The sequence below is a fragment of the Pinus tabuliformis genome, chromosome 2_1 (genome assembly GCF_031772625.1).
Source record: "Pinus tabuliformis cultivar Carrire ecotype Pingquan chromosome 2_1, CPIR1, whole genome shotgun sequence".
Taxonomy (NCBI): Eukaryota; Viridiplantae; Streptophyta; class Pinopsida; order Pinales; family Pinaceae; genus Pinus; species Pinus tabuliformis.
In genome coordinates this window covers 185,139,114-185,715,829 of record NC_142299.1, presented here as the reverse complement: position 1 = coordinate 185,715,829, position 576,716 = coordinate 185,139,114, and the positions used below count along the sequence as shown (strand labels likewise).

The window sequence follows — 576,716 nt, the reverse complement described above, 5'->3', positions numbered from 1 at the left end:
GAACTGAAGATCAACTGAAGAGAGAGAGGACACAAGGCAGCTACACATCAGTTGCAAGCTGACTCATCCTTTCTCAATTCATCTATATATTGAGCTCTCTCCTATGAGCTCAGGAGGCTGGAATTTTGTGCAAAGTAATGATATGCTGTTGGTTTCACTATAGAGCTATTGGGTGATTGCTTGAAGGAGGTGAAGAGGAGAAATTCTTTCTGCTGGGAGGTGTTGTTGGATTGGAGCCTTCAATGGTTGTAACACTCTTAGAACTTTACTTCTTCTATTAATAAAAGCTATTGAGGTTCTTCTATATGCACTTGTTTCAATGTTATGTTGTGATGATTGTATATTTGATTTATGCTAATCCTTGAATCAGTTATGATTGCATGCTTCTTGTAGTTTCCTTCTTGGTTATTTTGCAGGATCTCATTGTAGCTGGGCCAGCAAAAGAGCAAGGAGCTGGGAGCAAGCAAGCAAAGAGAAGAGTTTGGATTCGACATTAAGCGCAAGGCAACGGTTAGTGCATTTCTTCATTCTCTCTTGCTTTCGTAAAGAAGTAACCCTTAAGTAGTTTTCTTTATAGTTGTTGTTGAGGTACTATCACCCTTAGAGTGGGATAGGGTCATCCGAATCGGATACTTTTCCCTACAACAAACTGGCGACTCCACTGGGGATCGTATCTGTTTGATTGTTTGTAGTATTTTGCTATTCATTTCCTGAACAAAAGAGTACCAAATCGAAAAGCTTTTGACTATATCAAAAGCGAAGTAGAGGGCAGCTACTCTAGCTCATCTCTGAGCAAGTTCACGATTTGAAGAGCTGATCTACAAAGATCCTTGTAAGCTCTTAGTGATAGCTTTTCACCTTCCTAATCATCCCTTTGAGTGTGCTTGACTGATTGTTTCTGATTTGAGCAAAAACTGTGAATTTTTGAGAAAATTGTGACCCGGAAACTGTGAAAACGAAACTCTCGTTTTCCAAAGCAGGTAGTACACAGGCTACCTGCTTTGCAACGCAGGTCCCGAAGGGGCTACCTGCGCTGAAAGCCAGATTGGCTGTGCAGCACCTGCGTTGGCCCAATTTTGCCTTGTGCAGTTGGGGTTTCCTCCCTTTTTCCTGTCTGTTTTCACTATAGTTTTTGCAGCCAGTTACCAGTCTTACACCTATTCTGAAACCAACCTTACTTGCCATCATTCCGCCTCTGTTATATATCGAAATTGTACTTGTTCTTTTGTATTTCTTACGTCATTTACAATTTCCCATAACGAAAGTGAACTAGTCTTGCTTTTGGCCTCTTAGATCTGAACCTGTGTTAGGCATTTTGCTGGTCTAAAGAGTTAGCTTGTTTTCTGTCCATAGCTGATTAGTCTTTTCACTTTTGTCATTATGGTTTGATTTCATGTATTTCCAGTGATTAAACAAGTGAATCTTAAGGTGTCTTTTGATTTTGGACTAGCTTGTTTACTTTTGCTTTAAATCGAAATCAAAGTTATATAGCAACTTTCTTTTTGTAATACATCAACATTAAGAAAGGGAAAAGAAAATACATGCATTGTGCATTTTGCATTTGACTGCTTGCATGAAGATTTAGGAAATTTTGCATTAGTGTGTGCTCTATGATCTGTGAGAAAAGATTTGCCTTTCTTCTCCCTCAGTAGTTAAGATTTTCAAAGTTGAAAGATTGAAAAGTTTGCTTCTCATCTTAGACTGCATTCAGGAATTTGTTACATACATCTCGTGGTGATCCTTAAAGGCAAACTGCTAAGCAAGATCAACATTAAAATAAATTCAATTTACATAACAACGCTTTGTAACATAACACAAACACATAGAGGTCTAGGTAGAGACGTGTTCCGGCGTCGTTAAACTTAGTGACTGTCGATCTCTACGAAGGTGGGTGATTCCTCCTGAGAGTCGGTGGCACTAATACGGACTTGTGCTCCCATGTACCGTCGCGTATATATTGGGAGACCCCTATAGGAACAAAGCCTTTATCCATAGGAAGCCGTGTCGGCCGCCCTACTGATCGCAATGCAGTGAACACAGCATTCACGAAGATTGACCACACGTACCGTAAAACGTATTCCGTGGTTTTGCGAAAATTTTGGCACACCCTCTGCCTAGAACTCCAGAGCAGTTTCTTTTGGCCTTTTTCAAACTCTATAACTGAAAAAGTCTAACCGAGCATTTGTCACTTCGGGCTCGTTAATACATCGAAGGAGACTAGAGTCATCTTTAGCTTTTTCTCGACTCTTAAAACATGAAAAAGCAAAGTTGTGTCTAAAGCGTCGTTAATAAAATTTATTTTAATCGGAACATAATCACCTGTTATTCCCACGCTGATCTTTCAGTTGAAAAGTATGGAGCCCACCAACCAAGGAAGTCACCTTGGTGGAAGTCCCAATCCCTTCTCCTCTTGGGGAGATGTTGGTGCGCCTCATATGGCCACATTGTCACTTCCAGGATTGACAATTGGCCTACATGTATGGCTCTTTTCAACTAATGTAGTTCAAATTGCCACTAATCCTGAGCAGTCGAATCAACAGTCAGACCAGTCTAGAGCTACCCACCAGCCTTCCACTTCTTACAATTCTGCCTCTGATCCTTCATCTTCGCAAGGTAGAGCCGGCAAAAGTCAGCCTCCCAAAGAGAAGAAGGAAAAGAAGAAGAAAGAAAAGAAGCAGAAGGGGCCTATGGCGAAGGCGACTGGGGGCAAGCAAAAGACATCTGACAAAAATCCACACACTGCACCGACCGGGCCTAAATCGCCATGTGTCATTTGCAAAGGGACCCATTTCCATCGTGATTGTCCTTGTATTCCCCGGATACTAAGGGACTGGTCCCCCAGGTTGCACAATCCGGTAGCATCAACCTCTGGTAGTCATGTTGATTGCAGTCCATCATCTAGCGAGAGTGAAGGACGAAAAGGGAGACCAAGATCACCCTCTATGTTGTGTGAAGGCGATCACGCCATTCACCGATGTCCATTCTTAGATGAGGCGAAGAGAGTTTTGGAAGATCGTCCGGTATCACCGTTACGACTTCCTCCTGGATACCAAAAACTCGTGCCTAATCCCTCAGTAGTTGAAAATCCAGCTAACCCGCTCAAGTGGTTAGCTGAAGTGCCCGTCATTGAGAATGAACCAACTGAATCCAGACCAGACGAAAGTCTAAAGGTTGAAACGACAGTTGACTCGGTTCTTCCTTCAGAGGTTTCATCCTCAAATGACTCTGTCATTGAAGATCCATCTTCAAATGACACCCTCACTGAAGAGGATAAGGATGACACCGTCCATATTCTTTTCATCAACACAGACTCTGACGAGCATCAGGGCAATGCGCCCATTCCTTTATCGCAGGAAGGAACATCGTCAGGGTCGTATCCGGCCGTGTATTCGGTCCCACCGCCAAGCAACCTAGTTGTATCCTTTGACTGGAATCAACTAGGCAGACCCCGGTTACCAGCCAGTATCCCATTCAAAATCATTGTCCAGATCTATAGAATGGTAATGGCTGGAACTATCATTGATGAAGGGGCATCTGTGAGTATCCTTTCCTCTATTGCTTGGAAAGCACTGGGTTGCCCGGCGCTTTTACCTGAGATGAGAAATCTATCAAGTTTTGATAAAGGAACCAGTCGCCCGTTAGGGATTCTCCCCAATGTTCCAGTTACATTGAAAGGGAAGACAGTTCATATGAACATGATGGTCGTCCAAGGACCCTTGGTTTATAACTTACTCCTTGGACGAGACTATATATATTGCATGGAGGCAATAGTGTCCTCACTCTTTAGAGTTATGTGTTTTCCGCACGAAGGAAGAATGGTCAAGCTCGTAGACCAACTTTCATTTCTAGGATCACGCATCGCAAATAGTCAAATACCATCCCTTAACGGTTTATTCACTCAAGGAATGCCTCCACCCCCGGTTCTCCTTCCCGATGAATGCGAGTGATTCGGAAGAAAGAACTGGGACCCAGGGGGCATGCACCCTGGCCTGCCTTGGGCAGAGGAAACCTTGGGTATAAAGTTGATTTCCGCAGAAGAATATGACTAGTCCGTACCCCGTCCGAAGGAAGGAAGAGAGGGTTGTTCTAGAATATTATTCTTTTGTCAAAGTTATGTGAGCGGAAGGATCGCTCCCTTTGTCTAAAAAAGTAGGCTCTCCTAAGGAGGAGATCCATTTGTGGCGGCAAGTAGCCACCATCTTTGAATGTCAAGCCTCACCCATTAAAACATATGTTTTGAAGGATAAGTAGGGGCAGTCTCCAAAGAAAGAGATGAAATTGCTGCAACAAGTAGTCACCATCCTTAGCAACCTAATGATAGACATCGCCGAGAAAAAGAGTTTAGTTTGCGGCAGCAAATAAAACCATTTTTCGGATAATAAGAAAGAGGCAGCGCCTCGAAATTATACTTTATACCTGGGGGCATGCGAACCTTTTGGAGTGCAAGCACGGGACGACTATTTATTTTTTAAATTTTTAGGTCCTCCCTTTAAACCTGTAGGTCTAACCCGTTAAACTCGTAGGATTAGCCGTTTCCAGCTTGCACAAAGAAAGGATGTGGGGCAAAAGTTAAAACTTGCCAAATTGGAGTAGCTAATGAGGTATAGCTCCTTAAATAAGAATACCTCATCTGAGGCGTTCCTTGTATTATGACTGGTATAATCGAGCAGTTTTAGCAATGTTCATGCTCGTTAAAAAATAAACGCGAGATCCGAGCAGTTTTAGTGCATAGTTCATGCTCGTTAAAAAATAAACATAAGTTGTGAGCAATCTTCCCCTAGAGTTCAAGCTCACCCAGAAAAAATGAACCGGTAAATAACCTTGGTAAATGTAACCTTTGACTGCCATATTAAAAGCCCTTGGTCGTGTTTATATGCCATCACCTCCATCCGTTCATTTGGCCAATCGTTCATCTCCATATGATTGTTTACCTTCTTTTGAGGAACAACTGCGAAGAGTGATTTCACTAAGCCATCCTTGTGACACTGCCGTGATTGGAATATTCCAACCTGTACCTGGAATCTGCTGCTACCCTGTTCATCACTCGTTCCTCAAAAGACGAGTCTTCTTTGAGCTCTTTTCACTGACTCGTAAAATATGAAAAGTTTGCCGAGTTTTGGCCTTCCAGCTCGTTAAAGCAACCGGAAAGCTATCCCTCTTCTAGATTTTAATCTTTTTGGACCTGAGGGATTATTGCACAAAAAGACCGAGCGCTTGTTTGTTCGGCTCGTTAAAAGTACCGAAAACTCATCCCTTCTGTATTGTTTTATACTTTTTCAGACTTAAGGGATTAGATGACGAAAAAGGAATTCTGGAGTTGACTTTATGTACCTTTTCAGACTCTCTAAAAATGAAAAGGACCGAGTTATCCTTGTCGTTAGACTCGTTAAATTTATTAAATAGCGACAAACTTGTCTTTAGACGAGAACGAGTTTCCCTATCGCTAGGCTCGTTAAAACATAGCGATGGGCTTGCCCGAAGGGCAGGTTATAGAACAAGCATATGTTATCCTCCTCAAGCTTGACAAAAATAAAGAGGTACTGGTCAGCAATGACTGGGGAAAAATTGGGAGAACCTCACAGCTTTAATGGTAGCAAGTCACTCTTGAACATGACACTTTGTCCTCCGTATCACATCGGGTTGGGTTGTTTCATTCACCGGTCTCATCACCATGGTCCTCGCCACACCATCCACAGTTGGGGTAATGCTACCGATCCATCACATCAGTGTCGTTATATGTTCAAGAGATGTTGTTCTGCAAAGAGTCAACCATGTCCCATCCACTGCCATACATTGTCTTTCATCCATTTCATGACCGCCACCCTTAATCATACATCACAGTTTGTTTTCACCTCATCACTATCACTAGCTCCGTTCCGTGTCACTGATGTGGGATTCATTAAGGCCCTCCTTTGATGGATCGCTCCTTGTCGACATCAGCTCATTATCCAAGGAGTTGATCTAGGAACAACCCCTTCAGTACTTTGAAGCTTGCATGCCTCAATGGCAAGTTTCTCACTTCCGGCGACAGGTATACATCAATGACCTTCGACCAGAAGATTTTGCATGGTGGTCGACGCCAAGTCCTTTATTCCCACCATGTGACTTGTACTGCTGTACCTTGAGGGTCATCATCCTTATCGGTGATTCCTCTCGCGCTTGTTAACGGTTTACATCATTGACCGGTAATCAAGCGATGTCTTTCCATGTTCGACTTCAAGAAATTCTCACATGGATCGACTTGTACATCGAGTGAAGATCGGAAGAGATTGAAGACCCCGGATCTAGTTTCATCCATCCGGACTGCGATATATATTCAGGATATAAAGACATTTGATATGTACATCATTACAGCAGATGATTATCCTTCTCAAAGGATGATAATTTCAGCAGAGAATTATCAGTCTATCATCAGACGATCGTCTGTTCTATGTACCAAAATGAATTTATAAAGCTGAGCATGGGAATGCCCGCCTCAGCCAGACCATGAAAAAGTATGAAAAATAATGTATGGTATTGTATCTTATTACAGGACACTTCTCAGCAGATTGAATGAACTTCGGATCCTCCTAATAAAGCATTTCACCCGATAAACGACCTCACACTTTAGGGGGCATCTGTTATAGACAATTTTGTGCCTTGCATGAATTGTCAATAATCCAAGGGATCCAAAGTCCCTAAACATGATGTTCCTACCCCTAGAGGAACAAGGTCAGCAAGCCAACAACTCTCAAATCAGTTCTCCACCTGAAAACACTCAAAAACAAGCAATCCTGAAATCAAAGCAGGTGCTCCACTAGGTTTCTGCGCTGAAACTCAGCTGCTCCATGGTGTACCTGCGTTGCAAAGCAAGTGGAACAAAGGCCACCTGCGCTGAGCGAGATGGGACAAGTGGCACAATGAGTCATTGCTCTGGAATCTTCCAAAAATGACACTTGGATCAGGGATTTCGCCTTGTGATGAGTCAGAGGCTCTGTTTCTCCAAGTGGAAGCAAGGTTCTCCAAGTGGACTCAAGAACTGAAGATCAACTGAAGAGAGAGAGGACACAAGGCAGCTACACATCAGTTGCAAGCTGACTCATCCTTTCTCAATTCATCTATATATTGAGCTCTCTCCTATGAGCTCAGGAGGCTGGAATTTTGTGCAAAGTAATGATATGCTGTTGGTTTCACTATAGAGCTATTGGGTGATTGCTTGAAGGAGGTGAAGAGGAGAAATTCTTTCTGCTGGGAGGTGTTGTTGGATTGGAGCCTTCAATGGTTGTAACACTCTTAGAACTTTACTTCTTCTATTAATAAAAGCTATTGAGGTTCTTCTATATGCACTTGTTTCAATGTTATGTTGTGATGATTGTATATTTGATTTATGCTAATCCTTGAATCAGTTATGATTGCATGCTTCTTGTAGTTTCCTTCTTGGTTATTTTGCAGGATCTCATTGTAGCTGGGCCAGCAAAAGAGCAAGGAGCTGGGAGCAAGCAAGCAAAGAGAAGAGTTTGGATTCGACATTAAGCGCAAGGCAACGGTTAGTGCATTTCTTCATTCTCTCTTGCTTTCGTAAAGAAGTAAACCTTAAGTAGTTTTCTTTACAGTTGTTGCTGAGGTACTATCACCCTTAGAGTGGGATAGGGTCATCCGAATCGGATACTTTTCCCTACAACACTCACCACCATTATCACTCTGTAGAGCTTTAACCTTCTTGTCCAAATCTTTCTCCACCAATGCTTTAAACTCACAAAATTTTGTGAATGTTTGATCCTTTTTCTGCATGAAAAATATCCAAGATTTACGAGAATAGTCATCAACAAATATAACATAATACCTGTGTTTGGCCGTGGATGCTATCGATAATGGTCCACACACATCTGAATGGACTCGCTCTAGAATAGCCTATGCTCGACTGTCTCTGTCATGAAAGGAAGACTTGGTGTATTTTCCCAAAGCACACCCCTTGCATGTATCAACTTGCTCAAGCATACCTTTGGGAAGACTGATAGAGATCTACTACAATATCTTCAAATCCCCATGATGCAAGTGGCCCAATTTCATGTGCCACAACTCACCAACGTCTCGGCTCTACACCCTTTCTTCTTTTGTGCTCAAGGTATCACACTCCTCTACCTCCAACTTATAGAGATTCTTTACCCGAATCCTTACCTTCTTTACTTGACTCGTGGCTATGTGTCAAAGGAACGCCTTTCCTTTCGAGAAGATTACACCATAGCCTTTATCCTTAAGCATGACAAAAAATACCAAGTTCTTCTTTAGCCTGGGCACATACATAACATTCTTCAAGGCGAGTGGAGCCCCATACTCCCTCTCAAAAGTAATCGTGCCCAATCTAGTAACATTATACTTCATGTTGTCACCCATCTCGATATGCATATAGAGATCTTTCTCCTCCAGGTCACTGAATAACTCTTTGCCATCAGTCATTGTTGGCTTATTGGGGCCTGACCCACTCTATATTAAATTACAATATTTGAGGGTGGACAACCCTTTGACTTGACTTATTACAATTCACGCTCTGCGCACTACACGGAGCCTTTACAATACCATTACCCAAAATTGTGGGCTTTAAGCCCAAAAACCATTACGCGAGGGATCCGCTGCCCAACAGGCCCCCAACACAATCATCGTGACTCGTCCCGATTCACTCGGCTAGTGCGGTGATCTTCGCGCGGAGTTCATCTAGCAATCTTTGCGCTTCGCTTACATCCGCAGCACATTCTTCCACTGTCTGTTGTACTCGTTGTGCATGTATCTCCGATGTTTCATTATCAGGTGAAATTCCTCGCCTGAGTGCATATACACCCTGCATCTGTGCCAGCTTTCCCCTCAATCGTGGCGGTGACCGTGAACGCTTCCTCGAGCCAAGACTGGATGGGTGCTTTAAGCCCTACTTCTTTCTGGCATGCAGCGTCCACCTGTTTTTTTAGAGCTTGGGCCTCCCTCATCTTGGCCAATTGCTGGGTAAGGGCAACCATCTACATGGTCCCTCAAACATTGTCATAGGCCTGCTGCAATTCCCGCGCTTGTGTCTCTAACTGCTATAGCATTGGGTCCTCCTGTAGTGAAGTGAGCGTGAAGAGGGATTGGTCCAACAATCCCGTGCAATCTTGTACAACGTGCTCTATCTCTTTCAACCCCGATTGAATGGCACGGTGGCGCTACTCTCTAACTTTTGGGGGTGTAGAGGACTATGCCTTTAGTCACAGTTTTGCGATCTGCAGGTTCAGCTCCAACTGAACCTTCGCGGCCTCCTCTTGGGTCCTGCGGACTCCAGCTACCAGTTGATGAATCTTTTCCACGGTGGGGAGTAACATTGGCACGACCAATTCCCTTATTTGGAAACTAACCAGGGATTAGAATAAACAATGGAGGAGGCCTATGGCAGCATTCCAGAGTTACGCGGAGCCTTTACAATACCATTCCCCAAAATTGTGGGCTTTAAGCCCCAAAACTGTCACGCAGGGGATCCGCTGCTCAACAGTCATGTGGAATGAAGCTCCACTATCTAAGTACCATACACTTCCCATCATTGATGACACCATGCATGCAATGAGGGAAAATTCCAATTCGAATTGAGAGGCCAAAGCCTCACTTGTCGCTCCTCCTGAGGACTTCTTCTTGGACTTCTTGAGTGGACAATTTGTAGCAAAATGGCCCAACTCATGACAATGAAAGCACTTAAATTTCGTCATGTCTTTCTTCTTACCTCCATGATAAGAATCTGATTTGGAATGGGAAGCTTTCGCTTCCCCTTCTTCACCTTAATCACTAAGGAACAATTCTCTTCAGCATCAGTCTTTGATGAAGAGCCATCCCTAGTGTTCCTCCTGACCATAATCGTTCCCAATCAGGCAGCTTCTTCCGACCATTGACAGAGTCCTGATAACCATGCCAACTCTTTGGGAGTCCTAGAAGAGCAAGACTCACCATATCATCTTCGCCAATCGTGATTCCAACACTTCCAAGTTCATCATGACACTGAGTGAACTTGGTCAAGTATTTTGGAATCGTCTTGCCTTTCTCCATTTTGAATTTTTAAAGTTTGTCCTTCAGTGCCAATTTCCTTTGGTCATGGTTGTTTTGATACAAGTCCGTCAATGTTTTCCACATAGCATACAGAGTTTCCTTGCCATGGAGACTTGAGACAATGTGGTCTCGAACTCCCTCAAGGATTATCCGCCTCGCGTTTGCCACACACTTCTTCCATTTAACCAAATTATGTGCATCCGATGTTGTTGGCTTAAGAATTTCTTAATCAACGAATTCCTCCAAACCATTCTCTCGCACAACCTCCATTCTATCCCTCCAGGCTATAAAATTTGAGTTTCCTTCCAAGGCATACTCGAGCTGCAAACTGTAGAATGCCATATGTCGATCCTGAAGTATGTATTGCAAATTCGAATTTCACTTGTAACCCAAAACTCAAAACTTCGAAATACCCTCTAGCATATTGTTCTCAGCTCTGATACCATGTAGAAAATCTTGTAGATTCACAAGCTCATGCAATTTACTAAAGCAGAGGACAAGAACCTACTTCTACTTCCAATCAACGGAAGCCAATAGATCGATGAAAACAATCAGAAGAAGAAGAAGAAGAAGATAAATCAATGGCACATAACACAAGATGTATCTGGGGAAAGCCACTACTCAAAACCCCGCTATATGTATTGCATCTATCAGAAATACGAGTGAAGATACAAAGCTTCTTCTCACAAGAACAATTCCGCACAAGTATGCTGAACTCTCTCAGCTCACAAGCTAGCTCTTGGCCAACACTTAGCCAATTCTGCAGATCTCCAAGCCCCTAATCTCTTGCTTAATTCCTAGGATGAATAGCCCATATTTAAAGGTAATTCATGCTTCCAAAACCACGCAATCCAAACATAGGTCCTTCTTTGATTGCATGCATGCTATTTACAACTCAGTAAATCATACAACTAATAGTACATTATCCATGCACTCTAGTCTCAACTGAGTCTTTCTCATAATCGACATGCATGAGTTTCCGATGAGGGAATCTTTAGTTAACTAGAGTGACACTTGTGGATGCACTACTGCACCAACTAACTATTAACTCTCTATTAGTTTCACAAACAATTTAGAACTAATGTAACTGAACATAACTCAGTAAATTGAGTTATCTAATTACCAACTCAATTTAAACTCATACAGGATCCCTAAAACTCACGAAGAACATATACATGACTTCAGAAAGACTTCCGACTTGAGATTTCTAAGCTAATTAAGTTAATTAAACTTAATTAACTATTTACAAGTTGCTATGAGAATATAATTCGATTTTAATTCTGAGTTTAATTCAAGGACAAATTAAACTAGAATTTCTTGTTGTCATTTCTCAACATGTGTTCTCTTATTAAATAAATAATGAATATTCTTAAGAAACCTAGTTGTTCACCAACCCCTCATCCTTCTCCATCAACTTGAAGACAACCCGATAAACAAATTACAAAAATTGACACCCTAAAAGTGATATATTTGTGTGTATTTTCATCTATATGAATAATATATAAAGTATATACCGTTGCAATGATGGTTATGCATTAATAAACTATGCAAATTTTAACCATTCAAATAAGTTTACCTTCACAACTCACAATGACTTGGTTAAAAAACCATCGCCCTAAACCATCAGGTGTCAACTAAGTGATATAGGGACATCTTAGCCGATGTTCAAGTCATGTCTAAACTTGATAAGTGTGGCTTGTAGGTGGATGCATCTATCTTAATGGTTAGAGTAGTCATTTGTTAGACTTAACCTTAATTCACTCCTACCAGACCTTTGAACGGTTTATTGATTTCACTTGTTAAAAATAAGTTTCCTTTCATTTTAAAAGTAGTTGATAAATTTTAGCTTAATCACACATTTAGAAAAATCCTTCAAGTAAATACTTTCAACATGTAAAAAACTACTTGTATTTAGTGAAGCTTCAACAATTTCCATGAGATAACATCAACCAAACTTTACTATTTTATAAACTCTCAATAATAATAATAATAATAATAATATACTTTAAAAAGATAAAAATATGACAAAACTTATGGATAATATTTATTGATTAACCTTCTTCCTCATGGAAGAAGCAAATTCCTAACTTTGTCTCTTAAAATGCATTTACCTCTAGCATTGAATCTTACAATGAAAAACATGTTTCCAACATTGTACCAAACATTTAAAATCATCACGCTTGAAGCTAATATGCCTCCTCTAGATTTCAAATTTAAGATAAGGAAAAGTCCAAAAATAATCTACATATTATTACGAAATAAATATAAGTCATAGAAATATTAAATCCTAACATTCAACATGAAAATTTCCATAATACTTATATATAAATTTCCATTATATATATATATATATATATATAAATAATTAATTGGGTTAATTTATATATATATAATTATATATTTTTTTATATATTTTTATAAATACATAAAATTTAAATTTATTAGATTTTTCCTATAAATTTTGTGTATAAAAATTTGCAAAATCATATAAAAATGTACATTTTTATCTTCGCAAAAATAAATGATCGGTAAGAATGCTCACATTTATTTTCATCCCAAAAAGATGTCCAAATATGATGGACAAGTGGTAGGTAGAGGAGCACATCTTTGACTTCAGTCTCCACCACAAATATAAATATTTATTTAAGAAAAAGTAAATAGCTAAAAGTAAAGATATATTAACTATCATTTAAACATAATTGATTTCTTAACTATATAATTGTATTAACTTTAAATTGAGTAGTTATAAAAAATAAAATACTATAAGGAATAGGAATTAACATTAATGGGAATAAAAATAAGTAAAGTTGGGTGGTTGATGGTTGAGTTTGAAAAATTTTCTCAACAAGCAATTTGCAATTTTCTGTTTAGAATCTATGTAAATAAGTAAAGTTGGGTGGTTGATGGTTGAGTTTGAAAAATTTTCTTAACAAGCAATTTGCAATTTTCTGTTTAGAATCTATGTAAATAAGTAAAGTTGGGTGGTTGATTGTTGAGTTTGAAAAATTTTCTCAACAAGCAATTTGCAATTTTCTGTTTAGAATCTATTAGATTTTGAGTACTATTTATATAAGTATAACTTGTAATTTGGTTATGGATAATTAACAAAAATTGATTTTTGAGTAATTTGTCCATTTTTCCTGTTGGTATCAATGCCTATATAATCTTGACTCCCTCAAGGGAAAGCCCAGGAAGATATTTTGAGATTTTGTTTTATGTACGTAGATTAAGGGTAGGACAAGTATTATCGTGTGTGAGATTTGGGCGTTCCGTGTTTGTCAAACAAGGTCGGCCACCTGGTTAAGGGTAAGCCAGATATTATTGTGTGTGAAATTTGGGTGTTCCGCGTTTGTCAAACCAGCTCAGTTGCCTGGTGAATGCATATACATAGAAAGCAAAAGCGATCACTGTTACTGGCCACAAATTGGGGCGTCCTCGCTCTGCTTAGTGCCTATGAGGTCGCAACCAAGAAAGTTGTACAACGTATACCCGATAACCTCTCTTCGGTAAACGCCTGCAATGAGTGGTGTTTTTTTTGGCCATGAATGTCACTAGTAGCGATAAACGCCTGTTGCCGGCAATTGCGTGCGTCTTGACATTAACAACAACACAATCTCCGGCAATTGCAACTTGGTAAATTCGGTAAACGCCTGCACTGAGTGGTGTTTTTTTTGGCCATGAATGTCACTAGTAGCGATAAACGCCTGTTGCCAAATCCTGTGACGCCTCGTCCCATAACAGAAGAGGAATTATAATTTCTAGTGTGGGATCATGTAACTCTTTGCACACAAATTACACATGAATGCGAGGGCATCGAAACTTGGAACCGTAAACACTTCTACTTTACTCTGCTGGAACTCAACGTGTCATTTTGGAAAAGTAGGAATTCGTGGATATCCATCATGTTTGTATTTGTATTTCAAGGCATTGCAGAGAGTGAAACCAGTTATAACATCGTGCCCCGGAGATAAATCTCGTTGTATCTCGATTCAATGGAGCGATCAATGCGTGCGTCTTGACATTAACAACTACACAATCTCCGGCAATTGCAACAATTTTTCCACCTGCTTCCACCGCACTGATAACCTTATCAGTTTCTCCTCTTTTTTTGACATCGTTGTTATAATAACTGTGAATCTGCTTTCAACAACCCATGTGGATGACTGGATCGCTCAACTGGTTAAGAGAACGACGAGTGGGCCTGGAACATTGTTGGCGATGTTTATAGTGGTCAGGTCTCTTTCAGCAATGGGTTGGCATGTTTGGTCCTCCGTGCATTATGTTTCTTGATTCTATCATTGCATGAATTTTTTTTTTGAGTGAGATTGGGTTTTCATTCCAAACAAAATTATGTTTGTCCATTTAAAGTGTAAAACTAATTAATGAACAGTGACACATAATTAAATTAGTGGTTCTCTTCGTTTTTTTCGGTGTCGAGAATGTATAACTAAGTTAATTGTGTGAATCTTTTATAAACTGATAGATCTTGCTGTGATAGATCTTGCTGTGCTGCAGGTTTCAAGAGCATCAATTACAGGTTATGTTATGAGATCTTTATATGTAGAAAGGTCAATTGCATAATTGACTGATAAATATGCTTAGTAATCAGACAACTCATCTATACAACAATCAAACGTGTAGTTCTCTACATTTTGATAGAAGGGAGTTTATCCATAGGGTGGTCCAGTATAGAGGTTTTTTCAGAGGATCAAGAAGTGTCAATTATACAAAGTTCATCAAAGATGGTTAAAGGTGATTATGTCTTAAATGAGTTGAATGGGAAGCTCGAAGATTGTGGTGGTGAAAATAGGGAGACTTCAAAGTGGGGATAAGTGGAGAGGAAGACCAAGGAGACTTCAAAGTGGGGATAAGTGGCCAGGAAGACCAGTGAGACAGAGGTGACTTGTGAAGTGTAATTTTTTGTAATGAGGTAAATGTAAGATTAAGGGGGACTTGGAAATAATGCTTACATTAGTAAATAGGTTTAAAGATTGAGTTGTTGGTTGTTGAGTTTTGTTGAGAGATTTTCTTAACAAACAACTCTTTTTTAAGAATGTGTTGGATCTCATGAACACTATTTATATCGCTTGTAATTTGGTTTTGGGGTGAATAACATGAATTTTTTTTGTCTGCTCCTCCATTTTTCTTGTAAGAATTATCCTTTCTTGATATCCTTTATATCAAAGGATATGATATAAAAGATATTACGTGATATAATATATTACGGTATGAAACAATAAATTTAATATAGTTATAAGTGTTACATAATAGTTTGTCTTTGGTGCTTAGTAAAAAATTATGGGAAGCACCAAAAAAACATTACAGTATATGTTCAAATTAGTAAAGCAAATTCTACTAGTATGTTTGTAAAATACACACAAATACTAATGACATGATTTCAGATTATAATGCTACAAATTTATTTTGTTTTGGTATGTTTATATATATATATAAGAAATCAAATTCACAAAAATCTTTGTTGATATGTTTATATAGAAAATAATGTTTGATATTTTAATATAATTTTTTAATTATTAAAATGTTATTTTATAAAATGTATAGTATAATTTTTTAATATTAAAATACATTTTTTATATAATAAAATAATTTAAAATAGTAAAAATATAATATTTTATTTATTTTATTTTAAATATTTTATTAAGAAACCTATCTTTTATCTACTCAATCAAGAAAAGTTTTGGAAATCCCAAAGCAAGAAAGAGGAAAAATTGATAATGATGATGATGATAGTGGTTAACGTGACCAAATTAAAAAATAAAAAGAAATTCAGTCCTTTTGAATGATCTATTTAATTACTCCTCTTGATTAATCATCCCAATTTGATAGAATAATATTAGAAAAAAAAGAATAAAATGAGAAGTCTGAATAGAAGATATTTGATACTCAAATTTATTTAGTTGTCCCATATAATTATACGAGATAGTACAAGGAAATCCAACTCACTACTTTGTTGTCTGTTATTAATGTTGAATGCACCATATATATATATCTATAAATGCATTATGTTAATATATATGTTATTTCTTCTTTACAAAATATAAATACATGGGATATTCTCTTTACAGAATATATACACGGGATTTTGCACTAAAGTTTACAGAAATTCGATCTCAAACCTACGACCATACGAAACTCTGTAGACAGTACGAATCGTTTTGGTGGTATGGTGTACAAGTACTTTGTATTTAGAGCATCCATACTTTCACATATCTGAATACATGCAAGGATAGCTTACTTTGAAAATCTCATCCTATGTACAAGTGTGGTAAAATTATGTTAATGACGACATGACATTTATATCTCAAGAACTTGGACCATTGTTATTTTTTTTCCTGGGAAGGATAGATTTAATCTATAGTAAGATCCGTTCAAATTGCACTAGTTTGTTAACACTGGGATTTTATGTTTTTTGGTTTATTTTTTCTCAGGCATGTATAAAAGAGAGTTGTTTTGTGATTTCAATAAATTTATGTAGGATTTTAAAGAAATTAGATTAGAAAAATTTACTAGAAAAGCTTCCAAAAAATCTCAGTAAAGACAACTTGCTATAAAAATACTATTGTGCTAATTGCAGACGAGGACAAGGAACACAAAATCTCAAACATATCAAAAACACCTAAAAACTAAAAAAAATGTATTATCTAACAATAAAATTCATGATTGCTAAATAAGAAGCAAAACCTTTGCACCATATATTTTTTATTTTTTTTAGGAAAGTAATACTAATTCGAGTTGTCTTTAGTGAAACTTTTTGGAAGCCTTTCTGGTGGGTTTTTCCAATCTATTTTCTCTAAAATCTGGCAAGAATTTATTGAAATCACAAGCTTGATGGGTAACCCTTGCACAATCGAAGTGCCCTAGGGGTTTTTCATGGTGGTGAACCCATATATACATGTTGTAGCGGTTGCAACACCCTCCACAATTTTGGCTTGCATCCAATTTCGGAGCCTTCTTTGATGTTTGCATACGGTCTGGTTCAACCCATGAGCTCGTGTCGAGTCTTTGCACCCTCCTTGCTCGACTTTTCACCGTACATCTCTTAGCATGTTGGTCACAATGTCATGCTTGCAGTCATGTTCTAGCTATGTTCATAGTCCATCTTCGTGTGTACAAGTTGTATTCGCTATGTAAGCATCTATCACACTCGCACACGAAGTTGTATGCAATGTCGCACAAGTGTCGTCGCAGTCGTTCAACGATCTATCTCAAGTGTCGCACTTGTCGCTCGCACCCGTTGGTCAATCACACTGAGCATATGTTGTCTTGTTGGTTCAAGGTGTCTTGTCGTCGAGTCATGTTGAGTGTGTGTTCACAAGGTCATGCATGCACAAGTTCACTCTCTCACACACTTAGTCATTTTGTAGAAACTTTGTCGACTGAACCACCCTCCAACAGCCGGACCTCCATTGAGCTGCACTGCACAGTCTCCGCCTTCAGTGATCAAGTACTGTTGTCTAGAATTGTGCAGAGCTTGAGGCTGCCTCCCAGGCAGTCTGCATTGCGCAATCATGGAATCAACTCAAATGATTGTCACCCAGAACAGTGCAAAAGTTGCCTAAGAATCCATTTCAATCTCCGCTGCCCACAACTAGATCCATCAAGCTTCCCACTGTTCAACTAGAGAGTTTGACCAGGCAGTGACCCTAGGATTCTCTCCTCTAAAAAATTGTGCAGAAGTTGTCGGCATGCCTGCCTCCGCTGACTGAAGAAATTGTGCAAACATGAAGGACAGGCACCTGGTGCCTGTCATTGCACTGTCCCCAAAATTTACGCAGTTCTGTTAGCCAGTCCCCCTATCAGCCGACCTGTTGCTCCTCTTGAAACTACATAGTTTTCTTGGACTGTCCTCCAGCTTCTTGGCACCCCGCTCAGCCCAAAAACTGCGCAGACATGTCTTATAGGCCAGTGCCCAGTTGTACGCAGTTTTGGTCAGCAAGCTCCCGCAGCCTGCTACCAGCCTCCCTGGAGAATCTGCGCAGTTTTCACTGCTAATTTTCTCCCTGTTACCTGCACTGCCTCCCTGGAAAATTTGCGCAGTTCTGCCCTCCAGCCGAGCTAGACCCCACAGATGGTCACTGTTGTTTTGGACTGCTCATCTCAGCCTCCCAATGACCTTTGTGCAATTTTCCTTGATAGTGCCTCAGAGCCCGCATCCCGACCTGAAATGTGCTCTACGTAGTTTCAGAGCCTTGTCCTCTCTCCCGGTCACCTTCACTCGAAAACAAAATGTGATGCATCATGGTAGACTAGGAGCTTTCCGGATTTGATGTCGTCTCATCATGAGTGATTGTAGATACAGTTACATGGATGAGACATGGCGTGACGATGAACTAGATGAACAAGGAGCGCATGCTAGGAGACTTGCTCACAAATGGATGAACACATGAAGCATGCCAAGTACCAGCGAAGGGGATACATGCACGTGCAACACTAAGCAAACACCAACACCATCAAAGACTCCGCACACCTTGGCATGCAGAGGTGAAGCTATGATACACCAAGAGCACACTCATCACTCAGCAACACTGCAACTTGACATGGACACCACCATCATCATGAACATACCAACATTATCGTGTCGAGCCATGTAATGAGTCATATTGGCCACATCACTATTGTGGGCCATATTGTTGTAATCAATGTAATGTAACGTGGAAGTCCAAGAGACCCACATGTAAAGTTGAAGAGTCATGTAAGTAAAATAGTCATGAGGGAAGTCGAATAGTCACAAGGGTCAGTTTCACCCTTGGCTATATATACCCCTTATTTGTACATGCAAAGGACTTTTCATCTTGGCTCCTCCCACATAGCCTTGAGAGTCTGTAGTCTTTTCTTTGAGGAGTGAGAAGTGGCTCCAACACCCCACTATCGGGGTTAGTGATATATGGTGTATCGACGTGTCTTGGAACTTTCACTTAATTCAGAAGCCTGATAACAGGCCAACACATTTTCACACATGTATTGTATTCGTTTGTAAGACTGTTATTTGAACGCTTGTAATGCATGTTGCACTAACCTGTATTAAGATAGTTGAACTATTTCGATTGTTTTAGTACATATCCTATTGGAAATGTGTTGTAGCAATGGTTAACACTGTATCGCCTGACAGAATCATTCTCGTAAACTTGTTATAATGACCGTCACATTCGTGTGGACTATTCCACTGGGTGTTGTACGTGCTATCTGTTCACTGTGTGTTTGTAACTACCACATCTGAGTGGATTACTCTGTCGGAATTTGCGCATGTCCTGCTGTGTTGTGTGTCTCTAAAAGAGTTGGGATTATTCCCTTTCTACTTGAGACTCACTCTCACCCTTTCTCTCTGCAGTGAAAGAAAATTGACACAAGCAACACTAAGCACTCACCAGGCACGTGAACCTCATCGTTAGAAGACAAAGCAAACCACTCTCATGTGCTGACAAGCAAGAGCTAAGGCAAATCTTTAAGATAATGGCAACTGGGCCATCATACTGGATGGGACTCCTACACGAAATGGTGTGAGGTCTAGTTGGGACTTCATACTGGGGAGATCCCCTGAATGTTGGTGGGTCCAGCACCGTCAACATTTCTGGCTAGAAGGAGGGCCGCCAGTTGTTTATGGTTGAATGTCCTCTCACCCCCACTCATCAATCATCTAGTCAAGGCAGTAACTCGCACTCCCTCTCACCTACACGCAACTCTGAAATTGGTTACTCCTCACCTCCTAGACGTGAACATGAAATTTCATATCAACACCTCCGCTTTGTCTATCCCATCACCCATCAGTTTGCAAAAGCAGTCAGACTGATCCCAGGAATACAAGATCTTCCATACACATCAAGGACGACAAAGATCACTCCCATAGGAGTTGTTGTATCATTGGTGGAAGTGTTAGGATATTCCGACACATAGGATATAGTTAAGTTCAACTTGGTCTAGTATAGAGTTAGGTTAGAGTTAGGTAAAGTGTGTTTCTTTACCGTTGTACATTTTGTAACTTACAATCCGACGGTCACGATATGTAGTGATCCGACGGTTCACTCTCACCTCGGTATTACCGACACTTGATCCGTGGCTTGACACCCGATTGGTCCATGAGTTCTATTTAAAGCGCATGGAGGGTCATTGTTCGGGTAATCCGTGCATGAGAGAAGCTTATGTAAATTTTCATTCTTTGATTAATAAATTGTCTGTACCCACGTTGGGACAGGCCGTGGACTGTTTCCCTCCTTGCACTCTGAGGGTTTTAACCACGTCAAAAATACTGGTGTATTGATTTGAGATCTGGTTGTGAGCGGTGTCCTTTTGGTATTCTTCTGTGGAACTTACCCTGTAAATTCCTACATGGTATCAGAGCTATTTGAGGGCCGCGTCCGTTGGTGATCCAAATCTGAAGCCGGTAGAACTGCATGCGGCTGTCGTTTCCTAGATCTGCTGTTTCTGATTGCTTTCGGGCCGAGAGGACTGCTCTGTTGCATTCAGAGCATCTGTTTCAGTGAGGAACCCCTTTCGTTTCACGCGAAAAGGTTTCCGGTAGCCCTAGCTGCGTCATTTTTCAGATCGGGAGGTATACAGTGTTTTTTTTGCAGTTTACTGTCATTTTCTCTCTGCTTATTTCGGTTTCGGTTTATTTAGCCTTTTTTTTCCCGGATCTATACCTTTCATTTCTGCGTATGCTCTTTGCCCTGCGACTCTGTGCGATCTGGGCAAATCAGAAACAGAAAGAAAGGATTTTTCTCATGCGTATGCTCTTTTCCCTGCACCTTAGTGTGATCTCGGAAAATCAGAAACATTGAGGAAAATATTTAGTTTTTCGGCTAAAAGCTAACTTTGAGATTTTTTTTAAAATTTCTAGTTTTTTGGCTAAAGCTAACTTCGAGCCGTAAGGTTCGTTTTTCTTTGGATATTCGTGTTGGGTTTTGTGTTTTGTGTTTTGTAGGGGAAAAGAGTCTTCCCAAGGCAAGCACGCAAATCGAGGCCCCCCCCCCCCCCTCTCTCTCTCTCTCTCTCTCTCTCTCTCTCTCTCTCTCTCTCTCAAATCTTTTGTATAGATCAATTGGTTCAAAGACCTTTTAAGAGAGTAGAGGTCTTGGGTTCAAGTCTCCATTTTGTGGGGGCGGATTTTTTCATTCCCGCACATTCGCGCACTTTGCCGGCAACGTCAACAATTTTTTTTTCAAAAAGCCATAACTTCTTCATCCGGAAGCCTTTTTCAGAGCCGTTTTTTTTAAAACCGCCTATTTTTTCGAGATCTATCCATTGGACCACTCACTTTCAGCATCTTCAGCTTCAGTTGTTTTTCAAAAATGGAAAGTCCATGCCAAGTCATTCTTGACAGCACTAACTACTTCCAATGGGTAGCCTACATGGGAGATTTACTTAGAAGTAAAGGTCTCTTCAGAATAGCCACAGACCAAGAGAAGAAACCCAAAGATGAAGACAAGGCCGAAAAATGGGAAAATCGACAAGATCAAGCACGTGGCTTGATAGGAATGTCTGTTTCTCCTGATCTTAGATTCCACATTGCAGAAATTGAAACTCCTCATGAAGCATTAGAAAAACTTGCTAAAGTTTTTGGGATTAAAAATGAAATTAGATCCCATCAACTTGAAAATGAGCTGCTTACTTTGGATCCTAATAATTTTTCTTGCATTGAAGATTTCTTGTCAAAATTCAAGAACCTTAGATATCTCTTGGAAGGTGTTAAAGTTAAGAAAGATGATGGTAACCTTATTTATTCCATCCTCACTAAGTTAGGGCCAGCCTACTCTGTATTTGTTTCCACTTTCCATTCTACCAGGGAAGCTTTCATTTGTCAAGGCAAAGACTACAAGCCCCCTTCCTTTGACTCCTTTTGTGATTCCTTAATAAGAGAACAAGAAAAACTCTTACACCTTGGTCTTCTTAATCTTGGAAACTCTTCCACAAAAGCGTTAGCCGCCCAGCAGTATCCAAATTCAAAGAATCCTAAGAAGTCTTATCCTCAAAGGAATGGTCCTAAACCAACTCAGCCTCAAGATGAAAGATCATTTCAGCAATATGATAAGCCCAATAAAAACAAATGGAAGAAGACTGAAAGACATTGTAACTTTTGTAATCGAGATGGCCACTTAGAATCTAAATGCTTTAAGAAGATGGAAGCCTTGGAAGCCGCAATGAAGAAACATAACATCCATCTGGAGCCTACTTCAACTTCAACTTCCGGAACGGCATTTTCTGCATGTCATCGTCAATCATCTCAGTCTAGTTATGCATTAAATGTATCTTCTTCTTCTTCTCATTCTCATGAGTGGCTCATTGATTCTGGAGCCTCTTGTCACATGGCCAAAAACCAAGCCATGTTTTCTTCTTTAAATGATTGTAACACCAAAAATATATATGTTGGTGATGATAGATCTCTTAATGTTGTAGGGACTGGAACTGTTCATCTAGACAATGGTCAGTTCAATGATGTATTATGTGTTCCAAACTTATCCTGCAACCTTCTATCTGTCTATCAGATAACTCATTCAGGTGAAGGTAAAATCGTTGAATTTTCACCTCATGATGTTGTAATCAAGGATCTAAAAGATCCTAAACAGATTCTAGCTACTGGTCTTGCTGATGATTCCAAAAGGTTGTATAAGTTTCACAACTTTGGGTCATCCCATCTTCCCTCAGTATTTGTTGCTCATAATGATGAAGTGAGCAAACTTTGGCATGAGCGGTATGGTCACTTAAACTATCGCTCCCTTCAGCATCTCTGTAAAGAAAACATGGTGACAGGTCTTCCTATGGTATCTTGCAAAGATGGTGTTTGTTCCGGATGTGTACTCGGAAAACATCATCGGGACAGTTTTGACAAACGTGCCTCTTGGCACGCCTCAGCCCCTTTACAGCTTGTGCACAGTGATTTATGTGGTCCTCTTCCTGTTGCTTCATTCTCTGGCTGCAAGTACTTCTTAACTTTCATTGATGATTTCTCTAGACGCACTTGGGTATACTTCTTAAAACTCAAGAGCGAAGTATTTACCACCTTTTTGGCCTTCAAAGCATTCGTTGAAAAACAATCTGGACATCAAATTCTTAAGCTAAGAACTGATAATGGTGGAGAATATGTTAAAAATGCATTCATCACCTTTTGCACCGAAAATGGCATTCAAATGCAACATACTGTTCCATACACTCCACAACAAAATGGTGTAGCTGAAAGGAAAAATCGCACTTTAAAGGAAATGGCTAATTGTATGCTGCAATCTAAAGGACTCAGTCTTAGTTTTTGGGCCGAAGCAATTAATTGTGCAAATTATATAATCAATCGCACTCCTACTAAGGTTCTAGAGAATATCACTCCAGAAGAAGCTTGGAGTTCCATTAAACCAGATGTAAGTCACTTTCGTGTGTTTGGAAGTGAAGCATGGGCCCATATTCCAGATGAAAAGCATAAAGCCTTAGAACCTAAGAGTGAGAAATGTACTTTTGTTGGATATTCTGAAGATGTAAAAGGCTATAGACTTATTCCATTTAAGTCCAAAAATGTTATCATTAGAAGAGATGTAAAATTTGATGAAAATAAATCGGCCTGCGAGCCTAGTCCGGCGGATGTGCCACCTCTTCCCATCTCTTCTATCTTTGAGAACATTTCTTCTTCTGATGATGAAAGCGAGGATGATAATCCTTCCCCACCTTCTCAGGATCCTCAACTTCCAAGATGGGTCCGTGCTACTCGGGATGCAGCAGGTGATCTTGCCGGTGATCCTACAGATCAGCGACGTACACGTTCTCAGTTTGAAAGAGCCTCTTCTTTACTGGCTCAAGCTCCAGTGAATCATGATCCTGACACTTTTGCAGAAGCTTCAGGCCATCCACATTGGGAAACAGCTATGAATGAAGAATATCATTCATTGATGACAAATGATACATGGGATCTTGTTCCTCTACCAAAGGGACGCAAACTTGTTAGATGCAAATGGGTTTACAGAACCAAGTATGGACCAGATGGGAAAGTTAACAAACATAAAGCTCGTCTAGTTGCTAAGGGCTTTTCACAGGTTGAAGGCATTGACTACACTGAAACCTTCTCTCCAGTTGCCAAAATGAACTCTATCCGCCTTGTTCTTTCCCTTGCTGCCTCTTTAAAATGGGAAGTACATCAAATGGATGTTAAATCTGCCTTCTTGCATGGGGACTTGCAGGAAGAAATCTATATGGAACAACCCATTGGCTTCATACAAACAGACTCCAGCCTCGTTTGTCGCCTTAAGAAATCCCTTTATGGCCTCAAGCAAGCTCCTCGAGCTTGGTATGCCAAAATGGATAGCTTTCTTTTAGAATCTGGCTTTTCTAGGTGTCATTCTGACAATACTGTCTACACCAAGAAAGTGGGCAACTCTCTCATCATCCTTGTTCTTTATGTTGATGATCTTATTCTTACTGGTAGTGATCCCAACCTTATAAACCATGTGAAGTCCAGCCTTAAAAAGAAATTTGAAATGACAGACTTAGGACACTTACACTATTTTCTCGGTCTTCAAGTCTTGCAATCCCAAGAGGGTATTTTCCTTTCCCAGTCCAAGTATGCTTGTGATATTCTTCGTCATTTTCACATGGAAGACTGTAAGCCAGCCCCTTCTCCCTTTCAGTCTGGAGTCAAACTTTCAGTCTCTTGTACTTCTCCTGAAGTTGATGCTACCTTATACCGTCAACTTGTCGGAAAACTCTTGTATTTAACCCATACTCGTCCTGATCTTTCCTTTGCTGTTGGCCTTGTTGCTCGTTTTATGCAAAACCCCCGTGAAAGTCATTGGAAAGCAGCTAAAAGAATACTTCGTTATGTTCGAGGTACAATACAGTTTGGGATTCATTACAGTGCCAAAGCAGCTCCTCTGTTAGTTGGTTTCACTGATTCTGATTGGGCTGGTGACCTTGATGATCGGAAGTCTACTGCCGGTTATGTCTTCACTCTTGGTTCAGGACCTATTACATGGGCTTGTAAGAAACAGGCTGCCATTTCTCTTTCGTCAGCAGAAGCAGAGTATCGTGGTGCCGTGGAAGCTAGTAAGGAAGCCTTGTGGCTTCGTCAGATCCTATCAGAGTTTGGCTTTGAGCAGCAGCATCCAACCACACTTTGGTGTGATAATCAAAGTGCCATTCAGCTATGCAAAGATCCAGTCCAGCATCAGCGCAGCAAACACATTGAACTACACATGCACTTCATCAGAAAGCTCATTCTTGACCATGTTCTTGAAGTGCAATATTGTCCAACGGATGATCAGGTTGCAGACATCTTCACAAAGGCTCTCACAGAGGCGAAGTTCACTAAACTTCGATATATGCTTGGAGTTCAGGAAGTTGTCACTAAGGGGGGATAGGCTCTAGTGCCTCCTTCCTTCTCCTATTGTGTCATATTTGTAAATCCTTCAATCCTATCCCAAGTTGTTCTTAAGGGGGGATGTTAGGATATTCCGACACATAGGATATAGTTAAGTTCAACTTGGTCTAGTATAGAGTTAGGTTAGAGTTAGGTAAAGTGTGTTTCTTTACCGTTGTACATTTTGTAACTTACAATCCGACGGTCACGATATGTAGTGATCCGACGGTTCACTCTCACCTCGGTATTACCGACACTTGATCCGTGGCTTGACACCCGATTGGTCCATGAGTTCTATTTAAAGCGCATGGAGGGTCATTGTTCGGGTAATCCGTGCATGAGAGAAGCTTATGTAAATTTTCATTCTTTGATTAATAAATTGTCTGTACCCACGTTGGGACAGGCCGTGGACTGTTTCCCTCCTTGCACTCTGAGGGTTTTAACCACGTCAAAAATACTGGTGTATTGATTTGAGATCTGGTTGTGAGCGGTGTCCTTTTGGTATTCTTCTGTGGAACTTACCCTGTAAATTCCTACAAAGAATTTCTGGCCACACTCGAAGGTCCGGTAGAAGCTGTTGAGAATAGAGAGGAACCTCCATTTTTCCAATAGGGAGAACAGGACACCCTCATGATCTTGGGCTCAGAATCTAGTATAGGAGGCGGAGGGGAAGGTAGCGAAGGAGGTGGAGGTGGAGACGAACCAACAGACTTAGAGCCGGAACCATCAGATTCTGGAGAAGGAGAGGAGGACGAAGAAGAAGAATACATAGATGACCAAAACTTAGAATGGATGACTCAAGGACCATTGGCTCTCCTTGGTGTTTTGCACAAGATGCCAAAACGTTCAGAGAGGATGTTGACAAAGTATGACCCTGACAAAGCAGTAAAGGTTGAAGACCACTTGGACAACTTCTACCTACAACTGCAGACACTTGAGGTATGGTACGATGACGTTGCATGCATATTGTTTCTGTGTACCTTGGATGGCCAAGAAGCGGTATGGTATCACAACCTTCCTGTTAACTCCATCCAGAACTGGGGTATGTTCAAAGGAATGTTTTTGGAAAAATTTACTCATGACAAGACCCCTACCATGCTGTTCAAAGAGTTGGGCTGTTTGAAGATGGAGTCGAAAGAGAAAGTAAAATATTTTAATCAAAGGTTTTTGCGCATATTGAATAAGTTTGTAGCGGACACAAAACTTCATGTCTCCATCACTGTTGACTATTATACATCTGCACTGCCAACCAGTATTGCACAGTTTGTTAAGCGAGTTGTTAAACCAATGTTACTAGAGAACTATGAAGAGGCGATTGTTGTGGAAAAAGACCTATGCGCGATTGGAGTCATCAAGGATGATGAACCAGCAAACGCCTCCAAAGATGCGAGTAGGAAGCCCTAGGCTGCGACAAGCAAGGGTAAAGACAAGGAAGCAAGTGACATTGCAACCCTTACTCGTCTTGTCAAGAACTTGACAACAGAGATGTCAGAGCTAAAGAAAAAAACTATTAAGATATCTGCTAGTAGCCGCCCTCCCAAACAACATAAGGGAAGCATGTAATCAGGCAGCAACTGCTTCCCAGCTAAAACTGTGTAGAGCTCCAGCTCAATGTTCCACGCGAACATGTTCATGAACTCCAAGTTTTTCTCATTCCATGTAGATTGCCACCCGGAAGGGACTTGTCTGGAACGGAAAAGAGTTGCGGACTCGATGTGTGTCAATATGAAAAACACGGTAAACAGTGCACAATGTTGACCGGAAGATGAATATGATGAGGAAGATACTGCATCTGATGAGGCACCAAGCACTAGCAGGTGATCAACATGTATCAATGCTCGCAAGCAACACAGAAAATGAACACCGAGGAGCAGCCCCCAAAGAAAAGTGGTCGATACAATATTAGAAGTCAAGGGCTCCCCCTATTACTGAAGAAGCGTGAGAAAAGTTGAAACTATTGATGAGGAAGTTTGATCCACCATCCATCACAAAGCAGAAACCTCAAATCAATTCCAGAAAGACAACTACCGACAAGAGACCTCCATTTGCAGTAAACTTCATAAGACTCCACCGGACAGTACAAACATGAGTCTAACCCCAGACATCTCTGTGATTTTACATGCTCTGGACTACAATATTGTGGAACATATGAAGAAAACTCATTCAAACATCTCTTTGTTCGAGTTAGCTAAGATCTAGGGTCAGCGGGATATTCTGTTGCGTGCATTGGGGAAAACATCCACAGACAACAAAACCTCTACTAGTAAGGGAGCAAGCACATCTCCCAATTCACTCACAACTATGCTCAACACACTTCGGATAGAAGAAGCAAACTCTGTTTTCCCTCCATCCTTGCTTTCATTTGAAATTTTTAACTGCAATGTTCACAACTATTTGGTTGATTCTGGCGCATCATCCAACATCATGCCACTCTCCATTGCCAAGAAGATCAATGCGCAATGGATTAAGACATCTACACAGGTCATCCAACTAGATCGAATGTGCGTACCAACCATTGGTGAAATTCGAGATGTGATCATCTGATTATCTCACGACGACCGAGCTCACTAGTGCATCAACATTTTCATTGTGGACATATCGAAAGTGTATGGTTTACTTCTTAGAAGAGACTGGTCCAGCAAGTTGAAGGGTACTTTGCTACACACTAGTCACACTTGTGACTTCCGTACCAGGGAAAAATCAATCAGATCCAGGTGTTATCTGAGAGATACATGAAACACAATTTCACTCCCATTAATGGTGAGAACGAACCGTTGGATTTCACAGAACTCATGTTCGACAACTACCTCTTGGAAACCAAGTTGGGGAGTTATCTCCCACAGCCAACTCCAACCCCACCAGACACACAGTTGGGTCTCCTTCCTTGCCCAACTTATGGAAATGGAACTTCTACAATACATTGTAACACTAGTAGTAGTAGCGGTAGCAGTAGCACTAGCCCGCCAGACAGTGCATGTGCAGACAAGTTGTGGACCATGTATTTTGACAAATCAAAGACACAGGATGGCTATGGAGTCGGGGTTGTCTTGATAGACCCGAAGCATAGGAAACATTTGATCTCAAGCCGCTTGGAGTTTGAGTGCATGAACAACACTTCTGAATATGAAGCACTCGTATTTGGCTTGTACAAAGCCATTAGCCTCAATGTTGTTGTGCTCAAAGTGGTAGGTGATTCAGAAATCATGGTACGACACGTACATAGCACCATACAATGTTTTTCACCTCATCTTGAAATTTATTAGCAAGAGGTATGACGATTAATATATAAATTCCAAGCTTTTAATATCATTTTTGTGCCAAGAATGCGTAATGCAGCTTCCAATGCCATAGGAAACACAACTATTAGGATGTCACTGCTTAGGGATAAGTTTCTTGTTGAAATTTTGTACAAGCCTTTTATTCCTGATAACATAACTAATCTATGAGTTTTATATGATGATCAACATGTTCTACACTTCATGGCTAACGTGTTGAAAATAACAACAAGAAATGTTAAAAATAGAATCCAGAAATTCCAATTTAATTTTTCCTTGAATTAAATTGTGAATCAAATTGTAATTCTTTTCTCATAGCAACTTGTAAATAGTTAATTAAGTTTAACTAACTTAATTTACTTAGGAATTTCAAGTTGGAAGTCTTTCTGAAGTCATGTATATGTTGTTCCTATATTATAGGGGTCTAGGATGAGTTAAGTATGAGTGGTAATTAGTTAACTCAGTTTATTGAGTTAAGTCCAGTTAAATTAGTTCCAAACTGTTTGAGGAACTAATAGTGAGTTAACAGTCAGTTGATGCATTAGTGCACTCAACTAGTGCTACTCCAGTTAACTGAATATTCCCTCATCATAAACTCATGCATGTCGATTATGAGAAAGACCCAGTTGAGACTAGAGTGCAAGGACAATGTACTATTTGTTTTAGATTTTTCTGAGTTGCACTGATAGTGCATGCATTCAGGAACTGAGGAATTTCCCTTTAAATACAGGCTAATTCTCTCAGGAATTGTGCAAAGAATTAGAAGCTTGATGGCTTGGAAATTTGGCTAAGTATTGGCCAAAGGAAGTCATCAAGTGGAGGATAGGAAATACTTGTGCAGGTTAAGCTCAAGGTTGAGCAGAGAATATTGTATTGATCTGAATTCTTTGACCAAGGGTGCATTGGAATAAAGACTTGGAGAGCTTGTGAAGAGGCTAAGATTTGGCCTTGATCTTTCTTATGAGTTGGAGATTGAATTTGCTAAGTGATAGGATTGTTTTCGAGAGAACAAGCATTGTAATTTCATCTTGATTTTCTGGATTAATATAATAGCGGGGTTTTGAGCTGTGGCTTTCCCCAAATATTTATTGTGTTATGTGCCCTTGATGTTCTTCCTCTTTTCGATTATTGTTTTCTAGATATTTATGGGCTTCCATTGTAAAGAGTAGAAGTAGATTATTGTCTCTTGTTTTAGTAGATTACATGAGCTTGTGAATGTACAGGATAATTCTACATGGTATTAGAGCTAGATTGTTTTTTTGGACCGCGAGTTTGCATAGAAAATATAAAAAAAATTGTGCAAAATTTTCAAAAAAAAATAGCATATTTGGATTCTTTGCGAAAAATACCCAAATTCAAAAAAAATCGGCCGAATTAGAGTTCGGATGAGGGAGATATCGCTGATTTAAAATCATCTCTTTTTCTAGAAAATTTGGTGACGGCGGGATAGAGGAAGATATGGTGAGCCTTGCTCTTGTTGGACTCCCAAAGAGTTGGCATAGTTATCAGCATTATGTCAATGGTTGGGAGAAGCTGCCAGATTGGGAATGATTGTGGTCGGATTTGATGCAGGAGGAGATCAGGAGGAACACCAGAGATGGGACCTCTTCCAAGGAAGTGGAAGACGATTTTGCCTTAGCGAGTAAGGAGAAGAAGACCAAGGGAAAGATGTCCCAAGGCGAGGAGGGTAGGAAGAATATGGACTTGACGAAAGTCAAGTGTTTTCACTGTCACGAGCATGGGCACTATGCCAAGAATTGGCCATAGAAGAAAGCAAGCAAGAAGGAGTCGACAATAGTGGCAACAGGTGAGGCTCTAGCTTCACAATTTGAATTGATTTCACTCTCATCGCATGCATGGCTGACACTGCCATGGGAGGCATGTGGTATCTTGATAGCGGTGCCTCATTCCATATGATGTGGAATAAAGATCTCTGTAGCAATTTTTAGGAGAAATACCTCAAGCAGAGCATAGAGTTTGGAGATTACAAGAGGTATAGAGCTATCAAGATCAATACGATTACCTTTTAGAGGGAATTTGGCTCCCATCTCAGGATCACAGATGTGATGTATGTTCCAGGAATAAATAAGAATCTTATTTCAGTCATAGTATTGGAAGACTGTGGCTATGATGTGGTTTTAGTAAGGGAATGGTTTTCCTTAGACACATCACCACAGGACAGGTGAAACAGATCGGTGCACAAGTCAAGAACTCGTATGCTCTTGAGGTTCAAGATGCATGCAAATCCTTGAGGAGCAAGGCAAAGGTTAGAGACTTGGTGGTTGAGAGGGAGAGTAAATTACCTCTCAACATGCTACCCCATAAGAAGCCTCTGAAGCAACTTCAGGAAGTTGTGGAGCAACCACAAGTAGAGAAGCTGAGAGGAGACTGAGTGGAGAGATCCACTCAAGCAGAGAAGAAGTAGTCTCGGACAATTGTGGAGCAACCACAATTGGATAAGCCAAGAGGAGACCGAGTGGAGGCATCCAGTCATGCAGAGACCTCCAGTAGGGGGAAATTTCGAGCCAAGTGGGCAGAGGGATCACATGCAATCATACCTCCAAGTGTGAGGTGAGGTGATTTGAAATAATAGTCCCAAGAAGGCTGAAAGCGGGCATGGTCTATTGAGTGGTTTTATAACATGGATCGTACCTTGCTACGGGAGCCCAAAGTACATAAGAGCATGAGGAATCAGTGGGATTGATGCAGTCAGAGATCAAAGTGACAAATGCTAGAGCAGTCAGATACTGAAGAGCATACAGAGGGTTGTCAACAAGTATAGAAAGATAGAGTCAACAGAAGCACAAAGTTTTTAGTCAACAGAGGCAATAATAGTCAAAGACTTTGATGACAGAGGCATCATTTTGATTTAGGTTGGGTGATTTTTGTTTCTGGAGTTGCTGGAGCTACTCGAGAGAAGTGTTGCATGCAGAACATTCCAAAGGTTCAAGATCGGGATCAAGTTGAATTCCTTTCTTGTTGAGAGGGAGTGTTGAAAATAGCAACAAGAAATGTTAAAAGTAGAATCCATAAATTCCAATTTAATTTGTCCCTGAATTAAATTCTAATTATTTTCTCATAGTAACTTATAAATAGTTAATTAAGTTTAATTAACTTAATTAACTTAGGAATTTCGAGTTGGAAGTCTTTTTGAAGTCATTATATGTTGTCCCTATATTATAGGGGTCAGGATGAGTTAAGTATGAGTAGTAATTAGTTAACTCAGTTTATTGAATTAAGTCCAGTTAAATTAGTTCCAAACTGTTTGAGGAACTAATAATGAGTTAACAGTTAGTTGATGCATTAGTGCACTCAACTAATGCTACTCCAGTTAACTGAATATTCCCTCATCATAAAATCATGCATGTTGATTATGAGAAAGACCCAGTTGAGACTAGAGTGCAGGGAAAATGTACTGTTTGTTTTATATTTTTCTGAGTTGCACTGATAGTGCATGCATTCAGGAACTAAGGAATTTCCCTTTAAATACGAGCTAATTCTCTCAGGAATTGTGGAAAGATTTAGAAGCTTGATGGCTTGAAAATATGGCTAGGTATTGGCTAAATGAAGTCATCAAGCAGAGGATAGGAAATACTTGTGCAGGTTAAGCTCAAGGTTGAGCATAGCATATTGTATTGATATGAATTCTTTGAGCAATGGTGCATTGTAATAGAGACTTGGAGAGCTTGTGAAGAGGCTAAGCTTTGGCCTTGAGATTTCTTATGAGTTGAGATTGAATTTGTTGAGTGCTAGGATTGTTGTAGAGAGAACAAGCATTGTAATTGTATCTTGATTTTCCGGATTAATACAAATCATATAGTGGGGTTTTGAGCTGTGGCTTTCCCTGGATGTTTATTATGTTATGTGCCCTTGATTATTGTTTGCTCGATCTTTATGGGATTCCGTTGTAAAGAGTAGAAGTAAATTCTTGCCTCTTGTTTTAGTAGATTACATAAGCTTATGAATCTACATGATAATTCTACACAATGCTGATGTCGTCAAGGACACAAAAATTGACGAAGATGAGCATGAGTAATGTCTGCAAGTTGTAGCTGATGAAAAAAAAGGAAACCTCATCCCCAAGGGTGTGGTATCTATCAATAAGATTTATGCCTTGCAAAACCACTTCCAAGGGTCAAGAAACAACAAAACCCACAGTTCCACCATGATGTATGAACAAATCAGCCTAGGAACAAACCACAATCCGAAGTTTGTGAGTCTCAGTACATATTGCACACTGCAGGATTGACAAGCTTTTGTCCGCTTGTTCAAATAGTATCAAGATGTGTTCGCGTGGACATATGATGATTTGAAAATACAACACACAAATAATCCAACACGTGATTCCAATCAAAGAAGGGGTCAAGCCATTACAGTAGAAACTGAGGAAAGTACATCCATCTCTTGAACCCCTTATACAAAAAGAACTAACTAAGTTGTTGGATAATTAGATCACTTACAGAGTTCGTCATTTTAAATGGATTTCTAATTTAAGTCCTGTAATAATAAATTAGGGGAGATCCGCTTATGAATTAATTTCCGTAACTTGAACCTCGCCCCGGACAAAACAACTACTCCATGCCGTCAATGGAACCTATGTTACACACAATATCTGGAGTAGGAATGTTATCTTTTCTCAATGGTATTTCGGGGAACATCTAGGTTCCGATAGTGGAACCTAATAGTTTGACACTATTTCAAGAGAAGCTTGGCCCACACATGTACCATCTGTAATCACTTGATGGGAGGATTGACAACCTTCTTATCAACGAACAAGATATCAAACACTACTTTTAGTAAGCTGGGGCCGCGCCCTGTGCCATGTACATAGTCTGTTTACTACTTATCTTTTCACTTATCTTTACTATTTTTCTTCTGTTTTTTGTTTTTGTTTTCTTAGTATCATGATATTTTTTCTTTGTCAATAAGTGTTGCCCTCTATTGAGTTCTGGCTTTTGAATGAGTATGTGGCTGAGATCCAAAGAGTCTTGTGGCACTACAACACTTGGCTAGTCTTGCATTCGTCTTCTCTGTGCTTGGTTATAACCTTCGACTGATGAAGTCTTGACAGAAAATATGAGCCGTCTGCAAGGGAAGCTTGGGTCCAACCATGAACCTGTGTCCACACTGGGAAACCCCATGCCTATACTCAACCTTCTTCTCTATGTGTTCAAGCTCATCCAACTAGTAGAAACGAAGAAGGGGAAAATCTAAACGAGAAAACCTATATCAGAGGTCTTACATGCTTCTCTAAAGGAACAACCTCTTATGCTCTCAATAAGTTGGGATCCCTCTTCCGCCCCAAAAAATAAATAAGTGCCTATGCACAGTCCTCTTTTAACAATACAAAGGCGAAAGAAGAGAACGGCTTCATGCTTAGATAGGTGAAGCATGCAACTCCACTGGGGTACTGACCAGGCTCGCTGGCAGTGGAGCAATGCATGTGTTCCTACTTGACTCCATCTGGGTACTGTCTAGGTCTGCTAGCAGCGGAGCAACATGAGAGATGAAAACTTATAATTTGAATATTTTTAACTCGCGAGCCAAACTACCCTTCCTGATTTTGAAACACTGTGATCAAGATGAAAATTGTTGTTGTGTTTGACTGAGTTGGAAAAAGGTGAACCATGTCTATCCATGGGGTAGGTGGGGAAGCTGAAGTAACCCGCACAATGATTCAAGACTCCCTGATAGACCAAGGCCCTCTGTTGCCAATGGACCAAAATAGAGAAGTTGGTATTCAACTAGTGTGTCGCCAAGTGTTGTAGCGACTGCAACACCCTCCAAAATTTTGGCTTGCATCCAATTTCAGAGCCTTCCTTGATGTATACAAACACTCGGGCTCATCCCATGAGCTCATGTTGAGTCTTTACACCCTCCTCGCTTGACCGTTCACCATACATCTTTTAGCATGTTGGTCACAATGTCATGCTTGCAATAATGTTCTAGCTATGTTCACGGTTTGTCTTCGAGTGTACAAGTTGTATTCGCTATGTAAGTATTTGTTGCACTCACACAAAAAGTTGTATGCAATGTCACGCAAGTTTCGTCGCATTCATTCAACGATCTATCTCAAGTGTCGCACTTGTCGCTCACAACTGTTGGTTAGTCACACTAAGCATATGTTGTCTTGTTGGTTCGAGGTGTCTTGTCATCGAATCGTGTTGATTGTGTGTTTGCAAGGTCATGCATGCACAAGTTCACTCACTCACACACTTAGTCATTTTTCTGAAACTCTATCAACCGGACCATCCTCCAACAACTGAACCTCTGCAGAGCTGCATTGCGCAGTCTCAACCCTCAATGATTAAGTATTGTTGTCTAGAATTGCGTAGAGCTTGAGGCTACCTCGCAGGCAGTCTGCATTGCACAATCTTGGAATCAACCCGATTGAATGTCACCCAAAACAGTGAAAAAGTTGCCCAAGAAGCCATCTCAATCTGCGCTGCTCGCAAGAAAATCTATCAAAATTCTTGCTGGTGAACTGAAGATTTTGACTAGGAAGTGACCCCGAGCTTCACTCCTCCAAGAAATTGCGCAAAATTTGTCAGCATTCCCACCTCCGCTAACTGAAGAAATTGTGAAGACATGAAGGATAGGCACCTGGTGCTTGTCACTGCACTGTACCCAAAATTTACGCAGTTCTGTCAACGAGTCCCACTGTCAACTGACCCGCTGCTCCTCTTGAAAACTGCACAGTTTTCTTGGATTGTCCTCCAGCTACTTAACACCTCGCTCAGCCTAGACACTGCGCCTACATGTCCTGTAGGCCAGCCTCCCAGTTCTGCATAGTTTTGGCTAGCAAGCTCCCGCAGCCCACTGCCAGCCTCCCCAGAGAATCTGCGCATTTTTCACTGCCAGTGTCCTCCTTGCTACTTGCACTACCTCACTGTAAAATTTGCGCAATTCTTCCCTCTAGTTGAGCCAGATCCCGCATATGGTCACTGTTGTTCCAGAATGCTCATCTCATCCGCCTAGTGTTTTCTACACAATTTTCCTTGATAGTGCCTTGTAGCCTGCATCCCAACATGAAATGTGCTTTGCGTAGTTTCAGAGCCTTGTCCTCTCTCCTCATCACCTACACTTGAAAATGAAATATGATGCATAATGGTAGACTAGGAGATTTCTAGATTTGATGTTGTCTCATCATGAGTGATTGTAGATACATGTACATGGATGAGACATGGCGCAATGACGAACGGGATGAACAAGGAGTGCATGCTAAGAGACTTGTTCGCGAACGAATGAACACATGAAGCATGCCAAGTACTAGCAAAGGGGATACATGCACGTGCAACACCAAGCGAACACCAAGACCATCGAAGACTTCACACACCTTGCCATACGGAGGTGAAACTATGATACACCAAGAGTACATTCATCACTTAGCAACACTGCAGATCGACATGGACACCACCATCAGCATGAACATACCAGCACTGTCATGTCGAGTCATGTCATGAGTCATCTCGACCACATCACTACTATGGGCCATACTGTTGTAATCAATGTAATGTAATGTGGAAGTCCAAGAGACCCACATGTAAAGTTGAAGAGTCATGTATGTCAAACAATCATGAGGAAGTTGAACAGTCAGAAGGGTCAGTGTCACCCTTGGTTATATATACCCCTCATTTGTACATGCAAAGGACTTTTCACCTTGGCTCCTCCCACATAGCCTGGGGAGTCTGTAGTCTTTTCTTTGAGGATCGAGCAGTGGTTCCAACACCCCTCTATAGGTGTTAGTGATGTATGGTGTACCGATGTGTCTTGGAACTTTTGCTTAATTCAGAAGCCTGATAACAGGCCAACACATTTTCACATATGTATTGTATTTTTTTGTAAGACTATTATTTGGACGCTTGTAATGCATATTGCTTTAACTTGTATTAAGACAATTGAACCATTTTAGTTGTTTTAGTACATATACTATTGGAAATGTGTTGTATCAGTTGTTAACGTTGTCTCACCCGTGTGGACTATTCCGCTAGACACTCGACAAAATCATTCTCGTAAAATTGTTATAACGACCATCGCACTTGTGTGGAATATTCTGCTTGGTGTTGTATATGCTATCTGTTCACTATGTGTTTGTGACCTCTGTATCTGAGTGGACTACTCAGTCAAAAGCTATGCATGTCCTGCTGTGTGTGTGTCTTTAACAGAGTTGGGACTATTCCCTTTCGACTTGAGACTCACTTTCATCCTCTCCCTTTGCAGTGAAAGAACCTTGACACAAGCGATAATAAGCACTCACCAGGAACGTGAACCTTGTTGTTCGAAGAGAAAGTAAACCACTCTCATGTGCTGACAAGCAAGAGCTAAGGCAATTCTTTAAGGTAATGGTAACTGAGCCATCATACTAGATGGACTCCTACACCAAACAATGTGAGGTCTAGTTGGGACTTCATACTGGGAAGATCCCTCTGAATGTTGGTGGGTCAAGCATCGTCAACAATACAGTAAAAAAACCAGTTTAAATAACACAAATCAAGATTTCACCTCAAATTTTCCCACCACCACCAGAAAGTCCAAAAAGTCACACTAAAGACAACTCCATAATAATTTCTATTGTTTATTGGGAAAGAAATGAGATTAAGATTATTTAGTTGCGTTATTTTATTTTTATATTTAAAAGGTTGTAAAATAAATATATTTTTAATTATCATAGTTTTAATAAGGTAAAAGTTATTAAAAGTTTAGAAAAGTTAATAATATAATAGAAGTTTAAAAAATTATAACGGATGAATTATAAAAACAAAAAGTCAATAATATAATAAAAGTTTTAGAATAGAGTGATGAAAAACATGTTCACTCTTATCTTTATATAATAGGGATATAATAAAAGTTTTGAAACTAAGATTTATTGTGGTTGTACACTTGATAATTCAAGAAAAAGTGTTTTTTTATCTTCAATCCCTTTCATGTCAAAGAGAGATTTTTTTTTTAGACTCACAAGGTTTTAGGAATTGTCCAACCCCTTATTTCACTATGGAGCTTCTAATAGTTTATGCCTATTATAACAATTTTATTTATTTATTTTTAAGTTAATTAAAAATATTGGTTTTTATTAAAGCTAATTAAAATATAGAGATATTTTTGATATTTTTAAATTAGAGTTCATCACCTCCTTCTACTATTTTAATTTTCTTTATGCTCTAACTATTTATCACACCATAATTTCTCTTTAAATTTAGAGGAAATAACTTTTGAATATTATCATTATTTGTGAAGTGACTTCTTGCTTAGTATCTCATTGAATTAGCCTAGAGTTAACATCTTTATGCCAACTCCACATGAGTCACATGTGGTTTTTACAAGATTTTGAAATAACCTTAGGAAGTCTCTTGTCTTCCAAATTGTTTATCTAATTCTTGTACATTGATTACCCAATCATAACCATGCTCTCAATTGGATAAAGACTCACTTCTATGATGAGGATTAGATGGGGTGTATTTCCTTTAATTTTAATATAACAAGTTATAAAAGCACTTTTGGATTTGCTCTATATTTCTCCATGGTGTTATGCTACTACCCCAAGCTTAGCAACCATATAAGATAATGTGAGTGGAAAGGGTCTCCAAAAGGAGCTTCTTATTATTCAAAAGTATAAGGAATATTGATTTACCATTATTTTCAAGTCCATAATGAACTTTCCACCCTCCATTTATCCTTTTATCAATTCTATAGTTCCAATTAAACTTGTGATGAATATTAATTCCTAAATATTAATATGAAGTCAATTTTTCCAAGTTGTCATTGTCATTTGATTATCATAAATTTTGTTTTGTCACATTTACTAAAGGAAAAATCCTCGATAATCTTTAGTTTTTAGTTGAGATCATAGAGACTCCTTAAGATAATAATTTTATCAACATAAAGAAAATGATAATTGTTATGCCAATTAAGTGCATATTGACACATCTAGGTTTTTCCAAACAATCCTTTGACTTGATGATTCATATATTAAAAATTGCAAAATACATGGGACAACCTTGATTAACTCCTATATTACAATTAATTTCTTTAAATTAGTTCTCAACATTATTAAGCTTAGACAATATTTTTTTTATTATAGTCTCTTGATTTGAAAAATAAATTCTAAATCATTTAATCTACTTTCAAATATTTATTTTAAAATCAACTAAATAACAATGAAAATATTTACAATTAATAACTTTTAAAATCATTTTGATTTTTAATATTTTTCTTTATTCATTATTATTTACTTATTTTTAGTTAATTTTGAAATTATCCTTTTCCATTCTTTAAAAACCTTTGTTGGTGTACATGCACCTAGTTTGCCTTAATTAACTTCAGTTAAACTCTAGTTCTTGCATGTGATATGCACTTAGTTGGCATTAGTTAAATCTAGTGCTTACATGTAGTGTGCACTTGGCTTTAGTGATCCGGATTTAAACAAGGACGCAACAAATTACATATATAACCATAAATACAAAGGTGCAGTAGAAATAACACTTCATTTCATTAATATCAAATACTGAAATATGCTTACAAACAGAATGGAAATAAGACTAGCTCAGGCGATGGTAGCTTATCTCTGAGAAGAGATGTGGCGGCTACATGCCTCTGAACTACGTTACAATGAGGCTCAAGGGAATTTTTATTATTGAAAAATAAGAGAAAACCATAAACAACGAAAACCCTATCCCGAGGAGATGTAACACCAAGAGTTTATGGGCCCCGTTGGGGTTAGTTGGACAACCAACTTTCCAGGGTTGCGACTTGGTCATATTATCTCCATTTGACGCACATGATACCCCATTGGAAAGACTTCTCTGAGGACTACGATAGAAAATACAATATTAGACAAAAACTTGCTAGTATCACTTTGCCAAAAAAACGTGGTTTAGGGCCTCAAAACAACTCCATAAGTTTAGGACCCGAAAAAATGCTAAAAATAGTAAACTGTGCTACAATTAAGGAAACTGAAAAACTGAAAGAAACAATGGTGGGGGTCCAAGTGGAATTGGCGGGTGATGAAGGAAGTTGCTGGAAGTTGCATCCTGAGCTGAGACCTAAGAGGAATGACAGAAAGGGGAAATAGAAGGTCGTCGCCACTGTGCAGCAAAGCCAAGATTCTGAGCCAGAGGAAGATGGGAAAGTCATAGCTACGGGATTTGCACGAGGTAGGCCCATTGACTTGGGGTCTGACTCCGGTGACGAGACGAAGTTCGCAGCCTTTGGGATCGCGACAGCAGGACCCATCGATTTGGGGTCTGATTCTGGCCATGAATCAAGAATTTCAACCAATATAACAAAAAGGACACTTCCCTCAGCAGAACTTGAAGAGATCAACCACCGCCTTCAAGCAGAGAATGCCGAGCTAAGGAGGCTTCTACAGGAGACAGGGGATGAAAACCAAAGATTACTATGCCAGTTGCAGGCCATGGAGCGAAGCTATCGCGAGGTAAAAAGCGATTCTCCAATTTCATATGAATTTCATGATGATGAGTTTGCTGCTTTTGAAAAACATACTACAGGGATTGGATCCAAGCTAATGAAGAAAATGGGATATCAAGGAAAGGGCCTCAACACCCAAGGCCAAGGCATCATAAACCCCATCAAAGTCAAGGAGTTGCCACGTTATGCAGGACTCGGATACATCCGAAAGGAGATGGGGAAAAACTCTGATATGGCCAGTAACCAGCCAATGACAGATGATGAAATTCCTTCCTCGCAATCCAGTGATAGTGAAGGCTCCATGAACACCAAGGGGAAGCGCCCCAAGATAGCCCCGAAGGTTTGGAGGAGAAAGAATCGTTGTAGTCATTGTAACAAAGAGGGACACCAGCAAACCACATGTCTGATGCTTCATGCTTTGGAACCATCGCTAGAAAAGCCGAAAGATGAATATGTGCAACCGATACAACCACCCCGTCCACGATTGAGCTGGTTTTTTTAAGGGTAATAACTTGTTCTGGCCACCATTGTAAATCATTTGTTGCATTTTAGTGTAAAATTGATGAGATGTTTCCATCACTTGATCAGCAACAATGATGTATGGTCATGTTTGAGTTGTATTTTGAGTTGCATGTTAAACTATGAAAGTGATGTTTGGCCTTATGAATGTAAATCATGGGTTGCAGTGATGATGTGTTTTCCATCACTTGTTGGAGCAACCATGATAAGTCGGCCTTGTTGTCATAGCTGGGGTATTGAGTCCATCTTATTGTAAATTTGACCACCGAGTGTGATAAACTCGTGGCAAGTATGGGACATTTTGGGTCATTAGTTTGGTCATGTTATTTGAAAAAACAATGTACTACAGGTTGCAGAGGTAGCAGGTGTCGGTTCGTCGCTTAAGGCTCCGAAGGACAAAGGTGAAGGAGATAGAAGCGAGACCTTTTCAGGGCACTTGTGATGCAGACAGGGTATAGAAGAAGTTGCAGAGTATCTTTCATGCTTTTGGAGGACCAAAAGCTCCTCAGTGGGGAGGATTGATCCAGGAGGATCTCGAGACACCAAGGGGATGGATAAAGGCTCGAAATTCAAAATGGCAGAAAGGAGAAGTTGATGGCATCAGTTGAGAGGGCTCGTCTTCTTGATCGCGATGGTGCGAACGGTTTGTCAATCCGAGCTCATATGCAAAAGATAGAGCTCTTCAAAGTTTGGTATGACAGGGGAAAAATGGGGCCCACAGTGCGCCACATGACATCCCAGTGAGCACATGGAACCCACATGGTAGCCCGTCATTAGCCTCCCAAACCTGCACAAGAAAACATTTTGGTTATAATTGAAAAATCAAATCAAAAAGAAAAATAACCAAAATCTAAAAAACAATATATAAAGATCAAAACCATATCATAATATGGTAAAAGTCATAACCATATACTATACATATTAAACCACCATATCAAAAAGGGTTATAACATGAACCATAATATAACCAACGTATAAAGTGGCAACCCATATATTCACATAATATATTATATGGTTGTTATAACGTATGAAACCAAACCATATGATAAGACCAATACATAAACGGTTAATCCAACGAAGGTTCAAGTCAAACGGTATATGGTTATGCAACAAAGGTTCCAAGCTGACAATGTAACCATGCCAACCCATGTATGGCACATAAACCAAACAAAGCCCAACGCAGATTATGGTTGAACCAACGTATCATGGTAAACAGGATATGGTAAGATACGCATGGCTTGGGGGCAGCCACGTGGTGGTCCCGCCGCCCCACATAAAGCTTCAACGTACAGCCTAAGTTTAAAAAAGGATGCCATAGGTTGGGGTGGGTAAGTGCGCTCCGATGGAGTATGAGCCCACTCCCCAATCAAAGACAAACAAATATATATTTTATATACTATGGCATACAGTTTATTAAAATTGGTAAATGGTTATGTAAAAATGGGTTTTGATAAATATAACCCATAACCATATTATGGTTAAGTCCACCCAGAATTATTTCAACTCATTTTTTTACCATTTGCAAGAGAGAGATCAACGGGCACGGATTTTGAGACCAGGTGGCGGAACCCTGAGCAACAGAGAAACACTGGTGGAACCTTTGCTTGAACAGCGCTTTTCGCAGGAAGGTGATTTTGGCCTAGACTCAGAATTGGGCAAGTTTTATATGGATTTTGCACCTCTCGGCGACAAGAATCCATTGGTGGTGTCAGTTTTTGAAACATAGCTCTCCAATTTTCGGGCACTTTTCAGCATGGAGGTATAATGCTCCATTTTGTAAATTGATGAATGTAACTTCTTTTGATGCCATTTTTAATGAATGAAGACCTCCCCATTGATCGAGCAGGGCCTGGAGACGTAGTCCAGGAGGGAAGAAATCCGTTATCAAGTTCTTGTATTCTTGTTTTCTCATGCTCTCCTTCTTCTTTCTCTCACATGTGCACATTTAAAGTTTCTCTTTGGTTAAGCTACAAACCGTATATGTGATTCTTTTAATGCATCTATAAACAAAAGATAACCTGGATCAGCGGGTGGCCACCAATATCCACCTGGATCATTCCTCCCCCCTTAGGAAGAAATGGTCCCCATTGCATTGAGTTCCTCCATGAGATGAGGAAACTTCTGCTGAACTTGGTCCCTGGTGAGCAGTTCTGCAATCTCTGATGTGTCCAGTAATGGTGGGAAGCATGGTCAAGGGCGGTCCATACTGAACACTCAGTGCAAGCCAAGGAATGGGGGAATGTTGTGCTCTAAAGCATTGTTTCCCACAACCTTGGTAATGGTGTAAGGACCATATCTGAGTGTTTTGAGCTTCCGATGGGTTCTTGTACGGTGTTCTTTATGCAAATGCAACCAAAATTTTTCGCCCACTTGAAACTCGTGTGACACCTGATGTTGATCATGTCGTTGCCTGTACTTGGCATTTTCCAGAATGGAGCAGAAATATATCTGCTCGATGGGTAAAGGTGCTCCGGGAGTCAGATCGAAAGAATGCTTGACTTGACAGTGTAACGATACCCATTTTAGTGAGGAGACGATGTCCTTGTATCCTTTCATGATCGTATCTGCCTACTTCTGCTGTGTGGAGGAACCCTTCCTGGGGGCCATGGATGTGGCTATGATCTTCCCCTTACTTTGAGAGCAAACCAGAAAGAAAATAAATTTCCTAGTATGGGAGACGATCTTACTGCCTTTCTTAGCAGAGATCAAAGAAGTGGCGGTAGGTGGGGCTACCTCCAGTATCCTATATAATGTATTACACAAAGAAATAAAAACTACGTGAGGCCTTGACTCATACAAAACATGTCGCTTCCACTAGTATGGTTGGCCTAATAATACATCACAAACATCAAGAGGTGCAACATCAAACAATACCTCATTTGTGAAGGGCTTGATGCCGTAGGGTAGGTGAAACTGCTAGCGGACTCAGAGATCTCATCCTTGGTGAAGCCACCTGATGTTGTACAATTGCGGGTGTGGTATGGTCGGTAGTCCTAGCTACTTCACGACCTCTATTGAAATGAGGTTCTTTTGGCTCCCACTATCAACAATGAATTGCAACGATAAACCCTTCACCCACATCTGTGAGTGGAAAAGACGCTCCCCCTCCTCTGGATCTTCGGGCTCATTCTTCTGGATCTTGGCGGTGGCAACAGTGGCGCTGGGCTCTGCGTCAATGATCTACTTCCCTTTTTCATTCCTCTTGTTGGGTTCTAACTCAAGGTTGGAACATGCATTTGATTCTGAAGCCTTCAACTCGGCCACCAATGACTGCTTGGTCCGACACTCACTTGTGTTGTGAGTGGGGCTCTTATGGAACTCACACCACTTTCCTATGTCCTTCTTTGACTTTGTGGTGTTATTCTTTTCTTGCGGCTTCGACGGGTTTTCTTGGGTCACCCCGTCTTGGCTTTGTCCTTGGTTTTGCAGTTTGGGGAAGCCTTTCCCTTGCTTTAGATTCACAGATCCAAAGTCTCGCCTCTTCTGTTTAAACTTCTACTTGATATTTACAATGTATCGGTACGCCATGCCGAGCGAGGAGATGTCCAAGAACTCCATCTGGTCGTGGATGTACCTGTGTATGCAACCGCGATATTTGAGTACCAAATGTCGCTAAGAATCCTTGATACCCAACTTTGTGCAAAGGGTATGAAGAATATTGGTAAACTCTGGCATGTCTTGGTCCCTTCCCTGCCACAACGTGGTGCACTTTATGTATTTATCCTCATAGCTTCTGACAGGGTAGTACTGCTCCTTGATGGCATCCCGGAATGAATTCCAAGCGGGTGTGGCTGAAAATAGTGAGGCCATACTTTCATCCTTCTGCTCACAGTAGGTTTCTCACCAGTCCTTGACGTGGATGGCGGCTTTGAGAAGAGAGAAAGTAATATTTTCTCGGCTGGAAAAAGTATGAATATAAAAATACCCTTCTAGCAGATTTAACCATTTATCTACAACATTTGCATCTATCCGACCCTTGAATATGGGGATTTCAAAGTTAACTTGTACCTTAAAGGGTGTGGCATTTCCAGAGTAGCTACTGGTAGTATATGCGTCGCCCCTAGGTAGCTGCTGAAGGATCTAGGCAAAGTTGTCCATCATCGTGTTCCTTTGTCGCTTGAGGGCTTCTTTGAGAAAGATTTTGATAGGATCTCTTGCCCTCTCATCTTTCTTTTCATTTACCATGGGAGGCTGTTGGTATTTGTGAGGCTGGTCTTGCAAAGGTTCGACCAGTTCAAGCCCTAACTCCTTATATCCTGACCTCGTTGGGGACATGCAAAGAAAAACAAAGAAAGAGCAGACTGCTTTGATACCACTGATCCAGATTTAAACAGGGACACAAAAAATTATAGATATAACCATAAATACAAATATGCAGTAGAAATGACACTTCATTTCATTAATATCAAACACTGAAATATGCTTACAAAAAGAATGGAAATAAGACTAGCCCGAGCAATGGTAACTTATCTCTGAGAAGAGATGTGGTGGTTACACGCTTCTGAACTACGTTACATTGACACTCAAGGGCCTTTTTATTATTGAACAATAAGAGCAAACCCTAAATAACCAAAACCCTAGCCCGAGGAGATGTAATACCAAGAATTTATGGGCTCCGTTGGGGTTAGTTGGACAACCAACTTCCCGGGGTCGCGACTTGGTCATATCATCTCCGTTTGACATGCATAATACCTTGTTGGAAATATTTCTCTGAGGACTACAACAAAAAAAAGAATTTAGATAGAAAATCACTGGTATCATTTTGCCAAAAAAATTTCGTTTAGGGCCTCAAAATGGATTCGAAAGTTTAGGACCCGAAAAAATGGTAAAAATAGTAAACTATGCTACAATTAAGGAAACCGAAAAACTGAAAGAAACAATGGTGGGAGTCCAAGTGGAATTGGCGGGTGGACACCAATATCCACCTGGATCATTTAGTTAGCTAACTCTATTACTTGAGGTGGTGTATGTACACATTAGCATAACATAAAGCACACTTAGCTTTAGTTAGCTTTAATTAGCCTTAGTTATTTCATGTACAACTAAGCTTAACGTAGTTTCTTTATGGATTGGTTCGCAAATTAATATTGAGTAGTCGAATTCATTCTCTGTTCAAATTTTATTTTTTAATTATTGCAAGATTGTGCCATTATTCTTTAGCTAGATCCATATCTGTTCTCTAATAATTTTACATGGTATCAGAGCTACAAGGATCTAGAGAAGGTGCATGAACTGTCTTTTGATGTTTTGAAGATCAAAGAATTGGAAATTGTTGAGAGATTTGATTTGCGGATCAGAATATTAGAGAATCACTCCAACAACTTCAAGGTGAAACAATGGAGTTCCCATCTTTAGCTATTCTCACTCCGTATAACTAATTCCAATGGAAGTGAGAGAATTTGCTTCGCCTCAGAGGCAAAGGCTTGTATCAAATAGTTATGGATACAAAAGTTGAACCAAATTCCGCCATTGAAAAATCCAAATACTTCAACAGGATGGACAAGGCTTTTGGTCTTCTATTGTTGTCCATATCTCTAGCATTGTGTTTCCATGTGGACACATGCAACACTCTGAATGAGGTCTGGACAACCTTGGAGAATTTATTTGGAAAACAGGATGAGATGCGGGCTTATATTCTAAAAAATGAGCTAAATTCCTTAGATCTAAATAGCTTTGAGAACATTCAAGATTTCTTTATGAAATTCAAATCATTGCTTCTTCAATTATAGGATTGTGGGATTGATAAATCCAAACAGGAAGGTCAATTGATCCTTTCTATTTTGTCTAAATTAGGTCTTGAATATGCTTTTTTTGTTTCTACATTTCATACAATTAGACTTGCAACTAGAGATAAATGGAAAATGCCCAAACTTGATGCATTTATTGAGTCTCTCATTCATGAGCAGGATAATCTCATCAATATGGGTTCATTAAAGTATTAAAATGCACATGCACTTGTCATGCATGAAAAAGGAAAGTCCAACTTGAAACCAAATCAATAATCTAAAGGCAAAGGAAAGGCAAGAGATCTAGATCCAAGAAAGGGAGGAAATCCAAAACCTCTAGATGACTCTTCCAACTCCAAGGGTAAGAAGGGAAATAAAGGAAACTCCAAGTGTCCTTATTGTAACAGAGGCTATCATCCTGAATCCTCTTGCATGTAGAAGACTATTGATATGATGGCAAAGAATCTTATAATATTGGTCATCACATTCCAGAAAGTGCCAAGAAGAAGACAAAGGAAAAACCATCATAAACAAGGGGTAATGGTCATGCTTTAATTTCCCATCATTCTACATCACAAGAATGGATCATTTATTCAAGAACTTCGTATCATATGGGTTCTTCAAAGGAATTTTGTTCTTCTTTACATACATACTCGGGACCTCCTATTCTCCTTGGGGGAAGTTCTGCAGTTGAAGCAACTGGACAAGGAAGAGTGCAATTTGAAGATGGAAGTTTTGAAAATGTATTACATATTTTGAGGCTTTATGTGAATCTTCTTCCAGTGTATCAGATGACACACACTAGCACTGGAAGGAAAGTGGAATTTACCCCAGATTCTGTGAGATTTTATGATATGCAAGCCAACTTGAAGATTGCATCTGGTAAGGTAAATGATCAATCTTGTATGTATACATTTTTTGATTTTTTTTCTCAATCAAATTCTATTTTGCTACTTATGCATGCAAATGAAGAAAGTAGGATTTGGCATGAGAGATTTGGACACTTGAATTTCATATATATGCAACAACTTAGCAAGCAAGGGATGGTTAAAGGATTTTCGGCCATTGAATTTTCAAATGGTGTTTGTAATGGATGTGCTCTTGGAAATCATCCACAAGACAAGTTCGAGAAGGGGCATGCATGGAGAGCCTCTTCACCTTTGGAGCTTGTACATAGTGATCTCATGGGTCCATTTCCAATAACCTCAATGAGAAAATCAAGATATGTGTTGTCACTTATAGATGATTACATGAGATTCACTTGGGTTTATTTCCTAAAACTCAAGTTTGAATTTTTTCAACATCTAAAGATTTTCAAAGCACATGTGGAAAATCAGTGTGGAAAATGCATCAAGATCCTCTGCATAGATAATAGGAAGGAATATGCAAACAAATATATCCAAAATCTTTGTAATGAAGCGGGCATATAGTCACAACATACAATTCCTTACACTCCACAACAAAACATGGTGGCTAAAAGGAAGAATGAATATTTGAAAGAGATGGCCAATTGCATATTGCATGCAAGATCTCTTCCATCAAAATTGTGGGTTAAAGCTATCAATTGTGCCTCATACATCCATAATAGATCTCCTCATAAATCTGTTATTGGAAAAAAACCTTTTGAGGCTTGGATTGGCATGCAACTTGGAGTCAGTCATTTCGCATTTTCAGATCTTGAGCATGGGCCCGCATTCCTACAAAGAAGAGAAAGGCTTTGGAGCCTCATAGCAAGGAATGCATGTTTGTTGGATATTTTGATGAAGTCAAAGGGTACAAATTGCTTGATATCAACACTGAAGAGCTCTTTATCGAAAGGAGTGTAAAGTTTGAAGAAGATGCTTTGCATGCACCACCAGATGAACCTATTACAAAGTTGCCCTCAACACTAATTGATGAGTATGCAGATGATACTTTAGATCAAAATTTTGATCTATATGAGTCTTTTCCCGTGACACATATTGGACCACTAGTTGTTAAACATTGAGATAATACTTCCTCATGTAGTTCATAAGATTCTCGACCACCTTCAGCACAAAAATGGCGCAACATGAGTGATCTCTTAGATGATCCTGCCACTATACCTCAGTTTGAGGAAGCTCCATAAACACTTTTAGCTATGGATCCATGCATGCCCATGCACGCTTATATGATGCATGCATATGATCCACATAATTATGTAGAAGAAGTTGGGAATCCTAAATGGGAAGCAACTATGGATGAGGAATACAACTCTCTCATTGAGAACCAAACTTGAGACCTAGTTCCACTACCTTCCAATCATAAAATTGCTAGGTGCAAGTGGGTTTACCGGACCATGAAAGCAGCATATGGCCAAGTTAGTCGATATAAAGCATGGTTGGTGGAAAAAGGTTTTCAATAGGTACATGGTGTTGACTATGATGAGACTTTTTCTCTAGTGGAAAAAATGGATTCCATTCAGCTAGCTCTCTCCATTGCAACAACAAGAGGATGGGAGGTGCATCATATGGATGTGAAGAATGCCTTTCTTCATGGTGATCTCGAGGAGGAAATCTACATGGAGTAGCCACAAGGATACATGCAAAATTCATTTCTGGTATGAAAACTAAAGAAGTCTCTCTATGGCCTCAAGCAGGCACCTAGAGCATGGTATGAAAAGATGGATTCCTATTTATTATCCCAAAATTTTGTACGTTGCAAATATGATTCCATTGTTTATTTGTTGAAGAAAATTGACTCGTTAATCATAGTAATCTATGTAGATGATCTTTTATAACAGGTAGTTGAGCTTCTTCCATTGATGAGATTAAAACTACATTGCATAAGTGGTTTTCTATGATAAATATGAGCTTGCTAAATTTTTTCCTTCAGAGTTAATCAGAATAATTCAGGATTATCATTTCTCAGCCAATGTATACTAGAGATATTTTGGCACGATTTCATATGAGTGATTGCAAGCCAACAACCACACCTTTCTTATTAGGGATACAACTTGAGAATGGCAAAGACACACCATTGGTTGATTGCACACCATACCGTCAGATTATGGAGAGTCTTTTTTATCTCACTCACTTCCGTCTTGATATTTCATATGCTATACGCGTAGTTTCCAGATACATGCAAGAGCCACATGAGTTACGCTGGAAAGCTGCAAAGCACCTCCTTCGATATGTCCAGGGGATAATCACCTATGGGATTCATTATGAAACAAATTTTTCTTTGGATCTCATTTGGTTCACAGATTCAAATTGGGTTAGCTACAACCTTGATCGCAAGTCCACCTTCAGTTATGTACTTAGCCTGGGATCCGACCCAATTTGTTAGTCAGGCAAGAAGCATGCTACCATTCCACTATCATTAGTAGAGGCTGAGTATAGAGGAGAAACCAATGCCACTATTTAGATCATTTGGCTACAATATTTCCTTTATGAGCTTGGTATTAGTGTCCATCGTCTGATTGTCATATGGTGTGATAATCAAGGTACACTAAAGTTTTGCAGAGATCTAGTGCAACGACAATGGACCAAACATATCGAGATCAACATGCACTTCATTAGAGAATTGATTCATGATGGGATCATCGATCTGCAGTACTATCCTAGTAATTATGAGCAGACCATCGACATCTTCACCAAGATATTGACTGAGCAAAAGTTTCAATTTCAACAAGATCATCTCAGGGTGAAGGACAAAACTTCCCAACAATTGTCTTTTCTCTACTTTTTGCATTATATTTTGGTGGCTTTTTCTTCCCACTAGGTTTTCCCTCTTTCCTCCTTTCATGCATTATACATGGGTACCTAAAATGGCCTTGTTACCAAGGCTTGTTCATTTTGCATCACACTCACCTAAGTTATGCTTAAGGGGGGGGTGTTGGTGTACGTGCACCTAGTTTGTCTTAATTAGCTTCAGTTAAATTCTAGTTCTTGCACATGATGCACACTTAGTTAACTTTAGTTGAATCTAGTGCTTACATGTGGTGTGCACTTGGCTTTCGTTCGTTAACTCTAGTGCTTGCATGTGGTGCATGTGCACATTAACATAATATAAAGAACACTTAGCTTTAGTTAGCCTTAGTTATTTCATGTACAACTGAGCTTAAGTTAGTTGCTTTATGTATTGATTCTCAAATCAATATTGAGTAATCAAATTCATTCTCTGTACAAATTTTATTTTTCAATTCTTGCAAGTTTGTGTCATTATTCTTCAACTAGATCCGTATATGTGCTCTAATAATTTTCAACCTTCGACATCCTTTTTGAAATACTTACATAAATTTTACATCGACATAATTCTTTTGAGCATAAACTTGTGACATGCCAACACCCTTATACCTAATATTATACACTCCTACCCTAGTCACATAGGTGAACATATTACACAGATATATAAAGCTAAATAAAATGTGTTGAATTTAATTTACTAATTCGGTAAGTTCTTCAAATAATTAAAATCCTTGTCTCAATTAAGGGTAGCTTCTGATCAAGATGTTTGGAATATTTCGGTTATCTCTTCCTTATGGAAGGTACGGATTATAAATAATGAATGATTAATTATTATTTAGAGTTTGATTAGTGTCTTTAATTAAAAAAAACTATTTAAATGATGATCATAAATTAGGGAAGAATAAAATAAAATATTTACTACATATTATTTTATATATAAATATTTAATTTCTCCTTTTAATTATTATCTTATATCTAATGTTCCTATACTAATCCGTGCATTTTTTTGGGTTAAGAAAAACAAATTTGAAACCTAGGTTATATTTTGAGAAAAATTAGTACATATTTTAATGAAAGTCGTGCTAGGATAAATTTTTAGACATACATAGTCTTGCTCAAGATTGGACAATAAAACCTATGGGGACCAACTTCCCCACTTAATCATGAGACCACATCTTTGAAACTTGCCCTTTTCTTTTCTATAGAGAAATTGAAAAAAAAATAGACTATTTATGTATCAAACACAAGAATTCTAAAAAACAAAACAAAACAAAACAAAACACTAATCATATAATATTTATTTATGATAATAAATTAATACTAATAATAAATAATAAAGTTGAGATTTCATAGTAATATATTTTTCTCTTCATAATTAATAATTTTCTCATAATAAAAAGTAATATATATATATATATATATATATATATATATATATATATATAATTTAAATAATTTATAATAACAATTTCTTATAAATAAATTTATTAATAAAATAAAATGATTGATAATAATAATTTATGATAATTTATAGGAGTAATAACAATACTAATAATAAATCATAAGTATTATAACTGTTATAAATTATTATTATTTAAAGTTATTTATAAATAATAAATATTAATAATAATTAATAAATATTAGGTTATGTTTTTTTCCACTGGAAAAATCAGTAATTTTCATTAAGATTAGAAAATTACATATAGTAGATGCCGTTGGCATTGCTGTGATGTTCATAGTAACAAAACTTGTCCTGCTAATCAGGAGCTAATAATCAATCAACTAGACAATCTAGACTTTCCTACCCTTCTTTTTTTCCACTTTCCGCCAACCTTCATTGTTAGGCGGAGCTGTTACAATAATCATTTGTGTTTCATTTGTGGCAGCCATGATATCCTTTTCAGAATCTGTGCTTGTTGGCGAGTATGCTCGTTTGCTGCCTCCAATTTCCTGCCTGGTGTTCTCATATTGCTGCTGTGGGCTACCTGCATTTGTGTCTATTGCTCCTTCGATCAGATATTCATTGCTCTGTAGGTGGTGTGGATAGCTTGCTTTGCTGATTTCTGTGTTTATCTTTCCGTCTTCATCTTCTTGTATATTGCTGTTGGTTCCCTCATTCCTTTCCTCTTCTTTATCCTCTTCTGCATCCTCTGTCCATGTGACTGAAAATTGCCATCCTTTCGGTTTTGTTGGTTGTCTCCTTTTCCTATCTTTTTTGTTTTGTGGGCAAGTACTCTGTAGATGACCTGTTTGTCGACATATGCGGCAGCGAAAGGCGGTGTTTTCATAATCCAGTGGTTGTGCCCATTGTTTTCCATTGTGTATTAGAATAATGTGCTCTGGTAGGCCTTGACTGAGGTCTACCTCCACACATATCCTGGAAAATGTGTAGATATCCTTAGATAGGCGCTCATGATCTACTTTTAAAAAAGATCCCAGGGTATTGCCTATTCCTTCCAGTACTTTGTAGTGCCAAAAGTGTATAGGAAGATTAAACAATTTTACCCAAACTGGCATTTTGGTGACCACCATGCTGTTTGGATCGAAATCCGGGAACCAAGATTTCACGAAAAGGCCAGCATTACCCCAAAACCATGGCCCTTCGTTCAAAGCATAATCTTTGTCCTTTATGGTGTCAAATTTGACAATAAAGAATCCTTTTGAACAGAGATGGATATCACAGTTTTCTGTCCATATGGAGTAGATCCATTGACGAAGGGCTTCCGGTTTGGGCCAAAATCCATTGAACCTGCATATCACTGCTTTAGTTAAATAATCAGTTTGTATTTCATTTACCTCTGGTGTGGAGATTATTAATGCAGGTTTCTGTGTTGTCTGCTCAACAATGTATGCCCCTGGTGCTGTAGCTTGCTGTTCTGGTTTCTTTTGTGGTTCCATCTTCCCTTTGACTGCATCTTTGAAGGAAACAGGTCCTTTTGAACTTGAGCTGGGGCAGCCTCCACGCAATCTTGAGCTGAGACAGATTGTAGAGTCTTTTGCTATACCGTAATCCATTAGCTTAGACCCCTCCTGAATTACCTTCCCTGCGTAGAGGAGGAGTTGTTTGCATGGTGGGATTCCCGTCTTTTCATGTATCCTCTGTTTGAGGATTTCTGTTGCCTCCCATATCCCTATTTCGATGCATATTGTGTGCCCTCCCATAGATCTAATAAAGAGAGAGCTTTTTTTGCCGTTAATCTTCTTTTCCGGTGGGTGTGTTTCCAGATCTGATCTGCATGGGGATAGATCTACTCTACAGAGGTCTAGATCTGGAAGTTTATGTCCCGATCTGAGCCCGAGTACTGTGGCTCGCAGGGGATCCAGAGCCAAGGTCTCGTCCCATGCTTGATCTGCAATCAGATTGATTGAGGGCTGCCAGAATGTGTCAGATTGGGCTCGCTGCTTTCCGAGAGGAGGTATAGGAACAGTCTGCCAGATCGTTTTCCCAAGGACGCAGGAACTGTTTCCTATCCCGGGCATAACCCTCTCTGGAGAATACGCAACTATCCGAAGCTGATTGGGATCCGACTGTATTGATTCAAAAAGCCAAGAGCGGTGGGAAGTGGTAACCAGATCCGTCCTGCATGAAGCATTTTGAGCCGAGAAGGGAAGGAATAATTCCATTCGTTGTTTGTTTTGTTCCGAATCTTGAGCCTGCTTTCCGATAGTGGATCCGGTCCAAAACCAATAGTAGAGGATATATGCTGCTAATCCGTCTGCCAGGCTCCCATCCGCTTCTACGCAGTGTAGATCTGTGAGTTTAGCGGCAGCGTAAACCAGATCTGAAGCCCTGATCTCTCGAAAAGACGTCATCACCATCGCCTCCATTCTATACTGGTTCGGATCTGTCTGATTTGATGTATGCAGCCACGCGCAGTGATAAATGGCACCCAGATCCATCTTGAATGAAACATCCTGAGCCGAAAAGGGAAAGATAAACCCTAGTTTTTGTTTGCCCTGTTCCGAATCTTAGAGCGGCTTTCGGGTGTAGTTCTGGGCCAAATCCAAAGGGAGAGATCTTGCCCAGCGACTGCGTCTGCCAGGCATCCCTCCGTTTCTACGCAGTGCCGATCAGTTTGGGCAGCGGCGGCATCCAGACTTTCTGAAACCCTGATCTGCAGATACGCCATCGCTTTCCCGTTCAGAGCCTCGTGTCCCCCCCAATCTTAGGTTATGTTATAATAAATATTAATATTATTATAATAGAGATCAATTTCTATTTAATTTGAGTATTAATGAGATAATTTATTAATATTTATTAATTTAAACAAAGCAGTGGACTTTCTTTTTTCTTTTTTCTTTTAATCAAAACAACTTACCTCATAATTATTTATATCTTGTAATTGAGCTCTTCTTCTATCAACATTCAATAAGAGTCCTGATGATGGATCCCTGTTGGGGTTTGAAACGTTGACAACAAAATGGTTTTTACTATGGGTTCTCCGGTCACAAAGTTAGAAAATGTATTTTTGTTTGTATATGAGATTGTGATTTTAATTAAAATGTATTTTTGATTGTATATTAAAATGTTTTTTATTGTATATATAAATTTAACATCTTACAAAAAAATAGTTAAACACAAATAAAATCTCTACCAAATTTTAGAAAAATCTAACTCCAAAATATTTGGAAAAAAACCAAAAAACATATATCATATAGACGACTGATGGTATGGAGGCTTGGAATCAAGAAACAAAATAAGGTGTCCATCTAACTTACCTGCGATAATTGAACACCACAAGGTGGCAGTATAGCTAATCGGGATGATCTTGGAGGAGGGTGTCATTGTTTTTAGTGGAAATGAGAGACAGAGAAATATAAGTGGGGATATTTAATTTATAAGCAAGTTGTTTTTGGTAGGACTTTTTGGAAACTCTTCCGGTTTAATTTCTCTAAAATTTAATAGAAATTCATTGAAATCATAAGTTTGATAAATAACCTTTACATAATAGAAATGCCTTAATCTTTTTTAAAATGTTGAATCTATATTTATAATAAAAAACTAATTTAAATAACACAAATTAAAATTTCACCACAAATATTTTTATTTAAAAACAAAAAAAAACAATTCTATTTATAAACTTCAATGCTGATGCCTTCCCTACCCACTCCCAGCATTGAATGATCACTCCATGCATTGAATGATCAATGTATCATGGCAATTTCCGTTGAATCTCTCATCGCAATAAATAGGTGGAAGTTCTCGATTTCGGCAAGAGTTTAGAGTTTGAAAACTCAGCCATGGAAGAATTTTTTAAGCGTCTAGGCCATTGTTTTTTAAGGTATTCATTCATTTTAAAATAATACATGGAAACCAATTAGAACTCTGGCCGATCATTGAAAAGTTCAACACGTTTCTCTTCATGGAGGAAGGTAGGACTTAAAAAAAATATTCTTACGAAACCATTAAAAAATTAAAATACTTTGTCTTACCTTTTTATCACAACCTCCATTTTCTCAAATTACTTTAAAACTAAACTCTCACCGATCAATAAAAAAAAATTCTAACACTCTCTCTCTGTAGGATGCGGGTAAAAAAAATAAAAAAAATCCTACAAAACATTTAAACTATTAAAATAATGTGTCTTTTTTCTTTTTGACTTTTTGGATCACACCCTATTTTTTTCTCAAATCACACTAAAATTATTTCAGAATTTCGTTGTTCTTTACCACGTAGTTATGTGTCACTATTCCCTAGAAGCTCATTTACTCTCCCTTTCTTAAAGGATATGAATTGTAGTAGGGAAGATTGGGTGCGCGCCTCGGCAAAGAAGGATTCAGAAGACACAAAGAGAGTAAAAGCTTCATGCTAGAGGATGGCACCCTAGGACGAGTCTAGAATACACAAAGAGAGTAAAAGCTTCATGCTAGAGGATGACACAAAGGAAAATTGTAGATGGCGTTTCTAGGCGTGTTACGAAGAAGCGAACTTGGTTTACGATTAAGGTAATTTTATAGGAGTTGTTTAGGGAGGTGGAAATTGTTCTGATGGTTAAAAGTGGTCGGAATTTAGGCAAATTGTTTTCAAAAATCTTGTAGAGGCAGTGTTTGAATCGTGTTTTTATGATAGAAATAGATTCAACACCATCAAAAACATCTAGAGCACCTAAAATTATGAATTTAGACAATTTTTACTTAGATTTACAAAAATCCCTGCCAATCTTTTTCAAAATATAACCAAAATGTTCATAATTTTCAAGGCAAAAAAACATAATTGTTAGACTACAACTAACTCTATATCCATCTCTATGTTAATTTCCCAATTGGTTTCAAATTCGAAAGATGGTAAGCTCTCACGTGAATGGGCGAGGTTGGAGGAGGACACACACATTTTTTAAAGTCATTATTGGAGGGTCCGACCCTGCACCTCCGGAGTCCGGAATCTTGGTCATTAGCTTTAGGAGAAGCGAGTGTATGGGAGTTTTCTCATTTAATTTTTAGTAAAATATTTAGAAAGAGCTAAGAGGTGGTGGTGGAAAGTGCTATTAGCAGAAATGTTTTTTGGGCAACCAAGCCACATTTTTCGTTTAAGGGTCCTAAGCTTGAGTGTATCTTAGGGTGGCTGCCAAAGTCTAAACTGTCAACATAGAGACGTGTTGCTGACCCCTGAGCTTAAGTCGATTGTAGATTCCTCGAATATTCGGGAATCTGACCAACATGGGCACGGTCAAAAAATTGACCACGCCCATGTTAGTCCATTCCTGAATATTCGGGGAATTTGCAATCGACTTAAAGATGCCCGTCGCTGACAGACTAGCGGTGAGAAAGAATTTACTAGGGGGAAGGACGAAAATTGTCATGTTTTTCTGGTTCTTTTGTCTGGTGCGAAGCAGAACAATTGTGATAGAGATAGTTGCGAAGTCCACAACTTGGATCTTGGTGGTGGGAAGTTGAAAGGGGGTGGTTCGCCATAACCTCCTTGATTTTGGTTCTAGGAACGGAGTATTGTGACTTGGTGAGTTCAAATTGTGTGTTAGGAACAAGAGGATGACAATATCCAGACATTTTTCCTAACCTCAAAACCATGCAGCGATAGAGGGGCCGCCCAAGGAGGGGAGTGGGACCTCGAGGCGGGGAGCGGGACATGGAGAACAAAATCATCTTGGAGAAGCAGTTAAGCAACAATGCATGCTATGTCACGGAAGAGTGAATTTCCTCCACGGGAAGCCTAGATTCATTAAGTGATAATGATAGTAGAAGTTGGATTGAGATCGTCACGATGACAGGAACACGATAATATAATTTATGAACCATATCCAACAAAACCAATGGCAAAAGTTGGATCAAATAGACTCCCTTTGATGTGGACAAAAGTGCATTCAGGAGCTACTGGATCATATTGAAGGGAGAGTAGATCACATGGAGCTTCATGTGCATGAGGCCTTCCATCGGCAATATGAAAATGGCCAAGCAGACCAGGTTCTAGGAAACAATGTGGGTTAATAATGGGACTCAGTTGTATTTAGATTCTGGGTATTTTTTGAGCAAGTTAGACAATCAAGATACATAATAATTTTTTTTTGTTTTTTTATGGAATTTGTTTTGTCTCTACCATTGACCAACAAATCCAGTAAAAATAAAGTTAATAACATATTTATGAAAAATGTCTTTAACAATATAACATTTTCAAAATTAATAAATATTTTCAATTATTAAAAAAAAATTATATATATAAACTTTCATCCATAGTTTACACTTCATTTATCTCGCAATATCAACATCAAAGAAAATAATGTGATTGACTCACCATATTTGAAACAAATTAATGGGTCCTTTTAATACAAACTACTCTACTCTACTCTACTTTAGTTATGTTAGATGATCCAAAAATAAATTATTATCATAAGTTATAAAGTTGGAATAAAATAATTATTAATTTAAGATATTAAATTAATAATTATTATTCTAGAATGTTTAATTATTTAATGGAGACATTTAGAATTAGTATATTGTTGTAACAAGATATGACTCTCCAAATGTGTCGCATCTTAGGCTCTATTTTAGGAGATTTGTTAGCTAGTTGGTTTGAATAGCATTTATTGTAAATGGACACTTGTTATTTAATAAGTGATCCATAATGAGAGGTAGTTAGGACATTGAGCTTATAAATAGCTCATTGCAAGAGTGTTTGGTTATTCGGGTGTAAACTCTTGCAAAATCAAATATGTAATTGTTTTTTTTTTTTTTTTTAATAAAATTACGTGTCTGAGGACACTTATGCCATTATTGTGGTAAAATCAAATATGTAATTGTATTTTTTTTTTATAATAAAATTATGTGTCTGATGACACTTCTGCTATTATTGTGGTATCAGAGCTCCAGTAATGCTATAGTTGATGTGAAGAGGAGATTCCAGCTCTACAAGTTTTTGGAAAACTCCATTGAATTGATCAGTGGATGATTGGTATGAATTTGTCTAGTTTTATGTTCAAAAAAAGAAATTTTATTATTTTAGTGATTTTAATTTTAATTTTAATTTTTAATTTTTTAATTTTTAATTTTTTTTTTTAAATCTGAAAATCAATTGTAAGAATTACTGCTGCCATCGTGTATTGTCAAATTGAATGCCTGACCCATTATTGGGAAAGATTTTGGAGAACAACAAGACACTTGCAGAGTCTAGAGTTCCTGTCGGTGAGCTTCCTGGCGGGGCTGAACATTCTTCTTCATAGCTCCGCTTGACAAAAGGGGGAAAATGATCGGTTTTTGAAGGGTATGATCATTTTCTTCGACTGATCGTCCGCTCGTGTGATAGCCATAGCGGGTTTCCATGCCGCTGCTTTTGAAGAAGTCGCGCGTTTTTCCACTTCTAACAAAGAGGTCGCAGATCCGCTAAAGCTTCTTGAGAGTCACTGTGAATTATTTCATTCTTTTTTGGGGCCGAGTTCTGGAGGTCTACGCCCATTTGGACTGTTTCTTCTCATTCAGTGTGGGAATACGAGGGAATATGAGTATCAACTGAGAGCGTAGGATTCGTTCACATGTGAGAGTGTAGATTTTCCCTAACCTTTACTCAATCATTGGCGGAAATAGACGTTGCACTTGCTGAGCGTGGAGAGCTTCAAGACTGTGTTTTGTTTGCTTAATGTGGATCTGCGTTGGAAAATTATACGAACTTGATGGAAGGTGGCCTTCTCCTACATGCCATGGTTGTTATGATTGCAAAGAGTGATACCCTTGCGAATTTTGATGCCGTGCATTTAATAGATTGATCGAACCGTATAGAGGTTCTAGATAATTGATATAGCCAGAGAACGTTCTGATTAAGCTCTCCAACCTCCTTAGTTTCACGAAAATTGGCTCCGTAGATACCTGCGAAGTGACTCCTCCGTTACCTCGGGCAAAATGAAAATCAGAAATTTATATAATCTGGTTTGTGTTCTTTTAAATTGGATTTCATATGGTTTTAATTGATTTCTTTCTGCATGCTTACGTGGTTGCTTTGCGCATTGGGTCTGCTGCCAAGTCACTTTGTACTCTGCTCCTCTTGAGGTTGAATCGATATCTACAACTGCTGCACCGTTGTTTGGAATAGGATTACATGAACTGCAATTTAAGTTGAATATAGAGGATTGTCTGTCCAATTAGGTATCTGCGTGATTTTTTGCAGTTTTTTTTTCGAGCAAGATGCCAGTGTGAGCCAGCCTGCTAGCAAGAAGCCTGCCAGCAAGAAGCCAACAGAAGCCAACCTAAGCCAGCAAGAAGCTAGCCTGAGCTAGCTAGCAGCCAGCGTGGAGGACAGCCTGAAACAAAAAAATTTAGCCTCTTAAGGAGTTTTTTTATTTGAAAGTTTAAAGCTAAATTGAATCCTAAAGAAGTGAAGAAATAAGAAATATTTTTTAAATTTGTAATGTTAATGGACTGATAAGGATTTTCCGTTGTTTGTAATTTTGTAAATTTTGTGCAGAAATAAGGAATATTGTATTTTGGAGAGATCTGGTGTTTTTTAATTTTGGAATTTATTGTTTGTGGAGTAATAAGGTGATTTGTAAATCTTTGGAGTAATACGGGGCTTTCAATTGTAATTTTTGAAGGGATAAGTGTAACTAAAAGTAATTTTACTTTGAGAGGGGTAACTTTTTTTTTACCAAGTTTTGCAAGAGCATCGTTGTAAAAGTCAAATTTTGAAAGTTACCTTGTAATTTTGGAGAAATTGACTAGAGCCAAGTGCAAAGCTCAATCATTTTTCTCCCGCTTGAACGACTATACGAGGGTCAAGGCCAAGCCTCGATAGATCGTGTTTTTGCGTGGTGTGTTGCATGTTGTGTTGCCCATCTTGACATTTTTTGTTCTGATTCTTAGTGTGAAGTTTAAACACTACAATGTCCAAGTTGATTAGTTTGTTCTCTGATTCCGACAAACTTGAAGGCACAAAATCTTATAAAACATGGCATTGTCTCATCGAAAGCACTCTCATTTACAATGAATTATGGCAGGGTATATGTGATGGAGATATTAAGCCAAATAAACCCACAGATGCAGCTGCACTAGCAAAATGGGAAGTTAAGAATGCCAAAGCCTTAGCTCTTATTAAATCTTCTGTCAATGATGAAATGTATGTCCATATAGAAAATGCCACAGATGCATGGTCTGCTTTGAAAACTTTTAAAGACCTCTTTGATACTCAGCCTGAATCAAAGAAAGTTTATCTATAATTAAAATTGTTACAACAAAATTGACTGAAGGAGGTGAGGTACTTGAATATATCTCAAGACTTAAGAATATTAGGCAGGAAATCATTAATGTTGGTTTTCTAGCAATAGATGATAGTTTTATGGTAACAATTGTAATTGCAGGACTTCCTTCTTCCTACACGCATTTTTTGTAGACTCTACAATTAACTGGGAAATTAGAGAAACTAAAGTTTGATGAGCTCTGTGAAATGTTGACCCAACATGATAAAACCTTTGGGAAGAAGAATAAAGTTGGTGAAGATGTTTTTTTCACAGAGGCCAGCACTAGTAAATCATTAGCAGACAGTTCAAAAGGCAGAGGCAGAGGGAATCAGAATTAAGCAACACATAATGTACAAAGTTGAGGTCGAAGTCAAAGCAGAGCAAACAACTTTAATAGAGGCAACCGTTCAGGAAGGAGTAATTTTCAAGGTAGAGGAAACAACCAAGGAAGAGGCAATTTTCAAGGACAAGGAAATAATAATCAAGGTAGAGGACAATCTCAACATAGAAGTTAACGCAAAGGCAGAGGAAAATCTTCAGGAAGAGGAAGAGACTTAAAGTCAAATTGTGTGTCGAAGATGTAACAAATTTGGACATTATGTTGAAGATTGTCGAACATCTCTTAATAAAATTCCCATGTTTAAGTAGCACTCAGCGCAATTTGCAAATGATCAAGATGATGATAACTCAGAATATGTTTTTACTTCCTCGCCAACATCACAATTTTCTTATCATCTTAGAAGTGATTATGAAGATGCGTGGATCTTGGATTCAGGGGCAACTCAGCACATGACTTGTCGACGTGATTTTTTTGGAATTTTCAAGATTGCCAACTTAATTCCATTTTTCTTGCTGATGATACAAAACATACTCCTTATGGAAAAGGAGCAGTTAAAGTTTTTCTCCCTGGCATTGGAGAAAAAATGATTTCCAATGTATGGTATGTACCAAATTTTAAGAAAAATTTGCTCTCTTTAGTCACGATTCGACAAGCAGGACATCAGGTGATTATGGAAGATGGTTTAGTCAAGATTAATTCAGTCAAACAGAGCTTGAAAACTGTCATGACAGGTTATGAAGATGGAAAACTGTTACGAATGAAAGGGACAATTATTCCAAGGCATTCTGATTTTGCAGGGGTAGTGACTACAGGTATTTCACCTGTAAGACTATGGCATGTAAGATATGGACATTTAAATTTTGAGAGTCTTTCTCAATTGCAGAAACAAGGAATGGTTAAAGGACTTCCCACTTTCAAAAGGGAAAATGCAAAATGTGAAGCTTGCATTTATGGCAAACAAAGTCGAGAAAGTTTTCCAACAAGTTCATGGCGTGCAAACAGGCAGCTACAACTAGTGCACAACGATGTTTGTGGACCACTACAAACTTCATTTGGTGGTTGCAAATATTTCCTACTATTCATTGATGATTTCAGTAGAATGAATTGGGTTTACTTCTCGAAGAACAAGTCAGAAGCATTTGGGAAGTTTAAAATTTTTCGCCAACTTGTTGAAAATGAAGTCAAAGAAAAGATAGGTACTCTCGAGACGGATAATGGGAGAGAATTCACTTCAAATGAATTCAAAACTTATTGCAGTGAAAATGGCATAAGATGACATCTTATTAATGTTTACACTCCACAGCAAAATGGAGTAGTCAAAAGAATGAATCACACCTTGTTAGGAATGGTGAGATCCATGTTAACTTTCAAGAGGTTAAGTCCAACATATTGGGTAGAAGCAATACATACAACTGTCTACTTAAGAAATAGATCTCCAACTACTTTTTTAGATGGAATCACACCTTATGAAGCTTGGTTTGGTTTCAAACCTCGAGTTAAACATCTTAGAGTTTTTGGATCAATATGTTATGCCTTAGTTCCGAAATAAAAACGAACTAAGCTTGACTCAAGAAGTTTAAAATACACAATGATTGGCTATTCTGATGAGAAGAAAGGGTACCATCTTTTGACCAATGGAAAATTTATTGTGAGCAGGGATGTCATCTTTGATGAAACAGAAAGTAAGAGTGCTGAAGAAATCGAAAGTATTCTTCAAAAGTTAGAAACTAATGGCAGTAAAAGAAAAGGAAAAATGCAAAGTCAACCAACTTCACCAAATTGGTGTGAACTTGGTTTTCCTTCCTCTGAAAATGAGTCATCTAGTCCATCTACTTCAACAACATCATTTGGGTCTTCTAGCAGTTCATCCGCATCTCCAAGTAGTAGCAGTTATTTTGACAAATATTCTCCAGACCCTTCACCTGAACAACGAACATCAGTTTATATTAATACTCTTTACAATGATGGAGACTTTTCAGAATAGCAAACAAGTGAGAACCAACTACTGAAATGGGTAGTTCAACTTTTGAAAGATGTAAAGCCTGATGAGCAGAATAAAACAGGGACCAGAAGGTCACAAAGAAGTGAAGGCAATTTTGCCTTTATAGCAAATGATTTTACTGAACCTTCCACATACAAAGAAGCAGTAAAACATAAAGAATGGCAACAAGCTATGGTTGAAGAATATCAAGCAGTAATTGATAACAACACTTGGAAACTTGTTGGTTGTCCATCAAATGTTAAACCCATAGGATGCAAATGGGTTTACAGAATTAAGTAAAATCAAAAGGTAGAACTTGAAAAGTATAAAGCACGACTTGTTGTAAAAGGTTTTGCACAGCAGGAAGGCATTGATTATGAGGAAACTTTTTCTCTTGTAGCTAAATGGAACACCATCCAATTACCACTTGCATTGGCCGCTCAAAAAGGATGGAAAGTTCATCAAATGGATGTGAAAAGTACTTTTCTCAATGGGGATTTACAGGAAGAAGTGTATATGACTCAACCACCAGGTTTTGAGTTTGAAGGTCAAGAACATAAAGTCTGCAAATTGATTAAGGCTATATGGATTAAAACAAGCTCCTCGAGCTTGGTATGCAAATATGGATGAATACCTTAAGAAAGTTGGGTTTCAACGAAGTGAATCTAATGATACTTTGTATGTGCGACAACAGGGAAAACATCTGGTAATTCTTGTTATGTATGTAGATGATTTGATCATTACTGGCAACCATGATGATCATATTGCACAGGTGAAAAAGGAGTTACATGCAGGTTTTAAGATGACAGATTTGGGATTACTTCACTACTATCTTGGAGTTGAAGTCTTCCAACGTCCACATCATATTTTCATTTCTCAGCTTAAGTATGCAGCAGAGGTTCTTCAACGATTTGGCATGCAGGATTTCAAGCCCGTTCTCACCCCCATGGAGCAAAATTTGAAACTTTCAAAATTTGAAGGGGGGGAAAAGGTGGACAATACTACTTATAAACAGTTGATTGGCATCTTGATTTATTTGACAAACACTCGCCTTGATCTATCTTATGCAGTCAATATTCTTTCACGTTTTATGTAGGAACCGTGAGACAGCCACTGAAACGCAGCCAAAAGAGTTCTTCGATATATCCAAGGAACAAAATATTTTGGTCTTCTTTACACAAAGACTAAAAACTTTTTACTTGGTGGATATTCTGATGCCGACTTTGCTGGAAGTATTGATGATCGAGCATCAACATCAGGTTATTTAATGAACATGGGGTCAACAACAACATCTTGGAGTTGTAAGAAACAAGCTACAGTGGCCACTTCTTCAGCAGAAGCAGAGTACATTTTAGCATGGGAAGCAACATGTGAAATTGTTTGGTTCCGCAGAGTTTTGTAGGACTTGGGCACTTCTCAAGCAAAAGCTACATCATTATTCATTGACAGCCAGTCAGCCATCAAACTTGCCAAGAACCCAGTTTTTCATTCAAAGACAAAGCATGTGGACACCAAGTATCATCATATCAGATCTCTCATTACCAAAGATGTCCTCAAGCTAGTTTATTGTCCTTCCTAAGATCAGATCTCTGCCATTTTCACGAAACCACTTGGCAGAATAAAATTTACTAAGTGCAGGGATGAACTTGGTATCTGTTGTAATGTATCTTTGGATCATAGGGGGGAATGTTAGATGATCCAAAAGTAAATTATTATCATAGGTTATAAAGTTGGAATAAAATAATTATTAATTTAAGATATTAAATTAATAATTATTATTCTAGAATGTTTAATTATTTAATGGAAACATTTAGAATTAGTATATTGTTGTAACAAGATATGACTCTCCAAATGTGTCGTATCTTAGGCTCTATTTTAGAAGATTAGTTGGCTAGTTGGTTTGAATAGTATTTATTGTAAATGGACACTTGTTATTTAATAAGTGATCCATAATTAGAGGTAGTTAGGACATTGAGCTTATAAATAGCTCATTGCAAGAGTGTTTGGTTGTTTGGGTGTAAACTCTTGCAAAATCAAATATGTAATTGTTTTTTTCTGATTAATAAAATTACGTGTCTGAGGACACTTTTGCCATTAAGTTAGTGGTTTCATCTTTATGAAACATAGTATTTTTTTGATGTATGAAACATGGTGTTGTCACTCTTGAATTCTTCATTTTTAAGGTAATTGTAATGTCCTTTGTAATAAAAAATTTCTTATAAGTTTTTTGTAAATAATATTACTCAAATTACAATTAAATAATGATTTAAGGGTTATTAAGTATTTGTTCATATGAATTAGGTAGGTTTATTTTTAATTTTATATTTATTAAATAAATATTTAAAAGATCAAGTTTTTTAAGGTGTAATATTTTTTAAAGTGTAAAATTTGAAGAAATATTTGAATCTTTTAAATATTTAGTAGATCTAAAATTAAAATAAACTTACCTAATTTATATAAACAAATAGTTAATAATCCTTGAATAATTATTTGGTTGTAGTTTAAGTAATATGATTTACAAAATAGTTATAAAAAATGTTGAATTACAAAAGACATTAAAATTATATATATATATATGTATATGTATATGCATATGCATATGCATATGTATATGTATAAATTTCATGGGGAAATAATTACACACCTATTTCATTTTGAACAAAACACTAATAAAAAAAATATTTTAATTATAAGAAAATTTTATTTTTCAATAGTTTTATATAATATATACATAGCCGGCATTAAAATATATTAATTAATATAGATATTTGATTAATTACATGTCTTCTCACAGTCAAAAGTGAAATTATATCTAAATGTCTCCTTCATTTTGAGTTGTAATATCAATAATTAATAATACTTGTAATAAAATTAATTAATTAAATATATTTCTCATCAATCTGGAAGGCCCTCATACATTCCCTTCCCCTCATCCGAGATAACCTAGTATGGAGAATAAATGATGGTACGCTGGGCAGGATTGGCCTGGATCCGTGGATTAATAGTGGGGGCAGACACATCCTCAACCGCGACCTCATTACACACCTTCATAATCGAGACATTTGGAATTTTTCCCATATCGCCGATCAACTGCGCACAGACATATTCTCCCAAGCTTGGAAATCGGCACAGTAACTCGATCTCCCCCCGCAGTGGCATCAGGAATGGAGTGATTATATTCTTGCATTAACCGAATCCCATATCTGCATCAAACAAGGACCTGACGAACTTATTTGGTGTAAGGCAGATCATGGTATATACGCACCTAAGTTTGGATACAGAGCACTCATCACTCACAGAATACCTGATCCAATGCCATCGTGGTGGCATGTCATTTGGAAGCTAAATGCCCCACCTCGCTCCAGATTATTTTTCTGGTGTGCCCTCAAAGGCATCGTCCCCACGGGCGAACAACTTACTCGCAGATCCATCTATGGTCCTTCCTGGTGTACATTCTGCAAGGCGGCATCTGAGACCTCGGATCACATTTTCCTCCATTGTCCGGCTGTACACACTCTATGGAACAACATCTGCACTCAACTGGGCATAGCGGGGAACTGGAATGGGGATGATCTCACGGGTGCATGGACTGCCTGGACCCACAGCCACCCGGGCTCCAAACTCCTAAACCTTCCCCTCGTGGCAACCTGGTTCACTTGGCTAGCGCGGAATCGAGTCATATTCGAGGATCAGGCTGTAATTTGGCCCCGGACTGAAGCTACCATCATCGCCGCGTACCAAGAATTACCTGACCCTCCCCCCACTCGAACCAGGACGATACAGGCACAGCCCACTATTGATAAATCGACTCCGTGGGCTTTTTTCGATGGGGCAGCAAATCAAACGGGTTGTGGAGGTAAATTTGTACTGCATATAAATGAACACCACAGATACCTTGTAAAAATGGGTTTCGGCAGAGGATCTAATAATTATGCTGAGCTCTCTGCCATTCGAAATCTATTGCATTTCGCATTAACACATCAATATACAAATATTAACATATTTGGGGACTCAACGATGGTTGTTAACTGGATTAATAATGCCTCTATATGTCATACACACACTCTCAGCAATATATTATATGATGCTCTCACACTCAAAGCAGCATTTAATCATTTCTCTTGTTTACACATTTACAGAGAACATAACAGCGAGGCTGACAAATTATCCAAAGAGGCCTCGATACTACCCAGAGGCGAATGGCTAATTGTGGAGCAGCAAGGGACTGAAGAACACAGGTTTTATCATAGGCCATACATAGACCAGAGAGAACAGCGGGACAACAGTCCCGATAGACGACAGTAATGAAGTATTTTTTGTCATGATGGAAAACTGTACATAACTATGGTTATTATTTTGTATGCAAATGGATCCTATGCGATCTCGAACAGGCTAAAACAGCCAGACACATATATGTATCTATCTCTTTTTTGTAATATGCTCTGATACAGCACCCTGCGAGGTGGATTTTGTATGAACATCACAGCAATGCCAATGGCATCTACTATATGTAATTTTCTAAACTTAATGAAAATTACTGATTTTTCCAGTGGAAAAAAATTTAATTAAATATATTTATTTTTGGTATTATTTTTTTAGTTGATATTTAATTCTATCTTGAGTTGGAAGAAATTACACATCTTCCTCATATTGAGCTATAGAATTTGCCTTGATGCAATAAAAATCGAAAAAAATAAAAATGCTTACATGTTGAGAGATTTGCTCCATCTCTAGTTTAATAGAATATATATATATATATATATATATATATATATATGACATTGAATGGTGAGCAAAGAACATGGTGATGAGAAGTTGTTGAAAATGCATACAAACAAAGTCAAGAAGACTTGCAGAATGAAGAAGAGACCATGAAGAATTGGGAAATCTAAGTGTACATAAATAATGGCATGGTCGTGATGTGCATGTTGACATGGTAGAGTGAGGGTGATGTGGTGAAGTGATGGTTATGTGGTAGTCGAAAGTTGGCAAAGTGAGTGTTAGGGTCTTTCATAAGGAATTGTATTGACTTAATATGATTAGAATATGGGAGTGGGTTAGAGGTAGGAGTACTCTATACCCCTACCTAATGCCTTTTTTATTGTGTAGTAGGTGGGGGTTAGAACAAATGATCTAATCACCCAATAGTCATCCATATCTCCCTTTGCATCCCATCTAGATTCCATTAACCCAAATCACCAACAAACATCATCATTTATACCCACTATTTCTAATAGAATTACAAAAGCAGAAGAAATATGATAAAATTTACAAACATCCAACCACCATCCTGATACTACAATTGAATGGCCTCCAATCATACTATCTCCAATTAATGAATACAACAAAAAAAGGTATCCTTTCTATAGATTTCCTCATACTTTTATCGAGCATAGTTGCAATTCTCAATCAACTAAGAATGAATGCAATTTAAATGTAGGAATACACACTCCACATTATACTCTACCATGACAATAGATTAGACAAGCACCTAAGGTTTCGCTGCAACCCACACAATCCTATGTTGTGCCAATATAGTTAGGAAACAACCTTTTTGGCTACTCCCTTCATGAAACAATATATTTTTGGCATAATGATAAAAATGAGCTAATAGACACATTGTCACAATTCCACGAAATCGATTTGTTCTCACCTTTCGTTGTGTTGATCCAAAGGAATAAACCCTTGATGATTTGTCCTAATGTTCTTAAGATTGGAGTTGTGTTTGTATATGAAAATAAGAAAATTCTATGAGTTCAAGGCTATATAATAATTTAATAATACTAAAAGTTTACATTTTCACTTCCAATTTCTCATCATTCAAATATCTAATTTTTTAAAATATTTATTTGAAATTTCACCTAAAGGCATAGGTCCCAATTATTAAATGTCACCCAACAACAACAATATTAATATTTCATTTTCATTCAAATTGTAACATATCACATTTGTCTTCATTTATGCTCTACTTCCATATGTTATCCACTTACAATATTTCCTTTGCAACATCTAGTGCAATTGATAGTGTATACATAATTGACATTGAACTAATACAACTTGAGTGGGATTAGTGGTTAGGAGCATGCGTTTCCTCCTACGAGGGCATAGGTTCAAAACTAGAGGGGGTAGAGTATGTATGCCTAAGGGTACTCAATAGAAAATCCCTTGTCCCAGAAACAAGGGGGTCTCACACACCAATTTGGTGTTTGGGTTGGTCATGACCTTAAAATTGGATAATAATAATAATAATGTAAAATATATATGAAGTTTGTATTAGAATATATTAGTTAACATAGACATTTAATGGATTACATGTCTTCTGACAATCAAAAGTGAAATTCTCTCTCTCTCTCTCTCTCTCTCTATATATATATATATATATACTCTCTCTCTCTCTCTCTCTCTATATATATATATATATATATATATATATATATATATATATATATATATATATATATATATATATATATATATATATAGACACACACACACACAATTTTAATTACATTATTTATTATGGAATGATGATATTAAATTATGTTAATATTTCTTTTATGGTTGAGAGAGAATTATAATAATTATTATTTTCTCAAGCACTGAGCTTGACCCTAAGGGTGTTCAATAACAAAGGTGCTTTAACAATAGAGGCTTGATCAATTGAACTAACTATGGGGGATTTTGAAATATTATATTTGTTATTGATATGTTATTTTAAATAGTACATGTCAACTCTATGTTAAGCACACAAATAATTACACATCTCCTTCATTCTAAGTTGTAATATCAATAATTAATAATACTTTTAATTTAAATTATATATATATATATATATATATATATATATATGAATTCTTTGTTACCTTTCCCACCTGCTTCACCATATGACTACTTACCTTTGGAGTGAATGTCCCAAACAACCATCCAGCATTTATCGGCGTCCCTTAGAGCTCTTGGATTTACTGCCTTCCAGACAACAAAGTTCACATACCTGCCATTAACATAAAAGGCGTAGCCATATTGAATTCTTTTGAGGCCTCATTCTATTTATATCCTCTTTAATAGAATCATATAAGGCTATAGCAGAATGGGCTATAGTTAGAGACAGAAGATGAGGGAGTAGAAGCTAAGACAAAAAAAGTGTAAACCAAATAGAATTCTTTGTAAAAGTACCAGCTAGAAACAACGCACAAGCTAGAAGAAAGGTAGTGCTTTGTGGGGCTCGTGCATCAGGCCGGTACCCAAGGATAGGAAGTGTCCCAAGAATCCAATCAAGCTCGATCTATTGTAAAGAAAGAGAATCCCTTCCATGTTGTCCCCTTCATTTTGGGAGTTGAGAATATATATATATATATTTGTTTTTTTTTTTCTTTTATTATTTACCTTGTCCGGAACTAAACCCCAGATAAACCAACTACTCTACTCCTCATGGGTAGAAAAGTATTTATATTATTACATTATTCGCTATTTGATTCTACTTATAAATAAAAAAACAAATTAATGTAGGGATCTTATGGGTGGCATATGGTATTTACATAATTATTAATTTGTTTAATGCAAATCATAGAAACTTATTCATGTTCTTACTTAATTCCATAATTATAAAGAAAATCAAAACCCTTTGAGTGTACATGTCAATCAAGAAAAGGTTAAAAGAAATTAATGTTAGGTCATCACATAATTTTTAATTTATCTAGTTTATCTCATGTTTGATAGGAAAACCAAATTATTTGAGTGCATATGTCAATTAGAAAAAAGTTAAAATAAATGAATATGAGGGGAATATGGTAATCACATTATTCTTAATTTGTAGCACGCTTTTTTATTAGAGTTATGATTACACTGCGAGGGGGAATAATTTTAATGGCTAATTTAACTGATTTAAACAATTGATGATCATTGAAAGCATAACAGTGCATCAATAAATAAAATCATCACGTCAACACATGAGAACATCAGATATACATTGAAACCCTTGTTGGAGAAAACCAAAAATATTTTATCTTCTCTAATATTTAGTTATATCAATTTGTAGACACCAACCCCCAAAGATATGCAAGCACCAATTTGTTGTACGCTTCAACTTCATTAAGGCGCCAACTTCTAGAAATCTGCAAGTATCAACTTGTTGTAGGCTCTAACCTATAAAATATACAAGAACCAACTTGTTGTAGGCTCCAACCTATGAAATATGCAAGCACCAACTTGCCGTGGGTTCCAACCTAATTGAGGCACCAACCTATGAAATATGATAGCACCAACTTGTTGTATGATCGAACCTAATTGAGGAACCAACCTCTGAAATATGTAGTCTCCAATCTTATTGAGAAACCCACATTTGATAGAGCCACCCACCTTCTTCACAAACACATAGTGGACCACTTTTCATAATCTTTCAAACTAAATCCACAAGCTCAAAACACATAATCAATGCAATTTCAACCAATTAATTTCATGTATCAAGACTAAACATGTTCATATGACCCATAACATTTTGAAAAAAATAAAATAAATACACTTTTTTTCCCTCAAAAACTTTTCTTCATGACTTTTCGTGTCCCCCTTTTAGCTTACAAAACAATTCTTCCATTTTACCCCTTTTCAAAAATCAAATTGGACCTCAAAATGAATGACAAAATATTATAGAAAGTAACAATTCAATAGAATGAACCTTTCCAATTTACAGTCTACAAAATGGAGTTTTTCTGGTGTGCGTTTGAAAAAATGCACCTTAGCAGTCCGAAAAAAGGGTTAACATAATACACTTCCAAGAAAGAAAAAAATTGGCGAGGCCAACAAGATTCAAACCAATGACCACCTGCGACGCAATTAGTCTTCGTACCAATTATCATGCTGGGATCCTTGTTTATATTGTTCACAAAAATTGTTTTATAGTGAATCAAATCATGCAACTAAAACCAAGTGCCAAAGCCAAGGCTCAACCTCACAACAAAGTGCCACATAACATAAATTGGAAACCATGTCACCAATAGGCCAAGAATCAACCTGGCAACAAAGTGCCAAACAATATATCTTAGATGGTAACCATGCAATCGATAAGCCAAGAATACATAGTGTTAACATGTTGTGCCTCAGATGGTAACCATTCCACCAATAAATCAAGACTTGACCTCATGTCCTCCTGTTGCCCAGAATCACAATGCCTCACTCTAACCACGAATCCACACCTTTATTTGTTTCATATCATAGCATAAATCATATGTCAATTCCATCATATCGTATTCACATATATACATGTGTAACTGTTAGTTGAGTCTAATATACAAACTCACATATGACCAATTTTTGTGCTTAGGTCATGGCAAGCATATCCCCTTGGGCTCACCCTTTTTCCTCCATATGAGTGTGCTATGTGACCTAGTCCCTAGGGGTCCATGGTCAATCATGTTATGATGTCAACATGACATCATCATGCCACATGGCACTCTCTGAGTGGTACCATGTGTCACTCAAATTTGGCCCAATCTGCCATCCAAAATTGTTGATTGGACATGCCATGTAGCACCCTGTCATGCTACCATGTCATCAACTGTAATGCTACATCACTAAAACTATACTTCTATGTCATCCTCCACGTCATCTCATGTTGCCACATGTTAACCTACCATTGGATGAGTTGGATACATCATCCATGTCACATGTGTCATCCTACTAACATGTCAATCTGTCATTGGTCCACATGACAAGTTAACATACCACTAAAGTGTCCACATTGTCCACTAGGCAACGTTGTGTCATGTTTTCATTAGTGTAGAGGTTCCATGTGGTGTAGGTCTGATGCCATTGTGGGGGGGGGGGGGACCTCCATTAACTATGACATAAGTTTGTGCTCCATCCACCATGTATCAACCACATATCATCCATAACCACCAGATTTTCTTGAAGTAACGTCATGGTTAATGTTGTTAAATAATGCCCATGTTCACATTCCATTAGCCACCAATTGCGCATGAGTGCATAAATATTCCCTGAAGAAGCATAGAATACAACAAATTTTGTGTTTTGATCCTTTTTAACAATGTCACTTTAAAGCTGGCTTATCTTCTCATTCCGGAGGAGTTTTACCAAGTATAGTATACCACTGGAAATCTCTCAAAGACGAATATCCAACCAAACCATCTATATACTCATTTGATCGTCATAACTTCAACAAAATACTCAATAATATTCATGCCATGATGTCTTCTTAGCATCACTAATGTGTCAATCAAATGCTTAGTGATATTCCAAGGCATTGTACCTTCTTTGACATTAATGACATGACAATGTTTGTCATAAATGAAAACCATATGCCCAATGATCTCCTTCCTTTTGCATCCAAGGCATCAAAACTCATTTGATATCAATGAAATGACAGTGGTTGTCATCAATGACAAGACTAATGTGTCAATCAAATGCTCAGTGATATTCCAAGGCATCGTACCTTCTTTGACATTAATGACATGACATTTTTTGTCATCAATGAAAACCATATGCCCAATAATCTCCTTCCTTTAGCATCCAAGACATCAAAACTCGTTTGAAATCAATGAAATGGCAGTGGTTGTCATCAATGACAACATCATGTCCAACAATCTCTCCCTTTTTCATTGATGAAAACACCACTAGACGTTGATGGTCATTGATGGCAATGGATTAAACTCCCTCTGTCAAGATGATATTCCATAGTGCACTTTATTTCGTTATTTAATGTCTACTTTCTCTCCCCCTTTGAAATCAATAACGAAGGGTCTCACTAAAAATGGTTGCTTATTTAGAGACCGCTTAATTCTGAGCCAATGCTATAAAACTATTCTTGTATACCTATGGACCTTCTCCCACTATTAATGAGATCTCCCCCTATGGATAAACTCTCATCTTGTAAATGTCTATTATCGTGTTGTAGTCATATTCCCCGTGGCTTGGAAGTCATCCCTATATTTTACATTTGAGACAACCTACACAAAACTTTATCAAATACAAGTGTCTCAATATCGAAGATGAATCAAATTTTAAAAATAAAATTTTCAATCTTGATTTATAGAATAAACATTCAAGTAGACACTCCCCCAACATAAAAACATTAAAACAATTCCATTCACACCAAAAACAAAACTATCAAGACTATCTTAATTTTTTATTACCCAAATCTTTCAACTTTCCTACCTAAAAGGAACGTTTACAAAAATCTTTGCCAACAACTTGCAGTTGTTGAGCGACTGCGTCGATATTCCATGGTAGATTACATCGATCCCAAAACTTGCAGAAACTTTCAGTACATCTGGGCTTTGTTGGAAAATCCTTTATTTTCCTTTCTTCTTTTTCTTCAGTGAGGTTACCACAAACTCTGCAGGTTGCAGATTGTCTCCGACCATACCGTTGTTCACTCCTATTTTATCAACGTCTGCAAGATGAATTAAATTATAGTTAGTTTTTTTTTTTTTTTTTGTTTTTTTTAAGCTTTGAATAAAAATGGGGTTATCTAATTATTATTTGTTTTGGAGTTTTACATATACTTTGAGGAAATAATTTCTATTAAATTGTGATTTTATTTAAAATATGTTTTCGATGCATATATGTGTTCAACAAAACACTTGAATTATGAAGAATTCCCGACTCAAACTTTTGATTGGAGTAAATCTCTACCAAGTTTTGGAAAATCTAAGTAAAAAATAAGTCAAAAAAATCCAAAAACATAAGATAGACCCGGGATTGTATGAAGTCTTGGAATCAAGAAAAAAATTAAAGTTCATCTAAATTACCTGCAAGATGGCAGTGCAACCAATCGGGATGGTCTTCGAGGAGGGTGCCATTTTTTTCACTGGAAATGATAAACAAGAGAAATACATGTGAGGAAGTTAAATTTATAAGCAACTGATATTGATCCCCTTACCTATCATACCGTTAGGCTCTCAAAGCACTAAGCACTGAATGATCACTCCATGCATTGAATGATTGATAGCTCATGACAATTTCCGTTGAATCTCTTATAAATTTCAATGCAATCAATATGTAAAAGTTCTCGATTTCAACAAGATTTTAGAGTTTGAAAACTATGCCATGGAAGAATTTTTTAAGCGTCTAGGCTATTGTTTTTAATGGTGTTGATTCATATTAAAATAATACGTGGAAAAAATCTTGCCAATCGTTTAAAAATTCAACACTTTTGTCTTTATGGAGGAGGGTAGGAGTTACAAAAAATTTCCTACCAAACATTTAAAAAATTAAAATACTTTGTTTTACCTTTCTATCACAACCTCTTTTTTCTCAAATTACTTTAAAATTAAACTCTCACCAACCATAAAAAAAAAGGTTCTAACACTTCCTCTTTGTGTGGGGAGCGGGGCAAAAAAAATAGTCTTACCAAACATTTAAAATATTAAATCAGGTTGTCTTTACTTTTTAATCAGATCCTCTTTTTTCTCAAAATACTTTCACCTTATTTCCCCTTTTTGACTTTTTATTTTTATTTTTATCACACCCTTTTTTCTCAAATTACACTAAAAGTATTTCTGAATTTTGTTGTTCTTTACCATGTAGTTAAGGTGAAGGTCATTGTTCCCTAGAAGAGTATTTACTCTCTCCTCATGCTTAAAGGATATTAATTGTAGTAAGGAAGATTGGGTGCGTGCCTCAGCGAAGAAGGATCCAAAAGATGCAAAGAGAATAAAAGCTTCAAACTTGAGGATGACAGAGAGGAGGAGTATGAACAATGTAAACTTTGAAACGGGAACTATAAACTCAAAACGGGAACTCTGGCTAAAAAATTCCAAAAAAACATCAAAAACAGTGCTAAAAACGAAAAATGTGTATACTGGAACGGTCGTTTTTTTTAGGGATAATTTTGAACATGTTTTAAAAATGGCAGTCAAAACAAAATTTTCGTGCAAAATATAGCTTGAAAACGAAAAAGTGATTATACTGGAACGATGATTTTTTTTTAGGGTCAATCTTCAAAATTTAAAAAAAATGCTAGTAAAATGATCTAACAACATAAAAGTGTCTCATAACTTCTCATTTAACACCATATGGAAATCAAAAATTTTATTTCAAGAGACGATGCTTACATCAATTAGATAAACTGTCTTAAACAATTATTCAAAATCACTCATATTTTCTTGCATGCCATCAGAATTCACATCTTTAGATGAGTCACTGGATGCTGATGAAGATGTTCCATATTCTTCTCTTTCATCAACTAGTGCCCCATCTGAGTCCACATGCATGCCCAACATTTCAGGTTTCAAAATTCTTCTAGATCTACGACTGGTTTCAGTGGACTCCCATCTCAATACTGTTCCTTCTGGTAACAACCTTTTCAGAATCTCTATCGTCTTGAAGCGAAGAGTTCCCCTCTTTGTTAAATTGAAGTCATAAACAAGTATTTCAACATCCTCCAATTTCAATATGTCTGTGCAGCGATGATTTATATTCGTACCCTTTATTTTTCTCTTTCTGCCATTTTTTTTTGTCAACTACCATCTTTGGCTTATACACACCATTGAATGGGTGTGTATTTGTGGCATATCAATGTACTTCAACACTTGTAACATCCTCATTTTCTGTAAAGACCTTTATAACTTTAGCAACCCAAAATGGATAGCCATTGAGATCTCCATCTGCTAGCATTGTGATCATGCAACCCTCCTTAATATCCTATACTGAACCCCTGTAAAGGTCTTCCATGGCTTCACATTGTGCACAAGATCTTCTGGAACCAATATACATCTCTCTTTCCTCTGCTTGTGAAGAATTAATGATACCTTGAGATTGTTGATGTTCAACAATGTTTATTTCCTCATGTGCATTCGACACATTTTGTGGCCAAATAAATGGATTTTTCAAAGGTATATCTTCATTTGTTCTTGTTGAAATGATATCACTTTGATTATTGAAAAATGACTCCCACCAAACTGAATCAGCAATGTCAAAGTACTCATATGTATATCTAATACATTTTTTTATTTCTTCTAGGCAATCAGAATAATTTATATCTCTGTTTTGTTTGCGTGCATTATGAACTTCACCAACTGATTGTAATAACAATATTTTCGATGCAAATATTGGATGATCTGGAATGAACTTCAAAATTGCAAACCTGATAACGGTGCCCATTCTGTAGTAGTTGAATACTTCTTGCCCCATATTAGTGTTTTCCATCAATTTTTTTGATACGAAATTGATGTTGGAAGCTAATGTCATTAAGTTGTTCAATGCATTTCCCCTCGCCATATGATCCCATAATAAACCTTCACATGTCAACAGTTTCTTCCAACACATCAAAAGTAGGCTCTGGCATGTATGATTTCTTAATACATTCAATTAATGATGGCAAGCTCCCAGCTTCCTTCCTCTTCAATGTGACTGAAAAATGACTGAACATCTGATCAATATGGTCATGAGTGTGCCCAAAAAGAAGGAAACCAACCTTTACCTTCTGAAAAATTATCAATTCAATAATCATGTTTAAATATCCAAAAACAACCTAATTTTTGTTTTCACGGCAAGTGTTGTCCAATTGTAGATACAAAACTTTAGAAAGATAACCAGACCAATGAGAAAGCACATCATGAATTATGGTTATGGTCAGATTTGCATCATTATGAATATTTGGAGCTGTGAAGTACACCTTTGGCAACATTTTCCCATTGAAGACCATACAACCAACCAAGTGATACTGAATAAAATTTTCCTCCTGTAAATTTTTGGGTGTGCGAACAAAATGTGGTAAAAATGTTTTCTTCTGGTCCATACCATCAATTATCAAACCCAAATATTTATTCGGATTATCATAACACTTCTTTCGATGCTTGTACAACTTTTTCCGTTCATTTGTTTATTGTTCGCGATGCTCCTGAAGTTCTTTGACAATTGAATCTACACAACATAAAAGAACGCCATTAAGAGATACGTTTTCATACTTGATGAATATACAATCTTAAAAGTTAAAGCTATGAATGCCTGCCTCTTTCTGACCCTTCACATTTGTCCCTTTTTGATTTAAGAGAAGCACATGTACTGCAAATCCCCATCCTTGTCTTCTTTGGAATACGGACATTGTTGAATTCTTTCTTCCATATCTTCACAAAATATGGATATGTAATAAACCAACCATGTCCCTCAGCACCTTCTGCATATTCTTTGTATAAGTTGTAGATTTCGCATCTCGAAAAATTATCTGGAATATGTATTGTCTCTCTATTTGGCATACACTATCCATGCTTTGAAAAGAAATCTTTCATCCATGACATTGCAATGTTTGATAATGGACCAAACTGTCTTTTATGATGTATTTCAGAATAAAATGTGGGATCCTTTTCCAAATTTTCTTGAATTCTCGAGAGAGGAAAATTCCCAATCGAATGAAACATTTTGAAAGCTTTTCTACAGATAAATAAAGTCTTAATATGATAATCATAACCTGATAATGTAGATTGCATGCACCCAACTGAATATGAATTTTGCATGCTTTTATTCATTGACAAATATCTCTTCCTGCTCTCAAATGCAAATTTGAAATCCATATGTTTCAAGCAATCTTTTTGGCAACGTTCACTTGAAATGAGTGCGCTGATAGAACTTCTTCTCGTCAGATATTCTGCTCTACCCCTTGTATAGCTAGAACATCTTGCATTGATACGAAAAGGTCTGGTCCTACTCCTCAATACAATATCTCTTGACAACATCTCCATCATTAGATCATCATTTGTATAAGGATTTTTATCATTATTAAGAGGAATGTTATCCACACTATGATCAACTGTGCTTTTCAAATACTGACCTGGAGGATATTCGTCATCTTCCCTTTCTTCAGTGCTACTGTCATAGTCCATAGAATTCAGACTCAATGGAAATTTTGACTCGATGTTTATTGGATATTCTTCCTCATGTGCATTTTCAGTGCTGCTCTCACGGTCCATAGAATTAGGACTAAGTGTATCATTTTGTCCTTCATCATTGCTACCTTTATACTCATTAGAATTAGGACTAAGTGCATCATCATGTCCTTCATCACTGCCGCTCTCATAGTCCTTAGAATTGGGAGTAAGAGGACATTGTGACACTCCATTCTTTTGAAATTCATCATCACGCTCTTCATCACTGTTGCTCTCATAGTTCTTAGAATTAGGACTAAGTGGACACCGTGACACTCCATTATTTTGAATTTCATCATCCCGCTCTTCGTCAAAGCTGCTTTCATAGTCCTTAGAATTAAGACTAACTGGACACCATGGCATTCCATACTTTTGAAATTCATCATCCTTCTCTTCATCAAACCTACTCTCATAGTCCTTAGAATTAGGACTAACTGGACACCGTGACACTCCATACTTTTGAAATTCATCATCATGCACATCATCCCTGCTTCTCTCATAGTCCTTAGAATTAGGACTTAGTGGAAACTTTGACACTCCATTCTTTTCAAATTCGTTATCACGCTCTTAATCACTGCTAATCTCATAGTCCTTAGAATTAGGACTGAGTGGACAGCGTGACACTCCATTCTTTTGAACTTCACCATCTTGCTCTTCATCACTGCTGCTTTCATAGTCCATTGAATCAGGACTAAGTGGACACCGTGAGACTCCATTCTTTTGAAATTTGTCATCAAGCTCATCATCACTACTGCTTTCATAGTCCTTCGAATTCGGACTAAGTGGAATCTGTGACTCTTTATTTATTTGAAATTCTCCATCCCCTCTTTCATCTGTGCTGCTCTCATAGTCCTTAGGATCAGTACTAAGTGGAAGAATTGACTTTCTATTCATAGTGGAAGAATTCCCACTATATTCATCCATATGAATAGAGTTGTTACGCGATGAAGATGTTGATGCTGTATAAATCGAAACTTCACTATCAGGACAGTCCATCCCTTTCAAATAGAAGATGTTGAATGATACAAATGGAGAGTCTCCTAAAGATATTATATAGCTTAGAGAATGAAATTTTCCCTCCAAAAAAATTTCGCGAAAATATTTTCCTCCTAAAAGTTTGTGAGATATATTTCACTTCATTATTTTATTATGCAATTTAATGAAAAATGTAAACTTAATTTTTTTTATGAAATCATTAAAGTTAAAATTGTAAACTACAACTTCTACCTAAATTATTTTAATAGTCAAAGTATATAATTTTTACTAAACAATTGAATGTTTTTTAAAATTTTTATAATACATTTAGAAACAAGGTAATCCCACATTCACCCCGCTATAAAACAATTCCAAACTATTCGCTTTATCATATTTTCATTCATCGCCATAAAAAAATTAACATGTTAAAATTTATTAAAACTAATTAATCCCGCATTCACCGTACGATAAAACATCTTCGTAGTTTCACCTATATATTCCATTATCACTATTACTCAAGTTACATCAAGGTTTGCTGAGGTTCATCAAAAGACTTGGAGCGAATTTGTGGAGCAGCTACATTGGGATCAACAACATATTCAACGAAGAATTTCCGCAATTGAAAGGTCAGTTAAATTTTTTTCCTTGAAATTTCTCATATTAAATTAGTTTAACGAAGTAGATTTTTTTTCTAAACTTAAAATTTTTTGTCAACCAAATTAAGAAATATTTCCGTCATGAGCATGGTGGGCCGAGGGCAACCCCATCCTGCAATCGACTGGCCACTAGATTTTTTTTTTATAAACTTAAAATTTTTGTCAACCAAATTAACAAATATTTTCGACGTGAACATGGTGGGCCCAAGGCAACCCCATCCTGCAATCGGCCGGCCATCCACTCCCTCTGCACACCCTTCCGGGCCCCTCCCCAAACTTAGCAACCCCTTCCCCCTCACCCCTGAACCCCCTTTTCGCTCGACCTCCCTACCCCACATGACACCCCTACCCCGCCCCCTACCTCACTCCCCTGGAGCCACCCACTTGCCCCCCTACCCTACTCCCCTTCCCTTCCCCCTCACCTCACCCCTCATTTCTCCCCACATCCTACCCCCCACAAGCCCCCTTAGCCCCCCACCACAACCCCCAATTCCCCCTCATACCCTTAACCCTACCCCCTACCCCCCAAACGCTCCCCTTAACCCCCCATACACCCCCCTTAACACTACCCCCTACCCCCCATACGCCCCCCATAAACCCCCCAACTCCCCATACCCGCCCCCTACCCCCCATACGCCCCCCCATACGGGCCCCCCCCCCCCCATACGGCCCCCAACCCCCACCCCCCATACTCGCCCCCCCCCCCCCCCCACCATACGCCCACCCCCCAACCCCCATACGACCCCCTCCCCCCATACCTGCCCCCCCACCCCATACCCTCCCCCCACCCCCCACCCGCGCCCCCCCCATAGCCGCCCCCTGCCCACCCCCGCCCATACTCGCCCCCCGCCCACGCCCATACCCACCCCCCGCCCACCCGCGCCCATATCCGCCCCACACCCCCGCCCATACCCGCCACACAGCCACCCCCCCCCCCACCATACTCGCCCCCACCCCCCCATATGCCCACCCCCTACCCATACCCGCCCCCACCCATCCCCATCGCCCCGCCCCGGCCCCGTCCCATCCCGGCCGCCCCACCCCGCCCCTCGCCCTGTCCCGTCCCATCCCCATCGCCCCGCCCCACCCCCCGCCTGGCCCCGTCCCATCCCCATCGCCCATAACCCCGCCCCCGCTCGGCCCCGCCCCACCCATCCCCGCCGCTCGTAACCCCGCCCCCAGCCCGACCCCTTCCCATCCCCACCCCGCCCCTCCCCCTCGCCCTCTGCCTATGCCTCCGCCTCTGCCTCCCGGCCTCCTCCCGCTCGAATGGCCACCCGGGTGCCCCTGCGGGCCGCCGGGGTGGCACGGGGTGGGGCGTTGCGGCTCGCCCCGCACCACCCGGGCGGCCCGGCGGCCTGCCCGGGGTGGCCGTTCGATTCCGGGAATCGGACAGCCACCCCGGGTGGGTCGGCGGGGTGGCGCGGGGCTGTTGCTCGCCTCGCGCCACCCCGACGGCTCGCTTGGGGTGGCCGCAATCGGACGGCCACCCCGGGCGGGGAGGAGGTCGGGAGGCGGAGGAGGGAGGGTGAGGGGGAGGGGGAAGGGTGGAGCGGGGATGGGAGGGGGCCGGGTGGGGGGCGGGGATGGGTGGGGCGGGGTTATGGGCGGCAGGGATGGGTGGGGCGGGGCCGGGCGGTGGGGATGGGTGGGGGTGGGGCGGGCGGGGGTGGGTATGGGTGGGGGTTGGGCAGGGGTGAAGGGGGGGCGACGCGTATGGGGGGTGGGTATGGGGGTGGGCCGTATGGGAGGTGGGGGGGTGGGGGGGGATGGGAATGGGGGGGGGGGGTGTATGGGGGGTGGGAATGGGTGGGAGGGCGGGTATGGGGGGTGGGCGGTGGGGGGGGGTATGGGGGGTTGGGGGGGAGGTAAGGGGGGTAGGGGGTAGGGTTAAGGGTATGAGGGGGAGTTGGGGGTTGTGGTGGGGGGGTACGGGGGGCGTGTGGGGGGTAGGAGGTGGGGCGAAACGAGGGGTGAGGTGAGGGGGAAGGGGAGGGGAGAGGTGAGGTGAGGGGGAGGGATGAGGGGTTAGAAGGAGCTAGAGTGGGGGGAACGAGGGGTGAGGGGGATGAGGGGGAGGGTGCGCGACCCGAGTAGAAGGGTGAGGTGAGGGGGAGGGATGATGGGTAGAAGGAGGTAGAGTGGGGGGGGAACGAGGGGTGAGGGGGTAGTGCTAGGAGAGGGGGGAGAAGGGGAGTGAGGGGAGAGATGAAAGGTGAGGCGGGGGTGTGTAGGTAGAGTGAAGTGAGGTGGGGGTGAGAGGGGCAGGGGGGAACTAGCGGTGAGAGGGAAGGTTGGGAAGGAGGAGGTGGTGAGGGGTGAGGGGGGTCTGGGTAGAGTGAGGGGGAACAAGGGGTAGGGGTGGTCGCAGGTAGTGGGTGGGAGGCGGCGGCTAAGGTGAGAGGAAGGGTGGATGAGGGGTGAGTCCAGGGGGAGTGAGGTAGGGGGGTGAGGTAGCGGAGGGGGGTTTAAGGGGTAGAGGGAAGGAGGGGTAAAGGTGGGCTGGGGTAGCGGTTCGATTGTGGGGAGGGGTGGTTTAGTTGGGGGCGAGGCGGGTAGGCGGAATAGGTGGAAGGTGGGTAAGGGTGGGCTAGGCTAGCAGACGTTGGGGGGAAGGGGGTAGGCTGTTGGGGGTTGGGGAGAGTGGAAAGGGGGTGAAGTGGCATTAGGGTTGTGGGCCGGTAGTGGGGCTAGGGGGTGGAGGGGGGCGTGGAGGGGAAGTGGTTGGGGGGTGGGGTGGCATGGAGTGGGGGTAGGGGGGAGGTGTGAAAGGGGGGTAAGGGTGCGGTTGGATGGCCGTCCAATTGCGGGGTGGGGTGGCGTGGGTCGGTTGAGGGGGAAGAGGGGTAGGGGGCGTGCGGGGTAAGTGGTGGGGAAATCGCCCGCCACTCCGTGGATGGACAGGGTGGTGTCAGTGGGCTTCTGCCATTTCTTAATGTTAATATTTTTTTAATTTCAATTATCTGATTATACAAATTAAAAATTTAGGATATATTTTCGTTGTGGATTTAAGTTAATATGTTTTCGTTGTTTACTAATTTGTGTTTCTATTTTTCAGGAAAATGGCATCAAAGAAGGTTTCTGTGAATATTTCTGGACCAAAGACACTTAAAGGTGCAGCTTCAAAAAACATTGGTGAATGAACTCCATGAGCTCATGGCTAAAAATCTTTCAAGTGCCTCAAATGATAAGAAGATGATTTCAGACTAGAAGAATTCAAAAGAGGTGAAATTCCCATCAAGAATATGGTATGTGAAAGAAAAAGAAAGTCAAAGTGTGAACATATAGCTATATATTGATATACCGAATGAAAATGGAATTTTTGAGCTGATGGGAAGAGTCATAGATATGTGTTCGGTACCAGACACTGAAGTTGTTTACATACTTACAAAAGCTCCCAAGTCATATGAAAGGATTAAATATCAATTAACATATTCATTGTATGACACGAGAGAGGTATCTACAAAGTTGTGTAAACAAATCGTAAATGAGATGAAACAAAACATCGTAAGTATTGTCATTTATATTTGTATTTTGTTTTCTTGAAAGTGTCTCGCTATATTTTTTTAATTTTGTTTTTATTGACATATGATATTTTATTTGGCAGAATTTTGTTGAAAGTTGTTCAATTAGGTTGGGAGGCATTCATTTCATAGAGCCTGATATCATGAAATTTGTCAGCAGTTTTTACTCAATGTTAGAAGAAGATATGGAAAATAGGAAAAATGTAGTAATTGATGATGCTACAAAACTACATCCAAAGGATCAGAAAAAAGGCCTCTAGTGGAGAAATCTAGCAAGGGTAAACAAGTTACTTTTGATGACAATGAAGTTGAAATTGACAGTGAAGCATATGTTGCTGTTACTGAAGATGACATTGGAACTGATAAGAGCCGTAAAAGACCAAAAGTAACAACGCCAAAAAATAAATCTGTTGAGAATGTTATGACGAAGAAAAGTAAAGTTGAAGATTTTGAAGTAGTCATTACCAGCAGTCAAGAACCTAGTGAAACTTCAAAAGAAAGTAGAGAAATCATTACACCAGGAGCTGATTTAGAGGATGGCATTATCAAAACAAAACAAAATGCCATTTGACAGAATTTGACAAAGAAAAACTTAATTGATGGTGGTCGTACATTTCAGCTTAATGTCAGACAAACCTATAAGGAAAGTGAAGGACAATGTCAATATCAAGTCAGAAAGCCACACCATCTGCATGTTCACAACTTGAAGACATTGATGAGGTATAATCCATATGCTCATGTGGTTAATTATGTGCTTCTTGTTGATCCAGTTCAAGTTCCCAACAAAGAAGCATTTGATAAGTCAAAATGTTTTGAATACAATTATTATGTGCTTGGGGGGAACCATTCTGTAGAAGCTCAAAGACAATTGATGGAGGAATATCCCAATAACCCACGTTTTGAAACAATGAAATGTATCATTTATGTTGGTTTATCAGATATAGAAGCAAATTTAGTGGCATGGGATCATAATTCAGATAATGAATATAGAATGTCTATGAATTTCATCCAAAGGGTTAGATTTATTCATAGTGAATTTCAAGAAAAATGTGGTGGGGATAGGATAAATGTTACTGCAGATTTCCGAAGGGAATGTTGTATGGAAATAGGCTATCAAATTGAAGAGAAACCCAATTCAAAAGGTGGAAAACGCAACCTTCCTAGTGATATATTCAGAGGTGTTGATAACATTTTCCAATTGGCATTTAGAACTGGAGATGTTTGGAACTTGATTGATGAGATTTTTAGCATGTGGGAAAACATTGTCATTAAAAGCTAGAAGGTTAAAAAGTCTAAGCCATTGATATGTGGCGGCAGTAAATTAGGTCTTGACTTGAAGCAACTTCCAGAAGATATGACTATCACACCTTGGAGAGCAATGCAAGGAGTGAAAGATGAAAAAATTGTCAAAACAATATTATCTTGTGTGAAGTCAGGGGAATTATCATTGGAGGAAATGTCCGAGGAATTTCAAAAGTAAGTTTGTTGAATTATTTTTATTTATTTCTAGATTATAATTTTCTTTTAAATAAAACATGTTGTTCTTGGTAGTATTTGTTATACATATCATTATATTGACTTTTTGTTACTTTATCTATGTAGTCACAAAGTTTACATGAAAATTCAAGAACAAATGGTTAGATTGTTGAATGAAGATAGTTGGGATGATGTTGTACGCAACTATCCAGATTCGAGTTCTACATCAACATTAAAAGTTTTTTTTATCTTGCATTTAAAAAGGTATCTTGATTTACACATTCGTTTTTATTCACCTGTGTATTATTTTTAATTTATAACTTACACATATATTTGTTTATTTTATAAAAGATGAAGAAGGATGATAATGGAGCGCCAACTAGCTTTAGAACCTTTATTGAAAAAATAAAGACCGAAAGACTAAGGAAGCAACGTGTTAAGAATGTTGAACTTGATCCAACTCTTACTCATTTCATTTGGAATGGGCTAGACACTGTTCAATATCAAGTAATACAAGGCGACTGTGAAGACATTGCTAAACTCATACCTAAAAGGGAGTATGCCTTAGTTATTGCAGATATTCCCCATGGTTTCAATGTTCCAAATATTGACTATGATAGTGACTCTTATACTTATCAAGCTTTTAGTAAACTGGTTGCGGGATTTGTAGAAGTCACGTCATCACCATTATGGAGATTTGTGACATTTTATTCAGACACACAATTGGCAATGATATTGTCAAGCTTCAAAGGGAAAGCAAATTCAAGGATGCAACTTACATGGTAAGACGTTCAAAATTTATATGTGATTAATGTTGAAAAATTCATTTATGTACAAGTTGATTGAACTTTTACTATTTCATGTTACAGGCAAAAGTCAAATCTTCTTAACTGTGATGATCCAATATTTATAAATGATTGTGAGTTCATTCATATTGATAGTTGGGCAAAAGATGATAGCTGTATGTCTATGATTTTTAATTGGGTGGAGGAAAGAGTCATAGCCAAATACTGAGTTATGATGCTGTTGTGAGAAAACTAACATATGAAGACAAAGAAGAAAAATGAGAGATAGTTAACATTTATAAAAAACCACAATTATTGATTAACTATCTTATAGACATATGTTCAAATGAAGGAGATTGGGTTCTGGATTTATTTTCTGGCTCAGGTAAGTTTTATTATATAGAATTGAATTTCAATATGTTATTTTTTTAATTAATATGTCATTGTACTAATTTACTTCATTATTTCTTTTGTGCTTGCTAATTAGGTAAAACACTAGCATGCTGCCTTCAAGAAGGAAGAAATTACATTGCGATTAAAAAATATCCATTACAATGCAATTTCATTTAGCAAAGAATTAATGCTCTTCAATTTCTTCCAGATGCAATACAAGAAATTGGGTTGAAGAAAGGGGACTTTAGTGAATCACGTGTCGCAAAAAAGGCAAAGGAACCTCAACCACCATTACATGGGATGTTTGGAAAGACATACATTGGGAGATTGGCAGACATGAAAGATCCATTAGAAGACGAAAATGAGCAAAAGGAAGCAGAAAATATTGAGGAAGAAAACAATGATGAAACTCTAGAGGACGAAGAGTTTGGATTACATGACATTGTTGATTAAATTTAAGTTATGCTTGGAAATCAAGCTCATTTTTGTAACTATTAAGTAGTCATACTTGCAATGTTTTGACTTTGACATTTTATGAGAAGAATATACACTCAATTGAGGTTGTTATGCGTTGAATATTTGCAATATGTGATTTTCGCATTAATTTTTAAGTTAACCATTATTTTTTGAAAAAAAAAATGATTGTTATTATTTTTTTGATATGAAATTCATAAAAAAACTATTATTTAACTATTTTTAGTTAAAATTTTCGTATAAAAATTATGATTTTCACATGTCAATTGTAGCAAAAAATTATCAAAACGTGTAGTTTTTTAATTATATTTATGTTAAAAATGGCTATTTTTATGTCAATTGTTAGAAAATATTGTTTTTTAGAAACAATTATTTCTTGTGGATTGAAAAATTAATTAACAATGTATAAATATGTAGAATATTGAAAATTCAAAATATCAACCTTCTTTTTTAAATATGCGAAACAATAAAAACCTCACTACAAAAAAATAAAATTAAAATAAAAACAAGAAAATATGAAGAAAAAGATCAATTCAAGAAATATTAAGTTTACAAAATAATTATTTACATTTCATACATTAGAAAATAAAAAAAGTTAAAAAAAAAACCTTTTAAAAAAAGAGTCTGGTGCAGAATTACCACGTTTTTAAATTAGCATAAAAAACACTACCATCATAAAATGCAATGTACATAAAAAAATTTATAGTGCCAAAAACTAAGCTTTAAAAAACACATGTGTGTTCTACATAACCCCTTTTCGAAATCGAGTCACTTTTTTGCTATCTCTACAAAACGGGTAACAGTATGGGTTCCCGTTTCAAAGTTTACATTGTTTATGGATGAAGTTTATGGGCGTGTTATGAAGAAGTGACCTTTGTTTATGACTAAGGTAACTCTGTATCCCTTTCTGTGTTCATTTTCCAACCAATTTAATAACTCGAAAGCAAGTAAGCTCTGATGTGAATGGGCGGCGTTGGAGGAGGACACCCACGTTCTTGAGGGTCAGTGTTGGAGGGTATGAGTTCCTGCACCTCTAGAATCCTAGTCATTAGCTTTAGGAGAAGCGATTGTATGGGGGTTTTCTAATTTTAGTTTCAGTAAAGTATTTAGAAAGAGTTCAGAGGCGATGGTGGAATGTGTTATTAGTAGTAATTCTTTTTGGGCAACCAAGCCATAATCTTCATTTGAGGATGCTAAGCTCGAGTATATCTTATGGTGTCTGGCAGAGTCTAAACGGTCAACACAGAGAGGTGTTGATAGTCGACTAGCGCTAAGAAATAAGTTTCCAGGGGGAAGAGAGAAAAAGTCTCGTGTTTTTCTGGTTCTTTTGTTTAGTGAAAAGTGGAAGAATTGTGGCAGAGATGGTTGCGAAGTGTTTAATTGTAGAAAGAAAATGATTCATTTGACTTGTGACTTAGTAAAATGGAGAAATTCAAATTTCCACACCAGCAAGATGATTTGTGTTGTAGTTAGTAGGAGTGACATGGCCAAGCCACTTAGTTAAGTAAGTTAATTCAAGTTTGTGGGCAAGACATAGAGTTTTGGATGAGTTGATTGCTAAGATCTAGCAATCTAGTGGATTCATAGTTAGTGAAATTCAATTATATTAGCTCTAGTCATGAATAAAGTTAGTAGGAGTTCAGTTGAGTAGTTGTAACTGTTGTTAACTCACTGATCTCATAGTTAACTAGTCAATTTACTAAAAATAACCTTAGTCATGCATGCAATTCAAATTGCCTAGTTGAGTGGAGGAAAAATGCATCAATGTAATCATTATTATATACTATTGAGTGTACAAAGTTTGCATGTAGCAGGTGAACTAATTTCCTTGGGAATTGTGCAAGGAAATAAGAGCCTCCTATTCTTTAGGAGCACAGAATGTGAAAGAAAATAGGAGGAAGTTGTAGGCCTATTTTGGCTAAGTGTTGGTGAGAGCAGAGTCAGAGTAGGAGATCAATATTGCAGTGCAGATTGAGCTTCAAGGATTGAAGAAATCATTGTAATAAATCCATATTATCATCTGATATAATACAAACAGAGGATGGGTTTTTCCTAGTTGTTCCCAAGTAAAAACTGTGTTCATTGTAATTTAATGCTTACATGTGTTTCTATTGTATGTTTTCCCTTCCGCAGATTGAGTAGAAGAAATTTTGTCTATTGTTCTCAGTATGATTTCATTAGCAACTTTTAATTTTGAGTTATTTCTACATGGTATCAAAGCCATTGAAAATTACATAGAAACCAAGTTCCTGATCTTCTCTAAAAAAATCAAATAACATATTTGTGGCACAAGAATTTCCTTCAGTGCGGAACAATCTCTTTCTATGGATTGAGGCTTGAGTATGCATTGGAAGGAACTTTGAATTTCATAGCTTGGAATGATAGGATGGAAGTTGTGCTAGATGAAAATGGAGTATTAGAGTACACACAAATTGCTATTCCAAAAACAACAACATCAGATGCACAACAACTGGCTTAGTGGAAGAAATATACAACAAAATCCAGGAGGATTATCCTGGTGTTGACGATGTTGGACCCACCAACATGTCAAGGGATATCCCCAGTAAGAAGTCCAAACTAGACCTCAAACGTTTTGGTGTAGGAGTCCTAGCAGTGGGTCATACGATATCGCCTTGACCGCGGTTACGTGCAGAGGCAAGTAAGATGTACCTGTTGGTAGCAAGGGTGTGACATGCGCAACAAGCCAAGGTAGGTGCATGAAAGGTTCTAACACAAGGACAATGAGGTGAGTGCACCCTTGGAAACTTGTGGAAGCACGTGGCTTGGAAGGGAACACACGAGCGAAGATGCATCAACAACTGGAAAGCAAGTAAGTTAACAATCCAAAGTGATGGTTAAACCAACAACACATCTCAGTAAGATTCATACATACTTATACAGAAAGAGTCCATACATGCATGTGTAAGAAAACATATACATATATCATTAGAGTAACCAAGATAGCTGAAATACAATAACAACATACGCATGAAATGTGTTGGCACTGTTATATGAATAAGTGAGAGTTCCAATAATATAGTACAACCATGACCAACCACTAGTCTCGGTAGCGGAACGTTACAACCACTGTTGCCTTCTCCTCCAAAGAGATGTACTAGCTTTGCACTGTGGAGAAACCAAGGCTCATTACAATGCTCTCCAAGCTTTCTTTAAGATACTTCTATTGGAAGCTTGGTTGACTAAAAGGCTCTACAATGAGTTATGAGGTACTATATATAGAAAAGGGTGTGGTGGCCCTTTACATTCCCCTTTGTGATTGTTCACCTACCCTCATGACTCTTCAACTACTTTATGACTGTTACATTCAATTATTGACACTTGAACATCCACTTCACAAGATGTTACATCCAATCTGTACTTGTACCCATGTGAGAAAAAATAGCTTGAGCAAGCCGTGCAAAACATAACTAACACTCAGAAAATTGTGGTAAGACCAACTCTTTGACATCCTTGCGATGATCGATGGTGGTGAATTGATGCCAAGCTTGGCCATCCGTGATGGTGTCCGTACCCTCAATGGTGACATCCTACTGCAAGCGAACTCTTTCCTCCATTGCATCTGGGTACACTAATATGGCTCCTCTATCCAACTCGTCTAATAACACGTGCATCATTATCTTGAGTGTAGTTGGACCAACAATATACTGATGCATAGTGTCTGTATTGATATCCAAGTGTGTGCTGGTGACCATGTGCATCAACTTGTCGAAATACATGTTCAGCTCCAGTCGGACTTGCTCCTTGTCTTCACTTTAGTGAGTGTGCCAAATGGGTGGCATTGCATGTGTGTGCATAATGACATCCATGCTCCTTAATATCATTGCATGCGATCGACAACACTTCTCACCCTGTCTATTCCATGCCAACTGCTAGATGGGTCCATAACCTGTATGGGCGTAGTTTCATCAGTTTGTGCATGTTGCGCCTCACGTTGTGCCTGTTCCTGCTGCAACTCCTTTTGTTGTCTGTGCAACTCCTGTTCTTCCTTGAGTTGCTGTTTCAACACCTATAACTCTTTCTTTGTTTCTCTCTTTGGCTTTGCGTGATCCTCTTGTCACGTCGTCAGCTCATAGCCTCAATCTCCAAAGTTGCTCTCATCATAAGTGGATTTTCTTGAACTTGCTACTTTGTTTTGCCTCTACGCTGTCAACAACCTTCCTCTTTCATTTGTCACATGCAGGTGTGATCCATTATGCTGCTGTTGATGGTGCTACTTGTTGTGACACCGCTTCCATTTCATCTTGATATCCTTGTCCATGAACAACTTGATGTATTCATAGCTAGGCAAGTTCATATACACTTGATCGATTTCATCCCTAGTTGTGCTCTTAACGATGTCTTCAACTCTTCTTTCTTGGAAGCCATTGTAATTGTGCTGATGAGAGGAAGACGAACACTTGTGACACCTGGAGACATAGCAACAATCATGACAAGCAATATGTCCGTCAAAAACCAAAACAAACTGGAGGACTGACATGCAACATACCTGTGTGACTATCTGTGAAGATTACGCAATCTTCACTGGGAGGCTGGGAGACTGACTACCAAAACTATGCAAGGCACAGTTTGGGCTATCAGGAGGTTGAATGACTGCTGGAACTACGAGATACATCATCCAGCCTAGCCTATTGAGTACTGAAGCTGCGTAATGCGTAGTTTTAGTCAGCAGTGACATGCAAACTAGCAAATTGCATTGCGCAGTTTCTGGGGCCAACGAGGCACTACCTCATAGAATTGCACAATGTAAGCCTGAAGGTCAGTGCGAGGATAGACTTGCAAAATTTCTGGAGGGAAGGTAGAGCCTTCACTTCTAGAAATGCGCAATGCTAGCTGGGCAAGGCAAGGTTTGGGCTAAGGCAACCCAGACCCGCCGACGGGCGACTGAAAACATGAGAAGTCTGAATGCATGGTGATACTGAGTGTAAACAAGAGTGAATGATCATGCATGCAAACAGCAAGTGCAGGATTCAGAAAATGGGAAAACATGCATGTGTGTGAAACAGGTCGCCGCAACGACGAACGTTGGTGCAAAAACAATGTCATGCATGCAACAACAGTGAGATGCGAATGGAAACTGAAACGATGCTCCTTCAAGCTAACATACATTAAAACGACAAAAATTGCTCATTAAAATTGAGCAGACAACACTCACACAAAGTGAAACACAAAGAGTAATAGAAATGCAGCGCAAGACATGAAAAGTAGACATACCGTGAAACATCTAAGCTAAAAGTGCCGAAGACTCCTCGATGCAACATGGGATGCCAGAGCTGCAAGGTCGATGTGAGGAATGAGATTTGTAGTGTCTAGTTCATGAATTTTGATAAGATTGAGGTTATCATGTGCATGCCACAAATCTAGGAAAAAGTGACACTTGGCGAGAGGTTTTTGAAATGAGCTTTTCTTGTAACCCCCATCTGCTAAAATAAATCCCTAGATCTAGGAATGCATTTTGCATGCTGCCTTTTGCTATTTTGGGAAGAGAAGCCCATGCATGCAAATAAATTTTTCTTGGTCCCGAAGGCAACCTGTCAACCTGAAGGTACATGCAATAACCTACTTGATTAAGAGAGGGATTTGTGCAATTTATGAGAGAAACTGGGTTGGCTGTCCCATAGGGATTACGCAATTTTTGGGAGGAGCAGGTGACTGCTGCCCAAAATTGCGCAATTTCTGGGTTGAGCTATAGTGCTGGGCTAGATTGCTTAATTTTTCCAAGGAAGACTGTCTCACTGTATTATGCAATTTGTGAGCCTAGCAGGTTGGCCAACAGATTTGCACAATTTATGCAGGGAAGGTTGGTCCCCCTCGAGAATTGTGCAATTTTTTGAGGGAGCTTCTCAGCCAGTAACTAGCCCAAGTCTAGAATGGCAGCCTATGAGGGGAGAGAAGAAAACTAACCTGCACAGGCTGCTAAAAAACCACTGAAGCCTATGTACTTGACAATGCAAGACATACTGCTAAGTATGGTTGGTAGGGAGGTTCCAAAACAAAGATAAGGAAAAATTTTGGAGGGTGGTTGTAGCCGCTACAACACTTGGCAACACAACGACAGAATTCCAACTCTCTGAATGAACCTTGTTCGTTAAAAGCAAGTCTAACACCTCCGGAAGTATTGTTCAATTCTTTGTTCGTCTTGGTTTCCACAGTTGCTCGATTGTAAGATGTAGCATCTGTCAATCTCTTGGTTAGTTGACATACATTCCAAGCCAAGCCAACATAGTTTTTTTGATTAGGGAGGAGGGGTATATTGGTTCACAAGCCATATGGTCGTTAGAGTTTTAGTTTCTCCTCTGGTGTTGCTCCGCTGCCAGTAGGCTTGGACAGTACCCTGACGGAGTCACACAGGAACATAAGAATTGTTGTGTAGCCAGTGATCCTGGTCAGTACCCCAACGAAGCTACTTGCATCACCTCTTTGTGTAGGAAGCCTTTCTCTTCTTTCACATTATTCATTTTCATTTTTTCAAAATTTTCCACATTTTCCTTTTCATAACTGTGCATAACACTCATTCATTTTAGAGGCGGAAGAGGGATCCCGACTTATTGAGAGCAGACAAGGTTGTTCCTTCAGAGAAGTAGTTTATATATACCTCTGACGTGCTTGTTAAGTTTTTCCCCCTCACCTTACTCTACTTGACTGAGCTAATAAGGATTAACCCAAAAACAATTGACTAGAGTAGGTGACACTAGTTAGCATGCAAGCGTTGTGTTTTCACCAAGGTTCACTTCGAACAATACATATTTTCCATCAACGTATCATGGACTGACAATAACAAGTTCTTCATAAAGAGGCATGATGACAGATAACCAAGTATTGATAACTACACAAGTCCTCTTGTACCTTACCCAGCTTGTTTCAAGAGTTGCACACAGTTTCATGCAAAACTAACCTGCGAATGTAAACAGGCAACAAACAACAAGACAAAGAAAAATCAGAAGTAAGTGCGTAAGAAAACAAGTAGGAAAACAAACAAACACGCAAAGTAATAAGTAAGCATGCATGCAAGAAAACAAACCAACAACAAACACTACTCCTACTCTTAAGCTAACAGTGCATGGGTCTTCTCACATGAAGTGATACTTCCAATGCAACCACCGGTGCATTCGTCGACCCATGTTGGTGAAGGTATGGTTCGTGAATAGCACAACAATGCGAACCAACAAACATGAAAGATGTAACAATGAAGAGAAACACACTCCGAGCTTAAGTGTGTCCACAGAAAAGAAGTAGGTGAAAGCACATGACATGCACTCTGTGGACTTGCCATGGTACCGTGCTACAGTGTGTGCAGATGTTAAGTGTATGCATTCTCTTAACTGTGACATGCAAGAAAACGTGAGAAAGTTAGACCGCTTACGTTGTGCAAGTGTGCTTGCTATGTAAGATTCCTCCAATGGATGAGCGAAGGGATCGTGTAGTTTGAGTGGAGGAAGCGAAATCTATGTGTGAGATTGATCTTCAATGCATATAGATGAGTGATGAGGAGCCTTGGGTGTTTAAAAAATTTCCTGATCAGAAGTGAAACCAACCTAAGGAGAGCGAGGGCTTGACATAACCATCAGCTCGTGCTGAAGTTACTTGATAGTTTGTGATGTTTCGACTTCTTTGATATATAGATCATCACAGACTAGTGCCTTAGACAAATTATCAACGATTGAATCAACATCGTGATTGGATGAAGAAATAGAGAGATCATGACAACCAAGATTAGAAAATTTAGGATGTTTGTGGACATCCTCATGATTTGATGAATCACACAGAGGGGTAGATGAGAAACAAGAATGTTAAACCTCTGCGTTTCCAGAAAAAGTAGATGAAGAATCAAGTGGATGTTAATGAATGATTTTTCCTCTCTATTGTCGAATGATGGACTAACATCCAGTGTGTTCCGCGAATGATCAACAACGGGTGCATCTGTAGACGGAGATATACATGCGAAATCATGGATGGAAGAATCACCAAAGATGTCAGGAGAAAATGGAGGAGGCTCGGAGAGAAGGGAGTCATCCTTTGCTGAGGATTGATGCTCAAGCTCTGAGTCATACTCCTCATGAATGATAGCGTAGGTTGGTTGTACAACACCAACTCCGTCAATAGCTTGATCCTAGTTCACAACAAGTGTAGAGTCCGGAATGGAAGAACACAAGATAGTGTCATCCAGAGGATCATCAGAATACGAAGACAGAGGTTGAGGTACAAAATAAATGTGATAACCCATGGGATTCGCAACCAATTCTGCACAGGAATGGAGTGAAGTGACGTTGGGAGGATGTGATGGTTCAACGGATGTGTGTGCTTGTTCTCCCACATCACTCTGTAGTGGTGGAGCTATTTGATGAGGTGGAGATGGACAATAACTTATGATAGTAACCGTGTCTGTTTGTGATTATGCAACTCCACCACTGAAGTATGCTGAGCGGGGTTTGAGCTTGAACTTATTCATGGGATTGACAGATTTTATAAGGAAATATTCAAATCTATACATGAGATACTGAAATTTTATCTGAATTTTCAGAGCTTCAAACATGAATAGATGGAAGCGCTCCAAAAACTCCATAGGTGATTCATGCGGGGCCTTCCATTGTTTTAACACTCTTTTATTAAGTAGTTCAGGATCAAAATGGTGGAAAAAAATTTTGATTAGATCGTTGAACTGCTTGAATGAGTGTACGGAGTTATGAGGTAGTGTGCCACACCATTGCAAACAGTGGTTGCGAAGTGTGTGTGTGAGCAGCGAACAAACCTCTATTTCATTAAAATCTTTCATGCCCTGCATGAGCACATGGAAGTCATCTAAGTGCTCATGCCAGGCCACTTTGCCTTCACCATCATACGTGATTTGTGACAAGTGATCCCAAAACTCCCTCTCGATGTGAAAGATATGTCCGTTGGATAGACATTTCAGAGGGCGAACTATAACAAACTCCATGATAGATGTGAGAAGACTCAAAACAGATGATGAGGATTCAACTTGTCATCTAGCCCTCCTTCTAGCACCAGAAATGTTGACAGTGCTGGACCCACCAACATGTCAGGGGATCTCCCCAGTAAGATGTCCCAACTAGACCTTAGATCGTTTGGTGTTGGAGTCCCAACTGTGGGTCATATGGTATCTCCTTGACTGCGATTGCACATAGATGCAAGTAAGATGTCCCTGTTGTTAGCAAGGGTGTGACATGCGCAGCAAGCCAAGGAAGGTGCATGAATGGTTCTAACACATAGAAAGTGAGGTGAGTGTGCCCCTTGGAAACCTGTGGAAGCATGCGGCTTGGAAGGGAACACATAAGCAAAGATGCATCACAGACTGCAAAGCAAGTAAGCTAACAATCCAAAGTGATGGTTAAACCAACAACATATCTCAGTAGGATTCATACATACTTATACAGAAAGAGTCCATACATGCATGCATAAGCAAATAAATACATATATCATTAGATTAACCAAGATAGCTTAAATACAATAACAGTGTATGCATGAAACATGTTGGCTCTATTATATTAAGAAGTGAAAGTTCTAAGAATACAGTACAACCATGACCAACCACTAGTCCTGGTAGTGGGATGTTACAGTCACTACTGTCTGCTCCTCCAAAAAGATGTACTAGCTTTGCACTGTGGAGAAGCCAAGGCTTGTTACAATACTCTCCAAGATTTCTCTAAAATACTCCTATCGGAAGCTTGACTGACCAAAAGCCTCTACAATGAGTTATGAGGTACTATATATAGCAAAGGGTGGGGTGACCCTTGACATTCCCCTTTGTCATTGTTCACCTACCCTCATGACTCTTCAACTACTCTATGACTGTTACATTCAATTATCGACACTTGGAATTCCAATTTACAAGACGTTACATCAAATTTGCACATGTACCCATGTGAGACAAAATGGCTTGAGCAAGCCATGCAAAACATCACTAACACTCGGACAGTTGTGGTAAAACCAACTCTTCAACATCCTTGCGATGATCGACAACGACGAACTGATGCCATGCTTGGTCATCCGTGATGGTGTCCGTGCGCTCAATTGTGACATCCTGCTGAAAGAAAACTCTTGCCTCCATTGCATCTGGGTACAATGATATGGCTCCTCTATCTGACTCGTCTGATAAAAAGCACATCATCATCTCAAGTGCAACTGGACCAACAACATACTGATGCATAGTGTCTGTGTTAATCTCCAAGTGTGTGCTGGTGACCATACACATAAACTTATTGAAATACATGTTCAGCTCCAGTCGAACTTGCTCCTTGTCTTCACCTCGGTGAGTGTGCCAAATGGGTGTGATTGCATGCATGCACACAATGAAATCCATGATCCTAAGTAGCCTTGCATGTGATCGACAACACTGCTCACCTTGTTTGCTCCATGCCAGCTGCTGTATGGGTCCATAACTTGCATGGACATAGTTTCATCAGTCTGTGCATGTTGCGCCTCCTGCTGTGTCTGTTCTCGCTGCAACTCCTTTTGTCGTCTATGCAACTCCTCTTCTTCCTTGAGTTGTTGCTTCAACACCTATAAATCCTTGTTTGTTTCTCTATTTTCCTTCACATGATCCTCTTGTCACGCTGTCACCTCATAACCTTAGTCTCCAAAGCTTCTCTCATCACAAGTGGATCTGCTTGAGTTTGCTACTTTGTTCCGCCTCTATGATGTCAACAACCTTCCTCTTGCATTTGTCGCATGCATGTGTGCTACCTTCTGCTACTGCTAATGGTTCTTCTTGCTATGACGCTACTTCCATTTCATTTTGATATCCTTGTCCATGACAACTTGATGTCTCCATAGATAGGCAAGTTCATAGACACTTGGAGTACATCCCCAATTATGCTCTGAACGATGTCTTTGACTTTGCTCTCCTAGAATCCATTGTACTTGTGCTGCTGAGAGGCAGATGAAGATCTATGATACCTGGAGACATAGCAACACTCATGACAAGCAATATGTTAGTAAAAAACCAAAACAAACTGGAGGACCGACATGCAACAGACCTGTGTGACTGTCCGTGATGATTGCACAATTTTCACGGGGAGGCTAGTAGAATGACTGCCAAAATTGTGCAAGGCATAGTTTGGGCTGTTGGGAGGCTGACTAATTGCTGGAACTGCCCGATGCACAGTCTAGCATAGCTTGCTGAGGACTGAAACTGCACAATGCACAATTTTAGTCAGTAGTGACATGCAAACCAAAAAGCTGCATTGTGCAATTTCTGGGGCTAGCAAGGCACTGCCTCCAAGAATTGTACAATGCAAGCTTGGAGGTTAGTGCTAGGCTAGACTTGCGCAATTTCTGTAGGGAAGGTAGAGCCTTCACTTCCAAAAATGTGTAATGCTAGTCAGGCAAGGAAAGGTCTGGGCTAAGGCAGCCTGGACCCGCCGATGGGCAAGTAAAAACACTTGAAGTCTAAATGCATGATGATACTGAGTGTAAACATGAGTGAATGATCATGCATGCAAACAACAAGTGTTGGATTCATAAAATGGGAAAACATGCATGTGTGTGAAACGAGTCACCGCAACGGCAACCGTTGGTGCAAAAACAATGTCATGCATGCGACAATAGTGAGATGCGAACGGAAACTGAAATGGTGATCCTACAAGCTAACATAGATTAAAACGACAAGAAGTGCTCATTGAAATTGAGCAGACAACACTCACACAAAGAGAAACACAAAAAGTGACAGAAATGCAACGCAAGACATGAAAAGCAGAATTACCCTGAAACAACTAAGTTGAAAGTGTCGAAGACTCCTCGATGCAATGTGGCATGTTAGAGATGCAAGGTCGATGTGAGGAATGAGCTCTGCAACGTTTGATTCATGAGTTTTGATAAGATCGAGGTTGTGACGCACATGCCACAAATCTAGGAAAAAGCGATACTTGGCGAGGGGTTTCTAAAATGAGCTTTGCATGTAACCTCCAGCTGCTAAAAATAGGTCCCTAGATCTAGGGATGCCTTTTGCATGTTGATTTTTGCTATTTTGGAAAGAGAAGCCCATGCATGCAAATAAGTTTTTCTCAGTCCCAGAGGGAACCGGTCAACCTCAAGGTACATGAAACATCCTGCTTAACTGAGAGAGGGATTTGCGCAATTTTTGAGAGGAACTGGGCTGTTTGTCCGAGAGGGATTGCAAAATTTTTGGGAGGAGTAGGTGACTTATGCCTAGAATTTCATGATTTCTAGGCTAAGCTGAAATACTGGGCAAGATTGCACAATTTTCCCAAGGAAGATTGTCTGACTGTATTGCGCAATTTATGAGCCCAGTAGGTTGGCCAGCAGATTTGCACAATTTCTGCAGGGAAGGCCAGTTGCCCTCTAGAATTGCTCAATTTTCTAAGGGAGCTGCTTAGCCAGCAACTAGCCCAAGTCCAGAATGGCAGCCTGTGAGGGGAGAGAAGCAAAGTAACCTGCACAGGGTATTGAAAAACCAAGGAAGCCTATGTACTTGATAATGCAAGACATTTTGATAAGGATGGTTGGCAAGGAGGCTCCAAAACAAAGATGAGGAAAATATTTGGAAGGTGGTTGTAACTGCTACAACACCTGGAGGGAGTCAAAGATCATGTGATTTCAAGTTTTCATGGAAATAAGACTGCTTATGAAATGTGGAAAATCATCACAGAGGTATTTAAAATACACAGTGATGCTAGGAAATTGGCATTGAAAGATAAGCTCAGTAACATTCAAATGCAGAAAAATGAAACCATTGTTAAGTACCTATCTAGATTCACTCAGGTCATTGATCAACTTGGAGGAGTAGGAGAGAATATGCCACCATATGATCTGTGAGATTAACACTCCTTTGTATTCCGAAGTATTTGCACAACTAAGAGGATTGAGTTAATGGTAGAGACAAGAAAAAATATTGGGAGAGACTTTGGTTTGACTTGGTGCACGAGGAGATTAGAAGAAACACTCGAGATAGTGTCTCATCTAGAGCCGGTGAGGAAGACAACTATGCTCTAGTTGGAAAAGGAAATAATTCCAAAGGAAAGAAGGCCAAAGCAAGGTAGAATATCACCAGAACCATTGCAAGAATAAATACCTCAGTAGAATTAAATGCTTTGACTACCATGAGTATGGAAACTATGCAACCAAATGTCCACACAAGAAATCCAATAAGGTGTCTGTAGTCGGAGCAGGAGGAGATGCCATCACATCAAAATTCAAGTCAGATTTCACACTCATTGCTTGCATGGCAAGCACAGTAAGAGGGAGTGAGTGGTACCCAGACTCTGGTGCTTCACTTCATATGGCATGAAATAATGAGTTCTTCAACAACTTAGAGGAGAAGGACCTTGTTGACGCTACGATCAACAACCTCCAATTTTTTCCCTACATGTGAAGTTTGGAGCCTACTGAGGATCTAATGATCTATTCAATTCATGATAAATGAATGTTATGCTAAGTATTTAAGCCTTCTTCTTGGTTTTTGATTGTCGAAGTCACTTGCATATACATACTCAGTCCATAACAAATTCATATCGCATTCTTTTATGCGAGCTTGAACACTCATAGTATAATCCATAAATATAGTTCCTATTCAATATTCAAATGATTTCAACAATCAATGCACACTTTCAATTGGTAGTCTCTCAATTTTGGTTGTGACTATACTTCTATTTCAGTGAGTTTTTAATTATCGCTTTTGCATACCTTCACTTTCGAAAGTGTCGTTTTCATGTTTATGGTTGTCACTTTTGCTTGCCTTCACTTTAATAAGTTTCATTTTCATGTTATCTACACTCTGGCATGTGACACTTTTAATTGCCTTGGAATTTTGTAAGTGTTGTTTTCACTTTACTCTTACCATTACAAATGTCATCTTTTGGCATGGGAAGCGTTGCATATCACATAAGCATAATTATGGTTCATTTCAAGGGGTAACTTTGGTGCCAATAAGTTGTATTTATCTTATAGACATGTATCACACTCATTCCCAAACTTTCATGCACCATCGCACAAGTGTTGTCATTGTCATCGCAAAGTGCATCTTAAGTTTCACACTTGGAAGAAGGTGTTGTATTGCCGTCACATTGAGGGGATCATTTTGTTTGTGTTTTCTGAGTGATCAATGTTGTGTCATCAATTTTTATGAGTGTGTGATCATGCTCAAGTTTTATCCTTTCTTACCTTGACCTCTCTGATCCCACACTTAGTCAATTTTTTTCCTGAGCAACAATCCTTCACTCAGCCCTCTGGAACTATGCATTGTGTAGTCTCAACCCTCAAGCTTATCCCTTGCCTCTTGGAACCGTGCAATGCATAGTTCATGCCTTCCAAAAATTCACACTATGCAGTCTAAGTTCTCAACCCCTAGTCCCTTGAGATCCAGAACCATGCATTTCAGCCTCCTAGTCACCTCCTTCTACGCATTACACAATCTCAAGCCTCAAGCCTATAGCCTAACTACTTGAACTGCAAAATTACGCAATCCACTAGCCTCTCTCTCTCTCTCCATGAATGTGCAATGGGAAACCTCAAGCAGAAAGCCTCAAGCCTCAAGTCTACCTCATTAAGCTCCTCAATTGCACAGTCACTCTACACTGGATTTCCTAAAATGCATAGTATATAGTATCAAACCCCAATCCTTTCTCTTGGCATCTTGATTTGTGAAAGTGCACAATCCCTAATCCATTATCTTAGTCCAGTACTCAGTTCCAACTCAGTTAGTGAGTTACTGAAGCATGTTAGACAAGGATTTTTCAGACTGATGTCGTCTTGTCATGAGTGGATTTTAGTTGCAAGTATTATGTCTTGCCATGACAAGATGATGATGAAGGAGAAGAAGAAGAAGACACCTATGCAGTGACAAACACAATTTGATCATTGAAGAGAAGATTAAGATACACCAGCTTTTGAGAGAAGATCAAAGATTAGGATTGCATGAATACTCCATTTCAATCAACCCCTTGGAGGTTGAATATGTTAGAAAAGTATATATTACAGAGAAATGGTACACATAAAATATTGCGGAAACAAAAAACACAGAAAACACATAAAACAAGAGAGACATAGATATATGTGGTTTGCCCAATTTGGGTTACTTCCAACGAGAAACAACCAGTCCTTCCTTTTATATTATCCAACAAAATTAATAGGTACAACCTACAACAGATCCGATGTAATTTCCTCTTCACTCTCACACAATCTCCTCTCTCTTTCTCACTCAGAATACACACACCTATACAACCACAATACAATTCCCTCATATAAATCAAGGGGTTTCCTTCTGGGGAAAACAAGCATAAATTAAACATAACTTCTACCATCAGATCATCCACCTAATGATTGACCCAAATTGATTATGAAATTGCAATATTTTACAAGGCTGAAACAAAGACCTATGAATTAAGAAGGTAAATAGGCTCCACACCCAACAAAATATAAAGCACAAGAAATATCCATCATGAAGATGCAAATAAAGTAGCAAAAGGAGTAGCTTGGCAATGACACATCATCTTGAAGTTCCATGTCATCATTTTCAAGAGTCATATCAAGAGTCACATGTGGCATAACGTATTTCCACGTCATTCGTGGAATGTAATTATGTAATTATCCAGAATTATAAAATGTAAATATGTGGAGAACCAAGGGTCCCACATGGAATATGAAGGGTCACTATTGAGTTCTAAACATGGAAAATTTTAGGGGCTAATGTTCGCCCAGTGGGCTAATTTTCCATGATTTTTCCACAAAAAAGATTCGCCAATTTCCAATTTTATAAAAGACGATTCGCCCAAATTTTAGAATATAAAATTATTTTACTTTAAAAATCGCCAACATTGTATAGAGGCTATATATAAAATCATTATAAATTTGAATAATTTTACAAATATATCAATAAACGTTTTATAGTTTGCATATTAGGGATTAGTGAGATTCGCCAATGTTTTTAAACTTCAAGAAATTTTTCCATCCTTAAAATTTTCCTTGGTTCTAAAGTCATATAGAAGCTCAAAGGTCATGCAGAGATTCATAAATTCATTGTAGAAGCTCAAAAGTCATGAGGGAGTTTAAGAGTCACATGGGGGGTGAAGAGCCACCCAATTTGTTATAAATACACTTTCATAACTCAAGCAAAATGACTTAGGGAACATTTACTTTCACATTGGCTTCTTTGGCATAGGCATAGGAGAGAAGATATTTCTTTGGAGAAGAAAGTGGTGACTTAATGTTCCACTATTATGGTTAGTGTGGTAGTGTGGTACTTGTATATCTTGGTATTTCCACTTAATATATGAAGCTTGATGAGCCAACAAATTTTCATGCATGTATTGTGAATATTGTAGGATTATTATTTAGATGTTTGTGATACATGTTTCATTCATATGTTCTAAGGAAATTGAACTATTTTGGTGGCTTTGGTACTTATGTTGTTGAAGATGTTTTGTATTTGGTTTTATGATCGTGGTTTGCTTGTGAACTACTTTCCATACTAACTTGTGATCCTCTTATGTTCTTGTGTCTCTCTCTTAGTATGGTACTATTACTTTTCTTCTATAGGATCACTCTCTTTCTCCTTGCCATGAATGTAACTTGTATACATGGAACTTGTATGCCTGACAATGTCAACTTACTTGATTTTTTCAAAGAATATTTGTAGAACCTCTTATGTTAATAATGGCAGCCAAAGAAAATTCCGAAGGATAATGGACCGCAACAATATTTCCATTTGGGGCTCCTACTCCATACAATGTGAGGTTTAATTGGGACTTAACATTGGGGATACCCCTTTGGTTGACAAATTTCCAGTATCATCAATAGTTGGTGCTAGAAGGAGGGCCATGTGACAACCTATGCATATTGAGTCTATTTTAAATTTTATATTAAATTGTTCATTTCCAAATACTAATCCCATAATATTTTTCTAACCTATCCCCTTGTAAATTTTCCATATATGTACAACAGTTTCATGATTTCTCTCAATTCGTGTTTGATGGTGAGGGTGGTACATTCATAGCCTAACATATATCTGATTTTCTTGATTTTTTCAAATATGATGAAATCGATGACGAAGATGTTGTTTGTATATTATTCACCCTCACTCTTGAAAGTTGGGTTAAGAAGTGGTCTCCAACTTTACCATTTGTTTCCATTCATTTATTTGATCAATTTTTCAAGGGGCTTCATCAGGCCTTTGACAAGTGCGATTATCAAGATGTATGTAATAGGATCGATCTACTTAGAATGAAATCTAGAGAATCTGTTGTTGATTTTCTTAATAATTTTTTTCACCTTTGCTATGAATTTCGTGAGGGAGTGATTGATTCAGATTTTATCAGTGAAAAGTTTCAGAGCTTCATTATTCTCACCTTGAAATATTTCTAATCTAAATCCCCAGATGATGTTTCTCTTCCAACTTATGCTAATCATGAGACACCCCAAATTTGTGAGGAGGAACCTACTAGTTCATTTGTTCCTTGTCATCCTTCTTTTATAGTACCAATTTGGGTGCCTCCTAGTGATGATGTTAAAGTTAGGAATTCTGAAATAGAATTGTTGATCCATCCATTAAACCTCCACCCAATTCCCTTGATTCATATCATATTGAGGAGAATTTGGAATGATTTAGCAATTACACAGAGTCTGAAGTAAAAGTTGATCCATTACTTTTTAAAGATTTAATTAATGTACATAATCCTAACCTTGAAGATGATCCAATTGAACACAAAATTTCCTTAAGGGATACTTTTCAACCTGTACCATATATATCTCATAATTCCTTGTTTCACAATACACTTGATCAATCTACTTCAATTTTTAATGATGTTCAACCTATTATTTCAAGCAACAATCAAGAAAAAGGTAGTTTCATTTCACAATCAGAGAAAAGTGTTGAATATATGATTCATATTTCTTCCCTCTGTCAAGATGACAATATCACATTCTTAGCTAATCACGCATCTCCTAATATTGATAACATGTGAAATGATCTCAAATCTTTCATACAAGTTGAGAAATTGTACTGCCATCACCATGACACATGTTTCCATTAACGCATATGGTGATGGATATCTAAGTACGTTAGATGATATCTTTCCTTATTTTGAAGGCTTAGATTTTTGAGTTATCGATTTGGAACATGTTTCTCATAGCTTGAAATCTTCATTTATGCGATGGGAGCCTCTTTCAATTCAGAATGATTATGGATTTTTCTTGATCCATGCATCTTCAGATGACAAACCCGAAAGGGTAAGTTTTTAGGTTGTTGACTATTTGACATACCCTATTGAAGAAAAGAAAGGTCAATGTAAATGTTGCACTAGTATGCATGTCTTCAATCCATATGATGATGAAGATAATATCATGGAGAATAACATGCATGTTGATCTATTTCTCTTACAAGCTCAATTTTACTTTACAACTAGTGTTTCTCCTCCTCAGATTTTTCATGTTTCCTCACTTGTAGAACACTACTCATTGTACCCAGATATGTGCGATAAGTTTGTTACAACAACAAATTTTTATCCTGCTGGTCATGGTCGCAATCAGGTACAAGATGGAGGATGAAAATATTGAATCTATTATTCATGATATATTTAATTGTAAATATTTAATAAGTCATGAGGAAGATGTTACAATTCTAAATGATCAAGGGAGTTTCCTGATTGATGCATCTCAATTTTCCATCCATCAAGAATATGATATGTATAATTTTGAGTCCGATCAAACCAATGGAATTAACATGATTTTCATTGATATATTTGATGATAGTGGTGCATATCTATGTGTTGATTTGTCTAAGCCACCCAAATTTGATGATCCACCATTAGAAAGTTTAGAGATCTGTCAGGAAGTCGAGGAACTTCAACCCTTGCTGATGATTATGTCAGGTTCTCACAATCTTGTTGTAATCTTTGAACTAAGTCGGATCCAAATTTTCACACATAAATCATTCCCCAACAGTTTTCCACTAGTTATGGGTTCATTCTTAAATAACTTTCATTATTTTCAAGTTAATCTTCATGATTTTCACGATAGCATTTCTAATTAGATGAAATATGCTTGTTTAGTTAATCCTTCTTCATCATGTGAGTCCCCTGAATCACACTCAAGGTTGGAGAACACATATTTCATAGATCCCCATAGTTTTAAAGTCTGTCATCTTGATTATCAAGACAAGGGTCATTCTTCGATGGAAGATTTCTCCCCTTCAAAGGCTTCTCAGATTGGTCACCTTCTTATCAATTTTGTGCATGTCATGAATCTAATCATATTCTTCACACAATATCTCTTTTGAGTGATGGTAAATGTTTGAGTAATTCGGGGAATCAAGACCCATGTGTCGTTATGAATACCTGGTTTCAGTTAACCCTTGCTTCCAATCTTTCACCAACCTGGTATCCTAATTGGTTTCCTGAATTTGCGATGTCAATGATTATTTTAAATGCCTTAAGTTTTCATATTATTGACACAGTGTATAATCATATACAAATGGAACCAATGGAGAATCAAGGATCTTACAATCACTAATTTGATCATGGTGCTGGTTCTAACAACCATCTCTCAGTCAATCACTGCCCTATTAAAATATCTGATGATAATTGTCTTACATTGTTTGATTTTGTTGAACCTGTGATCTTTGTGGTTCATCATTTCACTGTTTAAATGCTTGTTGGATAGTTGAGACACTTCAACATGAATTGCGGTTATGTGAGGTTCTCACCATCTTCACAAAGTTTCTGGACGAGATGAGATTGAATTCCCCTCAGAATATTCTCTTTGCTATTCGAATGCATTAATTGAAAATTCATTTTCACATGGGAATCGAGGTTTTCAAATTGAATGTTATGAATATCAAGATCCAATCACTGAATGTTTGGAGAAATATTACATTGCAAGCTTCGTTGCCAAATAATAAGTTTTGATCTTTTCTGATGGTTGAAAAAACTGAAAACATGAATGAATGTACTTCTGTGAGCAACCTTAAAGGTTTGTATGATCGCCATTTCAAGATAAAAGGTACAACTCAAAACTAGTTAAAGCTAGTAATTATGGTACATGTTTCTATTGATAAGCAAGACCTTCAATTCATTATGCAAGTTTTTCAAGTTGTAATATTTTCTTGTGCACAACGCTTTATTGCTTTTAATTGTGTATATCTTTGTGATTACAAATCAAGAGTAGTTATGTTGGCTACATTGGACATTATACTTAACCCTCAAATTCTAGTTGGTGAGGATAGGAGTAGGTTTTGTTTTACTTACACACTCATCCGTGCATTTTCGCTCTTATATTGTCATTTTCATGTGTTTGTTTCTTTTGCTTGCATTCCATGCTTATTTTTAGTTAAGTTTTACTTCCACCTTAATTTTGATTTTTCTTTTGCTTATGTCTTGTATTTCTTTTGACTCTACAAGAAAATGCTCTCGATCGGCTCAAAAGACAATGTGGCAAAACTTCAAAAGGGAAATTTTGATGATGAAAAATGCTTGGATTATATATCATCCTATTCTCTATTTTGGGTTTACATATCTTTAAAGTCAATGATTTTTGAATGGAAAATATGATCCATTCAAGTTAAAAGCCTTTGGTCAAACCATAAATACTGTATATATTCTAGGATATTCATTCCTTGACTTGATTTTGTAATTAAATGGTGTTCTTCTTGATGATTCAATTGAGTAGAAGAAGGGAAGGGGAAAATGAATAGTGAGCAAACCAATATCATAGGTATATATAACCTTATCTGAAGGAACAACCTCTTTTTCTCTCAATAAGTTGGGATTCCTCTTCCACCCTAGTGAAATAAATAAGCGTCGAAGCACAATTCTATAAATAAATAAATAAGAGGGTGAAATAAGAGAAATGATTCTTGTGTAGAGAGGTGAAGCAAGTGACTTCATCAAGGTACAATTTAGGTTTTCTGATAGTGAAGCAATGTTTGTGTTCTTGTAGTGACTACGCCAGGGTGTAGTGACTCTGCTAGGGTATTTTCTAGGTCTGTTAGTAGCGGAGCAACACCAAAGATGAAAACTAAGACTTATTATCATAAAATCGCAATTTATATTACCTTTCTCCTTAACTGAATCAATTGCGATTTGGTAAGCTTTATGAATTTGTGTAGCAGAGAAAAGGAATATAGGAGACTATATCCATAACCATTCCGATGGGGACGCCAAGTTAATCCATGTGACGAATAAATACTTCCTAATAGAAAGAGGCCTTGTACTTTAGTGTGTCACCAAGTGTTGATGCTGCGATAAACACCCTCCAAAATTTTTCCTAGATTTGAATTTTGGAGCCTACTGAGGATCTAATGATCTATTAGCTTCATGATAAATGAATGTTATGCTAAGGGTTTAAGTCTTCTTCTCAGTTTTTGATAGTCAAAGCATACACATGTTTAGTCCTTAACAAGTTCATGAGCGCATACTTTTACGCAAGCTTGAAAAATCATAGCACAGTCCATCATGAAAATACCTGTGCAATTTTCAAACTATGTAAACAATTAGTTCACACTTTCAATTGGTAGTCTCTCACTTTTGGTTGCGATTGTACTTCTATTTTAGTGAGTTTTTCCAACTGTCTCTTCCACACACCTTCACTTTTACAAGTGTTGATTTCATGTTTACGACTTTCGATTTTGCTTTCCTTTAATTTAATAAGTGTTATTTTCATGTTATCTACGCTCTGACATGTGTCACTTTCAATGTCATTCACATTTTCCAAGTGTTTTTTTAACTTTTCTCTTACCGTCACAAATGTCATCTTTTGGAATGGGAAGTGTTGCATATCGCATAAGCATAGGCTCATTTCAAGGGGTAACTTTGGTTCTAGTGAATCCTATTTATCATATAGACATGTATTACACTCATTCCCAAAGTTTCATGCACTGTTGCACAAGTGTCATCATTGTTGTCGCAAAGTGTATCTTAAGTGTCGCACTTGGAGGAAGTTGTTGTATCTATCACATTGAGGGGATCATGTTGTTTATGTGTTCTGAGTGATCAATGTTGTGTCATCGATTGTTTTGAGAGTGTGATCATGTTCAAGTTTTATCCTTTCTAACACTAACCTCACTGATTCCACACTTAGTCAAATTATGAAAATCTCTTTCCCAAGCAACACTCCTTCACTCAACCCTTTGGAACTGGTCATTGCATAGTATAAAACCTCAAGTTTAGCCCTTTCCTCTTAGAAATGCACAATTCACAATTCCTACCTTCCAGGACTATGCATTGCACAATCTCAGTGCTCAACCATGGCCCCTTGAGCTCCAGAACTATGTATTTCAACCTCCTAGTGAGCTCCTGCACATTGTGTAGTGTCAAGCGTCAAGCCTCCAACCTGACTCCTTGAACTGTGAAATTGAACAATTCATTGGCCTCTCCCTGTATTGAGCTAGGCATTGGGAAACCTCAAGTCTCAGGCCTCAGGTCCACCTCCTTAAGCCCCTCAATTGTGCTGTGACTCTTCCTTGACCTTCATCAAAATGCATAATGCATAGTATCAAGCCTTATTCCTTTCTCTTGGCCTCTTGTGCTATGAAATCCTTGATCCATTCTCTCAGTCCAACACCCATTTCCAACTTAGTCAGTGAGTTCTAGAAGCATGTTAGACTAGGATTTTTCAAACTGATGTCGTCTTGTCATGAGTGGATTTTAGTTGCAGGTATTATATCTTGTCATGAACGGATGATGATGAAGGAGAAGAAGAAGGATACCATTATAGAAGACACCTATGCAATGATAAATACAAGTTGATCATTGAAGAGAAGACGAAGAGACAATAGCTTCTGACAGAAGATCAAAGATCAGGATCGCATCAAGACTCCATTTCAATTAGCCCTTGGAGTATGAATACAAATCACATGCAAGATCCAGCAAGAAGATGAAAATAAAGCAACAAAAGGAGCATCTTGGCAATGCCACATCATCATGAATTTCCATGTAATAATTTTCAAGAGTTATCTCACGAGTCATCTCAAGAGTCACATGTATCATAGTGTCTTGACACATCATTTGTGGAATGTAATTATGTAATTCTCCAAAATGAGAAAATATAAATATGTGGAGAACCAAGGGTCCCACATTGAATATTAAGAGTCACTATGAGTTATAAGGTAATATAGAATCTAAAAGGTCATGTAAGAATTCAAAAAGTCATTGTAGAAGCTCAAGATTCATGAGGGAGGCCAAGAGTCACATGGGGGTTGAAGAGTCATCCATCTTGTTATAAATACACCCTCATAACTCAATCAAAAGGACTTAGGGGAATTGTACTTTCACCTTGGCTTCTCTAGCATTGGCATAGGAGAGAATCTTTCTTTGGAAAAGAAAGTGGTGATTTAATGTTCCACTATTGGGGCTAGTGTGAAAGTGGTGTACTTGTATATCTTGGCACTGTTAGCTCTGCTACATTTTGTGACATTTGATGGATCAAAAACAGGTGTGGCAGTGCTGGTTATGCTTACAAGGGACCAACATTTGTCGGTCTTCTCCTACTCCTCCATTCTCCTTCTATTTTCTTAAACCCCCGCCATCTCTATTTTCTTCCAAAGCCCTGCATAAACCCATTTTCTTTAGCTCCCGAGTGCCAAGTTTATACTGCCATGTAGCCATGATCCCGTAACCGAGCGCTTTCGCAGGCTCTTTTTCACGTCACATCCCACTAAAACACGTGCTTTAAACCCACACCGTCCGATCTATTCCGCCGCGATCGGACGGCGTTCGCAACTCCCGATCCCGTAAGCTGCACACGTAATAATCCGCGGGGAAAGCGGTTTGCCATCGGTCCCATTGGCCATGCGTCAACCGATGAATGGGATCACGTGAGTCTGTACGAATACTTCCCACCTCCAAAAGGCGGTGCGGGGAATACCATTTACCGCTATCCCACCCGTCCCCTCCAATTAAATCCTACGCAGCTTCCGCCCCCGATCATCATTGGATCAGGCCATATGAGATCCAACGACCCTCGTCTATCCCGATCTCATGTCTCCTGATAGCCACTACAAATCAATTTCTTCCATTCATCTGCTTCATCCAACGGCCTGTGATCGTCTTCCGCCTCACCTTCCTGATAGCCCCTGTCGCGCTGTCTCCGCCGTTGATCTGTGTAATCTGACGGTCCACATTGTTCCTCTGTTCACTCTGTCCACCCGCCATGAAGTCCACACTCTTTTGACTGTTTTGTGCTCTCGGAGGACAACGACGACCAACTTCCAGTACCGAGCAGTTACTCCTCAACGAATGCATTTAACAGGAAGGATGGCCGAGAAGAAAAAGGACAGCTTCAGGCAGATTTCAACATTTACCAGTTATGGAACTTCTTCCATATGGCACCCTGCCTGCTCGAGAAGGACAACAGAGTATCTAAAAAGGCCAATTTTGTTCATTAAAGCACACAGTTTGCAGCAGAGACCCATATTAGATAGTTAATGTGGTTGGTGGTCCATTATGACCCCTCCTCGTATAGGATAGTAGAACATTTTTGTAAACAAACTCTATATATACCCAAACCAAAGAAGTAATGAGGGTTGATGGTTGTAGTTCTGATGTAAGGTTCAACTTCTGGAGACTGTAACTACTGTGATACCTGCAGCGTCTGGTCTTCATTTTCAGCTAATACAAGCTTCTTTTGTTGTTAATTGCTCACTTTCCATTTCTACTATGTTCTAGGCTGTGCCTGTTATGCATTTTTCATGTGATCTTGATGTTTAGCATTAGAGGGGCTGTCATCCCACCTCTGTGTTAGAATCCAGTTTGTATCATTGAATGTGCTATGTAGGTTTCTGTTTACTTAGTGCCAGAGAGCCGTCATCCTGTCTGTGCATTAGGAAATAGATTTGCAGACCTCTTTACTGGTTGCAGCCGGCCATCACATGGTCTTGTGCATCTGCTGGTGTGGTCAGTATTCTCCATGTTCACTTAATCCTCAAACTGTGAGTAATTGGTGGTCTAAAGCCTTGTAGTCTGGGGGTGTTCACCCATGTCTGGGGTTAAGCATAGTAGAAGTGGTTATCTGGCTTGAATATGCATTATTACTTCCATTCGTCCATTTCCAACTTTTGTTGAGTTTGTAATGTTCCCGAGCATCTCTGAGATACAACCTAGGAGAGTTTCTTGGGGTGATAATAGGCACTTCAACTTAACATATGAAGCTCGATGAGCCTACACATTTTCATGCATGTATCATAAATATCGTAGGACTCTTGTTTAGATGTTTCGTTCATATGTACTAAGGAAATTGAACTATTTTGGTGGCTTTGGTAATTATCTTGTTGAAGGTTTGTTGTATTTGGTTTTATGATCATGGTTGGCTTGTGAACTACTTTGTAGACTAACTTGTGATCCTTTTATGATCTTTTGTGTATCTTTTAGGATGGTACTATTAATTTTCTTCTAGAGGCTCACTATCTTTCTCCTTGTCATGAAAGTAACTTGTATACATCACAATTGTATGCCTCACAGTGTCAACTTACTTGCTTGTTTCAAAGAATGTTTGTATATCCTCTTATGTTAATAATGGTAGCCAAGGAAAATCCCTACGGATAATGGAAACCAACCATATTTACGATTGGGGTTCCTACTCCGAACAACGTGAGGTCTAATTGGGACTTCACGCCGGGGATACCCCTTTTTTTGACGGATTTACAACATCGTCAATAATTGAAACTAGAAGGAGGACCAGATGATGAGGAATACCTGTTGAGTCTATTTTAAATATGATCTTAAATGGATCATTCCCAAATCATAATCCTGGAATTTTTTTCTATAATATACCCATGTTAAAAGTTCATGTAATAAATTTAATAAAGGAAAAATAAGACTAAGGTCATGGGACACGTATTCTAAGCGGAACGTTGGACAAAACATCCTAGTGGGTGTTCATTTTGGTTTATTATGGCTAAGAAATCGGTAAATTCATTGGAAAAGGATTTGAAAAGGAAAAGAGACATTAATTGTTATTTTATTTATGAAAATAAAGGAAATTAGGAGAAAGCAAAGATGAAAGGTCACTTGTTTTCATTAGTGGAAAATTGAAGGAAAATAGAGGAAATTGAAGAAAATAGAGGCGTCATTAATAAAAAAGCTTCTGAGGATCAATTCACAACCTTTTGTCAGTTCAGTTTTGGAGCTCTCTCTATTCTCTCACACATAGAGAATTCTTGGAGCACTCTTTCTTTTAGGAAATAAAGCAAAGGAAGGTAAAGGAAGGACAAGGGAAGCAAAGGAAAAGTAAGGAAATGTTGTTTTCAAGAAGCTTCAATAGGAATACTTGCAGGTAATAGGTTGCATGTGTGATTTCCTAAATGATTTATGAATGTATGGTACATGTATGTATGTATTTGGTTCTTTTGTTGTCATTGGCATGGGTTTTTCCAGGTGTGACAGTGGTCTCAACATTCCCTTGCCATTTTCAGATAACCATGGTGTGACGGGGTTTGTCATTCAGTTGAATTTTAAATTTATGGATGGTTTTGGAACCAGATGAGGTGGTCCCAAGAAAAATTCCCAAGGCCCTAGGAATCCCTTTACCGGTTTTGGCGAGATTGTGGTAAAGCCTGAGGGTGGAGATGGGAAAATTCCTCAAGGTATTGGCAAAACAATTTGGAGTGATGCAAGCTTGTTTTGGGCCTAGGAATCCCTTGAATGATTTTGGCGCGATTGCGGTAAATCCTGGTTGTTTATGTATTGTTTGGGCCTAGTGATCCCTTGACCATTTTTTGCTGGGTTACGATAAATCGTGGTTGTTTATGTTCTCGTTTAGGCCTAGGAATCCCTTGATTGGTTTTGGTGGGATTGTGGTAAGTCTGACATTCATGCTTGGAATATGGCACAGAGTGATTAGATAAAAAAAATATTTGGTTTAGCCCAATCTATGGTTGGGTTGTATGTGGAAGTCCCTGACTTGGTTGGCTTTTGCATATGTTAATAATCTCTCTTAAACTTGTATTTAATGAGTATTGTTGGGAACGGGATCCCCCAAGGACAGTTTTGGGGCTAAAAGCCCATGTTTTGGGTCAAATTTTGTAATAAAGTTGTAAAGTCTCTGCATTTTGTGGCCACAGAGTGCGAAGGTGGCATGAGTCAGAAAGGGTTGTCCACCCTTATTTTGTAAAGCATAAATTTGGTTTTAAAGATCTACCCATGGTCCGCAGACCATGGGATTGCATAAAATGAGCTAAGTAAGTAAGCTCTAAGTAGTCATAAGTTTTTGGTAGTAGAAGACAAGACTTGGAGTCTTGGTAGAGAAGTCTAAGTTTTAGGTCTTAGCGTAGGTAGAGGCTTTGCATCTGAGTGCGCAGATGCATACGGTGGAAGTCCACAGCTAAGTGTGTGGGACCCTGCAACTGTGTGCATAGGGCTGATAGAGTCTATAATAGTCTGAAGATATCAATAAAGAGAAGTATTCTACAAATTCTATGTATCTATTTCTTGTTAATACATATGGTTTATTGCGTTTGGGGTTTAATATATAATGTTCATGTGATGCACGAATGTAAGTGACTGTATTAGTTAATCAAACGCAAGCAAGAATAGTTGTTTACATGGCGCTAATTGTGATCGTTTAATAAGATAAGTAATACGCTTAAGATGATTAGGGAATCTGTACAACACGTTGTCCTAGTAGTGCGAAAGTACCTGAATTGCAGGTTAGTGCTGTGCGAAAGTCAATCGTACCCCTTCACGGAGGTACTGAAGGGCGGAATAAAGGGCTAGACTGACAGAGCCCTAGAACTTGGTGACCTTCATGAAAGCAAGAACTAAAGGTATAACTCGAGATCACGATGATATCAGGGTGCGGAAACTTGGTTCCAGTACCCCCCCATACTGCTTCGGGTGAGACTTCAATCCGCGTTCCACGGGATGATGCCAAAAGGGCCAGTAGTGTAGGGATTTGTTCGGCTAACTAATGCTGAACCTGGGTCAGGCCCCATGCCACCAACAAATGATTCTGTTACCAGCACCAGAATCTTCATAAGAGATGTGTGATGTCGTATCACTGGAATCCAACTAAGAAAGAGATCAAAGACTAGTTGGATAGGAAGATCCACGTATTCGCGGTGCAGGAGAACATAAATCCATGACTAACAAAGGAACAGTGGTTAGAAAGGTACTTATATACAAAAATTCACGAGATCTTTTTTTGTTCCTTTCCGGTTGAGTTATACAAGTGGATCGTGAAGCTAGCGGACAACCGAGGAAGTTGGATACTTGATGTTCCTATTATCTGGACTCTGAAGCTGGTACAAAGAATGGAAGCCTCTGAGGATAAGATCACTCGTGCTGTCGATCATTGGCTCAATTGCATCATAGGAGGATTTGTGACTAAATTCACGGTCGATACCTTAGTTAGATACAATGAGGTGGAGCGACGCGTTTTCAAAGGTCCGCGAGGTAAGTACTTGAAGTCTTTGAATACCTGGATTAAGATGTTATTGTGCGAAAAACGGGTTATCCATCTACCTTGATGTTCAGAGCTATGGAAAGTGGAAAGACTTACAAGAACAAAGGGAGAAAGGGTCTTGAATATAGTCCATTGATTTCTCCTCCACTAGGTGACGAAGAGGGAGTAGCTATAAAAACCTTGGTGAAAATTCCATGTAAAAATATATAAATACCATGGATGATGGGATGCGTATTCCAAGTTGAATGGTGGGCAAGGCATCTTAGTGGGTGTTCATTTGGTTGTTTATGGATAAGTAAATTGGCAAAGGCAATGGCTAAGGCACTATTAAAGAGGCAAAAAGGCATTTTTGGCACATTTATTTATGAAAATAATGGAAATTAGGAGAAAAGGAAGGTGAAAGGTCATAGGTTTCATGTGAGGAGGAAATTGAAGGAAAATAATGGAAAATGAAGAAAATAGAGGCCTCATTAATAAAAAGGCTTATGAGGATCAGCGGGAAGGACTTGGTCAGTTTAGCTTTGGAGCTCTCTCATTATTCTCTCTCTCTCTCCCAGACTCTTGGAGATTTAGAGTTTTCTTGGAACATTCTTGGAGGGTGTCGCATACTTGGATTCTTGGAGAAAGAAGACAAAGGAAGAAGGGAAAGAGCAAGAAGGCATTGACATCAACAACTACATCAGATTTACTTGTAGAGTGGTACCAGAGCATGGTTCAAACACTTGGACTGGATGGGATCTATCATAGGTAAAATTAAGAATAAAGGTTAATTTTTAGACCTTTCTGTCATATCTGTTATAACTTTTCTTTTGTGGAATATTAGAAGTCGAAAATTTGTCCATACTGAAGGTAAATCCTACTGATAATGTGGTAAGATATATTGGTTCACAATACTTTAGGAATTATGATCTAAGGAAGATGACCTTTCTGAAAGCCCCTTTAAACAAGTCATGTTGACATTTCTGCAATAACTTTTCTTCTGTAGGCTTTCAGAAGTTGAAAGATCGTTCACATTGAGGGGAGATAGCAATTATTATGTGGTATAAATTTTAGATATTGGGTCACAATATTTTAATAGATATGAGCCTTCTGAATGCTCCTAAAATCAAGTCTCAAACAGGTCACGCTGACATTTTTGTTATAACTTTTCTTTTGGGCACTCTCAGGAGCTGAAATTTTTCCACAATGAGAGGAAATCCCATGGATATTGTGATAAAAATTTCAGACATTTTTTTCGCTATATTTGAGGATATATGACCAGTGGAATTCGAGCTTTTTGGATACTCCTCTAATTGTGCACCAAATAGGATTGTGTTGGTATTTTTGTTATAACTTTTCATCTATGAAAGATTAGAAGCTGAAACTTGAACCATACTGAGGGAAAATACCATTGATCATATGGTTAAGTTTCCATAACTTGTACTACTACAATTTAGGATATATGAATTGAATAATTAACTATATTAGTTTGCATGCAAAGTGTTTGATGAAATGCTTAAATGGTTCAATGATTAATTGCATACAAACTGTTTGATAAAATGCCCTAATGAGTATGTTGTATGTGGTTGGGGATACTATTGATGTGTAATAGTATTTCTGTAGTTGATATATTCTTACTTGTATGCAAATATTTTTCTATATTAGTTTTCATGTAAAGTGTTTGAATAAATGCTTACATGCAAATGTAATAATATAGTAGTTGTTTGTGGAAAATGTAAAAGTATGGTAATTGTTTGAAGAAAATGTTATTTTTTCTTAGATAGGATAATATTGTAGTATGATAATATGGATGTAGTTGATCTATGCCTATTTGCATGCAAATAATTTGAAGAGTTGCATGTAGGGAATTTGAAAGGTTGCATGCAAGGAATTTTAAAAGTTGCATGTAAGGAAACGGAAAAGTGGCATGTTTTTAGTTATGATGTTACAAGTGGAATAAGTGCAATATTTTTGACTTAGTGCGAAATAAAAATAAATTTCTTTTCAAGTATGGTTAAATTTAATAGAGATTTGTAGGTCCCATTTCCATAATTGGACATTGGAGATCAGACCATTATAGTAGCTTCCTTCTTCTACCTTAGTGTGGACCATGGATAGTAAGGGGGTATGCTTATAGGTTGTTAGTATTGGTGAATGCTGATTTCAAATTAATAGACACGGTGTATTGATTTTTGGAACATGTGACTGACTGTGTATGGATTATATGTTGCTTACATGTTGATTTCATGATACCTACTTACATCCTTGTATGTTAGGTTACATTTTTGAATATTTTGATTACATGCATCAGTCTTGTAGGTTGATTACAAGAATTGATCGATTATGTTCGACTACATGTGGTTATGCATATTGGTAGTTGGTTTAGAATTGCTTATGCATACTGTTGGTTTCATGTGGCAATGTGTACAATGGAGTAATGGTTGTTGTCATGCATGAGGTCATGGTTTGTGTAGTTGATATGGTCATGCATTGATGACTGGACTCTAGCTGGAATGATGTGTATATGGTTTGGTACTCATTTTTTGTGTGTGTATATGCAATTGTTATGCATGTATGGTCTTGTTTATGATTATGTGTGTATAGTAGGTAAAGCATGCCTTGTGAAGTCATTGTATGCAATTTAGGTCATTATGATGCTATTGGTTGTTATGATTCTAATGTGTTGGCTGAGATAGAGCAGGAGATGCAGATCATTATAATGAGGCTGCAACATTGGACTCTAGGGTAAGAGACGATCGTCATACAGGTATTGTATGTTCGACATGTAGGTATGTAAGTTAAGGGTTTTGTATGCGTTAGGTTTATATACATTAGGTTTATGTACATGTATTTTGATGTTATGGTTACATTCATGATAGATGTTGGTTGATTAGTGTAGTTATATGCACATGTGTCAGATAGTCAAGAATGATAGTAACTTGTAGTTGTATGCATTGCTATTGTTGTTTTATATTAGATAACATGATGATTATGCTATATGTTGCTGATGAGTATGTTATAGGTTAACTTGTTGATTGTTATATGACAATTAGCTTGATGATTCGGTTTTATGTTGTTGATGAGTATGATATATAGCTTATTGTTTTTATATGATATTAACTTGATGATTAGGGTCATTTCATTGAGATATTGATGTTATAATTTGGATTGTTCATATGCGTGATGGTTATGTTCATTGCCTTGAATATCTTGATGTTATATGTATTGTGTTAACCTAGTTTGACCTATGCAGATGGTTATGGTTGCGATATTTAGGTATGAACCGACATATTTTTCAGATGGTGTCATACTAATCTAGATTGAATTTGCATATGTGTATGAGTTTACGATATGAACATGTTAGTTAGATATTGTTATGGATATCATGATCTTATGAGTACTTGAGCTGATGTGTTGTAAAGTTATATCTTGCTAATTAGATTGATTGTACATACAATATCACCTCCCCTGAGATACATTAAGGTCTTAGTTGCTTATGTCATATATTTGGTGCTTGACTGTTGATTTTGTCATCTAGTTGATTTATTTAACTTGGTATGAATGTTTGATGAATTTCATAATATGAGTATGTGTTCAAATGATCTTGTTTTAAGATGATTGTACTAAAATATATGTGTTGAGATAGTTGATATGTACTTGAGTATAGTAGGTGATAGTTGTAGTATTATGACTGATGACTATGAGTTGAATATGGATTATGACATGATTATTAGTCTTGGTAACAGTGGATTTCAAATTGGTAAATATGATTGTCTTGATATTTGGAACATGTGTTTGACTTGTGTGAGCAAGATGTAGGGAGTTGCATGGCAAGAGAGGTTGCCTGAAATCTTGAAGATGGCTCAGGTTGAGCTTTTCTTGGGAACCATGGGGATTGAGTCATGGTGTTAGTCTTGTGATTTTGGTCTTTTGAGCTTGATTTGCGGTTTTTTTATGTCTCGTGCAAGGCCTTGCCACTTTGCTGTAGTGTCATATCATTATGGGATTTTGTGGTCTTCTTCTTGGTTTTTTTCTTGTCTCCTCTTTTATTATTTTGAGTCTTGGGAATTGGTTGGGAAAGATGAAAGTTGATGGAGCTCGGGGAGAGTTGTGTGGTACCCGAAAGGTAATGTAAGGTTTAGATTAAGCTCAGTGCATGAGCATCGGAAGGTAAGGCTATGACAGTCGGTTGGACTGGCTGTGTCCATTGTGGTAAATGGATGGTAGCAATATAGTCATGAGATAGGTAACATGAAAAGGTAAATTAAATGGTTTTGAGGCATTACATGCCTTGGTTATGTTGGGAAATATTGTTCTTAATGTTGCGCATGTGTTGCATGAATAAAGGAATTTCTCTTAACCTAGACCTTATGTTATCTGGTAATTATGTTATGATCATGATTATGCTGATGTTTATATATATATATACATGAATGTATGTATGTCGTTGTCTGAAAAGGTGATGATTGTTATATATGTATGTATGTATGTATCCATGTATATATGTTACTGTTTGACAGGGTTGTCAGGGACCATTCTTGTGAAGGAATAATTGCTTACGTAACTAAATGGCATGAAGAGGTTCCTATTTCATGAGGAATCAAGTGGGAAGAGTAGTCGTGACAAATATACAAGGTCAGTATTATGTGGTTATGAGTTGATATTATGTGATTATATGATGTCTATGTTATGGACATGTTATACCAAGGGATACATCAGCGAAGTGAAAGCAGTGTGGTCTGCAACATGTTAGGATGAGCATGGATAAGATGCTAGAAGCAAGGCTTCTTGGTAAGAACAATGTGGTTTTGGATGTCTGGTACTATGGTTGTACATATGTTGTATATGTTGTACATGTTGCATCTATGACGTGTGCGTTTTTGGTGTTGTATATACATAGCATGTGTAAATGTTATTTATGCATTGTTATGTATAGGATGGTACAAATAGGGTTGTGAAAATATTGCATATGGGGTGTTGTATACATATTTTACTATCTTCATGATGTATATGCGGCGTGTGTGCATATGGTGCTCTGTTAATGTTGGATATGCAGTGATGTGTATGGATGATGATATGTACATGTTAGATATGTAGTGCTATGTACAAGTGGTGTTGCGTGCATGTGGTACATTGGTACTATGTACATATGGTGTGGTGTGCATGATTTTCCAAGTGGTGTCGTGTGCGTGTGGTACTGTGTACACATTGTACAAGTGGCACTATGTGCATGTGGTGATATGTACATGTCGTGCATATGGCGTTGTGTACATGTGGTGTCACGTACATTTCGTATGTGTGGTACTATGTACATGTGGTACTATGTAAATGTGGTATTGTGTACGCATTATATAGTGGTGTAGTGTACATGTGGCGTTGTGTAGGTGGTGCCATGTACATGTGATGTTGTGCACACATTGTGTAGGTGGTGCGATGTATCGATGGTACTGTGTACATGTTGTACATATGGTACTGGTGCACGTGTGGTATTGTGTGCATGTCATACATGCTATGTTGAGGGCATGTGATTATGTATGCGCATCATGTAGTCGTGGTATTGCGACATGTGTACTCGCTGTGTTGTACACTGGCTGTAGGTGTATTATTTGTACATCAGGTGTAGGTGCATGTATCGCATGGTGTTGTGTGGCAGGTGTGGCTTATGTGTGTAATGCACACTATGTGTCTATTCACATGGTTGAGGAGAAGGCACTGGGTGTTTGTCGGGTGTAGAAACCAAGCTGGAATGCATATGGAATAAAGATGAAGGCAAAAGTAAGGATCGATGAAGGATAAGTATCAATATATTATTTCAGTTTTACTATGCATGTGATTTATGATTCTGATATATGATGACCATATGTGATTTGTTATTTTGGTCTATGATGGTTACATGTGATTTTCATCTATGATATTTGTGTTTGAGCTAACCTAATGTGATATCTTTATACATGTTGATTTGGTCAAATATGCTAGTTTGACTTGTTGTGATAGGAAGTGAACATGATTGCAAATGTACCTTATTGACAAGATACCCATGAGGTATGATGTGAATTTATTTCAATTTATTTTAAATCTAATGGAATTTATGTGCTTGGTACAAGAATGCATGAACATGCCTAGTTGAGAGGCCGAAATAGACTGCAAGAATTAGTAGTAGCAACAAAGGAATTGAAATAGACAGCAATATGTTGGTAAAGCACTTTAGGAGCAGAGCCATTGTGGGACACTCATACCCAATAGTGTCCATTGATTGCCATGAGCAAGCTATGACTGGTATGATGTGTTGAGGCAGGTATATGCCTTAGTTTTTGTATCTTCTGATGTGAGGAAGCCTTGCCAAGGGATGGATTGCCCGGGATGGGGGTGCCAGCAGAACTTGGAAGGTGAGTGACTGCACGGAAGGAGTGATCGGATTCTCGAGGGACTATGTAGAAGAGAAGGGAAGGTCATCGATGGATTTGTTTTGGTCATTAGCATTTCTAGATGGAATCAGATGCACATTGGGAGTGCACCTTGGAACAATGAGCTAGTAACTATTCGTTGAGAGGACAAGTGGCGTAGGATTATAGTGCTGGACATTGGATGCAGCTTTGACTTTGCAGTGGATTCTGGACTTCCTAGGAAGGAGGTGAACCCTGGTATTACTTTGCAGGTGGAGGTGTGAGCCTCTAAATTCCCTTGTTGTGGATTCATATTATTTTATTTGCTGGTTGAGAAAATATACATATGTGTATATGTATATGTGGTTATTGTAAATACCATAATGAGCTATGTTATAAAGCTTCAATATGCGGTATGGTTTTTATTTGGTCATGTTGTCATGATATTTTGCTTTTGAGTGGGTCATTCATTGTAAATACTGCAACGAGCTGTGTTATAAAGCTCCATGGGCAATATGTTTTTTTTTTCCAGCAGTCATGTTGGTTATAGGTGTCATTGGACATCGAGGACAATGTTCTCCCAAGGGGGACAGTTCTGTAACAGCCCTAGTGAAAATTCCATGTAAAAATATATAAATACCACAGATGATGGGACACATATTCCAAGCTAAATGGTGGGCAAGAAATCCTAGTGGGTGTTCATTTGGTTGTTTATGGCTAAGGAAATTGGCAAAGGCAATGGCTAAGGCACTATTAAAGAGGCAAAAAGGCATTTTTGGCAAATTTATTTATGAAAATAATGGAAATTAGGAAATTAGGAAAAAAGGAAGTTGAAAGGTCATAGGTTGCATGTGAGGAGGAAATTGAAGGAAAATAATGGAAAATGAAGAAAATAGAGCCCTCATTAATAAAAAGGCTTATGAGGATCAGTGGGAAAGACTTGGTCAGTTTAGCTTTGGAGCTCTCTCATTATTCTCTCTCTCTCTCTCTCTCTCTCTCTCTCTCTCATACTCTTGGTTACTTAGAGTTTTCTTGGAGTACTCTTGGAGGGTGTGGCATACTTGGATTCTTGGAGCAAGAAGGCAAAAGAAGAGCAGGAAAGTGCAAGAAGGCATCAACATCAGTTGCTACATCAGATTTTCTTGCAAGTACTGAGTTGCATGTATGATTTCTTCACTAGTTTTGGCATGCATGGCACATGCATGTGGTTTCTTGGTTATGATCTATCATTGGCATGGAGGATGGCCAGGATTGACAGTGGATTGCCTAGCCTTGCCATTTCCTAGATAGCCATGGTGATTGTGGGTTTACTTTCATTGATTTGTTTTGGTTGGTTCTCATTTTTCCATAGCTTGGGTTGAGTTACTAGTCCTAGAAGCCCTGGTTAAACAAACACTCTGGAAGCCCTGAAACAGCTTGGGTTGAGTTACTAGTCCTGGAAGTCCTGTATAAGTTGTGGGTTGAGTTACTAGTTTTGGAATCCTTGGTTGGAAAAATGCTCTGGAAGCCCTGGAAGGCTTGGATGGAGACCAATATGATGATGGTTTTTGGTGATGTCCGACCGTGAGGTGGAATCACTATTTTATGGGTTGAGGTGGGTGGCCTTTGGAAGCCCTGGATGAGTTTTGATTGATGTCTTCTATGAGATCCCACATTCATGCTTGGAATATGGCATGGGGGTGATTGGCTGAAGAGAGACTTGGCTCAGCCAATCTATGGTCGGGTGGAATGTGGTAGTCCCATCTTTGGTTGGTTCATTGCATTTATTAATGAAAAAAAATTCATTCCCTTGATTTTCATGTGCAAATGTACTAATGTATATATGGATTTTGATGGCTGATATGTTTATTGTATTTCTGTTCCTATTATGTTTTTTTTTCATATGCACATTTACCCTAGAGGTTGTTACAGTAGTGTAGGATTCTTTTCAAAGTGAAATTCAGTTAATAAGACAAGGATTCCCGTGATTGCCATCTCCACCCACACCACCTCCAACGTCACCACCATCACCTACAACTTCACCCATACCACCACCACCTCCACTGCAGTTCAGCATCGCAAATTTAGTGGAGCTGTCTTTGTTTAAAGGTGTGGGAAATGAGGACCCAGACTAGTTTTGGTTCATTGTGAAAGCTGTGTGGGAAGCGCAGGGCATTACAGATGATAACGTGAAGAAGGAAACATTGGTTAGTGCTTTGTAGGATTGCACGCTAACCTAGTACATTAAGTACTCTAATGATAACCCAAACGCTGGAGTGGCAGACATCCAGACCGTGTTGAATAAAGAATTCAATATGCCTAAGTCCGAGGCACAATCGATTGTGGGGTTCAAGGAAATCACGATGAAACCAGGCGAGACACCTTGGGAATTGGATTAGAGGTTGAAATGTAAAATGCGCGAAGCTGATATGAACTTAACAGATGGACAACACCGCAAGTTGTTCGTGGCTTCGCTCCTGCCACACCTACGGGTCGTGCTATCACAATAGAAGATTATGACTCAGGCAGAGGCCTTAGAGATTGCAATGAGACTGCATGAAACACTGATGCAAGATTTGAATCTGGGGGTTCAGCAGATCCATGCATAGTTGCAAAATATTTTCCTTGAAATGCAAAGTTTGAAGTAGGATAGAACAGTTCGACCGGAGGTGCGCGAAGAGGTATGGTGCCTAAAATGTAAAGGTCAGGGGCATGACAAAGACCATTTCCCAGTCTTTGCGAACTATATTGTAGGAGGAGGACTGATGCCTTTGAGGTCAGAAGCCCAAGCAAGACCAAGCATAGGGCCTGTGTTGTGGTGTGCTATATGTCAGGTAGCAGGAAAACACACGATGGATAATTGTCATTTGCTACAAAAGTTTGTATAAACACTGCAACAACTGTTTTGCAAATTCCGTAGGTTGGTAGGGCATGATGAGAAAAACTGCAAAAGTTATGAATTGATGATGGACAGAACACCCGCCTATAGGGTTTAGGCAGAAACGTGGCTCCCTGACCAGAGCACATGGATGGCTTGAACAGGGTTTCAGGGGTGTGGATGAGGACCTAACAGGGTTGGGGACAACTAATTTGCTACAATTGCAGACGACTAGGACACTATGCCCATGAATGCACTAACCCTACGTGACCGTCATGCAAAAATTGCACTCAGTTTGATCATGAGATAAAATATTGTCCTACGCTAATATCGAGGATACGCGACAAAGGAGCACTACCACCTCATCCGACACAGAACCTGCAGATGATGAGGTATAAGCCTCACGAAGAGGATCCAAATGTGAATATAGTGATCCAAAGTGGAATTGCAATAGGGGATGATAAGGGGAAATAACTCGAAGACAACGCACGGGTTCACAAAGCTCTGATTAAGAAGGCTAAGTTTGATTTGGAGTGCGCACAAGAAACATTCATGGAAGCAAAGAAGAGCTTCGATGAGGCCTCTACCTTAGGGAGAAAGGATAAGCCTGATCAGGAAATGGACCCTTCTATGCTTACGACCTTTCTAGAAACCTGCATGAAGTTGATGCGCGATAGCAAGGCTGTGAAGGGATTACACCAGCTTATAAATAAATGCACTAGAAACACTCCAGGTGAACCACGCATTGTACGAAATATTGGTAAGCATAAACCAAGGACAGGCTGAGAAATGAGACTGACCACGTAGATAGGAGAATATGAAATGGATCAAGTTATTTTGGATCTAGGGTCAGATGTGAACATCGTACCAGGTAGACTTGGGAGCAGATGGGAAGACCGACGCTGCAGTGGTCTCTGATTCAGTTAAGGATGGAAAATCAGTAGAAGATCATCCCCATGGGGCGGCTACAAGGGGTGACTATAGATATTGAAGGCGTGAGCATGTTGGTTGACTTTGAAGTAATAGAAATTGTGGATGACAACCACCCCTACCCTGCAATCCTTGGCATTGATTGGGCTACTGATATGAACAGGTTAATCAACCTAAAGAAGTGAAAAATGATTTTTGAGAAGAAATCGCTTCGCATAATAGTAACTCTAGATCCTATTGAAGGATCACGCTATACTGAACCAGTCCGCGATTATGAGAGGGATGATGATTTGGAATGTATATATAAGATAACAACGCGAGACCAAGATTGGGTGAATCCGGCAGTGGATGGATGAATTACATGGGATTGCGAGAGTTCATGCACCTTGGACTCCCATGAAGAATTAGAGCACTGGCAGAATCGACTACATGAAGTAACCACACTAAGTTTTAACATGATGGCCTGGTCACTACACTATGTGTTATTAGAGGTAAGGAATCTGCCCACTTATGATGGCCTGAATGATGTAGATGTATTTTTGGATGCATTTGAGAGGGAGGTACCAGAGAAGCAGTGCTTCCAGGCTTTGGACTAGGCATTGCATGCTACGCCTGCAGGGTGGTGGGGTATGCACAAGGGTAGCTTTGATGAATGGCGCGAATGTAGGAGGATGATGAGAACACGCTTTGGGAAACCGAAGGTATGAATGATAGACAAATATGATGGGAAGGATGATCCGCGTGCACACTTGGCTAGATGGGCTCAGGCTTATGGAGTGAAGCCCCAACCAGAATGGGTGCACTTGTTCTGCCACACCTTGGATGTCATCCCGATGAACTGGTACTTAGAAATAGAGCTCTACCATGGTACAAGTGAATGGAATATTCTGCACGAAGGATTCATAATGACATTTAGCTTTGAAAATGGGTTTGACTGCATCGACGAAGCGCTACAAGAAGTGAAAGCAACAATGTTCAGGATATCACAAGATCCACTGGATCTGATTCAAACCAATTGGACTACTCAGTTGAGTCACACACTGGAATGTTATAACGTGACCATGGAGATGAAGATGAGGATTTGCACAAGATTAACATCCTTGAAATAGAGGGTCACCACGAGGTTGACGGACAATAGATTAAGAATCCTGATATAACTGCGCCACTGAAAACAAAACAGGTAAATATTGGTACAGAGGCAGAACCCAAATTCGCGAAGATTGGAGATTACTGGGATGATGTGACAGTGGATAAGGTCGTTGAATTGCTCCACGAATACTAGGATTTGTTCCCTACCAAGTTTACGGATCTAAAAGGGATAATAGGAGACCTGGGCATTATGAAGATCACGTTGAAACCCGACGCAAAGCCGGTTAAGCAAAGACCTTACTGTCTCAATCCGAAGTATAAGGAGAAGGTCTGCTTAGAGCTAGAGAAGATGCTCATGGAAATAATCATTGAGCCCGTAGAAGAATCTGATTGGGTAATCCCAATGGTGGTACAAGAAAAGAAGCAAAAAGATGAAATAAGGATATGCGTGGATCTCAGGAAGTTTAGTGATGCTTGTGTACATGATCCTTTCCTGACTCCATTCACTGATGAAGTGTTGGACAATGTAGGTGGTCAGGGAGCATATTCCTTCATTGATGGGTTCTCTGGGTACCATCAGATCAAAATCATGCCAGAGGATAGGAGCAAGACAACCTTCGCAACTGAGTGGGGATGTTTTCAGTACACTGTAAGGCCTTTTGGATTGAAGAATGCGGTTTCAATTTTTTTGCACGTAGTCATTGTTGCGTTCAAGGAATTTATTCATAAGTTTATGGAAGTGTACTTCGATGACTAGACTGTGATTGGGCTGGTGAAACGCCATGTGGCAAGTTTGTGCCTGATGCTAGATACCCGTCAAAAGCACCAGATCGCGCTCAATCTGAAGAAGTGCCTGTTTTTTGTTCCTTTTGGGACTCTGTTGGGTCATGTCATTTGTAGATGGGGACTAATGGTAGATCCCGTGAAGATCGCGGTGATACTTAACTTGGAAGCGCCGAGGAGTGTGAAACAACTGCATGCAACCTTAGGAAATACTGGGTATTACAGGAAGTTTATCAAGGGATATGGCCAGATCACCGCGCCTATGGAGAAGTTGTTGAAAAAGGATGTCACGTTTTGTTGGAACGAGGACTGTAAGAAAATCTTGGGTGTATTAAAAGAAAGATGGTCACCTCGCCGATTTTAGTCTTCCTGGATTGGAAGAAGGAGTTTCATGTACATGTTGACGCATCATGTATAACGCTGGGAGAAGTGATGACATAGGCTGGAGGAGGAGAATTGGACCATCCTATAATGTTCGCAAGCAGAAGGTTATCCAAGGCGGAGAAGAACTATTCCAGCACCGAGCGCGGTGGTTAGCCATGGTATACGCACTCCAAAAGTTTAGACACTATTTTCTGGGTGGACATTTTAATACGTATACAGATCATTCCGTGTTGAAATACCTTGTCAATAAGCTTGATTTGGGGGGAGAATCTATAGATGGTTGCTATTGTTCCAGGAATATGATTTCGAAGTTATTGTGAAGCCTGGACGACTGAATGCGGGACCAGACCATCTGTCGCACATTGAAACAGGGGAAGAGCCCACTAATTTGGAAGAGGGATTATCTAATGTGAAGCTATTTGCAGTGTGTGTCGCGGATGATAATTTTGAAGATATAATACACTTCCTAATGACAGGAACTGCCTTGGAAGGTTACACCGTCCAGCAGAAGAAGGTGTTAGTGGTGTGCGCGACAGACTTTTCTGTCATTGCTCGACATATGTAAAAAATGGGGTCTGATGAAATATTGTGATGATATGTACTAGAGTTTGAAAGGAGTAGTATCCTTGTAGATGCTCATGGGGGCATTGCGGGAGGTCATTATGCAGGAAGAGCGACCGCGTAGAGGATTCTATGTGCAGGGTTGTGGTGGCCAACCCACCATCAGGATTCAAAAGCTTACTGCAAGGCGTGTGATGTATGTCAAAAGACGGGTAGGCCATCTTGGAGGGATGAGCTGCCTCTGAATCCACAGATGACATTACAACCCTTTGAGAAATGGGCGATAGACTTTTTGGAACCCATTCAGCCCCAAGGGAAGAATACGGGAGCATGGTACATGATCACCGCGATGGAGTATTTGACTCAATGGGCGAAGGCACAACCTGTGAAGGATTGCACAGGTGTGACTATTGCGAAGTTTCTCTTTGAGTATTTATTGATGCGATTTGGGAATCCAAATATTTTGATGAGTGATTGCAGTACGCACTTTCTGAATGAGACGATCAACGCACTGATAGAGGAATTTTAGGTATATCACCAGAAGAGCATGCCTTATCATCCATAGGCTAACGGGATGGTGGAAGCATTCAATAAAGTGTTGGAGAATGCATTGACCAAGGTTTGTAAAGCTTAGCGAAGTGATTGGGACCTTTGCATACTCGCAGTACTATGGGCCTATCAGATGACATGCAAGAAGTTGACTAGACAGACACCCTTTAGGCTTGTATATGGTGTTGAAGTAGTGATGCCCATGGAATACATTGTGCTTAGTCTGTGCATAGAGGCACTCACGGGTATGAAGGATCATGAAACCTTGGAAGAGAGCCTCACACAGCTGCCTGAGATTGAGGAAGAGAGATTTGTAGTTGGATTTCACGAACAGGTCCAAAAGTAGCGCGAAAAAGCATGGCATGATTCGCACATTAAGCTGCGCACCTTTAAGGTAAATGATATGGTTTTTAATATGACAGTAAGTTTGATAAATTTCCAGGGTAGTTTAGAATGCACTAGTTAGGGCCCTATGTCAGTAAGGAAATTACCAGCTGGAGCGGTTCAGTTGGTTAAATTAAATGGAGATCCCTTCCTAATAAAGGTGAATGATAGCAGATTGAAGCCATACATCGGTGGTCTGGCCATGTGACTATATGAGGGTAGCACAGTCTTAGCACTTTTGGCAGCTAAAAGGAGGCACGAGACTATAATCTACACTGGCCGGGTTGGGGAGCTGTGCAATTGGAGGATTGTGCGAATCAAGGAAGTGTCATAGGGTTCGCAACAACGTTAAGGGAGTTGCGCTACCCAAGGGGAACTCACGCAGGACGGTTGGAAAGTGACTGTTAGAGTCATTGTTCATGATTTGACGATACAAATGTGGCTAAATGGAGTGGGCGGCTGACATTTAAGATGGAATTTATGGGTCAAATGCTTGAAAATTTGCTACCAATCTGGCATTAATGAAGTGAATGTAGGGGAATGGTTGAATTTGAATTCAAAATGCCCTATAAATTACAGGTGGCCACCCAGCGAAACACACTTGGCATTTTGAGAATTGAGTTGTTGAGCTCTCAGGTGCACGTGAACCGAGAATTATTTGAGGCTTTGATGGTGAGTTCGGTGTTTAAGCAACTATCAGAGATGACACGAGACCTGTTGAATAGCGTTATGTCGACACCTACAACAGCTATGGACATCGAAGCAATGAAGGCCGAGGAGGCTGTGCTGAAAATAGTTGGGGAGGCAAAAGAAGGTGCTCCAGAGGTTGCCAAAGTATTAGTGGAAGTCCCAAAATCACCACGGACGTCGAGACCAAAGCCGACCCTAACCAAGGAGAGCGCGAAGGATAAAAAGGGAAAGCAACCTGTAATACCAGTGCACATGACACCGAGAAGAAAACCACCAAAGGACAAGCCCACCACATAGGAGAAGGGCAAAGCCATCAATCTGGAGCCGGAGTAGGGCAAAGCCATCAATCTGGAGCCGGAGTAGGAGGAAATAGAAGACATCCCGATGGATGAAGAGGACTTGGGGATAGATATGGAGGAAGTTGAAGCCCAGGGTGCTGACCCTATCACTCGGTTGCCTGATTACATCCCTCTGTGTAAGGGAAAGACTAAGGTGCCATAAGATATCGATGAGAGGAAGGTCCCCTTGCAGACCCCTTTGCTATCAGATGAAATTATCTTCTAAGGACCACGCTTGGGGTGGGTTCCTCTGTTAAAGCTCGAAGACTGGGACTTAGCTGACCATGAGAAGTTCCTGCACTTAGAAACTGAGAAGCTAATGTGTCACATTATTGACACAACCATGGGATGACTGCATTGGAGCCACGGAAGTGGCTCAGAGGAGTAGACAAGGCAGGTTTTCTCAACTTGCTATGGGTGTCGCACTACAACTGTACCCCAATTACAATCTTGGTCATCAAGCAGCTATTATGCTTGGTGCATGATGGGTTTATGTGGCTAGAGGAGCCAATACCCATCACTGACAGCTTGATCCATAGGATCATGCGTTTGCCCCACATAGGAGAAAATCCAGCCATGATGTTAGGCAAAAAAGGTGGCGAGCAAGCCCTCGTAGAGGCCATGAAGGAGAAATTTAAGCTTGTGAAGAAGTCGCACAGATATGCTATATCAAGTATCAATGATCTTGCAGTCAAGGTGGCCATGCAGATTTTGGCTAGGAAGGTGATGAGGAAGTGTCATATCGATGACGTGTTGGCACCTGTTGTCATGCTAGTATCTCAGTGTGCTGAAGGAGTCCAGTTCAATTGGGTGCACTATATTTGTGGTTAGATTCTTGCGAACTACCGCGAGGCACCGGAGCTAAGAAAGACGTTCCACTACGCGTGGCTCTTGTTGGCTATTGTGCTGGTAGCATGGGAGATGCTAGAGGACAACCAATTCCCCTCAGTGGTGCCGGACCTACCAGAAGCAGCGAAGTATGCTTCGCTTTGGGTGACCAAGGATGCGCAGCACATTAAGGACAACAATATCTTATGGATCTTAATGGAGATGAACATCCGCATGGCCATCAATCACAAACTACTGTTGTCGCCGAATGTGTTTGCCAACCTTCAGGGATATGCAGAGTTTAAGGCTAATTTTCACCATGTGTCCATCAAGGCGTGGAAGGACCCTGTGCAGAAATGGTATGACTTGCCTTACCTGGAAACAAATGATGCCATTGATGCAGTACTTGATCACTGGTCAACAGAGTGGCGCACTACAACAGACTTGGCTGTGGGAGGGAGCAAGTACGCCGCGCAACGCAAGAAGGAGGAGGCCAAGCTCAAGATGATGTAGTTGGCCAAAAATAGAAAGAAGGAGGCCACTGACACGGCCCAGGCAGAGCGCGATGCTGCTCTGCAGATAGAGAAACAAATAGGTGGATCAGAGCGGGGCTCTGGTAAAGGTGCGAGGTTGCCTTCGTTAGAGAGAGAGGAAGATACAAATGAGCAGACAAACCAGCACAACGTGGACCCGTAGGCGACGTCTACTCACATCAAGTGTCCAAGGGAGCAAGAGAAAGGAGGATCGAGGAAGAAATCCAAGGCCACTAAGACGTTGTTGGACCCAATCACCCTCACAGAGGGAAATTTGCACGACATCGAAGACACGGTGTGGGATGTCACTGTAGAGGCCCTACAACAGTTTGAGAAGCAACAAAAATCAATATTGGGGGCTATCTAGATAGGTCTGCAGGAGCTGCAGACCCACGTGTCACAGGCTGGCACGGTGTCCACTAGCCTTGCTATCGGCACTTCATAAGTTGCCGAGATGCTGCGCATGAAGTTCTCTAGTGCAATAGTGTTGCCCGATGGAGCACTGACCATGGAGAATGAAGCTGACAGGCCCACTATCAATGCCATTAAGGGAGTAGGGTTGAATCTGGTAGTGCTCCCTCGTGAGGTGCTCCACCTATTGCAAGATGGAGTAATCGTGGAGCTGATGGCCTGTGAACACCGCACTCTACAGGTGATCAACGAGTAGCGGATTAATAATAAACAGATGGCATTACAGAGAGACTCTGCCATCGCTATCATGAATGAAGTGACCATGCAAAACAAGTGAATAATTCAGGTCATAGAAGAGGCATGCCAAATGGTCCTAGAGTTGGCCATTCCTAAGGAAGAACCGGTCGAGGTGCGCGTCCCCAAGCTAGCTACAAGGGTGTGTGACGCTCGCACAGAGATGGCGAGGGTTCAGATGGAGTTGAACCTACAGATCACTGAATTACAGTTGAAGGTCCAGCCTTCAACTCCACAAGAAGTAAAGGAGCAGTTTGCAACCGCTGTCACAGAGGCAATAGTGGCGATTGACAGTGTGGTAGCAGACTGCACACAACTTTTTGAACAGTCGTTCGAGGTCTTGAAAAGCCTACAAGAGGACCCTAATGTACAACGACTGGAGACAGAAGCATGAGAACTGCAACAACACTATGATGAGGTAAAAGACACAATGCAAACTGTCGCACTCACACAGAGACTAGCAAAGCTATAGGAGGCCAAGCAGTTGAAAGAGCAGGTAGATGCAGCGCAGCACAAGGAGGCAGTAATGAAGGCGCGACTGAAGCCTTGGCTGGATGAGGCTTACACAATCACATCCTCTATTGAAGGAAAGACTATGACTCTGCAAGAAACTCAGCAGAAGATTTAGGCCAATAGTTCAGGAGTAGTGACTGATCAGATGGTTGAAGAAGCAAAGCAGGTGGCCGCACAATGCACTGCTGAGGTTGTGGTCATACAGGTTGAGCTGGGAGGTCTTCGCGCTAAGATCTCTGTGTCTGCAGAGGGACTCGAGGGCGAGTCACGATGTTTGTGTTGGGGGCCTGTTGAGAATGGGATCCCCAAAGGATATTTTTGGGGCTAAAAGCCCATGTTTTGGGTCAAATTTTGTAATAAAGTTGTAAAGTATCTGCATTTTGTGGTCGCGGAGCGTGAAGGTGTCATGAGTCAGAAAGGGTTGTCTACCCTTATTTTGTAAAGTGTAAAGTCAGCTGTAAAGATCTACCCATGGTCTGTGGACCATGGGATTGTATAAAAAGAGCTAAGTAAGTAAGATCTAAGTAGTCATAAGTTTTTGGTAGTAGAAGAAAGAATTGGAGTCTTGGTAGAGAATTATAAGTTTCAGGTCTTAGCATAGGTAAAGGCTCTGCAGCTGAGTGTGTAGAGGCCCAAGGTAGAAGTCCGCAGCTGAGTGCGTGGACCCCTAAAGCTATGTGTGCATGGTGGATAAAGTCTGTAATATTTTGAAGATATCAATAGAGAAGTATTTTACAAATTCTGTGTATCTATTTCTTGTTATTACATCTGGTTTATTGTGTTTTGGGTTTAATATATAATGTTCATGTGATGCGCGAATGTATGTGAATGTATTAGTTAATCAAATGCAAGCAAGAATATCTATTTATGCGGCGCTAACTGCGATGATTTAATAAGATAGGTAAGACAATTAAGATAACTAGGGAATCTGTACAACATGTTGTCCTAGCAGCACGAAAGTACCTAAACCGTAGGTTAGGGCTGTGCGAAGGTCAATCGTACCCCTTCACAGAGGTACTGAAGGGTGGAATAAAGGGCTATACTGATAGAGCCCTAGAACTTGGTGACCTACGTGAAAGCAGGAACATAAGGTATAACCCGACATCACAACCATCTCATGGTGCGAAAACTTGGTCCCAGCATCCCCCCATACTACTTCGGGTGAGACTTTGATCTGCACTCCGCGGGTAGATGCCAAAAGGGCCAGTAGTGTAGGGATTTGTTTGGCTAACTAACACTGAACCTGGGTCAGGCCCCACGTAGCCAACAAGTATTTGTACTTGTTATTGTGGATTTGATGGCTATAATATCATGGTTTTTATTTTGGTTATAAGGATGGTTTCATAATACGTTCTAGCTATGGCTCATTTCATGTTTTGATTGGTTGATGAATGGTTATTGAATGCATGCACTAATAAGTGTTATTGTAGCTAATATGAGAGGGCATTGGAACTTCTTGATGATTATAAGTATCTTACCCCTATGTTCAGATATGAATTCATGACCTGTAGATTACATGTTCTCAATATTCTTGATGAAATGATTGTCATGGTTAGGCCTGGTTAGGTCAAGTTTGTAGTTAAAATTTGTATATTTATCCTTGTCATTAAGTTATTTATCATTCTAGATAGTCTCACTGAGTTCTGGGAAATAGTCTGGATGATGACTTGGAATGTAGGCTTAGAATCGAGGACCCCATCCTTTGAACTGAACATTTTGGATCATTACCGTTACTTGATAGGTGTATGCATGCGGTTGGAGGCCCTAAACCACATGTAGGCCTTGTCATGCATGTAGTTTGGAGCCCAATTCAACGAAATGGAATTCCAGCTCAGGATTTGGGCACTAGGAGTGGTTGTTTGGCTCTGAGGTATCCTGTAGCTGTTGAGAAAGGTTAATATGGTTTCGGTTTTTCAATTCCACTTCCTTAACTACATTTAGGAGGTTGAGTCATGTCGAATAGTTAAAAATAACACGAAGAAAAATCCTAATTTAATTTGTTCCTTGAATTAAATTGGGAATAAAATTGTAACTCCACATCTCATGACAACTTGTAATAGTTAACTAAGTAAATTTAACTTAGTTAGCTCAGTTAATTCAAGTTGAGGGTCTAACTAAAATCATGTATAGTGTCTCCTCCAATTAGGAGCACTAGTTGAGTTTATTTTGAGTTGTAATTATTTAATTTAGTCTAACTGAGTTAAATTCAGTTAAACTAGTTCCAACTGGTGGAGGATATAGTGGGGTGCAACCTCCAGTAATGGGGTACAACCTTCCATAGTGATGTCCAACCTACAGTAGTGGGGTGCATTCTGTAGTAGTGGGGTGATGCTTGTAGTAGTGGGGTGCAACTTGTAGTAGTGGGGTGTTTCTTGCAGTAGTGGGGTGCAACCTACAATAATGAGGTGTTGCTTGTAGTAGTGGGGTGCAACCTACAATAATGAGGTGTTTCCTACAGTAGTGGGGTGTAGCCTATGGTAGTGGGGTGTTTTAGGTCGAATAGTGGGGTGCTTCCTAAAGTGTAATGTGGTGTTGCCTACAGTGATCAACCAGTAAACTAAAGATTCACTCATAATTAACTCATGCATGTCAGATCAGAGAAATACCCAGTTGAGATTGGAGTTTAGGAATAATGTACTATCAGTTGTAAAATAACCTAAATTAAACCTATGGTGCATGAAATCAGAGGGAGGCCTATGAGAATTGTGCAGTTCATAATTGAGGAATTTCCACATTAAATAGGGGCTAATTCCCAAGGGAATAGTGCAAGGAAGTAGGAGCTTAGAAGGCTAGGAATTTAGCTAAGTTGTGGCCAAAGGAAATTAGTCAGGCAGAGGATAGAAAATACTTGTGCAGGTTGAGCTTGAGGTTGAAAAGAGCATATTGAATTCATCCATATTCTTTGACTAATGAAATACACATATAATAGGGGTTTTTAGCTATGGATTTCCCTAGAAAATCATTGTGTTATGTGCGATTGAATTCTTTCTCTTATATGCTTCATGATTTCATCGATCCTTTATTATTTCCGCTGATGACTAGACTAGATTCAACTCAATTATTTTAGCATATTATAATTTGCATTTTGAATCTACAAAGAATTTCTACATGGGATTAGAGCTAGATTTTGTAGAAATTTCTACATGTTATCAGAGCTAGTGTAGAAATTTCTACATGGTATTGGAGCTAAAATCACAATAGAAGAGAAGAATTCAAATCTGTCCTTGCAGGTGAATAGAATTTGAAGAATCATTCTTTAGAGCTACCACGATGTCATTCTATAGATTGAGACTCGAATATTCCCTTGAGGATAGTTTGAATTATATTTCTCGGAAGGATAGGATGAAGTATTGGAAGATAATAAGCTGAATGAATTCATACATCATGATATCCCAAAGCCTCCAACATCTGATGCTAAAGATCTAATAGAGTTGAATAAGAGTGTAGAAAGATCCAGGAGGATTATCCTAAGGGCATGAGAGACCACATAGTCTTGAAAATACATGGAAAATAGACTCCTTTTTCTATGTGGAGGACCCTCAATAAGCTATTTGGAAATAGTAGTGAATCCAAGAAACTTGAACTGATTAGGAAATTGAGGATTGAAGCCAATGGGTATGAGGTAGTATTTGGAGATGGGAAGGCCTATTGTTGGGCACTGGAGAAGGTATGTTATTTTCATTTACTTTGTTATCTTTTCTTCAAAACTCACAAACTTTTCACGTCATGAGCTAGGCATATGACACAAGAATATGATAGAATCTAGAATATTTATGTGTAATATGAAATAGCTAATAATTACCCTTTTCTATGCAGAAAAAGGAGAAAACAGAAGACCGTCATCCCAAAAGGAAGAAGGAGACCAAGTTAACTACTGTCCCTTCGGCAGGGAACCGTGTTCAAACAAGGCGATCCAAATTGCAGCGTAACAGCCAAAAAAAGGAAAAGGAAATCTCTAATTGACACAAAAGAACAGAAGGATAATTGCAAATTAACAACTTGGAGAATCCCTCAGGATCATTCGATCCCGAGGGATTGCTATCTTAACAATTCTTTGTATTGTTGGTATCGTCGCTCAGCTGTTATAAGAAGGGGCAACACTACTAGCCCGAGGAGGACTGGTTGTTATCTTTTATGTAATTCTCCTTTGTATTTGAAACTTTGATCATCGATTCTCGTTGAAGATCGATCCACTGTAACTCTGTTTTGATGTTTTAATATAAATCTGGTTGCCGTTCCATCTTTGATTTTGGAGTAATTTCAAGCGGTGTGTCCCTGGAGGCTAAGGGCCTGACCTTGGTGGATCACTCGCTCCTGTATCATATTTCTGATTCATGTGTGGTTTGATTTCTTTCATTTACTCTGTTCAGTAATCTGATGTGCTTTACTGTTTTACATATCAACTCTGTTATATATACTTGGTTAAATACTATTGTTATCTGCAACAAGAATGCTATGTTATCATTTTAACGTTGTATCACATTGCTGTTCCTTTTGAAAATTGATATAACATTGTTATTCCTTACAGATTGCCATTCGATTACAGTTCAAATACGCTGTATGTTCCTAATTCGGTACTACGGTATGACTTATTCTTAAATCGTGACTGCTATTCATTCAGAATTGCTGTTTCGTTAAAGCTGTCGTTCCATTATAATTGTTGTTACTTTATAGATGTGATTCATGCGTATTGTATCGGAGCTCAGATTACTATCCCTTTTGATATTAAGTGTGTCGCGTGTTTAAATTGGGTTGCTGTACATTCAGATCTGAGTTGCTGTTCTATAATTTATTTATAATAGTCTGCTGTTCCATTTCTATTTGCTGTTCAATTCGAAAGCTGTTACTTAATTCTTGTAGATTATAATTATTGTTGCATTCATTTTCGTAGATTAAGGGTTTTCTGTTCAATCCTATTAAATAGAGATAGTTTCTGTTATATTTCTTGTCAATTAAATATTATCATTACTTTGGTATGCAGAACGTCTGAGACTGTAGTGAACATCGACATACGCTGTCTAGTTCCCAGTTTAATGATCCTTCTGTTAGGTAAACTTGACTCGGGATAGAGTCAAAGGAGGTTAAACAGTGATGGTTTTGGGGCACATAGTATTGTGCACCCATGGTATTCTACTCGTGGTATTATATGTAATGGAGCCTATAAAAGGCTAGAACGACTTCATTGTAATGCAAGGGCCTGGAGGTGAGCGGTGAAGGCTCACTTGGCCGGATTGGCCAGGGATAATGAAATTTCATTATGATCGGGTTTTTCCCCAGATTTGGGGTTTTCCCAGAGAAACATGTGTGTTTATGTGTTTATGGTTGCTGCTGGTTATTTTTATATTTATTCCTCTCCGTAACTATTTATGTTATGCAGTAAATTTCTTAACACCTTCCTTTGAGTGCCTTTTCGATTACATCAGTTTACAAAGGGAAGAGTTACTGTTACTATACCCTTGACTGATAAATTGTTTGAGCTTTCTGAATGCATGATTTGAGTCCTAGGTTTCTTTTTGAAATATATTTCATTCCAAGCATCCGTTTACTCTTGTATTGATAGCACTATACTACTAGCATTGCTCTGACAAATGACCGCCTCAAACTGAGTACACTCTTTGAAATAACAAGTCATTCTTGGATTGACAATTAATGTAGGGTAAATAGAGGTAATAAAGACCCTTTTTACTGCTCGACATTTTGGCGCCATTTCCGGGGAAGAGTTTAGCCATTTGTTTCTTTTCCAGAGTGATGTAAGAACCTACTAGGAGAGAATTGGATTTTAAAAACAGAAGGTAAGAACATGCGTACAGAGTATGTAATAGCCCTGCTCCCCTGCCCGCTTTCCTGTAGATTTGTTGCTGTTTTTTTTGGGGTAGAAATTAACAGTTGATTTGTGTGCATGACTAAGTAGAAAAAGCCCGAAAAAAATCCTAAACCTCTACCTAAGCCTGATAAAGCTAAGGGGCCGGTGACTCTTGGTTGATCGACCTTTATAGAAGAAATCCTTAAGAAAGCAGAATCTCAGCCTTCAGTAGGACCTAGAAAAGTTGCTTCTAGACAACCTAGTAGTTCCCTTTAGGCCACAAGATCACCATCTACAGCCTTTGCTGAGGTGCATAGTCACACTGAAGAGCAAGATTTTCAAGAAATTGAAAATTCTAGCCCAAAATCATTACAAGAAGGGAATCTTAGCAACCTCTGTGAAGGTAGAGGAGAAACAAGGGAAACTGAAGTACCAAGATCTCCTCTTGGGATAATTCAACCATTAAGTAGCCCAGATAAGGGAAGTGCCGCAAAAGTCGTTTATAATGAAGTTAAAGTATCTCAAGAACCAGAATCCCCCCAGACATTAGGCACTCTCATCATCCCAGATAAAGGAAGCGCTGTTAAGGCCATTCTCCCTCTACAATCTAGGAATACCCTCCTAGATATCCCAAAAGGTTATTGGCATATATTTGACCAAATGGCCCAGAACCAGCCAAACACCCAAACTTCTACACTGCAATACCCCATTGTGGATACTGCAGCTAATGCACCTATGAAAGCAATCCCTCTGCAGCATATCCCTACATTCCATGGCCTTACATCAGAAGATCCAGATGCATTCCTATTTGAATTTGATGTGCTGTGTAGAGGATATGACTATACCACCAATCCCTAGAAACTGAAAACTTTCCCCTCTACATTAAAAGGGGCTGCTTTAAGATGGTTTATGGGATTGGGTGTTGGTTTTATAAATAACTGGGATCAAATGAAAGAGTCTTTTCTAAAAAATATCAGGATTATTGCAGGTCTATAGAATTAAAAGATGAAATATTTCAGATGGTAGCTAGACCGAATGAAACATTAGAAGAATATGTTGAATGTTTTAAGTATAATCTTCAAAGATCTCCTTATGCATCATTACCCTTACTTGATAATGTATTAAAAACAACATTAATTAGGGGAATGAAAGAACAATGGATTGAAACACGAAATATTATGGGAAAAGGAGATATTTATCAGGAAAATTTTGCTGACATTATTAATTTCTGTATCAAGAGCTTGAGAGGCAGCACAAGACTAAAACCAGCGGAACATGACAGGTTTACAAGAGATAACAAGATCTCTGCAGAGGGAGTAACTCACGCAGAAATTGGAAATTTATTAGAAAATTTTAAAAATGACATATTGGGGACACTGACGACACAACTTGATATTAAGCAGGCCAAACAAAAGCAAGCAGAGGCAGAACAAAATTTGGCAATCTTCTGTCCCAGATGCAGAAAGAAACACAGCAACAAGGAGTGTCCATTAGATGCAATCCAATTTTGTGCCATTTGTACAAAAGACCATTCTACAGAGCGATGTCCCTCACTTCCTGGATTGAAAGCAGTATACAGGGAAGCAGAAGAAGAGCCAGAACTAGTGTACCTACTCAATAAGCGCCGTCAATGGCAGCTGTGACAATCAGGTATGTTCCCAGACCCAGCTTCTTCTTTTCAGCCTCCACAATATCATGCTCAACAATATAATACAATGTGGAAAAATCAACCTCCATTCTCAAATTGGTCACAACAACCATTTCCTTCATCATCGCCATGGCTGAATCAAGCAAGCCAACCCAATTGGCCAAATTTTCCCTATACCCCACCATATTGGCAAAACAATGTATGTCCAGCACAATGGTCCCCTCCTACTTCACAGAGTCAAGCCTGGCAGAAAAACTGGCAAAGACCGATGAATCAGCCAGTAGGAACCATTCCGCTCCCTCAACCTACGCTGCCAGCATTACAACAAAACCCCCAGTCTAATTTAAGACCACAACTTCCAGCCCAACCCAACCCTAATCCAAATAACAGACCGGTCCAATCTATTCAAATAATTGAAACACCAAAGATATCAACTGATCTAAGGGAGTGTAATGATATTCAATTAAGATCTAGGCGCATCATTGAAATAGAGGGAGATAAAACCGTTCAAGTTGAAAATCAGTTACCTATAGAACAACCACTACAAGAAGAGGATGTGATCAGACAACAAACTCATAATCAAGTAATCACATCTTCCCCTCCATTCCCAGAGCGATTAACTATACCTCGACCTCTACAACATCCTGATTTCGACATTCTGGGAGAACTTAAAAATATGTACATAAAAATTCCACTCCTCCAAGCCATCCAAGACATCCCAATATATGCAAAGACCATTAAAGAGCTATGTATAAAAAAGCCAAGGAGGAGAATAGAAAATAACCCAACAGTCCAAGTAGTTGGTACCTTATTTGATCTATTATCAGGAAAAGAAACACCCGTTAAATATGAAGACCCAGGAAATCCAATAGTAATAGTACAAATCAATGGACAAACCTTTTCAAATGACTTAGTTGATCTAGGGGCTACAATTAATATCCTAACAATCACCACTTGTCAAAAACTGGGCATCACATCGGTAGAACCAACCTCCACTTTATTAGAACTAGCTGACCGATCTGTGGTTAGGCCAGAGGGCACACTACATGATGTCATGGTATCTATTGATTCCTGGGTGTATCCTGCCAAATTTCTGATAATAAACCCCAAAAACCGACTTGATGGACATCCATTGATTTTAGGCAGACGTTGGCTTGAAACCGCTAATGCTTATATTAGTTGCCGATAAGGCAGTATGACCATAACTAGAGGAGCTAATATCAAGAATCTAGCTTTATATCCTCCAGCCCAACCAAGTGTTACAATAATAAAAACTAACAAACATCCTGCATCACACCTCACCAAAAATATTAGATCCCCATTAACCATAGAAGATGCCCTTGATTTCAAAGACCAAACAGAGGATGATGTCATTAACAACTTTCTTAGCCAGACTAAATCCAGATCCCACATACAATGTCACATGATAGAAGCAGCATTTGATAATGAATTAGAAGAGGACCCCCTTAAAGATACTCACGACCAAACAATACCTACTACCTCTATCTCAAATAGCAAAATTGTAGAAATTGAGCCAGGAAATACTTTAAACATCAATGCCAACTTGAATTTTGAACAAGAATACAAGCTAATCCAGCTACTAAGGAAATACAAAGAAGCATTTGCATGGGACTACACTGACATGAAAGGAATTGATCCCCACTTATGTACACACCACATTTACATTGAGAATGATGCAAGACCCGTTTTCCAACCACAAAGGAGGCTTAACCCTCATCTAAAAGAAATTGTAAAATCTGAACTTCAAAAACTTATAGATGTAAACTTCATCTACCCTATTGTTGAGGGCCCCGAAATCAGGTCAACAACAAGTGGGATACCCACCCGGTCCGGAACCTGGTTGGCGGCTCCTTGCCCGTTTGGAGTAGCGGGTCCGACTGGGGGTAATGGGACCAGTTTCCCAATGTGAGGGGTGTGTGTGTGTGTAGAGTTTGATGGTATTGATCTAGGGGTATTTTAAGCTAATTTAATTCTAACTTCTAAACTAACTCTATGCTATTGTAATCTAATGAAAAACAATACATCTAATCTACGCTAACCCGGGGTATTTTTCTTCTATTATACGATCTAAAAAGATTTCGAACAATAGCTGGTAATAAAGATCATTCAGCTATCATAAGAATAGAAATCCATTAAGATAAACCATTATGCATAAAAAGTTAGGCAAAACAGTTGTGAACAGCATATCGCATAATTAGTTATTCATATGTCAAGCACAAATAAATGACTCCACCGTACAGAAGTGCCAAATGGTAATACACACATTCATACATTAAAATATAAAGAACTCAGCTGCATATCACTTTAGGAATATAAGTAGAAATTAGTCAAGAGATAAAAGTACCATTTATGACTGATTTCACTAATAAACTTCAAGCAATAACGATTTATTTCTACTTGTTCTAATATCTGCTAAGAGTACAGAAGTGCAACATCAGTAACAGACATTAAAATGCAAACATAAATAAATCTCGATCCATCCATTCATCAAAAACCCCCTCCGAGGGTGCAAAAGTGCATGTTCTGAGGACAAGTTTTTTGACAGATTTCCAGACCCTTCTCCAAATGCCATGAGAAGGGTTAAATACTACTAACTAATTAATCTTAATTACACAAATTTAGGGAACGGCTTCAAATGACCGCCCTTTTACTAAAAGAAAATTTATTTCTAAAAATCAAATCTAATTTCTAACCGTTTTTGTATCTGCTCCTTAGTGTTGTAAGCAATGCAACGTTTGCCTGGGAAGAGTCGGCTGGCTGTCTTCTTCTTTCGTTTGAGTGATAAAATTGGAAACAACAAGAGCTGGCACCTCTTCCTGACAGACTAGAAGATATTTTTGAAAACCTTTCTCTAGCTGGGTGTATTCGCTGTGCGTATACTTAGTACAACCCAGGTTCCTTTCGAACTGATTTTGCTGTTGCTATTTTGGTTTCCGGTCATGTGAATGACTCAATGAGTTAGGAGTCGCGTTGTCTGGACAATCCCCTGTATCGAGAATTGCTTCCGTTCTTTGTTCCAGGCTTTTCTGGAGCGTCCTCCTTCTTTTGCGTTTCTCTTTTTGCTTTACCCAGTCTGAGCTTCAAGATCTTTTGCAAACACGCTGCTTTTGTGCGCCTTTGACTCTGAGTCTTAGATAGTCTATTTTCATCAGCGCCTGTTGGGTGATATTCTGGAATCCGCGGTCCTGCTGCATACGGCATCCATTTGCGGAGGCATCTTCTCTCTGTTACCCCATTGGTGCTTTCCTCTTTTCCTTAGATGTTTTCTGCATATAGGTTTATATCAGTTACATGTCTTGCAGTTTACGCAAAGAATAAGAGAAATGACGAAAAGATTGACATGAAAGCATTAAGTTCTAATGAATGCGTAATTCTGACACTCATCATGATTTGACTCTTCAAAAAACGCGATACAATCATTCTTGGATACTCAAGCATGCGATCATTAATTTCCCTTAAGGTGCGCGCTCAATCTTGGGTTTACCGTTTATGTCGGAGAATTCTTGCGATGAGTCCTTTCTGCGATTGGAATCGCAGTATCGAGGACTGCGACGTCATTAAGTGTTATCGCAAATTTCCAATATCGCAGATCACAGATCGTTGATATCGCAGATCGCAGATTTTCATTCAGTTACTTATGCTGTTTCAAGCGACGTTGCGATATGTGATGTCGCATATCGGCGATTCCTTAAGATTTTCTTTTTTAAGAGCACTTTGAATGTATGCGACGTGATGAGCTTTGCGTCGCTTCTTCGTAGCTTGTATTTTTTTGCGCTTGGGAAACGCTTCACTTTCTCTTTGCGATGCGATCAAGCCTTAGGGAGTCTAAAACACAAAAAACTTTAACAAAAATATTTTTTGGATTTTTTATTTAGGGTCCCCCCTTTTCTTGGTGTTATTGCTAATATCAAACAAAAAAGGGGGGGGTTGTTGGTGACCACAACAATGACGATTCACTGTGAAGAACCAGTTATCTCTGCTTTTCTATTGCATTTTCACTTCCAAAACAAAAAAATTTCCGTATGTCTAAATTTTGTTATGGACAGATAGAGTATATTACCCCTTATCCTGTCAATGATATTTCGTCACAACCTTTTTATTCCGATTGTCTGCTTCCTCTAGGTTAGTTCTTGCATTCATACCAGACATTACTCGGTCCTTTTTAAAGATAAAATAAGGTCTTCTCTGCGTACTAGCTTTCTAAAATATGCTCATTTGTCGTAGGTAGAGCCTCTGCTGCCCGCAAGCGTCCATAGCCTCGACAGGGTTACCATGTTATCCAGCAATGATCCGTTTTCTTGCTTGAGGTTATTTACAACATTTCAGAGAAAAATCCTTTTGACACTTTTTTTTTTTTTTTATTCTCTAAAGAACAATGTCTTGGTTTGGTGGCCAAATTATGACACAGTCATTCACTTGATTTACACTTCTGCTGAACAAGTTGGCTCGTGATGAGACCCCTTGTCTTTTGATTGCAACAATCTTGAGTCGTTGCCCTGTTTTGATAGACAGTATTGGCAAAGTCAGCAAGTTATAATATCTGTGATCATGATAAGCCGGCTCATGATGAGACCTCTTATTCTTTGAGATATAGTGTTTTCTCGGATTGTTTCTCTGGATGCTGCGATTTCCCTCAGCAGGGAGGAAGTCATTGTTTTTCCTTAAGAAAGCTCTGGACGACAATAATAGAGTTTGAAAACAACAGTTTTACAAAGAATGTTTATTTTATTATTGATGATACCTTTCATTGTGTTGGCATAAAACAATATTTTACCAAAAGTTGCTTTCATCCAAGATTTTCGAAGTTGAAACTAACATCATATTCAGGTCAAAGTTAACTCTATTTGTCAATAATAAAAGTCAGATTTTTCGAAAAGTTTTGCTATTTATACAAGTGAAAATAAAATCTGATAGAGAAATGGTGTGCTGTTTCATGAATACTATTTATGATCATTCACAACCAGTCTTATTTATAAGAAAAGAAAAACAAAAATAAAACTAAAACTATCCTACAAAAATAGAAGAATGATCTTCTATGGAAAATACATTTTGAGAATTTGTCCATTCACAAGCAGAGAATCTCTCCTGCCTGTCAAATCCTGCAACACAAAAGTCGATGGGCCTATGACCTCTACAATCTGAAAAGGACCAAGCCACAGCTTCTGGAATTTCGTATGTTTTCCCTTTTCTTCATGAGCCTTATCCCATTTTAAAACTAAATCTCCCATCTGAAAATTTTTTCTGGTCATTATGTTTGAGTCAAAAGAGGATTTTATTAGCGCTTGGTGGTGAGCATGGGTTTTCTTAGCTTGTTCTCGTCGTTCTTCTAGTTTGGTTATTTCCATTTGTCTTAATTGTAAGGAGGAAGTAGGTACTTCATCAATGTATTGAACTAAGGACAAAGAGGGGATGACTAAGTGAGTAGGAAGAACCGCTTCTCTCCCATAAACTAAATTAAAGGGAGAAGTGCCGATAGAAGCTTTCTTTGTAATTCTGTCTGCCCATAAGGCATTTACCAGTGCTTTGTGCCAATTCTTTTGGTTTTGGTTGACTGTCTTTTTAATAATCCTGATCAGGTTCTTGTTTGTTGATTCGGCCAACCCATTACCTTGCGGATAGTAGTTGGCAGAATATTTCAGTTTTAACCCTCTTTTGAGTGCAAACTCAGTCATTGCATTTCCAGAAAAATATGATGCATTATCAAACATTAAGGCTGTTGGCAATCCAAACCTAGTGATGATAAACTGATCTATGAATTCAATAATGTTTTCAGAATTAGCTGTCTTGAGAGGAACTGCTTCTACCCATTTGGTAAAATAGTCAGTTGCCATGAGGATATACCTATGTTGTTTAGAAGAGTGAGGAACGATCTCACCTATTATGTCTAGGCCCCATTGACTGAACGGTTGCTTAATGTTAACCGGCTGCAGTGGCATGGATGACTTCTTTTGTTTCCCTGCAGCAGTCTGGCAGACTTGGCATTTCCTTACGTAATTGTATGAGTCTTTGAACAGCGTGGGCCAGTAATATCCTGCACGCAAGATTTTATGTGCGGTGGCTTCTCCAGCATAGTGTCCACCTGCTGGTCCATCGTGAAGTTCCTGCAAAACCTTTTCAGCTTCAGTTTTCTCAAGACATCTAAGAAGCACAGAATCGTAATTTCTTTTAAACAGAACATCATTTATGAGCTGATATTGTTTAGCTTTCAATCTCAGGGCTCTCTTCTTGGTGTGATCCAGGTGAAATGAAGCATACCCATTCTTAAGAAAATAAATGGTGTCAGCAAATAATGATTCTGCGTCATTTAGGCTTACCTCATACGTGTGTACCTCTTCAGACGAGTTCTCAGGAATTTGAGATGCTCCAGCCAACATCTTGCAGAAGCCTTGACCTCTCACGATGTGTGCTGGCTTGATCTCAAGATCGTATTCTTGTAAGGCGGTGATCCAATTCGCTCTCTTTTCGCCCACATCCTTCTGTATCAGGAGGTTTCTTACCGCTGGGAACGGTACTATGACTTTGGTATGGGCTTTTAGCAAGAAAGGTCTGAAATATTTGATTGCTTTGAAAACAGCATATGCCTGTTTCTCCACGTCTGAATAATTGAGTTCAGCACCTTGTAAGTTCAAACTAAAAAAATGCGATTGGAGCTTCTGCCTTTTCTTGATTCGCTTGAGTTAAAATCGCAGCATAAGATTTCTCTGAGGCAAACGTGTATAAGATAAAAGGTTATGAAAAATTTGGGGTTGCTAAAGATGGAGCGTTGATGATGGCTTGTTTGATCAAGTTGAATGCTTCATGCTCGTCTAGACCCCATTTAAAGTTTGAATTCTTTTTTATCATTTTTTGTAAAGGAGAAATAATACGTGAAAAATCCGGGACAAACCTTTTTACAAAATTGATCTGTCCCAGGAAAGATTGCATGGTCTTTTTGTTATGGGGCATGGATATCTCAGAAATTTCTTTGATTCTGTCAGGTTCAATGTGAATACCAGATTTTGACACTATGAATCCTAGCAATTTCCCTTCACTTAATTCGAAAAAAGATTTCTTTGGTTTAAGTGAGATCCCATACCTTAAACATCTTCAAAATATTTGTTTCAAATCTTTGAGGTGGTCGCTTCGGTTCTTGGAGTACACTGTTATATCATCCAGGTAAATCACTACCGATTTATTGACTAAACCTTTAAATGCAATGTCCATGGCTCTTTGAAAGGTGGCGCCGGCATTGATCAGACCAAATGGCATCTTTCGATATGCGTAGGTACCCCATTTGGTTCGGAAGGTGGTTTTTAACTGATCATCGGGATGTACCAGCACTTGATTGTATCCTGAAAATCCATCCAGAAAAGACATTAACTCTGAGCCTGCTACTGCCTGTAATATTTGCTCCATAGGTGGGAGGGGAAAATTGTCTTTCTGGCAGGCTTTGTTGAGATTCCGGAAGTCGATACAGATCCTAATATCTCTGTTTTTCTTTCTAACGGGTACCATATTGGATACCCATTTGGAATGTCTAACCGGGAAAATTATTCTGGCTCTCAACAACTTGTTCAACTCAGTCTTTATCTGATTTTCCAAGTTGGGGTGGATTTTCCTGAGCTTCTGTTGGACAGGTTTTCATTGTCAATCATAGGGATAGTGTGTTGAATGATAGAAGTGTTGTAAGTCTTCAGCTCATCGTAATTCCAGGCAAAAACGTTTTTGTACTGTCTCAGAAGACGGATATATGCTGATTTTTCTTCAGGGGCTAGGCCCTGGCCTAGATTAACGTTTTGTGGCTTCTCATCGGTTCCTAGGTTCACCGATTCATAGTTCAGAGTTGAACTGTAGAGTTTGGCATTAGCTGACCTTTTGAACCGACTTTTCAAATCATATAGGTCTTCTAACTTGACCACCGATTTGGGTATAGCATTATCAGTGCTACTTTGTTGTACTTGGTGATCATGACAGTCTTCGTCGATTATCTGGTTTGAGTAGGATCCTTCAGAGGTGAGGAAACTTACGATGTCTGGATCGTCGTTGAATAATCTCCAGTTGGTGATGTTGTCAGGGATGGACGGTCTAAAGATGAATTCTATTGAGAATCTATCTGGACTAAAATCTTCGGAGGGAATAAGTCTAGAGGCTACGTTAGCTAACAGGTCTACGCTTGCATTTTGGAGTCTCGGGATTGATGAAATATTGAATGCTATGAAATGTGCAGGCAGATCTTGTACTAAAGATTGATAGTGCTTCAAATGACTTGACAGGCAGTGTATGGTGTTACGTACCTGTTTGACGACAATCTTAGAATCTCCAAAGACTTGAAGATACTTAACGTTCAATCTGATTGCTTTGTATAGGCCTTGCACCAAGGCCTCGTATTCCGCTGTATTGTTTGTACAATCGAACTCAAGTCTGCATGTAAGCATGGTCTTATTTCCGTCTGGGCTAATCAGAACGCATCCTGCTCCTGCTCCCTCGTTGGACTTGGAGCCATCAAAATATAATTTCCAAAATAAAGATGTATTTACAGAGTTATCTAAAAAACTAACACATTTTGAATCATCAGTTTGGGAAAAGTTTTCTACTTGGGACAAAACTGAATTTTCCAAATAATGTGATATATGAGCATTGAAATTTCCGAGGAAAGAATCTACCGAGTAGTTTCCTATGATGCTTCTGTTGTATGCTATTGCTTCATTCTCTCCTTCCAATTCCGTCACTATGTATTTTTGGTGCAACTCTCGTTCAACCTTTATTTGATTTGGTTTACCATTGTAGGGTAACTGCATGTGCGACCAGTCGGTTGAAAAGTATCCGTGGAGTTTTTCGGACCAGTCCCTGCTAAGAATCAAACCATAGAATTCAGGGATATCAGCTACTAGAATGTCGATAACCTGGCATACCTTGGGGTTAGACGACAGTCTTATGGTCACTTGATTAAGTTCACCTATCACTTCGACTTGTGATCGATAAAGTTGAACTATGCGCACTGCGGATTTTTTCGGTTGAACATTCAATTTGGCACATATTGACCTGGGTAAAATATTGGTTGAAGCACCAGAATCAACCAAGCAATTGTGCACGTTTTTATTGAAAATTTCATAAGTGAGGAGAAAAGGAGGAGTATGAGATCCAGATCTTCCTCCAATTAAGGCGATGTCATTTGGATCAATCTTATTGATCGTGTTGATTGGAGGTCTTCCCACATTGTGGGAAGCTACAGCCGTAGGTAAAGGTGTAGTAGGCACGACATGTAATTCTTTCATCATTATTTTCTGTTGATGTTTCAATTTGCTCAACTCGTAAAGGGTGATATTAGCCCTAGTCTTTTTCATGTCATCGATGATGTTATACTCCATTTCATCCGACACTATCAGTGTTCTTGATGGAGGCGATTGGTCTGATTGGATTGGGCTAAATTGGGTCGCTCTGGCGATTGTTTTCTTTGTTGCGACCTTAGCTTTTGCTGCAGGGCTTGCGCCCTTCTGTTTAGGGGTAGTTTGGGGAGGATCAAGTTGATTTTTGCTTCGTGTGCTAACCGAAAATGCTTCTTGATCCTCTTCTTGTGGGAGGATGAAATCCCACATTCCTTGTAGTTCCACCACTTCTTCATCGTCGGTCTGTGCTTCGATGGTATTCTCTTCTTCTTCTTCTTCAGATTCAACGTTTGAGACAGCGTTGGGTGGCTTCGTCTCCATGGGAGGGTTTCTTTTAAAAGTCCTGAAAGGCTTTCTTGAAGACGTTTCTGCTACTTGTTTTCTTATATCAATCATCTCATTGGACATGGCCTTTAATACTTTTTGTAATCCTTCCATATCGAAAGGATATTTCGTTTGTTTCTTCTTGGTGTCTTCTTTGAAAGAGATTTTCTTAGATTTACGTTCTTCAATTGCAGATCTCTTTTCAAGGGCTACTACGCGTTTTTCAACTGCTAACGCCTCTGTTAAGTTTTCAACTAAGGTTGTCTTGCTTGCCCTATCTACAAAGATGGCCAAGTTTGATGGTAAGGCCGTAATATACCATTCACATCTTACTTCCTCGCTAGGTTGAGAAGCAGCGGGGATTTTGTTGAGGATCTTATTGAACCGTAAATTGAAATCTTTAATGGGTTCTCTAGCCTCAACTTTAAGATTGGATAAGTCATTGATCAATGTCGCTGTTGATCTATCATCACCGAACTTGGTTAGAAATTGACTTTGAAAAATTTCCCAGCTCGTGATAGATCCGGAAGGTAACTAAAAGAACCATGACTTGGCTGTTCCTTGCATTGTATAGGGAAAAAGCTGGACAACAGCATCTTCGTTGGTAACCCCGTTGAGATTAACAGACAGCATGAAATTATTGATATGTTCTTCAGCTAGCATGCCTGTTTCTGGATTGAATTTAGGTAGCCATTTCTCAGGATGGGCCGGTATTGGACTCAGGGGTGGAGGCATTAAAACCCCAGGGTTGTTCCATGGAGACTGGGCCATCGTTGAGCTGCTAGTTAATAGAAGTGCAGAAGATGATCTATGATGCTGAGAAGATGGAGATATTATGATCTTCGATGATCGCGGAGGAAGGGTCGCGGAAGATGGATGAGTGATCTGGGGTGAAGATGTGGGTGGCTGACTTCGCGGTGAGGGAGTTGAAATGAACGAGGTAGATGAAAGAGTCTCTCTGTCAGACTTTGGAAGTGCTTTCCTTGCTCTTTTCCTAGTGGGGAGAGGGATTTCAGTTGGCTGGATGCCAAACTTTTCACTCTTCAATCTGGTAAGGGGATGAGCAGGATTGTACTGCGAAGTCACGCTGCCTTTAGATTTATCAGACCTCTGAGTAAAAATAGAGAATCCCTGGAGTTTACGAATCAAAGTTTGAAGTTCAGGGGGATCAATGCTAAGTTGGTCTGATATATTAGGGTGTGTAGCAGCGGTGGACGCCCGAGCGACTTCTAGCTCCGAGTTTAATCGTACCGGAGAAGTCGGGGGAGTTGGTGAGGGTGATTTTCTCTCAGAATGGTATTTAGATTTTGATTTATGCGCCATTCATAGCTCGAGCCCTCCTCGAGCCCTCCTTCTAGTGCCAAATATGTTGAGGGCCCCGAAATCGGGTCAACAACAAGGGGGATACCCACCCGGTCCGGAACCTGGTTGGCGGCTCCTTGCCTGTTTGGAGTAGCGGGTCTGACTGGGGGTAATGGGACCAGTTTCCCAATGTGAGTGGTGTGTGTGTGTGTAGAGTTTGATGGTATTGATCTAGGGGTATTTTAAGCTAATTTAATTCTAACTTCTAAACTAACTCTATGCTATTGTAATCTAATGAAAAACAATACATCTAATCTACACTAACCCAGGGTATTTTTCTTCTATTATGCGATCTAAAAAGATTTCGAACAATAGCTAGTAATAAAGATCATTCAGCTATCATAAGAATAGAAATCCATTAAGATAAACCATTCTACATAAAAAGTTAGGCAAAATAGTTGTGAACAGCATATCGCATAATTAGTTATTCATATGTCAAGCACAAATAAATGACTCCACCATACAGAAATGCCAAATGGTAATACACACATTCATACATTAACATATAAAGAACTCAGCTGCATATCACTTTAGGAATATAAGCTGAAATTAGTCAAGAGATAAAAGTACCATTTATGACTGATTTCACTAATAAACTTCAAGCAATGACGATTTATTTCTACTTGTTCTAATATCTGCTAAGAGTACAAAAGTGCAACATCAGTAACAGACATTAAAATTCAAACATAAATAAATCTCGATCCATCCATTCATCAAAAACCCCCTCCGAGGGTGCAAAAGTGCATGCCATGAGGACAAGTTTTTTGACAGATTTCCGGACCCTTCTCCAAATGCCATGAGAAGGGTTAAATACTACTAACTAATTAATCTTAATTACACAAATTTAGGGAATGGCTTCAAGTGACCGCCCTTTTACTAAAAGCAAATTTATTTCTAAAAATCAAATCTAATTTCTAACCGTTTCTGTATCTACTCCTTAGTGCTGTAAGAAATGCAACGTTTGCCTGGGAAGAGTCGGTTGGCTGTCTTCTTCTTTCGTTTGAGTGATAAAAGTGGAAACAACAAGAGCTGGCACCTCTTCCTGACAGACTAGAAGATATTTTTGAAAACCTTTCTCTAGCTGGGTGTATTCGCTGTGCGTATACTTAGTACAACCCAGGTTCCTTTCGAACTGATTTTGCTGTTGCTATTTTGGTTTCCGGTCATGGGAATGACTCAATGAGTTAGGAGTCGCGTTGTTTGGACAATCCCCTGTATCGAGAATTGCTTCCGTTCTTTGTTCCAGGCTTTTCTGGAGCGTCCTCCTTCTTTTGCGTTTCTCTTTTTGCTTTACCCAGTCTGAGCTTCAAGATCTTTTGCAAACACGCTGCTTTTGTGTGCCTTTGACTCTGAGTCTTAGATAGTCTATTTTCATCAGGGCCTGTTGGGTGATATTCTGGAATCCGCGGTCCTGCTGCATGCGGCATCCATTTGCGGAGGCATCTTCTCTCTGTTACCCCATTGGCGCTTTCCTCTTTTCCTTAGATGTTTCATGCATATAGGTTTATATCAGTTACATGTCTTGCAGTTTACGCAAAGAAGAAGAGAAATGACGAAAAGATTGACATGAAAGCATTAAGTTCTAATGAATGTGTAATTCTAACACTCATCATGATTTGACTCTTCGCAAAACGTGATACAATCATTCTTGGATACTCAAGCATGCGATCATTAATTTCCCTTAAGGTGCGCGCTCAATCTTGGGTTTACCGTTTATGTCGGAGAATTCTTGCGATGAGTCCTTTCTGCGATTGGAATCGCAGTATCGAGGACTGCGACGTCATTAAGTGTTATCGCAAATTGCCAATATCGCAGATCGCAGATCGCAGATTTTCATTCAGTTACTTATGCTGTTTCAAGCAACGTTGCGATATGCGACGTCGCATATCGGCGATCGGCGATTCCTTAAGATTTTCTTTTTTAAGAGCACTTTGAATGTATGCGACGCGATGAACTTCGCGTCGCTCCTTCGTAGCTTTTTTTTTTTGCGCTTAGGAAACGCTTCACTTTCTCTTTGCGATGCGATCAAGCCTTAGGGAGTCTAAAACACAAAAAATTTTAACAAAAATATTTTTTGGATTTTTTATTCAGGGTCCCCCCTTTGCTTGGTGTTATTGCTAATATCAAACAAAAAAGGGGGGGGGGGGGGGTTGTTGGTGACCACAACACCTATCTCTGATAGTAAATGGGTCTCTCCACTTGTTGTGGTGCCAAAGAAGAATGGAAAGTGGAGAATTTGTGTGGATTATAGAGAGCTAAATAAAGCAATACAAAATGACTACTTTCCCCTTCCATTCATTGACCAAGTATTAGCAGGAAAGATATTCTTTTCTTTCTTAGACGGCTTCAATGGATACAATCAGATTCAGATTACCCCTAAAGACCAGGACAAAACCACTTTTACTTGTCCTTGGGGAACATTTACCTACAGAGTTTTACCTTTTGGCCTATGCAATGCCCCTGTCACATTTCAAAGGGCTATCCTCAACATCTTTTCAGATTTAATAAATGAAGGGCTTGAAGTATACATGGATGATTTTACACCATACGGGGATGATTTCGACCCAGCATTGGACACACTAGAAAAAGTGCTGTAGCGATGCATTGCCACTAGGTTCTGTCTGAGCCATGAAAAATGATATATGATGATGACTAAAGGACTTATTGTAGGCCATTATATTCCAGCAGCTAGAATACATGTAGATCCGGCCAAAATTCAAATAATTTTGTTAATACCCGCTCCTACCACTCAGACAGAGGTACGCAGTTTTCTTGGGTTCTCTGGTTATTATAGAAGATTTATAGAACATTTTTCTCATATTGCTGCACCTTTATATGCACTGACAGGGAATGTTGACTTTGTTTGGACAAAAAAATGCGACCGTGCTTTCGAGAATCTAAAAAAATTGGTGTCAATAGCCCTAGTACTCCGAGGACCAAATTGGGACCTGCCATTTCAAATTTCATCAGATGCTTCAGACACAACTATTGGAGCAGTCCTTGGGCAGGAAGAAGATAAAAAACCATATGCAATTTATTATATTAGCAAAAATTTGATGCCTACTGAATTGAACTATACTGTTACTGAAAATGAATTTTTAGCTGTAATACATCCTGTCAATAAATTCAGGCATTACATTACTGGATATCATGTTATCTTGTATACAGATTACTCTGCCATAAAATATTTAGCAAATAAACCAATCACAAACGGTAGAGTAACAAGATGGCTGATTTTATTGCAGGAATTCGATATCACAATAAAGGACCGACCGAGAAAAGAAAATCCTGTAGCTGATTTTCTCTTGCGAATGCCAAAACCAGTGGATGCAACAGTGGTCGAAGATCAATTCCCAGATGAACATTTGTTCGCTGTTACTATTAAAACACCTTGGTATGCTGATGTTGCAAATTATTTAGCAGTAGGTAAATTACCAAAACATCTGACCCCCAATGAACGAAAGCAGATTGTCCAGCGTAGTACTCGATTTTCTTGGATTGGGGGCTACCTATTTCATATAGGGGTGGATATGCACATAAGGAGATGCGTCTGCGAAGATGAAATTTTTGACATTTTGAAAGCTTGTCACGATGGACCGTGTGGCGGACATTTCGTTGATCGAAGAACTGGACACAAGGTCCTGCAAACAGGGTATTATTGGCCTACAATCTTCAAAGATGCAAAGAAGTTCGTTCAAGCTTGTGACAGCGGCCAAAGAGCAAGACACCGTGGACAGGCTGATGAAATGCCCCTGAACCCACAACTAGTTATTGAACCATTTGAATGATGGGTGCTTGATTTTGTTGGTCCAATCAACCCATCGTCAAATCAGAAAACATACATTCTGGTAGCAACAGAATATGTCACCAAATGGGTTGAAGCAGAGGCATTGCCGAGAGCTATAGAGGATTCTGTCATTCAGTTCCTGTTCCACATATTTGTGCGATATGGCCTCCCAAGAGATATAATTACAGATGGTGGACCATAGTTTGCTGGTAACAAGATTGCTGCAACACTAAAAAACTATCATATCCAACATAAAATTACTACTCCATACCACCCACAGGCAAATGGTCAAGTAGAAAGCATGAACAAAATAATAGAAGCAATACTGACAAAAACCATTGCGTCACACAGACGCGATTGGGCTACAAGACTGCCAGAAGCATTGTGGGCATACAGAACAACATGGAGAAGTACTACCAGTTATTCACCATACCAGCTAGTATTTGGAAAGGAACCCATCTTTCCGATAGAATTTGAAATACAGACATTATGAACAGCATAAGAGGTCGGTCTAGATTTAGACGAGGCTCAGACTAATAGATTACAACAGATAAATGAGCTAGATGAAATCAGGCTCTCTGCCCTTCAACATATTGCGTTAATACAACAACAACGAGCCAAATGGAATGATGCCCTAATTAAAAAGAAAGTCTTCTACGAGGGAGATTGGGCGCTCCTATATGACTCTAGGTTCCAAAATTTTCCCAGGAAACTTTAGACTCACCGGCTGGGACCATACGAAATCCAGAAGGTACATGATAATGGCACCATTACTCTAACCACCATTGATGGATCCAGATATACCTTTAAGGCAAACGGTCATCGAGTTCGACTATACCGCAAACCACTTACTCGGGAATCCTTCTACCAGCAACTCCGCGAAGACTTCGACAAGCAGATTCTGGTTGAGGAAGAGAAATCTTCCTCACCTTTAGTTAAGTAATTCAACTACTCTTACAAATTGTACATAATTCTTTTGTTTTGTATATATATATTTTTTCTTTTCTTTTCTTGCAGATGTATAACATTAGCACTTTGTTGTTCCTTTCGAAAGGAACAACATTTTCACCATTTTTCTATTCCTTTTTCAAGGAACGACACTTCTACACCTTGCATTTTCACCATTCTGCTGTTCCTTTTTTAAGGAACAACACTTTTGCACTACTGCTGTTCCTTTCAAAAGGAACGACATTTCCACCATTTTGTTGTTCCTCTTTGGAAGGAACAACACTTGCATTTTTTTTGCTGTTCCTTTTCCCGAAGGAACAACATTTTAGTTTCTGCTGTTCCTTTTTCAGAAGGAACGACACATTCTTGTTTCTGCTGTTCCTTTTTCCGAAGGAACAAAATTTTCATTTATACTGTTCCTTTTTCCAAAGGAACGACACATTTTTGTCACTGCTATTCCTTTTTTCGGAAGGAACAACATTCTCGTTTTCTGCTGTTCCTTTTTTCCGAAGGAACAACATTCTCATTTTCTGTTGTTCCTTTTCCCGAAAGAACAACATTTTTGTTCTGGAAGACACATTTTTGTTTCTGCTATTCCTTTTTCCCGAAGGGACAACATTCTCATTTTCTACTGTTCCTTTTTCCGAAGGAACAACATTCTCGTTTTCTGCTATTCCTTTTTCCTGAAGGAACAACATTTTTTTTCTGAACGATGCGTTTTGTTTTCTTCTGTTCCTTTTTGCAGAGGAACAACACTTGCGATTTCCGCTGTTCCTTTTTCGAAAAACACAACATTTTTGCATTATTTCGCTTGCGCTTGTTTTCCTTGTTGATATTCTTCTTAGTGCACAACAGTTAAGAGTTTTTCTTCCTTTTTTCTTGCAATTTTGTACATAGCACTTGTTTTATCTTTTTTCTTTTTGTGTGTGTGTTCTATCATTTGGATCACTTCTGAAACACGGCTATACACTTATGCAATGAATATGAGAACTAGAAGATGCTGAAATCACCAAATTACATAAAAAGTCACTATCTTTACAAGAATTTTCTTTGAATTGATAAGAGAAAAGAGGAAAGGACACAACTATTGATTATCTTGCTGTCACTATTCTACTAATACCGATATGGTTGGTTATCTTTATCATGATGGTTCCTTCTAAAATCTCATAATCCTCTTTGATCACCATTAAGAATAAGAATGAAGGGCATATTTTTCTATTGAGATGTTAAGACTTCTTCCACCATCCCTACTCTTAAGGAGTGCTGAACCACCCTTTGTGTATAAATAGGGAAAGTACTCTATAAAAAGAAAAAGTAATAAAAAGAAAAATGTTTATATAATTTGCTAACATGGTTTGTCAATGAAGGATAGGGGGTCTCATTGGGAGCCAGCCTACCATGATCATAAGGAAGAAAGTGAAGTGGCATTCCCACTATGGCCACCACACCAGGGATATGATCTAAGAGGCACATTAGGAAAATAAAAAAGTCCTTGGAACAGGAGGTCTCATCACGAGCCGACCTACCCACCTTTCACTCCTTCCTAGTGAATGACATTATGATTTATCTAGTTACCAAGCCAGCATAGTGGCCTCCATTATGACATTCCACAACACTTTCCTATGCATACACAAAGGATCATGGTTCCATGGGTGAAATAAACAACTTTGTCAAAGTTATGGACACCTGTGGGCAGCAGAGCTCTGTTGATGGTATTGAGGTCACATTCTTTATACACCAATAACACTTATGAATCCCTTCTTCTACCTTTGTAATGGGTCAAATAATATTATGAACATAATTCTTTCGAACCCCTAATACATGAAATCTAATATAATCAATCATGACGGAAAAAGTTGATCATGACTGCACTGAACTTTTTGTGCACGTCAGCTGTCATATCCTCCAAATCTCACATCATATCACTGTATTCTCTTATTTATTAAGCGATTTTATGATATACCTTGATTTTGGTAATCCACTTGTTCTTGTAAACATGGAATCTCGGTAAATGTTGTTCCTTTCTGACCCTGTATCATTTCAGTCCAGCACGCCCCTCCCTCATTTGACGGTTGAGGACGGCCTATCACATTGCAGGGGGGAGCAGGTGACCTCATAATTCACTGGCATATGTGTCAGTTTTTCATTTGGAGAACTTTTACTTGGGAATAACAAGGCTTAAAGGTATATCGTTTTCCTATTTGCATGGCTTGCTGTTTCAAAATTATTTCCGTGTTATGCTCTGCAACAATTAGCAATAATTTGAACTCTAAACAAGTTTGATGTTTCATAATTTTCTCTATGGTTGCTAACAGCTTGAATAGCTCGCTGTTCCATTGCCGTCTCTATGTTTTTACAATTTTCTAAGCATGGGAGGAAGATCAATTCATAGAGAACCACAAGTGTTGACAGTCTCTGATGTCACATGGGGAATTCTAACAAGGGCAGGATGGATAGTTTATCTCGATTGTCTGCAACAATCCAACGAGACCATGGCAATTGAATTTTTGTAGAACCTATAAGAATATCACTCCATGGTAAGGGGGAGACAGATAGAAGTCACCGACAACATAATTGCAGAAGTTTCGGGACTTCCAACTGCTGGATCTGTGTGGACTCTGAAGAAAGTAAAGCTGCGAGACGCCATCAAAATCTTCCAAGATGAAGGTTAGAACCTGACTCGAAGTGGAAAGGGAGTTCTACCAGCAGCCTTGGGAGAACCGTGGGCAGAATTGGCAAGAGTCATCCAGAGCTACATCACCTGTGAAGGCAATAAAGATTTGGTAAGACCACGACACCTTAAACTTTTAGCCGTATTAAAACATAAATGCTCTATGAATTTGCCTACATTTTTAAATTCTTTACTACATGATGTTGCCCGAAGCATGAAAAAATCATGACACGTAGAATTGGTAGTAAGTCACCATGGGCTGATACGACTGATAGTTAGCTACAGTCTTGCTCAGCAACAGAGCAACTGGGAAGAACTAATTTTTACAATAGATGGGGGACTGGCTTTACTAGCCCCCAAATGAAAGCATACTACAAGCACATCAAATAGACCATTGAAATGAAGGAAATCCATCAGATTGGCATGGATCATAGGGAGGCTAGAAAATTCCCAAGGGAACACCAGTCAACCGGTGGAAATAGTTGATTTAGGGGATGAGCAACCCCCACAATTGGAAGGAGAAGAGAATGAAAGAGAATTGAACGATGAGGGAGAAACAGAGGAAGAGACTGAACAATTTGGTCAGGTTGAAGAAGAAACAGAGCAATGCGAGGAAAGCTTGTTGCAAAATCCGCTGTGAGAGGATGAATTGCCCAAATTTTGGCCAAGATGGGAGAATATACTCAACCTCTCAGCCCACTAAACCTCCACACTAAGGAAGAGCCACAAGAGCACTCTGTTCATGATAAGAGTGCATCTGAAGAGTTATGAGATGAGAAAGAAGAAGAAGAAGAAGAAAATCACTCCAGCCGCGATGAAAGTGCATTTGGAGAGAAAAATGATGAAGATGAAGAAGAGGAACAATTTGTTCCAAGTCAGAATACACCGGAAGAAGTCTATGAAGAAGAGAGGGGGGAAGAAGAGGTTACTCAGGAAATTTCAGAGCAAGATAGGGTTTCTACCCATGAACAACCCAATCAGCAAAATAATGATGAAGTACCTCAAGAGAAAAATCAAGAAATTGGTCAAGAAGAAAGTCCAGGTCTGAGTGTGCGAACCGCTGTTCCTTCGAATAAAACAGAAGAAATCAAAAAATTACGGAAGGAACAACAAATACTGCTTAATGTAATTGCATGACTTCGACAACAAATCAGGATTCTGAAGATGGGGAAGAGAGTGAAAAGGACTTTGGTGGTAAGGCATGCAACCACTCCAGTGAAACCCCTCAAGAAAAAGATTAGGAGGACTCAAGTCCAGCCTACTGTTCAAAACCAAAAGGAACAACATTCAACTGTTGCCCATGTTGAAGTACAAACAGATGACATAACGGCCTGTGACAAAGAAATTCAGATAGAGGCATAATCCTCTAAGGAAATTCAGACCATAATTACGGAACAACGCACTAAGAAGATTCAAGTGAACCTCCTGCTTACGACTACTATGTGGGACAGTGATCCGAGGACAGTAACCCTACGAGAGGGTTTGATGCAAGCCTAGCAAGTAGTAGAAAAACTTACGAAACGAATTGTCTCTTGAGAAAAGTATGAAGAATTACAACAACAGCTGAGGAATGTCAATTTATCTGAAAGTCAGCCTTTTTAAGGATGGCGAAAGGAAGATGAAACAGTCACAAAGGTAACTCATAGGTTAGATGTAGTTATCAAGCAAATGGATACCTTATGCTCTTTGTACACTGACGTCCTAGCATGTAGAGTGCCTGCTAAGAATTATGCCTTGTTTTTAATGGAATGATATTTGCAATTGAAAATTAAAGCTGTTAAAGCAGGAGCCCCAATAGAAAAAAATATTGTTGATGATTTCATAAATTGTTGTAAACACTATGGGGCAAAGGTTCAGTGATTATTATGCGATTTCTATTTGCACAACCTTGTGTTAGATCAAGAAAAAGAGTAGAACCTCGGCCCTTTCGTAGGGGACATCCAACTGCACACATTCATCTCGTTTGGAGTTAATCAAATAAAATGGCTTAAAACCTATAATGCCTTCCAAAGACAAGAAAACAAATTGGAATTATGGGTAAGAGCCGAGCCTAGAGATCTATTGCAGTTATGGAATAACCATAGAACCCTCATGAGGACTCCGGGCGTTATTGAAGCATTAGGACCCATTCATACAATAATCAATCGGCAAGGGATAGAATACCTTTTTACCATCAAAGACCTTGCCATTGCAGCTGCTAACTTTCGATATTAGACCTCTAATCCGAACATCCAACTCAGGGAACCGTTTAATTATGAGAAATTTAAGTTTGCTGCTGATCGCTTGAGCCTCTATGGCAATCTTATTTTGAGGGAAGGGCCATCTTGGTTAGGCTATAGGTTTTGCAGTCCAGTTATCTGGCACCCTGCACCTGGATACCAAGCCTTGTATGAAATTCCTAAGGGTCAGACAAGACATCTTTTTGAGCACCTAGCTAGGCATCATGGCTGTAGACCTCCTCATGAGATCTCGTCTCCAGCCTACTCTCTCACCGCCTTGCATGTCAACTACAATGTTTTCATGAGGGCATGAAAAAGGGTAAGTAGGGGGGTGTGTTGGGCACTGGAGAAGGTATGTTATTTTAATTTACTTTGTTATATTTTCTTCAAAACTCACAACCTTTTTACATCATGAGCTAGGAATATGACACAGGAATATGATAGAATCTAGAAGATTTATGTGTAATATGAAATAGCTAATAATTACCCTTTTCTATGCAGAAAAAGGAGAAAACGGAAGACCGTCATCCCAAAAGAAAGAACGAGACCAATTTAACTATTGTCCCTTCGGTAGGGAACCACGTTCAAACAAGGCGATCCAAATTGGAGCGTAACAACCATAAAAAGGAAAAGGAAATCTCTAATCGGTGCAAAAGAACAGAAGGATAATTGCAAATTAACAGCTTGGCGAATCCCTCAGGATCCTTCAATCCTGAGGGATTGCTATCTTAACAATTCTCTGTATTGTTGGTATCGTCGCTCAACTGTTATAAGAAGGGGCAACACTGCTAGCTCGAGGACGACTGGTTGTTATATTTTATGTAATTCTCCTTTGTATTTGAAACTTTGATCATCGATTCTCGTTGAAGATCGATCCATTGTAACTCTGTTTTAATGTTTTAATATAAATCTGGCTGCCGTTCCATCTTTGATTCTGGAGTAATTTCAAGCGGTGTGTCCCTGGAGGCTAAGGGCCCAGCCCTGGTGGATCACTCGCTCCTGTATCATATTTCTGATTCATGTGTGGTTTGATTTCTTTCATTTACCCTGTTCAGTAATCTGATGCACTTTACTGTTTTACATATCAGCTCTGTTATATATACTTGGTTAAATACTATTATTATCTGCAACAAGAATGCTATGTTATCATTCTAACATTGTATCACATTGTTTTTCCTTTTGACAATTGATATAACATTGCTGTTCCTTACAGATTGCCATTCGATTACAGTTCAACTACGCTGTATGTTCCTAAATCGGTACTACTGTATGATTTATTCTTAAATCATGACTGCTATTCATTTGGAATTGCTGTTTCGTTAAAGCTGTCATTCCATTATAATTGCTGTTACTTTATAGTTGTGATTCATGCGTATTGTATCGAAGCTCAGATTACTGTTCCTTTTGATATTAAGTGTGTCGCGTGTTTAACTTGGGTTGTTGTACATTCAGATTTGAGTTGTTGTTCTATACTTTATTTCTAATAGTCTACTGTTCCATTTCTGTTTTCTGTTCAATTCAAAAGTTGTTACTTAATTCCTGTAGATTATAATTATTGTTGCATTAATTTCTATAGATTAAGGGTTCACTGTTCAATCCTGTTAAATAGAGATAGCTTCTGTTCTATTTCCTGTCAATTAAAGATTATCATTGCTTTGGTGTGCAGAAGGTTTGAGACTGTAGTGAACATCGACATACGATGTTTAGTTCCCAGTTTGATGATCCTTCCTTTGAGTGCTTTTTCAATTAAATCAGTTTACAGAGGGAAGAGTTACTGTTACTGTACCCTTGATTGATAAATTGTTTGAGCTTTCTGAATGCATGATTTGAGTCCTAGGTTTCTTTTTGCAAATAGATTTCATTCCAAGCATCTGTTTACTCTTGTATTGAGAACACTATACTACTAGCATTACTCTGAAAAATGACCGCCTCAAATTGAGTACACTCTTTGAAATAACACATCGTTCCTGGATTGACAATTGATGTAGGGTAAATAGAGGTAAAAAAGACCCTTTTTATTGCTCGACACCTATCTCAAGCATATTGCTTCATGTCAACTCAAGAAATTTTGTGTCAAGTTTGAAAGCCTCTACAAATTATAGGAATATGCATGCACAACCTTGAGGAGCAAGGCATAGACTAGAGACTTGGGGGTTGAGAGTGAGCATGAATTATCTCTCAACATGCAGCCTCCGAAGCAACCTTAGCAAGTTGTGGGGAAACCACAATTGGAGAAGCAGAGAGGAGACTAAGTGGAGACATCCACTTAAGCGGAGACCTCCAATAGGGGAAATTTTTAGCCAAGTGGGAAGAGGGAGAACATGCAACCATACCTCCAGGTGTGAGATGGGGTGATGTGAAGCAATAGTCCCAAGAGTGTAGAAATTTGGGCAGGATCCATTTAGGTGTTCTTTGTCTCATGGATCATTACCTTGCTACGAGGGTCCATAGTATTCAGTAGGAGGATGATAAATTTTAGTAAGATACTGACAAGTGTAGAGTAGAGTTGATAGCAGAGTAGGATGCTCAGTAGCAAAGTCTGCAACAACACAATTTTCCTAGTAGACAGTTGCAGACACAATTGATTCAATTTATTTAGTTTGGATGCTTTTTAGTTGCAAATGTTGCAGTAGAAACACCAACAACGACAAGATTTGCATTCAAAACATTCCAAAGGTACCAAATTAGGATAGAGTTGAATTCCTTTATTGTTGAGAGGGAGTGTTGAAAATAGAAACAAGAAATGTTAAAAATAACATCAAGAAAATTCCTAATTTTATTTGTCCTTGAATTAAATTGGGAATAAAATTATAACTCCACATCTCATGAAAAATTGTAATAGTTAACTAAGTTAATTTGACTTAGTTAGCTCAGTTAATTCGAGTTGATACAGTCATGTAGAGTGTCTCCTACAATTAGGGGCACTAGTTGAGTTTATTTTGAGTTGTAATTATTTAATTCAATATAACTGAGTTAAAGTCAGTTAAAATAGTTCAAACTAATGGAGGAATTAGTGGGGCACAACCTATAGTAGTGGGGTGCAGCTTGCAGTGGTGGGGTGTTGCCTACAGTAGTGGGGTGTTTCCTGTAGTAATGAGGTGCTACCTGCAGTAGTGGGGTGCTGCCTGCAGTAGTGGGGTGCTTCTTGTCAAATAGTGGGGTGCTCCCTGAAGTGCAGTGTGGTGCTTCCTGTAGTGATCAACCAGTAAACTGAAGATTCACTCATAATTAACTCATGCATGTTAGATCAGAGAAAGGCCCAGTTGATATTGGAGTTTAGGGACAATGTAATATTAGTTGTAAAATCATCTGAATTGAACTGATGGTGGAGGTAATAAGAGGAAGGCCTATGAGGATTGCACAATTCATAATTGAGGAATCTCCACATTAAATAGGGGCTAATTCCTAAGGGAATAGCGCAAGGAAGTAAGAGCTTGCAAGGCTAGGAATTTGGCTAAGTATTGGGCAAAGGTAGTTAGTTGGGCAGAGGATAGAATATACTTATGCAGGTTGAGATCAAGGTTGAGTAGAGCATATTGTATTCATCCAGATTCTTTGACTAATGCCATATATGGATAGAAGGGGTTTTTAGTTGCAGCTTTCGCTAGAAAATCATTGTGTTATGTGTGATTGAATTCTTTATCTTATATGCTTCATGATTTCATTGATCATTTATTGTTTCTACCGATGAGTAGAGTATATTCAAGTCAATTGTTTTAGCATATTACAATTTTCAGTTTGAATCTACAAGGAATTTCTATATTGTATTAGAGCTAGATTTGTAGAAATTTATACAAGTGATGTCATAGTAGCCCTCAGCTCATGTTTATCCCAAAAAACCGACAAAAGTGGGTAAATGTAGGAGGGGTCGGTTACGAGTTGGTATAGATAGGAATAATGTGTTTGTCCTGCATGCATGTTAGTGTCTATGTGGTTTTTATGCATGCATTTTCATGATTATGGTTGTCGTGCATGAGGTCATTATGTGTAGTTGGTGTTATCATGAATGATGTTGATATATTGATATGAATATGTATATACATGTATCATGCTAATCTGGTTGATTTTGTAGATGAGATAGCCTCCCCTAAACTTCAGTAAGGCATGCTAGTTATGTTTGTATTTGGTTTATTTGACATATTATGTTTACAGTAAGAATCGGATCAAAGATGAATAGAAAAATGGTGGATTGCAATTCATGAGACTATCCTTACAAATCAGGTGAGTAGCCATGATAGGGGTACTCTGCTAACATAGAAGAAACTTTGAGATGTTTTAAGCCAGAGATCAGAATTTTCAATGTAGATAATGACATAATGATTCAGTCGCAAGAAATAATTGTCAAGGCATAGGAAAAACAAACAGATGTCAATGTAGTCATCCTTTAGAGTTTCTCAGACTTACAGAGACATGCACAACCACAGATAAATTATGAACAAGAAGACAAGACTAATGGGGCATATGGTAGCAGGTCTCATGGTGGGCACATGTCGAAAATGGATGAAACTGTCAAAGATGGTAGGTTCTTGTATACACCAGATAGGAGAGGTGATGGATATTGGTTCTACTCTAGTTCTAGTTTAGACAGGCATCATGGTCACCATCGATATCATCCTTATAGGAGGATTGATAGGGGATACTTTCCAAATGATTTCACAAAAGCTAATCCACCTACATTCGATGGAGAGTTGAAGAATCAAAAATATGCATAGGCATAGTTACTTGGAATGAAGAAATTATTTGAGATGCATGAATATACAGAGAACATGAAGGCCAAGATATCTATTTTTCAGTCTCAAAGGGAAAGAAACAATTTGGTGGGAATATGTGAAATGTGTCAGAGACATCAGGGCAAAGGAGTTGAATTGGCATGAATTCAAGAGACTCTTCAGGAAGAAGTATTTTTTAGAAAGATACTATGATGGAAAAGTTAAGGAGTTCTATGATATGAAGATGGGATCAACGATAGATGAGGAGTACACAATTAAGTTCCTGGAGTTTTTGAGGTATGTGTTGTATCTTAAGGATGAGAATACAAAAGTTTAGAGATTTATCAGTGGATTTCCATTAGAATTTAAGGATCAGATTGTGTATGATGAGCCTCGGTCACTGGAGCAAGTCATTAGGAAATTGAAGCATTGTTATGAGAAATCAAATCATAAGCCCAAATCCAAGCAAGGTGGGAAAGGGAATGATAAGACTAAAGGTAAATGATCATCGAAGTGAACAAGACCTCAGGATGTAGGTGAGGAAGAGAATGTTGCTCCTTACAAGAAGTTTAATGCAGTTGAGAAGGGATATGGGTCACAACTTAGAGATAAAAAAAAATATAGGTGATGGTAGGAAACAATTGTAGTGTTGGATATGTGGCAAGGAGAATCTCAAGAAGGACTGTATGTCATATCAGGGTGGTAGGCCCTAGATCTACATTGCTCAGGAGGCATAGAAATTTGGAGATGTTGGGAAGAGAATTCCTTAGATCTATGCAACATTTTATAATAGGCAGGCATATCACTAGGCATTTATCATTGAGATGGAAGGTAAGCTCTATGATCGAGTTGTTTTTATTTTGATTTACCCTAGATCTAATTATAGTTATGTTAACCCTGACCTGGTGGATAAGTGTGGTTTGAGGAAAGAAGTGCATGCACAGTCTTGATTGGAGTAGTTGGCTGCAGGTACTAAGAAAATAGTTCATCATTGGGTAATATCTTATGCATTTGAGTAGAATTGTATGCCTACATAATTGCATTTGAATGTGATTCTATTGGGTTCATAGAATATACTTTTGGGTATGGATTGGTTGTATATTCATAGGAATATAGTGGATTGATATGACAAGGCTATTGAGTGCTTGGATGACAATGAGGAAGGTAGAATACTACAAAGAAAGAAGAAGCATATATCAGTTAGAATGGTCACAACTATGCAGGCTAAGCGTAGTTGCAAGAAAAGGTGTGTGTTGTTTGCAGTGCATGTTTCCAGTGATAAAGGTAAGGATTTTGAGGATGCATAAGTATTGAAGAGGTATCCATTTTTACAATTGATCCAGATTTAAGCAGGAACGCAACAAATTACAGAGATAACCATATACACAAAGATGCAGCGGAAATAATACTTCATTTCATTAATGGAAAATACTGACATATGCTTACAAACAGAAATGGAAATAAACTAGCTAGGGCGATGGTAGCTTATCTTTGAGAAGAGATGTGATGGCTACATGCCTCTGAACTGTATTACAATGAGGCTCGAAGGCCTATTTATTGTTGAGAAACAATGGAAAACCCTTCACATACCGAAACCTAACCCTAGAAGATGAAACGCCAAATTGTGGGCCCCGTTTGGGTAAATTGGTACATCAATTTCCCGGGGTCGTAACTTTGGCATACGATCTCCGTTTGACGCGTACGATAGCTCGTTAGAAAGATCTATCCAAGTACTACCACTTTGGGAGGCAACATAGGGCTCGGTCACCCCAGAATTCCAAAAAAACGTCGTTTAGGGCCTCAAAATGGCTCCGGAAGTTCAGGACCCGAAAAACTGCTAAAAATAGTACACTGTGCTACAATTAAGGAAACTGAAAATGCTGAGAAAGACAATGGTGGGGGTCCAGGTGGACCTGGCAGGTGGCCACCAATATCCACCTGGATCATTCCTCCCCCCTTAGGAAGCAATGGTCCCCATTGCGTTGAGCTCCTCCATGAGATGAGGAAACCTCTGCTGAACTTGTTCCCTGGTGAGCCACTTGCCCTGCTGAAGGAGTTGGCTTGCTTTGACAACTCGATACAGTTGGATATGCTATTGGTGAGTGTTATTGATCTGTGTGTCCATGATCCGATCATTTGCAGCTTGTTCCATGCAATCTGGATTTAATTCTGTGGGTTTGAGCTGTTCTGCAATGTCGGATGTGTCTAGCAATGGTGGAAAGTATGGCCGAAGGCGGTCCACATTGAACACTGGGTGCAGGCCAAGGAATGGGGGAATGCTGAGCTCAAATGCATTGTCTCCCATAGCCTTAGTAATGGTGTAAGGACCATATCGAAGTGGTCTCAATTTCCGATAGGCTCCAGTAAGGCGTTCCTTTTGCAAATGCAACCAGACTTTGTCGCCCACCTGAAACTTGTGTGGCACCCGGTGTTGATCATGTCGCTGCTTGTACTTGGCATTTGATTTCTCAAGAATGTCATGGACCTGCTGGCGAATATGTTGGATGCGCTCAATGAAGCTGGTGGCCTTATCTGTTTCGGACTGGACATGAGCTGAATTCATGTGAGTAGCTGCAAGTGGCATGGCCACATCAATGGGGCATAGTGGCTGGAATCCTAAACCCACCTGAAAAGGGCTATGGCCAGTGGAGCTGTGAAGAGCTCGGTTGTAGCTGTGCTGAACATAGGGGAGGCTCTCGTCCCATGTGCGTGGATGCTTTGAGTTATACATGCGCAGAATGTGCACAATCATCCTGTTGACAACCTCTGTCTGGCCATCAGTTTGAGGATGGAAGGCTGTGGACTTCGTGAGTTTGGTGTCCAGCATTGACCAGAGACTGGACCAAAATGTGCTGAGAAACCGACTGTCCCGATCTGAGATGATAGACTGTGGGATCCCAAAGTGCACCCACACTCGTTCAAAGAAGAGTTTAGCAGTGGCTTCTGCTGTGATATTCTTCTTGCAGGCCATCATAATGGCCATCTTTGAGAACCTGTCGACGACCACAAAAACACAGTCATTTCCATGCTTAGTGGAAGGAAGGCCTGACATGTAATCCATGGAGATGGATTCCCAAGGTCGACTAGGGGTAGGCAACGGGGTATAGAGGCCTTGCTTCTTAATGGTCGGTTTGGCAATGGCACAGGCAGTACATGATCGGATGTACTTCCCAACATCCTGTCGAAGATTCGGCCAATAGAAATAGTTTTGCAGTACTGCCACTGTTTTCTCGACCCCGAAATGCCCAGCAGCCCGACTGTAGTGTGCTTCCCAAATCATCTTGGCACGCTCGCTTGAAGGAACACAAAGGTGACCGAGGTGGCATAATAGGGCATCCTGGAGGTGAAAATCTGCAACCTGCCGACCCTCCAAGAGTGTCTGGTATGTGTGGCCGAATTCTGGGTCGCTTTTGTAGAGAAGTGGCCAATCAGAAGTCTCGTGCCCGCAAGAGTTGAGCACGGTGGTTAGCGCCATGATCGGTGGTCGACTGAGGCAATCTGCAACATTATTGGTGCTGCCCTTTTTATACTTGATATTCAAGTGAAACTGTTGCAGGTATGTAGACCACTTCTGATGGCGATCATTCTGCAATTTCCCTTGGGTCTGTATGAATTGCAGAGGTCGGTGGTCTGTGTGGATGACCGTTTCCTTCCCCAAAATGTAATGCTTCCATTGTCGGCAGGCCTGTACAATGGAATACATCTCTTTATCATAAGTGGGGTACTTCCGGACTGTGTCTGAAAGTGTTTCACTGTGATATGCCACTGGATGTCCATGTTGAGTAAGGACTGCCCCAATAGCATAGTCAGAGGCATCTGTCTCGACCTCAAATGGTTGTTGTAAATCTGGTAACGCGAGCACTGGTGCCGTGCAGAGGCGATCCTTCAACTCCCTGAATGCCTTCTGTTGAGATTCAGACCAAAAGAATTTTGCTTTCGCCCCGCCCTTGGTGACTTGACTCAAGGGCCAAGAAATATGAGAAAATCCCAACACAAACCTGCGGTAGAAGTTGGCAAGACCTAGAAAGCTGCGGAGCTCTGTTAGAGTGGTTGGAGAGGGCCAATCCCGAATGACTTGGACCTTGGCTGGATCGACATGCACCCCTTGTTCATCAATGATGTATCCCAGATACTGGACCTCGGTCATGCCAAAAGTGCATTTCTCCAAATTGGCACATAGCTTGTGTTGCCGCAGTGTTTGGAGAACCTGTCGGATGTGGTGGAGGTGCTCTTCCCAACTCTGGCTGAAGATCAGAATGTCATCCAAGTATACTACTACAAAGGAGTTGGTGAATGGCCGCAAGATGTCATCCATTAGCCTCATAAAGGTTGCAGGAGCATTCGTCAATCCGAAAGGCATGACCAACCATTCGAAGAGGCCCTCCTTGGATTTGAAGGCAGTCTTCCACACATCTGAGGGTTCAATTGGTACCTGGTGATATCCTGACTTCAGATCGATCTTGCTGAAATATTTCGCCCCCTTTAGTTGGTCTAGGAGGTCATCAATCCGCGGGATCGGGTACCTATTACGGACAGTGATCTTGTTCAGCGCCCGATAGTCAATACAGAGTCTCCACGTCCCATCCTTCTTCTGTACCAACACTATCGGGCTCCCACAGGGCGAAGAACTCGGACGGATGTGACCTTTCTGTAGGAGCTCCTGAATCTGCCTCTTGATTTCATTGTTCTCCAGAACGGAGCGCCGATAAATTGGTCCATTGGGTAGCGGCGCACCTGGGGTCAGATCAATGGAGTGCTTGACTTGACAGTGCAGAGGAACCCCTGCCGGGGAGGTGAAGATGTCTTTGTACTCCTCCACAATCTTGTCCATTTGTAGCTGCCGTGCAGAGGGACCTCGTTTGGAGGCCGCGGCCACTGTCTTCTTCTTCCCTTGAGGGCGTATCATCAGGAAAACAAATTTCCTGGTTTTGGAAATGATCTTACTGCATTGTTTTGCAGTAATCAAAGAGATGGCGGCAGGTGGTGGTACCTCTGGTATCCTGAACAACTTATTTCCCAATGTAATAATAACAGCACGGGGCCTTGATTCATACACAGCATGTCGCTTCCACAAGTATGGTTGTCCTAGTAATACATCACAAACTTCAAGGGGAGCAATGTCACACAATACCTCATCCGTGAAGGGCTTGATGTTGTATGGAAGGCGACACTGCTGGCTCACGCGAAGATCTCGCCCTTGGTAAAGCCACCCAATGGTGTATGGTTGTGGATGTGCTGTGGTCGGTAAGCCCAACCGCTTCACGACCTCTGCCGAAATGAGGTTCTTTTGACTCCCGCTATCAACAATGAACTGTATCGGGGAGCCCTTGACCCACATCTGGGAGTGGAAGAGACGCTCCTCCTCCTCTGGATTTTCGGGTTCATTTTTCTGGATCTTTGCGGTAGCAACAGTGGCGCTGGGATCCGCATCAATGATCTGCTTCCCTTTTTCATACCCCTTATCGGGTTCTGACTCAGAGTCGGAACATGCATCTGATTCTGAAACCTTTAGCTCAGCCACCAGTGACTGTTTGGCCCGACACTCACTTGTGTTGTGAGTGGAGCTCTTATGGAACTCGCACCATTTTCCAGTGTCCTTTCTCGGCTTCGCGGCGTTGCTCTTTGCTTGCAGCTTCAGCTGGTTGTCTTGGGCTGTCCTGCCTTGGCTTTGTCCTTTGTTCTGTGGTTTAGGGGCACCTTTCCCCTGCTTTGGATTCGCAGATCCAAAGTCTCGCTTCTTTTGTTTAAACTTCTGCTCGACTTTGACGGCATACCGGTATGCTGCGCCGAGCGAGGGGATGTTTAGGAACTGTATTTCTTCCTGGATGTACTTGTGCAGGCAGCCACGGTATTTGAGTATCAAATGTTGCTCCGAATCCTTGATACCCAACTTTGTGCGAAGGGTATGGAAAAGATTGGTGAACTCCGGCACATCTTGGTCCCTTCCCTGCCGCAGCATGGTCCACTTTATGTATTCATCCTCATAGTTTCCGACAGGGTAGTACTGCTCCTTGATGGCATCCCGGAACGAATCGCAGGTGGCTGCGGCTGAAAATAGTGAGCCAGTACTTTCATCCTTCTGCTCGCAGTAGGTTTCCCACCAGTCCTTGACGTGGGGGGCTGCTTTGAGAAGAGCAAAAACAATCTTTTCCCGACTCGAAAATTCATGAACAGAAAAATAACCCTCTAGCAGATTTAACCATTTATCTACGGCATCGACGTCTATCTGACCCTCGAATATGTGGATTTCAAAATTAACTTGTACCTTAAAGGGTGTGGCATTTCCAGAGGAGCTGCTGGAAGTCGATGCGCCGCTTCTGGGTAGCTGCTGAAGGATCTGCGCAAAGCTGTCCATCATCGCGTTCCGTTGTCGCTCGACCGCTTCTTCGAGCAAGATTTTGATGGGATCTCCTGCCCCCTCGTCTTTCTTCTCGTCCGCCATGGGAGGCCGTCGGGATTTGCGAGGCTGGTCTTGCAAAGGTTCAACCAGTTCAAGCCCTAACTCCTTATATCCCGACCTTGTTGGGGACATGCAAAGAAAAACAGAGAAAAAGCAGACCGCTCTGATACCACTGATCCAGATTTAAGCAGGAACGCAACAAATTACAGAGATAACCATATACACAAAGATGCAGCGGAAATAATACTTCATTTCATTAATGGAAAATACTGACATATGCTTACAAACAGAAATGGCAATAAACTAGCTAGGGCGATGGTAGCTTATCTCTGAGAAGAGATGTGATGGCTACATGCCTCTGAACTGTATTACAATGAGGCTCGAAGGCCTATTTATTGTTGAGAAACAATGGAAAACCCTTCACATACCGAAACCTAACCCTAGAAGATGAAACGCCAAATTGTGGGCCTCGTTTGGGTAAATTGGTACATCAATTTCCCGGGGTCGTAACTTTGGCATACGATCTCTGTTTGACGCGTACGATAGCTCGTTAGAAAGATCTATCCGAGTACTACCACTTTGGGAGGCGACATAAGGCTCGGTTGCCCCAGAATTCCAAAAAAACGTCGTTTAGGGCCTCAAAATGGCTCCGGAAGTTCAGGACCCGAAAAAATGCTAAAAATAGTAAACTGTGCTACAATTAAGGAAACTGAAAATGCTGAGAAAGACAATGGTGGGGGTCCAGGTGGACCTGGCAGGTGGCCACCAATATCCACCTGGATCAACAATAGTTACAGGATGTATTCCCAAAACATATTTCAGATTTATCTCCTCATAGGGAAGTAGATTTTTCTATTGTGTTGGTACCAGGGGAAACACTAGCATCGAAGACACCTTACAGGATGAGCACTCTAGAATTAGTTTAATTGAAGTTACAGTTGAAGGAAATGCTTGACAAGGGATACATTAGGCCAAGTGTGTCACCTTGGGGTGCACCAATGTTTGTTTTAAAGAAGAAGGATGGAAATCTCATGTTATGCATTGATTATAGGCAATTGAATAAGGTGATGATCAAGAATAGGTACCCTTTGCCGAAGATCAATGGCTTGTTTGATCAATTGAAGGGAGCAGTAGTGTTCTCGAAGATTGATTTGAGATCATGATATCATTAGGTACACATCTATGAAGAGGACATATATAAGATTTCTTTCCAGAGCAGGTATGGGCATTATGAGTTTGTTGTAGTTCCTTTTGGTTTGACTAATGCTCCAACTACTTTCATGTGTTTGATGAATAGTGTGTTGTGTCCTTATTTGGACAACTTTGTGTTGTATTCATTGATGATATATTGATATATTTTAAGAATAAGGAAGAGCATGCTAGACACTTAAAATTAGTACTGAGATTGCTAAGAGAGCATTAGTTGTATGCCAAACTTAGTAAAATCCATTTCTTTCAGACAGAGGTACGTTACTTGGGACATGTTGTTTCCAAGGCTGGCATAACAGTGGATTTGGAAAAGATCAAACCTATGATGGAATTGGCAGCTCCTAGGAATGTGGATGAGGTCAAATAATTCACGGGGTTAGCAAGTTACTATAGCAAGTTCGTCAAGAACTTCTCATAGATTTCCTATCCTATTACATTATTGCAGAGGAGAGGAAAGAAATTTGAATGGACACGGGGAATGAACAACTATTTTTGAGAAGTTGAAGTAGTTTCTTACAAATTATCCATTTCTAAAGATTGAAAATTCATATAAAGAGTTTGTTGTGTGTATAAATTCATGAAACCGAGGACTTAGTCGAGTCCGAATGCAAGAGGGACAAGTGGTATGTTATGAGTCAAGGAAACTGAATGAGCATGAGTAGAACTATGTGACACATGATCTTGAGTTGGCAATGATCATCCATGCATTAAAGATGTGGAGACATTATCTTCTTTGCAAGAATTTTTTATTAATGAATGATCATAGTGGGTTGAGATACTTGTTTGACCAACCTAATATGAATGGCTAGAAAACTATATGGTTTTCCATGCTTAGTGAGTTTGACTTTGAGATCAGGTACATCAAGGGTAAGGACAATAGGGTTGTAGATGCTCTTAGTAGAAGAGTATAGGTAAATCATATAACAACTATGATTTCATATGGGACAGATTTACAAGATCAGAGGTTACACGTAGGACAATAGGATTACAGGTACAAAGAGCTTAAACACAAGTTACAAAAGTAGGGTATAGGTGAACAGGATGTGGACTATCATCTCACAGCAAATGGTTTGGTGAAATTTAGAGACAATATGTATGTGCCAGACAACATCAAGCTCAAGAAGCTTATCTTGAGGGAATTTCATGTTAATCCATATTCATGTCATCTGGGATATCATAAGACTCTAACAACTGTGAATAAATTCTATTATTGGCCTAATTTGAATAAAGAGGTAGTTGAGTTCATCGCAAGGTGTTTGGATTTTCAATAGGTAAAAGTAGAGTGTAAGCATCTAGGTGGTATACTACAGTCGATTCCAATTCTAGAGTGGAAAAGGGAGGGAAATTTTATGTATTTCATTATAGGATTTTCGAGGACATCTAGACAACATGATTCCATCATGGTTGTGGTTGAAAAGTTGTGTAAGGTAGCTCACTTCTTTCCAGTAAAGTCTACTAATTCAACTAGTAAGGTAGCTCAGGTCTTCATCAGAGAGATAGTGATGTTACATGGTATTCCTAGGAATATTGTATTAGAAAGATATTCTAAGGTCACATCTATGTTTTGGAAGAGTTATTTGTAGGTTTGGATACAGATTTGGCCTTTAGTACAACTTATCATCCAAATATAGATGGAAAAAAAAAGAGGGTCAACATGATTTTGGAGGACATGTTGAGGATGTATGTTATGCACCAACAGAGGAAGTGGTAGAAGTATCTTCCACTGGTTGATTTTTCTTACAACAATGGGTATTAGGAGTCATTGAGGATGAGTCCATTTGAGGCACTTTATGGGAAGAGTTGCAATACTCCCATAAGTTGGAGTGATCCAGTGAACAAGGAACTGATAGGAACATACATGTTGGTAGAAATGGAACAAGAAATGTAGATAATCAAGAAGAATTTAAAGGAAACACAAGATAGGCATAAGCGTTATCCATATCAACAGTGGGAATTTAAGGAGTTTTAGGTTGGTGAGCATGTGTACTTATGCATCAATCCCAAGAGGAACTCCTTGAGGATTAGATCATGTGCCAAGTTGGCACCTCAGTATTGTGGGCCTTTTGAGATCCTTGAGAGGATTGGACTACTGGTCTACATACTTGCACTATCTCCGAAATTGAAAGACTATGATGTTTTCCATGTGTCGTTGCTTAAGAATTATGTGAAATATTATTATCATGTGATTGAATGGTCTTTATTGCAGGTGGAATTAGAAGGAGAATCCTCGTTGAACCTCAGTGCATTTTCAGTGAAAATGACTCATGCTTTGGAACTGAGAAATTGAGCAAGTTATAGTGCAATGGAAGCAATTTGGGCCTGATGAAGCTACATGGGTGATGGATGATTAGATCCAGGCCATGTATCCTTCATTTTTTTTCAATTGAGGTGAGGCTTTTTACTATATGACATATTATATGTATCGTCGTTATTGTAAATACCACCATGAGCTGTGTTATAAAGCTCCAATCAGTTGTATGGTTTTCGTGTTGTCATGTTTTTCATGTTGGTTTTTCTTTTCAGCAAGTTTCTCACTGTAAATACTACATAGAGCTAAGATATAAAGCTACATGGGCAATATATTTTGATTTTCGACAGTTTTGCTGGTTGTAGATGTCATAAAACATCGAGGATGGTGTTCCCCTGGGGGGGAGTTTGGAACAACCTCGTGTTAAAAGTTCATGCAATAAAGTTAATAAAGGAAAAATAAGACCAAGGCAATGAGACACATATTCCAAGAGGAATGTTGGGAAAAAAATACTAGTGGGTGTTCATTTCGGTTTATTATGGATAAGGAAATTGGAAAAGGCTTTGAAAAGGAAAAGAGGCATTAATTGGTATTTTGTTTATGAAAGTAAAGGAAATTAGGATAAAAGGAAGATGAAAGGTCATAGGTTTGCATGACAGGAAAATTGAAGGAAAATAGAGGAAATTGAAGAAAATAGAGGCCTTATTAATAAAAAGGCTTCTAAGGATTAGTTCACAACCTTTTGTTAATTCAGTTTTGGATCTCTCTCTATTCTCTCACACTTAGATCCTTCTTGGAGCACTCTAGCATTTGGGAAAGGAAGAAAAGGTAGGCAAAGGAAAGACAAGGGAACCAAAGTAAAAACAAGGAAAAGTTGGGATCAAACAACTATAGTAGGAAGACTTTCAGGTAATAGGTTGCATGTGTAATTTCCTAGCTATTTTATGAATTCATGGTACATGCATGTATGTATTTGGTTCTGTTGTTATCATTGGCATGGGCTTTTCCAGGTGTGATAGTTGTTTCAACCTTTCCTTGCCATTTTCTGATAGCAATGGTGTGATGGGGTTTGTCATTTGATTGAGATTTAGATCACCTGATGATTTTAGAACTGGGCGAGGTAAAATTCCCAATGGCCTAGGAATCCCTTGACCAATTTTGGTGGGATTGCGGTAAAGCTTGAGGGTGGAGACAGGAAAATTCCTCAAGGTATTGGTGAAGAAATCTGGAGGCATCCAAGGTTGATTGGGCCTAGGAATCCCTTAATATATTTTGGCGGGATTGCAGTAAATCCTAGTGGTTTATGTCTTGTTTGGGCCTAGTGATCCGTTGACCAGTTTTGGTAGGATTGTGGTAAAGCCTAGCTATTTATGTTCTTGTTTGGGCCTAGGAATCCCTTAACTAGTTTTGGTGGGACTATGGCAAACCCTGAGGGTGAAGGTGGTTTAATCTCTGTGAAGCCTTGGTATTTTTGGTCTTAAGTACCACATTCATGCTTGGAATATGGAATGAAGGTGATTAGCTGAAAGAAATATTTGGTTCAGCCCAATCTATGGTTGGGTGGTACATAGAAGTCCCTGACTTGGTTTGCTTTTGCATATGTTAATAATATATCTCTTTCTCTTGTATTTCATGAGTATTTGTGCTTTTTATTATGTGGCTTTGATGGATATTTTATCATGGTTATTATTCTAGTTATATGTTGGTTATAAGGTTGGTTTCATAATAGTTTCTAGCTATGGATCCTTTCATGTTTTGATTGTGTTGATGGTGCTATAACCACTAACATTCAAGGGGTCTCCCTGATATGTGGTCCCAATTATACCTCACACCATTTGAGATAGGATCCCCATCCAGAATGTGGCCCCGGTTTCGGTTTCTTAAATATTTTCCTTGTCTCTAACTATCAGCAGGAGAGAGGGATGCACATGTACTTTTCAAAACCAAGTGAGTGTGCCTGGTGAGTGTTCAATTGTAGATGTGTCAAGGTTCTTCTATTGCAGAGGGGAAGAAAGGCAAGCCTCTATGATAGAGGTAATAGTACCACTCTAGCATAGACACAAATGCAAAGGAAGGATTTGTTTAACATCAAGTGGAATAGTCCACAAAGACATGATGGTCATTACAACCAACACAAAGGAGAAAGATTTGTCTAACATCCAACGAAATAGTCCATGAGTATGCGACAAGAATAACAACCATTACAACGCATTATCAATATGATATGCACTAAAATAACTGAAATAGTTCAACTACTTTAGCACAGGTGAAAACAAACATGAATTACAAACATTTATAGAACAATGTTACAAATATTCATAATCCATGCATGAAGAACGTGTTGGCCATTAGGCTTCATACATTAAGTAAAATTTCCGAGACATATGTATACAATGAACACCACTAGCTCCAATAGTGGAGCTTTGGAGCCACTCCTTGCTCCCCACAAAGACTAGTCTGTCTCTATAATACCTTGCAGGAGGAGCCAAGGTGAAAAGTTTTTTGCTCATACAGTGAGGGTGTATATCTATAAAGGGGTGATGCTTCACCTTCCGTGTGAATATTTAACTACCCTCATGAATTTTTAACTTCTTATGACTTTTCAAATTTACATGATTCTTCATATTTTAATTTTGTCCTTTGGACTTCCACTTTAGAATACATACATGATCTGCAATAATGATGTGGCATATGAAAACTCATGACATGACATTGTTGACATGGACTACTCGATGACATGGCAATGTCCAAACACTTTTTCTACTATTTTCTATATGTCTTCGTGAGGATGCTCTTTTGTTCACCTTCACATGGCTTAGAGGTAAGGAGTATTTAATGATATCAAGTCTTGAGTTGTGATCACAAACTAGTGTCCTTTTGCTTTTGCTTGATTGATCAACTTGCATAATTGGCTACAAATATGTCTTTCAACATGTTTCCCTTCTCCATCTCCTTCTTCATCATCATGTCATGGTATGATAGTGTACCCACATCTGCAATTTACTCATGACGAGATGACATAAGTCTAATAAACCCCTAGTCTAAGATGGTGCATGTTGATCCACTGAATGAGCCAGAATTAGGTTGTGGGTTGAGGGAGAGGCTCAATGACTGCACAGTTGCTTAGCTCAGGCAATGAGGGTGAAGCTTAAGCCCTAAGTTTGTGTAATGTGCAGTTCAAGCTAGACTGGGAAGGCTGACTGTGCAATTTTGAGACTCAGTTAGCTGAGCTGAGGGGTTTTGCACTGCTTGGGCCAATTGCACTATTATGGGAGGAAAATCAGGCCTAAGAACTACACAGCTAAAGAGCTCAAGGGCTGAGAATGAGTTGAGAGACTACACAATGCACAATTAGGGCTAGGTTGGAGTGTTGGATTGCACAATTCTAGGTGCCAAGGTCTAGACTTGAGCATTAGAACTATGGAGTGCATAGTCCTAGGAGGAAACAATTATGCATTGCATAGTTTAAAGGAATAGGGTTTCAGCATGAGGGTTGGAACTGCACAATGCACAATTCAAGAAGGCCAGATGAGGCTAGGTTGCTGGGAAATTTCTGGAAAATGGCTAAGTGTGGGATCAATGAGATTGATGTGAACAATGATATGACTTGACTGTGATCACACACTTAGAACACTTGACTAAATAACAAAATAGATCATCGATAGTTCTTAACCTCTTTGTGATAATATGGCCTAAGATATTTCCCTCAGACACTGTGAAAATGATCTTTTTGTGATTAAGGGATATCCTGTATTTGCGAGATCAGCGGAAAATTTTCTTCAGATGACGTAGGTGGTCATATCTCTTCTTAGAAAAAATCGTGATATTGTCCAGATATACTACTATTCTATTCCCGGTGATTCCACAAAATGAAATGTGCATGGTGCGTTGAAATGTCACATAGACATTGACCATCCGAAATGGCATTCTTTTGAATGCGAACATGCGCCACTTCATGTAGCAATTTGTTTTGAGTTTGTTAAGGTTTGAGACCATATCCTGGTTGTAATATGAATATTCATCTAACAAAAACAATATTTCTAACCCTGATATTGTTTTCAATATCTGCTCCATAGACGACATAGGAGAATTATCCTTGTCTGAGTCATAATTCAACTTGCGGAAATCTACACATAAGCGGATTTCCCCAAACTTCTTTCTTGCTGGGACCATATTGGATACCTAGGTATAATGTCACACTTTAAATATGACCCGAGCATCCAATAACTTCCTTAATGCCTTTTGAATCAAAGGCTCAAGCGTCTGATGTACCTTTCACAATTTCTGTTGGAAAGGCTTGGCCCCTTCTTTGATCAGAATAACATGATGAATTATTCACTAGTAATAAGTTTTGAGCTTGTCATATGTCCACATGAAAACATCTCGATATTGCTTGAATAAGTGGATGAAATCTTGCCACTCCTGTGGCATGCAACAAGTACTGAGATTGAAAAATTTCCAATCTTTTTCTGTTCCAAGATTTATTTGCTCATGTGAAAATGTTGAGCTATGGGTTTTTGCATTAACTGGCCCTTGAAATTTATTCTATAGGTCATACAACTTCTCAAGTGATACCACGCCTTTCAACAAGGGATTTTCCTTGCTTGTGAAAGCTACATCCTACAATGCTTTCTCGTGCTCGTTTTCATCAAAATTTGCATCCTTGAACACATCAACGTCTTCCATGAAGGACAATATATATTGGTAATAATTAAAAATGCGTAAATTAGTGATATTTTTAGAGATGGATGGTTTATTAATAATATCTATAGAAAAAGTGTCCTTAAGCAACAATAACCTAGTGACAACATTTACTAATGCATCTGAAGTTGTATTACACATCCTAGGAACAAAAATAATATTAAAATCTTGGAAATGAGAAATCAAATGCCATACCTCTTATTGATAACCTTTTAGATGAGGTGACACACAATGTATAGTATCACATACTTGTCGTATGACAATTTCTGAGTCACCTACTGCTTTGAGGACTGCAACATTGAGGTCAATGGCTCTTTGCAAACCCAAGATGAGTGCTTCATATTCTGTGGTGTTATTCGTGCACTCAAAATCCAAGTGGATGGAGATTAGACGTTTCCTCTGTCGCAGGTCTATTAAAACACAACTAGTTCCAGATCCCTCCTGCATCTTTGAACCATCAAAATATAATGTCCAAACATTGTATGTACAAGGAATATGTACTTCACTAGTACTACTATTACTAATAATACTAATTGTACAAATGTCATTTTAACCAGTTGGACTAGGAAGGAGATCCAACTGTGTGTTAGGTGGAACTAGGGATGGCTGAGCAAGATATTAACCTATATCAGTTTCAAGAAAGCAATTTCCAAAGATAAGATCTGCGAAAGCAACTAACTTATTTTTACCTTCGAAGGGAGTAATCGTGTGTTTCATGTACGACTTTGAGTTCACCCAGATGTAATTGTTCTTGCCTTTGTATGGAAGCCACAAATGTGACAAGTCCGTAGAAAAATACCCTTGTAACTTGTTGGACGAGTCTCTGCTGAACAATAAACTGTATGCTTTCGGAATGTCCACAATCACTATATTTATTCATTAGTGAACTTTTTCATCAGATGATAAGCATATTAACACATTTATGAATTCACCTATAGCATGTACATGATTCTGAGCTAGATGAATGATCTATGCATCTATTTTACCCCATTTTGCATTGATTTTATTTCCCACATATAAAGGCATTACATTTACTACATCAGAATCGACTAAGAAATTATGTATATTGTAATTGAAAATTTCAAATGTTAACAAAAATGGATGGAAAAGTGGGTTTGCATCTAATGTTAAGGAATTAAGTACAAATTTGAGGGAACTAGAGGACTTGCTAGATCCCTTCTATAAATATGCATCGTTACATGAGGCGAATTGCTCGAGTTTGTAGACAAGCAATTCCTGTTAGCTCACAATATTTTTCAGTTCAAAGAGAGAAATTTTTATGAGAGATATCTTCATATCTTCAACTATGTTATAATCCAATGCGGGAGACATTGCCAAAGTGTCTAGAGGAGTAACTCGGTATGCTACTTCTGGGATGGTGGACTTAATTTTTCTATTTGCGGTAACGTTTTTCATAGTAGCTGTATTTCCAGACTTATTCTGAGTGTTCTGAGCTAAGTTAATGAGTGATGTAAGACTTCTCAACAAGTTCTCTTTCAACTTCTGCCTCATCAACTCTAGTTCAGATACTGGCCCTTGGCTTCTTAACTTGTATTGAATTTTTTGTTGTTGGTTCGGGGCCTCAATCAATGGCTGTTCTTCAACACTCTTCTTCTTAGTTTTGAAAACACAACTAAGTGTATTTACCGTGTGTATGGCGTTCACAGTTTCTTCAGCTGCAATGTTATCTTCCTTCTCTTCCATTGGCTCAACCTTCTCATCACAAGTCTTGTATCAATAAAATGTGCAACAAAAACATGCATGATGTGGTTCCATTATGGGCATGTTTTTTCCAAATGATATTCTTGATGAAATGAATAGTACTGATCCATGCCCATACTCTCAACATTTAGAACAATGCTCGAGCTTTGTGTAGAATTTTCCAGCTAGTTACTGCTACTGTTGGAGTTATCAACCCTTCTCAGAAATTTTAACTTAGGAGGCTTACTGCTCACGGTGTTCTCACTTGACCTTTGTTTCAATTTTTCCAACTCATTTGACAAAAACGTGATGGTGCAGGTCAAGCTCTTAAGATTTGTTTCTTCCTTCTCCTTGGCCTTGCTTACGAAGGCCTAAGACCTTTATCCCATGTCTATGGAGTATTTTAATGGTTCATGATCTACGATGAATCTAATCTCATGCAAGTCCTTTTCAACTGTGATTTCCTCTTCGTAGTTTTTAGCAAGTGTCTCTTTCGTAGTTCTTTTCACGAACTATGCAATTTTGGTTGGTAAGGAAGATGTGTAATAGTCAATCGTGATGGAGTCATGAGGTTTTGCATTTTTCATAAATTTGCTCAAAATGTGATTAAACCTTTGATTGAAATCCTTCACTTTCTCTCTCTGCTCCATTGTAAGACTACCCATCTCTCTCAACAACATGGCAGGGGTTTCATCATCAACGATTTTTTCAAGAAATAGTTTTTTAAATGCCGCCAATTTTGGATTAAGTTCAGAAGGAAGTTGTGGTACCATATAGTTAATCTACCATCTAAGATACAAGGAAAAGGTTTACATGCAACATCATTGTAACATACGTCTAGCATTTGCAGATGTAGGTTAAAGTTGTCCAAATGGTCCTCTGCTTTCACTACTTTGTCAGGGTCATACTTTGTTAGCAGTTTCTCTAAGTTTTTGGGCATCTTGTGTAACATAGCTAGCAATGCAAGTGGACCTGGATACATCCAATCCAATTATTGGTCTACCATGTCTTTTTCTAATTCTTCTCTCTCTTCGTCAGAATCTGATGGATCTTCTTCTTCACCGCCTAACACATATAAAGTATCATTTGAGTGTACAATGTTGTATTTGTCACCACCTTTAAAATGTGGAGGTTGTTATAACTTTCTTGCATTCTCTACAAAATTTTCCAACTCTTCAAGGGTGGCGAGGACCAAATCTTCAACTATTCAAACCACTATCCTAGTAGGAGTGGTTGGGTTCTTCTTTGGAAAAAACAGAAGATTGTGTACTCCTAGAATCAATTTGATAGCTCTTTTAAAATTGTGAGTTATATGGTGGATGGCTCGGATATGGTCATCAGAGATTTCACAAGTTTGTACAATATTGGGTTAAGAAGGATACCAAATATAGGAATATGTGCAGGGGAGGTCATAGGAATATTATTTCCTTGACCAGAGGTTGTAGGATTTAGGTGGGTGAGGTTATCAGCCATAAACATCTGGCTGGCCTCCTTCTAGTGCCAGAAATGTTGATGGTGTTGGACCCACCAACATTCAAGGGGTCTCCCTGATATGTTGTCCCAATTATACCTCACATATTTGGGATATTACCCCCATCCGGAATATGGCCTAGTTGTTAGTTTTGTAAATATTTTCTTTGGCTTTATCTATTAGCAAGAGAGAGGGATGCACATGTACTTTCAAAAAGCAAGTGAGCATGCCTGGTGAGTTTTCAATTGTAGTTGTGTCAAGGTTCTTCTACTGTGGAGGGGAAGAAAAGTGAGCCTCTAGGAGAGAGGTAATAGTACCACTCTAGCAGAGACACACATGCATAAAAAGGATTCGCCTAACATCCAACAGAATAGTCCACAAAGACGCGACGATCATTACAACCAACACAAAGGAGAAATATTTGGCTAACATATAGAAAAATAGTCCACAAGGATGCGACATGCATAACAACCATTACAACACATTCTCAATATGATAAACACTAAAATAACCAAAATAGTTCAACTACCACAAGAAAAAAGGTCATTGGTGAGCGTCATGCTTATGATTGACCTTTAAGGTCCATCACCAATGTCGCATATGGTGACAGTACTTAAAAAAACGTTGTTGTAAGTGTATATAGTGATGGTCCTTTAATGTTTGTCACTAAAGCCATTTTCAATGACACTTTTGGTGAGGGTCATTAAAGGCCCGCCACTAATTCTCTCTTTGGTGACACTTTTGGTGAGGGTCGTTAAAGGCCCATCACTATTTCTCTCTTTGGTGACACTTCTAGTGACAATATTTTATTGGCCCTCACCAATTCTCTTTTTGGTTACTTTTGGTGATAGTAAAAAAATGTTTGTCATTATTGATCATTCCAATGCGTTTTTGATGACGCTCTGTACCTGTTACTATATTTTTTGTCAAAATATAGCGATTTAAGACCATTGTTGTGGAGTCCTTTTCATTATGTGTCCAAGGCCATAGTGGTTAGAATCAACCAATTTTTTAAGAATTAATTAGTGTGTATCATTTCCCTCAAGTAATAAGAATATAGTTTTCCTATGAGTCAACACATGATTCATCTCTATTAGGTTTATTATCTAGAAAATTCCCTTTAGATAAAGTTCCACTAATGTGTGTAGGAACTATAATATTTAATACATAATCAAGATCTGTCAATTCTATTAATGAGAGAGACCTAGCACTCCTCAACACTCATGGCACACCTTAACATGCTTTGGCACACACTAACATTCCTTGGCACCTTGCATGTCTTGGAACATCTTTGTACCTAGAACACCTTGCCATGAGTAGGATGCCCAAGCACATGTTGGCATTCCCTAACATATCATAACACTCCCCTAGCATGTGTTGGAATTCCCTGTAGTCCCTAGAATGGCCTGGAATACCTTGGAATAATATTGCATTGACATACATTAACACTTGACACACATTGGCACTTGGCACATTGGCACTTTTGCGACTTGGGAACCCAACCAATTCATTAGAAAAACAATATTGTGCCCAACCCAAAGTCTCCCTTTCTCTAAAATTGATTTGTCCCTGCCTTATCACAACCATAGGCTTGCCTCCTACAAGTCCTATTGTTAACTTCTCCGGAAACACTTCCTCCTTGGGACACTTGGAATTCACTAACACTCCTTGGCACACACGCTTATTCGTTCATTTCCAAGAATTTTGACCTAGTTCTCCCTTGTGTTCCCATGACACTCCCTAAAACTCCTCATCATCCATTAACACTGTATGCCATGTGTTAGCATGCCTTTTCATTACTTGGCATGCGCTGACAATCCTTGCTATCTTGCCCTCACAACTGCCTTTACTTTTTTTGAGACTTGGGAACCCAACTAAGTCTTGCCTCGACTACAACAACTTAACCAAGTTATAGTTACTACAACTAGACTATGCCTTGTGATGAGCCTCATCATTGGGTAATTATATGGTCCTTAATTCACCTCCTAGCTTAGTCAAACCAACTTTTCTCATAACTTATTACAGGTTTTTGATTATATTTTGTTTATGAGGTGAGTTAGAGTTGGATATTATGCTTATTGGAATAATACACATTGAATGCAGGATTAAAGGAGAGAATCAAGTAAATTTGGCAAAGACTAAGGTAAAAAATCGAATGGGACAAGGGAGAGGGATTGTAGGAGGTAAATCCTCCTCATTTACTACTCCTCCATTCATCACATCATCTCGGAGTGCAAACAACCAAATCACGAGGATTAAAGGGCATTTGAGCAAGTGAAAGACAAAGCACCAATTTATCTCGAGTTTGGGAGCTGAGCCTCCCTAATTTTAAGGAAGACTTTGGGGACTTCAGTTGTATAAGTAGAGAGGCCTAGGACTTTAGTAGGATTTAGATTTTTATTGTAAAACTCTAAGCCATTTTCAAGCTCCAAACTTGTGAAAGTTATATTGGTGTAATTTGTTGTTTTCGTAATAAGAATGAGTTTTGTTTTGAGCTAGCACTAGTTAAATCAGAGGGCTAAAGCTCTTGGGTTAGGGCCCAACCCTAGCACCCAAGGCTCCTCTTTCTTGTATATGTATGTTTAGTGTAGTTTCATAGCTTCATTGTTAATTTTCTTTTTGGATGCCTTTCCATTGCAAGTAGTGTAGATTAGATTGGTTGTTTATTAGCTTGCTTCCATTTGTGCCTGACTTCAGTAGCAGGTTAGCAGGGATAAAATAATCACCATAAGGTTGTCATCAGATGTCTCGGCCTCACTCCTCCCTCTGGGATCATGACTTCTAGTTTTTTCATGAGCTTTGGAGTTTGATGTCTTTAAATTAGTATTTGGTTAGTTTTGCAAGGTATATTTCCATTTTCATATTTTTCATCTTCATTTCTGTAATAGATCTCATCCATGGTTTCATTCCTTTCAGCAACTTTCCTCATGCATAGTGTAGGTAGTTAATTCATTAATTCTGCTTTTCTAGTTTATGAAAATGTTTCTTGTTTGCATAGATTTTTGGAAGATATACATGTTTTATGCAGAGCAGGTGCTTCAGGAGGAGACTAAGACTTCATATCCAACAACCACCTTCCACTCCATCCACCTTAGCCATCCCTTGTTTTCACCATCACCTTCACTAGTTTTTCATCATTTTTCATAGAAATTCTTCCAAGCACATTGAGCGAATCCAGCCATCTACTATCTTGGATGTTGACTTATGAGTGATCCTAGACCTTCTCCCACTCCATTCCACCCATCACACACCTTTCCTAGGCCTTCCATCACCTCCAACACCTCACATTTTTCTCTCGGCTGTATCCTGTAGGTTTCTAGTACACCCTGTAGGTTTTCTTGAAATGGCCTGTTTTGAGGTCGAATTGATGGAAAACCTCAAGGAAGTCACTAAAATCCTCCCATGGGTCTCCCCCACCATCCAACCATCTCATAACCCTTCCAGCCATCCTCAAACATCCTTAATTCACTTGCCACATCAACTGAGGCAATTAGTTTGCATACTTGATTTTGCACAAAAAAGACAAAAATGCAAAAACAGATTTAGTACAGTCTCTTTACTTGCACATTAGTGATGTTTGATGCTTCTTACTTCCATAACTTAGATAGTAGCATTTGGTTCATGTTGATTTAGCATTTTTGCCAAGAATAGGTTCTTAGCGATTAGTTAGGAAATGGTGTGATTTAGCATTACATGTCGACCTTCTCCATTATTGTAGTAGAGTATCTCTCCTTAGAATAGATCCACCTTTCTTCCATCAAAAAATCAAGCTTCTTCTGAATCCATAGAATTCTGGCTTGAAACCCTAGTGGTCTCTCGCCAATTGAATAGTGACAACAGGCAGAACCATCACTTTTACTTGTGTATACAACACTGTCACCTCCAAGTTTGTACGAACCCTGGGTTGATAAAGTAAAGCTGGTAGCCCAGGAGTTGCAGCATCCTTGCTGCAATATTGATGCTCATCACTTTTTGGCACCATTGCCGGGGAGGTGTCTGAGTAAAATGTGATTACTGCTTTCTTTTCTTCTATTTCTTGTCTTCAATATTCTGCCATTAGTTTATTTCTGCAAAAGTAATCTAGTTGTTTCCTTTCTTCCATTTTGCATTTTCTTCTTTCCTTTCCATTTTGCAAGCAAGATTTCAATTCAGCAAGTAGCTTTTTCATTTTGTTAGTAATCTTCATTCAATCAACAATTTCAAATCTCCAAATTACTTTCCAAGTTTGAAAAAATACAAAACCAAGCCAAAAATATTTCCTTCCATGCCTCGTAGGACTAAGGACAACTTAGGGAAATTTTTTCCAAATATCCCCACTACATCAAACAACCAACCTTCCCTCTTCTTTGGTGGCTGTGAATTGGAGGAACCCTTAGGTGAAAAACTTGACATATTTGAAGAACCAACAGGGGAAGAAGAGGAAGAAGAACCGATTCCTACTGAACCAATGGCTGAACATAGAAATGACAGAGGCAATAGAAAGAGAGTTGAGGGTGCCTTCCCCATCAGGGAAACCAATGGGGACACCAAGATGAAAAATATAAGCCCCTCTGCCCTCTCTCATTTCCATGGCCTGACCATAGCGGACCCTGACACTTTCCTATTTGAGTTTGTTGTTATATGCCAAAGCTATGGCTATACAGATGATGAGAAAAAGTTAAATATATTTACATCAACCCTCAAGGATACAACATTGTGCTGGTTCATGGGTTTACCTGGAGATAGCATCACAACTTGGGCTCAGATGCAGCAGGCCTTTAACAACAAATATCGGGACTACTGTCGGTCAAAGGATACTAAAGAAGAAATTTTCAGGATGACCATAGGCAATGATGAATCCCTAGAGGATTACGAAGAAAGATTCCAGCTTAGTTACAAAAGGGCTAGGTGCACACTTGACCCTGAGTCACTAAAGCTGGTCCTGCTTAGGGGAGTAAGGGAAGATCTTTTGGATACCCTACATTTGTTAACAAGAGGAGATATCTACCAATTACCCTATGAGGATATCAAGACTGTCTTTAGAAACCATTCTAGGATAGCTAGGAAAAATGGTAGGGGTAGTTAACCTATGGCTAGTACATCGTCTTCCAACTCATCCATCAAGGGTGAAATTGGAAACATGTTGGAAGATTTCAAAAGTGAGATGCTGCAAACCCTTGCCTTGCAAATGGACACCATGCACATTAAGAGGAAGCAGGAGGAAGTAGAGAGAGCCTTGGCCATTTTTTGTCCTAGATGCACCAGGAGGCATCCTAGGAATGAATGTCCAATGAATTCTATTGAAATTTGCTCAGTCTATGAAGAAAACCACTCCACAGACAAGTTCTCTTCTTTTTCTGGACTCAAAGATGTATATCAAGGAGCTAAAGAGGTCACTGAGCAGCTCTGCTACATAAACCAAAGGAGACCTCAGGGGCCTAGACCATACCAACAGGGCATGCAAGGGTCGTCCCATGAATATTACAACCCCAACCAAACCACAGCCATGCCTTCTTGGGGACCCCCTTCTCATCCTTCTTGGTCTACACCCCTCCTTGGTCATTTGCATCTCAGTATCAATCCCAGCCAGCCAACCAGTCATTTCAACCTTATGCTCCGCCACAACCTTAGTGGAATGCACCGCCCCATGGGTGGAGGCCCCAATATAACAATGCTCTAGCTCTATTGTATCCACCACCTCCCCAACCACAACTCCTACACTCTGCTCCACCCAAGCAACCCCAAATGCCTGCCTAGCCAAATCCGAACCCGAACAATAGGCAGGATCAATAAGTATACAGTGGAGAGACATCATATCTAGCTTATGTTGTGGAAATCTAGGAGATTAACCTACGATCTGGGAGAGTTCTCTCAGATAACCAACCTCCACCTCCACCTATGTAGGTTGAGGAGGAAAGAGAGGAAATCAATCTTGAAGAGAATCCACCATTTCCTAAGAGATTAGCCCAACCACTCCAGCCTACCCTAGACGAGATTGAACTTTTGGGAGAATTGAAAAATCTATGTGTAAAGAAAGTAATAAAAGATGTTCCTATTTACAATAAGTTGATTAAGGAGAAGTTCTTCAAGCATCCACGGAGGCGAAGAAAGGATGCCCCTACCATTAATTTCATTGGACAACTATCCAACTTAATGTTGGGATAGGTAATCTATCCAAAATATTTGGAACCTGGAAGCCCTGTAGTAGATGTGCACATCAATGGCACCATTGTCCCACACACTCTAATCGATATTAGGGCTGCCATTAATGTGATGACCAAGGACACCATGCTCAAGCTCATTCTCCAAGGTTCATTGAGGAAGACTACAATAGTTCTACAACTTGCAGGCCGCTCCATAGTAACCCCTCAGGGGATTGTGGAGGATGTGATGGTATCCATTGAATCTTGGGAGTACCTTGAATATTTCCTAGTTCTCTAGCCTAAGGCTAAGCAAAATAGTTACCCTATCATCCTTGGGAGACCATGGTTGGAAATTGTCAATGCTTACATTAGTTGCAAAGCTGGGAATATGACCATCAAGAATGGGCATATGTCCAAGAAATTAGTCCTATACCCTCCTTCTCAACCTTCTCTAGAGCGTGATTTACCTTTATGGTTGGAAGAGGAGGAAGAAGATGAAATTTATTCTGCCCAACTTTATACTTTAGAAGAAACCATGGGAGGAGGAAAACAAGATGAGGATGATTTTATTGAACAACTAATCCAAAGTCCAACTCCCAGTTCATCGCCCTTAGAAGATGCAGTAAAGTAAACTTAGAACAATCATCCAATTTGTTATACTCCTATACCAATAGGTGTCATATTTCATGATTGACTTGTTGAGCTCTGTAATATGTTCATCCCTTTCCTTGTTGCAAAGGTTTCCATATTATCAAAAAATAAAAAAAAATGTAAAAAATGTAAAGAGGGTATTCCCTAAAAGAAAAATCAAAGGGTAAAAATAATAAAATGGTCAAAGAAAAAAAGTGAAAGAAATGAACCCCAAACAAAAATAGACTAGGAAAGTGTGCAAGTCCAAAATGACCAAACAGCTTAATCTTGGCTAGTTCATGTTTGAATTTCCTGTTTTAGAGATATGAATAAAAATATGATCAAACTGTTTAATCTTGGCAGATAAGTAGATAGGTAGAGAAGCAAAGGAGCTCAACAGTTTAATCTGAGCCATTGGAAGTAATAAGTGCAGACTTGGATAGGCTTACCATGAGAAGACAAGGAAAGTTTAAAAGGGTTTGCTAGTCCAAGTGCACCCAAAGAAAGAAGGAAAAAATGCTAGGCCAACTAGGCAGGGTAGGTAGATTGGTGTTGCAGAATGACACTTGTGACAGATTTGGTCTCAAATTGTGTTAATCTTTATCTCTGTCTCAAGTGCAAGGCAGACATTTGACTTGGAGCAGCTCAAGCTAGGCATGGTTACATAACTAACTCCCCTTCATACTTTTCTCTAAAGATTTCACTAATTTCCCCAAAATATTGAGAATCTGTTCTTAATATCACTCATCAAACCACTCGTTCCATTTCATAACGTTTGCCTAAGTAAAAACCCTATTTCACTAAGGAAAGTGGCAAATACATCATATTAATCCCTCTTCCCCTTTAGCCTAAGTTTTTTAACCCTATAACTTAGCGCTTTCCACTTCAAGATTCATATTAACTCTAACATATATTATTTAATTCCTGCTTTATTTCCCGATCCCGTATTGTATAAATATATTGAAAACCCCACATATTAATACTCCTACCTTGGTCGAAATACGACCATATCACTGTTTAAATAGGAGTTAATAAGTTTATTTGGAACTTATTAAGAACCCTCCCCGCACGCGCAAAGGGATTAATCAACCTCCGGTTGATTAATAACCCAACTCCCCTGACCAATGAAAATAGCCCCGATACATTAAAACATTATTTTATTATGGTCGGGCGCACAAATTAACCTCCCGCCGTCTCCAACACGCATCTGCCGTTCGATCCTCGTTCGCTCATCCAATGGTCGACGATCATTTCGCGACCCCCCTTACCACCGAACGTTAAGTCGCGGGGCACCGGTGGTTTTGGCACCCGTACTTTGCCATGCGTCGCCCATCCGGGGTGCTCGCTCTCCTCCCGCCCGAAACCGCCCAGCCCCAAAAGCGGTGTGGGCAAAACCGCTTACCACCCCCCGCTGACATCACCGCCACGTCATCTGTCCCGTACCCCTGCTTACGTCATCCATCCAATCAAATAAAAAATTCCCGCCAAGACTTCATTTTGTGAAGTGAAAGGGTAAAAATATCATTTTTGCTGTATTTTCTGCATACATCGCTCTAGGCATTAAAATTGACCGAGTTCACTTTTTTCGACTGCCTCCTGACCAAAAAAGCTACAACGCAAGCTCCGCAGCCTGCCATTCAACCTGCATAGTGCAGTCTCCCTCTTTAATACCGTTTGAACCAACACCGAGGGACTTCCAAGCTCGTAGAAGAAAAAACTAAAGGGATATACAGGGATATTTTTCTACCCTAACCAGTGGACCTTCAGAGACATGATTTACGAGAGAAAAGTGGTGAGAGGACACATTAGCAGTTTTGTTTTACCAGAACACGATGGATAGATATGAACAAGGTTCAAAACACCGTCAAAGAGTATCATATCAGCATTAAAGTGTATCAGAACAGACATGAGTAGGGGAAAACAAGTCAAAGAGTATCAGATTCAACATTAAAGGTGTTAGAGCAGAATTAAAGAAAGCAGATCAGAATTAAAGAGCACAGTTAAGTCAGGCAGCTGGCGCAGAGTTACTACAGAAGACAGCTGCCAGCAGAATTAAAGAGCCTACCTCTAGCACAACACCAGTTTACCCTTTTCCTATCATAGAGACTAGCTGTTTCTATTTTTTTGTAAACTCTTATCAGTTAAATCTAGATATTATCTCACAGTTGTTATGAGATATTTGTTGTACATATTTTGTTGTATAAATACCCCCTCCATGAGAATTTTTAGGGTGGTGTGTGGATTTTCTTAGACTCTGTTGTAATACTGAAATTTTGGAATAAAAAAGCTGTTGGAAATCAAATTGTTGCATGGCCTCCTGGATGAAGAATTGAAGCAGAGGACTTGTCATAGATTTCTTGAATCAACCACTGGATCAATAAGTCCTCTATATCTTGTGTTTTACAGTTTTCTGAGTTTTTATATCATCTGTGTTTCATAATCTGAATGATAAAGAAAAGGATTAATTTCAGAATATGCTTGGTTGCACTCTGTTTTCAGTCTTTATTGTTCTCTGTGTTTTCTTCAGAATTAGAATAAGCAGTGAAATCTTAATTGCTCCTGTTTCCTGATTCTTTCATGTTGATTATTTGTTAAAGAATTCTTAACTGATCCTTATCAGTAATCATCCATTTTCCCTCTTTCAATAGGTTGAAGGATTCTTAACTGCCCTTCACCCCATTTGAGCCCATTCCATCTGTTTCAAGCCTTGATTTGTTCCATATTTGACTACCTTGCACTGTGAAGCCATCCTCTATTAAGAAACCAAATCTAGAAAGCCATGTTCTTTGACTCCATTAGCCCAATGGACTGAATTACTATGTTTTACCTCTCCTTTCTATTGAATCTCACCACCCAAAACTAAAACTAAAACCCTTGAACTTCATCACTAGCCTAATACCCTCCAAAAAAAAGATAAATTATAAAGAGAGAGCCCTCTCTGGATACAGATTGGCTAGATTCTGTATCTAAAAGATTGGTCTGTGGTTACCTCGGCATCCTTCCCTTTCTTACAACTTTGGGGAAAACCTGAGTGATAACATCATTGGCAACTCCAATGGGGATCTGAATAAATTCTTTGTTACTATTTTTTATTTCATAAGCTACAGATGGAGCCTGAAGTTAGCCAGGTAGCCTTTGAAACTGCTTTTGTTTTACAATGGCAAAAGTAAATGAATGCTACTTCAGTCTATCTCCAGTCTAGCTTTTAGATTGGATAGTTGGTTTCAGATACTTGATCAGTTCCTCTTTTCAAATAAGTCTTTAGGAAAGTTCAAAATTCCCACATCTAAAACCTCCTAGAAGAGATTGTTAAAGTTGTATTATCAAAGCTATTTCAAGAAAAAACCAAAAACATTCCTAGAAACTGGCTTCAGAAAGGATTCATTACACTAGATCAAATCCTGACCCTAATCCCCCACCTGTGTTTGAGAATCCTAATCTGATTCTTAGGATTCTTAGAACACAAGAGAGCTAAGAAAATTTTGTTATTTCTCAGTCTCTATATAGATCAAAATCCTGTCCTGTGAGATGGATCTACCCTCAGGACGAACCTGATGGTAAGTACTTTGAAAACTCTTTAATTAAGACCTTTTTAGAATCTGGGTTAACCCACACAGTTCAAAACCCAATATTCATTGAAAATTTGTAGATTGGAGTTGTTACTTCACACCTTGACAGACATTTGCAGAACTCTATTCAATCTGAGCTTACCTCTGAAAGAACACCAAACCTTGCTGTGATTACTACAGCTTCTCCGAGTTCACCATCAGCACCTCAAACTACCCTTTCCACTCCTCCATCCACAACACACATTCCCATTGTTATCCCTACTCCTCCAGTTGTCACATCTATTTCTGCAACCATGGCAAACCAATATACTCCCCTAAACTTACCTGCAAATACAGGGGCTCTGCCCCAAGACTATCAAGGTAAAATCACTTATTTTGAAGGTACTGGCACTTACACAGCTCAACAACATACCAAGAAAATGACCGACTATTTTGAAAGTTATGAGATTGATGCTGATGATGTTAGAATGGGAGTATTTGTTCAAATTTTAACTGCAGATGTTAGAACCTGGTTTAGAGCCCTCCCTGCAAATAGTATCAATGACCCACAAGCTCTTTATCAAACCTTCTTGAACAGATGGGAAAAGAAGAAAGATCCTCTCCACATTTTTTCAGAATATGAAAACCTAAGAAGAGGCACACAAGGAATTGTCCAAGATTATTGTACCAGATTCAATAATGTCTACAATGCTATTCCTCAAAATCTCAGACCTCCTCCAGATTTGGCCTTGATCAAATTCCCTGATGCATTTGATTCCGATATGGCATACCAACTTAGGGAAAGAGCTCCTTGAAACTTAGAAGAGATGCAAAGTATAGCTGTCAATGTTGAGGCCAACCTGATATCTAAACAATCTAGAGCCAGAGCTGAAAGAAGGACACCTTTCAAAGAAGAACCTTCTACCTTTGAACAGAAATTAGATGCCATTATTAAAGGAGTGGATAGACTTGGAGATAGAGTAGAAATGTTGGGTCCCTATAATACTAGTGATTACCCCATTACTATTGTAGTTATACCCCTTATTTATATTGTTGTGCCCCTATTACCCCCATTTTGTTATTTCTGTGCCCCATAGAATCCCTCTATTGTTATTTTTGTGGCTTTATATTATTATTGTTAGGTCGGCTGGATTATATTGTGACTCCTTAGACTCCTATATATAGAAAGGAGGTTTTGTCATTTGTATCATTAAAGAATTGTTCATTTATGTAATGTAAAGGAGGTTGTACCCTCGAAGAGGCTGAATTCTAAGGCGTTGATCTATCTTTTCTATCTTTCCTTGAGCTAGTTTCATAACATTTGGTATCAGAGCTTTGGATTCTAGGGTTTCGCTGCTCCAAACAGGTCATCGTGGAATTTTCACTATAACTTTTTCTGTGACGTTTCAGAAGTCATTAAAAAAACCCATTTGAGAAGAAATGACACTGAACCTTGGGTCCGAATTTCAGATCTTTTCGCGCTATATTTGCGGAGATATGATCTGAGGAAGTTGGTCTTTTTGCAGACTCCTGAATTACATTCAAAACAGGTGACCTGGGGAAAATCGTCATAACGTTCTCTCTGGGGATTGGATTTAAATTTCATAAGAAGGTACAGAAAGAGGATGGACTTTAGTTTCTTGTATGTGTGTTTCAGATTCGAAGGTTGAAACAGTGACTCGTGGCACGTCGTACAAGTTCACTCTACTGAACTAGTCTAAAAGCAAGTCACTGTGGGAGATTTCACATAACTCTTCCTTAGAGAATCCAATTTGGGTCAGACTTGTGGCATTGGAAAGAGGACACAGAATGCTACTATAGGTCGTAATTTCAGAACTGGATGATATGAAATTACAGAGATACATCAGATTCAATATCAGGCTTCTATAAAGTGAAAAAAGGTGTGTAGTTTTTTTTTTTAATTTTTGTGTAAGCTTGGTTTAACAGAATTCAAAGGGCATAGTAAAGCATTATTATCGGTAACTGATTCCCCGAGGAAAGAAAATGCAAACACCTAGTAAGGAACCTGAAAGCTCTAGCATGACTCATGAAGAAGAGGAAGAAATGCTACATGATATATCAAAATTACAAGAACAAGTGCAACAAATGTCACGCTCACAAAAGCTAACAGAAGCTAAGATAAGTGGCGTGGAATCTAAGATAAATGGCGTGGAATCTAAGATAAAGGGCATGGGAGCTAATATGGATGATTCGAAGATAGATTTGAAGACAGATTTGAAGACAGACATGGCAGATTTGAAGACAAATTTGACAAATTTTCTACAAGAAATACTTACTAATGGTGAAAAGGTTGTAAAGGAAACTCATGATGTGAACAAAAGTAATGTTAATCATGATTCCATAGATGCTAATGTTGGATTGAAGACCCAACATATTCCAAAAATCGATATGAGAAAGTTTGATGGCAAGGATCCCGCCACATGGATATTACAGATGGAGCAGTTCTTCGATCTCAATAATGTGCAAAACACACAAAAGGTACGTATGGCAACTGTATATTTGGAACCAAATCAGTTTTTATGGTATCAATGGCTTTAATCTCATAAAAAATTTATCACTTGGGCAATTTTTATGGAAGAATTGATAGCACATTATGAAGATACAAAAAGCAACACTTTTTTTAGCCAATTGATAAGTCTCAAACAAAAGGGTTCAGTAATGGAGCACATTGAGGAGTTCCAAAAATTGAACATAAGGGTAAAAGATATTCCAGAGGAGCATAGGATTGATGTGTTCATAGGATCTTTAAAGGATAATATCCAACATGATGTTCGCCTTTGGGAACCTGATTCATTAGAGAAGGCATTCAGGTTAGCAAGAAAAATGGAAAGCAAAATTATGGCAACTAGGAAGCATACCACTCACAACTATAAAGACAGAAGTGTTGTTGCCCCTAGTCTTCCACAACCTATAAGGTTGACACCACAACAATTGGAAGAAAAAAGAGCAAAAGGGCTTTGTTACAGTTGTGATAGCAAATACACTAAAGGTCATAAATGTGCTGAGAAGAAATTATTCTACATAGATTGTGAAGAGGAAGAAGAAAAGGAGCAAGAAAGGTCAAAAGAAGAAGATATACTCCAGGAACAAAGCCTAGATGAAGAACAAAAAAATCTGACCATATCTTGTAATGCATTGGCGGGAATTACCACTCCTCAAACCATCAAGATAGAAGGACAAATCAAGAAGAAAAAGGTAATAGTGTTGATTGATTCAGGAAGCACCCACAATTTTATTCATTGTAGGGTAGCAAAAGAATTGAATTGCTTCCTATATCCAGCACCAGAGTGTCAAGTGATGATTGCAAATGGAGGAACAATAAATTGCTCTAGAAGGTGCCATAATATCAAGCTATCCATGGGAGAATATGTATTGACTAGCCCAATGCTTTCCATTCCAATGGGAGGTGCTGATGTTGTACTAGGAGTCCAATGGCTACAATCCTTGGGTACAATAGCTTTTCAAGAAATTTTCATCAAATTTTCTACGGAAGGAAAGGAAGTTGAATTAAGGGGTATTGTAGGGAAACCAGGAAAGATAATCAGCTCTAATGGTATGACAAAGCTTCTAAAAAAGGAGCAAAGAGGTGTAATTGCACAATTATGTTCGCTAGATGTTTCCACATCGGAATCATCTATTTCTCCAGATCTCCAAAAAGTCCTGGACAATCATTCCAAGGTATTTGAGACTCCCAAAGGTCTCCCACCTATGCGTGATCATGATCATGCTATTCATCTGATTCCAGGAAGTGTTCTTCCAAACATCAGGCCGTACAGATATCCCTATGTCCAAAAAAGTGAAATTGAACGTATGGTTGCAGAAATGCTAGAGGCTGGTATAATTCAACCAAGTCAAAGTTCTTTCTCTGCTCCAGTAGTATTGGTGCACAAGAAGGATGGATCATGGCGCATGTGTCCGGATTATAGGGAGCTCAACAAGCTCACTATTAAAGATAAGTTCCCCATTCCTGTCATTGATGAATTACTAGATGAATTGCATGGATCAATTTACTTCACCAAGTTGGATCTTCGTTCGGGATATCATCAAATCAAAATGAAGATTGAAGACATTCCAAAAACATAATTTAGAACTCATGAGGGTCATTATGAATTTTTGGTCATGCCTTTTGGCCTTACTAATGCACCTTCAACATTTCAAGGTTTGATGAATTCAATTTTCAAACCATTCCTTAGAAAATTTGTGTTAGTATTTTTTGATGATATACTAATCTACAGCAAGTCTTGGAAGGATCATGTTGAACATGTTGACAGGGTGCTACAACTATTGGAGGAGAAAAAATTATATGCAAAAAGATCCAAATGTTTCTTTGGAGTCCAGGAGGTGGAATATTTGGGTCATATTGTATCTCATGAAGGAGTTAAGGTAGACCCTAGAAAAATTAAAGCCATTAAGGAATGGAAAATCCCCACATCCATAAAGCATCTGCGAGGATTTCTTGGGTTGACAGGGTATTATCGCAAGTTTGTTAAGAATTATGGGAGAATAGCAGCACCTCTAACAACATTATTGAAGAAAGATGCATTTTCATGGACTCCGGAAGCAACAAAGGCCTTTGAACATCTTAAAGAGGCAATGTGCCAAGCACCGGTCTTAGCTACACTAGACTTCACAAAAACCTTTATTGTGGAATGTGATGCTTCAGGAAATGGAATTGGTGCTGTTCTAATGCAAGATGAAAGACCCATTGCTTTTGAAAGTCGTCCAATCAAGGGAAATCTTTTACACAAAGCTATTTATGAGAAGGAAATGTTGGCAATACTACATGCACTTAAGAAATGGCGACCCTACCTAATGGGAAGACACTTCAAGGTAAAAATAGATCATGATAGCCTTAAATACTTTTTAGAACAAAGATTATCCTCTGAAGAGAAACAAAAGTGGGTCACAAAGATGTTGGGTTATGACTTTGAAATCATCTACAAAAAAGGGAAGCAAAATGTGGTGGCAGATGCACTCTCAAGAAAGGATGAGGATGTGGAAGCATTGTTGTGCGCCATTTCTATTATCCAACCAGATTGGATAAATGAAGCAAGGGAGGAATGGAAGAATGATGAAGAAGTGTGGGCACTTATTCGAAAGCTACAACAAGATTCCAGTACGTCTGATACATTTAGCTGGCAAAATGATTCATTATGGTACAAAGATTGCTTATACCTCTGTAAGAATTCCCAGCTAAAACAAAAGATTCTTATGGAATTGCACACTTCTCCCTTAGGAGGGCACTCGGGATTTTTAAAAACTTACCACAGGGTTAAGAAGGAATTTTTTTGGGATGGCCTTAAATCAGATATTCAAAAGTTTGTGGCGGAATGTTTGGTTTGCCAACAAAATAAAGTTGAAACAATTAAGACACCGGGTCTATTACAACCTTTATCCATTCCAAGCCAACGTTGGGAGGAGGTTTCAATGGATTTTATCACAGGTTTTCCCAAGTCTGAGGGAAAGAGTGTCATCATGGTGGTAGTTGATAGACTTACCAAGTATGCACATTTTTGTGCATTATCACATCCATTTAAAGCCAGTACAGTTTCTACTGCATTTATGGAAACAATTCAAAAGCTACATGGAAACCCAAAGATTATTGTAAGTGACAGAGATCCCATTTTCACTGGAAATTTTTGGACAGAATTATTTTCCTGTCTTGGTACTCAGTTAGCTCATAGCTCATCTTATCATCCTCAATCTGATGGGAAAAATGAGATAGTAAAAAAATGTTTGGAAGGATATCTTTGTTGCTTTGTATCTGATAAACAGACACAATGGGTCAAATGGTTGCCTCTGGCTGAATGGTGGTATAACACTTCCTTCCATACAGCAACAAAAATGACCCCATTTATGGCACTTTATGGGTATCAACCGCCATCCATCACATCATATTTAAGAGAAAATTATAAGGTTCAGGCAGTGGAACATCACATTGAACATCAACAACAAGTCCTCCAACTCTTAAAGGATAACCTCGTGTTGGCACAAAATAGAATGAAACAACACGCAGATCAACATCGCAGTGAAATAAGTTTTGATGTAGGTGATTGGGTATTCCTATGGCTACAACCATATAAGCCAATGTCCCTAAAGCAAGCTAAGAAGGATAATAAATTATCACCAAAGTATTATGGTCCGTACAAGGTGTTGCAAAAGATTCGTACTATGGCATACAAATTGGAGCTTCCTGCTGCTTCTCGCTTGCACCCAGTTTTCCATGTTTCATGTTTAAAGAAGGTTATAGGTGACAAGCTCCCAGTGCAAACAATATTTCCAGAACTTGATGAGGAAGAAAAATTATATTGGAACCGGAAGCAGTCACAGAAACAAGAACTCGACAGCTACGAAATCGATCAATTTCAAAGTATCTTATCAAGTGGAAGAACTTATCCGCTGAAGATTCCACATGGGAGGATGATAATTTTATGCAGAAGTATCCAGAACTACTCAAGCGTTGAGGACAACACTTTTTTGAAGGAGAGGGGCATGTTGGGTCCCTATAATACTAGTGATTACCCCATTACTATTGTAGTTATACCCCTTATTTATATTGTTGTGCCCCTATTACCTCCATGTTGTTATTTCTGTGCCCCATAGAATCCCTCTATTGTTATTTTTGTGGCTTTATATTATTATTATTAGGTCGGCTGGATTATATTGTGACTTCTTAGACTCCTATATATAGAAAGGAGGTTTTGTCATTTGTATCATCAAAGAATTGTTCATTTATGTAATGTAAAGGAGGTTGCCCCCTTGAAGAGGCTGAATTCTAAGGCGTTGATCTATCTTTTCTATCTATTCTTGAGATGGCTTCATAACAAGAAATGATTGAGAGAAAATCCCCTTGGGATGGTCAACCAAGCAATACTGGGAGAAATTCAAATTTCAGGAAGAACCAAAATCCTAACACTGGAAAGACAGGGCCTGACCAAAATATTAGGCCCCCATTTCAAGAAAATTATGCTGAAGCCTCAACTTCTGATGAACCAACAGAAGACATTCAAATTAATTTGATGGGACTCAACAATAAACAAGAAATTTTCTTGACCCAAGAGGATCAAGAAGCTCACATTCTTAAACAATTCCAAACCCAGTCAGGTGAATAATTTGACTTTAGGGAGGGATATGATACAACCATTTATGAAGTCCACAAACAATTTGAGGAGTAGAAGAATAGATGTCCCTAAAACCAGCAAATAAAAAGATGCCAAGAAGTCTAACAAAGGTAAGATCAATAACCCCCCTGTACATATTCTTTTTAAAACAGTCCCTAACCCAAATAATCCAATTTTTGAAGATGTATCAGATAATCAACCACCTAACAGACAACCTTCCACTTCTATTCTTTTCAAAGGAAACGTAGAAGAGCCTCTAGAACTTGGTTTGGAAACAACTTCAGCCCATAATCCCACTCTTGAAGAGGACAGAAACACATAAAATCCAGCTATCCGAAACACAAGAACTTAGACCGAAAAACCTTTCAATCTTAAGACAGAAGTAGGAAAACTAAAGATAGTTGTTCCATTATCAGAATTAGCTAAACATAATGTCTACGAAAGTCAAATGAGTAGATCACTCAAAATTTCTATGAACAAAGATTGAGTAAATGTTTTTGATGACCAGCCTGAGTTGATATTTGGCCCCAGAGTAAATGGAAAAACAGTAGAGGGAGAAGTTCCTCCTTTCTATATAGGTTTAAACATACATGATAAAATGCTTCATAATGCCATGTTTGATTCTGGTGCTTCCCATAACTTAATGCTTAAATATGTAATGGAGAGGTTAGACCTTGACATCACCAAGCCATATAAAGACCTTTTCTCTTTTGATTCAAGTCAGGTCAAATGTTTGGGTTTAATCAAAGACTTATGTGTGTCACTAGTCCAATATCTTGCCAAAACCATCTTAATGGACATAGTAGTAGTTGATATTCCCCCAAAGTATGACATGTTATTGTCTAAATCTTGGGGTGCAAAGCTTCAAGGATCTCTACAGTTAGACATGTCCTACTGTACTATTTCAGTGTTTGGTCAACCCAAGAGACTATACAAAGAAACCTTAATGAAGTATGTAGTAAGTAGTCAAGAGAAACCTCAAAATTTCCCTATCTACTCAGTACATTCAGATATGGCTTCTTTTATCCTTTACAATGATGAAATTGATCCCCCACATGAAATAAAAGTTTTAACAGATGAAACAGAAAAAATTGCAAATGAAAGGTCTAGTGGCCGAATCCAAGAAATTTCTGAAAATCATGAAAAATCAAATAAACCAGAAGAAACTGAAAAACCAGATTTCCCTATTGAGCAGATCCCTGAAACTCCAGATACTAAATATGAACATAAAATACTTTGGTACTTAGAATTTCATGGTTTTGTGAACAAATTAGGAGCAGGAGCAGGAGTCTGGGTGCACAATCTTGAAAACAATCATGTTGAAGGTCGTGCCTATAGATTAAACTTTAGGTGCACTAACAATATGGCTGAATATGAAGCTCTATTGCTAGGTCTTAAACTGGTCAAGAAATTGGGAGCAACTAGAGTATCAGTCCTAGGAGATTCTGACTTAATCATTCAATAGATAAAAGGGAAGTTCTTGAAAAATGATCCCAGATTAAGAGAGTACAGAGGGACAACTATAGAGATCCTCAATACATTTCTAGAAACTCAGCTTGCCAAAATCCCGAGAAAACATAACTTGCAAGCTCATAGCCTAGCAATGTTTACCAACACTTGTAAATTTTTTTTTTTTTAACCAAATCGGGTACTTTTGTATTATAAAAAGACAGCAATACAGAGTTTCAATACATCCGGAGAGTTTATATGAAGGGTGAGGATCAAAAGTGGGTACGCAGACCCGGATTCCTCCCTACTTCTTTGATTTAAGCAAAAACTAAAACAGCTACGACTATACTGTCTAACAAAAGAGCCTCCTATCCAGCAGTATTTGCAGTGCATTCCTTAAGGGAAGTGTTGGGTGGCTGAGTCCTCCGGGTTCCGAGCACTTGCTTTGGTTGATGTTTCCGCTTGGTAGCTTTGAGTGAGAGAGCGTATGTGTTCCATAGCTGCCTCCAGATGACTGCAACGGTCCTGCAATGCTTCGATCTCGTTCTTTCTCTTGTCCAGTTTCTTCCTCTTAGAATTTCTATCAGAGTGATAGTCATCCTGAAGCTCTTTCAGCTGTCTGGTCAGACTGTTGATCATTATAGTGTGAGCTTTGCACATTGTGCATTCTTTGTTGAAGAGGTTGTCCAAGAGTTTGCTGGGTTGGCCCGTCTCAGCGGGGTGTTGTTGCTCTGCCATTTCGCAATACAGAGGGGCGGGACAGTGAAGATTTGTGAACGGGGGTGGAGGGGAGAGGTTGCTGTAGAGAGATGCGCCGGAATTGGATGAGTTGAGGAAGAGGGCGATGGACCGCTGAGAGAGATTGGAGGGGAACGAAGGTCTTGGAGGGCCACGGGAGTTCTTAAGAGATTCCACAGAGTCCCTACAGCACTGAAAAAACAGAGAGATTAACGAGAGAAAGCCAGAAGAGCGAACGACAGAGTTTACCACAGACTTGGGGGTCGCTTCCTCCTGGAGAGGGCTGAGAATTCCCCCGATGCGCCTTCTTAAGCTGAGATCAAACTGCGGACAAGTGAACTGGTTTGCGAAAATGCTCGTGGCTCTACTGTCATATATAGAGAACTGGAGGGGCCTTGTGTGTTTGAAGCCGCGCCAATGGGCTCTGTTGATGGGAGGGGGGCAGTCAGGCGATTTGATGTGGCTGCAGGCCTGTCTTGTGAGAAGAGGTGAGTCACGCTTCCCGTCCCTGAGAATGGCTGCGCAAATCAGAAGGGAAATCCCGAGGGGGTAAGGGACAGAGATGGAGTTCAGATTGTGAGGACATCTTGAATTACGAGAGCTGCTAATGGTACTAGAGGGGATGATGGGCCTGGGTCGGGTGGGAGTGTGCCTGATGTGGCTTTGATTGATGGATGGGGGGGCAGGGGAGTCCTGCTCAGGGAATATCCTTTTTGTATATTCTATCATTCTCCTTAACTTCACAAAATTGCCTGTTTGAGGCCTTATTTGCATGGCTGTCTGCTTCCTGATTGTTGGTTCTGAGTACGTGCTTGAATGTGACATTGCCCAGGGACCTGGTATTTCCCATGATCCTTGCTTTGATGTTGTTTAACGCTGTTTGCTTGAAGTCCTTCCCTGTGGCCATGGCTGCAATGAGAATTGCCGAATCTCCTAGAATTAGAAGATTTCTCAGACCATAGCTCTTGGCTATGGAGGTCCCAAGAAGAAGGCCATAAGCTTCCGCCCTGTTATTTGTCATATTGCCCAACCCCCATTCGAAGGTGACTAAGGTCCTCCCTTGACAGTCTTTGAGGACTCCCCCAGCTCCCGCTAGTCCAGGATTGTTTTTAGAGGCCCCATCAAAATATAGAGTGGGGCGGTTTTGACAGTGTATCCATCTGCTGACTTCTTCCTTGGTTCCCCTAAGTTTCCAAACCTCGATTTCCCTCACTGTGTTTCTCCTCTTCTGGTGTCCTTCCCTCAGATTGAACTTGCTGATCCATTCTTTGGCGTTTACATCCAATTGATTTCCTTCATCCCTGTTGTAGCCATTTGCCTCGATGGTCTCGGTGATTAGAGCTATTGTTTTGGCAAGGACATTGGGAATGCTTGGTTGTTTGCCCTTGAAGATATATTTGTTTCTAGCCAGCCAGATTTGCCAGCAGAGGTTGGCTGGAATGCTTCTCCAAATCCTTTTGATTGGACCTTTGTAGTTGCCAGGGCCCGGGAGGTTGTTTCCCCATTGCTTCTGAAGAGTTGTGATATGATTGGGAAGAGCAATGGTGCTCAAGGGTTCTGTGCAAGCTTTCCAGCAAGCCTTAGCAAAGGGACACTCAATGAAGAGGTGATTTATGCTCTCTTCTGCGTTCTTACACATGTAGCACATTGACGGGCCTTGAATGCCTTTCTTCCTAAGGTTTTCAGCTGTGAGAATTTTATAGTGAAGAAGGGTCCAATTGAAATACCTGACCTTTGGAATACACTCAATTTTCCAGACTGCCCTATGAAGGGGCCAGTCATTGATATTTGAAGCTTTATGCAGAGCTTTATATCCCTCTCTGACTGTATATTTGCTGCCACTAGGGTTCCAAACAAGGTTGTCCTCGTTCATCCTGTTAGTAGGGGCTGAGCCCGCCAAGGACCTCTTGAGTTCATCCCAGAGGGGCTTCAGGATCTCCGGGAGGGGGAGAGGTCTCCAACCAGACCAAAGATCTTGATCCCAGAGGGAAATATCATACAGCGATTTGATTTTTGCCTCTATCATCCATCTCTGAAGAGGTTTGAAGCTTGATTGAGCTGCCCTTGGTTCCGAGCCCATAATCTTATCCTCCCATATGTTGGTATCCTTACCATTTCCTGGGGCTTTTGAGATGTTTGGAGTGAAGAAGGGGAGTGTCTTTTTGATCAGCTTCCAGACAGGAGTGCCTTGTCTTTCTGTGATATTTCCGGTCAGGATATTGTTATTGCTTCCACTGACATATTTTTTTCTTATTACCTCTGTCCACCAAGTTCCTTTCTCGTTGAGGATTCTCCAAACGAGCTTGCCCCCCAGAGCCATATTTGCAATTCTTGGAAGTTTGATTCCAAGCCCTCCTTTTTCCAAAGGGAGGGTGACCTTGTCCCAGCTCACCAGACTGAACTTTTTTGTTTCCTGCTTGCCACCTTGCCATAGGAAATTTCTAATGATCTGCTCCATATGATTGTGGGTGCTTGCTGGGGCGAGGGTGGAGGCAAATTGATAGATTGGGAGGGCTGAAAGGATGGCTTTGACTAGGATGGTTCTGCCAGCCAAATTTAGCCAGTGCATTCCCCAATTCTGGAGTTTTCCTCTCATCTTCTCAATAATTTTTGCCCAAATCTCAGCTTTTACTGATTCTTTGGCTAAGGGGAGTCCTAAGTATGTGAAGTGGGACCAATTTCCCTGAGCAGGGATGTCCATTATAGTGGATATTCTTTGGATTATGATTCTTGGCACATTCCAGGTGTATATCATACACTTTCTGTTGTTTAACTTTCCTCCTGAAGCTTGAAGGAAGAGGTCCAGGATTCTTTTGAATCTTCGAGCCATAAGGCTAGAGGCTCCCCCTATTAGAAGAGTGTCATCAGCAAAGAGGGAGTGGTTTATTCCTTTGGTCCCTCTGGTAATTTCCACCCCTATAATTTCTTTTAATTTGCGCTTGTTCTCAAGATGCAAGCTGAGGGTTTCAGCCACTATGATGTAAAGGAAGGGCGAAAGGGGGCAGCCCTGCCTCAGTCCTCTTGAGCTCTTGAAGGCTGCACAAGGTCTGCCATTGATGAGAGGAGCTGTCCAGTTTTGAGAAATGCATTCCATCACCCTACTTGTGAAGGAGTCTGAGATGCCAAATTTGATGAGGACTGCCCTGATAAAGGAGTGATTTACCCTGTCAAAGGCATTCGCCATGTCCAACTTGATGATCATACCCCTCTCCTGCCTAGTGATACTGCTGTGAATTGCTTCTTGAATGAGGATAACATTGTCCGTTATGTGTCGGTTGGGGACAAAACCTCCTTGATTTTCTGATATGAGAGAGGGAAGAACCTTTTTTAGCCTCTCCGCCAGGATTTTTGTGATTATTTTGTATGATACATTACATAAGGAGATTGGGCGGAATCGATCAAAGGATTGGGGATTCGGTTCCTTGGGGATGAGTGCTAGGTGTGAGGCCTTAACACTGCTGCCCATCTTGCATTTTTTGAAGAAGTTTTTGACCATTCTTATGTAGTCCTTCCTTATAGTTTCCCAATGTGCTTTGTAGAAGGCCACAGTGAGCCCATCCGGCCCAGGCGCCTTATCCAAGGGCATACTTAGGATTGTGCTTTCTATTTCTTCCTGCGTGACCTCCTTGTCAAGTTCTCCATTCTGTTCATCTGTGATTTTACTCTCTATTATATTTAGGAAGTCCGGATTTTCTGTGTACTGGGGGTCTGTGGAAAGGAGACTTTGAAAATGGCTGGTGGCTGCGTTTTTAATTTCCCATTGTTCTGTTAAGACTCTGCCTTCCTTAGTGATCTTACCAATGTTGTTTCCTGCTCTCCGAAGCTTGATGCTGTTGTGGAAGAATGAAGTATTCTTGTCTCCAGAGTTGATCCACAGGCAGCGCGATTTTTGTCTCAGCTCTTCCTCCTCTGCGCGGTTCTGCTTATACATCTCTATGTACAATTTGGTTTCCTCCTTTAAGTCTTCAGCTGTATCTTGACTCTTCTCTTTTTCTTTGTTCCAATCTGTCAGCTTCTCTTGAAGCTCTATTTTCCTTTTCTCCCTTTCTGTTGCATAGTTCCTTACCCATTGTTTAATAGCTGCCCGAAGAACTTTGATTTTCGTTTCCCAAATGTAGTGCGGGGAACCGATAATTTCTGTTGCCCAATTCTCTTTGACCAGTTTCATGAAATCTTCATTTTTTTCCCATTCTCTGTTGTATTTGAAAGGTAAAGGTCCCATGGTTTCTCCTTTAACTAGGTGCAAGGCAACAGGTTTGTGATCTGAGAAGTAACCCTGAATTATCGTGCTCTGGATCCTTGAGAAGTTGGCAGCGATGCTCTCTTGAACCAGAATGCGGTCCAACCTTTCTTTAATGTTGTTTCTGCCTGCTCTTTTGTTCGACCATGTAAATCGCCCATTCTGTGGAGGAACATCAACCATGCTGTATGTTTGGATAATATTCTCCAAAGCTTCCCTAGAGGGGTCTGCGTAAAAATTTCCCCCCAGCTTCTCATCTATGTTTCTTATTAAATTCAAGTCTCCACCCAGGAAGATATTTCGATCTTGTGCACTCATTAGATCCATGGTGATTGAGTCCCAGCAAGAGGCTTTGTCTCTGTAATGAGGAGGAGCATAGATATTGTAAATTGTGAGTTCTTCTTTATTGAGAGTGTGTTGCATGTCTGTCCTTATCCACCAATTATTTTGCTTAGTGTCCTTAAGCTTCCATTGGTTTTTGTCCCATATGGTTCCTAGGCCCCCTGAGGCACCTACCGCACTCATGCCTTTGCCATCTAAGTTTCTGTTTCTCTTTACAATGTATTGGAAGTCCTGTTCACTAATTTTGGTCTCCTGAAGAAGTAGGAAGTCTGGGTGTTCCGATTTGATTAGATCTCGGACTGCGTTGACTTTTAGGGAGGAGCCCATCCCCCTACAATTCCAAGAGACCAGCTTCATCATTTGCAGTGTTTGCTGTGTGGTCCACTTTTCTCCTTCATCTTCTCCCCGCTTCCTTTGGTCTTATCTAGAAAGGTATCCATTGGCTGTTGGGTCCCTGTAGCCATTTCTTTTGCTGCGTTCTCATCTCTTATTTCTTTGTTTGATTTTCTCCCTACTTTCCTGGGTGGATCTGTGGTCGGGATAGTTTCCTTTGTCTTGTTTCTGGTTAGAATTCTTTCAACCGTTGGGGGGGGGGAGGATGGGGGAGGGGAGGGAGGGGGGATTGAAGGACCAATTGGCGGGGAGGGGGGGGAAGGGGGGTCCTCGGCTGAGAGGGATTCGAAAGGGTTAGAAGAGGTGGGAATGGATGGACCCGGATGGAGGGGGGGAGAGGGGGGGAGGGGGGGATTGGAGGGATTTCCCGGGGTTGGGGTTGACTTCTTTCTCTTAACTTGTTCCCATGGTTCTTCTTTCTCTTAACTTGTTCCCATGGTTCTTCCGTTGTTTCAGCATTTTCAGATTCTATAGGTTTATTTTTACTGCATCTATTAGCGAAATGGCCGTATTCATGACATACCTTACATTTAAACGGCAGCTGTTCATAGTCCACCTGCTGGATGTGCGTCCACTGGTCCACTCTGAGCTTGATTGCTTCCGGTAGTCCTTTCCCTAGATCCACTTCTACGCATATCCGAGCGCATGCATGCATGTTCTCCTTTGGCTCTGATCTATCAATATATTTCCCCACAGCATTTCCAATAGCTCTGACCGATTCATCTCCCCAACAATGAAGGGGCAGGTGGGGGAGACGGACCCAGACTGGGACAGCGCTTGGAACATCCAGTTCCGGATCGAAGTCAGGGGTCCACCTGTTCAGATATAGTCCTCTTGTGTCCATGAAATATGGGCCATTTCTGAATATGAGGTTACGATCTTCCACAGTTTCGAAGAGGAAGGTGAAGAAGCCCCTTCCGCAAAACCGTATTGCTATCTTCCCTTGGACCATTGAGTTCCAGTTTCTTTCCACCCAGCGTTGGACGGTGCGAGGTGACGGCCATAACCCAGTGAACTGACCCACCAAGCCTCGATCTGCTAAGGCTACAGCAGCTCTCCTCGGAAGGCCGGGAGGGAGCGGAACTTCAGGTATTTCTGCAAGCTTCTTGATGAACTTTGAAGCTGAAGGGCGGATCTTTTCTGAAGAAGACTCTTTGGTTAAAGATGCAAACAAAGATTCCATATTTCCCGACTCATTGAGAGGCGGATCCATCGCGAAGGAGAACTGCTGGAGCGCAGTTCTCGAGCTGGGGAAGAGGGTGAGGCCGCAGGCCCCTGGTGCGGGCTGGAGACCCCAGGGTGGCAGGGGGAGCGAGCAGAGAAGGAGGCGGCCCAGCAGCCGGGCTGCCAGGCGCAGGCGCGCAGGGGGAGGCAGGCCGGCAAGCTAGGTCAGGGGAGCGGGCGCAGGCTCACGCGAACTTTTTTCCGAGCAACCCAAATATCCTCAGATCTCCGCAAAATATTATGACCCTTAATATTATCTCTTACTATTAAATTACATTAATATAATATAATAAACCACAATAGTAATATATATAATATGCTAAATACTTTAATATTATTGGCATAAAAAATAATTATTTTAATGAAACTTCAAATCTATTAGCTCTTATCTAATGTAGGTTCAAATATTAAGCTACTCTTGAAATGATATTATAATATTTGAAGTATAATATTTTCATCAAAACCACAAACATAGAAGATATTGAAACTTTATATTGCACTCTTATTTTGAAAATTTATATTGCATTCTTATATTTTTACCTCTATTTGAACAACAATTTCATTGTGATTAGATATCCATGCCTTGAAAACCACTCCAACCATCTATTAGATCTAAGTAGAAATTATAATAATGAACATACTAACTAGTCTTGGCATTTGTCCTAATCCTAGGCCAAACACTAAAATTCCTAAAAATTCCTGATGATTAGAAGGAAATTAAAATTATTGAAGTTATATATTAGATAGTGGAGGAAGTATTAGTATTGAGGTTTGGAGCATTATTTAGAAATGAAAATATCATAATTCATGAAGATTATCGTGCATTGAAGCATTAAACCACGGGAAATTGTATAGTTAACTATGAAAAAGACTTAGTTTATGGGAATTTCAACAATTATTTATGAATGGAATTATTCATTAAATTCTCCATATCCTAAGGCTTCATCCTGGAAAACCTAGAATCAACCTTTCCTTAAGATTAATTAAATTCATTATCTACCAAATGTTACCATTACTTTCATTTAGGAAAAAAACCATTCCTTACATTTTTGTTGACTTCCCCTCCACTCACACCATCTGCAATTCTTGTTGCCATTGTCAACGTTGTAGGAGAGAGTGGAGCTCCCTCCTATAGAAAATTTATTGTAGGGGACCATTGCCTCATTCAATAAACTACTGCTCACTTGATGAGGTTTCAAAAAATCCAAGTTTACATCTGCAACAAGGATCATCAAGGTAAGCTTCAACTACCTGAAGACCTCCAAGAAGTTTCCTTCCAAAAGAAGACACAAATCAAAATTTTGAGGTGCATTCAAATCAAATTAAGGAGTACATTCAACACATTAGAAATAACTTTTTAACAAACAAATTCTTGGGCATGTGGCCCTCAAAAAAAGATCTCACCTACTAGATTCATCACAAGAGGAATCCAAAAGGACAGATCAAATTGGAGTTTAGGGAAAAAGGATTTTACACCAATATCTTTGCCAATGTGGATGATTCCATGAGGATTTTAAAAAATTACCCATACTTATTCAACTTTGGAATATTATATCTTAGGGTTTGGATGGAGAGATTTGTTCTTGAAAAAGAGTTTTTTATGGTAGCCCTAATTTGGATCAGCATGTACTCCTTGCCTTGAGAATTTTGGGACGAAGAAATATTAGCAAGCATCATAAATTATTTGGGCCATTTTTTCAAAGTCTCAAAAGCCTATAAACAAGAAATATACATGTCTTACGCTTTCATATGCATATCTATGACTATCCTAGAGTCGTTTCTTAAGTCGATTAATTTCTACCATCAAGACAAAATCTAGAAGCAAACCTTGGACTATGAACACATTTTGTTCCACTAATGTAGATGTCAAAATATAGGCATATCTATAGAAATTGATGCATGCTAGTTCCCGAGACCATTCCATTAAGGCCAATCTGTAGTTTAGGATGGCTTCTCTAGACTGACTAATTGTTGTTGTTGACCCAAGCCTCCATTCCCATAAACAAAATCTGGGAAACACCCTATTACTAAAAACAACTTTGAACCACTTGAAAATATTGAATCCCCATCCCCTCCTCCAAACCCCGCCCCCCTACAGATAGACATGCATGATACTAGTAACCCCAAAGAATCCTCTAAGGTTCCCCTAGTTACCTCCTCGAAACCCTTGAATCTGGATCATTAAGAAACCTCATGGAAAGATTCTAAGTAACCACACAATAATGAGGGAATAAAAGAAATGGATTTGGACACTCTCGACCTCCCAAGAATTACTAAGGGATGAAAAGATAAAGACTCAAACTCGCTTAAAGAGCATTAAGCCAAAATACGAGGCATAGTCATTACCAAATCAAGGATTTAAGCCCAAAAAGTTTCAATAGGAAAAATCGGTGCCAGTCCTTTAGGGTTTCATGTCTGACCTATGAAAAAGACTACAAAGCAACACAAGGATGAAAAGAAAAAATATTATAAGAGAAATCAACAAAATTTGGAAGAACTAGGTAGCATTCTTGTCAACTCAAGTAGAATAAATTTGATCTCGAAAGTTTATCCCTCAACTCACCTCCCCCATGAAGATAATATCAAAGAATATTGGAGGCATCAAATGCAAGGGAAATCGAATGGTTCTCAAAGAAAAGTGGCTCATGGAACATCCAACCTTCTTGATGTTTCAGGAAATTATAACTTCCTGTGAAGTTGTATGCAAGTTGATAGAAAAATGGGGTTGAGGATGTCAATTGATAGCTCTTGATGCCTAAGGTTATATGTTAGGTCTTGTTATCATCTGGAACTCTCAAGAGGTATCCATAATTCACATCTTTTATTTTTTTTGGAATTCTCGTTATACAATTTCATTTCATGGGATTTGTGAGAAACTTATTTTCTTCCAAAAATATACAACCCTTCATTGCCCAAAGATAAGATGCATTTTCTTAACTCCATCAAGAATCTTAGTCTTCTCATCTCCCCAACATCTTGTATCCTAGAGAGGTATTTCAATTTGAAAAAATATTTAGAAAAGAGAGTTGTGTTAGAAAGCTAGAAGCAGGATCTGACCTCTTCCAAGATGTCTTGGCTTCTTCTTGTTTGATCAAACTCAAAACCATCAATGACACTTATACATGGAACAACCGTAGAGGTAGCTACCACAACATATATTCAAATTTTGATAGGTATATGTTACACATTATTTTGTTGCATTCATAGAAATTAATGTTATACCCCTATCCTTGGTCATCTAAAACATAATTTCCATTAATCCCTGAAGAAGATAGAAGAGAAAACTTACTCACGAAGATAATAATATTGTGAAAATTCTTTTAAAACCCCTAATTTTAAAAGATGTTCCAGGTTGGACCGTTATTAATTGTGACACTGCTAGGTTGGTTCGTTGTAAACACCTGATGTATTGTGACATTGTTGCACCTTTTCCAGTTCATGGGGTGCAGTATTGTTTTAACAAAGGTAAAACTAAAAAGAATATGAGAAGCATCTATTCTAGAAGTCTCGTGGGTGCCTTGTGGATGGAATCTCCTTTAGGTTGTTTAGATATAACTTTCCTCCCTAACTTGTTGGATCTTAACTTCCATCCCTTAACCTCCTCCTTGTAGACAAAACTCATAGATTCATAAGCTCATGCAATGTACTAAAGAACAAGACAAGAATCTACTTCTACTTTCAACCAGCAAAAGGCAATAGATCTATTAAAACAATATGAACAAGAAGAAGATAAATCAATGGCACATAACACAAGACATATGTGGGGAAAGCCACTACTTAAAACCCCACTATCTATATTTCATATATCATAAATATGAGTGAAGATACAAAGCTTGTTATTACTAGAACAATTCCTCACAAGTATGCTCAACTCTCTCAGGTCACAAGCTAACTCTTGGCCAACACTTAGCCAATTTTGTTTGACAGTGATAATCAGATCAACAACTTTTTGACCCTAGAAGAAGAATTTTCTAGCACTAACGTAGATGGAGATACAGTTAGTGAGTTTGATCCAACAAATCAGATAGAAACAGACATTTCAGTAGAAAATGCAACTCAAATGCTTTATCCAACGAAATTTACCAAAGAGGAAATACAAGATCTTAAAGAAATAGATGTTGATGAGATTATTGAAGGAGAATCTGAAAGTATCAATTTGAAAGACAATCATTTGCCCAAAGGATTAACTCCCTTGGAAGATCTCTTTGATTGAAACGATATTCCAAAGAAACCCTAGATGGAACCTCTAAAAGCAGACATTGAAGACTACAACATAGGAACTGAAGAGAATCCAAAAATCGTAAAATTATCCAAATCTTTGCCCCCTGATCAAAAACTTAAGTACATCGAACTGATCAAAGAATTCCAGGATGTTTTTGCCTGGAGCTATGAATACCTGAAATCTTATGACACCTCTGTAATTCAACATACAATACCCCTCCAGGAAAAGAAAAAACCATTCAAACAAAAGCTCAGAAGAATTAACTTGGTACTGCTTCCTTTAATCGAAAAAGAAATCAAACGAATGCATGATGCAGGGATAATTGCTCCAATCAGATTTTCAGAGTGGGTGTCTAATTTAGTGCCTACTAGGAAGAAAACAGGAGAGATCAGATTATGTGTTGACTTAAGAAATGTAAACAAGGTTTCTTTGAAAGACAATTACCCTTTACCTAAGATGGATCATATTTTACAAAGAGTAGTAGGTGCTTCTAGGATTTCACTTTTGGATGGGTTTCAGGTTTTAATCAAATTCTGGTTCATCCTGATGACCAAGAAAAGACTGAATTTACAATACCATGGGGTACATTCAAATATGTTAAAATGCAATTCAGACTTAAGAATGCGGGGGCAACCTTTCAACGAACAATGGACATAAATTTTGCAAAAGAGATTCACGATTTTCTGGTTGTATATCTAGATGACCTCACTGTGTTTTCTAGATCAGATCAACAACATTTAGATCATTTAGACAAGTGTTCTTAAAATGCAGAAAGTATGGCATTTCATTAAATCCTAAAAAGTCTTTGTTTGGTCTAGAAGAAGGCAAACTTTTAGGCCATATCATCTCCAAAGATGGCATCAGAATTGATCCTGCTAGAATAGAAGCTATTCTACAAATACTCCACCCCAGAAATGTCAAAGAAATTCACGCTTTCCTAGGAAAGATTAACTTTTTGAGAAGATTCATATATAATTTAGCTGAATTGATTAGACTGCTGAACAATATGTTAAAAAAGGATTCAAAGGTTAAATGGACAGTAGAAGCCAAACAAGAATTTGAAGAGATTAAAATGGCTTTGACCAGAACACCAGTCCTTACAAGTCCAAAGTTCGATGGAGACTTCATCATTTTTTCATTTGCATTAGAAGACATTATAGCAGCTGTTTTACTGCAAAACGATGATCAAGGATGTGAAAAACCCATAGCCTTTTTTAGTAAAGCACTTAGAGATGCACCTCTGAACTACAAAATCATCAAAAAACAGGCTTTTGCACTTGTGAAAGCTATTAAAGACTTCAGAGTCTACATATTGTACTCCCATGAGGTAGCTTATGTGCCAAATGCTGTTATCAAAGACATCCTCACTAAGGATGGAATTGAAGGCAAATGAGGTAAATGGATAACTAATATATTGGAGTATGATATTGAAATAAAACCTACAAAGCTTAGAAAAGGACAGGGATTGGCTAAACTCATGACTGAAACAAACTTTCAGGCCCTGGATATTAATGAATTGGATAATAAACAGGAGATGGCGACTCCACAAATCAGCCAGGCCTTCTTAGAATCACCTTGGTATGCTGATATAATTCATGTATTATTAAACCTGCAGGCTCCTCCAGGGTTATCCAGAACAAAGAAAAGGTTTTTAAAGATGAAAGCTTCAAAATTCCATATTTTATATAATGCTCTTTTTTGGAAAAATCATGAAGGTATTCTATTGAATTGTTTAATAAAAGAAGAAGCTGACAAAGTTCTCAAAGAATTTCATGCAGGGGATTGCGGTGGACACCTTTACTGGAAATCAACTGCAGACAAAATCCTAAGGGTTGGATTTTACTGGCCAACCTTGTTCGCTGATGTAAAGAAGTTTGTCACTGCTTGCCACAAATGCCAAATTTTTGAAGGCAAAAGGAAACTGTTACCCCTACCCTTGAGACCTATTTCTGCTGAAAAGCCATTTCAGCAATGGGGTTTGGACTTCATTGGAGAAATACACCCTCCCTCTTCTGGCCAACATAAATGGATTCTTACTGCCACAAACTATTTCACCAAATGGATAGAAGCCATTCCTTCTAGACAAGCCAATGATACAGTGATTATAGGATTCTTAGAAACCAACATATTGTCTAGATTTGGCTGTCCTGAAAAGATCATAACCGACAATGTTGCTACCTTCAAGTCCAAGAAAATGATAAATTTCTGTAACAAATACCATATCACTTTAGGCCATTCCACAACCTATTACCCTCAAGGTAATGGTCTAGCTGAATCTTCCAATGAAAGCCTGATTAATATTATTAAGAAATTGTTGAAAGAGAACAAGAAAAACTCGCACAAGAAACTTACAAATGCACTATGGGAAGACAGACTTACTACAAAGAGATCCATTGGAACTGGCCCTTATGAGCTAGTTTATGGCACGGAGGCTGTATTTCCTTCATCTTTAGGAGTTCCTGTAATGAAATTACTGCAAGAAGCTCAGGTGGAACCCAATGAAATTCAAAGAAGAATATATCAAACCATCCCTTTGCAGCAGACCAAAGAAGAAGTGCACCAAAGATCCCAAGTGTTACAATAAAAACTCAAGAAAATATTTGATAAAAGGACCAAAACAGAAGACTTCTACCTTGGAGAAAATGTTCTAAGGTGGGATTCCAGGAGAGAACACAAAGGAAAACATGGGAAGTTTTACTTCCTATGAAAAGGGCCATTTATCATCCAGGCATTGCAGGGGAACAATACTTACTTTCTAAAGAGCCTGGATGGTACAGAAACAGAAGAAGGACAAGTGAATGGTCAAATGCTTAAACATTACTTTGATCTAGTTTTTTGATGTATTCTGACTCTTACATGTACATACTATATCCTTGATAATGTCACAGTTTGGATTGGATAGTAACGTGCTGCAGTTGAAGCTCGAAGAGAAGGCCATAAGCTTCACAAGTGTGCTGTCATATATAAAATAAAGCAACCAACAAAAGGAAATTTCAGAGCAAAGTCTAAGTTATTCAGAAAGCCATCTGACCTGCTGTTCTTGACTTTCCACCAGGGAAAGCCATCCCCAAGTGGAACCACTGTTATACTCCTATACCAATAGGTGTCATATTTCATGATTGACTTGCTGAGCTCTGTAATATGTTCATCCCTTTCCTTGTTGCAAAGGTTTCCATATTATCAAAAACTCAAAAAATGTAAAAAGTGTAAAGAGGGTATGCCCTAAAAGAAAAATCAAAGGGTAAAAAGAATAAAATGGTCAAAGAAAAAAAGTGAAAGAAATGAACCCCAAACAAAAATAAACCAGGAAAGTGTGCAAGTCCAAAATGCCACTACTTTTTCATTTTTATGCAAATAAAGCATTGTGTGCAACTTTTTAATTCACGCCACAATTGATGAATGACCAAACAGCTTAATCTTGGCTAGTTCATGTATGAATTTCTTGTTTTAGATATAGAGAATAAAAATATGACCAAACTATTTAATCTTCGTAGATAAGTAGATAGGTAGAGAAGCAAAAGTGCTCAACAGTCTAATACGAGCCCTTGGAAGTAATAAATGCAGACTTGGATAGGTTTACCATGAGAAGAAAATGAAAGTTTAAAAGGGTTTGCTAGTCCAAGTGCACCCAAAGAAAGAAGGAAAAAATGCTAGGCCAACTAGGCAGGGTAGGTAGATTGGTGTTGCAGGATGACACTTGTGACAGATTTGGTCTCAAATTTTGTTAATCTTTATCTCTGTCTCAAGTGCAAGGAAGACATTTGACTTGGAGTAGCTCAAGCTAGGCATGGTTACATAAATAAATCCCCTTCATACTTTTCCCTAAATATTTCACTAATTTCCCCAAAATATTGAGAATCTGTTCTTAATATCACTCATCAAACCACTCGTTCCATTTCATAACTTTTGCCTAAGTAAAAACCCTATTTTACTAAGGAAAGTGGCAAATACATCATACTAATCCTTCTTCCCCTTTAGCCGAAGTTTTTTAACCCTATAAATTAGCGCTTTCCACTTCAGGATTCATATTAACTCTAACTTATATTATTTAATTCCCGCTTTATTGCCCGATCCTGTATTGTATAAATATATTAAAAACCCCACATATTAATACTCCTGCCCTGGTCGAAATACGACCATATCACTGTTTAAATAGGGGCTAATAAGTTTATTTGGAACTTATTAAGAACCCTCCCCGCGCACACAAAGGGATTAATTAACCTTCGGTTGATTAATAACCAAACTCCCCCCGACTAATGAAAACAACCCCGATACATTAAAACATTATTTTATTATGGTCGGGCCCACAAATTAACCTCCCGCTGTCTCCAACGTTCATCCACTGTCTGATCCCCGTTCGCTCATCCAACGGTCGATGATAATTTCACGGCCCTAGTTACCGCCGAAAGTTAAGTCGTGGGGCACCAGCGGTTTTGGCGCCCGTACTTTGCCATGTGTCGCCCATCCTGGGTGCTCGCTCTCCTTCGGCCCGAAACCACCTAGCTCCAAAAGCGGTGCAGGCTAAACCGCTTACCAACCCCCCACTGACGTCACTACCACGTCATCTGTCCCGTACCCCTGCTTACGTCATCCATCCAATAAAATAAAAAATTGCCGCCAAAACTTCATTTTGTCAAGTAAAAGGGCAAAAATATCATTTTTGCTGTATTGTTTTGCATACAACGCTCCAGGCATTATAATTGACCGAGTTCATAGTTTTCGACCACCTCCTGACCAGAAAAGCTACAACGCGAGATTTGCAGCCTACCATTTAACCTGCATAGTGCAGTCTCCCTCTTTAATACAGTTTGAACAAGCACCGAGGGACTTCCAAGCTTGTAGAAGAAAAAACTAAAGGGACATACAGGGATATTTTGCTACCCTAACCAGTGGACCTTCAGAGACATGATTTACCAGAGAAAAGTGGTGAGAGGACACATTAGCAGTTTTGTTTTACCAGAACACGATGGACAGAGATGAACAGGGTTCAAAACACCATCAAAGAGTATTAGATCAGCATTAAAGTGTATCAGAACACAGATGAGCAGGGGAAAACAAGTCAAAGAGTATCAGATCAACATTAAAGGTGTTAGAGTAGAATTAAAGAAAGCATATCAGAATTAAAGAGCATAGTTAAGTCAGGCAGCCGACGTAGAGTTACTACAGAAGATAGTTGCCAGCAGAATTAAAGAGCCTGCCTCCAGCACAACACCAGTTTACCCTTTTCCTATCATAGAGACTAGTTGTTCCTATTTTTTGTAAACTCTTATCAGTTAAATCTAGATATTATCTCACAGTTGTTATGAGATATTTGTTGTACATATTTTGTTGTATAAACACCCCCTCCATGAGAGTTTTGAGGGTGGTGTGTGGATTTTCTTAGACTCTATTGTAATACTGAAATTTTGGAATAAAAAGCTGTTGGATGGCCTTCTGGATGAAGAATTGAAGCAGAGGACTTGCCATAGATTTCTTGAATCAACCACTGGATCAATAAGTCCTCTATATCTTGTGTTTTACAGTTTTCTGAGTTTTTATATCATCTGTGTTTCATAATCTGAATGATAAAGAAAAGGATTAATTTCAGAATATGCTTGGTTGCACTCTGTTTTCAGTCTTTATTGTTCTCTTTGTTTTTTTCAGAATTAGAATAAGAAGTGAAATCTTAATTGCTCCTGTTTCCTGATTCTTTCATGTTGATTATTTGTTAAAGAATTCTTAACTGCTCCTTATCAGTAATCATCCATTTTCCCTCTTTCAATAGGTTGAAGGATTCTTAACTGCCCTTCACCCCATTTGAGCCCATTCCATCTATTTCAAGCCTTGATTTGTTCCCTGTTTGACTACCTTGCACTGTGAAGCCATCCTTTGTTAAGAAACCAAATCCAGAAAGCCATCTTCTTTGACTCCATTAGCCCAATGAACTGAATTACTCTGTTTTATCTCTCTGTTCTATTTAATCTCACCACCCGAAACTCAAACAAAAACCCTTGAACTTCATAACTAGCCTAATACCCTCCAAAACAAAGATAAATCATAAAGAGAGAGCCCTCTCTGGATACATATTAGCTAGATTATGTATATAAAAGATTAGTCTGTGGTTACGTCTACATCCTTCCCTTTCTTACCACTTTGGGAAAAACCTGAGTGATAACATCATTGGCAACTCCACTAGGGATCTGAATAAATTATTTGTTACTATTGTTTATTTCGTAAGCTACAGATGGAGCTGAAGTTAGCCAGGTAGCCTTTGAAACTGCTTTTTCTTTGCAATGGCAGAAGTAAATGAATGGTACTTCAGTCTATCTCCAGTCTAGCTTTTATATTGGACAGTTGGTTTCAGATACTTGATCAGTTCCTCTTTTCAAATAAGTCTTTAGGAAAGTTAAAAATTCCCACATCTAAAACCTCCTAGAAGAGACTGTTAAAGTTGTATTATCAAAGCTATTTCAAGAAAAAAACAAAAGCATACCTAGAAATTGGCTTCAGAAAGGATTCATTACACCAGATCAAATCCTGACCCTAATCCCCCACCTGTGTTTGAGAATCCTAATCTGATTCCTAGGATTCTTAGAACGCAAGAGAGCCAAGAAAATTTTGTTAGTTCTCGGTCTCTATACAGATCAAAATCCTGTCCTGTGAGATAGATCTATCCTCAGGACGAACCTAATGATAAGTACTTTGAAAACTCTTTATTTAAGACCTTTTCAGAATTTGGGTTAACCCACACAGTTCAAAACCCAATATTCATTGAAGATTTGCATATTGAAGTTGTTACTTCACACCTTGACAGACATTTGCAGAACTCTATTCAATCTGAGCTTACCTCTGAAAGAACACCAAACCTTCCTGTGATTACTACAACTTCTCCAAGTTCACCATCAGCACCTCAAACTACCCTTTCCACTCCTCCATCCACAACACACATTCCCATTGTTATCCCTACTCCTCCAGTTGTCACATCTATTTCTGAAACCATGGTAAACCGATATACTCCCTTAAACTTACTTGCCAATCTAGGGGCTCTGCCCCAAGACTATCAAAGTAAAATCACTTATTTTGAAGGTGCTAGCACTTACACAGCTCAACAACATACCAAGAAAATGACCGACTATTTTGAAAGTTATGAGATTGATGCTGATGATGTTAGAATGAGAGTATTTGTTAAAAGTTTAACTGCAGATGTTAGAACCTGGTTTAGAGCCCTCCTTGCAAATAGTATCAATGACCCATAAGATCTTTATCAGACCTTCTTGAACAGATGGGAAAAGAAGAAATATCCTCTCCACATTTTGTCAGAATATGAAAACCTAAGAAGAGGCACACAAGAAACTGTCCAAAATTACTGTACCAGATTCAATAATGTCTACAATGCTATTCCTCAAAATCTCAGGCCTCCTCCAGATTTGGCCTTGATCAAATTCCCTGATGCATTTGATTCTGATATGGAATACCAACTTAGGGAAAGAGCTCCTCGAAACATAGAAGAGATGCAGAGTATAGCTGTCAGTGTTGAGGCCAACCTGATATCTAAACGATCTAGAGCCAGAGCTGAAAGAAGGACACCTTTCAAAGAAGAACCTTCTGCCTTTGAATAAAAATTAGATGCCATTATTAAAGGAATGGATAGACTTGGAGATAGAGTAGAAACGATTGAGATAAAATCCCCTTGGGATGGTCAACCAAGCAATACTGGGAGAAATCCAAATTTCAGGAAGAACCAAAATCCTAACACTGGAAAGACAGGGTCTGACCAAAATATTAGGCCCCCATTTCAAGAAAATTATGCTGAAGCCTCAACTTCTGATGAACCAATAGAAGACACTCAAATTAATTTGATGGGACTCAATAATGAACAACAGGTTTTCTTGACCCAAGAGGATCAGGAGGCTCACATTCTTAAACAATTCCAAACCTATTCAAGTGAATCATTTGACTTTAGGGAGGGATATGATACAACCATTTATGAAGTCCAAAAACAATACAATCTGAGGAGCAGAAGAATAGATGTCCCTAAAACCAACAAATAGAAAGATGCCAAGTAGTCTAACAAAGGTAAGATCAATAACCCCCCTGTACATATTCTTTCTAAAACAGGCCCTAACCCAAATAATCCAATTGTTGAAGATGTATAAGATAATCAACCACCTAACAGAAAACCTTCCACTTCTATTCCTTTCAAAGGAAACGTAGAAGAGCCTCTAGAACTTGGTTTGGAAACAAATTCAGCCCATAATCCCACTTTTGAAGAGGACAGAAACGCAGAAAATCCAGCTGTCCGAAACAAAAGAACTCAGACCGAAAAACCTTTCAATCTTAAGACGGAAGTAGGTAAACTAAAGATAGTTGTTCCATTATCAAAATTAGCTAAACATAATGTCTACAAAAGTCAAATGAGCAGATCACTCAAAATTTATATGAACGAAGATTCAGTAAATGTTTTTGATGACCAGCCTGAATTGATATTTGGCCCTGGAGTAAATGGAAAAACAGTAGAGGGAGAAGTTCCTCCTTTCTATATAGGTTTAAACATGCATGATAAAATACTTCATAATGCCATGTTTTATTCTGGTACTTCCCATAACTTAATGCCTAAATCTGTAATGGAGAGGTTAGACCTTGACATCACCAACCCATATAAAGACCTTTTCTCTTTTGATTCAAGTTAGGTCAAATGTTTGGGTTTAATCAAAGACTTATGTGTGTCACTAGTCCAATATCCTGCCAAAACCATCTTAATGGACATAGTAGTAGCTGATATTCCACCAAAGTATGGCATGTTATTGTCTAGATCTTGGGGTGCAAAGCTTCAAGGATCTCTACAGTTAGACATGTCCTACGCTACTATTTCAGTGTTTGATCAACCCAAGAGACTATATAGAGAAACCTTAATGAAGTATGTAGTAAGTAGTCAAGAGAAACCTCAAAATTTCCCTATCTACTCAGTACATTTAGATATGGATTCTTTTATCCTTTACAATGCTGAAATTGATCCCCCACATGAAATAAAAGTTTTAGCAAATGAAACAGAAAAAATTGCAAATTAAAGGTCAAGTGTCCGAATCCAAGAAATTTTTGAAAATCATGAAACATCAGATAAACCATAAGAAACTGAAAAACCAGATCTCCCTATTAAACAGATCCCTGAAACTCCAGATACTAAATATGAACATAAAATCCTTTGGTATTTAGAATTTGATGGTTCTGTGAAAAAATTAGGAGCAGGAGCAAGAGTCTGGGTGCACAATCTTGAAAACAATCATGCTGAAGGCCGTGCCTACAGATTAAACTTTAGGTGCACTAATAATATGGTTGAATATGGAGCTCTATTGCTAGGTCTTAAACTGGTCAAGTAATTGGGAGCAACTAGAGTATCAGTCCTAGGAGATTCTGACTTAATCATTCAACAGATATAAGGGAATTTCTTGACAAATGATCCCAGATTAAGAGAGTACATAGGGACAACTATAGAGATCCTCGATACATTTCTAGAAACTCAGCTTGCCAAAATCTCGAGAAAACATAACTTGCAAGCTCATAGCCTAGCAATGTTTGCCAACACCTGTAAATTGCCATTTGAGCCAAATCATCAATTCACAACAAAAATTAGACACAGCCATACCATACTTGATAATGTAAAGAACTGGCAAGTGTTTGACAGTGATAATCAGATCAACAACTTTTTGACCCTAGAAGAAGAATTTTCTAGCACTAATGTAGATGGAGATACAGTTAGTGAGTTTGATCCAACAAATCAGATAGAAACAGACATTTCAGCAAAAAATGAAACTCAAATGATTCATCCAACAAAATTTACCAAAGAGGAAATACAAGATCTTAAAGAAACAGATGTTGATGAGATTATTGAAGGAGAATCTAAAATTATCAATTTGAAATATAATCATTTTCCCAAAGGATTAACTCCTTTGGAAGATCTCTTTGATTTCAATGATATTCCAAAGAAACCCCAAATGGAACCTCTAAAAGAAAACATTGAAGACTAAAACATAGGAACTGTAGAGAATCCAAAAATGGTAAAATTATCCAAATCTTTCTCCCCTGATAAAAAACTTAAGTATGTCGAACTGATCAAAGAATTCCAGGATGTTTATTCCTGGAGTTATGAAGACCTGAAATCTTATGACACCTCTGTAATTCAATATACAATACCCCTCAAGGAAAAGAAAAAACCATTCAAACAAAAGCTCAGAAGAATTAACCTGGTACTGCTTCCTTTAATCGAAAAAGAAATCAAATGAATGCATGATGCAGGGATAATTGCTCCAATCAGATTTTCAGAGTGGGTGTTTAATTTAGTGCCTACTAGGAAGAAAACAGGATAGATCAGATTATGTGTTGACTTAAGAAATGTAAACAAGGTTTCTTTGAAAGGCAATTACCCTTTACCTAAGATGGATCATATTTTACAAAGAGTAGTAGGTGCTTCTAGGATTTCACTTTTGGATGGGTTTTCAGGTTTTAATCAGATTCTGGTTCATCCTGATGACCAAGAAAAGACTACATTTACAATACCATGGGGTACATTCAAATATGTTAAAATGCCATTCGGACTTAAGAATTCAGGGGCAACCTTTCAACAAACAATGGACATAGCTTTTGCAAAAGAGATTCACTTTTATGGTTGTATATCTAGATGACCTCAATGTGTTTTCTAGATCAGATCAACAACATTTAGATCATTTGAGACAAGTGTTCTTAAAATGCAGAAAGTATGGCATTTCATTAAATCCTAAAAAGTCTTTGTTTGGTCTAGAAGAAGGCAAACTGTTAGGCCATATCATCTCCAAAGATGGCATCATAATTGATCCTGCTAGAATAGAAACTATTCTACAAATGCTCCACCCCAGAAATGTCAAATAACTTCAAGCTTTCCTAGGAAAGATTAATTTTTTGAGAAGATTCATATCTAATTTAGCTGAATTGATTAGACTGCTGAACAATATGTTAAAAAAGGATTCAAAGGCTAAATGGACAGTAGAATCCAAACAAGCATTTAAAGTAATTAAAATGGCTTTGACCAGAACACCAGTCCTTACAAGTCCAAAGTTCGATAGAGACTTCATCATTTTTCATTTGTATCAGAACACACTATAGAAGCTGTTTTACTGCAAAAAGATGATCAAGGATATGAAAAACCCATAGCCTTTTTTAGTAAAGCACTTAGAGATGCACCTTTGAACTACAAAATCATGGAAAAACAGGCTTTTGCGCTTGTGAAAGCTATTAAAGACTTCAGAGTCTACATATTGTACTCCCACGTGGTAGCTTATGTGCCAAATGATCTTGTCAAAGACATCCTCACTCAGGATGGAATTGAAGGCAAATGAGGTAAATGGATAGCTAATATATTGGAGTATGATATTGAAATAAAACCTATAAAGCTTAGAAAAGGACAGGGATTGGCTAAACTCATGACTGAAATAAACTTTCAAGCCGTGGATATTAATGAACTGGATAATGAACAGGAGATGGCGACTCCACAAATCAGCCAGGCCTTCTTAGAATCACCTTGGTATGCTGATATAATTCATGTATTATTAAACCTGCAGGCTCCTTCAGGGTTATCCAGAACAAAGAAAAGGTTTTTAAAGATGAAAGCTTCAAAATTATATATTTTAGATAATGCTCTTTTTTGGAAAAATCATGAAGGTATTCTATTGAATTGTTTAATAAAAGAAGAAACTGACAAAGTTCTCAAAGAATTTCATGCAGGGGATTGCGGTGGACACCTTTACTGGAAATCAATTGCAGACAAAATCCTAAGGGTTGGATTTTACTGGGCAACCTTGTTTGCTGATGTAAAGAAGTTTGTCACTGCTTGCCACAAATGCCAAATTTTTGAAGGCAAAAGGAAACTGTTACCCCTACCATTGAGACCAATTTCCATTGAAAAGCCCTTTCAACAATGGGGTTTGGACTTCATTGGAGAAATACACCCTCCCTCTTCTGGCCAACATAAATGGATTCTTACTGCCACAAACTATTTCACCAAATGGATAGAAGCCATTCCTTCTAGACAAGCCAATGATACAGTGATTATAGGATTCTTAGAAACCAACATATTGTCTAGATTTGGCTGTCCTGAAAAGATCATAACTGATAATGCTACTGCCTTCAAGTCCAAGAAAATGATAAATTTCTGTAACAAATACCATATCACTTTAGGCCATTCCACAGCCTATTACCCTCAAGGTAATGGTCTATCTGAATATTCCAATAAAAGCCTGATTAATATTATTAATAAATTGTTGGAAGAGAACAAGAAAAACTGGCACAAGAAACTTACAAATGCACTATGGGCAGACAGACTTACTACAAAGAGATACATTGGAACTAGCCCTTATGAGCTAGTTTATGGCATGGAGGCTGTATCTCCTTCATCTTTAGGAGTTGCTGTAATTAAATTACTGCAAGAAGCTCAGGTGGAACCCAATGACATTCAAAGAAGAATATATCAGACCATCCATTTGCAAAAGACCAGAGAAGAAGTGCACCAAAGATCCCAAGTGTTATAAGAAAAGCTCAAGAAAATATTTGATAAAAGGACAAAAACAAAAGACTTCTACCTTGGAGACAAAGTTCTAAGGTGGGATTCCAGGAGAGAAGACAAAGGAAAACATGGGAAGTTTGACTTCCTATGGAAAGGGCCATTTATCATCCAGGCATTGCAAGGGAACAATACTTACTTTCTGAAGAGCCTGGATGGTACAGAAACAGAAGGACCAGTGAATGGTCAAATGCTGAAACATTACTTTGATCCAGTTTTTTGATGTATTCTGACTCTTACATGTACATACTATATCCTTGATAATGTCACATTCTGGATTGGATAGTAACTTGCTGCAGTTGAAGCTCGAAGAGAAGGCCCTAAGCTTCACAAGTGTGTTGTCATATATACAATAAAGCAACCGACAAAAGGAAATTTCAGAGCAAAGTCTAAGTTATTCAGAAGGCCATCTGACATGTTGTTCTTGACTTTCCACCAGGGAAAGCCATCCCCAAGTGGAGCCACTATTATACTCCTATACCAATAGGTGTCATATTTCATGATTGACTTGCTGAGCTCTGTAATATGTTCATCCATTTCCTTGTTGCAAAGGTTTCCATATTATCAAAAAATAAAAAAATGTAAAAAGTGTAAAGAGGGTATGCCCTAAAAGAAAAATCAAAGGGTAAAAAGAATACAATGCTCAAAGAAAAAAAGTGAAAGAAATGAACCCCAAACAAAAATAGACCAAGAAAGTGTGCAAGTCCAAAATGCCACTACTTTTTCATTTTTCTGCAAATAAAGCATTGTGTGCAACTTGTTAATTCATGCCACAATTGATGAATGGCCAAACAACTTAATCTTGGCTAGTTCATGTTTGAATTTCCAGTTTTAGAGATAGAGAATAAAAATCTGACCAAACTGTTTAATCTTAGCAGATAAGTAGATAGGTATAGAAGCAAAGGAGCTCAACAGTTTAATCTGAGCCCTTGGAAGTAATAAGTGTAGACTTAGGTTTTTCATGAGAAGGAAAGGAAAGTTTAAAAGGGTTTGCTAGTCCAAGTACACCCAAAGAAAGAAGGAAAAAATGCTAGGCCAACTAGGCAGGGTGGGTAGATTGGTGTTGCAGAATGACACTTGTGACAGATTTGGTCTCAAATTGTGTTAATCTTTATCTATGTCTCAAGTGCAAGGCAGAAATTTGACTTGGAGCAGCTCAAGCTAGGCATGTTTACATAACTAACTCCCCTTCATAATTTTCCCTAAAGATTTCAATAATTTCCCCAAAATATTGAGAATCTATTTTTAATATCACTCATCAAACCACTCGTTCCATTTCATAACGTTTGCCTAAGTAAAACCCCTATTTTACTAAGGAAATTGGCAAATACATCATATTAATCCCTCTTCCCCTTTAGCCTAAGTTTTTTAACCCTATAACTTAGTGCTTTCCACTTCAAGATTCAGATTAACTCTAACTTATATTATTTAATTCCCGCTTTATTGCCCGATCCCGTATTGTATAAATATATTAAAAACTTCACATATTAATACTCTCGCCCCGGTCGAAATACAACCATATCACTGTTTAAATAGGGGTTAATAAGTTTATTTGGAACTTATTAAGAACCCTCCCCCCGCACGCAAAGGGATTAATTAGCTTTTGGTTGATTAATAACCGAACTCTGTAACAGTAAAAAAATAAATTAACTTCTTAATAGAAAAATATGCTGACAAATAATTTTATATCTATGTTACCTGTGATCAAGGTTTTCCAGATGAAAACAAGGTTGTGGGGACGACTCTCCACCCAATCGTAGGCTCGATTGTGCAAGGATTCTGCTACAACTGGCCACCCCCGAGCCTCAATCAACGTACTACTGCCAGTGCTCCTAAGTCTTAGTATACCATTCTCCCAAGAGAATGAAAGATAGAATCTCGAAATGATAGAATACCTCCCATCCTCCTCACCATCTATTAAATAGAACGAAACATTGGAAGGGGAACCACATGCACACACTCCATGTGTCTGCATGCAACTTTTTTTCTTGTTTTATTTCTTTACTTTTCTTTTGATTTTTAGCTTTCTTGTTTTATTTCCTTCTTTTTGATAGTTTTCTTGTTTTATTTCTATTTATTCTTATTTAGAGCTTTAATATGGTTATTACTATTTTTATTTTTATTATTTATTTATTTTTATATAATTTTTAATATCATTTATTATTTAACAGTTATAATTTATTATTTTTATGATTTATTATTTTTATTATTGATTACTATTCATTATTTTTGTTATTAATTATTACTTTTGTATTATTTATTATTTATTATTTATTTATTATTAATACTCTCCCACTTTGAGGAACTTCGTCCCGAAGTTAAGTTTTTATTATTTATTATTTATTATTTTATTTGCTTCATGTTGCCAACACCCTCTACTGAACTAGTATAACCAGCAGGCATCGAAAGTCCCCAACACCCTGGGAAATCTAAAGGAATCTCTATCCTTTTCCCCACTTTCGGCACCAGGCATAAGCCTGACCCAGTTTGTATCCTACTCCAAGGCTGGCCCCAAGGCTCGCGCCTGACTCAGACCTCATCTGCCCCAAGGTAGGCATCCGGTCCGGTACTCAATGACCCCGGGCATCTCGCAAGGCTGGCCCACTCCCTCCACAACTACTAAGGCACACAGCCCCAGGGATCGAAGTCCTTTACATCCCTTCGAGGCTTCGACATCCCAATCCAATACTAGGCACCTAGCCTAGAACATCAGGAACGTGGCCTCCTCAAGATGGTCTCATAGCTCTTCTAGAGCTATCCATCAAGAGCTATACACAAGACAAAGGAACCACTGGCATATGTAGTGTTGATTAAGTTTGTCCCCAACCCATATGATGTTACTTATTCTCCCTCATGCGTATGGGCTCACACGAGATCATCAAATAAACCGGCCCTCTCGGCCCATTATGGAGTTCTGTCAATCATCATACCTCAACATGCAACCAGTGCATTAGCTATACCATCATAGTATCATAGAAATTGCATTCATCATAGTTAATCGCAAATACATGCTTCATCTCATGAAATACTATCATAAGTTATAACATCAACATCAAATACCTATCATCATGTAGTAAATGAATATGTTAATATACCTCAACATAACATCATAATCATAAGGATACATCATCGCTATAAGAACCACATGTGCATCATTATTCCTTTACCATTATACTCAACATCTTAACAGTTAATTAAACTAAACGGAAATCATAGTGTATGTATCATAAAGTTTAAACAATAAAACATGATTTAGATTCTCCATAAAAGTATCTGTCTTAGCTAAGGAGCACTATTCACCACACATTTTAATCAAGTAAATAAGGAAAGTCTTGAAAAATAACAGCTGCATCTTCCCAGGTAGCTGACCCTGGGCTATATTGGTCCCATTGGACCTTGACTTGCTCAAACTCACGGTTCCTGAGTCGACGAACCCGGCGGTCCAATATACAGAATGGTTCGACTTGAAGGGCTCCTTCCTCGGAAAGCTGCAATTTTTCAAATTTCAAAACATGGGACGGGTCGGGTACATATTTTCTAAGCATAGAAACATGAAACACATTATGCATCCTTCTTAGATGGAAAGGCAGCTCGAGCTTGTAAGCAACTGGTCCAATCCTCTCTAGGATCATGAATGGCCCAACAAATCTATGCGATAGCTTTGTTCCCTTACCCATCCTAAAGGGACTTTTAAAGGGTTTGATTCTAATGAAAACTTGGCTTCCTTCCTCAAAGTTTCTATCAATTCTCTTTGCATCAACATAACTTTTTTGGTAATCCCTGGCTTCTTTTAGTCTCTGCTTAATTGTGGCCATTTGTTCTTCCATTTCTTGGAGCATTTCAGGTCCCAACATGACTCGGTCCTCTAATCAATCCCAACTTAATGGAGTACGACATGGTCTTCCATACAAGATTTCGAAGGGAGCTGCCTGTATTGAACTGTGGTAACTATTGTTGTAGGCAAACTCTACTAAGGGAAGGTATTTCTCCCATTGGTTTTGTTGATCCATGACATACATTCTTAGCATGTCCTCCAACACTTGGTTTACTCTTTCTGTTTGACCATCTGTCTCTCAGTGATATGTTGTACTAAAATTCAGTTGTGTTCCCATAGATTGTAATAGACTTTTCCAAAATCTGGAAGTAAAACGTGCGTCTCTATTAGATATTATCTTTCGTGGTACTCCATGAAGGCGAATTATTTCTTTCAGGAACATTTGAGTGATAGTTGATGCTTCAAAGGTGGTATTGACTGGAATGAAGTGAGCACTCTTAGTTAATTTATCAACCACAACCATAATACAGTCATGTCTCTGGGACGTCATAGGTAAGCCTCCAACGAAATCCATCGAAACAACTTCCCACTTAGTTTCTGGTATATCATGGGGTTGTAAAAGCCCTACCGGGTGACGATGTTAAGCTTTAACCTGTTGACATTCTAAACATCGAGCCACAAACATTGTTATATCATTTTTCATTCTTGTCCAGAAAAATGGTTGTTTTAAGTCTGCATGCATTTTCTGGACTCTTGGATGTGTAGCGTATGGAGCTTGACGGGCTTCCTTGATTATTAAATTTTGAAGATCATCATCTTCTAGGACATAAATCCTACCCTTATATCGTAGCAATCCATCATTTTCTAAGGTGTATTCCTCCCACTTGGTTGCCACAAGTACCTCTTCTTGTAAGGAAAATTTTATTTGTTGGTAATGTGGGTCTCCTACTAGATGATTTAGAATCCGGCTCCTCAAGTCTATCTTTAATGCCGACATTGAATGAAGTCTAGGTCTCCTGCTTAAAGCATTTGCCACTTTGTTCTCTTTTTCCTTAATATAGGATATCTTGAAATTATAATCACTAAATAGCTCACTCCAGCGTCGTTGTCGAGCATTAAGATCCTTTTGTGTGAAGATATACTCAAGACTTTTATGATCTGTTCTTAACTCAAATTGACGCCCCATTAGATAATGTCTCCACAATTTCAAGGCCATTACAACCACTGCTAATTCCAGATCATGAGTTGCATAATTGATTTCATGTTTCTTAAGTTTTCGAGAAGCATAAGCGATAACCCCTTCATCTTGCATCAAGACTGCACCTAATCCTTCTTCTGATGCATCCGTGCATACAAGAAAGTCCTTGTCCATGTCAGGTACTTTTAATATTGGGGCCGTTGTTAGTCGATGCTTTAGCTCATTAAATGCTTTCTCACACTCACTTGTCCATTCAAACTTAACCCCTTTCCTTTGGAGGCGGGTGATGGGATTAGATATCTGCGAGAACCTTTCTACAAACCTTCTATAGTAGCCTGCCAATCCCATAAAGCTACGTACTTCCTTGACATTCCGGGGAGAGGGCCAAGTCATTATAGTTTCTATCTTACTGTAATCAACTGCAATGCCTTTGCCACTAATGGTATGGCCTAGATATTGAATTTCTTTCTCAAAGAAGGAACATTTAGAAAGTTTTCCATATAGCTTATGTTCCCTAAGGCATTGTAGTACCAACCTCAAGTGTTCTAGATGCTCTTTCTCATTACGAGAGTAAATGAGGATGTCATCCAAGAAAACTTGGACAAAGCGGTCCAGATATTTTCGGAAGACACTATTCATCAAGTTCATGAAGGTTGTTGGGGCATTAGTCAAACCAAATGGCATAACAATAAACTCATAGTGTCCATAGCGCGTTCTGAATGCCGTTTTAGGTATGTCTTCCTCCTTTATTCTTAGCTGATGATAACCTGACTGTAAGTCTATCTTGGAGAATATTGAAGCTCCTTTTAGTTGGTCAAATAGGTCATCGATTCGAGGCATGGGGTACCTATTTTGAATGGTGGCCTTGTTTAGATCTTGGTAATCAATACATAACCTAAGAGTTCCATCCTTCTTCTTTACAAAAATTACTAGTGCACCCCAAGGTGACACACTGGGTCTTATAAAACCTTGATCAAGAAGTTCTTTGAGCTGTATAATCAATTCATTAAGCTCTGGAATAGTCATTCGATAAGGTGCTTTGGATATGGGTTCCACTTCTGGTTTCAAGGTTATGGAGAAATCAATTTCTCGAACTGGAGGCAAACCTGGTAACTCTGGAGGAAATACATCTGCAAATTTAGAAAGTAGTGGGTGCAATTTATCCGAGGACTTCTCATTGGTAGGAACCATTTCTACCGCATAAATCTTGCACCCTTTCCTCATACACTTATTAACTTTCTTGGCTGATATGAGGCGTAATGTAACACCACGTCTAATCCCTTTTATTACCTTGGTTTCTCCTTGGTCATTTTTTATGAGGACTGTCTTATTATAACAATACAGTATAGCTTGATGGGATTCAAGCCAATCCATTCCCACGATTAAGTCATACGTTCCAAGAGTTGTACTATATAGATTCATCTTGGTATCACACCCCCCAATGTTAACACTACAATCTCTTACCATTGACCCTACTGATTGCTGAGAGCCTGACGCCATTTCAACCATTCTAAAGTTACTTTGCTCATGAGTTGTCAATCCACATCTAAGTATTGTTGAAGGTGAAATAAAACTATCAGTAGCACCTGGATCAATTAACACAGATAGAGGAATGTTATTGATCATACCTGCAGATTATACTACAGTAGCTTGGTGCTCAGCCTGGCGATGGTTTGTAGCTACATGAATTCGATGTGGGTTTTGTGGTCTTTCTCCTTTTGCTTTGTATTCCTCTTGTTTAATCCCTGTTTGATAGCTTGGACAATCTTTTCTATAATGTGGACCTTTACAATGCCAACATTCTACTTGTGCCTGCTTCTCACGTTGTACTTGTCCTTGGTCACCAAATCTTCTACTCCTCCCATTAATCAAGTAGGGTTGACCCTTACGTCCTCTTGGAGGCGGTCGAGAAGTTGCGCTAGCGATCCGAGAAATAGTGTTTTGTCTTCCCTGGAATCTATATGGCTGCCCCCCTGGTTTATTCAGCCTCATTGTGGAATGCTCCTTTCCTGAACTTTCATCAACTACCATTTGTTTCTTCATATTGATTTTCCTCAAGACTTGTTTGGCTAAACTAGTGGTTGTTGCCATAGTGGTGGGTTTCCACATGGCGACTTCTGCTCGGACTAAGGGGTCGAGTCCATGTAAGAATCTTTCAGCTTGACGTCTATCATCAGCCATATAGTCCACGTGATGGACCAACGAATAAAATTCAGCTTCATAGTCCTCGATAGATCTACCATTCTGTCGTACTTCATGGAAAGCTCCTACTTGTTGGTGTTTGTACTCCTCTGATAGGTACCTAGTTCGGAAGGCTTCCTCAAACATTTCCCATGTAACTTGTACTGGGGTGACTTGCATCTTCATTTCTTCATTTACCCACCATAATAAGGCATCTCCTTTTAGTAGACTCATTGATATCTGGGCTTTTTCCGTAGAAGTGTATGCCTTAAAACTAAGTGCTCTTTTGACCGCCATTACCCATGCTTCCGCTTTTGAACCCCCTTCTAGACCCATAAATTATGCTAATTTGGATTTTTGGACTTCTTTCATAATATCAAGTGTTGCTTGTCCATATTTGACATTGAGTTGAGAATTTAGGTCTTGTCTCTGTTTTTGTTCCAATTCCTTTTGCACATTTCCTTGATCTCGTCCTTGGCTTGAGACCCAGTCCTTAAAGATATTGGTCATTTCTCCAAGGGAATGTAATATAGCTTGCTCAGCTGGGGTTCCTGTAGAGCATTGGGAAGGTATGTTTTAATAAATGATTTAGTGATGTTTTAAGCAATAGTTGTAATCTTTTCTTTATTATAAAGTAGGGGAAATGCAAAGACAACGAGTCTAAAATGATCCAATCACTAACAATTGTCTTCTCTACGCAGGAAAAGGTAAAAGCAGGAAGGCGCAATGCGAAACGAGGATTTGACGAGAAGATAACGGCTGTCCCTCCAATTCTAAATAAGGTTCAGACCAGGTCGAGTAAATCAAGGGAGATCAGTCCGAAACGAGATGAAGGACTGCCAGTTCGGAATTACAGGCCGAGTAAAGGGAAGCGTTAACAGTTTAGCGGATCCTGAGGGATCGCTACGATCAATCGTTTTGTCGACCAATGAACTCCGCTGTTAATTGTATAAAAGGAGGGTAGCATTGAAACTAGGGGATGACTTTTGTATCTTTACTTTCTGTTCATGAATTTTATTATCAGTTGAACTCAGACTATTGAGTCTCGCTGAGACTTAGTTTTGTACTCTCATTGATGCGTTAATATAATATCTCGGTGTTAATTTCTCCGTGCGTCTGAAGTAGTTTACGGCAGTGCGCCATTGGAAGCTTTGGGCCCGGCTCCAACGGACACTGGCTGATTGTACCATTACAATTCTGCTTTGTGTGGTTTGTTTCTCATAATCTGTTATGGTTACATGTTGTTTCATATTTACTCATCTGTAGCTCACCTGTTATAAATCTCTGTAACAAGTTCCTATTCTTCGCATACTGTTGATCTGAGTTGTTTGCACTAATTACAGAACTCATAAATAGAATATTTCAGCTACAGGTGACTGGGGTTAATGGATTGTTGGTGACTATTACAGATCGTGTACATATGAATGACGTTTCCTGTCTTTAATGATTTGCTGTTCCATTTGATATACATATGATTGACGTTTCCTGTCTTTAATAATTTACTGTTCCATTTAATCAAGCTGCAAACCTGTATAAATGATTGCTTTCCTTTTTGTATGCAAGTGTGTGCCAAGGATTGGAAGTGTAGACCTCGCGAGACTTAGTTTCTTTACTGCCGTTCCATTTACTGCTGTTCCATTTACTGCCGTTCCTTTTATTGCTGTTCCATTTCTGAAGATTGCTGTTTCATTCTGTTTTCTTGCTTGCGTTTATTGAAGTGGCATGAGAGGAGGTTCAAGACTGTTGTGAGATACAGCAGACGCTATAATGCTCCCAGATCATGATCCATACTCCTTCATCAGTTTCTAGGGGGATAGGTTATTAATTCCATACCCTCGACCGACGAAGTTGCTGCGTGTGTGATTTCTTTTATGCAAAAGTAATTTAGCATTAGCATTCGTTTACTCTTGTATTCTTTAGATCTATACTACGAAGCATTATCCTGACAAATAGCCTCAAATTAAGATGTCCCTTACAATAACAAAACGCTCCCGGATTGACTTGTAATGTGAAATAACTAGAGGTGAAAAAGACCCTTGTTACAGCTCCACATTTTGGCGCCGTTGCCGGGGAAGGGGCATAGCCATTTGTTTTTTTAACAGGGTAGTGTGTGAATCTGTTAGGGGAGAACTGGATTTTAAAAACGGAAGGTAAGAACCTGCGTGCGGAGCATGTAAAAGCCCTGCTCCACCGTCCGCTTTCCTAGCAGAATTGATTTAGTAATTTAATTGGAGTGCATGACTAAGCAGAAAAAGCCAGAAAAGAATCAAAAGCCTCCATCCAAAATCGAAAAAGCCAAGGGGTCGGCGACCCTTGGACGAAAGACCTTTATAGACGAAATTTACAAGAAAGCCGGATCTCCGCCATCAGTAGGTTATAAGAAAGTAAACTCTAAACAACCTGCTAGTTCCCTTCAGGCCTCAGAATTACCATCTGAAGCCTTTGCGGAGGTGCACAGTCAGACAGAGGAGCAGGACTTTCAAGAATTTGACAATTCGACTCCTGGACCAGTGCACGAAGGAAATTTTAGTAACCTTTGCGAAGGGGAAGGAGAAATAGGGGAAATCGAGGAACCTAGATCTCCTATTGAACTAAACCAGCCTTTAAATAGTCCGGATAAAGGAAGCGCTGCAAAAATCCTTATTGAGGGAATTCATTCACCTCAGACCGTAGGGGCCATCATTATCCCTGATAAAGGGAGTGCTGTAAAAACAGTTCCTGCTAAGATTACCCCTCCTCAACCAAGGAATACTCTATTGGAAATTCCTGAAGATTACTGGCATATATTTGATTCCATGGCGCAGAATCAGCCAAATACCCAAACCTCTACTTTGCAATATCCCATAGTAGATTCTGCTACGAATGCACCAATGAAGGCAATTCCGCTTCAGCATATTCTGACGTTCCATGGACTCACATCAGAAGACCCTGATGCGTTTCTATTTGAATTTGATGTGTTATGCAGGGGGTACGATTACACCACTGATCCCCAGAAGCTAAAACTGTTTCCCTCTACCTTGAAGGGAGCAGCTCTGAGATGGTTCATGGGTCTAGGTGGTGGAGTCATAAACAATTGGGATGAAATGAAAGCGGCCTTCTTAAAAAAATATCAGGATTATTGTAGATCAAGAGAACTAAAGGATGAAATCTTTCAAATGTCTGCCAGACCAAATGAAACTTTAGAAGAATATGTAGAACGTTTCCAATATAACTTGCAGAGATCTCCATATGCATCGTTACCTCTGCCCGATAACGTGTTGAAAACTGCATTGATTAGAGGTATGAAGGAGCAATGGATTGAAACGTTGAATATTATGGGAAAAGGAGACATTTATCAGGAAAATTTTGCTGACATTATTGATCTGTGTATCAGGAGCTCAAGAGGCAGCACACGGATAAAACCAGCAGAATATGATCGCTTCACTAGAGACAATCGAATATCAACAGAAGGAGTATCACGAGTGGAACTTGGAAATCTGTTAGAGAATTTTAAAACTGATATCATGGGGACATTAACAACACAGCTTGATATTGTGCAGGCTAAACAGAAGCAAGCAGAAGCGGAACAGAATCTGGCAATTTTCTGCCCACGGTGCAGGAAGAAACATAGCCAGAAAGAATGCCCGCTTGATACAGTTCAAATATGTGCTATTTGTACCAAGGACCATCCGACTGAAAGCTGTCCCTCGCTCCCTGGTTTAAAGGCGGTGTACAAAGAAGCAGAAGAGGAACCAGAATCAGCATATTTTATCAACCAGCGTCGTCAATGGCAACCTAGGCAACCTGGTATGTTTCAAGATCCCTCCTCTTCTTTTCAATCTCCGCAATTTAATGCTCAGCAACAGAATATGTGGCAAAATCAGTCTCAGCACCCGTTTTCAAATTGGCCGCCTCAAATGTTTCCTACTCCGAACCCTTGGATGAACCAAGCTGGTTGGCCAAACTTTCCTTATCCTCCGTCATATTGGCCAAATAATTCATATCCTCCGCAGTGGACCCCTTCCACTTCGCAAAGTTCACCCTGGCAGAGCAACTGGCCAAGATCGACATATCAAACGCCAGGATCAATCCCGCTCCCTCAACCAACTCTGCCAGCCTTGCAACAAAATCCCCAGCCCAACCTAAGACCGCAGCTCCCAGCCCAACCCAACCCGAACCCAAACAATCGGCCAGTTCAATCTCTTCAAATTATAGAATCTTCCGAGATTGAATCTGATCTACAAGAGTGCAATGATCTTCAGTTGAGATCTGGGCGAATAATAGAAACTGAGGGACATAGAACCGCTCATATTGAAAACCAGTTACCGATAGAACAACCGTTACAACAAGAAGAAGTAAGTAAAGACCAAGTTCATCAGCAAGTACTTACATCTTCTCCACCTTTCCCAGAACGACTGGCCATTCCAAGACAAATGCAATATCCGGATTTTGATATTCTGGGAGAACTCCAAAACTTGTATATAAGAATTCCATTCCTTCAGGCTATACAGGACATCCCCATATATGCAAAAACCATAAAAGACCTGTGTAGCAGAAAAACAAAAAGAAATATAACCCCTAACCCTAGAGTCCAGGTAGTCGGCACCTTATCCGACCTCTTATCAGGGAAAGAAACACCAATTAAATATGAGGATCCTGGAAACCCAATTGTCACTGTTCAAGTCTGTGGGCAGACCCTGACCAACGTTTTAGTAGATCTAGGGGCTGCGATTAACATCCTGACAACATCAACCTGCCAGAAGCTTGGAATCACATCGGTAGAGCCTACTTCCACTTTACTAGAACTAGCTGACCGATCAGTAATAAGACCAGAAGGCACCTTGTATGACGTCATGGTTTCAGTGGACTCTTGGGAATACCCGACCGATTTTCTGGTGATTAATCCCAAAACCCGACTAGATGGACATCCGCTAATTCTAGGTAGACCATGGCTCGCTACTGCTGACACCTACATTGGATGCCGGCAGGGAAACATGACCATAACCAGAGGACCGGATATCAAAAATTTAATCTTGTACCCGCCAGCCCAGCCAAGCATCACACCTCATATATCGATGACCAATCTGCGCCCTGCCTCATATATTATTGATAATATTAGACCACCATTAACAGTTCAGGAAGCGCTGGATTTTAAAGATCAAACGGAAGACGATGCCATTAATAAATTCATTAATCAAACAGAGTCCACATCGTATACACAATGCTTTATGATAAAAGCGGCATTTGATAACGAATTAGAGGAAGATCCTCTAAAAGATGACAATGACCCAAATATACCTGTAACCTCTGTTGCTAACAGCAAAGTAATACAAATTGAACCGGGCAAAACTTTAAACATTAACGCTAATCTGACACTTGAACAAGAGACCAAACTCATCCAGCTCCTACGAAAGTATCAGGAGGCATTTGCTTGGGACTATCCCGATATGAAGGGGATTGATCCCCAGCTATGTACACATCGTATCTATATCGAGAAAGATGCAAGACCAGTTCGCCAACCACAGAGAAGACTCAATCCCCATTTAAAAGATGTTGTAAAAGATGAGCTGCAGAAATTATTAGACGTTAATTTTATTTATCCTATTTCTGACAGCAAATGGGCCTCCCCACTTGTGGTAGTACCTAAAAAGAATGGGAAATGGAGGATATGTGTTGATTACAGAGAATTAAACAAAGCTACACAAAAAGATCACTTCCCGCTCCCTTTCATAGACCAGGTATTGGACACCTTAGCAGGCAAGAAATTTTTTTCTTTCTTGGATGGCTTCAGCGGATATAACCAGATTCAGATCGCCCCTGAAGACCAGGACAAGACTACCTTTACTTGTCCCTGGGGAACGTTCGCCTACCGAGTCTTACCCTTTGGATTATGTAATGCTCCGGCTACATTCCAACGGGCTGTTCTTAGCATCTTCGCAGATTTAATTAATGATGGATTGGAAGTCTATATGGATGATTTTACACCATATGGAGATGACTTTGATCCAGCCCTGGACACTCTCGAAAAAGTTCTAGAGCGTTGCATTGCTACCAGGCTTTGCTTGAGTCACGAAAAATGTTACATGATGATGACAGAAGGACTCATTCTGGGACATCACATCTTAGCAGCAGGAATTCAGGTAGACCCGGCTAAAATTCAAATACTCATGCTTATTCCAACCCCCACTAATCAAACAGAGGTACGCAGTTTTCTTGGTTTTTCTGGGTATTATAGACGATTTATACAACATTACTCACGTATTGCTGCACCTCTACATGCATTAACTGGAAATGTTGATTTTTTGTGGACAGAAAAATGTGATCGAGCCTTCACAGAATTAAAGAAGTTGCTATCTACAGCTCCAGTTCTCAGAGGACCTAATTGGAACTTACCATTCCAAATTTCAACCGACGCCTCAGACACAGCAATCGGTGCAGTGTTGGGCCAAGAAGAAGAGAAAAGACCATACGCTATCTATTACATCAGCAAAAATTTGGCTCCGGCTGAATTAAATTACACTGTCACCGAAAAAGAATTTTTAGCTGTGATACATGCTATTAATAAATTTAGACACTATATTACAGGCTATCCCGTTATTTTGTTTACAGACCATTCTGCTATTAGGTATTTAGCAAATAAGCCTGTTACAAATGGAAGAATAACCAGGTGGTTGATCTTGTTGCAGGAATTTGACATTACAATCAGAGACCGACCAGGGAAGGAGAACCCTGTAGCTGACTTTCTTTCACGAATACCAAAAGCAGTTGAAACAGCAGCAGTTGAGGACCAATTCCCTGATGAACACTTGTTTGCAGTTGCTGTTCAGACTCCCTGGTACGCTGATGTGGCTAATTATCTTGCAGTAGGTAAGCTTCCAAAACATTTAACTCCCAATGAACGAAAACAGATCGTTGCGAAAAGCAATCGATTTTCGTGGGTTGGAGGCTATCTGTTTCACACAGGCGCAGATATGGAAATCAGAAGATGTATTCGAGAAGACGAAATCTTTGATATCTTGAAAGCCTGCCATGACGGGCCATGTGGAGGACATTTCGCTGAACGAAGGACAGCACACAAAGTATTACAAACGGGATATTACTGGCCTACAATCTTCAAAGATGCCAAAAAATTTGTCCAGGCCTGTGATAGTTGTCAGCGTGTAGGACGACCTGGCCCAGCAGACGAAATGCCTTTGCGGCCTCAATTGGTGATCGAACCTTTCGAACGTTGGGCTCTGGACTTTGTCGGACCCATCAACCCCCCATCAAACCAAAAAACTTACATTTTGGTGGCAACTGAATATGTTACCAAATGGGTTGAGGCGGAGGCATTACCCAGAGCTACAGAGGAGTCGGTAATTCAGTTCTTGTTCCATTTGTTTGTACGTTATGGTCTCCCAAGGGAAGTGGTTACAGATGGAGGACCACAATTTGTGGGACATAAATTAGCGGCAACACTCAATAACCATCACATACATCACAAAATTACTACCCCATACCATCTGCAGGCAAATGGGCAAGTCGAGAACAGTAATAAGATAATAGAGTCCATCTTGACAAAAACTGTTGCCTCACACCGCCGCGATTGGGCCGCTCGACTACCGGAGGCACTGTGGGCTTATCGAACCACATGGAGAAGTACCACTGGCTATTCACCATATCACTTAGTGTTTGGAAAGCAACCCATTTTTCCTATAGAATTTGAGATCCAAACCCTGCGAACTGCCCAAGAAGTCGGATTAGATTTAAGTGAAGCACAGAAAAATCGATTACAGCAAATTAATGAGTTGGACGAAACAAGGCTCGCTGCATTATAGAATACAACACTCATCCAGCAGCAGCGAGCCAAATGGCATGATGCGCTCATCAAAAACAAGATATTTCACGAAGGAGACTGGGCTCTGTTATATGATTCTAGATTTCAGGATTTCCCGGGGAAGCTTCAGACTCGATGGTTGGGACCATACGAGATTCAAAAAGTCCATGACAATGGGACCCTTACTTTGATTACAATCGATGGATCTGGATATACATTTAAGGTAAACGGCCACCGAGTTCGTCTGTATCGCAAACCGCTCACTCGGGAATCATTTTGCCAGCAGTTACGCCAAGATACTAACATCAAGATTATGGGAGAGGAAGAAAAAACTTCCTCCCCTACAGATTCGTAAGAATTTCATTCTTTATTACCACATTTTGTATATAAGATTGTAAATTTTGTATATATGTTTCAACTGTGTGTTTTGCTGTTCCTTTTCAAAAGGAACAGCACTGGTGTGTTTTGCTGTTCCTTTTTAAAAGGAACAACACTGGTGTGTTTTGCTGTTCCTTTTCAAAAGGAACAACACTGGTGTGTTTTGCTGTTCCTTTTCAAAAGGAACAGCACTGGAGTGTTTTGCTGTTCCTTTTCAAAAGGAACAGCACTTGCGTGTTTTTGCTGTTCCTTTTCAAAAGGAACAGCACTTGCGTGTTTTTGCTGTTCCTTTTCAAAAGGAACAACACTTGTGTGTTTTTGTTGTTCCTTTTCAAAAGGAACAGCACTTGCGTGTTTTGCTGTTCCTTTTCAAAAGGAACAGCACTTGCGTGTTTTTGCTGTTCCTTTTCAAAAGGAACAGCACTTGTGTGTTTTTGCTGTTCCTTTTCAAAAGGAACAACACTTGCGTGTTTTGCTGTTCCTTTTCAAAAGGAACAGCACTTGTGTGTTTTGCTGTTCCTTTTCAAAAGGAACGGCACCCTTGAGTTTTGCTGTTCCTTTCCAAAAGGAACAACACTTTTTGAATTTTTGCTGTTCCTTTTCAAAAGGAACAACACGTTTGAATTTTTGCTGTTCCTTTTCAAAAGGAACAACACTTTTGAATTTTCTTATTTCGTTTAAGGAGCAACATTTGTGTGTTTTTTTTTCAATTTCTTTTAAAGCAAGCAGCATTCGAGTGCTTTTGTTATCTTAGGACATTGCATCAAAAAGAACCCTCCCACCCTCCCTTGTAAGAAAGAAATAGTATGCCCTCGTCCTTTCTATAAGAAGAAAACATTGTCCCGAGGCCATAAGTAGCAGCTATATATTTATGCAACAAATATAAAAGGCATGATATATCAAGATCAGCACATCATAAATCGCTATCTATAACAGCCCTAGTATTGATGCAACAAAGGAGGGAACCATACACTCATCATTCCTTCAGTCATAAGTCTCACTTCCTCTGCCTTGTTGGAAAACTTTATCATGATACGTTCCTACAATTTTTCTTATTATTACTCGGAAATAAGAATAGAAAATTTATATTTTCCTATTGGGATAACAAGACTTCTTCCGCCATTCCCACTCTTAAGGAGGGCTGAACCACCCTTATGTGTAATCATACAAGAGCAAAAGTCTATCTCAAAAGAAAAAGCAGCAGAACCAAAAGAAATTATTTGTCAAATGCAGGATAGGGGGTTTCATTAAGAACCAGCCTACTATGATCATAAGATTGGAAGCGAAGTGGCATTCCCATCATGGCCACCACACCAGGGATATGGTCCAACAGGTTCATTATATAAACAAACCTTGGAACAGGGGGTCTCATCACGAGCCAGCCTGCCCACGTTTCGCGCCTCTCTGGTGAATGGCGTCATGGTTATCTGGTTACCAAGCCAGCATGATGGCCTACATGTTGACAAGAATTGCTCTTCCAAACTACACAAAGGACTATGGTTCCATGGTGAAATAAACAACTCTGCCACGGTTATAAACACTGGTCGGCAACAGAGCTCTGTTAATGGTATCGGAGTCAAAACATATACACCAATTTGGATCTTATTAAATCTTTCTTTCTATCCTCGTAATAATTATATCTTACACCTCAAGGAATACGTCACATGAACATTTATCATTACCAAGTATGGCAAAGGCATTTGACTATGACAATTTCAGACTTTCCATGAGTGCTAGACGTCCTATCCTTATGTTCTGCATCACATCACGAAGGCTTATGTTAAACGCGATCTATCTGTCGCATCGATCTCGGTATTTCATTGTCTAATCTGAAACATGGAAAAATTTTAAAAGCTGCTCCATTATGACTCGGTGATGGAATGACCGCCTTCTTCTATTTGACGGCTGGGGCAGCCTATCATTTCGCGCGGGGGGGAGGTGACTTCATTACTCCACCGGCCACGTGTTAACACATCATTCGGAAATGATATGATACGGAGGTACGATATGCGTTAACGGCATGACAATGCTATTTTTTGAAAAAATTGTTATTTATGATCAATTATTCATGCATGCTCTGTATCTTTTCTTTTTGCCGCAATTACGTTCTTTGCATTGCTGTTCCATCTAGACCCTGAAACAGAACCATGGGGGGAAAGTCTATCAGAAGTGAGCCGAGCGAGCTCATAGTTTCCGAAGCCGCTCGGAAGATCTTAGAAAAAGCAGGGTGGTTAACTTATTTTGGCCGCCTGCGCAAATCAAACGAAATAGTGGCCATGGAATTCCTGCAGAATTTGCAGGAAGAACACTCAGTGGTAGGTGGGAAGCAGATAGCAGTCACGAAGGAAATAATCGCGGAAGTAACCGGATTACCAGACTTAGGTCCAATATGGACGACAAAGAAAGAAAGACTGCAAAAGATCGTAGAACTCTTCCAAGATGAAGGGCAGGAGCTGACAGTGAAGGGAAAAGGAGTGCTGCCGGCAACACTGGGAGAACCTTGGAGCGAACTGGCAAAGGTAGTACAGAGCTACATCACCTGCGAAGGACGAAAAGATGTGGTAAGGCCGCGTCACCTTAAGCTCTTAGCTGTGTTAAAAGGAAAATGTGCTGTGAATCCCCCTGCATTGTTAAATTCATTGTTGCATGATACCTCTCGGAGCCTGAAAAAGGCACACCATGAAGACGCAGTGGTTAGCCACCACGGGCTGATCCGCCTGATAGTGACATACAGTCTCGCTCGGCAGCAGACTAGCTGGCGGGAACTTCTTACAGCAATTGAAGGGGAAGTAGAATCACCATCCCCAAAGACGAAGCACCCCGCTAGCACCGCCGAAACACCTAAAAAACCCAGAGAATCGCCAAAACCTAAGCAACCCTCGGGCACAACCGAGCAAGCGAAGAAACGCATAAAGCTAGGGAAACAAAAATGCACCCCTGAAGCAACTAGACATGCAGAAAAACGTAAGGAATTGGCCGCAGAAAGACCTGCTACCTTAAAGCGAAGGCATTCCTCTGGCACAGAAGAACAGGTTGAAAAACGCAGAAAGATGGAGGCGGAGGAACAGATGGTCAGCACACCCGAACAGCCCGGGAGGCCTAGAAAGTCAGTTCGGTTGGCAAAGATAAGAGGTAGGCTGGAAAAAATCCAGCCAAACATAGGCCAGCCGATTGAAATAATAGAGGACCCTCCAGCGCCAGAACAAATACCTGGGGAAAACCTGGAACAAACAGAGAATGAAGTAGGAACTGAAGAAGGAGATAGGGATGACGACTCTGCGGCCGAGACCAGCTATCCAGAGGGAGCTGCTAAGCAGCCAATTCCTGAGAAGGAGATGGAACAATTGGGGGGTAGCCATCCACAAAACCCTGTGGAGGAAGAAGAGATGGCCACCATCTTGGCCAGCCTTAGAGGTTATCCTTCACCCTCCAGTCCGGCAGAGCCTCCTGAAGGACCATTTGAGGAAGAGACGCGTGACGAATTGCATGATGGAATGGCAGGGGAAGAAAACCCCACTGTCATCTAGAAAGAAAATGTGAATACCGATCAGGAACAAGCCGTTCCTAAAACACCAGAAGGAAATCCACCCGCTGATGGCGGGGAGGATGAAAATGTTTGTCGGGAACAGGACGTTCCCCGAATGATGGAAGAAACCCTCGATGAAAGAGGAGCAGAACTGAGGGCCGCCCATGTGCCCACAGCCGAGGCAAAAGAAATTAAGAAGTTGAGAAGAAAACAACAGAAATTGCTGACCATTATAGCCCAGCTTCGGCGGAAAATTCGAAGTCTGAAGGCCAGTTTGAGAATAAAGAGGACTGTGAGAAGAAAAAGGAGGACAAATACAGCTGGGTCCTCTCAGAGAGGAAGACAGAGCACCTATAGGCATCTAGTAGGTTGATATTCTGCTAGTAAACCTGCAGCTGTTCCAATTAATACTGAGGAACAAAATGCTGTTCCATCTGGAACAGAGCACCAGAATGCCGTTCCTATTGACATAGAGGAGCAGGCTGATATTCCAAACAGCCCATTAGAACCAACTGCCATTCCAATTAAAGTTGAGCCACAAGACGACATTCCAGTTACAGAAGGACCACCGTACCCCTTTGTACATGTCAAGAAGGAGAGGGAAACTAGAGCAGTTCACACTGAGACACCACCTTCAAGGAGAATTAAGCGACGAAATGTAAAGGTCCAGGCGAAACTTCCGGCCTCCAGGGAATTATGGGAAAGGGATCCAAAAACCAAGGCCTTGCACCGCGAGATGAGACAGGCCCAACAAGAGGCTGAACAGCTACGGGAACAAATGATCCCTCGAGAAAAATATGAAGAGCTGCAACAGGAAGTTGAGCAGAGGATTCCTCGAGAAAAATACGAAGAATTGCAGCAGAGGGCTGAGCAGTTAGAGCAACAAAGGATCCCTCTGGAAAAACATGAAGAACTGCAACAGCAGCTGAGAAACATGAGTGAATCGGAGAGTCGGGCTTTTGAAGGATGGCAGAAGGAGCAGGAAAAGGTTTCCAAGGTAACACGTCGACTAGATGCTGTTATTAAACAATTGGACACTGTATGTTCGTTGTATGATGATGTTTTGACTTGCAGGGCCCCCGCGAAGAATTATGCTTTATTCCTCCTTGAAAGATACCTAAGATTGAAAATAAAAGCTGTCAGGGCAGGTGCCCCCATTCAGATTAACACTGTTAATGATTTTATTGATTGTTGCAAACATTATGGGGTTAAGGTCCAACGATTATTATGTGAATTTTATTTGCACAATATGGTGTTTGAGCAGGAAACTGATCTAAACCCTGGCCATTTTGTGGGGGATATACAGCTGCAAGCCTTTGTTTCATTTGGGGTCAACCAGTTAAAATGGCTCAGGGCTTACAATGCCTTTCAGAGGCAGGAGCACAGCCTGGATCTATGGGTCAGGGCTGAGCCTCGAGATCCAGTTCGCCTATGGCAATCACATAAAAGCCTTATGAGAAACCCTGGCGTTATGAAACTACTAGGACCCATGCATGAGGAGTTGATCCGAAATAGCTTAGAATACTTCCTGGTTATTAAAGATTCCGCCTTGGAGGCTGCCAAATTCCGTTATCAGATTTCCACCCCAAGCATCCAGCTCAGGGAGCCCTTCAGATATGAGAACTTTGAGCTGGCTGCTGAACGATTGCCTTTTTATGGCCAGTGCATTCTACAAGCTGGACCATCATGGTTAGGATATCGGTTCCGTAGCCCAATTATCTGGCACCCTGCACCAGGGTACCAGGCCTTGTATGATATGCCTGCAGATCAGTTGCATTATTTCTTTGATAATCTGGTTGCCTATCATGGTTGCAGACCCCCTCATGAAGTACCCTCTCCAGCCTATTCTCTTACTGCTCTCCATGTTAATTATAACGGTTTCATGAGGCCATGAAACAGAGTAAGTCGGGGGGTGTGTAGAGCATTGGGAAGGTATGTTTTAATAAATGATTTAGTGATGTTTTAAGCAATAGTTGTAATCTTTTCTTTATTATAAAGTAGGGGAAATGCAAAGACAACGAGTCTAAAATGATCCAATCACTAACAGTTGTCTTCTCTACGCAGGAAAAGGTAAAAGTAGGAAGGCGCAATGCGAAACGAGGATTTGACGAGAAGATAACGGCTGTCCCTCCAATTCTAAATAAGGTTCAGACCAGGTCGAGTAAATCAAGGGAGATCAGTCCGAAACGAGATGAAGGACTGCCAGTTCGGAATTACAGGCCGAGTAAAGGGAAGCGTTAACAGTTTAGCGGATCCCTCAGGATCTTCGATCCTGAGGGATCGCTACGATCAATCGTTTTGTCGACCAATGAACTCCGCCGTTAATTGTATAAAAGGAGGGTAGCATTGAAACTAGGGGATGACTTTTGTATCTTTACTTTCTGTTCATGAATTTTATTATCACTTGAACTCAGACTATTGAGTCTCTCTGAGACTTAGTTTTGTACTCTCATTGATGCGTTAATATAATATCTCGGTGTTAATTTCTCCGTGCGTCTGAAGTAGTTTACGGCAGTGCGCCATTGGAAGCTTTGGGCCCGGCTCCAACGGACACTGGCTGATTGTACCATTACAATTCTGCTTTGTGTGGTTTGTTTCTCATAATCTGTTATGGTTACATGTTGTTTCATATTTACTCATCTGTAGCTCACATGTTATAAATTTCTGTAACAAGTTCCTATTCTTCACATACTGTTGATCTGAGTTGTTTGCACTAATTACAGAACTCATAAATAGAATATTTCAGCTACAGGTGACTGGGGTTAATGGATTGTTGGTGACTATTACAGATCGTGTACATATGATTGACGTTTCCTGTCTTTAATGATTTGCTGTTCCATTTGATATACATATGATTGACGTTTCCTGTCTTTAATAATTTACTGTTCCATTTAATCAAGCTGCAAACCTGTATAAATGATTGCTTTCCTTTTTGTATGCAAGTGTGTGCCAAGGATTGGAAGTGTAGACCTCGCGAGACTTAGTTTCTTTACTGCCGTTCCATTTACTGCTGTTCCATTTACTGCCGTTCCTTTTATTGCTGTTCCATTTCTGAAGATTGCTGTTTCATTCTGTTTTCTTGCTTGCGTTTATTGAAGTGGCATGAGAGGAGGTTCAAGACTGTTGTGAGATACAGCAGACGCTATAATGCTCCCAGATCATGATCCATACTCCTTCATCAGTTTCTAGGGGGATAGGTTATTAATTCCATACCCTCGACCGACGAAGTTGCTGCGTGTGTGATTTCTTTTATGCAAAAGTAATTTAGCATTAGCATCCGTTTACTCTTGTATTCTTTAGATCTATACTACGAAGCATTATCCTGACAAATAGCCTCAAATTAAGATGTCCCTTACAATAACAAAACGCTCCCGGATTGACTTGTAATGTGAAATAACTAGAGGTGAAAAAGACCCTTGTTACAGCTCCACAGTTCCTATCTCTGAAGTGGTGGGAGGTGGTGTTTCTACTGCAAGGTTGTTTCGGGTTTGTCTTCGACGTTTAGGAGCTATGATCTACCCTGTAATATTCAGTGGATTTATTCATTACCTTTATGCCAAAAGCTACAACAAATTTAGAATATGTTTGAATTTAAAATATACATTTAGTTACTCAATTGAAGTATAATACTTAAAGCATAGCTTATCACAAATTTCGAAGTATATATAAAAAAAACATGGAGTTTATGAGTTCATCAATAATCACAATTTTGTAGTATAAGCCATAAAACTTAGAGAATTGGATCCATGTAAAATAAAACAAAATTCGAATGAGTAAAGCATTATATGTCACGACAAAGAAATGAAGAGAGTACACCCCTTAGTGTGTGCTCACCAAATATACATCGAAGAAGGTTTCAAGATGGTTTGGAAACCTCAAAGGAGGATGAATCCAACTCTTAAAGATACTGTCAAAGAAGAACTGCAAAAACCGCTAGATACAGGATTCATTTACCCTATCTTCGACAGTGAGTGAGTCTTCCATTTGGTGTTAGCTCTAAAGAAAAATGGTAAGTGGAGAATTTGTGTCAATTACAGGGAGTTTAACAAAGCCACAAAGAAGGACCATTTCCCTCTACCCTTCATTGACCAAGTGCTAGATGGCATGGTAGGGAAAAGGTTTTTCTCTTTCCTAGATGGATTTAGCAGGTACAACCAAATCCAGATCAGTCCGAAAGACCAGGACAAAACCACCTTCACCTGTCCTTGGGGTACTTTTGCCTATAGGGTCCTTCATTTTGGCCTATGCAATGCTCCTGCCATTTTCCAGAGAGAAATCCTGAGTATTTTCACTGAATTAGTCCATGATGTGGTGGAAATTTATATGGATTATTTTACACCTTATGGCTGTGATTTTCAAGAAGCTTTGTCTAACCTATGCAAAGTACTGCACAAATGCATTGAAATGAACCTATCTCTCAGTCCCAAAAAATGTGAATTCTTGATGACTGTAGGGACTATGCTAGGTCATTCAATATTTCAGTAAGGACTACAGGTGGACCCAAACAAAATATATATCACCCAAAGGGAAGTAGAGAGATGTCAGAAGTTTCCTAGGGTTAGCTAGATACTACCGAAGGTTCATAAAGGACTTCAGTAAGTTTGCCTCTTCTTTATTTGGTTTCTTGGCGAAGGACTCTGAGTTTATATGGTCAAAAAGCTGTCAAGAGGCCTTAGACATCTTAAAGGACAAGTTAACCACTACACCAATTCTCCGAGGTCCAAATTGGGCCCTCCCCTTTCATATTCATGTTGTTGTCTCACACAAAGCCATAGGAGTAGCCCTAGGTTAGATAGATGAAAAATTACCTTGTGCTATCTATTTTATCAATAAGAATATGTCAATGGCGGAACTAAATTACATAGTGACCGAAAAGGAACTCCTGGCTGTTGTGCATTTATTGAACAAATTCAAGCATTATATTACAGGCTATCAAACATTTATGCATACTGACCATGCTACAATCAAATATTTAATTAACAAAACAGATGTGAATGCTGAGACTATAAGATGGTTGCTTTTATTACAACAGTTTGATCTAACTATTATTGATAAGCCTGCTAAGGAAAATGTTGTTGTAGACTTTTTGTCTAGAGTAAATTTTCCTTCAGGTGAAGAAGGAATGGTTGATGACCAGTTACCAGACGAGTACTTATTTTCTATTTCAGTTCTCTCTCCATGGTTTGCTGATATAGCAAACTATTTGGTATCAACACAGTTCCCACCAAACTTATCCTCCAAAGAGAAGAGCAAGATAGTAAGGAAAAGCACCCGATTCACTTGGATTGGGGGAAATATCTTCAAACTTGGCCCAAATAAAATCTTGAGAAGGTGTGTCATGGAGGAGGAAGTATTTAACATCCTTCTAACCTGTCATGGTGGGCCTTGTGGAGATCACTTTGCAGCAAAGAGGACAACATTCAAAGTGTTACAAGCATGCTATTATTGGACCACTCTTCGTTAGGATGTGAAAATATATACTAGTCAGTGTGATTGGTGCTAAAGGATGGGAAGGCCTACTCCAAGAGATGAAATGCCTTTGCATCCTCAAGTGACTTTCGAGCCATTTGACAAGTGGGGCATGGACTTCATTGGGCCTATTGACCCTCCTTCCAAGAAAAAATAGTACATCATTGTGTGCACTGACTATTTGACTAAGTGGGTTGAAACCAAGGCAATTAAGGCAGCAATAAAGGAGAAGGTGGTTGAGTTCCTAAGGGAGAATGTATTCTACAAATTTGGGTACCCTAGAGAGATGGTCACAGACTAAGGCAACCAGTTTACCTCCAACAAGCTTGAAAACTTGCTCAACCAGCACAAGATCAAGCATAGAACCTCCACTCCTTATCATCCACAATCTAATGGGCAAGTGTAGGTGACTAACAGAGAGTTGGAGGGTATCTTGACCAAAGTGGTAAGCAACAATAGGAAGGATTGGGCAGATAGACTAGTTGAGGCCACCTAGGCCTATAATACCACATGGAAGACCACCACTGGATTCACACCATATGAGTTGGTCTATGGAAAAAGGGCCTTACTGACCACGGAATTTGAGTATAACACATTAAGGATGGTAGCCAAACTAGATCTAGATCTCAACAAGGCACAAAAAGAGAGATTGTTCGAGTTGAATGGTTTGGATGAATTCAGAATGTAGGCCCTCCTACATACAGAGGTAATTCAACTTCAGAGGAAGATTTGGCATGATAAAAACATCAAGGAGAAGCAATTTCAGGAATGCGATTAGGCATTTCTATATGATGCCAGGTATAAAGACTTCAAGGGCAAGTTAAGGACAAGATGGATAGGACCTTATGTTGTGGAAAGATGCCATGATAATCGTTCAATACAAATCAGAACCATAGATGAAGAGGCCATCCCTTTACCTGTTAATGGACACCGATTGAAAATTTACAAGAGACCTTTATCAAAAGAAGAGTTCGTTGATGATATCAATAAAAAATTGATTATAGTGGAGCAAGTTTCAGCTTATCCCTCATCAAATCACTAAGAAAAAGAAAAAAATAAAAATAAGGACTTAGGTGAAAACCTCCATGAGGCGCTTGAGTCCCAACATTGGGTTGAAAACCTCTTGAGGCAGCCCAGTGGTGTCAAAAAAAAGGGAAAAAATAGAATAAGAAAGATCCCTATGTGAAAACCTCTCTTGAGGCACCCAGGGCAAGTAGCTAGGGTGAAAACCTCTCAGAGGCAGCCTAGTTGCTTTCAAAAAAAAAAAAAGAGAGAGAAAAAATCATTAAATTTCCGTTTGCAGGTTAGCAAGAAGGATGGTCAAAGCACAGAAGAGGATCGTAGAGAGACCCCTGTCACTCACATATTTATTTTGCCACTGATTACCATTCATTCCTCCACCATTTCTGTCATTTTTTCACTCCTTTACTTCAGTTTACAAAGGGACTATGTTTTCTACAGGATCCCCTGTAAACCTACAGGATCCCCTGAAAATCTACAGGATGATCCTGTAGGAATTACAGTGACCCAGAAATCCTATAGGAGGTAGTCCTAAAGAAATGAAACAACTTTCTATGCCAATAAAATGCACCCCCTTCATCAGTGAATCACCATACCTTGTCCACCATCATCACTCCACTCACCCTTACAAACAAAATCAGTTTCGAGAATATATATTTTTTTTAGTCTTCGAAAAGAAGGGAAAATAGGGCAGAATAGAGAGAATCACCTGAGTATTCCTTGTTATCCACACTTCTATCCTTTCTCTCCATCCATGTCACCATCCTCACAACCCTAGCAAAAAGTATGATTAAGATTTATGAGGGAGAAGCAGCTACAGGACATACTGTAGGAAATCCCATAGCAGCCTATCCCATAGAATACCAATCATAGTAGCAACAAGCCTCCAACATGATGATCCAGGAGCTCCAAAGCAGTAGCAACACCAACATATTCAACCACAGATACCTGCACAGACAAAGGAGTCATTAGGAAACAATAAGAGGAGGAAAAAGAATAGCATGTAGTCAATACACACAACAACACCTATGGTCTTCGATAACTGTAGCAAAGTATTGGCACCACATGTAAGTATCCCGCTCACTCTCTCATATGCATCACGTAGTCAAAAAAATGTAAGGGTTACAATTAAGTTGGTTTATAAGCGAAAAGGTGGCCAGTTAACTTGGCCACCTTCGTTCAATCAACATATACACAACATGGTGTCCAAACACACGTGGCAGCAGTCAAATCAAAGACAGAGAGGGAGAAGGACAAAATTTGTTAAAACTACAGATGCATCAGGTGGGAGCTGATTATGAGGAGTGGGGAATGATGAAGTGGTAGCGGGGACTAATGGTCCAAAAATGGAAACGTACCTTTGTTTCCAGCACACCACCTCACCCCAAATAACAATAGGAGGAAATAATCATCGTGCCCATGCATTCATGCATTCACTTCCTAGAATCTCTCTCTCACAGGTTTCTCTCATACCCAGGCAACCTACCGAAAGTAAAACTCCATCATTTTACTGCACAGGAATTCCTACAAGATGTGTTGTACCTCTGAGATAGTAGTAGGTTAGCTACCAATGCCAGAGCATCTAAAATAATTGTTTTTGGGTTTTGGGTTTTAGTTTTGGAAGACCAATGAATGAAGACAGATGTAGAATTGAAATACTTAATCCTTTGGATAATATTAATATCTTTGTAAAGGGCTACTATAAATCTTTACACAGTGATATAGATCAAATAGTGGTGAGAAGAAAACATAAAATAATATGATTATCACAGTTTCCAAACTGTAAAATAGAACAATCATAAGTATGAAAACCTTCTAAACTACGTTCCAAATATTTAAGGCAGTATACTTAAGCTTACAAAATATGTTGATGATTTATTGATTAGAGGAGATTAGCTAAACAGACAGTTCATTAATCCATTCTCTTAATAGATGATCACTTTAGGAGTCTATAGGAATAAATTGAGACACAATTATTCCTACCTAGATATCTCTATAAGCCATAAGCATATGAAGAAAAACATAATGATTGATAACAGGAAAAACTTACAGGATAACACAAACTGTGTAAAACCAAATTCAGAATCCTATGCTTTGTATTAAGGTTCCAGAAAGATTGAGTACATCAAGTGTCTATAAGAGCTTCGTTCAAAGGTGCAACTAGGTTCAAAGTAGAATAAACAGTCACAACTTAACAAGCAATGAACAATGAACCTTGAAATTAGAACAATTAACACCTCGAGAAGAGAGTTATTTATACAATAATGAAACTAAGAAAATATCCTAAAACTGATTAAGATTTATTCTAAGAAAGGAAAGATCTTCATGCAAGAAGATAGGGGCAACTATTGAATTGCTTCTTCTTGTCCCTTTTATTCAGGTTGTGCTGGTTTTGTTGTTTGATATTTTTCCCTTTAAGTTGCTTGATTTCTTCATTTGATCTTTTATCTAATACTCTTTAAACTTTGTGAATATCCTTTGACCCTACTGAGTAGCCTTTACTATGTTCTTTTTATTTACTATGCATTTCAGGTTTTTACTGTGTTATTCAACAGTAAATCATTTTAGATTTTATGCTACAGGGTAAAGTGATTTGATATGATATTCATATTTGTCTTCTAACTGTATGCATGATTTTTCTTTGCAAGCCTAGAACAAGAGTTTTTACTTGCAAAACACAGAAATCATTAAGAAAACATAAGTGTCCGAGAAGGTCGTCAATGGTTTTATTGAGCTTGAAAAGATATTGGAAGGAGTCCAGAGGGTATCAAAAGGTAAAACAATGGTTTTATTGGTCGCAAAGGCTTTATGGAGGTTTCTATGTGTAAATCGTAAAAAAAAAAAAGCAAAATGGTGTTTAAACGGAAAAACAGTTTACTTTTTGAATTATGGCGGACTTGAAATAGTATGAATTCAGGTGGATAAATAAAGTCGGGTCCAGGTTTATCGCATATCATAATCACAGTATAGCGGAGAAAGGCCCATCGCAAAGGAATGCGATAGGGGCTGGACGCGTTGTGAAAAATAAATCGAGGATAATACTGCTTCGGGTCCGGGTTCCCATCGCATATTGGAGATCGCAATGGTAGAGTAAAGTGCTTTAGCCGGTACTTGCGATGAGGAGCAGATTCGAAGTGGCAAATAAATTATGGAATATATTATGTTGGGTCCGGGTTCCATTCACATATCGGAGATCACAATGATGGATGGTATATGCTTCGATCGGGACTTGCGATGAGGGGCGGATGTGAAATGGCAATGAGTTATGGAATAATACTGCTTCAGGTCCGAGTTCCCATTGCATATCAGATATCGCAATGGCGGAGGGGAGTGCATGCTTGTTGAAAGGTTTGCGATCCGCCGATATGCGATATGTTATGGAATACATAGTTTTATAATAAAACTAATGGTTTCGGGATATTTTAATAAAGGGAGTTAATATATATGGGAAAGGAATTTTATGGATTTAATAAGTTAAGTTAGCGTTAATATGAAATATGAGTGGAAAGGGGATTTAACATGGGGTTTTCACTTTTCCTAGGTAAAAAGGATTTTAACCTTAGGAAAAGGGATTTTTATGGAAAATGAATGAATATGAACTGTATGAAGGTGGGAAGGGTAAATTAGTAAATATAAGGATGAATGGGGATGAGTGAAATTAATTAATTGATCTTGTAGACCTTCATTTGCTTTGTGTAGTTGCCTCATGGACATAGAAACATATGGTAAAACATGATAAATGTACATTTTGTCCAATCAATCATCATACTTCTGCAACCTTTCTTCTACTTACCCTTTGCTTATCCTATCATTTTTTCTTCACTTAATGTGTGAATTTAAGCAAGCATACCCTTTTCCTTTCTTTTTATTTAAAAAAAAATAAAATAAGCTATCTAATTCTAACCTTATAACATCCAAGGGCTCAGATTAAACTGATGAGCACCTTATTATTCTTTACCTAACTATTGATCTACCAAGATTAAACAGTTTGGCCAAATCTTTATTCTCTAATTATAACATCAAACTTAAATCATGAACCAGTCAAGATTAAACTATTTGACTGTCATGGGTTGTGGCATTTATGACAAGCTGCACACAACCATTATTTTGCGGAAAAAATAGTAGTGGCATTTAGACTTGCTCACTTTCATAGTTTATTTGTTTTCTTTTCTTTCTAACCTAACATTTTCCTTTTGCCTTGATTTTTTAGGGCATCTAACCTAACAGTTTCTTTGATATGGACATTATGATCAAGATATTTTCAAAAACATTTTATTCAAAATTGTTTTGTCCATATCCTAACTTAACATTTTTTCTATATCTATCTCTCTCTCTCTCTCTCTCTCTCTCTCTCTCTCTCTCGCTATATATATATATATTTATTCTATTTGATCAAAACCAAAAATGCTACAACATTGGCTCCATCTGGCGACTGCTTTCTCCTGTATAATGCAGAGAACCTGTAGATCCATGTGCCTTCTCCTTGGGCTATGGAGTCCTTGTTGTAAAAAAGATCACCGTGACATCTTGAAAAGTAAAAGAAAACCAGAGTATTTACAATGAAAACTATTTCAACTTCTTAGTACTCAATGTAATGTTTGAGAAACCTTCCATTTACAGGATAAGTGGAGTATAGCCCCTCAAGATTCTGCAGCACAAAAGTGTTGTTACCCTTTACTTCAACAATTTCTAAAGTTCCAAACCATAGATTGTCAAATTTGCCATGCTTTCCTTTCTCTTCTCTCCTTGCATCCCATCTTAGAACTAGATCGCCTTCCTTAAAGTCCCTTTCCCTAGCTCTTCTGTAAAACAGGGCCTTCATGTTATTCTGATATTTCTTCAATTTGTGTTGAACTTCATGTATGTTTTCATTAAGTTCAATAATCTAATTTATTCTTCTTGAAAAATCATCAGGTTTGTCTGTTGAATCCTGCAAGAATTTTAAAATAGGGAAGGCCAATTTGGTAGGGAATATTGCATCTTTCCCATAGACTAATTGAAATGGAGACTTTCTAGTTGATCTCTTTGGAGTAATTCTGTTTTCCCATACTGCATAAATCAAATGTGAATCCCAACTCTTCTTATGATCAGCTAAAGTCTTTTTGATTACCTTTACCAGACTTTTGTTTGATGACTCTGCAAGGCCATTACCTCGAAGGTAGTATGGAGTTGAATGATGTAACAAAATCTGATATTTTTGACAAAAGTCAATCATTTTAACACTAGAAAAAGCTGCTACATTATCATTGAAAATTTGAGTTAGGCAACCAAATCTAGATAATATATTGTCCTCAATAAACTTAATTAATACTGAATCAGAAGCATTTCTCACTGGAATTGCTTCCACCCATTTAGTAAAGTAATTTGTGGTAGTGAGGATCCATCTATGTTGATTACTAGAAGTGGGATGAATCTCTCCAACAAAATCTAATCCCCATTGAGAAAAAGGTGCTGAAACTATTGATGGAATGAGTGGAAGAGCTGCTAATTTTTGTTTACCAGCGAACATTTGACAAGGAACACAACCTTTGACCTTTGCCCCTACTTGTAAGAACAATGTGGGCCAATAAAATCCTCCCCTTAGAATCTTGTACGTTGTTGCTCTCTAAGCATAATGTCCCCCACAAAATCCTGTATGAAACTAATCAATGATTCCTTCAGTTTTTGATTCTGTTAAACATAATAAAAAATATTCAGTGGATCTTTCCAGTATAAATTTGCATTTATAATGCAGTACTTGACTGATTTTAACTTAAGGGTTTTACACTGGATCTTTTAGAATGCTGCTGGACACTCAAAATGGATCAAGAAATTTACAATATCTTGATACCAGTTTGACAACAAGAATTTTTAATCAATGTGTATAGGACTGATTTGCTCTGAAGGTAGAGGATTTTGTGCATTATTTTTTTTAGAATGAAGGGAAGGTTCTTGTGGATTCTCCCCTTCTGCAAGGACAGAAGGTTCTTGTGTATCCTTCCCTTATATTTCTAAAACAGAATTGATTCCAAGTACTTTGCAGTTGGATTCAGCTAGAAGCTTGGCTAATCCTTTACCTTTTACTAGCTTGGTAGTCTTGATAGTTAGATCAAACTCCAGAATTTGAGTGATCCATATACCTCTTTTCCCATCAGTGTCTGGTTGGGTTAGGACAATTTTCACAGCACTATTAGGGACATAAGCAGTAATAGGTGAATGTAAGACATACATTCTGAATGATTTCAGGGCTTAAATAAGGGCATAGGCTTGCTTCTCAATGATGTCATACTTAAGATGAACATCTCTCATAACCTTGCTGAAAAAGGCTATGGGTTGGTCATGGGAATCTTCATTTTTCTGTAATAGAACAACAACAAGGGTTGTTTCAGAGGCAAAAGAGAAAATACTAAATGGCTTAGTATAATCAGGGCTGGCTAAGGTGGGAGCTTCAGAGATAGCCCTTTTTATTTGTTCAAATGCATGCCTAGAAGAGACAATCAATTTGACTTCATGGTCCTTTCGGAGCATGTCAGTTATATCTTTTACAATCTCTGCATAATTGGGAATAAATCTCCTTAGAAAATTAATCTTGCCTAGAAAAGCTTGAATCTCCTTCTTGTTTCTAGGTAAGGTCAATGTTTCAATGGAAGATACTTGTTTGGGGTCAATTACTACTCCCTCCTTTGAAATTATATGGCCCAACAGTTTTCCTTCTTTGATAGCAAACAAGGACTTCTTAGGATTTAATGATGTTCCAAATTTTCTACACCTATCAAAAACCTTCATCAAGTGCTTTAGATGTTTTTGATCAGATTTAGAAAAAACAGTTATATCATCAAGATAAATAACCAAAAATTTATTTACCTGACCCATAAAAGCTATGTCTATAGCTCTCTGAAATGTTGCTCCAGCATTGGTTAAGTCAAATGGCATCCTAGCGTACATGAATGTACCCCAGGGTGTCGTAAAGGCTATCTTCTCTCTGTCTGTTGTATCAACATTCACCTGATTGTAACCTGAAAAACCATCAATCATAGAAAGTCTTTGTGCTCTTGAAACCATTTGAAGTAATTGATCCATTTTGGGCAAAGGATAATTATCTTTTAATGATGCCTTGTTCAAATTTCTAAAATCCGCGCAGAGTCTTATTTCTCCATTTTTCTTTCTAATAGGAACTATATTTGCAACCCAATTAGAATATCTAAGAGGGAGGATGATCTGAGCATCTAGAATTTTCCTAATTTCCCTTTCTACCATTGGTAGAAGGGTTGGATTTATCCTTCTAAGTTTCTGTTGATAAGGTTTTGCTTCTGGTTTCAAAGGAATTTTATGTTGTATTAATGAAGTATCATAGGTCTTTAGATCAGCATAATTCCAAGAAAAAACATCCTTATAATTTTGCAGTAACTTAAGATATTGAGCTTTGATCTTAGGGTCTAGAGTTGCACATATTTTGATGTTTTTGATATCTTCATCAGTTCCAATGTTAATCTCTTCTATGCCATCTTCTGAAGAAATGGACTGAAAGTTTCAGAAGACATCATTTTGATCAAACAAGTTTTCCAAAGGAATGAGTCCTTTTGGAATAAATTATTAGATAATTGAATAATGTCATGATTAGAAATTTGGGTTTTAAAATCTGAAGTTTCATTTCCATCTGCATTTTCATTTATTTCAGTTTTATCTTCATCAATTTGTAGAAATGAAAAATCGTTTATTACCTGCAGAAATGATTTCAAATGTTCACCATCTTCGAATATTTGCCTATATTTGACTTGTATCTGATAGAGTACATCAATATGATCAGGAATTTTAAAAGAGCTAGAAAAGACAACTAAGTCATCCTCATGAATATTTTGATCTCTGGGAATATGAATCAAATTAAAAGCATCAAAGAAGTTTTCAATTGAATCCCATACTTCATTTCGGTAGGAACTAAGTCTAGGGTGCTTGGTCTGGCAAACATTTCTTACTGGCTTAACAATAAGTTCTAAATCAGCAAAAACACTTAAGTTTTGAATTTTTAAGCTTTTGGCTAATTGTAATCCTAAAAGGAAAGATTCATATTCAGCCACATTATTTGTAACTTTGAAGTCTAATTTACATGTTGGGTTATATTTTCTTTTTCAGGTGAAATTAAAACTACTCCAACTCCTTCCCCATATTTTGTGCAAGAGCCATCAAAGAGCAGTTTCCAAATATCAGTTTGGTTTGGTTCAAGACTTTCAACTACCTCTTCAATTTTGACTTGAGTTTTATGTTGGTTTGAAGTTTGAAAACAACCAAAGTCTTGATCTATTGCATAAATTGGATGGTTCCTTGGCTGGTTAGTCTTACAAACAGTATGTACAAATCTTACCTCTCTATATAATCTTAATTGCTCTCCTCCATAAACATGAATAGTAGCATATGGCATATCCATCTGTAGAGTTCCCCCTAATTTGGCACAACAAGACCTAGAAAGGAGCATTCCAAAATTGGGTGAAATATCTATGACAATAATATCAAGTACTAGACTTTTCACTGGAATTTGGGAAAGGGTAACCACTAGATCCTTGATCAATCCCAAACAGAACACCTTTTTAGAATCAAAGGTGTACAGGTCATGGTAGGATCTAGTTATGTCGAGTTTCAAATGGTCCATGATAGATTTTGGCATAAGGTTGTGTGATGCTCCTAAATCAAGCATACAATTATACAACATGGAATCATTTGTTTTAAGAGTTACATAGAAAGGAGACACTATCTCATCTATCATGTCTGAACTAGGGCCAAAAACTACTGCTGGTTTTTCATCTTGCAGACTTATGACATCACCTTCAGCATCAACCGAGGTATTTTGTATCCATTTTGTCACTTGGCTTTTATAACTAGGGTTTTTAGAAAGTTCTGACAGTGGAATTGGAATCTTAACCCTCGTTAATACTTTTTCAACATTAAATGTAGTCAAAATGTTTTTACCAGTTTGGGTAGTATCAATTGACTGATCTAAGGGCTGAATAAGAGTTGTTTGAGCTTCAGCAGTTTTGGTACATGGTTCAATTATTGGATTTTCCTTTGGAGGTCTCCCAGGACCAGGCCTAGGCCTAAGATCATATCTCTTGTTTAACTCTGCAATTAAAAATTCAGAGAAAGCATGATATTTAGAGACCTGTGAAGCTTCCTGATCTTCTTGAACCTGATTTTGTTGTGAGAGAGGAATGATGGCTGTTTGATTGGAAGAAGAATCCATATTATTAATATCTTCAGTAATTGTCATAGTATTATCATCGGGTTGTTGGTCATGTATCAATAGAGGAGTAGGAACCTGTTGATCATTGCTACGTCTCTGAAGAATTTGTAGTGGTGTATCTCTTTTATACTGACCTTGATTTTGGTTTTGGGGTCTAGTCACTGTTTGTTGCATTGAAATAGTTTGGGTCTCAATCTTTGAAATCCTATTTGATAGGTTTCTAAGAAGAGATGTTATTTCATCTATTTTTGAGTCTTCTGATTTAGTCTTAGAGGAACTAGAGGCTTCTTGAACAGATTTGAGTTTTCTTTGGGCCTTTTCTTCCTTATGTTTTAAAGAAGTTGAGGCTGCCCTATTTGCTTCTATTTCTATAGCGTTTGTTTTCATATCTTCAAGAGTTCTTGAAGTTCTGTCTCGTAGCATAACAACAAAGTCATCATCAACAGCTTTAGAAAATCTAGACTTAGTTGCTACTACAAGGGGATTACAATCAGTAGGCATTTTGTGATAGATTTTATTGAATCTTCTAATAAAATCTGATACTGGTTCACTAAATTTCCTTTTAAGCTCTTCAAATTATATGAGGAAGTAAAGAGGATCCTTTTTCACACCCCATTGATTTTTAAATATGGTTGTAAGCTCTTCCCAATTTCTAATGGAAGCTACTGGTAACTGCCTAAAACAAATCCTCTCATTTCCTTCAAGTAACTGTACAAACAATCTCATATAAATGTTTTCTTGTTCAATATTCATGTTGTCTGCAAATGGTAGGAATGCTTTAAGATGGTCCTCAGCTGAGGGATCAGTTTCTCCATTGTACTTGGGAAGGTATTTTAAGTATCCATCTGGGAATGCATCAAGGTTATTAGGTAAGACTAAAGAAGCATATCTAGCCTATACAATAGGTCGGAAAGCCATAACAACAGGTGGTGTATGAGATTCTTGAGGTGTATGAGGTTGTCCAGGTGGAGTATGAGGTGTTTGTGTGGATGTAAAGGATGAAGAAGAAGTAGAGGAAGAAGATGGTGATTCAGGGGTTGATGAACTAGTTGGAGGTGAAGGAGGAGGAGATCTCCTAAAAGTCTTCAAAGGAGTCTTAAGAACTAACTTTGGGATCTGTAAAGGAATACATTCTTTTGTTTCAAAGAGAGGATTGGTATATATAGATGTCTCCTCAGGTTGTTCAGAAGAAGAAGCTCCAGGTCGGCAAAAATGGAAGGAAATGAATAGGTGGTAGGGGATATGAAATATGTGGGTTTATATTCTGGTAGATCAACACTCAAATCAGATTCAGTTTTAGGTAATCCTGGTGGTAATGTGGGTATTGGATGAGATTCTAATTAATGAATAAGGTAAGCTGACTTAAATCAACTCCTCTATCTAGAAGTTCAGCAACCCTAGGTGATAAATGGGAGAAATCAGGATCACATGGGATATTACTATAGGGATCAAATGATTCTAATTCCTTAGACTGTAGGTTTGAAGAGGAAGAAGAAGATGGTTTGTGTCACCTTTTAGAACTAGCTTTTCTCAGAAGCCTTTCAGGATCTGACAGAGGACTAACTGTGTTGGCTTCTAAATGAGATCTGGTATGTTTAAAAGGTGCCAGTTGTTAGGTTCCTATACCAATAGGTGTCATATATCATGATTGACTTGGTTTAGCTCTGAAATATGTTCATACCTTTGCTTGTTGCAAATGTTTTCCATATTTGTGAAACATAAAAAATTTAAAAAATGAAAAGAGGGTATGTCCTAGGAAAAGAATAAAAAGACAAAAAGAATAAAGAAAATGTCAAAAAAGGAAAGAAAATGAACCCCAACAAAAAGAAAATACCATGAAAGTGTGCAAGTCTAAATGCCACTACCTTTTTACTTTTGTATAATAAAATATTGTGTGCAGCTTGTCACCTATGCCACAATTCATGAGTAGTCAAACAGTTTAAGCTTGACTAGCTCATATTTTCAATTTCATGTTTTAGAAATAGAGAATAAAGATCTGACCAAACAATTTAATCTTGGCAGATAAGTAGATAGGTAGAGTGAATAAAAGGAGCTCAACAGTTTAATCTGAGCCCTTGGATGTAATAAGGTTAGACTTAGATAGATATCTATATGTAAAAGAAAATAAATTTTGATGAGGGTTTGTCAGTTTAAGTGCACCCTAATAAAGAAGTAAAAATGCTAGGTTAAGTAGGTAGGGTAAGTAGATTATTGGTTGCAGAATAATGTGTGATGAATGGCCAAGTTAAAAGCTTAATTTTTTTTTCTTTCATCACTTGGACAAAGCATGGATGATAATGAAGACAACATATCATGAAATCAAAGTCAAACTAATTAACCTCCTCACTCATTTTTCCCTAAATTTTCACTAATTCCCCCGAAGTACTAAAGGCACCTATAACATGTTAGTGGAGCTTAGAGCATTTCTCTGACTTCTGGAGGGACCAGACCCTTGGCCCAACAATTTGTAATTCCTAAAGTACTTAAGTCCCTTTCATCAATATTTACCCCTTCATAAATTCATTCATCCCCTTTAAAAGGTTTTCCTAAGTAAAATCCCCATTTTACTTAGGGAAATTAAAACATTCTATATACAAAAACCCTCATATTCAATTAGCCTAAGTTATAAATGTTGTATGATGAATACATTTTCAGAAACATTTAACTTAGCGCATTTCACATTCCATAAGTCATATTAACTTTTAACTTGTATTATTATTTAACTCCCGAAAATGAATTACCCCTTCCCCGTATTATTATTAAAAAATTACATATCCTACCCCATGGTTTGCGAAATAAACCACAATAAAAGTCAATAAGTGGGATTAATTAGTCAAACTGCAATTAATTAAGAACCCAGTCCCCGCCATATTAATAAAGTGATTAATTAATCATCCGGATTAATTAATAACCTTCTCATCCAATCACATCACCCCCGATGTAATTAAAGACTTTTTAATTACCATCGGGCCCCTCCGTTAACCTTCCGCCACTTCCCGTTGCCGACTACCATCCGATCGGCCCTTCTAGATCAAAAGGTTATCGCGCATATCGCGCGAGCCCTTTGGTCAGACGTTAAACGCGTGATATGAGAGGTTTTCCAAAAAGCGCCGACGCTACGTGTCAATCTATCAATGGAATCGTGCGACCCTCCTCCAAAACCACTCACTTCCCAAAAGCGGTGCAATGAAATCCACTTACTGCCCCCACCTCCCACTCTCTGCATATGACAAATTTTCCACTGTTCATTCAAAGTTTACCCGCCAATATCAACCATTTACCCGTTTAAACACAAAACCCTCAATTTTGCTCATTTTCGCCTGATTGTGTAGTAAAACCCTATGTAACCCATCTACGCCACATGAAGCCTCTGTTAACCAATTCGAGCATTGTTTACCTCCCAAAAAGCATTCTTGACTCACTCCACATACCTTTCAAGCTCAAATGAGACCTTTTCGACCTCCCTTGCAAACCAATGCTTTCTTAACAGTTTGTTTTGTTTTACAGGTGATCAGAAGACCACAACCTTGGATACACAAGTCTTAATACTAGTCACAAGACCTGGTTACTCCAAGATTTTTATTAAATCTATTTAAATACAGATGGAAGATAAAACATACAGTAAAAAGACAAGCAAAGGAAACATGAAATTAAATGATTTACTGTTGAAACAGACAGTAAAAACCTAAACTACACATTGAAGGTAAAAGGACACAGTAAAGAACAGTCAAAGTGTATCAGGATTAAAGAGTATCAGATTGAATACCAAGTCAAGTAAATCAGCTAGCATGAAGATAAACAACAAGGAAGATAGTTACAAAACAGAGTATACAAATTCATGTCAAAGTGAAGACCGATGAAAAAACAGAGTGGTAAAAGTAAAAAGTAAATAGTAAACAGTAAAAGTAAACATGAAGACATTAAGGGTTAAACAAAGATGAAAACGATTTCACCAGCTACAATTAATTTTATCCAAAGTAAAAGTGAAAAACAGTCAAAAGAAATTTAAGGTTAAAAGATGAAATTAGAGCAAAAATGGTACATTCTTCAGAAATTTCCTGTTTAAGTCATAATTGTTCAGAAACTATTTTGGCCAATCCAAGACGTATTTCAAGAAAATGGAGGAGGTTTTTGTTCCTAACCGGCTAGCATACAAAAACCTATCTCACGTTTTACACAGTTATTACCAAAAGGGAGATAAGTGCATGTATTCATAGGTTATTTTTCAGTTTGTGCAAAGTCCTGTTTTTGACATCTTTTTTGCAGAGAATATTGTGACCAGCTAGAGCTGAATTTTGGAAAACTGAGAGAGGTTTATCTCAAAAACATTCCTATCTACAAAAACCTCTTTCATTGTTTACATATATATCATGGATTGAGATATACAAGCGTATCATTGGACCCTACGTTTGCATAATTTCTGGGGAAGAATGCACAAAGGAAGGATGCAGTTAGTGACTCGGATGCCTCATCATCAACTAAGAGTTGCTATCAAATTCGACTTTCTCTTCTTTGTCACCCATAATCCATAGAAATAGTGCCAAATAGATTCATTAGTTTTGAATGTCCTTTATTTAAGTTCTATTAATGTAAACAGTTGGAGATATTTGTGAAACTAATCTTGATATTTTTTCAAGATATTTTAGTTTACAATTTGTATAAATACTTCTTCATTTGAAGTATTTTGGGTGGATCCTTAGACATTTCTGTAGACAATGTACTTTTGGAATTGAAGTTCTGTTGAACAACTTTTGAATGGTTGACTGGAACAAAGTAATAAAGCAAAGGACTTTTACAGGATACCTGTGTCAAACGAGAAACAAATAAGTATTCTATATCTTGTGTTTTTATAGTTTTTCTGGTTTAATAAATATTCATATGTGTTTCATATCTGAATGATAAATGAAAAGTTATATTTCAGAAAGAGCTTTACTGCATTCTATCTTTAAAATATTTTTTTTCTTAATGTTTTCTTTCAGGCTATTATAAGTAGGGAATCCTTAATTGCTCCCTGCTTTCATAGTTTATCATTGTGACCATTTACCAAAGAATAATTAATTTCTTTTTGTTAATGAGTACCCACTTTCCCTCATCTTGGACCCTGTTGAAGGATTCTTAGTTTCCCTTCCTCCCTATTCAAGACCATTTCACCCATTTGAAGCTATCATTTGTCTTTTGTTTAGCTATCTTGCCCTGTGAATCTCTCCTTTGTTAAGTCAACCTGATCTAGTTAAGCCATCATTCAGTTGACTCCATAGCCCAATGGCCTAAAATACCTTGTTCTATCCATCTGCTCCCGAGTTCCACCACCAAACAAAATCAACACCCCCTAAGCTTTCATAACTAGCCTAATCTCCCATAAAACAAAGCTAAATCATAAAGAGAGAGACCTCTCTGAGTACAGATTGGCTAGATTTTGTACTTAAAAGATTAGTTTGTGGTTACATCAGACCCCTTTCCTTCTTCTAACAACTTCAAGGAAAATCTGAGTGATAACATAGTGGCGACCATATTGGGGAAGAACAAATCCTTAGTTAAAATAAACCTTTAAGAAACATAAAGTTTAATTTTAAAGCATCTTAAAGGATTATTAGAAGTTATTTTGAAAATTCATAAAAAAAAATAAAAAAAACAATCATAAAATACTCTAAATTTGGCTTCCTGGAGAACTAACTTTTTCTTCAGACTTGTTTTATAGGTTTAGATCTGATATATGATGGTGGACAGGGATCAGACACATAAAGGTTAAAATCATCCACCTGGCGACTCCAAAATCAATTCTACAATAAAGACTCCACTGGAGGAATGAACCTGAAAGAACTATGTGAAAAGATCAGGCTTTTAACTTGGATTGTTATCCGAGACATTATGTTCTTTCTCATCAAGAAAATATTTCAATATATATAGTATTTTAGAGAAGATCATAGATTAGCTTTTAATTATTTGCTTTTGGAAATTGTATATATAAAATATCCTTGCACATTTGAGCATCATTCTTCTGACTCTTTTGATGATCATTTTCCAATCAAGAAGCCCCAAAAAATCAAGACTCCATTGTTCAAAGATCCAGAGCTTCAAATTTCAGAGAAATTCCACAACCAAATAATCCACTTTCCAAAGTATTAATAGTGAGACAGGATGATTAGGTTTTTGGAAAATCTTTCATTTGATGAAATTTTAAATGGATTCAGGGATGAGTTATCAAAATTTCAGCTTGATGAAGTTTTTTTAAGAGTTGTGTTTATAATTGTCAAAATAAGAAAGTACTCTCATGAAAATAAAATATGTTTTCTTAATTTAGTTGTTGAAAAATATGAAAATGAAATTAAACTTTTTCATTCTCAAATTTAGTCATATATTTTTCGAGATCCTAAAGAATTCTTACAAAATCTTCCTTCTCCAAACGAAAAGGAAATTGTACTACCTTTTGATTTATAGATTGAGGATGATTATGATTTCGAGAGCAAGACTGAAGAAGTAGTTTCAGAGTTTAGTATTTGAGGATACAGCTAATCATTTAGACATTGAAGGCCTAGAAGAAACTATAATACTTTATGCTTTTGTTGATCCTATAGCAGATTATATGGAGGTTCTTCTCAACTCAAATTCTTTAACATGTTTTCTCTATGAGGACCAAATACATCAGCAGTGGCCTTTATATATCACAATTTTGATTATGTGGGTACATGATCAAATTATGCTTCTGACTTTACTGACAATCAATCAAGCAGTTCATTTGTTTCTGCAGTTGCTTGATTGGCTTCATTGGCATTTTTGTATTATTTAAATCAGCCTGATTCTCAAACAATATAGAGTAGGTAGGATTTAATTAGATTATGAAATAAATCCTAAAAGATTTGAATCCAATAAAAAAGCTCTAAGATCTTGATGATTTACTAATTTGGTTTGAAGGTTGCAGCACCATTTAGTTCCAGGTCAGATCTCAAAGTTGTGAAGGAAAAGTTTAAAAAGATTTTCAATAAAAGGACCAAGGCTGAAGATTCCTACCTAAGTGATAAGGTGCTCAAGTGGGATTCAAGAAGGGAGAATAAAGGTTTGGTGTTGATTGGATGGTAATTTTGGAGTTGAAGCCCAAAGAGAAGGCCCTAAGCTCCAGAAGCGTTACTGTCATACATACAAATAAAGTAGCAGGAAAAAGGAGATTTGCAGAGCATAATCACAGTTTTTCAAAGGCCACTGATCTACTGTTCTTGACTTTCCCCAGCAAAAGCCATCCCCAAGTGGAGCCACTGTTAGGTTCCTATACCAATAGGTGTCATATATCATGATTGACTTGGTTTAGCTCTGAAATATGTTCATACCTTTGCTTGTTGCAAATGTTTTCCATATTTGTGAAAAATAAAAAATTTAAAAAATGAAAAGAGGGTATGTCCTAGAAAAAGAATAAAAGGACAAAAAGAATAAAGAAAAGGTCAAAAAAGGAAATAAAATGAACCCCAACAAAAAGAAAAGACCATGAAAGTGTGCAAGTCTAAATGCCACTACTTTTTTACTTTTGTATAATAAAAGATTGTGTGCAGCTTGTCACCTATGCCACAATTCATGAGTAGTCAAACAGTTTAAGCTTGACTAGCTCATATTTTCAATTTCATGTTTTAGAAATAGAGAATAAAGATCTGACCAAACAGTTTAATCTTGGCAGATAAGTAGATAGGTAGAGTGAATAAAAGGAGCTCAACAGTTTAATCTGAGCCCTTGGATGTAATAAGGTTAGACTTAGATAGATATCTATATGTAAAAGAAAAGAAAGTTTGATGAGGGTTTGCCAGTTTAAGTGCACCCTAATAAAGAAGTAAAAATGCTAGGTTAAGTAGGTAGGGTAAGTAGATGATTGGTTGCAGAATAATGTGTGATGAATGGTCAAGTTAAAAGCTTAAATATTTTTGCTTTCATCACTTGGACAAAGCATGGATGACAATGAAGACAACATATCATGAAATCAAAGTCAAACTAATTAACCTCCTCACTCATTTTCCCCTAAATTTTCACTAATTCCCCCTAAGTACTAAAGGCACCTATAACAAGTTAGTGGGGCTCAGAGCATTTCTCTAACTTCTGGAGGGACCGGACCCTCAGCCCAACAATTTGTAATGCCTAAAGTACTTAAGTCCCTTTCATCAATATTTACCCCTTCATAAATTCATTCATCCCCTTTAAAAGATTTTCCTAAGTAAAATCCCCATTTTACTTAGGGAAATTAAAACATTCTATATACAAAAACCCTCATATTCAATTATCCTAAGTTATAAATGTTGTATGATGAATACTTTTTTAGAAACATTTAACTTAGTGCATTTCACATTCCATAAGTCATATTAACTTTTAACTTGTATTATTATTTAACTCCCGAAAACGAATTACCCCTTCCCCGTATTATTATTAAAAAATCCCAAAAATTACATATCCCGCCCCATGGTTTGCGAAATAAACCACAATAAAAGTAAATAAGTGGGATTAAGTAATCGAACTATTTTTAATTAAGAACCCAGTCCCCACCATATTAATAAAGGGATTAATTAATCATCCGGAGTACTTAATAACCTTTTCGTCCAATCACATCGCCCCCGATGTAATTAAAGACTTTTCAATTACCATTGGGCCCCTACATTAACCTTCCACCACTTCCAGTTGTTGACTACTTACTGTCCGATCGCCCCTCCCAGATCAAACGGCTATTGTGCATATCGCGCGGGCCCTTTGGTCAGACGTTAAACGCGTGATATGAGCGGTTTTCCAAAAAGCGTCGATGCTATGTGTCAATCGATCAATGGAATCGCGCGACCCTCCTCCAAAACCACTCGCCTCCTAAATGTAGTGCAATGAAATTCGCTTACCGCCCTCGCTTCCCACTCTCCGCATATGACAAATTTTCCATTGTTCATTCAAAGTTTACCTGCCAATATCAACCATTTACCTGTTTAAACACAAAAACCCTAGTTTTGCTCATTTTCACCTGATTGTGCATTAAAACCCCATGTAACCCATCTATGCCACTTGAAGCCTCTGTTAATCGATTCGAGCATGGTTTACATCTCGAAAAGCATTCTAGACTCACTCCACAGACCTTTCAAGCTCAAATGAAACCTTTTCGACCTCCCCTGCAAACCAATGCTTTCTTAACAGTTTGTTTTATTTTATAGGTGATCAGAAGACCACAACCTTGGATAAACAAGTCTTAATACTCGTCATAAGACCTGTTTACTCCAAGATTTTTATCAAATATATTTAAATAGAGATGGAAGATAAAACATACAGTAAAAAGACAAGCAAAGGAAACATGAAATTAAACGATTTACTGTTGAAATAGATAGTAAAAACCTAAACTACACATTGAAGGTAAAAGGACACAGTAAAGAATAGTCAAAGTGTATTAGGATTAAAGAGTATCAGATTGAAGACCAAGTCAAGTAAATCAGCTAGCATGAAGATAAACAGCAGGGAAGACAGTTACAAAATAGAGTATACAAATTCATGTCAAAGTGAAGACAGATGAAAAAACAGAGCGGTAAAAGTAAAAAGTAAATAGTAAACAGTAAAAGTAAACATGAAGACATTAAGGGTTAAACAAAGATGAAAACACTTTCACCAGCTACAATGAAGTTTATCCAAAGTAAAAGTGAAAAATAGTCAAAAGAAGTTTAAGGTTAAAAGATGAAATTAGAGCAAAAAAAGTAGATTCCTCAGAAATTTCCTGTTTAAGTCATAGTTTTTCAGAAACTATTGTGGCCAATCCAAGAATTATTTCAAGAAACTGGAGGAGGTTTATCTCAAAAAGATTCCTATCTAAAAAACTCTTTCAATTTTTTCATATATATCACGGATTGAAATATAAAAGTGTATCATTGGACCCTAAGTTTGTAGAATTTCCGGGGCAGAATGCACAAAGGAAGGATGCAGTTAGTGACTGGGATGCCTCATCATCAACTAAAAGTTGCTATCAAATTCGACTTTCTCTTCTTTGTCACCATAAATCCATAGAAATAGTGCCAAATAGATTCATTAGTTTTGAATGTCCTTTATTTAAGTTCTATTAATGTAAACAATTAGAGATCTTTGTGAAACTAATATTGATACTTTTTCAAGATATTTCAGTTTACAATTAGTATAAATACTTCTTCATTTGAAGTATTTTGGGTGGATTCTTAGACATTTCTGTAGACAACGTACTTTTGGAGTTGAAGTGCTATTGAACAACTTTTGAATGGCTGGCTGGAATAAAGTAATAAAGCAAAGGACTTTTACAGGATACCCGTGTCAAACGAGAAACAAATAAGTATTCTATATCTTGTGTTTTTATAGTTTAATAAATATTCATATGTGTTTCATATCTGAATGATAAACGAAAATTTATATTTCAAAAATATCTTTACTACATTCTGTCTTTAAAATCGTTTATTTTCTTAATGTTTTATTCTAGGCTATTATAAGTAGGGAATCCTTAATTGTTCCTTGCTTTCATAGTTTATCACTGTGACCATTTAAGAAAGAATACTTAATTGATTTTTTTTAATGAGCACCCACTTTCCCTCATCTTGGACCCTGTTGAAGGATTCTTAGTTTCCCTTCATCCCTCTTCAAGACCATTTCACCCATTTGAAGCTATCATTTGTCTTTTGTTTAGCTACCTTGCCCTGTGAATCTCTCCTTTGTTAAATCAACCTGATCTAGTTAAGCCATCATTGAGTTGACTCCATATCCCAATGACCTGAAATACCTTGTTCTATCCATCTGCTCTCGAGTTCCACCACCAAACAAAATCAACACCCCCCAAGCTTTCATAACTAGCCTAATATCCCATAAAACAAAGCTAAATCATAGAGAGAGAGCCCTCTCTGAGTACAGATTGGCTACATTCTATACTTAAAAGATTGGTTTGTGGTTACCTCAGACCCCTTTCTTTCTTCTGACAACTTCAAGGAAAATCTGAGTGATAACACCAGCTTGGGAGTGTGGACTCCCCTAGGTGAATGATTTTAACCTTTCTAAACCATTTAATCACCTTAAAGGAAAAGAATGAATGAATATCGTTGTCCCAAGGGAAAATTAAAAGAAATTTGAATCCCCGATAATGGCACCAGTCTGATGTTGTACCTCTGAGATAGTAGTAGGTCAGCTACCAAGGCCAAAGCATCTAAAATAATTGTTTTGGGGTTTTTGGTTTTAGTTTTGGAAGACCAGTGAATGAAGACAGATGTAGAATTGAAATACTTAATCCTTTGGATAATATTAATATCTCAGCAAAGGGCTGCTATAAAGATTTACACAGTGATATAGGTGGTGAGAAGAACACAGAAAATAATAGGATTATCACAGTTTCCAGACTGTAAAACAGAACAATCATAAGTATGAAAACCTTCTAAACTACGTTCCAAATATTCAAGGTAGTATACTTAAGCTTACAAAAGATGCTGATGATTTATTGATTAGAGGGGATTAGCTAAACATATAGTTCATTAATCCATTCTCTTAATAGATGATCACTTCAAGAGTTTATAGGAATAAATTGGGACACAATTATTCCTACCTAGATATCTCTATAAGTCATAAGCATATGAAAAAAAACATAATGATTGATAACTGGAAAAACTTATAGGATAACACAAACTGTGTAAAACCAAATTCAGAATCCTCTACTTTATATTAAGGTTCCAGAAAGACTGAGTACATCAAGTGTCTAGAAAAACTTCGTTCAAAGGTGCAACCAAGTTCAAAGTAGAATGAACAGTCATGAAATAACAAGCAATGAACAATGAACCTTGAACTTCGAACCATTAACAACTCGAGAAGAGAGTTATTTATACAATAATGAAACTAAGAAAATATCCTAAAACTGATTAAGATTTATTCTAGGAAAGGAAAGATCTTCATGCGAGAACATAGGGGCAATTATTGAACTACTTCTTGCTGTCCCTTTTATTTAGGTTGTGCTGGCTTTGTTGTTTAATATTTTTCCCTTTAAGCTGCTTGATTTCTTCATTTGATCTTTTATCTGATACTCTTTAAACTCCATGAGTATCCTTTGACCCTACGGAGTAGCCTTTACTGTGTTCTTTATATCTTTACTGTGCATTTCAAGTTTTTACTGTGCTATTCGACAATAAATCATTTTAGACTTTATGCTACAGGGTAAAGTGATTTGATATGATCTTCGTATTTGTCTTCTAATTGTATGCATGATTTTTCTTTGCAAGCCTAGAACAAGAGTTTTTACTTGCAAAACACAGAAATTGTTAAGAAAACATAAGTGACCGAGAAGGTCGTCATTGGTTTTATTGAGCTTGAAAAGATATTGGAAGGAGTCCAGAGGGTATCGAAAGGTAAAAAAATGGTTTTATTGGTCGCAAAGGCTTTATGGAGGTTTCTATGTGTAAAACGTAAAAATAAGCAAAATGGTGTTTAAACGGAAAAACAGTTTACTTTTTGAATTATGGCCGACTCGAAATAGTATGAATTTGGGCGGATAAACAAATTCAGGTCCAGGTTTATCACATATCACAATCACAGTATAGCGGAGGAAGGCCCATCGCAAAGGAATGCGATAGGGGCTGGACGCGATGTGAAAAATATATCGCAGATAATATTGCTTTGGGTTTGGATTCCCATCGCATATCGGAGATCGCAATGGCAGAGGAGAGTGCTTTGGCTGGGACTTACGATGAGGGGCTGATGCAAAGTGGCAAATAAATTATGGAATATGTTGCGTGGTGTTCAGGTTCCATTTGCATATCGGAGATCGGAATGGCTGAGGGTATATGCTTCAGTTGGGACTTGCGATGAGAGGCGGATGCGAGATGGCAATGAGTTATGGAATAATACTGCTTCGGGTCCGGGTTCCCATCGCATATCAAATATTGCAATGGCGGAGGGGAGTGCATGCTCGTTGAAAAGTTTGTGATCCGCCAATATGTGATATGTTATGGAATACATAGTTTTATAATAAAACTAATGGTTTCGGGATGTTTTAATAAAGGGAGTTAATATATACAGGAAAGGAATTTTAGGGATTTAATACATTAAGTTAGCGTTAATATGAAATATGAGCGAAAAGGGGATTTAACATGGGGTTTTCACTTTTCCTAGGTAGAAAGTATTTTAACCTTAGGAAAAGAGATTTTTATGGAAAATGAATGAGTATGAACTGTATGAAGGTGGGAAGGGGAAATTAGTAAATACAAGGATGAATGGGGATGAGGGAAGTTAATTAATTGATCTTGTAGACCTTCATTTTCTTTGTGTAATTGCCTCATGGACATAGAAACATATGGTAAAACATGATAAATGTACATTTTGTCCAATCAATCATCATACTTCTGCAACCTTTCTTCTACTTACCCTTTTCTTATCCTATCATTTTTTCTTCACTTAATGGGTGCATTTAAGCTAGCAAACCCTTTTCCTTTCTTTTTATTTAAAAAAAAAAACAAACTATCTAATTCTAACCTTATAACATCCAAGGGCTCAGATTAAACTGATGAGCACCTTATTATTCTCTACCTAACTATTGATCTGCCAATATTAAACAGTTTGGCCAGATCTTTATTCTCTAATTATAACATCAAATTTAAAGCATGAAGCAGTCAAGATTAAACTATTTGACTGTCATGGGTTGTGGTATTTATGACAAGCTGCACATAACCATTATTTTGTGAAAAAATAGTAGTGGCATTTAGACTTGCTCACTTTCAGAGTTTATTTGTTTTCTTTTCTTTCTAACCTAACATTTTCTTTTTTCCTTGATTTTTTAGGGCATCTAACCTAACAATTTCTTTTTATATGGACATTATGATCAAGATTTTTTCAAAAACATTTTATTCAAAATTTTTATGTCCATATCCTAACTTAACATTTTTTCAAAATATTTTATATATATATAGATATATATATATATATATATATATATATATATATATATATATATATCTTATCAAAACCAAAAATGCTACAATAGGAGACATAGAGACTGTCTACATGATTTTTCAAGAGGAGTTTCAGAGGGGAAAACACGGGAGTTGGCCACTACAAACACTATGAAGAGGTAGGCTCTGTAATTACATCCCTCTTTACAAGTAATTGAACCAGAAATCCTCTAAGTTTGAGTGAATTTAGCAGCTGTGTAAGGGAATTATATACGTAGTCATTTCAGTTTTGGTTCTACATTTGAAGATTGTCTCAACCCTCTCATCTCCTCAAACTTCACGAACCAAGATGACAGGCGGGTTTAGTAGGAGGGAGCCCTTTAACACTGTGAAATCCAACAACACCCCCAAGTATTTGAAATCTTCACAAGACATAATTGGATAGGGTTTTTCGAAAAATTTGGAGGGCATGATGATGAGGTGGCCTGAGAATTTCCTCTCTCCCTCATTCGACTCACTAGAATCCATGCCACTGTTGTGATAAGAGGCATCTCCATAGAACTCACCCCTAAGCTCATCAAAAGGGTCACCACACTTCCCCTAGGAATGCCATGGAGGAAAGAAGTCAAAGGAGATAACCAGGTTGCCAAAAGGAAATTATTTTTAGAAGGCGAGGAACCCATTGTGGACAAAAATGGAGTAAGGAGGGAAAGTCTGCCACATCCATGGAATGAGGTAAGCTACCAACTGACGAAATACATTTTATGTGAGGATAGATATAGTGTGTTCTATGGCTATCATTTTAGGCTCCTTGAAGAATTGAGATTTGGAGTAGAATCACCCCCTCACCAAAGGCTCAACATACCATACTTCCTGCTGCAATCACTAATAGACTCAAGCATCAAAGTGCAAGAGGGAAATTCCCAACAGTTAGCTCACCATGGGTTAATAAGGATCCTTATAGAAGATGCCCTCCAAAACCTCTGAATTCCTATAACATGGTCAGTTTTCAGAGACATGAAGGTAGAGGATGACATCAAAGTTCTCACATATGATGTTAGTCGTACTATCAGTAAAGAGGAAGAGGAAGAGACTGAAGTAGAGGAAGAAGAAGTAAAGCAGGGAGAGGAAGGAACAAAAGGAGATGAAGATGAGATGGATGAAGAAGGAGATGAAACAAAAGAAAATGAGGAATATGAATAAGAAGAGGAGAAAGAGAAAGATGATGATGAAGAAATAGAGGAGGATGTTAAGGAGGAAACTGATAAAGATGTTGAATATCTACAAGAGGAGGAAGAGCAAAATGACATAGGTGAAGAAGGCAATGGAAAAGGGGGAACATAAAACAAGGAGGAGTCATATAGGGTGTCTCTAGAACCCACTAAGAGAGAGGTAGCAGCTGCCCTCACTACTCTTAGCAGCCCCATCAAGCAAAAAGGAAAAAGATAGAGGCAGACACCCTTATATTTTAGACAAGGAAAAGCACAAGAACAAGACAGGGGAAACCCCAAACACCAACCAAAATTGCTATTGTGATTGAAGACTCCCGTGAAAAAAAGGAGAAAATGCCTTCCCCTAAGTCTCTTATCACCTATGTAAGAAGGCCTATGACTAGATCAACCTCCTACAAGGGAAAGGAAGTCCTACAGGATACCCAACAGAATCTACAGGAAGCAGAAACAGTATTATAGGATACTCTGCTAAACCTATAGGAAGCACACAAGTTGGAAAGGAGGTAGGGGAGAAACAAGAAACTAAAGAAGGGAACCTAGAGAAAAAATAACCTAGCACCCAACATAACCTGGACTCCTACTACAGGTTTATTGAAGGAGGAAGGGTCATACCTAAAACATTTGATATCCCACTGTTCTTCAAGCTTGAGAAGGAGAGGGCCAGAACTCACTGATGGATGCAGATCGCTAAATCAAAGGGGTGGAACACATTGGGCACATGGAAGAGAAACTCAAGGAGATGGGCAGAGAGCTAAGTGGCTTGAGAGACACAGAAGCCATAATGAGAAATCAACTAGAGACAGAAAATGCATGGTTGAGAGGACAACTGCATGAAAGAGAGGATCAATTGGCATGTATGGCCAGTCTCTCTTTGGAAGCAATCCAATGTAGGATGTCAGCTAAATCCTATGCCATATACCTCAATGAATAGTGGCTGCAGTTCTAGATCAAGACCCTAGCATAGAGAGGCACCATGAAATTTCATGACTACAGGTAGTTCATTGATCTTTGTGATCATAACACACTAGAAGATAGGGCCAAGATGGATGAGTTTTAATTGCACAACATGGCCCTAATAGACATTAAGGTATGGGACCTTAATGCCAAGCTAGGATATTTACAATGGATGGCTTTGGCATCATGTATCAACCATGAGGAGTCAAGGGCTGCAGAGATGAAAAGGATATTAGCAAGAGAGCAAACTGAACCTCTTGTGATCAGAGCTGAACAATCAAATCCCATGGACCTCATCAGTACCCATAATTTGATTGCAAATGATCCTCAACTTGCAACTAGATATCTTGCTGCCCAAGAGAAAGAAATTTCACATTTTGAGGACATGTTCAGGCTATTAGGAGATGATAGCATACATGCTTGCCTGAGGAGATGGAACACACTGCCACATAGCTTAAAGATAAGAGAGTATCACTCTCCTCAATGGTTGAGAGAGGCACTAAATAGGACACCCATGTATTAGCAATCTATGCAAAGGCTGAAAGTCAATTGGATTGGCCTAAAACTTAGTCCACCACTACTCTTAGGGATGCTAGAAGGGATAAGAGAAGAAGAAGAAAAGAGGAGGGGGAGGAGGTAGAAAAGAAAGCAGGCTTCTATAAACAAGAGGAGGAGAACACAACAGGATCATGGGATGTCAGAGAGGCCACTAGAGCCATGAAGGATATGGATATTGATTAAGTTTCTCAGAGGATGAGAAACACTCTCAGTAGGGGAGTTGTTGGCTTGATAGGGCTTGACCAAGGTTTAGTCGTGAATTAGCCAAAAAAATCTCAAAACTACCAGCCCTTTCAGCAACAGTCCGCGGAGCACGGATTGAGGTCTCACCTAAAGTAGTATGGGAGGGTGCTGGAACCAGGTTTCCGCACCCTTGGGATGTCTTGACGTGTCTTGGGAGGCTTGCGATCCAACTCTGCATGTTGCGTGGCCTTCGTGCAGCTGTCTATCCTGAGTACCTGCCTTCACGAGGCTTAAATAAAGAGCGCGAAGATTCTTTACCACTTTACTGTGCTTAGTATTACAAATCTTTAATTAAATTAAGTAGGCCCAATACTTTCCTTTATTATTCAATATAAACATATATTTGCATAATCTTGAAACTATAAAAAGATGCATATAAACACAAAAATGTAGATACACAGTATTTCCAAATCAACTTATCTTTATTATAACTTCTCTCCATTACAATCCCAACTCCTACCCTATGCACACAGCTGCAGGTGTTCGCGCACACAACTGCAGACTCTACCAGTCTTCCTCACACTCAACTGCGGAACCTTTAACTACTCTCCAACCCAAGACTCTAACTTACAGACTCAGACTTGCTCAATCTTCCCCAAAAATTCCTACTTTGCATCTTAGAGCCTCGCTCTATTTATACATTCCCATGGTCCATGAACCACGGGTAGGCCGACATACTTTACATCAAATTCTGTTATTTGAGGGTGGACAACCCTTTGACTCGACCCTTTACCCTTCGTGCTCCGTGCACTTCGTGAATCCTTTACAATACAATTTACCCAAAATCGTGGGCTTTAAGCCCCAAAACCATTACACGAGGGATCTGCTGCCCAACAAGCCCCCACCACAAACATCGTGACTCGCCTTCGAGTCACTGCGTGGCAATACTAGTGTGCAATCCTTCCAACTATTCTTACGTTGTGCGAAGGTCTGTAACGCATTGTTATGCCACCTGTTGAATCTACCCTAGTCACTCGGCTGAATGTTCTCTATCCTACAGACATTCCTGTCTGAGCACCTGCACTGCTTTCATCTGTGTGAGCTTCTCTTCAATGGCGACGGTGATGAGGAAGGCCCCATCAATCCACGGTTGCATGCGTGCTTTTAGGATAGCCTCTCTCAAGCACGCGACATCCACTTGCTATTTCAACGCCTTTACTTGATGGAGCCTCGCAAGCTGCTGGGTCCAGGCTACTATCTGCACTGTCCCACACACATTGTAATATTGTACTTGAAGCTCTCGTGCCTCTGTTTCTAGCCGCTGTATGGTGGGGTCCTCCTATAACATTGTGAGGACCTCAAATGATTCTTCTAACAGCTTGGTACAGTTCTGTACAGCCTGTGCAATTCCTTCCAGGCCCATCTGGATCTCTCCTATGCGTTTTTATAGCCTAAATCTACCTCAGGCTGAGAAAGGCAGTTCTAGGGTAACATCAAACCACACTTAACCTGGTAGCTATCCCTACTAGGTCGGGAGAGGGCTCTCTCTTTGTCAATCTCAAAGAAAATATGGCAAGTAAGGCTTGAGATGACTAGTATGAATACTAATTTTAGGCTAGGTATATGCTCAGAGGATTTTGATTGATTTTAATGGTTGGTTGCTAGATTAGATGAGGAAGGCAGCTTTGGGTCTGGGAAGTCAACTCAAATTTGCAGAGGTTTCTGTGGGCGAGGTAGGAAAGTGTTTTAGCACTTTGAAATGAATGTGATGGTGAGTCTAAAGACTGGTGAGGAGTTAAAGAGGGCATGCAAGTTTCATGAGTCCTCTTCAAATAGCAGAAAACATTTAGAACCAAATAAAACCCCAAGGCAGAGCATTGAACATCAATGGATTCCACGCTTTAATATTGATTCATTTAGTTATGCAGAAAAAGAGAAATGATGGCACCTATCCACATAAGATAAACTAAATAACAGAGGAGGAAACATGCTAATTCACATTACCACAACAATCCCACAAAATGCTGCAAAACCCTAGTTCATATCCTTGCCAAACTGCAGAAGTGATTTACGATAGTGCTCAATGCATCCACAAGAGTCCAACATTGACAAACGACTAAGAAAGTACATGATATGGGCATCAAACCACCTATGCTAGCCATCAAGGGTCGAATCCATGAGTCAAGGAGTTGTTTCAACAAGATCTAAACTAGGAACTGAAAAATAGGCAGTGGAACAGTTTGCCTCTAAAATTATGGAAACTGATTCATTCATCCTCTAGGCAATTCTAACTGATGTATCTACCCCCTCAAGTGATTTTTCATCATATTTACATCATAGTACATCATATCGCATCATATTACATCATTAATTTACCAATGGGAGAAGAAAAAGTCAACTGACAGCTAAACTGGGCGAAATTATGAACAAACAGGCAAAACCGACAAAATTTCTCCTATATACAAGGCCACTGATCCTATGCATATCGCCTTTTCCAGGCCATTTTTGGAAGGCTTCCCGAAGTCCAAATCAGGTGTAGAATATTTCATTGGAAAGCTTGGTGAGTCTACTTTCTGGGAAAATTTGAATTTTTTGATTTGGAGTCCATTTGCCCCTCCAAAAATGAAATCTCCCAAGACTGCTTCCTGTGTGGCAAAAAAGTGGCAGAGAGGGCACTTTTTGGGTGTTTTTGGCCCTTCTGGAGGTCCAGAACTTGTCAAAATTTCTCAGCCATTTCTGAGCATGCATAAATTTTCATGTTGATTCCAAAAATGTAAACTTTTTTGCAAATGGAGGCCCCCATCAAAAGCGTAGCACCAGTGGCGCTACACACCTGCTGAAAAAACCTGTTTTTGCATTAAAAATTTCAAAAATGACAAAAAATGCTCCAAATTCCTTGAAATTTGGCATGAGTGATCCTTTTTAGGTGCTTTGTTGGGCCAATGATGCTTTAGCCAAGATCTTGAGTTTATCATGCTCTTTCTTTGCTCCTTAAGGCCTTCCATGGAACTGTCACTAAGGGTTTCTTCCTCCATTTCATACTCACTGTCCATCTCCATTGTTTTCCCTTGGTTTTGAAAAATGTGGTTGTATATGGATGTTTTATGGATAATAGTGTGGAAATAAGGTGAAGGAATGAAATGGGCAGAGTGTGTGTGAAAATATATGCTGAATAGAGTTTAGGGATGAGTAGGGATTTAGGGAGAGTGGGTAGAGTTTGATGATGTGAGTAGGGCTTGTAGGGTTTGGGAAGTAGTGTAGGGTTTGGGAGAGTGGGTATAGTTTTGGAAATTATATGTGGAGAATGGGATTAAGGGGATAAGGTATACAACCACTAGTGCAATGAAGAAAACTAGGGTTTCACTCTAGAAGCTAGGGTTTCAGTTTGAAGAACACAAAACACCAATCTTAGTAAACAAACCATAACACACAAGATAGAATTCATGTCCTTACTTGTTTAGAGGGAGAAATTGAAGTTTTGAGGAAAAATGGTGAAATTTTAAACAATTTGTAGCCCAACTGCTAGGTGCATAGTGCACTCACCCAGGTGCGTAGCGCCCATTCATTTTTACATTGCAGAAATTACCCAGGTGCGTAGCGCCAGCTCACAGTGGCATAGTAATTTTTGAAGGACACTTTTGGAGGCCTTCCTGATGTCCAAATTGGGCATGTGATAGCTCGCTGGAAATATTATCGAGCCTAATTTCCAGAACATCTTGAATTTTCCAATTTTGTGGTCATTTTCCCTGTCAAAAGTCCAATCTCCCGTGACTGGTCAAAATGTGCTAAATGAGGCTGCCTAAATGCAGAGTGTTGTTGCAGTCAACCTTTGAAGGTCTTACTCAACTCAAAATCCTCCCCCTCCTACTAAGGGAGAGCTACTCCGTTCCACCGCCATTCACGACATCCCTTGAATATAGATAGATATCAATTCCTCCATCCTTGTATATTCTTTCTCTGAAGCTCGGGTACGTACGGTCATTGAGCTCAGGATAGCTCATTGGAAATATATATTTGTCTAGATATACTTTCACTCATCAGGAAAGTCATTTGGCCAACCAAGCTAGGAGAAATCTTGATTTTCCCAAGGCCACTCCAGAAGTGCAGCAACCCTCCTGAGGCAACTTTATTTTTGAAATTTCTCTAAAACCATGACACCTGTATACAAAGTGAAGGAGGTTTTTGTTCCTTGGCCTATTGTAGACAAAAACCTCTCTCATGTTTCCCAAATTCAGTTTTTCTTGCTCAAAAACATCATTTGAGTAAAACCTATCCCGATGTGTGGAACAAGGGATTTGTAAAAATGAAGTGAAATGAAGGGGATAAAGGGCTTCTAAATTCTTCAGGAAATTTTGGGAATTAGGGAGGGATGTTAGGAAATATGGGAAAGTGGAATTTCAAAGATTGAGTGAGGGGAAGGGGTCCAAAAGGGAAAAACACAGGCTTAGCCTAGAAATTGTCAAATTGTAGCAAGAAACTAGGGTTTGTGGAAAAATGGGGAATTTGAGGGATATCAATGATGGGAAGGGTTTAATAAGGTACATTAAGGATAGGGGAAGGTGTATGAACATTAGGACACAATTTTTGTTGATGATTTGACCATCCAAGAGAAATTATCTTCAAAACCCTAGGAGAGGGAAATGAGCCCTACCTAAGCACAACTGAAGCACGAACAAGGTGTAAAATAAGCCATTGGAATCTGAAATGATGATGACAACTCTATAAATGATGGCACACTCAGATGAATGGTGACATGGATCGACATTTGGACAACTTTGAAAGGAGTGAAAACAAATCCTAGACCTAATACCTAGTGACCAAATTTTACTTGAAACCTCACTGAAATGACAAAATTTGACTTTGACACCGTAAGACCACTTTGTAAGAGCATATTTGATCAATGGTGGAAGGCTTCAAAGACTGACACTAACACACATTGTTCACGAACCTCCGGGGGTGTTGAAGGCTGCACCTTTATCCATAGCTCTGCAATTTGCAAGTTCAGCTCCAGTTGAACCCTTGTCATTTCCTCCCGGGCTTCGCGGACTCCGGCTTCCAACCTATGGACCCATTCTAAAACTGGGAGTACTGCTGACATGGCCAATTCAGGAATGATTCTGTAGGTGTCTTCGATAGCCTATTCTAAGTTGCGAGCCTGCGCAACCCACTCATCTTTCTGGATGCTAAGCTGGGCCATTTGGATCCTTTGCTCGTGCAAGACCTGGATTTCTCAGCCTTCCTGACCATGGAGCTCTGTGATCACCCCATCCTGCATCTAGTACAGGATTTCGCGTGGTAGAGCGACCAAGTTCAATCCAACTTGTGTCATGCCATTGTGCACAGCTCGGTCCTCCGCCCTTGCTGTTGCGAGCACGCCTTCGGGTAAAATGAAAGTTATATCCATGCATATGCGTAACATCTGCTCGGTTTTAGCGGTTTCTGCTGCAACATGCTGGGCCCCGGTATCTGTACGGTGTTGTTGTAGCTGCAATCCTTGGATTTGTGTGCTGAGCGCCCCCAACACAGTGTTTTGCTCTATCCGCATCTCCTGGAGCATGTCCTTTGCAACGTCCCGAATCTCTTTGCTGATATCTAACATATTTCCCTTTGTGATCGGATCGGCGGTTGTCTTGGTGATCTTTCCCTTCTTTCGGGGAACTAGTTCCTCAGAGCCATGCAGCTGCTTAAGCTGTGTTGATGTGAACCGTGGGTCCGTGTGATCCTCTGGGCTATCCTCTTCCTCGGTTTGCTACCCTGTGGATATTTCCTGTTCCTCCTCAAGCTCCTGGTGTGGCATGGATGTAGGTTCTATCAAATCTATCATCTGCTCCTGACGCCTTCTTTCAGCCAGTTGTGCAATGCGCAACTTGGTTGCCTGCTTTCGTTGCTGCGTGGCGATTTTCTCCATCTCTTCCAAATTTGGAGCACACCATTTCAGAGCCCATGACTCCATTACCTCAAAGATGGCATCATCTGTTGTGATGAACGGAAGCCTCATCCATGTTTGCGCGGGATCCTTATGCGCCCAGATATATAGGTTATCCATATCTACCTTGAATTATGTTGTGCCTTGTAAACTGTTGTGAATGGTTGGGGACAACTGTGGCCGACGATGGATCCATGTTCATATCCGCGCTTCCATGAACGCCCAAAATACCTTGATTTCATGAATCTTCATTGCGTCTTTTGTAGCCCAGAGCGAGGCATACCTCGCAGCTTAGGGTAGGTCGCCGCCCACCATGGGAAACTGGCTATCCGCCGGCGGCTCCCTGACAAGAGCACCGACGCATAGTGGAATGTCTTACCCTGCTCCTGGGTCTCTCTACAGTTTGTCGAAAAATCGTTACAGAGGAACTGCGCCTAGTTGAACTGCACCCCCTCTACGCACTGCTCAGCTAACGCGATTACAGATGCTGGCACTTCGTCGACACGACATTTCCTCATTAACTTTCTGGCCAATAGCTGGGTGGCAACGCGCACCCCTCGGTCCTTGATACCTGTTATCACATACCCTCGCTTTTTCTTTTCCAGCTTATACTTAGCCTTCATAGCTTCTGCGAGGGCCAAGTCGCTACTTTTCATTGCGATGGCTGCGGGATTGCTGCCTTTGATTGGTAATTGAGAGATTCTATGAATTAGGTCGGTCATGATGGGTATTGGCTCCTCCAGCCAGAGATACCCATCATGTACTAGGCATAACAACTATTGAATGATAAAGATAGTGATGGGCACACGATGGTAGTGGGGTATCCACCACAGATGTAGCAACTCAACCTTCTCTACACCGCGCATCCACTTCTGCTGTAGTAATTTCTCCGCAGCCAACTGTGGGAACTTTTCGCTGTCCATGAGGTCCTAATATTTGAACTTTAGTGTTGGTATGCATCCTAGTGGTGGACCATCAAATCTTATGTCATCGGGAAGGAGCGGGGTCTAGAGCACACTCTTCATAGCCTCCAGGTCTTTCAAAATCTTGGCTTTTCCCTTCCACGGGGGGATGTAGGGAGGTATATCTATCGCAGAGGGTATTTGGGAGACATTCTCGACCTCATCATCTTGTGCCTCAATTTTGGCGATCAGAGCTTTCAAATCTTCTTCCTCCTCTGGTGCAATGGTTTTTCCCTTTTCTGCCATCAACAACTTGTTGAACCGTCGTGCTGACACTCGGACTGGCCCCATGGGTTGTTTGTCTCTCTATGACCATGGTGTGTGTGGTTATTTTGGAACTTCTGGTTTTTCAAGGGTCATATGGGGCTCTGCATTGACTTCGATAAACCACACTCTTATTCTTGCAGTCGACGTCATGTCTATACTCAATAATGGTAAGGGTACGCAACATTCAGTGCTCTGTATTTGCTCAATTCTCAAACAACCAAGTGTTGCCTTGTGGCGAGCCTTGGTGTTTTTATAATGTCTTTTGAATTGAATTCAACCTTGCCCCCCTCGTTTGCAGCATTAATGCATTTTTGTCGGCAGAAAATTCCAAATCTAGCCTTTAGTTCGTGTCTTGATTGCCCACTGCCCGCTCCTTTTTGCCTTAATTTCGACCTCTTGTCATGAACAGTGACACCAACAATCACTTCCCTACTTATTCACACAACAGCGTAGCCCCCTCTGTGCGACCACAACCTTTGTGACATACTAACCCTCTGCACACTCCTGTTGTCGCGCAGCTCCCAGATAGACTGGTTTATAGTCGCGCGCTCTCTTCCAACTGTCTAGAGTGGTGAGACTGTCTCCTCTTCGGTTAGTCAAGTGGTCGCACCTTCCTGGTGCAACGCTAGCACACCTCGTCGAATAATTTGAGAACCATTCTTCATAGTTGTCACCATGCGTGCTACTGAATGCAACGTGCTTTCCTGATTTCCATCTTGAGTAAGGTGGGGTCTTAACCATGACATTCGACCAACTCGCCCGTGATGATATTCCTCCAACCTATCCCTAGGTTTGTGCGTATCCAGCTACACCTTCCTAGGTGTTTCATTCAGGAAGACTACCTTGAGTTCATTTTCCAGCTGTTTGACCTTCGTGTCCAGCAGCATACTCTTTTTTCTTAGCAGTACCCTTTTTTCCTCCAGTTTGTAAAGTTTCTTATTCCCTTGTTGAATGGCCTCCCGAATCCATTCATATTGGTCTTTGCGCAGCTTTGTAATTTCTTTAGTCAAGTCTTCACGCGCTGTTCCTTCCATTGGCATTATTATACCCAAGGTCTTCTATGGGGTTTCTTCAGGGACACCAGTTCCTATGCCATTTCGCAGCCTTGGAATCAACTTCGCAGCCAAGTTTTTGCATATTGCCATGTACGCCCATTTGACTGCTGGGACGCGTAGGTACCATGTTATAGATTGTATCTTCTGCCCCTTCCTCATGACTTCGTACACCTGATCGAATGCTTCTTTTTCAACATTTAGTAGTGCGATCCTTCTTTCCTGCCCATGTGCCCTGTACTGATTTTCTAACTCAGGCTACTGGAGTGCGCTGGAACAACCTTTCTGTGATTCGTCCATACCCATCGGAAAAGGTGTGCTCGTAAGCTATTTTGCCTCTTCCAACCTATTTTTATTACAAACTGAGGTTTTGCAAACTGCGTACACATCAGTTTCTTACATTTGCGCCAGCTTTCAAATTTTCCCTGACACGTATCCGACCACTTCGTGGGCATAGCAGACAATGCCTAATTCAATGCATCAACCCACTATTGTTCAGGTACTGCATTTTCAGATTTGCACAGGAAGTCTTCCACTGTGGTTTTTCCATCATATATTGGTAGGTTGTGCACCTCTGTAGTGATATGGCGCAGAGATATTATCAACGCATTGTAATTAAGTGTTGTCACCTCGTGCAATCGATTCTGCCATCTTTCTATTTCTTCATCCGAATCTAAGGTACAAGAGTTGTCGCGTTCCCAGGAAATTCTTCCATTAGTCGTCGAATTCACTGAATCATGTTCGCACGTAGTGATTTGGTAAATACAGTAAATCTCATCCTCATTATCTTCGTCATGCACCTTCAGCAGGATCTAATGGCACGACCACACGTAACACCTTCTTTTTGAAAATCATCTTACACTTCTTTAAATTAATAACACCATTCATATCCGTAGCCCAATCGATGCCTAACAGCATAGGATAATGGTTGCTATCATTCTCAAGATCGATTACTTCAAAGTTTTCCAGCGTGCTTGCACCTTCAATATCAAGAGTTAACCCCTGTAGTCTCCCCATTGGTATGATTTTCTACTGGTTCGCCATCCACAACTACATGGGAGACCACTGCAACGCGGGCTTCCCCATTCGCTCCCAAGTCTGCTTCGGTAGTACATTTTCATCTGACCCTAAGTCCAAAATTACCTAGTCCATCTCGTATTCTCCTATCTGCGCAGTCAACCTCATTTCTCTCCCTGTGCATGAAGCATGCTTTCCTACCTTTCGGACCATCCGTGGTTCTCCAGATCCTGCACATCGAGTAATCAGTTCTTGTAAACCTTTCACCGCCCTACTTTCACACAAAAACTTCATACATGTCTCGAGAAAGGTAGTGAGCATAGAAGGATCCATTCCTAGCTCTGCTTGATCCTGGCTACCTGATGTGGAGGCCTCCGCGAATCTCTTCTTAGCTTCCATAAAGGTTTGCTTCGTGTGCTCCAATTCGAATTCTAGTTCCTTTGCAGGAGCCTTTCAGACCCAGTGATCTTCTTCAGGGTGTTTCCCCTTATCATCCCCTGTCACGTGACCACTTCTAAGCATCATATTCACTATTGGTTCCTCTTCGCGTGGTTCCAATCTCATCATCTGCACATTCTGAGTGGGTGGTTTTTGAAGGACCCCTTTCTCGCGCATATGTACGATCAATGTAGGAAAATTTACCGCTTCATGATCAAATTGAGAGCAATATGAACAAGATATTTTGGTCATATTCATACAGTCATACGCATAGTGCCCTGGTCTACCACAATTATAGCAGATTAATTGTTCGCGACCCCTTTCGGGTCCTATTCCTCCTCTTCCCCTTTTGCGCCCTTGAAATCCACCGCGTACTACTGCGTTCGTGTCCAAGACTCATGGTCCTATGTGCACTCTATACACCGGAGTTCAGTCCATCATTAATTCATAACTTCTGCAATTTCGCTCGTCGTGTCCTACTGATCTGCAAAGATTACAAAAAAGTTGTTGCAACGTCTATGTGTACTTCTGTAACAAATGACAGTTGTTTGTATTATGCTTCCCTCCTATCCAACATATTGCGTACCATAATGCAGGCATTATGGAGGGACCTACTAGCACCTCGGGCCTTATAGGCATAGGCCCCCCTCCTACTAGGTAGTTCGCAAAAACAGGACAATGATCCTTGTCATGGCCCTCTCCCTTACACTTAATACACCATACCTCCTCACGCACTTTAGGTTGCGATGTCCTTTCTTACTTCAGATTCTTCATTTCTAAAAAAATATTTTGTAACTGCACGTGGATCTGTTGGAACCCCAATGCCGGATCCTGTATCGGTGTCTCATGTAGCCTCATCGCCATCTCCAACGCCTTGGCTTGTGTGGCCAACTTCTATTGGGTCAGTGCTATCCTCAAATGTGGTGCTAATGATGCGATAAACCAAGCATGGTAATTTTAATTAGTCAATGTCATATTTGTTTCGTGAATCATACTCTTCAATCTCTGATCCAAGTCCCGGGGGATCTCGCCCGGGAGCATCGAGCTTTCCTTGAGCCCGATAATCGTCTGTGTTTTAGATTTCGGCCTGCTAAAATCTCTGTCCAGCGCAGTTTGTACCTCCACGATCCCCGCATTCGGGTGATCATTAGAATATTTGATATACCACATCAGGCGTGGCCCTGCAATGTGCTCACCAGAGTTGCCTTCTTGATGTTGTCGTCTATTACACCGTGCGCTTCCCATACTGTGTGTACCACAAACCAGAACTGATCTGGATCCTCATTTCCTACTCCCTTGAACACTGGTAGCTTAATTGTGTTTACCATATTGAACGGTGACGGTCGCGTAGGTGGAGTGGGTGGAGAGATCGGGGTGAATGGTGAGGTGTGTGACGGTGTAGATGGTTGTGGCATTCGTGGGATCCCCTCCCTTATTAACCTTACCGCGCTCCTCGGCGAAACTGCCGGAATCTCTTTCGCACTTTCCTTTCATGATGAAATCAAAGGAATATCCTTTATTTCTTCATTTTTGTAGGGTCTTCTACTTCGCGTAGTTCCCAACATCAATTTACCCGAATCATTTCTCGCACAACAACATTTTAGTCCAAGTATTCAAAGATTTGATGTACTTACCTTGTGGTCCTTTGAGAAACTGTCGCTCTGCCTCGCTGTAACTGATAGTCATATCTACTGCTAGCTCAGTGATGAATCCATCTATGATTCGATCCAACCAATGATCTACAGTGCATGCGATCTTATCCTCCGAGGCTTCTAGTCTGCGCACTAACTCTGGAGTCCACACTATTGGTTTATCCAATCTGCACCTCCCTTGGCTATCTGCTAACTTCACGATCCACTCATACAGCTCGACCGGGAAAGATGCGAAGAAAATTTTGTGCCCTTCTATATACAGGTAGCGATCCAACCACTGCTCCTTGGATATTTGCAAATTCCTGTTCTCCTTTTTCGCGAACTCGTGAATAATTAATTAACTAGTCTTCAATCTCTTTCTTCGTTGGGTTCCAACGCTCCGACATCAGACATCCCTTAGGCAGATCCCACTCCTGACAACAGAACCATTTGTTGGCTTAATAGGGCTTGACCCAGGTTTAGTCGTGAATTAGCCAAACAAATCCTGAAACTACCGGCCCTTTCAGCAATAGCCCGCAGAGCGCATATGAGGTAGTATGGGAGGGTGCTGGAACCAGGTTTCTGCACCCTTGAGATGTCTTGACATGTCTTGGGAGGCTTGCGATCCGAGTTTGTGCACTGGGCGACCTTCGCGCAGCTATCTGTCCTGAGTACCTACCTTCGGGAGGCTTAAATAAAGAGCACAAAGATTCTTTACCCCTTTACTGTGCTTACTATTATAGATCCTTAATTAAATTAAGTAGGCCCAATACTTTCCTTTATTATTCAACATAAACATATATGCGCGTAATCATAAAACTGTAACGAGATGCATATAAACACATAAATGCAGATACACGGTATTTCCAAATCAACTTATCTTTATTATAACTTCTCTCTGTTACAATTCCAACTGCTACCCTGCGCACACAGCTATAGGTGTTTGTGCACATAGCTACAGACCATAGAAAATTTTAGGGGCGAATGTTCGCCCTTTGGCAAAATTAAGGGGTTTTAAATTTTTAGTGGGCGAATATTTTGTATCATAGTACATTTTTACAAATCACCTCAAATAGCCCACCTTATTTTAAGGGAGAGGGTAAGAAAGGTAAATTTAGCCCTTGAAATTAGGAGTTACAACTTTCCATTCGCCCATTTCAAGAATAGGTTTTATTTAAGTGAATCCTATGGGCCAAAGGCCCAAATACCATATTTATAAAAGAGGTATGGTAAATTAATACAAATATAAATAAATTAGAGGTATGGTAAATAAATAAAACATTTTTTATATTTACTCCATAAGTCACCTTATATACATGTAAGGGTGTAAACAAATAAAAATATAAGTAAAGTGGAGGTATGGTAAATAAATAAAACGCCTTTTTATACTTACTCAAAAAGTATGGTAAATAAATAAAAATATAAATAAACTAGACTAAATAAAACCTCTTTTTATATTTAGTCCATAACCCTTGTTCTATTTATGAAGGCTCAAGAAAGAGGTTTTATTTAAGTGAATCCTATGGGCCAAATACCATATTTGTAAAAGAGGTATGGTAACTTAATAAAAATATAAATAAACGAGAGGTATGGTAAACAAATAAAACATTTTTTTATATTTACTCCATAAGTCACCTTATATTTACGAACACTCAAAAAATGTGTTATATTTAGGTGAAACCTATGGGAAAAATACTATGGGACAAATACCATGGACTAGATTGTTATTAATACCATGTAAAAAAACATTATTAACCCTAATATTAGTATTAATAAAAATAAAAATGGCACATGGTATTGACCCATGGTATTCACCAAAATGGCACATGGTATTTATCCATGGTATTCACCTAGAATGTAGCCTATTTAAATGGGGGAATGAAACCAACATAGATCCATCTTTACTCTGGATCTACTAACCCCCGAGAGGTATCAAATATCGTGATATGAAAACTAGTATAGAGTGAAAAAATATTTGATCCGATCAAGAGTAAAAATGGATATTGTAATTTAATGTATGTTAAACATTTTAGCTTGGTTAAAATAAAAAATAAAATAAAAATCAACTATTAATTTTATTAATTTTTATAAATTACTAATAATAATTTTTAAGCTCCAGGTTTATGATAACCCATGGTATTGGCCCATGGTAATACCATGGTATTCATGTGAGCATAGACTATTTAAAGGGGAAATTCTATCATCTTAGATCCATCTTAATTCTAGGTCTACCAAGTGCTCAGAGGGATAAATAGATTTCATCCCCCTAAGAGTGGTAGCTATGGAGTTAAGATGGATATAGGTTGGTTTTTATGATAATGAAGATATTAAATAGACTTATGAAATTATATTGTAAAAACATCTTAAGGTGAATGGTTAAATCATAGACATTGGACAAGTATATTTGTGTAGATGTGGAGTTAAGATGGATATAGGTTGGTTTTTATGATAATGAAGATGTTAAATAGACTTATGAAATTATATTGTAAAAACATCTTAAGGTGAATGGTAGCATAGACATTGGACAAGTATATTTGTATACTTGTGTTTTAAACTGAAACAAATCTAGGGCTAAAACGAATGGATTGATTGCACTAGTCATCCTTCTATAGCTTTCCAACATGGGCTAAAAGGAATGGATTGATTGCACTAGTCATCCTTCTATAACTTTCCAACATATGCTGGAGTAAACATATTGTAATTTGGGTAATTTTTCTAATTGCAAACAGGAACATACTTTTGTATTGGTAGGGTGGTTACGAGGTCCCTAGAAGTGATGAATTTGAATTTTTCTTGGTTTTATATATAGTATTAGGTTTTTTCTCATGCTTTCTGTGAATGGCACGGGTGAATTTTATCCTACACCCACTAGGCTATCGATATGTAATTTCGGTAATTTTGATTTCAAAAGATATTTTAAAGAAATGCAATGATTTCATTTGTGTATTCAATAAACACAAGATTTTATAATTGAATAAAATATTCGCCATGCCTGGTGAGAGATTTTCCAAAAAATTATATATACATATCATATTATTGATAAAATCACCTTCTATTTTTCCTATATACCATGGAGATTCGCCCATTTATTATAAATGTAAATTTAGGGGGGGTTCTTAAAATTTTCCCTGCTACAGACTCTACCAAGCTTCTGCACACTCAGCTGTGAAACCTCTAACTACTCTCCGACCCAAGACTTGGACTTACAAACTCAGACTTGCTCAATCTTCCCCAAAACTTCCAATTTTTCATCTTATAGCCTCGCTCTATTTATACATTCCCATGGTCCGCGAACCATGGGTAGGTCGACATACTTTACATCAAATTCCATTACTTGTGGGCGAACAACCCTTTCACTTTACTCTTTACCCTTTGTGCTCCACGCACTTTGTGGAGCCTTTACAATACAATTTACCCAAAATTGTGGGCTTTAAGCCCCAAAACAGTTACGTGGGGGATCCGCTTCCCAATAGGGGTGATGATGAGTCTCATCATTAGATAATTATATGGGCCTTAATTCACCTCCTAGCTTAGTCAATCCAAATTTTCGCATAACTTATTACATGTTTTTTATTATATTTTGTTTATGAGGTGAGTAAGAGTTGGATATTATGCTTAGTGGACTAATATGCATTGAATTCAGGATTAAAGGATAAAATCAAGGAATTTTGGCAAAGACTAAGGTCAAAAATAAAATGGGACAAGGGAGAGGGATTGTAGGAGGTAAATCCTCCTCATTTACTACTCCTCCATTAAAATATTCCTCAATTCATCACATCAGCTCGAAGTGCAAACAACCAAATCACGAGGATTAGAAGGCAGTCGAGCAAGTGAAAGACAAAGCACCTTTTTATCTCGAGTTTGGGAGTCAAGCCTCCCTAATTTTAAGGAAGTTGTTGGGGACTTCAGTTGTATAAGTAGAGAGGCCTAGGACCTCAGTAGGATTCAAATTTTTATTGTAAAACTCTAAGCCATTTTCGAGCTCCAGACTTGTGAAAGTTCTATTGATGTAATTTATTGTTTTGGTAATAAGAATGAGTTTTGTTTTGAGCCAGCACTGAGTTAACTTAGAGGGCTGAAGCTCTTAGGTTAGGGCCCAAACCTAGCAACCAAGGCTCCTCTTTCTTGTATATGTATGTTTATAGTAGTTTCATAGCTTCATTGTTAATTTTCTTTTTGGATGCCTTTCCATTACAAGTAATGTAGATTAGATTGGTTGTTTATTAGATTGCTTCCATTTGTGCCCGACTTTAGTAGCAGGTTATCGGGGATAAAATAATCACCATAATGTTTTCAGCAGGTGTCTCGGCCTCACTCCTTCCTCCGGGATCATGACTTGAGGAAGGGACCCTTAAGCAACCACAAAAACAAAGATTTATAGTTCTTTCATGAGCTTTGGAGTTTGCTCTCTTTAAATTAGTATTTGGTTAGTTTTGCAAGGTATATTTCCATTTTCATCTTTTTCATCTTGATTTTTGCAGTAGATATCATCCATGCTTTCATTCCTTTCAGCAACTTTCCTCATGCATAGTCTAGGCAGTTAATTCATTAATTTTGCTTTTCTAGTTTATGAAAATGTTTCTTGTTTGCATAACTTTTTGGAATATATACATGTTTTATGCAGAGCATGTGCTTTAGGAGGAGACTAAGACTTCATAGCCAACAACCACCTTCCACTCCATCCACCTTATCCATCCCTTGTTTTCACCATCACCTTCACCAATTTTTCATCATTTTTCATAGAAATTCTTCCAAGCACATTGAGCGAATCCAACCATCTACTATCTTGGATGTTGACTTTTGAGTGATCCTATACCTTCTCCCACTCCATTCCACCCATCACACACCTTTCCTAGGCCTTCCATCACCTCCAACACCTCACATTTTTCTCTTGGCTGTATCCTGTAGGTTTACAGGGGATCTTGTAGGTTTCTAGTACATCCTGTAGGTTTTCCTGAAATGGCTTGTTTTGAGGCCGAATTGATGGAAAACCTCTAGGAAGTCACCAAAAGCCTCCAAAGGGTCTTCCAAACCATCCAACTATCTCATAACCCTTCTATCCATCCTCAAACATCCTTAATTCACCTACCACATCAACTGAAGCAATTAGTTTGCATACTTGATTTTGCACAAAAAAGACAAGAAAGAAAAAACGGACTTAGTTCAGTTTCTTTACTTGCAAATTAGTGATATTTGATGCTTCTTACTTTTATAACTTAGATAGTAGCATTTGGTTCATGTTGATTTAGCATTTCTACCAAGCATAGGTTCTTAACGATTAGTTAGGAAATGGCGTGGTTTAGCATTACATGTCGACCTTTTCCATTATTGTAGTAGAGTAGCTCTCTCTTAGAATAAATTCACCTTTCTTCCATCAAAGAATAAAGCTTCTTCTAACTCCATAGAATTTTGGCTTGAAACCCCAATGGTCTCTCACCAGCTGAACAGTGAAAACAGGCAGAACCATCACTTTTACTTGTGTATACAACATTGCCACCCCCAAGTCTGTACAAACCCTGGGTTGATAAAGTAAAGCTAGTAGTGCAGGAGTTGTAGCATCCTTGTTGCAATAATAGTGCTCATCACCTTGTTCACCTAAGAACTTCCTATAACACATCTTAGGTAACTCATGTCCAATCTCAACTCATCACACTTAACAAGTTACCAAGTCAAGTCTCACATCCAACCATGGCCATAAAACAACTAAGAAACACAATTTTGATCTTGACATGCCATAGCACCTAGCATGTCTAACAATCTCGTAGCACTATGTGGTGTGTGTTAGTATCCCCTATATTACTTGGCATGCTTTGCACTCCTTAGCACACCCTAGTACTCCCTGACATGCCCTGTCACTCTAGCATGTCTTGACACTGCCTAGCATATAACCTTGTCACACCCTCCTTAGAACACTTGGAACTCGTGGAAACTCCCTATCACACACTCTTCTCTATTCATTTCCATGCATTTTGAGCTATTTCTCCCTTACTTTTCCATGGCACTCCCTAACAGTCCCTCATACCTGGCACATCTTGGCATGTCGCCTTGACACTCTAACATTCCTTAGCACTACTTAGCATACCTTTTCACTCACTCCTTAACACACCTATAACTCACTCATAGTTCCTGTCACATACTCTTATTCATTCATTTCCATGCATTTGAAACTAGCGCTCTCTTATGTTTCAGTGGCACTCCCTAACACTCCCTGGCATGAATTGGCACACCCTAGCACTTGGCACATCTTGGCATATCATTGCTCTAGCATCTATCATGCCTTAGCATTGCAAAGAATATCTTGTCACTCCCTCAACACACCTTGAACTCATTGACACTCCTGTCACAAAATATTATTCATTCATTTCCATGCATTATTTTGACCTAGTGGTCCCTTGTGTTTCCATGGCACTCTGTAACACTTCCTAGCATGCATTGGCACACATTGGCACCTAGAAAATCTTGGTCGGATGTTTCCCTCAAACTCTATTATGCCTTAGAATTTCCTAGCATACCATGTCACTCCCTCCTTAACACACATGGAACTTACTGCAATCCCTATCACACACTCGTATTCATTCATTTCCATGCATTTTGACTTAGTGCTCCCTTGTGTTTCCCTAGAACTCAATAACATGTAGAATGCATTGGAACACCTTGGAACTTGGCACATATTGGCATGATTCCATAGCACTATAGCATGCCTTGGCACTGCCTAGCATACCTTGTCACTCCCTCCTTAGCACACTTGTAACTCACTGTTAGGCCCCTATACTACTAGTGTAACCCCTTATTGTTATTAGTATAACCCACTTATTATATTGATGTACCCATGTAGTGCCCATAGTGTTACTATTGTGCCCCATAGAAGCCCACTATTGTGATTATTATGCCCTTACATTATTATCGTTATGTCGGATCTGATTATGTTATGACCCCTTAGACTCCTATATATAGAAAGGAGGTCTTTTCATTTGTATCATCCAAAAATTGTTCATTTATGTAATGTAAAGGAGGTTTCCCCCTCAAAGAGGCTGAATTATAAGGCGTTGATCTATCTTTTCTATCTTTTCTTGAGCTGGTTCCATAACATTTGGTATCAGAGCTTTGGATTCTAGGGTTTCACTGCTCCAAACAGGTCATCGTGGAATTTTCGCTATAACGTTTTTTCTGTGATGTTTCGGAAGTCGCACAAAAAACCCATTTGAGAAGAAATCGTGCTGAACCTTGGGTCCGAATTTCAGAGCTTTGCACGTGATATTTTCGAAGATACGATCTTAGGAAGTTGGTATTTTTGCAGACTCCTGAATTACACTCAAAACAGGTGACCTGGGGAAAATCATCATAACTTTCTCCCTGGGGATCGGATTGAAATGTCGTAAGAAGGTACAAAAAGAGGACGGATTTTAGTTTCTTGTATGCACTTTTCAGATCCAAAGGTTGAAATAGTGACTCGTGGCACGTCGTACAAGTTCGCTCTACTGAACTAGTCTATAATCAAGTCATCTTGGGAGATTGTGCATAACTCTTTCTTGGAGAATCCAATTTGGATCAGACTGGTGGCATTGGAAAGAGGACACAGAGGTATACTACAGGTAACAATTTTAGAACTTAAAGATCCGAAAGTACAGAGTTACAGTCGTTTCAAGGTAGAGCTCCTAAAATAAAAAAAAGCAAGATGAGGAAGTTTGATGGCAAGGATCCGGTAAATTGGATACTTCAGATGGAGCAATATTTTGATATACATGATGTACAACTGTTGCAAAAGGTATGTATTGCATCTTCATATTTAGAACCAGATCAATTTTTATGGTACAAAGGGCTTTGCTCTCGTAAACAACTTGTTACGTGGTCAATTTTCACGGAGGAAATGATAGCACATTATGAGGATACAAAGAGCAACACCTTCTTTAGAGCAACACCACAACAATTGGAAAGAGTAAAAGGGCTTTGTGACAGAGTGGAAAGCAAAATTATGGAAACCAGGAAGTGTACCCCTCACAACTATAAATATGGAAGTGTTGTTTCTCCTAGCCTTCCACAACCTACAAGGGTTACACCACAACAATTGGAAGAAAAAAGAGAAAAAGGGCTTTGTTACAATTGTGATAGCAAATGCACTAAAGGTCATAAGTGTGATGAGAAGAAATTATTTTACATAGAATATGAAGAGGAGGAAGAAAAGGATCAAGAAACAACAAAAGAAGAAGATATACGCCAGGACCCCACCCCAGAGAAAAAAGAAATGAATCAGACCATATCTTGTAAAGCATTGGCAAGAATTACCACTCCTCAAACTCTCAAGATAGAAGGACATATCAAGAAGAAAAAGGTGCAAGAAGTGAAAGATCACATCGAGAAAGAAGAAATGAATCCAACCATATCTTGTAATTCATTGTTCGAAATTACCACTCCTCAAACTATCAAGATAGAAGGACATATAAAGAAGAAAAATGTTCAAGAAGTGAAATATCACATCGAGCATCAAGAAATAAATCTGACCATATCTTGTAAAGGATTGGAAGAAATTACCACTCGTCAAACTCTAGAGATAGAAGGACATATCAAGAAGAAAAAGGTTCAAGCAGTGAAAGATCACATCGAGCATCAACAACAAGTTCTCCAACTTTTAAAGGATAATGCCACTTCGGTGCAAAATCAAACGAAACAACATGCACTTAAAAAATGGCGACCTTACCGAATGGGAAGACTCTTCAAGGATGAGGATGTGGAAGCATTGTTTTGTGCTATTTATATTATCCAACTAGATTGGATAAACGAAGCAAGGGATGAATGGAAGAAGGACGAAGAAGTATGGACACTTATTCAAAAGTTGCAAAAGATCCCAATTCAAACAATATTGCCAGAAATTAAAGAGGAAGGAAAAATCATATTGGAACCTGGAGTAGTCATGGAAACAAGAACCCGGCAACTAAGAAATCAATCAATTTCAGAGTATCTCATCAAGTGGAAGAACTTACCCGCTGAATATTCCACATGGGAGGACAAGAATTTTATACATAAGCATCAAGAACTACTCAAGCGTTGAGGAAAACGCTTTTTGAAAGAGAGGGGCATGTTAGGCCCCTATACTACTAGTGTAACCCCTTATTGTTATTAGTATAACCCACTTATTATATTGATGTACCCATGTAGTGCCCATAGTGTTACTATTGTTCCCCATAGAAGCCCACTATTGTGATTATTATGCCCTTACATTATTATCGTTATGTCGGCTCTGATTATGTTATGACCCCTTAGACTCATATATATAGAAAGGAGGTCTTTTCATTTGTATCATCCAAGAATTGTTCATTTATGTAATGTAAAGGAGGTTGCCCCCTCAAAGAGGCTGAATTCTAAGGCATTGATCTATCTTTTCTATCTTTTCTTGAGCTGGTTTCATAACACTCACTAACACTCCCTATCACACACTCTTATTCATTCATTTTGATGCAATTGAAACTCGTTCTCCCTTGTGTTTCCTTGCACTCCCAAACACTCCCTAGCATGTGTTGGCACCACACCCTAACACTTGGCACATCTTGGCATGACTTAGCACTTGGCACGACTTGGGATGCCTAACATGCCTTGGAACTATCTAGCATGTGTTAGCACTTCTTGGCATTGTTTAGCACATGTTGGCACTCCCTAGTTGTCATGCTTGTATAGATAGCCTTACCTTTTTTGCAACTTGGGAAACCAACCAAGTCATTGAAAAAATAATGTTGTGCCTAGCACTGACACTACCCAACACTCATTGGCATGCATTCACATTTTCTGGCATGTGTTAGCATGCCTTTTCATTCCTTAGCATGCCCTCACAACTACCCTTACATTTTTTGCAACATGGGAACCGAAAAAAATCTTGCCTCAACTACAACAACAACTTGAATATAACAACATCTTGACCAAGTTACAACTACTACAACTAGACTATTCCCTGTTCACCTAAGAATTCCTATAAATCAACTTAGGCTAATTGTGTTGAATATCAACTCATATAACTTAACAAGTTATGAAGACAAGGCTCACATCTAGCCGTGGTTGTAAAACAACTAAGCAACAAAGTTTACATCTTGACATGCCATAACACCTGGCACACCTAAAAATTCCTTGGCACTATGTAGCATGTGTTAGCATCCCCTGCATTTCTTGGCATGATTTCACGTTCCCTAGCACATCCTAGCACTCTGTTAGAGTCCTATAGTGATATGATTCATAATTTTGAATTGGCTAAGGTTAAGCCTTGTAATATTGTACATACCTTTGATTTCTACAAATGTTTTCCATATTAAAAATTAAAAAATGTAAAGAGGGTATGTCCTAAAATAAATATCAAAGGACAAAAAGAATAAGAAAAGATAAAAAAATGAAAGTATATGAACCCCCAAAAAACAAAGGCAGACCATGAAAGTGTGCAAGTCTAAATGCCACTACTATTTTACTACTTTACTGTCTTAAATAATGGTTTTGTGTAGCTTGTCATATATGCCACAACCCATGGTAGTCAAACTGTTTAATCTTGACTATTTCATGCTTTCAATTTTATGTTTATAGTTAGAGAATAAAATCTGACCAAATAGTTTAATCTTGGCAAATCAATAGTTAGGTAGAGAAATAAAATGTGCTCATAAGCTTAATTTGAGCCATAGGATGATATAAGGTTAGAATTAGATAGTTTACTTTTTAAAATAAAAAGGATTGATAAGGGTTTGCTAGCATAAATTCACCCAAATAAATGAAGAAAAAATGTTAGGGTAAGTAGAAGAAAGGTTGTTGAAGTATAAAGTTGATTGCACAAAAGCACATTTATCATGCTTAAACATATCTTTCAATGTGCATGAGCAGTAAAGAAAGCATAAAACAATGGTTTACAAGTTGATTTAATTAACTCCCCCTCATTCATTTTATCCCTATACTTACTAATTTCCCCATCTACAAGTATGTTATAGTACTAAAAATCCTTCAAGTCATAAAGGCTCAGAGCATTTCTCTGACTTTTGGTGGACCGGACCCTCGGATTAATGACTTATAGACATCAAGTGTTAGAATTCCCTTCATAAAATTCATTTCCATTCATTACCTTAGTAAAACCACTTTTCCTAAGGTTAAACTTCATTTTCCTATGAAAACTAAGCAACTCCATGTTAAATTCCATTTTGTTCAAAAAACCCACAAAAATATTTTATCCTTTGTATAAAGCATATGTGAATAAAATGCGTAAAAATTACATTTATGCTTAGGGGTATGTTCACTCTGCTTATTTCATTTCATATTAATTTTTTAACATAGTTATATAAATCCCAATATACCTTTCTCGTATATTAAATAAATCCCGTATATAAATATCCCAACCCTTAGTTTAATTATAAACTATAATTTTACCCCCTATTTCATACCCCCAATCATTTAATCCCATCATTAACTCTAAATAATCCCAAACCGCCAAGGATTAAAGCCTTGGGTCCCCCCTGAAACCTCTGCCCATTTCATTCGTGCACATTTGTTACCTGACTACCATCCGATCATCAGTGCCCACATCTAACGGTCCACATCCATATCGGGTTCACCCAACGCCCGACCTTTACTCGCCCGATAAAGTGGTTTTACCCCAGACCCCATATGCTACGTTTCACGTGCTAACATAGATTAGGTGACCCCTCCAAAATACCACCTCCTCCATAAAAGCGGTGCAATGGCCTGGGAAACCACCTCCCTGCCCAACCCAAAAAACTATCAACTATTCATTTGTAATTTACCCGCCAAAAAGTGATTGTTGCTCAATAAAAAGGCTGAAAAGCCCTATTTCTCCTTTTTTTCTCATTTTCTTTGTAAACCTTTGCAAACCATTGCGACACCTGCAAACGTTGAAGTCACCAATTGACCTCAAATTTCACTCCTGAAGAAGTTGCAGAGAGACCAATCATCCTCTCAGTCTGTATCAGAGCTATTCAAACTTCTGCAGTTGCCGAGAACACCAAATTTGAAGTCAATTCACCCAAATTCCAGGTATTTGAAGACAAATAACTAGACACCCTTTCAATTTGAAAATGTTCAGTCTTAAAGTGTTTTAATTAAGTAAAATTAATTGAAAATTACTTTAAAGTTAAAGCACATACCCAAAACCATTCTGAAAGTTTCCAAATTGCCTTCAAAACCTCTGATATAAACCTATACTGCCAAATTCAAATCCACAAGAACTGAATTATGGCTGCCCCCATCGCCATGGATGTCCAACCTTTTACAACCCCCCATTTGGACCTTGACCACCTTCCCCTTGCTGACAGGGATTTCCAAATCAAAGACACAACTACCCATACACTCCTGCTAAAAATCAATTGTTTGAGTAGGGACAAATATCTGAACCATACTGATGATATTGGCCTGTGGGAGTCAAATTTTCCCAAATACTAGTTTCCAGAAGTACATGTCTTTCCTGAAATTGTTCATATGTGCCATGCTTGTTACATTCCCAGTGAGAGATCTATAATTTCCCCAAACCAAAAAGTCTTGTTTACTATTATAGCTGAGTCAATAAATGAGATGTTGCAAGCTCAACCAGGTCCAAACCTGACCCCACTCTCCAATGGGGATTTGTTAAACCAATACACCAAAATGAATCCATCCAGACTAGCCCAAATAATCCAAACTTTCATTGTAGAGGAACAACACATTCCTACAGATGTCCCTCCATATGTATTTGCCATCTTCTCTGAAAGGGGGAACCATATTGTAACCATGATATCATGTATTCTAGGCTATACAATTGATGAATTCATTTATGAGCTTATCCTAGCCTTCATGTCCATTTTTACCCCAGGAAAGCCTCCTACTACTTTGTATAATTATGACCAGTTCATAACTTAAAGGATGCATGAACAATTCACCAGAATGCGCAATGAAAGAGTATTCAAATACTCATATGTTCTTTACCACATGTTTTTATACTATCAGCGATACATATTTCCATTCACCCTCAAGAAGCTGGATACTAAAGGCCAGCCCAGGTTTGTTCTATTTTGGACCCCAATTTTCCATAGGTTTTCATCACCATACACCTATACAGACTTCATTGACTCTTTTTTCCATCCAGTCATGACCATCCTGACAGGAAGCCCTCCACCTAGAATAAGTCAAGAGATCAAAAGAGTGCTCCAATTGTCTAAGAAAAGCAAGGTGGGAGATTGATGCCTTTACCAAAATCACACTAAAATAAATATCTATGATTGCCAGCGTGCCCCATACAAACTGCCCAAATACCTCCCCATGAGGTTATTTTCTCTAGAGTATTATAGGAAAATAATGAACTCTGATGAGATCAACTTTGTCTCAGCCAAGAAAAGGTCTCAGTTCAAGGTCAAAAACCAGTTAGGCCCTTTCATTTGCAATTCTAGAGAGGCAGGGGAGGAAGCAGATCAAATTCTGCAACAAATGAAGTTTCAAAAAAGTTTCATGTGGAGGTATGACCCTCAAGAGTTTATGACCAAACTGAGAAAGAAGGTCAAGTTGGGACCTTACATTCATCACCCTATACCAGAAATAGAGAGATATGCCAACCAGTCTGAATGGTTGGAAAACACTCATAGACAGAGATAGTACAAAGGTAGATGTTGAGAATACCTTGATTGATTTAGAGAGACAACTTGATGAAAGCTCATTTATGCAGGCACCACAACAAGAAAGAACCATGAGCACCCCTCCTATTATGAAAACTCCTTAGAATGAGGAAAACAATCCAAAAAGGAACAGAGAGGAAGCCTCTAGTTCATGGATGGACACTTCCAATGTATAGTATGAAGCTAGCAAGAGGAAAAGGCCTAGGCTAAATCCTATTTCAGAATAGGAAGACATAGAAGGCTCAATAGAAATAAATGATACTGAGTTAGATAGAAGTGAAGGCACAACTCCATCTCGAGAAACACAAGAGCCATCTACATCACAAACTCATATTTTAGAAAGGCAACTCAGTGTAGAAGTCTCCTCATTTAATAAACTTGGTTATAAATATAGGGACATTAAGGACAGGTTCAAAGAAATCAAAATGAGAAATGAGAAACTAAAGGCACAATCCTATGCACACTATCTCAAACTTACACCCACCAATCAAACTAGGTTGATGTCAGCTTTTGACATCAAGGAAGGAAACATGAAAATGTCCTTCATAAAGCCAACTACACAGCAACCAAGAACATCAACAGATTTTAAGAAGATTGATTTTGAGGTATTGGTAAGGGATATTCATCCCATTGACCAAATTTAATTTCACAAATAGGCTGGAGAAATGATTTACTCCACCCTTACAGGAAAAGCCATAGCTGCACATCAGTTGTAGAATTCATTGAATAACATTTCAACCCAATATCAATTGGAAAAGGCCTCCTCACAGGCCAAAGACACCAGAATCAAGTCTTTGGAAGAATTAGTAATTGAATTGGGACATGATCCCAAAGACATCAAGGCTACTGAGCAACTGATCAAAAAGAAGAATGAGGACATTGCAGCCCTCAAGAAACAGTTGAAAATGCCTCAAATACAGCACCCCTAGACACAAGAAGTTTTGGAAATCCAAACAAAGCATGAAGAGTTGATGGACTTGGTCCTTAAGCTAAATGATCAGTTGAGGGAGATAGAAAAAGAATTGGACAACTTGATCCAATCAAAGCAAAATGACCTTGGCACCACCTTGGTGAATGTTATCCCAATAGTCACCACGACCGTTCCTTCCACATTGGCAACCTCATTGACTCCCACAGCTCCAATAGCCACAACACAGACAGTTTATACAACATCGACATCAGCAGTAGGTACAATAAGTACAACAGGTAATGAATCAGCAAAATTGGTTAAGTCTATGGAAGACATGTATATACAAGCCACATAAATGAATAAGCTCAAAGAGAAAGTGACAAGCATGGAAACTGATTACAAGCTTGTCAAAATCATGAAAAAAGAAGAGGTACGGAAGGCTACTAGGATGAGTGAAAGGTTGAAAGCCTTAGAAAAAGACTTGGCAATGAAAGAACCCCTATGGCAGGCTAAGGAACAACTATGGGCCAATATCATTGACTCTGTCAATGATATTTGTCCATCTATTCAGGTGATTTTTGAGCAAATAGATTTGATAAAGCTGGCTACAGAGGCCATCCAAAAAGTCAAAGAAGAATTAGGAGAAATGCCAGAAGAGGCTACCAAAATCATCCACTTCCTTAACAACAAGAATAAGTATGAACTTCAGGAATTGGAAATAGAAGACAGAACAGAGACCATTTTGGAGGTCAGAAAGGTCCTCTCCAAGAGAAACTTAATGCAAAATTTGGAGGACAAGTGTCAAAATATGCAGGTAGCCATCGACAGATTTATGGCTAAGTTCCAAATTTTGAGAGAAAAGGGATTACCCAGTCCCTTAGTGATAAATGACAAGCTCATGACACAGGAGGATTACAACAGGAAAATCAGAGAGGTAGCAAAGGATCAAGTGAATACATCATCAATGAAGGCATTGCCAACAGGCAAGGTACTCTACCAAACATTTGAAAACTTGTTTTACCTCCAGCATGAGGTAAAACACTTGTTCATCAATAAACCTACTTTTTCCAAATACACCGAGGAAGATGAAGTATATAGAAAAATGTTAAAATCCAATTACCTGATGTTGAAACATGGAAAAAATTGACTAATTTACTATAGTAAAATGTAGTAAAAAAAGTTAATGAATAGTGAATGTAAAACAACAGGGTAAAAGGATGAAGATGTGCCAACAGAGTTAAAGTGTATCAAATTCAGAGTATCATATGAAAGCCTAAAGTAAAAGAAGCTTCCAGCAGAAAGATCAAACAACAAAGCAGCGTAAAGGGCTAAAAATCAAAGCATAAAAGCTAGCAGTACCAAAATAAAAGGGACAACATGAAACAATTCAATAGCTATCTCTATCTTCTTGCAAGAAGATTTTATTCTTTCCTAGATTAAATCTCAAATGAGTTTGAGATATTTTGTAATAAACTTTCGTATAAACACTTCAAAGTTCGAAGTATGTAGGGTGGATTCTATTAGACATTTCTATATACTTTTTGATCAAGAAGACCCAAAAGGTTATTGTATCATTTGATGAGCTAGCAAGCTAAATTGATTAATAAAGATCAAACTTTTCCAAGGATTCATGTGTTGAGCAAATTTCAGACAAGCATTTTCATGTGTTATTGCCATCTTTCTCAAAGTTACTCATAATCTTAAATGTGTTTCTTAATCTAAATACTATAACTGGAGTAATATTTCAGAACTCATTTAATCACACTTTGTTTTAACAACTAAGCATTTGAATGTTTTCTTCTGATATTTAAATTAAATAATTCTTTATTTCTCTTTGGTTTAAATTGATTTTCATGAATAATCTAGGTTAAGGGATTCTTAGCTACCCTTTGATATCGGTTACCCTTTCCTTCCTCATTCATTATCCGGGTCTAAGAACCCTTAATAGCTCTCTCACTTGGGTGAAACCCTTTCACCCCTCTGTCTCAAATATCTGAAATACACTCTTCTATCTTGCCCTTGGAACATCCCCTTTCCTAAGTTAATCTAGTTTTTCTCCCTTATTAGTTGACTCCATAGCCCAATGGTCCAAAAGACATCAATTTATCCATATGTTTAACATATCCCACCACCCAATCTCAAACAAAATCAAACACCCCTTTGAACAATCATAACTAGCCTAAAAACATATTAACTAAACAAAGTTACATTGTGAAGAGAGATCCCTCTCTGAGCATCAAGAAGGCTAGGTCCTGATCTCTGGTTTTTCCTTCCTATTACTTCAAAGGAATTACTAGAGTGATAACACATTCCATAACACTTAGCACACCTCGTACTCACTAACACTATCTATCCCACTCTTATTCATTCATTTCCATGCATTTGAAAATAATGCTCCCTTGTGTTTTCCTGGAACTTGGCCCTAACACTCCCTAACATGTGTTGGTGCCACACCTTGGTGCCTAGAACTTCATGGCACCTCTTGGCATGCCTAAAATTCCTTGGAACTATCAAGCATGGATTAGTACTTCCTAGAATTCCCTGGAACTCATTGGAACTCCCTAGATGTCATGCCCTCATAGATAGCCTTACTTTTTTTGCGACTTGGGAACCCAACCAAGTCATTGACAAAACAATGTTGTGCCTAACCCAAATTCTCCCTTTGTCCAAAACTACTTTGTACACGCCTTATCATAACCATAGGGTTTCTGCTTGCAAGTTCTATTTAGAATTTCTTGTAACAAACTTCATCCTTGGGACACCTGGAATTCGCTGACACTCCTTGGCACACACTCGTATTAATTCATTTCCAAACATTTTGACCTAGTTCTCCATTGTGATGCCTTGGCATTGGCTAGCATACCTTTTCATTCCCTCCTTAACAGACCTGGAACTTGCTGACACATCATTTCTAGGCATTTGAAATGAGTGCTCCCTTGTGTTTCCCTAGCACACCTTGGTACCCCCTAGCTGTCATGCCCTTGTAGATAGCCTTACTTTTTTTGTGACTTGGAAACCCAACTATGTCATTGGAAAAAGAATGTTGTGCCCAACCCAGAGTCTCCCTTTGTTTGAAATTACTTTGTCCAGCCCCTTATTGTAACCATAGGCTTGCCTCCTACAAGTCTTATTCTAACCTTCTCCTGACACACTTTATCCTTGAGACACTGGAATTCATTGACACTCCTTGACACACACTGCTATTCATTCATTTCCATGCATTTTGACCTAGTTCTCCCATTTGATGTTATGGCACTCACTAACACTCCTCAACATACATTGAAACTATCTGGCATGTGTTAGCACACCTTTTCATTCCTTGGCATGCCCTGGCACTCCTTATCTATCATGCCCTAACAACTACCCTTACTTTTTTTTGGACTTAATGCTGCTTAGCATACCATTTCACTCTCTCCTTAGCACACCTGGAACTCACTGACACTCCCTATCACACACTCTTATTCATTCATTTCCATGCATTTTCACCTAGTTCTCTCTTGTGTTTCTCTGGAACTCCCTAACAATCCTTAGCACGCATTGGCACACCTTGGCACTTGAAACATCTTGGTATGCTTCCCTAGAAACTCTGGCATGCCTTGGCACTACCTAGCATACCTTTCCACTCCCTCCTTAGCACACATGGAACTTGCTAACACTTCACTTCCATGCATTTGAAACTAGTGCTCCATTGTGTTTCCTTAGTACTTGGGCCTCATGCTCGCTAGCATGCATTTGCACCACACCATAGCACCTGGCACATCTTGGTATGCCTTAGAACTTGGCTTGTCTTGGCATGCCTATCATGCCTTGGAACTATCTAGCATGTGCTAGTACTTCCTGGCATTCCTTGGCACACCTTGGCACTCCCTAGTTGTCATGCCCTCATAGATAGCCTTATTTTTTTGTGACTTAGGAACCCAACCAAGTCATTGGCAAAACAATGTTGTGCCCAACCCAAAGTCTCCCTTTGTTTGAAATTGCTTTGTCTATCCCCTTATTGTAACCATATTCTTGCCTCCCACAAGTCCTATTCTGACCTTCTCCTAGCACAATTTATCTTTGAGACACCTAGAATTCTTTGACACTCCTTGGCACACACTTATTCATTCATTTCCATGTATTTTGACCTAGTTCTCCCTTGTGATGTCCTAGCACTCCTTAACACTCCTCATCATGCATTGACACTGTTTGGCATGTGTTAGCACGTATTTTCCAATACATGGTCCTATTTTGTCAACAATTTGGGCCCTTTGTCTCAAGATATCTTATCTTCTTTGGAAATAGGACATAAACAAGTTGTTCTAGATATTTCAAAATGGAGCACTCTTCAAATATGTTCCTCTCCTTTGTGCCACATGTGATGTGAATGTCAATTGTCATTTTCTTGACTTAAACATTCTTTTTTTGTAAATGTGACCCTTGAATATGCCATGAAAACCCTCCAAAACATTTTTAAATGATGGGAGTTCTTCTTCATACGTGAAGCTAGTGGAATGTGACTTGTCATCCAAGATACCTCCAAATATTTGATTTGTGCCTTGAGGAATGTGAAATATTTCCTCAATAGAAAACACACATACAAATTTGTATCCAAGTGCCCCAAATGTGATATGTTTCCACTTGTGCAATTGTGCTTCCAAATATGTGAACTCAACAATAAAACACACCTTAAAATACATGAATGTCTCTCAACATGTGAAAGAAGTAAACCCTTACCCGAGTCTTCCTTTGTTGGCAATTTGGACTTTTTGTCACAAGATATCTCCTCTTCTTTGGAAAGAGGACATAAACAAGATTTTTTATGTTTCTAAATGGAGTACTCTTCACCTATGTCCTTCTCCTTTATGCCATGTGATACAAATGCCAATTTTCTTATTCTTGGCTATGGTGTTCTTCTTTTATACATGTGACCCTTGACTATGCCATGAAATCCTCCAAAATCTTCTTAAAGGATGGGATCTCCTCTTCATGCATGAAGCTAGTGGAATGTGAGAAGTTATCCAAAATTTCATCCAAATATGTAATTTTTGCCTTGGGAAATGTGAAAGGTACCCTCAGTGGAAAAAAATTCATAACTATTTGTGACCAAGTGCCCTAAATGTGAGATTTTTCCACTTGTTAATTATGCCTCTTGTTGATGATGAAACTGACACCCTATTTGTGCAAGGCTCACAAAGTGTCACTTTGCGTCAACTCAAGGTTGTTTCCATTATCACCTCAGCAATGAATCCTCACTTTGGATTAATAATTGAATCCTAGGGGTGTCACAAAGCACAAAATTATGCGGTATTTTATGTGACTAGATCACTAGCATTGAAAATCATCTTTACATTGGATGGTTTAACATCTTGATGATCCCTATCCTCTTGACCACAACTTTTGTATTCATTATTGATATCATCGCAGAACCTTTAGTAGATATTGATGGTGTTCATGAGCCTATTTCTAGTTGTGATAAGGGGATTAGGGGCTTCCTTATCACAACCCATAACCCCTAATGTGTTTAATCCCTTAGCCAAGGGGGGCCAAGGGTGTAGTTGTAGGGGCATTGGGACCAAATTTGGGGGTTCATAACATTAAAAAAAGTGGAATGGCATGACCAAAATGGTTGTGGGGGTGTATGTTATGGTGTATTGAATAGGGCAAGGGGACACAAGGGTAGCATGAATGGTAGAAGTCAGAGGTAAAAGCATGGTTTAATAAGATCTATAACCCTAGCATTAGAAATGAGAAGGGGTCTTAGGACTTAATTTCATAGGGTCTATGGGACTTAGAGGGAAGGTAGTGAGAGCAATTGATAGGGGAACCCTTCATAGTGGTGATATGGAGATTAGGAGTCCAATTATGACAAACCATAATCCCTTAACCCATAACCACTAAATTCCCTATCCCCTTAACCCCCAATCCAAAATCCCTTAACCCCTACACTCACAACTCATAACCCATAAACCCCTTGACTCATTAAATCTTAAGACATTAACCCCTAACCTATAATCCATGAACCGTATCCTAAGCCATAACTTCTTATCCTCTTAGCATGTGACCCTTAACCCCTAACCCTTCATCACCTAAACACATTAAATTCTAACCCCTTAACCACTGACATATAAATCCCCTAAATCTTAAGTCCTTATCTGATAAACTCAATTGCGTTAATGTAGAATAATATACATAAGAGAAAATAAAATGATATTATTCACATCATGCTTGAAATAGCCTTAAATTAACCATGAGTGGTGAGCCAAGGGGTGAATGTGGGGCACTATTAAAGTTACATCATGTTTAAATTCCTTTTACATTGTGAGGTTATTCTCCAATAGGGTTGAAGCATAATCACAAGGAAGCATGACACATTTTTGTGGGGGAGCGATTAAAGTTGTAACACAATTCAAGTGATTTACACCTCCAATGTAAATGACATCATTGTATGTTTGTGTGAGGTTGTTAGAGAGGTTATTTATAGACAATACATTCAATTCACTTAGACTTCATCTTTTCAGGGCCTCGAATCTAAAATGGATTTGTACTATGAAAATTTCATGTAAATGAAAGGGGGTCTTTGTGTTTAACCACATACGCACAACAGCATCAGATGCTTGCCTTCAGATGCCCCTTGGTGCATTCAAAGTGGGTTTACATTCGCATTCAAAGTGGGTTTACATTGGAACTCGCTAACACTCCCTATCACACGCTCTTATTCAGTCATTTCCATGCAATTGAAACTAGTGCTCTCTTGTGTTTAAATAACACTCCCTAACACTCCCTAGTATGCATTGGCACCACACCCTAGCACCTGGAACATCTTGGCATGCCTTAGTACTTGGAATGTCTTGGCATGCCTAACATGCCTCAGAACTTCCTAGCATGTCTTAGCACTTCTTGGAATTCTCTGGCACACCTTGGCACTCCCCAATTGTCATGCCCTTATAGATAGCCCTACCTTTTTTGCGACTTTGGAACCCAACCAAGTCATTGAAAAAATAGTGTTATACCTAGCCCAAAGTCTCCCTTTGTCTAAAATTACTTTTTTCTATCCCCTTATAGTAATTGTAGGCTTGCCTCCTACAAGTACTATTCTAAAATTCTCCCAACACTCTTCATCCTTGGGACACTTGGAATTCACTAACACTCCCTGGCGCATAATCTTATTCATCCATTTCCATGAATTTTGACCTAGCTATCCCTTGTAGTTCCCCAAGACTCCCAACATTCCTCGACATGAATTGACATTGTCTAGTTTTTTTTCGCACACCTTTTCATTCCTTGGCATGCCCTGACACTACTTAGTTATCATGCCATCACAACTAGCCTTACGTTTTTTGAAACTTGGGAACCCAGCCAAATCCTACCTTGACTACAACATCTTGACCAAGTTACACTTACTACAAATAGACTATTCCTTGTTCACCTAAGAACTTCCTATAGCTCATATTAGGCTACTCATGTTGAATCTCAAATCATACAACTTAAAAAGTTACGAAGATAAGGCTCACATCCAACCAAGGTCATAAAACAACTAAACAACATAGTTTACATCTTGACATTCCATAACACCTGGAACATCTAACAATCACTTGGCACTATGTGGCACACGTTAGAATTCTCTAGATTCCCTGGCATGCTTTGGCACTCCCTAGCACATCCTATCACTCCTTGACACCTAGCACACCTAAAACTAGTTGGCACTCCCCATCACACTCTTATTCATTCATTTCCATGCACGTAAAACTAATACTCCCTTGTGTTTCCCTAGCACTTGGCTCTAACACAACCTAAAATGAATTGTTGCCACAACCTAGTACTTGGCACATCTTGGCATGCCTTAGCACTTGGCATGCCTAACATGCCTTGGAAGTGTCTAGAATGTGTTAGTACATCTTGGAATTCCGTGGAACACCTTAGCATTCCCTAGTTGTCATGCCCTCATAGATAACATTTTTTTTCGACTTGGGAACTCAACCAAGTCATTGACAAATAATGTTGTGCCCAACCCAAAGTATCCAATTATATAAAACTACCTTGTTTGTGCCTTATCAAAACCGTAAGCTTACCTCTTGCAAGTTCTATTATGAACTTCTCCTAAAACACTTCATCCTTGGGATGCCTGGAATTCACTGACAGTCCTTGGCACACACTCTTATTCATTCATTTCCAAGAATTTTGACCTACTTCTACTTTGTGTTTCCCTAGCACTCCCTAACACTCCTCAACATGCATTGACACACTCCAACATGTGTTATCATGCCTTTTCACTCCTTGGCATGCTCTGACACTCCTTAGCTATCATACCCTCACAACTAACCTTATGTTTTGTTAGACTTGGGAACACAACCATGTCCTACCTCGACTACAACAACTTGACCAAGTTACAACTACCACAACTAGACTATGCCTTGTTCACATAAGAACTACCTATAACTAATATTAGGCTATTCATGTCCAATCTCAATTCATCCCACTTAACAATTTACTAAGTCAAAGCTCACATCCAGTTGTGGCCATAAAATAACTAAGAAACATAGTTTACATCTCAACATGCCATAACACCTAACACGTCTAACAATCCTTTGGCACTATGTGGCATGTGTTAGCATTCCTTGCATTCGTTCGCATGCTTTGGCACTCCCTAGCACACCCTATCACTCCTTGACATGCCTTGGCACTCTAGCATGCCTTGGTTGAAATTAATTTTTCCAATCCCTTATTGTAACCATACGCTTTCCTCTTACAAGTCCTATTCTAAACTTTTCCTAACACACTTTATCTTTGATACACCTAGAATTCATTGACACTCCTTAGCACACACTCTTATTCATTCATTTCCATGCATTTTGACCTAGTACTCCCTTGTGATGTTTTGGCACTCCCTAACACTCCTCAATATGGATTAACACTATTCAACATCTGTTAGCATGCCTTTTAATTCCTTTGCATGCCATAACACTCCTTAGCTATCATGCCCTCACAACTACCCTTACTTTGTTTTGGACTTGGGAACCCAACCAATTCTTGTCTTGACTACAACAACCTGACCAAGTTATGGTTACTGTTATCACAAAATCAGTACTAAGGGCTGCTACCTAGCAAGATCTCATGTAACTATTTCAACCAGGCTTTAGACTAAGGCTTAGCCTCCTTAGTCAGAGAGGGCTCTCTCACAGATTTTTGATAAGAATCAATTACAAGAACAGATGGCTAACTCTTCATACAGTTCATGAAAATAAAGCTGGTTGGAACAACAAAATAACACTTCTTCCATTGGGCTCATGGAGTCAAACACTTCTGCAGTAAACTATTAATCACTCAATCATGGAAGCCAAGGCATATAATGTTTAACACTCAAAACATTTCTCAAAAAGAAACACAACTCATAAATATACACAGGAAGTCTGAGCACTAGGTGAATTCAGAGTGATTGCACATTTAGTGAGCTGTAAAATATATAAAGGATAATGACAAAACCACACATATTCTGAGCATTGAACACATGATGAATCTTGGGAAGAAAAAGTAATCTTTATATTACTGTCAAAGTCTTTTACATGAGCTGATAAAAACTCTGTTTTTTCATAAATCTCCAACCCTACTTACATCAGAGTTTTCACTATATATAGGAAAACCAAAACTAAAACTATCTTGAGTCTCCTCAACAAGCATGAGGGGAGAGCTCGATGATCTACCATTAATTAACCTTATCTATTTCTAAACAAACTTATTAAATACATAAGGTATTGTGCTGTAAATACATAGAGTCTTAATACATTGAAAGTCCAACTCTATCTCCTCGTATGCATGATTCTTCTTGGATCCTTGACAGCTGTACAATTTCTGTTGTGGCTGAGATATGTTGAGGAACATTCACTGAACGAGCTGGCCTTCGGGTGCTAGCTGTGTAGATGGCTCATTAATTAGTAAACATGAACACCCTATTTTCACGGTCCCTGTCTTCCATTCTTCTTCACCATTTAAAGACCACGCTCCAAGCTCTTTAATCCTTCAATAACAACGCATAACACCATATGCCTCATGATCTGGATGCCTTGTGGACTGAACAGGTGTGCTAACCAAAAATCCCGGTAACCCTACCAGAACCCTAGTAATTCGGTCATAAAGTGCCTTTAAGAAAACTTTAGCAAAAAACAAAATATTTCACTTTTTCTTCAAAACTCACACCTGTCACTATTTGAGCTGCTATGATATCCATGTATAATCTCCCTCCTGTCCTCGAGGCATTCCTTTCAAAATTCGCTGACCTCATCATCAAATTTCATTGTTTTCTTATAAAACAACGTTCTACAGTAGTTTCGTAGCGCGCTACGAAACTACTGTTTTTGTCAAAACAAAACATATTTATCTTGCAGCGCTTTCTGCTTAAACTCATGATTTCTTCAGATATTTTGTACAGGTGTTAGGGACCTTAAATAGTTTCAAAATGATAGAACTTGAACCAAAATTTATCAAAATTTGAAAAGCACCTTTCTTCTTAAATCAGTGAGCTAGTTTACCTAGCTTCTTCTTCAAACTGCTAACCTCTTCCTTCAAAGCCTTATTTTCTGATCTCAGACACATGTTCAGCTTTCTTACGTGTTTTGCTTGCTTAAGTGCTGGTATCATCCATGAAAATACATCAGACCCTGAGCCAGCTTGCCTCAGTAGACTTGTGCTGCCTTTTAATACAACCCTTCTATAACTAGCATATCTCATTGCACGTTCTCTAGAAAAACTCCTTATCTGAGCCACCTCTTCCTGGGTTTTTCCTGCCTGGTTCTTAATAGCTATGACATTCCCTCCTTGGCTAATAATAACCTTTTTACTTTTGTCTTTACTCCTGGCTGCATGCACTGTTTTAGTCAAAACCTCAAGAAACTCTGTACTAGGCATTTTAACAGCTGCCTCCTCTTTATGCACTTTCTCGGCCTCTTTCATTTGTCTTCTTGTAATTGGCCTTCGTGGCTTGAACACATACTCTTCACTAGGCTCCTCAAACCGTAACCTTTTTGAAGCCTTTGATTTCTTCAGGCTCTCTGGTGAAGATTGGGTTAAGTCAATGTGCATTGGTTGCACTGGCTGGTCCTGCTCAAACTCCATTGGCTCAATCTGCACTGACTGATCTTGTTCAAGTTCAATTGCTTCAAGTAAATCAGTTAAACTAGCTTTTGACATAGGACTTTCTTCAACAGCAATTGACTTACCCTTCTCCTTGCTTAACTGACCTCTGGTTTTTACTCTTGATACCTTTTCAACTTCACTTGGTGCAGGTGCATCCTTCTTCTGTTTGACCTTCTCTTTTGATGATGATTTAGGTGTCTCCTTGATCACCACAGGCTTCACTGGTTTCTTCAACTTGGTTTTGGACTTCTTTAGATCTTTCACCTCCTTTCTGATCTCAGCAAGAGTAGGTTCTTCAATTGTTTTCTCCCTTTCCCTAACAGGCAATGGAGTAAGGCCCGTCTTGCTCTGAAAGCCAGCCATAAAAATAAAGGAGTCCCAATCTTTACCAATCTTCTGCAAACCATCTAACACTAACAACTTCACCAAACCATGATGGAACAGTGATGTTTCACAGTCATCTTTTTTCAGCTGAATTTTATCACACATTTTACTTAGGCTTCTGAATAAGTAGAAAGGGATATCAATTGATGCTTTGCCTGTGAAATGTAACAAAAGTTTAAAATGGTATGAATAAACTTTATTATACCTCCCTTCGCATGTTAAATATTTTTGGATGCATGTGAGGAGCAGGGCAAAATGTTCCTTCACGTAACTCCTTGGCACAGCCTTTGTGAGGTCTTCATTTACATAAGGCTCCTTCAAGAATTCCTTACAAGGGCTCATGTCGAATTTAAAATTTTTGAACCATTCATGTCCACCTCTAGGAATCTCCGTCACCCTAGAAATGGCTTCTGGGGATACAGGGAATTCTAGCATTGACACCTTAGAGTTTAAACCAGTAAAATTCAATGCAAAAGCTTTTGTTACCTCTGCGTGCCCTCCTTGCAACTTCTCACAAAACCTCCAGCAACCAGCGTTTTTAAAAGCTCTTGCTACACCTTCATCCTTTAATGTAATATCAAGCCCCTCTGGTTCTGTTCTTTGGCACCTACCGGATCGATGTTCCCTTTTCTCCATTTCACTTTGAAAACTTTCGGACAGAGAACTAACAGCAGCTTCAACTCAGAATGCAACTTCAAACTTTGGAATGCAGGCTCGCTTGCAATCAGCTCCTTTAAATGAAAACTCGGGCTCCTTTTCGCTTCAATAATCTTGTCACACAAACAAGTCAGTTCACGCACTAATAACAAACATCATGATACAACCATACATCATAAAATCACTTTGAATGATATTTATGTGCGTGGTTTTGAACCTCATAGCGGAATGATGACTCATAATGACCTGGAGAGGACATCAACTGACAAAATATGGACGGACCTAATGACTCATCCCCCAGACTTGACATTTCAAGAAAACGCGCTGCAGAAACCCCGAATCCCCGATTTCGTAGCGCAAACAGGTATAAATAGACAGAATTCGCTACGAAATGGCTGATAGATCACCCGCTACGAAAAGGCGGAAACATCATTACGCTGCCAAATTGGCCAATCAGACTGCGCTGCGAAACTGCGCAAAGGACCAATGACGCAAACAAGACAAGACATGCCTTAAAGAATTATGATGGAGGATGACTAACGGTTTTTTGTAATGATTCACATCAATACCTTTTTAAAACATGATCCCTAAGTAACACACATAAGACCATAACCATTTGACACACATTTTTGACAATGAAAATTTTTTGTTTGGGAAAACATTATGTACATGGACTGTAATACATGGACTGAAATTCTAGGTGATAACAGTTACTACAACTATACTATGTTGTGTTCACCTAAGAACTTATTATAACTCATCTTAGGCTACTCATGTCCAATTTCAACTTATCCCACTTAAAAAGTTACAAGTTATCGAGTCAAGGCTCACATCCAATTGTGGTCATAAAACAACTAAGCAACATAGTTTACATGTTGACATGCCATATCAATTGGTAGATCTAAAAATACCTTGGCACTATGTGGCATGTGTTAGCACCCCTTGCATTTCTTGGAATGCTTTGGCACTCCCTCACATACACTACCACTCCCAGACATGCCCTGACACTTCAACATGCTTTGGCACTATCTAGCATATAACCTCATCACTACCTCATTAAAACACCTGAAACTCACTGACACTCCCTACCACACACTCTTATTCGTTCATTTCCATCCATTTTGAACTAGTTCTCCCTTGTGTTTCCATGGCACTCCCTAACACTCCCTTGAACACATTGACACACCTTAGTACCTAGCACATCTTGGAATGTCTCCCTGACACTCTAGCATTCCTTGGCACTACCTAGCATACCTTGTCACTCCCTCATTAACACACATATAACTCATTGACACTCCCTATCACACACTCTTATTCATTCATTTCCATACATTTGAAACTAGTGCTCCCTTGTGTTTCCTTGACACTCCCTAACACTCCCTAGCATGCATTGTCACACGCTAACACTTGGCACATATTGGCATGTTGCCCCTAGCTAGCCTCTAGCATGCATTATTACTACCTAGAATACTTTGGCACACTTGGAACTCACTGACACTTCCTATAACAAAATCTTATTCATTCATTTCCATGCATTAATTTGACCAAGTGGCCCCTTTTGTTTCCTCGACACCCCCTAACACTTCCTAGCACGTGTTGGAACACCATGGCACCTAACAAATCTTGGCTGCATGCTTCCCTGACACTCTAGCATGCTTAGCACTGAATAATAAAACTTTGTAAAGTCTTTTTGAATATTTTACTAAGTTATAAAACATTGTGAAGTCTTGGTGATTTTTTTCATAAAGAAAAGAACGATATATGATAATAGGAAAACATATTCATTAAACTGTAATATACCAACTTACATGTTTGGAAAAAAAAACATAATTTGTTCTTCCTAAGGTGGGACAACTGTTTCTTTTAAGTTAATTATAGTAAACATGCTATCAAACATGTTTGTATAGGTTTGGGATTCGAACATGGGTCTCAACTATAACTATACCAGAGTTGAACATGCGTCTCAATCACAAGAACTTTTTGAAATTTTATCTCACCCATCACCATACCTAGAATACTTGTGTTTTGAGTACTTCTCCTCAACATTTTCTAAAATAAAATGAAACAAGCATTTTTTTACTATGAATATTTGACTCTTCTAAAACATGATTACATGTTTCACACCTCCTTCAGATAGATACCATTAAAAGTACGCCAGAATTGACAAATATTATAAAACGTGGAAAATTCTATTTCATAGTACAATGTTACATCCATCAAGAATATCTTTAATATTCATCAATAACACCCACATCACTAGAAAACAAAAAGGAAAATAGTATATAAATAAATTAGGAAACCGCTAGTAGAAAACCCTAATGATGGTCCACTATAATATGAATACTACAACTTTATAGTTGTTCCTGATGACAAGTACCATATAACACAATTATTTTAAATAAATGTTATCATAAATATTAGCCGATGATGATTCTAATACGCTTCTTCAATGACCTTTGAACAAAGTATGAAGGTGAATTGCACACTATTTTGCATGGTATAAACACTACCATAACATGCAACATAAGAAAATGTTAATCAGTTCATTATATTGAAGTTCTTGCCAATGGAAATGACATATAATTCTTTACAATTGCAATGAAACCTTGCTTAAAAATGAAAGATCCCAATGTAGGATCCCCACGAAAGTGAAGTGTTTTTTTTCTTTTCAGCTTACAAATTGGAAGGTTACCTAGTAATTGTTAGAGAATCAAACCTTGGCTAGGACGTGACCTTACCAAGTTAAAATGAAATATATCAATGTAAGTGAAGTGCTTGTTTTTTTCTAACTTGCAAATTGGAAAGTCCTCTGGCTAATTGGTAGAGAATAAAGCCTAGGCTAGGAAGTGCCCTTACCAAGTGATAAATTCACTAGGCTAAAAAGGAAAGGTTCTAAAAGTGTGGGGTCCTAAAAGGTTTTAAATTAACTAGGGTATGTTCTTGAAAGATTAGAAAACGCTAGACTTGAATCTGGTTTTAGAAGTAAAAAGAGGGAGACCCAAAATATGACATGTTACAAACAAAAGTATGAAATAATGGAGTTAAAATATACCCTTATATTGGATTTTACAGATCAATATTACCTTTGATAGTTTTTTGGATGGATGATGGAAAAAATGATATCTAAGGACAGGGAATGCAAACACATTAAGGAAAAATAAAAATCCTGGAAGGCCTATCACTAGATAATCAAAAACAAATCCATGATATATGTAGGTTTTGTTACTGGGCCCTAAAGTAAGAAACATACTAGGTTGTGATAAGAAAGTTCTAGTAAGTGGTCATGCAAACATGAAGAATATCCATCTATTTCCTAGAAATTTCATTCATGAGTAAGATTTGGATAGCCATTATCTTAAGAGGAACTCAAACGAGGAACCTTGTAATTGTTGCAATTAATTTGTTCCATTTTAAAAGGAGACGCTTGGCTCTATGAGATCGGTTATGGTGCAACTTTGAGTAACAAAAATTCAAGTCTATTATTTGAAATGACAAGTATAGAGCAAAGACGAATACATACTTGGATCCTCTTGTGTAAGAATCCCTGCTTTAGAAAAATCACAATCATAGTTGTGGCGTCTAGTTAGATTGTAATAAGAATTCATTGGATACGTAGCATGTGCCACAAAAACTTTTGGAGTTTTTGTCACACCAAAGAAGGGACTGGTCCAGTGGCAACATCGATCCATTAACTTATAATTTTGATACCCCTAAGACATATGACCAAAGGGACCTGGAAAATGCACGATTAAAAAATAAATGATTGAGAATCCCTGAATCTTTGTGCAGAGAACACATACATTTGGTCCGTGAACTTTTCTGCAATAATCAATCCCAAGTTTGAATACGGTTCTCTAGGGAAAGCCACATAATTTTTTTTAGTTTAGGGGCAATAGGCCAATACCATAATTTTTAATGCCACCAACTAACCCTTTCCATCCCTAGTACAAGCAATACATACCAGACCCACATCACCCGTCCTGTCTCCATCCTACATGGCACAACTTCCGATCCTTGGATCTCCTTCTGACTCTCGTCACCCAACACCATGTGAAACTTCGAGTCCCATTCATCTAGAGTCTCAAAAACCTCTTATGACCCTGTCATATGTTTCAAAGCACCACTATCCACGTACCATCCATCCTCATTGATAGTACCCTACGAGAAATGGGAGATCATAGAAAAGTCATCCTCCTTCAATCTCCTGGTGAGACCATCTGTCTTAGCAAAAGTGGCAACACCAACAAATTACTTCCCTTTCTTCTTCTCGTAATCTCCCTTCTTCTTCATCATAAATCTCGATGAAAAATGACTCCATCTCGCCACAGTTGAAACACTTGGCTTTACTCAAGTCCTTCTTCTTCTTACCCTTCATTCGTGCTGCGAATGCCATGTCATCATCTGAAGCCCTCTTCTTCAGATGAAGATCCTTGTCTCGCAACTCCTCCTGAATGAAGTCGACCGATATCCTATTCCACTATGGAAGCCTCTCTCTAGAAATAATCCCTTTGATGAAGGGCTTCCATTCCTCTACGACCCCTTTCAAAGCCATCCTCACCATATTAGAATCTGAAATAGTCACACCGGTGACATAAAACTCATCTTTGACCTTAGACAATCTCATCAGATACGAAGTCACTCCTTCACCCTGTATCATCTTGGTGGACTTCAACTTATCCTCCAATACCAGTACCCGTTCTCATTCTTAATCTGGAAAAAAATTTGTGGAGCCATCCACATCTCGTGTGCAGTGTTCTTCCTGGACACTTCCAATTCCTTTGGGTCAGTTGGCTTCCTGATGGATTTCTCGGTGAACTCCCAGATCTTTTTGACCTGCAAGACCACCTTGATCCTTTCCTTCCATGGACTATAGTTGGAAAACACCTCCAACCTATCCTCATACTGGAGACTAGCCTGCAATTTCGACATTGTCATTTACTGTTAAATTTAGGATCACATGTTCTTTGTTGAAGTCAGAAGCTTCAATATCTCATTAGCCCAATTATTAGCTGTTTAGAAATCATGTGAACCATTATCATGATGATAGTAACTGAGAGAAGAAAATGTATAATAAATAACAAAGACAAGCCAAGAAAAGAGTACACAATAAATTGGCTCAGGTCAGGGAAAAACCCCAAGATGGGGAAAACCCTTGATCAATCTTCTTATTATTATTAATCATCAAATGTTCAGTAGAGAGAGAGAAGGGGAGTACAATCAATGTCAAGGATGACTTTCCAAGATGATGACTAGAACCACTGACCATATGCCAAATATACTGCCCAGACAAGTTTGTAATTTTGTCTTCAAATAATAGTAGAAAAATTATTCCCTAACCAGTAGACAATAGAATTCAAAGAAGCAACTCAATAGGTTCCAAAAGAGCTCAGACTTGATTCACTTAAAGAGACTTCCTTTTCTGATTATGAAGTGGCAAAGAAAGTCCCAAATTTTGAGTAGTGAAGCCTAGTCAAAGAGTTCACAAGTTTTGTGGTAAAAAATCTACAGTTAGGGCTTACAGATATATTTCCTAAATAGCCCAGATCTAGAGACACATGTTGCGGTCCTTCCTTCAGGAAAATCTGACCTTATTTGGCTAAGGTTTTGAGCTGAAAATAACCCTCATCAAGGTTCCATGTCTACTGTACTTGGGATTAGGATATTTGGCATGTTCTGCTTCATAGAAAAACCCTTCAGATACTTTGTCCAAGAATCACACATCTTGTGGCATTCATGAAATGATTACAAGGAGATTCATACTTCACCAATGGATAAAGCTCACCAATCTTCACTGCCCTCACCTACGGCTTCCATTCAACTTCAAGATTGAACCTATGGAAATGAATACACACCAAAAGCATACCCAATACATTTCCTCCTAGCTCCTTTAAGTTGCAGTTATTTCACAAATATATTAGAGCCCTTTTCGTTTTGTCAAATGAGGTTGAAAGGCACTTCCTTATATAAAATCTGATGGTGTTGAAGAGACGTGACCATTGGACTAGGTGAGATGACATATAGGAGAGGCCGACCTTGATAATTTTATATGGGAGAAACAAAAATTCAAAATCACACTTCCACATAACCAAATTCGATGATATTTAGGTCGATTTTTGTCCTCTCAAAGAGAGGAATTCAATGGAATGATTATCTCCATCAACTGAGTTTTCCAAAGTGGAATTTGGCCCTATTTTTAAATTTTAACACTCACTCTCAACTTGGGAGAATTCCACCTGTCAATCCATCTATCATCATCATACCATCCTTTCATCATGTACCATCTCTGTCATCATTGTTCTCCTCTGCTCTTCTTTGCTAAATTGAGAAGTAATAATGAAGAAGAAGTGATCGAGAGTGAGTCACAAGACCTTACCACTCTCCATTGACAAAAGTCAGTCCTTGATCCCATATGAAGTTTTTGAACACCATGCATCCTAGTCATACAGAGTATGACTAATACACGATGCGTCCATCGGTAGTGCTATGGTCCTTAACCACTTTTTACAACTCATTGGCCAAATGATATGTACTTCCCATGTGTCCTGAACTACATGGGTAGGATGATGTAAGAACATCAACAGGGAAAGAATATGTCACATCCTTCTCACAACCACTCGTAGGGATAGGATAAACCACATCCTACAAACACATGTCATAGTAATACGTAGGGAAAGGATGAAACACCTCCTACAGGCATGCAAAACACCAAGAGTAGGGAAAGGATGAATCACGTCCTAAACACATGTAAATCAACAACAGTAGGAAGGATCCTACACGTGGGGAGAGGATGAACCACATCCCACTGGCATGTCAACCATAGATTGTAGGAAATAAGAATTCTACATGTGGGGAAAGGATGGACCATGTCTTACTGACATGTCAACAGATGTCTATAATCATCTCTGACTAGGGTATCCGTAGGATAAGGTGAACCACTCATCCTACTCATATGCGATAGGAGAAGGTGAACCACTCATCCAAGGCATATGTCATCAACAGTAGGGTAAGGTGAACAACCAACCATGTGGTCGCTTATAGCTCAATACATACCACAAGCCCCCAGAAGTTCCTAGAGCTTAATTGTTAAATCTTGACCAAGGATCTCTTCATATAGGGAATAGTGCCAAGTTGCTTTCTGAAAGTCAAGACTAGATCATTGGGAGCCTCATAGCTCCATCCTATAGCATATAGATGTATATATAGCAAGAAACAGTTAGCAATCATCTGCTTCTTGTATATCTTGACGAAGAAAACATTTGACTAATTTTACTCCCTCTTACTCAGGGAGACCACAACCTAAACTTGTCTTTTCAGAGTGCAAAGCATCTATGGAGATAGCCTGCTCATCATTAGATCCATCCACTTTGTAGATAATTTATTAATACACTCAATCAAGCGATGACTTTGGTGGTGCTCTTTTTCATACTACTGGGAAGGTCCAACAAACAACTCTTCAATATGTAATAATTAGTATCTTCATTCATTTTCTTCAAAGTTCGAAGACAACTTTAAAAAAAATCTTCATCCTTAGATATAAACATCAGTAATCAATGAGAGGATCCTATCATGGTCCTATATTCTTGAGGTAAGAAATTAGGGAGACTTCAAACCTTTCTTCCAAGATTTGGGCTTATGCCTTTTCTTCATACTGAAGTTCAAATTCCTAGCACGGTATAACAGACAATAGGTATACCGAGACACTGTTGTATTCAATGCATCTCGTTTCTCCATTGTTTGGAAACTTCTTGATTTTTTCCACATTCAAAATAAGGTCTACATTTCAAGGGAGTGTTTCTGTAGTGTATTCTGTACTTCTAAGCATGTTCAAGGATTTTTAAATTAAGAGAAACTGGTAACCCTTCCATTTTCAGATCAATTATAGCATATTTGACTATCCTTTTATCATTTGTAACTTCTAAAACTTTCAATAGTTTTCTTGAGGTATTGTTTGTTCTTTCAAAGAGTGATGCTTCACCGAGATCCCAAATATAAGTTTGGTAGGCTTATTGGAACATAGGCTATGAAGGTGGAGTTTTACAATGGATCAAAGCTTTCTTTTGAATATTATCTATCCTGCCTAAATGATCCATCAACCTCCTCTAAATACATTATCCCCTAAAACACTATGAAGTTCTCTCGAGTTAACATGGTTACCTTTGTTGCTTCTTAGCTACATCCTTTGACACAAGGACAAATAGAACCCCCAAAATAAGACATAGTGGATGTGAAAATATATAAATTTAGCTATATATATGAAATAAAAAATTATTAAAATTACAAAAAAAAATAAGACATGCAGACATAAGGAGCTACATCAAACACATGTTGGGACACTTTATTGATCTCTTGGGACACATTTCTTACACAACAAACACATCCGAACAGATTTTTGAAATTTTTTGTTCCCCAAATGTTGTATATGTAGGGGTAGATGGGGCTGGACTGTTTGACATCAGACATGCAAGCTTGCATGCCCATGATTCCAGGTGTCCAACATGTGGATTTCTAGGGATTTTGATTTGTTGATATCCAACTTAGTATGGCTTTAATAAGAAGACCTTACTCACATGATTTTTCATTATGTGCTTTTTCTCTAGCTTATGATTCCATATAAGATGGTTTTGGTTTCAAAACAACTTTGGATTCTTCAACTTACAAAAAAAATATTATCTTTAGGTGCAGATAAAGATTTTGCTTTGACTCTTTCTTGGAAAAAAATTTGGTAACTCTTTATGGTCATATGAATTCTAGAGAGTAAATTTAAGTCTTTATTTGCTTCCATGCAATAGGATTTGTTGTGGTTTGTTGGGATCTAAGTATTCTCATAAGGAGCAAGGGATGGTCAAAAAATAGCCTAATGCTCGATGACATATCCATTTTTATCAATTAGGCTTCAACCTTCAAGGTGCTATATCCCACTATTTCTACCTCTTGAATGTCCATCATTAGGCCTATAAGCCTACTGAGTTGCCTTATTGCTTGCAAAAGCCTACAATATTTTTAGGTAGCCTTGTAACTGGTTTGGATGCCCACATGGTTTGGGAAATTGTTGGCTTGATTTTGCCATGTTTTGGTCCTAGCTTAAACAAGAACCCCTTTGCAATACTTTTCATGTCTTTTATTTTTATTTTTTGTAAAGTAAAAATCTATTTAAGCCTTGAAGAAAAATATCATAGTAGTTTATGGTTTGCCTTGGTTTTCCACTTGGGAAACCAAATCAATGACAAAACCATAAATTTTCCAACATCCAAACAAATTGTCTTTGAAACTTCATCAAAGAAACAAAAAAATTGTACTAGAAGGTTGGAAATCTTGATCTATCAGCTAACTTAGAAATAAAAAATTGACAAAAGTAACTTAAGAAACTAAAATGATTAGCAATTTTCATTTGGATTTGAAAATTTTTGAAGCATCCATTTCTATTGGATCCTTTCTACTTCCAGGAGAACATCTAGGATCCTAGGGGAAGGCCTATATGTCCTTCAATATGACCTAGACACCTGTCTAGTTTCCTCATAGTTAGTTGTAACTTGTCCAACATGAGAAGGATTTCCTTTTTGGACTTATTTCAATATAACAAGAAATGGTCAAGCAAGAGATTCAAATGCTAATTGATGTAAAAAATGTATACATATTGAGTATAGGAAACTCTGGCATGCCCTGTATAAGGAATACAATCAATTATTTCCCAAAGCACTTCAAAGTTTGTCAAACAATGACATCCTTTAACTATGTCACATTATACCCGAGTAATTTCTCCTCAATATATTTTGCAGTACTGGCTAGATACCTTTGGGAAAAGCTTGATGCTCTTTGTTGGGCTCTAGAGCTCCCTCGATCCTAAAAGTAAGAAACCCCTCATTGAATCCTAGTGCATTGATGAGGCAATGGGAGAAGGTGTCAGATAAGAGATGAATTTCTTAGAAAGAAAAGATCGTTGCCTAGGGAGGGTATTAAGAGAAAAAGTAGGATGAGTAGGGGAAAGTAAGGGAGACCTTGGTCTAGCAGTGAGAGAATAAAGAGAAGAAGATTGAAAAAGAAGATACATGGCAAGGAAATTAAGCAATCTTATCATGCTATCTAACATTAGGTCATTGTATTAATGCTTTATAATGATGTGATTTTTTATCAGTCATATGTGGTTGTGTCATTTATTAAGTATTAGGGGTTTCAATTGAGATTCAACTCTAACTTTGAAAACCATATTTTTTATCGTTTACACTATACCAATGCTTATTCCTTTCCTTGAATTATACATATATTAGTAAGAAAATTTGCTTACATACATTAATAAAACTTCCTTTTCAGCCTAGGAAAAACTAGGGGATAATCATTCTCCAAATGGAATTGGGGGACAACATAATGTTTAGTTTTATATACCACAATTCATATGGTCTACAAAAAACAAATAAAATTAATTAGGATGATTCCATGGCTGGTTTGGCAAGATTTTTAAGGTTGATTTGGGACTTACGATATGTAAACAGATTTGGTTCGCCAAGTGTCTCTATGACAAGACAACAAATCTATGTGCACCCCTAAACAAGCATGGGATTTTCGTAGAGATTTATTATTGGAACACCATTTTGGCTTATAATATTTTCTAATTGAGAAGTATAAACATGTACTTTGACAACATCATTGAGAATAATCTCTCTTCTAGTATTCCTTAGAGACCATGTGCAAATACTTGTAGAAAGCTACTTCTCAAGTTCACTTTCACTGCAATGTTTAGTGAATGCTTTAGGTGGGAAATCAAAATGGCAGTCAACGAACTCTAAAATGGTACATATTAGAACTTGGAACTACTAATTTTACAATATTTGCAAGCAATTCTATTTTTGGTTGTCTCTGGTCTTAACAAAATATTTCAAAAGGATTCAAAATGGAAAGATACTTGAAAAAATTAATTAATTTCTTGGAGCATACCTCTCTAGATCATGATAAAATGAATCTGAATCATCTCCACTGTTATGATACAATGGAAATTGTAATATTTCAATACATACAAAACAAAATAATAACATAAAATGCAAAACTAACAGAAAGAATATATGTCTTGTGTTTAATTACAAGATATCACCAGTATTTATAATACAATGAGAGGGGCTTGGCATTAAATATAGGTGGTTGGCTTGTTCACCTACCAATTACTGATAAGTCAAATGTGCACATGATTAGACATTGTAATCTAAATAATATTAACTACTTGATGTATGTACACCAATGCCCCATCATAACTGCAACTTAGGGACATAGGAAAAATATGTTTAATCTCAAAATGGGTCCTGGCTACAAGGTCATGATAGGTATCATGTTAAAATTGTTCAAAACAAAAAAAATCAGAGATGGGGAGTGAGATTACCCCCACCTTAGGGACAATTTCCTTCACCCCAAGCAAGGTATGAAGTTGAACATAATGAGACTTTGTTAAGGGTTAGCGAAGATGTCAACAACCTGCATCTCAGTGTGTGACAATACTACAAGTCAATAATCCTACCATTAATTAATTATTGTATGTAATGCATATGGACTTCTATATGTTTGGGAAGTTGATGCTCTACTGGTTGCCTGATCACATGGATAACACTTTGATTATTGCCACATATTAGAGTAGGTTGCTCTTGCTGAAAACTAGACTTGGTCAAAATATGTTCAATCCAAATAGACTCAGTGGCGACACTGTCAACACCTCAATATTTTTCATCCATAGGAGGAAGGACATTGACAAATTTCTCTTTGCTAGACCAAAAACCAGGACTAGAGCCAAGATGAATGACATAGACAGATTTGGACTTGCAATAATCAAGATTTCCAACCTAATCAGAGTCAATATAACCCACTAAATTTTCATTACCATCAGAATAATATTGAATGCATATTTCTAATGAAGCTCGTGTGGTTCCTTCATGACTAGGAGACCAACAGACTGCATAGGAGATATATGGACGACTGTGAGTCAAGTAAAACATGCATCCAATGAGTTGCCGATACAACATAGCATCAACCAAAGGAGTGGAAACACTTGGTTGACAACTTGATCCCTGACAAAAAGGGTGTGGGTGTAAATTTTCAATCCAATCTCTGAAATCTGCTAAAGAGATCAAAGGCACAATTGAACTGTGATATGCCTATCGTAGATGCAAACTAAAAGAGTTATTGATACCAAATAGCATAAAACAAAGGAGTGGAAACACTTGGTTGAAAACATGACCCTTGACAAAAAGGGGGTGGGTGTAGATTTGCAATCTAGTATGTGAAATCTACTCGAGATCCAAGGCATACTTGAGTTTGCGAGATGCTTATCCTAGATGTAGACCAAGTGATCTGTATCTCAAGAAAGTAGTGAAGGAGCCTCAAGTATTTTGTGTTGAACTATTGATGGAGAGTGGACTTCATGTGATTAATGAAGGTAGGAAAAGGTCCTACAACATAATATGCCCTACTATGCACAGCAAAGGAAGAACGATAGCTTGATGGAGATGACAAATTGCCTAATCCATTTCAGAGGACCTTGTTGGTAGTTTTGGGCCGAAGCCATCAATTGTGCCAAATATGTACAAAATTGCATGCCTCACAAAAGATGTCTAGGAGGTGTCCCCAGAAGAAGCCTTGGGAGGATGGAGACCCTCTATTGGCTCTCCCAGAGTCTTTGCATGCAATGTTGGGCCCAAACCCCCAAAGAAAAATGCAATAAAATGTACATATAATGTATGGTTTTCATATTTGTTGGCTACCCAGAATATGTTAAAGGTTGTAAATTTCTTGTTCTAGATACACATTAGTTAGTCATTAGGAGTGTTCAATTTTATTAGCATGCCCCTTGGAGTCTTGATCTTCATATGATTTTTCTTCTTTCGAGTTGAATTCACCAGTGAATGAGTGTGTTCTTGAAGAAAATTGTGATGAAATTTTTCTACCACTTTCTAAGTGGAGTGAAAGTGTACATACTTGGTTTGATTTCACTTTTGTAATACATTAAATCCTTAGTTGGTATATCTTCCAACTAAATTCTTAATTGCAGGACTCTTCCCAGTTTTCTATGAATGGAGGGTCTTGCTTTATATTCCAGAAACAACAGAATTTATAGATAGTGATAACCTTGTTCCTTAAATTGGTTTTGAGTCTCCGTTCTTTTTGCCAAGTTCTGTGGACTCCACATTTAAAACAAAGAGTGTTGACCAGGATGATTTGTTAGCTTGAGCACCATACAAACAAGGCAGAACAATAGCAGAAGAAGCAGAACTGACAGAAAGACTTATGTTGTTTTTCTTCCTTGTCTGTATGGATTTATATAAGTTTAATTACAAGCAGATCACCTGTATCTATGACATAGACTGTGAGGAGCCCAACGTTAAATATAGGTGGTTGGGTAGTTCACATGCCAAGCTATAATAATTCAATTATGCACAGTGATTAGAAACTGAACATCAAAGTTAACATGGATAGATCTGAGGGTACGGATGCACAATTAACATTCCATGGTTGGTTTGGAAAGGTTTTTAAGGCTGATTTGGGCCTTACAATATGTAAATGGATTTGGTTCGCCAAGTGTCTCTGTGACAAGAAAAAAATCTGTGTGCACCCCTAAACAAGCATGGGATTTTCATAGAGATTTATGATTGGAACACCATTTTGGCTTATAATATTGTCTCATTAATAAGTACAAGCATGTACTTTGAAAACATCATTGAGAAGAAGCTCTCTTCTAGTATTCCTTAGAAATCATGTGCGAATAATAGTAGAAAGTTAGTTCTCAAGTTCACTTTCTCTACAATGTTTAGTGACTACTTTAGGTGGGAAATCAAAATGGTAGTAAAAGAAGTCTTAAATGGTACAGGTTAGAACTTGGCACTACCAATTTTATAATATTCGCAAACAATTCTATTTTTGGTTGTCTCTAGTCTTAGCACAACATTTCAAAAGGATCCAAAATGGAAAGGTACTTGAAAAAATTAATTATATTCTTGGAGCATACCTCTCTATCATGATAAAATGAATATGAATCATATCCACTGTTGCAATACAATGGAAATTTTAATATTTCAATCCATGCAAAATAGAATAGTAACAGAAAATGTAGAACTAACAGAAAGGATATATGTCTTGTGTTTAATTACAAGAGATCATGTGTATTTATAATACAGCGAGAGGGGCATGGCATTAAATATAATTGGTTGGCTTGTTCATCTACCAATCAGTGATAAGTCAAATATGCACAGGATTAGACACTATAATCTAAATAAACTTAACGACCTGGTGTATGTACACCAATGCCCCATCATAAGTGAAACTTAGGGACATAGAGAAAATATGTTAAATCTCAAAATGGGTCCTAGCTACAAGATCATGATAGGTACCATGTACAAAGTGTTCAGAAAAAAAAAAAATCAGAGAGGGGGAGTGAGATTACCCCCACCTTAGGGATAATTTCCTTTACCCCAAGAAATGTACAAAGTTGAACATAATGAGACTTTGTCAAGGGTTAGTGAAGATGTCATCAATCTACATCTCAGTGTGTGACAATACTGCAAATCAATAATCCTATCATTAATCAATTGTTCGATGTAATGCATATGGAATTCTACATGTTTGGGAAGTTGATGCTCTACTGGTTGCCTAATAACATGGATAACACTCTGATTATTGCCCCATATTAGAGTAGGTTGTTGTTGCTGAAAAGTAGACTTGGTCAAAATCTGTTCAAACCAAATAGACTCAGGGGCAACACTATCAACACCTTGGTATTTTGCATCCATAGGAGGAAGGGTATTGACAACTTGCTCTCAAATTTTCTCCACAACCCTTCAAATTGATCATATTTGGGGTGATCTCTAATGTTGTTGGTAAAGAGAAGCTATGGAGGAATGTCAGATTAGGTGAGTCAATTTTAAATTATTGTTCCTTTATGATGTGATCATTATCTTCTACTCGTTTCTAGAAAGAGGAATCCAAACTACTGTGGGAGAAGAACTTACTCATAAAGGAGGAAGCCCTTGGAAGGGATCATCCTTCTTTGGAAGTGCACCTTCAGAACTTAGCAACATCTTATGCTTTATCGAGAAAATTTGAGAAATACAAATATATTCTTAGGAGGAGTCTAAGAATACTTTCAACTAGCTTGGTTCCTAATGCTCTAGATATTTCAGTTCCTATGCTGAGTCTTGGAACAACTTTATATCATCTAGGGAGGCATAGGGAAGAAGAGGATTTAACTCAGGAAGCCTTGAGGATACATGAAGCATCCTTTGATAAATAAAGTCCTGCAATTGGTGGGTTGTGTTTCCTTCTTGGTAATTGACATATGTATTTTCAATTATATGTCATGAGATCCACACTTTTGGTTACAAAGTCCATTTTCTGTTTGATTCTGAGCTTATTTCTTGAAACTTCTTTTCTTTACAGGAGAGGCTTGTGATTGTTTAGCTTTGATACAATGTGCTCTAGGTAAGGATGATGAAGCCGATCCCCTCATGTGGAGGGTCTTACAAATCCAAGAAAAGGAGTTTGGCTGTGAAAGTCCAGAAGTGAAGTCTACATTAGAAATGCTTATTGTATTTCTTGGCAACTTGGAAAAAAATGGAGAAATCACTTCTTCATCGAAGATTAATGAAGCTGCAAACAAAATACAAAGATTGATTTTCAATCTCGGCATCATTATAATGATGTTTGTTTTACTCATTAATAGAAATATTTACTTGTTTTTCCTGTTAATAGAAATATTAAATGTTTGCTTTGATGTATTTAATTGTTAATAGAAACATGTACTTTTTACCTGAATTGAACATTCCTTTGAGATTGGTGGTTTTTGTCCATGAGTAAAATCTACAATAAAAAAATTTGTTATGTAAGCTTAAAATATCTCACTGGCATCGTATTTTTCCTTAGATAACTCTTCTTTCTACTCATCAAAACAAGTGAAACATTACACAATATAACTTCGTAGATTCACTTGATAAGGCTTTGAAAGTTTAAAAAATTCTTTATAATTTGACTTCGATAAGATATGCACAATGGAAGTAATAAATACAAGTGTTTTTAGATGATTGAATTATGCAAATTCCCAAGGATTGTATAAAATTTTTATAATACAAGAAGACAAACATTGGGTGTGGCCACCCTATCCAATTGGGTTGGTTGAAAAGTAAGGAAGTTTGGGAACACGCCAAAGTTACAACAACAATTGGAACGACATAGAGTGGAGGTCAATGTTGTTGGCATTGTGGTGTTGGTGTTGTGGAGGTAGCCTCTGTAAAACAATTCTTCAACGGTAAGAGATCATATTGTAATAATTTCCTCATTTTGTTTGTTGTAAGAGATATAATAGTAATGTAGTGGGTGTATAGACTTCATGGTGAACCAATTGTGGCTAGCTTCTACCCACTAAGCTAGAAGCCTAGAACTGGTGTTTCAATTGTTATTCTTTTATCAGTGCAGGTAATAGTTCTACAATTATCATTATTATTTTTAATTACTTAGATAAACAAGGAGAAAGATATGCTCAAATATTGAGTCTTGGATCACAAGAGAAGACACTAGTAAGGCCATAATAATATGGTATGACAAGGATAAGGCTATGAAATCTTTCAGGGTCTACATAGCATATAAAGCTAGTGCCTTCTAGAGGTCCATATCAAAAATTGTATCAGAGTGCAGGATTACATCAAACCTTTGGGAAAATTTGTATTTCAATCATGTTTATGTGTTTGGATCTGTATCCATTTATATCGTATTCTCAAGGCATCTTTGTATTCCAATCATGTTCCATCTATATCGTGTTGTCAAATTTACTCTGGAATAATTGTCTTTCAAGTTGAAAATTTTTAAACATTTAAGGATGTCAATCACGTTTCTAACTTGTTTTCTGGCCAAATTTTCCCTAACTTGTGTTCAATAATTGCTCTGTTGATATGCGTGGTTGTGGGAAATTGTTGCTTGATCTAGAAGTGATTGTTTTGGGAAGTATATCTAACGTATTTAGATCGGACACTAACCATGGCTAAGTAAGGATTCTTTAAATAACCTTCTAGCTTGGTTCCTTTTTGTTCCATCTAAGCTTGGAAAAATGTCATGAATTTACATTGAACAATGTAAGAATCTAGTCTTCTCCAAAAGCAATCAAGCTAATTCTTTCATTTTGAAAATTACCTGCCAGTTCTGGACATATTCTTTGAAATTTCTATGTTGAAGGTGTTGGATTTAGGTAAGTGATGTTGAATGCACACCTACAATTCTATTTTTCACCTATTAGACCAATGCAAATTATAGTCAAACATAGAAGGGTTGTACGTGATTGTTCCAAAAATACTTTTATTGGCCCACAATACATATATTCATAACACATACCTACAATAGTATTGTTCTCATATTCAGCTAGTGCATATTGTAGGCAAACTGTTAAATGTTGGACTTTGTCGTCTCAAGTTCACACACCAGTGCTAAAGATGCAATGTATTGTGTGCATCCTTATATATGTTTGAGATTGCAAGCTAACTGTTTAAATAAATGCATGTATAAAACTTCTATATTAGCAAAATAACCATCAATATTTTTTTCTAGCATTTTGGGCAGAATTCACAATAGTATGCTAAAAAGTGTCATTTCAACGTCTGGAAATTAGGATATATAAATGTGATATATATACTCTACATCTTTGGGTTATCTCCTTTTCAAATCTGATCTCTTTTAGGCTACATGTTAATTGTTTGAACTTTGAACTTTGAAGAAATTCCCGAATAGACTTTGTAAGGTAGTGGTACCATAAATTATGTTATTTCAAATATTTGACTTCCATATTCTCATAAAATACAATGTCCTCAATAAATAATTATATGTATAGATACTTATGTTTAGGATTATATATGTGTTAGAGTGGTTCCTTTATGTTTTACTATAATCTTGATGTTGACAAGATTTAACTGACTTTTTTCATCAAATTTTCATAGAATATGCAAAATATTTCATTGTCAAAATGTGGCAAAAATTACATTTCTCTTTTTTTTTTATTGTTCATGATAAGATAATCATGTTGCATGAATGCGGTATCCTACAAGTTGTTTCAAGTTGTGGATATTTTTTCCTCCCATTTTTTTACAAGGGCATAGATTTCATTTTCATGTGGATGGTTTTTGCATGTATCTTATCTAGCCCCAAATGTTGGTAATGGAGTGGATCTTGAGAAGTAGTCGTGGACACAGACTATCAGAGGTTAATGTTACAATACCACTTCCACCTAGTATCAGAAAAAGTTTAATGGTCTATGACATAAATAAGAGTTTTTTAATGACAGAGTTGAAATGGAAACCTCATGTATTAGTTCTAAGTCATTTTTTTGTGTTTCTTAGCTGTAATTCATAAGTTTGATTTTGAGATTTATCAGATCAATTATTTCACTAAACCAATATGCATGGCTTGTATTTCTCACCCGATGTTAGTTACTTGACATGGTTGATATGACATTCAATTCTAGGCCACTTCTATTTTAAGTCAAAGATTTTATTGATTAAAAGGATGTTCATATTTTTATTGGTTTACTTGGAGCTTGATCTAAAAAGATTTTGTAAATTCCACGTGGATGTTATTTTTTCAGGGTAAGCTCTTTGCACTAGTAAGGTCAGATGAGTCCTAGAACATAGGTATACAACAAACACATCTTTGGCCTTTGTTGTGTATCTGTTATTCTTTATATCATTGATGGATAGTTATTGATGATGTAAAACAAAGGATGGGAATATCCTCTCAATTCTCTTGACAAAACAAAAAAAAATTGGTGTGATAGAATTGTATTTTAAAGGGTGAGCTAGAAATCGGTACTTGAAAGGTAGAACTTGAGAACGGCAATCTATCTAATCTGGATCTAGAGACACAACATACTGTGGAAAAAAATGATGGTATTGACGAGTCTTCACGGAAAATAAGCTCTAATTATTAGACCACTGCCCAAATTTCAGTTATCTGCAATGGAAATAGTGACTCTCGCTTTATTTGTATGAATAATGACTTTGGCCATTTAATGTTCGTTTCCTATGAATGATTTTGATTTTCAACCTCCAACTAGTTTGTTGTTATACTAATTAAAGTTTTGATGACAAACTTATAGTTTTCAAAGCTCTTTTCTAAATCTATTTTCTTGAGAAAATTTGTCTTTTTACTTTAGATATTGTAGATTGCTACTATGTTACATATGCTATGATATAATTGCTAGTATAAATAGATAGAAGCACTCTACAACATAGTCCTTTATAAATATAAAGAAACAGTATTTTTAAATACAAAGTTTATTAATTAAAAACATCTTTTGGACTTCTTAACTAAGTTGTGATTATATTTCAGTAGGGAATTTTGTGTACGCTGATATTGTGTTGTCTTTGGTTTCTATTAGGTAACAATGGTTAATAAGGAATGTGTTCTTGAGTAGTAGGAACACATGTTATTCTACTATCAACAGGAAACTCCATGGTTTCCAGGCATGGCAACAAAAATGCAGATGTCAGTGGGATATCCAAAGTCCATGTTGGATGAATTTAATACTAGTGATGATTTTGATTCCTCGTCAGATAAATAATGTCACAAGTCAAATTAAAATAAACAAAAGAAGCTCAAGAATGAAGGTGAAGCTATTGATTTCTATCCAAGTCAATTTTTTTTATTTGTTGGTTGTTGCCATGGTTTCTGATGACCCGTCTTACATTTACACAGAAGTTTAGATATCATTCAGATATCTAAACACCAAACAACAACAACATTGATATTTTTCTTTCGCTCAACCTATAACATATTGCATCTATCTTCATCAATGCTCTTCTTCCATATTCCATCCACTTATGACATTTCCTTTGCAATATTTGTTGTATTTTCTAGTTATATGTCATTTATAGGTTATAAATGTCTTTAAGTTTCACTTCTAATTGAGTATTCAACTGAACATATTGATTCTCTTATACATAACTATTTTTCCCTCCACCCACTTTTCATAACTTCTATAACCATTAGGTAGGGACCTACAACTTCAATGTCGTTTTGCTTGTTTAGTAAAATATTGTCGAGGATTTAATTTATTGAAAGTTGTAGAATTTACAATTTATGAGTTTCAAGGTCTAATTTTTAAAAGTCTAATTCTTTAAAGGGTGCTAGCTCAATGGAAGAGCACCTATTTTACAAGCAGGAATGTTACACTAAAAAATGTCACCATGACTATTTTCAGTTAGTATGGCTCCATCCATGGTCATACTATCCTCCTTGGCAAGTCTCATGCCTTTGCTCTTCATGTCAAACTTCAAGAAAGAGAGAAAAGTCATTTAAAGTCAATTATCTCTGGTACGCAGTTTCTCTTAGCCTTACCTGCGTGTACGCAACCCAAGTTCACAATACCTGCGTATTTGTACGCTCTGTATGTAAAGGGGTGGGTGCGTACTCCTGTAAAGGTCAAAAGGCGCAAGTTTCACTCCAAAAAAGTTACTTGTGGTTATTTCTAGAGCATTCTAGAAGCTTTTTTGACGTGTATGAAGCGCCTCCAGATGGTTCATGTATCCCTACCAAAGAGGAACTTATCCCATCAAGAGGGGAGCTATCCCATCCAAAGAGGGGCTTATCCCATTGATGGTGGACCTGAATAACTTCCTCTAGAACACTATAAATATAGGCATTGGGCCAAAGGGAGGAGAGGTTGAAAGCTGAACATTCCTAAGGGTAGATGCTACTGGAATTAGGACTTCCTTGTAGAAGCTTGTGAGGAGAGATTACCATCTTTACTTGTTTCCATTGGGAGGTGGGTGAGCTGATCAGAGTAAGGGAGAACTCTTGTGGACCCTGGGAGGAGCTTGCACAACACCAAGGCTCGGGTTGTAATGGTTCCTTTTTTTACCTTTTAATACAAATTCTTCCATTCTTCTCAACAATTTGTTATTTATGAGTTGTTTCATATACTCCTTGGTCTATATGTTAAATATGTTTTATTTTATGTGATATTCAGGTGCTATTTAATCGTTTGATTGTTAGTGAATGCAGGTTTCGAAGGATAGGAGGAGCTCATCCGGATCAACGAAGCTGGACTACTACAACAGCGTTGGATTACAGGTAGGATCTAAACACTTGATTTCTCATATTGTAAAAGCATATTTAGGGAAGGATTGCTCTTATTTATCTTGTTTGTCATTAGAAAGTCTTAGGCTTCTAGGAAGGTCGGTTGTGTCCGCACTAACAACTCTTTCCGTGTGACAAAATGGCGATTCCGCTGGGGAATCCATGAATGTGTTTGAGTTCTTTTGGATTTGATATTTTGGTCTAAGAAAAATCGCTTGTTTTCTGATTTTTGGCTGTCTAACTGTGTATTTGGGTGGGTTAGCTTAGAGTCAAATTAGATTTTTATTTTTCTTAGCTTTGCCAGCAGTACGCAGTCTCTGAGTTTTACACAGTGCGTACTTGTACGCACTGCGTCTTTGTGCACAAGGCGTACCCGCGCCTGTGTCAACAGATCACCTGCGTACCCCTGTCAAATTTGAGAAAATTCCATTTTTCCTCTTTTTGCTCTTTAGATTTTGTTTTTAATTTGTTTTTACTGCCCAGATCCATTAGTTTACTGTCAGAGATCTTCACCTGAACTTGTCCCGTTAGTGTCGAGGGTTTTGGTGGAATTCATAGGGATTTTGCCTTAGGGTTTGATTTTTAACTGGCCCTGTAGTGACTTTGGCGTTAGAGGTTGTCAAACTTTGGATCTCCTTGGATTTGATCAGTCCTCTTAGGAGTCGGGCCTGTCATAGAAGTCACCCTTGTGAGATACCTACCTTTGTGTCTTCTCTTTGCGAATCTCGAAAAGTTTGGTTGTTAAAACCTTGAATTTCATTCTTGAGAAAAAAGAACAAAAAGATTTCAATTTTGTTTTTTGGTTAGTTTATGATTCTGCATGAACTGATCCTTAGTTGCATTTTGACTGAGTAAAACATCCGGGAATCATCCTTGTAGGCTTTTGTCCTCATTATTTTTTGCTTTTAGGTAAATTTCCTTTTAATTTGCTTTTGAGTGAATTTGATTTGATTTTCTTAGAATTGTTAAAATTTGATTTGATAAAATAGTTTTACATGCTTTATTACTATAGAAAAAACAAAAAAAAAATCTTTTGGAAAAAGTTTGCTTTGGTAGCATTTGTAGACTTTTGGGAGAAAAAGGAAATTTCGTAGAGTAATTAGTGGTCATGAGTTGTGTGTTTTGAAAAGATAAAGAAATTGTTTCTTTGATTGTCTTTACTAAGAAAGTTGTTTTCTATAAAATTTGCATTTTCCAACTCTCTTAGTTAGGAGATTCATTGAAAAAAAAAGGAAAGTAGTGTAAATCATCTTAGGTGCATCTTTGTAGTGGTTGCGAGTCGAGTCTACACACTACCAGTTTCATCTCCACTACCTTTTGTCTTTAAGAAAAACCATAAAATTAACGCTTAAAGTAAAATCAACTTAGTAACTTTTATTTACTAGGGCTCTGAAACACCAATTTAGATCAGGCTAGTGTCTTGGAGTAGGAGAGTAATTAACTCTCCAAGACAACAAAACCAAGCAAGTAGCTTATCTTGTGATAGAATAAATCTAATTGTTTCATTTGTACTCTGGGAAAGCTCCTCTTAAAGGAGAAGCACGAGCTCATGTCCGAACCAGTGAGGGGATCAATCCTCCCTCGTTGGGAACGATGCCAGACACGCACGTATTACAAACGGTAAACCTCGGATTAACCATTGTCGAGGAGCCAGGGGTCACTTGTCGGTAAACCTTGGATTATTGTCAAGGAGCTGGCAAGAGGATTGAGCTTGATACTCTGCCCTTGCATGCTGTCGGAGTGTAGACTGTTCCCCCAGGTGCATTTGTTGCGGTTGGTAACCTTAGTGACCATTATCTTTAGGATTCTACCGAGTTTACGGTGGAGGGAAGATCCCACTATACCTGGAGCAGACGTCGGCTAGACTCACTTGGATTTTCCAGGGGGTTCACTTCACTCGAGACGGTTAAAGTGGAGGAACTTGTGCCGGTCTATTCATTAAGTAGGTTGTCGGGGTAACTGTTCCACCCGCCACTTCTGTACTGAATCTGGCGATGTTGGGTTTCATCTCCAACTAGCGTTTTCAGTCTGGAAGGCTACTGTTTGTGCTTGGTTTGACGCCCTAGATTCTTTAGGCGTGTGATTCAAATTTGTTTGGTTCTTTAGAGACTTTAGGTGGTTTGCTTTGAGATTTTACTTTGTTTGCGTGTGCAGTAGTTAAAAGTTTTTAACTGTGGCGGAATTACCGAGACAGTCCCGTCGACTTCGGGGCAAGTCTCCTGAGGTTGTTTCTGTGGCCGAATTGTTGAGGAAATCCCGTAGACTTCAGGGTGAACCTCCTCAAGACGTCCTGAGTCATTACGAAGGTTTAAAGGTCCTTGTAACTCCTCCTAGTGGCAGTAGAGTAGGTTCACCTGAAGAAGGAGAATCTTCGTTGGTAGTCCATCAAGATTACCAAAGTTTAGAGACAGGTTATAATCCTGAAGCAGTTGCAGTTTCTGAGCTTGCTGGTAGTTTTTCATCTACTAGTGATATAGGCGAAGAACCTGAAGTATCTGAACCTGTTACTCCAACTTCTAGTGTACCAGATTCACCTAGGGTAGAAAGAGTCATCACCGAAAATCTTCCTACTGGTTTGATAGCTATTGAAGAACTTGCTCCAGAGGAAGAATTAGGCGTATCTATCCTTGAAGATCAACCTACTATTGATCTAAGGGAGTGTGAATCTATCTTTTACAGTCCTCCTAGAAGTACTACTTGGTACCTTTCGTTAACCAATTATTTAGACAACTCAGGGGTAGGTTTTTCTCCACCTCGTACTCCTTTCCCACCTGGAGGTATTTATACTCCTGTAAATATGTCTGGTCAGTCGTCCGTGTTCACTCAATCTCCTGAATCTTTCTTACACAACGGTCCTTCTGTTCCCACCGGGTATCAGTCACTTTCTGGTACCTTTGCGGGGGCATCTCCTCAACCCATTGATCATGGGTTATTAGCTGGAAACAATGGTAATAAACCGTTGGGTGTAGGGGACATTTACATGATGTCAGGTGTAGTTCCCGTTTCTCAACCTCAAGGTGGCCAATTACCGCCTGGGGGGCAGCCTCAATTAACACCTGGGGGGCAACCTCAAGGTACACAAATTGTGTCTGGGGGGCAACGTCAAGGCCAGTATGTACCCATAGTACAATACATACCTCAAGGTCAACCCTAGCCTCAATATGTACCCCAGGGTCAACCTCAGTATCAATATTTACCTCAAGGGTATCAACCTCAAGGTCAAGGTCAACCCCAGTATCAGTATTTACCCCAAGGTTATCAACCTCAAGGTCAATACTCGAGCTAAGGTTATCAACCACCTCAAGGTCAGTCATATGTTCAAGGTATGGGAACTGTACCTTTCAGTTATCAATCCTATCCTCAATCCGGTTATGGATCTCAGTATCCTCAACCTGTTACGGGTCAATACCCCGGAATGGTAGTGTGGGATCCATCACAAGGTCAACAGGTGTTGCAGCCAAGTATACAGTTGTTACCTCAAACTGGACAACCCATAGTTTCCGGTTCACCCCAGCAACCGCAACCTGTTCAGTCAAATGTTCAAACTTCTGTAACTTCGGTAGTTACTCAGCCGCCAATTGCACCTAGTACTTCATCTCAAACGACTGCTGCAACTACCGCAACATCTACCGCACTTGCTTCTGGAGTATCGACAGCTCCGATTTACTGCCTCTGCAACCACTCCTTAGATATCTTTACCGTTGTCCGGATCTACGATTCAAACCACGGTCCAGATGCCTGTAGGGCAGCCTGGTTTAAGTACTGTTGTAACAAGTCAACCTCAATTTACCTACCAACAGTAACAGGGACAGTACCAATTCGGTCCTGCTGTCCAACAACCGGTTTACCAGTATCAACCGTATCCTGGGTACACTTATCAACAACCTCAGCAACCCCAGTACGGTCCGGTTAATCCTGGTTTTCCAAGAGGATATAATATCCCAAATGCGATTCCTGTTCCAAGTTATCCTGGATATCCTCCTCCTGGGACTGGTCTTGTGACCCAGAGTTTTAGAGATCCTAACCGGCAGTTACCGTTTATCGCAACTTTGGATTTACCAGACTTGACGCGCCTAACGAACGATCCAATTCAATATCTTCCGTTCTGGCCGCCAATGCCAAATAAGTTGCCCAGTGATATACCCAAGTTCGAAGGTAAGTCTGGAGAGGATCCGTCCAATCACGTGATGACTTACCACCTCTGGTGTGCTTCAAATTCTATCTCGGATGATTCGATCCGCTTACGTCTTTTCCAGCGTACGTTCATTGGTCTCGCGGCCAAGTGGTACATTGAGTTACCACGGGCCTCTTTTTACAATTTTAGCCAGTTAGCTACCTCGTTCCTAACTCATTTTCAGTTGCCGGTCAGATACGATAATGGTACTGAGTTATTAACTTCATTAAAACAATCGACGTCCACTTATATTTCCGATCATATCCATGAATGGAGACGTCGAAGACGTTTAGTGAAAGTTTTTATCCCGGACCAGCTGAATGGTTTGTAAAATCATTATTACCGAAGATTACTGAAGATGTAGCTAAGGCCAGAGTAGTTACTTAGGAGCAAGTCATTGCTCAAGCCCAATACCTTGACTTAGTTTACACTCAGTCGGGTACGTTGCACGAGAAGATCCCAGATCTTCCTAGGTCGAATCAAATCGCTGCTGCTCCTTCAGGGTCTCATGCTGCTGATGGCATGATTGGTACGGTGGATACTAAAAGTAAGAAGAAATCCTCAAAGAATTCTTCTCCAATAATAACCTTACCAGACTCCCCGACAGGAGAGTCTTCTCCTGAAATTACCGTCGACATTCATGCTGTAGAGACATCTACGGCTAAATCAAAAAACGGTGGTAAGAAGAAAGGTAAGAAGAAGGATAAAGCAGACAAGGCTCCAAAGGAGAAAAAAGAGAAGTCAGAATCTAATGACGAAAAGCGCAAACCTCGCTATCCTTGTTTAATTTGTGAATAAGATCATTTCACAAGAGATTGCCCTCATCGGGCAGAGGTTGTGAAAATCGTTAAAGGTTCCCCAACTCCTGTTGTTTTGAAAGATCCATTTCCAAAGCAGGAGAGTAAAATGATAGGTTCTTCCTCGAGTGCCAGTGAAGAACCCATATTGATCATGTCTCATGTACGGATTGCGACTTGATCGCAAGGTTATGGTAGTAAGAATCCTGTTGATGGCAAAGAAGCAGAATCTTCTCATTCTAATCCATCAACCTCAGCTCCCGATTCTGATCCACTACAGATCGAGAAACCCAACCCAGACTTGGTAATCAAACCGCCCGCCAAGGGTATACTTCGAAAGTCTGCTTTCAATCCACATGCGAGAGCAGCTCAGAATTATAACATTGTTGAGGATTTAGTTGTTTCACCCTCAGCAATGTCGGCTTTGGAAGTGTTGCAATCATGCCCAGCACAGCAAAAATTACTCTTGTCAGCTATAGGAGCTGTTGATATTCAGGACCTGAACCTGATAATCTTTGATCTAGAAAATAGTACACCGCGTCTCCCTCATCAGATGGCCTTCCAGATTCCATTGATAGTCAAAAACATGCCTATTCATCGGACTGTAATTGATGAAGGAGCTTCTACGTGTATTATGTCGATTCAGTGTTGGAGATCGCTTGGTTCTCCTTCACTGAACCAATCCCCGACGATTCTTAAGGCCTTTGATGGCCGTGGGTTCCATCTGTTTGGCATTCTACAGGATTTGCCTATAGGGGTTGAAGGAAAAACCGTTAGTCTAGGTGTGGAGGTGGTTGATGCCCCTCTAGACTACAACCTTCTTTTGGTTTGTGTTAGGCCCCTATACTACTAGTGTAACCCCTTATTGTTATTATTATAACCACTTATTATATTGATGTACCCATGTAGTGCCCATATTGTTACTATTATGCCACATAGAAGCCCACCATTGTTACTGTTGTGCCCTACAATATTATTGTTATGTAGGCTTTGATTATATTGGGACCACTTAGACTCCTATATATAGAAAGGAGGTATTTTCATTTGTATCATCCAAGAATTGTTCATTTATGTAATGTAAAGGAGGTTGCCCCCTCGAAGAGGCTGAATTCTAAGGCGTGGATCTCTCTTTTCTATCTTTTTGTGAGCTGGTTTCATAACATTTGTTACAAAAGGTATGTATTGCATCTTCATATTTAGAACCAGATCAATTTTTATGGTACAAAGGGCTTTGTGACATAATGGAAAGCAAAATTATGGAAACCAGGAAGCATACCCTCACAACTATAAAGATGGAAGTGTTGTTTCTCCCAGCCTTCCACAACCTACAAGGGCAACACCACAACAATTGGAAAAGAGAAAAAGGGCTTTGTTACAATTGTGATAGAAAATGCACTAAAGGTCATAGGTGTGCTGAGAAGAAATTATTTTACATAGAATATGAAGAGGAGGAAGAAAAGGATCAAGAAACATCAAAAGAAGAGGATATACGTCAGGACACCACCCCAGAGAAAGAAGAAATGAATCCGACCATATCTTGTAAAGGACTGGAAGAACTTACCAGCTGAATATTCCACATGGGAGGACAAGAATTTTATATAGAAGCATCAAGAACTACTCAAGCGTTGAGGACAACGCTTTTTGAAGGAGAGGGGCATGTTAGGCCCCTATACTACTAGTGTAACCCCTTATTGTTATTAGTATAACCACTTATTATATTGATGTACCCATGTAGTGCCCATATTGTTACTATTATGCCACATAGAAGCCCACCATTGTTACTGTTGTGCCCTACAATATTATTGTTATGTAGGCTTTGATTATATTGGGACCACTTAGACTCCTATATATAGAAAGGAGGTATTTTCATTTGTATCATCCAAGAATTGTTCATTTATGTAATGTAAAGGAGGTTGCCCCCTCGAAGAGGCTGAATTCTAAGGCGTGGATCTCTCTTTTCTATCTTTTTGTGAGCTGGTTTCATAACAGTTTGCAGTTGGTCTTACGCTATGACAGCGGTCGTGTCATCGGTCTTCAGAGTTACAAAGTTTCCACACAATGGTAAGATCGTAACGATAGACCAGCTGGCTTACTTTTCATCCGACCCAGCCTCTTCAGAGAGTATCCAGCATGTTGGTAAAACGACTATCCCTTACAAGGATGTTGGTGTAGGATTAGTTAAAGGTTCCGGTTTACTGGGAACTTTTCCTTTTCCTTCAATCAATGCAGACCCTTCATTCGCGTCCATTCATATGATTACTTCAGACACTATTATTTACGATGATCCTTGGATTGTCCCATTTAAATCTAAGATAGACTCATTCGGTGATGCCATGCCTTTGAGTCCATATGAAATTGCTTATGAAGCCGTGCAGTCTTTTACCGACTCGCGTTTAACCCAAATCGACCAAATGAATGTGGTCCGTGAGGAATCACTCTTCACATCAACCTCAGAACGGATAACGTTTCCTGAAGTCGTGTCATCTGATGAACAACTTCGCGAAATCCTAAGTGTAGACGATCTACCATGGGAAGATCTTCATCATAGATCTTCGTTTTTACCTGAGGGTGATGACTTTGAAAATGATTTTTCATCAATTTTTACAGCTGAATATGTCAAGGACGCTCAGAATCCCATGAAACATTCTGATTCAGAGTTGAATTTGGGAAACATTTCCCAAACTATTGCCATTGACATTTAAGTCAAAACCGGAGTTATTGAAAACATTCATATAGGTGCCTCGTGTACGGATGACGAAATTCAAACATACAAGGTCCTATTTCAAGAATTCTGCGACGTGTTTGCCTGGTCCTATGAGGAAATGCTAGGAATTGATCCCTCCATTGTTGTTCATGAAATCAAGACCTACCCGGACGCTAAACCCGTTCGGCAACGTCTGCGTCAATACACCCTAGGAAAGTGGCTGTGATTAAAGCAGAAGTCGAGAAGCTGTTGAAAGCAGGTTTCATTTATCCGATCCCGTTAACGGATTGGGTATCGAATATTGTTCCGGTTAACAAGAAACAAGGAACAATAAGAATATGCATCGATTATAGAAATATAAATCGTGCTTGTCCAAAAGACAACTATCCCACGCCCTATATCGATCAAATAATTGATGATTGTGCCGGCAGTGAAATATTTTCCTTTATGGACGGTTTTTCCGGTTACAACCAAATCAATATTCTACCTGCCGATCAACCAAAAATGGCTTTCATTTGTCCCTGGGGGACATTTGCTTACTGGAAATTACCTTTTGGACTTAAGAATGCCGGAGCCACTTTCCAACGGGCAATGTCTTACGCGTTTCACGACATCAAACACATTGTGCAACCGTATCTCGATGATTTGCCTGCTCATTCTTTACATCGAGCTGATCACCTCGTCCACTTATGCGCTATTTTTATGAGGTGTCGGCATTATCGAATTCGGTTGAACCCACACAAATGTGTCTTCTGCATAGAAGTGGGACGATTGCTAGGATTTGTCGTTTCAAAAGTCGGTATCTGCGTCGATTCCTCGAAGGTCGAAGCTATCATCAAATTGCCTCCTCCTTCGAGTTTGCGCCAACTCCAAAGTTTGCAAGGGAAATAAAACTTTTTACGTCGATTCATTCCTAACTACGCCGAGGTTACAAAGGGTTTCACCTGGTTGTTGAAACAAAACGCTCAATTTTCTTGGGATGAGATAGCTTAGAAATCTTTTGATGCACTAAAGCACGCGTTGACCCATGCACCGTTGCTGCATCCTCCCAACTACAACCAGGACTACTTTTTGTATCTCGCCGCCTCCCACTCCACCATTGGAATGGTCTTAGTTCAGGAAGACGAATTCAGAACGGAACATGTGATATATTATCTTAGTAGGACATTAAATCCCACTAAGCTAAAATATTCGCATGTGGCGAAATTGGCCCTGGCAGCTGTTCAGGCTGTCCAGCGTTTTCGTCATTACATTCTCCTCTGTAAAACTACAGTGATTTCAGATTGCAACCCTATGATCTATATTTTGACTAAACAATTGCTAGGGGGCAAGTACTCCAAATGGATTGTTATCCTGCAGGAGTTCAATTTGGAGTTCGAGAAGTCCAAGTCTAAGAAATCCTTAATTTTTACGGAATTGATGTGTGACTTCCCGCGTGCTGACATGGAAACTGTGGCAGAGGAACCCATTGCCAATGAATCTCTGTTTCTTATCAGCACTTTAGGTCCGTGGTATGGGGATATAATTGTCTATCTCCAAACCCAATCCTTTCGGCCCGAAGCTTCAAAGTCGGAACGCCGGAAAATTCAATTCCAGTCCCAACAGTACAGAATTATTGGAGATCCTCTTTATCGTCATGGGGCGGACTTGGTTTTTCATTGTTGCTTAACTCATGAAGAGGCAGAAAGGGTTCTGAATGACTGTCACTCTGGAGCATGTGGCGGTCATATGTCTGGGTATGCCACAGCTCAGAAGGTGTTGCGTGCTGGCTATTTCTGGCCGTCCATGTTTAAAGATTGTATCATTGCGGTCCGGAAATGCCACAACTGTCAAGTGTTTGATCGCAAGATACGCGCACCACCTGCTCCTCTCCACCCTATAATTTCCGTTGGTCCTTTTGCTAAATGGGGTATCGATTTTATTACATGTAACCCTCACTCGGTCAGGGGGCATGCGTATATCATCCTTGCGGTTGATTATTTTACTAAGTGGGCCGAGGCGATGCCTACATTCGAGGCAAGCGGCAAGACAGCAACGATTTTCGTATTCAATCACATTATTACTAGGTTTGGTGTCCCACAAGCGATAATCACTGACCATGGGCGCCATTTTCGAAACGTTATGATGACAGAACTTACAAGCCAGCTTGGTTTACGCCATGATAGTTCTACTCCTTATTATCCTCAAGAAAACGGTTTGGTTGAATCCATCAACAAAGTTCTAGTTATCATGATCCGACGAATCATTGGTATTCATCGGTCGAATTGGCATAACATGTTATTTTCAACGCTTTGGGCGTATCGAACCTCAGTAAAAACATCAACAGGGTTCACTCCTTTCCAACTAGTTTATGGTTTGGAAGCAGTGTTGCCCATTGAATGCGAAATCCCATCACTTCAAATGGCTATCGAATTACTCCCAGCTACTTCCGAAGAGGAGAAGCGTCTGTTATACTTAGCTAAATTAGATGAGACTCGACGAGATGCTGCTTTGGCAATCGAGACTCACGCGAAAAGGATGAAAGCTCAGTATGATCGCAACGTAACCCCTCGTAATTTTTCGGAAGGAGACCTAGTGCTATTATATGATCAAGCTAACGATAAATTAGGTGCTGGAAAATTCGTCCCTATGTGGCATGGGCCCTACATTGTCAAGCGAAAGCTAGCAAAAGGGGCCTATGAGCTAGTAGATTTTGATGGGGACTCTTTGGGTAAGCCCAGAAATGGACTTTACCTAAAGAGGTATTATGCTTAAATGGTGGGTATGGAGATTTAGTTAGTTTAGTTAGGTTAATTTTTCTTTCTAGCTGGTTTGTTTGCTTAGTTTAGACAGTATGCTTAGCTTAGAGAGTGTGTTTTTCGTCGTTATTCTGGCTTATCTTGGTTTTACTCTTGATATTGTAGATGTCGACGCCTCTCCAAACGTACATTGGATTTGCTGATGGTGCTTGTCGTAGTACACGGAATATCTCTTCCGCAGCTTGGGTTATCTATTCGCCCTCTGACAAGTTAGTTTCTATGCATGGGGTGAGCCTCAGTCAAACAACAAACAACATTGCAGAATACAGTGCAGTGATTGAGCTATTATCTTAATCTATTTCATTTGGGATTCAGAGTTTGATAGTGAGGTTAGATTTTGAACTCGTTGTATTACAACTTAATAGAGTCTATGCCATTAGAAATCCAGTGTTATTAAGATTGTTTTTGAGGGTGCGTCTCTTGGAACGTGAATTTGATTACATTGAATATCAGCATATTCCAAGGTCTTTAAATACATTAGCAGATGCAATGGCGTCTCGAATGTTAAATAGACATTTGCAACAATCATAAATGTAAATTTATAAACATTTAATCACACATGTTTAACAAGATAAGCCGGTAATAATGATATATATAGATAGGAGTGTGTCAAAAATATACATCGTCTTCGATCATAGGTTGAAAAACACCTTATGATCGGCAAAAATGATAAGTACAAAAAACCAAAAATGTCACATGTGTCTACAAAAGTGACTAGCCAATCACTGGTGGTGCTCTCTATACGAGACCACTGCCCACGCTACCCTACACAGGAACCTCCTGAAAGGTCCTGGGACTGCGACCACATAGCGCTGAAGTCGGATAGGAATGTCATCTATAGTGGTCTCTGGTATACCCGCCGTCAGACGCTCTAGATCCTGTTCCAGCTCGGCTAAGGTCTCTGCGGCCGCATCCTATGGGGCTGGTGCTGGTGCAGCTGGTACTCTTCTCTCAAAGGCCTAGAGGTTGGCCGGACGCCGTGGACCTACATCTGCATTTTGAAAATTTGTCACTGTCAGTTTTGAGACGATATATAAAAAACAAAAAAAATAGATAATTTAAAAAACTTGTGAAAAATGAAGTACCTATGTCGTCCCATTGTTCTCCCTGTGGAAGAACCATGTCCGGATCATTGTGAAAATCCATTCCGGCATAAGGAAAATCCTGGATCACAAAGACCTGGCCCTCTAGCCAGTTAAAGTAACCATCAAGAAATCAAACAACTGTTGCTCCCTCATCAGGATGCCGGGCCATTACCGCAACCCATATCGTCAACTTAGGCTCCAGAGGAGGCCCAACTGGAACTGTAAGATTCTGGGGGATCAGCATTGGAACTCTCTCTAGGGAAAAGCTCACAACTAAAGGCCCATATCCAAAGGTCTTCAGTTGTCTGTTCTTTGCCCTGGTTAGTTGGCCCTTCATATTGGCCAACACAGCATCGCACCAGTTGAAAATGGTGCCTCGGAAGCAATCTATAGCCATCCGCATTTGGGAACCAGTGGCTATGTGCAAAGCGGCAGCGCTGCAAAGTCTGGTAACTGTAAAGGCAATTACCATAAGTCCAGGTCGGGATATGTATTTGATTTCTATCCCCTTATCCTGGTTTTGATTGTTGCACCACTCTAGCCGGAGACTAGCAAGGGATTGGCCACCCGGCCTAGTCCCGAATAGAGAGAGTTGCTCGCCCCTGTTAGGCAAGCCAGTGAGAAAGTATATGTCGGAGGACTCTATCTCGAGCTGGTGTTCTCCGATATAAAAACATTGATCCTGAATGTTCCACCTTTCAACCAGCCACTTTAAGAATGGCACCTGGGCCCTCATGCCAGGTATGGCCCAGTACTTGTAGAGGCCGCATTCCTTTAAAGCATCAATGGAAGGTTGTTGACCTATTGCGGCCAAATCGACATCTTCGTCTTCTCTTTCATGCCAATCTAGCATGGTGAGAAATCTACACACCAAAAAACATTGATTAGAATTCATAAAATAAAATTTTGATGGTTGATTTTGGTGTTTGGGGTTTGGAAATCTGCTTTACGCGGAGTACGCACCCCACGTTCAGAAAACAGAGCGGCGGGACGCAGCTGTCCTGAAGGTGGGTTGCGTACTCCGACCTTTTTCCCATATACAAAAAAGTCGGGGTATGGGCACCTGCGTCCCCCGAGAAGCGGACCCTAAAACCCAAAACCCTCTAAAAAATCAAACTAAGACTTGAAATGAAATTCTAAACGGATGAAATTGAAGAAGAGGATGTTGTGAAATACCTGAAAGAGACGGCACTCGATTCTGACGGTTGGATTCTCCGCAAAGTCCACAGGAAGTTTCTTGTCAAAAGCCCTTTTCTCAACCTCAACAGTAAAATAGTAAAAATGACATGGTAAAAAGTCTTTTTATAGGTTTTTTGGATGAATGAATGCTAAGTTTTTTTATTTTTCACCATGAAAGGATGTTTTTCAATGTATTTTTGCCCATCTTAAACAGGTATGAGTAATGTGTTGTTTTTGTGCAGGACAAAAGGACTTTAGGGTAAAATCATCATTTTTTACGAACCAAGACATCAGAGTCATCTTTTAAGCCCTTTTCTGACTCCTAAAACATGAAAAGATTGCCGAGCATTTCTTTTACACTCGTTAAAATGGAATTAAAAGACGGTCCCCTTATAGCTCTTTTCTGACCGTAAAAAACAGGAAAAGATTGCCGGGTTTTTGTTGTTTCAAACTCGATACGGAAATAAAACGACATGCCTCTGATCACTTTTTACTTTTCAGGTCAAAGGCATTAATCATGAAAGTACTCCTTGGTCGCAAGATCAAGCGGTTCTCTCAGGTATCATTTTATACTTTTTCGGGCTTGGGAGACACAAATTTACGAAAAAGTTCACCTTGGAGTCTTCTTTAGTTTTTTCAGACTCTCTAAAATTGAAAAACGCCGAGTTTCTCCTATACTGGACTCGTTAAAATTTCACAGTAAAGGACCTGTTCGATTACAAACAGGAACGGACCACTCCTTCTTAGGGTCCGAATCTAAACTAAGTTGGACTCATCCGAAGGATGAGCTTATAATCAAGCATATGCTATCCTCCTCAAGCTTGTAAAAAATAAAGAGGTACTTGCCAGGAATGGTGGGGGAAAAGAGATAAGAATGAACCTATTTGTTATCCTTTGTTACAGAAGAACCTTATCACCGCTCTTGAACACGACACTTTTCATTCACCTGGGTTGGGATATCCTTTGCCTTAAAGTTGATCAAACCACTTTGAAAGTCTTCAATCGTTTCCAGGTATTAACTTTGGGTCAATCGTCACCAAGCCATCTGTCGTGTCGTTATGTGTTCAAGAGGTCTCTGCAAATAAACCATTCATATGCAAAGCACTTGTCATCCATTTGACCATCCCTGAGTCAGTCCTTACAGCAACATTTCTTCAACTTGAACAATGATTTCGTGTTGTGGGCTTGCCTGCAATGGGTCGCTTTCTATCGACATCAGCACATTATCTAGAAATATGACTTAGAAATCGTCAGTACATTGAAGTCTGCATGCATCAATGGCAGGTTTCTCGCCTTTGACGACAGTTTACATCATTGACTTTCGATCAAAGGATTCCATGACGTGCTCGACATCAACCCATTCATTCACATTTCATGGATTGTACTGGGTTCTTTGAGAACCATTGACATTACTGGTGGTCTCTCTCACACTTGTTAACGGTTTACATCATTGACCGATAATCAAGTGGTTTCTACCATGCTCGACATCAACTCATTTATTCGCATGGATAGAATCGTACCAATTCGGGAAGTAGAAATGAAGACCCTGGATCTAGTTTCCACCATCCAGGCTGCGAGGAGTTTTGTATTCATTATATAGTAGACTAATCATAAACAGATGGCTGCGTCCATACTGTGTCTACAAAAGTCTATGATTGTGATGTACTGCAAAATCATTCTTGTATCAGAGCAGTAGTTAGATTGTTAGTTAAAGTTTTCAATCTGAGTATGGGAATGCCTACCTCAGCGATGATATCATCTTATATATGTATTTTGTGTTGAATATTTGCAGGTTCTGACCGGGTCCTCCGCAAGATACTCCTTGAAATGATAAAGTACTTCACCCTTCCTAGATCATAAAAACCCTAATCTACTACAGGCTTCGCACTTTAGGGGGCAATCTGTTACACTAAAAAATTTCACCATGACTATTTGCAGTTAGTATGGCTCCATCCACTGTCATACTATCCTCCTTGGCATGTCTCATGCCTCTGCTCTTCATGTCAAACTTCAAGAAAGAGAGAAAAGTCATTTAAAGTCAATTATCTCTGGTACGCAGTTTCTCTTAGCCTTACCTGCGTGTATGCAACCCAAGTTCACAATACCTGCGTATTTGTACGCTCTGTATGTAAAGGGGTGGGTGCGTACTCCTGTAAAGGTCAAAAGGCGCAATTTTCACTCCAAAAACGTTACTTGTGGTTATTTCTAGAGCATTCTAGAAGCTTGTTTGACGTGTATGAAGCGCCTCCAGATGGTTCATGTATCCCTACCAAAGAGGAACTTATCCCATCAAGAGGGGAGCTATCCCATCCAAAGAGGGGCTTATCCCATTGATAGTGGACCTGAATAACTTCCTCTAGAACACTATAAATACAAGCATTGGGCCAAAGGGAGGAGAGGTTGAAAGCTGAACATTCCTAAGGGTAGATGCTGCTGGAATTAGGACTTCCTTGTAGAAGCTTGTGAGGAGAGATTACCATCTTTACTTGTTTCCATTGGGAGGTGGGTGAGCTGATCAGAGTAAGGGAGAACTCTTGTGGACCCTGGGAGGAGCTTGCACAACACCAAGGCTCAGGTTGTAATGGTTCCTTTTGTTACCTTTTAATACAAATTAGTCCATTCTTCTCAACAATTTGTTATTTATGAGTTGTTTCATATACTCCTTGGTCTATATGTTAAATATGTTTTATTTTATGTGATATTCAGGTGCTATTTAATCGTTTGATTGTTAGTGAATGCAGGTTTCGAAGGGAAGGAGGAGCTCATCCAGATCAACGAAGCTGGACTACTACAACAGCGTTGGATTACAGGTAGGATCTAAACACTTGATTTCTCATATTGTAAAAGCATATTTAGGGAAGGATTGCTCTTATTTGTCTTGTTTGTCATTAGAAAGTCTTAGGCTTCTAGGAAGGTCGGTTGTGTCCGCACTAACGACTCTTTCCGTGTGACAAGGAGGTTAATGATTCGATTCCATCGTGCCTTGACATCCATATGGAATGGCGAAGAGGAATTTTTGGTGACGGAGGCTCTTTTGACCATCACCAATGAGTTCTGGTGACATTTTTTGACCCTCACCAAAAATATGAAATGCTGACGATCAACAAACGCCACCTTGTATACACAATAGTAATGATGACCCTCAAAGGTCCGTAACCATAAATCGTTATTGTTGATATGAAATGGTGACGATCATTGTTCGTCATTATAGTCATTATTTGTGACAGACCTTGAATGTCACCACAACACCTTATATAATTCTGGCAATGTGGCTTTTGGTGATGGTCAATGAACGTTGCCATATATATGCACCAATAGTGACGACCATGAAAGATCCATCACAATAAATCATTGTTTTTCATATGAAATGGTGACAGTCACTATTTTTCATTATAATCAATATTCATGACGGACCTTGAATTTCATCATAACACCTATACTTTTGGCGATGCCACCATTGGTGACGTTCAGTTTTTGATGACCAAGGCTATGGCCCATCACCATTGCTCATATGAAATGGTGATGGTTGCTATCTGTCATTATAAATTATTATTGGTGATGAACTTTGAATGTCACTACAACACCTATACTTTTGGCAACACTGTTGTTGGGAAAAGTATCCAATTCGGAATGCCCCTATCCCACTCTAAGAGGTGATAGTGCCTTAGCAACAAACGAAGTAAACTAATTGAGTATTCTTCTTTATGAGATGTAAATGAGGAAGAAGGATGTAACTAACCGGTGTCTTCCGCTAGTTTGTTGATCCAATCACTCCTCTCTTCAGTAGCTCCCAGCTCCTTGCTCCTTCACCGGCCCAGCTTCACCGAATTCCTGCAAGATCACAAGAGAGAGAAACTACAAGAAGATACAGATATACATTCATAAAAAGCTCAAGATCAGATTAAGCTAAACATGTAAGCATAACAAAACATCATTGGTACACAACATGTAGGAGAAACTCAAATAGTTTATTGATAGAGTAATAAAGTCCAAGAGGAGATACAACCAAGTGAGGCCCGATCCAGCATCTACCTCCCAACAAAGGAACCCCTTCCTCTCCTCCAACAAAGCATAAATCACCCAATGTACTAATCTCAATCTCAAACCAATAGCAATTCTCTGCAAAGTACAAAATTCCAGCCTCCTGAACCTCTGGGTGAGAGATCCATATATAGATGTAAGCAGAGAGGATGAGTCAGCTTATGTTTTGACTTGTGGCTTCTCTCTGTCAGTTCTTGCTTCCACTTGGAGGTTGAGAACCTCTTACTCATCACTAGTCGAATTCATTGAGGCAAGTGTCATTGGAGAAGATTCTGGAAGCTTCCAGGGTCTTTCCACCTCGTTGAATGAGCTTGCCATTTGTCATTTCCCGCTCAGCGCACCCTGGTAGTTCTTCCACCTGCGTTGCAGTGCACCTAGCCAGTGTAACTTCTGCATTTCAACACAGGCAGCTAGAAGAGCTCCTAAATTGATCATGAATTGACTGTTTCTGAGTGGTTTTTGGTGGAGAACTTCTGGGAGAAGCTGTCATTGGTTGACCTTGTTCCTTTAGGAGCTGTAACAACACCTTTAGGGACTTTGGATCCCTTGAATTATGGACATTCCATGCTTATAGCTGTAAGGCACAAAAATGTCTATAACAATTGCCCCCTAAAGTATGAGGCTGTTTATCGGGTGAAATGCTTTATTAGGAGGATCCGAAGTTCATTCAATGCTGGGAGGAGACCTGTAATAAGATACAATACAATACATTATTTTTCATACTGTTTTCATGATCTAGCTGAGGCGGGCATTCCCATGCTCAGCTTTATAAATTCATTTTTATGTACATAGGACAGACAATTGTCTGATGATAGACTGATGATCCTGCTGAAATCATCATCCTTTGGTAGGATGATTGTCTGTGCTGCAATGCTGTACATGTCAATGTCTTTATTTTTCCTGAATATATATTGCAGCCCAGATGGATGAAACTAGATCCGGGGTCTTCAAACTCGTTCGATCTTCACTCTAAGTACAAGTCGATCCATGTGAGAAATTTTCTGAAGTCGAACATGGAAAGAAGTCGCTTGATTACTGGTCAATGAGGTAAACCGTTAACAAGCGCGAGAGGAATCACCGATAATGATAATGACCCTCAAGTTACTGCAGTACAATTCACGTGGTGTGAATAAAGGACTTGGTGTCGAACACCACGCAAAATCTTTCGGTCGAAGGTCATTGATGTATACCTGTCGCTGGAAATGAGAAACTTGCCATTGAGGCATGCAAGCTTCAAAGCACTGAAGGGGTTGTTCCTAGATCAACTTCTTGGATAATGAGCTGATGTCGACAAGAAGCGATCCATCAAAGGAGGGCCTTGATGTATCCCACATCAGTGACACAGAACGGAGCAAATGATTTTGATGGAGGTGAAAACGATCTGATGATATATAGTTCAGGGTGGCGATCATGAAAGAATGAAGGATAATGTATGGTAGTGGATGGGACACGGTTGACTTCTCTAGATGACTTCTCTTGAACATATCGGCGACACTTGTGTGATGGATTGGTAGCATTTACCCCAAAGATGGATGGTATGGTGAGACCATGGCAATGTGGCCGGTGAATGAAACAACCCAACCCGACTCAGGCACGGAGTGGAAGTGTCATGTTCAAGAGCGACTTGCTGCCAATAAAGTTCTTTGAGTTTCTTCCCAATTTTTCCCCAGTCATTGCTGACCAGTACCTCTTTATTTTTGTCAAGCTTGAGGAGGATAACATATTCTTGTTCTATAATTTTCCCTTCGGGCAAACCCATCGCTATGTTTTAATGAGCCTAGCGATAGTGAAACTCGTTCTCGTCTAAAGACAAGTTTGTCACTATTTAATGTTTTTAACGAGTCTAATGACAAAGATAACTCGGTCCTTTTCATTTTTAGAGAGTCTGAAAAGGCACGTAAAGTCAACTCCGAAAGTCCTTTTTCGTCATCTAATCCCTTAAGTCTGAAAAAGTATAAAACAATACAGAAGGGATGAGTTTTCGATAGTTTTAACGAGCCGAACAAAACAAGCGCTCGATCTTTTTGTGCAATAATCCCTCAGGTCCAAAAAGATTAAAATCTAGAGGAGGGATAGCACTTTTGGTCGCTTTAACGAGCTGGAAGGCCAAAACTCGGCAATATTTTCATATTTTACGAGTCAGATGAAAAGAGCTTAAAGAAGACTCGTCTTTTGAGGAACGAGTGATAAAAACGGGTTAGCAGCTGATTCCAGGTAAGGGTTGGAATTTTCCAATCACGGCAGTGTCACAAGGATGGCTAGTGAAATCACTCTTCGTAGCTGTTCCTCAAAATGGGTAAAAAATTAAATGGAGGTGAATGATCGGCCAATGGAAAAGTGGAGGTGACGGTACAAACACGACCAAGGCTTTAGTGGCTGATAAATTTACATTCACGGTGGTTATTTACCGGAGGGCAGTTCATTTTTTAACGAGCTTAAACGTGGAAAAACATTGCTCGGTCTTATGTTTATTTTTTAATGAGCATGAACTATGTGCTAAAACTGCTCGATAATCCAGTCATATGATAAGAATGTCTCATGTAAGATTCCATTTTTTATGGAGCTTGCGCCTTACAAAGCTATGCCCCGCATCCTTCCTTTATGCAAGTTAGGAAACGACTAATCCAAAAAACAGATAAATAATCGCTCTTTGCTTGCACTCCAAAAGGTTTGCATGCCCCCAGGTATAAAGTACGATTTCAAGGTTACCTCTACTTCACTTCCGCCAAAACATTTGTTTTACAGAGAGAGGCCTACCTCTTTCAGGTTACCCAAAGATTGTTCTGCTAATCTTTCAAACAAAACACTTTTTCGGCGATGTCTACCGAGATAAACAAAGGTGAGCGACGATGCCCGCCAACTCACATAACTTTGACAAAAGAATCTTATTCTAGAACAACCCCTCTTCCAATCACGGACGGGGTACGGACTAGTCATATTCTCCCGCGGAAACCTACCTTATACCCAAATTTTTCCTGCCGAAGCAGACCAGGATGCATGCCCACTGGGTTCCAATCATATCCCTCCGAATTACTCGCGCTCATCGGGAGGACGGACCGTGGGTTGAGACATTTCTTGCGTGAAGAGACCATTTAGGGATGGTATATGACTATTTGCGATGCGTGATCCGGGAAATGAAAGCTGGTCCACGAGCTTGACCACTCTTCCTTCATGCGGAAAACACATTACTCTAAAGAGTGAGGAGACGATGGCTCCCATGCAATATGTATAGTCTCATCCAAGGAGTAGGTTATAGCCAAGGGTCCTTGAACGACCATCACGTTCATTTGAACGGTCTTCCCTCTCAATGTTATGGGCACATTGGGGAGGATCCCTAAAGGTCGACTGGTTCCTTTATCAAAGCTTGTCAAATTTTTCATTTCAGGCAAAAGCGCTGGCGAACCAAGCGCTTTCCAAGCAATAGAGGAAAGGATACTCACAGATGCCCCCTCATCAATGATGGTGCCAGCCATGACCATTCTATATATTTGGACGATAATTCTGAATGGTATGCTTGCTGGCAAACGGGGTCTGCCTAGTTGGTTCCAGTCGAAGGAGACAACTAGGTTGCTTGGTGGTGGGACCGAGTAAACAGCCGGGTATCGCTCTGACGAACTTCCTTCCTGCGATAAAGGAATGGGGGGAGTGCCCCCATGCTCGTCGGAGTCTGTGTTGATGAAGAGAATTTGGATGGTGTCATCTTTATCCTCTTCAGTGACTGTATCATTCGAAGATAAATCCTCTGAAGGCAAGACCGGGTCAACTGTCGCCTCAACCTTTTGACTTTCGTCGGGTATGGATTCAGCTGGTTCATCTTCAATGACCGACGCTTTAGCTGACCACTTGAGCGGGCCAGCTGGATTTTCAACTAACGAAGGACTTGGCAAGAGTATTTTATATCCAGGAGGAAGTCGTAACGGTAAAACCGGACGATCATCCAAAACTCTTTTCGCTTCGTCTAAGAAGGGACAACAGTGGATGGCATGATTACCTTCGCACAGTCTACAGGGGAATCTAGCTCTCCCTTTTTGTCCAAGGACTTCACTTTCGCTAGTTGACGGTACGCATTCAACATGGCTATCAGAGGTTGATGCCACCGGATTGTGCAAACGGGGAGACCAGTCCCTTAGTATCCGAGGGATACAGGGACAATCTCTGTGGAAGTGGTCTCCCTTGCATATGACACATGGCAATTTAGGCCTAGTCAGTGCTGTGTGTGGATTTTTGTCAGACGACACTTGTTTGCCCCTAGTCGCTTTTGGCTCCTTCTTCTTCTTCTCTTTCTTTTTCTTTTCCTTCTTCTCCTTAGGAACTTGGTTTTTTGTTTTACCAGTTCCGTCAAGCGAAGAGCAAGGAGGAGAGGAAGAATTAGAGGAAGTAGAAGGCTGGTGGGCAACTCTGGACTGGTTTAACTGTTGATTCAACTGTTCAGGAATAGTGGTGTTCTGAACGACATTGGTTGAGAAGAGCCAGACCGGCAAGCCAATTGTCAGTCCTGGAAGCGACAATGTGGCCATATGGGGCGCACCAACATCTCCCTAAGAGGAGAAGGGACTAGGATTTCCATCAAGGGGAATTCCTTGGTTGGTGGGCTCCATTTTCTCAACCTAAAGATCAATGCAGGAAAAAGGGGTGATTGTTCCGTTTAAAATAAATTTTAACGACGCTTTAGACACAACTTGCTTTTTCAATTTTAAAGAGTCGAGAAAAAGCTAAAGATGACTCTAGTCTCCTTTGATGTTTTAACGAGCTCGAAGTGAGAAATGCTCGGATGGACTTTTTCCGTTATAGAGTTTGAAAAAAGCCAAAAGGAACTGCTTTGGAGTCCTAGGTAGAGGGTGTGCCAAACTTTTCGCAAAACTGCAGAATACTTTTTAAGGTACGGGCGGTCAATCTTCCTGAATGCTGTGTTCAGTGCATTGCGATCAGTAGGGAGGCCGACACAGCTTCCTAAGGATAAAGGTTTTATGCCTATAGGAGTCTCCCAATATATACTCGACGGTACGTGGGAGCACAATCCGTACTGGCGCTATCGTCCCTCAGGAGGAATCACCCAACCATCAGCGAGATCGACAGTCACCAGGCTTTACGACGCCGGAACACATCTCTAGCCTAGACCTCTATGTTGGATCACCACGAGATGTATGATACAATTCCTAAATGCAGTCTAAAGATGATAAGCAAGCTTTTATATCTTTTCAACAATGAAAATCCTAGCTACAAGGGGAAAAGGAAGACACAAACTTTTCTCAAAGAGCATAGAGCACACTGTAATGCACTTTCCCCTAAATCAAAGCATGCAAACTATCAAAATGCAAATTCACAAATGCATGTATTTGTTTTCACTTTCTTAATATTGATGCCTAGAAAGAAAGCCGTTGTACAAATTTGAATTCGATTTCAAGTGAAAACATAAAAAAGTTCCTTTTTCAAAATCAAAAAGATGATTACGACACTTTATGATTTACTTGTTTCGACACTAGAAATGCATAAATTCAAACCAAACGACAAAAGTAAAAGATCAATCAACTGTGAACAGCAAACAAACTCACTCCTAAGATCAAAACGACACTTATGACAGGTCTAGATCTAAGGGTGATAGTATGACTAGTTTACTTTTGTAATGGGAAACTGCAAATGATGTAACAAATACACAAAGAACAAATACAGTTTCTTTATACAACTGAGGCAGAATTGAGGCAAAGAAAAGGGGTTTCAGATAGGTACACTGACTGATAATAGGCTGCAAAAAAACAGAGATAAAACTGAGCAAAAGGAAGCAGGGAACCACAGTTGCACAAGGCAAAGGCTGATCAGCGCACCCTCAGACAGAGAAACTGAACTTCAACGTAGGTATCCTTCAAGGGACCTGTGTTGAAATGCAGAACCTCTTCACAGAGTCTACACTGAAGCAAAAACGAGAGTTGTTTCTGGGTTCTGGGTCACGGTTTACAGTTAAATCTACAGTTTTTGGCCGGATAAAAGCTATCAATTAGGTACAATTAGGAGGATGATTTAAAGGAGGACTAAGATCTATCACAAAGGGTTGTTAGAGCACTTGTGAATCAGTTTGTTCAGATCATAAAAACAAGCCCTGTGAGTGGACTAGAGTGGTAGATCTCTACTTTGCATTTGAAAATGGCAAATGCATTTCGATTCGGCACTCCTGAGTTTATGAGAAGAACAACAATAGAAACACAAATAAACCAACAAGATACGATCCCCATTGGAGTCGCCAATTTTTTGTTGGGAAAAGTATCCAATTCGGAATGCCCCTATCCCACTCTAAGAGGTGATAGTGCCTTAGCAACAAACGAAGTAAACTAATTGAGTATTCTTCTTTATGAGATGTAAATGAGGAAGAAGGATGTAACTAACCGGTGTCTTCCGCTAGTTTGTTGATCCAATCACTCCTCTCTTCAGTAGCTCCCAACTCCTTGCTCCTTCACCGGCCCAACTTCACCGAATTCCTACAAGATCACAAGAGAGAGAAACTACAAGAAGATATAGATATACATTCATAAAAAGCTCAAGATCAGATTAAGCTAAACATGTAAGAATAACAAAACATCATTGGTACACAGCATGTAGGAGAAACTCAAATAGTTTATTGATAGAGTAATAAAGTCCAAGAGGAGATACAACCAAGTGAGGCCCGATCCAACATCTACCTCCCAGCAAAGGAACCCCTTCCTCTCCTCCAACAAAGCATAAATCACCCAATGTACTAATCTCAATCTCAAACCAACAGCAATTCTCTGCAAAGTACAAAATTCCAGCCTCCTGAACCTCTGGGTGAGAGATCCATATATAGATATAAGCAGAGAGGATGAGTCAGCTTATGTTTTGACTTGTGGCTTCTCTCTGTCAGTTCTTGCTTCCACTTGGAGGTTGAGAACCTCTTACTCATCACTAGTCGAATTCATTGAGGCAAGTGTCATTGGAGAAGATTCTGGAAGCTTCCAGGGTCTTTCCACCTCGTTGAATGAGCTTGCCATTTGTCATTTCCCGCTCAGCGCACCTTGGTAGTGCTTCCACCTGCGTTGCAGTGCACCTAGCCAGTGTAACTTCTACATTTCAATGCAGGCAGCTAGAAGAGCTCCTGAATTGATCCTGAATTGACTGTTTATGAGTGGTTTTTGGTGGAGAACTTCTGGGAGAAGCTGTCATTGGTTGACCTTGTTCCTTTAGGAGCTGTAACAACATCTTTAGGGACTTTGGATCCCTTGAATTATGGACATTTCATGCTTATAGCTGTAAGGCACAAAAATTTCTATAACAAACGCCACCTTTGGTGACATTCAATTTTTGGTGACGGAGGCTATGGTCTGTCACCATTGCTCATATGAAATGGTGATGGTCACTATCTTTCATTATAAATCATTATTGGTGATAGAATTTGAATGTCATTGCAACACCTATACTTTTGGGAATGCCACCTTTGGTGACATTCAGTTTTTGGTGACGAAGGCTCTTTTGACTGTCACGAATGAGCTTATGGTGACACTTTTTGCTCCTCACCAATGTCCTTTTTTCTTGTAGTGTACTTTAGCACAAGAGAAAACATGAATTACAAACATTCACAGAACAATTTAAAAAATATTCATAATGCATGCGTGAATAGTGTGCTAGCCATCAGGCTTCATATATTAAGTAAAGTTCCTAGAGACATGTATACAATAAACACAACTAGTTCCAATATTTGAGCATTAGAGCCACTCCTTACTTCCCAAAAGAACTAGTCTATCTCTCTAATTCCTTGTGGGAGGAGTCAAAGTGAAAAGTCCTTTTCTCATTCAATGAAGGTGTATATACCACTAATGGGTGATGCTTCACCTTCCTTGTGACTCTTTGAATACCCTCATGACTGTTTGACTTCTTATGACTTTTCTACTTTACATGACTCTTCATATTCTAAATGTGTCCTTTGGACTTCCACTTTACAATAAATTTTGAATAGAAATTACATGATCCACAATAATGATGTGGAATATGCCAACTCATGACATGACACTGTTGACATGGACTTTTTGACGACATGGTAATATCAAGCCACTTCTGCTACTATTTTATATATGTCTTCCTGAGGATGCTCTTATGTTCACTCTCGAAGGTTAAGTTAAAAAGTGGTGTTAGACTTTACCATTCAATTCCATTCATTCATTTGATCAATTTCCCAAGGAGCTTCATCAAGCCTTTGTTAGTTATGATTATCAAGATGTATGTAATAAGATTGATCTACTTAATGAAATATGGAGAATCTATAGAGGATTTTCTGAAACAGTTTTTTCACCACTACTATGAGTTTCCCGAGGGAGTGGTTGATTCAAATTTTATCGAGGAAAAATTTCAGAGCTTGATTCTTCTCTCCTTGAAATATTTTAAATTCGAACCCCCAAATGATGCTGCTCTTCCAACTTATGTTGATCATGAGACACCTGAAATTTGCAAGGAGGAACCTACTACTCTGTTTATTCCTCGTCCTCCTCCTTTTCCAGTACCAATTTGGGTGCCTCCTAGTGATTATGTTAAAGTTGGGAAATATGAAAATTGAATTGTTGATTTGTCCATTCAATATCCACCCAATTCCCATGATTCAGATCATATTAAGGAGAACTTGGAATTATTTAGCAATTACAAAGAGCCTAAAGTAAATGTTGATCCATTACTTTTTAAAAATCACATTAATGTACATAATCGTAATCTTGAATTTGCTCCAATTGAAAGAAAAATTTCCTCAAGGGATTCTTTTCAACCTCTACCATCTGTATCTCATGATTCCTTGTTTCATGATACACTCGATCAATCTACTTTAGATTTTAAAGATGTTCAACCTATTGTTTCAAGAAACAATCATGAAAATGGTAGTTTCATTTAATAGGTAGAGGAGCAAAGTGTTAAATATATGCTTCATATTTCTTTGCTCTTTCAATATGAAAATATTGCATTCTTAGCTAATTGCGCATCTCCTAATCTTGATAACCCATTAAATGATTTCAAATCCTTCATTCTAGTTTAGACTTTGGACAACCATCACCATGACAACCATGTTTACATTAATACATACAATGATAGATATATAAGTACATCAGATGATTTCTTTCCTTCTTTTGAAGGCTTAGATTCATGAGGTATCATTTTAGAACATGCTTTTCATAGCTTGCAATCTTCATTTGTGTGATGGGAGTCCTTTTCAATTCAATATGATTCTATATTTTCTTTAATATTCAAAAGACAAACCCAAAAGGATAAGTTGTCAGGATTTTGAATATTTGGTATATCCTATTGAAGAAATGAGAGATCAATCTGAATGTTGTACTGGTATGCCTGCCTTTGATCCTTATGATGACAAATATAATATCATGGAGAAAACATGCATGTTGATACATTTCTCTTAGAAGCTCAATCTGACTTTACAACTAGTGTTTCTCCTCTTGCGTATTTTTATCTTTCCTCACCTATAGTACAATATTCATTTCACCCAAATATGTGTGATAAGTTTCGGACACGAGCATATCTTTATATTGTTGGTCATGGTTGCAACAGGTATAGGATGGTGTGGTCTTACGACCAGAGGATGAAAATCTTGAGTCTATTATTCATGATATATTTAATTTTAAATATTTTATAAGTAAGGAGGAAGATGTTACAATTATAAATGACTAGTGAGTTTTCTGACTAATGCATCTCTATTTTCCATCCATCAAGAATCTGATATGTTTAATCTTGAGTCTGATAAAACCAATGGAACTAAAAATATTTTCATTGATACATCTGATGATAATGGTGCGTACCTACATATTTATTTTTCTAAGCCACCCAAATTTGATGATCCACCATCAGAAATTTTAGAGACCTGCCAGGAAGTTGAGGCACTACAACCCCTGCTGATGGTTATGTCAGGTTCTTGCAATCATGTTGTAATCTATGAACTAACTTGGATCCAAATTTCCATTGGTAATGAGTTCATTCTTAAAGAAACTTCTTTATTTTCAAGTTGATCTTCATGGTTTTCAAGATAGTCGATTTGTCATCATATGAAAGAATATTGTTTAGTTAATCAATATTCATCATGTGAGTCTCTTGCATCACACTCGGGGTTGTAGAACACATATTTCATGGATTCCAATAGTTTTAAATCCCTTTATATTTATTATCAAGACAAAGGTCATTCTCAGATGGAAGATTTCTCCCTGTCAAACACTTCCGAGATCGGTCACCTTCCTACCACTTTTGTGCATGTCATGAATCTAATCATCTTTTTCACACACTCTCTCTTCTTGAGTGATGGTAAATGTTGAATTCATTGGGGGAATCAAGATCCTTGTGTTGCTATGAATACTTGGTTTGATCTATATCTTTCTTCTAATCTTTCACTAGCCTGGTATCCTAATTTGTTTTCTAAATTTGCGATGTCAATGATTGTTTTAAATTCCTTAAGCTTTCATATTGTTGACATAGTGTCTAATAAGATACAAAGGGAACCAATGGAGAATCAAGGATCTTACAGTCACTGTTAGAGTTCAACCCTCCCCTTTATTTATGTAATAAGCGAAAGGGGCATATTCAGAGTCATTGTTAGTTAGTTGAGTCAATAAATCCCCCAAGCGGTTATCCACATTAATAATAATTTTAAGTGGTTGATCCGCATTATAGAAAATGGACCACAATTAGTTATAAACAGACCATATTTAGTAAATAAAGTGGTTAATCTGTGCAAGGCAAGGGACCACTATTAGTTAGGGTTTTGGATGTCATTAAGCTATAAATAGTCTTAGATAGTAAGGGAAGAATCATCGAGTCTTATTGTAATTGAGCTCCGCTCTATTGAAGGTTCCCCTTAAAGAGGAAAGTGAACATTGTATTATGCTTATGAATAATAAAATATCTTTGTAGCTTGTCTCATTTCATCTGATATTTCTGTGCTTCGGGAAATATTGTTTTGAATTTATGGTATTCTAGTTTTCTAGCAACTAGTGGTATAAGAGCACTTTCCAGGACCAATTGTACCTCTAATTTTTGGAATTTTTTTTAAGGATAGAGACGTGTTCCATGTCATTAAACCAAGGGATCTGTCATTGAGTGCATAAACCTGCATATTTGGGCAAACATGCACGGAGGTACTACAAGAGGTAGTTGCACTTGTTGGCCTCCCTTGTAACCCTTGTGGGTACCCCTTCGAGTAGCGGTGCAATAGATAGAACTATGCATAGACTACACTTCCACGTACCCTTGGGCATATCAGAAGCTCCCTAGGGTAACTTGAAACCTGACCTTAGATAATTCATCGACTGTCTTGATGCTATAGTACACTAAGAACAAAACTCAAGGAGATTACTCGCACGTACAATAGGGTAATCGGGTAGTACGACTAAGAGTATGGTCGATCCTCCTTAGTTAGTGTCCTGAATGATTAGGGAAAATACTATTGTTGGACCCCTATCTATATTGCGATCTATAGCACCTGCTCTCCTTTGAGACAATAGTTCGCTTAACTATCTGAAAGTCGTCCCTACCTTTTTGTCCAGATCATATCTAGTTTTTGGGGTCTGATTTCTGTCATCTAGATAAGATCTAACCGTTGCGGTTTTTCTACCACTGCATAAATTAGATTCAGAAGTTGGGATTTTCACAGCATAGATCAGACAGTTATGCAATCAGGGTTTTGACCACCATAGTCTAGATCATATTGTCGCAACACATTTTGTAGTACTAAGGCTTTGGGGTTTTTGTCACAATAGTCGAGGCCTGATTTTTGCAAGATATTTGGCAGTATCAAGCTATTTGGTATTTGGCCACTGCAGTATTAATTAGCTGGGAGTAAAAATCCTTTCGGAGTATTAAAAAAAATGTTTGGGGCCATCTTGGACGCTTGTAAGAGACCTAGCCCATAAGATTTAGGATGACGAGCTAGTCACAATGGTACCATTCACTTGTGAGCCCCCAATTTTCAGGCAGTCCCAATTTTTTCCTAATGCGGCTTCAAGTGACCCATGTCACTAGAATCCTGAGCTTTCCCTCTTTCCAAGCATACTACTCTTAAATAAGCTCAAAATTTGACCAGGGCTAGTGTATGTATAGTACTAGGTCTTAATTTATGGCTGCAGAGAAGACAATGGAGAGAGTTGAAATCCTCGAGCAAAACCTTGAGAACTTCCATCCATCACTTAACCACATCACTGAAGCATTGGTTGACCTGAAGAGGTCTCATGAACCCATGAGGGAAGAACCTAGTGTTGATGCACACGTAGAAGGAGAATCCAACTATCACATTCATTTCCATGGAGGTCACCAATATTTGAACCACTAGAGACACAAGTTAGACATGTACAAATTTGATGGCTCTAACCCGATAGTATGGGAGGAACAAATGGAACAATATTTCCTCCTTGATAACATCTTGGAGGATGGAACTAAACTACATGTGGGGTCCCTTTACTTGGACCAAGAGAGATGGTAGTGGTGGCAGTGGCATCAAAAATGTTATCTAGGGAGGCAAACTTGGAACATGTTCTCAAAATCCATCTGTGACCGCTTTGATCAAGAATCTCGCTTTTTGGGTTCTGTTGTGGCCACCAACAACCCCCCTCTTTGTTTAGTATTAGCAATAACACTAAGCAAATGGGGACCCTTAATAAAAAATTCAAAAAACATTTTATAAAACTTTTTGTATTCTACTCCTTGAAATTATGTCGCATCAGGTGGAGAAGATAAAACACCCCCTTATGAGCATAATAAAAACTGCGAAGAAGCGACGCGAAATTCATCGCATCGCACACATTAAGAAGCGCTCTTAAATGAAAATCTTAAGAAATCTCCGACGGCCAATGTGCGACGTCGCATATCGCAATATCGCATAAGCATCACACAATGATTTAATGACTCACGTGATCTGCGATAAACGCGATCTTGCGATATCTGCGATCTCCGATAAACGCGATCTGCGATAATCCGATCTAAAAAAAAATTGCGATGACACATCTAGGTAATGCGATGACGCGATGCTGCTATCGCCCACCGCAAATTTCCTCGGCTCAACATTCAAAAAAAGCTATCTATAAACCAAAATTAGGCGCGCACCTTAGAGGAAATTAATGAACATATGCCAAAGTGTCAGTGAAGGAAAGTTTTGTGTTTTTCGAAGAGTCAGTTCATGATGGGTGTCATGATTTTATACATTCATAGAGGTTAGAGCTTTCGTATCAGTATTTATTATCATTACTCTTTTCCTTTGCGTGAACTGCAGGAATGAAAAACAGGAAACAATATGAAGCAATGAGCAGGAAATCTCTAAGGAAAAGGGGAAAGCGTCAATGCTCGGAGAATAAAGAAGAGATGCCTTCATGAACGCATGTCGCATGCAACAGAACCATAGATTCCAGAATATCACTCAACAGATGCTGAGGTCGATAGGTGATTCAACATTCAGGGTCAGAAAGCTCACAAAAGCAGCATGTTTACAAAAAATCCTGAAACTTCTACCCGGTAAAGGAAAAAAGGCGCTAAAGAAGGAAAACGCACCAAAAAAGCCCGGATCAAAGAACATAGACAGTTTCCGATGCGCGATTAGCGCCTAATCACGCATCGCTAAGAAAATTGTTCAGAAAGAAAAGTCCCTAACTTGCTTAGTCATTGGCAATTCCGGAAACTGAAATAACAAAAGCAGAAGCAGTTTGAGGGAAATTTGGATTGTTGCCAAGTATATACACAGTAAATTCGCCCAACCAGAAGATAATTCTCAAAAATATCTTCTAGTGTACTAAAAAGTGGTGCCAGCGCTTGCCATTTATGTTTGCATAACTCAAACAAAAGCAGAAGGAAATCAGCCGACTCTTCCCAGGCGAATGTTGAATGCTCGCAACATTTAAGGAGCAAATGCAGAAATAGTTAGGAATTAGATTCAGTTTTTAGAAATAGTTTTTCTTTAGAAGAAGGGAAGTCATTTAAACCGTATCCTAAATTCATGTAATTAAGTTAATTAGTTAGCGGTATTTAAACCCTTCTCATGCATTTGGAGAAGGGTCCAGAAATTTGTCAAAAAACTTGTCCTCAGAACATGCACTTTTGCACCCTCGGAGGGGGTCTTTGATGAATGGATGGATCAAGGTTTATTAATGTTTGCATTTGATATCTGCTACTGATGTTGCACTTCTGTACTCTTAGTAGATGTTAGAGCAAGGAGAGATAAATCATTGTTGCTTGAAGCTTATGAGTAGGATCAGTCATAAATGGTACTTTTATCTCTTGACCATTTCTGCTTATATTCTTAAAGTGATATACAGTTTTAGTTGTTTATATGTTATTGCATGAATGTGTGAGTTACCATTTGGCACTTTTGTACGGTGGAGCCATTTATTTATGTTTGATATATGAATAACTTATTATGCGATATGTTGTTCACAACTGTTTTGCCTAAATTTTTATGCAAAGTAGTTCATCTTAATTGATTTCTATTCTTATGATAGCTGAATGATCTTTATTACCAGTTATTGTTTGAAATCTCTTTAGATCGCATAATAGAAGAAATACACCCCGGGTTAGCATAGATTAGATGTGCTGTTTTTCATTAGATTACAATAGCATAGATTTAGTTTAAAATTTTGAATTAGATTAGCTTTATGTATTCTTAGATCAGCAACATCCAACTCTGCACACACACACACCCTTAGATTGGGAAACTGGTCCCATTATCCCCAGTCGGACCTGCTATACCAAACAGATAAGGAGCTGCCAACCAAGGTCCGGACCGGGTGGGTATCCCCCTTGTTGTCGACCCGATTTTCGGGGCTTCAACATATCTGGCGCTAGAAGGAGGGCCCGAACTATGAATGGCACCTAAATCAAAATCTAAATACCATTCTGAGAGTAAATCACCCTCATCAACTCCACCGGCTTCCCCAGTACGTTTAAATCTAGAGTCAGAAGTCACTCAAGTATTAACCGCTGCTACACACCCTAATATTTCAGACCAATCTACCATTGAACCCCCTGAAGTTCAAACTCTGATTCACAAACTCCAGGGATTTTCCATTTCTACTCAGAGGTTTGATAAATATCAAAGCAGCGTGACTTCGCAGTACAATCTTGCTCATCCCCTGACCAGATTAAAGAGTGAAAATTTTGGCATGCAGCGAACTGAATTTCCTCTCCCCACCAGGAAAAGAGTGAGGAAAACACCACAAGAGTCTGACAGTGAGACTCTTTCATCTACGTCGTCCATTTCAACTCCCTCACCGTGAAGTCATCCACCCACATCTTCATCCCAAACCATCATCCATCCGCTTACTGGAACTCCCACAACCCCTCTTCAATCACCTACGATCATAGTGTACTCATCCTCCCAGCCACAGGGATCATCTTCTGCACTTTCATTCACTAGCAACTCAACGATGGCCCAGTCTCCATGGAATAATCCTGGGGAAGTTTTAATGCCTCCACCCTTGAGTCAAATACTGGCCCATCCTAAGAAATGGCTACCCAAATTCAATCCAGAAGCAGGCATGCTAGCTGAAGAACACATAAAAAATTTCATGCTTTCTGTCAATCTCAACGGAGTTACTAATGAAGATGCTGTTGTTCGGATTTTTCCCTATACAATGCAAGGAACAGCCGGGTCATGGTACTTTTCATTACCCTCCGGGTCTATCACAAGTTGGGACATTTTCCAAAGTCAATTCCTTACCAAGTTTGGTGATGACAGATCAACGACAACGTTAATCAATGACCTATCCAATCTTAAAGCCGAGGCTAGAGAACCCATCAAAGATTTCAATTTACGGTTCAATAAGATCCTCAACAAAATTCCCACTGCTTCCCAACCCAGCGAAGAAGTACGATGTGAATGGTATATTACGGCCTTACCATAAAACTTAGCAATCTTCGTGGATAGGGCAAATAAAACAACCTTAGTTGAAAACTTGACAGAGGCGATAGGAGTAGAGAAACGCGTAATATCCGTGGAAAAGAGATCTGCGATAGAGGAATGCAAGTCTAAAAAAGTCACCTTCAAGGAAGACTCCAAGAAGAAACAAATGAAAGACCCTTTCGATTTGGAAGGATTGCAAAAAGTATTAAAGACCATGTCCAATGAGATGATTGACATAAAAAAACAAGTAGCAGAAACTTCTTCGAAAAAGCCCTACAGAGCTTTTAAAAGAGGTCCTCCGATGGATGTGAAACCACCCAACGCTATTTCAAATGTCGAATCTAAAGAAGAGGAAGAAGAAGAGAATACCGCTGAAGGGCAAACTGATGACGAAGAAGTTGTGGAATTACAAGGAATGTGGGATTTCATCCTCCCACAAGAAGAAGATCAAGAAGCATTTCCGGTTAGCACACGAAGCAAAAATCAAATTATTCCTCCCCAAACTACCCCTAAGCAGAAGAGCACAAGCTCTACAGCAAAAGATAAAGTCGCAACAAAAAATGACCACTAAAGCGACTCAACCTAGCCCGGTCCAATCAGATCAAACAACTCCATCAAAAACACTAATAGTGTCGGATGAAATGGAATACAACATTATTGACGACATGAAAAAGACTAGGGCTAATATTACCCTTTACAAATTGAGCAAATTGAAACATCAACAGGAGATAAAGATGAAAGAATTACATGTTGTGCCTATTACATCTTTGCCTACAACCAACACGATTAATAAGAATTTTAATCAATGGAAAAAACCTGTGAGCAAATTTTGAAACCGACGTTTCGGACTAGCTAGGTGAGTCCATCATCAGGGTAATAAGATTGATCCTAATGACATCACCTTGATTGGAGGAAGATCAAGGTCTCACACTCCCCCTTTCCTTCTCACTTATGAAATTTTCAATAAAAATGTGCACAATTGTTTGGTAGATTCTAGTGCTTCAACGAATATTTTACCCAGATCAATATGTGCCAAGTTAAATGTTCAACCACAAAAATCCGCAGTGCGCATAGTTCAGCTTGATCGATCTCAAGTCGAAGTGATTGGTGAACTTAATCAAGTAACCATAAGATTGTCATCCAACCCAAAGGTATGTCAGGTTATTGACATTCTAGTGGCTGATGTCCTAGAATTTTATGGCTTGATTCTTAGCAGGGATTGGTCCGAAAAACTCCATGGATACTTTTCAACCGACTGGTCACACATGTGGTTACCCTATAATGGTAAACCAAATCAAATAAAGGTTGAATGAGAGTTACACCAGAAGTACATAGTAACGGAATTGGAGGGAGAAAATGAAGCAGTAGTGTATAACAGCAGTATCATAGGCAATTACTCGGTAGATTCTTTTCTCGGAAATTTTAATGCTCATACATCACCTTACTTAGAAAATTCAGTTTTGTCCCAAGTCGAAAATTTTTCCCAAACTGATAATTCAAAGTGTGTTAATTTTGTAGATAAACCTGTAAATACATCTTTGTTTTGGAAATTATATTTTGATGGCTCTAAATCTAATGGAGCAGGAGCAGGATGCGTTCTGATTAGTCCAGGAGGAAATAAGACCATGCTTACGTGCAGACTCGAATTCGATTGCACAAACAATACAACAGAATATGAGGCCTTGGTGTAAGGCCTATACAAAGTAATCGGGTTGAATGTCAAGTATCTTCAAGTCTTCGGAGACTCTGAGATTGTTGTCAAACAGGTACGTAACACTATTCATTGCCTATCAAGTCATTTAAAACACTATCAATATTTGGTGCAAGATCTGACTGAGCATTTCATAGCATTCAATATTTCTTCAATCCCGAGACTCCAAAATGCAAGCGCAAACCTTTTGGCTAACGTAGCCTCTAGGCTTATTCCCTCCGAAGAGTTTAGTCCAGATAGATTCTGAATAGAATTAATCTTTAGACCATCCATCCCTCACAACATTACAAATTGGAGAGTATTCAACGACGATCCTGATATTGTAAATTTCCTCACTTCCGAAGGATCCTACTCCAATAAGATAATTGACGAAGACCATCACAATCGACTAATACAACAAAATGGAATTAATAATGCTATACCTAAATCGGTGGTTAAGTTAGAAGACCTATACGATTTAAAAAATCGGTTTAAAAGGTCTACCAATTCAAATGTTATGAAACCAGCTCAAGAAAAGATAGAAAAGATAGATCAACGCCTTAGAATTCAGCCTCTTCGAGGGGGCAACCTCCTTTACATTACATAAATGAACAATTCTTGGATGATACAAATGAAAAAACCTCCTTTCTATATATAGGAGTCTAAGGAGTCACAATATAATCCAGCCGACCTAACAATAATAATATAAAGCCACAAAAATAACAATAGAGGGATTCTATGGGCACATTAATAACAATATGGGGGCAATGGGGGCACAACAATATAAATAAGGGGTATAACTACAATAGTAATGGGGTAATCACTAGTATTATAGGGACCCAACATGCCCCTCTCCTTCAAAAAAGTGTTGTCCTCAACGCTTGAGTAGTTCTGGATACTTCTGCATAAAATTCTCATCCTCCCATGTGGAATCTTCAGCGGATAAGTTCTTCCACTTGATAAGATACTCTGAAATTGATCGATTTCGTAGCTGTCGAGTTCTTGTTTCTGTGACTGCTTCTGGTTCCAATATAATTTTTCCTTCCTCGTCAAGTTCTGGCAATATTGTTTGAATTGGGAGCTTGTCGCCTATAACCTTCTTTAAACATGAAACATGGAAAACTGGGTGCAATCGAGAAGCTGCAGGAAGCTCCAATTTGTATGCCATAGTACCAATCTTTTGCAACACCTTGTACGGACCATAATACTTTGGTGATAATTTATTATCCTTCTTAGCTTGCTTGAGGGACATTTGCTTATATGGTTGTAGCCGTAGGAATACCCAATCACCTACATCAAAACTTCTTTCACTGCGATGTTGATCTGCCTGTTGTTTCATTCTATTCTGTGCCAACACGAGGTTATCCTTTAAGAGTTGGAGGACTTGTTGTTGATGTTCGATGTGATGTTCCACTGCCTGAACCTTAGAATTTTCTCTTAAATATGATGTGATGGATGGTGGTTGATACCCATAAAGTGCCATAAATGGGGTCATTTTTGTTGCTGTATGGAAGGAAGTGTTATACCACCATTCAGCCAGAGGCAACCATTTGACCCATTGTGTCTGTTTATCAGATACAAAGCAACGAAGATATCCTTCCAAACATTTGTTTACTATCTCAGTTTGCCCATCAGATTGAGGATGATAAGATGAGCTATGAGCTAACTGAGTACCAAGACAAGAAAATAATTCTGTCCAAAAATTTCCAGTGAAAATGGGATCTCTGTCACTTACAATAATCTTTGGGTTTCCATGTAGCTTTTGAATTGTTTCCATAAATGCAGTAGAAACTGTACTGGCTTTAAATGGATGTGATAATGCACAAAAGTGTGCATACTTGGTAAGTCTGTCAACTACCACCATGATGACACTCTTTCCCTCAGACTTGGGTAAACCTGTGATAAAATCCATTGAAACCTCCTCCCAACGTTGGCTTGGAATGGATAAAGGTTGTAATAGACCCGGTGTCTTAATTGTTTCAACTTTATTTTGTTGGCAAACCAAACATTCCGCCACAAACTTTTGAATATCTGATTTAAGGCCATCCCAAAAAAATTCCTTCTTAACCCTGTGGTAAGTTTTTAAAAATCCTGAGTGCCCTCCTAAGGGAGAAGTGTGCAATTCCATAAGAATCTTTTGTTTTAGCTGGGAATTCTTACAGAGGTATAAGCGATCTTTGTACCATAACGAATCATTTTTCCAGCTAAATGTATCAGACGTACTGGAATCTTGTTGTAGCTTTCGAATAAGTGCCCACACTTCTTCGTCATTCTTCCATTCCTCCCTTGCTTCGTTTATCCAATCTGGTTGGATAATAGAAATGGCGCACAACAATGCTTCCACATCCTCATCCTTTCTTGAGAGTGCATCTGCCACCACATTTTGCTTCCCTTTTTTGTAGATGATTTCAAAGTCATAACCCAACATCTTTGTGACCCACTTTTGTTGCTCTTCAGAGGATAATCTTTGTTCTAAAAAGTATTTAAGGCTATCATGATCCGTTTTTACCTTGAAGTGTCTTCCCATTAGGTAGGGTCGCCATTTCTTAAGTGCATGGAGTATTGCCAACATTTCCTTCTCATAAATAGCTTTGCTTAAAAACTTTCCCTTGATTGGACGACTTTCAAAAGCAATGGGTCTTTCATCTTGCATTAGAACAGCACCAATTCCATTTCCTGAAGCATCACATTCCACAATAAAGGTTTTTGTGAAGTCCGGTGTAGCTAAGACCGGTGCTTGGCACATTGCCTCTTTAAGATGTTCAAAGGCCTTTGTTGCTTCCGGAGTCCATGAAAATGCATCTTTCTTCAATAATGTTGTTAGAGGTGCTGCTATTCTCCCATAATTCTTAACAAACTTGCGATAATACCCTGTCAACCCAAGAAATCCTCGCAGATGCTTTATGGATGTGGGGATTTTCCATTCCTTAATGGCTTTAATTTTGCTAGGGTCTACCTTAACTCCTTCATGAGATACAATATGACCCAAATATTCCACCTCCTGGACTCCAAAGAAACATTTGGATCTTTTTGCATATAATTGTTTCTCCTCCAATAGTTGTAGCACCCTGTCAACATGTTCAACATGATCCTTCCAAGACTTGCTGTAGATTAGTATATCATCAAAAAATACTAACACAAATTTTCTAAGGAATGGTTTGAAAATTGAATTCATCAAACCTTGAAATGTTGAAGGTGCATTGGTAAGGCCAAAAGGCATGACCAAAAATTCATAATGACCCTCATGAGTTCTAAATGCCGTTTTCGGAATGTCTTCAATCTTCATTCTGATTTGATGATATCCTGAACGAAGATCCAACTTGGTGAAGTAAATTGATCCATGCAATTCATCCAGTAATTCATCAATGACAGGAATGGGGAACTTATCTTTAATAGTGAGCTTGTTGAGCTCCCTATAATCCGGACACATGCGCCATGATCCATCCTTCTTGTGCACCAATACTACTGGAGCAGAGAAAGAACTTTGACTCGGTTGAATTATACCAGCCTCTAGCATTTCTGCAACCATACGTTCAATTTCACTTTTTTGGACATAGGGATATCTGTACGGCCTGATGTTTGGAGGAACACTTCCTGGAATCAGATGAATAGCATGATCATGATCACGCATAGGTGGGAGACCTTTGGGAGTCTCAAATACCTTGGAATGATTGTCCAGGACTTTTTGGAGATCTGGAGAAATAGATGATTCCAATGTGGAAACATCTAGCGAACATAATTGTGCAATTACACCTCTTTGCTCCTTTTTTAGAAGCTTTGTCATACCATTAGAGCTGATTATCTTTCCTGGTTTCCCTGCAATACCCCTTAATTCAACTTCCTTTCCTTCCGTAGAAAATTTGATGAAAAGTTCTTGAAAATTAAAAGCTATTGTACCCAAGGATTGTAGCCATTGGACTCCTAGTACAACATCAGCACCTCCCATTGGAATGGAAAGCATTGGGCTAGTCAATACATATTCTCCCATGGATAGCTTGATATTATGGCACTTTCCAGAGCAATTTATTGTTCCTCCATTTGCAATCATCACTTGACACTCTGGTGCTGGATATAGGAAGCAATTCAATTCTTTTGCTACCCTACAATGAATAAAATTGTGGGTGCTTCCTGAATCAATCAACACTATTACCTTTTTCTTCTTGATTTGTCCTTCTATCTTGATGGTTTGAGGAGTGGTAATTCCCGCCAATGCATTACAAGATATGGTCGGATTTATTTGTTCTTCATCTAGGCTTTGTTCCTGGAGTATATCCTCTTCTTTTGACCTTTCTTGCTCCTTTTCTTCTTCCTCTTCACAATCTATGTAGAATAATTTCTTCTCAGCACACTTATGACCTTTAGTGTATTTGCTATCACAACTGTAACAAAGCCCTTTTGCTCTTTTTTCTTCCAATTGTTGTGGTGTCAACCTTATAGGTTGTGGAAGACTAGGGCAACAACACTTCCGTCTTTATAGTTGTGAGTGGTATGCTTCCTGGTTGCCATAATTTTGCTTTCCATTTTTCTTGCTAACCTGAATGCCTTCTCTAATGAATCAGGTTCCCAAAGGCGAACATCATGTTGGATATTATCCTTTAAAGACCCTATGAACACATCAATCCTATGCTCCTCTGGAATATCTTTTACCCTTATGTTCAATTTTTGGAACTCCTCAATGTGCTCCATTATTGAACCCTTTTGTTTGAGACTTATCAATTGGCTAAAAAAAGTGTTGCTTTTTGTATCCTCATAATGTGCTATCAATTCTTCCGTAAAAATTGCCCAAGTGATAAATTGTTTACGAGAGCAAAGCCATTGATACCATACAAACTGATTTGGTTCCAAATATAAAGTTGCCATACGTACCTTTTGTGTGTTTTGCACATTATTGAGATCGAAGAATTGCTCCATCTGTAATATCCATGTGGCGGGATCCTTGCCATCAAACTTCCTCATATCGATTTTTGGAATATGGTGGGTCTTCGATCCAACATTAGAGTCTATGGAATCATGATTAACATTTCTTTTGTTCACATCATGAGTTTCCTTTACAACCTTTTCACCATTAGTAAGTATTTCTTGTAGAAAATTTGTCAAATCTGTCTTCAAATCTACCATGTCTGTCTTCAAATATGTCCTCAAATCTGTCTTCAGATCATCCATCTTAGCTTCCATGCCCTTTATCTTAGATTCCACGCCATTTATCTTAGCATCTGTTAGCTTTTGTGAGCGTGACATTTGTTGCACTTGTTCTTGTAATTTTGATATATCATGTAGCATTTCTTCCTCTTCTTCATGAGTCATGCTAGAGCTTTCAGGTTCCTTACTAGGTGTTTGCATTTTCTTTCCTCGGGGCATCAGTTACCGATAATAATGCTTTACTATGCCCTTTGAATTCCTTCAAACCAAGCTTATGCAAAAATTAAAAAAAAAAACTACACACCTTTTTTTACTTTGTAGAAGCCTGATATTGAATCTGATGTATCTCTGTAATTTCGAATCATCCAGTTCTGAAATTGTGACCTGTAGTAGCCTTCTATGTCCTCTTTCCAATGCCACTAGTCTGATCCAAATTGGATTCTCCAAGAAAGAGTTATGCACAATCTCCCACAGTGACTTGATTATAGACTGGTTCAGTAGAGCGAACTTGTATGAAGTGCCACGTGTCACTGTTTCAACCTTTGACTCTGAAAAATATATAAAAGAAACTACAGTCCGTCCTCTTTCTGTACCTTCTTACGAAATTTCAATCCGATGCTCAGAAGAAAGTTATGACGATTTTCCCCAGGTCACCTGTTTTGAATGTAATTCAGGAGTCTGCAAAAAGACCAACTTCCTCAGATCATATCTCCGAAAATATTGTGCGAAAAGCTCTGAAATTCGGACCCAAGGTTCAGCGTGATTTCTTCTCAAATGGGTTTTTTTTGCGACTTCTGAAACGTCACAGAAAAAAAGTTATAGCGAAAATTCCACGATGACCTGTTTGGAGCAGCGAAACCCTAGAATCCAAAGCTCTGATACCAAATGTTATGAAACCAGCTCAAGAAAAGATAGAAAAGATAGATCAACGCCTTAGAATTCAGCCTCTTCGAGGGGGCAACCTCCTTTACATTACATAAATGAACAATTCTTGGATGATACAAATGACAAAACCTCCTTTCTATATATAGGAGTCTAAGGAGTCACAATATAATCCAGCCGACCTAACAATAATAATATAAAGCCACAAAAATAACAATAGAGGGATTCTATGGGCACATTAATAACAATATGGGGGTAATGGGGGCACAACAATATAAATAAGGGGTATAACTACAATAGTAATGGGGTAATCACTAGTATTATAGGGACCCAACATCAAAGCTCTACAGTTCAACTCTGACTACGAATTAGTAAACCTAGGAACCGACGATAAACCACAAAACATTAATCTAGGCATCGGCTTAGCCCCTGAAGAAAAACTAGCGTATATTTGTCTTTTGAGAAAATATAAAAATGTCTTTGCTTGGAATTACGATGAGCTGAAGACGTACGACACTTCTATCATTCAACACATTGTTCCTATGATTGACAACGAAAAACCTGTTCAACAGAAACTGAGAAAGATCCACCCCAATTTAGAAAATCAGATAAAAACCGAGCTAAATAAGTTGTTAAAATCCAGAATAATTTTCCCCGTTAGACATTCCAAATGGGTATCCAATATGGTACCCGTTAGAAAGAAAAACGGAGATATTAGAATCTGCATCGATTTTTGGAATCTCAACAAAGCCTGTCTAAAAGACAATTTTTCTCTCCCACCTATGGAGCAGATATTACAGGCAGTAGCAGGCTCAGAACTGATGTCTTTCTTGGATGGATTTTCAGGATATAATTAAGTGCTGGTACATCCCGATGATCAGTTGAAAACCACATTCAGAACTAAATGGGGCACATACGCATATCAGAAGATGCCATTTGGTTTGATCAATGCCGGTGCTACATTTTAGAGAGCCATGGACATCGCATTCAAGGGTTTAGTCAATAAATCCATAGTAATTTATTTGGATGATATAATAGTGTACTCCAAGAAACGAAGCGACCATCTCAGAGACTTAAAACAGATCTTTCAGCGATGTTTAAGGTATGGGATTTCACTTAACCCAAAGAAATCTTTTTTCGCACTAAGTGAAGGGAAACGTTTAGGATTCATAGTGTCAAAATCTGGTATTCACATCGAGCCTGACAGAATCAAAGAAATTTTTGAAATATCCCTACCTCATAATAAAAAAGCCATGCAATATTTCCTTGGTCAAATCAATTTTGTAAAGAGATTTGTCCCAGATTTTTCACGAATTGTGTCTCCTTTACAAACCATGATTAAAAAGAATTCAAATTTCAAATGGGGTCAAGATGAACATGAAGCATTCAACCTGATCAAACAAGCTATCATTAATGCTCCATCTTTAGCAACCCCGAATTTTTCAGAATCTTTTATCTTATACACATTTGCCTCAGAGAAATCATACGCTGCGATTCTAACTCAAGCAAATCAAGAAAAAGCGGAAGCTCCAATCGCATTTTTTAGCTCGAATTTACAAGGTGCTGAACTCAACTATTCAGACGTGGAGAAACAAGCATATGCTGTTTTCAAAGCGGTCAAATATTTCAGACCTTTCTTACTTAAAACCCATACTAAGGTCATAGTATCGTTTCCCGCGGTAAGAAAGCTTCTAGTACAGAAGGATGTGGGTGAGAAAAGAGCAAATTGGATCACTACTTTACAGGAATACGACCTTGAGATCAAGCCAGCAAACATTGTAAGAGGTCAAGGCTTCTGCAAAATGTTGGTCGGAGCATCGCAGATTTCTGAAAATTCATCTGAACAGGTACAACTGTATGAGGTAAGCCTAAACGATGTAGAATCATTATATGCTGACATCATTTATTACCTTAGGAACGGATATGCTCCATCACACCTAGATCACACTAAGAAAAGAGCTCTGAGATTAAAAGCTAAACAATATCAGCTCATAAATGATGTTCTTTTTAGAAAGAATTATGATTCTGTTCTTCTTAGATGTCTTGAGAAAACTGAAGCTGAAAAAGTTTTGCAGGAACTCCACGACGGACCAGCAGGCGGGCACTATGCTGGAGATGCTACTGCACATAAGATCTTACGTGCAGGATATTACTGGCCTACGCTGTTCAAAGACTCACACTGTTACGTAAGGAAATGTCAAGTCTGCCAAACAACTGCTGGAAGACAAAAGAAGCCGTCCCTACCACTACAGCCGGTAAACATCGAGCAACCATTCAGTCAGTGGGGCTTGGACATAATAGGTGAGATCGTTCCTCACTCTTCTAAGAAACATAGATACATCCTCACAGCGACAGATTATTTTACTAAATGGGTAGAAGAAGCTCTTCTCAAGACAGCTAATTCTGAAAATATTATTGAATTCATAGATCAATTTATAATCACTAGGTTTGGATTGCCAATGGCTTTAATGTTTGATAATGCATCATACTTTTCTGGAAATGAAATGACTGAGTTTGCACTTAAAAGAGGGTTCAAACTGAAATATTCGGCCAACTACTATCCGCAAGGTAATGGGTTAGCTGAGTCAACAAATAAAAACCTAATCAGGATTATTAAAAGAATAGTTGACCAGAACCAAAAGAATTGGCACAAAGCTTTGGTAAATGCTTTATGGGCAGATAGAATAACGAAGAAAGCTTCAATCGGCACTTCTCCCTTTAATTTAGTTTATGGGAAAGAAGTGGTTCTTCCAACTCACTTAGTCATCCCCTCTTTGTCTTTAGTACAATACATCGATGATGTATCTACTTCCTCCATACAACTAAGACAAATGGAAATAATTAAATTAGAAGAACAACGAGAACAAGCTAAGAAAACCCATGCTCATCACCAAGCACTAATAAAATCCTCTTTCGATTCAAGCATAATGACCAAAACAAGTTTTCAGATGGGAGATTTAGTTTTGAAATGGGATAAGGCTCATGAAGAAAAGGGAAAACATACGAAATTTCAAAAGATGTGGCTTGGTCCTTTTCAGATTGTTGAAGTCATAGGTCCATCAATGTTTTTGTTGCATGATTTAGCAAGTAGAAGGGATTCTTTGCCTGTTAATGGACAAATCCTTAAAATATATTTTCCATAGAAGATTATTCTTCTATTTTTGTAGAATAGTTTTTCTTTTCTCTTTCATAATAAAACCAGTTGTGAGTGATTACTACAGGTATTCGTGGAAAAGACACCAATTCTCTTTCATATCTTGAGCTTTTGCTTGTATAAGTAGCAAAAATGTTTGAAAATCTAATTTTTATTATTGACAGATACAGTTAAAAACTTTAGCCTAGAGATGATACTAGTTTCAACTTCAAAATTTGATGAAAGCAGCCTTTAGCGAAGGAATTGTTTTATATCAGCACAATGAAATGTATCAATAGCAAAATAAGGCTTCTCTATAAGACTGTTGTTTTCAAACTCTATTATTATTGTTCAGAGCTTTCTTAAGGAAAAACAATGACTTCCTCCCCGCTAAAGAAAATCACAGCATTCAGAGGAACAATTTGAGAAACACTATATCTCAAAGAATAAGAGGTCTCATCATGAGCCAACTTATCATAATCACAGATATTATAACTTGCTAACTTTGCCAATACTGTCCACTAAAACAGGGCAACGACTCAAGATTGTTGCAATCAAAAGACAAGGGGTCTCATCACGAGCCAGCTTGTTCAGCAAAAGTATAAATCAAGTGAATGACTGTGTCATAATTTTGGCTACCAAACCAAGACATTGTTCTTTGAGAATAAAAAAGGAAAAAGTGTCGATGTGGATTTTTCTTCGAAGGTTGTAGATAGCCTTAAGCAGGATAAAGGATCATTGCTGGGTAACAGGTAACCCTGTCGAGGCTATGGATGCCTACTGGCAATAGAGGCTCTACCTACGACAAATGAGCATATTTTAAAGCCAGCACACAGAGAAGACTTTATTTTATCTTTAAAAAGACCAAGTAGTGGCTGATATAAGTACAAGAACAAGCCTGAGGAAGCAAACAATTAGAATAGAAAGAGGTTGAAACAAAATATCATTGATAGGATAAGGCATAATGTACTCTATCTGTCCATAACAAAGCTTAGATTTATGAAAAATTTTATGTTTTGAAAGTTTAGAAAAATTCAATAGAAAAGTAGAGATAACTGGTTCTTCCAAGTGAATCGCCATTGTTGTGGCCACCAACAACCCCCCTCTTTGTTTAGTATTAGCAATAACACTACGCAAATGGGGACCCTTAATAAAAAATTCAAAAAACATTTTATAAAACTTTTTGTATTCTACTCCTTGAAATTATGTCGCATCACGTGGAGAAGATAAAACACCCCCTTATGAGCATAATAAAAACTGCGAAGAACCGACGCGAAATTCATCGCATCGCACACATTAAGAAGCGCTCTTAAGTGAAAATCTTAAGAAATCCTCGATGGCCGATGTGCGACGTCGCATATCGCAATATCGCATAAGCAGCACGCAATGATTTAATGACTCACGCGATATGCGGTAAACGCGATCTTGCGATATCTGCGATCTGCGATAAACGCGATATGCGATAAACGTGATCTGCGATAATCTGATTTAAAAAAAAATTGCGATGACACATCTAGGTAATGCGATGACGCGATGCTGCTATCGCCCATCGAAAATTTCCTCGACTCAACATTCAAAAAAAGTTGTCTATAAACCAAAATTAGGCGCGCGCCTTAAAGGAAATTAATGAACATATGCCAAAGTGTCAATGAAGGACAATTTTGTTTTTTTAGAAGAGTCAGTTCACGATGGGTGTCATGATTTTATAGATTCATAGAGGTTAGAGCTTTCGTATCAGTATTTATTATCATTACTCTTTTCCTTTGCGTGAACTGCAGGAATGAAAAACAGGAAACAATATGAAGCAATGAGCCGGAAACATCTAAGGAAAAGGGGAAAGCGTCAATGCTCGAAGAATAGAGAAGAGATGCCTTCATGAACGAATGTCGCATGCAACAAAACCACAGATTCCAGAATATCACTCAACAGATGCTGAGGTCGATAGGTGATTCAACATTCAGGGTCAGAAAGCTCACAAAAGCAGCATGTTTACAAAAAATCCTGAACTTCTACCCGGTAAAGGAAAAAAGGCACTAAAGAAGGAAAACGCACCAAAAAAGCCCGGATCAAAGAACAGAGGCAGTTTTCGATCGCTAATCGCGCATCGCTAAGAAAATTGTTTAGAAAGCAAAGTCCCTAACTTTCTTAGTCATTCGCAATTCCAGAAACTGAAATAGCAAAAGCAGAAGCAGTTTGAGGGAAATTTGGGTTGTTGCCAAGTATATACGCAGTAAATTCGCCCAACCAGAAGATAATTCTCAAAAATATCTTCTAGTGTACTAAAAAGTGGTGCCAGCGCTTGCCATTTCTGTTTGCATAACTCAAACAAAAGCAGAAGGCAACCAGCCGATTCTTCCCAGGCGAATGTTGAATGCTCGCAACATTTAAGGAGCAAATGCAGAAATAGTTAGGAATTAGATTCAGTTTTTAGAAATAGTTTTGCTTTAGAAGAAGGGCGGTCATTTAAACTGTATCCTAAATTTATGTAATTAAGTTAATTAGTTAGCAATATTTAAACCCTTCTCATGCATTTGGAGAAGGGTCCAGAAATTTGTCAAAAAACTTGTCCTCAGAACGTGCACTTTTGCACCCTCGGAGGGGGTCTTTGATGAATGGATGGATCAAGGTTTATTAATGTTTGCATTTGATATCTCCTACTGATGTTGCACTTCTGTACTCTTAGTAGATGTTAGAGCAAGGAGAGATAAACCATTGTTGCTTGAAGCTTATGAGTAGGATCAGTCATAAATGGTACTTTTATCTCTTGACCATTTCTGCTTATATTCTTAAAGTGATATACCGTTTTAGTTGTTTATATGTTATTGCATGAATGTGTGAGTTACCATTTGGCACTTTTGTACGGTGGAGCCATTTATTTATGTCTGATATATGAATAACTTATTATGCGATATGCTGTTCACAACTGTTTTGCCTAACTTTTTATGCAAAGTAGTTCATCTTAATTGATTTCTATTCTTATGATAGCTGAATGATCTTTATTACCAGTTATTGTTTGAAATCTCTTTAGATCGCATAATAGAAGAAATACACCCCAGGTTAGCATAGATTAGATGTGCTGTTTTTCATTAGATTACAATAGCATAGATTTAGTTTAAAAGTTTGAATTAGATTAGCTTTAAGTATTCTTAGATCATCAACATCCAACTCTGCACACACACACACCCTTAGATTGGGAAACTGGTCCCATTATCCCCAGTCGGACCCGCTATACCAAACAGATAAGGAGCTGCCAACCAAGGTCCAGACCGGGTGGGTATCCCCCTTGTTGTCGACCCGATTTTCGGGGCTTCAATAGGTTCTCTCACTAAGATCATGAAAACAGGTATAGTAAGGGACTACATTGCAACTTTTGAGCAATTGGTCATCAGAACCAAAGGATTATGAGATGAATTTTACTTGGAATGTTTCATTAGTGGCCTAAAGGAAGCCATCCAAGATCGTTTCTAAATGCATCACCCAGCTACTTGTTTGGATGCATGTTGCAAGGCCTTAGATGTATAAATCACTTTAAATTCCAAATCCAATCATCAAAACTTCATCGCAAAGGCACATTCCATCCAAACTCTTAAGGTTCAAAAGGTGACATCGACAAGAATGGCCAAAAGAAGGAAATAGGGACTCTGCTACTACTGTGATGACAAGTACTCCCTAGGACATAAATGCAAATAGCCAAAATTCTTTCAAATTGATGCTACTAAAAACAACTCAGCCAATGAAGCTCAATCATTGAAGTTTCGAAGGAAGAAGCGAGTGAACCCCAAACTGACTCAGACAATGTTCTCACAGCTACCCCAAATGAGACGATTATCTTACTAGATGCCTTGGATGGAATTTCTTCGCCCCAGAATCTCAAAATCTGAAGTTTTATTAAGCATCTTCTAGTAGTGGTGTTAATTGATAGTGGCAACACTCATAAATTTGTCAATAAGAGAGTAGCATAAGTTGTTAATTTTTTTTTTTGCAGATGGTATCTAATTTCTAATTCCTTATCACTGACGGGGGGACCATGAAATGTGAAGGACATTGTGAAAATATTAAGCCTTAGATGGGGTATTATCACCTCAAAACCCACATGTTTTCCATTGAAATAAGAGGTTGTGACATTGTCCTTGGTGCTGAATGGCTTTGCACACTGGGCCCTATCACAATGGATTTCCAGGAGTTATATATGAGCTTTAAGAAGAATAACCACACACATACATTCAGGGGACTCTAGGAAGGTGCTCCTACTATCTTCAACTTGCATCAAATGGATAAGATTTCAAAAAAAGGGGCATCATGGGGTAGTAGCAAAATTTAATGCCATCCAGGCCATTGAATCCACTCCTCCTCATATTCATCCTGATATGCAATATGTATTAGATCACCACTAATGGGTCTTTGACAAACCTAAGGAGCTCCCTCCCTCTAGGGTGAACATGGTCATAACATCCCTTCGATACTATAACAACCCTGGTGAAAATTCCATCTAATAAAAGTTAAAAAAAATAACCATGGATGATGGGACACTTATTCCAAGATGAATGTTAGGAAAGACATCCTAGGGGGTGTTCATTTGGTTGTTTATGGCTAAGGAAATTGCAAAAGGCAATGGCTAAGGCACTAAAAGGAAAAATGGCATTTTTGGAACACTTATTTATGAAAATAATGGAAATTAGGAGAAAATGGAGGTGAAAGGTCACAGGTTTCATTTGAGGAGGAAAATGAAGAAAATAGAGGCCTCATTAATAAAAAGTCTTCTGAGGATCAGTTGGTAACATTTTGTTAGTTCAGTTTTGGAGCTCTCTCATTATTCCCTCTCTCTCTCTCATAGTCTTGGACACTTAGAGTTTTCTTGGATCACTCTTGGAGGGTGTGTCATACTTCGAAGAGAAATAAATCACAAGAAGGCATCAACATCTATAACTACATTAGATTTTCTTGCAAGTATCGAGTTGCATGTATGATTTCTTCACTATTTTTGGCATGCATGGCATATGCATGTGGTTTTTTGGTTATGATCTGTCATTGACATGGAGGATGATCGAGATTAATGGTGGATTGCGTAGCCTTTCCATTTCCTAGATAGCCATGGTGATTTTGGGTTTATTTCCTTGTTGTGTTTTTTATTGGTTCTCATGTTTCCTTAGCTTGGGTTAAGTTACTAGTCTCGTAGCCTTGGTTGGAAAAACACTCTGGAGTGCTAGAAAAACTTGGGTTGAGTTATCCTAGGTTGGACAAACGATATGGAGCCCTTTGTGGGTTGAGTTACTAGTCCCATAGCCTTGGTTGTAAAAATGCTATGGAGCCCGGTAAAAGCTGTGGGCAGAGTTACTAGTCCCGTAGCCAGGTTGGACAACACTCTAGAGCCCTGGATGGCTAGGATAGAGACTGATCTGATGATGGGTTTGGTGATGTCCAACCGTAAGGAAGAATCACTGTTTGATGGGTTGATGTGGATGGCCTCTAGAATTCCCAGATGAGTTTTCATTGTTTTGTTCAATGAGATCCCACGTTCATGCTTTGAATATGGCACAGGGGTGAATGGCTAAAGAGAGATTTGGCTCAGCCATTCTATGGTTGCGTGGAACATGGAAGTCCCATCCCGGGTTTGGATTTTGCATCATTAATTCAAGGTTATTTCTCCTTGTATTTCTATGAGAATTTTGATGAATTACATGTGGTCTATATGACTGTAATTTGATGAGTATTTCTGCTACTATTATGTTGGTTATGTCTGTGTTTTATGACAGCAGCCATGTGTGGCTCTCATCATGTTTTTAATTATAATTAAATGATAAATGCATTTATGACCTAATGAATGGAATGGAAGTTGATGCGTTCAGGCATCAGTTGTTCTTAGCAATTCTCAGCTAAGTATGAGACCCCTATGCTCAGAATTATGAATTACACCTCTAGATTACACATTTGCAATATATTTGATGAAATTCCCGTCATGGCTAGTTGGGGTCCAATCAAGGTCTTGAACAAGTATTTTGTTTAGTACTTTCATTTCCCTGTTATGTTACCGATTTGAAGAGATGGACCAATTATGGTCAGTGACCTAGGCTTTGATCCTCAAAAGTGGCTTAAATCCCCAGGTTGTTGGCACAACACTGATAATTTTAGTCCATAGTTGCTAGCAGGTAGGCCTATGAGAGCAACTTTAGGTTTTTGGCCACTCCCTTTCCCATAGCATGAGAGTAACTATGGCCCAAGAGACCTAAAATAGCAATGGGACCCAGGGACAGGCTATCTGAGTGGTTGACTTATCCTACGAGGGTTTTGTTGATGATATTGGATGTTTCTATGGTGTGTTTTTTGTCAGTTCCACTTCCTTAATTTGAATTAGGTGGTTGAATCATATCATAGTGGCCTCTCATTACATGTTTACCCGAGTTGGTATTGCTTGGGTAGATGTGGGAGGAGGGTGTTATAGAGTAGTATCAGAGCATGGTTCACCCCTTGTACTGGATGCGCTATGTGTTGGTCATGCATGCATGTTGTTGATGCACTAAGATGACTTTTAAAAGAAATCTTAATACCTACATTAATCATCAACCCAGGGTAAGTCTGTTTATTTCAAGAGTGCTCAACATTGTCTATGCAAGTGAATTCAAAGGCTAATTCATAATGAAATGATTTAGAATCTTTGCAATGATTTATATATAATTATCGAAGTTCAATCCAAAAAAATTCTAAAAGAAATCTTTAAAGCAACTTCAAATCTACTTTAATCTATTATACAAAGAACTGAATCAGAATGCAAGTAAAATGAATCACTCTTAGAAACTCTAACTGGTATTGATAGTAATTTATTTAGCATGAAGGAAAGCTATAGCAATTGAACAACAAGTAACTATGCAAACATCTCATGGAAATAAATCAGCTATAAGCTTGAGATCTCTGGTAACACTACTTTAGAATGAACAACAATTGAATACTTAAATGAACCTGATCAATTTGATAAAGATTAACACGTAGATGTAAAACATGACAAGATCTAGAATCTAGTTTGAATGGCAAAAGCAAATCACAATAATCAATACTCAAAACAATCAGAATAATGCTAATTTCAAAGGCTTACAGTAATAAATGATTACAAGAATAAGCAGAAATAAATATGACACAATTAAAGCAGTAAATCTCCTATTGATTGGGCCCAAAGTCTCCAAAAGTCACTATTGAAAGATACTCAAAATGTGATTATAGGTAAAACATGGTCTTCTTCATTAAACTTGATAATAGAGTTACAACATCACAATAATGAAAGTATTTTTCGTCCAAAAAGAATAGTTACAATCTTAAATTTTCTAACTAGATATTCATTTTGTTGGGTGAATTTATATATGTTATGAAACCAGCTCAAGAAAAGATAGAAAAGATAGATCAACGCCTTAGAATTCAGCCTCTTCGAGGGGGAAACCTCCTTTACATTACATAAATGAACAATTCTTGGATGATTCAAATGACAAAACCTCCTTTCTATATATAGGAGTCTATGGAGTCACAATATAATCCAGCCGACCTAACAATAATAATATAAAGCCACAAAAATAACAATAGAGGGATTCTATGGGCACATTAATAACAATATGGGGGTAATGGGGGCACAACAATATAAATAAGGGGTATAACTACAATAGTAATGGGGTAATCACTAGTATTATAGGGACCCAACATGCCCCTCTCCTTCAAAAAAGTGTTGTCCTCAACGCTTGAGTAGTTCTGGATACTTCTGCATAAAATTCTCATCCTCCCATGTGGAATCTTCAGCGGATAAGTTCTTCCACTTGATAAGGTACTCTGAAATTGATCGATTTCGTAGCTGTCGAGTTCTTGTTTCTATAACTGCTTCCGGTTCCAATATAATTTTTCCTTCCTCGTCAAGTTCTGGCAATATTGTTTGAACTGGGAGCTTGTCGCCTATAACCTTCTTTAAGCATGAAACATGGAAAACTGGGTGCAATCGAGAAGCTGCAGGAAGCTCCAATTTGTATGCCATAGTACCAATCTTTTGCAACACCTTGTACGGACCATAATACTTTGGTGATAATTTATTATCCTTCTTAGCTTGCTTGAGGGACATTTGCTTATATGGTTGTAGCCGTAGGAATACCCAATCACCTACATCAAAACTTCTTTCACTGCGATGTTGATCTGCCTGTTGTTTCATTCTATTCTGTGCCAACACGAGGTTATCCTTTAAGAGTTGGAGGACTTGTTGTTGATGTTCGATGTGATGTTCCACTGCCTGAACCTTAGAATTTTCTCTTAAATATGATGTGATGGATGGTGGTTGATACCCATAAAGTGCCATAAATGGGGTCATTTTTGTTGCTGTATGGAAGGAAGTGTTATACCACCATTCAGCCAGAGGCAACCATTTGACCCATTGTGTCTGTTTATCAGATACAAAGCAACGAAGATATCCTTCCAAACATTTGTTTACTATCTCAGTTTTCCCATCAGATTGAGGATGATAAGATGAGCTATGAGCTAACTGAGTACCAAGACAAGAAAATAATTCTGTCCAAAAATTTCCAGTGAAAATGGGATCTCTGTCACTTACAATAATCTTTGGGTTTCCATGTAGCTTTTGAATTGTTTCCATAAATGCAGTAGAAACTGTACTGGCTTTAAATGGATGTGATAATGCACAAAAGTGTGCATACTTGGTAAGTCTGTCAACTACCACCATGATGACACTCTTTCCCTCAGACTTGGGTAAACCTGTGATAAAATCCATTGAAACCTCCTCCCAACGTTGGCTTGGAATGGATAAAGGTTGTAATAGACCCGGTGTCTTAATTGTTTCAACTTTATTTTGTTGGCAAACCAAACATTCCGCCACAAACTTTTGAATATCTGATTTAAGGCCATCCCAAAAAAATTCCTTCTTAACCCTGTGGTAAGTTTTTAAAAATCCTGAGTGCCCTCCTAAGGGAGAAGTGTGCAATTCCATAAGAATCTTTTGTTTTAGCTGGGAATTCTTACAGAGGTATAAGCGATCTTTGTACCATAACGAATCATTTTTCCAGCTAAATGTATCAGACGTACTGGAATCTTGTTGTAGCTTTCGAATAAGTGCCCACACTTCTTCGTCATTCTTCCATTCCTCCCTTGCTTCATTTATCCAATCTGGTTGGATAATAGAAATGGCACACAACAATGCTTCCACATCCTCATCCTTTCTTGAGAGTGCATCTGCCACCACATTTTGCTTCCCTTTTTTGTAGATGATTTCAAAGTCATAACCCAACATCTTTGTGACCCACTTTTGTTGCTCTTCAGAGGATAATCTTTGTTCTAAAAAGTATTTAAGGCTATCATGATCCGTTTTTACCTTGAAGTGTCTTCCCATTAGGTAGGGTCGCCATTTCTTAAGTGCATGGAGTATTGCCAACATTTCCTTCTCATAAATAGCTTTGCTTAAAAACTTTCCCTTGATTGGACGACTTTCAAAAGCAATGGGTCTTTCATCTTGCATTAGAACAGCACCAATTCCATTTCCTGAAGCATCACATTCCACAATAAAGGTTTTTGTGAAGTCCGGTGTAGCTAAGACCGGTGCTTGGCACATTGCCTCTTTAAGATGTTCAAAGGCCTTTGTTGCTTCCGGAGTCCATGAAAATGCATCTTTCTTCAATAATGTTGTTAGAGGTGCTGCTATTCTCCCATAATTCTTAACAAACTTGCGATAATACCCTGTCAACCCAAGAAATCCTCGCAGATGCTTTATGGATGTGGGGATTTTCCATTCCTTAATGGCTTTAATTTTGCTAGGGTCTACCTTAACTCCTTCATGAGATACAATATGACCCAAATATTCCACCTCCTGGACTCCAAAGAAACATTTGGATCTTTTTGCATATAATTGTTTCTCCTCCAATAGTTGTAGCACCCTGTCAACATGTTCAACATGATCCTTCCAAGACTTGCTGTAGATTAGTATATCATCAAAAAATACTAACACAAATTTTCTAAGGAATGGTTTGAAAATTGAATTCATCAAACCTTGAAATGTTGAAGGTGCATTGGTAAGGCCAAAAGGCATGACCAAAAATTCATAATGACCCTCATGAGTTCTAAATGCCGTTTTCGGAATGTCTTCAATCTTCATTCTGATTTGATGATATCCTGAACGAAGATCCAACTTGGTGAAGTAAATTGATCCATGCAATTCATCCAGTAATTCATCAATGACAGGAATGGGGAACTTATCTTTAATAGTGAGCTTGTTGAGCTCCCTATAATCCGGACACATGCGCCATGATCCATCCTTCTTGTGCACCAATACTACTGGAGCAGAGAAAGAACTTTGACTCGGTTGAATTATACCAGCCTCTAGCATTTCTGCAACCATACGTTCAATTTCACTTTTTTGGACATAGGGATATCTGTACGGCCTGATGTTTGGAGGAACACTTCCTGGAATCAGATGAATAGCATGATCATGATCACGCATAGGTGGGAGACCTTTGGGAGTCTCAAATACCTTGGAATGATTGTCCAGGACTTTTTGGAGATCTGGAGAAATAGATGATTCCAATGTGGAAACATCTAGCGAACATAATTGTGCAATTACACCTCTTTGCTCCTTTTTTAGAAGCTTTGTCATACCATTAGAGCTGATTATCTTTCCTGGTTTCCCTGCAATACCCCTTAATTCAACTTCCTTTCCTTCCACAGAAAATTTGATGAAAAGTTCTTGAAAATTAAAAGCTATTGTACCCAAGGATTGTAGCCATTGGACTCCTAGTACAACATCAGCACCTCCCATTGGAATGGAAAGCATTGGGCTAGTCAATACATATTCTCCCATGGATAGCTTGATATTATGGCACTTTCCAGAGCAATTTATTGTTCCTCCATTTGCAATCATCACTTGACACTCTGGTGCTGGATATAGGAAGCAATTCAATTCTTTTGCTACCCTACAATGAATAAAATTGTGGGTGCTTCCTGAATCAATCAACACTATCACCTTTTTCTTCTTGATTTCTCCTTCTTGATGGTTTGAGGAGTGGTAATTCCCGCCAATGCATTACAAGATATGGTCGGATTTATTTGTTCATCTAGGCTTTGTTCCTGGAGTATATCCTCTTCTTTTGACCTTTCTTGCTCCTTTTCTTCTTCCTCTTCACAATCTATGTAGAATAATTTCTTCTCAGCACACTTATGACCTTTAGTGTATTTGCTATCACAACTGTAACAAAGCCCTTTTGCTCTTTTTTCTTCCAATTGTTGTGGTGTCAACCTTATAGGTTGTGGAAGACTAGGGGCAACAACACTTCCGTCTTTATAGTTGTGAGTGGTATGCTTCCTGGTTGCCATAATTTTGCTTTCCATTTTTCTTGCTAACCTGAATGCCTTCTCTAATGAATCAGGTTCCCAAAGGCGAACATCATGTTGGATATTATCCTTTAAAGACCCTATGAACACATCAATCCTATGCTCCTCTGGAATATCTTTTACCCTTATGTTCAATTTTTGGAACTCCTCAATGTGCTCCATTATTGAACCCTTTTGTTTGAGACTTATCAATTGGCTAAAAAAAGTGTTGCTTTTTGTATCCTCATAATGTGCTATCAATTCTTCCGTAAAAATTGCCCAAGTGATAAATTTTTTACGAGAGCAAAGCCATTGATACCATACAAACTGATTTGGTTCCAAATATAAAGTTGCCATACGTACCTTTTGTGTGTTTTGCACATTATTGAGATCGAAGAATTGCTCCATCTGTAATATCCATGTGGCGGGATCCTTGCCATCAAACTTCCTCATATCGATTTTTGGAATATGGTGGGTCTTCGATCCAACATTAGAGTCTATGGAATCATGATTAACATTTCTTTTGTTCACATCATGAGTTTCCTTTACAACCTTTTCACCATTAGTAAGTATTTCTTGTAGAAAATTTGTCAAATCTGTCTTCAAATCTGCCATGTCTGTCTTCAAATCTGTCCTCAAATCTGTCTTCAAATCATCCATCTTAGCTTCCATGCCCTTTATCTTAGATTCCACGCCATTTATCTTAGCATCTGTTAGCTTTTGTGAGCGTGACATTTGTTGCACTTGTTCTTGTAATTTTGATATATCATGTAGCATTTCTTCCTCTTCTTCATGAGTCATGCTAGAGCTTTCAGGTTCCTTACTAGGTGTTTGCATTTTCTTTCCTCGGGGCATCAGTTACCGATAATAATGCTTTACTATGCCCTTTGAATTCCTTCAAACAAAGCTTATGCAAAAAAAAAAAAAAAACTACACACCTTTTTTTACTTTGTAGAAGCTTGATATTGAATCTGATGTATCTCTGTAATTTCGAATCATTCAGTTCTGAAATTGTGACCTGTAGTAGCCTTCTATGTCCTCTTTCCAATGCCACTAGTCTGATCCAAATTGGATTCTCCAAGAAAGAGTTATGCACAATCTCCCGCAGTGACTTGATTATAGACTAGTTCAGTAGAGCGAACTTGTATGAAGTGCCACGTGTCACTGTTTCAACCTTTGACTCTGAAAAATATATAAAAGAAACTAAATTCTGTCCTCTTTTTGTACCTTCTTATGAAATTTCAATCCGATGCTCAGAACGAAAGTTATGACGATTTTCCCCAGGTCACCTGTTTTGAATGTAATTCAGGAGTCTGCAAAAAGACCAACTTCCTCAGATCATATCTCCAAAAATATCGTGCGAAAAGCTCTGAAATTAGAACCCAAGGTTCAGCGCGATTTCTTCTCAAATGGGTTTTTTTTGAAACTTCTGAAATTTCACAGAAAAAAAGTTATAGCGAAAATGCCACGATGACCTGTTTGGAGCAGCGAAACCCTAGAATCCAAAGCTCTGATACCAAATGTTATGAAACCAGCTCAAGAAAAGATAGAAAAGATAGATCAACGCCTTAGAATTCAGCCTCTTCGAGGGGGCAACCTCCTTTACATTACATAAATGAACAATTCTTGGATGATACAAATGACAAAACCTCCTTTCTATATATAGGAGTCTAAGGAGTCACAATATAATCCAGCCGACCTAACAATAATAATATAAAGCCACAAAAATAACAATAGAGGGATTCTATGGGCACATTAATAACAATATGGGGGCAATGGGGGCACAACAATATAAATAAGGGGTATAACTACAATAGTAATGGGGTAATCACTAGTATTATAGGGACCCAACGTCAAAGCTCTACAGTTCAACTCTGAACTACGAATTAGTAAACCTAGGAACCGACGATAAACCACAAAACATTAATCTAGGCATCGGCTTAGCCCCTGAAGAAAAACTAGCGTATATTCGTCTTTTGAGACAATATAAAAATGTTTTTGCCTGGAATTACGATGAGCTGAAGACGTATGACACTTCTATCATTCAGCACACTATTCCTATGATTGACAACGAAAAACCTGTCCAACAGAAACTGAGAAAGATCCACCCCAATTTAGAAAATCAGATAAAAACCGAGCTAAATAAGTTGTTAAAAGCCAGAATAATTTTCCCCGTTAGACATTCCAAATGGGTCTCCAATATGGTACCCGTTAGAAAGAAAAACGGAGATATTAGAATCTGCATCGATTTTTGGAATCTCAACAAAGCCTGTCTAAAAGACAATTTTCCTCTCCCACCTATCGAGCAGATATTACAGGCAGTAGCAGGCTCAGAACTGATGTCTTTCTTGGATGGATTTTCAGGATATAATCAAGTGCTGGTACATCCCGATGATCAGTTGAAAACCACATTCATAACTAAATGGGGCACATGCACATATCAGAAGATGCCATTTGGTTTGATCAATGCCGGTGCTATATTTCAGAGAGCCATGGACATCGCATTCAAGGGTTTAGTCAATAAATCCGTAGTAATTTATTTGGATGATATAACAGTGTACTCTAAGAAACGAAGCGACCATCTCAGAGACTTAAAAAAGATCTTTCAACGATGTTTAAGGTATGAGATTTCACTTAACCCAAAGAAATCTTTTTCACACTAAGTGAAGGGAAACTTCTAGGATTCATAGTGTCAAAATCTGGTATTCACATCGAGCCCGACAGAATCAAAGAAATTTCTGAAATATCCCTACCTCATAATAGAAAAGCCATGCAATCTTTCCTTGGTCAAATCAATTTTGTAAAGAGATTTGTCCCAGATTTTTCACGAATTGTGTCTCCTTTACAAACCATGATTAAAAAGAATTCAAATTTCAAATGGGGTCAAGATGAACATGAAGCATTCAACCTGATCAAACAAGCTATCATTAATGCTCCATCTTTAGCAACCCCGAATTTTTCAGAATCTTTTATCTTATACACATTTGCCTCAGGGAAATCATACGCTACGATTCTAACTCAAGCAAATCAAGAAAAAGCGGAAGCTCCAATCGCATTTTTTAGCTCGAATTTACAAGGTGTTGAACTCAACTATTCAAATGTGGAGAAACAGGCATATGCTGTTTTCAAAGAGGTCAAATATTTCAGACCTTTCTTACTTAAAACCCATACTAAGGTCATAGTACCGTTTCCAGTGGTAAGAAATCTTCTAGTACAGAAGGATGTGGGTGAGAAAAGAGCAAATTGGATCACTGCTTTACAGGAATACGACCTTGAGATCAAGCCAGCAAACATTGTAAGAGGTCAAGGCTTCTGCAAAATGTTGGCCGGAGCATCGCAGATTTCTGAAAATTCATCTGAACAGGTACAACTGTATGAGGTAAGCCTAAACGATGCAGAATCATTATATGCTGACATCATTTATTACCTTAGGAATGGATATGCTCCATTACACCTAGATCACACTAAGAAAAGAGCTCTGAGATTAAAAGTTAAACAATATCAGCTCATAAATGATGTTCTTTTTAGAAAGAATTATGATTCTGTTCTTCTTAGATGTCTTGAGAAAACTGAAGCTGAAAAAGTTTTATAGGAACTCCACGACAGACCAGCAGGCGGGAACTATGCTGGAGATGCTACTACACATAAGATCTTACGTGCAAGATATTACTGGCCTATGTTGTTCAAAGACTCACATTGTTACGTAAGGAAATGTCAAGTCTGCCAAACAACTGCTGGAAGACAAAATAAGCCATCCCTACCACTACAGCCGGTAAACATCGAGCAACCATTCAGTCAGTGGGGCTTGGACATAATAGGTGAGATCGTTCCTCACTCTTCTAAGCAGCATAGATACATCCTCATGGCAACAGATTATTTTACTAAATGGGTAGAAGCAGTTCTTCTCAAGACAACTAATTCTGAAAATATTATTGAATTCATAGATCAATTTATAATTACTAGGTTTGGATTGCCAACGGATTTAATGTTTGATAATGCATCATACTTTTCTGGAAATGCAATGACTGAGTTTGCACTTAAAAGAGGGTTCAAACTGAAATATTCGGCCAACTACTATCCGCAAGGTAATGGGTTAGCTGAGTTAACAAATAAAAACCTAATCAGGATTATTAAAAGAACAGTTGACCAAAACCAAAAGAATTGGCACAAAGCTTTGGTAAATGCTTTATGGGCAGATAGAATAACGAAGAAAGCTTCAATCGACACATCTCCCTTTAATTTAGTTTATGGGAAAGAAGTGGTTCTTCCAACTCACTTAGTCATCCCCTCTTTGTCTTTAGTACAATACATCGATGAAGTATCTACTTCCTCCATAAAACTAAGACAAATGGAAATAATTAAATTAGAAGAACAACGAGAACAAACTAAGAAAACCCATGCTCATCACCAAGCACTAATAAAATCCTCTTTCGATTCAAGCATAATGACCAAAATAAGTTTTCAGATGGGAGATTTAGTTTTTAAATGGGATAAGGCTCATAAAGAAAAGGGAAAACATACAAAATTTCAAAAGATGTGGCTTGGTCCTTTTCAGATTGTTGAAGTCATAGGTCCATCAATGTTTGTGTTGCAGGATTTAGCAGGTAGAAGGGATTCTTTGCCTGTTAATGGACAAATCCTTAAAATATATTTTCCATAGAAGATTATTCTTCTATTTTTGTAGAATAGTTTTTCTTTTCTCTTTCATAATAAAACCAGTTGTGAGTGATTACTACAGGTATTTGCGGAAAAGACACCAATTCTCTTTCAGATCTTGAGCTTTCGCTTGTATAAGTAGCAAAAAATTTTGAAAATCTGATTTTTGTTATTGACAGATACAGTTAAAAACTTTAGCCTAGAGATGATACTAGTTTCAACTTCAAAATTTGATGAAAGCAACCTTTAGCGAAGGAATTGTTTTATATCAGCACAATGAAATGTATCAATAGCAAAATAAGGCTTCTCTGTAAGACTGCTGTTTTCAAACTATATTATTGTTGTTCAGAGCTTTCTTAAGGAAAAACAATGACTTCCTCCCCGCTAAATAAAATCGCAGCATTCAGAGGAACAATTCAAGAAACACTATATCTCAAAGAATAAGAGGTCTCATCACGAGCCAGCTTATCATGATCACAGATATTATAACTTGCTGACTTTGCCAATACTGTCCACCAAAACAGGGCAACGACTCAAGATTGTTGCAAATAAAAGACAAGGGGTCTCATCACGAGCCAGCTTGTTCAGCAAAAGTATAAATCAAGTGAATGACTGTGTCATAATTTTGGCTACCAAACCAAGACATTGTTCTTTGAGAATAAAAAAGGAAAAAGTGTCGATGTGGATTTTTCTTCAAGGGTTGTAGATAGCCTTAAGCAGGATAAAGGATCATTGCTGGGTAACAGGTAACCCTGTCAAGGCTATGGATGCCTACTGGCAACAGAGGCTCTACCTACGACAAATGAGCATATTTTAAAGCCAGCACACAGAGAAGACTTTATTTTATCTTTAAAAAGACCAAGTAGTGGCTGATATAAGTGCAAGAACAAGCCTGAGGAAGCAAGCAATTAGAATAGAAAGAGGTTGAAACAAAATATCATTGATAGGATAAGGCATAATGTACTCTATTTGTCCATAAAAAAGCTTAGATTTATGAAAATTTTTCTATTTTGAAAGTTTAGAAAAATTCAATAGAAAAGTAGAGATAACTGGTTCTTCCAAGTGAATCACCATTGTTGTGGCCACCAACAACCCCCCTCTTTGTTTAGTATTAGCAATAACACTACGCAAATTGGGACCCTTAATAAAAAATTCAAAAAATGTTTTATAAAACGTTTTGTATTCTACTCCTTGAAATTATGTCGCATCGCGTGGAGAAGATAAAACACCCCCTTATGAGCATAATAAAAACTGCGAAGAAGCGACGCGAAATTCATCGCATCGCACACATTAAGAAGCGCTCTTAAATTAAAATCTTAAGAAATCTCCGACGGCCGATGTGCGACGTCGCATATCGCAATATCTCATAAGCAGCACACAATGATTTAATGACTCACGCGATCTGCGATAAACACAATCTTGCGATATCTGCGATCTGCGATAAACACGATCTGCGATCTGCGATAATCTGATCGAAAAAAATTTGCGATGACACATCTAGGTAATGTGATGACGCGATGCTGCTATCGCCCATCGCAAATTTCCTCGGCTCAACATTCAAAAAAAGCTGTCTATAAACCAAAATTAGGCGCGCGCCTTAAAGGAAATTAATGAACATATGCCAAAGTGTTAGTGAAGGACAATTTTGTGTTTTTCGAAGAGTCAGTTCACAATGGGTGTCATGATTTTATACATTCATAGAGGTTAGAGCTTTCGTATCAGTATTTATTATCATTACTCTTTTCCTTTGCGTGAACTGCAGGAATGAAAAACAGGAAACAATATGAAGCAATGAGCAGGAAACATATAAGGAAAAGGGGAAAACGTCAATGCTCGGAGAATAGAGAAGAGATGCCTTCATGAACGGATGTCGCATGCAACAAAACCACAGATTCCAGAATATCACTGTTGGGCAATTTATTGGACTTAAATTGCTGCATAAATTATCGACCAGGGAAACTCGTAAGCTTGTGATGATGCCAACACAATATATGCAGGAGTAGGCAACTAACTCTATGTCTAACTAAATGATTTATGATTCAATACAATATTCAAGGGAAGAGGCTCCTAACTAAGGAGGTCCTGGTTGTCCTTCCCTACAATATCATAGAGAAACCATTCATAAACCAGAAACTTGAAATAAAGACAAGAGAATGAACTTTAATTGTTGCTCAGATTCAAGTAGAGAGAGAGACTAACTTAGTCTCTTGATTGTCCTCTCGTGCACTAATCCAAACTAAACTAAGATTCTTTCATAGGTAGAAGAAATGAAATAAAAGCGCAAAAGAATGAATTTCAATTACCATATAAATCATTGGAGAGAGAGCCTAACTTAGACTCTTGGCATCTCCTCATATGATACTTGAAACATAAAAGCAAAAGAATGAATTTTAATTATCATGCAAATCAAATGGAGAGAGAGAGCCTAACTTAGACCCTTAGTTGTCCTCTCATATGCTGATTAGATTCTAATTTAAAACTCATTCATCAACTACAAACAAATTCTCAAACATCTAAGCAACTAAATGAAATAAGATCTAATATGAAATAACATGTTTCTCTCATCCTTTTAGAGTGAGCTCAATTCTCCTAAGAACAAGACAAATTATTCCATATACTACATTAAGAAAACATATCTAAAAACTACATAAATTCCTATCTACATAATGGAAATATATGAAAAATGAAGCTTTATTCTATTCCATCATCAATTGGATACAATGCTCTAAGAGTCCTCCCCTTTGGAATGGAGGAGGTACTCCTATTTATACAAAAACTTATGATAACAACCTCATAAATGTAGACCCACTATTCTCTCCTTTGACCCACATATTTCTCAACCAATGATGACACATAACCCTATCCTCCATGATCTCCTCCATGAGGTCCATGATCTTCTCCATGAAGCTTATCTTATCAAATTCGAATTTGATCATTCAAGGCCACATAAAGATGCCCTGGAAGCTTCCTTTGTGCCTACACATGTCAACAAACTCATTCTAATTGTTAGGTATAAGTATAAGCATTTTATTTTCTAAAGTTTAGCCATAAATTCACTTAAAAATGTTAAGAATTAATAAACTTTGGAAAAGCATAGTTATAATCCAATAATGAGGTAAATGGAATGATGTGGAGGTGGAATGGAGGTGACATGAAGGTAAAATGTGAAAATATTGGTGAATAATGGAGTGAAAATAGGGACTATTTTGAGGCCCAACATCTCCCCCAAACTCAAGATATTGCATGTCCTCATGCAATCAATGGTATTTCATGTCCTCATGCAATCTATTACATTAGTTTTTTTTGAGCTTTGGCTTAAACTCTGCATGATATCATTTACATAACTTTTGCAAAGCATTATTTTGATGAATTACAACTTGGTTGGTTCTTGTGTTTCAACCATATTTTGTTTGTTGCATTCAATGTATGATCTTTGCATATTGATAATGTGATTTTTGTTGCAGATTATTTTTGTAGGAATGCATCATGGTTGGTTCTTGTGTAACAACCATGATTTGTTGGCATCCAATTAACTTTTAAATACTTTTATCAAAGCCACTTGTAAGCTCATGTAATAATGGCAGAGTATTTTTGTTGGAATGCGTCATGGTTGGTTCTTGTGTAACAACCATGATTGTTTTCGCATCCAATTAACTTCTAAATACTTCCGACAAAGTCATTTGTATGCTCATGTAATAGTGAATATACTTTGAAGGTAAGTGGGGTTAAGTGGGGTTGTGATATATGAATGTGGATATGAATGTAACAAAGCATGTATGTAAGTGTATCCTTCCCCTTAAACGGATGGTTTGGGCAGTTATGTGAAATGGGGAAAAGAAGGGAAAAGGAAGTGAAGTTTTTCCAAAAATTATTATTCTAACTTTTTAAGGAATTTAATGGTTAAAAGTTAGAAAATATCATACCTTAACTTGCCCTTCCAAAATGGATGAGAGCTGTGCACGTGTGGCTGCAAGAACTTTTGTTCATGGTCTTCTTTACTTGGTTGGAAAAATCATGCATGAATCATGCATGTGCAACTGCCACAATTCTGCTCTAAATCTGCTTCTTCAAGTTGTGGATGAAAGATGAATCTGTGTTACTGTATTGGCTGCTGGATCCTCTGCTGCTGGATGAAAAATATGAGGAGTCTGCTGAACATGGCTGAAAGTTGTATCTGCTGCTGGATGATGAATCTGATGAGTCTTGCAGAATATGGTTGAAAATATATAAGGCTTGGAAGGTATACAAAATATAGAAGTTACATTTTCCTCCCAGCCTTATTTATTCACTTGTCCTCAAGTGAAATACAATGTATACAATGGATGGAAATACAATGAATGGAAATTAGCTTCATCTGCTACAAAATATGGGTCTTCAAGTCTTCAATGCTCGATGGCACAAATCTTACTATGTGATTAAATGTGTCGATGTCGAACATAGCAAGAAGTTGTTGACTTAGTGGCCGTTAATGAATGCCCCTAGCCAACACAAGAGCTCCCACCATTGATTCCAATGGGAGTCAGGATGCCTAACACATCTTTGTAGGTACGAATAAATTTGTCGTGGTCGAGTCACCTACAAGATCCAATGAACAAGGGATATTAATGTACTCCCATTGTTCATTGGCAAGAGTACTTGCCATTAAGGCATGCAAGCCTCTAGGTGTTTTTTCAATGATACTTAGACTCTAGGACTTTGACTCAAGCAGAGTTTTATTGCGGAAATGAAGGGGAATGGTAATGACATGGAAAATGACAATAAGGAAATGCATGGTGTATGAATAAGAACTCTTGCTATGAAAAATGGATATGGAGATGGGATGCTTTATGGACATGGACAATTGGTGGAAGCCTTTTGCAGAATGGGAGTGCAAAATAATGGTTCTGGTCATGGATTTGTCTTTAGAATGTTTCATGAAATTAGTCGTTGGGAGACCAATTGTGCGCACAATGTAATCTCCTTATGATCACTTGATTATCCTGTAACCTGTAAAAAAACTTGGTACAAAGAAAACATAAGTGTGCTCATGAAGAAATGGCCATTTTCTTCATGATTCTTACGCAAAAATTTCATACCAAATAAAACAAATTAAGGACAAACAAAGTGTTAAAATGGACTTAATCATGATATTAATATCAATCCATTTGTGAAAATAACCATGAAAAGTAATACTCCCTGTTTGTGTCAGTTGACTTCTGTGCATGGTGAAAAGTTTGGCATCATAGATTTGTTGTGTCCTACAGATTAGTGTGTTATAAAAGCATACAACAATATCAATTTGCCAGCTCGAAACAAGTTAGTCAACATTTAAATAATCCACCAAATGTTCTTTTAAATTATGCTTCCAAATGTTCCATTCTTTATTTTCAAGTCTGCCTGAATTTTGTGAAAAGTGTGTTTGTTTGTTTGTTTGTTTGTGTTTTTTTTATTTTTTATTATTATTTTTTCCATCATGTTCTTATGATTTTCTCAATTTTCGTGCCTCCAAAGTATTTCATCCTGTTCGTGTAATTCCCCTGATTCTCTCAATTTTTATGCTCCCAAAATTTTGTTTTATGCCAGTACCCTGCACATGCCAATCCTTCTAAACAACAATATATATTTTGTTTTGTTTTTTTTTTTTTTTTTTTTTATTATTATTATTATTATTATTATTTTTTTTTGAAACTTGAGAACAAAAGATAATATATGATCATAATATATTAATATAATTAATACAATCATATTAATATATTAAATTAATATATTAATATAATTAATTCAATCATATTAATATAATTAATATATTATTACAATCATATATATATATATATATATATATATATATATATATATATATATATATATATATATATATATATATTAATACAAATCAAATATTAACTAAATATACCAAATCTTATCAATCTAAATATATACAAAATAATTTAATATATTAATACATTTAATATATCAATATATTAATTATAATAACAACATTAATATCTTTTATAATTTATAAAAGATATTAATATATTAATATAGTTAATACAATTAATATATTAATATATTAATACATTTTTTTATAACAATCATTTAATAACATAACTAACAAATATTTACACCCAATTATAATTAAAATTATGATATCAATATATTAATATAATTAATATATTAACATATTAATAATATAACAAACATTAAAGCAGAATCCTGATAAATTAAATGAAAACAAAATAAACCTAAAAATATAAAACAAACCAAAATAAAAGCAGAACAAAAAGGATGGCAGCGCTATGGAAGATTGATCTTTGGAGAGAAGAATAGATTGACCAGGGCATTGAAGGCGCCAGCTTTGTTTTCATGAAGTCCTTCAATTCTTTTTTCATGACTTTATCAAACCACGGACTTGCATTCTGCTGAAGGGATTGTTCAAACGGTCCTCGTATAAATGAACCAACGAGGGTGAATATGCTACGTAAAGGGCTGGAATCTCTGTCGAGTGGGCGGCGCAGGGTAATGCCGGCTATGTCATCGCACTGCTGGAGCTTGTCTGCTATCACCCAAATCTGGAGCAAAATCTCGAGTTTATCAAGATTGCTTACTCAATCTCTGAAGATGGGGTCTACCAGAATTCTTTTGGTGATATTTACATTGTTTATCGCCATATGCCCTGGTGTGTAGCATAGATCTGGGGTCTGAATGAATGAAATTTGCAGTGGTGCATTTAAAGCCCGGGCAGAGCCCAATTTTCATAGCAATAAATGAAATGTCGAAGCTGAAAAGCCCTGCCCTCGTGGCATTCAATGCAGGAGACCGCTTGGTCGCCGAAGAAGCCGCCGGGATCACTGCCTGCTACCCTGATAAGGTCATTGTGCAGGTCAGAGACATGGTTGGTTTCCATGATTTTGAGTTATGGTAGGCTTTTGGCGAGTTGAATCTTGTCCTCTCATGCACTAATCCAAACTAAACTAAGATTCATTAATAAGCAGAAGAAATGAAATAAAAGCGCAAAAGAATGAATTTCAATTACCATATAAATCATTGGAGAGAGAGCCTAACTTAGACTCTTGGCATCTCCTCATATGATACTTGAAACATAAAAGCAAAAGAATGAATTTTAATTATCATGCAAATCAAATGGAGAGAGAGAGCCTAACTTAGACCCTTAGTTGTCCTCTCATATGCTGATTAGATTCTAATTTAAAACTCATTCATCAACTACAAACAAATTCTCAAACATCTAAGCAACTAAATGAAATAAGATCTAATATGAAATAACATGTTTCTCTCATCCTTTTAGAGTGAGCTCAATTCTCCTAAGAACAAGACAAATTATTCCATATACTAGATTAAGAAAACATATCTAAAAACTACATAAATTCCTATCTACATAATGGAAATATATGAAAAATGAAGCTTTATTCTATTCCATCATCAATTGGATACAATGCTCTAAGAGTCCTCCCCTTTGGAATGGAGGAGGTACTCCTATTTATACAAAAACTTATGATAACAACCTCATAAATGTAGACCCACTATTCTCTCCTTTGACCCACATATTTCTCAACCAATGATGACACATAACCCTATCCTCCATGATCTCCTCCATGAGGTCCATGATCTTCTCCATGAAGCTTATCTTATCAAATTCGAATTTGATCATTCAAGGCCACATAAAGATGCCCTGGAAGCTTCCTTTGTGCCTACACATGTCAACAAACTCATTCTAATTGTTAGGTATAAGTATAAGCATTTTATTTTCTAAAGTTTAGCCATAAATTCACTTAAAAATGTTAAGAATTAATAAACTTTGGAAAAGCATAGTTATAATCCAATAATGAGGTAAATGGAATGATGTGGAGGTGGAATGGAGGTGACATGAAGGTAAAATGTGAAAATATTGGTGAATAATGGAGTGAAAATAGGGACTATTTTGAGGCCCAACATCTCCCCCAAACTCAAGATATTGCATGTCCTCATGCAATCAATGGTATTGCATGTCCTCATGCAATCTATTACATTACTTTTTGAGCTTTGGCTTAAACTCTGCATGATATCATTTACATAACTTTTTCAAAGCATTATTTTGATGAATTACAACTTGGTTGGTTCTGTTTCAACCATATTTTGTTTGTTGCATTCAATGTATGATCTTTGCATATTGATAATGTGATTTTTGTTGCAGATTATTTTTGTAGGAATGCATCATGGTTGGTTCTTGTGTAACAACCATGATTTGTTGGCATCCAATTAACTTTTAAATACTTTTATCAAAGCCACTTGTAAGCTCATGTAATAATGGCAGAGTATTTTTGTTGGAATGCGTCATGGTTGGTTCTTGTCAATATTCTTGAAGATATCAAAGCGAAAAGTCATTTTTACAGGGTAGAGAACACGGATGCCTGAGAGAATAGCACTGTGAAGAAACAGTTTTCTCCCTCTTTTCCACATGAGAATGCCTTGAAGCCAAACCCGAACTTCTCTCATCTCGACGAACTGTAGGTGCAGATGCAGCTCTTGCAGAAGTGGGAGCATGAGAGACATGGGCTGAACCTGAGGAATCTAGTAGAAAATATGTAAATTCCTCGATTAAATCTTGATGATCCTTAAAAAATAAAGCTACCTCATGATATCCTTCACTAATTGACTTGTTTCCCTTCCGATACATATTTAAAATATCTAGGAAGGCTTTTTATACTTGTTCATCATACTGAAACAGAGTCTTAATCTTGCTGACATAATCGATTGCCTGATCAAATTCAACTGGTTGCTTTTGTGGTGCAGGTTCCTCCACCAGTGGGAGTGTAATTTCATAGCCTTTAGGAAGAAAGGTGTTAAAAGCTAAAATAATATTGCGGTGGCCTTTAAACAATTCCTTCACCCTGGAAATAACACCAGCTGTATTTATCCTTTGTGCCTTGAAATCTTTCTTCAAGAAACTCATCATACTTCTCCCTCCTAACACGAAGCGCATTACTGCTGCCGGCTATCGAGTCATCGTTTCATCGGCGGATTTTTATTACCTTGACTGTGGCCATGGAGGTTGGGTCAGCAACGATAGCCAAATTCATCAGGCTTGCTTTGCTCTCTTCTATCTATCGGATCTGCTTGTCTATGCTAAAGTTTTTTATTTTTTTATGGATAGATGTAACAAAAGTTAAAATTTTTTAAATAATAATAATATATATATGAGATATATATTATTATTACATGATTTTTTTTTTTGGTTTATTTTTTAAACAAAAAAAAATCGAAATGAAAACATATTTTTTCTATGTTGATTTTATTTATTGCTTTAGGGTTGTTTTTTTTTTTTTTTTTAAACAACAAATTAAAAAACAATTTTTTTTTTAATTTGTTATTTAAAAAAAAAAAAAAAAACCTAAAATCAACAAATTTTTATTAAAATTTAAAATTAAACATTAGTTTGTTTTTTTTTTAATATCTTAAAAAAACAACAAAAGAAATGGTTAATAATTTTTTTTTAATAATAATATGTATATATGATACATATATTATTGAACTTTTTATTTTTTAAATCTAAAATAAAAAACTAAATTTCATCTAAAAATTAAAAATGTTTTTTTCACAAAATTCTTTATTTCTTTTTGCAAATTAATTCTTCAGCGAGAGTTTTTTATTTGAATCAAATCAATGGACTTTCTGATTTTCCTGATCACACGAAGCGCGGGAAGAGAGCATACTCATTGCTTGATTTGTGTTTATTCATGCAGGGGGGGTGTTTTTGAAAAGACGAAATTTAAAACTAGCTAAACACTAAACCATAAAAAACTCAAACTTAAACTTCTTTGTGAAGATCCTGCTGTCACCAGGTCTCACAAATTATTTTGTCTTAAAGAAAACTACTAAAACTGAATTAAATTTCTAATGCCTAATCCCTTAGCACCATCCCCGGCAACGGCGCCAAAATGTTGGGCAATTTATTGGACTTAAATTGCTGCATAAATTATCGACCAGGGAAACTCGTAAGCTTGTGATGATGCCAGCACAATATATGCAGGAGTAGGCAACTAACTCTATGTCTAACTAAATGATTTATGATTCAATACAATATGCAAGGGAAGAGGCTCCTAACTAAGGAGGTCCTGGTTGTCCTTCCCTACAGTATCATAGAGAAACCATTCATAAACCAGAAACTTGAAATAAAGACAAGAGAATGAACTTTAATTGTTGCTCAGATTCAAGTAGAGAGAGAGACTAACTTAGTCTCTTGATTGTCCTCTCATGCACTAATCCAAACTAAACTAAGATTCATTCATAAGCAGAAGAAATGAAATAAAAGCGCAAAAGAATGAATTTCAATTACCATATAAATCATTGGAGAGAGAGCCTAACTTAGACTCTTGGTATCTCCTCATATGATACTTGAAACATAAAAGCAAAAGAATGAATTTTAATTATCATGCAAATCAAATGGAGAGAGAGAGCCTAACTTAGACCCTTAGTTGTCCTCTCATATGCTGATTAGATTCTAATTTAAAACTCATTCATCAACTACAAACAAATTCTCAAACATCTAAGCAACTAAATGAAATAAGATCTAATATGAAATAACATGTTTCTCTCATCCTTTTAGAGTGAGCTCAATTCTCCTAAGAACAAGACAAATTATTCCATATACTACATTAAGAAAACATATCTAAAAACTACATAAATTCCTATCTACATAATGGAAATATATGAAAAATGAAGCTTTATTCTATTCCATCATCAATTGGATACAATGCTCTAAGAGTCCTCCCCTTTGGAATGGAGGAGGTACTCCTATTTATACAAAAACTTATGATAACAACCTCATAAATGTAGACCCACTATTCTCTCCTTTGACCCACATATTTCTCAACCAATGATCACACATAACCCTATCCTCCATGATCTCCTCCATGAGGTCCATGATCTTCTCCATGAAGCTTATCTTATCAAATTCGAATTTGATCATTCAAGGCCACATAAAGATGCCCTGGAAGCTTCCTTTGTGCCTACACATGTCAACAAACTCATTCTAAATGTCAGGTATAAGTATAAGCATTTTATTTTCTAAAGTTTAGCCATAAATTCACTTAAAAATGTTAAGAATTAATAAACTTTGGAAAAGCATAGTTATAATCCAATAATGAGGTAAATGGAATGATGTGGAGGTGGAATGGAGGTGACATGAAGGTAAAATGTGAAAATATTGGTGAATAATGGAGTGAAAATAGGGACTATTTTGAGGCCCAACAATCACTCAACAGATGCTGAGGTCGATAGGTGATTCAACATTCAGGGTCAGAAATCTCACAAAAGCAGCATGTTTACAAAAAATCCTGAACTTCTACCCGGTAAAGGAAAAAAGGCGCTAAAGAAGGAAAACGCACCAGAAAAGCCCGGATCAAAGAACAGAGGCAGTTTTCGGTGCGCGATTAGCGCCTAGCGCTAATCGCTAAGAAAATTGTTCAGAAATCAAAGTCCCTAACTTGCTTAGTCATTCGCAATTCCAGAAACTAAAATAGCAAAAGCAGAAGTAGTTTGAGGGAAATTTGGATTGTTGCCAAGTATATACGCAATAAATTCGCCCAACCAGAATATAATTCTCAAAAATATAGTCTAGTGTACTAAAAAGTGGTGCTAGCGCTTGCCATTTCTGTTTGCATAACTCAAACAAAAGAAGAAGGCAACCAACCGACTCTTCCCAGGCGAATGTTGAATGCTCGCAACACTTAAGGAGCAAATGCAGAAATAGTTAGGAATTAGATTCAGTTTTTAGAAATAGTTCTGCTTTAGAAGAAGGGCGGTCATTTAAACCGTATCCTAAATTTATGTAATTAAGTTAATTAGTTAGAAATATTTAAACCCTTCTCATGCATTTGGAGAAGGGTCCAGAAATTTGTCAAAAAACTTGTCCTCAGAACATGCACTTTTGCACCCTCGGAGGGGGTATTTGATGAATGGATGGATCAAGGTTTATTAATGTTTGCATTTGATATCTGCTACTGATGTTGCACTTCTATACTCTTAGTAGATGTTAGAGCAAGGAGAGATAAATCATTGTTGCTTGAAGCTTATGAGTAGGATCAGTCATAAATGGTACTTTTATCTCTTGACCATTTCTGCTTATATTCTTAAAGTGATACAATTTTAGTTGTTTATATGTTATTGCATGAATGTGTGAGTTACCATTTGGCACTTTTGTACGGTGGAGCCATTTATTTATGTCTGATATATGAATAACTTATTATGCGATATGCTGTTCACAACTGTTTTGCCTAACTTTTTATGCAAAGTAGTTCATCTTAATTGATTTCTATTCTTATGATAGCTGAATGATCTTTATTACCAGTTATTGTTTGAAATCTCTTTAGATCGCATAATAGAAGAAATACACCCCAGGTTAGCATAGATTAGATGTGTTGTTTTTCATTAGATTACAATAGCATAGATTTAGTTTAAAAGTTTGAATTAGATTAGCTTTAAGTATTCTTAGATCAGCAACATCCAACTCTGCACACACACACACCCTTAGATTGGGAAACTGGTCCCATTATCCCCAGTCGGACCCGATATACCAAACGGATAAGGAGCTGCCAACCAAGGTCCAGACCGGGTGGGTATCCCCCTTGTTGTCGACCCGATTTTCGGGGCTTCAACAGGTTCTCTCACTAAGATCATGAAAACAGGTATAGTAAGGGACTACATTGCAACTTTTGAGCAATTGGTCATCAGAACCAAAGGATTAGGAGATGAATTTTACTTGGAATGTTTCATTAGTGGCCTGAAGGAAGCCATCCAAGCTCGTTTCTAAATGCATCACCCAACTACTTATTTGGATGCATGTTGCAAGGCCTTAGATGTATAAATCACTTTAAATTCCAAATCCAATCATCAAAACTTCATCGCAAAGGCACATTCCATCCAAACTCTTAAGGTTCAAAAGGTGACATCGACAAGAATGGCCAAAAGAAGGAAATAGGGACTCTACTACTACTGTGATGACAAGTACTCCCTAGGACATAAATGCAAAGAGCCAAAATTCTTTCAAATTGATGCTACTAAAAACAACTCAACCAATGAAGCTCAATCATTGAAGTTTCAAAGGAAGAAGCGAGTGAACCCCAAACTGACTCAGACAATGTTCTCACAGCTACCCCAAATGAGACGATTATCTTACTATATGCCTTGGATGGAATTTCTTCGCCCCAGAATCTCAAAATCTGAAGTTTTATTAAGCATCTTCTAGTAGTGGTGTTAATTGATAGTGGCAACACTCATAAATTTGTCAATAAGAGAGTAGCAGAAGTTGTTAATTTTTTTTTGCAGATGGTATCTAATTTCTAATTCCTTATCACTGATGGGGGGACCATGAAATGTGAAGGACATTGTGAAAATTAAGCCTTAGATGGGGTATTATCACCTCAAAACCCACATGTTTTCCATTGAAATAAGAGGTTGTGACATTGTCCTTGGTGCTGAATGGCTTTGCACACTGGGCCCTGTCACAATGGATTTCCAGGAGTTATATATGAGCTTTAAGAAGAATGACCACACACATACATTTAGGGGATTCTGGGAAGGTGCTCCTACTATCTTCAACTTGCATCAAATGGATAAGATTTCAAAAAAAGGGGCATCATGGGGTAGTAGCCAAATTTAATGCCATCCAGGCCATTGAATCCAATCCTCCTCATATTCATCCTTATATGCAATAGGTATTAGATCACCACCAACGGGTCTTTGAAAAACCTAAGGAGCTCCCTCCCTCTAGGGTGAACATGGTCATAACATCCCTTCGATACTATAACAGCCCTGGTGAAAATTCCATCTAATAAAAGTTAAAAAAAATAACCATGGATGATGGGACACTTATTCCAAGATGAATGTTGGGAAAGACATCCTAAGGGGTGTTCATTTGGTTGTTTATGGCTAAGGAAATTGGAAAAGGCAATGGCTAAGTCACTAAAAGGAAAAATGGCATTTTTGGAACACTTATTTATGAAAATAATGGAAATTAGGAGAAAATGGAGGTGAAAGGTCACAGGTTTCATTTGAGGAGGAAAATGAAGGAAAATAATAGAAAATGAAGAAAATAGAGGCCTCGTTAATAAAAAGTCTTCTGAGGATCAGTTGGTAACCTTTTGTTAGTTCAGTTTTGGAGCTCTCTCATTATTCCCTCTCTCTCTCTCTCATACTCTTGGACACTTAGAGTTTTCTTGGATCACTCTTGGAGGGTGTGTCATACTTCGAAGAGAAATAAATCACAAGAAGGCATCAACATCTATAACTACATTAGATTTTCTTGCAAGTATCGAGTTGCATGTATGATTTCTTCACTATTTTTGGCATGCATGGCATATGCATGTGGTTTTTTGGTTATGATCTGTCATTGACATGGAGGATGATCGAGATTAATGGTGGATTTCCTAGCCTTTCCATTTCCTAGATAGCCATGGTGATTTTGGGTTTATTTCCTTGTTGTGTTTTTTATTGGTTCTCATGTTTCCTTAACTTGGGTTAAGTTACTAGTCTCGTAGCCTTGGTTGGAAAAACACTCTGGAGTGCTAGAAAAACTTGGGTTGAGTTACTGGTCCCATAGCCTAGGTTGGACAAACGATATGGAGCCCTTTGTGGGTTGAGTTATTAGTCCCATAGCCTTGGTTGGAAAAATGCTATGGAGCTCGGTAAAAGCTGTGGGAAGAGTTACTAGTCCCGTAGCCAGGTTGGACAACACTCTAGAGCCCTGGATGGCAAGGATAGAGACTGATCTGATGATGGGTTTGGTGATTTCCAACCGTAAGGAAGAATCACTGTTTGATGGGTTGATGTGGATGGCCTTTAGAATCCCCAGATGAGTTTTGATTGTTTTGTTTAATGAGATCCCACGTTCATGCTTCGAATATGGCATAGGGGTGAATGGCTGAAGAGAGATTTGGCTCAGCCATTCTATGGTTGCGTGGAACATGGAAGTCCCATCCCGGGTTTGGATTTTGCATCATTAATTCAAGGTTATTTCTCCTTGTATTTCTATGAGAATTTTGATGAATTACATGTGGTCTATATGACTGTAATTTGATGAGTATTTCTGCTACTATTATGTTGGTTATGTCTGTGTTTTATGACAGCAGCCATGTGTGGCTCTCATCATGTTTTTAATTATAATTAAATGATAAATGCATTTATGACCTAATGAATGGAATGGAAGTTGATGCGTTGAGGCATCAGTTGTTCTTAGCAATTCTCAGCGAAGTATGAGACCCCTATGCTCAGAACTATGAATTACACCTCTATATTACACATTTGCAATATATTTGATGAAATTCCTGTCATGGCTAGTTGGGGTCCAATCAAGGTCTTGAACAAGTATTTTGTTTAGTACTTTCATTTCCCTGTTATGTTACCGATTTGAAGAGATGGACCAATTCTGGTCAGTGACCTAGGCTTTGATCCTGAAAAGTGGCTTAAATCCCCAGGTTGATGGCACAACACTGATAGTTTTAGTCCATAGTTGCTAGCAGGTAGGCCTATGAGAGCAACTTTAGGTTTTTGGCCACTCCCTTTCCCATAGCATGAGAGTAACTATGGCCCAAGAGACCTAAAATAGCAATGGGACCCAGGGACAGGCTATCTGAGTGGTTGACTTATCCTACGAGGGTTTTGTTGATGATATTGGATGTTTCTATGGTGTGTTTTTTGTCAGTTCCACTTCCTTAATTTGAATTAGGTGGTTGAATCATATCATAGTGGCCTCTCATTACATGTTTACCCGAGTTGGTATTGCTTGGGTAGATGTGGGAGGAGGGTGTTATAGAGTAGTATCAGAGCATGGTTCACCCCTCGTACTAGATGCGCTATGTGTTGGTCATGCATGCATGTTGTTGATGCACTAAGATTACTTTTAAAAGAAATCTTAATACCTACATTAATCATCAACCCAGGGTAAGTCTGTTTATTTCAAGAGTGCTCAACATTGTCTATGCAAGTGAATTCAAAGGCTAATTCATAATGAAATGATTTAGAATCTTTGCAATGATTTATATATAATTCTCGAAGTTCAATCCAAAAAAATTCTGAAAGAAATCTTTAAAGCAACTTCAAATCTACTTTAATCTATTATACAAATAACTGAATCAGAATGCAAGTAAAATGAATCACTCTTAGAAACTCTAACTGGTATTGATAGTAATTTATTTAGCATGAAGGAAAGCTATAGCAATTGAACAACAAGTAACTATGCAAACATCTCATGGAAAGAAATCAACTATAAGCTTGAGATCTCTGGTAACACTACTTTAGAATGAACAACAATCAAATACTTAAATGAACCTGATCAATTCAATAAAGATTAACACGTAGATGTAAAACATGACAAGATCTAGAATCTAGTTTGAATGGCAAAAGCAAATCATAATAATCAATACTCAAAACAATCAGAATAATGCTAATTTCACAAGCTTACAATAATAAATGATTACAAGAATAAGCAAAAATAAATATGACACAATTAAAGCAGTAAATCTCCTATTGATTGGGCCCAAATTCTCCAAAAGTCACTATTGAAAGATACTCAAAATGTGATTATAGGTAAAACATAGTCTTCTTCATTAAACTTGATAATAGAGTTACAACATCACAATAATGAAAGTATTTTTCGTCCAAAAAGAATAGTTACAATCTTAAATTTTCTAACTAGCTATTCATTTTGTCGGGTGGATTTATATATGTTATGAAACCAGCTCAAGAAAAGATAGAAAAGATAGATCAACGCCTTAGAATTCAGCCTCTTCGAGGGGGCAACCTCCTTTACATTACATAAATGAACAATTCTTGGATGATTCAAATGACAAAACCTCCTTTCTATATATAGGAGTCTATGGAGTCACAATATAATCCATCCGACCTAACAATAATAATATAAAGCCACAAAAATAACAATAGAGGGATTCTATTGGCACATTAATAACAATATGGGGGTAATAGGGGCACAACAATATAAATAAGGGGTATAACTACAATAGTAATGGGGTAATCACTAGTATTATAGGGACCCAACATGCCCCTCTCCTTCAAAAAAGTGTTGTCCTCAACGCTTGAGTAGTTCTGGATACTTCTGCATAAAATTCTCATCCTCCCATGTGGAATCTTCAGCGGATAAGTTCTTCCACTTGATAAGATACTCTGAAATTGATCGATTTCGTAGCTGTCGAGTTCTTGTTTCTGTGACTGCTTCCGGTTCCAATATAATTTTTCCTTCCTCGTCAAGTTCTGGCAATATTGTTTGAACTGGGAGCTTGTCGCCTATAACCTTCTTTAAACATGAAACATGGAAAACTGGGTGCAATCGAGAAGCTGCAGGAAGCTCCAATTTGTATGCCATAGTACCAATCTTTTGCAACACCTTGTACGGACCATAATACTTTGGTGATAATTTATTATCCTTCTTAGCTTGCTTGAGGGACATTTGCTTATATGGTTGTAGCCGTAGGAATACCCAATCACCTACATCAAAACTTCTTTCACTGCGATGTTGATCTGCCTGTTGTTTCATTCTATTCTGTGCCAACACGAGGTTATCCTTTAAGAGTTGGAGGACTTGTTGTTGATGTTCGATGTGATGTTCCACTGCCTGAACCTTAGAATTTTCTCTTAAATATGATGTGATGGATGGTGGTTGATACCCATAAAGTGCCATAAATGGGGTCATTTTTGTTGCTGTATGGAAGGAAGTGTTATACCACCATTCAGCCAGAGGCAACCATTTGACCCATTGTGTCTGTTTATCAGATACAAAGCAACGAAGATATCCTTCCAAACATTTGTTTACTATCTCAGTTTGCCCATCAGATTGAGGATGATAAGATGAGCTATGAGCTAACTGAGTACCAAGACAAGAAAATAATTCTGTCCAAAAATTTCCAGTGAAAATGGGATCTCTGTCACTTACAATAATCTTTGGGTTTCCATGTAGCTTTTGAATTGTTTCCATAAATGCAGTAGAAACTGTACTGGCTTTAAATGGATGTGATAATGCACAAAAGTGTGCATACTTGGTAAGTCTGTCAACTACCACCATGATGACACTCTTTCCCTCAGACTTGGGTAAACCTGTGATAAAATCCATTGAAACCTCCTCCCAACGTTGGCTTGGAATGGATAAAGGTTGTAATAGACCCGGTGTCTTAATTGTTTCAACTTTATTTTGTTGGCAAACCAAACATTCCGCCACAAACTTTTGAATATCTGATTTAAGGCCATCCCAAAAAAATTCCTTCTTAACCCTGTGGTAAGTTTTTAAAAATCCTGAGTGCCCTCCTAAGGGAGAAGTGTGCAATTCCATAAGAATCTTTTGTTTTAGCTGGGAATTCTTACAGAGGTATAAGCGATCTTTGTACCATAACGAATCATTTTTCCAGCTAAATGTATCAGACGTACTGGAATCTTGTTGTAGCTTTCGAATAAGTGCCCACACTTCTTCGTCATTCTTCCATTCCTCCCTTGCTTCGTTTATCCAATCTGGTTGGATAATAGAAATGGCGCACAACAATGCTTCCACATCCTCATCCTTTCTTGAGAGTGCATCTGCCACCACATTTTGCTTCCCTTTTTTGTAGATGATTTCAAAGTCATAACCCAACATCTTTGTGACCCACTTTTGTTGCTCTTCAGAGGATAATCTTTGTTCTAAAAAGTATTTAAGGCTATCATGATCCGTTTTTACCTTGAAGTGTCTTCCCATTAGGTAGGGTCGCCATTTCTTAAGTGCATGGAGTATTGCCAACATTTCCTTCTCATAAATAGCTTTGCTTAAAAACTTTCCCTTGATTGGACGACTTTCAAAAGCAATGGGTCTTTCATCTTGCATTAGAACAGCACCAATTCCATTTCCTGAAGCATCACATTCCACAATAAAGGTTTTTGTGAAGTCCGGTGTAGCTAAGACCGGTGCTTGGCACATTGCCTCTTTAAGATGTTCAAAGGCCTTTGTTGCTTCCGGAGTCCATGAAAATGCATCTTTCTTCAATAATGTTGTTAGAGGTGCTGCTATTCTCCCATAATTCTTAACAAACTTGCGATAATACCCTGTCAACCCAAGAAATCCTCGCAGATGCTTTATGGATGTGGGGATTTTCCATTCCTTAATGGCTTTAATTTTGCTAGGGTCTACCTTAACTCCTTCATGAGATACAATATGACCCAAATATTCCACCTCCTGGACTCCAAAGAAACATTTGGATCTTTTTGCATATAATTGTTTCTCCTCCAATAGTTGTAGCACCCTGTCAACATGTTCAACATGATCCTTCCAAGACTTGCTGTAGATTAGTATATCATCAAAAAATACTAACACAAATTTTCTAAGGAATGGTTTGAAAATTGAATTCATCAAACCTTGAAATGTTGAAGGTGCATTGGTAAGGCCAAAAGGCATGACCAAAAATTCATAATGACCCTCATGAGTTCTAAATGCCGTTTTCGGAATGTCTTCAATCTTCATTCTGATTTGATGATATCCTGAACGAAGATCCAACTTGGTGAAGTAAATTGATCCATGCAATTCATCCAGTAATTCATCAATGACAGGAATGGGGAACTTATCTTTAATAGTGAGCTTGTTGAGCTCCCTATAATCCGGACACATGCGCCATGATCCATCCTTCTTGTGCACCAATACTACTGGAGCAGAGAAAGAACTTTGACTCGGTTGAATTATACCAGCCTCTAGCATTTCTGCAACCATACGTTCAATTTCACTTTTTTGGACATAGGGATATCTGTACGGCCTGATGTTTGGAGGAACACTTCCTGGAATCAGATGAATAGATTGTCCCAGGGAGATTTTTGGAGATCTGGAGAAATAGATGATTCCAATGTGGAAACATCTAGCGAACATAATTGTGCAATTACACCTCTTTGCTCCTTTTTTAGAAGCTTTGTCATACCATTAGAGCTGATTATCTTTCCTGGTTTCCCTGCAATACCCCTTAATTCAACTTCCTTTCCTTCCACAGAAAATTTGATGAAAAGTTCTTGAAAATTAAAAGCTATTGTACCCAAGGATTGTAGCCATTGGACTCCTAGTACAACATCAGCACCTCCCATTGGAATGGAAAGCATTGGGCTAGTCAATACATATTCTCCCATGGATAGCTTGATATTATGGCACTTTCCAGAGCAATTTATTGTTCCTCCATTTGCAATCATCACTTGACACTCTGGTGCTGGATATAGGAAGCAATTCAATTCTTTTGCTACCCTACAATGAATAAAATTGTGGGTGCTTCCTGAATCAATCAACACTATTACCTTTTTCTTCTTGATTTGTCCTTCTATCTTGATGGTTTGAGGAGTGGTAATTCCCGCCAATGCATTACAAGATATGGTCGGATTTATTTGTTCTTCATCTAGGCTTTGTTCCTGGAGTATATCCTCTTCTTTTGACCTTTCTTGCTCCTTTTCTTCTTCCTCTTCACAATCTATGTAGAATAATTTCTTCTCAGCACACTTATGACCTTTAGTGTATTTGCTATCACAACTGTAACAAAGCCCTTTTGCTCTTTTTTCTTCCAATTGTTGTGGTGTCAACCTTATAGGTTGTGGAAGACTAGGGGCAACAACACTTCCGTCTTTATAGTTGTGAGTGGTATGCTTCCTGGTTGCCATAATTTTGCTTTCCATTTTTCTTGCTAACCTGAATGCCTTCTCTAATGAATCAGGTTCCCAAAGGCGAACATCATGTTGGATATTATCCTTTAAAGACCCTATGAACACATCAATCCTATGCTCCTCTGGAATATCTTTTACCCTTATGTTCAATTTTTGGAACTCCTCAATGTGCTCCATTATTGAACCCTTTTGTTTGAGACTTATCAATTGGCTAAAAAAAGTGTTGCTTTTTGTATCCTCATAATGTGCTATCAATTCTTCCGTAAAAATTGCCCAAGTGATAAATTGTTTACGAGAGCAAAGCCATTGATACCATACAAACTGATTTGGTTCCAAATATAAAGTTGCCATACGTACCTTTTGTGTGTTTTGCACATTATTGAGATCGAAGAATTGCTCCATCTGTAATATCCATGTGGCGGGATCCTTGCCATCAAACTTCCTCATATCGATTTTTGGAATATGGTGGGTCTTCGATCCAACATTAGAGTCTATGGAATCATGATTAACATTTCTTTTGTTCTCATCATGAGTTTCCTTTACACCTTTTCACCATTAGTAAGTATTTCTTGTAGAAAATTTGTCAAATCTGTCTTCAAATCTGCCATGTCTGTCTTCAAATCTGTCCTCAAATCTGTCTTCAAATCATCCATCTTAGCTTCCATGCCCTTTATCTTAGATTCCACGCCATTTATCTTAGCATCTGTTAGCTTTTGTGAGCGTGACATTTGTTGCACTTGTTCTTGTAATTTTGATATATCATGTAGCATTTCTTCCTCTTCTTCATGAGTCATGCTAGAGCTTTCAGGTTCCTTACTAGGTGTTTGCATTTTCTTTCCTCGGGGCATCAGTTACCGATAATAATGCTTTACTATGCCCTTTGAATTCCTTCAAACCAAGCTTATGCAAAAATAAAAAAAAAAAACTACACACCGTTTTTTACTTTGTAGAAGCCTGATATTGAATCTGATGTATCTCTGTAATTTTTAATCATCCAGTTCTGAAATTGTGACCTGTAGTAACCTTCTATGTCCTCTTTCCAATGCGACTAGTCTGAACCAAATTGGATTCTCCAAGAAAGAGTTATGCACAATCTCCCGCAGTGACCTGATTATAGACTAGTTCAGTAGAGCTAACTTTTATGAAGTTCCACGTATCACTGTTTCAACCTTTGACTCTAAAAAATATATACAAGACAACTACAGTCCGTCCTCTTTCTGTAACTTCTTACGAAATTTCAATCCGATGCTCAGAAATAAAGTTATGACGATTTTCCCTAGGTCACCTGTTTTGAGTGTAATTCATGGGTCTGCAAAAAGACCAACTTCCTCAGATCATATCTCTGAAAATATCATGCGAAAAGCTCTGAAATTCAGACCCAAGGTTCAGTGTAATTTCTTCTCAAATGGGTTTTTTTTGCAACTTCTGAAACATCACAGAAAAAAAAAGTTATAGCGAAAATGCCACGATGACCTGTTTGGAGCAGCGAAACCCTAGAATCCAAAGCTCTGATACCAAATGTTATGAAACCAGCTCAAGAAAAGATAGAAAAGATAGATCAACGCCTTAGAATTCAGCCTCTTCGAGGAGGCAACCTCCTTTACATTACATAAATGAACAATTCTTGGATGATTCAAATGACAAAACCTCCTTTCTATATATAGGAGTCTAAGGAGTCACAATATAATCCAGCCGACCTAACAATAATAATATAAAGCCACAAAAATAACAATAGAGGGATTCTATGGGCACATTAATAACAATATGGGGGTAATGGGGGCACAAAAATATAAATAAGGGGTATAACTACAATAGTAATGGGGTAATCACTAGTATTATAGGGACCCAACAATATAACTTTGGAAAGATAAAATGGATAACAGTGAATCCTGAGGATTTCACAACCGACAATCTGATTTCATCATATAATAGAATTGATCCTCCTGGTCTTCCATTGTCCTTCATATTCGAGACATTGTCCTTTTACTTTCTTGGTCATTGTTGTTTTGTCATTTGAACAATAATTGTTCAATTCGCATCCCTGCATATAAAGATAGCGAAAGTTATTTTTTCTTACCCAGATTTACCCAATTCGTTAATAATCGATTTTATCCAGCCTCTATGATTGTTTCTTCTATATTTATTCCTAAAACGAAGATAAACACATAAAAACAAATGATTAATTAAGCTAATATGAGGATAAAACATACCTTTTCCACGGCCCAACATACTCCCCTTCTTACCTTTTTTCATGTCCTCATGCAATAATATGATTGAGGTGTAGTTGTGTCAAGGAATAAGTAGGATAAACTTCTTCCTTATATAACCTAAAAACGTTTTTTCTATTTGAGTACTACAAAAGCCTAGTTCACACGGTAATCTGGCAAATTATAATCACGGTAATACCCCTCAGGAGGGTACCAGATAATTAGAGTTATGTAATGGCACCCTATCCATTCAAGGCCCATGCTTAGGACCATATTGTTGTATTTGTGTAGGTGAGTAGAAGCAACTTTGAAATTTCTAAACCCAAATGGATCTTTGTTCCTGACATTGTTACTGGAAGCTTCCCATCTTTGTCTTGTTGCTGATAAAGCTTCCTCCTTAATTTCCTGAAAGTATTCCTTTCTTGCCTATATGATGTCTGTATGGAGTGATCCTAATTGAGCCACAATACCTATTCGTTCCATGAACTGTTTATGTTGGACAGGAAGATGTAGGGTTTTGGGGGTTCTCCCTTGACCCATAAGTCTATACCATATTCCATTTTTTGAAAAGTATTATGGTCTTTGGTCCATTTAATCTGATTGGTGGAAAAAGAAATAAAAGCTTGAAATTGAATATCCCCAATGAAGGGGCCAAGATTACTATCCAAGTCATCCTCCAACAAAAAATTGTGCATGTTTAACTCACATAAAAGGTGCTTAACTCACATAAAAGGCGCTTAACTCACATAAAAGGCACCGTATCTGTTCATTTTGTTCTTTGAAATATTTAACAAAGTCTAGCGTGGTCTTCAATTCTGCTAACTTACCAGCCTTGATGAATTTAACCTTCTGTAAGAGGTATCTTTCTAACAAGAATAGTGCATAATTGGTGGCAGGTGCTCGACAAGACAAAGCATCTGAGTAGAGAGAGAAAATAGTTTCAATTTTCTCCTTGGCCTTTTGCAGCTTGGCTTGTGATTTTTCTACTTTCTTCTGCTCATCTTTGTAATTAGTGAAAGTTTCATCCTCTGTGACAGTAAGTGCCTCAAATTTCTTTCGCAATTCTTGATGTACTTGTAACGACACTACTTCTTCTTTATGTCAAGCCAACTCCTATTGAGTCTTGGCTGGTTCATTTTGCAATTTTATGATAACAACTTCCCTTACCAGAGGAACGTAGTTAGGCATTTCATTTTCTTAACTTCATCATCCTATGTTATCATTGAGTAAGTTTGAAAAGCAATGTCAGCTACTTCTCAAGACATACAACAATATGCTTGGGTATTTCCTTCAATATCAATTTGATCAACAACTTTAGTTGTTCCTTGGGACATACAACAGTCTTCCTTAGTATTCTATGCAGAAATGTTTTGGAAAGCAACATCTGTAGTGGGAAAGTCTGTTTGGGTTTCCATTGGGCAAACACAAGGACCTTCTATCTGCATCTCACTACTCTTTAAAGGACATTTCTTTGTTTGGGTCCCTTTTGAACAAACAAAAGGGCACTCAGTCTAGTTTTTAGTATCCTCCCAAGAACAATTCTTTGTTTGGGTCCCTATAGTCTCCAATTCCACTATCAGTTTCTAGACCCTAACTGCTTCCTTCAACCATTCTCTCAGTTTTTTAACTGTTTGTTTCTGCCTCATGTACTTCTTAAGCAACTTCCTCAATCTGCCCTTATATGTTTTCTTCGTTGTGGGGTTTTTGATCGGCAGTGGCACAACTCTGTTTATTTCAAGTTCACATGGAGTTGTGCCAATGTCAAGATGAGGTTCTAATGGAACCGTGTCTCCCGATGGATTCTCGTCTTCCAGGTATTTTTCTTCATGGGCTTCCCTCTTAGGAGATTCCAATGGAATGGTGTCTCCTGAGTGATTATCATTTTCAGGGTCTTCCTCTGTATGGGCCTTGTCCTCTGGGGACTTCATTATGATAATGTCCCCTAGTTCATTTTCATCCTCTAGGGTTTCTTTTGTAGGGTTTTCCTTTCCTAGGAATTCCAATGGAACAGTAGCCTCTGCTTGATTTCCATCCTTGAGGGTTTCCTCTACATGAGCCTATTTCTCTAGGGGCTCATCCATAGAACGAACTGGTTCCCAATGTCCCTCCAAATTATCAGTAAATGGAAAAGTTTTAGCATGGCCAGAACTGCGGACAAGGGAAGAATGGTTAGGGGCATAATTTTTCCCTTCAAAATTTCTAAATGAGTCCCTTTCTTCATAGAATGTCCCCATATTCTCCAGTACTCGGGAAACTTCTTCCTCATATTCCTGCCAAAAGTTATCTTGTAGACTTGGATAGGGCATTCGATATGTCCTTGCTTCTTCTATTTGAATTGGGGTGTGTTGTTGCGATTTTATCCTTGCAGAGCGCCTACGCTTTATTGGGCCTGAGGCCAAAGAAGGATTCCTTCTTTCTCTTTTCCTTTTTGGACCTATTACTCTTACCCCCTGTTGTTCAGTCTCTGGGTTTTATTCAGGTGTGGTCAAAGCAGGATTTACAAGGTTATCCTAGATTAATTGTTGCTAGGCTAGTCCATGAATGATTATTAATTTAATCAGCCCATGATGGTTGATGATAAAATGTGGGTCCTTAGACTTTCTGACTTGACTAGCAACATCATGCAATAATGAATTTAAATAAAATGGCAAATTAACTATAATTTTCTGCTTCAAAATAGCTAATAGTTTGAGTTGTTGAGGTTTTACCATGTCTTGACGTCTGTCACACGCGATATACCTCTGAAAAATGGTCACCAATTCCTACCATGGTTGCATTAAAGTTGTAGGGTGAATCCATTTTCCTTTGCACACCAATTGTTTGTTTGGGTCTTGGAATATTATGACTGCATCCTGTAGAAGAACATGCTTATCTGTCCATCTCATGCCTTCTGTTGGAAGTCCAGAGACTTCAGCTATAACTGCTTCATACACTGTTATGTTTCTACCTTTCACTGTCATGCGGCCATTCTGTAAATTCTGCAAAAATTCAAGTGTTATTTCCTCATGGAATCCCTGTAATTTGGTCAGGTATTGAAGCCAGCTAGTGTGCTCAAGAATTTCACGAGCCTGTTCTGATACCCGGAGCACTGTAAGTTCACTGTAGATGACTTTTCCTCCCATGGTTGTTGTTTCTCAATACCTAGTTCACTTGCACTTTTGCATGCACTCTTCTCACAATTTCACAGTTTGGAACAACACCATAAAATGTTAAAGCTATTAATAGAGAAGTGACGTTGTTTTAGAGTTAATATCAAAGGAAATTATGTTATTTGTCTCATTAGCAGTTTTTGGCATAGCTTCATAATTAATTCGTATGCTATCCATAATGCTTGCCTTCCCCCCTCAAATCAAAAAACAATTTAATAATGATCACACATGTGCATTCATAATACAATCCTTCCCCCCTTCGACCAGAAAACAATTTAATAATCATTACACATGCTATCCATAACACAGACCATCCCCCCTCCTATTAGAAAAGGGCGTCCATACCCACAAAGCATGGGAAAAAGAGAGAGGGAATTAGGAAGTCATAAAAGCAGTTGGACAATAAATCAAAGCGGCATAAAATAAGACAAAAACAATTAGAGAAGTACAGGTCAAAATATCTGAAATGCACGTAAAAGGAATAAAATAGAGATTTGACCATTATGTGAAGAGATATTTACCTTAGGTGGAAAATGTGACGAACATATGACCGACGATAAATATTAAGTACTGTTGGTATCAATTTGTCAGACAATAATGGTATAATGCATATACAGATATAGTTTACCATGCATATTGGTTAATTTAATTAGAAATGTTGTTCAAATGGTAAATTCTCCTCTAGAAATGAATTAATAGGGGTAATAGGATAAAGAATATTTGGCAATGTAACAGAGTACTTCAATACCACAAGTAGAGCCACTGATGCCAGTAAGTGTTCATAGCCTTGACAGGGTTTCTTTTTAACCCCAAAGATGAGCCTGAGTCCTCCTTTCAGTATTTAAATGATTTTCCTTTTCATTGATATAAAGAGACCACTATGTTGGCATGGTAACCAGATAATCTTAGCACCATTCACCATGATATAAAAAAGTGATCAGGTTGGCTTGTGATGAGACCTTCTGTCCTTCTGACAGCTTTAACTATCAAGAAGGTTATTACCCTGGTGTGGTGGCCATAAATGGAATGTCACTTGTTTCATTCTTATGATCATGGTAGGTTGGCTCGTGATGAGACCCCCTATCCTCTTTAAGAAGATGTGTGTTGCATTTTCATATTTTCATATTGTTATGTTTTTATTGTAAATGGAGGGAGGCTCATTTACTCCTTAAGAGTTAGGGATGGAGTGAGAAGTAAAAAAAAATGCCAATGAAAGTTATGCTTTTATCCCTATATCATCATACCAAAGGAATCATCAATTGCAAGTGTGAAAGATAAACCAACATGGTAATAAGATAGTAAATAATTTTATGGTGTGTGTAAAGAGAAGATATTCAACTAGTCATTATATAGATGAACCATGTCAGTTTCAAAATAAAGATGACCATCAAAGGTTTTACAAGTCATAATGGTATTAATATTACTGTTTTTCTTTATCTCAAGTACAAATTCCAAATCCGAATAGATGGTTTCACCAAAAAAATGGAAGAGAAAGAAAATGGCAAAAAGAATGATCAGCGATGGAATAGCAACAAGAAATCATAGTTGTTCTACTGAACAACAGTTGTTCAATCGATTGAACAATAGTTGTTCAATTGATTGAACATCAAACACACAAAAAGAAATTGGTGTTCTTCAATTGATTGAACAAAAAACCACGCAAAATAAATTGGTGTTGTTCAATTGATTGAACAACAATTGTTCAATTGATTGAACAACAAAACACGCAAAAATAAATCAGTGTTTTTAAATTGATTGAACATCAAAACATGCAAAAAGAAATCGATGTTGTTTAATTGATTGAACAGTGAAACATGGAAAAAAGAAAATGGTTTTGTTCAATTGATTGAATAACAAAACACCTAAAAAAGAAATTGATGATGTTCAATTGATTGAACAATAAAACACACAAAAAGAAATCAATGCTTTTCAATTGATTAAACAACAAAACACACAAAAAAAGAAAAATTGGAGTTGTTCAATGGATTGAACAACAAAATACAAAAACAAGGATTGGAGTTGTTCAATGGATTGAACAATGGTTGTTTAATTGATTAAACAACAATTATTAAACACACCCAAAAACAAGAGAAATCCTCATATTTACATAGTGATACCTAACTAAATTGCAACCAACCGTAAAGAGAATATATACATTATTTACAACTGAAGAAAGATAAATTTTTATGAGAGTAAAGTTGTCGGTTCATCACTCCCTGCAGCTAAAATTTTCATAGTGGGATCATCATGTACCTATTGTCAAAAAGACTCTTTGGTGAGTGGCTTATGATAAAGATGCACCCGATGTCCATTCACCTTGAAATAACGGCTAGACTCATCAATGGTAGTTAGAGTGAGAGTGTCATTGTTGTGTACCTCTTGAATTTCATAAGGGCCAAGCCACCTTGTCTTTAACTTGCCCGGAAAGTCTTCGAATTTGGAGTCATAGAGGAGCGCCTAGTCTCCTTTCTGAAACATCTTCTTTTTAATAATACTGTTGTGCCACTTTTCCCTTTTCTTTTGAATAGTTGTGGTGCATTGTACAACAAGTACTTGAGCCTCATCAAATTCATTTATTTGTTGAAGTCATTTGGTTTGGTCCTCTGTCAGATCCAATCCCACTTCCTGGGTTGTTTTGAGAGTCTTTATTTCAAATACAATAGAAAAGATAGGTTCTTTGCCAAATGCAAGTTGGTATGGAGAATATTCAGTAGTATTTCGCCAAGTTGTGCGATAGGCCCACGAGGCCTCTAGAAATCTAGTAGCCTAGTCCTGTCGACGTGTCGAAACTGTCTTGGTCAGAATTGCTTCGGTGACCTTATTGGTGCTTTCAACGTACCCGTTCACCTACGGTGAAAGGAGGAAGTGACTCTATGTGTGATGTGGTGGTTCTGTAGAGTGGTTGTAATCTTATGTCCTACAAATTTCCCTACTCAATCTGTTATCACTTCCTTAGGTAAACCATACCGCACAAATATCCCAAAAAGGAAATTAATTACAGCTTCTTCTATAGCTCCCGACAAATCTATTGTTTCTACCCACTTTGTTACGTAGTCTGTAGCAACTAGTATGTAGGCCTTTTGGTTTGATGGCGGATGAAATGGGCCAACAAAATCCAATGCCCATCATTCGAAAGGTTCTATTACCAATTGGGGTTGCAGCAACATTTCATTAGATTGACCAGTATGACTCATCCTTTGGACATATTTATTAGCATATTTAAAAATAGTGGGCCAATAATAGCCCATCTGTAGTACCTTATGGCCCGTTCTATGATCCGCAAAGTGTCCTCTACAAGGATTTTCATGGAAAGCCTCTAGTATGTCGTAAATTTTATCTTCACGAATGCATCTATGTATGTACATATCAGACCCTATATGAAAAAGTTATATGCCAATCCAAGAAAATCGGGCGCTGCATGGGAAAATATGTTTCCTTTCCCTTGCTGTCAAGTGTCTGGGCAACTTTCCTACTGCCAGATAGTTTTCTACATCTGCATACCATGGTATTTTCACTGTTATGGAAAAAAAAATTCATCTGGAAACTGGTCATCTACTACCAATGGATCATTTATCTTTGGAACCTGAGACAGAAAATCTGTGACTGGGTTTTCCTTCCCTAGATGATATTTAATGGTGATATCAAACTCCTGCAAAAGTAACAACCAACAAGTCACTCGACCATTTGTAATAGGTTTGTTAGCTAAGTATCTAATGGCGAAATGATCAATATACAAAAAAACTTGATAGCCAATTATATAATGTCTAAATTTGTTTATGGCATAAATGATAGCTAAGAATTCCTTTCTTATTACTATATAATTAAGTTCAGCAGTAGTAAGATTTTTTCTGATATAATAAATAGCATAAGGCTTTGTGTCCTCCTCTTGGCCGAGGACAACACCTATTTTTGCATCTGACGTGTCCGTAGAGATGTGAAAGGGTAGCTCCCAGTTGGGTCCATGCAATATTGGTGCCGTCGAGACTAATTTCTTCAAATCTGTAAAATTTGTGTCACATTTATCAGACCATTTAAAGTCAACATTTCCTGTTAAAGCATACAAAGGCGCGACGATTTGTCAATTTTTTTTTTATGAACCTATGATAATAACCTACATATTTAAGGAAGCCACATACCTTCGTCTGAGTACAGGGTGTAGGCAGTAGGATAATTACCTATATCTTTGCTAGATCTACCTGTATCCCAGCTACAAAAATGTAGTGTCCTAGGATTACGCCTTCTGTCATCATCATGTGACACTTGACATTGCTTAAACACAGCCTGGTGGCGATACATCGTTTCAAAACCTTCTCTAATGTTTGTAGTGCTTGATCAAAGTCGTCCCCATATGGGGTAAAGTCATCCATGTAAACTTAGAGTCCTTCATTTATTAGATCAACAAAAATTCTAATTGTGGCCCTCTAAAACATAGTTGGGGCATTGGATAAGCCAAACGGTAACACTCTGTAAGCGAATATGCCCCACGGGCAGGTAAAGGTGGTTTTGTCTTGGTCTTCAGGGGTGATATGGATCTAATTGTAGCCGCTGAAGCCATCCATAAAGGAAAAGAACTATTTTCCTACTATTGTATCAAGGAATTGATCAATAAATGGAAGAGGGAAGTGACCTTTTTGTGTGGCCTTGTTTAATTCCCAATAATCCACATAGATGTGTCACTTCTTGTTTTTCTTGGGAACAACTACCAATAGAGAGACCCACTTGCTATCTGAAATTGGATAAATGAAATTCACATCCAACAACTACTGTAGCTCTTCTTTTACAATATCTTTAAGATGCGAATTCAATCTTCGCTGAGGTTGTCGGATAGGACAACCATCCTTTTTGGTGTAGATATGTTGCATACATAACTGTGGGTCTATGCCCTTCATGTTTGGATAGTCCAAAGAAAAATCCCCTTTATATTTTTGTGGGACTTGAAAGATATTTTGTTGTTGGTCAATGTCCAGGCTATCATTAATGTTTAAAATATTGCCGGGTTCAATTTCAACAAGCTTGCTGTTATGAATGGTAGTTGTCTAGATATGATGATCATTAGTATCTTTCAAATGGTCTTTCGAGGCTTCATTATCAGGAATTTCTTTTAACATTTAACATTTAATATTATTCCTATTAGCTGGTTGATTGATAAAGTTAATGATTACATCACCTTTAGTCTGATTCTTGAACTCAAGCACCTCTGCTACTGTAAGCGGTGAACAAATGCTTTCCTCTAGGTAGGAGGGTGGTTGTTTATGTATTTTCACAATGGGAAAACTTGGTTTAGTAGGAGGATATAAAACGGTATTTTTTACATTATCCCCCTTAACAATGGTCATGCTGCCCTCTCAGCAACCTATGTAAGCATCAATTGTTTCTAGCCATTGTTGGCCCAAAATTAGAGGGTTCCCATCCAATCAACTTTTTGGGTTTGTGACGAGAAAATCTACTGGGTACTCCCATGAATCAACAAAAATTGTAATATCATGTAAATTTCCCTCTGGTCTTACCACCGAACGATCAACAAGTTCTAGGAGGGTGGTGGTTGGTTCTAGAGCTGTGATACCAAGTGTCTTACGGGTTTTTGTTGTTAAGATGTCAATGGTTGCACCCAAGTTAACTAATGTGTTTGGAAAGGGGCAGCCATATATTTGGATTGTAACTATGAGATTCTCAAGATCTTCATATTTTAGCAGTGTTTCCCCACCCAAGAGAAAATCAGACAAGGTCCCTACCACATGAATAGTGGGTGGAGATTTTTCTTTCCTCATAGGATTTTTCACACACAACTCTTTAATTGTTTTAGCATAAATAGGAATATCTTTGATGGCCTAGAGGATAGGAATTTTAATGCAAAGATCTTTCAGTTCCCCTACGAGATCAAAATATGGATAAACAACTAGTTTAGGTATTGCTAATATTTCAGGGAACAGGGGATAAGTAACTATGAGTTTTCAGGATCTTTATGCTCAATTGTATCTTCTCCTTGTTTTATTTATGTGTCAGTCATAGTTGATGGTGTATGTACAATTTCTAACTCAATTGGTGGCTGGTCTCTGTCTTCCTCAGGAGTGATGATTCATCCTGATCTCAGTCTAAGTTCATTTCATTCTTTTTATCCGGTCTCATAGTTTGAGTTTTCAACAATTTGCACTAGTTGAACCGATCTATTACTGGGGTTTGGATTCGGTTGGGCTAGTAGTTGGGGACGCAAAAGGGGCTGAGGATTTTGTTGTAATGGATATGGGGCTGATAATGTAGGTTGACGTTGAGGACCTATCCCCATAGGCATATTGGTTATCCCTAAAGGTTGCTTACAATTCAGAGATCAATTTAAATTTTGTGAAGTAGAGGTAGGCCACTAGGATGGATATGGATTACCTTGTCAAAAAGGAGTAAAAGGAGAATTCAGCCAACAATTACCTGGAAAGGATTGAGTTGGCCAAGGTGACATAGGAATGGTTGGGACTTCCAATTTGAGAAAGGTGATTAACCTTACCACGCTACCCCAGAATTCTACTGCTGATTAAATGATGAAGAAGGAAAGAACTGAGATGCATCTTGTGACATATCTGTGGGTCGGCCTTGCCACTATCGATGCTGGTTCATTAAGTATACTGGTTCTATCTCTTCTTCTTCTTCTTTAAAAATTTCTTTCAACCCTGGAAGTGATGGACACTGCTTAGTGGCATGGTATTTGGTGCAAATAGTGCATATCTGAACCATGTCCAATGGACACTCCCATTGGTTGTGCTTCTTTTGGCAATGTCGGAAAAAAACAACCAAGTTCTGTTCTACTAAGGCTTGTTTCTATTTTCCCTGCAGGACATCTAACTGCATTGTAAGGGTTCCTAGGATATCCATCTTGAAGTCCTCTAGGAGGTTACCAATTTCCATTCTTGTTACGCCTCCACTATGTCGTTTGCTTCCCCTAGTCATAAGATCTTGGCTTCCTGACCTAGTGCGTGTGCTACCTCATGAACACCTGATACACAAGATAATGATTTCATCATAATCCTCTTGAGAAATGTCTCCCTTCCCCATCAAATTTAGAGTTTCTATCCTTTCCTCTTTCATTCCTTTAATTAAGATGGCTTTTAGGACTTATTTTGGTAGTGTGGAGTGAGGGTATCTCTGCAAATTATAGTGAAACCATTTGACATATTTTTCTAGAGTTCTTAAATATTTCATCTTTTAATTACCTAGTCCTACAATAGTCCTGATATTTTGTGAGAAAATTATTTTTCATGTCATCCCAAGAGTTAATAGTGTGTCGACCTAAACCCATGAACCACCTCAAATTTGCTCCTTTTAGAGTAGAAGGGAACAACTTTAATTTTTGAGGGTCAGTGGTATAATCATATCCTTTGTAGAGGACATTAAACTCGAATAAGAAGGCATCTGGATCCTCTGTGGTCATCCCATGAAAGGTGGGGAGGTTTTGCAAGGGAATGGACTTCATAGGGGCATTGGCTACTAGGTCGATGTTACCGGGAAAAGTGTCTATTTAGAACTGCTCTATCCCACTAAGGTGTGATAGCTACCTTAGAAACAAACAGAGAAAATTACTTTTGTATCTCCTTTATGGACTATAAACAAAGAGGAATAGGAAGAACCAACCTGTGTCTTGCGCTAGTCCTTTGATCCAATCTCTCTCCTCTTTGACAGCTTCCAGCTACCTGCTCCCTTACTTGCCCAGCTTACCAAGTACCTGTAAGATCACAGAAGAAGAAAACTATACAAAGACATGGATTTATATTCATAAATAACTTAGGATCAGATTTAAGTTAACCATACAAATGTAACAAGCATCAATGATACAAAAGCATGGAGGAGAAACTCAAATAGTTTTTATTGGTATACAAGAAGATCCAGGAGGAGTTACAATTGATGATTCTTGACCCAGCATCAACCTCCCAGCAAAGAAGCCCCTCTTCACCTCCAACAAAGCATAGATCACCCAATTCTCAATATGTGTTTCAAAACCAACAGCAATTCCTTACAATGTGCAAAATTCCAGCCTCTGGATCTCTGGGATGAGGGATCCAGATATAGATGTATGCAAGGAGGATGAGTCAGCTTATGATTTGATTAGTGGCTTCTCTCTGTCAGTTCTTGCTTCCACATGGAGACTGAAGGCCTCTTACTCATCCTTGGTCGAATTCAGTGAGGCAAGTGTCATAGGAGAAGATTTTGGAGGCTTCCATTCTCTCTCCACCTCGTGGAATGACACTGCCATTTGTCATTTCCCGCTCAACGCACCATGGTAGTGCATTCAGGTGCGTTGCAACACACCTAGCTAGTGGATTTAGGTGCTATGCAACACACTTAGCTAGTGGAGCAGCTGAAATGATCCTGATTTGACTTATTCTGAGCTGTTTCTGGTGGAGAACTTCTAGGAGAAGCTGTAATTTGTTGACCTTGTTCCTTTAGGAGTTAGAACAACACTTTTAGGGACTTAGGAGCCCTTGGTTTATGGACATTTCATGCTTAGAGCTGTAAGGCACAAAAATGTCTATAAAAGTTGCCCCCTAAAGTATGAGGCCGTTTATCGGGTGAAATGCTTTATTAGGAGGATCCGAAGTTCTTTCAATGCTGGGAGGAGACCTGTAATAAGATACAATACAATACATTATCTTCATACTATTTTCATGATCTAGCTGAGGCGGGCATTCCCATGCTCAGCTTTATAAATTCATTTTCATGTACATAGGACAGACAATCGTCTGATGGTAGACTGATGATTCTGATAGAGCCATCATCCTTTTGGTAGGATGATTATCTGTGCTGCAATGTTGTACATTTCAATGTATTTATTTTCTTGAATATATATCGCAGCCCGGATGGATGAAACTAGATTCGGGGTCTTCAATCTCGTCCGATCTTCACTCGAAGTACAAGTTGATCCATGTGAGAAATGTTTTGAAGTCGAACATGGAAAGACATCGCTTGATTACCAGTCAATGATGTAAATTGTTAACAAGCGCGAGAGGATTCACCAATAATGATAATGACCCTCAAGGTACTGCAGTACAATTCACGTGGTGTGAATAAAGGACTTGGCGTCGAACACCATGCAAAATCATTCGGTCGAAGGTCATTGATGTAAACCTGTCGCCGGAAGTGAGAAACTTGCCATTGAGGCATGCAAGCTTCAAAGTACTGAATGGAGTGTTCCTAGATCAACTTCTTGGATAATGAGCTGATGTCGACAAGAAGTGATCCGTCACAGGAGGGCCTTAATGAATCCCACATCAATGACACAGAAAGGAGAAAATGATTTTGATGGAGGTGAAAAGGATCTGATGATATATGGTTCAGGGTGGTGGTCATGAAAGAATGGAGTATAATGTATGGTAGTGGGCGGGACACAGGTGGCCTTTCTGGATGACTTCTCTTGAACATGTCGGCGACACTTATGTGATGGATTGGTAGCATTAACCCCAAATGTGGATGGTATGGCGAGACCATGGTGATGTGACCGGTGAATGAAACAACCCAACCCGACTCAGGCACGGAGTGGAAGTGTCATGTTCAAGAGCGACTTGCTACCAATAAAGATTCTTTGAGTTTTCTTCCCAATTTTTCCCCAGTCATTGCTGACCAGCACCTCTTTATTTTTGTCAAGCTTGAGGAGGATAACATATGCTTGTTCTATAATTTTCCCTTCGGGCAAACCCATCGCTATGTTTTAACGAGTCTAGCGATAGTGAAACTCGTTCTCGTCTAAAGACAAGTTTGTTGCTATTAACCTTTTTAACGAGTTTAATGACAAAGATAACTCGGTCCTTTTCATTTTTAGAGAGTCTGAAAAGGTACGTAAAGGTAACTCCAAAATTCCTTTTTCGTCGTCTAATCCCTTAAGTCCAAAAAAGTATAAAACAATACAGAAGGGATGAATTTTCAATAGCTTTAACGAGCCGAACAAAACAAGCACTCGATCTTTTTGTGCAATAATCCCTCAGGTCCAAAAAGATTAAAATCTAGAGGAGGGATAGCACTTCCCGTTGCTTTAACGAGCTGGAAGGCCAGAACTCGGCAATCTTTTCATATTTTACGAGTCAGAAAAGAGCTTAAAGAAGACTTGTCTTTTGAGGAACGAGTGATAAAATGGGTAGCAGTTGATTCCAGGTAAGGTTTGGAATTTTCCAATCACGGCAGTGTCACAAGGATGGCTAGTGAAATCACTCTTCGCAGTTGTTCCTCAAAATGGGTAAACAATCAAATGGAGGTGAATGATCGGCCAATGAAAAAGTGGAGGTGACGGTGCAAACACGACCAAGGCTTTAATGGCTGAAGCACTACATTCACGGTGGTTATTTACCAGGGGATAGTTCATTTTTTAACGAGCTTAAACACGGGTGGAAACATTTTCTCGGTCCAGGTTTATTTTTTAACGAGCTTGAACCTCACGGTAAACACTGCTCGATTAATCCAGTCATATGATAAGAATGTCTCATATAAAAATGGCAACTTTTAGAGTTTTGCCCCACATCCTTTCTTTATGCAAGTTAGGAAACGACCAATCCAAAAAATAGATAAATAATCGCTCTTTGCTTGCACTCCAAAAGGTTTGCATGCCCCCAGGTATAAAACAGAGTTTCAAGGTTACCTCTACTTCTTTCCGCCAAAACACCTTGTTTTACCGAGAGAGGTCTACCTCTTACAGGTTACCCAAAGATGGTCCTATTTACGGCGCAAACAAAACACTTCTTCGGCTATGTCTACCGAGATAAACAAAGGTGAGCGACGATGCCCGCCAACTCACATAACTTTGACAAAAGAATCTTGTTCTAGAATAACCCCTCTTCCAATCACGGACAGGGTACAGACTAGTCATATTCTCCCGCGGAAACCTACCCTATACCCGAAGTTTTCCTGCCGAAGCAGACCAGGACGCATGCCCCCTGGGTTTCAGTCATATCCCTCCGAATTACTCGCGCTCATCAGGAGGACGGACTCGGGATTGAGACATTTCTTGCATGAAAAGACCATTTAGGGACGGTATATGACTATTTGCTATGCGTGATCCGGGAAATGAAAGCTGGTCCACGAGCTTGACCACTCTTCCTTCGTGCGGAAAACACATTACTCTAAAGAGTGAGGAGACAATCGCTCCCATGCAATAAATATAGTCTCGTCCAAGGAGTAGGTTATAATCCAAGGGTCCTTGAACTACCATTACGTTCATGCGAACTTTCTTCCTTCTCAATGTTATGGGCACATCGGGAAGGATCCCTAAAGGTCGACTGGCTCCTTTATCAAAGCCTGTCAGATTTCTCATCTCATGCAAAAGCAATGGCGAACCAAGTGCTTTCCAAGCAGTTGAGGAAAGGATACTCACAGAAGCCCCCTCATCTATGATGGTACCAGCCATAACCATTCTATATATTTGAACGATAATTCAGAATGGTACGCTTGCTGGTAAACGGGGTCTGCCTAGTTGATTCGAGTCGAAGGAGACAACTAGGTTACTTGGAGGTGGGACCGAATAGACGGCTGGGTATGGCTCTGACGAACTTCCTTCCTGCGTAAAGGAACGGGTAAATTGCCCCCATGTTCATCCGAGTCTGTGTTTATGAAGAGAATTTGGACGGTGTCATCCTTGTTCTCTTCAGTGACTGTATCATCTGAAGATGAAACCTCTGAAGGCAAGACCGGGTCAACTGCCGCCTCGACCTTTTGACTTTCGTCTGGTATGGATCCAGATGGTTTATCTTCAATGATAGGTGCTTCAGCCGACCACCTGAGCGGGCCAGCTGGATTCTCAACTAGTGACGGACTCGGCAAGAGTTTTTTATATCCAGGAGGAAGTCGTAACGGTGAAACCGGACGATCATCCAAAACTCTTTTAGCTTCGTCTAAGAAGGGACAACGGTGGATGGCATGATTGCCTTCGCACAGTTTACAAGGAAATCTAGCTTTCCCTTTTTGTCCTGGGGCTTCACTTTCACTAGTTGACGGTGTGCTTTCAACATGATCATCAGAGGTTGACGACACCGGGTTGTGCAAACAAGGAGACCAGTCCCTTAGTATCCGGGGGATACAAGGACAATCTTTGTGAAAGTGGTCTCCTTTGCAAATGACACATGGCGATTTAGGCCTGGTCAGTGCAGTGTGTGGATTTTCATTAGACGACACTCATTTTCCCTCATTCGCCTTTGGCTCCTTCTTCTTCTTCTCTTTCTTCTTCTTTTCCTTCTTCTCCTTAGGAACTTGGCTTTTAGCTTTACCAGCTCCATCAAGCAGAGAGGAAGAATTAGAGGAAGTAGAAGGCTGGTGGGCAACTCTGGACTCGTCTAATTGCTTATTCGATTGTTCAGGAATGGTGGTGTTCTGAACGACAAAGGTTGAGAAGAGCCATTCGGGCAAACCAATTGTCAGTCCTGGAAGCGACAATGTGGCCATATGGGGCACACCAACATCTCCCCAAGAGGAGAAGGGACTAGGATTTCCACCAAGGGGAATTCCTTGGTTGGTAGGCTCCATTTTCTCAACCCAAGATCAACGTAGGAAAAGGGTATGAATATTCCGTTTAAAATAAATTTTAACACGCTTTGACACAACTTGTTTTTTCAGCTTTTAAGAGTCGAGAAAAAACAAAAGATGACTCTAGTCTCCTTCGATTTTTAATGAGCCTGAAGTGACAAGTGCTCAGATGGACCTTTTCCGTTAAAGAGTCTGAAAAGGAACGAAAGGGACTACTCTGGAGGTCTAGGTAGAGGGAGTACCAAAACAATCGCAAAACTGCAGAATACTTTTTACGGTACGGCAGTCAATCTTCCCGAATGCTGTGTTCGGTGCATTGCGATCAGTAGGGCGGCCGACACGGCTTCCTATGGATAAATGATTTAAGCCTATAGGGGTCTCCCAATATATACTCGACGGTACGTGGGAGCACAAGTCCGTACTGGCAATTATCGTCTCAAAGTGGAGGAATCACCCAACCATCAGTGAGGACAACAGTTACCAGGTTTTACGACGCCGGAATACGTCTCTAGCCTAGACCTCTAAATGTTGTGCGCTAAGTTCCAAAGCGTTGTTAGATTCGTTGAATTTATTTTAAGTTGATCTTTCTTATGAAGTTTTCCTTTTGTGTTCACCACGAGATGTAGATGTAATTCCTAAAATGCAATCTAAAGATGATAAACAACCTTTTATCTCTTTTCAGCAATGAAAATCCTAGCTACTAGGGGAAAAGAAAGACACAATCTTTTCACAAAGAGCAAAGAGCACACTGTAAATGCACTTTCCTAAATCAAGCCAAACAGATTGTCTATATGCAAATGCACATGCATGTATTTTTTTTTCACTTTCTTAATATTGATGCTAAAAAGAAAGTTGATGTACAAATCTAAATTTGCTTTCAAGCGACAAACACAAACAAGCTTCTTTTCGAAATCAAAAGGTAGAGATGATTACGACACTTTATGATTTTGAAATAAATACTCGTTTTGACACTGGAAAGTCACAAATTCAAACCAAAGGCAATAGTAAACGCATAATCTACCATCAACAGCAAATAAACTTTCTCCTATGATCAAAATCGACACTTGCGATAGATCTAAATCAAAGGACGACAGTACGATTATTATACTTTTGCAATGGAAAACTGTAAACGACTCAACAAGCACACAAAAACATCTACAGTTCTTTTGTACAAACGAGGCGGAATATCAGTAAGGAAAAGGGGTTTGAAACAGTCATATACTGATCACAGGCTATAAAAAATCAGAGACAAAACTGGAAAGAATGAAGCAAAGAACCTCAGCTGCACAGGGCTAGGCTGATCAGCGCACCTGTTACACAGAGAAACTGCATTGCAGCATAGGTTTCCCTCTTGGGAAGTGCGTTGAAATGCAGAACCTCTTCACAGTGCCTGCGCTGGGGTAGAAACGAGAATTCTATCCCGGTTCTGAGTCACAGTTTGCAGTTTAGTCTTTGGTTTTGGCCGAGTAAAAGCAATCAGTAATGCACAATCAGGGGTAGATCTAAGGAGGGTCTAAGAGCTATCACAAGGGCAATCAGATAGTCTATGAATTAGCTGTTCAAATCATAAACAGATCCGGTGAATGGATTGAAGCAGCAAATTTCTACTTTGCATTTGTTATGGCAAATGCATTTCGAATGCTACTTATAAGTTTATGAAACAAACAACAAGAGATACACAAACAAACTAATTAGACAATCCTCCCCAGTGGAGTCGCCATTTTGTTACCGGGAAAAGTGTCTATTTAGAACTGCTCTATCCCACTAAGGTGTGATAGCTGCCTTAGAAACAAACAGAGAAAACTACTTTTGTATCTCCTTTATGGACTATAAACAAAGAGGAATAGGAAGAACCAACTTGTGTCTTGCGCTAGTCCTTTGATCCAATCTCTCTCCTCTTTGACAGCTACCTGCTCCCTTACTTGCCCAGCTTCACCAAGTACCTGTAAGATCACAGAAGAAGAAAACTATACAAAGACATGGATTTATATTCATAAATAACTTAGGATCATATTTAAGTTAACCATACAAATGTAACAAGCATCAATGATACAAAAGCATGGAGGAGAAACTCAAATAGTTTTTATTGGTATACAAGAAGATCCAGGAGGAGTTACAACCGATGATTCCTGACCCAGCATCAACCTCCCAGCAAAGAAGCCCCTCTTCACCTCCAACAAAGCATAGATCACCCAATTCTCTGATATGTGTTTCAAAACCAACAGCAATTCCTTACAATGTGCAAAATTCTAGCCTCTGGATCTCTGGGATGAGGGATCCATATATAGATGTATGCAAGGAGGATGAGTATGCTTATGATTTGATTAGTGGCTTCTCTCTTTCAGTTCTTGCTTCCACTTGGAGACTGAAGGCCTCTTACTCATCCTTGGTCGAATTCAGTGAGTCAAGTGTCATAGGAGAAGATTCTGGAAGCTTCCATTGTCTCTCCACCTCGCGGAATGACACTGCCATTTGTCATTTCCCGCTCAACACACCCTGGTAGTGCATTCAGGTGCATTGCAATGCACCTAGCTAGTGGATTTAGGTGCTATGCAATGCACTTAGCTAGTGGAGTAGCTGAAATGATCCTGATTTGACTTATTCTGAGCAGTTTCTGGTGGAGAACTTCTGGGAGAAGCTGTAATTTGTTGACCTTGTTCCTTTAGGAGTTAGAACAACACTTTTAGGGACTTAGGAGCCCTTGGTTTATGGACATTTCATGCTTAGAGATGTAAGGCACAAAAATGTCTATAACAGTCGACTATGGGGTATTCCAATGTCGAGGTTTGACCTTGAGGTGGTTGATTCACCATTTAGTTGAAAATGTGCCAATATCCTTTAGGGACTTCAAGGGGTGCTATTTGAGTAAGTGGAGTATTCTCAATCCAAGATGGTTTTGCGGCACTTCCTAGATCTGGGATCACAATAGGTCCTCGTTCAGACAACTATGGCCCTGCCTTAGCAGTTCCACTGGTTTCTCCCTCTCTTTCTCTTAAATTGTTCAATTTTTTCTCTTGTAAAGGATCAGAATTTAAATTTTCTGTAACTTGAAAGCTCTGTTCAAATCCTCCAATTTGGCTATGAATCTCAGCATAGGTTGCAAATGGTGAGCTTGCTGCTTGAGGGATTACAATAGGGATTTTTCTAGATATAGTGCAGGGTCCTACTGATGCCTGAGACTCTATTTTTCTTATAATTTTGTCTATAAAAGTTGATCTCCCAAGGTTCACCGATCCCTTGGTTTTTCTGGATTTAGATGGGGGGTTCTTGTCTTTCTCTATCTTTTTATTCCTATTCATTCATAAAAAACCCCTACTCCTATTTAACCTCTATACATTTGCTGAAAAGTGGGCTGGTGAGCAAGCACTTTACTTGCTGGTTACGTAGGTTCTTACCTCTCGTTTTTAAAACCCAATTCTTTTACAACAAAATAAAAAGAAATCACTTTGAAACACTCTCCTTGGCAACGACGCCAAAATGTTGGTGCACTAAGATGACTGTTAAAAGAAATATTAATACCTACATTAATAATCAACCCATGGTAAGTCTGTTTATTTCAAGAGTGTTCAACATTGTCTATGCAACTACATTTAGAGGCTAATTCATAATGAAATGATATAGAATCATTGCAATGATTAATATCTAATTCTCAAAGTTCAATCCAAAACAATTATGAAAGAAATCTTTAAAGAACTTTCAAATCTACTTTAATCTATTATGCAAAGAACTGAATCGGAATGCAAGTAAAAGGAATCACTCTTAGAAAATCTAACTGGTATTGACAATAATTCGTTTAGCATGAAGGAAAGCTACAACAATTGAACATCAAGTAACTATGCAAACATCTCATGGAAAGCAATCAACTATAAGCTTGAGATATCTGGTAACACTACTTTAGAATGAACAACAATCGAATACTTAAATGAACCTGATCAATTCGGTAAATTTTAATGTTCATATGTAAAACACAGCATGATCTAGAATCTAGTTTAAACAACAAAAGAAAATCACAATCATCAATACTCATAGCAATTGGAATAATGCTAATTTCATAAGCTAACAGTAATAAACGATTATAAGAATAAACAGAAATAAATATGACACAATTAAAGCAGTAAATCTCCTATTGACTAGGCCCAAAGTCTCCATAAGTCACTGCTGAAAGATACTCAGAATGCAATTATAGGTAAAACACAGTCTTCTTCATTAAACTTGTTAATAGAGTTACAACGTCACAGTAATGAAAGTATTTTTTGTCCAAAAAGAATAGTTACAATCTTAAATTTTCTAACTAGTTATTCATTTCGCCGGGTGGCTTTATATAACTTTGGAAAGATAAAATGGATAAAAGCGAATCCTCAGGATCAGGAGATCTTGAGGATTTTGCAACCGACAATCTAATTTCATCACAGAATGGAATTGATCCTCCTGGTCTTCCGTTGTCCTTCATAATCGAGAATTTTTCCTTTTCCTTTCTTGGTCGCTGTTGTTCTATCATTTGAACAACAATTTTTTAATTCATGTCCCTACATATAAAGATAGTGAAAGTTAGTTTTTCGTGCCCAGATTTACCCAATTCGTTAATAATCGATTTTATCCAGCTTTTGCGATTGTTTCTTCTATATTTATTCCTAAAATGAAGATAAATACATAAAGACAAATGATTAATTAAGCTAATATGAGGATAAAACATAGCTTTTCCACGATCCAACACATGTCAATTGCATGTGTGTCTCTCACACTTTCATTCCATATGTTGTTACAATTGCATGATGTTGATCATTGTTGTGGTGATGTCGTCATATGGAACTTAGTGTGCTTTTGTGGGATGCTTCGTTGTGAGTATATGACTGGTTATGTGTTGTTAAATATCACTTACATGTATCATGTGGTATGCTTGATTACATTCCTGCATGTTTGGTGACATTCTTGTATGCTTAGTTGCATGTATCATTCTTGCAGGTTTGATTTCAAGAATTTCTCATTCATGCTTGATCATACGTGTTTATGCATATGTGTGGATGGTTATGCATTGTTGATGCATGTTCATTTTTACATGTGGTCAAGTGTATAGTGACGTAATGATGGTGGTTTTCATGCATGAGGTTGTGGTGTGTGTTGTTGTTGAGCTCATGCATTCATGCCTACACCCTAGCTAGAATGACGGCTACATGATCGTATGCTTATGTTTTATGTTTCTAGACATTGTCATGGATATGTTATACATATATCAAGTTGATTTTTTGATCTTGCAGACAAGGTATCCTCCCTGAGTTATACTAAGGTGCGTTGGTTTACTGTGAATTGGCTTAGCTGACATGATACACCTTGCAGGAAGAAACATCAAATGGACAGAAAAATGGTTGACTACAAAGACTCTCCCTATGAATCCGAGGAGAAGTATGGTGTTGGGAACTCTTCCGATTTGGCAGTAACACTAGGAAGTTTAAAGGAAGAGATAAGGAGTTGTAAGGCAGATAATGACAAAGTCATACAGTCACAAGAAAAGTTAACAAAGGTAAATGCGGTCATACTTCAGAGCTTGTTAGATTTGCAGTGGCAAGGATCACTTCAGATCAATCGTGAGAAGGATAAAAATAATGGGGCATATGGCATTAGATCACATGGCGGTCACTGATCAGATAGAGATGACACAATCCGAGATGGTAAATTGCTAGATGCTCCAGAGAGGAGAAGGGATAGACACAATTATGTTTCTAGTTCTGATTCAGATAGGCACTATGATTGTCACCGATATCATCCTTACAAGATGAGTGATAGGGGATACGTGCCAGATGAGTTTAAGAAAGAAAATCCACCTACTTTTGATGGAGAGGTAAAGAGACCATAGGATGCAGAGGCTTGGTTACTTGGTATGAAGAAGTTCTTCAAATTGCACGACTACGTAGAGAACATGAAAGCTAGAGTGGGTACTTTCAGTCTTAAAGGGAAAGTGGACATTTGGTGGGAAGATGTGAAGAATTTCAGGGACATAAATTAGAAAGATCTTATTTGGAGTGAATTTAAGCGGCTATTCAAGAAAAAGTATCTTTCAGAGTAGTACTTTGATGATAGGGAAAAAGAATTCTATGAATTAAAGATGGGATCCCTGACAAATGATGAGTACACTAGTAAGTTTTTGGAACTGTTGAGGTATGTGCCTTACCTCAAGGAGGAGAAGGCTGAGATTCAAAGATTTGTTAGTGGGTTAGCAGTTGCATTCAAATATAGGATTGAGTTCGATGATCCTAGATCATTGGAGAAGGCTATCTGAAAACTGAAGCATTTCTATGAACAATTGAAGCGTCGAACTAAGATGAAGCCAAATTGGAGAGGTAAAACAAAGAACAAAGGAAAATGGGACAAGAAGTGAGTAAGATGACCAAAATTGGGTAACAAGGAGAATGTTGCACCACTTAAGAGGTTCAATGCATCATATAGAGGACAGGAACATAGATCCGAGGAGCCAAATAAGGAGCCCGTGCAATGTTGAGCTTATGGAGGAGATCATTGTGGGAGGGATTGTCCTGAGGTATATAGTGGGCAGGAGGCACAAACTGTTGGAGACGTTGGCCAGAGTATTCCACGTATCTATGCAGCCTTGGATAAAAAATAAGAAGAGCATCATGCAGTTATCATTGAGATGGACGGTAAGCTTTGTGATCAAGTTATTTCTATTCTGATTAACCCTAGATCTAATTATAGCTATGTTAGTCCTAACTTGGTGGATAAGTGTGGTTTGAGTAAGGAATTGCATGTAGAATCATGGTTAGTGCAGTCGGACACAGGTAAAAATAATCGAGTGCATCATTGGGTAAGAGCTTTCACATTTTATTAAATGGTATGCCTACAACAACACATCTAAATGTATTACCATTGGGTTCATACAATATGTTGTTGGCATGGATTGGTTGTATCTTCAGAGAACCAAGGTAGACTGCTACAACAAAGATATTGAGTGTGTTAATGACAATGGAGAACCAAGAGTATTACAAGGTAAGAAGAAGGCCACATCAGATAGGATGGTGACATCTATGCAAGCAAAGCGTAGCCACAGGAAAGGGTGCAAGCTATTCGCAATGCACATTTATAGTGATAAGGGTAAGGAGGTTGAGGATGTAGATGTGTTGAGTAGATATCTAGTGTTGCAGTAGTAGGATGTGTTTCCTGAGGACATTACCAAGTTTCCACCTCATAGGGACGTAGGTGTTTCTATTGAGTTAGTGCTAGGGGTAGCTCCAGCATCTAAAGCACCTTATAGGGTGAGAACACCTGAGTTGGTTGAGATAAAGTTGCAACTAAAGGAAATCATGGACAAGGGGTACATTAGGCCAAGTATATCACCTTGGGGTGCATCGGTCTTGTTTGTGAAGAAGAAATATGGTAATCTAAGATTATGCATTAATTACATACAATTTAACAAAGTGACTATCAAGAAAAGGTACCCTTTGCCGAGGATTGATGACTTGTTTGATCAATGAAGGGATAAACAGTGTTCTCCAAGATTGAATTGAGCGATTCTAGATACCATCAGGTACACATCAAAGAGGAGGACATTTACAAGACTACGTTCAGGACTAGGTATGGGCATTATGAGTTTGTTGTTGTTCCATTTGGCTTAACTAATGCTCCATCTACATTCATGTGCTTGATGAACAGTGTATTGCTTACATATTTGGATAAGTTTGTTATTATGTTCATAGATGATATACTGGTATATTATAAAAACAAAAAAGAACATGCCAAGCATCTAACAACAACATTGAAATTGTTGAGAGAGCATGAGGTGTATGTTAAGCTTAGTAAATGCAGTTTCTTTATGACAGAGGTACATTACTTGGGGCATGTCATCTCCAAGGAAGGTATTGCAGTAGATCCATAAATGATAAGATCCATCATGGAGTGGATAGCTCTTAAGAATGTGGATGAGGTGAGATTCTTCATGGGTTTGGTAGGTTACTACAAGAGGTTCATCAGGAACTTCTCGCAGATTGCTTATCCCATTACATCTTTGCAAAGAAAAGGTAATAAGTTTGAATGGAAAGAGTAATGTGAGGCTAGTTTTGATCATCTCAAGTAGTTGTTAACACATGCACCAAATGCAAATATTGTAGACCTAGACAGAGAGTTTGTTGTGTGCACATATTCGTTCAAGAGAGGACTTGGTGGAGTCCTTATGCAAGATGGTCAGGTAGTGCGCTATGAGTTGTGGAAACTAAATGAGCACGAGTAGAACTATCCCACACATGATCTTGAGTTGGCAACAATTATACATGCACCGAAGATGTGGAGACATTATCTTTTTGGGCAGGAGGTTCACATTTATGAGTGATTGCAATGGGTTGCAGTATCCATTTGACCAACCAAATTTGAATGGCAGGTAGGCTCGGTAGCTGGCCACAATCAACGAGTTCGGTTTTCAGATAAGACACATCGAAGATAAGGAGAACAAAGTGGAAAATACTCTTAGCAGATATGTACATGTGAATCACTTAGCAGTTATGAGCTCTTATGGGACAGATTTACAAGAGAGGATCTTGTAGGCAGGACATCTGGATGTTAGATATATGGAGATTGTTCACAGGGCGATACTACAGGGACAAGTACATGTGATGGTATAGGTATAGGTATAGGTACATGTACAGGTACATGTACGGGTACATGTAGTGGTACATTTACAGGTGTAGGTGCACAAGATTTGAATTATTTTCTTACAAAAGATGGATTGGTCAGGTTCTGAGACAAGATATATGTGTTATATGACAGTGATCTCAAGAATGTGATCTTGAGGGAGTTTCATACGAAACCATATTTGGGTCACCTAGGTTACCAAAAGACACTGAAAACAGTGAAGAGATCTTAGTATTAGCTAAACTTGAAGAGGGATGTAGCAGAGTTTGTGGCTAGATGTTTTGATTTTCATCGAGTGAAAGCAGAGTGTAAGCATCTAGGTGGACTACTACAACCGATCAGGATTCAGAAATGGAAATGGGAGGTCATTTCCATGGATTTCATCATAGGGTTGTCGAAGACAGTGAAGCAACATGATTCCATCATGGTCATTATGGACAGGTTAACAAAGGTTGCACACTTCATTTTGGTGAAGTCTACGTTCTCATCTAGTGATGTGGCAGAGGTATTCATCATAGATGTGGTTAGATTACACAGTGTTACAAATAATATTGTATCGGACAAGGATGTGAATTTCACTTCCAAGTTTTGGAAGGAGTTATTTGTAGGTTTGGGCACAAAGTTGGCCTTCAACAAAACTTATCATCTTCAAACAGATGGACAGACAGAGAAGGTAAACAAGATATTAGAGGATATGTTGAGGATGTATGTGATGCATCAGCGACAAAAGTGGGAAGAGTACCTTCCATTAGTATAGTTCACATACAACAATCGTTATCAGGAATCACTGAGGATGAGTCCTTTTGAGGCATTGTATGGGTGGAGATGTAACACTCCCATTAGTTGGAGTGACCTAATTACCAGAGTATTGGTTGGACCATATATATATATATATATATATATATATATATATATATATATATATATATATATATATATATATATATATATATATATATATATATAGATATATATATATATATATATTTCTTTTATATATAATACTACCTAAGCACCCATGCGGGATTTGAACCGATGACCTATCACAAGGAGTGCCTTAACAGTACATCCATTCACTGTCAATCCAAAGCCCCATGGGCAATTGGACCATATATGTTGGCGAACATGGAATAGGAAATGCAGGTGATCAAGAAAAATCTTAAGGCATCACAGGATAGGCAGAAGAGTTATGCTGATAGGAACAAGTTGTTCAAGGAGTTTCAAGTTGGGGAGCAGGTGTACTTGCGCATCAAACTAAAGAAGAGATCCTTACAGATTGGATCATGTGCAAAGCTGGCACCACGTTTTTGTGGACCCTTTATTATCATTACGAGGATTAGGCCAGTAGCCTATCGACTTGCACTCCTTCTGACAGTGAAAGTCCATGATGTTTTCCATGTATCTTGCTTAAGAAGTATGTTAAAGATGTTGATCATGTAATTGACTAGTTTGTATTGTAGGTGGAACCAGATGGAGAATTCCAGCCGAAGCCTTAGTTTATATTGCAAAAAAAGGTGCTCATGCTCTGGAACCAATCAATAGAGAAAGTTAAAGTGTAATGGAAGCACTTTGGACCTGATAAAGCTACATGGGAGATGAAAGATCAGATACATGCCATGTATCCTTCCTTGTTTTCCGGTTGAGGCAAAGAAACTTGACATAGTGGCTTGGTATTTTCTTATGGTGGTTTGGTATTTGCTTATTGTGGTTTGGTATTTTATTTATGGTGATTGATATATGATTTATGATGGTTTCATATATATTATATGATGTTTTAATATATACTAAGACATGGTGTTTAGTGTATGCTTTGATATATGTTTTGGTATATGATTTGGCATATGTTTTGGTTTCTATATTTTGATGGTGTTGTTATATGTACACCCATGTATGGACGTAAATATTGTAAAGAGCTATGTTATAAAGATCCACTATGTGGTATGGGTGTCATGTTATTATGCTATCATGTGGTTATGTTATCAGGATGTTATGATGTTATTCGCGCTCAGTAGGATGATCATTGTAAATATTGTAATGAGTTGTTTTATAAAGCTCCACTATGCAGTATGTTGTCACGTTGTTATGATGTTTCTCTCTTGAGCAGATCTTTCATTGTAAATACTGCATCGAGTTGTCTTATAAAGCTCCATGAGAAGTATGTCTTCTTTCAACAGGTTGCTGAGGTATATGTGTGATTGAACACCAAGAACGGTGTCCCCCAAGGGGGAGGGTTCTGTAATAGCCCCGGTGAAAATTCCATGTAATAAAAGTTAAAAGAACAATAACCATGGATGATGGGACACTTGTTCCAAGATTAATTTTGCACAAGACATCATAGGGGGTGTTCATTTAGTTATTTATGTCTAAGGAAATTGGTGAAGGCAATGGCTAAGGCATTAAAAGGCAAAATGGCATTTTTGGCACATTCATTTATGAAAATAATGGAAATTAGGAGAAAAGGGAGATGAAAGGTCACAGGTTGCATGTGAGGAGGAAAATGAATAAAATAGAGTACTCATTCATAAAAAGGCTTTTGAGGATCAGTTGGTAACCTTTTGTTAGTTCAGTTTTAGATCTCTCTCATTATTCTCTCTCTCTCTCTCATACACTTGGACACTTAGATTTTTCTTGGGGCACTCTTCGAGGGTGTGGCATACTTGGATTCTTGGAGCAATAAGGAAAAGGAAGAACAGGAAAGTGCAAGAAGGTGTCAACATCAGTAGCTACATCATATTTTCTTGCATGTACCGAGTTGCATGTTTGATTTCTTCACTAGTTTTGGCTTGCATTGCATATGCATGTGGTTTGTTGGTTGTGATCGATCATTGGCATGGAGGATGTCGAGATTGACAGTGGATTTCCTAGCCTTGCCATTTCCTAGATAGCCATGGTGATTGTGGGTTTATTTCCTTGTTATGTTTTTTATTGGTATCATGTTTCCTTAGATTGAGTTGAGTTAGTAGTCCTGTAGCCTTAGTTGAACAAATGCTCTGGAGCCTTGTAACAACTTGGGTTGAGTTACTAGTCCAGTAGCATGGGTTGGAAAAATGTTCTAGAGCCTTTAGTGAGTTGAGTTGCTAGTCACGTAGCCTTGGTTGGACAAATGCTTTGGAGCTTGATAAAAGTTTTGGGTTGAGTTACAAGTCTCGTAGTTGGGTTGGACAAACAGTTTGGAGCCTTGAATGGCTGGGATAGAGACCAATCTAATGATGGGTTTGGTGATGTCCGATGATGAGGTGAAATCACTATTTGATGGGTTGAGGTGGATGGCCTCTAGAAGCCCTAGATGAAGTGTGATTGATGTGTTCTATGAGATCCCATAGTCATGCTTGGAATTTGGCATGGGGGTGAACGAGTGAAGAGAGATTTGGCTCAACCATTCTACAGTTGGGTGGAACTTGGAAGTCCCATCCCTGGCTTGGATTTTTCATTATGAATGAAAGGTTATTTCTCCTTGTATTTCTATGAGAATTTTGATCAATTACATGTGGTCTATATGATTGTACTTTCATGAGTATTTATGCTGCTATTATGTTGGTTATGTATGTGTTTTATGACAACAACCATGTGTGTCTCTCATCATGTTTTTACTTCTAATTAAATGACCAATGTATCTATGACCTAATGGATGGAATGGAAGTTGATGTGTTGAGGCATCAATGGTTCTTAGTAATTCTTGGCTAAGTATGAGTCCCATATGCTCAGAACTATGAATTAAACCTGTAGATTACACATTTGCAATATGTTCGATGAAATGCTTGTCATGGCTAGTAGGAGTCCAGTCAAGGTCATGAACAAGTATTTTATTTAGTACTATCATTTCCATGTTATGTTACTGATTTGAAGAGATGGACCAATTTTGGGCAGTGACCTAGGCTCTGAGCCTAAAAAAATGGCTTAAATCCCAAGGTCACTGGCACAACAATGACAATTTTGGTCCACTATCACTGGTAGGTAGGCCTGTGAGAGCTAATTTAGGTTGCTGACCACTCCCTTACCCATATCATGAAAGTTATTATGGCCCAAGAGACCTAAACCAGTAGTGGGACCCAAGGACAGTCTGTTTGAGTGGTTGACTTGTCCTTTCAGGGTTCTTTTGATGATATTGGATGTTTGTATGGTGTGTTTTCCATCGGTTACACTTCCTTAACATGAATTAAGAGGTCGAATCATATCATAGTGGCCTCTTGTCACATGTTTACCCTGGCTGGCCGGTTTCTTAGGTAGATGTGGGAGGAGGATGTTACGGATACCGGGTGCTCAACCACCAAATGTACACCTATAACAATATCATTTTGCACAAAAGAATGAAATTGAAAAAATCATCATGAAACTTCTCGAAGCTAGTGTTATTCGTCCCAACACCAATCCTTATTCATCTCCAATGGTCATGGTGCTAAAGAAAGATGGATAATGGCACATGTGTACTAACTTTAAGGCCCTTAATAAGTTCACTATCAAGAAAACATTTTCTATTCCACTAGTTGATGATATGCTTGATGAATTGCATGGTGCTAAAGGATTTACCAAGCTAGACCTCCGCATGGGCTATCACCAACTACACGTGAAGGAAGTCGATATTCCTAAGATAGCATTTCGAACTCATGAAGACCATTATGAATTATTGGTCATGTCATTTGGTCTCTTTAATGATCCATCCACTTTTCCGAGCCTCATGAACCACCTTCTAAAACTATACTTCAAAAAAAATTTCCTGGTCTTTTTCGATGACATTCTCGTCTACAACGAAACATGGGACAGACAACTTCAGCATGTTGACTAGATATTTCAATTTCTCCAAGATCACAAATTATTTTTCAAATTATCGAAGTGCTCCTTTGGCATGGAAGAAGTAGAGTATTTGGGACACATTTTGGGTCATGATAGAGTGAGGGTTGATCCAAAAAAGATTCAGGAAATGAAAGATTGGCCCCAACCAAAAACCTTGAAGATTTTGTTGGGATTCTTGGGTCACACGGGCTACTATCACAATTTTTTTCACAATTATCGATGCATTTCTAGATCCCTCACTAATATTCTCAAGAAAAATTCATTAATCTAGAACAACACACCTCAACAAGCCTTCTTGGCTCTCAAACAAGCCATGTGCTCCACTCTAGTATTGGCCTTACCATACTTCACCAAATCTTTTGTGATTGAATGTGATGCTTCAGGTAAGGGAATTAGCGCAGTATTAATGCACGATGGCTGAAAATTAGCTTTTACCAGTCAACAACTCAGTGGAAAACATCTGGGTCAATCTACATATGAGAAAGAAATATTATACATATTACATGAAATAGACGCTTGGTGACCATACTTATTTGGGTCACGTTTCTTAATCCACACTGACCATCATAGCATAAAATATGTTCTAGAGCAACATCTATCATCGACACAAAAAAATAAATGGCATGCAAAAAATGTCAGGATATGATTATGAGATAATTTATAAGAAGGCATGTTACAATGTAGTGGTTGATGTCTTATCATGCCAATTTGAGGATGAGGGCACCCTTTTATCACTCTCCCTACCCATACCATATTGGATTGAAGAGGACTTCCATGAATGGTTCTACAACCCCTCTCTATCCCAACTCATTAATAACTTAAGAGCAAATCATAATGCCTCTTAAGATTGCTCTTGGAAGGAGGAGGTTCTTCGCTACAAGGATTGGGTAGTGCTATCTCCGACCTCCACCCTCAAAACCCGCATCTTGGAAGTTGGAAGAGTTTCAATCCTCTTCGATTTCAGGACATTCGGGCTTTCAGAAGACTTATGCATGAGCACATCGCTCATTCTTTTATACCGACATGAAGAACGACATTATTACTTTTGTAGCTGAATGTAATGTATGACAGTGCAACAAAGGGGAAATGATCAAGCTACTAGGAACCTTACAACCATTTCCACTCCTTGCTTTCATTTGGATATATGTTTCCATGGATTTCATTACAGGCCTCCCAAAGTCAGGAAACAAATTAGTCATCATGGTGGTTTTTTACAAACTTTCCAAATATTCTCATTTTTGTGCTCTACCACACCCATTTACCCCAACATTGGTGGCTCTAGTTTTCATGGACCAAATATTCAAACTTCATGGCATGCCAACTTCCATTGTGTCTGATTGAGACCCCACTTTCACCGGCAAATTTTGGCAAGAACTAATCAATCTCTAGGGCACACAACTTACACTGAGTACAACTTATCACCCCCAAATAGATGGTTAAACATAAGTGGTAAAAAAATGTTTAGAGACCTATCTGTGGTGTTTCACTTTAGACGAAACATCAATGGGTACAATGGATGCCTTTAGCTGAATGGTAGAATAATAATAAATATCATGAAGCCACCAAGATGACGCCATATGAGGTAGTGTATGTCCAACTACAACTATTGGGACAGGGTCCCCTGGGGTTAAATTTTGTAAAAGTTTTTTTAATATTGTAAAGTCTTTGTATTTTGAGGAGCGGAGTGCGCAAATCGATAGGAGTCAAATGGGATTTAGGAAGGTCAAAGCCCCTTAGTTTGTTAAGATTTAAGCTATTTTGTGACATGCCCATGGTTTGCGGACCATGGTATTGGAATGAAGTATCATATAAAAATAAGTCATAGAAGAGCCATAAGGGGATAGAGAAGAGCATAGATAGGAAAGTTTTGGATCTGTATTGTCTCTTTTGTACTTGGGTGAAGGGGACATCTCCTACTGCTATGAGCGCGAAGACCTTGGTAAGTCCGCAACTGAGTGCGCGGGCCTTGCAGCTATGTGCACATGCTTAAAAGATTTTGTAATAGAAGATCTAAGCATAATAAAGGTTGTTTTAAAGGATTATCTGTGTATCTTTTCTTATCTCTAAATTATTATATGTTTTGATCTGTTGAATGCTATTAATAATTAAAAGTACATAATAGATGCGTGAAAGAAGTAGATTTGTTTATTTACTTGATGTTATGAATGTTTAGCGCAATCAGCAAAGGGTTTAAATCTGTTAACTGTTAGTTGCAGTAGTTTACAGGTTTTAAGTGTTAGGGTTCGTGAAGGTCGGATAAAGCCCTAAATCTAACATAAACACATCACATAGTCCCTTGGATGTAGAAGCCTAGTTCTAGCATCCCCCAATACTTCCTCAGGTGAGACTGCAACCTGCACTACATGGGTTGTTGCCAAAAGGGCCGGTAGTGTAGGGTTTTGTGGGTTAGCACAGCTAACTCTAAACTTGGGTCCAAGCCCCCTCACGCCAACAAATGGTTCCATTGTCGGGACCAGGATCTATCTTAGGAATGTGTGATGTGGCATAAGTGGATACTGATTAAAAAGGAGATTGAAAAGTGGATAGAGTAGAAGCTGCATGAATTTGTAGCCCAAGAAAATAGGAATCTGCGCCTATCGAAAGAAGAGTTGGTGGACATATACTTGTATACAGAAGAATACATAATTTTTTTCTACTCTTTTCCATGCGAATTATGGGAATGGTTTTCTACATTGGTGGATGATTAAGGTACTTGGAATTTGGATAACCCTATTGTGTGGACTCCAGAGTTATTGAGGCACCTAGAAGGTTCAGAAAACAAGATCGAGAGAGTTGTCGATTATTGGAAAGATAGTATTTTCAATGGATTCATTACTGAGTTCGCAATTGACACATCTTCCAATTATAACAAAGCTAAATGCCAGTTTTTGAAAGGACCAAGAGGTAAGTGTCTGAAGTCCCTAAAAACTTGCTATTGTGTGAGAAACAGGTTATTCCATTGAATTGATGTTTAGATGAGACTTGACAGGAGCTACGTGAATTGGGAAAGCATTCAAAGGAGATCTAGATTCAAGTGCATAGTAAAACCCTTTGTTGGAATAATCTGATAGCGACAATGAATGTTATAAATTGAAGATGCCTCAAAGTGCACCGCAGGTGGTAAATCAGGGTATTGCAGGAATACCAAATCCATCCACTCCACCTCTGCCACCAACTCCACCTCACACACCTACACCTTCACCCCCGTTATTTACTATGGAAAACATTATGAAGATGCCTATATGCAAGGTTCTAGGGACTGAAGATCTTGAACAATTTTGGTTTGTAGCAGATGTTGTGTGGAAGTCACAGTAGATAGTGGATGATGATCTGAAGAAAGAGCATCTAGTCACAACATTGCAAGATAGGGCGCTGAGCAGGTATATTAAGTATAGTACATCTCATCCAGTTGCAACATTGCAAAATATGAATGATGCACTGAATAATGAATTCAAGAAGCCTAAGTCACAAGCCTAGTCTATAATGGAGGTCAAAGAAATCAAGCAGAGGGTAAATGAATCTAAATGGGATTTTGATCAAAGATTGAAATGTGTGCTGTAAGAGGATAATCTATAGATCTCGAATGAGAAACATAAGGATTGGTATATTTCCTTAATATTACCTCACTTAATATTTCCATTTTCACAACAAAATCTTGGAACACAGGCAGAAACTCTAGAGATTGTTATGAAGTTCGAGGCATCGCTTATTCTAGATACAAATGTGGGAGTGCAGCAGATTCAGTCCTAGTTGGCTAGCCTACATATCGAGTAGTTGGATATTAGAAAAGGGAAAGAGATCCAAGGTGAGAACCTCGTAGAAGTATGGTGCTTAAAGTGCAAAGGCCCTGGTCACAACAAGGATCATTTCCCGGTGTATCATAATTATCTCATTGGGGGAGGTCCTGTCCCCCTGAAGACAGAAAATACCTTCGGATCAAGTACTAGTGTAATACCATGGTGCGCTATCTTCTAGATCACCGGAAAAAATATGACAGACAATTGACACTTCTTATAGAAATTTGTGCAAACTCCCCAGTAGTTGTTCTTCAATTTTTGTAAGTCTGTAGGTGATGATGAGCGCAATTTCTGAAGCTACAAGTTAATGATGGATAGAACTCTGACATATAGAGTACAGGCTGAAACATGTCTTGAGCAGGATCAAAGCACACCTGTAGCATGCGAAGGTTTATAGGGATGAGGAAGAAGATGAGGATGAGGACCTAGAATAGATCATGGACAGATCATTTGTTACAATTGTGGGGAACCAACCCACTTTGCGTGGGATTGTCATAACCAGACACACCCCTCTTGTTAATATTGCTGCCAGTTTGACCATGTTACAAAATATTGTCTCATGCTCATCATGAAAATGCAAGAGAATAAGAACCAACATCCTACCTAAAACATTTAGATGATGAGATCAAAATCGTGTGAGGATGGGCCTAGTGTTAATATCATTACACAAAGCAGTATCGCTATTGGGGAGGATAAAGGGAAACAACCAGAAGAAATTATATGGGTGTGCAAGGCTATTGACAAGGATGTTGGTTTTGATTTGCATAAGGTAAAGGAAAGTTTTATGGAGGAAAAAAAGAGCTTTGCAGATTTAGGTGCTTCCACATCAAAGGCTCAAGGTACATAGATGGAGAATCTTGAAGAATTCATTGCTACGTAGGAAACAAATCCTTCATTGTTAGCATATTTCTTATAGAACTACATGAAGCTCCTAAGGAACCAAAAATAAGTAGGGGGATTGCAAGAGTTGATAGACAATTGTGCTGACAAGGGTAAGCCACTGCCTGAGTAGCACGCGATAAACAAAGTGGATAAGGGTAAGAAAATAATTGGTTGAGAGATGAGATTGACTACACAGATCAGAGAATTTGAAATGGACCAAGTGATCCTAGATTTTGGATTTGATGTGAATGTCTTGCCTAAACAAACATGGGAAAGAATGGGAAAGCCAACACTACAGTGGTCCCCAATTTAGTTGTGAATGGCAAACCAATAGAAGATTATTCTGATGGGGCGCTTATATTGAGGAACTATAGATATTGAAGGGGCGTGCACCATAGATGATTTTGAAGTAATCGAAATAGTCGATGACAGTAATCAATACCCGATGTTTCTTGGAATTTATTGGGAATTTGATATGAATGTGGTTATCAGCCTGAAGAAGTGTAACATGACATTTGAGAAGAAGGAAATGAGAATGATTTTTCCATTATATCTAGCTGAGGGTGCGTGGTATACTGAACTAGTTTGAGATTACTATGAGGAGGATGATATTGAACATATCTATAAGCTTACTACACAAGATGAGGATTGGATCAAACCTATGGAAGATGGGTGAATTACTTAGGAGAAGGACGGCTCCTAAAATTGAGATTCATATGAGGAGCTTGAACATTGGCAGAACCAATTGCGTGAGGTATCAACGATGCAATGAAATAGGCTTACGAAGTGACTTTGGTGTATATCTACTAAGGTGTGCAACTTAACATATTATGATGGTTTAGATGATGTAAATTTATTTCTGGATAAATTTGAAAGGGATGTACCAGAGGAGCATCAGTTCCAGGCTTTAGACATCACGTTAAGAGCTACACCTGCCAGATGGTGGGGTACACTAGAAGGAATACCGTAGGATGATGAAGCTATAGATTGGGTATTCCAATATTTGCATGACTAAAAAATATACAAGGAAGGATGATCCATGCGAGCACCTGGCTCGTCGGATGAGAGCATGGGGATAGGAAACACAACCTGAATGGGTTCACATATTATTCCACACTTTGGATACTATCCCAATGAATTGGTATCTAGAAACATAGCTACGACATGGAATCGCGGAGTGGGATTTTTTGATGGAAAGTTTTATGTCGACTTTTAGTTTTGAGGATGGGTTTTAATGCATTGATGAAGCATTATAGGAAATTAAGGCTGCAATATTCAGGATGCTGGAAGAACCTATCACATGGGTACAACCATATTGGATTATGCAGTTGCATCATGCTCTGGAATGCTAAAATGTAAGCACTAAAGAAGGCGACGAAGATCCCAAAAATATCAGTATCCATGAGTCCGAGGTACAACGCAAAGTTGTGGGGCCTAAAGGAGAAGTTCCTGACATCTCAAAACCATTGAAAACTAATCAAGTAAACATTGGGTCAGACGCGCAACCAAAGTTCGCAAATATAGGCGATTACTGGGATGAGGACACAATTGACAAAGTCGTGGAGCTATTATGGGAATATTAGGACTTGATTGTGACAAAGTTCTTTTATTTGAAGGGGATAGTAGGTTAAATGGGTGTTATGAAGATCAATATGAAGCCAGATGCAAAGCCAGTAAAGCAAAGCCCATACCGGTTGAATCCTAAATACAAGGAAAAAGCGAAGAACTGGATAAGATGCTTGTAGCAGGGATTATTGAGCCTATAGAAGAATCAAACTGGGTTAGTCCTATGGTGGTTCTAGAGAAGAAGATGAAAGATGAGATTTAGATCTACGTAGATCTAAGGAAATTGAATGGTGCTTGTGCACATGATTCATTCGTACGTCGTTCATGGATGAAGTATTGGAGAATGTTGATGGTCAAGAAGCCTACTCATTTATAGATTGATTCTTCGGGTATCACCAGATCAAGATCACACCAGAAGACCGAAGTAAGACTACCTTCACCATAGAATGGGGTTGTTTTCAGTATACAGTTATGCCCTTTGGAATTAAGAATGCCCCTGCGATCATTTCTAGGATGGTAGTCGTAGCTTTTAAGCTTTTGGAGGTTTACTTTGATGATTGGATGATGTTTTGATTAGTAAAGAAGCTAATGCTAGATACTTACAGGAAGTATCATATATCCCTTAATCTGAAGAAGTGCATCTTTTGCATACCATATGGGATACTCTTGAGCCATGTTGTTTGTAATTAGGGATAGATGGTGGAGCCTGCCAAAATTGCAGTAATTATCAATTTGGAGCCTCCAAGGAATGCCAAAGAGCTACGTGAAACGTTGGGCCATATCGAATACTATAAGAAATTCATCAAGGCGTATACGCAGATCACTACGCCCATGGAAAATTTATTGAATAAGGATGCAACATTTTGTTGGGATGATGATTGCCAGAAAATATTGGATGTATTGAAGGAAAAGACGGTCACAACACGTATTCTAGTGTTCCTCGATTGGAAGAAACAGTTACATGTACATGTAGATACATCCTGCATAGCATTAGGAGTAGTGTTAACCCAACCTGGCGCAGGTGATATTGACCATCCAATTGCATTCACGAGCAGGAATTTGTGTAAGTCAGAGAAGAATTGTTCGACCATGGAGCTTGAAGGATTGGTGATGGTGTATGTGCTACAGACATTTAGGCATTATTTATTGGGAACGCACTCCAAAATGTACACAGATCATTCTGCCCTAAAGTACTTAGTCAAAAATTCTGCATTGGGGGCAAGAATCTGTAGGTGGTTACTGTTATTTCAAGAGTATGACTTTGAGGTAGTTGTCAAGCCAAGAATATTAAATGCTAGACCAAATCAACTTTTGTGAATTGAGAATGATGAAGAACCTACAAGTATTGATGAAGGATTTCCTAATGCGTAGATCTTTGTTGTGCGCGTCGTAGATGAACACTTTGTAGATATCATCCAATTTTTTCTACGAGTACAACTCCTGAAGGATATATGATGCAACGGAAGAAATAATTGGTGGTCAGGGCTGCAGATTTTTCTGTCATTGTAGGGAAATTATATAAAATGGAATTAGATGAATTTATGCGCAGATATGTACCGGATTATGAAAGACAAAGTATCCTCATTGAAGCACATGGAGGAGTTCCTGGAGGGCATTATGCTAGAAGAGAAACTACACAGAAGATCCTACGAGTTGGGCTATGATAACAAACTGTGCACAAGGATTCCAAGGAATATTGTAGCGCATGTGATGTCTATCATAGGAAGGGGATGTCGTCGCAAAGGGATGAATTGCCTCTACACCTACGAGTATCATTACAGGCATTTGAGAAGTGGGCAATAGACTTCGTGGGATTGATTCAACCACCAGGAAAGAAGACAGGAGCACGACACATCATCACAACAACTGAATACTTGACCAGGTGAGCTTAGGCATAGACTGTGAAGGATTGCAACATGACTACAGGTGCGGAGTTCATATTTGAATATATTTTGTCCCAGTTTGTATGTCCTAAGATTTTGATGAGTGAAAGGGGTTCAAACTTCCTAAATGAAACAATTGCTACTATGCTTGAAGAATTCCAGATGTATCATCAGAAAAGTACATTGTATCATCCTCAAGTGAACGGTATAGTGGAAGCCTTTAATAAAATCCTGGAATGTGCTTTGACGAAGATTTGCAATGCAAATAGGAATGATTGGGATGTGCGAATACTAGATGTTCTTTGGGCATATATAACTAACTGTAACAAATTGATTGGACAAACACCATTTAGACTAGTTTATGGACAAGAGGCAGTAATGCTGATAGAGTATATTATGCCCAATTTGCGAATTTCTATAGTCACAAAAATGGCAGATCAGGATACTATGGAAGAATGCCTCACGTAGATAGTTGAGTTAGAAGAAGATCGCTTCTGGGCAGGTTTTAATTAGCAGGTGCATAAGGCTCGTGAAAAGGAATATCATGATTGCCACATTAAGCAATGTACCTTTAAAACTGGAGATTTAGTATTGTTGTATGATAGTAAGTTTACAAAGTTTCCGGAAATTTTCAGATGCATTAGCACGGGCCATACATCATTGAGGAGACTACATATGGAGGTACAGTTCAGCTGGCGAAGCTAAACGGTGAGATATTTCTAGGTAAAATCAATGGGAGCCGACTAAAGTCATACAGGGATGATACCACTCCTGCACAATCACTATATGGAAGCAAGATAGTCTTAGTACTCGATGCAGTTGCAAGGAAGTACGAGACTATAAACTGCACTGCTAGAAGGATAGTTTGGCGAAGCAAAGGGGCTACATGACAATTAGAAGAAAGGCATAGAGGAGAGATGCGATGAAATTATTGCACTAGCATGGTGGGTCCCATGTAGCCTGGCCAAAAAGTGACTGTTGGAGGCACTTCAAATAATTGGATGGTGATTTTTTTGTTAAAGGGAGCAGGGCGAGATCATTTAAGGAGAATATCTTTGGAAATATACTGCCAAAAGAACATTAATGACGGATATCTAGAGGGAACGGATGGATTTGAATTCAAAATGCACTATAAATACAACATCCTGCTCCACATTCAAACACTTTGCTTCATGAGAAATTTCCTTGAGATTCTTTTCTTTAGTTTGTGCCAAGATAATTGTTGCATGTATGGAGGGGATTGGAAATAAATTTGAGAGAAGTTTTCATAGCAAGGATTTTGGTGGGAGGTGAATTTACTTGAGTGGCAATGAAAAATATTCTGGGAGAGAATGACTACAACTCAAACCAACCCAACCCAACTTGTACCTACCACAGCGCCTAGGTTGCCGAGGCCTAAAGCCACTGCCTCTATGGTAAGAGAAAAGTAGCAAAAAAATCATGAGCAAGCACCAGTGTAGAAATCGCAGCGAAAGAATCTAACAGAGGTCAGAGAAAAGGGTAAGATGGATAAGACCAAGCAGCCAATGGAACCCTTGGAATTAGATGAGGAAGAGTTGACTATGGGGATCAAAGAGATTCATGCAAATGAAGCGGTACTGATTACTTGGCTACCACCTTATGTACCACCTAGGAAATCCACGACCAAAGTTAATAAAGACCCAAATTCAACGAAGTTCTAGGTCTCCACACCATTGCTACTAGAAAACGTACCTTTTGAGGGAAATCTGCTGGCCTGGATACCATTTTTAAAGATGAAGGACTAGGACTTAGGTGATCACTCTAAGTTCCCACAATTGGAACTGAGAAAATAACTGAAGAAAGTATACTATGAGGAGTCTGATGTTACAGGCTCGAGCCAATGAAGTAAGCGGTCAGAGTTTAGCACGCAGGGTTGGTTAATATGCTATGGGTGCCAAATTTTAGTTGTAACACCATTAACATTGTCTGTGTGTGTCAATTATTAACACTGGTTCACGATGGGTGCCTTTGGTTGGGAGGTCCCATTCCAATTACTAATATGCTGATTCACTGAATAACATTGTTGCCTTATCAAGGAGTAGACCCTATCGATGCTTTTGTGGGGAAATTGCAAGAGAAGAAGATGGCATACCAGATGAAGAGCGACTTTGGGTTGGTGAAGAAGTCATGCGGCTATGCGATTAGCTCCATATCAGATGGCATTGTGCAGTTTTCTGTAAAAATATTGGTTAGGAAGACCATGACGAAGTGTCGTGTTGATGAAGTGTCGGCGCCAGTGGTATATCTGGTTGCGTAATGCGCCAAAGGAGTCCAATATAATTGGGCTCAGTATCTGTGTCATGAGTTCTTGGAGGATTTCTGAGAGGTCCAAGACGATGGAAATGCATTCCACTATGCATGTCTACTTTTTTTATCGCACTGGTGGCATGGAGGATGCCGGAGGAAAGCCAATTACCACAACATGATCCAGATTTAAGTGAGGATGCAAAATTTGCCTCATAGTGTGCAACGAAGGATCCATAGCGCGTCATCGAGGAAAATGTATTTCGGGTCCTATTCGAATCTGATTTGAGGATGGTGATCAACTAGTGGCTACGGTTATCACCAAGCTTCCATGCATAGTATGCTAACATTGTTGATTTCTATGTAGATGATATTATGGGGGTCGTCAGTAAATGGCCAAGCAACTAGATCACATAATCTGACACAGGCGTAGGAACCAATAAGGCTACCGAAGGCGCAACTACGACAACAACATAAAAAAATAGGAATAAAGAAGCACAGAAGGCTTCTCGAAAGAAAAATACATGGTGAAAGAAAAGGCCATGCAACATAAAGAGGCCTCTACCAAGGAGAGAGAAGCACTGAAAGAAAACATATCTGCAAAAGAGATGGATGCACCAAAGGAAAAAGTAGCAACTTCGCAGGCCATTATTGACCTCGATGAACCAGCACGCACAGATGTGGAGGTTGAGACTCAGGATGAAGAGTAATGGGGCGCAGACTTGGAGTCCCCCTTCATACTCAAGGGGAGGCAGAAGCGAAGCTCCACGGGAACGCACAAGAAGTAGAAGTCCGACAAGTCTGTGAGCATGACACCATTGGTCCTCATGGAGGGGGACCTGGATGAGATTGGTGATGTGGTCTGCAACGCAAAGGAGACTATTTGGGGCCACATTGAGGACCAATACCATCAAGCATTGGACAAGGTACAATAGGGCCTGAGGGAACTGTAGGTCCAGACAAGGTTAATTCAAGTGAGCCTAAAGCAAGTGAGCATGATAGCTTCAGTAGAAGAGATTACCACAGACCTCCATGCAGTGCACTTACCAATGGGATTTTCTCACATTAAGACTTCATACGATAGGGCGTGCCTATTACATCTTAAGGATTTGAGCCTTAACCTCGCGACACTCCCCATTCATACATTGCATGAGCTGCATCAAGGTGTTTCAGATGAGCTTAGAGTTTGGGGAAAACGGGCATTATTGATTATCAGCAAAGTCAAAACCAACAACCAGCAAATGTTCGAAGCGAAGGTGAAGACGCTCAAAGAATGGGAAAAGGTCATTACATGTAGTCAGTAGCTGGAAGAAATGATCGCACAGGTTTGCAGTGAGTTTCCCAAGTTACATATTCCAACAGAACTGGCCTCCATAGGGAAAATCCAGAAGTTAGCTACTGCAGTGGAGGAGTCAAAGGAGGAAATCAGCAGGGTTCATTTTGAGTTGCAACTATAGTTATCCGAGCTTCAACTTAAGCTATAGCCAACCACTCTTATGGAAGTTAGAGAACAGCGCGAGGATACTATTAAAGATGATATGACTACTTTGGAAGATGTAGTCAAAGATTGCAGCTAATTGTTTGAAAATACCATGTGTTAGAAAATTATATATAGCGGAGCAATGGAACACATAAAATATTGCAGAAATATAAACACAGAAAATGCATAAAACAAGAGAGACATAGATATACATGGTTCACCCAGTTTGGGCTACCTCCACAGAGAAATAGCCAGTCCTTGTTTTATTATATTATCCAACAAACTGCAGAGATACAACCTGTAGCAGATCCGCTGTAACACCCTCTTCGCTCTCAATCTCCTCTTTCTTCCTCACTCAGAATACCGATATGTGTAGATGCAATACAATTCCCTCATATATAGTGAGGGGGTTGCCTTCTAGGGAAAAATACCCTAAATTAAACATAAATTCTACCGTCAGATCATCCGCCTAATGAACGGCCCAGATTGACTAGAAATTACTAGACTTTTACAAGGAAATTTTACATCTATTTTTAGCTTCAGGGTCGCTACACCCGAGCCCCCGCTAGGGGACTGCTAGCCCCCGGATCCCCCAGCCGGGGGGGATTTACCCCCACCGAACCCCCGCGGGGGGGACAAGTCCCCCCCACACCCCACGCATGGAGGGGTGTATAGTCTTCTTGGGGTATACATCCGACTAAAACCTTTGAATACATAAGATAATCAGGCTCCGCACCCAACACCATGTAGATGTGGACCTCACTACATGAGGGTCCACACTTGCAGAAAATCAAAGCAGATATCTAAGAAAAACAAGTGCAATTCGATGAGATCAGAGCTACAATGTGGACCTTAGTAGCAATGCAAAGGTTCACCAAACTGCAGGAGGGGAAGTTCATCCAGACCAAAAATAATGAGCTAGTTTAGAAGGCATCCATCATATCCTCAAGGACACAACCCTGGGCTGATGAGGTAAGACAGTTGATACAGAGAGTGCAGAGAAAGTTGAAGGCTACACAACAGACACAGAGAACAATGGGCCTTATAATCGAAGGTCTAAGTACTGAGAAACTAGTTGAAGAGGTTCATCAGGCTGCTGCAGCATTGAAGACAAAATTCATCGGTCTACAGGCGAAGATCAAGGCAACACCAGCATAGTGACTCGGGACGAGTCACAACTTTTTGTTGGGGGCTTGTTTGGACAGGGTCCCCTAGGGTTAAATTCTGTAAAAGTTTTGTTAATATTTTAAAGTCTTCGCATCTTGAGGAGCAGAACGCATAGGTCGATAAGAGTCAAAGGGGATTTATGAAGGTCAAATCCCCTTAGTCTGTTAAGAGTTAAGTTGTTTTGTGACCCACCCATGGTTCGCGGACCATGGAATTGTAATGAGGTATCATATAAAAAGAAGTCATAGAAGATTTATAAAGGGATAGAAGAGCATAGATAGGAAAGTTTTTGGTTTGTATTGTCTATTATGTACTTGGACGAAGGGGAAGGCTCCTGCAGCTGTGTGCGTGGAGACCTTAGGAAGTCCACAACTAAGTGCATGGGGCCCTGCAGCTATGTGCATAGGGTTAAAAGAGTCTATAATAGAATATCCAAGCATAATAAAGGTTGTTCTGAAGGATTACCTATGTATCTTTGCTTCTCTCTCAACTTACCGTATGTTTTGATCTGTTGAATTTTATTAATCGTGAAAAGTACTTAATAGATGCACGAAAGAAGTAGATTTGTTTATTTACTTGATGTTATGAATGTTTAGTGAAATCAGTGAAGGGTTCAAATATGTTAATTGTTAGTTGCAGTAGTTTCCGGGTTTTAAGGGTTAGGGTTCACGAAGGTTGGATAAAGCCCTAAATCTAATAGAAACACATCACATAGTCCTTTAGATGCATAATACTAGTTCTAGTATCCCCCAATACTGCCTCGGGTGAGACTGCAGCCTGCGCTACACGGGTTGTTTCCGAAAGGGCAGATAGTGTAGGGTTTTGTTGGTTAGCGCAACTAACTTTGAACCTGGGTCCAAGCCCCCTCAAGCCAAAACCCATGGTCATCATCTTCTTATATCCCTAGATTATCCATAGTACATGCAGTTGATCAGCTCCTATATAATTATTTCGCCATGATTGTGTAGGTTTTAACCCTGTACAGAAATTACCTGCAAACAAAATATTAAAAACATTAAATATACAATGGTGATAAACATAAAAGAAATGCACAGAGATTTTCCCCTGGATCCCAAAACTGGGACTACCAGAATGATTTTCATTATATTCCTTTCAATTTTACAATAGATATATATACATGCTGAAGCATTCATAAACCCCAACCCATTAACCCTAGATTAGAACATAATTGTAGTTTCCTTGACTAGATCTACAAAATATCATGGGAAAAAAACCATCATGCCCAAAATCATGTGCAAAAACCAAGCACAAAACCATGGGTATGTATGCCCACCATATTTGGGTCCACCCCCATCCTTGGGTCCACATATATATATAGGAAAAAAAATTTCTTGGGGCACTTCCCTAGACCCCTGTAGGGAGGCTACCACCCCCGTACAAAACCCTTGACAAGGGGTGTTTTTGCCTCCCCTATAACTCCCCTGCTGCACCCAATGCAATAAAAAGGCAGGGCTATCAACCCCCTATGGCCCCTTCGTGCACGCGACGAGTTGTGGAAAGAATATAACACACACCCAACAGATTGCTCATCTAAAAGACAATCTTTAACAAACTCAGAACATAATGAAGCAACATACCAAATAGCGACATTTCGAGTAGTCATTTCACATAGGTGACCATGTGTACCTACGACTCCAACCATATAAGAAAAACTCTCTCAAGGAAAAGGGCTACCAAAAACTAGCACTGAAATTCTATGGGCCTTAGCGGTTACTTCAGCGTATAGGAGCAGTTGCTTACAAACTGACCTTGTCAATAACTTCAAAAATATGACCTATATTCCATGTATCTTGCCTCAAGAAAGTTTTGGGGAACAATTCCAGGGTTCAAACCAGTCTGCCAGAATTGGATGAGGAAGGCTCACTTTGGCTCTAACCAGAACAAGTCCTTGATACTTGCAAAAGACATCTCCATGACGACACGATCAAGGAAGTCCTCATTAAGTGGAGAGACACCTCTCTAGAAGATGTGACATGGGAACCAACCACTATTCTTCAACAGTTTCCGTAGCTTCAACCTTCATGACAAGGTTGTTTTTGATTGGGGGGGGGGGGGGTATGTTAGGGTCCAACCCTAACCTGTCTATTTATGTAATAAGCCCAAGGGCCCTAGCTAGAGTCATAGTTAGTTAGTTGAGGTAATAAATCCCGTAAGTAGTTATCTGCATTAACAATAATTGTAAGTGGTTGATCCTCATTATAGGAAATGGACCACAAATAGTTATAAACATGCCATAATTAACAAATAATGTGTTTAACCCATGTTATGCAAGGGATCACTAGTAGTTAGGGTTGTAGATACCATTAAGATATAAATAGTCTTAGATAGTAAGAGAAGGATCATTGAGTCTTATTGTAATTGATCTCCGCTCTATTAGAGTTTGCCTCCTTGAAGAGGAAAGTGAACATTGTATTCTGCTTCTTAATAATAAAATATCTTTGCAGCTTGTCTCATTTCATGTGATATTTATGTTTTTCAAGCCATATTGTTTTGTATCTCTAGTAGTTTGGTTTTCTTGCAAGTCAAGTGCATAACAATCACCAATCTGGCCATGGTGCTGGTTCGAGCAACTATCTCTCAATTAATCATTGTCCCATTAACATATATGATGATACTTTTCTTACATTGATTAATTTTTTTGAACCCAATGATCTTCATGGTTCATCATTTCACTGTTCACATGCTTGTCAGATAGTTGAGACACTTTAGCATGAGTTGATGGTTATGCCAGGTTCTCACCATCTTGACAAAGATTTTAGATGAGATCAGATTGAATTCCCCTCAAAAGATTATGTTTGCGATTTGAATGTGTTAATTAAAAATTCATTTTGTCATGGGCATTAGGGTTTTTCAAATTGATTGTTAAGAATACCAAGATCAAATTTCCAAATGGTTAGTGAAACCTTACATCGCAAGCTCCAATGCAAATAATAAGTTCCAATATTTTTATGGTTGTAAAAACTGAAAACATGAATGAATTTACTTACGCAAGTGACCTTCAAGGTTTGTATAATCGTCATTTCAAGCAACAAGGTAAATCTTGAAACTAGTTAAAGCTAGTAAGTATGGCACATCTTTATGTTGATAAGAAAGACCTTCAATTCATTGTTCAAGTTTGTCAAATTGTCGTATTTTCTTGTGCACAATACTTTATACTAATTTTAATTTCTTTTATATTTGTGATTATAGGTTGGGAGCAGTTGCAATGGGTACATTTTAAATTCCATTATACTAGCCCTGACCTTATAACTAGTTAGATTAGGAGTAGGTTTAGTTACATGTTAGTTTTACTTGCACACTCATACCTGCATTTTCCCTCTTATCTTGTCATTTACATTTGTTTGTTTGTTTTGTTTTCCTTCCATTCTACTTCTTAGTTAAGGCTTACTTCCACCCTACGTTTTATTTTTCTTTCTATTGCGTCTTGTATTTATTTTGACTCTGCAATAAAATTCTCACTCATCTTAAAAGACAATGTTGGAAAACTTGAAAAGGAAAATTGTGATGAAAAAAATGCTTGGATTATTTGTTATCCTCTTCTCTATTTTGGGTTTACATATATTTAAAGTCAATGATGTCTGAATGGAAAATATGATCCATTCAAGCAAAAATCCTTTGGTCGAACCATAAATCTTGTATCTATTCTAGGATATTCATTCCTGGACTTGGCGTTGTAATTAAATGGTGTTCTTCTTGCCGACCCAATCAATTATAAGAAGGGAAGGGGAAAATCAATACCAAGAAAACCAATATCAAAGATATATATAACCTTATCTTAAGGAATAACCTCTTCTTCTCTCAATAAGTCAAGATCCCTCTACCACCCTAGTGAAATAAATAATTGCCAAAGCATAGTTCTATAAATAAATAAATAAGAGGGTGAAAGAAAAAGGATTCCTGCACAGAGAGGTGAAGCAAGTAACTTCACCTGGTACTGTTTAGGCTCTCTGATAGCGAAGGAATGCTTGTTTCCCTGTAGTGACTCCGTCGGGGTACTGTCCAAGCTTTATGGCAGTAGATCAACACTAGAGATGAAAACTAAGAATCTAATTATCTTAAAATTCCAATTTATATTGCATTTATCTTAAATCAAAACAATTGCGATATAGCAATATTTTTTAATGTGTTTAGTCGATAAAATGAATAGAGGAGACTATATCCATAAGCGGTTGAATGAGAAAGCTAAGTTAATCCATGTGATGAATCAATACTTTCTGAAAGATTGAGGCCTTACACTTAAGGATAAAACCTGAACAGAGAAGTTGGAGTTCTACTAGTGTCAATACAAGTGTTGACACTGTAATCAAAACCCTCCAAATTTTTTCCTACATGGGAATTTTGGAGCCTACTAAGGATCTAATGATCTATTTGCTTCATGATCAATGGATTTTATGATATGTTCTTGAATATTATTCTCGGTTTTTGAGTGTCGAAGTCACTTTCATACACGTGTGTAGTCCATAACAAGTTCATAAGTGCATTATTTTATGCAAGCTTGAACAATAATAACAAATTCCATCAAGACAGTGCATGTACAATGTTCAAACTATGTCAATAGTTAGTGTTACTGTGCACTTTTCATTGGCGGTCTCCCACTTTTGGTTGCAATTGTATTTCTATTTCGGTGAGTTTTTCCAATTGTCGCTTCTATGCAAATACACTTTCACAAGTATTTCTTTCAAGTTTATGATTGCCTCCTTTTCTTGCCTTCACTTGAATAAGTGTTGTTTTAATTTCATCTACACTCTGGCATGTGTCGCTTTCAATGTCGTTCACATTTTGCAAGTGTCATTTTCACTTTTCTCTTACTGTCACAAATGTTGTCTTTTGGCATTGGAAGTGTCACATATAGCATAAATGTAGTTATGGTTCATTTCAAGGGGTCAATTTGGTGCCAATGATTCCTATTTATCATATAGACATGTATTACACTCATTCCCAAAATTACATGTAATATCACACAAGTGTCGCCATTGTCATCGGAAAGTGTATCTTAAGTGTTGCACTTGGAGGAAGTTGTTGTATTACTGTCACATTGAGGGGATCATCATTTTCGTGTGCTATAAGTGATCAATGTTGTTTCAACAACTATTTTGGGTGTGTGATCATGTTCAAGGTTTATCCTTACTCACCATGACCTCATTGATTGTACACTTAGTAAAACTCTAAAAATATCTTCCCAAGAAAATATCCTTCAATCATCCCTCTGGAACTGTGCATTTTTCAGTATCAACCCTCAAGCTTAGCCCTTGCCTCTTGGAACTACACAGTCTTGCCTTCCAAAATTTCACATTACACAATATCAATGCTCAAACCTGGGCCCTTGGGCTCCATAACTATGTAGTTCAACCTCCCAGTTAGCTCCTTTTGTGCAATCCGTAGTCTCAAGCCTCAAGCCTCCAGCCTAACTCCTTAAATTGTGTAATTGTGCAATCCATTTGCCTCTCTCTCTAGAACTGTGTAGTGGGAAACCTCAAGGCTCAAGCCTCAATTTTTCCTCCTTAAGCCCCTCAAATGCATAGTCACTCTGCCCTAGCCTTCCTTAACTATGCACTACACGATCTTAAGCCTTAGTCCTTTCTCCTAGCCTCTTGAGCTACATAACCACACAATCCCTGAGCCATTCTCTCAATCCAACACACAGTTCTAGCTCAGCCAGTGAATTCATGAAGCATGTTAGACTAGGAGTTTTCAGACGGATGTCATCTTGTCATGATTGGATTTCAGTTGCAGGTATTATATCTTGTCATGACATGAATATGATGAAGGAGAAGAAGAATAAGACCATGCTATGTAGCAGAAAAGACAAGTTGATCATTGAAGAGAGATGAAGAGAGACTAGCTTCTGAGAGAATATCAAATATCAGGATCACATGAAGACTCCATGTCAATCAACCCCTTGGAGGATGAATAAAAAGCACGTGTAATATCCATGAAGAAGATGCAAAGAAAGAAACAAAAGGAGCAACTTGGAAATTCCACATCATCATGAAGTTCCATGTCATCATTATCAAGAGTCATCTCAAGAGTCACATGTGTCATAGTGTCTTGCCACATCATTGGTGGATTGTAATCATGTAATTCTCCAAAATGAGCAAATGTAAACATGTGGTGAACCAAGGGTCCCACATGGAATATAAAGAGTCACTATTGAGTTCTAAAGACATCTAGAAGCTTAAAGGTCATGTAATAATTTGAAAAGTCATTGTATAAGCCCAAGAGTCATGAGGGAGGTCAAGATTCACATGGGGGGTGAAGAGTCACCCCATTTGTTATAAATACACCCCCATAACTCAAGAAAAAGGAATTATGGTACATGTATTTTAACCTTAGCTTCTCTAGCATTGGCATAGGAGAGAAGATGTTTCTTTGGGAAATCAAGTGGCGACTTAATGTTCCACTATTGGGGCTAGTGTGGCAGCATTGTACTTGTATATCTTGGAACTTCTAATTAATATTAGCTCAATGAGCCAAAACATTTTCATGCATGTATGGTGAATATCGTAGGACTATTGTTTAGATGTCTACGGTATGTGTTATGTTCATATTTACAAAGGAAATTTAACTATTTAAGTGGCTTTGGTACTTATCTTGTTGAAGGTGTCTTTTATTTGGTTTTATGATCATGGTCAGATTTGAACTACTTTGCAAACTAACTTGTGATCCTAGTATTCTCTTGTGTATCTATTTTAGGATGGTACTATTACTTTTTTTCCAGAGGCTTACTCTCTTTATCCTTGTCATGAAAGTACCTTGTCTACATCACAACTGTATGCCTCACAGTGTCAACTTACTTGCTTGTTTCAAAGAATGTTTGTATAACCTATTATATTAATAATGGAAACTAAACATATTTTTGGTTGGGGTTCCTACTCCAAACAATGTGAGGCCTAATTGGGACTTCACATTGGGGAGACCCCTTGGGTTGAGGGATTTCCAGCACCGTCAACAAAACTACAATTACACATAAGTATGAGAGATGATGGAAGGTATAGTACAGAAGGGATTAGCATTCTCACCTTTAAGAGGGAATCAAGGTCCCATCTTCACCTAAAGAATGTAATGTATGTGCCTGGTCTAAAGAAAAAATTAGTTTCTTTTGTTGTACTTGAGGACAAAGGTTATGATGCGGTGTTCAGTAAAAGGAAATCTTATCTAAAGCATGTTGCTACTGGAAAAGAAAACAAATTGGTGTTCGAGTTAAAAATATCTACAAGTTAGTGATATATTTCACCATGCATGTAGTTATACCTCCAAGGGTGAGGTGGGGCGATGTAGAGCCTTAGTACCAGAGTTGCAAAGATTTGGATAGGGTCCATAGGAGAGAAGTAATAGTTGTAGTATACTCTTATCATGGACCATTACCCTTGCTACAGGAGCCCACATTATTCAAAATTAGAAGGACCAATGTCAGTTGATGCACTCAGATCTTGAGTGACAATTACAAAGGCTAGTAGCAGTCAAAGACTCATGAGACAGTTGCAACTCAGAGACATAATTGGTTTAGTATTCTTGATGCTTCTTAGTTGCAGTTGTTGCAGTAGCAAAAACAATAGTGAGAGGGAGTGCTATTTGTGTTACAATACATTCCTCCATAGGATCAAGATTGGCATCGTGCATAAACCTTTTCTTGCTAAGAAGGAGTGTTAAGTTGTAGCAAGAAAAGGATTCATTTGACTTGTGCCTTAGTCAAATGGAGAAACTCAAATTTCAACATCAACAGGATGACTTGAGTTTCAGTTAGCAGGAGTGACATGGCCAAGTCACTTAGTTAAGTCAGTTAATTCGATTTTTGGGGCAAGAAGTAGAGATGTGCATGAGTTGATTGCTAAGATCTAGAAATCTAGTGGAGTTATAGTTAGTGAAACTCAGTTATCTAAGCTCTAGTAATGAATAGATTTAGTAGGAGTTCAATTTATTAGTTGTAACTATGATTAACTTATTGATCCCTCAGTTAACTAGTCAATTTAAAGGGGTTGGGGTTCCTTACGCCTCGACCTCCGAACATGCAATATTCTCTTCTTTCTGTTGAGATTTAGGTGGCACAATGGAATATACCATTGCAGTAGCAGAAGGGTAGTATAGGAATATTCACCTGTTGTCCATCGACTATGCCTTTCGGCCTGATCTTAGGCCCTGACTCACCCTCCGTGGATGAACCTTGCGGAGGAATCCTTAGGTTTTTAGGGCATTGTATTCTCACCGATCGATCCATTCAATATTTCCCTTCTTAGAGGATAAAATCCTGCATTCAAATTCTATATTAGATGCATGAATACCCCATTCTATTCATCCGAGCCTGTAGTTGCAGTACCTACAAAAAGGGACTGATTTATCCAATCCATGCACTATATCTATATGCACGGAGGGCTTCAACATTAGGAAGGGCAAAAATATTTTTTGATACCGACTTCAAAATATAGGAGAAGGAAGAAAAGGACATATATGACCACCTCTTACTAAAAATATCCCTAGTCATGCATGCAATTCAAATTGCCTAGTTGAGTGGAGGAAAAAGGCATCAATGTAATAATTATTGTATACTATTGATTGTACAAAGTTTTCATATATTAGGTGAGCTAATTTCATCAGGAATTACACAAGGAAATAGGATCCTCCTATTATTTGGGAGCACAAAATGAGAAAGGAAATAGGAGGAAGATGGAGGCCTATTTTGGCTTAGTGTTGTCCAAAGCATAATCAAAGTAGGAGATCAATACTGTAATGCAGATTGGGCTTCAAGGATTAAAGAATTCATTGTAATAGATATATATTCTCATATGATATAATACACACAGAGGAGGGGGTTTTCAGAGTTGGGTTCCTTAGTGAAAACCGTGTTCATTGTGATTGAATGATTGCATGTGTTTCTATTGTATGTTTTCCCTTTCATAGATTAATTAGAAGAAAATTTTTTCTATTGTTGTCAGTCTAATTTCATTAGAAACTGCAAATTTCGAGTTATTCTACCTGAAGCCCACAAATTGGATCTTGGCAGTGGGAAATGAAGGGGTGGCTTTCCATAGCCCTGATGATTTTGACTCTAGGTGTTCAATATTGTGACTTGGTGAGTTCAATTTTTTTTCTAGCAAGACAGTATCCATAAAGGTTTCCTAGCCTAAAAAACATGCAATGATAGAGGGGCCATCCAAGGAGGGGAGTGGGACCTCAAGGTCAAGGAGTAGGACATGGAAAACATAATGATATTAGAGAAGCAATGTGGGCTATCTCCTAGAAGAGTGGAATTACCTGCACCATTTGATTCGTTGGAAGCCCAGATTCACCAAGTGATAGTGCTAGTAGAGAAATCGGCTCAATATCATCACGACGACAAGAACAAGATAACATCCTTCACGAACAATCTCCAACACAACCAATGGAAAATGTTGGATCAAATGGATTCCCTCCGATAGGGGAAAACATGCCTTCAAGAGCGGCTGGATCATATCAAAGGCAGAGTAGAACACATAAAGGCTCATGGGCACGAGGTCTTTCATCAGTGACATGAAAATAGTCTAGTAGGCCAAGCTCCAAGAAACAATGTGGGTTGATAATGGGAGTGGGTTGTATTCAAATTTTGGGTCTCTTTTTGGCAAGTTGGGTAATCAATATGGATAATATGAGTTTTTTGCTTTTTTAGCCAAATGTGTTTTGTCTCCACCACCTATCTAACACGTCCATTAAGAATGAGGCTGATAACATATTTTTGAAAAACTTCCCATAATATAACATTTTCCAAAATTAATAACTATTTTCAATTTAAAAAAGAATTAAAATATATTTTCAAAATATTAAAACTTAAAATAACACTTCATCCATATAGCTTACACTTCATTTATCTCATGATATCAACATCAAAGAAAATAAGAGGGGTTGCGGGGCAACTAGTCCCTGCCCTATGTGAATGTTGAAAGCAATGGTGGGAGCAAAGTCAAGTTGTGAAGTGTAGTCTACCTGTAGTCTTAAGGCCAGTCATATTAGCTTGTTGCAGTTTGAAGTTTCAATCATTTATTCATGTCATCTGACCTTGTGCATTGGCAAGTTTGCATTTGAGAGGCTATACATAGCTTTCAAAGACTGTCCATACACAGCTTTCAAGGACTGTCCATACATTATCAATAGACTATGCCCCCCTAACAACACAAACTTTAGGTGAAACTATTACAATGGAAGTGCAATTCAGAGAACCAGAAGAGGCCAAGAATTCAGTAGGCCTGACTCCTATAGCAAAGTCAAGTTGTTCTTAACTGCATAACAAAACAAACCAAACTGTATAACAAAACAAACCAAACAAGTCTTCATTTGAAGTGAATCCCAAAACTATCTCAAGACATATATTGAAGTTTCAATCACTTATTCGTGTCCTCTAACCTTGTGCATTGGCAGGTTTTCATTTGAGAGGCTATACACAGCTTAGAGAAGCTTAGTTTATGTTATACACTACTTAGAGAAGCTTACGATATTGGTATGAATAACTACAACACACTGGATACCAGTAGTTCCAATAGAGTAAAGACAAGAAACTCCAAGGCAAAGACCGAAGGGACACACCTTGACCATGAAGAACAAGGAAGACAAAGAACAACCTTTGGATAGATTTCTATATGTAGATATAGCTATGATAAACTGCTCGTAGTTTCATAACCTAGTGTGCATTTCAAAGACTGTCGATCCTGCTACAGGACTCTGAATCTGATAAGCTCTTTATTGATCCTTACGAAGGGCTCAGTAGCATAGCATGGGTCTTTGAAGTCACTGCATGAGTCACTTGAATTTTGATCATGATTCTTCTGGGAATGTTTTCACAGAGCAGGGGTTGCCACAGAGAAACTTGCGAGGCCCATTTGCAGGTCTGGCTAGTGTTGTTAATCCTGAGCAAATTGGTCTTGATGATGATGGAGATGACAGGGTTGAATATGCCAATTCCAGATACTCTGAAATCTATACTTTGTCATGCAGGTTTTGCAAGATAATCTACAGAACACAACAGTTATTCCTTGCAAGAACTATGCAGGCAATAGTTGCAGGGGTAGGCTTGCATGAAAATCTACAAAACACAACAGCTATTCCTTTCAAGAACTATGAAGGCAATAGTTGCAGGGGTAGGCCTTGGAACTGTGTACTTGAAGGTTGGTTATAACCAATGTGGTCTGGATGAACGCTTGGGGTTTTTACAGAGTTTCATCATATGTCATCTCTAATACCCTTGTGGTCTCAGCAGCACATGGAATGCATTTCTCTTCTTTTTTCTCATAGTTTGGAGCACCTGATTTTATCAGAGGAAACTCTCTCATATTCACCATACTGGGAGCCTTTTTTCTCTTCTCTGGGTATTTTATATCCAAGGATAACATCCCCAAGTATTGGTTGTTTATGCACTATATATCTCTTTACAAGTATCCTCTGGATTCTTCTGATAAACGAGTACTCAAGCCTGGCAACCAAATGCTTCTCGTGGTATCCTGAGCTCAATGTATGTGCAGCCATCTATTGAATCCTTGGGACCTCCAGCAAAGTCTGGTTGACTCAGTCTAGGACTTTATTGTAATATACCTTGATTGTGTAGAAAAGAAAAGAAATATGTTCCTAAGTAACCATGCAAAGATAGAAGAAAAAATCATATACATTGAAAACCATGACTATGTAACTTGTATGAGAAAAATACTGAGAAGCTATATAAAAATGAAAATATAACTAAGCATGAAAATAGGCCCATTCATATGTTAAAAAGGTTATAGCTGAGTAGGCCTCATATATTAGAAAGAGAGATTTAAGTTTGAGGAGTAGCTAAAAGAAGTATATTTGCATTATTGGTAGGAATTTAAAACATTTTTACTTACAGAACTCAAGAGATAGAAAACTCAGAAAATACCAATCTGGTGTTTTGGTTTATATGGCTATAAAGAAGATACCTAAATAATGTTTATATGTGAATTAAAACACTGGTAGTCTGTGTAGCAAGAAATATATATATATATATATATATATATATATATATATATATATATATATATATATATATATATATATCTATATATTGAATATAAAAAATACACCGTAAACACTATTGTATAAATCAATGGAGTTGAGTGTTGATCGAATCAACTAAGAACTAACATATAAACAAAGATAAAGCTATTCCATACTTTGGCTATGAACGTAATAGGCCAGTGAAGATCATCTCCAGGTCGGACATACCCTACAATAGAATGAAAGGAGTTCAATAGAAAACTAGGTACCCAAAATACACTTGGAATAATATGTTACATTTAATGATACCTCAAACAGAACTAAGTTTAACCTAGAGCAAGCAAAAGGAGAAAATCCTCTATTATTAGTCCATACTCACGTTTTACAAACTTTGAGATTAAATAAGTAATTTGTTCCCAATTATTACCTTATGAGAATTGTGAACGTCGAGACTTCCGACACTTGTTAGAAGAATTTTTCAGTGAGTATTGTGGCAAGGGGAAGGCTTCAACTATTTAACCATGTTTATAAATAACAATTGAGTATGAATTGACAAAAAAGAATAGTGTTGTTACCTGTTGATGAGCCTCATAAATGGGTAATTATATGGGCTCATTTTACCTCCTAACCTATTCAAATCAACCATGCTCTTAGCTTATTGTATGATATTTTTATTATATTTATGCTTATAGGGTGAGTTGAGTTAGTTATTATGCCATGTGGTCTAACATGTATTTAATGCAGATTATTGATGGATTTCAAGGTCAAAGTCAAGGATCTAGTGGTCAAACTGTAGCAATAACTCAAAGTAGATAGAGGAAAGGACTTATAGGAGGTAATCTCCCTCATTTATTGCTCCTCACTTCGAATTCCCCTTCATTCAGCTCAGAGCACAAGCAATCGAATCATGCACTAGAAGGCAACCGAGAAAGTGGAAGATGATTGATAGTTATCTCGAATTTAGGGAGCCAAGCCTCCCTAATTTTAAGGAAGCTGTTGGTAGCTTCAGATGTATAATTAAAGAGGCATAGGGCCTCACTAGGGTCGACTTTTTTTTGCTTGTGTAAACTCTGCTCAAATTTCGAGCTTACTATTTTATGACAGTTTTATGTAATCTTGCTATTTTTTGATAACGAAGATGGAATCCTTTTTGAGCTAGCACTGAGTTACCTCAGAGGGCTGAATCTCTTGGGTTAGGGCCCAATCCAAGAATCCAAGCTTCTCTTTACTTATATTTGTATGCTTTACTTCAGTTTGTAGATTAGTTTGCTGTTAGATGTATTTCTCTTATGGTTAAGAATAGGTTGCTTTTGATGATTTAGTAGCTTGCTTCCATTTGTGCTTTTTGTAGCAGGTTTAGTGATCAGAGAATATTCAAAAGGCTAGCAACAGTGACTTGGCCTCTCTTCCTCCCCATGGGACCATGATTTGAGGCAAAGACTCTCTTGCTGCCCCAAAAACACAAATTTTCCTCATTCCTAGGACTTCTAGTGTTTACAACTCTCTAGTAGGTTGACAGTCTAGTTTTTCTTTGGTTTATAACTTCTTTATCATGTTCACTTCCTGATTTTCAATAGTCCTATTGCATGCTTTCCTTTCTTACAGCATTTCCCAACATTCCCTTCTATACATCATAGTTTAGGCCATTTTAATGCAAAACTTTGTTTTTCCTAGGTTGCACTCATTTCATTGGTTGCTTGATTTTCTTGGTTGACTGACAGTTTCTATGTGGTAGATCTCTTCCAGTAGTAGGCTAGCTTACCAAAAATCACATTGTCCATCTGATCTATTCCCAATAGGTCTCCCAAACCTCACCTCAATTTTTCCCTAGTTTCCTTCATTTTTCATAGAACTTCTTCCTCTCTCCTTGAGCCAACCCAATCATCTTTCTCTCTCCTGGTGATTCATGGTAGACCTTAGGCACCCTAACACATCATTTCAACCTTCATCCACATTTTCCACCCACTCTCACACCCTAAAAACAATGAAAATTTCTCTCGGCCTCCTCCTCTAGGCCTCCTATAGTTTCCTTGTTTTCCTCCTGTAGTTTTCTTGTGTCCTCTTGTAGTTTTTCTTGCAGGCTTTCTTTTGAAGGCCAAGTGTGGGAAAAGCCTCTATAAGGCCGCCTAAGACCTCCTAGGACCCATCCACACCATCATACATCCTCCCAAGCTCCAAAACCGCCCTCTAACGCCACATGTTCGCTGCCACACTCACACACAATAAATTAGATGCATGTTAAATTCACATAAAAACACATAAAAATCCAAAAATATGTTTTTTGCTTATCTACTTCTAGAAATAGCATGGTGATATTTTGTTTACTTCCTTGAGTAGGTAATGGCATTTCTTTCATGGTTTTCATAGTGTTTTTGGCAAAAGTAGAATTAGCTTGTTAATTAGGGTTTACTAGGTTTTGCTTTACATTCCAGTCTTTCTCCTTTCTGCAGTCAGAATAACATCTATAGAGTAATCTTTCTTTCCTTTCATCACACATAGAGATTCTTCTAAAATCTATAGAAGTTGGCTTGAGCTCCTAGTGATCTCACACCGGCTGACCAAGTGACAACCTGCAGTGAGAACTAGTACTTGTGCATAGAGCACTAACGCTTCCAAGTTTGTTACGAACTACCGGGTTGATAAAAGTAAAGTTGGTAGCCCGGGAGTTGTAGCATTCTTGCTACAATACTGGTGCTCAACACTTTTTAGCGCCATTTCCGGGGAAGCATCAGAGTATTCTGTGATTACTGCTTTCTTCTATTTCCTATTGCAACATTCTGCTAATAGTTTATTTTGAAAAAAGTAGACTAGTCATTTCTTTTGTTTCATTTCTGCATTTCCTTTCTTTCCTTTTCAATTCTGCAAATTTCCATTCAGCTAGTTGCAATTTGTTTTGTTCAATCACAATTTCAGTTTCTTTAGGTACTTTCAGTGTGGGGAAAAGAAACAAAAAAGCAACCAAAAATATTTCCTTTCATGCCTCGTAGGAGTAGAGATAACTTAGGAAAATATTTGCCCAACACCCCCACTGCTTCACATAGCCAACCTTCTCTCTTCTTCGGTGGCTGCAATCAAGAAGAACCCTTAGGTGAACATCCAGACATATTTGAAGAACCTATAGGGGAAGAAGAAGAAGAAAACATTACTCTGGAGCCAATGGCTAAAAACAGAAATGCTAGGGGAAATGGAGAGAGAATAAAGGGTACCTTCCCCATTCGGGAGACCAATGGGGACACCAAAATGAATAATATAAGTCCTTCAACCCTACCTCACTTCCATGGTCTAAGTACAGAAGATCCTGACACCTTCTTGTTCAATTTTGTTGTCATCTGTCGAACTTATGACTATGCAGAAGACGAACAAAAGTTGAAATTGTTCCCTTCTACTCTCAAGGACGCAACATTGCGCTGGTTCATGGGATTACCTGGAGATAGCATCACAACTTGGGCTCAGATGCAGCAGGCCTACAACACAACATGGAAGACCACCACTAGGTTCACACCCTATGAACTGGTCTATGGGAAGAAGGCTTTCCTATCAATAGAGTTTGAATTCAATTCCCTAAGGATGGCAGCTTAGCTGGACCTAGACCTCAGCCGTGCACAGAAGGAGAGATTACTTCAACTCAATGGATTAGATGAATACGGATTGCAAGCCCTTCTCCATATAGAGGTAGTTCAGCTTCAGAGAAAGATATGGCATGAAAAAAATATCAGTGAGAAGCAATTCCAAGAGGGAGATTGGGCACTACTCTATGATTCAAGATACAAGGATTTCAAAGGCAAGTTGAGGACAAGATGGCTGGGACCCTACACTGTGGAGAAATGCAATGGCACTGGTTCAGTTCTAATCAGAACCATTGATGATGAAGCCATCCCCATGCTTTTCAATGGACATTGGTTGAAAGTCTACAAGAAAACACTCTCCAAGAGAGAGTTTGTTGAATATTTGAATAAAACAGTGATGGTAGTGGAGCATGTCTTAGCTTCCACTTCACCCACTCACTGAAGAAAAAAGAGAAAAAATAAGGAAGTGAAAATTTCCATGATGCACTTGAGTCCCATCATTGGGTTGAAAACCTCTTCTGAGGTGGCCCAGTGATGTCAAAAAAAGGGAAAAGAATAAGATCCCTGGGTGAAAACCTCCCTTGGAGGTGCCCAGGGCAGGCAATTAAGGTGAAAACCTCTCTAAGGTGCCCTAGTTGTTTTAAAAAAAAAAAGAGAAAGAAAAAATGAATTTTTATTGCATTGCAAGTTTGTAGGAGGACTATAGGGAGTAGAAGAAGGTGCCAAGTGGACCCTGACATTCATACCAACATCCATCTCATCTTATCCACACCTTTCTCCATCATTTTTGGCATCTCTTTCACCCCATTGTACCTCTTCTTCCAAAACTGTGTTTTCTACAAGAGGCTCTATTTTTCTACAAGAGGCTCCTGTAGGAATTACAAAGAGCCAAAAGTGTCTACAGGAGGCAATTTGAGAGACAAGAAAAGCTTCATGAGGAACCTATAATCCCTCTTACCATCTTCAAACCTCCTTGCCATCATTTCCAAACTTGCATCACACTCCAAGCATCATTATTATTAAATTTTTTCCAAGAAAAAACACAGAAAAACAATTTTTCAGTTTTGAAAAAAAAAACAAAAATAAAAGGAGGAAAAGGCACCGTTAACATTACCTGAAGCTTACCTACTATCCCTCCATCATACATCTCCACCTTTGGCATCATTCTCGAGCTCCAAGCACAGGGAAATAGTTGAAGTTTCAAGGGGAGAAGCAGCTAGAAGAGCTCCTGTAGGAATTCCTGTAGCAACTGATCCAATAGAAGTCCAGCACCAACAACAAGGAACAACACATCTGAAGGTTGAAAAGGCACATGTAGCTTAGCTCCAACAAAAGAAGAACTTGCAAAAACACACAACAACACATCAACAAGCAGAGACAACATGCATGAAGGAAAATGAAGGCATGCAATAGAGAAAGCCACAACACCTCACAGTTGATGGCACCGAATAGACTTAGATTACAGGTAAGTAGCTAAGTCACTCCTCTATCTGCATTTGTGTAATTAGGAATCATACGAAGGCAATTAGATGGTTGAAATAGAAAGAGGGAAAGGTGGCCAATTAACATGGCCACCTTCATTTAGTTGATTCCACTTAACCGAGATATCACCCACACGTGCGCACAGTCAACTCAAGCAAAAGATGCAAAGGACAGGTAGTGGGAGGAAGAGTTAACTCCGATGCAGTAATGAGGGGATGATTACGAGGAGGGTCATGATGATCAAGCAAGTGGGGACCAACAGTCCTAATCTGGGCAATGTACACCTTGCCAGCTTAGCACTCATAACCGAAAATAGCCATAAAAGGTAATGAGCACTCCTCCCCACGCATTCTCACCACATTTTCTTCAATTTCTCCTCGTAACTTAGCCACACAACAGTCTTCTTATGCCCCATAGCCTCATATTCACCATCCTCCATCGATTTCCTCCATATTTTTTCTCTTGACTTCTTCTACAAGAGCCCTATAGGTTTTCTACAGGAGCACCTACAGGAAATCTACAAGAGGGATAGCGGGCTTCTACAAGAGGGACAGTGAGTCATTTTGAAGGGAGGAAACGTGATTTTTGGCATGAATTTTAGTCTAAAGAGGTAAGGTTCATGAATTCCCTCTGTTGAATATCAAAATGTGAAAGAGTTGGTCTCCAATTGAAGATAAAATGAGTCTTTAAGAGGGTACAAATGCATAAAAAAAAATCTGTTATTTAAAAAAAGAACACAGTTCCCTCTGTTTTTCTATTTCAATCAAAATTCTTTGTCTCCACCTCCATATCTAGTTTTTCAAAATAATTAAAAGTAGTCTGACAGGGGGGTTTATGAGAAAAGAGCCCACTAACTCCACTAGACTCCATGCACATCCTCAAGTGGTGGAAATATTTACAAGGGAAAATTGGATGAATTTCTTTGAGAAGTCTAGAGGATTTGATGATGAAATTGCCCATGAATTTTCTCTCTCTCTAGTCCCTCACATGATAACTCATGCTACTATAACCATTAGAGGCCTCTCCATTGAAATAACCCTTGAATTCATCAATAGGGTCACTACCCTTCCTCTTCGGCTGCCTTGGAGTAAAGATGAGAAAATAATTGGCCAGGTTGCCAAGAGGAAATTTTTCCAAGATAATGAAACCCCTGTTGAAGAAAAAAATGGAATTAGGAGGGCTAGTGTACCATATCCCTAGGATGAGGTTAGCTACCAAGTGATAAAATACATTTCTTGTGAGGGGAGGCATAGCATTGTTTATGGATATCATTTTAGAATCCTCCAAGAATTGAGATATGGCATGGATACCAGAGCACATCAAAAGCTCAGTATCCCTTACTTTCTCCTTCAATCCCTCATTGACTCCAACATCAAGGTACAAGAAGGAAATTAACAGCATCTAGCTCACCATGGCCTAATCAAGATCTTAGTAGAATAAGCCCTTCATACCCTTACAATCCCTATAGCATGGGAAGTTTTCAGAAATATGACAGCTGAGGATGACATCAAGGCATTAACCTATGATGTCAGCCCTGCTATCAGTGAGGAGGGAGAACAGTAAGAAGGAGAATATGAAGCAAGTGGTGACATAACAGAGCAAGAGAGGAAGGAGGAAAGAAAAGAAATAGAGGAGGGGAGAGTTGAAGAGACAAAATAGGAGGTAGAAAAAGAGACAGAGCAGGAGGAGGAGAAAGAGACAAAAGAGGGAGAAAAGGAGGCAGAGAGGGTAGAGAAAAGAGAAGATTCCCATGAAACTTTGGAAATAGAAGCAATATTTGCCCTCATTGCCCTCAGTACACCAATCAAGCAGAAGCAGAAGAGGAAAAGAAAAACCTCCATGTATTTCAGGGCAAGGAAGAGTACCAAAATTAAAACAGGCAAACCTCAGCCCTCATCAAAGACTCCCATTAACCTTGAAGATTCACCATCTGCCAAGGTGAAAGAATCTCCTTCCAAGACACCCATAACCTATGAAAGGAGGACTACAAGATCTTCTACATGGAATGGAAAGGCAATTCTACAGGACCCCAAACCAGACCTCTAGGAGGATAGCCAGAGGTGAAAGAGGAAGCACAAGAGCTATAAGAACCTAACCTGCAACCTAATATTGACTCCTATTACAGACTACTTGAGGGAGGAAAGATAATCCCACAAAAATTTGCAATTCCATTGTTTTTCGAATTGGAAAAAGAGAGAGTGAGAATGCATAGGTGGATGTAGATAGCCAAGTCCAAAGGAGTTGAGGATATTGGCCACATGGAAGACAAACTTAGGGAAATGGGTAGGGAATTGAGTGCTCTCAGAGACAGAGAAGCCATTACAAGAAGCCACCTTGAGAATGAGAATGAATTACTAAGGAGGTAGCTGCAAGAGAAAGAGACTCATTTAGCATACATGGCTAGCTTATCCATAGAAGCAAATGTACAATGAAGAACACTAGCCAAATCTTATGGCCTCTATCTGAAAGATCAATGGCTTCAATTCCAAATAAAAACTTTGGCACAAAGAAGCATAATGCCTTTCCAAGACTATAGGAAGTTCATGGATTTTTGTGACCAAATCACCTCCGAGGAAAAAGAAAATATGGTAGAGTTCTATCTACACAACATGGCCCTCACAGTCCTAAATGTGTGGGACCTAAATGCCAAGCTAGGGGATCTGAAATTAATGGCCATGGCATCATGGATGAACCATGAAGAATTGAGGGAAGCAGAAATGAAAAGATTGTTACTAAAAGAGTAGAATGAACAATTGATTATAAAAGTTGAGCCATCAAATCCTATGGCACTCATAAGCACACACAACCTTCTTGCCAATGACCCTCAGATTACCCCTAAATATCTAGCCAATTAGGAACAATCCATTGCACACTTTGAAGATATTCTTAGGCTACTTGGGGATGACTGTGTGCATGCATGCATGAGAAGATGGAACACCCTACCCCACAGCTTGCAGATCAGAGAATACCATTCCCCCATGAGGCTAAAGGAGGCATTGAAAATAGTGCCTATGTACAAGCGCTCCATGCAAAGGCTGAAGGTCAACTGGATTGGCGTCAAACTGAGTCCTCCACTCATATTAGGAATGCTGGAAGGTAGAAGAGAATAAGAAGAGAAGGAGCAGTGGAAGGACATAGACAAAAAGGCAGGATTTTATGGAGAAAATAAGTAGACCACATCAGAAGCCTGGAATGCCAGGGATGCCACCAGGGCCATGAAAGACCAAGAGATTGACTAGGTTGCTTAGAGGATGAGCAACACCTTCAGTAGGGGGTAATGATGAGCCTCATAAATGGGTAATTATATGGGCTCATTTTACTTGCTAACCTAGTCAAATCAACCATTCTCTTAGCTTACTATATGATTTTCTGATTACATTTATGCTTATAGGGTGAGTTGAGTTAGTTATTATGCCATGTGGTCTAACATGTATTTAATGCAGATTATTGACGGATTTCGAGGTCAAAGTAAAGGATCTAGTGGTCAAACTGCAGCAATAACTCAAAGTAGACAGAGGAGAGGACTTATAGGAGGAAATCTCCCTCATTTATTGCTCCTCACTTCGAATTCCCCTTTATTCAGCTCAGAGTACAAGCAGCTGAATCATGCACTAGAACGCAGCCGAGCAAGTGGAAGATGATCGATAGTTATCTCGCATTTTGGGAGCCAAGCCTTCGTGATTTTAAGGAATTTGTTGGTAGCTTCAGATGTATAAGTAGAGAGGCCTAGGGCCTCACTAGGGTCGACTTTTTTTTTCTTGTGTAAACTCTACTCAAATTTCAAGCTTACTGTTTTATGACAATTTTATGTAATCTTGCTATTTTTTGATAATGAAGATGGAATCATTTTTGAGCTAGCACTGAGTTACCTTAGAGGGATGAAGCTCTTGGGTTAGGGCCCAATCCAAGCAACCAAGCTTCTCTTTACTTGTAGTTGTATGCTTTACTTCAGTTTGTAGATTAGTTTGCCATTAGATGTATTTCTCTTATGGTTAAGAATAGGTTGCTTTTGATGATTTAGTAGCTTGCTTCGATTTGTGCTTTCTGTAGCAGGTTAATTAGTGATCAGAGAAGATTCAAAAGGCTAGCAATAGTGCCTTGGCCTCTCTTCCTCCCTTTGGGACCATGATTTGAGGCAAAGACTCTCTTGCTGCCCCAAAAACACAAATTTTCCTCATTCCTAGGACTTCTAGTGTTTGTAGCTCTCTAGTAAGTTGATAATCCAGTTTTTCTTTGGTTTAGATCTTCTTTATCATCTTCACTTACTGATTTCCAATAGTCCTTTTGCATGTTTTCCTTTTTTACATAATTTCCTTCTATACATCATATTTTAGGCCATTTTAATGCAAAACTCTGTTTTTCCTAGGATGCACTCATTTCATTGGTTGCTTGATTTTCTTAGTTGACTGTCAGTTTCTATGCAGAAGATCTCTTCCAACAGCATGCCAGCTTACCATCAATCACACCATCCATCTGATACATGCCCTATTGGTCTCCCAAACCTCACCTCGATTCTGCCCTAGTTTCCTTCATTTTTCATAGAACTTCTTCCTCTCTCCTTAAGCACACCCAATCATCTTTCTCTCTCCTGGTGATTCATGGTAGACCTTAGGTACCCTAACACCTCATTCCAACCTTCATCCACCTTTTTCACCAACTCTCACACCCTAAAAATAGTAAAAATTTCCCTTGCCCTCCTCCTGTAGGCCTCCTGTAGTTTCCATGTTTTCCTCCTATAGTTTTCCTATGTCCTCCCGTAGTTTTTCCTGTAGGCTTTCTTTTGAAGACTGAGTGTGGGGAAAGCCTCCAGAAGGCCACCTAAGACCTCCTATGACCCATCTACACCATCCTGCATCCTCCCAAGGTCTAAAGCTTCCCTCTAACGCCACCTGTTCGCTGCCACACTCACACACAATAAATTAGTGCATGCTATATTCACATAAAAACACATAAAAATCCAAAATATGCTTTTTGCTTATCTACTTCCAGAAATAGGATGGTTAGATGTTTTTTACTTCCTTGAGTAGGTAATGGAATTTCTTTCATGGTTTTCATAGTGTTTTTGGAAAAAGTAGAATTAGCTTGTTAATTAGGGTTTACTAGGTTTTGCTTTACATTCTAGTCTTTCTCCTTTCTGCAGTCAGAACAACATCTAAAGAGTAATCTTTCTATCCTTTAATCACACATAGAGCTTCTTCTGAAATCTATAGAAGTTAGCTTGAGCTCCTAGTGATCTCGCGCCGGCTGACCAAGTGACAACCTGTAGTGAGAACTAGTACTTGTGCATATAGCACCAACGCTTCCAAGTTTGTTATGAACTACCGGGTTTACAAAAGTAAAGTTGGTAGCATAGGAGTTGCAACATTCTTGTTGCAATACTGGCGCTCACCACTTGTGGCTTAGAGAAACCTGATGTTGGGTTATCTTAGAACTAGATATAAAGAAACCTATAGGAAATTAGGCAAAAACCCAGTAACAATTGAGGAAGGGTTTAGTAGCCCAAATGGAGAACAATATCATTACTGTAAAATAAGAAACAAAGAGTATTCACTTTAGTATTGTTGAGTAATAAAAATGAAATATAAAGGCTTAGCAGGTTTGGAGTCGAAATCTTAGTCCATCAATCAATCTCAAGCATTTGATTAATATTTGCAATGTATCACTCTCTATGTGAATTATCCATGGATTATCATGAAGCTGAAGAATTTCATAGGATTCTTGAAACACATGAAGAATCCACCCTAAGCAACAAAGCCTTACTGTTCTAAGTGACTAGTCCATGAAAATGAGCACTATTGCACTTCTCAGTGTAGGTTTAACCCCATACAAAAATTACCTGCATATGAATTCTAAAACACAGAAAATAAACAATCCGAGAGCATAACACATATACACATAGATTTTCCCCTGGATCCCAAAACCGAGACTACCATCTTGATTTTTCATTATATTACTTACAATGTTACATTACATATTTATACATTCTGAAGCATCCAATACCATGGACCGAAAACCATCGCGTCCAATACCATGGACCAAAAACCATTGCATCCAGAAACATGTGCGAAAATCATGCAAAAACCATAGGTGGGTCCGCCCAACCTAACATAGGGTCCAAAACCAAAATTTTCTGGGGCGCTGCTCAGAACCCCATAAAGTGGGGTTACGGGTACACCGCAAACCCCCTGTGACCCCTCGCTACACAATAGGCGCAACGAAGGGGGGCTCTGCCCCCCCTCTAACCCCCCGGTTAATTACATGGGCTAGTCATGGAAAGAATATAACACAACCCAACATTCTCCCACTTGTTGTTTTCTTTCTACAGGGGGCCACAAGAGAGCTTAGTCATTTTTCCAGCCCTGAAACACCCATTGTCTCTCTACACCAAGAGAACTTCTCAGAGCTCATAGATTTTGTCAATGCATCTGCAGTGTTCTTTAAAGTGTCCACCTTTACCAGCAACACCTTTTTGTCTTCTATCATATCCCTCACAAAGTGATACTGAACACAATGTGCTTTGTCTCTGAATGATATGCGGGGTTCTTTGCCAAGAAATTTTCACTTTGGTTGTCACAGTCTATCCTTATAGCTTCCTGTACTAACCCCATACTTGAACACAATCTCTACAACCAAACTGCTTCCTTACTTGCATGAGTGGCTGCCATGTATTCTGCCTCTATAGTTGATAGTGCCACTACAGATTGTTTCTTAGTCATCCAACTGACTGCACCTCCAAATAGGTTAAACACATACCCACTTGTAGATCTTCTCTAATCCAGATCTCTAGCCCAGTCTACATCAAAAAAGCCACAAATATCCAACATTTTGTCCAATCCTAATCTTTCTTGGTAGCACAAACCATAATCACTGGTGCCATGCAAATACCTGAAAACCCGCTTCACTGATGTCCAGTGCTCCTTCCCTAGTTTTGACATAAACCTGCTCAATACTCCAACTGCATGTGCAATGTTTGGTCTAGTACAGACCATTGTATACATCAGGCTACCAACTACACTTGCATATGGAACACGAGACATGTCCTCTTCCTCTTCTTATGTCTTGGGACACTGTTCAGCAGACCACCTCACACCTACAAGAATAGGAACCTTCACCGGTTTACTATCCTGCATATTAAACCTCTGCAGTATTGTCTCGACATACTTCCTTTGGTTTAACCAGAGCTTCCTCTTTGCCCGATATATTTTAATTTCCATGCCCAAAATATAGTTTGTAGCACCAAGATCTTTCATGTCGAATTTGGAGGACAGTTGGGTCTTCAAATCATGGATAATTTTTTTGTCATTTCCAACCAGCAACATATCATCCACATACAAGACCAGATAAATAACACAGTCACCAATTAATTTAAAATACACACAGTGATCTGCTTTGCTTCTGGTGAAGCCAAGTCCTTGTAAATGTATCAAATTTTCAATACCACATCCTTGGTGACTATTTTAACCCATACAGAGACTTCTTTAACTTGCATACCAGTTCTTTCTTACCCTTGACCGCAAAGCCTTCAGGTTGCTTCATGTATATTTCCTCTTCTAGATCCCCACGAAGAAATGATGTCTTCACATCCATTTGTTCTACCTCAAAATCAAAAGCAGCAGCAATAGATAAAATTAACCTAATAGAAGTTACCTTGGCAACAGGAGAAAAAATATCACCAAAATCAATTCCCGGCACCTGGGAATAACCTTTTTCTACCAACCAAGCTTTGTATTTCTCCACTTTTTCTTCAGCATTTGTCTTCTTTTGAGCACCCATTTGCTGCCAATGGGTTTCCTTCCAGCTGGCAACTCCACCAGATCCCAAGCCTCATTTTTGTGCAAAGATGCCATTTCATCAACCATGGCCTCTTTCCAAAGTTTTCCATCCTCTGAATCCACTGCTTCCTTCACAGTTCTAGGATCATCATCAGTAACAAACAAAGCAAAATTTGAACAGAAAGTAGATGGACTATACCTTTCTAGCTGCCTTCTTTCTCGAACTGGTCTTCTTAAAGCCAAAGTTTGTGGCTCGTCATCTTCTGATTCCTCCTCTGCTATAGAGTCAGATTCTTCCTCCTTTAGTTCAAACCCTATCTTCTCAGGTTCCTTTGGTTGGAATTCATGTTTAATAACATCTTTCACCTCTCTGAACACCACATCTCAGTTGTACACAAACTTTCTTGCTACTGGTTTCCAAAGCTTATAACCCTTTAAACCATCCTTATACCCAATAAAGATGCACTTTTCAGATTTACTATCCAACTTGGTTATTTTCTCCTTCGGAACATGTACATATGCATCACATCCAAATACCCTTAAATGTGAAAGAGAGGGTTTCTTACTAGTCCATACCTCTTGTGGAGTCTTATCCTCCAACGCTAATGAAGGTGACCTGTTGACCAGGTAACATGCAGTATCCACCGCCTCTACCCAGAATTCTTGTCCTAATCGGGCACCATTGAGCATGCTTCTTGCCCTTTCCATCAATGTATTATTCATTCTTTCTGCAACTCCATTTTGCTGAGGTGTATATGGAGTAGTCTTCTGTCGTGCTATACCACACTTCTTACATAATTCTTCAAATTCCTTGCTACAAAACTCTCCACCATTATCTATCCTTAGCACCTTTATCTTCTTCTTTGTCTGATTTTCCACGAGAGCCTTAAATTCTTTAAACCTGTCAAAGGCTTCAAATTTCTTCTTAAGGAAATATATCCATGTATTCCTTGAGAAGTCATCTATAAATGATACATATTACACAGACTTACCCAGTGATGGAACCTTTAGAGGTCCAAACACATCATTGTGCACAAGTTCTAATATTTGTTTCACCCTCTTACTACCAGATGGGAAACTCACCTAATTTTGCTTCCCATATACACAATTTTCACAGAAATCAAAATCCAAAGAGCTATTACTCATACCTTCTACCATACCTTTACCATGAAGTATTCGAAGGCCCTTCTCTCTAATATGTCTAAGCCTTTTATGCCACAACATGGTCTTCTCTCCAGAGACCACTAGATTTTCTTCTCCACTTTCAGGAACCATAAAACTGTTGCACCCATCAATAACAGTGCTACCTTGCAGCTTGTACAGAGTTCCAATTCAAACTCCCTGCATCAATACTAGTGCTCCTCGAACCATTTTGTAGGTATCCTTCTCGAACACTGTTTTTACACCTGCATCATTCAACTTTCTTACAGAAATCAGATTTCTGGCCAATGCAGGATTATGTAGAACATCTGGAAGTGTTCTAACCCTTTCACCTTGTAACTTCAACTTTACTTTTCTGTGACCAATGATTCTAGCCTTCTTATCATCCCCTAAGAAGACATCACCACCATCGTATTTCTCATACTTGCAGAACCACTCTCTATGGGGAGTGAATTGAAAAGATGCACCTAAGTCAATCAACCATGCCTCATGATCGACATGTGTACTTGAAGAAGCCAAGTACAGATCCCCACCTTCATCTGAGGTGGTTTTCACCTCTGTAGAAGGAGCATCATCAGATCCCTTTCCTTTATCATGAGCTTTAGATTTACAGTCCCTTTTGTAGTGCCCTTCCTTTCCACATTTCTATCACACCACCTTTACAGGTTTTCTTGGAGATTTAGATCTCCCACTCGATGACTTAGTTTTGTTTCTATTCTAGAATCATCCTCGTATAGACAAGGCATCATCATTATGGCTCTCCATATTTTTCCATCTCATCTCCTCTGTCAGCAAGGCTGAGACTATTTAATCAAACTGCAAGGAAGATGCATTGATACCTATTGCAATAGCCAGACTATCGCACAAATCTGGTAGAGAACACAACAAACTGATGCACTTATCTTCATCTGAAATTTTAATATCAACAGATGTTAACTGAATTACCACAGTATTAAATGCGTTTAGATGCTCTGTCATCGAGTCTCCATCTTTCATCCTTAGGTTATACAGCTTTTTCTGCAGGAACAATTTATTCACCAGAGACTTAGATTGGTACAAAGTCCCTAACTTGTCCCACAAAGCCTTCACCGTAGCTTCCCCTAATACATTCAGCAATACTAAATATGAGACACACAATCGTATTGTGCTCTTTGCCTTCCGATCCAACTTCTTCCATTCTTCATCGGACACTCCTTTTGGTTTAGTACCCGGATCTATTGTGATCCACTGATCTTTGTCCACCAACAAATCCTCCATCTTCAGTTTCCACAACTCAAAACTTTGACCATTAAATTTCTCGATCTCTCAGATCTCCCACTTAACAGGGTCTACCACAGGCCTGAGCGAAACCCCTTAGCAACAAAGGTGTCCCCTTGTACCCAAAACAAATCCGATGCCAAATGTAGGTTTTAACCCCGTACAGAAATTACCTGCATATGAATTCTAAAACACATAAAATAAAGAATGCGAGAGCATAACACATAAGACAAACATACACAGATATTTTCCCCTGTATCCCAAAACTGGTATTACCAGCTTGATTTTTCAATATATTCCTTTCAATGTTACAATACATATTTATACATGCCGAAGAATCCAATACCATTGACTGAAAACCATCGCGTCCAATACCATGGACCGAAAACCATCGCGTCCAAAAACATCTGTGAAAATCATGCACAAAATCATAGGTGGGTCCGCCCAACCTAACATAGGGTCCAAAACCAAAATTTTTCAGGGCGCTGCCCCAGACCCCATAAAGTGGGGTTACAGGTACACCTCAAACCCCCTGTGACCACCCCCCCCAACTACACAATCGACGCAACGAAGGGGGGCTCCACCCCCCTCTAACCCCCCGGTTAATTACGTGGGCCAATCGTGGAAATAAGATAACACAACCCAACACTCAGAATGCAATGATTATGAACACTCTACTCCAACATAAGAAGCAAATTGATGTTTTAGGCAAAATAATCCAAGCTAAGAAATATCTTTAGCAATCTCAACAAAGGATCTCACTCTACTGCTTCCAACAATAGGATGTTAGTGAATTCACTGCAACAATACTTCAAAGAGGAAGATATTGTCTACCAATTAATGAAAGATATCCACCTAGACAACCAAGACTCTTATCCTTCCAACAATGGGCAAGAAGAAGCCAACAACCATGTTTCTCGTTAACCTTTACGTTTTGTAAATTAATATGAATTCTAGGTGTTTTCCTAAGACATTATACCCGTAAGGAATTTTTAAATATTATAACTGTGGGCATCTATAAAACTTTGTTTTGGAATATTTGGACTGACCAACTTACTTTGAAAATCATGCAAGCAGTCTTTATGTATTCCTTATTTTTTAGCTTTGTACAAACTTTTATAGCATAAATTTTCTTAGTTCTCTTTTGATAAATGAGTACTCAAGACTGGAAACCAAATGCTTCTCGTGGTATCCTGAGCTCAATGTATGTGCAACCATCTATCGAATCTTTTGTTATGTTATCCTTAAGAGAAGAGCTTGCAGAGAAAAATGTTAAATCAATATGATCTGGAAATATGATGGTTGTTAGGAGATAATGTTTTGGACTCATTATCCCCTTATTGATTCTAAGGACAAGGGGGGCCTCCAGCAAAGTCTGGTTGACTCAGTCTAGGAATTTATTGGGCAAGCCATATAAATCCAAGATTAGCTGAACAATGTGCAGAAGGCCTTTATCAAGGTGTACATGGCATCTAAGAACAAAACTGAAAGTTTGACTACTTCACTAGAAAGGCTCAGCAGGTCAGGAGTGGAAATCTTAATCCATCAATATATCTCAAACATTTGATTAAGATTTTAAATTTATCACTCTCTATCTGAATTATCCATGGATTATCATGAAGCTGAGGAATTTCGTAGGATTCTTGAAACACATGAAGAATCCACCCTAAGCAATAAAACCTTACTGTTCTCAGTGACTAGTCAATGAAAATTAGCACTACTGAACTTCTCAGAATGCAATTATTATGAACACTCTAGTCCATCATAAGCAACGAATTGATGTTTTAGGAAAAATAATGCAGGTTAATAAATATGGTTAGCAATCTCAACAAAGGATCTCACTCTCCTACTTCCAACCATAGGATGTCAGTGAATTCACTGCAACAATACTTCAAAGAGGAAGATATATTTTACCAATTAATGAAAGATATCAACCTAGACCACCAAGACTCTTATCCTTCCAACAATGGGCAAGAAGAAGCCAACAGTCGTGTTTCTCGTTAACCTTTACGTTTTGTAAATTAATATGAATTCTAGGTGTTTTCCTAACATTTTATACCTCCAAGACTTTTATAGCATAAATTTTCTTAGTTCTCTTCTGATAAATGAGTACTCAAGCCTGGCAACCAAATTATTCTTACAGTATCCTGAGCTCAATGTATGTGCAACCATCTATCGAATCCTTTGTTATGTTATCCTCAAGAGAAGAGCTTGCAGAGAAAAATGTTAAATCAATATGATCTGGAAATATGATGGTTGTTAGGAGATAATGTTTTGGACTCATTATCCCCTTATTGATTCTAAGGACAAGGGGGACCTCCAGCAAAGTCTGGTTGACTCAGTCCAAGACTTTATTGAGCAAGCCATAGAAATCCAAGATTAGCTGAACAATGTGCAGAAGGCTTTCTATCAAGGTGTACAGAGCATCCAGGAACAGAACTGAAAGTTTGACTACTTCACCAGAAAGGCTCAGCAGGTCAGGAGTGGCAATCTTAGTCCATCAATCAATCTCAAGCATTTGATTAAGATTTGCAATGTATCACTCTCTATGTGAATTATCCATGGATTATGATGAAGCTGAAGAATTTTGTAGGATTATTGAAACACGTGAAGAATCCACCCTAAGAAACAAAACCTTACTGTTCTCAGTGACTAATCCATGAAAATGAGCACTATAGTGCACTTCTCATAATGCAATGATTATGAACACTCTAGTCCAGCATAAGCAACAAATTGATGTTTTAGGAAAAATAATCCAGGTTAAGAAATATGGTTAGCAATCTCAACAAAGGATCTCACTCTGCTGCTTCCAACCATAGGATGTCAGTGAATTCACTACAATAATACTTCAAAGAGGAGGATATTGTCTACCAATTAATGAAATATATCCACCTAGAAATCCAAGACTCTTATCCTTCCAAAAATGGGCAAGAAAACACCAACAGTCGTATTTCTCGTTAACCTTTACGTTTTAATTATAGGTGTTTTCCTAAGACTTTATACCTACAAGGAATTTTGAAATACTATAATTGTGGTCATCTATAAAACTTTGCTTTGGCATATTTGGACTGACCAGCTTACTTTGAAAATCATGCAAGCAGTCTTTATGTATTCCTTGTTGTCTAGCTCTGTACAAACTTTTATAGCATAAATTTTCTTAGTTCTCTTCTGATAAACGAGTACTCAAGCCTGGAAACCAAATTCTTCTCATGGTATCCTGAGCTCAATGTATGTGCAGCCATCTATCAAATCCTTTGTTATGTTATCCTCAAGAGAAGAGCTTGCAGAGCAAAATGTTAAATCAATATGATCTGGAAATATGATGGTTGTTAGGAGATAATGTTTTGGACTCATTATCCCCTTATTGATTCTAAGGACAAGGGGGACCTCCAGCAAAGTCTGGTTGACTCAGTCTAGGACTTTATTGAGCAAGCCATAGAAATCCAAGATTAGCTGTAAAATGTGCGAAAGGCTTTCTATCAAGGTGTACAGAGCATCCAGGAACATAACCGAAATTTTGACTACTTCACCAGAAAGGCTCAGCAGGTCCAGAGTGGCAATCTTAGTCCATCAATCAATCTCAAGCATTTGATTAAGATTTGCAATGTATCACTCTCTATGTGAATTATCCATGGATTATCATGAAGCTAAAGAATTTCATAGGATTCTTGAAACACATGAAGAATCCACCCTAAGCAACAAAACCTTACTGTTCTCAGTGACCTGTCCATGAAAATGAGCACTACTGCACTTCTCATAATGCAATGATTATGAACACTCTAGTCCAACATAAGCAACAAATTGATGTTTTAGGAAAAATAATCCATGTTAAGAAATATGGTTAGCAATCTGAACAAAGGATCTCACTCTGTTGCTTCCAACCATAGGATGTCAGTGAATTCACTGCAACAATACTTCAAAGAGGAAGATATTGTCTACCAATTAATTAAAGATGTCCACCTAAACAACCAAGGCTCTTATCCTTCCAACAATGGGCAAAAAGAAGCCAAAAGTTGTGTTTCTCATTAACCTTTACATTTTGTAAATTAATATGAATTCTAGATGTTCTCCTAAGACTTTATACTTGCAAAGAATTTTGAAATACTATAACTGTGGGCATCTATAAAAATTTGTTTTGGCATATTTGGACTGACCAGCTTACCTTGAAAATCATGCAAGCAATCTTTATGTATTCCTCGTTTCCTAGCTCTGTACAAACTTTTATAGCATAAATTTTCTTAGTTTTCTTCTAATAAACGAGTACTCAAGCCTGGAAACCAAATGCTTCTCGTGGTATCCTGAGCTCAATGTATGTGCAGCCATCTATCGAATCCTTTTTTATGTTATCCTCAAGAGAAGAGCTTGCAGAGAAAAATGTTAAATCAATATGATCTAGAAATATGATGGCTATGATGGCTATTAGGAGATAATTTTTTGGACTCATTATCCCCTTATTGATTCCAAGGAAAAGGGGGACCTCTAGCAAAGTCTGGTTGACTCAGTCCAGGACTTTATTGAGAAAGCCATATAAATCCAAGATTAGCTAAACAATGTACATAAGGATTTCTATCAAGGTGTACAGAGAATCTTGGAACATAACTGAAAGTTTGACTACTTCACCAGAAAGGCTCAGTAGGTCAGGAGTGGCAATCTTAGTCCATCTATTAATCTCAAGCATTTTTCAATGTATCACTGTCTATGTGAATTATCCATGGATTATCATGAAGCTAAATACTTTCGTAGGATTCTTGAAACACATGAAGAATCCACCCTAAGCAACAAAACCTTACTACTTTCAATGACTAGTCCATGAAAATGAGCACTACTGCACTTCTCATAATGCAATGATTATGAACATTCTAGTCCAGCATAAGCAACATGATGAAAAGAGATCTTGGGTATTTGCCAAAATCCCCTTTCATTGTAAATTCTTTGATCCTGGGCCTGTGGGTTATGGCCCACAAAGCCTGAACGGAAGCGTTTTCAGATTTAATCCTTTTAATTTATTGACGTGGATCTTCATTTGAATAGAGCATCACTTTAATCTCTTAAAAACAGCGTTGGGCACCTTTTAAATAACCACTGCACAATTACAAAATAGGAGTTAAGACCCCGTGACAGTTTAACAATTCCGATCCATACAATCGGCGATCCACAGCTCCGTCCAACTACTCAGATTAGGTTCTAATCGATTCAGCTATGATCTGATGCCAGCCTTCAATGCTCCGATCCGATCAGTCGGTAGTCGGAGGTCGCAACAATTATAATTTCCGCTGCCCGATTGCGATTACCATTGAAAATCGCTAATCCCCGAGTTATGTGTAACTTGGTTATCGCCGATTCAACTCCCGGACCCGATCTCAATTTAAACCAGTTTACAGTCCTTTAGCATCCGATCTATTGTAATATGGATTACCTTTTGGGTTCCGAAGCAATGTTCGACTGTGGCAATTCAACATTAAATCGAACGCATTATACACACACAATTATATTCGGTCAACATATACATACAACAGTTACACAACAAATCAGATCGCCATTGATCCTGTATGTGGTCAATGTCGACCAGCAAACTCGCACACAGAATTAATTCATAAATTTAAACTACAAGATCCATAGCTCGATACGCAGGAAATCAACAAAATATATATTTTTGATTATATACAAAACAGTTAGACCCTAAGGCATTCCAGCCTTAGAGCATGATCGCTGTCGATTACATTCTGTTCACACACAACGCCTATCTATCACTCTAGATCTATATATATCTCTACCGCTGTTACATTGCATTTATATAAGAAATGTTAGATCGGAAGGATCGATCCGATCGTTTCCTGATTTTCCTCTAACAAAGTTCTCCAAAATACATGCACATAGATAACAATCCATCAAATCCTCTTTAAATCTGTTTTAGAGCAGATTTTCCTCCTATTTTCCGACTTGACTGTCCACGTCTTCATCGCTCCTCTTGGATTCCTCTTTAAATTAGAAAAGGGTGAGATGCTTCTGCATCACAACAAATTAATGTTCCAAGAAAAATAATCCAGGTTAAGAAATATGGTTAGCAATCTCAACAAAGGATCTCACTCTGATGCTTCCAACCATAGGATGTCAGTGAATTCACTGCAACAATACTTCAAAGAGGAAGATATTGTCTACCAATTAATGAAAGATATCGACCTAGACAACCAAGACTCTTATCCTTCCAACAATGGGAAAGAAGAAGCCAACAGTCGTGTTTCTCGTTAACCTTTATGTTTTGTAAATTAATATGAATTCTAGGTGTTTTCCTAAGACATTATACCTGCAAGGAATTTTGAAATACTATAACTGTGGGCATCTATAAAACTTTGTTTTGGCATATTTGGACTAACCAGCTTACTTTGAAAATCATGCAAGCAGTCTTTATGTATTCCTTGTTGTCTAGCTCTGTACAAACTTTTATAGCATAAATTTTCTTAGTTCTCTTCTAATAAAAGAGTAGTCAAGCCTGGCAACCAAATGCTTCTCGTGGTATCCTGAGCTCAATGTATGTGCAACCATCTATCGAATCCTTTGTTATGTTATCCTCAAGAGAAGAGCTTGCAGAAAAAAGTGTTAAATCAATATGATCTGGAAATACGAAGGCTGTTAAGAGATAATGTTTTGGACTCATTATCCCCTTATTGATTCTAAGGACAAAGGGGACCTCCAGAAAAATCTGGTTGACTCAATCCAGGACTTTATTGAGCAAGCCATAGAAATCCAAGATTAGATGAACAATGTGCAGAAGGCTTTCTATCAAGGTGTACAGAGCATCCAGGAACATAACTGAAAGTTTGACTACTTCACCAGAAAGGCTCAACAAGTTAGGAGTGGCAATCTTAGTCCATCAATAAATCTCAAGCATTTGATTAAGATTTGCAATGTATCACTCTCTATCTAAATTATCAATGGATTATCATGAAGGTGAAGTATTTTGTAGGATTCTTGAAACACATGAAGAATCCACCCTAAGCAACATGATGCAGGGGCATCTGACCCCATTAATTAAAATTCAAATTTTGAAGCTAAGAACAAGGAAACGTGGATGAACGAGAAAAACAGGGGATAAATTTGTTAAAATAAAGTTCGTTTGATGGAATCGATAAGTCTCTAGAAGACTTGATTAATTGTAATTATCTGCCATCTATGCATGTAGAGAGATTTAGGGGTTGTTGAGTGATTTGTGAGAGGAAATCATGGAGAGGATTTGATCGGATCCTTCCAGAGATCCGATCCAATGTTTTCTTATAAATGATGAACTTGCGCGTTCAAGAGGAAGAGGGAGAGGAATATAGAGAGACAGATATGGATAGGGTGACAAGAGGATTCAAAATGTAGTCAAAGGAGAACTTATTTATAAGGCTAAAATGCCTTAGTCTGTAATCTAATTCTGTATAATGAATATATGTATGTTATGTAGATTTCCGTGTGTCTGGGTAATGTTTACTTATCGTTTATATGATAGAGTTAAATCTTGTGTTGCCAGATTGTTGATCGACCATCGATCACTGTAAGGATTGATGGCGATCCAAAGTTGTCATAGTTAACTGTAATATGGAGTGATGACAATGTGAATGCAGAGTATGGTAGGAAAACTGCGTGTGGCATATTCCATTGATAAATGAAACAGATCAATGATGGAGGACTACTATCGATTTATCGCATCACAATATTCATTCGGCAAGTGAATGGACCTCAGGCCTTAAGATTTTGTGATTGTGATATGCAATCTTATTATCAACCATCGGATCGAGAGCCAGATCAACGGTCAAGAGTTGATCGCTAATCACATTTCATAGAAGTCAAGGGCTGGCGGATGGTGGAGACGACTATATGCGATGGGCGATTACGATCTCCGATGCGATTAGAGATTTGATTGCATCACAAGTATTCCATAGTACCTGGCCATGACCCTTAACCTTGCGATATGTGATATTCCAATGAGAGAGAGTGCGATGAAGCGTGAGCAATTGGATCAAAGAATGAAATGGATCGCAAAGATTGAAGAATAGTGAAAAGGCTTTTGGAAGAGCAGACCCGAGGAGTTTTTGGATGCAGGTTTATTCTATTTGAGATCTGGCCTTAGGCATTCATGGTCAGGTTTTCATGTATTTCTGTGTATTTGTGTTGACTATTGTTATCCTAGGTTTTAAGGCAAAGAACCAAATTAACGCTTCCAATAGAATCATGGGCCATAATCCACAGGTCCATGATCGATATTTTGGAAATGAAAAGGAAATTTCCTTAACGCGATTTCACTTTTCATCAAGTGGTATCAGAGCAGGGAAAAGGTTTTCCTGCGAGAAAGAAGAAAAAGTTTCTAGCGGAAGAAGGAGGAACAGTCAGGTTGAAGACTAGTAAGTTTGTGATCTTTATGTTGTTATGCAGGTAACAACATACGAAGGTGAGGAAAATTGCAGTAGCCTAGAGCATGGAGTTCTCAAATGGTTCCACAGAGTAGAGAACTAGAAGGATGCCAAAAGACTAAGCTCAAAGGAGAAGGCTTGGTGAGGTATCATGTAGCAGAGAAGATTTTTACTGCAGAGGTTTGGTTGCAGCTCACAGAAGATCATGAACGTAGTTCCACTAAGGAAATGGGTAGAATTTCTATGGGATAAAGGAGAAGCATATGACCAGGAGGTCATAAATTTTTGTGCCTCGGGAGTCTGATGCATGGGCATCTGACCCCCTTAATCAAAATTCAAATTTTGAAGCTGAGAACGAGGAAACGTGGACGAACGAGCAAAACAGGGGATAAATTTGTTAAAATAGAGTTAGTTTGATGGAATCGATAAGTCTCTATAAGACTTGATTAATTGTAATTATCTATTATCTATGCATGTAGAGAGATTTAGGGGTTGTTGAGTGATTTGTGAGAGGAAATCATGGAGAGGATTTGATCAGATCCTTCTAGAGATCCGATCCAATGTTTTCTTATAAATGAGGAAACTCTGTGTTCAAGAGGAAGAGGCAGAGGAATATAGAGAGACAAATATAGATAGGGTGAGAAGAGGATTCAAAATGTAGTCAAAGGAGAACTTGTTTCTAAGGCTGAAATGCCTTAGTCTGTAATCTAATTTTGTATAATGAATATATGTGTGTTATGTGGATTTCCATGTGTCTGAGTAATGTTTACTTATCGTTTATATGATAGAGTTAAATCTTGTGTTGTCGAATTTTTGATAAACCATCGATCACTGTAAGGATCAATGGCAATCCAAAGTTATCATAGTTAACTGCCAAATGGAGTGATGACAGTGTGAATGTAGAGTATGGCAAGAAACTTGTGTGTGGAATATTCCATTGATAAATGAAACAGATCAATGGTGGAGGACTACTGCTGATTTATCGAATCACAATATTCCTTCGGCAAGTGAATGGACCTCAAGCCTCAAGTGTTTGTGATTGCAATATGCGATCTTATTGTCAACTGTCGGGTCGAGAGCCATATCGACAGTCAAGAGTTGATCGCTAATCGCATTTCACAGAATTCAAGGGCTGGTGGACGGTGGAGACAGCTATATGCAATGGGCGATTGCAATTTCTAATGTGATTGGTGATTTGATCGCATCGCAAGTATTCCATAGTACTTGGCCATGACCCTTAACCTTGTGATATGCAATATTCCGATGAGCGAGAGTGCGATGAAGCATGAGCCTTTGGATTGAAGAATGAAATGGACAGTCGAGATTGAAGAACAACGGAAATGCTTTTGGAAGAGCAGACCAGAGGAGTTTCTAGATGCGGGTTTATTCTATTTGAGATCCGGCCTTAGGCATTCATGGTCGGGTTTCCATGCATTTTTGTGTATTTGCGCTGACTGTTGTTATCCTGGGTTTTAAGGCAAAGAACCAAATTAATGCTTCCGATAGAATCATGGGCCTGTTGATGCCTCGAAAATCGCTGCAACAACATCGGGGATAACCACCCGGTCCGGACCTTAGTACAGCTCCTTTTCCGTTTGGAATAGTGGCTCCGACTGGGGATAATGCGACCAGTTTCCCAAAAGTGGATAAACGGGATGAATGGATGATTTATAAACTAGGCTAGCGCTAAGCAAATAACTAAACTATTAACAAGAATACAAGAACTATAACCTATCCCGGGAATCTATTTGAACTTTAAAGTGCAGTGTTTGATGGTCTGTGTCTAAAGACAGGCATATAGATGACTCTATCTAACAGACATAGATATTAATTCATTCAAGATTACTGTGCCTAAATAGTTAAGCGCAGTGATTACAGCTATATTACCACACTCATCATTTATATTATCGACATATACATGATTAAAAGGAAAGCATATCATAAAACATCCAATAGTGGTATGAATGTAGATCTGTTGTTACAGCGCATGAATATAATCAACAATAGCAAGGATAATCAAATAACAATTCACATAACAGGAATGAATTCAGACATAGATAGAAATACCATATGAGCTGCTTTGACGCTCCCGATATCAATCGCTACTTGTAATTCTTTCTTCAACGCAGAAACATTCTCAACAAAGACAATAGTGCACAATTGCATAAAAAGCCTCCTTGTTGAATTAAGAAAAACTGGTCCAGTTTCATAAAAGAATATTGACTGAAGCACAATAGTGCAAACTTCAGTCTTTAAGTCTGGTACAAAACTTTACGACCCTTTCCAAAACAATGAAAGGGTCTATAAATACTAAATTAATCTAAATATCTATTAAACTGAAATGCAACTAAATCGGTATCAATAAATTTTGATCCTATTTTTCTCAGCGATCTGGCAATCGGCGGCATGATTCATCAGGTAGGCTGCTTGCCTTTAAATCTGAGCTGACTTATCGCAAGCATTGGCTCTACTTCAGGAGGTTTGTTGAGGCGCGAACTGAGCTGGGCGGCATCCTGAATATCGGGAATTATATACCCGATCGCATCTGTTAGGCACTTAAGGGCGACTCTCTGTGTATGCGGCTTTACCATAAATAACCAATATGCTTCCATAGTTAAACTATTAATCCCAGCGATTAATCTCCCCTTTTCCTCTAAATCAGGATAGCATGATTGCTCCAATGTGTTTGTTGTTTTCATCTTTCCTGGTGTACATTGGGAAATCGTATTTGATAAGTAGAGAGTGTTGTTGACTAGTTCAACCAAATTGCTGGAAGTTGATTTACATCTTGAAGCTGCCCTTTCTACTTTCATCATCTGAGAGTGCCATTCTGTGAAAAGTATATCTTTATGTCTTTCTGAAATCTTGGGAAAATTTGCTTCTCTCCCTTGATCAGAATCTTGCCAGTCAAGAAATGCAGTTATGATCTCTTCGGCTTGATCTAATTCATTTCTGGCCTTTTCTACCTGCTGATTTATGGATGTCATTAATTCACAGAGTGGCTCTGCCTGAGCGATTTTTTAACACAGAAGCCTAATTTGAGACATCAATGCAGTGTTTATTTGTAATGCTTCTACTCTAAACTCAGCCACTTATGGAGCGCCCTTTATCTTTTCGAGTTGCGATGACAATTGAGCGATTTTCTCATCCTTTGTTTTCATCATTTGCTCATTTGCTGCTCTTAGTTGTGCCAATGCCTCTGATAATTCCTTCTGTTTCTGGATCGCGCTTTGGTCGACCCTTTGCTTTTATGCCTACAATTGTTGGGTTAGTTGACTGTTCACTTGCTGTTGTGTCAACAATTGTTGCTCTGCCTTCTCCTTTGTTTCAACCAATTCTGCCTGTAGCGCGAAAATTTCTTGATCCTTGGTTTTCAATAGAAGACTTACCTTTGATGCCTTATCGATTGTCGCTGTCGAATAGGCTCTCGCATACTGCGACAGTTTTTTTAGGTCATAGGAGGGGTTGAATTCCTCCTTCCAAACCACGCTGCCCGTTACAGTTTGTTCTGGAAAAAGGGGAGGTTGATCAATCTTCCTCCGTTTCCTTTGTCTTTTTACCACTGCTTTATGCCTCAGGCTGTAGAAAACATCCAGGGGAGGAATATCTTCTACCTGGAGAATGATTTGGTCGGAGGGATCTTTTGGTATTACCTCAACATCCTTGGAAATGGGTGGGCCGCTGGTTCCACTTAGAACCTGAGGTGAAGTGATGTCCTGTGTATCGTTTGTCTTGGAAGTGTCTGTATCCTTGGAACATTCCAACCCACTGATAATAGAGTCAAATTGCTTCCACTCCTGAAGCAATTTAGGGTCAATATGAGTATCTATATTGACATCAATGGTGTTTTGTTTTTCCTTTTCAGCTTGGGACTCCTTCCGCACTTTTTCCTGCTCCCTCTTCTGCTGTTCCTCTTGTTCTTTCTTTTGCCTTTCCTCTTGTTCTTTCTTTTGTTGTTCCTCTTTCTCTTGCCTATGTTTCTCCTCCTGTGCACTATTCTACTATTCTTATTTTTCTTTCTTTTGCCTTTCCTCTTGCTCTTTCTTATGATCCTTTGTTACAACTGGAGGTTCCTTTGACTGTTGTCGACCAGGCTCGCTTGATGATGTTGCCGGGGTTTTTGCTAGTAAATCTAGAGGCAGAGTTTGCAACCTCTGTTCTCTAAGCTTATTAAACTCAGTCAACCCTTCATCCTTATATTTCATTAGAGCGAATTCTTTATCCTGACCTATTGATTCGGCTGAAACGAATAGGTCGTCAAACATATCTTCTTTGTGCTCAAATTTTGTCAATTTGGCCTGTTCTAGTGCATTGTAGGCAACTTTCTTTGGATCATATGGCCTATTTGGGATAGTCGCCAGAGTTAAGGATTGAATCTTTGTGGCTTCCTTTTCTGCATGTTTGAGATCATGCAGAGTATAGACACCACACCTCAAGGGAAAAGAGGGCCAGCCCCTCTTCTTTTCTTTATTGAGAGTCTGTGTAACACTCTCAGCCGTAATCTGATAAGTGATTTCTCTTGCTAGCAGTTTATTTGGTATGTACAAAGGGAGAACATGTGGGTTGGCTTGGATGATGAAAACTCTTATGTAGGTAAATCTCTCCTCTCCAAACCAACTCCCTACCGCTATTATATCAAACGAAGCTTGATAGGAAATCTTGGGAATGGGTTTGTAAAAAATAGAATAATGAATAGGCACCATAAAGCCATTGCAAATTTGGTACAGATGGTGCTTGTAAGAGGACTTCCATAATTTCTGATGGTATATGTGGATAGCCGTGGGATCTTGTGGCGTCCACCTCCAGCCGAGCACGGGAAATTCAGAATTGAAACATAATGTATCTAAGATATATGCACTGTAATAGAATGGGGGAATTTTCCTTTCAGAGACGACAGTCTGATTTCTAAAATCACGCATAGCTTGTGCTAATTTGTCAGAAAGGATGGTGGCCCAATCCATGATTATACTGTTGCATGCTGCTTCCATTAGAGGAACCATTTCTATGGTAAAATTAGCAGAGTCATGCAATCCCCATAATCTACACATCATTATTCCAGCATAGCAATAAGGAGAAGCCAGAGAATCAACCGAGTACTTACCGGAAGATTCGTGTTTATGCTTGGCCGGATTTTGTCTCCAATCCCGGATGGGTTCGGATTCAACTTCATTTTCATTTGCGAATTTCTCCAGGAACGCCTTATTATATATCTTCTCTGGCTCGGGCAAATGATACATTTGCCTTAGATCATCCGCCCTGAACGATCAAAAGATTCTTCCATCTCTAGTGCTGAAAGTTCTATCCAAGATTGGGATTTCTTGAATCGCCGACCGCACTACGTCTGTGTATGGGAGAATTTGCTCCCTGGCCGCTATTCTGTGAAGGAAAGAGTCGGCTAAATCCTTGAGAGTACATTCAAACTTCCGATTAGGATCCGCAGTAGCTTCAACTATTGTCCTTGTTGGTTCTTCGGCTTCAATCAGGTTATAGGTCCCTTGCCAAGTAACTCTGACAAGACCTGTACATGTAGTATCAGATATCAAGCCCTTCTTTTTGTGCACGAGAGCTTGTCCTGCAACTGGTGTAGCGTAAGTGCCTGTGGTCTTCTTGGATTTCTTACCCATCTTGCTTGAGCTTTCTCCTTTGGATGAATTCTGCACAGAGGCGCAAATATACATAACACAGAGAAATAGCAATGAAAACTTGCAAGTGAAGAGAAATATTGAGAAATGCATAATAAGGGATTAGCTTTAAAAATGGGCGTAGACACAATCCATGGGAGGATCTTACAATTACATTAAATGGCCGTTTAAGACCTGCCACCCCTTAAATGCTCATTATACCATTATTCGGCCGAATGGCCCGTTTAAGTGTGCTGTGGACGTTTTGGCGGTTGAGCGCGGGTGAATGATTGCTTAAAAGATCAAGCTTTAAATATGAATGAATCATAATATCCCTCCATTTAACGGCTTTTTTGAAATCTGCGCTATATAGTAATCGGGCGTCGGGAACACTTAAATCCTTACGTTGACAATTTTGAAATCCCGATCGTCGATAGCGAAATCGCATCGCATCGGGGTGAATGGGCATCATAATGTGCATAAATAGTGTATCGCCAATTGCCGATTGCAATATCGCATCGCATCGGGGGTATGACCTGGGTGCCTTATTATTGTGCATGGGAGACTGCCGATTGCCGATTAAGATATTCCATCGCATCGGGGTGAATGGGTTGGGGTGTTTTAAGACTGTGCATAGATTACCGCTGATAGTCGATCGCCGATTGCGCATCGCGTCGGGGCTAATGGCATGGGGTGCTTTAAAATGTGCATGGAGTATTGCCGATAGCCGATATCGATATCGCATCGGCGGAGACCAATGTGCTGCTTATTTGTGTTTTCTATGCCATTGCGATATGCGATCTTGCGATCGCTTTATCGCAATGATAAAAGATTGTATTATTTGACCAAAAATGGGTTTTTAAAAGGTTTTATATAATGTCTTCATTTGGTTTGCAGATCTTTTTCAAATAATGAAGTATTGATACCAACTAACTTCTAAAGGGACCCATTTCATATGATGATTTAGTAAACAAATATGATATGAAATGGGGGGTTGTTGTAGGGCACAACAATTGGCGATTCGCTGGAAGAACCAGTTATCTCTGGAAAGCATAAAAATACTTAAACTTTTTCCACAATAGAGTTCTAGTCAAAGGGGAAGATTCTAATATAACTAGGTATATATGCACTCCGAGTAAGATGAAACTATTTTGCTAACTTCCTTTCTTTTTTTAAGAAAATAAATACATCCTAAGTTTTAAATAGGCCTTTATTGGTTTATAATGATAAAACGGAAAACCTTTCCAAATCTGCTTTTAAAATGAACTCCTTTGTCATAGGTAGAGCCTCTGCTGCCAGCAAACGTTCATAGTTTCGACAGGGATACCTTTTAACCATGCTATTGTCCATTGTTCCATCCAATTAAGAGTGTGATTAACAGAATGAATTCAAAACATGTTTTCATATTTTGTATTTCATTTCCTTTTCTGTTATTGATAAGATAAAAAGCCATTGTCCTGGTTTGGTGGCCAGCTATTAACAATGCCATTCAGTGGTAGTAATCTAACCGAACAAGTTGGCTCTTGATGAGACCCCTTGTCTTATAATTTCAAGCCATTACCCTGTTTTGGTATGCAGTATTGGTAATGTCGGTTAAACTATTTCCCTATGAACATGGTAAGCAGGCTTGTAATAAGACCTCTTATCTTTAATATCAGATATTTTAGAATTACACTCTGAGTAATCATAAACTTTAGTGAATGGGATGAACAATCTTCTCCTTAAGAGTAAATGGATGACAGGGTAAGAGTTGAAGATGCTGAAATTGGATTGGCTTCTATCTTGATATTGATAACCTTTTGAGACCAATTTGAAAACAGAGAATGATTTACAATACTTTTAAACTTTGAAAGGAGTTCACAAAACTTGAACTGTAGTTTCAGAATACAATGATACCTAATTTCCTAGAAATTATCCCTTTTGGTTAAGAGTTCTATTATTTTAAAAATAAAATATCGATGTACTCCTGTAGACCACATTTTCAAACACAGCAAAGGTCAATAGTAGATACCTTACAACATTATTTTCTGTAAATCCTACAAACTACAAAAATCTATCAAACTAGAAGGAGAAGGGGTTACCTCCTCAATTAAAGAATTTCTTCAAGATAAGGCCATTAACAGGGAGAGAATCTCTCAACCCTGATAAGTCTTGCAATATAAAGGTCGAATGGCCTATCTTTTCACAGATCTGAAATGGTCCAAGCCACATCTTCTGGAACTTGGTATGTTTACCCTTGTCCTCATGGGCTTTGTCCCATTTCAGAACTAAATCACCGACTTGGAATTGTTTTGAACCGGATGAGACTGAATCAAAAGCTGCCTTGATGACTTGCTGATGTTTGGCATGAATAACCCTGGCTTTTTCTCTTTCCTCTTCTAATTTTAGAATTTGGTCATGTCTAAGCTGAATAGAAGAGGAAGGACTTTCCTCAATGAACTGCACTAGGGCTAAAGAAGGAAGAACAAGATTTGTGGGTATTACTGCTTCTTTTCCATACACAAGATTGAACGAAGAAGATCCTATAGAAGCTTTCTGTGTTATCCTATCAGCCCATAATGCAAACACTAAGGATTTGTGCCAGTTTTTATGATTCTGTTCGATAGTTCGCTTAATGATTTTGATCAGATTTTTATTAGTAGACTCTGCTAAACCATTACCCTGGGGATAGTAATTAGCAGAATATTTTAATTTAAATCCTCTTTTAATAGCGAAATCAAACATAGCATTGCCTGAAAAGTAAGATGCATTATAAAAAACAAGAGCATTTGGGACACCAAACCTGGTAATGATGAATTGATCTATGAATTCAATGATTGCTTCAGAATTTGTTGTCTTTAAAGGGATTGCCTCAACCCACTTAGTAAAATAATCGGTAGCGGTAAGGATATACTTATGTTGTTTGGAAGATGGTGGAGTAATCTCCCCAATGATGTCCAATCCCCATTGCTCAAATGGTTGTTCAATGTTGACTGGTTGCAGAGGGAAAGCTGATTTACGTTGTCTTCCACTAGAAGTTTGACAATTGAGGCATTTCCTTACATACTCGTGGGCATCTTTAAACAGAGTAGGCCAATAGTAACCAGCATGAATAATTTTGTGAGCTGTTGTATCAGCTCCAAAATGTCTTCCCGCTGGTCCATCATGTAACTCCTGCAAAACCTTTTGTGCTTCAGTTTTCTCAAGGCATCTCAATAAGATGGAATCATAATTCTGCTTAAAAAGCACATCATCAATAATTGTAAATTTTTTTGCTTTCAACCTAATGGCCCTTTTGTTCTTGTAAGATAGGTTTGGAGGTGCATAACCATTCTTTAAATAAAAGATTAAATCTGCATATTGAGATTCAGAATCAGTAACACTTATCTGATTGATTTCTTCAGTTTGCTCTGTATCGCTTGATTCTGGAATGTTGGATGCTCCTGCCAATATCCTGCAAAAACCTTGGCCCCTAACAATCTTTGCTGGCTTAATTTCTAAGTCATACTCTTGAAGCGTTGTGACCCAATTTGCCCTTTTTTCACCCAGTTCTTTTTGGATTAATAGTTGCCTAACTGCTGGGAAAGGAACTATAACTTTTGTGTGAGTTTTCAAAAGGAAGGGTCTATAATGCTTGACTGCTTTAAATACAGCAAAGGCTTGTTTTTCTACATCGGAGTAATTCAATTCAGCACCCTGAAGATTTGAGCTAAAAAATGAAATGGGTGCTTCCAAATTGTGATCATTTAGTTGCGTGAGTACTGCAGCATAAGACAAGTTGGATGCGATGGTATACAATGTAAAATGATTAGAAAAATTTGGAGTATTTAAAGCTGGGGCATTGATTATTGATTGCTTGATTAGATCAAAAGCTTCCTTTTCTGCTGATCCCCACTTAAAGACTGAATTTTTCTTAATCATTGTTTGAAGTGGCAAAATAATTTGAGAAAAATCTGGGACAAATCTTTTAACAAAATTGATCTGGCCTAAAAATGACTGCATCGATTTTTTATTGTGTGGGAAAGGGATTTCAGAGATTTCTTTGATCCGATCAGGATCAATATAAATGCCATCTTTGGACACAATAAAACCCAAGAGTTTTCCTTGATCAAGAGCAAAGAAAGACTTTTTAGGGTTAAGAGAAATACCATATCTTTTGCAACGCTGAAAGATTTGATTTAGATCATGCAAATGATTATACCTCTTCTTAGAGAATACAGTAATATCGTCTAGATAGACGACTACTGTTCTATTAATCAACCCTCTAAAAGCTATATCCATAGCTCTTTGGAATGTCGCTCCTGCATTTATAAGTCCGAAAGGCATTTTCTGATACGCATATGTTCCCCATTTTGTTCTGAATGTGGTTTTAAGCTGGTCATCAGGATGAACCAGAACTTGGTTATATCCTGAGAAACCATCAAGAAAGGACATCAATTCAGAGCCTGCTACTGATTGGAGTATTTGCTCCATAGTAGGTAATGGGAAATTGTCTTTCAAGCTTGCTTTGTTCAAATTTCTGAAATCAATACAAATTCGAATGTCGCCATTTTTCTTTCTGACTGGCACCATATTAGAGACCCAGTTTGAGTGTCGGACAGGAAAAATAATCTTGGCTTTCAAGAGTTTGTTAAGTTCCGATTTTATCTGGCTCTCCAAATTTGGATGTATTTTTCTTAACTTCTGCTGAATCGGTTTCTGATCGGGAAGCATAGGAATGGTATGCTGGATAATGGATGTATCATAAGTCTTCAAATCATCATATTTCCAAGCAAAAACCTGTTTATTTTTCCTTAACAGTTTAATGAATGCCTCCTTCTCTTCCAAGGAAAGTCCTAATCCTAAATTAATATTTTGAGGAGCATGCTCAGTACCTAGATTTATCAATTCGAACCTAAGGGTAGAACTTTGGAGCTTTGCATTAATTACAGGTTTAAACCTGTCTTTGATATCATAAAGATCTTCGAGCTTTACCACTGGCTTAGGAATTGAATTTTCCTGAGGTGTTTCTTTCATTTGTAGATCATGGTCATTTTCCTCAATAATTTGATCGTCATAGGACTTTTCAGAAGTTAGAAATTGTAAAATATCCTCATCATGATTGAATACTCTCCAATTAGTGACATTGTCAGGAATTGAAGGCCTAAAAAGTAATTCTACGGAAAATCTATCTAGGCTGTAGTCTTCAGAAGGTAGAAGCTTGGAAGCTACATTGGCTAGGAGATCGGCTGCTGAGTTTTGAGACCTGGGGATGGAGGAAATGTTGAATGCGGAAAAGTGCGAAGTAAGTTCTTGTACTAGCGATTGATAGTGCTTGAGGTGATTTGAAAGACAATGGATTGCATTCCTCACCTGTTTAACAATAATTTCAGAATCGCCGAATACTTTCAAATATTGCACTTTAAGACCGATCGCTTTATACAGTCCCTGGACTAAGGCTTCATATTCGGCTGTATTGTTAGTGCATTCAAATTCCAGCCTACAGGACAGCATTGTCTTTTCTCCTTGTGGACTAACCAAAATGCAACCTGCTCCTGAGCCCTCGTTGGACTTAGAGCCATCAAAATATAAAGACCAAAATAAAGAGGTATTAACAAATGTATTTACAGTTTTCTCAGCATCATTGAAACATCTAGACTTATCAGTTTGTGAAAAATTCTCAATCTGAGATGTAAAATGATTGACTGAAAAAGGAGATGGTTGGGCAACAAAGTTGCCAAAGAATGACTCTGACGAATAATTCCCCAAAATGTTGTTGTTGAACGCTACGGGTTGGTTTTCTTGCTCAAATTCAGTCACTGTATGGGTCATATGTTTCTCTCGATCGATCCTTATTTGATTTGGCTTGCCCTTGTAGGGAAGCCACATATGTGACCAATCAGTGGAAATATACCCATGCAATTTTTCGGACCAATCCCTACTCAGAATTAAACCGTAAAATTCAGGTATATCGGCTATTAGGATGTCAATCCTTTGTACTACTCTGGGATCAGCAGACAACCTGATAGTTACGGAATTAATTTCTCCCACAACCTGCACTTTGGTCCTGTCCAACTGTACAATATGAATAGCAGACTTCTGGGGTTCAATGTTCAGTTTAGAGCAAACTGAAGCTGGCATTATGTTAGATGATGCCCCTGAGTCAATTAAACAGTTGTGCAGGTTTCTGTTGTAAATCTCATAGGTTAGCAGGAAGGGTGGAGTATGAGAATTTGATCTATCTCCAATTAGAACTGAATCGGTAGCTTCAACCATACCTGGAGGAGGTTGGCCTGAATCATTAGCGGCTTTTGCACTGGGAAGTGGTGTAGAGGGAACAACATTCAATTCTTTAAGAAGTAATTTCTGCTGATGCTTTAATTTACTAAGCTCAAACATAGTAATGTTTGCTTTAGTTTTCTTCATGTCATCAACAATGTTATACTCCATTGAATCGGATACGACTAATGTTTTGGATGTTGAAGGAATATTAGAAGTTGAAGGCTGGTTTTGGGGAACTGCTGCAGGTGATTTCTTTGCAGGTGTTTTTTCTTTGGTTGTAGTGGCACCTGCACTCCTCTTCTTTGATGATACCTGAACAGGTTCAGAAGTACTTTTGCTCCTAGTAGTGACTGGGAATGCCTCTTCTTCATTATCAGTATCGGAGTTGGGGAGTATAAAATCCCACATTCCATGACATTCTACTACTTCTTCTTCATCATCAGTCGGTGCGATTGTTTCCTCTTCCTCTTCTTCTTCTTGCTCTGAGTCTGCGTTAGATATGACATTTGGGGGCTTTGACTCATTTCTCTTAAAAGTTCTAAAGGGTCTTTTGGTTGAGGTTTCGGCCACTTGTTTCTTTATTTCGACCATTTCATTTGATAAATTTTTTAAGACCTTTTGCAAACCTTCCATGTCGTATGGGTCTTTTGGGGTTTTCTTTCTTGAGTCATCTTTGAAAGAGACTTTTTTGGCTTTTCTGTCTTCCAGAGCAGCTTTCTTCTCTAGAGCATTGATGCGCTTTTCCACAGCAAGTGCTTCTCTCATGTTTTCGGCTAAGGTAGGTTTCCCAGCCCTGTCTACAAAAATGGCTATATTGGCAGGTAGGGCGGTGATATACCATTCGCTTCGAATTTGTTCACTTGGTTTGGAAGCTGTAGGGATTTTGTTCAGGAGTTTATTGAAGCGAGCATTAAATTCCTTAATTGGTTCCCTATGCTCTATTCTCAGATTGGAGAGATCGTTTATTAAAGTTGCCAAAGACCTATCATCTCCATATTTGGTAAGAAACTGCTCTTGGCAAGTGTTCCAACTGGTAATGGAACCAGAGGGTAAAGAGAAATACCAGGATCCTGCTGATCCTTGTAAGGTGTAAGGGAAAAGTCTAACAACAACATCTTGTTCTGTTACTCCTTTCAAGTTGACTGCTAACATGAAATTATTGATGTGTTCCTCAGCTTGGGTTCCATCATCTGGATTAAACTTGGGTAGCCATTTTTCAGGATAATCTGGTAATGGATGCAATGGCGCAGGCATATTGACTGCACCAGGTCTGGTCCATGGATCTGCCATTGTAATAGCAACAGTGGTTGATACTACTGTTGGAATTCCAGATGTATGGGAAGGAAATAATACTGAGGAGTGGGCAGGTTGGGATGTTGAAGCTTCTAATCCCTGGTGAACAACAATATGTAATGGGGGAGTGGATGGTTGACTTTGCAGAGGGGAAGATGCAATGGAGGATATGGATGAAAGCTCTTCACTGTCAGATCCTTCAGTATTTTTCTTCGCCTTTTTCCTTTTGGGTAAAGGGAACTCAGTGGGTTCAATACCGAGCTTTTCGCTCTGAAGTCTGGTGAGAGGGTGAGGTAAATTGAACTGCGAAGTCGCACTGCTTTGTGATACCTCAGATTTCTGTGGTGAAATCGAGAAGCTCTGAAGTTTGTGGATAAGAGACTGGACTTCAGGTGATTCAAGACTTAATTGTTCTGGAGTATGATGGGTTTGAGCAGTGGTAGTTGATTCCTCTTCTTCTTGTTTGGATACCGGCGAACCAGTATGCAAATAGGAAGATCGAGGGGATTCGGAGGGAGGATTACTCTTAGAATGGCTTATAGGTTTTGGCTTATGTGCCATTCACAGTTGATGCCCTCCTTCTAGCGCCAAAAATGTTGATGCCTCGAAAATCGCTGCAACAACATCGGGGATAACCACCCGGTCCGGACCTTAGTACAGCTCCTTTTCCGTTTGGAATAGTGGCTCCGACTGGGGATAATGGGACCAGTTTCCCAAAAGTGGATAAACGGGATGAATGGATGATTTATAAACTAAGCTAGCGGTAAGCGAATAACTAAACTATTAACAAGAATACAAGAACTATAACCTATCCCGGGAATCTATTGAACTTTAAAGTGCAGCGTTTGATGGTCTGTGTCTAAAGACAGGCATATAGATGACTCCATCTAACAGACATAGATATTAATTCATTCAAGATTACTGTGCCTAAATAGTTAAGCGCAGCGATTACAGCGATATTACCACACTCATCATTTATATTATCGACATATACATGATTAAAAGGAAAGCATATCATAAAACATCCAATAGTGGTATGAATGTAGATCTGCTGTTACAGCGCATGCATATAATCAACAATAGCAAGGATAATCAAATAACAATTCACATAACAGGAATGAATTCAGACATAGATAGAAATACCATATGAGCTGCTTTGACACTCCCGATATCAATCGCTACTTGTAATTCTTTCTTCAACGCAGAAACATTCTCAACAAAGACAATAGTGCACAATTGCATAAAAAGCCTCCTTGTTGAATTAAGAACAACTGGTCCAGTTTCATAAAAGAATATTGACTGAAGCACAATAGTGCAAACTTCAGTCTTTAAGTCTGGTACAAAACTTTACGACCCTTTCCAAAACAATGAAAGGGTCTATAAATACTAAATTAATCTAAATATCTATTAAACTAAAATGCAACTAAATCGGTATCAATAAATTTTGATCCTATTTTTCTCAGCGATCTGGCAATCGGCGGCATGATTCATCAGGTAGGCTGCTTGCCTTTAAATCTGAGCTGACTTATCGCAAGCATTGGCTCTACTTCAGGAGGTTTGTTGAGGCGCGAACTGAGCTGGGCGGCATAGGTGGCATCCTGAATATCGGGAATTATATACCCGATCGCATCTGTTAGGCACTTAAGGGCGGCTCTCTGTGTATGTGGCTTTACCATAAATAACCAATATGCTTCCATAGTTAAACTATTAATCCCAGCGATTAATCTCCCCTTTTCCTCTAAATCAGGATAGCATGATTGCTCCAATGTGTTTGTTGTTGTCATCTTTCCTGGTGTACATTGGGAAATCATATTTGATAAGTAGAGAGTGTTGTTGACTAGTTCAACCAAATTGCTGGAAGTTGATTTACATCTTGAAGCTGCCCTTTCTTCTTTCATCATCTGAGAGTGCCATTCTGTGAAAAGTATATCTTTATGTGTTTCTGAAATCTTGGGCAAATTTGCTTCTCTCCCTTGATCATAATCTTGCCAGTCAAGAAATGCAGTTATGATCTCTTCGGCTTGATCTAATTCATTTCTGGCCTTTTCTACCTGCTGATTTATGGATGTCATTAATTCACAGAGTGGCTCTGCCTGAGCGATTTGTTGACACAGAAGCCTAATTTGAGATATCAATGCAGTGTTTATTTGTAATGCTTCTGCTCTAAACTCAGCCACTTGTGGAGCGCCCTTTATCTTTTCGAGCTGCGATGACAATTGAGCGATTTGCTCATCCTTTGTTTTCATCATTTGCTCGTTTGCTGCTCTTAGTTGTGCCAATGCCTCTGATAATTCCTTCTGTTTCTGGATCGCGCTTTGGTCGACCCTTTGCTTTTCTGCCTGCAATTGTTGGGTTAGTTGACTGTTCACTTGCTGTTGTGTCAACAATTGCTGCTCTGCCTGCTCTGCCTTCTGCTTTGTTTCAGCCAATTCTACTTGTAGCGCGAAAATTTCTTGATCCTTGGTTTTCAGTAGAAGACTTACCTCTGATGCCTTATCGATTGTCGCTGCCGAATAGGCTCCCACATACTGCGATAGTTTTGTTAGGTCATCGGAGGGTTTGAATTCCTCCTTCCAAACCACGCTGCCCGTTACAGTTTGTTCTGGAAAAAGGGGAGGTTGATCAATCTTCCTCCTTTTCCTTTGTCTTTTTACCACTGCTTTATGCCTCGGGCTGTAGAAAACATCCAGGGGAGGAATATCTTCTACCTGGAGAATGATTTGGTCGGAGGGGTCTTTTGGTATTACCTCAACATCCTTGGAAATGGGTGGGCCGCTGGTTCCACTTAGAACCTGAGGTGAAGTGATGTCCTGTGTATCATTTGTCTTGGAAGTGTCTGTATCCTTGGAACATTCCAACCCACTGATAATAGAGTCAAATTGCTTCCACTCCTGAAGCAATTTAGGGTCAATATGAGTATCTATATTGACATCAATGGTGGTTTGTTTTTCCTTTTCAGCTTGGGACTCCTTCCGCACTTTTTCCTGCTCCCTCTTCTGCTGTTCCTCTTGTTCTTTCTTTTGACTTTCCTCTTGTTCTTTCTTTCGTTGTTCCTCTTTCTCTTTCCTTTGTTTCTCCTCTTGTGCTCTATTCTGTTGTTCTTATTTTTCTTTCTTTTGCCTTTCCTCTTGCTCTTTCTTATGATCCTTTGTTACAACCGGAGGTTCCTTTGACTGTTGCCGACCAGGCTCACTTGATGATGTTGCCGGGGTTGTTGCTAGTAAATCTAGAGGCAAAGTTTGCAACCTCTGTTCTCTAAGCTTATTAAACTCAGTCAACCCTTCATTCTTATATTTCATTCGAGTGAATTCTTTAGCCTGACCTATTGATTCGGCTGAAACGAATAGGTCATCAAACATATCTTCTTTGTGCTCAAATTTTGTCAATTTGGCCTGTTCTAGTGCATTGTAGGCAACTTTCTTTGGATCATATGGCCTATTTTGGATAGTCGCCAGAGTTAAGGATTGAATCTTTTGGCTTCCTTTTCTGCATGTTTGAGATCATGCAGAGTATAGACACCACACCTCAAGGGAAAAGAGGGCCAGCCCCTCTTCTTTTCTTTCTTGAGAGTCTGTGTAACACTCTCAGTCGTAATCTGATAAGCGATTTCTCTTGCTAGCAGTTTATCTGGTATGTACAAAGGGAGAACATGTGGGTTGGCTTGGATGCCGAAAACTCTTATGTAGGTAAATCTCTCCTCTCCAAACCAAATCCCTACCGTTGTTATATCAAACGAAGCTTGATAGGAAATCTTGGGAATGGGTTTGTCAAAAATAGAATAATGAATAGGCACCATAAAGCCATTGCAGATTTGGTACAGATGGTGCTTGTAAGAGGACTTCCATAATTTCTGATGGTATATGTGGATAGCCATGGGATCTTATGGCGTCCACCTCCAGCCGAGCACGGGAAATTCAGAATTGAAACATAATGTATCTAAGATATATGCACTGTAATAGAATGGGGGAATTTTCCTTTCAGAGACGACAGTCTGATTTCTAAAATCACGCATAGCTTGTGCTAATTTGTCAGAAAGGATGGTGGCCCAATCCATGATTATATTGTTGCATGCTGCTTCCATTAGAGGAACCATTTCTATGGTAAAATTAGCAGAGTCATGCAATCCCCATAATCTACACATCATTATTCCAGCATAGCAATAAGGAGAAGCCAGAGAATCAACCGAGTACTTACCGGAAGATTCGTGTTTATGCTTGGCCGGATTTTGTCTCCAATCCCGGATGGGTTCGGATTCAACTTCATTTTCATTTGCGAATTTCTCCAGGAACGCCTTATTATATATCTTCTCTGGCTCGGGCAAATGATACATTTGCCTTAGATCATCCGCCCTGAACGATCTGAAGATTCTTCCGTCTCTAGTGCTGAAAGTTCTATCCAAGATTGGAATTTCTTGAATCGCCCACCGCACTACGTCTGTGTATGGGAGAATTTGCTCCCTGGCCGCTATTCTGTGAAGGAAAGAGTTGGCTAAATCCTTGAGAGTACATTCAGACTTCCGATTAGGATCCCAGTAGCTTCAATTATTGTCCTTGTTGGTTCTTCGGCTTCAATCAGGTTATAGGTCCCTTGCCAAGTAACTCTGACAAGACCTGTACATGTAGTATCAGATATCAAGCCCTTCTTTTTGTCCACGAGAGCTTGTCCTGCAGCTGGTGTAGCGGAAGCGCCTGTGGTCTTCTTGGATTTCTTACCCATCTTGCTTGAGCTTTCTCCTTTGGATGAATTCTGCACAAAGGCGCAAATATACATAACACAGAGAAATAGCAATGAAAACTTGCAAGTGATGAGAAATATTGAGAAATGCGTAATAAGGGATTAGCTTTAAAAATGGGCGCAGACACAATCCATGGGAGGATCTTACAATTACATTAAATGGCCGTTTAAGACCTGCCACCCCTTAAATGCTCATTATACCATTATTCGGCCGAAAGGCCCGTTTAAGCGTGCTATGGACGTTTTGGCGGTTGAGCGTGGGTGAATGATTGCTTAAAAGATCAAGCTTTAAATATGAATGAATCATAATATCCCTCCATTTAACGGCTTTTTTGAAATCCGCGCTATATAGTAATCGAGCGTCGGGAACACTTAAATCCTTACGTTGACAATTTTGAAATCCCGATCGTCGATAGCGAAATCGCATCGCATCAGGGTGAATGGGCATCATAATTTGCATAAATAGCGTATCGCCAATTGCCGATTGCGATATCGCATCGCATCAGGGGTATGACCTGGGCACCTTATTATTGTGCATGGGAGACTGCCGATTGCCGATTAAGATATTCCATCGCATCGGGGTGAATGGGTTGGGGTGTTTTAAGACTGTGCATAGATTACCGCTGATAGCCGATCGCCGATTGCGCATCGCATCGGGGCTAATGGCATGGGGTGCTTTAAATGTGCATGGAGTATTGCCGATAGCCGATAGCGATATCCCATTGGCGGAGACCAATGTGCTACTTATTTGTGTTTTCTATGCCATTGCGATATGCGATCTTGCGATCGCTTTATCGCAATGATAAAAGATTGTATTATTTGACCAAAAATGGGTTTTTAAAAGGTTTTATATAATGTGTTCATTTGGTTTGCAGACCTTTTTCAAATAATGAAGTATTGATACCAACTAAATTCTAAAGGGACCCATTTCATATGATGATTTAGTAAACAAATATGATATGAAATGGGGGGTTGTTGTAGGGCACAACAGGGCCATAACCCACAGGTCCATGATTGATATTTTGGAAATGAAAAGGAAATTGTCTTAATGCAATTTCACTTTTCATCACAACAAAACCTTACTATTCTCAGTGACTAGTCCATGAAAATGAGCACTACTGCACTTCTCAGAATGCAATGATTATGAACACTCTAGTCCAGCATAAGCAACAAATTGATGTTTTAGGCAAAATAATCCAGGTTAAGAAATATGGTTAGCAATCTCAACAAAGGATCTCACTCTGCTACTTCCAACCATAGGATGTTAGTGAATTCACTGCAACAATACTTCAAAGAGGAAGATATTGTCTACCAATTAATGAAAGATATCGACCTAGACAACCAAGACTCTTATCCTTCCAACAATGGACAAGAAGAAGCCAACAATCGTGTTTCTCATTAACCTTTACGTTTTGTAAATTAATATGAATTCTAGGTGTTTTCCTAAGACTTTATACCTACAAGGAATTTTGAAATACTATAATTGTGGGCATCTATAAAACTTTGTTTTGGCATATTTGGACTGACCAGCTTACTTTGAAAATCATGCAAGCAGTCTTCATGTATTCCTTACTGTCTAGCTCTGTACAAACGTTTATAGCATAAATTTTCTTAGTTCTCGTTTAAAAAACAAAAAGGAACTTTATTTCTCTCGTAAACATACACACACATCAGTATAGAGCCATCATAACCAGGAATTATATAAGCATTAAGAGATTTGCATCTAAATTTATTTTCAATCTCTTTTTGTGCTTACTAAATCCAGAGTTAAAATGGATTGATCATAGTAACAAAAATCATCTACATATTGCAAAGCAAGCAGAAGAGTTATTACCCTTTAGCCCTTTAACCATTGCTTACTTATCTTCAATGATAACCATTCAATATATCCATCCGCTCAATATCCATCTACAGGCTTGTCAATTATGCTTATAATAGTTAAGGATACAAATTGGATAAGAAGGATACAACTTAGGTAAATAAGAAATTGAGGCACATAACCTAAGGGAGGAAGCCCCTCCAATCACTGATTGGGAGCTATTGAAGAGCATGACAAAAGCCCAATTTGACCCAATCAGATATCAGGAGAACCAACAGATTGTATGGCACTACTTCAGCCAGAAGCAAGGACAATCAGTGTAGTAGTTCACGACAAAGCCTCACATGCTTGGAAGTGTTTAGACAAGGCCAAAGTCTTAGAAGAAAAAAAGTACCGGGAATCTTTCAAGATCTTCTTCGATTTGGATAGGGATCAATAGTTATGATGCAATGTCACATGCCAACTCAGCATTCTTCCCTTGGACTAGTGCCTTTGGAACAATGTATATAGGATAAGGAAAGACATAGAAAATTGTAAGAAATAAATCCAATGAATTCAAGTGGTTTCCAAAACCCTATAAGTAACTCCTTTTGCAAGTGCAACCACACTTAATCACCAACCTTGCACTGATGTCAAGCCCAGTGCCAATTGTAGCACTGCTGATACTTGGCATTGTTTTTTGCAAAATTTCCTGCACCTATTACTGGATGTGCTAGATCCATTCAACAAATTTGGCATCTTTGCTTGCTTCCCTTTCAGCAGGGAAGGACTCTTCCTGTGTTGATGCAAAGGTAGGGCTACATTAATTGGGGCCTATGACTATAACCTCAAGGATGCCTAAAAAGAGTTGATAAATAGAATTGTGAATACTTATGCTATAGTTGCATTAAACATAACCTCAAGGATGCCTAAAAAGAGTTGATAAATAGAATTGTGAAGACTTATGCTATAGTTGCATTACACATAAGGAATACTATCATCCCATGTACATGGATGTTCGGAGTCGTACTCCTATTACACCTCATATTGCATTAGGTTTCACCTTGTGATTTTCATCACACATGAAGAACACTTGCAGGATGGCATTGAAGGATCATTTGCAGGTTGACACTGGAGGATCACTTGATAGATACAAGGGCATTGTTATGGTGCACACACTTTCCTTGACACATTTAAGGACTGCTTGCATGGTACATAGATTGTTGTATCAAAGCCATGAAACAAGTATAAGTCATGTTATAACTGAACCAATTCTCTTATTATCCAGCCAAAAGCATGCAGACACTCTCACACTGATAGAGGGATCTAGAGATGGATAGAGAGACTCAATTGTCACAAGTATCTAGATCGAGTACTAATTTTGCAATTGAAGTTTGTTGCATATTGCAAAAGTTTCACTCTCGAAGCATTTGCAAAATTGAAACCTATTATGTCAACTGTTATGGGGTCTTGTGTATAAATTTCACCTATAGAACAAACTGAGATATGCAATATCCTAAAGCATAATACTTGTTCTACTTCTACAAAACATTAAGCGGAAGCATAATCGAATTCATGAGCAACATCAAGTAGAACATGCATAACTGATCAAGAGAATTAATCACACATAACACAAGATATATCTAGGGGAAAGCACCAGCATAAAACCCCAACCATGTATTATCAATCAAGTGGAAATCCTCTTCACGATACAAGAAGAATTAGCTCTCAATCTATTCAGTTCTCAATGAACTATGAAGATATGAAGATATGTCTCATGAAACACCCAAGCCCTATTTATATAGGCTTTCCCTATGGTCCTTACGTAGTTTCCTTAGGAAATAATAGCAAAAGAACATGTTATTAATTCCAACATACCAAAAACAACCAATGGTCCAACTATGTATTCCTTAAGAACACTAGTTCCTCAATCATGCAAAAACTACTTACTAGAAATAGTTAAGCATATGATAGTACATTGTCCCACATCTGATCTCAACTGGGTCTCTGACAGAACTGACATGCAACAGTTATCCATGAGTGAATCCTCAGTTATCTAAAATAATAGTTGTCGCATGCATGCAAGCATTAACAAACTATATTTTATTATTTTAACAACTTGTTAAAATAATCTAACTAGAGTTGACTAGTTAGAACTAAGTCAACTGATTCTCTTATTATAGAACTCATGCTTATTCCCTCAATTAGTGGAGGAAATTCATGTGCATGCTCATTGTTATCACCCCAAGAAACTCTCCTAGGTTGTATCTTAAAGATGCTCGGGAACATTACAAACTCAACAAAATGTTGGAAATGGATGAATGGAAGGAATGATGCATATTCGAGCCAGATAACCACTTCTACTATGCTTAACTCCAGACATGGGTGAACACCCCCAGACTACAAGGCTTTATACCACCAATTACTCATAGTTTGAGGATTAGGTGAACATGGAGAATACTGACCAAACCAGCAGATGCACAAGACCATGTGATGGCTGGCTGCAACCAGTAAAAAGGTCTGCAAATATATTTCCTAATGCACAGACAGGATGACAGCTCTCTGGCACTAAGCAAATAGAAACCTGCATAAAACATTCAATGATACACACTAGACTTCAACACAGAGGTGGGATGATAGCCCCTCTAATGCTAAACATCAAGAGCACATGAAAAATGCATAACAGGCACATCCTAGAACAGAGTAGAAATGGAAAGTGAGAAATTAACAACAAAAGAAGCTTGTATTAGCTGAAAACAAAGCCCAGATGCTGCAAGTATCAAAGTAGTCACAGTCTCCAGAAGTTGAACCTTACATCAAAACTACAACCATCAACCCGGATTACATCTCTTTTCTTGGTATATATAGAGTTCCATTACAAAGATATTTTGCTATTCTGGACGTGGAGGGGTCATAATGGACCACCAACCGCTTTAACTCTCTGATGGAGTCTCTGTTACGATCTCCTTGCTTTGGTGAATGGACTTGATCTTCTCTGATATTCTATTGTCCTTCAGGTGGAGTGTTGACTGAAAGAAGCTTCATAATTGATAAATTCCTTTAACTGCTCGAGGCCTGTACTTTCCTTCCTCGGCCATTCTTCATGTTAAATGCAGTTGTTGAGGATCTAATGCGCCGGGTACTGGATTCTGGCCTCCTTCTTCCTTCGGGTACACAGGACAGGCTATGGACATGGACAATATGGCGAAGGCATGGTGGAGAAAGATCAACCGTTGAATCGCATGGATCGATGACAAAGAGTGCTTGATAAGGAGTATCGGGAGGTATGTGAGCGGGATAAACGAGGGCCGTCGGATCTTATATGGGCAGATCTAACGATCGTCGGGGGCAGAAGATACGCGGACGATAACGAGCGGGGGATGGTATGATGGGCAGTAAGCGGTATTGCCTGCACCGCTTTTCGGAGCGGTAATCATACAGAGGCCAACGATTCCATTCAGGTGATGACGCATGGCGGATGGGACCGGCAGAAAACCACTTTCCCCGCGGGTTAACTCGCGGGCATGTTTCGGTGGCGGGGGAAGTGGATAACGTTGGATCACCCGGTAGGAACGATTGGACGGTGAGAGATAAAAATGTGTTAACATGCAGGCAGAATGGCGGAGACTGTTAGATCGCTAAAGGAATAGATCGGACGGTGCGGGTTATTCGGTGAGAAACAGTTGGAGAAGGCATGCAGTCGTGTTATCGCGGTTGTATGGATTTGATACTTAGCGCCTAGGGGCTGAAAGATCAAGGATTTCAGAGAGCTATAGAGAAAAAATGGAGGTAGCAGGGTTTATGAAAATGCGAACAAAGTGAAGGAGTAGGAGAAGAACAACTGATGCACATCCCTTTTGAGCGTAAATGACCTGATCAGGCCTGTATTTGATCCTCGAATTGTTGGATTATAGCAGAGCTAACACTCACAAAGACTTCAAATTCAAATTTCCTTAATTAATTAAATTAACTGAATTAATTAATTAATATTTCAAACTATTGTTAAGACCAAAATTAATTTTACTTCCTATAGATAGACTAGGGACTACTATAACTAGGAAGGGACCCAGAAATGCTATTTTTAAACATGCTATTTTTAGCACATTCTAAATTTAGAATTTCTTGTTGCACATTTTTCAACACTTCATCTCAACAAGAAATGCTTTCTCTCGAACCCAATCCTATAACTCTGAAATGTTCTGTATGCAACACATCTACCCGGTCCACTTGCTCCAACAACACTTGGAACAAAAACACTCCTAACTGACCACTCAGTTGGGCTAGGAACATACTCTGATGCTGAAGCTCTACCTGCTACTGAAAAGTGCTCCCTCTCTGACATCTGCGCTACTGCAACATCTCCATGCATCTTGCACCATTGCACACCTCTTTGTGCCACCTAGCACTGTGCAAAACACTTGTGCCTCCCGCATTGCTGCAGCCTGCTAGCTATGCACTGTCCTGGGATTCCCTGCACTGTCGCTCTCTCTGCCGCTCCATCCACATCTGTCTCTACCCAATCAGTCAGTTCTTGCTACTCCACATCGGGGCTCCTATAGCAAGGTCTCATCCAAGAGGTTGGGTACCTCAAGGATCTTGCCCCTCCTCCTTGGGATGATCACACTATATCGCCCCACCTCCTACCTAGAGATATGGTTGCATGTGATCCCTCAACCCACCTAGCTCGAATTTTCCCCCTACTGGAGGTCTCTACATGAGTAGATGTCTCTACTCAATCTCCACTCAACTTCCCCTGTTGTGGCTGCTCCACAACCTCCTGAAGCTGTTGCACCAATCGTGGCTCCTCCACAATCGTCTGAGACTTCTTCTGGATCTGAATGTTGAGAGGTAATATACCCTCCCTCTTAACCACCAAGTCTCCATCAGTTTCCTTGTTGCTCAAGGCTTTGTATGCATCTTTAACCTCAAGAGCATACAGGTTCTTGACCCGTGAACCGATCTACTTCACCTGTCTAGTGATGATGTGTCTAAGGAAAACCTTTCCCTTACTGAAGACTACATCATAGCCTCTATCTTCCATCATCACAATTGACACCAAGTTTCTCTTCAGTCCTGGTACATACTTGACATCAGTCAAGGTAAGGCAAGCTCCATGCTCCTTCTGAAAAATAATCGTGCCTACACCTGAGACACTATACTTCTCATCATTACCCATCGCTATGAGTATTTGGAGATCTTTCTCCTCCAAAGTACTGAACAAACTCTTGTCGCTAGCCATGTGGAAAGAATCTCCACTGTCAAGAAACCAACCACTTCCCACCATGGATGAAACCATGCATGTGAAGAGTGTGAAATCCAACTCAAACTGTGAAGTAAGTGCCTCACCTTCAAATCCTTCCCCAAATCCCTTCTTGGATTTCCTCCGTGGACAATTTGCAGCATAATGGCCCACCTCATGACAACGAAAGCATCGCACTTTCGATTTGTCAACCTTCTTCCCATCATTGGAAGAACTAGATTTGGAAAGAGAAACCTTCTCCTTCCCATTCTTCGCCTTACTCGCTAAGGCACAGCTCTCCTCATCATGCATGGATGAAGAACTATCTCTGGTGCTCTATCTGATCTCCTCATGCATCAAATCCAACCATAGTCATTCCCAATCTAGCAGTTTCTACCTTCCATTCACAGAGTCCTGGTAGTTATGCCAGCTCTTAGGAAGGCCAAGGAGTGCTAGACTCACCATATCCTCATCTGATGTCATGACCCCTACTCTTGCAAGCTCATCCCTGCATGTGATGAGCTTGTTCAGATACATAGAGATCATCTCATCCCTTTCACACTTGATCTTTCGAAGTTTGTCCTTTAGTGCCAACTTCCTCTAATCACTACTATTCTGATATTAATCTTTCAATGTTTTCCACATTGCATGCGGCGTCTCCTTCCCATGGAGGCTCGAGACAATGTGATCTCGCACTCCCTCCAAGAGAATTCTCCTAGCTCTAGCCACACACTTCCTCCATTCCAGCTACTCAGTCTTGTTAGTAGGCTTAGGAATTTCTTGATCAATGAAATCCTTAAGGCCATTATCTTCCAAAACTGCCTGCATGCGATCCTTCCAAGCTATATAGTTTGAGCTGCCATCAAGGGCATACTCAAGCCTCAAACCATAGAACGCCATCGATGAAATAGATGGGATAAGAACTTGAGATCTATATCCTGAATAATAAACTTCGAATTTCTCCTGCTAGTATACTATTCTTGCTTGATCACTTATGCTCTGATACCATGTAGAAATTTCACCTATAGAACAAACCGATATATGCAATGTCCTAAAGCATAATACTTGTTCTACTTCTACAAAACATTAAGCGGAAGCATAATCAAATTCATGAGCAACATCAAGTAGAAACATTCATATCTGATCAAGAGAATTAATCACATAGCAAAAGATATACCTAGGGGAAAGTACCAGCATAAAACCCCAACCATGTATTATCAATCAAGTGGAAATCCTCTTCACAATACAAGAAGAATTAGCTCTCAAGCTATTCAGTTCTCAATGAACTATGAAGATATGAAGATATGTCTCATGAACCACTCAAGCCATGTTTATATAGGCTTTCCCTATTGTCCTTACGTAGTTTGCTTAGGAAATAATAGCAAAAGCACATGCTATTAATTCCAACATACCAAAAACAACCAATGGTCCAACTACGTATTCCTTGAGAACACTAGTTCCTCAACCATGCAAAAACTACTTACTAGAAATAGTTAAGCATCTGATAGTACACTGTCCCACATCTGATCTCAACTGGGTCTCTAACATAACTGACATGCAACAATTATCCATGAGTGAATCCTCAGTTATCTAAAATAATAGTTGTCATAAGCTACAAGCATTAACAAACTATATTTTATTATTTTAACAACTTGTTAAAATAATCTAACTGGAGTTGACTAGTTAGAACTAAGTCAATTGATTCTCTCATTATAGAACTCATGCTTATTCCCTCAATCAGTGGAGGAAACTCATGTGCATTCTCACAAAGACTTAAAATTCGAATTTCCTTAATTAATTAACTCAACTGAGTTAATTAATTAATATTTCAAACTGCTGTTAAGACCAAAATTAATTTTACTTCCTATAGATAGACTAGGGACTGCTATAAATAGGAAGGGACCCATAAATGTTATTTTTAGACATGCTATTTTTAGCACATTCTAAATTTAACATTTCTTGTTGCACATTTTTCAACATCTTGGCTTGATATACCATATGGGAACAAGTCTATGAACATCAGGAAATCCTCATGACCATTTCTACCTATAAGCAAGAACGATTAAATAGAACAAGAGCTAGGTGAGTTTGTACTGTCATGGCACATGAAATCAGGGTGAAAATGTTGATGCTTAATATATCATGGCAACTCTGACTTTTGATTACCACATTCAAAATCAAAATCTTTTAAAAAGTCTAGCTAACAATCTGTTCCGAGATTTTATTGATACAGGGATACTGATCTTGTTAAAAAAATTGGAGCAGCCACAGCTCTGGAAGTTCGATCTACTAGAAATCAGTACACATTTTCTCCTTGTGTTGCTGTAAGACTCTGGCACGAATGTGCATGATGGAAGTTTATTAAAAAATGAGAGGCAAGTTTTCACTCCTGAGAATGTCTTGGTTGATGAGAGCAGGTTTGTAGAGATCCTTGATTGGGGTGCTGCTATGAGAGCTACAACGAGCACCCAACAATATTTAAGGCCATGACAAAGATTATCTTTCACCTGCAGGTGTAGCCTCCTGCCAATTTACATCGAATATTGGTACATGTTACTCAAAGAACATCGAAAAAATTGGGTATTTTGCTACAATTAGGACAAAAACAGATAAAACATTGAATTTGTAAATGTTGACCTCGAAAATATAACTAAAATAGGTTATCAAAAAACTGTAGTAAGGTTTTGTATCGGTTTGTTTAGGCGGCAAGCTCAAAACCTATTTGTTAAAGTACATGACCTGAACAGTTCGTTGGTTCATTGTTGGGTGCCCGATTTCGGTCGATCCTAAAAACGCTCTGAAACACGCATTTTCTAAAGAACAATTGTGTCAGATATTGTGGGAGAGAGTGAGCATAGGACAATAGTGACTCGGTCCTTCGGGCGTGCCATAAAGAAGTTCAGACCTGCCTAGCTATTCAAACTATTAATTACAATATTTCCATGGAGATGTTGATCTTATCCATTGTTTTGATCCCGATTCCCCTAATCTCATAGTAGATAGAGCATCAAAAAATGCTCCTTCATCTCCAGCTTTGTGAAGAAAGGAGACCAGAGTTGTAAAAGGTATGTGATCAGCTGAGAAACAATCCCTGTCGCGCACCAGCCAAGCCATTGATCAACGCATCAGACATTCTGTCTATTAACAAAATATATGAAAAAGGGCCCCAAATTTAGTGCCTTGAGTTCAAACCTTCCAGAAACTAATAAACAAGAAACTAAAAATATTTTCTACATTATTTACAGAGTAAATTACCTGGCAGGTCTACAATATATGAATAAGTTGTAGAGACATGGACTCCACTGCGGAATGGAGGAATGAACCAGGCTGAGGTTAAGGAGGGCAGAGTTTTGATAAACGGAATGATGAGAGACATGGCGCTCACGGTAGGTCCCACATAGCATTTTGTGTAGAATGATTTCTATGCTATGTCCACAATGTTTACATACAAATAAAATGATAGTCAACTGTAATATATAGAATTTTCATGGGCTACATGTGTCCTGTTGCCTCACCACGAGAGGTGTAATGAGAGAACAAGTGCCTTCATAGAAACTCAGTTGCCAAACACACAACTTTTCATAGAGGATGGACTGGGAGTAGCCTTGACCGTGCTGTTGGAAATAATACTTGAGAAGGGGGGGGAGATGGATCAGTATCATCAAATCAATAACTTTTTCATTTCCATAATCAGATTTGCATACGCTACTTCAATGAAGGGAACTTGCGTGTATACACAATTGTTCTTAAGGCAACCAGCGTATATCTAGTGAACTTATGGTTCAATTAATTCATCATATATTGAACTTTAATTTGTGCATCAGTTCTTTATTAAAAATTAAACAATAACCATGTGTAGTTAAAAACAGAATGAACCATTACACATAAGCAACACACATGAACACCAAGATTTAAGGTGGAAACCCAATGTGGGTAAAAACCACCTACTTTTGTCATCTCTATCTTCTTTTTAATAATAAGAAAATCTGTTTACAACATTATACTGGTGCAGGGTCATATCGGTATGCAGGCTTCTACCTGCAAAAGGCTACAACCTTCTCTTGTTATCCATATTCTACTGTAAGGGAGCTACAACCCCCTAACTCTTGTACTAGCTGATATGTTTACTAGTACCTAGGCATCGACCTACAGAAGGCTACAACCTTCTCTCTTCTTCCAGGGACCTCGTTTCATGAATTTTCAGACTAGATACTCCTGGAACACAACACTATAATCTGAAGGCCACGTTTTCATCCTATTTTCATACTGGACCCATCAACAACATTGAAGCTCATAATCAATCACAATACCATACAATCATCAAATACATTTGCATCAACCAATATATGAAACTCAATCATTTATCTCTGATATAACTGAAACCCAAACATCAATCTCTGAACCAACCACAACTGAATCAAACAATCACTGACAACCCATCATTGAAGCAAATCACAATCAATCAATCTAATCATTCAGAACACTGTTACCAGACTACAGTCATCAGAACACAAAGCAGAACCCAGAAGTCTGTAACATCAACCAGAAACAACTGAAACCTTAAATATCACATTTCATAAGGTATATGCTACTTGGTTGTGTCGAACTAGCGTGTATACGTTGTTTTTACAAAGGGAACTAGCGTACAGATATGAAAATAATTACTTATAACTTCGCTGCAATTCTCCACTTCAGACATACCCAGATCATCATGTATAAGGAATAAAACATGCATCAGTATTTAGATCTAGACAAAACATGATCAAACCATATTAAGATAATTCATTTCAAGCCTTAAGTTCCTGATCCATCATTTAGATCTTATCCCTTGTCAACTGCTAAGGTTCATCCCTAGTTCAGATCAAGCAAAGCACCATAAGCCAATAACCTACATACTAGATCTCACACTTCATTAGATGTTCGATACTTGCACCCTTTAGCTTAATGATCTTCTCCTCCTTATATAGTTTTAGGCCTTTCTCAATATCATGGATCAAAACCACTTAGGACTAATACCTTGGACCAAATACCTCGGACCAATACCAAATACCTTGGACCAATACCATGGATCAAAATACCTTGGACCAAATACCTCGGACCAATACCAAATACCTTGGACCAATACCATGGATCAAAATACCTTGGACCAAATACCTCGGACCAAAAATTTAGTTTTCCAAGATATACGCGCTTTTCCTTTTGTGGAAGTGCGTGTGTACGTATATGCTTCTTATGTTCAGTGAACCTGCGTGTATATGTAGCTTGGTCAAGTCGAACCTGTGTATGCCTTTCTTTCTTTATTCTTTGTAGCCTGATCTACAATTCTTTGTTGTTGACATGTTGTACTGTATTCTTTCATCTGAATGAGTTGCCATCAAGGACAACACCTGTATCATAATTCCAACACGTGCCTCATGTCTCACCACCCCAATAAACCCTGCACTTCGGGAGGGAGTTAGAAGCTTAGGTCTGTGCTGGGATAAATCAATCATATTGCCATTTGATAGCTATTTGTAAACAGTTTGGCAACTGAGATGAACGTACCTCAAGAGGCAAGAACTGCGGTTAGAACGCTGGATGACAAAAGGATTTGGAAGGTAGGAGGCGTGTTACTAATCTTGCATAGTGTAATCCTATTGTGGCAACTGGCAACCAATAAACGATGCATGATTCTTTCTTCATCATCCTCACTTGCTTCCAGTGCTTCTGTCTTCCAGTCTCTACTTCCCAGTAAACTCTATGTATTTTATTTCCCTGCCTGTGATTATTCCCCTTCTAATCATTCCCCTTATCTGTATTTTGTACTATGCATGCGCCATATCTTGATATATAATGAAGGTGTCGCATCTGTTGAATCTGTTTCTGTATTGGTCCAAACACCTGTTCAAGAAGGGTTTTGCCATAGAGAAAGGGGCATGATAGCCCAAACTCCAGAATGACGAAGGGGCTTCCCTGGTTTCATTGCTACCGATTTCCTAGAGTCATAGCCTGGAGGACTTGCGTGGTGGTTATTTGAAAGGAGGTCATTGCCGAGAGCTGGTGGTCATTGCCAGTTTTCTTTGCCAATTGTCGGGAGGCCTAGCCCCGACTCAAAGGGGAGATTCTTTTGTCTCAAATATGATTTTTCTGATGTTTCCCAAGATCCAAGATCCAAATTTGGCAAAGATCCAGATCCAAAGCCAGACAGAGATCTTGAAAGCTAGATAGAGAGAGTTGGATTCAGCTCCAGATGACTCCGAATGATGTTGCAGTGGGTTTAAGAATCTAGATCTTACGCGACCGCATAGCATACGCGCACAACATGCAGGATCTGCATGCATCCACCTGTAATCTGACTGTAGCATGCATCCACCTGACATCCACCTGTAATCTAGCTGCAGCATGCATCCACCTGTAATCCTCTGGTTGTAGCTCGAGCTCCACTGCAACGACCTGCAACCATACACCTGTAATCCGAGGCTCCACTAACTACCATACACCTATAATCTAGTTGTAACTCCACTGCAACTACCTGCAACCTTAATAACATCGAGCAAGGGAACCTCCAACAAGTGAATTAAATGTTAGTGAAGTAATGCTAGCATTACTTCACTTGAAAATAATGTCATAAAACATTACTTCACTTGAAAAATGTCATGTTCATGTGATGCTCATATCATAGGATAAAGCTAGAGCTGATATCCTAATGCCAATAACGTTGATATCCTAATGCCAATGCCAATGTGCGATGTATGTAGGCCGAGCATTATGCAATGTATGTAGGCCTCTTTTGGGCTGATTTCTTTCCAGGCTGACCTCGGGAAGAGGCCAAATAAGATCGTGAACTAAAGCTTTCGTTATCACAAAACACAAACTTTCAATTAAAATTAAAATTTCATTAGTTAACAGTAAAATTTCATTCACTTTAACTTAAACTAAAGTTTTTGTCATCGATTTCTATGTAAAGATTAATGTCAAAGTTTCAACTGATTACTATAGTCCCTCCTAGTCATCTGCCCAGATGACGGGGACTAATAATGTGATTGACTCACCATATTTGAAACATATTAATGGCGTTCTTTAAGAAAAAACCTAATAATGTGATTGACTCACCATATTTGAAACATATTAATGGGGTTGTTTAAGAAAAAAGACCTTGTACTTTGCTCTAGTTAGCATTTTCATCTTTATGAAACATATTAATGGGGTTGTTTAAGAAAAAAGACATTGTACTTTTCTTTAGTTAGTGTTTTCATCTTTATGAAACATAGTAATTTTTTTAATGTATGAAACATGGTGTTGTCACAATCGAATCGATTAATTCTTCATTTTTAATGTACTTTATAACTCAACATTTTTTATAATTGTTTTGTAAATCATATTACTCAAATTACAATGTTAATAATGTTACAATCGAATCGATGAATTCTTCATTTCTAATTTCCTTTGTAACTCAACATTTTTTATAAGTGTTTTGTAAATCATATTACTCAAATTACAACTAAATAATGTTAATAATGAGTATTTTTTTATAAATAATGTTAATAATGTTTAAAGGGTTAAGTATTTGTTTATATGAATTAGGTAGGTTTATTTTAATTTTAGATTTATAAAATATTTAGAGAATTATTTTTTTTAAGGTGTAAATATATTTTTAAATATAAAATTTGAAGAAATGTTTGAACCTTAAGAGATTTGATTTTTTAACGTTTAATAGATTTAAAGTTAAGATGAATTTACACGTTGAAATATTTCTTCAAATTTTATATTTCAAAATTAAGTTTGCACCTTAAGAAATTTGATTCTTTAAATATTTAATAGATCTAAGATTAAGATAAATCTATCTAATTCATATAAAAAAATACTCAATAATCCTTAAACCATTATTTGGTTATAGTTTAAGTAATATGATTTACAAAACACTTACAAAAAATGTTTAGTTATAAAAGACATTTAAATTACATGAAATTTTGTATATATATATATATAAACTCCATGGGAAGGAATTACAAATCTATTTCATTTTGAACAACACACCAATAAAACACATATTTTAATTATAAGATTTTTTTTTTTTAATATTTTTATATAATATATACATATTTGACATTAAAATATATTAATTAATATAGATATTTAACTAATTACATGTTTTCTTACACTCAAAAGTGAAATTATATATATACCTCTCTTTCATTCTTGTAATATCAATAATTAATAATACTTGAAAGTGAAATTAATTAAGTATGTATATTTATTTTTGTTATTATTTATTATAGTTGACATTTAATTATATATTGAGTTGGAAGAAATTACACATCTTCCTCATATTAAGCTATAGAATTTTCCTTGATACAATGAAAATCTAAATAAATAAATAAAATTTGATCCATCTCCACATTTAATAGATCCATGGTTTATATATGTGTGTGTGTGTGTGTGCGTATGTGGGCCGAGGGGGCGGGGCAGGGGCGGGAGGAATTATGCATTTTCCTTAATACAATGCAAATCTAAATAAATAAAAATGTTTTGATCCATCTCCACATTTAATAGATCCATGGTTTATATATATATATATATATATATATATATATATATATATATATATATATATATATATATATATATATATATATATATATATATGTGTGTGTGTGTGCGTCTGTCGAGGGAAGTAATTACGCAGTTCATTTTTAAGAAATTTTTATTTTTAACAATTTTATATAATATATACATAGTTGACATTGAATTAGTACATCGTGAGTGGGCCCAATGCTTAAGAGCATGTGTTTCTTCCTACAAAGTCATAGGTTCAAAACTAGAGGGGTAGAGTGTATGCCTTTGTAGACATAATAGTCAAATCACTTGGGAGGTGGATCCCTTGTCCCACAATACAATTCAACACAAAGAATATATATATATATATATATATATATATATATATATATATCTCCTAAAGTTCAAATATTTCTTCAAATCTCTCAAATATTTCTTCAAATCTCTCACCGTTTAAACAATTTTCCAAATTTTGTATTTCCAAAAAAAAGTTTGCACTTTAAGAAATTCAATTCTCTAAATATTTAATAAATCTAAGATTAGGACGAACCTACTTAATTCATATAAACAAATACTTAATGACCGTTAAATTATTATTTGGTTGTAGTTTGAATAATATGATTTAAAAAACACTTATAAAAAAGGCTAAGTTAAAAAGGACATTAAAATTACATGAAAAATGAAAAATGAATATATAAATAAATTACATATCTATTTCATTTTGAACAATATACCAATAAAACAAATATTTTAATTATAAAAACAATTATTTTTCAAGTATTTTATATAATATATATTTAATTAGCATCAAAAAAATATTACTTGATATATGTATTTAACTAATTACATGTCTTCTTCTAGTTTATATATACATGTCTCCTTCATTCTGAGTTGTAATATTAATTATACTTGTAAATAAAATTAATTATATATGTAGATGTACTTTTGTTATTATTTGTTATAGTTTACATTTAATTATATATTTAGTTGGAAGAAACTATACATCTTCCTCATATTGAGTTCTAGAATTTGCCTTGATGCAATAAAAATCTAAATAAATAAAAATTCTTTGATCTATCTCCACATTTATTAGATACATGGTTTATACAAACTCCATAGGAAAGGACTTCGGCATCTAGTTCATTTTTAAGATTTTTTTTTTTTTTTACAATTTTATATAACATATACATAGTTGACATTGAACTAATACAACTTGAGTGGGCCTAATGATTAAAAGCAAGTGTTTCCTCCTAAGAGGTCATAGGTTCAAAACTAGAGGGGAGTATAATATGTATGTCTTTGTAGACTTAGTAGCCAAATCAATTGGGATGAGGGTCTCTTGTCCCACAAATAAGGGGGTCTCATACATCAATTTAGTGTCTGAGTATATATATAGTTAAATATAGTTAACATAGATATTTAATTAATTACACATCTTAGGGGCCGAGAGGCACATTCTACAACCCAGTATCAGGGGGATGTGTGAGGGTCCCTTGTCCCAACAATTTGGTGTCTGGCTTGAGGGTCCTTTATCACACAAATAAAGGGGTATCATACACCAACTTGGTGTCTAATTTGGCCATGACCTTAATATTTAATCAGGGGGATGTGTGAGGGTCCCTTGTCCCAACAATTTGGTGTTTGGCTTGAGGACCCCTTATAGCACAAATAAAGGGGTCTCATACACCAATTTGGTGTCTGGTTTGGCCGCGTCCTTAAAATTGGATATATGTATATGTATATGTATATGTATATGTATATGTATATGTATATGTATATGTATATGTATATGTATATGTATGTGTATATATATAGATATATATATACACACACTAGGTTGTAGAATGTGTCTCTTGGCTCGAAGATGGCTCCAGAGAGGTACATTCTACAACCTAGTATCAGGGGATGTGTAAGTATGTCACGTCTCCAATAAAATAATAATGAAAATAAAAACAAAACAAAATAAAATATGTCCTCCCAAAACAAAATTGAAAATAACCATATAGATAAAAAACTATAATACAATAAAACTACATCAAATTAATATTTTCAAACATTACAACTTTGATATGGAAATATTTATGTCTTTAAATATTTTAATATATTTATAAGATGTGATTTTTCTTTTAAAAAATCAATTTACAAATTATTTAATTAAAATAAATAATAATAAAAATTTGGAGCAAGAATTTCCATTGTTTGTGTTGAATTGTATTATAATTTTTTATCTATATGGTCATTTTCATTTTTGTTTTGGGAGGACATATTTTTTTCATTTTTATTTATTTTCATTATTATTTTATTGGAGACGTGACATACTTACACATCTCATGATACTAGGTTGTAGAATGTGCCTGTCTAGATGCATCCTCGGGCTAAGAGACACATTATAGATATATATATATATATATAGATATATATTATATATATATATATATATAGATATATATATATATATATATATAGATATATATATATATATATATATATATATATATATATATATATATTATATATATATATATATATATATATCTATATATATATATCTATATATATCTATATATATATATATATATATATATATATATATATATGGGAGAGAAGGAAGGAACGGAAATGGGCTCTGCAACCTCAGCTATGAAACCCTACTGACAGGGGTTTGCAGGCCGTCCTACGGCCCTGTAAACCCCCCCGCACCCGTACTCTCCCCCCGTTTTTTCTTTGGATCTCGTGCCGGCTTCTGGTTTCTTCCCCGCGACCCGTGACTCCTTTTACCTTTATTACCCTTGCCCCCGTTTTACTCCTTTTTACCTTGGTTATTCTTCTCCTGGCTACCTGATCTCCTTGCATCGGAACGGAGCCTACCCACCTGATCGGCCGACAGCTCTTTGAAGGAGTCGTTTTCACTGCTAACGGAGAGAGCGACCTGTTGCAAAGAACATTCACCTGCACAGGCTCAACGGTTCCCCCCGCTGTCGGTGCTGACCCTAAGCGGTTACCAGGTTTCGAGGAGAGCACTATCGGGCGGTTACCTGTTTTCCGAGGAGGGCACTTTGCAGCTGTCGACATGGACTCAGAGGAAGTGGATTATTCGGAGTCCCCGCTGGCGGAAAGCTCCATCTGGCGCTCCACGTTTACTTCATCCGGGGGTCTGCACAGTGGGAATATGTCTGCTAGTTTTGAGAACTTCTCCCCCCCTACTGACCCGTCTCTCCCCACCTCTCTCTTCCCAGGCGAGCCCTCCTCCTGGAACTCCTTCGCGGTCCCCTCTCCGGCTACTCTGGGTTTCCTGGCGGACTGTTTTCAACCCTCCCCGAACGGCGTACCCCCCCATCAACCGGATTTACCCTCCCTTTCCCTTCCCCCCGTTATCCCTTCAGAGAACCCCTCACAACCCGCGGCAAACCCTCCCCTCTCGGTATCAAACCCTCCCTCGATCCCTCCCGCCCCTCTGGCAGCTATCACGCGGTCCCTCCTCTCCCTGAAGCCATCCCCTCCCCCGGGACTAACCCTCTCCCCCCCCCCCCTCCTGTACCCCCCCCCTGCGGGCTCTCAGGCAACTGTCAACCCGGGCCGCATGTCCTCCCGCCCCGCCAAGAAGCAGCGCTGTTTTAAATCCACTGCGGAGGACGCTTTCCTGCGACTGGAAGAGGATATTCGGTGGGGGGAAGCCATGGATCTGGCGGACTGCGTCCTTGTGGGTCGGATCAAAGGCAGACACACCTCGGCGGCAAAATTAAAGCAATGGGCGACTGAGATCTGGGGTCAATACCTCGTGGAGATTCCATCGGTCCAGACGTTTGTGCGAGGATGGTTCGCACTCAAATTTGCACGGGCGGACCACACGAGTTGGGTCCTTTCATCGTTTTGGCATTTTGAGAAAGCCCCGGTCCTTCTCAAGCGATGGACGCCTCTATTTGACCCGGAGACGGAGCTATTAGGCATTGGTCCAGTCTGGGTCAGACTACCAGGGTTGCCACTGCAGTACTGGTCTGAAGATATCTTCAAGAGAATTGGGAATGCACTAGGCACTTTCATGGAATCCGATAAAACCTACATATCGACGGGCGCGATGGCATATGCAAGAATTCTAGTGCATATGGATACCAGAGGGGGAGTGCCGGAAAATATCACCATACAATGGAAATCCACTTCAAGGAAGCAGAAGCTTGATTATGAGGGCATCCCCTATAGATGCAGAAGATGCCACCAGGTGGGTCATCTATATAAGGATTGCCCCCTCCTCCAGAAGACCCAGCAGACAGCATCAGACCAGGACCTGCCCACCACAGAAGGACAGCCTGACCCCCCGGCGGCTATGGCACCAAGAACGGACCACATCATCACATCGGACACAGTGGAAGCGCCTCTTGCACCTCGCCGAAAGAAGCAAGTCTCAAACTCGACTCGGCCTCCATATCCTCCTCTGACGTGCTCCAGAGCCACAAAGGGAGCTGTCTTCTCCTCGGGTACGTCCTCTATTTCGTCTGCCTCTGTTTCTCTATTTGCATCTATGAGTTTATCTACCACGGGCATTCCCCCCCTATCAGGATCCCCCCTCCCTCATCCCCGTCTACCCTAGACCTGGTAAAGGTTGCATACCCTTCCCAACCCCCTTCGATTTATGTATCCTGCCCCATCCCAAGGCCATCTGGCCTTCCCAACTCCTCCTTGCTTCCCTCTTTCCCCCACCCCTCCTTTCCTTCGCCCTCCCCATCTGTAAACTCTTCTCTGAGATATCCCACCCGCTCGACCACTAAGCTGAAAGTCTCGGACTCCATTGGGCTGTCGGTGGAGTCCCTAATCCTCTCGCCAAAGCAGGGGCGTGGTCGACCTTCCTCTATGTCAATCGCTCGAAAGAAAATGGAGGACGAGGTCCTCCTTGGCAGACAGCAAACTCTTCACAGGGCCCTTAGAGCGCAGGACACCCTCCCCCCCCCCCCCTCCATGAAAATCTTGTCCTTCAACTGTAGAGGGTTGGCCAGCCCCGATAAAAAATCGGCCCTGAAGCGTCTCTTACTCACAAACCCTGTGGACATCATCTTCTTACAAGAAACCTTATGTAAAGCAGACTCTGCAACCTCCATTCTTGGTTTATGGCTGCCTGGGTGGACATTTACAGCCATTGATGTATCAGGCCGATCAGGAGGCATCGCTATTGGCTTTAAGAACAACTCCATTCATCTAAAGAACATCTGGGGTGGAGGGGGTTTTCTGGGGGCAGATATATATTCAAAAGACATGGAGGAAAATCTTAAAATTATAAATGTCTATGGACCCTGCCTAAACAGAGAGCTTTTCTGGCAAAAGCTCCTCGGCTCCCCGCTTCTCCAAGCTGAGAACATTATATTGGGGGGAGATTTAAATTTCTCAATAGGCTTCTCTGAATCATGGGGACATCAGGCACAAATCGACCCCCTCTCTGACTTCTTTGGGAATCTGCTAGAAGATCATCATTGGATTGATCTCCCTTCTGCAAAAATCCAATACACATGGAAGAACAACAGAACAGGGGACCAAAGCCTAGCAAGAAGGCTGGATCGCTTCATCATTAAGGAAGGACTTTGCAACCAACACCCTAGATCTAGACAATGGGTGGGCAGTGGTGGGATCTCGGACCATAGGCCCATATACTTGGAAATGGGAGCAAGACAACAGACCCAAAAAGCCCCTTTCAAATTTAATGCAACTTGGCTCCGGGATCCCACCTACATCAAACTGATAACGGACTTCTGGAAAGCACATCCGATTCCTGAAGATGTGGACCCAGCCACTGGCTTTGTCAGGAACCTCTCCGAGATCAAAGTGATATCAAGAGAATGGGCAAAATTGAAGAGAAAACAGGATGATCAAACTATATCTCTGGCGGAACAAGCTATCGAGGCCCTTGAATCCCACTCAGATGGAACATTCTTATCCCCAGATCAGAAATCCATGTATGAAGACCTCATCAAAAGGAGGACTCAGATTCTCAGAGACAGGGAGGACTCCTGGAGACTAAGAAGCAGAGCCATTTGGCTCAAGGAGGGGGATGAGAACACAAAATTTTACCACCGTTTTGCAAATGGGCGGAAGGCGATCAACACTATCTGGGAGCTACAAGATGATCAAGGACATACGGTTAGCAGCCCTGGAGAACTTGCTTATCTAGCCTCTTCTCACTTCAAAAACATATACAAGGCCCCGGGACAAGCAAGTCTGCTAGAAATCATGAGAGTGGCAGAACTATTCCCTAGATTCGTGGATGAGGAAGATGCAGAGGAGCTCACAAAAGATATTACATTGGAGGAATTGGAAACCACCATCAAAGGCTTCCAGAAGGACAAGAGCCCGGGACCAGATGGCTGGACCATTGAGTTCTATTCAGCCTTCTTCGAGCTGCTAGGACAAGACATTCTCAAAGCTATAAATCACTGCAGCCAAAATGGATCTATCCCCTCGAGCATCAAAGCCACCTTCATAGCCCTCATTCCCAAATCTGATAAGCCTGTGTCTTTTGATGAATTTCGGCCTATCTCGCTCTGCAACTGTCTCTATAAGATATTGGCCAAAATCCTAGCAAACAGGATCAAGCCCATTCTCTCGGCCAATATATCCTCTGAACAATTCGCTTTCCTCCACCGGCGACAGATCCATGAAGCTATTGGTACTGCTCAAGAGCTTCTTCACTCTATGCAAAGCAAAAATCTGAAAGGAATGATCCTCAAGGTGGACCTCTCAAAAGCTTTTGATAGGGTAAATTTGCTATACATCAGAATGCTCCTCACCCATTTGGGTTTCCCCTTCCTTTTCATTAAAAGAATCATGAGCTGTATCTCTGATGTTCCGTTCAGCGTCCTCCTTAATGGCTCCCCAACCCCCTTCTTCACTGCTGAAAGGGGCCTCAGACAAGGCTGCCCACTATCCCCCCTCCTGTTTCTTCTCATTATGGAAGGGCTAAGCAGATTGATTGCATCTGAACACAGAAGAGGACGAATAAAAGGGATTAAAATCACGGACAACTGCTCCCTTACACATCTACTGTTTGTGGATGATGTACTGATCTTCTTAAATGGAAGCATGGCTGACTCATCTGCGCTACAACATGTTTTTGATCTCTTCCAGAAAGCAACAGGGATGGTTATAAATGTACAAAAATCTACCATAACAGAGATTGGTTGCACTCCACAAGAAGTCATCTACACAAAAAATCGCTTCCCTTTTCATATCCACCCTATGGAGGAAGGGCTGAAGTATCTGGGGTTCAGGGTGAAACATGGAGGATACAAAATAGCTGATTGGATATGGCTAATCACCAAAGTGGAGAAAAGGATTAATGTCTGGTATAATAGATATCTCACAAGGGCAGGAAGACTCACTCTTATAAAAGCAGTGCTGGAAGCTACGCCGGTGTACTGGATGTCTCTGGCTTGGATACCAAGAGGGATCTTAACCAGGCTTCAAAAAATATGCTGCAGATTCTTATGGAAGGGGAATAAACAAGGAAATCTCTTCGCCTGGGTAAAATGGGACACCATAGCTAGACCTAAAAAATGGGGAGGCTGGGGAATAAAGAGATTAGAGTTATTTGCAAATGCTCTGGCAGCAAAATTGGGATGGCAACTCCTCACATCACATAGTCTCTGGAAGAAAGTAGTTATGGAAAAATACATTGCCCCGGAAAGCATATATAGCTGGGTTTGCAGGGATCATAGGGGAAGTGGAAGACATTCAATCATATGGAAAGCAGTCCTTAACTCTCTTCCCCTAATTCGGGAGGGACTCACATGGAGAATTAAACAGGGAAACTCTGTCCGTATTGGTATTGATCCCTGGATTGGATGTGGAAACATGCATAGACTACCTGGACAGCTCCTAACTCATCTCCGGGAACAGGGCGCCACGCATATTGCTCACATTGCAGACCAAGAAAACTCCAGTTTTCTCCATCAGGCTTGGAGGACATCACAAGACCTTCATATTCCGGATCATTGGAGACAAGTATGGGAGTCATATACGGAGGCTCTCACACAAGCACACATCAGAATATCGGAGGAGGAGGACGAGATTGTCTGGGCACTAGCTAAAAATGGTTCATACACCCCAAAGGAGGGATATCTGCAGCTCATGCAAACATTTCAGCCAGACATTACACAGCAATGGTGGAGAACAATTTGGCATCTAAAAGCAGCCCCCAGAACGCGACTTCTCATGTGGGCTATACTATTCAACAAAATTCCAACTGGGGCAAACTTGAAAAAGCGATCCTTCTATGGACCATTCTGGTGCCATTTATGCAAAAGGAATGATGAAGATACTGAACACCTCTTCCTCTCCTGTCCGGTTGTCCAAGAACAATGGTCTATTCTCTCTTCTCGCTCCCCCTCCCTCCATCAATGGCATGGCCTATCCATCTTCGAAGCCAAGAATATCCCTCTCCTCATGTGCTGGTCCATCTGGACAGCAAGGAACCGTGCAATTTTTGACCAAAAACCTCCTCACTGGCCTGTCATTATTGCACACATATTTGCAGACCTTGCTCTCATTCCTGATGATCCTCCACCAGCCCCCCCTCGGACCATAACCCCTGAACTCATAGATAAATCCATCCCCTGGGCTTATTTTGATGGCTCAGCCCAAGAGGAAGGCTGTGGGGGGGGAGCCCTCCTCTACTTGAGAGAAAATCACTATTTCATGCTCCAAATTCACCTGGGAAGAGGCACAAACAACTTTGTTGAGCTCACCACTGCAAAACACCTCATTTATTTTGCACATGAGAAAGGCTGCACAAAACTACAATTGTTTGGAGATTCAAAGATTGTCTGCAATTGGCTCACCAGAAAATCATCTTGCACTGCTTTCTCTTTGAGACACATACTGGATGAGGCACTCAGACTAACAGATGCTTTTGAAAAATTTGACTGTCGCCATATTTACAGGGAGCGCAACACTCGGGCGGACTACCTATCCAAGCAAGCAGCGCAGAGGCAAGAAGCGGACTGGCTAATACAAGAAGATCTGGATGGAACCTTCTTTCAGCACTATCACAGACCCTTTGATGACTATCAGGCTCAAAGGGACACTCATAACTGAAAGGGGTCCCAACATGCACAAAATGTTGTTTTATTTTCATGCTTTTTATATATAAACTGTTATAATGATCAGTATCGACTATGGCGGACAATCATAGTTATCTTTCTTTTTTGTTTTTTTGGGGCAGCAATCTACAGCTGCGCAGCAATCAACAGAAAACATAGCTTGTATATGTTTCTTTTCACAGCTGGTCTCTTGGATATATACCTCTCCGAACTCCCTGCGTGGATAAACAGTTTGGAGAGAGGATGGTTTTTTATGATCGTTTATCTGTTTCAGTTTTTTGGAACAATTAACAGTCTCCTTTAGAAGTTTTGAGAGGCATCCTGCCTCAGTATGCATATGCTCAGCATCTACAGAATGTAATTTCTTTTGACTTAATAGAAATTACGACTTTTTCCACGGGAAAAATATATATATATATATATATATAATAAAAATGAAAATAACCATGTAGATAAAAAACTATAATACAACTCAACACAAACAATGGAAATTCTTGCTCCAAATTTTTATTATTATTTATTTTAACTAAATATTTGTAAAATGAATTTTTAAAAGAAAAATCATATCTTATAGATATATCAAAATATTTAAAGGCATAAATATTTCCATATCAAAGTTGTAATATTTGAAAATATTAATTTAATGTAGTTTTATTATGAATTTTGTTATCATACCATGTAACAAACATCATTAAATGTAATTTATATTAAACATTTAATATTATTATTATTATTACTATCAAATTTTATATTAATATTACTATCCAATGCATTTCAATTTATGGCGATTCAAAATCATTGATAGATCATGTCAACGGTGCATGTCTCATTAGCTGTCCTCATCTGTTCGGATGGTTAAACAGAATCATGCACTTCTGGAGCATTATGAAACAACACTCAATTCAACATATTCCTCGTTCCAGAAATGATCAAGCTGACCTTCTCTCCAAGAAAGGTCTTGCAATGGAGCCGGGTTCTTGGTCTTTGAAGGTTTCAGATGATGAATTTTCCTATCTTATTCAGGACTTCTTCATCCCGGGAATGTGATCGTTCTCTTTCAATATCTGGTTCCACTCTGGTCCCTTTCTTTATATTTGTCTATGATAGCAGTTGTCCTAGCTTTTGATCTGTACAGCTTTTGAGTTTTAGTTCTGATCTCTTTGGGGATCCTATGACTGTCAATTTTGATCTATATGCACTAATATGCTAGCAAGGTGTCTGTCCCTTGCCATATCTTATGATCTTTATATTGTCTTAATATAAATCTATGAAGATTTTTCTTTCTGAAAAAATTATAATATTACTATTACTATTATTAGATTTAATAACTTTGGATTAATAATTTAATGAAATATTTGCAACTGAGTTCATGAGAGATCTAGAGTTCAAATGGATCTAGGTTGGTGTATATATATCAAATCTCTGAAGGTTCAAACATTTCTTCAAATCTCTCACAATTCAAACATTTCTTCAAATTGTGTACTTCAAAAAAAAGTTTACACCTTAAGAAATCTAATCCTCTAAATATTTAATAGATCTAAGATTAAGATAAACCTACATAATTCATAACCATTAAATCATTATTTGATTCTAGTTTGAGTAATGTGCTTTACAAAACACTTATAAAAAATGTTGAGTTACAAAGGACATTAAACTTACCTTATATATATATATATATATATATATATATATATATGATGCAGGAGCATCCGGACACCTCAATGAAAAAAATTAAAGGAAGAAGACAAGTGGACGATCACGTGGACAGCCAGGCCAACCACAACTGAATTCTGTTCAAGGAACTAAATTTAGTTAAAAAATTAGTTATAACTGAATGTATGTATAAAGAACTGAACGATTCCTGAGTGAATCAAGAAGAGAAAAAAACCGAAAATCCTGTGTGAGAGAGGAAGCAAAATGTAGTCGCTGGAGAGTTTTGATTAAGGCTGAAATGCCTTAATACTGTAATTTTAAGTTTGTGCATAATACAAATGCGTTTGTGAATTTATGTCTTTGTGTATTTCTATTTGAATCGTTTTTCTGGTTTTCTTTTCAACTGAAAATGAAAATGTGAATGCCACAGAACAGGCATGTAAATACGCAGGGTTTTCGGTAGAGTTTGTGAAGAATTGAACGCGCCCATTGAGATAAGAACACCATGCTGGTCGGTGACACAGGAAAAGAGAAAAGAACGAAAGAAAGGGTTTCGGAGAGAGTTTAAATGACTAGATATCACTGAAGCTGTGCGCTCTCGGTCATCCTACTTCAAGAAACAATCCGATTCTTCGACCTTTGAAGGTGTTCGCCGACTCCTGGAAAATGATCTGGGACTGGAAACTTTCACGTTGGATGCATACCAGCAATTGATTAAGAATCTTTTACAAGAGAACTTCGATAGTTCGGAGGAGGAGGATGCCTCTGGGAATCTAACAGAAAATGAAATTGAAGCTGCGGACTCAAAATTAGAAAAAAGGTCCAGAAGTTCAGAGCCTTTAAAACAAAAAATGCAAACTGAATATAATGGCGTAAGTTGTCTCCCTGGAGATTACATTCGGCTAAGGGCGGTCACATGATTCCAAGGGCCCAAGTGGTAGTGGCAACCGGTAGAAGAGATCGAGCATAACGCGTCTGAATCAGGACCAGAAGAGAATCCAAAGGCCAATGCACCAATGGCGTGGCCGAGAATCTGCTAGATGTGTTGGACCAAGAATCCTCAGCGGAAGCGTGTGTGGACTGAGAAGGTGCCAACTCCAGTTGCTGAGAAAGGAACGACCTGCACAAGAGGAAGCGAACTTCTTCTGACGGAGAAAGTGACAGTGACCTGAAAGATCAAGTGATTGCTGTTTTGGAAAGAAACAGCCAGGTGTTGAGCGCACATGAGGATGCACAGAATCTGATGATGATGATGAACAGATTGCCTGTCACAGGTTACCGGTCTTGTTGAAATCCGGAAGCAGCTGCCTGGCGAGAGATGTCTCTCATCGTGGTTAGATCAGTAGAAAGTGCTGCGCAATCAAGTTAAGGAGACTGTGAGAAGTCTCAGAACGGCTTCGTGGGCCCATAACCCATAGGTCCCAAGATCGAGCGTGTAAAAATCCTGAAAACGGAGAACCCCCAGTCTTCGTTTTCATCAATATATATATATATATATATATCTAAACTCCATGGTGAATAAATTACAAATCTATTTCATTTTTAACAACATACCAATAAAACAAATATTTTAATTATAAGAAACTTTTATTTTTCAATAGTTTTATATAATATATACATAATTGACGTTAAAATATATTAGTTAGTATAGATATTTAACTAATTACATGTCTTCTTACAGTCAAAAGTGAAATTATACATACAGAACTCCCTCACTTTTGTAATATCAATAATTAATAATACTTGTATTTAAAATTAATTAAATATGTATATTTATTTTTGTTATTATTTATTGATGGTGATGGTGCTGGTTAAAGTCCACTGAGACCAAACATTGGTCTATTGGACCTAGAGAAACAAATTATTTAGTCTGATTTAAGGTTTTATTTCTGTGCTCAAAAAGCTTGGAGAGAAGCCTCCCAAGGTCAAAGTAATTTTGACATTGTAAAAGGCCAGGAAGGTTAGTATTGTGACAAAGATTATGAAACTGAGATCTAATGTGGTTGTACGCGGGGCACTCTAAGAGGAAGTGGTTTTCATCCTCAATGTTCCCATTATCACAGAGATGGCAGATTCTTTCCGTCCATGGTGTTTTAGGAACTGTCCAACGACCTGTTTCACTATGGAGCTCATGAGAGTTCATTCTAAACTTTGCTAAATTAATTTTCTTCTTTGAGCTAGCTAAAACAGAGAGATACTTTTGATCTTCTAGGGTGGGGTTGATGACCTTCTTATAATAACTCAATTTTCTTTTAGCCACTAAATCTTTCTCACACCACATTTTTTCTTTGAACTTAGAAATAACAATATTTTTAATGTTATTAATGTTTTTCAATGCATCTTTCTCGTTGATCTCCCAATGGTTCATCCAGGCCCTCGTGTCTTTATACCACCCCCGTTTGAGCCTTAGATGGTTTTGGTTGGAATTTAAAGCTAGCTTCGGAAGTCTATGATCTCCTATGTTATTGAGCTTGTGCTTGTACAAGAGAAGCTTAGTATATATATATATATATATATATATATATATATATATATATATATATATATAATAATATTAAGTTAAAAAAATATATATATAATCATATTAAGTTAATTGAAAAAAAAATTAATAAATAAATTTTAAATTATCCAGATTTAAATTAACTGTATAAATTAATATACCTAAAAGATTCAACTACCTTACAAAAATTAAATTTATAAATATATATAATATAAAATTAATTAATTAATTAAGATAGTAGTTAGATATAAGGGCACTAATAACATAAAAATATTAAAAAAAACCAAAAGTAAAACAAAATAAAATATTTTAACTAATCAGATAAAATAATAGTAAATACTAAATATATATAAATTATATATATATATATATATAATATTTTATAATTTAATAAAAAATAAATTCTACACAAATTAACTAAATTACACCTCATAAAATTAATATAAAATATTATAATATAAATTAATTAATAATAATAACTCACAAATATATATTATATAGAGTAATAAATCAATTTTTTTCACCAAATACTTCATAATTTATATATAATTATTATAATAATAATAATAATAATATTTCATAACCTACAATAATTCAGATTTGGAAAACATGCAAGATACACGTTGAAATGATGAATACTGCTTGTCATGAAAAATACTTTCAATGCTCGAATCTCATATGAGGTAAAAGTATTTTAATCATATATTGTTTTGTAAATACAATGAGCAGAATTACTGGTTGGTATACCAAACCACAACAACATATGGGTACCGAAGTATACGTTTTTGATGAATTCGGTGAAATGGATATTTTAGTTTAAAAATATTTTTCGTTAATTAAATGTCATTTTATCATAATTTAATTTAAATTTTATATATATATATATAGATAGATATAGATATAGATATAGAATACGTTTTTAATGAATTCGGTGAAATGGATATTTTATTAACATTTAATTATATAAATCACACATCTTTTTCATATTGAGATATAGACTTTGACTTGATACAATAAAAATCTAAAAAAATAAAAATGCTTTGATCCATCTCCACATTTAATAGATCCATGGTTTATATATATATAGGGAAGGAATTACTCATCTGGTTCATTTTTAAGAAACTCTTATTTTTAACAATTTTATATAATATATAGATAGTTGACATTGAAATAATACAACTTGAGTATGTTTGATGGTTAAAAACACGTGTTCCCTCCTACTAGGTTAGAGATTAAAAACTAGAGGGGTAGAGTATGTATGTCTTCGTAGTAGTCAAATCACTTAGGAGGTGGGTCCCTTGACTCATAAACGAATTTGGTGTATGGTCATGACCTTAAAATTGAATATATATATATATATATATATATATATATATATATATAAAAGAAATTGATATTAAAATATAATTAACATATATATATATACATATTTAACTAATTACATGTCTTGGCACAATGAAAAGTCAAATTATAGATGTTGGTGGTATAGCTTGTTGCTTCTAGAGGTGAACCTAATATAAGGAGGGTGTGTAAGGATGTCACATTTCCCCTTTTTATTATTATTTATTTAAATTAAATACTTGTAAAATAAATCTTTAAAAACAAAAATCATATCCTATGGATATATTAAAATCTTTAAAGACATAAATATTTCCACGTCCAAGTTGTAATATTTGAAATATTAATTTGTTGTAGTTTTATTATAAATTTTGTTATCATGCCATGTAAAAAACATCATTAAGTCTAATATTAATATTAAATGATTAATATTAATATTAATAATATTAATATTAAATTTAAATTTAAATTTAAATTTAAATATAACATATTATAATATTAATATTACTATTATTATTAGATTTAATAACTTTGCAATAAAAATTAAAGAAAATGTTTGCCAAAATTAGATGAAAATAAATATAGATATATATAGATATATATATATATATATATATATATATATATATATATAATCTCTCAAAGTTCAAATATTTCTTCAAATCTTTCACATTCGAATATTTCTTCAAATTTTATGCTTCAATAAAAAGTTTGCATCTTAAGAAATTTCATTTTCTAGATATTTAATAGATCTAAGATTAAGATGAACCAACCTAATTCATACAAATGAATATTTAATAAACCTTAAATGACTATTTGGTTGTAGTTTGAATAATATGATTTACAAAACACTTATAAAAAATGTTAATGTTGAGTTACCAAGGACATTAAAATTACATGAATATGTATATATATATTCCAGGAAGAAAATTATAAATCTATTTCATATATATATAAACTTCATAGGAAATGAATTATACATCTAGTTTGGAATTACACATTTCAGGTTCATTTTTCATAAATTTTATTTTTAACAATTTTATATAATATATACATAGTTATTTTGAACTAACAAAACTTGAGTGGGCCTGATGATTAAAAGCATGTTTTTCCTTCTAAAAGGTCATAGGTTCAAAACTAGAGAGGGTAGAGTATGTATGCCTTACTAGACTAAATGGTTAGATCACTTGGGAGGTGGGTCCCTCACAAATAAGGGGTCTCATACACCAATTTGGTGTCTGGCTTGGCCTGACATTAAAATTGGGTTATATATATATATATATATATATATATATATGAAAATTGGGTGGGTGGGTGTGTGTGCGATATTAAAATATAGTTAGCATAAATATTTAACTAATTACATGTCTTCGGGGGCCTACATTCTCCAAGATAATAATAAAAATAAAAAATTAATGTGTGCTTAAGCCCAAAATAAAAATGAAAATAAACAAATAAATAAAAAAACTACAATACAATTTAACACAAAGAATCTAAAATCCTGCTCCAATTTTTATTATTGTTTATTTTAATTAAATATTTGTAAAATGAAATTTTAAAAGAAAAATCATATCCTATAGATATATTATCAAATTTGTAATATTTGAAAATATTAATTTGATATAGTTTTATTATGAATTTTGTTATCATGCCATGTAAAAAACATGGCTAAATCTAATATTAACATTAAACCATTAATATTATTAATAATAAATTGTATATTAATATTAATATTACTATTATTAGATATAATAACTTTGGATTAATAATTTAAGGAAATGTTTGAAGCTAGACGAAACTAGGTTGGTGTGTGTATATATATATAATCTCTCAAGGTTCCAATATATCTTTAAATCTCTTACAGTTCAAGTATTTCTTCAAATTTTGTACTTGAGAAAAAGATTGCACCTTAAGAAATTTAATTATCTAAATATTTAATAGATCTAAGATTAAGATGAACTTCCCTAATTCATATATACAAAAACTTAATAACTATTAAATCATTATTTGATTGTAGTTTGACTAATATGATTTACAAAACACTTATAAAAAATATTGAATTACAAATTATATTAGAATTACATGAAATATGTAGGAATTTACAAGGTAAGTTCCTCAGAAAGAATACCAAAAGGACACCGCTCACAACCAGATCACAGATCAATACACCAGTATTTTTGACGTGGTTAAAACCCTCAAAGAGGGAAACAGTCCACGGCCTGTCCCAACGTGGGTACTACAGGCAATTTATTAATCAAAGAATGAAAATTTACATAAGCTTCTCTCATGCACGGATTACCCGAACAATGACCCTCCATGCGCTTTAAATAGAACTCATGGACCAATCGGGTGTCAAGCCACGGATCAAGTGTCGGTAATACCGAGGAGAGAATGAACCGTCGGATTGTAAGTTACAAAATGTACAACGGTAAAGAAACACACTTTACCTAACTCTACACTAGACCAAGTTGAACTTAACTATATCCTATGTGTCGGAATATCCTAACATCCCCCCTTAAGAACAACTTGGGATAGGATTGAAGGATTTACAAATATGACACAATAGGAGAAGGAAGGAGGCACTAGAGCCTATCCCCCCTTAGTGACAACTTCCTGAACTCCAAGCATATATCGAAGTTTAGTGAACTTCGCCTCTGTGAGAGCCTTTGTGAAGATGTCTGCAACCTGATCATCTGTTGGACAATATTGCACTTCAAGAACATGGTCATGAATGAGCTTTCTGATGAAGTGCATGTGTAGTTCAATGTGTTTGCTGCGCTGATGCTGGACTGGATCTTTGCATAGCTGAATGGCACTTTGATTATCACACCAAAGTGTGGTTGGATGCTGCTGCTCAAAGCCAAACTCTGATAGGATCTGACGAAGCCACAAGGCTTCCTTACTAGCTTCCACGGCACCACGATACTCTGCTTCTGCTGACGAAAGAGAAATGGCAGCCTGTTTCTTACAAGCCCATGTAATAGGTCCTGAACCAAGAGTGAAGACATAACCGGCAGTAGACTTCCGATCATCAGGGTCACCAGCCCAATCAGAATCAGTGAAACCAACTAATAGAGGAGCTGCTTTGGCACTGTAATGAATCCCAAACTGTACTGTACCTCGAACATAACGAAGTATTCTTTTAGCTGCTTTCCAATGACTTTCACGGGGGTTTTGCATAAAACGAGCAACAAGGCCAACAGCAAAGGAAAGATCAGGACGAGTATGGGTTAAATACAAGAGTTTTCCTACAAGTTGACGGTATAAGGTAGCATCAACTTCAGGAGAAGTACAAGAGACTGAAAGTTTGACTCCAGACTGAAAGGGAGAAGGGGCTGGCTTACAGTCTTCCATGTGAAAATGACGAAGAATATCACAAGCATACTTGGACTGGGAAAGGAAAATACCCTCCTTGGATTGCAAGACTTGAAGACCGAGAAAATAGTGTAAGTGTCCTAAGTCTGTCATTTCAAATTTCTTTTTAAGGCTGGACTTCACATGGTTTATAAGGTTGGGATCACTACCAGTAAGAATAAGATCATCAACATAAAGAACAAGGATGATAAGAGAGTTGCCCACTTTCTTGGTGTAGACAGTATTGTCAGAATGACACCTAGAAAAGCCAGATTCTAAAAGAAAGCTATCCATTTTGGCATACCAAGCCCGAGGAGCTTGCTTGAGGCCATAAAGGGATTTCTTAAGTCGACAAACAAGGCTGGAGTCTGTTTGTATGAAGCCAATGGGTTGTTCCATATAGATTTCTTCCTGCAAGTCCCCATGCAAGAAGGCAGATTTAACATCCATCTGATGGACTTCCCATTTTAAAGAGGCAGCAAGGGAAAGAACAAGGCGGATAGAGTTCATTTTGGCAACAGGGGAGAAGGTTTCAGTGTAGTCAATGCCTTCAACCTGTGAAAAGCCCTTAGCAACGAGACGAGCTTTATGTTTATCAACTTTCCCATCTGGTCCATACTTGGTTCTGTAAACCCATTTACATCTAACAAGTTTGCGTCCCTTTGGTAGAGGAACAAGATCCCATGTATCATTTGTCATCAATGAATGATATTCTTCATTCATAGCTGCTTCCCAATGTGGATGGCCTGAAGCTTCTGCAAAAGTGTCAGGATCATGATTTACTGGAGCTTGAGCCAGTAAAGAAGAGGCTCTTTCAAACTGAGAACGTGTACGTCGCTGATCTGTAGGATCACCGGCAAGATCACCTGCTGCATCCCGAGTAGCACGGACCCATCTTGGAAGTTGAGGATCCTGAGAAGGTGGGGGAGGATTATCATCCTCGCTTTCATCATCTGAAGAAGAAATGTTTTCAAAAGTAGAAGAGATAGGAAGAGGTGGCACATCCGCCGGACTAGGCTCGCAGGCCGATTTATTTTCATCAAATTTTACATCTCTTCTAATGATAACATTTTTGGACTTAAATGGAATAAGTCTATAACCTTTTACATCTTCAGAATATCCAACAAAAGTACATTTCTCACTCTTAGGTTCTAAAGCTTTATGCTTTTCATCTGGAATATGGGCCCATGCTTCACTTCCAAACACACGAAAGTGACTTACATCTGGTTTAATGGAACTCCAAGCTTCTTCTGGAGTGATATTCTCTAGAACCTTAGTAGGAGTGCGATTGATTATATAATTTGCACAATTAATTGCTTCGGCCCAAAAACTAAGACTGAGTCCTTTAGATTGCAGCATACAATTAGCCATTTCCTTTAAGGTGCGATTTTTCCTTTCAGCTACACCATTTTGTTGTGGAGTGTATGGAACAGTATGTTGCATTTGAATTCCATTTTCGGTGCAAAAGTTGATGAATGTGTTTTTAACATATTCTCCACCATTATCAGTTCTTAGCTTAAGAATTTGATGTCCAGATTGTTTTTCAACAAAGGCTTTGAAGGCCAAAAATGTGTTAAATACTTCGCTCTTGAGTTTTAAGAAGTATACCCAAGTGCGTCTGGAGAAATCATCAATGAAAGTTAAGAAGTACTTGCAGCCAGAGAATGAAGCAACAGGAAGAGGACCACATAAATCACTGTGCACAAGCTGTAAAGGGGCTGAGGCGTGCCAAGAGGCACGTTTGTCAAAACTGTCCCGATGATGTTTTCCGAGTACACATCCGGAACAAACACCATCTCTGCAAGATACCATAGGAAGACCTGTCACCATATTTTCTTTACATAGATGCTGAAGGGAGCGATAGTTTAAGTGACCAAATCGCTCATGCCAAAGTTTGCTCACTTCATCATTATGAGCAACAAATACTGAGGGAAGATTTGATGACCCAAAGTTGTGAAACTTATACAACCTTGTGGAATCATCAGCAAGACCAGTAGCTAGAATCTGTTTAGGATCTTTTAGATCCTTGATTACAACATCATGAGGTGAAAATTCAACAATTTTACCTTCACCTGAATGAGTTATCTGATAGACAGATAGAAGGTTGCAGGATAAGGTTGGAACACATAATACATCATTAAACTGACCATTGTCTAGATGAACAGTTCCAGTCCCTACAACATTAAGAGATCTATCATCACCAACATATATATTTTTGGTGTTACAATCATTTAAAGAAGAAAACATGGCTTGGTTTTTGGCCATGTGATAAGAGGCTCCAGAATCAATGAGCCACTCATGAGAATGAGAAGAAGAAGAAGATACATTTAATGCATAACCAGACTGAGATGATTGACAACGACATGCAGAAAGTGCCATTCCGGAAGTTGAAGTTGAAGTAGGCTCCACATGGATGTTATGTTTCTTCATTGCGGCTTCCAAGGCTTCCATCTTCTTAAAGCATTTAGATTCTAAGTGGCCATCTCGATTACAAAAGTTACAATGTCTATCAGTCTTCTTCCATTTGTTTTTATTGGTCTTATCATTTTGCTGAAATGATCTTTCATTTTGAGGCTGAGTTGGTTTAGGACCATTCTTTTGAGGATATGACTTCTTAGGATTCTTTGAATTTGGTTGCTGCTGGGCGGCTAACGCTTTCGTGGAAGAGTTTCCAAGATTAAGAAGACCAAGGTGTAAGAGTTTTTCTTGTTCTCTTATTAAGGAATCACAAAAGGAGTCAAAGGAAGGGGCCTTGTAGTCTTTTCCTTGACAAATGAAAGCTTCCCTTGTAGAATGGAAAGTGGAAACAAATACAGAGTAGGCTGGTCCCAACTTAGTAAGGATGGAATAAATAAGGTTACCATCTTCTTTCTTAACTTTAACACCTTCCAAGAGATATCTAAGGGTCTTGAATTTGGACAAGAAATCTTCAATGCAAGAAAAATTATTAGGATCCAAAGTAAGCAACTCATTTTCAAGTTGATGGGCTCTAATTTCATTTTTAATCCCAAAAACTTTAGCGATTTTTTCTAATGCTTCATGAGGAGTCTCAAGTTCTGCAATGTGGAATCTAAGATCAGGAGAAATAGACATCCCTATCAAACCACGTGCTTGATCTTGTCTATTTTCCCATTTTGCAGCCTTGTCTTCATCTTTTGGTTTCTTCTCTTGGTCTGTGGCTATTCTGAAGAGACCTTTACTTCTAAGTAAATCTTCCATGTAGGCTACCCATTGGAAGTAGTTAGTGCTGTCAAGAATGACTTGGCATGGACTTTCCATTTTAAAAAAAACTGAAGCTGAAGATGCTGAAAGTAAGTGTTCCAATGGATAGATCTCGAAAAAATAGGCGGTTTTAAAAAAAACGGCTCTGAAAAAGGCTTCCGGATGAAGAAGTTATGGCTTTTTGAAAAAAAATTGTTGACGTTGCCGGCAAAGTGCGCGAATGTGCGGGAATGAAAAAATCCGCCCCCACAAAATGGAGACTTGAACCCAAGACCTCTACTCTCTTAAAATAGCTTTGAACCAATTGATCTATACAAAAAATTTGAGAGAGAGAGAGAGAGGGGGGGGGGGGGGGGGCCTTGGTTTGCGTGCTTGCCTTGAGAAAGCTCTTTTTCCCTACAAAACACAAAACACAAAACCCAACACGAATATGCAAAGAAAAACGAACCTTGCGGCTCGAAGTTAGCTTTAGCCAAAAAACTAGAAATTTTAAAAAAAAATCTCAAAGTTAGCTTTAGCCGAAAAACTAAATATTTTTCTCAATGTTTCTGATTTTCCGAGATCACACTAAGGTGCAGGGAAAAGAGCATACGCATGAGAAAAATCCTTCCTTTCTGTTTCTGATTTGCCCAGATCGCACAGAGTCGCAGGGCAAAGAGCATACGCAGAAATGAAAGGTATAGATCCGGTTAAAAAAAAAGCTAAATAAACCGAAACCGAAATAAGCAGAGAGAAAATAACAGTAAACTGCAAAAAACACTGTATACCTCCCGATCTGAAAAATGACGCAGCTAGGGCTACCGAAAACCTTTTCGCGTGAAACGAAAGGGGTTCCTCACTGGAACAGATGCTCCGAACGCAACAGAGCAGTCCTCTCGGCCCGAAAGCAGTCAGAAACAGCAGATCTAGGAAACGACAGCCGCATGCAGTTCTACCGGCTTCAGATTTGGATCACCAACGGACGCGGCCCTCAAATAGCTCTGATACCATGTAGGAATTTACAGGGTAAGTTCCTCAGAAAGAATACCAAAAGGACACCGCTCACAACCAGATCACAGATCAATACACCAGTATTTTTGACGTGGTTAAAACCCTCAAAGAGGGAAACAGTCCACGGCCTGTCCCAACGTGGGTACTACAGGCAATTTATTAATCAAAGAATGAAAATTTACATAAGCTTCTCTCATGCACGGATTACCCGAACAATGACCCTCCATGCGCTTTAAATAGAACTCATGGACCAATCGGGTGTCAAGCCACGGATCAAGTGTCGGTAATACCGAGGAGAGAATGAACCGTTGGATCACTACATATCGTGACCGTCGGATTGTAAGTTACAAAATGTACAACGATAAAGAAACACACTTTACCTAACTCTATACCTAACTCTACACTAGACCAAGTTGAACTTAACTATATCCTATGTGTCGGAATATCTTAACAAAATATATATATATAAAATCTATTTCATTTTGAACAACACACCAATAATTTTTATTTTTTGTAATTATATGAAATTTTATTTTTCAACAATTTTATATAGTATATACATAAATGGCATTAAAATATATTAATTAATATAGACATTTAACTAATTATATGTCTTCTTACATTCGAAAGTGAAATTATATACACACGTTGTAATATCAATAATTAATAATACTTGTAATTGAAATTAATTAAATATGTATATTTATTTATGTTATTATTTATTACAGTTGATATTTAATTATATATTTTGTTGGAAGAAATTACATATCTTCCTCATTAAGTTATATAACTTTCCTTGATTATATATATATATATATATTTCATTTTTTTTAACAAATTTATATAATATATTCATGGTTGACATTGAGCTAATATAACTTCAGTGTGCCTAATAGTTAAAAGCATTTGTTTTCACCTACTAGGTTATAAGTTCAAAACCAGAGGAGGTCCACCCAAAACAAAAATGAAAATAGCCATATAGACAAAAACAAAAAACTACAATACAATTCACCATATATATATATATATATCAAATCTCTCACAGTTCAAGCATTTCTTCAAATTTTGTATTTGTTTGCACCTTAAAAAGATTGATTCTCTAATTATTTAATAGATGTAAGATTAAGATGAAGCAACCTAATTTATATAAACAAATACTTAATGACCCTTAAATCATTATTTGGTTGTAGTTTGAATAATATAATTTCCAAAAAATATATATAAAATATTGAGTTACAAAGCACATTAAAATTACATGTAAAATGAATAATTACACACACACCTATATATATATATATATATATATATATATATATATATATATATATATATATATATATAGTTCATGAGAAGGAATTACAAATCTATTTCATTTTGAACAACATAACAATAAAACAAATCTTTTAAAATTATATATATATATATATATATATATATATATATATATATATATATATATATCATGGGAAGGAATTACAAATCTATTTCATTTTGAACAAAACACCAATAAAACAAATATTTTAATTATAAGAAACTTTTATTTTTCAATAATTTTATATAATATAGACATAATTGACATTAAAATATATTAATTAATATAGATATTACATGTCTTATATATATGTCAAATCTCTAGCAGTTCAAACATTTCTTCAAATTTTGTATTTGTTTGCACCTTAAAAAAATTGATTCTCTAGTTATTTAATAGATCTAATATTAAGATGAAGCTACCTAATTTATATAAATAAATACTTAATGACCCTTGGTTGTAGTTTGAATAATATAATTTCCAAAACAATTATATAAAATATTGAGTTACAATGAACATTAAAATTACATGTAAAATGAATAAACACACACACACACATAAAGTTCATGAGAAGGAATTACAAATCTATTTCATTTTGAACAACATAACAATAAAACAAATCTTTTAAAGTTACATGAAATATATATATATATATATATATATATATATATAGATAGATATAGGGAAGGAATTACAAATCTATTTCATTTTGAACAAAACACCAATAAAACAAATATTTTAATTATAAGAAACTTTTATTTTTCAATAATTTTATATAATATATACATAATTGACATTAAAATATATTAATTAATATAGATATTACATGTTTTCTTATAGTTAAAAGTGAAATTATATATACATGTCTATTTCATTCTGAGTTGTAATATTAATAATTAATAATACTTGTAATTAAAATTAATTAAATATGTATATTTATTTTTGTTATTATTTAGTATAGTTGACATTTAATTATATATTGAGTTGGAATAAATTACACATCTTCTTTATATTGAACTATAAAATTTTCCTCGATGCAATTAAAATCTAAATAAATAAAAATGCATTGATTAATCTTCCCCGTCCCCACACACACATATATTCCATGGGAAAGAAATTACACTTCTATTTCATATTTAAGACATTTTTATTTTTAACAATTTTATATAATATATACATAATTGACATTGAACTAATACAACTTGAGTGGGCTTGATGTTTAAAAGCATGTATTTCCTCCAATGAGGTAAAAGGTTCAAAGCTAGAGAGGGGTAGAATATGTATGCCGTAGTAGAATCATAAATCTTACTCCGATTTTTTTTCTAATATTTATTTTAATTAAATATTCCTAAAATAAATATCATTAAAGACAAGTCTTTCTACGTCAAAATTGTAATATTTGAAAATATTAATTAGATGTAGTTTTATTATGAATTTTTTTATCATGCCATGTAAAAAACATCATTAAGTCTATATAAATATTAAACAATTAATATTATTATTATTATTAAATTTAATATTAATATATTACAATACTAATATTACTATTATTAGATTTAATAATGAATTTTGATTAATAATTTAAGGAAATGTTTGTAACTAGGCCATTTCATTTAATTAAATATTTGTAAAATAAATATTTAAAAGTTAAATCACATCTTATAGATATATTAAAATCATCAAAGACATAAATACCTCTACATTAAACTTGTAATATTTGAAAATTATTTTAATTAAATATTCCTAAAATAAATATCATTAAAGACAAGTCTTTCTACGTCAAAATTGTAATATTTGAAAATATTAATTAGATGTAGTTTTATTATGAATTTTTTTATCATGCCATGTAAAAAACATCATTAAGTCTATATAAATATTAGACAATTAATATTATTATTATTATTAAATTTAATATTAATATATTACAATACTAATATTACTATTATTAGATTTAATAATGAATTTTGATTAATAATTTAAGGAAATGTTTGTAACTAGGCCATTTCATTTAATTAAATATTTGTAAAATAAATATTTAAAAGTTAAATCACATCTTATAGATATATTAAAATCATCAAAGACATAAATACCTCTACATTAAACTTGTAATATTTGAAAATATTAATTGGATATAGTATTTTTATGAATTTTATTATCATGCCATGTAAAACACATCAAAAAATCTAATATTAACATTAAATTATTAATATTATTATTAAATTTAATATTAATATATTACAATATTATTATTATTAAATTTAATAACTTCAGATTAAAATTTTAAAAAAATATTTACAACTTGACACATGAAACAATCCAAAATTATATATATATATATATATATATACATATTCTTAAAATCAAATATTTCTTCGAGAAATCTCTTGGTTCAAACATTTCTCAAATTTTGTACTTTGAATTAATTCTCTAATTAAAATGAACATACATATATATATATCACAAAAGGATACCTTATTCATCCTCCCTCTCAAGGAGGTGTCAATCACAAGCCTAAGATTGTCTCTTGCAACATCATTGTCTTAATATATGAAGGTAACTTGCTCTCAACTATATATGGGATTCTCTGCCAATCGGATCCCACTATTTTTCATCGCAATGTATCCATGTCATATTTAGAAGTTCTATGAACAACTTTCTAAGGAGTCTTCTCATCTTGCTTCATAGCTAGCCATGCTAGCAACCTCTTACTTAGCCTTAGTTGTACTTAAAGCTACGAACTTATCATATCATGGAAGATATCATATAAGTCAACACCCAAATGCGCTCATCAATAATAATACCAAATATTATCAATACATCCATGTAGTCACATATCATAGGAAGAATATCTCATATTAAAATTTGTTCATTCCATTCAAATATCTCGAAGGGTTCTCAACGACAACTCAATGTCTATGAAGCGACTCAATCATGAATCGACTTAGGTTCTATGTACAACATATATGTATATGGGCAGATGTTCAAACAAAACATCATTTCTTCAATCAATTGTCGGTTGCCAATTTAAGTTCAATAATATCTCTTCATAACTTCTTGAAATTCAATTGGAATGTCCAAGTATTTGCATTTCCACTTTTCAAAAACTCTTCATTAGCTTTGCAATGTAGATTTTCTTTTCCAAACTTCAGAAATTGATTCATAATGCCATGATTAATTATTTTGAGCTTCAAAATCCATCTCCCTCTTACTTTGATCATCAGAGGCTCATTACCTGTCAAGAGTATACCATCAGTATATAAAACCAAAATCAGAGTGATACCTTGGACCACTTTTGAAGTAGAGGTTTCGATCGACACATCATCCTAGCTTCACCAGATAATTGTCAATTAAGACATATCAAGATCAAAGAGCTTGCTTCATACAATGCTCTTTACAAACACAAAATTTTACCAAACCAATATGCTCAGCCTTACATATATCAAAAATGTACAATCAAATCAACTAAGTCAATTTATCAAAGATTAGAAGCCATATCATAACTAATATTAAAATAATCAATAGCACATTATTAAATTCTTTAGACTAGGTGACAGGTAGAGTTCTCATCCAAATATTAAGTTATGAGTTTATCCATTTTCATGCCAACAAGTTGTCATTTACCATAAATCATGTAGGTTCCATCCATTTATTGCAATATTACTTCATAATAAACCACAACTATAAATACCTCAATCATTGAATCAGAGCTAATGATATCAACACAAAATACCAATATAAGTCATTGAAAGTCACTATGCCCATATAGAATTGTTATCAAGGCAAATTATAAGTCGTCAAATCAAATCATTAGCCATCAGTTCAAATCTCAAATTTACTATCTCAATGAGATCTATAGTCCAAAACATCAAGCATCGTGTTAAAAATCCAAATATTGCTTATCAACCAAATCTAGTCAAACCCTTGCAACAAGATTCAATGGTTAAATCATAGTGACATATTGATATGCATATTCCAAATTCCTAGAAACATAGGTTTAGTCAACGTATTCACATTATTGTAATTCAAACATTCAAACTTCCCTACTCATAAAACTTTATGTTTTCTCCTCCATGTCTGTAGGACTAACATCCTTCAGGTGAACATCTGATTTCATGCACAAAACTTCATTTTTGTGTTTTTCATGCATAACTACACCCACAGGCCTTATTCTGTGCAGTTGGGAGACTATAGTCGCACCCTGAGATTACTTCAATGCGGATGAGAAGTTATAGTCACACCTGTAAGCTTGCTTCCATGTGACTGAGTCTTAGGGTATGTGAAAAATTTCTCTTCTCAGATCAGAACTTTTCCGCATACCAACAATATCATATGTTTGTTTATTCATGTCCGTAAATCATACTTCAACGATAAATAATATACATATAATGCAAATGATAATAGGAGAAGGGATCTTATGGATAGTTTCTCCCTCTAAATGGGAAGCTACTTCAGTCATCTTCATTCAAGTCATCAACATGTTTATAATACTATCATGAATCAGCAAACCTGTTAGATCATAAATTCATACTATATCACATATTCATTATGGTTATATCATTTTATCATCAACTACTTCATTATGACATCAATCTTTCATCAAGGGTTAGTGTCAAATAGCTAATAGGATTAGACTTCAAGAATCGTGATAACGAGAATTACTTCTTTGTCACATAACTAGCATAAGCATTTGAAGTTCTTTGTATGCCCTATGTTGCAATTTTTCTCCCCATTCTTACTTGTTTACATGACTATGTGGGCAAGGATGAGGATACTATACACTTGTTGCTTCTGCAAGCCTTGTGGTTACAATATTGTTTGGAAAGTTATTATATTACCTTTGTAGGATCCTTTATTTATTGGAGTGAGGTTATTTTCACTTTATGCCTCAAGTTAGTTTATGCAAGTATTGATTAACATAAATTGTAATATTCTTTCCATGGAAGGTGTTGACTTTATATATATTTTTATATTTGTTGTCCATATAAAAAAATGCAATGCATGCCTTTGTCGCATGTCTACATATTCTTATTAATCAAAGAACATAGCCTATGGTGTTAGCTCTTTGTTGGTCTTTGTAAAGGTCCTTGGATGCAGGTTAGCACCAACAAATCTCTCTCTCTCTCTCTCTCTCTCTCTCTCTCTCTCTCTCTCTCTCTCTCTAGGTGTAAAATAAATATCCCTTATTCTTTGTTTGATTAGTTTCTATTGCAGATATTGTTGGATACAATTAAAAAATGACCAAACTTATGAATTGTGTTAGGCCCCAATATTACTAGTGTAACCCCTTATTGTTATTAGTACAACCCCCTTATTATATTGTTGTACCCATGTAGTCCCCATATTGTTACTATTGTGCCCCATAGAAGCCCACTATTATTATTATTGTGCCCTTACATTATTATTGTTATGTCGGCTCTGATTATATGATGACCCCTTATACTCTTGTATATAGAAAGGAGGTCTTTTCATTTGTATCATCTAAGAATTGTTCATTTGTGTAATGTAAAGGAGGTTTCCCCATCGAAGAGGCTAAATTATAAGGCGTTGATCTATCTTTTCTATCTTTTTATGAGCTGGTTTCATAACATTTGGTATCAGAGCTTTGGATTCTAGGGTTTCGCTGCTCTAAATAAGCCATCATGGCATTTTCGCTATAACGTTTTTTCTGTGACGTTTCAGATGCTAAAAAAAAAACCATTTGGGTTGAAATCGTTATGAACCTCGCATCCGAATTTTAGAGCTTTTCATGCTATATTTGCAGAGATATGATTTGAGGAAGTTGGCCTTTTTGCAAACTCCTGGATTACATTCCAAACAGGTGACCGAGGGAAAATAGTCATAACTTTTGTTTTGAGAATCAGATTGAAATTTCATAAGAAGTTACAGAAATAGGACGGACTGTAGTTTCCTATGTATATTTTTCAGATCCTAAGGTCAAAACAGTGACATGTGGCACTTCATACAAGTTCTCTCTTCTAAAAAGGTATATAATCAGGTCATCTTGGGAGATTGTGCATAACTCTTTCTTGGAGAATCTAAATTCAATCAGACTGGTGGCATTGGAAAGAGGAGGCAGAGGACTATTGCAAGTCACAATTTCAGAACTTAAAGATCTGAAACTACAGAGTTACAATCGTTTCAAGATCAAGCTCCTAAAATCAAGAAAAAGCGAGATGAGGAAGTTTGATGGCAAGGATCCGGTAAATTGGATACTACAGATGGAGAAATATTTTGATCTACATGGTGTACCACTATTACAAAAGGTATGTATTGCATTTTCATATTTAGAACAAGATCAATTTTTATGGTATAAAGGGCTTTGTTCTTGTAAACAACTTGTTACGTGGTCAATTTTCACGGAGGAAATTATAGCACATTATGAGAATACAAAGAGAAACACCTTCTTTAGAGAAACACCACAACAATTGGAAGAAAAAATAGAAAAAGGGCTTTATTACAAAGTGGAAAGAAAAATTATGGCAACAAGGAATTCTACCCCTCACAACTATAAAGATGGAAGTGTTGTTTCTCCTAGCCTTCCACAACCTACAAGGGTTACACCACAACAATTGGAAGAAAAAAGAGAAAAAGGGATTTGTTACAATTGTGATAGCAAATGCACTAAAGGTCATAAGTGTGCTGAGAAGAAATTATTTTACATAGAGTATGAAGAGGAGGAATAAAATGATCAAGAAACATCAAAAGAAGAGGATATACGCTAGGACCCAACCCTGGAGAAAGAAGAAATGAATTCAACCATATCCTGTAAAGCATTGGCAAGAATTACCACTCCTCAAACTCTCAAGATAGAAGGACATATCAAGAAGAAAAGGGGTCAAGAAGTGAAAGGTCACATCAAGAAAGAAGAAATGAATCCAACCATATCTTGTAATGCATTGGCTGGAATTACCACTCCTCAAACTATCCAGATAGAAGGACATATCAAGAAAAAAAATGTTCAAGAAGTGAAAGATCACAACGAGCATCAAGAAATGAATCAGACCACATCTTGTAAAGAATTGGAAGAAATTACCACTCCTCAAACTATCCAGATAGAAGGACATATCAAGAAAAAAAATGTTCAAGAAGTGAAAGATCACAACGAGCATCAAGAAATGAATCGGACCATATCTTGTAAAGCATTGAAAGAAATTACCACTCCTCAAACTCTCAAGATAGAATGACATATCAGGAAGAAAAAAGTTCAAGCAATGAAAGATCACATCGAGCATCAACAACAATTTGTCCAACTTTTAAAGGAGAATGCCACTTTGGTGCAAAATCGAATGAAACTACAGGTAGATCAACATCGTAGTGAAAAATGTTATGATGTAGGTGATTGGGTATTTTACTGCTACATATCAAGCAAGCTATTTATGAGAAGGAAATGTTGGCAATACTACATGCACTTAAGAAATGGCGACCTTACAGAATGGGAAGATACTTCAAGGTAAAAATGGATCATGATAGTCTTAAATACTTTTTAGAACAACTATTATCTTTAGAAGAATAGAAAAAATGGGTCACAAATATGTTGGGTTATGACTTTGACATCATCTATAGAAAAGGGAAGCAAAATTTTGTTGCAAATGCACTCTCAAAAAAGGATGAGGATGTGGAAGCATTGTTTTGTGCTATTTCTATTATCCAACCAGATTGGATAAACAAAGCAAGGGATGAATGGAAGAAGGACGAAGAAGTATGGCCACTCATTCAAAAGTTGTAGAAGATCCCAATTCAAACAATATTGCTAGAACTTGAAGAGGAAGGAAAAATCATATTGGAACCTGAAGCAGTCTCAGAAACAAGAACCCAATAGCTACGAAATCAATTAATTTCAGAGTATCTCATCAAGTGGAAGAACTTACCTGCTGAAGATTCCACATGGGAGGACAAGAATTTTATACAGAAGCATCAAGAACTACTCAAGCGTTGAGGACAACACTTCTTGAAGGAGAGGGGCATGTTAGGCCCCTATACTACTAGTGTAACCCCTTATTGTTATTAGTACAACCCCCTTATTATATTGTTGTACCCATGTAGTCCCCATATTGTTACTATTGTGCCCCATAGAAGCCCACTATTATTATTATTGTGCCCTTACATTATTATTGTTATGTCGGCTCTGATTATATGATGACCCCTTAGACTCCTATATATAGAAAGGAGGTCTTTTCATTTGTATCATCTAAGAATTGTTCATTTGTGTAATGTAAAGGAGGTTGCCCCCTTGAAGAGGCTGAATTATAGGGCGTTGATTTATCTTTTCTATCTTTTTGTGAGCTGGTTTCATAACAAATTGTGGCTCCTTGTTGTCTCTTTTGCTAGAATGCCATTAATAATTCACCATGATATTAATTATTGCAGAGTTATGATTTTATCTTAATGACTTTTCTTATGGTAGAACATTTATGTTTTGAGATAGTTAATATTTATAAGGAATTATAGAAAAAACTTAAACGAATTTGCAACTAATATTAACATGAATATAAAATGCATGGTATGAATTTGAACAGTAAATTCACTTAAGAATTGAAAAAATTTGTTTAATATCCTAAAATGCAGTCACATGGTTGGCATCCAACCATTTTTTCTTACAGGTATTGCTTATTGAGATGGCTTTTTCCCAATCAAATGAAACAGGTACCAAACTTCATGTAATTTCTTCATCATGCTCTTCAGTCATACTAATTAAAAAGATGGAATTTAATTTAAATTGTAGATTTTTTGGATGAGTTTCTGTATGCAAGTGGACAAAATATTATCGTTGTAACTTTTCAAGAATGGTTAAGGCAATGACTACTTTGTAGACCTTTTACAGACGTTAGCCTCCAAGACAATTACCACTAGAGATCGATCAATTGTAGCTATGTTGGTGCTCTTTGTATCATAAGTTGTAATTGAAGTTTTTTATCAATCAGATTGTGGATATCACTAGCCTTGCTAGCAAAGGAAAAGTTTTCATGTTGCGGTTGTGGGTTAACTGTGAATAGACCATGGTTGGGTGGTTTCTACCTACAAGGAATTGATTATTTTCGATACAAACTTATGAGTATATTCTTTAAAAAAAACATTCATGGTTTTTGATGTATCATAATTGTTTTTGGTTACTTTTTGTATAGCTTATGTATTATGGAGAAATCATATCAAAATCATGCAAAAGAAATCCTCATTATGGGGATAAAACTTGTTATGCCTTACTAAGTGTGATGAGTTAGTTATATCAAGTTGTTATCCTTAAATATATGGGTACTGCAAAAGAAGTTTCTGGAAAATTAGAACTATAGATAGGATACCACCCGGTCGAGTTAGGATTGAAACTATTTGAATTTTGGAAGTCGAGAACAAGGTTTATATGATAACTTCCTTGTGCCTATTTTGCTAATGGTTAAGTAGATGGAATTTGCAATTTGATTATGCCAAAGCTTTGGATGACTCAAGTTATGTGAACTGTATTGTAATAACGATGCAAAATATATTAAAATTTTTATTTCTCGTGTGCATTTTTTTCAAAATTAGAAGCCTTTGTTTTGAGAGAGATTGATGGTTTTAGAATTTATCTAAATTTAATTATCTCAATACCATAGCCAAACTTTTAGGTAAAAGATGCAATAAAAATTTTAAATATAAATTCTCATTAAAATATAATTTTAATGAATCCCATTGCAGTCACTGAACAAGATATGCAATTGGAAATAAAAGACTCACGATATGCTCCATGTTCTATGTGTGAGAGGCAATATTTCTTGTTGTTTATCATATTAGTGAGGCATTCAAACACATCATTAACTAAGAAGTGTGGGGCAACTTCAAGAGCATATCTAAATAGCAAAAGAGGATATTACCAAGGTAGCAGGGTTAAACTTCTGAACCAAGGTTTCATACATAACCCTGTATTTTCCTAAAACCAAGGACCTCCCTCCAAAACAAAGGATATTACCAAGGTAACATGGTTGAATGTACCAATATCTCATTCAAACTTGTGTTTTCCTAAACCCAAAAACCTCTTTCTAGAACACAAGATATTACCAAGGTAGCAAAATTAAAGCTTTGAATCAAGATTCATTCAGAATCCTTGGTTTTAGGAAAACCAAGGACCTCTTCCAAACACTTAATAGTGGGAATTTTTCAAGAAGGCATGTAAAAGGGTATCATGTAGGACTCTTAGTGAGACTTACTTTTTTTTTAAACAAAAGAAAGAGTAGTCCAACCAACTTACTCATACTAAGGCACCACCCCCTTGTAACCGGGACTATCTATTAACATTGATGCATAAGGATTATGATATATTGAAAGACAAACCAAGGGAAATCTTTTCCAGTCCTAATTCTTTATTCTTTAAAATTGAAATATGTAAAATTCCTTATTAGTGGTAGATGTGCCATTAAATTTGCAGATTAGGTCAAAGTTGGTTAAGTTTAACTCACCTATACCATGATTGGACAATCTAAATTCATTGCATGGGTTTTCACTATGGCCTTAATGCCTCGACTTTATTCAACCTTGGAATAATCAAAACTAGTCGGTTCAAACCGAAATGGCTAAAAATCTACAACACTTGGTTGCTTATTTAGTTTCCAGTTTGCAATAAAATTAGCATTATCTACTAGAGATATATATCATTCATTGAATATATTTTATCTCAATGCAATACATGCTACACCAAGTTGACCCTAAAATATATATGCAGTGATACATTTTATAGAACTTAAATTTGAAAGGTTCAGTAAACATCTACCCTTTTGAATGGAGAATACTGCATCGAGTAACATGGACATATTTTGGAAGCTGAGGAGCTGAAGGAGGATCCCGAGAAGGTGGGGGAGGATTGTCATCCTCATTGTCATCATCTGAAGAAGAAATATTTTCAGAAGTAGAAGGGATAGAGAGAGGTGGCACATCCATCGAACTAGGCTCGTAGGGCGATATATTTTCAACAAACTTTACATCTCTTCTAATGATAACATTTTTGGACTTAGGAGGAAGAAGTCTATATCCTTTGACATCTTCAGAATATCCAACAAAATTACATTTCTCACTCTTAGGTTCTAAGGCTTTATGTTTCTCATCTGGAATATGGGCCCATGCTTTACTTCCAAAAACACGAAAGTGACTTACATTTGGTTTAACTGAGCTCCATACTTCTTTTGGAGTGATATTCTTTAAAACTTTAGTAGGAGTGCAATTTACTATGTAATTTACACAATTAATTTCTTCTGCCTAAAAATTAAAGCTAAGTCCTTTAGATTAAAGCATACAATTAGCCATTTAAGGTGCGATTCTTCCTTTCAGCTACACTATTTTGTTGTGGAGTATATGGAACAATATGTTTCATTTGAAATCCATGCTTAGTGCAAAATTTCATGAATTTGTTGTTAACATATTCTCCGCCATTATCAGATCTTAGCTTAAGAATTTGATGTCCAGATTGTTTCTCAACAAAGGCCTTAAAGGCCAAGAACATGCTAAATACTTCACTCTTGTGTTTTAAGAAGTATACCTAAGTGCATATGGAGAAATCATCAACGGAAGTTAAGAAATACTTGTAGCCAAAGAATGAAACAACTAGAAGTGGGCCACATAAATCATTATGCAAAAGTTGTAAAGGGGCTGAAGTGTGCCAAGGGGCACGTTTTTTTCAAAACTATCCCGATGATGTTTTCCAAGTACACATCTGGAACAAACACCATCTCTACAAGATACCATAGGAAGATTTTTCACCATATTTTCTTTACATAGATTTTGAAGGGAGCGATAGTTTAAGTGATCAAATCGCTCATGCCAAAGTTTGCTCACTTCATCATTATGAGAAACAAATATCGAGGGAAGAGTTGATGACCCAAAGTTGTTAAAATTATACAACCTTGTAGAATCATCAACAATTCCAATAGCTAAAAGCTATCTAGGATCTCTTAGGTCCTTAATTACAACATCGTGAGGAGAAAATTCAACGGTTTTACCTTCACCTGAATGAGTTATCTGATATACATATAGAAGGTTGCAGGATAAGGATGGAACACATAATACATCATTAAATTGACCAATGTCTAGATGAATAGTTCCAGTCCCTACAACACTAAGAGATATATCATCACCAACATATATATTTTTGGTGTCACAATCATTTAAAGAAGAAAACATGGCTTTGTTTTTGGCCATGTGATAAGAAGCTCCAGAATCAATGAGCCACTCATGAGAATGACAAGAAGAAGATACATTTAGTGCATAACCAGACCTAGATGCTTGACAACCACATGCAAAAAGTGTTATTCCTGAAGATGAAGTTGAAGAGTGCTCCAAATGGATGTTATGCTTCATCATTGTTGCTTCCAAGGCTTCCATCTTCTTAAAGCATTTGGATTTTAAGTGGCCATCTCAATTACAAAAGTTGCAATGTCTATCAATCTTCTTCCCTTTGTTTTTATTTGCCTTATCATTTTGTTGAATTGATTGTTCATTTTGAAACTGAAAGTTCTTAGGACCCTTGGTTGGTTTAGGACCATTATTTTTAGGATGTTGTTTCTTCAGATTCTTTGAACTTGGTTGCTACTGGGTGGCTAAGGCTTTCTTAAAATAGTTTCCAAGATTAAGAAGACCAAGATGTAAGAGTTTTTCTTGATCTCTTATTAAAGAATCACAAAAGACATCAAAAGACGGGGACTTGTAGTCTTGTACTTGAAAAATAAAGGCTTCTCTAGTAGAATGGAAGGTGGCAACAAACAAAGAGTAGGCTAGTCCTAACTTAGTAAGAATGGAATAGATAAGGCTACCATCTTCTTCCTTAACCTTAACACCTTCCAAGAGAAGTCTAAGGGTCTTGAACTTGGACAAAAAATCTTCAATGGAAGAAAAGTTATTAGGGTCCAACATAAGAAACTCATTTTTGAGTTGATGGGCTCTAATTTCATTTTTAATTCCAAAAACTTTATTGAGTTGTTTCATTGCTTCATCAGGGGTATCAAGTTCTATGATATGGAATCTAAGGTCTGGAGAAATAAACATCCTTATCAACCCACGTGTTTGATCTTGCTTATTTTCCCATTTGAATGTTTTATCTTCATCTTTAGGTTTAGACTCTTGGCCTGAGGCTATTTTATAAAGACCTTTACTTCTAAGTAAATCCTCCATGTAGGACACCCATTGGAAGTAGTTGGTATTGTCAAGAATAACTTGGCATGAAATTTCCATTTTAATAGAAACTGAAGCTGTAGATGTTGAAACTAAGTGTTCAAATGGAAAGATCTCAAAAAATTAAGCCGATTAAAAAAACGGCTTCAAAAACAGCTTCCGAATGAAGAAGTTGTAGAAATTTCACCTGTAGAACAAATTGATATATGCAATGTCCTAAAGCATAATACTTGTTCTACTTCTACAAAACATTAAGCAGAAGCATAATCAAATTTATGAGCAACATCAAGTAGAAACATGCATAACTAATCAAGAGAAATAATCACACATAACACAAGATATATCCAGGGGAAAGCACAAGCATAAAACCCCAGTCATGTATTATCAATCAAGTGGAGATCCTCAACCACATACAAAAAGAATCAGCTCAATAGCTATCTTGCTCTCTCTATAATCAGAAGATGAAGATCATAGGCTACCTAGGCCTCAATATATAGGCCACAAGTCCTCCAATCTCCTATAATACGTATTTCTCTTAGAAATGGATCCTTCTCCATGCTAGGAATACTTACTAGGAATATCCAAGCATATGATAGTACACTGTCTCTCATCTAATCTCAAATGGGTCTCTGTCTGAACTAACATGCATCAATTATCCATGAGTGAATTCTCAGTTATCTAAAATAATAGTTGTCACATGCATGCAAGCATTAACAAACTATATTTTATTATTTTAACAACTTGCTGAAATAATCTAACTGGACTTGACTAGTTAGAACTAAGTCAACCGATTCTCTCATTATAGATCTCATACTTATTCCCTCAATCAGTGGAGGAAATTAAGGATAAATTCGTCAATCAGTGGGACAACTCATGTGCATGCTCACAAAGACTTCAAATTCGAATTTCCTTAACTAATTAACTCAACTGAATTAATTAATTAATATTTCCAACTGCTGTTAAGACCAAAATTAATTTTACTTCCTATAAATAGACTAGGGACTGCTATAAATAGGAAGGGACCCAGAAATGCTATTTTTAGAACTTTCTATTTTTAGCAGTTTCACCTCTAATGTGACCAATGACCTCACTGGCCAAACTGTTATTTTTAGACATGCTATTTTTAGCAGGTCTATTTTTAGCACATTCTAAATTTAGCATTTCTTGTTGCACACTTTTCAACACTCCCTCTTAACAAGAAAGGCTTCCTCTCGAACTCGATCTTGTAACTCTGGAATGTTCTGCATGCAACACATCTACCCGGTCCACTTGCTCCAATAACACTTGGAACAAAAACACTCCCAACTGACCACTATGTTGGGCTAGGAACATACTCTAATGCTGAAGCTCTACCTATTGCTGACAAGTGCTCCTCTCTGACATCTACGCTACTGTAACATCTCCATGCATCTCGCACCATTGCACACCTCTCTGTGCCACCTAGCATTGCGCAAAACACTTGTGCCTCTCGCATTGCTATAGCCTGCTAACTATGCGCTGTCCTGGGATTCCCTGCACTATAGCTCTCTCTGCCACTCCATCCGCATCTGTCTCTACCCAATCAGTCATTTCCTGCTACTCCACATCTGGGCTCCTGTAGCAAGGTCTCATCCAAGAGGTTGGGTAACTCAAGGATCCTGCCCCTCCTCCTTGGGATGATCACTCTACATCGCCCCACCTCCTACTTGGAGGTATGGCTGCATGTGATCCTTCAACCCACCTGGCTCGAAGTTTCCCCCTATTGGAGGTCTCTGCTTGAGTAGATGTCTCTACTCGATCTCTACTCAGCTTCCCCTGTTGTGGTTGCTCCATAACCTCCTGAAGCTGCTACACCAATCGTGGCTCCTCCACAATCGTCTGAGACTTCTTCTGGCTCTGCATGTTGAGAGGTAATATACCCTCCCTCTCAACCACCAAGTCTCCATCAGTTGCCTTGCTGCTCAAGGCTTTGCATGCATCTTGAACCTCAAGAGCATACAGGTTCTTGACTCGTGAACCAATTTGCTTCACCTGTCTAGTGATGATGTGTCTAAGGAAAACCTTTCCCTTACTGAAGACTACATCATAGCCTCTGTCTTCTAGCATCGCGATCGACACCAAGTTTCTCTTTAGTCTTGGTACATACTTGACATTGGTCAAGGTAAGGCGAGATCCATGCTCTCTCTGAAAAATAACAGTGCCTACACCTGAGACACTATACTTCTCATCATTACCCATCGCTATGAGTATCTAGAGATCTTTCTCCTCCAAAGTACTGAAAAAACTCTTGTCGCCAGTCATGTGGAAAGAAGCTCCATTATCAAGAAACCAACCACTTCCCACCATGGATGAAACCATGCATGCGAAGAGTGTGAAATCCAACTCAAACTATGAAGCAAGTGCCTCACCTTTAGATCCTTCCCCGAATCCCTTCTTGGATTTCCTCCGTGGACAATTTGCAGCATAATGGCCCACCTCATGACAATGAAAGCATCACACTTTCGATTTGTCAGCCTTCTTCCCATCATTGGAAGAACTGGATTCGGAAAGGGAAACCTTCTCCTTCCCCTTCTTTGCCTTACTCGCTAAGGCACAATTCTCCTCATCATGCATAGATGAAGAACTGTCTCTGGTGCTCCGTCTGATCTCCTCCTACATCAAATCTGACTATAGTCATTCCCAATCTGGCAGTTTCTCCCTTCCATTCACAGAGTCCTAGTAGCTATGCTAGCTTTTAGGAAGGCCAAGGAGTGCTAGACTCACCATATCCTCATTCGATGTCACGACCCCTACACTTGCAAGCTCATCCCTGCATGTGATGAGCTTGGTCAGATACATAGAGATCGTCTCATCCCTTTCACACTTGATATTTCGATGTTTGTCCTTCAGTGCCAGCTTCCTCTGATCACTGCTATTCTGATATAAATCTTTCAATGTTTTCCAAATTGCATGCAGAGTCTCCTTCCCATGGATGCTCGAGACAATGTGATCTCGCACTCCCTCCAAGAGAATTCTCCTAGCTCTAGCCACACACTTTCTCCATTCCACTTGCTCAGTCTTGTCAGTAGGATTAGGGATTTCTTGATCAATGAAGTCCTTAAGGCTATTATCTTCCAAAACTGCCTCCATGTGATCCTTCCAAACTATATAGTTTGAGCTGCCATCAAGGGCATACTCAAGCCTCAAACCATAGAACGTCATTGATGAAATAGATGTGATAAGAACTTGAGATCTATATCCCGAATAATAAACTTCGAATTTCTCCTGCTAGTATACTATTCTTGCTTGATCACCTGTGCTCTGATACCATGTAGAAATTTCACCTGTAGAACAAACCGATATATGCAATGTCCTAAAGCATAATACTTGTTCTACTTCTACAAAACATTAAGCGGAAGCATAATCGAATTCATGAGCAACATCAAGTAGAAACATGCATAACTTATCAAGAGAAATAATCACACATAACATAAGATATATCCAGGGGAAAGCACCAGCATAAAACCCCAACCATGTATTATCAATCAAGTGGAGATCCTCAACCACATACAAAAGGAATAAGCTCAATAGCTATTCTGCTCTCTCTGTAATTAGAAGATGAAGATCACAGACTACCTAGGCCTCAATATATAGGCCACAAGTTCTCCAATCTCCTATAATACATATTTCTCTTAGAAATAAATCCTTCTCGATGCAAGGAATACTTACTAGAAATATCCAAGTATCTGATAGTACATTGTCCCTCATCTGATCTCAACAAGGTCTCTGTCTAAACTAACATGCATCAGTTATCCATGAGTGAATTCTCAATTATCTAAAATAATAGTTGTCACATGCATGCAAGCATTAACAAACTATATTTTATTATTTTAACAACTTGTTGAAATAATCTAACAGGACTTTACTAGTTAGAACTAAGTCAATTGATTCTCTCATTATAGAATTCATACTTATTCCCTCAATCAGTGGAGGAAATTAAGGATAAATTCGTCAATCAGTGGGACAACTCATGTGCACGCTCACAAAGACTTCAAATTTGAATTTCCTTAACTAATTAACTCAACTGAATTAATTAATTAATATTTCCAACTGCTGTTAAGACCAAAAATAATTTTACTTCCTATAGATAGACTAGGGACTACTATAAATAGGAAGGGACCCAGAAATGCTATTTTTCGAACTTTCTACTTTTAGCAGTTTCACCTCTCACCTAATGTGGCCAGTGACCTCACTGGCCAAATTGCTATTTTTAGACATGCTATTTTTAGCAAGTCTATTTTTAGCACATTCTAAATTTAGCATTTCTTGTTGCACACTTTTCAACAGAAGTTATGGCTTTTTGAAGAAACGTTGTTCAAGATGGCGACGAAGTACGTGAATGTGCGGAAGTGAATGATAATGTTATATTTAAAAAAAAATCCCCCCTCTTTCCAAACTTAATCTAATTAGCTCACTTTTTGAAAAAAAATTATGTGACCCACTTTTATAAATAAGTGAAAGTCACTTTTACAATGGTACTTTATGAGCTACCCACTAAATTGTAACTTAAATAAAAGATAAAAAGACTTTAAAATTATAAGTGACTCATTTTTTTATAATGAGTGAGAACATTTTTACATAAAGTAACTTTAAAACATAAGTTAGATGTGCTTTTTGAAAAAGTAACTCAACAAAATGAAAGACTTGAACCCAAGACCTCTATTCTCATAAAGTAACTTTGGACCAAGTGAGCTAGCTTAAAAGGATAATAGTTTTTGGAAAATTGGAAGGTTTTTTTTTTTTAGTCACTGAAGCTTTGGAGTGCGTGCTTACTCGAGAAAGCCCTTTCTACCTACAAAATAAAAAAACCACACAACCGAAAATGGACATGCAAAAAAAACCAAACCTTACGGCTTGAAGTTAGATTTCTTCGGAAACTAAATATTTTGCTCAATGTTTCTGATTTTCCGAGATCATACTAAAGTGCGACAAAAAAGGGCATACACATGAGAAAAATCTTTCATTTCTATTTCTGTTTTTCCTAGATTACACAGCGCTGCAAGTCAAAGAGCATACGCAGAAATGAAAAGTATAGATCTGATAATAAAAAAAATAGAGAGATAAATAAAACCAAAATAAACAGAGAGATAAATAACTAAAATTGCAAATAAATATTGTATACCTTCAGATCTTAAAAATGACGTAGCTAGGGCTACCTGAAACCTTTTCGCGTGAAACGAAAGGGGTTCTTCACTAGAACAGATGCTCCTAACACAATAGAGCAGTCCTCTCGGTCTGAAAGTGGTAAAAACAATAGATCTAGGAGACGACAGTCGGATGCAGTTGTATGGGCTTCAGATTTGGATCACCAATAGATGCGGCCCTCAAATAGCTCTGATACCATGTGGGAATTTATACGGTAATTTCCTTAGATAGAACACTAAAGAACACCACTCACAAACATATCACAGATCAATACACCAATATTCTTGACATGGTTAAAACCCTCAAAGAGGGAAACAGTCCACGGCCTGAGCCAACGCGACCATTTCAAACAATTTATTAATGTAAAAGAAATAAAATTTACATAAGCTTCTCTCATGAACGATCACCTTACAAATAACCCTCCATGCTCTTTAAATAGAGATCATGGACCAATCGAGTGTTAAGCCACACATCAAATGTTGGTAATACCGATGAGAGAATGAACCGTCAGATCACTTCATGTTTAGAACACATCATGAGCGTCGGATTGTAAGTTACAAAAGTACATAGTAGAGAAACACACTTTACCTAACTCTACACTAGCCAAGTTATACTTAACTATTTCCTATGTGTCGAAATATCCTAACAAATTTGCATTTAGAGGTGAGGTTGGACCGTAATACTCCTTTGCCAAAAGCATGATAACCGTTACAAAAAACCTCCATGTTGCGTCACTTTATCAAAAGTGGCAGAGACACCATTCTATAACATTGATGAACAAACCTACTACACTATTATAAAGTGGAAAAAGTAAACACTTGATGCATAGACATGGACACTTCATACTTGGAATGTAATGTGGTGATAAGATAACACAGCTCCAACATTTATTGTGGTAGAATAGCAATTGGGAGTTCATAGTATAATACTTGTTATGGGGAAGTGAAGCTTCAGAGTCATGTGAACATCTTGTTAAAAAAGGAAATAGAAAGGATTAGTGTGAATTGTAAGTATGTCTTTGATTTTTGTGCTTTGTTTTATTTATATATATTTGTTTTTTATGGGTTTTGAGTTGAATTAGCTAAATTCATATGGAAAATAAATTGAAACTATATAAATAAAATATAGAATTTTAAATTTTACCATTTCTTTAGCAAGATAGTCTTTAACCTTTTTATTTTCGAAGGCAAAAACAATAAAAATAGAAAAATCATAGGAATTTAATGTTTAATTGAGATTTTTATATAATTTGAGGACTCATAGTTAGAAATTCATGAGATATATACATTCTTGTTATTGATGGGCTAAGTAATGGCATGTATGTTACAAGGTATGAAACACATAAATTTTTCTAAAAGAGAAGAATAAAATGACATTTACTTGTCTATGGGGAGATTTGCATATCATGCATTACCATTTAGATTATGTAATGCTCCAACCACATTCTAAAGAGATATAAATGAAATATTTTATGATCTTTTTCATGATTTGGTGGATATTTTTCATGATTCAGTGGACATTTATATGGAAGATTTCATAAATTATGGTGATGAATTTAATGAAGCACTTTCCAATTCGGAAAAAATCATAATATGATGTAAATAAAATAATAACCATAATAGTATGATGGATCATAAGACTTGATTCTATTAGCAAGTGCTCATGTGAGTAACAAGAAAATAATTTACATGCCAAATTTACTAATTTTCATGACCCATCATTATCATTAGTTTGTGTTTGAACAAAATTTTATGATTTATGAATAGTTTAATATTAGAAATTCAATTTTTATTATTATTGAAATTTATTTATTTGTAAAGTAATTGGTTGAGGTTTTGTTATTTCGATTAGTTACTAATTTTTTGTTTTTAGATTTTATTTCATTTTTATTTAATATTTTTTTAATGATTTATAATTTTTATATTAAAAACATATTTTAATAAATTTAATTATAGAACATTATATATATATTAATAAAAATAAAATACACACAAGCGCATATATATATACTCTTTTGCACACGTAAGTTCATGATATAGACCTCTGGAAATGTGAAAGGCCGGGGTAAGCATCTTCCCTCTTGAATGGAGGATACGTGTCAAAGTTGCATTACATTCAAGAGAGTTAAGTGGAGCGTCAATTCCAGGATGTTCAGCTTTTGTTTTTGGCAGGATGCACACGTCTCGTTCATGTTATAGACCTCTGGAAACGTGAAAGGTCGGGGTGAGCAAGAAAGTTAAGTGAAAGTTGAACCATTGTGCACCCCACACGCAAAGACAAAGTTAATTCTCGGAAAAAACACAGGAAAGTGAAAGCATTGTGGACCACACGGAAAGAGAGTGTGGACCCCACGCGGTTTATCGACGCTTACCACTGGTGTTAAAGTGAAAATATTTGTTATTTTATTTTATTTTATTTCCGATGTATCCGGTGGTGGTGCGTAACGACGATCTATATATCTGGCCACTCCCAACCTCTCAACAGCATTTTCTGGTAGACTCCTAAATTCATCTCCACCCTCGCATTTCGACTCTCAGTTGCTTCGGCCTTTCAGAGTTTCCACTTTTTATTTCTACTTCTGTAACCATTTGGCATTCGCATACCCAACGCCTCAAAACCCACTCTGAAATTCAAATCGAACTACCATGGACGCTTCTGGCGCCTCCTCCTCTTCCACTGCTGCTCATCCCATCAATAATAGCGGCGTCGATTACAGGTGCGGTGTGTTTATCAACCACCGCGGCCCGGACACCAAGAAGACCTTCGCTAGTTACCTCTACCGTCGTCTTCTTATACATGGATTGAGGCCCTTTTTGGACCAGGAAGAATTGGAAGTGGGATCCAATTTTCCTACTCAAATAGTCGACACTATTCGAAGTGCCTCGGTCCATGTGGCCATCTTCTCTCCCACTTATGCAGATTCACCATGGTGCCTGCGTGAACTCGTCCTCATGTTGGAGTCCAAGGCTCCTATTATTCCTATATTCTACCATGTCGACCCTGCTGCCCTCAGGTGGACAGATCAGCCAACAAAAGGAGTGTATGCTGTGGCCCTCAACCAACTCCAAATGAAGACAACGGTAGACCCTCAAACTCATGAGAAGAAGCCACGTTATGACTCTGCCACTCTTCAAAAATGGAGAAATGCTCTTTCTACTGTTGCAGACATAAGTGGCTTTGATTTGATGGGCAAGTTTAACGGGTAACACCTCCAACTCCCTCTCTATGGATACAATATATATATATATATATATATATATATATATATATATATATATAACCTGTAAACTGTAAATGAATTGGTAACATGTTTATGGTGCTTTGCCTGTGGTTTCAGTTATAAAGTATATATCATGCACATGCATATGATGTTTCGGCTATGGTTTCAATTGCTTATTTATTTGGTATTTCTCGGTGAATGACCAGCGACGAGGGTCTGTTGCTGGATGAGGTCGTCAAACGTGTGGAGCAACTAATGCCCGAAAATAAACAGTTGTATGTGGCCAAGAATCCCACCGGCTTAGATGACAAAATTGAAGATTTTGAAGCTACAGTATTAGCACAGCAACACACAGGAGAAGTTCAGGTTGTGGGCATAGTTGGCTTAGGCGGAGTCGGGAAGACGACTTTGGCAAAACAGATTTTCAATAGAAAGCATTCAGAGTACAGCCATTCCTACTTTTTAGCGGATGTAAGAGAAAATGCAAGAATCTCATTACATTCATTGCAGAGTAAAGTTATGAAGGGTTTGTTTCATTTGGATAGGCAAATAGACAACATTCATCAAGGTACAGAAGTGCTTAGACAGTTTTTCTCATTTCATAAAATATTCTTAATTTTAGATGACATAGATCATGTGAATCAGGTAGATGTGCTTTTACCAGATAGAAGTTTCTTACATAAGGATAGCTTAATTTTTATTACATCTCGGGATGAAGGTGTCCTAGCCAGGTCAGGGGTGAAAGGGTCATCCATGTATAGGTTAACAGGCCTTCCTTACCACCATTCGAAACAACTATTTTGCTTATATGCCTTCTGTCAGCCCTATTCACAACCAGGGTTTGAGGATCTGGTAAATAAGTTTCTAATGGCATGTGATGGATTGCCCCTATCGTTAATAGTATTTGGAGCACTTCTCTCTGGATATAACGACAAATGTGATTGGGAGGCCATACTTCACCAATTACAACTTCCAAAAGATATAAAGAATATATTAAAAGTTAGTTATGATGCACTTGTCAAAGAGGAACAACAGATATTTTTAGATATAGCCTGCTTTTTTATAGGAGAAAAAAGGAATAGTGCAGTAACAGTATGGGAAGGATCGGGCTGGAAAGGTTCGCTGGGGTTTAAAAATTTGCAGCTCAAGTGCCTGGTCAAAGTGGACAATGCAGATGTTATACATATGCATGATCACCTGCGTGATTTGGGAAGAGAAATTGCAGAAAATGAATTACCGCGCCGTCTTTGGCGTCGCACTGCTGGGAACATTAACGATTGGCTGCTCCAGCAATCATCTGTAAGTCCTCAGTCGTTCAAACTTTTAAAATAGTAATATATTTTTTCCATGGAAATCTGTATACAGTTTTCAACTTCTCCATCTTTTACATCTTCAAAATAATTAAATTTAACCATAGCAAGCTGTGTACGGTTTCTTAATTTCCCATCCCAATGAACAGGTTTTAGCCGAAGCACGAGGAATTAGGCTGCTTCCTGGAGAGCATAACACCAAACAAGTGGGGACAAGCTCACAAATGTTGTCGTGGTACCAAAGGAATCGCCAGATGTTGG

At 38.5% G+C, this 576,716-nt stretch overlaps 4 protein-coding genes across 4 annotated transcripts in view; 3 read left to right on the top strand and 1 right to left on the bottom strand.

The window, feature by feature from the left end:
- Positions 1-66,347: 66,347 nt before the first annotated feature.
- Positions 66,348-67,340, top strand: LOC149199346 (uncharacterized). The gene has a single exon (XM_089400549.1). It carries the CDS (start codon positions 66,348-66,350, stop codon positions 67,338-67,340), a length of 993 nt encoding a protein of 330 aa, XP_089256675.1.
- A 165,552-nt stretch (positions 67,341-232,892) lies between these two features.
- Positions 232,893-233,735, bottom strand: LOC149199345 (uncharacterized). Its single transcript, XM_089400547.1, has one exon. It carries the CDS (start codon positions 233,733-233,735, stop codon positions 232,893-232,895), a length of 843 nt encoding a protein of 280 aa, XP_089256673.1.
- A 300,033-nt stretch (positions 233,736-533,768) lies between these two features.
- Positions 533,769-539,263, top strand: LOC149199344 (uncharacterized). Its single transcript, XM_089400546.1, has 2 exons — positions 533,769-534,660; positions 535,314-539,263. The coding sequence occupies exons 1-2, from the start codon at positions 533,769-533,771 to the stop codon at positions 539,261-539,263; spliced, it is 4,842 nt and encodes a 1,613-aa protein (XP_089256672.1).
- Positions 539,264-574,469: 35,206 nt separating this feature from the next.
- The window catches only part of LOC149199343 (disease resistance protein Roq1-like), a 4,251-nt gene continuing 2,004 nt past the window's right edge, over positions 574,470-576,716 (top strand). Inside the window, exons 1-3 of the mRNA XM_089402394.1 lie at positions 574,470-575,127; positions 575,352-576,444; positions 576,605-576,716. The exon at positions 576,605-576,716 is cut by the window's right edge and continues 248 nt beyond it. Of these exons, the coding sequence (XP_089258520.1) occupies positions 574,571-575,127; positions 575,352-576,444; positions 576,605-576,716 (1,762 nt within the window). The 5' untranslated portion in view covers positions 574,470-574,570. The remainder of the gene's footprint in view (positions 575,128-575,351; positions 576,445-576,604) is intronic.

Excerpts from the sequence above, each read along its gene's own strand:
- LOC149199346 (XM_089400549.1), top strand. The coding sequence starts at position 66,348 with ATGCCATCGTGGTGGCATGTCATTTGGAAGCTAAATGCCCCACCTCGC.
- LOC149199345 (XM_089400547.1), bottom strand. The coding sequence starts at position 233,735 with ATGGCGGTCAAAAGAGCACTTAGTTTTAAGGCATACACTTCTACGGAA.
- LOC149199344 (XM_089400546.1), top strand. The coding sequence starts at position 533,769 with ATGTCCTCCCGCCCCGCCAAGAAGCAGCGCTGTTTTAAATCCACTGCG. Across the intron at positions 534,661-535,313 it reads GGGAGCTGTCTTCTCCTCGG|CCATTGATGTATCAGGCCGA; the intron begins GTACGTCCTCTA and ends GGACATTTACAG.